Source organism: Leucopleurus acutus (assembly GCF_964270905.1).
Source record: "Leucopleurus acutus genome assembly, chromosome: 9".
NCBI classification, from domain to species: Eukaryota; Metazoa; Chordata; class Mammalia; order Artiodactyla; family Delphinidae; genus Leucopleurus; species Leucopleurus acutus.
The window spans coordinates 40,687,808-41,225,378 of NC_139144.1; the positions used below are offsets into that span (position 1 = coordinate 40,687,808).

The 537,571-nt window shown below is 35.6% G+C and overlaps 2 protein-coding genes and 1 long non-coding RNA gene across 3 annotated transcripts; 2 read left to right on the forward strand and 1 right to left on the reverse strand.

Moving 5' to 3' along the window:
* Positions 1-42,011: 42,011 nt before the first annotated feature.
* On the forward strand, positions 42,012-105,941 carry MEOX2 (mesenchyme homeobox 2; the record flags this gene model as incomplete). Its single annotated transcript, XM_082846266.1, has 3 exons — positions 42,012-42,525; positions 91,177-91,349; positions 105,482-105,941. The coding sequence occupies 3 exons, from the start codon at positions 42,012-42,014 to the stop codon at positions 105,704-105,706; spliced, it is 912 nt and encodes a 303-aa protein (XP_082702392.1). The 3' UTR covers positions 105,707-105,941.
* Positions 105,942-113,276: 7,335 nt separating this feature from the next.
* AGMO (alkylglycerol monooxygenase) lies at positions 113,277-487,313 on the forward strand. The gene is made up of 15 exons (XM_082846263.1): positions 113,277-113,365; positions 117,498-117,591; positions 162,334-162,615; positions 164,826-164,956; positions 174,875-175,026; positions 269,405-269,508; positions 282,886-282,981; positions 310,567-310,633; positions 312,839-312,904; positions 312,995-313,074; positions 316,698-316,832; positions 318,300-318,416; positions 331,192-331,274; positions 337,237-337,342; positions 486,148-487,313. Exons 3-15 carry the CDS (start codon positions 162,490-162,492, stop codon positions 486,220-486,222), a joined length of 1,338 nt encoding a protein of 445 aa, XP_082702389.1. The 5' UTR covers positions 113,277-113,365; positions 117,498-117,591; positions 162,334-162,489; the 3' UTR covers positions 486,223-487,313.
* Positions 373,785-479,947, reverse strand: LOC309966315. Its single transcript, XR_014326443.1, has 2 exons — positions 479,711-479,947; positions 373,785-373,880 (listed from the first exon to the last, which is right to left on the reverse strand). It is a non-coding gene; the product is annotated as an uncharacterized lncRNA (long non-coding RNA).
* Positions 487,314-537,571: the final 50,258 nt, after the last annotated feature.

Here is a 537,571-nt window from a genome sequence, read left to right on the forward strand (position 1 = left end):
GCAAAGATCCAAGTAGTATATAAAAAGTTAGCACCAAAGAGCTACTGCTAGTTAGAAACTCCAACCACTGGGTTAAGTTACAGGTCTCCATAACCTTTGATCCTTGTGGGAAACACAACAGGACATCAGGGCATACAGTTGTGTACTATCTAGCTACTGAAATATGGATAAGGGATGAAAAATCACTGTCCCAAAGTACAAGACAAAGACCACATTTAAGACCAGCTAAAATATTAATTAATAGTAATTAATAGTAATATTAATTAAATACTGAGCTACACACTCAGGAGACCTGTCTAGAACAGAAGAGGAAGACAATTCACCTGAACAAAAAAAGATCTATCTCACATCTCTGCTCGCAATTTGGCTGAACCACCAGTAAAACACATATTATTGATATTTTTCCTTCCCTCATAAAAAAATTTACAGTTTCAAATTTTCCTACTGCTCCCCATGGCACCATAATATTTTAGTCCACTAGACTCAAAATTTAGAATTGTCTGTAACTCTTTTTCTCCTTTACCAACATCCACAAATCTCGACAACCATAACCCAAGTCCACATATCTTTCTTTCATTCTAATTACTTAAATAGTCTTTTGACTTACGTTTCTTTTTCTGATCAACCCTCCTGAGAAGTGTCAAGATAATCTTTTTCAAATTAAATCTTACAAAGTCTCTATTCATCCCAAGGACGTCAGCTATAATGAAATGCTGTCTCTCAGACAGCCATACTCACAGACTCTCCCTTCTCAGATGGTTTGCATTGCCACGACCCTGGGTAATTTTCCAACTCTAGAAATTGAGAAAAGTTTCCCTCTAAGTATAATAGAGCGGAGTGGTTAAGATAATGGCCTCTAAAACAAGACTCGATTCGTCCTGAATCTGCATAACCACATTCCAGCGATACAACTTTTAGACATATGATTAAATCACTTTAAGCTTAAGTTTACTTATCCATAAAACAGGCATAATATTTCATAAAATTTTTATTTAATACAATTGTTGTTAGAATTCAATGTTTTCTTCCATATAAAGTTTGTTGTTATTTTTTTGGCACAGAGGCTGACGCATAATTAACAATTATTATCATCATAATCAGCATTCCTTCAAAAGACAGCATTTTTCTTTCTTTATGTATTTAACAGTGTACCCATGTAGCCTTTTAAAAGTATACAAAATATTTTTGTTCCTGCAAAGAATATTATGAAGTTTTATATAAGAAGAAATAACTTACTGATATGATGCTTTCCTCATCTTTCAAGTTCTCCTGCTTTTTCCTCCATAGCACAAGCCTGTGGTTCTTTCCACTGTAACCTTTAGGTGAAAAGCCTTCCTTGGAAATTTGTCAATCCAAAACTAAATATCTTTTTGCTAAAGAAAATCCAGGTGCAGATTAATCCAGGTATCTATGTTCTTGAACTCGTTATTTTCCTAGTGAAGGGCAGTGTTATTTTAATGAACCAAAAGTAACTGAGGAAATAAATTAATGCCTCAGATGAGTACACGGGAAACTCCTGAACTAATTCAAAGGAAATGTAGAAATGATTCCCCGGAACCAAAAAGTCATCAGGAAACCCAGGGGCGGCTCCATCAGCTTCTGGCCATTGAGGCTGGCTCATCAAACTGAATTTATTTATTAAGTGCCAAGGGTCCAGGTGGATCCCTCTACTATGTCCTGTGCTTGGTGAGGTTCCGGGAGCAAGAATCCCCAGCAGCCAGGACCCTGGGGGTTGTCCCATCTCTGCAATCCTACAAGCAAGCCGGTCCTGCTGCTGGAGAGAGAAGTGGGGCGTGTAAAGCGGGTACCACTCCATCCTATCGTGCCTAGCTCGCTTCACGTGCTCCGTCCGCACTTGCGAGGACCAGTAATAATTTTCATGAGCGATGACGGCGGACCGGCTGCTGAAACTGATGTTGCACAGACAGCAGTACCTGTGGTTGCCGGGGCTCTGGAATGTCCTAGTCCGTCTGAGTGGGAAAGGGACGTGCCGGGAACCCAGCACAGCTTCCAGCGCCGGTGAAGGGCTGTGGGCTGGCGTGGTGGCGGGGAACCGGGCCAGACTGGGGCGGCTCCTTCAGCTCCGTGGAGCTGTCCGGGGAGGGGAGGCGAGGGGCCGAGGCTATGAGGTAGTGGTGAGCGAAAGCGGAGAGCCTTAGGCCGGTGACCAGGCGCCCGCCGGAAGCTGCACGAGGCGCGCCCGCCGGAAGCTGCACGAGGCTCGCCTCCCAGCAGGCCGCGCTCCAGGCGGAAGTGCTCCAGACCGTCTCCCGCGACCACGCAGCCCAGGTGCGTAGGGACGCACGACGGCAGCCCGGGCGCTGGTGAAGGTGTGCAGACGGAGAGGCACCAGCGCTTCTTGTGTGCCAGGTGGGGCTCGAGGCAGTGCAAGCTTACGTGGCGGGGTGTGCCCTTGTGGTAGTTGGCCAGGGGGTGCGGGGAAAGCGCGTCGCGGGGGGCGGGGGGGCCTGGAGCCCCGGCTTGCTCAGGTCGATGGGAGTCTTTGGGGGACTGCACTGGGCCAGCAAGCCAGTCCCCTTACCCTTTTGCTCTCGCTCCTGGCGTGGCAACGCAGAGTTACCCTGGTGATTTTCTGCTACTCGTTAAGCCGACTACCCAATACATTGAATTTGCAACTATAGTTTTCTGTTTAATGATCAACTTACACATTGCTGAACTTGGCCACTGGCCCACAGAATGTATAACCTTAAGGTTTCAGTGTCCAAAACGCTCCTAATATCTCTGACACCATTAGTAGGAGTGTTGGGAAGAGAATCAGATTGGTCACTGGCCAACCAAGAAACTGAATAGCTTTAAATCAAATGTCTATTCTTGTCCAGTCAGAAATGGCCAGAAGTGGAGCTTTCTCTAGACCCACTGCTCAGTCGACAGATACTATGAGCCAAAGCAACGTCTCTGAAAAGGAAGCATAGAAAAGACAGGTGAATTGGCTGACACATTAGCTGCAGTGTCCTTTGCCTAAACCTCCAGCAGCACCAAATTTAATATCTCAAGAGAATCATCACTGATTAGACAGTCATAAGGCACTAGCGTCTTCTATCTCTTCTGTTATTTATGCTAAGTATAGCTCATTGTTCATTTTTTGTCAATCTTCTACTGTGTTAATACTAGCAATATCTTTTTTGACATTGATAGAGGACCTATTCATATCACATATTCGATGCAAGGGGGAGTTGAGTTTAGTGGAATGGGAATTGAGTTAAAACTATGCAGGAATTGAAGAGAAATTAAGGGAAATGGTTCTTTGTTCTGTACTCAGACTCTTCTACCACATGCCTCAACTTCCAGGGGGAATGAGGGGCTTTCCAAAACCAAATCTGTATAGGTTTCCAGTATATTCTTTACAAGACAAGGTCAGACGTTGATGGTAGGGAATCCAGTGGTTCCTTCTCTTCCTATTGGCTGTCATAGGCATTATTGACCAGCAACATTCTCAATCTATAACACAAGGAAAGAACAGTCTTTTCAAATGCATCATTCTTTCCACATTTGAATAGTCATTATATATTGGTATGCAGGGTCTTCTGCCCCAGAAGTTGTGTGCAGAAATGTTGTACAAATCGAATAAAAGGTCAGGCCATTCTAGTATTCCACATGAAAAGGTCAAGAGTGGACTGGGCCAGGTCTAACCACACGCTGGAATCAGATGGGAGTTTTGATAACCTACTATTGTCCAAGATCCAGCCCTGAACAATTTAATCAGTATGTTTAGTTATAGGCTTACCCGTTGGTATTTCTTTACAGTTACCCTGGTGATTCTCATGTGTAGTCAGGTTTGATAAGCATAGGCAAGGTCTTAGGGGAATAAAAATTATTAAGAACGCATGAAAGCAGATTCTAGCCAGCTGGCTGTACTTCTTCAAACTTAAAAAACAACAGTAGGGCTTCCCTGGTGGCACAGTGTTTGAGAGTCCTCCTGCCGATGCAGGGGATACGGGTTCGTGCCCCGGTCCGGGAAGATCCCACATGCCGCGGAGCGGCTGGGCCCGTGAGCCATGACCACTGGGCCTGCACGTCCGGAGCCTGTGCTCCGTGACGGGAGAGGCCGCTGCGGTGAGAGGCCAGCGTAACGCAAAAAAGAAAAAAAAACAAACAACAATAACAATAACAGCAACAATAACAAAAAACCACCACTGGAGGAAGTCAGGAAAACCCAAGCATTCAAGAAACTGTGGGCAGCCTAGATACTTCATAGAAAGGGCTGTCACTCAATCATAGCTCCCAAAACTGTGTACTCCACCTCAGGCATGGGGCAGAGGCCACTAGATTCAAATTGCGGTGTTCCAGATTACGTACTTTAAATACAAAGAAAAAGCATAGCATGTTATTCTTACTGGACCATTGTAGCAAGATTTATTCATAAACTAATGATATTGATCCTAAGATTTTTCTGGGACTACTATCAAGATATAAGAAGGGGAGGAACACTGAATGATGAATAATAATAATTGTCATCTGGTAAGTTATAGTGCAGTTTTTTCGAAGGGTGGCCTTAGACAAGTCTCTTAATCAAGCTGCCTCTCAATTTCCTTGTTTCTAAAGTTACTAAGTTGATCTGTTTGTTTACTCAGTCATCCATTCATTTATGCAGGGAACTTACACTGGTTATCTCTAGTCAGGCCTTGTTCAGTTTTAGGATTACTAAATGGATCAAGCATGCTTTCTGCCTTTAAAATCATGACTTCCAAGTAAGTGGTTACAGTGCAATGTGAATAGGAAGCCTGGGTAGATTAATAGAGGATTGAAGAGGTCAGGAAAGATTACTCATAGGAGTGCCCTTTTTGTAGATAGAATTAGTAGGGAACTCCCTGGCCATCCAGTGGTTAGGACTCCATGCTTTCACTGCCAAGGGCCAGGGTTCTATCCCTGGGAACTAAGATCCAGCGAGCTGCATGGTGCGGCCAAAAAAGAAAAGAAAAGTAGTTAGAATTAGTAAATATTTAGTAGAATGCTATCATTAAATGAATGAATATGTCCTAAATATATGATATTGGGGTTAGGAGTGGGTGATTGAGAGAGAAGGCACACGGCCTTTAAAATAACTGTCACCAGTTCGGTGTGGGTGAATTTCAGGTTTCAGTTAGAAGTGAGGAGATAAAATCTTAACATGAGGGACTGTTGTTGAGTACCAGTGTGTATTTTTATGTAGTGATGGTGGGATAATCACATTAGGAAAATCAGTGTGAGAACTGTGGAAAGGATAAATTGAAGAATGGTGTCATTGAGGTTAGGAACACAGGGACTGAAGCAGTAGTTCAGAGGAGAAGTTTTGATGGCCTGAAGTAAGAGCTTTTCTGGTAATACAATTTTCATTCTGTGTTAGAATGAAAAAATGAATTCATAACCTCCAAAAAATAACACCTACAAAGTATATTTAATGGCATTTTCACAGTACAAATAATGTATGTGTATATATTTAGAACTTGGAGGCCAAGTTTTCATTATCTTCTTCTAATTACCAGTTAACAAGATTATATTACTATGAGAATGAATACATCTATAGGGATGTTGACTAGTAGTACTGGGTTTGAAGATAGCCCCAGATTTCTAAACAGCTCTATACATCTTTACTTATCTCATCTCTCATATAGCCCTGGGGATTTTCAGAAAAATAGCATGTAATGTCAACTCTGTAGTTAAACTATACGAAACAAACCCTTGGGAACTATCGAGTTATCAGTCTTTACTACTGAAAACATAACATGGTTTAAGTAGAGCTACTCTAAATGGTTCAGATTACATTTAGGTGATATTTTGAGTGAGATGAAGACAGACAGATTTTCACCCAAACAACTAGTTTAAATTGCCTACATTTGTGTCCCAGATTGTTTTTGGTGAAGTGAACCAAGTGTATAAAAAAGCTTCCTTTCCAAAAAAGAAAAAGCCTTTATATTGCTGAGGTCTGGACAAATGCAAACTGAATACTCTTTCTTCCTAAAAGTGAAACAATCAGAACATTATTTGTGGCCCTTTAAAATTCTTCATAAAGTTTTTAACGAAGTCAACCAAATAGAGCTTTATGATCCAGCAAATGTTCTTTTCATTCATTTCATTTATAATGCATAATGGAGATTATGTATGAGAGAAGAAATGCCTTGAGGTAAATAATATGTACAACTTTTTATTGTTTATGCTTATAAGCAAATTATCTTTTTGAATCTTTAGTGTAGATTCAAGTGCCAAAGCCAATTCAGTTACCCATGGAAGCATTTATGTTTCATCTTGGAAACTTGCTTACCCTTTGGCCTCCCAGTTTGGATGAGTTCTCCTCTTCTGCTTTTCTAATTGTGTAGTGAAAAGAGAGACATGTTGGGCCCCAAAAGGACATTTATTTCAAAGTACTCAAATAATTTCTCTGCTTCTGTCAGAAGAGGAGGAGAAAGAGGAAGAGGAAGAAAGGGAGGGTAGGAAATGATAATAAGCCAATTGACTGTTAGTTTTGGAAAGAAAAGCCTATACCACATGCCCATGAGAGACTTTAATGTCTTTAACTAAAGCAGTGTTCCAAGGCAAAATTTAGAATAGTGTGCCTCCCATTCAGCAGGCTCTAAACCAAATGACTATACAAAAATGTCTCGTGATAACACTTTAATGATTTAGTAATACGTTTCATTTCAATTATTTTCAAGTACCACAAGAGAAAAATAATGACTAACGGGCCTTTAAGTGTAAAGCTCAAATCTGTATTAGGATAAAAGGTAGGATTTTTCTGTACCCTAAAATACCATGAGAAGGCCAGTGCTACAGAAAGTCATGGAAGTATTCTCTGCATAACACACCATCACAGTTAGAAAGACATGGACAAAGTATGGACACTGTATTGTCCTGGAGAAAATATTGGTCCTGATTAAAATTAATTGAATTTTCCAATAGTAATTAGCTTAGGAAGCTGTGTTTTTGTGTGACCCGTGGATCTATATGTAGTGATCCATGGACTATGTGACTACATACTTTTGGCTAGCTGGAAACCACCTACATCATTTATTATGAGGCCATATAAAAGGGAAAAAATGATGAGTTTAAAATAAAATGTTTTATGTTAGACACAACTGTATATTACATGGCTTAAGAAAGTATTTGAGTTATTTACAGTCAGAGGCCTTGTTTTAGAATCTTTTCTTCCATTGCATTTTGAACTGCAACTGGTAGATGGCGCTGACAGGGTGTGATTCACTGTCAGGGATGAAAACATTCTTCCAGTCTTTTCTCAGAATTTCAAAAGCAAGTTCCCATATTTGCAGAATCTGTTGAGGGAATGTTCATCAGTGTTACATATACTGAGAATTGATTTTCCAAGTAATTCTCAGAAATGTCATTGTATTTTGTGAAGTTCTTTTGGTTGGCTGTTGTTCCAGATAATTAAGATGTCTAAATCTAGTGTTCCTGACAGACTTCTACTTCTCCAACACTTAAGCATATTTTCCAATTTTTCTTAAGTTAGTTTTTGTTTTTGTGATTTTTTTCCCCCACATCTCGGTGCCAGTGATGGATCATATAAGCATAGGAAGTAGAGGCTTTTTAGGATATAAGACCTTTCTTTCTTGTCGGTTGCTATAACTATATCCTGTTCCAATTCAGCTCTTTAATTCTATAACATCTAAACCTTTAAAATCATGCAGGGCTGGTGCAACATTTGTCTTTATCATCTTTCAGCCACATAACAGATTAAGACTATCTTGTTCACTTGCTTGCGAGTTTAGTGAATAATTTTAAAATATAAGAAAGGGGATTGTGAAGTTTGTAGAAAAAGCAAATAATTCAGAGGGGAAAAGAAAGAAGAGGAACAAAACAAGGAAATATATCTTTCAGGTTTAATTTCCTTAGAGGTAGAGTGGTGGAGTCAGCCATTTTCGTGGTTCAGTCAACACAAGTTCAAAACATCTGACCACTGGAAAAATAGGGATTTTCCACATCAGCATATTATGGGTCATTTCATAACAACAACAACAATAACACAACACTTTTAGAAGTTTTTTCCTTAGATTTATTCTGTTACTAGAAATTAAAATGTAATTATGTGGAGGAGTTATCTGCTATTGGTTTAGAGTCTACATTTAAAATATAAATTTTAGAATAAATACATATACAATAATTGGCAAATGTCTTTGTTCAAATGATTACAAAGTTATCAGGGCTCACCTGTCACCTAAGGATGTCCATTTTCTAATAGTTATAGCTAAAGAATTCCATAAAGACCATCTTAAATGTATAGTTTTTAGATTGGCATTCCATATTAAAAGCAGATAAGGGATATTTTTTTTTTTTTTAGTTTTGTCTTGAAAGATTTTATGTTTGTTTTTTTGGGGGGTTTTGAAATTTATTTTATTTTATTAAAATTGAAGTACAGTTGATTTACAATGTTGTGTTAGTTTCAGGTATACACCACAGTGATTCAGTTCATATATATATTCTTTTCCCTTATAGGTTATTACAAAATATTGAGTATAGTTCCCTGTGCTCTACAGTAGGTCCTTGTTGGTTACCTATTTTATACAGATAAGGAATATTCTTAAAGATAATGTCTTCTCTTTTCTCTATGAAGATCATGGTATTTAGTATAGGCCATGTATAAATTGGGCACTCAAGAAGCCTTCTAAATTTGAGGCATTAAAATCTATACATTTTAATACAACATTTTAACATTCTTAAATTTTAAAAGTATAGAGTTTGACTTTTTAATTTTAAAATTCAATTCTGGGTGATCTCTAAGTATTTATTTCTTGCCAAAAATATGAAAATAGAAAAAGCAGTAATGTAAAAAAAGTACTTTTATCATCTAAATTAAATATGTTATTACAATATTTTCTTTTCCTTTATAGATTACTTTTATTTCCAACTATAACCCAAATGCTCAAAATTCATTATACCATGTATAGGTGTGACTCAGTTAATTATGCCTTCTTGAGCATCTGCTGTATTGAAAGAAATGTTATACAGTGTGAAATAATGGTTCATATTCACTGCTGAGAATCATAGGGAAATGAAAATTCTCCTAGGGTGTCAAGAATTTGGGAACCCAAATGTATATCCTCCTGATATCAGGACACAAGTGAGGAAAGAATGAGACAGTAGTCATACAACCTGTGCTTCTTTGTTTGCATAGAACCGTGATCTTTTTGACTGGATTTTAAACCAAGTTAATGGCTTTTAGTCACCCATTGGGTTTTTACTTTATTCTTTTTTTCTGTTATAATTGTGTTTATTTGGGAAAAATATTCACATGTATGTATTAATTGAACATATATATATATATACTTATATATGTATTTAGAATACATATTTAGAGTTCTAGAATATTGGAGGTCTAAATTATCCCAAGACCATTTGAAGATTTGTCATCATGGTAACGGCAATCATAAATCATGAACATTGAGAATGTCCTAACTACATCAGTCCCCAAACCACAACTCTTAATGAGCTTTTCTCACCCAATTATAAGCACTTTGCAAACTCCCCAAGATTGTATCTGTTTAACATAATTTGTCTTTTTAAAAACAAACACTTTTTAAAACACTAGGTAACTTATGGAAAAGATAACTGGAAATATGTCACTGAATAAATGAAATTAGATGGGAAAATGCAATCATTTAGAAACTCCAATTAATTATCATTTTCAAGAAAAGAGCCTATTATTACTATATGAACATAGTTACAGTTAGATTATAGCCAGATTGTTACTTTGCAGATCACAGGCTGGTATCGTATTGTTAAATACCTCCAACTTAGATGATAATCTTGTAGATAGAGGTTATTAAAATAAAAGGCTTTTATTTTCACCTAAATTGGTTGAAAATAAAAGAAAATCTTTTTTGTGGTTCAATGTATGAAGCACAGTATTACAAATATAAAAATTTTAAGATGTTATGAGAAACCCCAAAATGTCTTTAAAACAAACTCTTTCATACTAAGGTATTGTATATTAAGATATTGAAAATTTAAAATCAAAACTATTGATTAGAATTGGGCAAGAGATCAGAAATTCTGCTTAGTGCTTCTAACTGCCTACCTGTATTTCTTCAACTATATCAGTATTATTTTGCCTCAATCCATTAATTTCTTCTTAAAATCAACTCAACCTTTATGAGTGTCTTAATTTAAAATATACATTGATAAAATTAACTATTAAATTGATATTAAATAACTATTTTAATATTCTATTTCTGTGATAATATAGAGATTTTAAAATATCATGTAGTAGTTATTATAGATGTGAAAATTTAATTTCTTTGATTAGCAATAAAATGTCTCTTAACATTTCTCTGTACCTGAGCCTGGATTCAGAAATAGATTTTTTGGTGTAGTGTCTTTTTCAAATACAGGCTTGTTTTCTTCAGATTGGGAAGATATGTTATTAATTTAAAATAAGTCTTATGAAAATTACATAGGAAGAAAATATCTTTTCAGATCATGCCACTTTATTATTTTTATGGAAGAAATACATAGTACTTTCCCAGTTTATATTCCCCTTTAATGTGGTAGGTATGTATGTATACATATATATATCCAAATTATTAACACAAATGAAAGGTTCTCTGTCTCTCTAGGTATATAGATATGTCTACAAAGAGGATATGACATATATTAGGTATTAGATAAATATTAGGTATAAGATATAAGTATAGATATCTATATTTCTATATACATTTCTCTCTATATATAGAGAAATATATTTATCTAAGTATAGATATCTATAGAGAGATCTCTGTATATACATATCTATCTGTCTATATAGATAGGTAGAAACAGGGATAGTCAGACAATCTTTCATTTTTTTAAAAAATTAGGACATGTTTTCTATGTTTTGAAAGTAAGAAAACCTTACGCTAGCACGTCTAACTGGAGAAATCATATTAAATCTCTAGTGATGATTAAATAATTAAAATTTATTCTTAAACATCTTCTGGAAGAGGACAAAAAGAATAATTTCAACATACACATTTTAATCCCAGATAATCGCCAGTTTAAAAAATGTGTGGTCTTTATATTCTCATTTGCTTGCAAATTTGAATAAATCCTTATAGTGCTTAATGGATATTTATTGAGCAAAGGAATAAAAATCAGTGTTGTTAATGGTGGTTGCATTTCCAACCTGACCCACAATGTTTAGCCTACATATTGTACATAAAGGATAATTCTGTACTAGTATTGCAAAAAATATTAAACATAAGAAAAATTCAGTCAGAATCCTATCCTGAGATGCCACAATCACACCCCAGCTCTGACACTGGAATAGGAAGACCCTAGCAGGTTTTAGTATTTGGCATTTCATAAACTGTAAGCTACCATTTGTGGTGCCATGTCTGGCACAAGTGGTCTGGTAGGACCAGGGAAGAAGTGGAAATGCAGGTTGGAAGGAAAGCTCTGTTAGGGGGCTCTGTAAAAAGGGCTCCATTTTTATCTCCTTGGGATTCTTTTCCCTTTTTTTTTTTTTTTTGTCTTCCCCATTAAGAATGTACAGACATAAAAGCACAGAGGAATAATAATTATAAAAGGTGCAGAAGACTTCAGATGAGGTTCCCATAGAGGGTCCTGTGTACTCAGAGCCACTCTAACAGGCTGTGAATCTGATCACTTCCTTATATCTCTTGGAAGGTCACCTCTGAAAGAAGAATGACGGTATGAGATCTGTATTCTCAGGAGAGGTGGGGTGGGCACAATGGGAAGCAAGGGTGTGCTCTCCTCACCTTCGTCATGCTATTTTCACTATCAGTCCTGACATGATAAATCCGGCCCTTGCTCAATTGAGGTGAAGAAATGTGACCATCCCAGAAATTAGATGAAGTGAGAAATGTGACTAGCCCAGAATTTAGATGAAGTAGGAAACATGACTAGGTCTAAAGGGAAAACAATATAGTTATTGTAGTTAATGTGCATGTGTATGTTTGTGTGTAAGTGTGTAGATATTCTAGGAAACATCAGATTTTGAGGTGATGAGATAGCAAGCAATCAAGTGTAATAGGGAAGAAAGATCTGGAAATCCCTTGGAATATCATTTTGGGATGGGGAAAAGATTTACCAAATCCCGAGGCTGGAAGGAAGACTGTTAATTCTAAGTGACATTTAGATTTAAGGGACATTTAAATTGGACTGGGGCAAATTGAGACTGTATCTCTACTTTTAGTTGTGCACTGATTTCCTTTAAAAAAGTACATTTCTTTGTTTTCAGGCACATTAGATCCTCTCCCAGTATGTTCACAGAAAGTTTCAAAAGTGAGCTTCCAAAAATAACACAAAAATTATAGCACAACATGTCATTATAAAACGATGAATCTGCACATTGGCAGAACCATGATATAACAATAGTCAAACATTCTTACTTGAAAAATTAATGATTTTCCCCATGTGACACATTTCAGTTTTACTTCTAAAAATTTTTATTTCCATCTTCACTTTTCCACACTTTCAGCCCTAGATTTGATACCAAATTCCAAAGTGACTTTAGTGAAAGAAATTTGTGAAATTAATTCTTATAGCTAATCTCAGAAATACAGAATGTATGCACTGAAAGTATGAAATTTTTTTTCCCCCTTAAATAAGTTCTGGAATTTACTTTAAGGAACACATATCCCATATTACCAACTTTTCCATCTATGTTGATTTATATCTAAGAAGTAATATCAGCCCATTCTTGTTTTGGAATTACTGCAATCCAGATCATTGTCAGTGTTACAACAGTAATAAATGAAACTATTTTTAATAAGCTATCACCATGGTACAATGTAAATGAAAGGAGTATTGACATAACGTTACGTGACTTAAAGTGGAAATTTTTGCAGATCAATAGTCATATTCTTACCATAGTTAATACCATACACAGGATGGTGTGTGTGTGTCTGTGTGTATGTAAAATAAAGGCTGGTTCACTGCCCTAAATTTCTCTCATAGTACAATGGCTCCCCTAAGAGGGGTATAATATTCCATTGACTGGTTTGTGGATTCATTTTCTGTGAGTTATTTCTGGTCAGTGGAAAGCACGCAGTTAACTTTTGGGTATTATTTAAGGAGACACTCTATGATTTTACCAGAGATTGTTTCTGTAGAAATAAATCTGTGTACTATTTGTGTCGTCAAACACAGACCATGCTGACATGGAATCAGTGGGGGATTGGAAAATGGATCAGAGGTTGAGAGGAAAGAGAAAGGGGAAATCTGCATATGTTAATAATATATATAGGATAGAAAAAACAAAATATGTTCTTTTATACCCCCAAAAAGGACAAGTTATTGAAATAGTGTGTGCGTAGAGCTATATCCAGGAAAACCTTAATTGATTTAACTTCTCTACACACATATTTAGCTCTCTTCTCTATATTACATAAGTTTTTTGTCAATATTTCTGCTCCCCTCATTTCTGTGTATATTTCATCATTTTTACACCATCTTGTTATACTTGTTTTAGGGAGAGATGTAAATATGTAATTCTCAAAGTCCTGAAAAAAGAAAGTTCTCTTACCTTCTCATCCTATACATGAAAAAAAGACCATGTATATGCACACAGGCACATATATACACACACATACCATTGCTTTTGACTTTTCATCCTAACAATGCACAGTGAAAAGGATATTGCTTGTCTGTTGAGGAAAAGGCATTTAATATATCACAATAACAGACAATGACTTTTACAAATCCTTTAAACTACACATCTTTTTATAGTAACTGTGCATTTTTCACATTTAAAGGATGGATAGTTACCTTCTAAAGCAAGCTCCTAGACTTAGAATGTTTTTTAGCTGTAATACTTGAAGTGGGTATATGGTGATTGCCATATAAATTGTTAAAATTAGAGGCTGAATGAACATGCTAGATATTTATCTTCTTTGCTTTTCCTTTCTCCCATCATTTCTGTAAAGCAATGGCTTGGGTTTTTAAAATAGGAGCTATGCCCGTCCTATTTACAGACAGCATTTCTTTTGGTTTAGGTTTAGGTATGAATTTGTCTAATAAATGATTACTAATACTACCCAAGTAAATAGTGAAATCACTGTTCGCTATTTCGTCAGGAAGATATAATTCAGTAAGATTCAATTTAAGATATAATAGGGAAATATTTTCAGTGTTTCTGCTGATTTTTATAGAAGTGTTGTGTTACATATTTGTCCGATGCTTTTATAAAGGGCATTCTTTTCATAAACGTTGTGGTTATAATTCTTGACTGTTTGGCCTTGATAGTTATTCCTAAGGCTAATTTTTACAATGTATTTTTAAAACAAATATAATGAAATTTTAAAAGATATTTTCACAAAAACACAGGTCACAAAACAAATATTATAACCTTAATACAACTGAACATCCACATGCAAAAAAATGAATCTAGACACAGACCTTACCTTCTGCACAAAAATTAACTCAAAATGGATTACAGACATAAATATATAAAATGTGAGTTCATAAAACTCCTAGAAGATAACAGGAGAATATCTAGATGGCCTTAAGTATGGTGATGACTTTTTAGATTCAATTCCAAAGGCATGATTCATGAAAGAAAGACTTGAGAAGTTGGACTTCATTAAGATTAAAAAAAAAACCCTTCTGCTCTGTGAATAACAATGTTAAGAGAATGAGCAGACAAGCCACAGACTGAGAGAAAATATTTGCAAAAGACATATCTGATAAAGTACTATTATCCAAAATATACAAAAAACACTTAAAAGTCAACAATAAGAAAGTAAACAAACCAACTAAAAAATAGGCCAAAAAGCTGAGCAGACACCTCACTATAGAAGATATACAGATGGCAAATAAGCATGTGAAAAGACCCTCCACATCATATATTATTTGGGAACTGAAAATTAGAACAACAATAAATTACCACTACACACCAATTAGAATGGCAAAATCCAAACACTGCCAACACCAAATGCTGACAAGAATGTGAAGCAACAGCAGCTGTCGTTCACTGCAAAATGGTACAGCCATTTTGGAAGACAGTTTTACAGTTTCTTACAAAACTAAACATAGTACCATATGATCCAGCAATCACAGTCCTTGGTATTTACAGAAATGAGTTGAAATCTTATGTCCACACAAAAACCTGCACACAGATGTTTATAGCATTTTATTTTTAATTGCCAAAATTTGGAGGCAACCAACATATCATTCATTGGTGAATGGATACATAAACTGTGATATGTCCAGACAATGGAATATTGTTCAGTACTAAAAAGAAATGAGCTATCAAAACATGAAAAAACATGGAGGAAATTTACATGCATATTAAGTGGAAGAAGCCAATCCAAAAAGATTCCATGCCGTGTAATTCCAACTATATGACATTCTAGAAAGGACAAAGCTATGAAGACAGTAAAAAGATCGGTGGTTAATTGCTAGGGGTTATGTGAAGGGAGGGATGAGGAGGCTGAGCACAGAGGATTTTTAGGGCAGTGAAACTATTCTATGTGATACTGTAATCGTGTACAGATGTCCTTACACATCTGTCAAAACCCATAGAATGTACAGCGCCAAGACTGAACGCTAAGGTAAATTATGGACTTTGGGTGATAATGATGTGTCAGTGTAGGTTCACCAGTTGTAACAAATGTACCACTCTGGTGGGGCGTGTTGATAGTGGGGAGAAGCTCTGTGTGTGTGGAGGCAGGGGTTAGATGGGAACTCTAATTTTCTGCTTAATTTTGCTGTGAACCTAAAAAGTAAAGTCCATTTAATAACCAAAATAAAAGTTTAGTAGTATGTTTTCCTTAAGTTAATTGAAATTATGTCAAAAAATAAATGTAACTATAAATTAGCTTCCTTTCCAGGTCTCAAAGTACTTTAAAGACATCACCTCATAACTATTTTGTCCTTGAAAATCTCTCAGTACTTCACAGGAATTTTTATTAGTTATCAGCATACAGTTACTGAAGTAGATTTTAATGTTTAATTTCATATTATAGATGAGAATGGGGGTAAATTTCAAAACAAATAATTACCTGGTAGAACTAATTCCTGATTTGGGCCAATGGTGAAGAAAATGGATAAAAGAGATCTTGGAAATCCACATATTATCTGAAATTTTTGTTTTATCCACTAATTTTAACCTTCTACTAAAACTATCTTCAGAGTGAATAACCAAGATAGGGCAAATTCTGTTTGATTTGTAATGCTTTCTTTCTTTGTCCCTTTTCATTTTGGAAACTACTAATCAAGAAAAACCCAAAAGTAGATAGAAAAATAGGCATAAAAGAAAATCAATTAGTTTGGATTTCTCAAAGCTAGGCAATTTACATTTAGCTGAAACTAGCACCTATAAGCCTCAAAACTGTCTAGTACTGAGATATATGAGATGAATCTGATTTCTAAATGTGGTTAAGTCTATTTAGCTTTTCATAACAATTTTCCATAACAGATGTTGAATTTTTAAATTTACTATTTGATTTATTTCCTTATTTTACTTGTTTGTTTTTGCAGAAGGGGTAGAGGGTTATTCAACATATAAATCTTTTGAAGCAACCAATTCTGTTTCAGCAACCTATAATCACTAATTAGTCTGTATCTACTCATAGATTTCTCACATAGAATTCAGAATCTACGACTAATATTCATGGAAGTTGGACAGATGACTAGGCAAACCATATCTACTGTGAGAAACAGTAACAAGTGTTCAGTATAATTCAATTAAATTAATGTGTGAATATCCTCGTGGAATTATGAATGGAGATTTCCAGAGGGTAACCATAAATAAACCTGAGAATATTCATTTAATGTGAGCAATCATTTCAATCCGTGGGATGGAAAAATAGTATTTTTTCCTTCTTACCAGTGATGAATTTTATGATGGTAAAATTTTTATTCATAATACCCAATGTGTAATATTCTAGGAACCATTCCATTTGTAATTCTTTAAGAATCCTGTTGCTGAATGAAATGGGAACAGTTATAACCACAGTTTTCCTGCAGCACAGCAGTATGAATGGTGTTTTTTTAAGTGGCATTTCCATCACATGGATTGAATTTTAAACTATTTTTTTCAGTGACCAATCAGACATTATAAAATAGTTATGCTACTGACTTGGTATGTGTTCAATGTCAAGCCACTTTTTTCCATTTACAGCTTGAGAAGTAAAACCATTAAAAATTTTAAACTTGTGGCTCAAAGGGACTTTCTGCAGTTAGACTGCTTTTAATTTTCACATTCTATTTAGTGAACACCTGCCTTTGCTTGAATAATGAACCAAACAAAGTAAGACTTATTAGGTTTTCTTTTTTCTGGTATTTTTATTTTGGAGCTCAGATAAAAATAGATGCTCTTTTATATATTAAATATTTAAATAAAGAAAAAAGCAAAAGGGAACTGTTTATAATCTTTACATATTCATAAATATATACTTGCAAGACCCTATTTTTTTAAACTTTGCCTTCAGTTACTTACAGTAATGGGAGTATGATTGAAGGAAAGAATGACTCGTTCTGTTCAACTGAGAATGTTGGTGGTTCTTGACCAGTAATTTAAGATGTAGTGGACTGATGCTACTATAAGTATGCTCATTTCTGAGCACCCCACTGAATAATGATTTCGCTAAAGGCTGACATTGTATTGTTTACCTTTGGACACCAAATCTCCAATAGAGTCCAGCACACAGTAGGCAATTAATAGCTGCTAAGTTGAACTGAAATGACCATCTTTCAAAACAGCCTTTTTTTCATCAACTGATTTTGAGTACTAACTTAGTACCAGGCACTCTTTCAGGTGCTTGGGTTACAAAGGTGAAAAACTAGTCCCGTCCTCAAAAACTCACAGCCAACTAAAGAAAAACAAATTTGTGGTAATAATCGGATGTGGCAAGTGATGTGCTGGAGCAGGATTCTCTACTCTAACTTCACATTAGAATCACTTGAGAAGTTTAAAAAAAAAATCCCCATGTCCAGGCTCCCTCCCAAACCAATTGAATCAGAATATTTAAGAGTGGTTTCAAGCCACCAGTATTTTGAAATGATCCACAAAGTAAACTCAACGTGGAGGAGGTTGAGAAATACTGTGCTGAGGCAAGCAAGGTCGTAAGAAAGGTGTTCTTAATTCAACTTGGTAGAATCAGGGAAATGTATCCAGAGAAGTTGGAACTTAAGCTAACCTTTAAAGAATGCAAAAGGGAAAAGGTGGCTCATGGGAAGGAAGAGCATGATTTTTAGGAACCAGAGGTAGTTTGTTGTGATTAGCATTTAGAGTATATATAGGCAAAATTAAGGCTATAACATGTAAAAATTAGATATGTTACATAAAGGGAATACATGATTGACTCTTCAATATTTATTGTACTCCAGATAATTATTCTCCAGATAGTGATATACCTACCATAGTAATTTGGTTCTTTCTCTAATAATTGGCTCAGTAAACAGGAACTCAAAGAGAAAAACTTCCTTGCTCCATGGAAAAGAGAAACAACTTTTTCTCCAAGCAGGGTGAGAATTATGTTCCATAGGTAGTGCTGGAATCCCTCTTGCAAACATGAAAGAAGCCAGATTGAGAAAAATTAACTGACACAAGGCAGAGCCAAAAAACCTGAGAAGCAGGGCTTGAACTCTGAGGGACCTAGCCCAGAGCCCAATCTCTCTCTAAACTCCATATTATGTGAAATTCAAAATAGCCTTCTTGTTAAGCCACTTTGAGTCTGGCTTTCTTGCAGCAAACTCATTGAATCAGTCCATCAAGGCAAAAGATCTTTACTTTGACAGCAAGCAGGATGTATTGTGGCAATTTAGGAAGGGGATTTTAAAGAGGAAAATAACACTGTTCTACCTTCAAACGGGATCTTTCTATATATGAGGCATTCTGTGTGTGCTTTATATTTGTATAAAAAATCTTATAAACAAATCTGGGTTTTATTCTCTAGGCAATAGTATGTAGTATTGTAGTAGTAGAAGCAAAAGAACACGGAAGTTATTTTTACAAACTGTGCAATAAAGATAATTATGGAGGAAAAGAGAAAGAGGCAAAACATATGTAGGAGATAGAATTTAGGATTGATAAGGTTTGACAACTGGTAGAGTTTTATGGCGAATAGAAATGGAAGGTTCTAGAATAAACTATTCCTTAGAAATATTTGACTATGTCTAAATGAGAAGGGCTTGAGATGAATATGAAACACTGGCTAGTTGGTCCTGGTTTTTGTCATGAACTTAACTTGGACAGAGAAAGTGGTACAGGAATAAAGTTACTCAAGTTTTCTTGTTACTCTGTGCATAAAATAAGGATCCACAATTATAAACTGTAAGTCAGAAGATTTCGTGCAACAAAGAAAATGCATTGTATAAATCTCATTGGAATTTCAAGAAGACTAGACACTGAAGTTTTCCTGTTGAGCAGGTATGGTAAGTAAAACTGAAATGACTTTTATGTATTTTTACTTGCTGTAAGTGTGTGAACTCTGACAGAGAATCTAATTATATAGTGTATTTTAGGTAAATTTTTATTTCAAAGGGTGTAAAAATATTGTTTATATTTTTCAGTAACCTCAGTCTCCAACGTTTATTTCTCATGCAATTTTCCCCTAAATAGGAATTCTTCTTCCATAGGAATTTTCATTACCTTTAGTTAATGAAGTACAGATAGTATTACTTCATTGGTATAATATTTCTTCTCATATATTAGTTATAGTCTTATATGCTATACCTTTATATTGCACGGATCACACATGATTAAATATTGACTTTTATTTAGCATTACCAACACAGTGGAATTAGAATGGTGTTTTTGTAATCCAGGTCATGACCTTGTATCTATCATATTACTATACTTTTGAATTTAATACAGTTTGGGTAGCAGACTAAAATAGGTACATCTGAAAGAATGTGCCTAAAAGCCAAATTATTTTTTTTCAAGTTAGAGCAATCTTATAATTTATTGTCTAAATTAAGACACTTCTTTTTTAAAATATTTTTTAACATCTTTATTGGAGTATAATTGCTTTACAATGGTGTGTTAGTTTCTGCTTTATAACAAAGTGAATCAGCTATACACATACATATATCCCCGTATCTCCTCCCTCTTGTGTCTCCCTCCCTCCCACCCTCCCTATCCCACCCCTCTAGGTGGTCACAGAGCACCGAGCTGATCTCCCTGTGCTATGCAGCTGCTTCCCACTAGCTATCTATTTTACATTTGGTAGTGTATACATGTCCATGCCACTCTCTCACTTCGTCCCAGCTTACCCTTCCCCTTCCCTGTGTCCTCAAAAATATTTTAAATTATGTGTATTTTCATCTCTTCAAGAGCTGTTAATCAGAGACTTCAAATTTACTAAAATAACACTTGGAATATAATGTTTCAATTAATTTTCAAGTTAAATTATATATGACTCAACACTAAGGCAGCCTTTAAATCAAATCAGATATTTCAAAGAACTGTTAAAAATGAGAAAAGTATGCAAATGGTGCTATTGCATGCTTAATGCTTGCGGGGCAGCAGGAGGTACAGAACAATGGCTAACGATTATTGAGCACTTACTGTCTGCCCAGTACTGCTCCATTTACCTGACATAGAATACTTCATTAAATCCTCACTCCAGTAATACTTCTGATATTTTTTCACTTTCAGATGAAGACACTGAAGTGCAAAGAGATTAAATATCATGCCCAAGGTCATGGAACAGAATTTAGTAAAGCCAGGATACAGACCTAGATTCTTAAACCCTGGGGTCCCAAATGTATTAATCTGCTGCTTCCCATAGGAATCTATGGATTTAAGTAAGCTTAACTGAAACAACTAGGGTGAAACACTTTTCAACCCTGTAATATCAATTATAAAATCTTTAAGTGCTTAGAGAAAGTAGAAAATCAACAAAGACTTTATGTCATAAATACATAGATTGCAATTTGAAAGTATTGGACATTAGTCCTTGCCTCCAAGAGCTCTGCAAACTTGGGCAAAGTGTTAACCTCTGTGGTAAATTGATTGAGAATAAATACAGGCATACTTGGTTTATTGTCCTTTACTTTATTGTACTTTGCAGATATTGTGCTTTTTTACAAATTGAAAATTTGTGGCAACCTACATCAAGTAAATCTATTGGTGCCATTTTTCCAACAGCATTTGGTCACTTTATGTCTTTGTGTCACATTTTGGTAATTCCCATAATATTTCAAGCTTTTTCATTATTATATTTGTTATGGTGATCTGTCACCAGTGATCTTTGATGTTACTGTTATAATTTTGGGGGGGTGCCATGAACCATGACCATATAAGACTACAAACTTAATCAGTTAATATAGATGTTCTGACTGCTCCACCAACTGGCAGTTCCCCATCTCTGTCCCTCTCCTTGTGCCTGCCTATTCCCAGAGACACAACAATATTGAAATTAGGCCAATTAATAACCCTACAATGGCCTCTAAGTGTTCAAGTGAAAGGAAGAATCACATCTCTCACTTTAAGTCAAAAGCTAGAAATGATTAAGCTTAGTGAGGGAGGCATGTCGAAAGTCAAGGTAGGTTGAAAGCTAGGCCTCTTGCAATAAACAATTAGCCAGGTTGCAAATGCAAAGGGAAAGTCATTGAAAGAAATTACTCCAGTGAACACATGGATGATAGGAAAGTGAAACAGCCTTACTGCTGATATAGAGAAAGTTTTAGTGGTCTGGTTAGAAAATCAAACCAGCCACAGCATTCCCTTAAGCCAAAGCCTGATCCAGAGAAAGACCCTAACTCTCTTCAATTATGTGAAGGCTGAGAGAGGTGAGGAAGCTTCTGAAGAAAAGTGTGAAGCTAGCAGAGGTTTGATCATGAGGTTTAAGGAAAGAAGCCACCTCCATAACATCAAAGTGCAAGATGAAGCAGCAAGTGCTGATATAGAAGCTGCAGCAAGTTATCCAGAAGATCTATCTAAGATAATTAATGAAGGTGGCTACACTAAACAACAGATTTTCAAAGTAGACTAAACAGCCCTTCATTGGAAGAAGATGCCCTCTGGCACTTTCATAGCTAGAGAGGAGAAGTCAATGCCTGACTTCAAAGTTTCAAAGAGCAAGCTGACTCTCTTGTTAGGGCCTAATGCAGCTGGTGACTTTAAGTTGAAACCAGTGCACATTTACCATTCTGAAAATCCTAGGACTCTTAAGAATTATGCTAACTCTATTCTACCTGTGCTCTATAAATGGACCAACAAAGCTTGGATGACAGCACATCTGTTTACAACATGGTTTATTGAATATTTTTAAGCCCACTGCTGAGACCTACTGCTCAGAAAAATATATTTCTTTCAAAATATTGTCAATATTGTCAATGCACCTGGTCACCCAAGAGCTCTGATGGAGATATAAAATGAGATTAATGTTTTCATGCCTGCTAACACAACATCCGTTCTGCAACCCATGGATCAAGGAGTAATTTTGACTTTGAAGTCTTATTATTTAAGAAATACATTTTGTAAGGAATTTCATACATAATTCCTTTCCTCTGATGGATCTGGGCAGAGTAAAATAAATTAAAAACCTTCTGGAAAGCATTCACCATTCTAGATGTCATTAAAACCATTCATAATTCATGTGAAGAGGTCAAAATATCAACATTAACAGGAGTTTAAAAGAAGTTGATTCCAGCCCTCATGGATGACTTTGAATTCAAGACTTCAGTGGAGGAAGTAACTGCAGATGTTGTGGCAATAACAAGAGAACTTAAATTAGAAGTGGAGCCTGAAGATGTGACTGAATTGCTGCAATCTCATGATAAAACTTAAATAGATAAGGAGTTGCTTCTTATGGATGAGCAAAGAAAGTGGTTTCTTAAGATGGAATCTAATTCTGATGAAGATTCTGTGAAGACTGTTGAAATGACAATAGACGATTTAGAATATTACATAAACTTAAATGATAAAACTGCAGGGTTTGAGAAGATTGATTCTGATTTTGGAAGAAGTTTTACTGTGAATAAAATGCTATCAAGGGCTTCCCTGATGGCGCAGTGGTTGAGAGTCTGCCTGCCAATGCAGGGGACACGGGTTCGTGCCCCGGTCTGGGAAGATCCCACATGCTGCGGAGCGATTGGGCCCGTGAGCCACGGCTGCTGAGCCTGCGCGTCAGGAGCCTGTGCTCCGCAACGGCAGAGGCCACAACAGTGAGAGGCCTGCGTACTGAAAAAAAAAAAAAAAAAAAAAAAAAAAATGCTATCAAACAGTATTGCATGCTACAGAGAAATCATTTGTGAAAGAAAGAGGCAGTCAATGTGGCAGACTTCTGTTTTCTTCTTTTAGGTTTGTGTTTGCCGCCCCATCCTTCATCGACCACCGCTCTGATTGGTCAGCAGCCATCAACATCCAGGCAAGACCTTCCACCGGCAAATAGATTACAGCTTGCTGAAGGCTCAGATGATGATTAACAGTTTTTAGAGATAAAGCCTTTTTAAATTAAGGTATGTACATTATTTCTTAAAGACAATGCTATCACACACTTATAGACCATAGTATAAACATAATTTTTATATACACTTTAAAACAAAAAAATTCATGGGACTTGCTTTATTGTGATATTCACTTTATTGTGGTGTTCTGGAACAAACCTGCAATGTCTCTGAGGTATGCCTGCATACTCCAAGTAAGAGTATTGTTTGTTCTGTTTGCTTTTTGAGAAGCAATAGTTGATATATGTAGAAGACTAAGTAAATAAAGTATATAGTTTATTACTGGCAAAAGTGAGTCTTGGACTGGGCCTTTAAGCATTTAGAGAGCAGAAAAAAAAGTGAAAAAGGAAGGCATGTATTGCTATATCTTTGAGTCATATCTATCTAGTGATGGATATGCTCCTGTCTTTAAACAGGGAAGACACAAAAACTTTAATGAAACGCCACTTAAAAAGATTTAAGTGGGGCTTCCCTGGTGGCGCAGTGGTTGAGAGTTGGCCTGCCGATGCAGGGGATGCGGGTTCGTGCTCTGGTCCAGGAAGATCCCACATGCCGCGGAGCGGCTGGGCCTGTGAGCCATGGCCGCTGAGCCTGTGCATCCGGAGCCTGTGCTCCGCAACGGGAGAGGCCCGAACAGTGAGAGGCCCGTGTACCACAAAAAAAAAAGAAAAAGATTTAAGTGGATCAGATTAGATTTGCATTTTCCATTTGAGGAAGGAATATTTATTTTGTTTTTCCATTGCAAAGCATGCCAGGTATAATTAGTTGCTTAACGTTTAAGCTCAACTTTATTTCCATAGTGTTAAAAAGGGTATTTATCAGACTACAATCTGTGCCTGAGTGTAAGGTGATTTTTTTTTTTTTTCCCTAGGAAGATGCAAAAGAGAGATCTTGGCCATTGTGGATTTATAAACTTTGAGGAATGTAGGTAAATAGCCATATGTCTATTTATATTATTTAACCTGTCAAGTTTCAATAACATACTTAAATTAAACTCTATGTAAAATAATATATTATTTAGAAATGTTGCTATTTTCCACTCTCCACTTTTATGGAATGCTTTCATTCCCTATTAGATTGATGAGTGTTCTTCCAAAATTCATGTCTACCTGGTACCTCAGAATATGATCTTATTTGGAAATAGAGTATTTACAGATGGTACTGGTTAAGATGCAGTCATACTATTTAGATTAGACTGAGCTCTAAATCCAATATGACTGGTGTACTTATAAGAAAAAAAAGAGACACAGTGAACAAGGCCACATAACGATGGAGGCATGAGTGATGTATCTACAGCCAAAGAACATCAGAGATGGCTGGCTCCCACCAGAAGGTATGAAGAAGCAACAAAGGATCCTTCTCTAAGTGTTTTCAGAGGGACCATGGCCCTGCTAACACCTTCATTTCAGACTGCTGGTCTCCAGAACTATAAATTTCTCCTGTTTTATACTACTCAATTTCTGGTAATTTGTCATAGCAGCCCTAGGAATACATTTACACTAATATATGTACACTTTTAATATACATTTCAACACTAGTGCGTTCATACACACAGGAGTCACTTTTTGAATCTTTCAAGGCAGTTTTCAAGAGTACATAATCCTCACCTTCTTCTATACTTTTGAGACACAGAACTTTTAAAAACTTCATAATTCTTTCACATGAAATTTTATCTCACTTTTTACGTACTGGTTGCACAATATTAAGACATTATTTTTCCTAGAAGTGTATCTGCTTGATCTCACAACTTAATCATTCCCTATTTTAAAGTAATTTTTAAAAGACTTCTTTACAGGACTCCAAACTAATTAGATAGCTAACACTTGTAATTCTGAGAACATTTCCTGGGAAAAAATATTAAATCTGTGTTAAATTTCTTTTCCTTTTTTTTTTTTTTTTTTTTTTTTTGCAGTACGCGGGCCTCTCACCGTTGTGGCCTCTCCCGTTGTGGAGCACAGGCTCCGGATGGGCAGGCTCAGCGGCAATGGCTCACGGGCCCAGCCACTCCGTGGCATGTGGGATCTTCCCAGACCGGGGCACGAACCCGTGTCCCCGGCATCGGCAGGTGGACTCTCAACCACTGCGCCACCAGGGAAGACCTCTTTTCCTTCATTTTTTTATCACTCTATTATGGGTGATTTCTATAAGCAGTAAAATTATTATTATCATCATTTACTTTTTTATTGATTGAAGTTACTTCAGATTAAATGTCTTTCCAAAGGGTGGTTTGTAGTTCAAAAGAAAGTGAGTGACCCACCCATATGTGACTATGCAAGGATTCAAAGATCCAAAATGTGGCTTCCTGTTTCCTCTAAGATAATATTGGGAAAACATGCTACCTTAAGTTTAAGCAAATGGGAGAGTTGCTTGATTGAACTTAATGGTCAATTCTTGATTATTTCATAGAATGATGAAGTGTGATTTAAGGTTGACAAAGCAAGTTATAAATTTGCATGAAAGAGTGAGTCTTTAAAATTCTGATCTGAAGTCCAAAGTACTTTCTTCTGATACGTGTCTAAAAATTGCATGTTTAACAACTTTCTGAGGTCTTAATGAGAGAGTTGTTTAGTTGATTTTCTTTATGAAGTTTTTATTGGTCAGAATGTTGATACACAAATTTTGATTACATTATTACATATTATAAAATTTAGTAATTGTATTATTTATTACTTATGTATTATAGAATTGATTACAGATACATAAGGAGAATATTGTATATCAAACTCCAGCATCCTTAAACAGTAAGGTTGAAAGAAAAATGTACATGGAAAAGATAAACCAAGACCTCCAAGCAATATTCCTTATTATTATTTACAAATTCTTATTATTCTTTAATAATTATTCTTTAATATCAAAATGTTAATTTATTAAAACTCCACAATCCCATCTCAATGTATAGAAAAGATATGACTTTTAAAATGTTTTACAAGTAGCATACTTCTCTCTCTCTCTCCCTTTAAACAAACTCCTTACTTATAGTAACCCTCTCTGACTTCCAAGAAGTATTATTTTTTCCTTATTTTTTGCCTTTTCCAACTAGTTCTCAATTATCCACTTAATAAATATTGACATGTATTAAGTAATGAGAACATAATCAGTTTCTTTCCTTCAACATTACCTTCTCAGAAGTTGCTTCTTCCTTAGGAAGAAACAAACAAAAGCATTTCCACTATTTTTGCCTCTCCTGTAGATAACTGCACTATTTTCTTTTTTCTGGCTATTGTACAAATTTTTGGAAAATGCTGCATTCCCTTCTTTCCTTTGCATTCCGGATCCAAGAATACTGTGCTGAAACATGTCTGTATGCTGTTAACTATATCCTTTTCTGAGTCTTTTCTCAAATATTATCTTCCACAATAGTTCTACTCTACTTGAAACTATTCATCACCCATTTATAAAATTTTTCTCGTCTCTTGGCTTTCAGAATAGTGTGCTATGTCTGCCACTTGCTTCTCTAATATTTCATCTGACAAGCCTTCCTTTTGGTTTTCAATTCTTTTCTTGCTCTCTGTGAGGCTACCAACGCTGAACTCTTATTTTTATATTGTTACCTTTTATACTCTCAGAAAGCTCATTCATCATCATAACTTCAATGATCACTTGGCAACCAAGTCTTTTATCCTTACTTCTAATGTATGCTCCAGTTCATCTAATAAAGGGATCTATTCAGTAAGCAAACATCAGCTCAAATCTCATGTATTTAATATAAAACTCACCACCTTCCTCTCTAGATGAAATCCCTTTTTGATGTTTCCAATTCTGTCAACTACAACAACGTTCTCCTAGTCCCAAAAGAATGGACACCATGACCATTAATAACTACTTTTCTGATCCTAAAATATAATCAGTTGACAATTCCTATTTATCTAACTTGCTGCCCAAACAATGCCTAAGCACTCCCTCTAAATGAAATTTCAAACTTCCTTCAAATTTATGCTGTTTTATCTTCCTACAGAAGCTTTGCAATTCTAATACGTAAAACTTTTTTTTACATAAACTACAGAAGGATGTCTGTTTTAATATATCTAGCTTCCTCATGTATATAAATCTTCTCTTACTAAAAATACAGCAAGTTTCCTTAGGAGAGGAATCTGACTATTCTTTTAAAATATTACCTTTATGATGTGCACTTCTTTGGAGCTCTTTGGGCTTATATCATTTCTGACTTAGTTGAATTATTGGATTATTAACAATTTTCTAGCAAAGCTGGGTAAGTGTTTAATAATTAAAACCCAAAGTTTTAGTACAGAATGAGCAATTATTTACATATGACATATTTAAAATAAAAAATGAAGTCCAACGGGAAAAGATAAAGCAGAAGAAAAATCTGTAACATTTTTTTTTCTGCGGTACGCGGGCCTCTCACCGTTGTGGCCTCTCCCATTGCGGAGCACAGGCTCCGGACGCGCAGGCTCAGAGGGCATGGATCACGGGCCCAGCCGCTCTGCGGCATGTGGAACATTCGCGGACCGAGGCACAAACCCGCGTCCCCTGTATCGGCAGGCGGACTCCCAACCACTGCGCCACCAGGAAGCCCTGTAACATTTTTTTTTTTAAACCTAACTGGTTGTCACTTATTTCCAGAATCAATATAACCAAATGCTGGCAAACGTAGGGATCTGTATATCCTTTAGTGCCTATTGAAGTAAACACTGATTCATGTTTTTAAATGATAGAAATTTATTTTTATTTTAAGGTATATTTTTGACATTTTTAACCTATATTTTTCCACTATATAACAAAATTATTAAAATTAACTTGAAGGTTTTCATTTTCACTAAATATAATGGTAGAATATTCATGCTTTATATGTACATTCTCTCTCAGTTAAATCAGTAATGCTTGTCTTCATAAATATAGAAAATGGTTTTCATTTTATTTTGATTAACAATTCTTGCTCAATATTGACATGTTTTGATTAAAAGTGTAATTTGAAAAAAAAGTGTAATTTGCTTTTATGGCACATGGTTATTTTTATTTACCAGTTATATAATTGTCAAATTCTATGATGTTAAGGAAACAATTGTGGACATTTGTAATAAACATAGACTTCTAAAACAGCTAACATCAGTCTAATCTGAATTTTGTAGCTCATTCTGTGAATATTCATATTAACATGACTAAAACAGAGAAAAAATATTTTTATTAGGAAATATTTTGGGACTTCCCTCGTGGCTCAGTGGTTAAGAATCCACTTGCCAATGCAGGGGACATGGGTTCAAGCCCTGGTCCGAGAAGATCCCACATGCCGTGCAGCAACTAAGCCCTTGCACCACAACTACTGAACCTGCGCTCTAGAGCCCATGAACCACAACTACTGAGCCTGCACGCCGCAACTACTGAAGCCCGCGAACCTAGAGCCCATGCTCCGCAACAAGAGAAGCCACCGCAGTGAGAAGCTCACTCACTGCAATGAAGAGTAGCCCCCGCTCACTGCGACTAGAGGAAGCCTGTGCACAGCAACAAAGACCCAAATCAGCCAAAAATAAATAAATAAATTTATTTTAAAAAAAAGATTCGTTGTTAATTTTACATTTCAATGAATTTCCAGCCTGATTTAAACTCTGATGATGCCAAGGGTATTTTAATATTAAAGATATCAATAACATTATCTAAGTCATATACTAGAGATGGAGGAGGTAGGGAGAGAGAGGAGAGGGAAAGGGAGAGAGAAAGAGGATGTTTCTTTACTGCACATGGATATTAAACTGTGTTTTCTTGTGCAGTACATTCACTATCAAGTAAGGAAAGGAAACTTCTTTGGTTATGTGTTAGAAATTTGAATGTGCTATTTTTGCATTGTTAGTTAAATAATGTATTTCCCAAAATGATATCAACTGGGAGAAAAGGGTAATTGAGCTCTGCAGTAGGTGTGAAAATCTCAAGATGCTGGAACTCTGTGAACTTCTGCTTTAACACTGTAGCATCTCGTGCTGCTTAAACAATGGAAGGCATCATGTGATACTCTGAACTTTTCCTTGTCATACATTAATATGAGAACACCTTCTACTGTTCTGACCGCCACTAAATATTAAACCTTGCCATTGCCAAAAAAAAAAAAAATCCCTCGCTCAATCTCTACTTTCACACATGGGAGAACTGGTTTCAAATTTACAGTAACTCAAACCATTAAGGACTATATTTGTCCAAGACAACACCTTAGTTTATACTCCAGACACTGTCATGCAGCCAGTGTAAACTCTCAGTCTTAGGTGTAGTGCACTCCATATGCTTCACCATACTGTACGGGCAGACAACTGAATCTTTTCACATTTGAGTCAATTCAGATTAGTAGTTCTAATTGGAGATAGCATAATAATACAGTTTTAGACTGATGGACGTTATTTAGAAAGAGAAACAATAGTTTCTAAGGGAAAGGTATAACAAAGATAATCACTGTATTTGACACAAGCTGCCAGTCAGTCAATAATTATATGATGATTATTTCTATACATGATGGAACTATTTAACATGTAAAAAGTTTATTCAAACCGCAAAGACTTTTTCTACTTCACAGGACATCTTTTAATTGTATAGAAATAATAATGTTGTTTTCTTGATTATAAAAGTGACATAGCTTCATTATAAAATTAAAAAACAACTTTGAAACATCTGAAGAAATAATACAAATATCTACTAATCTCACCAACCAGAGATAACATTCATTAAACTGCTGTCATTTTGAGTATATCTATTGATATCATATATTTGTGTATATATAATATACATGACAAATATATAATATATACAAACCAAAGATGTATGATGTGGTTGTTTTTGGAGCATCTTTTACATATGTTTGTAGCCTGCTTTTTTTCTTAGAATTATATCATAATTCTATATTTTTATTAGCTTAGAACATGATTTTTAAAAGTTGCACTATATCATAATGATTTATCGTAAAGCATTTAATCAATTTTATTTTTAGATGTACATTTTCAATACAATGAATATCACTTCAGACTATTGATTATATACAAACTTTTTGATATATCTGATTATTTCCTTTGAATATATTCATCTGAAATTATTGAATCAAAAGTTAACATTTACTGCTGATTTTGTCTTGGTAATCTGTTTTAACTACACTCTTACCAGTAGTGTATGAGATTTATTATTTTCCTAAAGCCTTATCATGGTAACTTGTTTCTTAAACTTTGTCAATTTGGTAGAAGGAAAATGCTATCATCTTTACCTTGCATTTTCATTACAAGTAGCTTGCAATATTTTTATATTTCTTGATCATATGTATTTTTTCTTTGATAATTTAGAAGTTTTTGTCATTTGCCCCCTTTTCTGTCTGGCAATCTGTTTTTTTTGGCACTGAATTCTGTACGGATTAGGTCCTTTTTTGGATTCTGTTAAGTAACACTGCGCTGTTCAGATCTTATGGAGATGTTCCTCATATAGATTTTTTTTCTCTAATTTTGACTTGATAAATATAGGGTTATTACATTAAAATTTTCTCCACTAAAAGTATTTCTACAGTCATAAAGTTTGACAATCTAACTTTATATTTTTTTTAAATAGAAAATCTGAAGGAACTGATGACTAACACTTGAAGACAGAAATAAAATAACGTGGTTCAAATATTTACCCCAGGAGTGTGCCTATCAAATAAATCAATGAACCAGGAAAACACAGGTATGGCATTTCAGGGGCCTCTTACTGGGTGGATTGTATATATTAGTGAGATTAGTGGTTTTCAGGTTGTGTCCCTAGCTCCTTTGTTTCTTTGTAGGTACTACCCACAAACCTGTGGTAGGTGAGGAGAAGGCAAAACACTAGGCACGTGCTACCAGATTCCCTTTACCTGAGTCCGTCATAACTATTCTGCTTCTCTCTGTTAACTTCACATAGTTGGTTCTATAATGAATTTCTTTTGTAACAGAAAAAAGAGGGTACTTCTGATGATTAGGGTTCTGAAATGACTGCTCTAGTAGGTTTTTCTTTCTTTGTGTTAAGTTATTTTGTTATATCAAGTTCTACTGTAAATCACCAGAAAAACTTTCTGGAACTAGGAAGAGTTTCAATTCTAAAATAATAGAAATTTTAATCGGCATAATAAAATGTAGGTTCATGTTTATCTAATATAGCTATCTCAGATTATTCAGGCATAGATGATGTAGTGAGTTCTGAACATTACCTATGTAACAATTAGCTTACTTTTAGCTTAATTCATATACACAATATATAAATGAAGCATAAGTTATATACATAGATGTTAAATCTTAAGTTCTACAATGTTACTTGTTTGGGGGTATTTTGTTTCACCGTTAAAATGTCTTAATTGTCTGGAATTCAAGGGGTTGCATATTTCAACAGAATGGAAGGTAGGATTAGTCCATTTGTTATCCCACTAAACATCTGCTATTAAAAAATGTTCGTTACCTTTAAACCAAAGCCTAGATCCAGTAAAACCTAAAATAAAATGTGCCAAATGCTACTATAAATTTATTCCAAAGTACTGTAGTTAAGCAATGTTAGTTAGCTTCTTCCTTAGAACTTAATAGTCCTTTTGGCCATACTGAAGAGTTTTTGTCACTCACCCCAATTTCTAGGTTTTATATGCTGAGAGGGTTTTTACAATCATATTTTGAAGCAAGTAAAAAGGTCAAGTGAATTGTGTGTAACCTAAATGTATGATCATTATGTACAAAATGCTGAGAATAGAGTTACATTTATCGTTAGTATATCATTTACTCATTCAACAAACATTTATGGAATCTTGTCTTAAGACAAGATGTTTTAAGATATTAGAGTGTTAATTGGGGAAATAGTGGAATGAATAAATGTATATAAGTAAATACTTCCAAAATTTTTTACAGGGACTTCTTTTTAGATAGAATAAGATCTTTAGGATAGATAATGAAAATTATCATTATGATAACAATATCTATCACTGATATACACACACACTTACTAGACTTAGATTGACTTGCTAGTTTGTCAACATGAAATTATAGAAATAAACATTTTTACTTAGAAATGAGAAAACCTAGACCCAAAAAGTTAATTAACCTGGCCACAAAGTGCTAGTAAGTGACAAATACAAGACACAGCCCAAAATGTCATCTTCAAGTCTATGCAGTGAACCATTACCAAGTGGACAGTATTGACTGAAAATAAAATACAACATCTGAAAGGGAATGAACCTAATTTACACATAGAGACTGGTGTCCCAACCTGGCTTCAGATACTTGAAGACAAATTCCCCAAAGAATTTGAACTACTCTCATTGTGTGTGGACACAACTATTGTTCTAAGTCCAGTGACAATCAGGTATGAACTTCTGCTCTGGAACAAAGAAACAAAGCAAAAACTACGAAAATCAAAAACAAAACAAAACAAAATTGAAGCTGAGCTGAGCATTTTATCTGTTAATTTTCATTGCAGTTAGAGTTGCAGTTACACTTTCCTGATATGATATAGCAGCTACATGGGTTCTTAAGTCCAAAGATAAAGTGAAACTTACGGATCTAAGTGTTCTGCTGAGTATGTTTATTGAATACTTTGTGCCAGACACTGTGCTAGAAAAACATTAACAAAATATTCCAGGAAGACTCAAGGGATATACAGTTAGTGGTGTAAATTAGGCCTATTAGGAACAAATTTGAAGTCTGCCAAAGCCTGGTGTGGCAGAAACATTTACTGCTCACCAAACAGCCATGTGCTTCAGAATATTTTCCAGACCCCTTGCAGGTATATTAGGCTTTGTTCTGGCCTACAAGCTGTAAGTAAAAATGACATGTATCACCTTTGCATCAAAGTGTATAAGACCAGGTGTGTGACCCTCCACTTCCATCTTCCCCTGCTATGGAGTCTTGTTATGGAGGAACATGTTGAGATGACTATTTCACAAGGTCAGTATCTGCCTGGAGAGCCAACCATCTTGCATCAAAATTTGCAGGATTAAGAACAAAACTTTTGCCAAGGGAATAAGATGTAGCAGTTAACTCATTGTGGCAGCATTGTCTAGTTCATCATGAATAATACACGGCTCTTTTTTTTTCTGCAAGGGCTATTGCTAAACAAATTCTTTCAAGCATATCAATAGTTAATTAACAGTGATGCTCCTGATGCACAAAGAAATAATTGAATGTCTTCAAGTCGGATGTTTTGTCACTCCAGGGATTTCCTGTGTTTCCTTGAGGTCTTGTTCTGGAGATTTCCAGGTGTGGTACCACATTGTGAAGCTCCTAATCATGGGGTCAACAGGATCAACTTACAGAGAGATTTCAGGTCTTACATCATTCTGACAGATCTATATGGAATTTGGTACCTATTTGTGAGGGAGAGAATAAAACAGAGAAAAAGTTAAATTACCTCCTCTAGATCAGCACTGTCTAAGAGAAATATTATATAAGGCACATTTGTAATTTTAAATATTCTAGTAGCTATATTAAAAGAAGGAAAAAGAAAGAAAATTGATTTTTAATAATGTACTTTATCTAGGCCAGTATATCCATCAAATATCATTTTAACATGTAATCAGTATAAAAGGTTATTAATTTCACTTGAAGTCTTTGAAATCTGATGTGCATTTTAATCTTAAAGCATATCTTAATTTAGACTGGTCACATTTCAAATGCTCAATAACCACATGAGGCTGTATTTAACAGCACAGCTCTAGATTTAACTTAAATCTATTCCACGTTTATTAAGTTTATGTTAGGCATTGTATTAGGCACACTCAAAACATTGTTGAATTTATTCATTGTAATATTCTTTTGAGTTAACAAATGAATGCACTCACAGAGTCAGAAAATGATAGAGCTAAGATTCAAAACCATTCTCCCTCCTGCTTCTGGAGATGCTCTAGGCAAGTAGATTGCAGTGGAGAGTCCCGTGTCATCCAACTAAGAACAGTGAGGCCACCCAGTAAGATAATGGCATTGGTGATGGAGAGAAGGATAAAGTTAATGAACATTAAAGCGGTATAGTCGGAACTACTCTACCTAATGACTGATTGCATACCGGATGGTGAGAATGGAGGGGCTTGTCGAGGGTGAGTTCCTACTTCTGACTGGAGAAACTGGATTGGCAATGATGCAGTTCAGAGAGAGAATGACATGCGACTTGTTAAGGTGAAGTTGAGATTTAGCAATTTTGGGTCACTGGAATTGCCACTACAGTGCAAGGAACCTAACCCATTTTTTTTGTTTGTTTTAGCCATGACTAGGTTATATTTGGTCACAAATGCCACATAATAATGATTTAACACCTGCTATTTAAGAAAAATAATATCTGCATAACAGAACTACACATGGATTGGCACGTCTTTAGTATTATTACAGAAAGAGGAACACCAACATCTAATTCAACAACCTGAGATTTACAGCACGTAGAAGCTTCTATGTGCTTCTTTATATCTTTTTAAAAGATACCGATTTAGCTTTGTCACCACACATGCAACAGTGACGATTTTTATGGGCTTTCATAGTTATGTGCTTATCTTTGGACCTGGAAGAACAATTCCAAGTGATGCCACCTGGGCCTGAGCCATCTGCCTTGGCAGGGTCTATTAGATGGTGGTAGGCCATGTACTTTGGAAAATCTGATCTTAATAATCCAAAGCTACTCAGCTTTTTACTCTGATCAAATCACATCATTAACTGCATAATGCAGGATACAAGAGGTGACTAAGAACAAAACTTGGAGGAATCCAAGCATCTCATAAGCAATTGACAGAGACTACTGGCCGACAGATGGTAACTTGTTATGAAAAAAAGAAAGTAACAGTTATCCTAGAAAGTCATAATTGAGCTATTTTTATTTCTCTATATAAATATTCTTAAAGCTGTTTGCAGTAAGTGGAGATGTTATTGTATTCGATAATGGGTAAAATTTATTTAAATTGACTTTGAGTATGTCTTCACAGACACCTACTGAAACCAGGACATGTAGTCATCTTAAATAAGGTATGTGCAGAAATACTGCTGCAGATTGCTACAGGTGCTCTAGATTAAAGAAAAGAACTGTTAGGTTTCCCACTACTCATGCAGCCTGCTTTCAAGATCAGTAGTAAGATTTACTGTATTTTATCGTAAAGTATTCCAAGATTGTTTGGACTTTTTCAATCATGACTGTTTTCCTGTCCATTAGTTACTTATGCTCTCAAGAATTAGTCTTTAGAAATATGAAATTTGACAAAAGGGATAACTGCAATTCTGAGGTAATAAGGCAAGTTTCATGCAGAATGAATTTGCCAAGCAGGGGGTATCTTTTATAGCCACTCTGTGTTGAAGAGGTTTCAACTGGTACTCATACCTCATGTAGTACGGAGAAAGCTTTACTTTGATCACAGGTCTCCTTGTTAGTAAAAACAAAAACTGTTAGCTGATGGTAGGAGGAATTGCCTTATCCTGAGCCCTTGGGCTTACAGCTGATATACCTTCTGAGTTCTGGTTAGTGATTTATTCTACCGGGATTCCCTTGTACTTTGAAGTGCTCTAGGATGCAGTTAGCCCAATACTTTTCTTTATCCCCCTCAGTCACTGAAAGCTGTTGAAAACCAGCTATTCCCTTCCCAAATACTAGTACCCCAACTTAGCAAAAATCATCCTTTAAAAATAAATAAAATTTAGAAAAACAATTGACTACACTGAGTATCAGGTTACATATTTGCAAGCCGAGAAGGCAACAGTTATTCAGAACCTCAAACATTCAGTAGCTTGCACATTTCTAGGCATTGACCACATCTGCACCTACATTTCACATTATGCACATGTGATTACTTGAAACTGTTTCTCAAACAGTATTTTGTTTTTATTACTTTTGTCAAAAATATAAATGCCACATATATGTTTAAACATAAACCTTTCTGATTACTTATTTTTAAAATTCCACTTAAACTAAAACATGTTCCTGGGATCCTTTTACCATTATTATAAGTGTACATGGCTTATGAATTACAAATATAGAATTATTTTCTGCATATTTAAGCTTATCTTATTTCTCTGCCTTTCCCCCTGTTAAATACTTTCTTCTGGTTTTCCCTTGACCTAATCTGTCCTTTGATCATCCTTCTAATTTCTTAGGTCAACTGAGCCATAAGCAGATATTTGTCATTTAGTCATTTTCATTCTTGTTTTGATCCATTTTTATATGTCTATTACCTTGTATAAAATTACTCCAGATCGTTTCTCAAAATCTTTTACAAATCTGAGCTGAATCAAAGTACTAATATTAAACTCTTAAAAATATTTTGTTATAAGACATCTTGTATTTGGCCTTCACTTTCCATTTTATTTGGTAAGCAAAAAATTTTCCCTTTATCCCTATAAACAAAAATGTTGATATCAAAGGCAGCTGGTCTTTCTTTGCCAAGTCTGAATTATATAAATTGTAGTGTGCAGTTAAATATTTTGGGGAAGCTATACCAGCACAACTAAAACACAGAGGTTTTTAGTGATACAAATCATAAACCCAGGCTCACAATGAAAGAGATACTGTAAGAATAAAACATGCTATAAATTGATGAAGCATGAAAAATAAAAACACATAAGAAAAACCTACCGTAGTGTCAAAATTACATTAGTCATGTTAAACTCTTCAAGTTGGAAAACTTAAAACAGAAGACTAAGGTTTTACCTAAAATTCCCCTGTTTAGTTTTGATTGAATTTTTCTTCCCCAAGATTTATGAACTTGTTCTAAATTCAATCTGCTTAAAAGTATAACATTGCTTTTTATGACATGGGAGAAATGGTTTATTTCCCATAAAATATGGATAGAAATTTAATGCTTATGTGTTTGATGGTATAGAATATATAATGTAATAAATAGCATTTCGTTATGGAACTGTCTTGCTTTAGTGTGCCTCTACATCTTAGATATGTAAAGGAGGCAATTTTCAACTATAAAAATTTAAGATGCATACTTTATCAATAAAAATAACATACAAGTTGAGTGCAAATGAAGATGTAGGAATTGAATGTAATTTTTCCTCATATGCATCATTTTAAAGTAATTTTGTTGAATAATTCTGGATTTAAGACATGTGGACAAAAGGAAGTTCAGTTAGAAGTTTTTGAAATTTGAGAGGTAGTCATTGTCTTCCTAATTTGAACACCCCCGCAAAAAAATATATAATTAGAACTTCATGAAATGTATGTGGAAAGCAACTGGAATTAGGAAAGATTGCATATATTTTGAATTTTTAATTAAATCATAAATTTAATATTATCAGTCATAATCTATATTTCATGCTAGTTTTCAGCACATTATTTACTATATGACACTTGAAGAAAACCACCAATTTCTAAAAGAAATCATAAATCTAATTGTAGGAAGAGAGAGAAATTAGAAAAACAAAATATGCTGAATATTATTTTATACTTTTCAGAGTAATGAATAGGTATTCATATCTTCTAGTATATGTAGAAGGATAGCAGATTTTATTGTGAAAGCACCAATTATTATGTAAAAATAGTAATTTATTTAAAAAATCAATAAAATATATAGAATCACTAAATAACATGCAATAGCCAAATTTTTCCTTAAATTTTATAGTTCATAATTCCTGGAGAAAGCCAATTCTAAAGTTTTGTAAAATGGAGCGCATCATAAATCACATAAATTACCATTGAGTATTTAGCATCTTTTAATATATTTTCAAAATTCTTTATTTCAAAATAACTGACTTTATTTCTTGGAAAAGTGTAGCAGAAATAATATTTATACTCTCAACAAAACTTTCAGAGACAAATTCTGGTTTCAGCATAATCTTCCGTACTTAAATTCATATATCATGACTATATGTTACCAAGGCAATTTTATCTAGCAGGTAAAACTCAAAATAAAGTTGTATAATATCTGTAGCTAAAGATCATTTTTAATTTATAATATTTTTATTCCCATCATATCTCATGTCACAAACTTACAGAAGAATGGCAACTCTTAAAAGAATCGTCATGAGTCTTAGAATTTAAACATAAATTTTTCAGCTTGCTTAATTTAAGTTCTTTTCCCCTTAAAATATTAATTAAAAAATACCTCTGCCTTTACTACTGAATATCATTTCATTAAGCAGAAGGAATGATAGATATACACATTTATCAAGTTTAAAGAGCTTAGCACATGTTTAAAATAATTTTGATCATGTTTTCTACAAAAGATGAGCAGCTTACATTTTTCATATATTCAGCCTCTTGTTATAATGTGCTGCTTGATATCAAAATCTTGCATAAAATATTATTAATGAAACATTTTTCACAGAAATTCAAGTATATTGTAAATATATGGTAAATACTATGCTATATGTAGTTTAAAATGAATGCTATAGAAATTCTCTAATAAATTTGGTAATTTTTACCATTCTCCATGAAATTAGCCGTTTGAGGTAAAAAGGCATCTTTCAACATTGGGTTTTATAGATGTAGACATTGATGTAGCTATTATAGAAAATGCTAGGATTTTTCCTGTTATTATTGCATTTTAAAAAAATTCTCTATGGCCTAGAAAATAAAAGTTAATATTTTATGTTTTTCCAAATATTCTAAGAAATGAAACTTCTGAAAAAAAACTTTATGGAATAATTAGTATATATTTAGAAATTCAGAGAAAACAAACCAGTCATATTTAATTCTGGAATGTATCAAGACCTCCTTTTTTTACATTTTTTTCCTTTGAATCACACTTTTTCTCTTCCAAGTAACGTTTTCCTTATATTATACTTTCTATTAGACATCAAGTTTCCTGATATATGTTTTGGGTCTACATTTAAAAAGACCTTTTCTGCTAGCTTTCTTTTAACTGTGTGCCTTTCAGAGAGACTCCTTTCTTTTCTAATCTTTTCTAATTTTTCTTCACCAGACTTTTAGCCCCACACTCAGCTGACTGACTGAGACAGGTTGTAGAGAAATTTCTGGACATGTTGTTAACATCTGACACAGTGAGAAAAAAAGCCAGCACAGTCACAAGGCAGGTTCAAGGAGAAGTGGCAGCTCCTGGAGAGGGAAACTTCTGTGTGTTTGCTAGTTGCTGGTTACCTGCAACACACTGGTTAAATTCAAATCCATTCATTTCTCGTGTCTCTCCCTCTAAACCACTGTAATGCAAACCAAAAGGACCTTTATGGATGTTTTTTATTGATGTGTGCAAATCAAGTGTATCTTTTAATTAGTCTTGTCTGACATTTTCCACAATACTTTTAGTAGACAGTATTATATAAATATGTCTGGTGACTTTATGGAGGTGGTTGCCTAAATTTTTCTTTGGATAAAGCCTTTAATGCTTTCACCCAGGATCCGTAGAGGAGCTACCCGAGTTTGGGAAGTTTAGTGCTGCTCTTTGTACTTTAACTTTTAATATCAGAGCACATATTGAAACCATAAACACAATGAAAATTCAAAAAATATTCCGACTATATTAGAAGAATATATCCCCTCCTTTTTTATCCTTAAAGAGCCAAGGGCGTGGGGAGTGGCAGGAAGAAACATTCTTAAGATCTAAGCCCTGGACGCCATCCTGCGAGCGCTTAAAACCCTTAGAAGCGTGCAACGTGAAGAACACCCCCTTTCGAAATCTAAAACAATATTAGATTCCCAAAACATATCGGCAAAGAAAGCCTTACCGTCAAACGCTTGCAGCAGGTTCCAGCTCAGACCCAGACTGAAAAGTTGAGCAGCTGGTGAACAAAAGTTTTAGCTTTTTTTTTTTTTTTAAACGAAGTCTGCAAAACTAATTTCCCACAAAATAGGGCTCAATTTCCGTTAAAGAAAGCAGCGCTTACAAATCTCAGAATTCCTGATCACCCCCACCCTATCCCACCTCTGAGCACTGGAAAACAATTCGAACTTTCACACGGATGTAAAGGTTTATTGCAAAGCCACTATTCTACAGGACAACTTAAAAGGAAAGGGAGATGGTCAGGCTGAAGCCTGAGGGACGGGGCTAGGGAAAAGGTTCTGCCTTGGTGACATTTCTCAAAGATTAATCAATACTTTTTCCTAATTCAAACCAGATGTCTGGCCCAGTTTGCTGTACCCATTAATCCCATTAACAACTTCAAAGACCTGGTCCCCGTCCTCTGGACACCTGAGACAATGAAAATAACAGGGCGACGCTGCTGGTGGCACATTTGGGGTCCCGGGCGGGATAGGTGAGCGCCGATATTCTCCTGATGCGACACGTCCCAGGAATGATGCGACTGTTCCTGCAGCTCATTATGAGCGGGCGGCGTGCTTACCTTGTGTAAACGACTTGGCCCCCAGCAGACGGTGTCGTCCCTCAAGCATGTGACGGTATCAAAGCCCAGCCGCCGCTCGCATTAATTTACTGGTGGAAAGTTTTCTAATTCATTTTCTATGATGCAAGATTGTAACCAGGGAGACCCGAACTTTAAGGGATACCGAAGTGCAATATTTTTTCAGTAAATGGAACCATGGCGGGAGGTGGGGAGGGGTGCGATTAGCTGATTTATCTTTGAGCGGAAGAGAGATGGGTTTCTGGAGGAAAACAAGGGGACGTGGGCTGGCTCCTGAGGGAAAAGACTGGAAATGTGCGTGCAATATACACTTCACTTGTGACCGGGACGTAATCGCTTCGGAATACTCCTGATCCAGGAAGAGTTCTTCTTGGTGGACAAGTGGCTAGGAAATGGAGTGGGACTAGGAAATCGGGAGGGAGGACATTTGCGCAAAGCAGAGGAAAAGACCCCACCTGGCACCGCAGGTGAGGATGCCAGAGTCAGGACATCTGCAACTGTCACCGCCCCATGCTTTCTACCACCCCACCAGGTCTCGTTCCTTGCAGCACCGAAAATGGCCCTTTCTTTGCTCGTGGGTCACTTCCCAGCATCCTCGGATCTGACGTCCCAGCCCATTAACAACCCACCCACAGACACCGGCTGTAAAAAGCTAGGAGTGCCCCTGCGCCCAGGGCACGAATTGATGTGAAGTTTGAGAAACTTATCTGAGCGCGCGCCAGACTAGCTCTGGTCTTCTCCCTTAATCCTAGTGCTCCTTTCGTGCTCCTCCACAGTTAGGCGCAGCCCAAGCTTTCCTGCAGGTGACAGTACCCAAGGGGCACTGACAAGACACCTTTCATGAGAGCAGTGAGCAGGTCGGACACTGGGTGCGGGGTTGGGGCTGGGGGGCGCTGCGGCGCGGCCTGGCCGACGGAGTGGGAAAGGGAGCCGCTGCCCGCCGGGGCTCGGGTTTAGGCGCCAGGCGCGCCGCTTGCAGCCCCGGCTGCTGGCAGGGGCGGGCGGGCGTGGGCGCGCTGCGTGCGTCCAGCCGGCGATAGGAAGTGGAACTGCGAGCGCATGGCGCGGACTGAGCCGGAGTTTTGGAGGGAGTTCGCATGTGGTCAGCACTGGGCTCCTAAGCCAGCCCCCAGCTCACGTTACACTCTATTTATAACCTCTCAGAGCCGTTTCCCCTTGAAAGCAGTTCTCTGGGACCACCTTCTTTTGGCTTCAACCTCTCCTACTCTTAACATCTGAGTAGCTCGGAGGGAAGCTCCTCCAGGTCCGAGTGTTTATATGTAAAGGAGACTGGCCGCTAGGGCTCAGGACCGGGATTATCCGAGCTCTGCTGAAACGCGGGCGGCTATTGCTTTGGGAGGGGGAAAAGTCACACGGTTTCCAGGGAAAAGTAACAGAGAGTGGCGGCGTTTGGAACCGTCGTGAAGTCTTCTGTCTGGAACCCGAGACTTGCATGCTATGGAACACCCGCTCTTTGGCTGCCTGCGCAGCCCTCACGCCACCGCGCAAGGCTTGCACCCGTTCTCCCAGTCCTCTCTCGCCCTCCATGGAAGATCTGACCATATGTCCTATCCCGAGCTCTCCACTTCTTCCTCGTCTTGCATAATCGCGGGATACCCCAACGAGGAGGGCATGTTTGCCAGCCAGCATCACAGGGGGCACCACCACCACCACCACCATCACCACCACCACCACCAGCAGCAGCAGCACCAGGCTCTGCAAACCAACTGGCACCTCCCGCAGATGTCCTCCCCGCCAAGCGCGGCTCGGCACAGCCTCTGCCTCCAGCCGGACTCGGGAGGGCCCCCGGAGCTGGGAAACAGCCCGCCGGTCCTGTGTTCCAACTCTTCCAGCTTGGGCTCCAGCACCCCGACCGGGGCCGCGTGCCCGCCAGGGGACTACGGCCGCCAGGCGCTGTCACCCGCGGAGGCGGAGAAGAGAAGTGGCGGCAAGAGGAAAAGCGATAGCTCAGGTAAGGGCGCGCCGGGCACCCTCGGCGAAAGGGGGCGGAGAGATGACTGGGAAGATTCTCGCCCTAGAGTGAGGCGGCGGGCGTTATGGTACAGGTCTTTCCTCCCTGGCTCCTCGCCGCCAAATTCGGAGAGGCTGCTTTGGTCCTTTTATTTTGGGGGCACGTGTTTCTCCGAGCGCAACACTCAGCCAACTGCGTTAAGCTCTCCAAGATTCAAACTAGTTTACCAGAAAGTTGAGAAAAAAGGACAAGTGACAAGTATGTGAAATCGATTGCGAAGCGTGACCTTCCATCTGAGCGATGGGGAGAGGATTGCACCCTGGGATGCAGCGTCCGCTGGCCGTGCGTGCGGGTGCCGTTCCTTGACTTTTCCATTGCAAGTTCCCGACTGAGTGGCTAGATTTTTCCCATCGTTAACTGGATTTCCAAATTATTGCACAATAGTTGGAACTTGCAATGGAACTTGGCAGAGCATATGAGAAAAAAGTTTTCGTTGTGTTTTTTTTTTTTTTAAATTCTGATTTCAGAGTTCTTTAAATAGCACCCTATTCCAAATGGTAAAAATTTCCCTTTCTTGGGGAAGAAGACAGTCTAGGAATTCAGAGGATTTTAAGGAATGTAAGAGAATTTTAACTAAATACATGCTCAGACCCTTGAAGAAAGACGATTCTTAATAGTAGTTGTATTTATGTGATGCTAACAAAAAAGAAAATCTAAGTTTTTAAAGTGGAAAGTAAAATTCTCCTCCAGGTGAGTATTATCGGAAACAAGTACTGGGAAACAAACAGCAACCCCGGGTAGCGCTGGTACTGGAGGGTGTGCGCAGGAGGCACAGACCTACGTGGGGATAACTTGAGCCGCCACGCAAAAAGGGGAACCTTACTGAATGCGGATGCCTGAAGGCAGAGGCTGCCAACTAAATTTTAGCAGTCCAGAGAAACTGAAGTTTTGCAGGCAACTCATCAAAGCCCTGACCTATCCGTATCCTTATGAAATTGTTAAAAGATGCTTTATAATTAAGGAGGTTGTGAGTTTTCTTCTGTAGCTATAGTGCAGCCTGCGTTCCGTCTTTTCGTAAGCTGTCGTTTGTTTAATATAATATTTACATATTTTCTTTCTTTGCGGAATTGGTTTAACAGTCCTGGAAGATAATTCCAGATATTGGTTTGAAAGACTGAAAAATGTCTATCCTTTATAATGCTTTAGGTAAGATCCCACATGAATGACAATGAATGAGCCGCATATTTCATGTTCTTTTGCAGCAATGGTATCAGTTATTCTTAAGCGTTAGTATGGGATGGATTCTTCTATCACAGACTTAAAATCTGACTTTTACATTCCAAGGTCGGGTGAACTTCTAATGCCCCATCACAAATTAGTTAATATCCAAGAAAGTTGCCAGCAGTATCACTCATTTTAATGGTTTTTACTAACCATAAGTGAAACACCCTTCAGACAGAGAGTTAAAAGGTTAATCATAGCAAGGTTTCCATCTTCATTAGAAAAAAAAAAGTCAATTTTAGAATGAGATCATTTTATAGAGTTAGCATTTGATATCAATATAACTTTTCTGGGATAAGAGGATCCAAGGTCAGTTTGGTTAGCGGCACTTTAGCATTTACCAGAAGCTCTTACTGTTCATTTTACTTTCTGCAGTGAGAAACCTATGTGATGGATTGTTTCATATGCTGCCTCAGCTGAACCAATGCACCTAAGTTTCATAGGGCAAATTGAATTTTCATATAGGCATATGTTATTTTGGTTGAGGAGAAATAAGGAAAATGGGATCTAAGAACTGGTTCCCTTCAATTATTTTAATAACAACTTTCTTAAGAATATTGGTTATATTAACAGTGCTACCCTCCTTTGGTGGGAAATAACCATATAGCAAAATATGTTTATTTTTTCATGTTGAAGCTGGCAATTAAAGGCCTGGAAAGACAAACAAAAGTTTTCATCAGCTACATAAAGTATTAATAGATTACATCTTGAGCGGGAAATACAATTAGCCATCACCAAGGGTAGAATCACTGGGGAGTTAGAATGAACATTTTCTTTGATGGGATATTTTGAAAGAACTCTTGGCTATCTAAAAAGAAATATAACAATAGTTTCTGGTTAAATATCTGTATACTCTTTGAAAATAAAATTTAATTAGCCGAATTCAATATTTTAGTTAATTAATATTTGTTAGGTCTTTAGCTAGATTTAAATTCAAGGTAGCTTTTTCCTGGAATGATATTGTATTTGGTCTTCTATAATTTATGTTCACAGTTATTTCATTTCATATTATTATAAGGGCATCTTGAGCTAGCAGAAACTAAAGCAAAGTACAAAGTCAGTGTAATATTGGTATATTGTTAACACATATATCTCTCATTACTTATAGCATAGTTTAATGTTTCGGTATTTCCAAAAAACTATATTAAAGTAACTTCTGCACTCTTGAAATTTTAAAATTGTATTAGACAAAACTCACATCATGCATTATAGAGACCATTTATATTTTGTTAGGCAGTTTATAATTTCTGTGTATTTCTAGTTGAGAGTAAATGTAATACATAAACCCAGGGCAAAGTCGGAACCAAATTTCTGTATCCTTGCATCTCATACCCAGATTGTATGAATATGTGTATGTGTGTATGACTGTGTGAAATTCTAATGGAATTTTAAGCCCTGGAAAACAACCCCAATATTTATCCATGGTACTGATGCTAAAACTATAATATGTAACATTTTCCAGTGTGCATTTACATGTGTTCCCCTTCCCAAACACACATGGACACACGCATATACAAACTCAAGAAGTTTGAGGGTCTAGAAACAAATATTTATGGACTTTAGGCTTCCACTATAGTTTACTGACAATTGAAAACAACGAAGTTTAATAGAAAATCACACTATTTTTTTATATGTGTTAAGCATATTTGCAACTTTGAACCTGCTGTGCTTTCCAGCACTATTAGCAAAACCAACATCTGCCATGCCTTCAAAGCAACTCTTAAAAATCAAAACTTTACAACTGTACTTAAAACAATCTATAGAAAGCAGGTGATTCTGAAAAAATGTCTATAAATAGTGTGAATTACTTAGCTTCAGTTACTTTTGATTGTTCACCAAGCAATGTAGTAATAAGTATAATACTGCCTACTTTCAGTTAATATCACCAAAATAGATTAATCAATCTAACTTTAGTTTTTATGCAGGTAATATACAGTATAAATATGTAAGTATTTGATATTCAAATTAATTAATTTTATAAAAAATCAAAATTATATCAAAAAGGAAGGGAGTGATTCGGGGGTAGTGATTTTACAAGGTTTTGAATCAGATTCTTGTAAAATTGTAAACATTTTATTATAGCTACAAGATCATAAAATACTTGTTGTCAAATTATGTCTGTCTGTATGCCTGGCTCTGCAGAATGATACACAAGTATTATGTTAATATGCTAGAAATTAAAATACCGAGTAGTGTCGTACCTACCCTAACTCTAGAATTATATTACACTTTTTTCTTGATATTTCTATCGTCATGTTTTCTGAAAGAAAAAAAGTTACTTTATTATTCATCCCTGTGTTGCTGGATGATGACTTTTTAGCATTTGCTTTAGAATTTAAAATACAGTCTTTTGGATATAGATGACTATAGGACAGTACTGAAGAAATTAAGGGCCTCGAATCTATGGAATTTAAAAAGTACCATTTTCAGTCTTTTTCTTGGAGTGGTAGATTAATTTTAGGTGTGAACATTTTTAAACGATGACCTGAGATAAAAAAAACTGCTAAGTACCATTGACCTACATGAGTGTTCTCAAATGATTACGCTCAAAAGTCAAGAGCAGCAACTCGTTTAGAATCAAGGCGCTTTATTGTGGAAAGTCAGCAATGGATGGAAGGAAGAATGCAAATAAATACTGAAATAGTTTCCATTTCTCCGTAAATATCTTTATAGTTGATTTGAAAAGGAAAAGCATCAAATGTAATACATGACACTGCTAAAACATTCATTTGGGTTAAAAAGCCTTTACCAAGTATTTAAAATTTTAATCTTTTTTACAGTAATTATCAATGGAAACCATTATGTTGGCACACAGTAAGCTGATCGCCACTAATAAACTGAAAAACATATTTTAAACATTACTTTGTTTGTCTGTGTTTGAAAACATAGACCCTTCATCACAGCGTTGGAATTTATAATATAATTTTTATTATAAGACCTAAACAGTCTTAAGAAATTAATTTTAAACAAAATAAAATAACAGTAGGGACAACCCATCCCCTTAGAATCAGAGAAACTTGAGAGACTAATTCTATATTTAGTAGAAGAATTAACTTTTTTTTTTTAAGAAATAACCTATGTGTGAATTAATAGCTGATTTATGTTAAAAAAAAATCCCCACATATAAACCTATTACATGTATTTAGCCTAGTAATGGTGCCAGTTTTATTCATTTACTATATTAAAATATATATGTGCTGGGAAATTTCGTTATTTACTGTATTAAAAGTGGCAGCCAGAAACACACAAAAAATGTGATGTCTTTTAGATTTTCATTTCAAATGAAAATAAACAATATAATACAATAATATATTTTAGTTTTAGGCTGTGTTATAATATATTTTAGTTTTAGACTGTGTTCACTTCAGTAATTTATTTTTAAAATTTAAGAGTGAGATTTTTTTCCCAAGAATTGCTACAATTATTACAAACATTTACGAGTGATAAATGATAAGGGTAAAAAGATATTAGCAAATAAAATACACACAGGAATTCCTTAACTAGTATTTGTTGACTTAAGAGTTGTGGATGATTTATCTCTCATTTCTTTTGTATTTTTGCCATGTTGTTTTTTATAATAATAAAAAATTTTGTGAGGAAAATATATTAGCATGTGAAGTAAGACTATCAGGAGTAGAATTCTTTCCCACTTGATTGTAATCATAAAATAAGAAGGATTAATTATTGAGTGGCCAGGTAAATTACATTTCCTGGATTATTGTATTGGTGACTGATTTCAATGGTTTCATTAAAAAAAAAAGATAAAACACTCACAACTTATTTCTCTCATGTGTTTTAGTCATTAATATGGTTTAGTTATCAATAATAAGCTTTTTGTAAAGTTTATAAAGAAAATCAAACACTAACATTTTGCCTATTTTTGTTATGATACCTTTATGATTATTTATTGGAATAGCTGTATCAAACTGAAACCCCCAAGTCGAGATAGAGTAACACAATAAAGAAAAATGAGTTACAACACTCTCTCATTCTCCACACTACTTCTAAATCATAGTCATCAGTGAGGTTCAAAAATCAATTGGAGGAAACCTTGTAGAATATTTTATTACTCTCATGAAGTAAAACTTAAAATAGTAAAGGTCATTTTACATCCCAGGGTTCAATTTGCATTACCTATGTAGAGGCAGAAGTAACTTAACTTGGATCCCCTTTTCTCTAATGATTTTCTACTTACATTACAGAAACGTAAGGAATTTATTTTCCCTTTAAGGAATTGTGTTAGATAGTATTTTATGATACAAAGTAATAAATAATATATCTATTAATCCATTTGTATAAATTTCAGATGTTTTTTCATACTTCAGAGTAATATTTCTTTTTAAAACCTTTTGAAATAGTTCTTACTAAATTAACTGAGAATTACTTGGTAAAAATATACCTTCATTTGGAATTGATTGGGTCAATTATTAATATTCCTTTATATTTGGAATTTGAAATATACAATTAAAGTCCCCTTATCCATGAAACCTTTATTTATAATGTCACATTTTCCACAGCAATATAATATTTCTGAATTTAACGTGTTACTGCCTGCAGATTTGGTACTTTTTTAGTACCAAATTTGGTACTTTGTGTACTTTTTGGTACAAATTTGGAATATTGATTTTCATAGGGCTCTGAAATTATTTTATGATATGCTTTTTGATCACTTCCATGTGCATACGAATAAGAAAAATCAGGTGAAATCTGTATTAATAAGTACACATTTTTGGAAGGGGTTTGTTTGGGGAAAACTCAAAAATAATTACTTTGCTCTCTATACTATATAGATTTAAATGTTAATAAATTTAGTCTTCAGTTTATCTGATATTATACCTATGTTACTTTTCAAAATTATCATTTCCTTAAAAGTTTAATAGTTCTAAAATATTTGTGTATTTTGGTGACTTAATTCTTACATCCTTGGAGTTTTTAGTTTTATCGCAAATATAAGTTTAGTAGGTAATAACTCGTAGTAGCGAAAATGTTAGGGTTTTGTTTAAAGATTTAAATTCAGAAATCGTTGCTCTTCAAAATTTCATAGAATCAATTTGATTAGAATGTTTCAAATGTATTGGGCAGGCAAAAAGTTCGTTCGGGTTTTTCCGTAAGATGTTACAGAAAAACCCGAACGAATTTTTTGGCCAAGCCAACATTTAAATATCCTAGTGTTTGTTTTCATAAGCCTTCTTTCTAAGATGTTATAGGTATGTTTCTTGAAGCTAGATAGACTGTACTGGTTGAAATTGTGAACATAAGGTGTTTATTTTTTATAGTTTTTAGTCCCTACTGTATTTTAATAGAAAGGTTAATGGTATAAAAAAAGTGAAGGTGCTGAATTAACTAGGACATGGCAGCTACACTTAAAGCACACTGTATACATATAGCTGATTCACTGTTATGCAGCAGAAACTAACACAACATCGTAAAGCAATTATACTACAATAAAGGTGTTAAAAAAATAAAATACAATAAACATTTAAAAATAATTATTTATATAAATGTATATATACACTAATAGAATTTCAAATTTAATTTCTTCGTAACAGATCATCTGAACTAAAGTATCCAATTAGAGACGATAATATGATGTTAAGTGTTCTAGTTACAAAATAAAATATTAAGTTTGAAGCATATATGGCTGTGTGGAGAGTCCAACAGGCTGAAGCTGATAATCAGTGCTAGTCGTAAAATCAAATCTGCCAACTCCCTGCAGTTTCTGTTTTCTTTTGTTTTTCTCTCCACACATTTCAAGAGATTTTATAATGCTGCAAGAAAAAAAAAAAATCCCAGTTATCTTACATGACTGTGGGCAAGAAAATGATTAAGATGAAGTCATCTCTCTCTCAGGCTCTGTGGAAACCTAGAGGAGAGTCCAGCTTGGGTTGGTGGATGCCAGTAGAATTTTAAAGGCCTAGAGTTTTGCTCTTTGAAAATATAGCCTTAAAGCTTTGCCAGAAATAACACCCAAATAAAAACTTATTTTTGCAAATGATAGTTATTTGCAAGTGTAGTGGTGAAATATATTCGGTGTCTGTATAGGCAGCTTCTTACAGCTTTCTAGACTGCACAGGAAACTTCTGGATGAGTATTCTTAGCCTCCTGAAAAACTAGCAAACTAAACTGAGGTGTATTCTTATTAGTTTAAAAAAATGTATAAAATGGCCAATGACTCTTATCAAATAAGCAATGAATACCAAGTACATTTCACAAAAGATTGATTTTATTTTGTTAGTTAAAATACACAGCTCAGGAAAATAGAATTGTGCCGTCAAAAACTTACTGGGAACTAAATTGATAAATAGTAGCTTTGATTTTGTAGGATGCCAGTAATTTAGCAAATGGCTTTCACATTTTAAGAACCATCCAAAGAGAGCTTTACTCCCAACTGGATACATTGACTTTTAAGTGATATCTCTCTTATTTAATATTTTCAAAAGTAAAATGAGTTTTCAGTATTTTTAATGTCTTTAACATTGAAAATCTCCCCAACTACAGGCTACATTTACTTTGGGTTTTTTTTCCTTATTTGTAGTGTAAATGGGTCTGGATGCATTAAACTAGAGAATATCTACACGTAAACTACTAAGAAAGACTGAATTGACAGGAAAACCAGAGGTTAGGCACCCAAATTTAGGGGCCTGCTGCCACACACATTTCCAGGATTACTATCTTTTGAACATTTACCTTCAAAATTCAGGGACTTGTGGAGGCCTTTTCTTCCAGAACTATTCTTTGTTCCTAGAAGTAGAGCACCCCATTTTTTCTTGGATACCCAGATGTTTGGGAAAATAAGAAGAAACAGCAATGCTATTTTTTAATTTTCTTCCATTTTTAGTCAATAGTTCATAGATCACAAAGGATTTATCTTATTTCTTTGTTATCCTATTAGGCAAGAAAATAGGTGGCACACCCATAGCAATAACTGAAGAGAGGTTGATGGTGACTATTTAATGGTGGGCAGTGTGTCGGGAAGCAACAGGATGGGGCATCACTCAGGGCCTGCCCACAATTGGAAAACATTAGCGCCTGTAAACCTGACAAAATAGAGGGAGCTTTTACACGAATCTGGAATCCAGTAAGAGCAGCAGGACAGAAGCCTTCCAGCAAAGTTGGGACTTCAGATGGAAGATTGCAGCTAATCTCAAATATCACACAGTAGCCTCTCTTCATGCCTTCCCATCTCCTTCTGTTGCCTCCCACTGGCCAGATATAATCAGAATATAGAGAAGCAGATCGCAGAGGTCTCGGTAGATACAATCCATAGAAGTCAACCTAAAGGAATGCAGGCCATAGAAGAGAAATGTCAAGAGTTGATCTGGGAGAACACAACAGATCCTTCTGTCTCTTCTAACTATAAGTTAACTTCTCTGTAGTGTAGTTTCCTAAAAATTAAAGTAGGTCAGTAAACATAAAGTACTTAAAACAATGTCTGGCTCAGTAAGTGTTGTTATTTTTATCTTCTATCAATGTAGGTGCAATTATGTTGTGGGTATACACCATCTGGAAACAATCTCTGTTTTATGTTGCCTGTTTATTTGTATTTTACTGCTAACATTACTGTAGGAAATGTTGCTTGCCTGAGATTGCTATTTAAAATAATCTGCAACTGTCCCTAGAATTATGTCTCATGCCATTTTCCTGAAATGTAGGATGAGTTTTAGACCAAGCTGTGTAAGAGACTCAAGTTTCCTTCACTTAAGATTCCCATTCTTTACCCTTTTTGTTTGGACATCTCCTAACCTTTCTCAAATGTCTCCTACCACTTCTCCATCAAACACCTGTTTTCAAGAGGAATGTACAAAGGGGTATTTAGTCAAGAGGGAACAGAACTTAAACCAAAGGGTTTTAAATATGAAAATAAAATATCAGGTCTCTCTTGCCGTTGCTAACTAGGAAGTTGGACTTGACATTGTTCTGCTCTGTTATAAAGTTCATTGCTGAGAGAATTTACATATTATAGCCCTTTGTTATTTTTGATGGTTCCATTTGGACACCCTCATGAATGGTAAATATGCAAATGCTACAAAAAACTAAAACTGTATTATATCTCACATAAAATGCATAAAGACATATTTATAATGGTGATAAGTTATTTTTTCAAAGGAAATGATTTTTTATTTGTTTGTGTATTTATTTATATTTAATAAATTCCTGAGAATTGTTGCTTAGGTTGAGGCAATAGAGAACAAAACCCGCCCAAGTTGTAAGTCCTGAGTGATTAGCTAGTTTCATTCTATTCAGCTTACTCACCTCTCCTATGCTCACAGTTTAATGTGGCGAATTCAGAAATGTATTTCAGAGAAATTTTATATTATTATATGTGATGGTCTGTGGCAGTTGTTTTTGAATAAATAGTAGAATCAAATACTATATTAAAATTCTAAATGTCAAGAGCTAACTCTTTCAAAGCTCTTAGATTGACAGCAATTTAATCCCTAAAATGAGAGAGTTTTACAGGACTATTGATTACTTCTCTGCTAGATAATGGGAGGGCTGAGAGGTGGTAGGGACAGGGGTACAAGAAGAAAACAAAACATTGCATGTTCAGTAATACACAGAAGCGGCAAGGAAGAGCCAACTTCATCAACTATTTCGTTCCTCTTGGGTTTCAAGGGTAGGCTTGATGTGTCAGTTTTCTAAATGATTTATAATCGATAATGTTTCAACAGATGATTAGAATCAGAATTATCAAGACACTAGAAGAGACCCAAGGCATCACACAGATCGATTAATGTATTTTCTAGGTGAGAGACTGCACCCAGAGAAGTTGAGTAATGTCTGTGCACTCAGCCAAGTAGTACCAACTGAACTTCCATATCTTAACTTCAGCCTAGTGCCCTTAAAAGGAAAATCTCGTATCATATTTTGAAACTTTAAGTATTTAGTCTTCCCAATGAAAGTAAATTTCAGCTCATTTAAAATGTTAGCTACTGCTTTTGAGTGAATAAAAATTTGGCAAAATGCTTTACCTGGGTGTAAACTACCTCTCTCTGAATCTGAATTTATGATGACCTCGGTCATTTTTCATTCTTGTTTTATAAATATGAACACTGTTATTCTTTCTTAGCTTCAGTTTTCTGATGACATAGTTCTTGCTATGGGTTACCATTGTGCCTGCATATTTTTGACACCTTGTACAATAAACCATAGCATTTTAAAGTTTAATATATGGTAATGTGCAGATGGACTTTGCTATATGATATCTATAAGTAACAGGTATTTATATAAAGGGAATCATATTTTGGGTAGCCATTTGTGAACTGAAGAATCTGTCTCCTGTTTTAAAATGTCTAATGCAATACTAGTAGATTTTATTTAATTGGGCTTTACCTATAACATATTTGCATTTTGTGTGCAATGTAATAAATAGCTACAAGTAGACACCAAGCAACTTTCCCTTGTCTCAAGTCTTAACTTTAACTCCATTTTAAAATAATTATTGATCTTATTTTTTAATTGAATACAATCTTTTTTTTGCCCAGAAGATACTAAAAAATGTTAATGATTGACCATTTTTTGCCTTTGCTGACCAGATGTGCCTTCCTTGTTTCTCTTCCTGTTCTGCTGACACCCGTCTTCGCCATCATCTGTAAACACCAGACCCATGTGCTTCTCCCCAATACAGTGAACCATATAACCTCTGGAACACTCTAACACCGACCTCTCATGGAAATTCCAGATCCTTAGTTTTTACTAGGCCCTCGAAAACAAAATTAAACATAAAATATACAGTTGGTTCTTCCAAGAATTTTTTTCCTCTTTTGTCTAAACACAACTCTATTTCCAAGGTGATAAAAAATAATTCCTCTTCTACCTAGTTCATTTTAATTTACAGCCAAAATCCCTTCATGTTAATGGTCTCAATTGATGATTTTCCACTCCTTTTCCACTAGACTTAAATTCAAAGTCAGTCATGCCGCCTTTTCCTACACAGCTCAGGCCAAATCTATTCTACTGCATATCATTCTATATTATTTTTCGTATTCCTACTTTGATGTTTCTTGCACTTAATTTTGTTCTCTCTACAGGATTTCTGATGTAGCTCTCTCTTCCAGGTATCTTTACTTCTGCTCATTCTTCCCTAATTAAATTCTACATTCAACATATAGTAATATTTCGACTTTGTCATTCCTCTTCTTGGAATTCTGCATTAAACTGAAAGTATTCTACACTGACAATATGAATGTTTAATTATAGGCTTTGATGCATATGCATGGAGTGGCTAATGGTCGTCAATGATATACCACTAAGTTTTACTTGTACTGCTTCTTGTGTGCAATTACTTTTTGTTTAATATCATTTATATCTAATTATATATTATATATTACATATAATTAAATATATAATATAATCTCATACATATTACATATATAATCTGATAGATATATTTAGAGCAGTTTTTTTCTGGCAAAGTCATCTTTCATTTAGTCTTTGGAGTACAATGTGAAATGTTACTTTAAAACTGTGTTCTGATAATTCCTAATGTGGGTAGCTAAACATTTATAGTCATAATTGCACTGAAGAATTTTTCACACAAGATTCCTGCATCTTCCATTTGACAAGACATGCTACATATTACTTACTATCCAATTTCTTTTGCTAAAAATTTAGGGATATATATTAATGGGATTCCATCTACAATATCCCAACTCAGTCATTAAAGGCTTTGTTGACCAGCTGGGCCAGTTTTGTTGTTATTGATTTTGCTTTTTTTTTAAACCAATATTTCCTCAATAAACTTGTTTATGTCTACCCCTTTTTAAAAAGTTTATTATTTTGAGAAAATTGTATAATCACATATAGTTGTAAGAAATAATACAGAGGGATCTCGATACCCTTTACTTAGTTTTCTCCAGTGTTAATATTGTAATACAGTTGTATAACCAGGAACTGACATTGATAAAGTCCACTAATCTTATTCAGATTTCACTAGCTCTCTTGCACCCTTGTGTGTATGTGTGTGTGTATTTAGCTCTATGCTGCCTGCCAGATTTATTTTGTATTTTGATTCTGAAGCCTGTAATATCTTTTTCCAATATGTATTTATTATTTTCATTAATATACAGCTTGTGACACCTTCTCAGGTCAATACCACCCTAAGCTAATGACTGCATTTCTCTTACCACATTAATGTCTGTATTCTGCATAACAACACAGTTAAATTTGCTGTTTTATTTCACATGTCTCTAGTCTTTGATTTGAATTACATGTATTCCCAAAGAAAAAGTCTATCCTCTTTTTCTTTTAATGTGGTATCCAGCATTAGGATAGGTGCACAGAAGTGTTTGGTAAATCCCATTTGTGGCATAGAAAATGCTTCACTAATGTTGAATGAATTGTTTGTATCGGGGGTTTTCTGAGACTCTTGGTTCCAGGATTCTAGTAGTTGGGCAAATTCAGAAGATTGTTGGTCAATCCATAAGGGAGTTTAATGAATATTGACTTTAAGTAATTATCTGTATTTGTTTCTGAATGATTTTTATGGATGCTTTCTAAAGTGAAATACCTTTGATTACATGGCATATATTTACCATTTGTGAATTAATCGAGACAAAAATAAATACTCATTTATTAGAAACTTTATTATAAATCAGCAAAAATCACCTACATTTTAAAAAGTAAGGTGCATATACTTTCAACAATTTAGTGATTGTTAAGCCCAGTTTCCCATTAACTAATGTATAGAAATGTCTCATTCCATTATTTTGAGGTGAGGCGAGATTCTATGAAAATTCTGTGCAGTTATGCTGTGAATTGTTGAGCTTTTGCACATTACATACAACCAAGTAATCATAGTACTTAAAATCTCTGTCTAACAAAGCCAAAAAATTAAATTAAACTTGAAATTATCAGGCATTTGGGGAAAATATGGAGTATTGATCAATCAGTGTTGTAGTGTTGGATAGTGGCACAAATGGTGATTTGAAAAAGAAGATAGATAATTTTCAAAATTTTCAAGTATGCTGAATTTTAAAAAAGAAATGAAAAATCCCTTTTCTGAGTGCCTTGATACAGTGATACTGATTCAATCCATGATGCCTCAGCCTGTATCATTCTGCTTTAAGTATGACTGGTTAACCAGATTCAAACAATGGTATGTGATTAGAGAATGTGGATCCAAGACACTGACAAGTGACCACACATGAGGTGGTCTGGCTAGTAAGGAAAGAGCAATGACAGTGAGAAGTGGGCAGGCTAAAAAAAATCATCTCACTTGTGGCTTTGAGCTTAGTCACACATCACACAAACTGTCTCATGAAAAGAAAGTTTGCAGTAAGTCTACTTATGCAAGTAAGTTAGCATTTATTTTTGTAAAAGAGGTAAAATTAATCCATATTGCAAAACATTTTGACAATTTTTTAAAAACTCTGTTATCCATGACTCTGATACTGATTCTATTTTAACAATTCCTTCAGCTCATAAAGAAAAATAACTTTCAGATTTTCCATGCTTCTGGACCTTTTCATTAACATGGTATCATGAGATTACTTTATTCAGACCAGTAACTCTCAACACTGATGTTACATTGGAATGATCTGGGCACTCTTAAAAAATTCTCATGCCTCATAGAGTATGATTAAGTTAATCTAGAGCAGAGCTGGAATTTTTTAAATTTTATAATGGAAAATTATGTCATTAAAAGAATAGAGATAATAGTATAATGAACCCTCAGGTGCCCATCATGTTCAATATAGATCAACACGTGGCAAATCTTAACTCATTTATCATTCCATTCCTCCCTTACCTTGTCCCAATTACTTTGAAACAAATCTCAGATTTCTTGTTATTTCATCTGAACACTGATACTTTTAAAAAGCTCTCAAGTGATTCTAATGTATAGCCAAGACAGAGAACTACTCTTGTTTCTAGGTTAAAAAGCTATGAGGGGCAGGGATGCTGTATTCTAAATCTTACCCTTTTCTGCCCATGGAGAGCAATGTTAGACACGGTCGCTCAATAAAACATTACACATTTCCTAGAAATGGCCATTTGTATATCTCTGTTTATCACCAATAATCATAATACTCTCCTATGCTGTGTAGTATGGTAGCCGCTAGCCATATATGACTATTTAAATTTTAATTAATTAAAGTTAATTAAATTAAAAAAACAGTTCCTTTGTATCAGTAAACACATTCCAAATACTCACTAGCCACGTGTGGCTAATTGGCTAATGTATTGAACAGTGCAGATATAGAACATTTCAATCAGTTAGAAAGTCCACTTGAACAGTGCTTCTAGACAAAAAGACAAACTTTCTGACTCTTCGGCTATTGAAAGAGTCATCAAGGATGGGAACCTTCTCAAGTAGAGAAAGAGATAATGAGAATTCAAATACCACACAAAGCCAAATTCAGTTAAAAGTATAGCTGTAAAAGTTGAAAAATATCTGAAATTAAAATGTAAGGAGCATTACCTTGCTAAAAGGTTTCTTGGATAAATGCTTGCTTTACTCAACCACATGTTTACTAAAATAAAATACATTCATGGTTTTGAAAAGGCCAAAGTGTACCTTAAAATAATGGTTAATTAAACATAATGTGTAATATGGGATTTGGGCACTTACCAAAATAAAAGCAAAATGAAAGATGTTAAATTGTTGAATTATAAATGCAGAATTAAAACGAAGTAAATCACAACATAATGATGAGTGTGAATGTAAAAAATTATAGAATTTTGGAAGTGGGAAGGCAAACAATGAAAGCATATTCAAAAATGTAAGGTCAACTAGGGAGATTCTTCCAGGCCTCTTGAGGAATAGGGAGGAGAACATTTTTCTGGGAACGGGTGGGGAACATGCCAGGAATTAGGCTAGATTTTCCAGGGGGAAAGTATGAAAACTTAATAGAATCAGACAGTGGCAATTAATGACAAAGAATTATTAACTTTTAAAGCCTCTCAAAAGATTTGGTCTTTTATAGTCCCTGGTATGAATTCCAGAATTGCAAGTCAGGTAGCTGACAAACAGAAGAGTGTATTAGAGAAGATTTTTAACTTTGGGGGAAGAAAATGAGGATAAAATATTCATCTTGGCATGAGCAAAGAGCAAATGCAAGGAAAAGTGAAGTATAGGGAGTCTCACATCTGTCCTGTGAACCATCTGGGCCTGTTTGGCTGCAGCCATACATTACACAATCAAGCTGCCAACCGCAGAGTTTTGAATATGTGGGAAGCAGGACTATTCATCAGTGGATTTATCTTTAATAGAGATTAATTGGTAACTAATTGATGATTGAACTGCTGGCGATTTATGGGAGAAAAGGCAATATTAATACTACATATTAAGCAACAATCTCACTGGATACTTTCATGTTAGAATTTATGAGTTGAGAGTGTATATTCATGTAGGAAAATATAGGAAGAATGTTAATGATTGTGTTCAGACTATCTTAGGAACACACAAAAAACAAATATATATATTATAACACTGGGCCAAGCATACGTAAGTGTCCAGGCAACTCTCACTGTTTTTTGAGAGGTTTTGGAATAGAATCAGGCCAGACCAAATGTAATTTGTAATAAAGTGTTATTGGCAGTGTAGAAGAAGAGTAAAGAAAACATTTTAGTAGTTTTCAGTGAGAGAAATTTTGTATTGAAAATTTGCTCATAAGATGTTGGTGGCCATTGGTGTGTAAATGTATGGATGTGGTCATCTCTGTTACTAATGGCAATTGGATTTTTACTTTAGATGAATAAATCTTAGTTTTTCCCAGTTAAAAAAAAAATATGTTTTTTCCATGGACCCAGTAATAGAGATAAGGGGTTATATTTTTATGAAAACCAGATAGAAGAAAGAGTCTGCATTGGCAAAGCATCTCTATTTAAAAAAGGGCATCGCTAATTAAAGAATGTTAGCTAAATGCAACAGAGTTGAATGGATGTTAGTACACAGTAGAAATAGGTGACTTCCAGATTGAATGGTTTTACCTTGACAACTCAGGTTGTCAAAAAGCCAAACTAAACCAATAAGAAATTTAAATATGTTATTCAAAGTGGGTGGAATAAAGAGGTTCCACAATTTAACTGTGTCCTGAAGAGGTGCTGAATGAGCGAGGGGCTGCTTCACACAAGAGTCACAAGCAGAACTATTATTAAGGGATGTTCTTCATGAGGTAGTTGTGCTATTCTCAGTTCAGCTATAAATACCCTCACATTTTCTCTACCCTTTTCCTAATATTAGAAACAAAAACTGAAACACAGAAAGTTCTCATTTTACATTTTCTGATAGAATTATACTTCTTTTTGAACCACCTATTAACCTTAGGCAGCAGCATTAGTATTTTAGATAAAGCTGAAATCTTACAAACAAGTAACTCAGAGAAAGGCTATCTAGATAATTGGTAATTAGTATCAAATTGTAGCCTATCCTCTCCCTGCCCCCAGAAACACACAGGACACACACACCAATGCCATAGGTATTTCAGTAGCCTCATAATTCACAAACTCAGACATAACTCATTAAATGAGTACTCTGTGCGAGGGACTTGCTTCCGTGATGTGGGTACACTGATACGAATAGAACACCTTGAGGTTTCTGGAGGGGTCCATAGCATAGTAGGGAAGGCAAAGATGGAAACAACTAAATGCAGCAATATAATAGAAGAAATAATAATGTAGCAAAGGTGATGAAAACATCCTGAGAAATCCAGGAAGGTTTCAGAAAGTGCATGACACCTCCCTCAATTCCTCTCATTTCTTACTTCTCCCTTCTGAAGGCATGAGTACCTAAAAATCTGTTAAACTGTGGCCTGGATCAGATCACCCTTGGAGAAAAATATGAGTATCCTAGTTGAATATTGTAGATATGAAATGCAGAGTAGGTTTTGGGCTCCTGGGATCCTGCACAAAATCATGCACAAGAGTCCCTAGGACACTCACATCCATACCTTTAATCATATGATTTAAGCATTCATTTGTCTTATGCACCAAGGTTTGTGGGGCAGTAATTGATTGTACATAGCTAAACTTTGTAATTCAAAAATTTTATCCCCAGGTTATTATTTGCTAAAATCACAGTGAAAGGTAAAAGATGCTAGCTGGTTAAATATATATACTGTATTATACTTGGCATGATATCGATGTTATCTTGATAAGGCAGGAAAGGATTAGGCCCATGGAGGACGTTGTGGAGTACATTTATAGGCATGACTGTGGTGTTACTAGCTCTCCCATATTTCAAGGGCTGACTTTACTAGAATATTGTGAAACAAGTGAAATGACTTTTAGTCCTTCCTAGGTTTCCCTTCTTTAGTCTTCTTGGCATTTCTCTCCATCTTTATCTTGAGAGCTGTTAAGACTTTCCTGCAGACTATATTTAAGCACCTTCACAGAATGTTAGAACTGGAAGGGATTCTAGAATTTATCAAAACCACCCTGTCAATCTTAAAGATGAGAAAATTGAGGCTCAGAGAGTGGCATCCCTAAAATAATGTATGCAGAGATGGGGCTAAGAACTTCCAATTCAGTAACTTTCTCTTATTTCTATAATCTGCTGTTTGAAAATTTCACCCCATTTATTTAATATTAAGATGTCAAATAGCTACACTCTTTCTTGCTTAACTGTTCACTTTCTACAGTAAGGGTATTGAAAGCATATAAATCTACTTTCCTAGACTAGCAATATTATCATTTCATTACCACTGTCCACTTGGTTTGAATGAATACTGAGTGTTAGTTGGCTGATTTCTTTTACTTGAATCTGGAAGGGATAGAATTTCCTTTGATGGGATCTCAGTGTCTGCCTTGCTTAACATTTACTTCCTGGTAAAACTGGTCATTCATTGAGGAGGAATAATTTGGGCCATTCTGGAGTTGATGTCTATTCTTCATATTTACTCTGAAAATTTAAACATTAACATATATTTTATCAGTGATTAATATAAAAATTAAATCTATAGTGTTGTTATACTTGAAATTACTTCATGATCTGGTATTTGAGGGTTCCCCAGTATTGCAAGTGCTTTTTCTCAATTCCAGACATCTTACTTGAATTTTTTTGTTTCATCACTTTTTGCTTTTAATATTCCTTCGGTTATCTTCCAAAACATATTCAGTGTTACCAGTTCATCAGGGTGCTTTTTTTTTTCTCTTAGTTTAGGGTAATAGTAGCTTTCTTTGTTCATTTTCTTTTCTTTAAGTTATTCTGGAAATGTATGTGGAAGAAGTTGTATCAGTTCACACATTTGACTATATTGAATCACATGGGTTTGATTTGCCAAAATGTATAACATCGTCTTGAACATTTAGAGTGTGCTTAGAAGAAAGCCTGAACTGTAAGAAAAGGTTTTTTTGCGGGTGATGTCCACTTAACTAATAAATCTGTCATCACTGACTGGTCTCCATTTCCTCAGAAATAAACAAATCACTATTAAGTTCTTTGAAGCAGGAGACTGCCAGGAAACACGAAAGTCACTTTTGCTTCATCCTCCAAGATAAAGTATTTAATAAGTGGAAATGAGATGCAACAGAAGGAGCCATGGGGTCTTCACACCTGCTAGAAAGTCCAGCAGATCTCCACAGAGCAGGAATTCAAACAAACCTCAGACCTTGACGTTCAGCGAAAGTGCAGAGACGAAGCCAAGAAAAAACTTTGGAAGGCCCTTGGAAACTTCTTAAGTTGAAAGCCTGAATTATGGAAACCTAGGAAATTTGAAGAGGAAAGGCCAGGAATCTGGAGGCCTGTGGCCCCCGGCTGAATTAGGCACAGAGTTGTTTTATCTTTAGGGTATTTCATTTTCTACTTTAAATCAAATGGCAGTTGATCCTGACATAAGAACATGTATTAGAAAGGCAGGGTCTTGGTTAAGGAGTAAACGTCAAGCATCCATCACTGAGGGCTTTTTGTTTGCTTGTTTGCTTGCTTATTTAATTTCAGAGAACTCCAGACATATGTTTTATTTTTGTTTATCTCAGTCAAAATAAATGGGTTTCTTTAAAGTAAATGCACATGTATTCTAGCCAGGAATTCACTAGGGAAATACAAAGTCAAGTAAGAGGCAGAACAACAACAGAAGCCAAATGTTAAAGCTCCTAGAAAGACCAAAAATCAAATAAGATACAAAGGAAATAAAAAAAGAAAACTCAAGTATATCTCCAAATTAAATTTAAAAGGGTGATACATTGCTATATTCTTTAAATTTTGTGTTCATCCTTTTTTTTTTTTGCGGTACGCGGGCCTCTCATTGTCGTGGCCTCTCCCGTTGCGGAGCACAGGCTCCGGACGCGCAGGCTCAGCGGCCATGGCTCACGGGCCCAGCCGCTCCGCGGCATGTGGGATCTTCCCGGACCGGGGCACGAACCCGTGTACCATGAATGGGCAGGCGGACTCTCAACCACTGCACCACCAGGGAAGCCCCATCCTTTATTTTTAATTTAGGAATTTATTTGTCTCTGTAACAGAGCAAATTTCTCTTAACCCATTTCCTTTACATGTAGTTCTTAGGTTTGTGAGCACAAGTTACTGTGATTGATATTTGTTTTAACATCATAATACTAAAAAAAAAAAAAAAAAAGCAAAACACACGATCCAAATTACAATTTTTGTTTGAACTAAAAACTTTTTTCATCTCAAGGTTGATAAACCCCTTAACTCAGGTGATAGACCAATACGTACATACATACATACATAGATTTCAAATAGATGATGTAGAAAGGACCAAGAGCGTAACTGGGGAGATCAAGACAGTAAGTTGTTTTGTGTCTGCCAATAGCCCAGTGACTGGAATAATGCCATTACTGTACTCAGGCCTCTCACTGCCTGCTTTATACTAATCTGTCACTACTTTAAGGATGCCTGCACTGTGCAATTATTTATAATGGTTCTGCCTTCAAGAAACTTGCACATTTACTTTTTCTTTTAAAAATAAATTTTTAAAATAAGTCTGATGCTATGCCATCAGATATTTTAAAAATTATCATAGAAATTTCTCTTGCTTGACGTGAACAGATTTGGTGCCGAGATGAGAGTTCTTATTTCATTCCATCGTTTTAAAATGGAATCTATTTATCACCTTATCATCAATAAATTTATAATTATATTGGTTTTCAGAGATTCCTGGTACTTTTAAACAAAATACAGTTTGTAGCTATGAAAGAGTGTCATACCAGTATGCTCTGTGCAGCCTCAGTCATTGGGAACTGCAATAAGAAAGTTGATTTTCTATCCACAGGTTTGGCTTTGGTTATTTACAGATGTGGAAATGGCCACTGTGTCAGTATATTTGAGTCTTGAGTAATTTACATCTTTCAATTATTTGATAAAAAGGTATAGAGGCCTTTTAATTCTAGGGCAGTATTGATAATACCTTAGACTTTGACCTCCAGAACATGAAGAATTTATTGTCTGTTAGGCTATTACTTTCTAATTATGGGAAAGATTGATTGGTTTAATGGAACTGTGTTTTTACATTTTCATATGTAGGACATTAAATCATAAATCTCTTAGAATAGTTTCATTCTTTATAAATCTCAGGATGAAATACAAATAAATTACCAAAAATACTCAGTCACTGCACTGTGTGGATATTAAAGAGGATGTGGAAAAATGTTGAAGGAATGGGGGCCTGCTCCATTGTTCTAAGCCAAAAATATCAAAATTTGGCTTATAAGACTGTGGAAACTAAAAGTCTGCTTATTCCTATAGGGGATTAATGCATTACTCAACCTTGAAAATTTATATTGCCTGGCAACTATAAAATATGTTTAATTTCCAATCCTATCTTTATTCCTTTATTTTGAATGCAGTATCATTCTCAAGTTCAATCTGCTGACAGTTAAAATCTCTTCGGAATATTGTACAGCTGATATTCTCCTCACGCTACAGGAGCCATTTGATATATCCACTTTATTGATTATAGAGTTGATTCAAGATTTCTTTCTCTATCTGCTTAATTGCTTTCAGTTTAAGACAATGGAGAACTGAAAAACACTAAAAGTCAAACCTTTCCCTAAAGAACAAGTATTATGTATTTCATTAACATGGCACCGTTCCTTGAAGACCTCAAAGTTGATAAATATAGAATTCTCTAAATAATAATCTTTGGTTGATCTTATTTTTCATTTTCAAAGATAATCCAGAAAGCAAATAGCAGTAGTGGTGTTGATTTTCCACTCCAGATTTCCTTAGTCAACACCAGGAAAGAGAATAAAGTTTAGTCGGGGCGGAGCAGAGAGTGCTCTTGTCCTTTTTAATTCCAGGGTGTAAGGATGGTCTTGCCTAAAATAAATATGAAATGGTTAACTGTGCAAAGTTCTAACTACAAAATTATGTTCTTTTATCCTATTGAACTTGACTCTTCCCACTGCGTAATACTATCTCGTATTATGTGATTAAATATAATTATGGTGGTAGTAGCACCTATATCTGCTACCCCAGCCAGTCATTATCTGTTACTGGAAAATTTGTCAATTAGCTCAAGTGGATAGAGTGCTAATAATGCCAAAACCACAAGCTCAGGTTTTGGGACATTAGCTTCTTTTAGAGAATGACTTTCTTTCGTGGCTATAGAGCACTGCCCTAATCATCACCAGTCATATAATAAATGCATTCTCTGTTACACAGAGAACTGTGTGTGTTTGCTCAGCCATAAATGGAAAACCCATTCAAGAAGGACACTTTGAAAAGGTTGATCGTATTTTTAGGATGATTGATTTATCACCCCAACTTGTTCAGTCATTCAGTCATTTATAATGTGCATATTGAGTGCCTCCTATTGGCAAAGTGCTGTACTTCTAAAAAAAAAAATGTGTGGTTGATTTAAAAAGCAAAAAGTGTCTAAAATTCAGGCCCCATATATTATGTAGGTGCCTATTTGACCAAGTCAATTTAATGAACGTGTTAATGTAGTCATCAATTAAGAGCAGAATTGAAATAATTTGGATATTCTCTCAAATCATGCTAGTTTGCTTAGTTCTAAGATCTCAGCTGTAAGTTTGATAAGGAAAGAAAATAAACCACTTACCAATAGGAAAGTTATTTATGTATTTAGTTATCAAAGGCTATCAATTTTACATTCTGAACAACTGTTTAATATTTCCCTTAATCTAATTTCTTAGTTTAGAAATGCTATTTTTCACCTGTATCATTACAAGAATACCTCTCCAGTTTATCCCAATGCTTCCTTCCTCATTTTTTAAATGCAAGTATGAACATTGATTTAAACATCCTTCAGTGACCACTGACTATGTGTCAGCACAGTGCTAGAACTTTAAAATGGGATTGGTTGTTTTCGAACCAGGGTGATTTCATCTCCAAGGTGACAGCTGGCAATATATAGAGACAGATACTTGTCACAACTTGAATGTAGGTGAAATGCTATTGGAGTCTACTGGTTGGCGGCCAAGGATCCTACTAAACATCTTCCAATACACAGGACAGTGCCCACAACAAAGAATTATCTGGTCCAAATTAACTGTCCACAACAAAGAATTATCTGGTCCAAAAAAAAAAGATATGCTAAAGAACTACTAAGCCATCATAATTTTTTATTTAATTAACTTTTACATTTTGAGATGATTGTTGATTCACATGCAGCCATAAATAACACAAGGAAATTCCAAGTACTCTTTGACGAGTTTTACCCAATGGTTATCTTGCAAAAGTAGAGCACAATATCACAGTCAGGATGTTGGCCTTGAAACAGTCAAGATTCAGAACATTTCCATCACCATAAAGATCCCTCATACTACTGTTTTATAGGCCAGTGCTCCCTGGGTTCCATCCCTTTATTTCTAGCAACTGCTATTCTGTTCTATTTCTGTAAATTTTCCTTTCAAGTATGTTGTATAAATGGAACAATACAACATATTTACAACCTTTGGGATTGACTTTTTTCTCACCATCATTCTCTGGAGATTATCCAACTTGGTGAGATTCATCAATAGTTAACTCCTCTTTAACTCCTGACCCTCTGAATAGGGGCTTTCACAGAGCAAAAGTTGTTTTGCTTGAGTAGAGCAGTTGTTGTCTTGAATGAAGTATTTTGCTCTGTGAGGCTACCCCTTTTCTGGACCTTTGCCCAAAGACAGCAGACTTTTGTCAGAGCTTTTTTGTTTGTGCTTGTTGGCGTTTTGAGGTTGCTGTCTTCTTCAGCTCCAAGTCAAGTCTGGGACACAGAAGGCAAAAGCCAACTCAGGGACCTGACCACCATGTCATTTGTCATGTCAAATTCCCTAGCCATTCTGCCTTCCTTTCTCTACCTTTCAGAATCATCTTAGGTTTGTTTTACTACAAGTGTCCAGTATTTTCAGTGGTATTTAATGGAAGGAATCCATAAAAGTACATTTATTCTATCTTTCTGGAAAAAGAAGCCCCCAAATTTACATTTAATGTATAAAGTTATAAACTATGCAATGTTATTTTAAAATATGAGTGGTGTAGAAACCGTAAAGTTACGTCTTTTTTCTTTCCTTTTTTTTTTTTTTTTTTTTGCAGTACGCGGGCCTCTCACTGTTGTGACCTCTCCCATTGCGGAGCACAGGCTCCGGACGCGCAGGCTCAGCGGCCATGGCTCACAGGCCCAGCCGCTCCGCGGCATGTGGGATCCTCCCGAACCAGGGCACAAACCCATGTCCCCTGCATCGACAGGCGAACTCTCAACCACTGCGCCACCAGGGAAGCCCTAGCATATCTTTAAATAAAATAATATATATTTATTTAACTTTTTATATGGGCCATTATATAGTTTATACTCATAGTGTATATTTTCTCTTCCAAAGAGAAGATGTTAGTGCTGCCTTTCAAATAGGAACTACTTCTTTTGGCTGAGAATAGAAGATCTGCTTACATGACTGGTGTTTACAAAAGATGTCACAACATATGTTCCATGCTTTTATGCCACATACATTTTGTTGAAAATATTGTAAATTACTTAGAGTATTCAGGGAACATGAGTAATTACAAAGGAGTTTTACACTTAGTGAAAAGCTTCTATAGGGGTATCCTAAGAATACCCTGTTACAGCTAGTTCACCTACCAGAGTTTCTTTTGAGCAGTAAAAAAAAAAAAAAAGCATAACTGCATTTGAAAATGAATTTTCAAAAAAAGTCAAAAGAAAATGAATTAAATGCTGAGATGCCTCTATGTTCAAAGTAGTCGAAGAATAACACCCTATCATTATACCCAATAGTAAGTATCACACTATTAAACATGGTATTTCGCAAGCTGTTTAGATCCCTTTTTGGAAGAATATAAGGCTGAGAAGCCAATGAGTTTATCATTGGATGGGTTCTAGATCATTCCTTCTTCCCAGGATGTGCTTGTTAAGGTCCAGTGGCCTTACGTTGGTGCAGCAAAATTAACTAGTAATCATGTCAGCTTATTAATAATGTGGTCCCCTACATAATTAAAGACCTTGAGAATTTTGAAACAATATGGCTTTCAAGTTTTTATATTGGGAAGGTTCAAGCAATTAAATGTTGCTCATGTGTTTTTTTCTCCTTATTTTGCATTTCTTTCATTCTTTGCATTTCTTTTGATATGGGTTCAAAATGAAGTACTGGGACAAGATTGTTGTGTTCAATGGCTAAATGCACAGACTCTGGAGGAAGAATCCTCAGGATTAAACCCTAGCTTTGGCCTAGCTGGCCACATGACATTGCATGTGTTATTGGACCTCTCTGTGCCTCAGTTTCCTTATTCCTGAAATGAGGGATTGAGTCAATAAATGTAGGTGCTTAGCATACAGCCTGGTACATAATAAGCACAACTTAGGGGGTAGCCATTACTATTATATCAACATCAAGAATACTGTAAAATTCCACTATATTCTTAAAGAATTTCTCTTTTTTAGTGATTAGAAATGGTATTGCATTGGAATTTTACCAGAGGCAATAGCTTACCATCTTCGACCATCAAGCTTATGCTAGAATTAATTGATTGGTTTTTGTTCAGTGCCTACCATGCACTACTATTAGTGATGATGCATTAAATCATCCCTGCTTTTATTTACTCTGGACAGGAGAATGAAGATTTCCATAGCAGTATAGAGGAAGTATATATGGAGGAAGTATATATCATATTTCATTTATAAATACCAAAATTAGACATTCAAAATGAATCTTTTATTTCCCCTGTTTTAAAACCATCAATGGCTTTTTTATTTTAAATAAATAAATTTATTTATTTATTTATCTTTTATTTTTGGCTGCGTTGGGTCTTTGTTGCTGTGTGCAGGCTTTCTCTAGTTGCGGCGAGTGGGGGCTACTGTTGGTTGCTGTGCGCGGGCTTCTCATTGTCGTGGCTTCTCTTGTTGCTGAGCACAGACTCTAGGTGCGCGGGCTTCAGTAGTTGTGGCACTCGGGCTCAGTAGTCGTGGTTCACGGGCTTTAGAGCGCAGGCTCAGTAGTTGTGGCGCACGGGCTTAGTTGCTCTGTGGCATGTGGGATCTTCCCGGACCAGAGATCGAACCTGTGTCCCCTGCATTGGCAGGCAGATTCTTAACCACTGTGCCACCAGGGAAGTCCCCATCAATGGCTTTTATTAAGAGAAAACACTCAGCATGGAAATTAAAGGCTCTCACAGGCTGGCCCTGGCCTTAAACCGCCTCCTTCCCCACATCCTCATTTCTAGCACTTTGAGGTAGTCAGTGTTCCTGGCATATTCAAGGTGCTCCATCTCAGTCCTCTGTTCACTCTGATTCTAATGCAATTCTGGGTTTCTCTTTTAGGCAAACTCTTCTCCATTTCCAAATTCTGGCTCACAGTTGCCTTCTATGGGTTCCATCTTAACTAAAATCAAGCAAACTGAGTGCTTCTCTCTCTTTTCAAACCACTATGGAAATACCTCTACCCTACCCCCTTCATTGTATTGACTTATTTCTTTTCAATCTAATTGATTTTATATTTCAAAGTTTATAACTACAGGAAAGTACAATGAAGAGTATAATTGGCATCCATGTTTTTTTTTTTTTTTTCTCTCTCTCTTTCCTTCTCTCCCTGCCTCTCTCTCTCTCGCTTCTTTTTCTCTCTCTCTCTTTCTGCCCCCCACCTTCTCCTCTCTGATACTGTGAGCTCCTCAGGGGCAGGAGGAATTTTTTGCTCACCTTCATGTCCTCTGCTGTGCCCAGCACAGTTATTGGCACATAGGAAGCATTCAGTAAACATTTTATGAATAATTGCATCCACAGGAGATGGAATTAGTTTAAAATGTTCTTGGGATAGAGTACTGAGACCAGCATCATTTGAACATATGATACCTACCTTGATAAAATAAGAACATAGTTTCTTAGGCAGAGTAAAAGCAAATTCATATATCTAGTGTGAATCGGGCTGATTGGTTATTGTGGTAATCTTAGCACGAAATGCTGAACCTGACTCAGGTGTTGTTTACCTTCTCAAAGGAAAGTTACACAAAACATTGTGACTAATAGGTTGTGGGGGGATGGGAAAAAGTGGAAGGAATCAAAATGCTTTAAGGATTTTGAGCCTGGAATTGAGAAAACTGTTATGCCACTGATAGGGAGTTTGGAAAAGGTAGCTAGTTTAGTTTTGAGGAGGAAAACACGAAATCTGTTGACTTGTAGGGAGTGGCAAGACAACCAATAGGGAATGCCAGGAGGCAGTCAGAAGCAGGACTGAGAGAGCTCTCCTGACATCCACCCTACTTAGCTGTTGATCCCCAAAACCTTTGATCTGTAGTCCTGTCTGGTCACCAACTTTGAGAGTTTAGAATAAATTGTTTTGCAACACACACAAGTCCATCTTAGCCTTAATCTCTATAGTGTTATCTAAATTTGAAAGTCTTCTGTTTTACTTTTCCGTGAGGTATCAGGCTCTCTGCTGAACTAGAGCCCTGCCCTGAATTTCAGATGATTTGTCAGCAGCATAGTGTCCTGATCTACCCTTCCTTGTTCCGCGAGCCTGTACGCTGGGCACCTGTACTTTTGCCTTATCCCCTTCCTTACTGCTGTAATAGAACTTTTTTTTTTTTTGCTCAGAAACATATTACTTCCTTAGCCTGTCATTCAAGGCACCAGATTGCCTCAGCCTATTTTCTGGGGTGATTCTGTCATCTATTCCACGTGTACTGTATAATCTAGGTACTTGCTATTTTCTGCACTCACTAGTTGGTTTCTAACCTTACTTTTTTTTTTTTTTTTTTCGGTACGCGGGCCTCTCACTGTTGTGGCCTCTCCCGTTGCGGAGCACAGGCTCCTGACGCACAGGCTCAGAGGCCATGGCTCACAGGCCCAGCCGCTCCGCGGCATGTGGGATCTTCCCGGACCGGGGCACGAACCCGTGTCCCCTGCATCAGCAGGCAGACTCTCAACCACTGCACCACCAGGGAAGCCCCTCTAACCTTACTTTTTACTCTTATTTTCCCTGTTACCTGGAAAGGTATCTCTGCCATCTCCCATTGTAGAAGTACTGCCTTTTTTAAAGTACCTTCATAAATGTAATTTGTTCATGAAACTTTTCATGATTCCTCAATTTCATGTGATTTTTTTTTTCTTCTTTGATTATCCATGGGCGTTTGTATCTCTATTCCGTCACCAAGCCTGTTCTTTGAAGTTCTGAATTATTTTTGAACTTAAAAAATATCCCTTTTCCTGATATCTCCACACAACACACACACACACACACACACACACACACACACACACTACCCCTCCCCCCACACACACTTTTTTTAACTTAATGAAGTTACATGATATATGACTTACCAGTTTGTACATATTCAATAAATATTAGTTGAGTGGAATTTATATGGTAATTGACACCTTGAAAATGGAGAACTGTTAAGATATGAAAATTCATAATTGGAAGATAGCAGATTAAGCATAGCCCTTTGCAGAATTCCCCATTTTGAGAGAAAAGAATAAGGGGAACAGAGATGAGGAAGCCCAGACAGGGTGACTTGCTTTGGTTATTCAGGGAGCTGTGGGAGGCCCTCCCTAGAACCCAGGTCAACTGCGGCTTAGCTAGAGAACAACTCAACTTCATGGAAATCAGATATTATTAAGCCTTTATAGAGTGAGACATTTCTGCTCCTATTTTATAGTTGTACTGGCAAGTGAGTGTCAGAGGAAAAGGGTATTCCCTGGCTAACTGGACTGCAACCTCATACCTCTTTACGTCCTCTGAATGATCAATTATGTTGCAAGGTTCTTAACAAAGGACCCTTGATTCAGATCCTGAAGCGCCAGGGTATTAATACTGCCGCACTTTCTTTGCATACTAGTGCAGTTAAATTTTTCTCAAAGCTGGTTCCTATTTCTGGCAGTAACTCTTCAGTTCTGGAACTTTAGTTCCAGCCAAAATAAACTATTGTCTCAGGTCTGTATTTTTCCTGAAGCACCATGGCATTTTTATGGAATGCGGAGACAGTTTTATGTATGACTTTAATGGTAACAATAAAGGACCCAGATCCGCTTCTCTGGCCCGCTATCCTTACCTCTCTAGTCCAGCAGTGATTATACAGACTCCAAAAAGAGGGCCATCTTAAACCTTCCAAACGAAATCTGTCATTTATTTACTGTGTGATGAGATATTCACTTTCCTGGTTTTATTTTTTTCCTCATCCACAACAGCATCAAATTTTTTTTTATGTGTAGTTGGTTACATTTTTAAAGAGAAAAAAGAAGTCCCCTACTACATGATTGTATGGTTCAAAATTGTCTTGTTATTCAATTAACTAATGCTATTTAAGTCAACTTTTAAAGTAGCTGTGCTTTATCTGTAAACATTTATTATTCATTCTGCTAATGACAATTGGGAGAAGAAAATATGATATTAAATCTTGAAGACTTTTTAAATATGAAAGAGACAAAGCTTGCCTATTCTTGATATTTCTTCCAATATGTATTCATTTAATTAAAAAGCACATGTCATAAGGATGAATTTGAATACTTTGGGAGTATCTCTAGCATGATAGGATATTCAGCATTTTGAAGACCAGATTTTCCCACTTTAATGAGTGGATAAAGGAAATCCTTCTGAGATTATTATGTTTCTATTATTTGAGTTTGTCTTGTGAACCCTCCAAAACATGGTTTGTAAATTGAGGCATTTAAAAATAAAAAGAGTTCTGAAGTCAAGTCTTTGTAAGAAGATGAGCTAATGCATACATGCTAATCCTAGAAAAAGTGATCATTCTTTTCAAAGTTAATTAAATTTTAAAAGTCCTATTGCTTTGTTAATGGTCATCTTTTAAAATGAGAAATTATGTTCTACCAATTTCAGGAAAATTGCAATAATAAATATTCCAGGATTCGTAGTTGTTATTGGCTATTAAAAGCAATTATAAAGTTTAAATCTTGTAGCGTTGCCACTAGAATGTAATAACTGTTCACAGCAGCTTTAGTTTCATGTTCCATAAAATTGAGCTTCCTGTCTTTACATTTTAGAACCTAGATCATGATCCTTGAGATTTTGCTATGTTAATGCATACAATTGCTAAGGAAAGGAAATAGTGTAATATGAGAAGACAAAGAAATTGAACCATCAAAGTAGACTTTTGCATAATAAGCAGAATCTTGGTGCTTGTTGAACTTAGCTATAGAATTTACTAAAACATATCTTTGAGCCATATGTCTGAAAATGTCTTACCATTTTAATGTGGAAAGCACAGATACCTCGCCGAGATACTGTTATGAGTTCATGAGGCAAACCTGGATTATTGGTAAAAATGAGCAATGAAAATATTCTTCCAACTTCATTTTATGTATATTCAAGTATCACAGGTTTGTGGGAATTGCATGATGGTTTATTTTTCTCAACAGAAACCTTAATTCATATTTTTAGAGCATAATCATTATCAGAAAAGACCTTACTTAAGCTAATAAAAACTTTCTTCCTATAGAACTATTGAAATACCTAAAATAAGAACTTTTTCTACTACTAGTCTTATTTATGAACATTAGATAAATTTTAGCTTTAGCTATGGGTTGTTTAACATAATAAATGTATTTGTTATATTTTTTTCTTGGTGTGTATACCATTCTCTATAGCACGGAGAATGTGTGGATAATACTGTATATAAATTGCATTTAGTGTGGCAAATATATTTTGAAATATACACATCACATTCAATATAGTCCCTTGAGGATAATGAGCTATCATTAAAGAGAAAATACTTGTTAAAATGAATTATTAGAGAGGAAGAGTTAATACAGGTTCACTAAAGCATTACCAAACCACTAATCTGGATATTAATTTTATGTCAGTGTGATTTATTTAAGTGAAAAATGCTGGAGCTCTTCTCAAATTCATGATTAAATATAATTATGAATTATGGAGTTTTTTCTTTTCATTATAAAAAACTTCTTAGCTTCCATGGAGTACTTTCTTTTAATAAGTCATTGCTTTATAGCTAACTAAATGCATGAAGAGCTCTGTTTATAATATAATGAGCAATTAAATTATAATCCCTTGAGTACAGTATTTCCAATAGCCTAGATCTTTAATACCATGGATTTTACTGAGTTTGACATACTTCAAACTCAAGTTCAAAACTTTTCTATGTTGCAGAGATATTCTCTTCTTCAGTTGAGAAATAGCATATTCCAGAGTTGAAGGAAGGAAATGTGTAGGTATTTGAAGGAGACAATAATAGAAAACCAGTATCACTTTATTTGATGTCTGGGAAGAAAAAAAGTACAATTACATTGTAAAAATATATTTTCAAAGTGCTATATAAACTTTGTCCCAGGTAAAATGTTCTTTTTATTTATGGAGATGTTTATAAAGTACTTTCATGTATATTATCTCATTTGTTCATTTAAGAAACCTGAGGCTGGCAGTAAACTGAGAACAAAAGGATTACAACTATTACATAAATGAACAGGGTTTCACACCACTGAGGTTTTTACAAGTGTGTTGCCATTTTCATTTTCGTAGCTATTGCCAGAGAACTTGGTGTTTTAGTGTAGATTAATTGACATTTCTTGTGTGGCTACTAACATGGAGCTTAATTATAAACACATTCTTTTAAATTTCCAATATTTCATAGTAAGTGCTCATTATGGAAGATTCCCTTTGATGTTGTAATTAAATATAAGCTTAAAAATAGGAAAATTTTCCCTTAGTACTGCCACAAGTACATACCTGTAAGCACACACTTAAATGTGTGTGAAACAAAATGCACATGACACAAAAATACTCATACACATTTCTCAGAATGCTACAAGGCTTATATACGTAGTCGTTTTCCTTTTGTTTACTATTTGAAAGCCAACTCTTTCTAGAGACTAGGTACTTTGTATAGTTTACTTACATTGTCTGGTACTTAAAATAGCGTGATAACCAAGAGAGCATCTAAGAAATACTTTTATCTTTGTTGACAGTCCTGATAATTCAGGTACTCTGCTGTCTTCCAAACAATTATTCATCTTTTCTTTGTTTCAGTTTGCTAGTTCCTTAAGTAATTTCAACGTGGAAACATCTTCAAGAGAAAATAACACCAGTATCCATCTTAAGAGAAAAATATTATTGCAATGATGGGAAATTTGGAGCTTTTTTTCACTCTTATGCGACCGTGTCTGTGCTTTTAGTTTCCAATACTTGGATATTGAAGGGTGGTCTTTTTCTTCTTGACATATTTTATTCTATGCTTTAGGTTTGCACAGCTATTATTTCATTTAAAAAACAAAACACTCAGATGCAGTGATCATTGCTGGATACCCCAATAATCTATGATTAGCAACAGCTCCCTGTGTGTTGAACAGAATTAAAAAGAAATATTTTTCACTTACTTATAGCAACTTCTAACCTTTTCTTTGTTCACAGTGACATGAGCATAGCCTCTGTGATTTACCCATTTTGATGAATTAATTGTCAGATAAGCACAGCAGGAAGGGTTTTTAATGAATCATAGATAAATGTCATCAGTTCTATAGATAAACTTTAGAATACTGCTCTGAATACTATTGTCTAATCATTGAGATCATTCCCAGGTTAGCTAATCATACCCTCTTAGCCTAATCTATCTTTCTTTTCTAGAAAGTTCTAACTATAGATTGTTATCCATGATGTTATGATAGTTTCTGAATCCCAGTATTCAGCTTTGTGAAATAGTAAGGTGTTACAGCAGTGTGCTAGGGCCAGTTAGTAGTGGCTCTAGAGAGACAATTGTTAACTTTTCAGGAAGTTTGAGAGCTAGTTGCCATCACATTAACTTACTGGCTTGAAATTCACTATGGTGAGAGTATTTACAACATGAAAATACAAACCAGAGCATTTCCCCCACCTTCCAGCACAGAACTGGATAAAATTCATTTGTAGTCATTCAAAAAGAGGATTCAAATACTGCATGTGATTGAAAATGTAAAAATCTAGAAGTGCTTTATATATGTACCAAAATTTGCCTGAATTCGACTAAATGCCTATGTGACAAATGATGACTAAATAAAACAAAATATTTTAAATATTCAGAGTATAAATATATATGTACTCACACACATACAAACATATATACACTTTATTTTAGCTTACTTTGAAAATAAAAGACAATGACGTTTAATTACACTCAGGAAAAATGTGTGCTTTAATTTTGGCTACACTTTTTAGTAGCAAAGCTGTAAAAAGAAAGTATGAAAGAAATAAAATCATACAGACTTGCAGCACCCATTTATTTTTTAAAAGGAAACATAATTAAACCTTGCTGATTGGCCAAAGAAATTATGAGCACAGCTGGGTCTTTTAACATGTGTGTTGGTAGAAAGAGCTAGAAAATATAATCACCTCCTTTTGAAATCAATATCATTTTTTAAAAAACAAATCAACATGTATTTAACTAAATACTAGGTGAGAAATGACAACTAAGCAATTCAAATAAAATTAAAAGACTAATAAATGTGATTTAGTAAAAATTTCAGTTAGTTAAATCTTACTTATGATACATTTTAAGTTTAATAATGTTATTAATAATAGGTGTATATTATTGGATTCATAATACATCTCAGATATACACACTGTAAATTTGCTCATTTTCCTCTGTATAGCCATCATGTGTGGATTCTGTACATGTGGAATCTGAATTTCAAAAGACCTAAGACCACACAGGTTGTAAGTAGCTACAGTGGACTTCTAACTGAGGTTGGCTGGCTTCAAATCTCCTGATACTTTCTCTCAGTCATTCTTCCCTTCTAAATACATAAAAGTTGTAAATAGTATGTAAAGCTGTAAAATGTATATAGCTTTAATTATAACCTCAGTTCTGTGTACTCAAGGCAAAACTTTTAAAAATGTGTACTGTTCAGATTTTTTTCCACCTATTGAACATTGTGTACTCCTTTTGTACAACACAGGTGTTGATCCACAGGTGTTAAGTAAAACATAATGTTGATACTTCAGGCCCCTTTCCCTCCACAGTGTAGTGGAATACTGAATGCTATTCAATACCTAAACTTCATTTCAAAAGCTACAGGCTGTGATCTGTGACATGTGAAAAAATTATTAAACTGAGTTTTGACGGAATGCCTTAATTTGATGTGAAATTACTAACCATGAATTGTCCGGAGGACCTAGATGAAAGCTTTACTTTGTGATAGACTTAACTCTGTACCATTTATATGTTATCCTGGTAGAGATTCAAAATAAGTGTAGAAGATTTTTCAAATCTAATATAAAAGTAATTATGATCATTTTTATTTTTCACACTTCAGTGAATATCCTAGTGAAATTCTTACAGTGCTACATTCAAGTTAGTCTCAAAATTTTGTGAAGGCATAGATAATAATTGCATTTAAGTTCTTTAGTTTCTATGTAAGGGTAATTGCATTTAAGACTTCCAAAAAGTATTTTAGGAGCTCCCTATATAGTTAGCAATTCTTACGGCTTTGCAGAATATTTTATGCCGTATGTGGGATTAAAGGAAGGCTTCATGGTTAGTGTACGTTATATATGCAAATATACACATGTATCTTTCTAAAATTGCTCCCCCCACATGAAATGGACTAATAATGGTATTATCCAAGGATTTCCCATAAAGTGCTCTTAACAAAAACACAGGTTATGCATCCCAAAGCATCAAATTTTGACAATCAAACATCAGACTGTCAAGATAGTATACCCAAAATGATTATTTATAATTATTTGTGGATTTATCTTAAGTGGCTTCTATCCGCAACTTGATTGTAAGCTACCTTAAGATAGGTACTATGTCATATTGATCCATTTCCTAGCACTTTACACAATAAACTATTCATGTTTGTGTCTAACACACAACACTCTCAACATAGAGTATTAGGCTGTGGATGCCTGATTCAAAGACGGATTATAGCGTAAACTGGTATGCAAATGCCGCTTTATTATTGAGCCTCAGAGTTCAACAAGATTGTCAGATCCCAACACTCCTTTCTCCACAGACAGGCAGATCCCAGACTCGACCATTGTTCCTACCTTCTTTTGTCCAAGAAGTGTAACTCTAGAATCAGTCCTTCTGACCTCAACCTCTTCCTTCATCTCTCAGGATAATATATATATATACTAAATGGAGGCTTATCTTTTCCTCTTATTCATTGCAACCATTCTGGCTTCATTGGTCTCTGTCATCAACCACCTTTGCTTCCATATTCTTTATCGCGTAGCCCGGTAGTTCTTAACATTTTACCATCAAAAATTCTTTTAAATTATCATTTCATCTCTTCAGTCAGATCTTACGTTTCAGATTTTTTTCAAAGTAAATTTCACTGCAGTTTTTCCCAACTCAAAATATATATAAGTAGTAAGTAGTAGTAATAATTATGAGGAGAAAGAGGATGGTATGACTTGTACACTTTGAGAACCATCATCAACACTTTTGTCATTTTAATATTATTATGCGCAAACATTTACATCAGACTTTGTTATTTTGTAAAATTATTAAATCACAAGTTGATTTAATCATAGAGCACTGATTTTATTTTTATTGGTTTTTATTTTTTATAAAGCATGTACTGCTTAGTGAATGTAAACAGAATTCTATTTGTGGAGAGTACCTAAGTAATGTTCCATGAATGTAAGTCATAAATTCTTAGACTTCTCCCAATTGCAAGAAAATGTCATGAAGAACCTAGGGGTAAGACGGGAATAAAGACACAGACCTACTAGAGAATAGACTTGAGGACACGGGGAGGGGGAGGGGTAAGCTGGGACGAAGTGAGAGAGTGGCATGGACATATATACACTACCAAACGTAAAATAGATAGCTAGTGGGAAGCAGCCGCATATCACAGGGAGATCAGCTCGGTGCTTTGTGACCACCTAGAGGGGTGGGATAGGGAGGGTGGGAGGGAGGGAGATGCAAGAGGGAAGAGATATGGGGAGATATGTATATGTATCACTGATTCACTTTGTTATAAAGCAGAAACTAACACACCATTGTAAAGCAATTATACTCCAACAAAGAAGTTAAAAAAAAAAAGAAAGCAGCTAAGAATTCAAAAAAAAAAATCCCTTTACGAAAACAATCACAAATTGACTTAATGCAGATTGGTCACCCTGAGGCTGTTTTCCTTCTTGCCAGTACAGCTGCAGCAGAGAAATGGATCACAAAGCATTGAATTTTATCAGCGGCCCTCAAAAGGAAACCAACTGGTGCTTGGTTGCATGGGCCAGAATCCCGAGTTGGCTGGGATTTTCCAATTATTTTTATTGTATTACTTTTATCTATTAATTGTGTTTATAACTTATCTTTTATTACTGTGAAATTAAAGAAAAATCAATCTATAAGTCATTTGCTATTAATCTTCCTGTATAGTTATTTCTGAGGTTAAAAAATACCTATGTGATTAACTTCTCAAACCCTCTATGTGAAGAAAGTTGTAAGTAGACTATATATGGGTTCATAATGCTGTTTAGTAAATACTTCTGATTTTACTTTTTTAATCAATTTAAGAATGTTAGTTAAACATTTTGTATACTCTAATATCAAGGCAGAATATGACTCTTCTCTACCTAAAACCATATACCTGGCTGCTAGGATTCTTTGCAGGAGAATAAACACAGGCAGGTAGGCGCGCGCGCGCGCACACACACACACACACACACACACACACACACACACACACTATCTGACTCCAGGTTTGGTTAAATTTCATCAAATATCCCAATAAAACTTTCAGAGGAAACAAGAATTCATACATTGATCCCACTGGGCCTTGTAAAATGTCACCTCAACAGTTTCATTGGAAAAATCATAATTAAACCTTAAGCTTCATTTGTAGACTAGCCAAAAATAACACACAGATTCTTTTAGAGATTTGTGCATTTTTCAATGTAAAATAAAGCTCTGCTAGTTACTGTGTAAATTCTAAACTTCCTAGGTTTTAGATTGACTTCTGTTTTCAGGACAAAGTTTTCATATGCTTAAAAAAAAAACCTTTCTAGCTCCTGATTCTATCAAGTCTATCATTTTCAATTACTGAGGTCCTTAGAGCCTAGTCCCCCCCCAATAATGGCTAGAGTTTGCAGTTGATTACTGAGTGCCCACAGTATGCAAGTCCTGCGCTAAATGATTTACTTAATTTTATCTCCTTCACTTTAATTCTATGTTAAATATGCAGAAAAGGAAGTTTAATGGTTGAATATGCAGATAAGTGGCAGAGACTGTGGTCTTAACATCTGCTCATTTGGCATTTTGGATAATAAAGATTCTGTTTGTGTAGCTTTCATAGCCATATTTAGTATCACAATTAAATAGTGAAGTTTCTGAAATCCTTGTTCTTGAGAAGACACCATGCAATACGTAAGGATATTTAAGGAGTTGGAAAAATGCTTTTATGTCTCTTTCTATAACTGAGTGACACTTGAAGCCTATAAACATGACCTGATAGTATGTGATCTCTGATGAGCACTTTAGTCACTCTGAGTGTCTTTATTTCTTATCTGTAAATATAGCAGGTGGAACTAGATGATTTGTAAGAATCTGTTCAAGTTCTAAAATTCATGCATATTAAATCAAGATTTATTAATCAAACCAAGATTTACTAATTAAATGATATATATTTAATAAAATAATGGATTTATTATAGCTCTTACGTGATTTGACGTATTGTAGAAACATAGCATTGACAAAAATACTTCATGAGCAATTTTAATCTGCAGACAATCTTGTCATTGACTTGGAGGAGGTAAGACTTGGCTGTGGAATAAAAGGGTGGTATTTGCACATAAGACATTTACTTCTGAATCAAGTTGGTCATTCCTAGAGAGAGTTGTATAACCTGGAGTTATTGATTTTTTTTTTTAACGCAGTGCGCGGGCCTCCCACTATCGCGGCCTCTCTTGTTTTGGAGCACAGGCTCCAGACGCGCAGGCTCAGTAGTTGTGGCTCACGGGCCTTGTTGCTCCGCAGCATGTGGGATCCTCCCAGACCAGGGCTCGAACCCGTGTGCCCTGCATTAGCAGGCAGATTCTGAACCACTGTGCCACCAGGGAAGCCCTGATGTTTTGTCTCAAATATTATCTGTACTCAGTGGTTCTCAAGTGGGAGTAATTTTGCCCCTTGGGGGCACTGAAAACAATTGGAGACATTTTGAGTGTCATGACTGGGGTAAGGTTGCCAGATTTCACCAATATAAATACACAATTCCAAGTTAAATTTGAATTTTCGATCAAAGATCAATTTCTTTCTTTCTTTCTTTCTTTCTTTTTTTTTTTGCGGTACGCGGGCCTCTCACTGTTGTGGCTTCTCCGATTGCGGAGCACAGGCTCCGGATGCGCAGGCTCAGCGGCCATGGCTTACTAACGGGCCCAGCCGCTCCGCGGCATGTGGGATCTTCTCAGACTGGGGCATGAACCCGTGTCCCCTGCATCGGCAGGTGGACTCTCAACCACTGCGCCACCAGGGAAGCCCCAAAGATCAATATTTTTAATATAAGTATGTCCCAAGCAATATTTGGGGTATACGTAACTAAAATGCTGTTCATTGTTTATCTGGATTTTAAATTGAACTGGAAGTTCTGTGTAGTATCTGACAACACTGAAGTGGAGATGGGAGTTGCTGCAGGCATCTAGTGAGTAGAAGCCAGGGATGCTGCTAAATATCTTACAATGCCCAGGACAGCCATCATCCATTTATCTTGAATATGCTCATATTTCACTGCATATAAATGTAATAAGAATTATCCAGTCCAAAATGTCAATAGTGCTGAGGGTGGGAATTATGAACTATGTGTAATCAGTTCCTTCACTTGGTATAACATTTAATCTCTTGAGTTTTAAATTTTATAATCGTGACACTGCTTTGGCCCTTTTCTATCTGAATATGTCTCCATATTCAGTTAGAATGTGGATCTGTCTCGAGCTGCCATCAATTATATGAAAGATGTGTGCTTTGAAAAGTTAATACAAAGCAATATTGAGTGATGCTTTCTTTTTTTTTAAGTTGAAGGTCATTCAAATTTTTATAACAGAAGAAAGCCGCTTAGGATTGTCACTGAAATCATAACTCATGACCACAGCATGGAAATCAAAGATCCAGAACAGATTCAGAATTAGGTGCTTAGCATTGGGAATATGAACATGAATAAGGCAAATTTCTTAATATTAAATTACCTAAAGTCTAGAATCCAGAGAAGGAAAGCAGACATGAAGATAAATGAAAAGCTCAGTAATTTATGAGTTACTGCTATAAAAATATATTAAAGTCACTTGCCAAAAAATATATATGGTGAATTGCCAAAAAAAGGCTGAGAACAATGGCATAAATGCAAGCCCTCACACTCTTAGAAGACGTAGACTTGTCTTCCAGTATATAAAAGAAAACTATGGAAGCTCTGCTCTTCCATGTCCAAGGGATTTATCAAGCTGTTAGCAGAATTGGTTCAGAATTTTCTAAGGCCTCACTGCAAAAGCTGTATGGTGCTGTCTGACATTGAAAGGGATCTCAGTCCCTTTTGACCTGTTGACAGATGTAAATTAGAAATGTCACAATTCTTCAGGCCACGGCCAACTGACGTAGATCCCTGACTTCTGAAAGAGTTTCTTTCCCTCCTTATTCTCTCAGAGACACTGTAACACCATGTAACCCCATGCCCTTTGCTGACATAGAGCTGAATAGAAGGTGAATGACAAATAGATTGGAGGTTTGCATCCTCTTCATATCCTTGACTATTGCTTATGTGTGTATTAAAATGTAAATATGAATGCCCGTATTCATCCCCAATTACTGAATAAATGAGAACAATAGGTGACATCAAACATTTATGTTCTAGTAGGGGAAGTAAAGAATCCATACAGTGGCAGAATGTGGTAAGCATTGTAAAAAGGAAACGCGACCGTTTCATGGGATCCCAGAGGAGAGGTGCACTTTTAAACTAATATGATCAGGGAAAATATAATGGAATGCTGTATGTCAAAAGCTCTTCACTAGGGGTTCCTGGTCCCATTGGAGGTGGAAATGGTGATCCTAGTGAAAGCCTTTGCTATCAGGCACAATCCAAGCAGGTACGTGTGCCTTGTTCTGTTGCATCCCCTTGTCCCGGGATATAAGTAGAGGCAGAAAGTCTGTAATGAGTTTCTAAGCCTAGAAGCGTGTAGCAAGATCAGAGACGTTGGGCCTCCCTGGTGGCGCAGTGGTTGAGAGTCCGCCTGCCAATGCAGGGGACACTGGTTCCTGTCCCGGTCCGGGAGGATCCCATATGCCGCGGAGCGGCTGGGCCCGTGAGCCATGGCTGCTGAGCTTGCGGGTCCGGAGCCTGTGCTCTGCAACGGGAGAGGCCACAACACTGAGGGCCTGCGTACCACTAAAAAAAAAAAAAAAAAGATTGGAGACGTTTACATTTACCCTGAAGACATGTGTTGATTTTGTTTTTGTGTTAAATACTTTGAATTTTGTAGTGAGAACGAAATCTCAGCTAAATTTGACTCAAGTTAAGTTGCGCTGTATTTCCATTTTGTGTGTCTTTGGCTTCTTTTTCAATTTTTAGCAAAAATACTTTTTTTATTAAATATATTTGAATTGTACATCAATCATGATATTAATTTCATCAAAATTTCTTAGTTCTTTGACATTTCACTTTGTATTTATGTCACAAAGGAAGAACAATTAAGTTGGCCTCTTACTATCAGAAAGAACTACATAGTAAATAAATAATAAAAAAACCAAGGTAATGAATTAAAAAAAAATCAACTGTTCATGTCTCATTATTTAAAACAAAGGAACTCTGTCAAGAAGAAGCTGTAAGGTAAAACTATATTCATATATTGATGGACACAAAAAGTACAGAATTGAAATGAGTTATTGCTTAGGTACCTATTTTATTTTGATCATTTTTATTACATATATTTTTATTGAGGAAAACTGACTTACAATATTATAGCAGTTTCAGGTGTAAAACATAGTGCTTCAGCATTTGTATATATTGTAGAATGATCACCACAATAAGTCTAGTTACCATCTGTAACCATACAACATTAATACGATATTATTGAGTCTATTCCCCATGCTATACTTTACATTCCCATGATTTATTTATTTTATAACCAGAAATTTGTACTTCTTGATCTCCTTCACCCATTTCATGGCCCCCCAGGCCATCAACTTCCTCTGCAAACACCAATCTGTATCTGTGAGCCTGGGTGTTATTTTGTTTTGTTTGTTTGTTTTGTTTTGCTTTTTAGATTCCACATATAAGTGAAATCATGTAGTATTTGTTTTCCTCTGACTTATTTCACTTAGCATAATACCCTCAAGGTCAATCCATTTTGTCACAAATGGTAAGACATCATTCTTTTTTACGGCTGAGTAGTATTCCATTGTATATGTATACCACAATTTCTTTTTCCATTCATCCATCCATGAACATTTAGGTTATTTCCATATCTTGACTATTGCAAATAATGCTGCAGTGAAGATGTGTATATCTTTTTGAATTAGTTTTTTTATTTTCTTTGGAGAGACACTCAGTGAATTGTTGGATCATATGGTAGATCTATTTTTAAGTTTCAGAAGAACTTCCATACTGTTTTTCCATAGTGGCTGTACCAACTTACATTCCCATCAAACAGTGCATGAAGGTTCCCATTTCTTCACATCCTCACCAACACTGTTATTTGTTACACTGTTATTTGTTGTCTTTTTGTTAATAGCCATTCTGACAGATGTGAAATTATATCTCATTGTGGTTTTGATTTGCATTTCCCTAATGATTGGTGATGTTGAGCATCTTTTCAAGTGTTTTTTTTTGTTATTGAGTTGTATAAATTCTTTATATATTTTAGACATTACCCCCAATTGGAAATATGATTTTCAAATATCTTCTCCCATTTACTAGGTTGCCTTTTCATTTTTTTGATGGCTTACATCACTGTATAGAAGCTTTTTAGTTGGCTGTAGTCCCATTTGTTTAGTTTTGCTTTTTTTCCTTTGACTTTGGAGTCATATAAAAAAGAAATTGCTAAGACCAATGTCAGGGGGCTTAATGCTTATGTTTTCTTCTAGGAATTTTATGGTTTCAGGTTTTACATTCAAGTGTTTAATCCATTTTGCATTAATTTTTGTATACGGTGTAAGATAGTTGTTCAGTTTCTTACTTTTGCATATAGCTGTCCAGATTTCCCAACACCATTTATTGAAGAAGCTGTCCTTTCTCCATTGTGTATTCTTACCTCCTTTGTTGTAAATTAGTTAACCATATATGGTGGATTTATTTCTTGGCTCTCTCTTCTGTTCCAATGATCTCTATGTCTGTTTTTTATGCTAATACCATATTGTTTTGGTTGCTATAGCTTTGTAATATAGTTTAAAATCAAGGAGCATGATATTTTCAGCTTTGTTCTTCATTCTCAAGATTGTTTTTGGCTATTTGGGGTCTTTTGTTGTTCCATACAAATTTTAGAATTATTTGTTCTAGTTCTGTTAAAAATGCATTGGAATTTTTATAGGGATTACATTGAATCTGTAAATTGCTTAGGATAGTATGGACATTTTAACAGTATTAAATACGATCATACTGATTACTAGTAAGAAGGCTGAATCATTAATCAAAAACCTCCCAACAAACAAAATCCAGGACCAGATGTTTCACTGGTGAATTCTACCAAACATTCAAAGAAGAGTTAATACATATCCTTCTCAAAGTCTTTCAAAAAATTGAGGAAGAGGGAACACTTGCAAACTTATTTTATGAGATCAGCATTACCCTGATACCAAAACCAAACAAGAACAACATACACACCTAAAATTACAGGCCAATATTGCTGATCAACATAGATACAAAAATTCCCAACAAAATATTAGCAAACCAAATCTAACAATACATTAAGTATTAGCAAACCAAATCTAACGATACATTAATGTATTAACAATACATTAGTATGATCAAGTGGAATTTTTGAAGGATGGTTTAACATTTGCACATCAATCAACGTGATAGGCCACATTGTCAAAATGAAAGATAAAAATCACATGATCATCTCAATAGATGCAAAAAAAAGTATTTGACAAAATTCAACTTCCATTTATGGTTAAAAAATAACCTCTCAGCAAAGTGGTATAAAGGAAATGCATCTCAACATAATAAAGGCCATGTATGACAAAGCTACAGCTAATATTATACTCAATGGTAAAAGGCTGAAAGCTTTTCCTCTAAGATCAGGAACAAGACAGGGATGTCCATTATTGCCACTTTTATTCAATATAGTATTGGAAGTCTAAGCCACAGCAATTAGTAAAGAAAAAGCAGTAAAAGACATAAATTGGAAAGAAAGAAGTAAAAACCATCACTGTTTGCAGATGACATAATACTATATATAGAAAACCCTAAATATGCCACCAAAAAAACTGTTAGAACTAATAAATGAATTCAGTAAAGTTGCAGGACACAAAATTAATATACAAAAATCTGTTGCATTTCTATACACTAGAAATGAACTATCAGAAAGATAACTCAAGAAAACAATCTCATTTACAATCACATCAAAAAGAAGAAAATATCAATACCTAGGAGTAAATTTAACCAAAGAAGTGAAAGACCTATACATTAAAAACTATAAGACATTGATGAAAGAAAGTGAAGAAGACACAAAAAATGGAAAGATATCCTGTACTCCTGGATTGGAAGAATTAATATTGTTAAAATGCCCGTATCTACTTTAAATTGGCTAAAATTCGTATAACTGCTATCATCTTAAAATTATAGAGGAGGGAGGAAGCAAAGAGAAGGGCTTTGTTATAATATTTGCCAGTTTATCCTCAGAATACAATGCAATGCCAAGGTAAGATTATTACCTACTGTGGGGAAACATCTATGTATAAGGTGTGGGTGACTTTAAGAGACCCCAATATTTTATTTTTATGTATATTCTGAGGTATTTGTTTTCAAGTCATTTATATCCAGATTCATACTAAGTTATTAAATTGGTACTAATTTAAGAAGAATCTTGTGCTATTATGTCTCTCTCTTTCGCTCTCATTCTAAAATGTGACCTAAAAATACATAGATTTTATAAAGTATCTCAAGTCTTCATACTCTTTTCCTCTATGTAATTACATCATGTGGTATGATTCTGTAATGTTACCAATTATAATATTTGCTTATGTAAGTAGCTAATGCTAAATACTGACACAATCATGTACACTGAATTTTGATTTTTCTCACTTTAAGAATTAGTTGTATAAAATTATGCCCAAGTGTGTTGGGAAAAAGTCAAATCTGTAAACTAAAATTTACTCTGACATAATAGTAACTATTCTATTACATAAGTTTTAGCTATATACAGTTAATCTTTCAATATCTCCCACCAAGTAAGAACCTAAATGCCTTTAACAGAAGTAAATAGGGTATCCTTGATAAATTATTTGTTCAAAACATACAATTGGCAACACAAATGTAATAAAAATAAATATATCTTCAGTTTCACTAATGTGAGATTTATCTGACTTATTTCATTCCTGAAAGCATACTAGACAATCCTGTGAGTAATCAAGGAGGCAGTGAGGAGGGAGGCTGGATGGTAAAAGAGTACATTCACCAATTGATAGTCACTGGTCCAGCCCATAGAATGACTTTTACATGTTGAATACAACTGTTACTATTACTAAACTGTTACTAAAAATGGAAATTTCTTTTTTTTTTTGGTCTTTGAAATTTGGGTTTGCTTTATAAGGGAAACTGTTATAGTAGCTCTACATTTTTCACATCAATGATATAAGAAACAGTGGATATTTTCAATGCTAATTTCTATTCTAGATTTAGCATAGTAGTTTTCAATCCTTTTTTTCCCTTACATACCTCAGTGTATAATAGCCACATTCATTAGTAATAGTAGCTCACTATGATTGTGGTTCTCAAATCTGGAGAGTGGATCACCTAGAGGATTTAAGAACCCCTGGGGAAGATTATTTACTCTGAAAAAAAAAAAAAATCTGGAAAGGCTGAAATGCCCACTCATTAAGAAGCTGGAGTAGCAAGTAGGATAAGTTTCCCATAAGGAAGGCAATTTCCTGTTTAAATGTGAAAATTACTAGCATCAATAGGATTATTCTATAAATTACCCTACATCTATCCACAATCTCTATGCCTATATAAATATAATTATTAGCTTCCTATATCTACTATTTGCCGAGCTTTGTTAATAATAACAGAATATCTCTCATTTTGAATAGCTTACAAAACGTTAACACAAGAAGTTGCAAAGCACTAGAATAGACAGTGGCTTAGTATTCATTTTTTTCTTCAGAATATGAAATAAGTATTCCTTTTAGTCTAAGCTATGGAGACCTTCCTTTACATTTTGATATTTTACAGACGTTGGTAAATTATGTTCTTCATTTAAACAAGGTAATAAGTTTACTCAGGGTAGCCAAAAATATACTCAATCATACTTTATTATTTCTCTTTTGCTAAAAGGCATTCTGTGCCACTAGTGAACAGACCAAGCCCTCACATTACTTGTCGTCAGTAAAACATTATTATCTTTTGGCATCCTCTTGCACTAGGGGAAATAAAAAGTCACATGTGGAGAAGTTCTAAATGCTAGACAGAAACGATCCTTGGAGGGCAATTTTTATCCTCCACGGAAGTATTGCAGACTTCTTCCATTAGCATAGTCCCAGGGAGCAAAAGGTTAGGGAACTGGGACTGCCAACTATACCTGAACACATAAGTCAACATTTCCTCCAAGCGGTGAGGGAGTGTGAGAGTGCACCCACATGTGCATTAAAGTATCTGAGACGAGAAACAACAATTGTACTATTTTACATTGCAATGTACTGTACAGATGGTGACATTTTGTTTGCGGTTGTAGGCAAGAAAGGAGGGCAGTTTCCAGACTCCCCCCTCAACACCTACCATTTGGCATAGGATATGGGAGGTTGAAGAAAACGGAGGGAGTTTTGCCTCAGTTGAAACAGCTGGGAAACAGATGGAAGCTAATGTTCAGTTTGCCAAAAGCCTCATCCAAGGCTGTCACCCGTTTTCCACCAAAGAAAAGCTAGTCAGGTGATAGGAGTAGAAGCTTCAGGGTCAGCAAACGATGGACTTTGCAAAATACAGGGGAAAAAAGTCAAAAAATGTTTTAAATCCAAGATTTAAAATATAAGTTTAAAAGTTATATTTTTAAGTTATATTTATAAGTTATATTTTCTTATAAGAAAGTATAAGTCCAGAAATGCAATCCCAAGGAGCATGTTTTTCACAGGAAAGAAAAAGTGGGAGCATCATGGGTGGAAACCACAACAGAATCACAGATCCAAGGATAAAAGTGCCCACATAATTAATTGACATTGGTGCTACCTCAGCTACATTGACATTCTCTTTTAGGTAATGAAATCAAGAAGCACATACCCACTCTTTGTCATGTTAATTACAATATAACTATTCCATTTGCGCTTATTGTAAGTGTGCACAACTCACATCATTTTAGTCACTGGATTTCACTTTGTGAGCTACTTTGGTTTGGAATTCAGGCACTTGGTAAGTTGCTTTTGGATATACATGTTGAATTATAGCCAGACTTTTGTTCAAATTCAGTCACTGGATGTATAAACCTTCTCTTGTATATTTCTAGTTTCAGTGGGCATGCGTGTAGATCCACTGCATGTAACCCTTCTTCCAAGAACTGGCCCAAGTTTTGTATGTTTGTATGTGTCTGTGGCATTTTTGAAGTACTGCTGAATACTGCAAAAGTTAAAAGAAATCGGTTTCAAAAATAAATACAACTTAATAGGCTTTCCTCAATGTGAATTTGTTCATTCATGCTTATATAAGGGAATGTGTTAACCATGAATCATTCCAACTGAATTGCTTATGAGAAAAAATGCCCTGGCTTTCCTTTCAGTTTCCAGAGTTGCATTACTGAAGGGAAAAGAGCATTGTCCCCACATAAAGAATAATCAGCCACAGATTTCAGACTAAACATGGCTCCAAACTGGCAAAAATATACTTTCGATTCACGTGAGAACATGAGTCCTTGTGAGAGAGACTTATCTGAATATTCTGGGCTGTGACTGAGTTTGCCTCTGCCAGTACAGCTGATGGAAAAGTTAAAAAAAAAAAAAAAGAAATCAATCATCGGAAAGTTTTGTTCACATAATACCAGAATAGCAAAATGAACCAAAGATTTGGAGGTTGGCAAATCTGTGGCTTAAAAAAGTGGATAATGCAAGTTCCACTTAGAGCCTGGTAAGTTCATATGGTGTAAACACAGCCTAGCTGAGAACTCACACATCTTCTAATCCATAACTCATCTGGTCCCAGTGGCTTACAATCAGATACAGTCAGCCTGTGTCTAACATACCACAAACGACTTTTTGCACTGGATAAAGCTCTGACTGCCCTGTCAAGGTGCGGAGGCAGTCAACACAGGGCTATGTGTCAAGCCCAGAAATGTGGTCTGTGAATTCTAAAGAATTTATGGCAGTGCCAGTGCACCAGTCAGTGAAACATGTCCTGTGATCCCTCACAGGAAATTAGTGGCCAAGTATGCCAAAATTTTGATGCAAACCTATTGCCACTGCTGCTACTAGACCTAGAAAACTTTACATTTGGCCAGCGTAGATTCTGGTAAGAATCAAATCAAAACTGTTGATATTAGAGCACCTTGTCTAGAGGATTTCCATTATGCAGACCCCTCTTGACTTTAGTTAGACTTCCCCCAGCCAGACAGAAAGGAAAAGAACACTAAAAAAAACAACAATATTTTGTACATAGCATATTTAAGCATCATTGGATGAAGAAACAAATACCACTTTAAAAGTTCCTTCATAAAGCTGTACCATACTATGTTTGTCAGTTAAAAAAATGTCACACTTCATAATGTGATTGACCGTCATTTTTCCTATATCATTTCTCTCATTTGGCTTCATAGAAGAGTTCATTGTATCACTACCTAGTAAAGGCATCACTATTTGTGTGTACAGGCTCAAAAATAATTAGAAAATTGGAATAATTTTTGAGCGAGTACAGACATGCCACTTTATCTTGATTATGTTGATATTTCACTGAGGTAAATTTGACATGAATTGTTAGAGCTGGTATGATTATCTATTACTTTGTATATGTAGAATTTTTTTCCATTATAGACACACGTTCTGTTCTTCAGTATGTTAAGAATGTCTTCTAACCTACACCTCAGGGATATTATGAAGATAAGTAAAATAACTCTATGTTAATTATGTCTTGAACTCTTAGAAGAAAAGATGGCATGATATGCTTGCTGTAAATTATGATTTTTTCTACAGGGCATTATAAGATTTGGTGTTTGGGTACCTAATTTTAGGTGTTGTGCATCTTATGTTTATCTCATATGTAGGGAAAAAACATTTAAAACTCTGTTCATATTTTGAGTTAAATGAACAAAATTGTATTTACAGATTCCACATTGCACTAAGTATTACTCAAAATAAAAGGAGAGCATTGCTGTTGCCTTCAAGGAGACTGCACTTAAATTGAAATGAAAAAACCAATAAATACACACACACACACACACACACACACACACACACGTATGCTTACTCTGAGCTTGAACTGACTTTTATTGTCCAGTTGCTAGATATTTGAATTGCTCAGATAGTCACATACTAAGTCACCACTATTTCTTAGGATCACTCTGTTTAGTCATCCTTAGATCTCAAGAATTTATGTTGAAAAACTTACTAGAAGAAATTTTATATCTGAATAGTTTCAGATATAAAATTGTTTTCTAGAGGGGCTTTGTTTTATCTTAACAGCATGTTAAGAGCAGTTAAGTTTTTTGTTCCTATTTCAAAAGAAGAAAACTAGACACTTCCCCAATTAGGTTGTGAGTCACTTGGGGGCACATTGGGAAAAAAAAGAAATTTATCTCACCGTGTTGAGATAAGTCTTACTGTCTTTGGTCTCTCTCTATTTTTATCATGTCTAACGCTACCTGGAAAAGTAGTTACTCAGTAAATGTTTCTGGTATGAATGATATGATTGAACATGCTTAAATGAATGAACTAAATCTAATTCTCTCTTTTATCTTCAGACTCCCAGGAAGGAAATTACAAGTCAGAAGTCAATAGCAAACCCAGGAAGGAAAGGACAGCTTTTACCAAAGAGCAAATCAGAGAACTTGAAGCAGAATTTGCCCATCATAATTATCTGACCAGACTGAGGCGATATGAGATAGCAGTGAATCTGGATCTCACTGAAAGACAGGTAATGTCAGATATTGAGATTATATGATATTTTTAATTGCTTTGGGTCAACAGTCTTCTCCCGCCATTTTTGAAATATCTAGCTCTGTGGTTCTTAAATATCATTGGGAAGACAGATTTTCTCTTTCATGATGAAGTTTTTGCCCAGCAAAATGACAAAATTAAGAAAGAATAAGATAGCCATGTTTTATAGAAAACTGCATTTATTCAGTTTAAGGAATCATCCTTTGTTCTGTGATTGTACCTTTCTTATTTTTTTTATTTTAAAATATTATTTCTTTTATATAATGACAGCATATGGAGAGGAATTTTATTTGCTTATATTTTAAAATCTCCTTATTTTGCACAATAGAGAGTTGGCAGTCCCATGTTGGTTTCCTCTATTGCTCAGAATAGGGTTTATGTTGCACATTAACCCCCAAACCTCAGTGACATAAGAAAAAAATTCATTGTTTGTTCACTCTCAGTATACTAACTTTACAAGTCCAGCACTCCAAATAATCACTCAGGGACCCAATCTGACCCTCTGGCATCCTGACATGTGGTGTCCTTGGTAACCACAGGAGGTAAGAACGAGTTGGAGGTTCATGCAGTGACCTTTAAATGTTTTCACCTGGAAATGACCCATGTCACTTCCATTTACACTCTAATGTCCGGAAATAGTCAATGGTACTACTTAAATTCAAGGGAGCTGGGAAATTATGGGAGCAAGGCTACATAGATCATTGGTAAACATTTCTACCCCATTACTTCAAATATTTTTGAAGTAATTTTTGGTCTCAGAAATTCAAAATTCTGGTACCCACTCATTTAGAGAACACTTTGAAATTATTAGTGACCTGTGGACACCAGTTAATAAGACCTAAATAATATTTTTAATTAATTACTTTTTAGGTCCTTTCTTGTATTTTAATTGAATGTCATATGATTTACTCCAGTAGTGTTCCCAGAGCACTCCTTATATGGATTCTGATTTTCCCTAGGAGAATCTACCCTACTGATGGTTAATAGTTGCTAATCTTTAGGAAAACATTCCTGAAAGGCAAATGCAAACATCTTTATGGACAGTGCAGTTTTGATTGGCACTCTTAGGAGTAGAGTCTCATTTCCTCTTCCACTGTATGCACCTCCTTCAGGGATCCCACTGGAAGCAAAGAAATATCAACATAGTGTGGACAGATGAATACTATCTTAGGAGAGCAAGTTATTTTATCCAACTTCTTCAATCATCTGCTCTCCTTCTGTTAATTTCTGTATTTCAGGTTTTAGTAGGATAATTCTGGGTAGTGAAAATATACAGAGGAACACTTTTATGTGGTTTTATTTATTGGCAGTTTATATTTTATTAAATATTACGACAAGTACCGAAGTTATGGAGCACAACATTTTCATTCCCTTGAACTTCACATACAAAGTTCTCTCCATAAGTATACATTTGGCATGCTGGAAAGCAGGATCCAAAATCTACATTGTCAGACCTCTGTTTTTTCGCTTTTTTTTTTTTTTTAACTGGAAACAGAAAAAAAGAAGGAGGGTGGAATTATACATTAATGTTTTTGTATAGAGACAGTGAATTCTAGGAAATGAAACTATATTTTAAATGATACATAAAGGAAATAAGAAACTAGAGTTTGCTTGTAATCTACAGAAATATGGGATGCATTACTGTGTTTAGTCTAGAGAAAAGTCAAGATCTGTGCTTTCTTTTCTGGGAATGTCCTATGGTTACCTGTCATTATCTGATCATAGAGCAGAGGTCTCACTTTTGGCTAAGAATAATGTCTTTTTAGGAGAAATTCTTTAAATTTGGTTTGGGAATTTTGAAGGTATTTTGGGTATTTCTTCTTTTTTCTAACTGACTTGCCATTCTTGGAAAAGAATCAGAAGCCATTATGTGAAAAACTTATGTACATATATATACATACCCCCACACACACACACTATATACACGCACATGCACAATTTTAATCTTTGTTTTTTTCAAAAGGGTCCCTTTAAAATTTGTATCACTTAGCCTTTGCTGTGTAACAAGCCACTCAAAAGTCTTAATGGCTTTAAATAATAACCAACATTTAATTTGCTCAAAATTTTGAGGATCAAAGATTTTGACTGGGCTCAATTGGCCTACTTCTGGCCTTACCTAGAGCCCTTATGGAACTGTAGTCAGCTGGTGGGTAACTAAGAATTGGTTGGTGTAGGCAGCCTCACCTGGGACATCTTGTCCCTGTTGCATATGTGGTTTCATCTTCTAATAGGCTCCCTGGGATTCACAAATGGTGGTAGAAGCATTCCCAGGAGTAGTTAGAGGAAAAACGCCAACGTACAAGGGCTTTCAAAGCCTCTGCTCGCATCATATTTACTAATGTCCCATTGTCTAAAGTGAATCATATGACCAAGTTCCGTGTCATTGTAAGAGAGGACCGCCTATGGGAGTAGACACATGGAAGGAAGGCAAAATTTTTTGGAGGTCATTAGGGAAACAATCTAACTATAGCCTCATAAAGGGAAAAAATAACAACAACAAACACTAAGAGTTAATTAGGTTTTCAAAGAATTCAAAATTTGGTATTGTGTAGAAGAGTTTTTTTATCCTATAAATCTCTATTAACGGTTTTGCAAGTTAATAAGAAAATATGATGGATGCATGTGGAATCTAAATTCCCAATCAAAATTATGTCTTTAGTTTTTGTTAGTCAGAAAAAAATTTAATTGTTATGAGAAAAATCTGAACAAAAATCCTAGATTTGCCAATTGGAATTGGGTATTCTTAGGCAAGTAACAATCTCCCCAAGGCCTAAAATGGAAATTAAAACTACCTTCTCTTTCTTCTACTCAGGTTTATATGTCACAATGAATGTGAAAGAAATCTTAGCATAAACTATAAAACAAATCTATCACCAAGAGGGGGGAAAACTTCTTTGCTATGCAAGGCATAGTGAGTTAATCCTTTTGTAACACAAATATTTGTTGAGCTAAATGATAGAAATAAAATCTTGTTAAAATAAGCTGGACAAGTCTGGTAGAACTCATGGAAGAAGCAAAAATTGAACAAGTGTTCACTATTGTGATGAGTGTTGAATATCAAAAGAGAGGAATGACAGGGTCATCTGAGAGAATGTTTCTGGTTATGCCAAATGTTCATGTCTTTTTCCTCTACTTCTGTGCACATTCAATATCTTAAATTAAGAATCTGAAGGCTTTTATTCTGGGCTGAATTTTACTATGCTAAATTCATCAGAAAAATATTGTATGCTGTCAATCAATTTTGCTATTCTTAAAGGTCTGAAAGCATATTCCTCCAAGATGCCAGAGTGCTCATCCCAGTAAGATATTTTCAGTTCATTTTCTCATGGTTGGGCTTTTAAAATTATAAACATAGAGTTATAAACTGAACCATTTGCATTCATCTTCTTTTAATTGAGATACAGCTATTCCATTACTTTGATTTTGCATTAATGTCATACATACTTACCTATGTAATCTATATCTTGACATATGAAATCTTAAATAACTCCCCTTTTATAGGATTTCCACATGTAAAATATTCTAATTATAGATGTACAATTTTTCAGTTCCATTCTGCTGCAAGATTTTTTCCACACTTTAAAATAACATGAGATTTATTAAAGTAACTTAAATGTATACACCAAAGAATATTATATCTAACTCCATTTTGCTCAGTGTTTTCCTTAACTTTAATAGAAGTTTAATCTCCTAAAAAATTTTTTTATTGATTTTTTAAAAGCTTGTCAAAATTCAAATATAGAAAAAGAACTTGTTTGTTCTAGTAATGTAAAGGGAAAAAACAACAAATATTGAATCATTTCCATTAATAGCAGAATTGTTTCACAAGAAATAACTTTCTCCTAAATGAAAACTTACTTTATAACCAGAAACAGTTTTTAGATGTAATTTTATTTAGAAAATTTACATAATTGCCTATAAAATATGTATAATTGATATGTTATTTGTAGATACTGTTTATGTATAATATACATATATGTATAATATATGTATATTTGATATGTGTGTGTATATATGTATATTTGATATGTATATATGTATAATTGATATGTTATTTGTAGATACTGCTCCCTTGTTTATATCACCCAATCAATATGCTTGCCACAATGCTCTGATGGGCCACATACATGTGATTATAAATATTTGCAATAATGATTAGGTTTCCTTTTAGAGAAAAGTAAGGTACACTAAATCCTTAAATATCACTCAGGACTCAAATTTTCAAACCTGAAGAATAGTTCTGAAATCTCCAAAGAAATAGGACTTTTATGTTTGTGTCTCCCATAATGCAATGCCTATACGGGTAGGGGAAGTCTGTAATCCCCTTTGAACTCCATCGGGCCAAAGAGGAAGAAGAAAGAAGGAGAAAAAGAGGCTTATCCTGCAAAGGGAATTCCATGTTAGCACTTAGGTGTTCAAGAAAATTGTTTTATGTTAAATAAAAATGGATACACTGGAACAAAGTTGAGCTTTAAATATTTTAATTATATAGTGGTTTTTTGTGGAACAGTTACCACTCTAGTAACCTTCCAGTTTCTAATTTACAGCCTCAAGTGTACAACATATTCTCGTATACCCTTCTCAGTCAACATCTAATAATCCTCAGTTGGCAGACCCACTTGGAATACTTTGAAGAGCCAGTCAGTCTAAAGACCCTCCTGTCCCAAGATTTTTTTTAAGTTTGACAAGCTTATTCCGCTTTTTCATCCATCCAGATACACTTGGAAAAAGCTCATGCCAAATTTTTAATGTCTCACAATGGGAAGAAGAGGGAAGGCAGCTGCATAAAACTATAGGAGTGACAAAATGGACATATTTATAGAGTTAAGGCTGCCAAATATAGAAAGAATGGGAGATCCTTCCTTTTCACAAAATCATTTCACAGAGCTAATCAAAGGTGCAATGTTGCAGATTTGTAAGCTAAGATTACCAGGATAAACAGCCTGAATTCATGATACCTCTGCCAAGATAAATGGAAAATCCCACCTAGTTGGATCATATTACATTAGTGGGAATGAGAGGGATTATGTTTTGTTTGTTACTCATAAATCATTAAATGGCTCAATGCCAAGTATTTTCCAAATAGACGTCCATTTTTTGGATGACTGTGAAGGAGAATTTTTCCTGTGCCAAATAAACAGTGATTTTGTGTTTTACTCAGCATTTTGCACAATCCCTCCCCTTTGCAGTTTCATTTCTATACATTTCTGTGAATACTTTCAGTTACTTAGGTAATAAATTATGTCTCCAAGATCAGACATATTGTCTATTCAAGGTAATCCAAGAATACCTGTGTAGCCAGTGATTTTAGATATTTCCTCATTTCTTTAGAGTAGTATTTAACAGTCACATATTATATATTTCTTTTGCTTAAATCATGGTGTGCCTGCTAATTTGAGAGATTAAATATGATTTGACTCGGATGGGAAAAATGGGGTAGAATAGGGTGGACAATTTGATGGTGGAATATACAATGGAATCTTAGTTCAAAATAAAAAGAGATATTTCCTGAGTGATGCTGTTTGTTTGTTTTTTTAAAGAAATGCATATCGACAATGTGTGGTGAGCTCTAAAAGCCACATTCAGAACTGCCTTAGGTTCCACAAAACAAAGGCTATGATGTAAAATTTAAGAATATCAACAATAAAGCAAAATCTATAAAGAGAAGATTAACAATTCCAGCCTCTCCTAACTTAATTTTCAGAGATATTAGCTGTATAAAGTAGAAGGCTGAGAAATAAACAATTGAACCCTAACCATTTACCAATGTAAATATCCAAGTTTGAAATAATATAGAAAAAAATCAGAAAAATAAGACTCCACCCTTATTGAACCAGCCTTGAGAGTATGTAAAGAATCTATTTTTTAAAACGTTCTTAGGTAGATGAATAGAGAGATAGACATAGAGATATACAGATACATCGCTATCTACCTATGTGTATATACACACACATATAAAATGAGCCTTAATTTTAGGTATTTCCTCAATAAGGAAACAAATAATTAACTTATATTTAATCAATAAATCGACAGTAACATTCTGAAACATATGCGTTGCAACACAGATCATCATTTAAAGTGTAATGTTAAAGAAAAAATCTTCTGTAATGAAAGATTACTCCTTTTCCACAGTATCCTTGCGATCATATACGTTTTTTTCATGTAATTTAAAATGAATTCTAAAACTAAGAAGCTTCTGGAAATTTTGAGAAGCTGGTTCAAGTTTTATGTTAACATCTTCAACTTTAAAGAGATGTTCTGTTATCTAAAAATGTATATAGAGCATTGCATATGTTCTATGACATCTATAAAATAGTAAATACAGATCTAATAATGGACAATTTCTAGAGAATTTGGCTATAAAAGACATTCTACCAATTAACTCCCTATTTCCATGACTCCTCATGAAAACCTGAGATGTATTTAACTTAGGATGGATTTTAACTTCATTTCTCTTTATCACTTCTAATTCTTATGCTGAACAGTTTTTTTTCAATTTTTTGAAATTTTCCCAGTTATTGAAATTACTGAATACTTTTGTGGTCAGTGTATATTCATATGATAGTAATAATTGCCATTATAAGTTCTTAGAATAATTTTGGAGACAGTCCCAAAATCTAATAAAAGTGTAGTGAAGGTTCACATGTATTCTGATCTTGAAATTAGTTGTCAAGACATAATCAGAATATTTAATTAGATTGAATCATAAGAATTGCCAATATTCTACTGCTCTTATAAGAATGGTGAGTTTCTGTGTTTCAATCAAATATTTACATTTGATAGATTTCACTTAATTAGACAGTGGCTAGGATAAAGTTCATTTCTTAAAATTGTATATACTGATTGTGATATATTGCTAACTATTGTTAAACATTATCCCAGAGATTAGGCAAGATGTTGCGAGCAAAGGTCATCATTCTAGTTGATCTTAGTAGTTTAAACAAGGTAAGTAGCAGCTGTGGGTCAGAATACACAATTTCCATGTATTCAAGAATTGCTATTCAGGTATTTGTTAACACAGTAATGGAGAAAAATGCCTAATTTAGTTTTGATATTTCCACTTAGATTTGCTGAAGTCATTTACTCATGATATACTGAGCTAAACAGTATTTCACTTAGAATAACTAAAAGATGTATCTGTTTTTTTAATCTTGTATAGAAATAGTGTAGTGAATTTTCACTGTAAATTCATATTAATAAAGTAGGTCATTTGAATTGAATTTCATCAGGTATGACAAAAGAGGTATAATTGTTAGCATTTACTACTACTGTGACATTTCTAAAGGGTCAAATTTAAAAGTGGTCAGTCCTCTAAGAATTTTGCTCATCATGTGAATGATGACTCTGGCTGCATTTTTGTTAAGGAGAATATAATACATATGATTAGCTTGTAATAGTACCCATTGCTTTACCATTTATTATGGAGAATTTCATTTGTTGCCTAGAAAATAGTTTATTTCTTGTTCAACATGTTATTTGCCCACAGCTGCCAATGGCTGATGCGTATTCAGTTTGTTCAAAGTCGTGTGAAATAGTAAATGTTTTATGACTACATTTTTTTTTAGTGAGCCTGGTTCTCAAGCATTCTAAGTACAAAAAGAAAAAAAGAGACTTTGAAACTGAAAATTTTAGAGGCCGGAAAATGATTTCCTGGTCTTAAACATTGTGTTAAAATAGAGGAGAAAGGTGAGTGGCAGTCCTCTACGCAGGGATTCAGGCGTTAGTCATGGAATATGTCCTAACCCCCTTCACCCCCCAACACACACACAGACACACACACACACACACACACACACACCCCATGTCCCAACCCCTTGTTGCACTGCTATAGAAACAGCAGTCAACCGGTAGCTCCCATGTGCTTCTTGGAAATAGCCGAGGAATTCCTTCTCTTAATCAGATATAAATCTATTCAGACAGGAAGAGTAAACAAGCTTACTATTCCCCCATTTTTCATCCTTACCTTATAGAGCATTCTTGGTTCTAATTCTTCAGTTTAACCACTGACTTTGCCACTGAATTACTTAGATAAGTCTTACTGGGATCCATTTACTGATACAGTAGGTTTACTAGATCAGCCGCCATGATCAAATTTAATCACACCGGTGATAAAATTATATTCATACAATTACTCCTTTGCATGTTTTCACATGTTAAAGATGTAAATAAATATTTGTTAGTGTTTACAGTATTTCAAGTGTTCATATACAAATAGAAACAGTTGAAATTTTAAATCTACAAACTCCAGATGTTTAGAGACATCTAGATATGTCACTGAAATATTTCGTTTTCATCCAGATGTTACGTGTTATGATTGTTTCTTCAAAAGACAGACATTTATGGTAGTCTATAAATATGGGTTATAGCATTATATAGATTCTACTTTCTATCAACCAGTTTGCCTCTGGCCATTTTAGAAAATTGTATGACAATACAGCTACATATTTCATTTGTGTTCTCCTGATATATTGTGAACCCTCAAGGACAGGTGTTATGAACTTATACATAGAAGGCCATATGTGAATGACTAAATAAATTAAAGAGATAAAATGAATGTTTAGCAAATAGTAACAATGATTCTCAGTTACAGTATTTTTATTAAAGAGAAAAATTAGATTTCTAGATTCTGAAATATCATTTAAACATATTAGCTACAGTAAGATTCTCTTAGCTGCTTTCTTCAGTAACGAGAGTCAAGATGTGAAAAAATGTTTTCCTATTTATTTAAATAGTAGTTTGGTTATCCAGGCAATGTGAATACTAAATACTTGTAAACTAGGGGATTAAAAAGTGAGGCTTCATAATAATCAGATGTTCTGAAAAGTAAGGTTTATAACTGAGCACTTTAAATATTTACTACTAATCCTGCAGGCTATTATTTCCTTTGTTATTTTTTTATTTTGAAGATTTTTTTGAAAAATATTACCTTCATGCAGAAATATTAAGAGGCTATAAGTTCGGTTCATATTGCTTTGGTTTCATGAACAATGGTATTTTTTCCTTACTCAGATTCTTGTGGGAGAAAGAACTTATTTTTATCTGAGTTATTGATCATACTGTGTAACAAAACATACTTCATATGGAATCTTGCCCTAGATCCAATCTTAAAAAAAGGAAATACTAAAAACAAACAAACAAACTCGTTAACCAGCATTTCCAGAGAAATTGCCGATAGGAGATAAATTGAGTTTAAGCACAAATAAAATAATAAAAGTTCACAAAATTTATATAGCATACTCCAAGATGGACAGATTTGTTTTAGTTGTATATAAAATATTTGATGATCCAATTTCCTAGCACCTAAGGTACTACCCTAGGTTAGTAGAACAAAAAATTCAGAGACACACAGGATGCCAGTAACAACAAGAGCATGAGATTCCCAGAGGAAAGAAATCATTTGCTATAATAATTGTGTGGCAGCAAAACAGTGTGGGACATTGAATGTAGGGGTAGAGTTCATGCCATCTCATGGACCATTGGGGGAACCTCTTATTAGGGGATCAGCAATGACACCAACTACAACAACAAGCAGTTTAAGGATATTCTGTAAAAGATGAAGCTAATCTTTACTCACCTCAGTATATGCCAAAGGCCTCATATACAGTCAGTAAACTGCCCTTGAGGGCAGGAACTATTTCTTATTTATTTGTACACATTCCTCAATCTAACCCCTCTTACCTGTTACTAAACATTCAGTAATATTGAGTGTATGAATGAATGACTAGAGATTCCAAGTCACCAAGGAAACACAAGATTAGTTTTACTCTACTTAGTTTATAAGTGCAGATTATTATATGAAACACACTTGCAAATTTTAATCAAAATAATTTGCATATTTTAAAAATTGTCAAGCATTTGAATGATTATTCTTTAGCTATCTTACAAAAGTATTTTTTCAATCCAGCCAATGAAGCTGGATTATTAAGTGATAATAAATTAAACTATAAAGTTTCTTTATTTATAAAACCATGGAGTTATTATTCTAATAGCAAGATTGACATAATCCGGAATACTTTTATAGATTTGTTTTTAATGCTGTGATGGTTGTAGAAAAACATATGCTTTTCCCCAAAATCTTCCTCTCCTTATTTCAATTCATCCCAATATTTTATAGTATATTTGAAAATACAGCTGGACACACTGACTTTTGAAGTTCTGTACTCTTCCTTCCCATTTTTATATGGTGTACTCATCATGCATCTGTTTCTGTGTTTTGTTCCATTACTAAATTCATGGAGTTCCTGTATCAAATATGTAGCTTGAACTAAAAATACCTCAAGGCATTTCAAGAAATACCTCAAGAAAATACCTAAAGGTATTAGAATTATTAGATTTATTATATAATCATCAAATGCTTTCACATATACATGCATATATCTATATATCCATGTATATATATTGATACATAGCTACTATTGAAAACTCTGAAGTCTTTCATTTGTCTGTTTAAGAAAATGAAATGGCAAAATTTCACATGGTAGACATAGGAAACAACACAAAATAACCTATACTGTTTCTAAAATCAATACCATATTCTTACATTTTTCTCATTTAGAATTGCACATAACAGGTTTTATACTGGTATTATAGAATTAATGCACCCCTCCTCCCAGAAAAGGAAATAAGTATAGATTTAAAGAAATCTATTCCTCCCATTTTCTGCCAAGATTATTTTGGCTGGATATTTCACTCTTTGGTGACAATGATGATGATGTGTTTCTTCCATCTGGAATTGTCCATGGAGAAAATGTCCCTATGGAGAATCTTGAAAGGCTCATTATTCCAATATTACAAATATGAAAATTGAGGCAGAGAGAAGTATAATTTTCTCAAATTCACACAGAAACTCAGAAGTGAAGCCAGGAGTAGAGCCCAACTCATGTGGAAAAGATCTAATGAAACATGCAATGTCAAACTTGCAAAGGTAATTAAATTGAGTAGTATAATTACCTAAATTACAGTACAGGAAAATACTGTCATATTTACAAACCTAATTATATTGGGTAGGAGAATTACCTGAATGATAGTAATCATATGGATGGAGTTCACATACTTTATATCCTTTACTTTTCTAACCTGAAGGCTTAAAAAGCAGGAGTTTGAAATATAACAGGAACAAAACCAAAAAAAAAAAAAAATCAATTTGGAGCCAAACAAACCACCAGGTTTAAATTCTGGCAACACATTTTTCCCGTTTGTGTACTCTTAGGCAAGTCACTTAACCTTTGAGTCTCAACTGCCTCATCTATAAAACAGGAATCATATAGAAAAAATTTTGAGTATTTGAAAAATGCATATATAGCACCTATCAGTATAGGGGCTTAGCCCTAAGTAGATATGTGATTAAAAATCACAGCTTGTCATTTGGCTATTAAGTAATAATAATACAAGAACACCAATCAGCTTGTTTTTAATCAGTCTATTTTACTACATATTCTGCGTTTCTAAGCAATCTTTTCCTACATTTTCTTATTTTTGATTGTTAAATGGATTAATATATGTATGGATAATGTAAGATACAAGATTTTAATTATGGCCTGATAGAACAGTGAAAGAGTTGAGAAATGACTTGGTTTAAATGTTTTTTAGTGCCAGCAGCTGAGAAAACTGTACAAATTTTGATGGAGTATTGTGATTTGAAGACCACTAAAATAAGTACATCTTTAGAAATGTAATATGTTTCTCTTTACTTTCTCTTTAGCACTCTGCATTTACAGAAATTGAGATTGTTTCTAAAGTGAAAATGGAGAATATTCAAAATATTCCTGGAGTAGAATAAAACAGAACTATCTCTGCCAGATATAAAGACTTACTATGAAATTATAATAATTAAGACTGCGGTTTTGTCAAAAGGATATAACAAATGAGTGCATCAATAAAGCTATGTGTAAATGGAAACTTGATGTATGACAAAGTTGAAAACAATAATCTCTGGAAAAAGGGTGGACTATTCGTTAAATGGTCTTGGAATAACTTATTATACAAGTGGAATAAAGTAAATTTAGAAATTTTCTTTGCAGTATATACTAAAATCAGTACGTCATGGATTGAGCACTCCAATTTGAAATGCAAACCTTAAAACTTTTAGAAGACAAAGAAGAATATCTTAATGGTCTCAGAAGAAAGAAGATTTTTAGAGACGACATGAAAAAGATAGCCATAAGAGAAACAATTGATAAATTTGAATATAATGAATTTTAGAGTTTCTGATCATCAAAAGATACTCTAAGGAAAGGAAATGGACACACTATAAATTGAGAGACTATAGTAACAGCCATATAACCACAAAGCATTAAATGAGCATTCAGAACATATTTTAAGAGTCCATAAGGAATGAAATTAAATCCAAAAACAACTCAGTGTAACCCAAAGATGTGGAGGCATTTCACAAAAGAAGAGATACAAATGGACCATAAACACTTAAAGATGCTGTACTTCATAGTAATCAGGAAATGCAAACTAAGAAGATGGTGCGATAACATTTATAGTCATTATGTTGGAAAAAAACTGACTGATAACTCCAAATATTGACAAAGATGTGGACTGGTAAGAACTCTTACACCCCGGACTGTGGAGGGGTTAAATTGATGAAGCTTTAGAAAATAATTTTTCTGTATTATCCTGTTAAATTCAACATTCATACACCCTGTGTATGATGGCAACTCCTGAGTGTATACTCAGAGAAGTTCTATCACATGTTTATCACAACACAAATGCAAGAATATTTATAACAGCATCATTTATAATGGAAAAAAACAAGTTGTTCAAGTGTCCATGAACAGGAGAATGGGTACACCGTGATATATTCACACAATGAAATCGTATACAGTCATGAAAAATGAATGAATGCAGTCCCTTGAATCAACATGGATAAGGCAAGAAGGCTATAGTTAAAAACATTCCATTTCGATAAATCTAAAAGACAGGCAAAATTAAACAGTACTCTTTAGGGTCACATGTAGTGAAAAAAGCTGTTGTCTCTGTTTATTTCTTTGTTTCAAATAAGGGCTTGGGGATGATAAACACAAAATTCAGGCTTGTGGTAACTTTGAGTGGGGTAGACAGAGAAATGCAATGTAAAAGGAATAATTAGCCTAATAAGAATATACAGTGATGAGAAGTGCAGCAGGAAAGGAAGTCAGTTCCTCTTAAACAAGAAAGTGAAATGATGCCATTAATTATTATGGTTGTGGTCATGGATGGTCATTTAACGCATGTCTCTACAAAGCTGATGAGACTAACATAATATACAATCTCAGTATTAGCAATTAACAAGTATCAGTGAAAATTTTGGATCTCGATCGTGTTTTGAGGAAATCATTGGAATCACATATATGTAAAGTAAAATAAAAGTACTAAGGGCAGAAAAGCATAGTTCAAAAGAAGATGGATTCACTCTGAGGTGGAATGGTCAAGTAAAGCTTTGGGAATGCAGCCGTGGACTGCAGCGGCACAGAATGACCTTCCAGATGTAGCTTCATCAGTAGCTCCCTGAGCATTTTTTTTTTTTGCGATACGCGGGCCTCTCACTGTTGTGGCTTCTTCCGTTGCGGAACACAGGTTCCGGACGCGCAGGCTCAGCGGCCATGGCTCACGGGCCCAGCCGCTCCGCGGCATGTGGGATCTTCCCGGACCGGGGCACGAACCCATGTCCCTTGAATCAGCAGGCGGACTCTCAACTACTGAGCCACCAGGGAAGCCCTCCCTGAGCATTTTTAAAATGGGTTCAGGAATTGACAGCCCGGGGCGGGAGGAGGGCTGTTGTTTGACCCAGACAATTATTAAATGTTAGTTCTAATTCACAGAAACTCTTTATAAAGCTAAATACCTTTGAACCACCTAAAATGATAGAGTACTTTCCCATCTATTTTTTATACTGTATGTCATAAAACGTGAAATATAGTCCTTGGTACCTTCTGAAAGTTTTAAAATTATGAACATGGGACATGATTAAATTCAATGTTGATTTATTTTCCTATTCACTCTTTCATAGTGTGTTTGTATAAGCCTTTGAAAAGCTACTTTTTTCACTGATGACCAAAAAGGAAGAATAAAATGGTCCATTTAACTTTCGTGCTTTCTTTTGTTTGCTCCCTTTCTTCGTTAAAGGTGAAAGTCTGGTTCCAGAACAGGCGAATGAAGTGGAAGAGAGTAAAAGGAGGACAGCAAGGAGCTGCTGCTCGAGAAAAGGAACTGGTGAATGTGAAAAAAGGAACACTTCTCCCTTCAGAGCTTTCGGGAATCGGTGCAGCCACTCTCCAACAAACAGGGGACTCTCTAGCGAATGAAGACAGCCACGACAGTGACCACAGCTCAGAGCATGCACACTTATGATATACACGGAGGGGATCAGCTCCATTCTCAGGAAAGAAATGTTGTGATGGCAAGCCTTCTTCGAACATCGTTTACACAGAGAGATGACTAGGACCGTGATTTTTAATATTATTAAATTCAGGCATCTCGAGTCTGTTTCTCATGATATATAGAGGGTTTACACTAAGTGCCACTTATTAAAGTTTCTACTACAGTGAAGATGGAGGTGAACTTGCTTTGAATATTGCAGATGTGTTGGTCGTGTGTATGACAGTGAGCAGCTTTGTGTTTGCTTTTGCTTGCACTGAAAATTAAATTGCTATCAAGAGCAAACTATGAGACATGTGCATTGAAGGTGCCTCCAGAGTGAAGATGCAGAAGGTGAATTTGCTCTGAACATTCCAGATGTCCGAGGTTATGTGTGTGACAGTGGGCAGGTATTTGCTCTTGCTTGCACTGACAATTACACTACTATCAAGAATAAACCATGAGACATTTTATCCTGAACAGCCACAGTGCCTGAATCACTCTTAAGTGGATTAAAAAATGTATTTTAACTCTGTATATATTACCCTTAAGTCATTTTACTGTCTTCACTAAGTTTAGCAATGCATTCGTATTAGCTGATGAAAATAGGCACTCACAATGACAGCCAGAGCCAGCTTCTTGTCTTTTTATACATTCTGTCATCCCAGAAACAATCAGCACATGCTTACTTCTGTTTGAGTAGAGAAAAATACATTAGAGTCTGATAGGACATATTCTTGTACCACAGACAAAACAAATCTTATGTTGCATTTTCTATCAACTGCTGCTAATACATTATTATAAAACTTACCTAGCTCCTCAATTCTTCCTATCTTATAGCTTGGAAAAAAAAATTAGGATCATAGGCAAATCAGTTACTTGCAGAAAGAGCTTTGTATGACAGACATTGTCTGATTTTATTTCTATAAAATGTTAGCTGTTGTGAATATGATTTAATTAACAAGAAAAAGGGTTCCCCCCCGATTGGCCATGGTAGACAAGTTGCAAAACAAAATCGATTCCTCAAGTTGGTAGAAGGTAAAATTCTGAATGTTTTCAAATTAAATTCAGTAAAAACACATTATTTTTTCATATATGATGTATTCATGCAGAACAACAATCTTTGTATTTTGTAAAAAGAAAAGTGTTTAATAAATGATCCTTTGTAAATAATTTTGGTCTCCCTACAGTGATTTCCTAAATGTTTACAGGTTTTCATGATAATGCTGAAGTGCCAATTCGTCTGCACTTGTGTAAATCCAGATGATCATAATTAGTGAATCGTCTACATTTTTTAAATTTCTGAACTTTTTTATTACTGAAAAAAATCCTTGTGTAATAAAAAAGCATCTGAGAATAGGCATGTGGTAAGCCATTTCCCTGATTTGAAGAATATGCCAAATAGATTTCTTTGTATGTTTTATGAAATCAAAGACAAAAGTAGGAGAAAAAGTAATATTATTCACCACAATGTGAGAAACAACACAGTCATACATTTTTAAGCTTATGTATAAATAGAGATGAATTATCCAATGACTGTTTCTAAGTAAAAATATCCAGAGTTGTTGATGTGAAAATAAGCTAATCAGAATTCTTAGTCCTAGTGGACATTACCAATATAAGAAGTCAAGCATTATGTTAACTTAATGTACTTTGTATCATGCATGATCGCACATACATTGGATATCTACATCCTACTTAATAACTTTATAACACTGTTTTTCTTGTGTCCCATATTTTAGCCAAAAATATTTTGAAATATCCAGCAGTTCCCCCATCCCCTAATTAATTAGAAATAAAGAACACTAATCCGTAAAAATTTCCAAAAACCTCATTATTGGATTTCATTTGCTTTAGAATGGTGAGACTGACAAAAAAAATAGATTTGGTTAATTTTAATTTGCTTAGTCTAGCATGATATATACAGAGTATTCAAGAAATAGAATAATTAGATTGTTCATATCACATTTTTCCCTTTGTGTAATAAATTTTATCACGGCAGTTAGCAATATTTCTAAATTAACTTTTGGAGGGAGGCAATTCAGATTAACATCTTCCAGGCATAAAACAGATACTCTTCTATCTATTACTTGAATGAATACAAAGTATATTTGTACTGATGACATCTACTTGGGTGGACTGACTTTTCTTACTTTGGATTTAAATTCAAAACATCTTGACAGAGAAGTGGGAAGATAAAAAAATCCAGTTGAGTTCTATAGGGACAAAGTGGAGAATATTTCATTTCAGCAGGAAAATAATCTCCAGTAATAAGAGGAAAGGACAGCTGAAAAGCAGCTAAAATGAGAGCTAAGGGCTGTGGCCAAATAGAAAGATACGAGAATTACCACTTAGCGTGATAAATGAAGTGGGAAAAAGTGATTCTGAATAGATATGACATTTAGGAAATGTGAAGCATTTGTATTGTGGACCATTCCTTTATTAGAGAATCATAAGCTATTCTAAAATGATGAAGTGAAATTTGACTCTGGAGAACGTTAAGAATCACTATGCAGAAGAGGCCACTGGCTGACCAAAAGGGGGCATCATTTTATTCACAGTGGATTAAAGTGATCCACCATAGAAGATGCTGGAACACATTAGCAAAATGATGACACACTGACAGGTAGACAAGCAGGCTAGGTTAATTTTAATTGGAAGAACTTACTGTCTTTTTGGAGTATTTTTGTATTCTCTTATCTTAAAAGTGGTGCTTAAGTTTGCTAGACAGTGACTCAACATCCTTCTAGAATTAAAATCCCATAAGGAAACTTCAGATATTCTCACGTACTATCGGGTTTAATTTACTCCAGAAATGACAAAATCTAAAAGAACTTTATTTGTTTTGATTCTACACTGGGATCCTGGCTTGCCATGGTATCTTTTCACATAATGCCCTTTTCATATAATTCTGTGTCAGAGCTTGAAGCTCCATGGAACTTTATAATAGCATGAAAGCACCTTTCTCTGAAAATAGTATGGAATCATGGTTAGAGTGATTTTTCCCACAGGATTTAGAGGGATGAACACTACAAAGTTTTTCCAAAAGCTGATCCACATACTTTTACCTCATTAGTAATATGATCCCAATTATCTCTTACTTCCCATATTTACCTAGGGTTGTCAACCTATATTTTCCCCTTCATAGACCTGAGAACTGAGTTTGCCATTTTATTGTTTTTTTAAGCAAACTAAATGCACTTAAAATTATCCCACCCACAGTTTTAGTACACTCCGGAATGACATTACATAAAATAAATGTGAGAATGACTTGTGACATTCAATAAGGGCTTTCCTTAGGATAATAGAATGAGATTAGAGGGTGGATAGAAAAGTGAAGTAAATTATAAAAATATATATTTTATGTTTCTAATGCTACTGGTTTTCAAGAACATTTTTTTTTTTTTTTTTGCGGTACGTGGGCCTCTCACTGTTGTGGCCTCTCCGGAGGCGCAGGCTCAGGGGCCATGGCTCACAGGCCCAGCTGCTCCGCGGCATGTGGGATCTTCCCGGACCGGGGCACGAACCTGTGTCCCCTGCATTGGCAGGCAGACTCTCAACCGCTGCACCACCAGGGAAAATAGAATGAGATTAGAGGGTGGATAGAAAAGTGAAGTAAATTATAAAAATATATATTTTATGTTTCTAATGCTACTGGTTTTCAAGAACATTTTTTAAATTACTGGCATATTTATAATGGCAAATGCTAATTTTCTTCTGAAAGAAGTTTAGAGAAAACTATAGAGCTAAAATAAAATCCGCAACAAGATGGTAGCTATCCTAAGTTAGTGACTAGAAAGCTTTACTGTAAAACGTGTTCACCTTAATTTCTAAATATATTTAGGCGGGTGAATTTTAAGAATAAGTCACTTATACCACAGCCTATTTTCTAATAAAACGGTATTGACATAATTCAGTTAATATTCGAGGTGAGTGGTATTTAGATTACAATGCAATGTTTAAACTATCAAATACAAATACATAATTGGTATAGTTATTTGAACCATTGGGGAGTAATCGTATTTTCTTGTTAGCTCCTTTTGTTGCATTCCTTCAGTAAAAAGCAATCTGTAAGTAAAAACAAATTCAGAGCTATTATGAATTCAGCATTTAGTTTGATATTCTAAACATTTCAAATCTTATGAGCATTAGAAATCTGCAGGATCGATCTGCAAATACTGTTATAAAAGTGGGCTTTTTTATTATGTTTTCATTTTCCCTAAATATGCTTGAAGCTAACCGGAATATTGAAGAACAGTCCTTTTCATGGGTACCTCAACATTTCTGCTTTTAGCTCTTATAGAATAGCACTAGAGGTAGTGGACAAAGGAACAAAAACGGCCCCAGAAAAAGATGGCTACACCAAACTCTGAAAAACCTATAAAATATGTACTTCAGGACATAAATATGGCTTTTCTTTATCTAATTCCCTATTTTATCTAAATTCCTTATTTTAAATACTCTCATCTTGACATTTAAAATGGTTAAATATATTGAGAGTACATTTAACAGAGTAAACATTTTTTTTTTTACTTTTATACCTTTTTTTCTCCATAATAGCTACTAACTTTTATTCAAACCCAGCTTCAAACCGTGGTCAAGAAAAAAATCAAGAAAAATGTTTACTGGGTTACAATATATTCAGCCAGCTCAGTGAACCCCCTTTAAGATGTTGGTCACTTTTGTGTCAAGATGATTCTCAGAAACACTTTCCAATGGAGAATGAATTTGTAAATATAAATTATTGTCACATCCACTTCATGTAAGGGATGATACAGTGATTTAGTATATAGTAATATCAAGTTTAGGCTATAATTTATATTTCTGCCTTTTATGAACTAAATGCACTGACACAAACATGTATTTGCTTTAAATGAAAGAGAAATCACAATGTTAAGGAACAATTACACTATCCTAAAAGTATTAAACATACATTGCATTCTTGCATACATGTTAATAATATTGGTAGTTGAAAACATTAAATATTATTTTTATATTTAGTACACATGTTAACTTTAAAAATATATCATTACTTGCTCAGTTTGATGAAACGTTAGACCCACACTATACGTTTAAAGCCAGACTACTAATCCTAGGTAAATTATTTGCTTGGCTTTCACTTTCTTTAGGGCAGAGTTCAATTTTCTTTGGATTTGCCAACACTGGGATATAGTAATTTTTCATGACATCAGGCCTGTAAAGTGTAAGAGAATGTTTAAGTGTTTAAAAACATTGAAAAAGTGGACAGAGAACATTTTATCTAAAGTAATAAAATTGAAAAAGACTTCTTCAATTGTTCAATAGAAAAAGATAAAGTAACTCATGACATTAGAAATTTTATAAAAGTAGCATCAACTCAACTTCTTTTAGAATTCATTAGATATTCTTTTCGAATTTGCCTCTTGGACCACCACAAGTTTTGGCTCTGTAGAAAGATGCAATTTTAGCTGATGTCAAAGAATGATGATGGACAAGATCTATCAATTGTATCTAAAATGAAATACTTACTGAATGTCATACCACTCATGAGGTTAGAGTCAGAACATTTAAAAGGAGACTTTGTCTTATTAGAATGTTCAGTCTGACAACAGACCACAAGTCAGATTGATTAAATGAAAAGATGCTTAATTGTGACCATACTCTTATCTGGTAGCCTCGTGAAGATTCTATCAGCATCTTTACTGTTACCTTGATTACTAAAATGTACTATTGACATAGAAATTGTGCAAACCTCTTTAACTAGATTTAGGCTTCCTTGTTGGCAATATTCAAATTATGTGTAGATGTTTTCTTAGGAGAGATGCCGTCTGCATGTTCTTGGAATATATATGGGTAACAGGAACTTTTTATTTACATTACACAAAATTTTAGAAAATATTTTTCAGTAAAAATGTATATTTTGAGTAATAGTTGAAAGAGCATACATGCTGCTCTGTAAGCTGTTTGTTTTGTTTTGGTTTGGTTTTAATAATATAAGCATATTTAATACCTAAATAGTATTCCCTTATGTGGATGTAGTATGCAATATTGAATAAATCCTTTATTAGCGAGTATTTACTCCCCCTCCCCCAAATTTCCCCTAAACAATATTGAAATGAACTTCTTTTTACATTCCTCTTTGCAAAATCTAATTTTTCCCATGAAGGGATTTTTATAGGAAGTAGATTATTTGGGACAAGGAGGTGTGCTCATTGCTAGGAATTTTTGTACACATTGCCGATTTCCCGCCTAAAAATACCAATTTACACACCTACCTATGCTTATGAAAGTTACTCTTTTCCAAACAGCATTTGAAATTCTAGGTGGTTCTCTGGGCAGAAGGACAGAAGAATGCAGTGGTCCTATGCTAAAGCCACTTACAAACTATTTAGGGAAATTTAACACATGAAAATAGTTGTCCTCATTTCCATTCCTCTTCTGCTATAATCAGTTCTCCACACTGCGGCCAGAGTGGTCCCTTTAAAATGCAAATCAGATTAATAAATGGTTCATGGGGACTCTTGCAAATGTAAAATTTCAAGCGAAAGCTGTAGTCCATAATGTAACATTTGTAGATGTTTTTAAAAGGCAAATCAGATCATGTCCCTCCTTTGCGTACAATACTCCAGTGGCTCAGAATAAAAACCAAAACCTTCACCTGGGCCTCAAGACAGGCAAATCTGGCCACAAACTGCTGACTTGTCTGCCAATACTTTCTCTGCACGGCCTCAGCTCCAACCACTCTTGGCTTCCTGCCTACCCTTGACCACGCTGAGTTCATGCCTCTCTCATTCAGGCCTCGCATTCCCCAACCCCTCTGCCTGGAATGCTCTTCCACGACATAGGTCTCGGACTTACTCCCTCATTTCCTTTAGGCTTCCACTTCCTTATATAGGCAATCCCTGATCTTAAATAAAACGGCACCACCTGTCACATTCTACCCCTTTAAGTAGTAGTGTTTTTTTTCCTTTTTAGCTGTTAGGAAGGTATCTACTGATTTTTTTCCCCTTATTGATTGCAGACTTTCTGGGAGCAAGGACTTTGTGTATTGGGCTCATTACTCTGTCTCCAGTACGTTGAACTGTCCTTGGAAGCCCGACCACCAGCCCATATCCTGAATCTGTGGGAATTACAAAAGGGCACTCCAGCCTCAAAATATCAGAATGCCATGCTCAGTGAGCAGAGCGTGCGTTGTAAAACTGCAATGGTAATTGTGAAGTAAATGACATGCCCTGGCGGTGAGCAACGCATGATTTGCGCAATTATAAACATCGATCCTGTGCTTGAAAGGTTATATTACTGAACCAAGTTCCTTTGCCCTGTGAGCGGCAAGCCAAATGCTGAGAAGCCAAGGTTTGCAACCAAGAAAGAGTTTATTCACAAGGCAGCCAAGCAAGGAAACAGAGAACAAGTCTTAGATCCGCCTCCACGGAGGCAAGGGGGTTGGGATATTTATGGGCTGCGCCTGGTGGTCCCAAGCTGGCGAAAGGTGATTGGAAGCGGGAAGAGGTGACGTAATCTGCGGAGGCGTATTCCGTCACTGCGGAATTGCAGCTGCGTATTCAAAATGGAGGCGCTTAGAAGAGGAGTCCCCAAACCCCAGGCCGCGGACCGCTACCGGGACCGTTCCACGGCCTTTGAGGAACCGGCTGCACAGCAGGAGGTGGGCAGCAGGTGAGCCAGGGAAGCTTCATCTGCAGCTCCCCAGCGCTCCCCAGCGCTCTCCATCGCTCCCATTACCGCCTGACCACCCCTCCCCCACCCCTGTCTGTGGAAAAATTTTCTTCCACGAAACCGGTCCCTGGTGCCAGAAAGGTTGGGGACCGCTGGCTTAGAAGGATCTGAGGGTGGAGTTTTCCAGTCCTCAGACTTCAATAGGCCATTCATCTGCACAGGTCCAGTTTTAGGGTCGGTGGGCCCAACCGGCCTTAGCGGGCTCGCACTGGACGAGAGCTGACTCCAAGTTCCTGTAAAACAACTGGGCTACTTGAAGCTGGGAAGGTAGGCAATGAAAGAGAGGGAAAGAAAAAGGAAAAATATCGCCAGCTTCATCAGTGAAGGCCCTTTACAAGCAGAGGGGCTTTGACAAGCTGTTCCCATATCTGTTGCTCTTCAGGACAACCTCTAGAGTTCCCCTTAGCCGTCAGCTTCTGTTAAGCCCGTGGCGCATGGTTTCAGTTGTAGCAAGCAGTAAATATTTGTTGAATTAATTCATGAGTGAAATGACATAACATCCATTCAAAGATATACCTGTAGATCCAAATTCGTTGTAAAATGGAGCTCTGGTACATCTTCTTAATGGGCAGTACATGGGTGTCACAAGCCAAAGCAAAAATTTGGTTATAGTCTTTGAAATTGTACTAATATTATACCAAGTCGGATGAGAATAAATAGAAAAGTTAAGGAGAATAGGCTTTAACAGATGTTCATTTATAGTTGGAGAGAAAAGGGAAAAATTTCCATCTGCTCAGGTGCCTGTCTTGAAATTCTCACAATTTTTTTTGCAGACAGTTTGGCTGGTTTCCAAACATACATCATTGCTTGTCTGGTATGAGGAATGCCATCTGTGCAGTATGGAAATCCTTCTTTAAAAATGGACTGCTAATTGTACTCCGGGCAGGTGCTGTTAAAGTGAAATCAGGTGTCAAGCTTACAGTGGTCTAAAATGACTATGCTATGTTGAAAAAGAATGGCATTACCATATTGTAAGATGGAATTTAAGCATGGCATGTAAGCATTCCATTTTTGGGGTGTTGTAAAGGTCAGATTGCATAGCAAAGCTGTAAAACTTTCAAACTACTTCCACCATCAACAATGGAATAAAGCTTTACTTTAAATCAAGGATATAGGCTACATCAAAGTTATAGATTTCCTCATTAAAATATCTTTCCAATTATAGTTTTTTCTGAAAATTACATGAAGGAGGAACTGAAAAGTATGACTACCGATTCCAAAATAAATTAATTTTGTAAAATTAGTCAAAGTTAGTTTTTCATAGTTATTAAATGGAACCCATTTTATTATTGGAATAAATAGACTCAATGGAGTCTTTTTTAGCCCTCTGCAGGGCAAAATAACCAATTTACTTTCCTTAAAAGTATTAATTAAATAGAATTATTATAGGCTATCACAGTTATTTTACTACAGATTCATGATGACACACTCCCCTGATACTATGCTAATTCGTATAATGCAAGATAGAAAAACCTCTCAGACAAATTTTTTTTTTTTTTTTTTTGCGGTACACGGGCCTCTCACTGTTGTGGCCTCCCCCGTTGCGGAGCACAGGCTCCGGACGTGCAGGCTCAGCGGCCATGGCTCACGGGCCCAGCCGCTCCGCGGCATGTGGGATCTTCCTGGACCGGGGCACAAACCCGTGTCCCCTGCATCGGCAGGTGGACTCTCAACCACTGCACCACCAGGGAAGCCCTCTCAGACAAATTTTAAAGTATGAATATAGATTTGTCTTCTCCAATAAAAAGTCAACATCATTATAAACTCTAACTTCGTTAATGCTTATGGTGTGTGACCTTTCCTATCCGCGATATGGTTAACGCGTTATACCGTTTAATCCCTACAGCAGCTCTATAAGAGTCCAGTATTGTTCTAGGCTACAGATGAGATAATTGAAGCTTAGCAAGTTAAAGCATCTTGCCTAAACCCATACACCACTAAATGGGGCTTATAGTCAAATCTGTTGAACCCCAAAGCCTGTGTTTTGACCACTCCAAAAATAGTCTCTTCATAAAACAAGCATATTAGGTAGAAGGATTTCCCTTATTAGCGCATCTAATCGCAAAGGAAATGTCCCCAGCATAGCAAAATATTGTAACTTACATACCACTTGATATCAGCTAAAATTTCAGCCACTGTAGCCAAGGCAAACAGAGCTACAAACAGGGAGTTTAAAAGGCCCCTCCTTTACCATGAATCTAGTGGGTCTGTTAAAGCCAAGAGACTTAAAGCAGGAACCTTATTCTTCTATCCAATTCCAATTATCTCTGTTATCTTGTTTTGTTACCGAGTCCAAGCTCGTACTGCTCGCCACAGGACAGGCCACTAAATAGACTAGTTGGTGGGGCAAGGAACAGCAACTTTATTCAGAAAGCCAGCAGACCAAGAAGATGGTGGATTAATGTCCCAAAGAACCATCTACCCGAGTAAGAATTCAGGCTTCTTTTATACAAAAAGGCAGTGCAGGAGCACCATGGCTGGTTGTTAACAAATTTCTTGGTGCAGGAATCCTTTGTTCTGGCAGCTGTCCATGTAGGTCTGCTCACAATGTTCCTGTAAACCTCCAACAAGAGAATTGTTATTTTCTGCTCTGCAACTTTTTATAAAGGTCAGAGCCTTGAGAATGGGCTATCTTGCATATTTCTGGCTATAGGCAATACTGTCTTAGATGCAGAGCCAGCGTGACCAAGCACAGGCAACAGAACACAAGGGTTAGAGCTAAAGGAATAGATCCAGTACGGAGTCAGATTTTTTATTCTCTGTCACAGTTTCTCATCTTGCAATGAATTCGAATTATCAAATAAGACTTGGAAAGTTGTTACTGCCAGACACTGGGTTTTGAACAGAACTGGAAGCTTAAGTATCAAAGGAGAATCCAGAAAAATGATAAAAAGTCATTTGGAGCTGTTAAAACATAAACTGAGGTATATTAAAACTTTTAAGAGTTTGAGCAAAAAGTGATTCAGATTGGGCAGCAGCAAACCAGAAGTGGTTAGGATCCCACTGCTGACAGGAGCTTGAGGAGAGACTTATGTAGAGAAAGTTTGGAAGCAAAGTAAGAAGATTATTGATTGGCTGTAGCTTAAATCCTAGTTGACTGTTTGTAATCGGTTGTCCTTAGCGTTTTAATTTCATGTCCTTGAGGCACTTATAGGCTTAGATTTTGGTTTGCTTACATTGGCTGCCATGGCATTAGAGCCACCTCAGTCTAATTAATGAAACTAATTACCTTTACATGATAAATCTCTGCATTACAGCAGGATTTAGTTCATTAAGGTGTGTTAAAAACAAGACAACAGGCCCAAAATTGAGTTGCTTATGCTAAATCCCATGTCATCAAACCAAGACTTAATTAACGTTTTGGCTCTCCCAGAAAATGAATCTTCAGTCCTTCAAGGATCACCTGATCAGCACTAGTTAGGTAATCTGTCGATTAGGTAACAGATCTTTGCCATCCCCTAAAGGAAAGTAACTTTGTAATAACCAACCCACTTCTTTGTCAGTATAACTTTCTTGTTCCTGCTCCCTTCTGCCTATAAAGGTTTTTCATTTCCTACATGTCCTCAGAGCTCAGGTTGGAATTGATTTTTGCTCAAATAAATGCTTAAATTTAATATGCCTCAGTTTATCTTTTAACAGTCCTGGAGTTGGAAGAGGGAACTGAAGAGACCCCCAACGGCCCCAGGAGCAGTGAACCAGCAGGTGAAGGTACCTGTCGAGCCCCTTCAGTTCACTGTTTTCTTGCTGCCTTTGGAGGTGGGGAGTAAGTCCCTCTCCCATCGTAGCATTGCAGCTTTTGCATCACGAGCTTTCAGACTTGGAGCATTTCTGGGTCTGGGGTAGGGCTGGGTCTGCCTGGGTCCGGTGTGAGGTTTCAGGTGGGTAAAATTTTGCTTTAAAACTGCACGAGTGGGTTAACTTTACCAAAGATCATCTTGAATTACAGTGGCCACAGTGGAGAACTTTTAACCTAGATTAGCTTATCCATTTACCAGGTGCTCTAAAGAAAAAGGGGTCTCAGCCAAACATTCACCATAAAGGATAGAGGGAAATGACTTTTCCTTCTCCACAGTTTCTGGTGACCAGGGAGAGATTTGCTGGGACAACCCACTTGCTCTAGAGCCTGTAGAAAGGATGCTGGGAAAACTGACAGAAGCCAGCAAAGGGTAAGAATTTTTACCAAAGCTCTCCCAGATGTCTGTTTTTGTTCCCTGGGTAAAAGAGGAAGGTGAAATTTCATATTGCCCCTTTCTTTCACATTGGCAAGAAAAAACATGTGTAAGAGTTAGATCTCTGAATTGTGACTTGTAAATTTGCTTTCAGGTACTCTTTGGTTGTTGATCTGTCCTCTCCAGGGACAGCTATTGCCTTCTTGTTTGGCTTCTTGTTCTGTGTCCTGAGAACTTGGCTTTCTGCCTGACTGGGGCACACAGGTTCTTGTGTGTCCAGGCAGCTTAACCGTCAGGTTGGGGACCCCGAAAATATGGCTTAACAGAAATGTGGGTTTCACTCCATTTATGGCTAGGGTCCCACCAATTGTTGCCGGCTCTCAGGGAAATTGTCTTTCTTTCTTTTGGTTTTCCTTGGGCGTGGCTCTGGATCTTAGGAGGGTGGTATCTTCTTTACTTTCTTTGGGGATGCTTCTTACATCCATGGGATTGTTCAGTACTTCCAGGAATATTGACTATTTGTCCCAGCTGAAACCTGATAAGATTTTCTAAGAAATCTCTATGGTGAGATGTTGGTGAAATTGAAAGCTGATATTCAGAGCCTGATAGGAGCATTTTTTTTTTTTTAAGGCTTTCTTCCCTAAGCTAAGATTCTGAGGCCTTTGTGGAAGGGTTTGCCTCAACATTCCAAAGATATGTTCCAAGTGTAGAACATAGGAATTTTTTATTTCCACCTTAGTTGAAAATCTTCTCCTTGATATAAAGAAACAAATTAAAGATAATGTAGTTGGATGGCTGGGTCAGCCTCTTGATATCATTCTGGTTGCAACCCAATTCTTTGAGGAGTGAAAAAAACAACTGTACTCGTTTTACAAATCCAGTCTTTACAAGAACAGAAATGCAGCTCTAAAAATAATTCAAAGGCCACCTATCCTTTTGACCAGTCCCCAAACCTCCTGTATGCATCTTAAGAGGCTTGCCGATATTGCAAAAGATCTGGACTTAGGAAAAAAAAAAAACTCTTCCTAGAGAAACTGATATCTTTTCTTTGTGCCTTTGAGAAGTAAATGTTCTACACAGTCTCCTCTATGAACCCAGAGCTGTAAGATCTCTGTTTACATCTCTCTATATGTTTATGTATATCTATGTACGTTATATAGATGAGTGATTTTCTTTCTACCTCCAATGGAATTTCCAAAATTAATTTGTAAAGACCTCAATTTAACTGGCTTAAAGAAAACTGAGCATTTATATAAATCAAGCATACTCTCAGAAATATAGAAACTAAACCAAACATTTTTCAAGTTCAAGTGATCTAGGATAGTCTTCAGCAAATAAAAGCTAGTTTAAGCTTGTTGGTTTAATTAAAACAGGCATATCTTTAGAGCTATTAATAGTAAATATAATGCAGGCATGTAACTTTTGTTCTACCTAGGTTTACTAAAAGTCAAATAAGCTCATGTTATCTCTGTTACAGAATTTGTCAGTAAGAGAACTTAAGGTGATGATTAGCTGTTCAATGTCTCATGAAATTTTCACAAGTAATCTAAATATATTGTTAAGAACAAATAAGTTAAATAGAAATAAGTAAGATAAAAGTTTATAAATGAGCTTTTCAACAATAACTATGCTTTATGGTATGTCTACTTAAAAATAGTTTCCAAAATCTTTTTGGTAACTTGAATCCTTACAGTTATGCTGAGAAAATTAAATGATGAATATTCATTGAATATCTAGACTGTTTTGGAATAAGATAAAATACTGAAAAATTAATTACTGAACACGGGTTTATTCATTTTTGGCTTTCTTTTACCAAGGAGCTAGAGATATTTGGGTCTACAATAAACATGTCTGTGCCACACTGGAAAATTTACTATGAGGAGGAATGCATCAATGCTTCTAGAAATTCAGAAATGTATTTATAAATTTGCCAATATACAGAATGCTAGCATAACAGACAGTCCACAATTGCTTACTTCTTAGTTTTCACTAGGAATTAAGGATTCTAAGGGTTAAGAATTCTAATAAATATATGTAATTAAAACTACTTAGAGGGTGAAAAGAAAGCACTGTGTACAAAAAGTAGGTAAGGAAAGTAAAGTGACTGGCTGTTCCAGAATGAGTAAAAGGAAAAAAAAATAGGACAAAAACTGAATGGATGTAAGAAAGTTTAGAAGGTATGTGGAAAAGGAATCCTGGGAAAGAAATTTTATATGTGCTCAAGCTTGCTAAGATTCAAAGGGATTTATTTAAAGTTTTAAAAAATGAGGTTTAATATTAAAAGTATGCTGGTGCAAAATTAGAATTTGATTTTCTTTCTGTTGAAAGGACAAAGTTTGTTTAGATGTTGGTCTTCTCTTATAAGAAATTGTAAACAAAGATTTTGCTTTACATTTAAGTAATCTGCCTGAACGGCAAAGATTTTCCATCTTAAAATAATTTACTGTGCTTCACATTGTCTTTATCAGGTCTTTGATTACTTAAGAAAACCCAGTCTTTTCAATATTAACAACTATACAACCTTCTGTTTTTGCCTTTAACATCTTCTACTGTCACTTTGGTTAAATAGAAAATTAAATGGTATTTCATAATGATTCTGAATTCCTCTCATGTAATCTAAATTTTAATTGAAAAATTAATCTACCATGTATATTTGTAGTGAGTGACTCACTAGCCAAAACCTATAATCCATTTTTAGCTAATATAACCATAAAATATGCAATGTAACCAAACTATGTAGGATAAGCAATGTTAGATTTTACCAACATTGATTAATGAGTGATTACTTTTATGATGGCATAGGACTATTCTATTACTTAGACCTTATTATGTGATTGTCTGTCTGAAGAGTTCAGTGGCTTGTGTGTGTTGCTTGGCTTATAATTGAATTTTGCTATTAATTTATATTATCTGTCTTTGCTCAATGATAAATAAAAGTTTTTTTTTTTAATTTTTTTTCTAGAGGTCTAGGTCAGATACAATACCTCAGGGTCCTGCTTTTATAGGTTCAGTCCTTTCCAAATGCCAGTGGATTTATCCAGTCTTCCATCTGAGGGGGTGATTCAGGAATATCTCTGCCTATGACATTATAGCAAGTAGTTGGCAGGGACTACTTTCAATAATCAGGGACTTTTAATGTCTTGAATTAGCTTTAAATGAGCTCTGCAATAGGGAACTCTCTATTGTCTATGAGGAGGACATGAGTATGAGCTGAAATCTAAGTAGATGAACTGAGATTCTGGATCAGTTGTTATAGATTGGCTCTTAGACACTTTCACCACTTTTCTGAAAATGGATATAGTTGTTTTTTAAAATTGCCCAAATCAACCATTTGATCTTTCTACCAAAACAAAGGTGTATACTTTTCCTTTCATGAAATGCTTTGTAAACCCCCTTCTTATTCATTCTTCATGTGTATTCAATATAGACATTCTTTTTAGATCTCTGCCACTCTCTCTTTACTATAATAAAGAAAAAAATATATTTATAAGGTATATGTTTATATCGAATACAGTAAGTGCATATTTTACTTTATATAATCTGTTTCTAAATGAATTCATCAATTTTCATCAATTGTTTCCTTATAAAGCTCAGAGCTGATTTAAAAACCACTGCTCTCAATGGAAAGAAGTAAAATTCCTTGGAAAGGGATTTTTAGGTAAATATGCTGAGAGAGAAAGAAATTAACATAGAATATCATGTGTTAAGATATGTAATATAAATTAGATGAAGGCTTGCAAACAATTGAAAATGTAAATCATTTTTTAGTTATATACAGTTTTCAAATATTATTAAAGCTTTCTGTATAACCTGGGATTGAGACAGGAATGTCTTCTGTAAAGTTGCAAACTGAGGAGAATGTGTTTCCAGCATATACTGATATTTCAGTAGTATCAAATTCACAGTTGAATGGAAAAACTACGCTGAGATAAAATTTTTTTTAATTGACTGTGAGCTTAGGAATTCGACTTCATATATGTAAAGTAATACTTCCATTTCACTTTTATAAATTTATTTTCTTTTATGCACTTAAGAGAGTTCATTACCAACATGACAATCTGTACTTTTTCGACTTTAACCACATAGCTATTTCAGATGAACTTTGTAACAGGTGGCATTCACATCATGTATAGTCAGGCTGCCCAGTGATGGCAAATGCAAAGAGTCAGGTCCAAACGTATAAAAAATATTGTTTTTCTAGACAGTTTTCCTGTAACAGGACACATTTCCACCTGGAACAAATCCACAGATACTTCAAAGTATAGTAAATCCCCATCCAAGCTTATTTACTCTTTCATTTCTTAAACCCACTCCTCCTGTATGTCCTACTCAAGTGATACCACTACTATCCTCCTAGATGCTCAAATTTTAATTCTGAGTCTCTTCCTTCTGACTCCTTCCCTGCCCTCAAACTCAAATTGATGGTCGATAGTTCAGTTAACTTCATTTTACGTCCATCCCTTACACTCCATCTTTGCTCTCATTAACTTGACCAAGACACTCATTATTATTAGAGACCTGGATGATTTTACATTCCTGCAGAAGGATTCAAGTTTGCTTCTGGCAAGTTTGCTTCTTTTGGGTAGGAACACATAATTCAATTAGGAATGAGGTGTTTTTTAGCTGAGTTTGTCTACTTGAGGCTGGTCTGTTTCTAATTCATCCTTATTCTAGTTTGTTTGAGCCTCTCTTCATTATTGGAAACAGAACTGTAATTTTTGTCCCACACTTTACACCCAATCTTAGTCCCATAAAATTATTGAAAGTTTTGCTGAGCTTCTGATTTTATCATTTACTTCTTTCAGCTCAGTTATTTAGCCCCTGAGCTGATGCTTAGAATCAGCAAATGGTTTAATGCAGAAAAAGTACTAAATGTCAGAATTGCTAAAATTCGCTTCCTTTCTCCTCAGGACCAGGGCTTATCAAGTCCTGCCTGGATCACTCTCTAATGCCTTCAAATAGAGATGCTTAAAAAAAAATTTTTTTTTGAGGTGAAGTTCACATAACATAAAATTAACCCTTTCACAGGAGATCAATCCAGTGGCATTACGTACATTCAGAATTTTGCGCAACCACTGTTTCTGTCTACTTCCAAAGCATTTTATCAACGTAAAAGAAAAACTCGCTAACCATTAAGCAATTACTTCCCATTAACCCCCTCACCCTCCATCAGTTTTCTGCCTCTAAGGATTTACCTACTCTGGATATTTAATATGAATGAAATCATTCAATATGTGACCTTTTGTGTCTGGCTTCTTTCATTTAATATAATGTTTTCAAGAATCATCTATGTTGTACTATGTATTAGCACATCATTCATTTAAAAAAAAATTAATTGAAGTATAGTTGATTTACAGGTTTACAAGTTTCAGGTGTACAGTACATATTCTTTTTCAGATTATTTTCCCTTATAGGTTATTACATAATATTGAGTATAGTTCCCTGTTCTATACAGTAGGTCCTTGTTGGTTATCTATTTTGTACATAGTACTGTACTGTGTATATGTTAATCCCAGCTTCCTAATTTATACCTCACACACCCGCTTTCCCCTTTGGTAACCATAAAGTTGTTTTCTATGTCTGTGAGTCCCCCTCTCTTTTGGAAATAAGTTCATTTGTGTCTTTTTTAAATTTTAGATTCCACATATTAGTGATATCCTATGATATTTGTCTTTCTGTGTCTGGCTTGCTTCTCTTAGTATGATAATCTCTAGGTCCATCCATGTTGCTGCCAATGGCATTATTTCATTCTTTTTTATGGCTGAGTAATATTCCATTGTATATATAGACCACATCTTCTTTATCTGTCCATCTGTCAATGGGCGTTTTAGTTGCTTCCACATCTTAGCTATTGTAAGTAGTGCTGCAATGAACATTGGGGTGCATATGTCTTTTCCAATTACAGTTTTCTCCAGATATATGCCCATGAGTGGGATTGCTGGATCATATGGTAGCTCTATTGTTAGTTTTTTAAGAAACCTCCATACTGTTCTCCATAGTGGCTGCACAAATTTACATTCCCACCAACAATGTAGGAGAGTTCCCTTCTTTCCATACCCTCTATAGCATTTATTATGTGTAGACTTTATGATAATGGTCATTCTGACCGGTGTGAGGTGATACCTCATTGCAGTTTTGATTTGCATTTCTCTGATAATTAGCGATTTTGAACATCTTTTCAGGTGCTTCTTGGCCATCTGTATGTCTTCTTTGGAAAAATGTCTATTTAGGTCAGCATATCATTGATTTTTATGGCTGAATAATATTCTATTGTATGTTTACATCACATTTTGCTTATCTGTTTATCTGTTAATGGACACTTGAACTGTTCCCACCTTTTGGCTACTTCAAATAGTGCTGCTGTAAGCACACATATCCAAGTATTTGTTAAGTACCTGTTTTCAGTTATTTGGTATATATACCTAGAAGTGAAATTGTTGGGTCATATGGTAATTCTTTGTGTGTGCTTTTTTTTTTAATAATGGTAGCCATTCTAATGGGAGTGAAGTGGTATCTCACTGTGGTTTTAATTTGCATTTCACTACTGACTATTCTTGAGCATCTTTCCATGTGCTTGTTGGACATGTGTATATCAGGTTTGGAGAAATGGTTATTCAATAATGCTAAGATGTCAATTCTTGCCAATGCAATCTATTTAACACAATCTCAATCAAAATCCCAGCAAGTTATATTGATTCTGAAGTTTAAATGAAAAATCAAAAGACCTAGAATAACCAACATAGTACAGGAGAAGAAAAACAAAGTCAGAGAATTGGCACTAACCAACTTCAAGACAATATAAAGCTACCATAATCAAGATGTGTGGTATTGGTTAAAGAATAGAAAACTAGATCAATTGATCACAACAGACAGCCCAGAAATAGACCCACACAAATACAGTCATTTGATCTTTGACACAGGGCAAAGGCAATTCAATGGAGAAAGAATAGTCTTTTCAACAAATGATACTGGAACAACTGGACATCCATATACAATTTTAAAAAATGAATCTAGACATAGACCTATGCCTTTCACAAATATTAACTCAAAATAAATCATTGGCCTAAATATGAAATGCAAAACTGTAAAATTTTTAGAAGATAAACTAAGAGAATGTCTGATGTTGGGTTTGGCAATGACTTATTAAATGGAACACCAAAAATGTACTCCATGAAAGAAAAATGTGATAGGTTGGTCTTTTTGAAATTAAAAACTTTTGCTCTGTGAATGACACTAAGACAAATACAAGCCAAAGCCTGGGAGAACTACAAGCCAAAGCCTGGGAGAAAATATTTGTAAAACACATATCTGATAAAGACTTTTATCCAAAACATACAAAGAAATCGTAAAATTTAACAGTAAGAAAGCAAACAACTGAATAAAAAATGGATAAAATATATGAAAAGACCCTTAACCAACAAGATATACAGATGACAAGCATACGAAAAGATGTGCAACATCATAAATCATTAGGAAATTCAAAATTAAAACAATGAGATACTACTACATACCTATTTAGACCGAGATTAGAAAAATAGCAACACCAAATTTTGGCAAGGGTGCAGAGCAACAGGAACTGTCATTTATTGCTGGTCAGAATGCAAAAGTATAACCATTTTGAAAGACATTTTGGTAATTTCTTATGAATCTAAATATAATGTTACCATATGATCCAAACACTCAAACTCCTCAATATGTACCCAACTGAGTTGAAAACTTATGTCTACATAAAAACCTGCACATAAATGTTTACAGCAACTTTATGCATAGTGGCCAATACTTAGAGGTAAAAAAGGTATACTTCAATAGGTAAATGGATAGACCAAATGTGGTACATCCATAAGACGAAATATTATTCAGTGATAAGAATAAATGAGCTATCAAGCCACAAAAAGAAATGAAAGGACTTTAAATTCATATTGGCAAGTTAAAGAAGTTGATCTGAAGAGGATATATAATGTATGATTCCAACTGATTGACATTCTGAAAAAGACAAAACAATAGAGACAGTAAAATGAACAGTGGTTGTCAAAAGGAGGGCAGAAGGGGAAAGGTGAATAGGTGAAGAACAAGAAATGGATTAAAAAAAATTTTTTAAAAAAATGGATTTTTAGGTGTACAAAATACTAATCTGTATGATTCTGTAATAGTAATAGATCTATGACATTATACATTTTAAAAACGCATAGAACTCTACAACACAAAATGAATTTTAATATAAATTATAGATATCAGTGGATTAAAAAATAGAAAATTAATAAAATAAAGCCATGTATAATATTTGCATTAGCAATAATCCATATTCAGAGAATTTTATTTTCAGTTGTTTTGAATTATTTATGCATTTAATTAGGCCCTAGTTTGCAAACTAACATTTTGTAACTTTCTCTGGTATTTATTTATTGATGTCCTACTAATCACTAATTTAATGGCTTACATCAAGTTTGATTTTCCTTTGGCATTCTGTAACTGTAAATACAATGGAAAAATTTGGGTATCATTATTTGCTTTACATTATACTGAAGTGTCTAATTTTTCAATCATCTAACTGACTTATTCCTCATGGTCTCTTCTACACCCCCCCACCCACTTAAATGTGGTTCTACACTTATCTCACATCTCTTTTTCCTCTCTATCCTACTTTTGTGAATTTATTTCCCAGGTCTATGCAGTTGAATGTTTATCATTGCCATATTTAAGTTTCTAACTTGGATATTCAAAATTTTGCTATAAATGTCTTATTGACCTTTCACGTCAAAACTCAGCATATCTAAAACTGAATTTATCATCATTTTCCAAAATGCACATCTTCTCATTCCCATGAAATGTGCCCTCATGCTTATAAGAACTCAGCCTTGAATAGTTGGAATAATTATTTCAAATACCCTCTTTCCCCAGAGCCAGGCTTCCATTTTAATGGCTCTTTTATCCATATCTTTTATCTGATTCCCATCATCACTACCAGGTTCTGACCACATCATATCTGAAGCCATTTCTGAAGCCTGCTAATGGTCCCTCTACTCTACCTTCTAGGTCTTCCAATTCTTTTTATCAAATTCTGCGGGTTTGATTTTCTGTTAACACCATTTTCACACACTAACTTTGCTTAAGAAACGCAGGGTTCAATTGTCATAGACTGGCATTCATCGTCTTCCATAATTTGACTCTTGGATACCTCTTCATATTTCACGCTCACTACAGGAATATACCAGTCCTAGCAAAAAAAAAAAAAAACAACACAAAAAAACAAAAAGCAAAACAAAACCAAAACAAACAAACAAAAAACTATTGATTTGTTCACAGAATTTGCCTCCAGGCATACATTCCCAATTAGTATATTTTATTCCCTTCTCACTCTCACCCAAATATCAACATCTTACTCACCTCCCACCTTCTCTCTTCTCACTCTTTTCAGTTTCTGTAGCTCTATTGATTTTACTATTACATTTTATTGTAACTCATCTTTTTATGTCCTGTTTCCACAACATCATTGCAAGTTCTTGTTGGGGCGGGGGGAGTTTCCTATCCCCAGCCTAGATAATGGCCATAATTTATACCCTGAAGTGCAGTGTTTCCTACTATGAATAGTAACCTTGCAGTCAGAAAAAGTCCATAAGAGAAAATACCACAGAAGACTTCTCTTCTGAATGAGAGGTGGCATGTTTTGACATTTACTGATTCAAAAATGCTTACAGAGATCTTACTTTTTGTAAGAACCTGGACTGGGCTGTAGGATACCAGCAATGAAGAAAACACTAGCATTTTTATTAATTATTTTTCTAAGCATATTGCATTTTGCCTTCTTAACTTTCTAGGGCCTGTACCTTTTTTAAAAAAAGAGTTATCAGGCATGTGCTGTATAAATATTTGCAAAGTTAAGGAGAAAAATTCTAGTACTCAAAGCAGCAAGGAAATTCTTTGAGGAAAAAACTAAACTAGAGCCATATGCATCCTTTTCTATGTGGCCATACTATGCCAAGGAGACAGGCCCTAACTCTGCTTTATACATTAGCACAATGGAGTTTTTCCAGGCGGGCCAGGGTCTATGCCAAATTTGCCTCGGTGAAATCTACAGAACAGGCTTTCCTATTTTAAGAACTCATAAGCTATGAAGACAGAAGTCATCCAAGTATCTCCATTTTCAGAGCTCATAATGGCAGTATTTCTTTCAGCTTCCTCAAACTTGCTTTGAAATAGGTTTGCATTTTGTGGTGATTCTTAAAAATTAGTAAGTTCTGTAAAAGTCATGCTCTGTTGGATCTTGGTTCATCCAACATTTCTTGGGATATTTATATTTTTATATCAACAAGAAACCTGTTATGTAATACTTGTTTGCAGCAGGAGTTATTAAAAGCATGCCCTTTAGATTTTTGTTGGAAATTAGAAATGAGTTCATTTCAAATTTTTTCATATCAATATCTGTACTCTGCTAATTTAATAAGGATTGCAAAAAATTTAGAATGAGTTAACTGGCACCCTTCATAATGACATGGGGGTGATTAAACGTCTTCACAAGGATGGTAATAGCAACCTCTGCTAATAATCGCTAGAACCATAATTATGTCAAAAAATTTTATTTCCTTTTGAGACTGCGTTTACAGTAAGAATTCTCCAGCAATACAGAACTGGGAGAAAAAGAAGAAAAATAACTGAAAGAATAAATAGAACATAAATAAACATATGGCAAGATGACAGACTTAAATAACCATATCAATAATTACATTAAATGTAAACATTCTATGTACCACAATTGTTAGGAAGCATTTGTCAGAATGAATATAAAAGCAAGACCAAACTATATAATGTCTACAGAAAATACTCTTAAATATAAAGATCCAAATAGATTACAAGTAAAAAAAAAAAAAAAGAGAGATATCCAATGCTATCACTAACCAAAAGAAAGCTGAAAGGGCCATATTATTATTAGACACACTAGATTTCAGAGAAAAAATATAAATAATGCTAAAGAAGTGTATTTCAAAAAAAAGTATATTTCATAATGATAAGAAGCCTACTGCTTAAGATGATATAGCAATCCTAAATATTTACCACCTAATAACAGAGCTCTAAAATACATGAGGAAAAAGCTTATAAATCTAGACGGAAAATAAAGAAATCTAAAATTATAGTCAATTTTAATACCACCCTCTCAAAAATAAATTGAACAAGTAGAAATCTGTAAGGACATAAAAACTTAAACACTAACAACTTGGTGTATTTGATATTTATATAACACTTCAGACAAAAGCAAACTATATATTTTTTTCCCCAGTGTATAAGAAACATTAAGATAAACCATCTTCTGGGCTATAAAACAAGGCTCAATAAATGTGAAAAGTTTCAAGTCTTAAAAAATACATCCTTTAAATACAAAATGAAACTAAATTAGAAATCAATATCAGAAAGGTCTCTAGAAACATTGAAATATTTGCAACATATATAACACACAGCAATAACTATATATAAAAGAGTAAATCATAAAGGAAATTAAAAATATGGAAAACTAAATAAAAACAAAAAATAACATATCAAAGCTTGTCTTATTCTCAGATGACATTTTAATTTGTATATAGAATATCTGTATCTACAAGATACCTACTAGAACTAATTAGTGAGTTTAGCAATTTGTAGTATGTAAAATATAAGTTTAATTGTACTTCCATATACTAGTAAGGAACAATTAGAAATTGAAAGGATGAATACCATTTACAATAGCATCAAAAATTATGAGATAGGGATAAATATGACAAAATTTGGTCAACAACTATATACAGAAAGCTATAATACACAGTGAGATAAAAAGAAATCCTAAGTGGAAAGATGTATCAAATTCATTGATCGGAAGACTCAAGATGGTTAAGATGTTAATTCTATCCAAATTGATCTATAGAATCCATGTAATGCCGATTAAAATCCTATCAGTTTTTTGGTAGAAATTGACAACAAATTCTAAAATTCATATTGAAATTCAAATGACCTAGAATAGTCAAAATAGGTTTGAATAAGAAGAACAAAGTTTGAGAACTAATACTACTAATAAGTGATTTCAATACTTATTACAAAGCTCCAATAATCAAGAAAATGTATTGATGTAAAGATAGACAAGTACATTAATGGAACAGAATACAGGGTCCAGAAATAGGTCTGCACATATATGGACAACTGGTTTTCAACAAAGAAACAGAACAGTTCGGTGGAGAGAACATGTATCTTTTCAATACATGTTGCTGGGACAATTGGCTATCCAAATGCAAAAAAAAAAAAAAAAAGAGTTATGAATTTTGGTCCATACCTTGCACCATATACAAAAATTAACTGAAAACATTTCATATACCTAATATAAAGCCTAAAACTATAAATCTTGTAGAATACAGGAGAAAACATTTGTTTTCATGGGTTAGACAAAGATTTTTTAGGTGTAAAGCAAAAGCACAATACATAAAATAAAAACTTAAGTTGGACTTCATCAAAATAAAAAAAAAACTTCTGTGTTTCCAGAGACAGTGTTAAGAGAATGGAGACAAGCCTAAGGCTGATAGAAAATAAATTCAAATCATAATTAATAAAGGACTTGTATCAAAATATATAAAGAATGCTCAAAACTCAATAAAAAGCAAAACAAAAGCGACAATGAAAAACACAACTCAATGAAAAGATGGGCAAAAGATTTGGACAGACAGTTCACCAAAGGAGTTATAGAGCTGGCAAATAAGCACATGAAAAGGTACTCAACATTAATATTCATCATCTATTTGAAAAGCTACAGTTAAAAGGATTGACTATGCTGAGTATTGCAAAGGATAGGAACTGGAACTCTCATACTCTCACTCTTGGTAGAATTGTAAAATTTTATGACAACTTTGGACAGCAGTTTGGCAGTTCTTAAAACGTTAAACATACACTTACCCTATGATCCAGCCATTCCACTTCCAGGTATTTCCCCAAGAGAAATTAAAGCATTTGGTCATACAAAGATGTGTATGTGAATGTTCACAGCAGTCTTATTAGTTACAGTAAAAAACTGGAAAGAACTTAGTGTTCATTAACAGATGAATGAATAAACAAATTATGGTACGTCCATGTAATGGACATTATTCAACAATAAAAATGAATAAACTATTGATATACACAAGTTGCATGACTCACAAATGCTGGGTGAAAGAAACCAGCAGAAAAGAAATATAGTACCTACAATATTATTCCACTCAAGGAACATTTTAAAAATGTAAACTAATTTGTAGTGACAGAAAGTACTTCTGTGGTTGGCTGGAGCTGGGGATAGAATTAGGGGGTGGTTTATGGGGACAGAAGTAGAAGGATATACTCATCTTCCTTCATTTATGAAGGGGCTACATCCTGATAAACCCTTCATAAGTTGAAAATGTTATAAGTTGAAATGCATTTAATACACCTAACCTACAGAACATCATAGCTTAGCCTAGGCTGCCTTCAACATGCTCAGAACATTTACATTAACCTACAGTGAGACAAAATCATTTAACACAAAGCCTATTTTATAATAAAGTATAGAATATCTCATGTAATTTATTGAATTCAATTTATTGAATATCAAAAGAGAAAAACACATTGTTGCCTGGATACAGAATGGTTGGAAGTGTATAGGTTGTTTACCCTTGTGATCAAGTGGTTCATTGGGAGTATCATACCACATATTGCTACTGAACCAAACTTGGGTCTGCTCATCCACACACAGTAAATGCAATCTACTGACACCAGGTTGTGGTAAAGGAAAGTATAGCGTTTATTGCAGGGTGCGAAGCAAGGAGAACAGGCAGCTCATGCTCAAAAGATCCAAACTCCCTGATGGCTTGCAGGGAAGGGGTTTTAAAGGCAGTGTGAGGGAGGGGGCCACATGGGGCATGATCAGCTCATGCTCAATTCTCAGATTGGTTGGCATCAAGGTGCAGTTTCAAGCATCATCAGCCTTCTGGTTTCAACCAGTCTAGGGTCTGTGTTCTTGCAGTCAGCAGTTTTCAGTCTGCTTCCTGTAAAAACGACTTAGGAATGTGTGTCAGGCCTTTATCTATAGCTTTCAGGGAACTGTGAATTCAGTGATTCTGCTGTGTGATGGATTTATAGTTGAAATTGTTAATAGTTTCGTAGTGCAACAGCTATTCTTTGTTTCTACATCTTCACATTTCTTAAACATTAACTCTTGAGTCAGCCTTTTGAGACTCAAGAGAGGCCAGGGAGACTAAAAAGCCTTTTACTCCCAAGGATAGGGACACAGGGGCTTGTATATGGTTTCAATGCCCCCTTTTCTATTTTTTTCTTTTTTTTGCAGTACGCAGGCCTCTCACTGTTGTGGCCTCTCCCGTTGCGGAGCACAGGCTCTGGACGCGCAGGCTCAGCGGCCATGGCTCACGGGCCCAGCCGCTCCGCGGCACATGGGATCTTCCCAGATCGGAGCACGAACCCGTGTCCCCTGCATTGGCAGGCGGACTCTCAACCACTGCGCCACCAGGGAAGCCTGCCCCCTTTTCTTTGATACTACTCAATCTTGAGGGGAACGGGTTCAGGGAAAAAAAAAAAGGGAGTAAAGTTTTGGGTTGAGAGTTGATCATAAACTCAGCAGAGGAACTCAGTTTTAGGGGGACTCAGTTTCAATATAGCAAGCATGGGAAAAGACCAAAATCCAAAATTTGAAGTATAGTTTCTACTGAATGCATATCTTTTTCACATCATCGTAAAGCTGAAAAATCGTGAGTTAAATCCTCATTAACTTGGGGACCATCTGTACATACTATAAAGGCTGTGAGGAAATTTTGGATGTGACAAATATTTTCATTATCTTAATTATGGTGATAGTTTCATGGATGTGTACATACATATATGAATAATGGACTTTAAATGTGTATAGCTTGTTGTATGTCAATTATACCTCAATAAAGCTGTTTAAAAATACTTTTATCCAGGTTGCACTTTGAATGAATCTTTTATCGTGCTTGATTTTGGAAGAACATGCCTTGGTAACTTGGAAAATATCTGTCACCAAATTATGCTGTTAAGCTAATGATGGCCTCTACAAATTTTCCAAGATGATAGTTTTTCATTCAGAAGCTAGAATTCTTGTCAAATTGGCAGACTGACTGACTTCAGTTTCTTGAAAATGTCTCTAAGTACTAAAGTCAGAATAACCATGGTTTGTCATTATGTCAAAATGGTTTCTATGAAAAAAGTGGAGAGTTAAGCTCACAACTCAATCATAAAACTGCTTTTTCTTGAGATTTACATTATACTTCAATGTGCAATAGCAGGGCTTGATGAGCCACTCCCATCATGTCACACAGAATATTACAAAGATGTGCACTCAAGGGTTGAGGTTTTAATGTAATTAACAATTTTAACTGCTTCAGCAAGGACACGTTTAAATGTAACTGTTTTCTCCTTTCTGTTTTGCACTGCCACTGTGCAGTGATGAAGAGTACACTGATTCCTAGTACAGTTTGTTGTCAGCAGTTTTACCCACCATTGCTTTTGTATACAGTGAAAAAGGCATATAATGTCTTAGTGAACAATGTATGATATTAAATAACATGTATTGTTTACATATTATTAACTGGAAAAATTATTTATATTTTTGTTTTTTTTAATTTGTTTGTTTGCTTCTTTATTTAAAAGAAATATTCCAATCACCAAAAAGTTGGATTACAATAAATACAAAGAACTTTTTTCCTGAATCAATTTTGAGTAGATTGCTGATCTGCTTCTGTTATATTATAATTTAAATATATTTATATATTATATACTGGAAAATATATTAAATAATTATAAAATTATATAATTAATAACATATAAGTAAACAACTATTTTGTATGTTTTATATAAATAAACAACTATTTTATATGAGTTGTGGTTTAACTCATATGCATTGCTATCATGATAATGATACTTTGAGTCTGTAAAGCTTGATCCCCTTGAGTTTATAGGCTTTGTTTATTCTTTTTTTTTTCTTTTTGCGGTACGTGGGCCTCTCACTGCTGTGGCCTCTCCCGTTGCGGAGCACAGGCTCCGGACGCGCAGGCTCAGCGGCCATGGCTCACGGGCCCAGCTGCTCCGCGGCATGTGGGATCTTCCCGGACCGGTGCACGAACCCGTATCCCCTGCATCGGCAGGCGGACTCTCAACCACTGCGCCACCAGGGAAGTCCGGCTTTGTTTATTCTTTATATTCTAATGTTTAGTCCAAGGTCTAGCATATGGTAGGTGCTCAATAACTATTAAGTAAATGTATAGCTGCCATGATATTCTTGTGGGTCCAGTTAAATAATTTCATCTGAAACAACTTCATTTTTCTCCACCTATTCTATTGTAAAACAGAATTACAGTCTGGTAGTAAGTGCCCTTTTCAAGAAAGGGAAGGAAGGAAATTAATGTTTTTCGAGTGCCTACTTTTTGCCTCACACATCATTTGATTTAATCTTTATAATAATCCTAGGTATGAATTATGATAACAAGACCATTGCAGTCATCCTGCATGCCCTGCTTGTAGAGGGCCAGGCAAATGGAAAAGCCTCAATAAAGAGTCGTTGAAGAAATAAATATCATTTAAATAAAATTATTTTAGTTGAGAAACAGAGGAAGCAAAGCATCAGAAACTTTAAGCAACTTTTTCAGAGTTGTGTTAGAATCACTAAATGGTTTGAAATGTACATCTGGCCGAGCCCAAAGCCTGGGAATTCACATCATGCCCTAGTGTGACACTAGGAAACAGCCTGTCAACTCTCTGTGACAGCTCAGCATTACGAGTTTTGTTTTCTAAATTAGTCTGGTTTTATTTGACTTCAAGGAAAGGACTTTATGTCTGACCCATGAACAGTCTTCCAGAATAATAATGGCAATGTCCATTTCATCCCCGATTAACGGGCTGATTCTTTACAGCTCCTTTCCTAGAGGACGCTACAGCTCTGTGAGTAACATGCTATTGATCTTCAGGGCCCAATTTTCCTCTAAAAAAACTTGCAGGAAATTGATACCAGTGGTGGTAGCTATTATGTTTCACATTCTTACAGCCTCCAGGAATCTGGCTGCCTGAGTTTTATCATGTAGCATGTTAGGGAGTGAGATTCAACCAGGCCTTGATTTACCATCGCCTTTGAAGCTTCACCAAGCAACCTGGCTCAGTCATGATGGCCTAATCCAAGCATATTACATTTTCTGTTAGATATGTCAGTGCCATATATATAAATTTTTAAGTATAATACACACACCCCTAACCTATAGGTACTGGCCAAAATGCAGCTTTTGGTTTGGCATTCTCTGTACTGAGTCTGTGCTACACTTGGTAGCCAGACTAATAATAAATGTCATATAAATCTCTAAAAATAGACCACTGCCAATTTTGATATAGTCTGCAAACAGTTGGAAAAACAGTATAAGAGTCACTTTTTCAAGGATGGTCTCTTTTTTGTTAGCTTATTTAATATTACAAAATAATGTTAAATGACAGAAATAAATTGCATTGGCTCAGCTCTGAATAGGATTTCAAATGTAATAAGTGGCTGCTTATTTCACGTTGTTCTGTCTATAGCTTCTCTCCAATTTGCACTTCATGAGTTGCATTTAGTTGAGGTCCAGGATTCAGAAACTCAAGCAGGAAGCATGTGGGGATTCTCTGCTTTGAAGTGTGGATGGGTTAGAAATAACCTAGAGAAGTGAGAACATTGCCTGCTTTCCAAGTGGGCTAAATTTCTGGTCCCACTCAAGTTGGATGGATATCATTATGTCTTCTAGATATTTACATATCTAAATGGATTTAATGTGAAGCATTCTGAAGTTAGTAGGTGGGAAAACTCTAGTTTTTTTTAAAATTTTTACTTTTAAATTTATATTGTTTTTTAAAATATGGCTGTTTGAATCAGACTTCACTGTTTCAGTTTTCACCTCCCAGGAGGGTCAATATGACTATATTCTACCGCCTTCTTATTGCTCCCTTTACAGTCCTTTCTGCTAAGGCACTGAGCACATTATATCCCAAGGGTGGGCTCACATGGTTGTCAGTAACAAAACTGCAAGCTCCTCAAAGTTAGGTTCTTTATCTTTGCCACCTTTAATTCATAGTGATGGTCAAAACAATGTTGTATTTACCTTCATCATAGTTCTCTTCGACTTTGGTTGCGTTTTTAGTTATAAATATGACCTTGAATAATTTAAGTACGCCTTCTGACCCCCAACTTCCTCATTTGTAAAATGGGATAAAAATATACACCTTGGGAGACAAGGATTAAATAACATAATACAATATTAGTTAAATTTTAGTCATGTGAGTATCAAATTTGAAAATTCTGCCAGGCCAATCATTTATTAAGTGTCTTTAAGTTAATTGCATTTAAAAAATAATACAACTGGGACTTCCCTAACAGTCCAGGGGTTAAGACTTCACCTTCTAATGCAGGGCGTGCGGGTTCAATCCCTAGTCGGGGAACTGATATCCCACATGCCTCCCAGCCAAAAAAAAACAAAAACAAAAAACCCCAAAAACATAAAACAGAAGCGGTATTGTAACAAATGCAATAAAGACTTTAAAAATGGTCCACGTTGGGCTTCCCTGGTGACACAGTGGTTGGGAGTCCGCCTGCCGACGCAGGGGACATGGGTTCGTGCCCCGGTCCGGGAGGATCCCATGTGCCACGGAGCGGCTGGGCCCGTGAGCCGTGGCCGCTGAGCCTCGCGTCCGGAGTCTGTGCTCCGCGACGGGAGAGGCCACAGCGGTGAGAAGCCAGTGTACCGCAAAAAAAAAAAAAAAGGTCCACCTCAAAAAAAAAATCTTAAAAAAAGTAATACAACCATTTAAAGAAGAAACTTTGTATTACAAACATGAATGCATACTAAAGAATACTTTCTATAGATGGCAATTTAAGAAAATAACAAAAATTAAATGTCATTAAATATTTAACATATAATAAAAATAACTTAAATACAAATAATAAAAATTTAATTTACAAAGTGCTTATAACTGAAGAAAGTTCCTGAATGAATAAAGGAAACTATCAAAAATTAGTTGGCAACGAACTCAGGATTGGACTCTGTATTGCTTTCTTTAAGATGAAGATGAGGTTCTTCATCTGTAAGACATCTCCATGTTTTTCCTTTGATATCAATTAGCATAGGAATGCCAAATGATATGTGTGCAGCAGGAATTAATACTGTATCATTAATTGGATTGTCATTAAAAATTTTAATAGAGGTGGCCTTACTGTCTGTACAGGAGGGGTAATGATTATTAATTTACCTCAAGATATGTGGAGTTATCAAAGAGACACTACATGTTTGAAGACTCAGGAATATTCAGTGTTTCATAGGTAAAGTATTAAGTACATGAACGGGCAAATTTGCTTTCTTAGAGAACTTCTAAGAAAAATTTGTAATTTTTCCACGGAATATTACAAATAAATTTAACAAAAAAATATCTAAATTGGCTGATAGTTTAAACAGAGCTGCCAAACATTTACCTTAAAAGAATATTGAAAAAGTTAAAGATAAAAGCAAGATAAAGACTAGTACAAATCATGTATTAATGGTTTTAAAAGAGGAAAAGCCCATCATTGCTGCCTAGTTGTAGGAGGCTCCAGTGCAGGTTGGAGCTAGCATGGAGCTGGAACTTGCCAGATTGCTCCTTTTGCTGTTGGGCTTAGAGGCCTCTGCCCTAAAGCAGGCATGACCTAGTCTCTAAACCCGCTACCCAAGCCATGGATCACACAGTAGGGCATTGTATAGTCCTAGAGATAGCATGGATATTTGCATATTAGGTCATAGTATTATAATAATAATAATACCAATGAAGTTGGAAAATCCTGAGCAATTGTGTGCTTCAAACATTCTCTGTCTCTCTCTCTCTGTCTCCCTGTCTCTCTGTCTCTGTTTTTGTCATGCATGAAAAACTGACATACTAAGCTCTTTGGTTGACAACATCTACCTGGCTAGTGTCAGGAGAAGTAGAATTGACAAGACTTGGAGATAGAATGGATGTGAGAGTGGGAATACTCAGGATGTATCTACACTGGAGAAATATCTATACTTAAAAAGTGGCAATATTCACAGGGGTAGGACATAGGAAAGATACACAGCCTTGATAATAGTGATGTGAGGAGAGGATCAGGGATAAACAATGATGAGCTCAATATTGACATGTTAAGTTCTAAATATGTCTGTAGTATCCGAGTAGGGATATACAGGAGTCAGTGTGTATTCAAAGAAGATCAGTTGAAGATTGGCCTATTTACACTATTCATGAAGAATGAGAAGGATCTGGCTTCCCTGGTGGCGCAGTGGTTGAGAGTCCGCCTGCTAATGCAGGGGACACGGGCTCGAGCCCTGGTCCAGGAGGATCCCACATGCCACGGAGCAGCTGGGCCCGTGTGCCACAACTGCCGAGCCTGCACTCTGGAGCCTGCGAGCCACAACTTCTGAAACCCGCATGCTTACAGCCCGTGCTCTGCAACAAGAGAAGCCACTGCGATGAGAAGCCCACGCACCACAACGAAGATCCAATGCAGCCAAAAATAAATAAATTAATTAAAAAAAAAAAAAAAAGAATGAGACGGATCCAAGGATTTTAAGAGGCGGGGAAAAGTATTCAAGGCAGAGGCAAAAATAAGCCTCAAGGGGGCTGAGTTGTATTTGAGATACTGACAAAATCACAAGGAGTGAAGTGAAGGGGGTGGGGCACTCAGGGAGGTTGTTGCTGGGACAGGCTTGGGTCAGTTCATGTTCCACACTCAAATCCAGGTAACGTGGGCATGGGAATGTGTTCTCATTTTGTTCCAAAAGCAATGAAAGGGAATGTAAAAAAAAAAATTTTTAACATCTTTATTGGAGTATAATTTGTTTATAATGGTGTGTTAGTTTCTGCTGTATAACAAAGTGAATCAGCTATACATATACATATATCCCCATATCTCCTCCCTCTTGCGTCTCCCTCCCACCCTCCCTATCCCACCCCTCTAGGTGGTCACAAAGCACCTAGCTGATCTCCCTGTGCTACGCGGCTGCTTCCCACTAGCTACCTATTTTACATTTGATAGTACATATAAGTCTATGCCACTCTCTCACTTCGTCCCAGCTTACCCTGCCCCCTTGACGTGTCCTCAAGTCCATGCTATTACGTCTACGTCTTTATTCTTGTCCGGCCCCTAGGTTCTTCCGAACCTTTTTTTTTTTTTAGATTCCATATATATGTGTTAGCATATGGTATTTGTTTCTCTCTATCTGACTTACTTCACTCTGTATGACTGACTCTAGGTCCATCCACCTCAGTACAAATAACTCAATTTCATTTCTTTTTATGGCTGAGTAATATTCCAATGTATATATGTGCCACATCTTCTTTATCCATTCATCTGTTGATGGACACTTAGGTTGCTTCCATGTCCTGGCTATTGTAAATAGTGCTGCAATGAACATTGTGGTACATGTCTCTTTTTGAATTATGGTTTTCTCAGGGTCTGTGCCCAGTAGTGAGATTGCTGAGTCATATGATAGTTCTATTTTTAGTATTTTAAGGAACATCCATACTGTTCTCCATAGTGGCTGATTCAGTTTACATTCCCACTAACAGTGCAAGAGGGCTCCCTTTTCTCCACACCCTCTCCAGCATTTATTGTTTGTAGACTTTTTGATGATGGCCATTCTGACAGGTGTGAGGTGATACCTCATTATAGTTTTAATTTACATTTCTCTGATGATCAGTGATATTGAGCATCTTTTCAAATGTTTGTTGGAAATCTGTATATCTTCTTTGGAGAAATGTCTCTTTAGATCTTCTGCCCATTTTTGCATTGGGTTGTTTGTTTTTTTTGATATTGAGCTGCATGAGATGCTTGTATATTTTGGAGATTAATCCTTTGTCAGTTGCTTCATTTGCAAATATTTTCTCCCATTCTGAGAGTTGCCTTTTCGTCTTTTTTATGATTCTTTTGCTGTGCAAAAGCTTTTAAGTTTCATTAGATCCCATGTGTTTATTTTTGTTTTTATTTCCATTTCTCTAGGAGGTGGGTCAAAAAGGATCTTGCTGTGATTTATATCATAGAGTGATCTGCCTATGTTTTCCTCTAAGAGTTTTAGAGTGTCTGGCCTTACATTTAGGTCTTTAATCCATTTTGGGTTTATTTTTGTGTATGGTGTTAGGGAGTGTTCTAATTTCATTCTTTTACATGTAACTGTCCAGTTTTCCCAGCACCACTTATTGAAGAGGTTGTCTTTTCTCCATTGTATATTCTTGCCTCCTTTATCAAAAATAAGGTGACCGTATGTGCGTGGATTTATCTCCGGGCTTTCTGTCCTTTTGCATTGATCTATATTTCTGTTTCTGTGCCAGTACTATACTGTCTTGAGTACTGTAACTTTGTAGTAAAGTCTGAAGTCAGGGAGCCTGATTCCTCCAGCTCCATTTTTCTTTCTCAAGATTGTTTTGGCTATGTGGAGTCCTTTGTGTTTTCTATACAAATTTTGAAACTTTTTGTTTTAGTTCTGTGAAAAAATTCCATTGGTAGTTTGAGAGGGATTGCATTAGATCTGTAGATTGCTTTGGGTAGTATAGTCATTTTCGCAATGTTGATTCTTCCAATCCAGGAACGTGGTATATCTCTCCATCTGTTAGTATCATCTTTAATTTCTTTCATCAGTGTCTTATAGTTTTCTGCATACAGGTCTTTTGTCTCCTTAGGTAGGTTTATTCCTAGGTATTTTTTGTTGCAGTGGTAAATGGGAGTGTTTCCTTAATTTCTCTCTCAGATTGTTCATCATTAGTGTATAGGAATGCAAGAGATTTCTGTGCATTAATTTTGTACCCTGCTACTTTACCAAATTCATTGATTAGCTGTAGTAGTCTTCTGGTAGCCTCTTTAGAATTCTGTATGTACAGTATCATGTCATCTGCAAACAGTGACAGCTTTACTTCTTCTTTTCCGATTTGGATTCCTTTTATTTCGTTTTCTTCTCTGATTGCTGTGGCTAAAACTTCCCACAACTATGTGGAATAATAGTGGTGATAGTGGGCAGCCTTGTCTTTTTTCTGATCTTAGTTGAAATGGTTTCAGTTTTTCACCATTGAGAACAATGTTGGCTGTGGGTTTCTCATATACGGACTTTATAATGCTGAGGCAAGTTCCCTCTATGCCCACTTTCTGGGGAGTTTTTATCATAAATAGGTGTTGAAATTTCTCAAAAGCTTTTTCTGCATCTATTAAGATGATCATATGGTTTTGCTTCAATTTGTTAACATGGTTTATCACATTGATTGATTTGCGTATATTGAGAAGTCCTTGCATACACCATGATCAAGTGGGATAAACCCCACTTGATCATGGTGTATGATCCTTTTAATGTGCTGTTAGATTCTGTTTGCTAGTATTTTGTTGACGATATTTGCATCTATGTTCATCAGTGATATTGGCCTGTAGTTTTCTTTTTTGTGACATCTTTTTCTGGTTTTGGTATCAGGGTGTTGGTGGCCTCGTAGAATGAGTTTGGGAGTATTCCTCCCTCTGCTACATTTTGGAAGAGTTTGAGAAGGATAGATGTTAGCTCTTCTCTAAATGTTTGATAGAATTCGTCTGTGAAGCCATCTGGTTCTGGGCTTTTGTTTCTTGGAAGATGTTTAATCACAGTTTAAATTTCAGTGCTTGTGATTGCTCTGTTTATATTTTCTATTTCTTCCTGGTTCAGGCTCAGAAGCTTTTCTGAGAATTTGTCCATTTCTGCCACGTTGTCCATTTTATTGGCATATAGCTGCTTGTAGTAATCTCTCATGATCCATTGTATTTCTGCACTGTCAGTTGTCACTTTTCCTTTTTCATTTCAAATTCTATTGATTTGAGTCTTCTCCCTTGTTTTCTTGATGAGTCTGGCTAATGGTTCATCAATTTTCTTTATCTTCTCAAAGAACCAGCTTTTAGTTTTATTGATCTTTGCTACTTCTTTCCTTCATTTCTATTTCATTTATTTCTGATCTGATCTTTATGATTTCTTTCCTTCTGCTAAATTTGGGGTTTTCTTCTTTCTCTAATTGCTGTAGGTGTAAGGTTAGGTTGTTTATTTGAGATGTTTCTTGTTTCTTGAGGTAGGATTGTATTGCTATAAACTTCCCTCTTAGTACTGATTTTGCTGCATCTCATAGGTTTTGGGTCCTCGTGTTTTCATTGTCATTTGTTTCTAGGTATTTTTTTATTTCCTCTTTGATTTCTTCAGTGATCTCTTGGTTATTTAGTAGTGTATTGTTTAGTCTCCATGTGTTTGTATTTTTTACAGTTTTTTTTCTATAATTGATATCTAGTCTGGTAGCATTGTGGTTGGAAAAGATACTTGCTACAATTTCAATTTTCTTAAATTTACCAAGGCTTGATTGTGTCCCAAGATATGATCTATCCTGGAGACTGTTCCATGAGCACTTGAGAAGAAAGTGTATTCTGTTGTTTTTGGATGGAATGCCCTATAAATATCAATTAAGTCCATCTTGTTTAATGTATCATTTAAATCTTGTGTTTCCTTATTTATTTTCATTTTGGGTGATCTGTCCATTCGTGAAATTAGGGTGTTAAAGTCCTCTAGTCTTATTGTGTTACTGTCGATTTCCCCTTTTGTGGCTGTTAGCATTTGCCTTATGTATTGAGGTGCTCCTATGTTGGGTGCATAAATATTTACAATTGTTATATCTTCTTCTTGGATTGATCCCTTTATCATTATGTAGTGTGCTTCTTTGTTTCTTATAGTAGCCTTTATTTTAAAGTCTATTCTGTCTGATATGAGAATTGCTACTTCAGCTTTCTTTTGGTTTCCATTTGCCTGGAATATTTTTCCATCCCCTCACTTTCAGTCTGTACATGTCCCTAGGTCTGAAGTGGGTCTCTTGTAGGCAGCATATATATGGGTCTTGTTTGTGTATCCATTCAGCCAGTCTGTGTCTTTTGGTTGGAGCATTTAATCCATTTACATTTAAGGCAGTTATCGATATGTATGTTCCTATGACCATTTTCTTAACTGTGTTGCATTTGTTTTTGTAGGTCCTTTTCTTCTCTTGTGTTTCCCACTTAGAGAATTTCCTTTAGCATTTGTTGTAAAGCTGGTTTGGTGGTGCTGAATTCTCTTAGCTTTTGTTTGTCTGTAAGGGTTTTAATTTCTCCGTTGAATGTGAATGAGATCCTTGCTGGGTAGAGTAATCTTGGTTGTAGGTTTTTCCCTCTCATCACTTTAAATATGTCCTGCCACACCCTTCTGGCTTGCAGAGTTTCTGCTGAAAGATCAGCTGTTAACCTTATGGGGATCCCCTAATATGTTATTTTTTCTTCTCCGTTGCTGCTTTTAATACTTTCCTTTGTATTTAATTTTTGATAGTTTGATTAATATGTGTCTTGGTATGTTTCTCCTTTGGTTTATCCTGTATGGGACTCTCTGTGCTTCCTGGACTTGATTGACTCTTTCATTTCCCATATTATGGAAGTTTTCAACTATAATCTCTTCAAATATTTTCTCAGTCTCTTTCTTTTTCTCTTCTTCTCGGACCCCATAATTCGAATGTTGGTGTGTTTAATGTTGTCCCAGAGGTCTCTGAGACTGTCCTCAATTCTTTTCATTCTTTTTCTTTATTCTGCTCTACAGTTGTTATTTACATTATTTTATCTTCCAGGTCACTTATCCGTTCTTCTGCCTCAGTTATTCTGCTATTGATCCCTTCTAGTGTATTTTTAATTTCATTTATTGTGTTGTTCATCATTGTTTGTTTGCTCTTTATTTCTTCTAGGTCCTTGTTAAATGTTTCTTGTATTTTCTCCATTCTATTTCCAAGATTTTGGATCATCTTTACTATCGTTACTCTGAATTCTTTTTCAGGTAGACTGCCTATTTCCTCTTCATTTGTTTGGTCTGGTGGGTTTTTACCTTGTTCCTTCATCTGCTGTGTGTTTCTCTGTCTTCTCATTTTGCTTAACTTCCTGTGTTTGCGGTCTCCTTTTCACAGGCTGAGGGTTCGTAGTTCCCGTTGTTTTTGGTGTCTGCTCCCGGTGGGTAAGCTTGTTTCAGTGCGTTGTGTAGGCTTCCTGGTGAAGAGGACTGGTGCCTGTGTTCTGATGGTTGAGGCTGGATCTTGTCTTTCTAGTGGGCAGGAACGCATCCAGTGGTGTGTTTTGGGGTGTCTGTGAACTTTTTATGATTTTAGGCAGCCTCTCTGCTAATGGGTGGGCTTGTTTTCCTGTCTTGCTAGTTGTTTGGCATGGAGTGTTCAGCAGTGGAGCTTGCTGGTAATTGAGTGGAGCTGGGTCTTAGCGTTGAGTTTCAGATCTCTGGGAGAGCTCTCGCCGATTGCTATTACAAGGGGCCAGGCGGTCTCTGGTGAATCCGTGCCCTGAAGTCGGCTCTCCCACCTCAGAGGCTCAGGCCTGACACCTGGCTGGAGCACCAAGACCCTGCTAGTGTTGGAAGGTCTCCTGCCGAGGCGGGGAGTGGCTGTGTCTCACTGCAGGGACAAGGACACTGGCAGCAGAAGTTCTGGGAAGTACTCCTTGGCATGAGCCCTCCCAGAGTCTGCCATTAGCCCCACCCAAAAGAGGGAATGTAAAATTTTAAGGGGGAGAAAGGATTGATATGATTGACATACTAAAAGATTTTTCTAGTTGCTGTGTGAGCAGTGGATTCAAGCTTGTTGGAGAGAAATGGAAAGAAGGAGTCAGAATTGGATCAATGGTTTTCAATTTTTTTTTTTTTTACTGCAATTTACACTTAGATGTAAATTTTCAACCTGTGAGATGTGAATGTCTGTGAGCTGTGTGTATGTGACTGAAAAAAAAAATCATGAAATGGTGCTTGATTTTATCCCTGGTCAGGAATGATGACATTTTGAAGTAATTTTATTATCTTTTTTTGGCTCTGTTTTATTTTTTAAATTCTACTCATGTTCTACCATATTGATTTCACAGCGCACTAGTAGGTTGTGATCCTACCCTGGTTTGCTGGTAGAACTTACAGGAGTTGATGTTAAACTAGACATGGGAAGTAAGAAAAATGGAAGCATCAAGGTAGATCCCCAGATGTATGCTCTACAGTGAAATTTGACAGAGCAGCTGAATATTCCCCATAAAGCCACTGTGAAAATGGGAACATCCTGCATATTGTAAGGTGAATCTATGGATTAGTGTGTTTTATCTGTTATAAATACCAACAAATGTGCTATTAACATGTGTGCAACTATTTGCACGGATATATGGTTTCCTTTTTTCTGTACATTTCTAGGAGTTAAATGGGTACGTCATAAGGTAAGTCTATGTTTAATTTTTTAAGAATCTGTGAAACAGCCTTCCATAGTGATTTGTACCATTTTCCATGCCCACCAGTAGTATACGATGACCACAGTTACTCCACCTCCTCACAAATGCTCATTATCACCAGTCTTATAAAATCCATTTTAATTGGTATTTAATGATTTTAATTTGCATTTCTCTAATGACTAATGACATTGAGCATTATTTAAGTACTGATTTGCCATTTGAATGATCTTTGGTGAAGTGTCTCTTTAAATCTCTTGCCCACTTTTTTAAAAATTAGGTTGCATTTAAGTTTTGTTTTTAGAGTTATTTGTTTATTCCGGGTCCAGTTCTCATAATAAATACAGGATTTGTAAACACTTTTCCGTAGTCTGGGGTCATCTTTTGATTCTTTTAACAGTGACTTTTGAAGAGTGGAAATGTAAAATTTTGATATAGTTCTTGAGGGAGTGGGAAAGGTGCAGAAGGTATGTGGCTTTGGATATATTTGTGTGAGGTATATTCTTTTACTTTAAAGAACCCCTGTGACTCCAGAGTTTTCTTCATAAATGAAGAAAGCAGCAAGCAGATCATAGGCATCAAATTCATTGCTTTGCACAGGGCAGGTGACAGTGATGTGCAGTAGTGTTCCAGAGGCATCAGCAAAAATGAACCGAAGATATCTTTGAGAAATTTCTGATTTCAGTTGGCACAGAAGAATTCTTGACCAGGTGATGGCAACAACAGCACAGTGATTAATTATAAGGCAGACAAGTTCTGGTAGTGTTATGGAGTCATCCAGACTCAAGGGCAGAGTTTTATGTTTACGTTACATAAGCAAGGTGGGACTGTCCATTTCCAGCAAGGAACCCTGACCCCCAAGTAAGATTCCTGAACTTCCTGGAGAAGGAGGACATGGGGAAGTGTTGCAGAAGCATATGTGTTACTGAGAATTGTTTGTTCTGATGCTACGGTATAGCCTTATTTGCTCTACCCCCAAATGAAGATCCAGACATCCCAGTTACATGTTTGAAGTATAGAGCAGTATAGTTCCTTATACAAGATATTGAATAAATTTAATCCCTTTCTCCCAAGAAAAAAGTCTGAAGTAAAAGTCAACTATGATTCAAAAAGTAGTGATCTCTTTATTTTGGGAGAATGATTCTTGAAATAAAAATTAAAAATAAATGAAAAATATATCAGTTTGCTGGGATCACGTATTGATGCCCTAAAACTCTTCAGTTTTTTTCCATTGGCATCACCAGCATCCCATTCAATGCTGGCTCTTCTTAATTGCAATCTGTGCTTTTGTGAGGATAATAAAAATTTACAGGTGTCTCCTGAGAATGGCTATCAAAATGGGGCACTACTAGAGAATTGCTTTTTTCACTCATTAAATAATCTATTAACATTAAAAATTCTTTACCTTGTGACAAGAAGAAATAAAAACATCTTACACCAGTACACTCAATAAAGCTTAATAAAGCAGAATGAAATAGGTGATAAAAATTAAGCAAGAAAAATGTGGGTAGAATCAACGTGGATCCAGGGGTGAGTTTTGTATGCCACCAGTTGGATCCTACACACTTGCTAGATTTATGTCATAGATCTGGCAGTAAGCTACATATTAAACCATCTGAAGTGGGAAACATGATTAGTCAGGTGATTCATAGCATCCATAAAGTTAAATAATGTGAATGCTGTTCAGGAGAAACACATTATTCTTGGTACTGAAACTAGAGAGAAATTCTTAACCATGTGTCCTAGAGAATGATAAGAACTGAATTTATGTCTACGATGAATTGCTTCAACTCTGTTTTATAAAAGAAGGTTCACAGGTCCTTTCATCAGCAGACAGCAGTTCCTGTGATGGATATTTAGGTAAAGGACTTTGCCTTATCTGCTGGTGTTACTAGAAACACACTTTTGTATGTGGTATAGAACACTAATCTAGCCTTTTTACTTATTTTCAGAAATATGCAAGTCTTTTATCATGATTTTTCTCTCAAATCAGTGGGCATTAATTACTGTTACCAAAGATAGGTTTCCATTCTTCCTCCCCCTCATCCCCCAGAGAACAGCCCTAAAGAGGCCCTAAGTAAGATAGCAATCCCCAAATCATGCACCGTGTCATACACATTCTCAGAGCTATTTGCAACTGTTAGATTAACAGGAGTTCTCTAGTAAATTACAGCTGGGAAACTGCAAGTTGAACAAATTAAAATAAATTTCTTTGTTGCTGGACTTGTCAGAACCTTTAAAATATTTATTACACACAAAATTTATCTTTAAGTGTTATGTGTATTATTTTATTTTCCAAACTTATTTTCCAAAAAAAACCTCTCTTTGCAGAGACTCTCATGAGCTCTTTCAAGAAATACTCTTGAGATCTTCCACATTCTTTTATTCTGTACTGTGCATTTGGCTTAATTCCAACATTGACTCAAAATCAATCCTGTAAAGAGCGAGTTACATACATTCTGACACTGATATGAGTGCAGAACTTTGAGTTGCACTTTTGGCACTGACTACTGTTAAAATAACAATGAGATGTATTAGCTTGATGGGATTTTAAAGAAATAACTTCTGAAATACTATTTGTTTTTTATGCTCTGAACTGACGTGCATGCCATAAATTTCTTTAAAGATCATGTTGTACCTGATCTTTGCCTTCTAAGTCGTGGAAAGGACTTTGGCCAAAAGTAATAAAATCTGATCTAAGAAAATAGAGAGATTAAGTTTCATATATTGCCATTTTCTAATGAAATGTATTAATACAAAGGATTCAAAGACTCTTAGAGACAATATTAAAAATTTGGCAACACATAGCTATGTTCTAAAAACAATTGCCCTCCAAATACATAGGAATAAAATAGGAATGAAGATAATAAACTTGCATTGTGACAACTTACCTATTCTACACAAATTATGTAGCCGTATAGATCTGAAAAAGAGAATAAAAAATAACAATAATCCTGGATATAGCAAGTGCTATAAAGCATGCAGAACAATTGGAACTTCCATACTGGTGAGACTGCTAGATGATGCATACATTTGGGAAAACAGTTAGGCAGTTTCTTACTGTTAAAAGATACGCTTGACATTGGAGGGGCGAAGTCAAGATGGCGGCATGGGAAGGTGCAGTGTTCGCATCTCCCCACAACTAGGGCACCCGCTGGAAGCTGGTGGGGGACCTCAATGCCAAAGGAGTTGGGAGGAACCCCCAAGCAACCGTCTAAAACGTGGGGGGACTGAGAGGGGTGGAGAAATGGAGGCTGCACAGGACTGGCGCCCCTTAGGGGTGGCTGGGAGGGGAGAGGGGTTCTCATGCCTGGAGGGACCCTCAGGGGCTAGGATCAGGGGGGAGCATGCCTAGCGTTTCCCTTGCCCAATCAACCCAGGAAGCTTGCCTGGCTCTCAGGCCGGGTCCTGTGCCTTCAGAGGCCCCCTCTAAGCCACATGGGTCTTGGGGACATAGGAGGGAGTCCAGGGGAGAACAGGAGAGGCATGCGGGAGGGACCCTCTAGGACCAGAGGAGCAGGAGAGGCACAGAGGGCATTAGACCTGACCACTCACGCAGGGAAGCCTGCTGGGCTCCCAGGCTGGGTCCTCCCCTATCTGAGATCAGAGGCAAGCCTGGGCCTGTTCTGTTACCTTGAGCCCAAGCCCTCCCCGCTCCACCCCAGGGCCTTTTCCAGCCCTGTGGGTCCTAAGCATAGGCCACACACACTGCCTAAACCCCGCCCACCCTAAGCCTCGCCCCCCACAACCAAGGCATTTTCCACAATTTTTTTTTCCTCCTCCTTTTTACTACTGTGGTTCTGTTTTACCTTCTGATTGTTGTTTCATCTATATTTTTATTTTTATATTCTTTCTAACATATCTGTTAGTTTTCTAGTCTATTTTTTTAACTCTTTGTTATTGTTCTGCTCCTTTTTTTCTTTTCTTTTTTTTTTTTTTTTTGCCACCCCATGCGGCTTGTAGGATCTTGGTTCACAAGTCAGGGGTTGGGCCAAAGCTCCTGCAGTGGGAGCTCCAAGTCTGAACCACTTGACTAAGAGAGAACCTCAGAACCCGGGGAATATTTGTAGGAGTGAGTTCAACTGTAGATCCTAATCTCAAAACCAAAACCCAGCTCCACCCAACAACCTACAAACTCCAGTGCTGGAAGCTACAGGGCAAACAACCAGTAAGTCAGGAACACAATCGTACCCATCAAAAAAATTAAAAAATGAGATGGCAAAAAAATATGTCACAGATGAAGGAGCAAGGTAAAAACCTACAAGACCAAATAAATGAAGAGAAAATATGCAATCTACCTGAAAAATAATTCAGAGTAATGATAGTAAAGATGATCCAGAATCTCAGAAATAGAATGGAGGTACAAATTCAGAAAATACAAGAAATGTTAAACAAAGATCTAGAAGAACAAACAGAGGTGAACAACACAATAACTGAAATGAAAAATAGACTAGAGGGAATCAATAACACAATAACTGAGGCAGAAGAATGAATAAGTGAGCTGAAAGACAGAATGGTGGAAATAACTTCTGAGGAGCAGAATAAAGAAAAAAGAATGAAAAGAATTGAAGACAATCTCAGAGACCTCTGGGACACTATTTGCACCAACATTCAAATTATAGGGATTCCAGAAGATGAAGAGAAAAAGAAAGGGTCTGAGAGAATATTTGAAGAGATTATAGTGGAAAACTTCCCTAACGTGGGAAAGGAAATAGCCACCCAAGGCCAGGAACCACAGAGAGTCCCATAAGGATAAACCCAAGCAGAAACATGCCGAGACACATAGTAATCAAATTGGCAAAAATTAAAGACAAAGAAAAATTACTGAAAGCAACAAGGGAAAAACGACAAATAACATACAAGGGAACTCCCATAAGGTTAACAGCTGATTTCTCAGCAGAAACTCTACAATCCAGAAGGGAGTGACATGATATGCTTAAAGTGATGAAAGGGAAGAGCCTACAACTAAGATTACTCTACCTGGCAAGGATCTCATTCAGATTCAATGGAGAAATCAAAAGCTTTACAGACAAGCCAAAGCTAAGAGAATTCAGCACCACCAAACCAGCTCTACAGCAAATGCTAAATGAACTTCTCTAAGTGGAAAACACAAGAGAAGAAAAGGACCTACAAAAAGAAACCCAGAACAATTAAGAAAATGGTTACAGGAACACACATATAATTACCTTAAACGTGAATGGATTAAATGCTCCAACCAAAAGACACAGGCTTGCTGAATAGATACAAAAACAAGACCAATCTATATGCTGTATACAAGAGACCCACTTCAGACCTAGGGACACATACAGACTGAAAGTGAGAGGATGGAAAAAGATATTCCATGCACCTGGGAATCAAAAGAAAGCTGGAGTAGCAATACTCCTATCAGATAAAATAGACTTTTAAATAAAGAATGTTACAAGAGACAAGGAAGGACATTACATAATGATCAAAGGATCAGTCCAACAATTATAAATATATATGCACCCAACATAGGAGCACCTCAATACATAAGGCAACTGCTAACAGCTATAAAAGAGAAAATCAGCAGTAACACAATAAATAGTGGGGGACTTTAACACCTCACTTACACCAATGGACAGATCATCCAAAATGAAAATAAATAAGGAAACAGAAGCTTTAAATGACACAATAGACCACAAAGATTTAATTGATATTTATAGGACATTCCATCCAAAAACAGCAGATTACACTTTCTTCTCAAGTACGCACGGAACATTCTCCAGGATAGATCACATCTTGGATCACAAATCAAGCCTCAGTAAATTTAAGAAAATTGAAATCATATCAAGCATCTTTTCTTACCACAATGCTATGAGATTAGAAATGAATTACAGGGAAGAAAATGTAAAAAGCACAAACACTTGGAGGCCAAACAATATGTTACTAAATAACCAAGAGATCACTGAAGAAATCAAAGAGGAAATCAAAAATTGCCTAGAGGCAAATGACAATGAAAACATGATGATCCAAAACCTATGGGATGCAGCAAAAGCAGTTCTAAGAGGGAAGTTTATAGCTATACAAGCCTACCTCAAGAAACAAGAAAAATCTCAAATAAACAATCTAAACTTACACCTAAAGAAGCTAGAGAAAGAAGAACAAACAAAATCCAAAGTTAGAGGAAAGAAATCATGATGATCAGAGCAGAAATAAATGAAATAGAAACAAAGAAAACAATAGCAAAAATCAGTAAAACTAAAAGCTTGTTCTTTGGGAAGATAAACAAAATTGATAAACTGTTAGCCAGACTCCTCAAGGAAAGGAGGGAGAGGACTCAACTCAATAAAAGTAGAAATGAAAAAGGAAAGGTTACAACAGACACTGCAGAAATACAAAGCATGCTAAGAGACTAACACAAGCAACTCTATGCCAATAAAATGGACAACCTGGAAGAAATGGACAAATTCTTAGTAAGGTATAACCTTCCAAGATTGAACCAGGAAGAAATAGAAAATAGGAACAGACCAATCACAAGTAATGAAATTGAAACTGTGATTAAAAATCTTCCAACAAACAAAAGTCCAGGACCAGATGGCTTCACTGGTGAAATCTATCAAACATTTAGAGAACTAACACCCATCTATCTCAAACTCTTCCAAAAAATTGAGGAGGAATGAACACTCCCAAACTCTTTCTGTGAGGCCACCATCACCCTGATACCAAAACTAGACAAAGATACTACAAAATGAAAATTATAGACCAATATTACTGATGAATATAGATGCAAAAATCCTCAACAAAATACTAGCAAACAGAATCCAATAACACATTAAAAGGATCATAGACCATGATCAAGTGGGATTTATCCTGGGGTTGCAAGGATTCTTCAATATACACAAATCAATCAATGTGATAAACCATATTAACAAATTGAAGAATAAAAACCATATGATCATCTCAATAGATGCAGAAAAAGCTTTTGACAAAATTCAACACTGTTTTATGATAAAAACTCTCCAGGTCTTCCCTGGTGGCGCAGTGGTTGAGAGTCCGCCTGCCGATGCAGGGGACACGGGTTCATGCCCCAGTCCACGAGGATCCAACATGCAGTGGAGCGGCTGGGCCCGTGAGCCATGGCCGCTGAGCCTGTGCGTCCGGAGCCTGTGCTCCGCAACGGGAGAGGCCACAACAGTGAGAGACCCGCGTATCGCAAGAAAAAAAAAATACTCTCCAGAACGTGGGCATAGAGGGAACCTACCTCAACATAATAAAAGCCATATACGACAAACCCACAGCAAACATCATTCTCAAACTGAAAGCATTTCCTCTAAGATCAGGAACAAGACAAGGGTGTCCACTATCACCACTATTATTTGACATAGTTTTGGAAGTCCTAGTCATGGCCATCAGAGAAGAAAAAGAAATCAAAGGAATACAAATTGGAAAAGAAGAAGTAAAAGTGTCACTGTTTGTAGATGACATGATAATATACATAGAGAATCCTAAAGATGCCACCAGAAAACTACTAGAACTAATCAATGAATTTGGTAAAGTTGCAGGATACAAAATTAATACACAGAAATCTCTTGCATTCCTGTACACTAATGATGAAAAATCTGAAAAAGAAATTAAGGAAACACTCCCATTTACCATTGCAATAAAAAGAATAAAATACCTAGGAATAAACCTACCTAAGGAGACAAACACCTGTATGCAGAAAACTGTAACACATTAATGAAATAAATTAAAGATGATACCAACAGATGGAGAGATATACCATGTTATTATCTTGGAAGAATCAATATTGTGAAAATGACTATACTACCCAAAGCAATCTACAGATTGAATTCAACCCTTATCAAATTACCAATGGCATTTTTTATGGAACTGGAACAAAAAATCTTAAAATTTGTATGGAAACACAAAAGACCCCGAATACCCAAAGCAGTCTTGAGGGAAAAAAACAGAGCTGGAGGAAACAGACTCCCTGACTCAGACTATACTACAAAGCTACAGTAATCAAGATAATATGATACTGGCACAAAAACAGAAACATAGATCAATGGAACAAGATTGAGAGCCCAGAGATTAACTCACGCACCTATGTTCAACTAATCTATGACAGAGGAGGCAAGGGTATACAGTGGAGAAAAGACAGCCTCTTTAATAAGTTGTGCTGGGAAAACTGGACAGCTACATGTAAAAGAATGAAATTAGAACACTCCCTAACACCATACACAAAAATAAACTCAAAATGGATTCGAGACCTGAATGTAAGACCAGGCACTGTAAAACTCTTAGAGGAAAACATAGGAAGAACACTCTTTGACATATATCACAGAAAGATCTTTCTTGATCCACTTCCTAGAGTAATGGAAATAAAAACAAAAATAAACAAATAGGACCTAATGAAACTTCAAAACTTTTGCACAGCAAAGGAAACCATAAACAAGACAAAAAGAAAACCCTCAGAATGGGAGAAAATTTTCGCAAACGAATCAACAGACAAAGGAGTAATCTCCAAAGTATATAAACAGCTCATGCAGCTCAATATTAAAAAAACAACAACCCAGGCTTTCCTGGTGGTGCAGTGGTTGAGAGTCCACCTGCCGATGCAGGGGACACGGGTTCGGCCCTGGTCTGGGAAGATCCCACATGCCGCGGAGCGGCTGGGCCTGTGAGCCATGGCCTCTGAGCCTGTGCGTCTGAAGCCTGTGCTCCACAACGGGAGAGGCCCGTGTACTGCAAAAAAAACCAACAACAAACAAAAACAACAACCCAATCCAAAAATGGGCAGAATAGCTAAATAGACATTTGTCCAAAGAATACATACAGATGGCCAAGAAGCACATGAAAAGCTGCCCAACATCACTAATCATTAGAAAAATGCAAATCAAAACTACAATGAGGTATCACTTCACACCAGTTAGAATTGGCCTCATCAGAAAATCTACAAACAACAAATGCTGGAGAGGGTGTGGAGTAAAGGGAACCCTCTTGCACTGTTGGTGGGAATGTAAACTGAATCAGCCAGTATGGAGAACAGTATGGAGGTTCCTTAGAAAACTAAAAATAGAATTACCATATGATCCAGCAATCCCACTACTGGGCATATACCCAGAGAAAACCATAACTTAAAAAGACACATGCACCCAATGTTCCTTGCAGCACTATTTACAATAGCCAGGTCATGGAAGAACCTAAATGCTCATCGACAGACGAATGGATAAAGAAGTTGTGGTATGTTTATACAATGGAATATTACTCAGCCATAAAAAGGAACAAATTTGGGTCATTTGTTGACACGTGGATGGATCTAGAGATTGTCATACAGAGTGAAGTAAGTCAGAAAGAGGAAAACAAATATCGTATATTAACGCATATATATGGAACCTAGAAAAATGGTACAGATGAACCAGTTTGCAGGGCAGAAATTGAGACACAGTTGTAGAGAACAAACGTATGGAAACCAAGGGGGGAAAGCAGCGGGGTGGTGGGGGTGGGGGTGTGATGAATTGGGTGATTGAGATTGACATGTGTACACTGATGTGTATAAAATTGATGACTAATAAGAACCTGCTGTATAAAAAAATAAATAAAATTCAAAAAGAAAAGTACACTGGACTTTCTAGCAGCTGAAAATGAGACTCTTAATACTTGAAAAAAAAAGATGTGCCTACTAATATTTAACATAGGAACATGATATAGCCTTTCAGTTACTTCCATAATGAGATTATTTATAATAATGTGCAAATTATAATATTTTATGTTTTCTCTATTTGAACTATAAAATTTTTGTCATGCAAATAAAATAAATATACTAACCATGATTTTCAAATTAAAAATGAGTATTTTTTATGCATATGAACATGGTTGAAAAATCTATATATGGAAATCATTCTTATGTTTGGCTTGTAGCTATTCTATTCTTGTCAGTACTTTTTCCTTTCTATTCATAACTAATTCTCCTCTTTTGAGCTTTGAACTTCAGTTTTATATACCCATTTGCTACAACCATCTCCACTTAGATGTCTTTAGCCATCTCATACCATGTTTAAAGCCAAATCCCCCAGTTTGTCCATTGTAGTTAATAACCACTACATTCTTTCATCTACTTAAACCAAATTTTTGAAACTATGCCTGTTCCCTTATCCAGTCTGTTAGTAAACCTTGTCAGCTTTTTTTTTTAATTAATTAATTTTTATTTTTGGCTGCATTGGGTCTTCGTTGGAGCATACGGGCTTTCTCTAGTTGTGGAGAGTGGGGGCTATTCTTCGTTGCAGTGCGTGGGCTTCTCATTGTGGTGGCTTCTCTTGTTGCGGAGCATGGGCTCTAGGCACGTGGGCTTCAGTAGTTGTGGCATGTGGGCTCAGTAGTTGTGACTCGCAGGCTCTAGAGAGCAGAATCAGTAGTTGTGGCACACGGGCTTAATTGCTCCACGGCATGTGGGATCTTCCCAGACCAGGGCTTGAACCTGTGTCCCCTGTGCTGGCAGGCAGATTCTTAACCACTGTGCCACCAGGGAAGTCCTTGTCAGCTTTATAATCAAAATGTATCCAGAATCTTTCCAGTTCTCACTACTTCCACTGAAACCTTCCTAGTGTAAGTCACCCACGTGTAGTTCCTGGACTGTATCAATCACTTCTGAACACTCCCTTGCTTTCATTCTCCTCCTCTAAAGCCTATTCCTCACATAGAAACCAGACTGATGTCAGATTATGTGATTCTTCTGATCAAAACCCTCCAATGCCTTTTTGTCTATATTGGTTGGGCAACCATTTGCCTCAAATGATAACAAATGAAACACAAAACACATTATAATGATAAATTTTGCTTACAGAATATTCTGATTGATGGATAACTCTCCTCCGAGTAGTGACTCAAAGACCAAGACATCTTCCATTTTGAGACTTTGTCATTCATCATGTGACTTCCAGATTTTAAAAAGGTGGACCTAAAATTATGCATAGTGTGAACTCATTTATGTGAAATAATGTCCCTGAAAAAAACCTAAACATAAGATATATTGATATGTTAAAATGTTAATGAGTCTCTAATTTGATTAGTGGGATTATGATGGTTTACTTATTTTCTTAAGCATGTTCTACATTTTTCTATATTTCTACAGTGAACCTATATTGCTTTTATGACCTTAGAAAAATAAACTTTTAAAGAGGGTGATATAAGATCACGTTTCCAGTCCAATTCCCAGAAATTCACTCAAAGGACTAAAAGAAAGGATATATGAAGAGGTGTTTTCGACTGAATTGTGACTCCTCAGAATTCATATGTTGAAGTCTTTCCTCCCAATATGACTGTATTTGGATATAGGGCCTTTACAGCAGTAACTAAGGTTAAATGATGTCTTACGGGTGGAGCCCTAATCCGATAGGACTGGTGATCTTATAAGAGTAAGAGAAACAACAAGTATGTATGTACACAAAGGAAAGGCCATATGAGGACATGGTGAAAAGACATCCATCTACAAGGCAAGGAGAGAGGCATCAGAAGAAACCAAACCTGCCAACACATTGATCTTGGACTTCCAGCCTCTAGAACTGTGATAAAATAAATTTATGTTGATTAAGCCACTAAGTCTATGACATTTTGTTAAGGCAGCTTTAGCAAATTAATATAGGAGAGAAAGGACTTCATCAGTTCTAGAGTAAATGGCAAACTAAATATCCCCTTATTCAGAGGGATAAAATTGTGGTAGCACCAAGAAAAAAATGAGAGTGTCCTTTCTTGCATCCACATTGAAGTTCAACTTAATGTGTGATTTTTAACACTTAATAGAAAGATGACTACACAATAAGCTACTTCTCCAGCCCAGTTTTGCAAAAACAGAGTTTGATTCCTCCATTGTGGTGGATGAACCCTGTAATCTGCATGCGGTCAGGACTGGTGGTGAGAACTACGGCTAAGATTGACTCAGTCTAATTGGAGTCATTTTGGCCTTTGGTGCCAAAGACAGCAGAGGAGGATGGGATCATCTAGGGTGGAGGGGAGTATAGAATTTCTCACAAAAGAGAGAATCCAAATGCTGAGAAACTTTTCCATAAACAAATTCTTATTTTTCCCAGTTGTCAAATTGTCCAAAATCAAAAGACAAGGTTTCTGACTGGAAGCCCTTCATGATGGGCCATGGAAACTCCAGCCTCAATAAAGAGAAATTACGGGACAAATACCTTAAATGGTCTTTTTGTATGACAAGCAATACAGGTCAAGAAGAGGGTCAAGATGAGGAAAGCTGGCCGCCGCTGCAGCAGTTCCAGCTGGCTGAAAAAACAGGCAGAGACTGGTGGAGACTTGTCATATTCAGAGCTCCTCTTCCCCCCGCAGGTTGAATTAACAAGATAAACCTAATCTCCAAAATGCCACATAGGCCTGAAGATATAGTACCAAGGAATAATCATCCACATGTGTCTTTTTGGGGGATTAAAAGCACAAAAAGACCTGTACCCATTCAAAGATAAACAAATTGGGGATGAGGCCCAGAAAGAGATTGCCAAAAGTAGATGAAGGGCATTCTTTTGAGTATCCTGAGTATTACCATCCCCAGGTAATTAAGAATTTTAGGCAGCACTGTTTTATGCACAGGAAGAAGTTAAATAGGAAATAAATCTGAAGAAAAAAGAGATTATATGATAAGAAATAGACATAATAGAAATACTAAGAGAGTTAAGGAAAGGATTTAAGAAAACAAATAATGCTACTGTAGAATTTAAAGTAGAACCAGAAGGAAAAAAGAAACAGTGAAGAAAAATACACCTAAAGCATAACCTTGAGCAAATCAGAGCACATTAGAAAATGAAAGATGAAAGTGGTCAGAGACAATATATGTATGTGAAAGACAAATGTGATCTGCTAAACAGATAAATCATATTTGTGAATAAGTATTAAAAAATGGAATAGAAATAATAGCCAAAAATACAATTAGAGAAAATTTCCTTAAAGGAAAGGAAGATTAGAATCTGAGGTTTAAGAAGGTTTACCTCTTTAAAATATTCCTATCAAAGAAACAACACACCAAAATGATTTAATTTCAAGGGCATAAAAGTATTCCGTGAACATCCAAGAGACAGAAATGGCTAACCTAGGGAAGAAAAAAAGTCAAGTTGAACTCAGACTTCATATTAATCTGAAATGTTAAATACTGAAAGAAAATGCAGAGCTCTACATAGAAACTCTCCCCCTCCCCTTCTCTTACAATGAACACATCTTAAAAAATTGTTTTTACGTGATTTATAATTTCATGAACATTGAAACTGTCACATGCATAAGAGGCTATGATGAGGAAAATTTTTTATAATTACTAAAGAGTGTTATGTTTAGTGTTAGTTATAAGGTATTGCTTCTCATATCCAAGTTCACACTTCATTGCCTGATCTGCAAAAATGGATCTGAGCCCTTAAATATTGGTCGTGTGCTAGCTGACATAACGTTAGGCTTTACCAGGAGTGGGCCCTGCACAGTCATTGTTGAAGGAAGAGGTTTTCCTCTCTGGTTTCTTGTGCTCACTGGGCAGTACCACACAGCACTGTGCAGCATCGGGATTCTCCAGTGCCCAGTTCCTGCAATGCTTGGAAGCCAGAGCCTTTACCCCCTCAGGTGGTTTCCTAGGGAAGCGCCTTGGTGAGATGCCCGTGATAAAGAGCTTTCTTAGTCATCCTAGAGGGCAGATTTGTTGGTTTGAATCCTTGGAAACTTCCCAGGTGAAATCTGAAACTGTCCCCCATACACGGAGGGCAAGGGGAGACCAAAGAAAGAGGCCACTCCAGATTGGGAGGTGGCAGGTTTAACAGGCAAGAAAACTTACATACAAGGCTTGTCTGCAGCAGCCACAGAACAAGTAGATCTCTGCACCCATCTGCCAGAATCTTAAAAGTTTATATGAGGTCTTGACTGGTTCAGTCACTAGTCAGTCCAGATGTTTCAACAACACATTGCTCTCTCAAGACTGTGTCCTTGAAAATGGCTCCAGCTGTGGGAGGGGTGGGCAGAAGGTATATGTATTCCAAGGACAGGGGAGGAGGTGAGGAGCCTCTGAGTGCCTCCAGTTGGGTCAAAGCTAGTGGGTCAACCAGCATTCTTGTCCTCCTCCAATACAATTTCTGGCAAGTTCCTTAGTCCAGCCCTAGAGGTACTGCCTGCCCCTTTCATCTGCTATTTCTATGCTCTTCCTAGTTTCCTTAACTTTTATTGGTCACTTTGTCATTATTCCAATTCCCAATTATAGCTGACAATTCTTTATAATTTCCCTGTTTAAATTACTGTGATTTCTCTTTGTTATCAATATCACTAGAGGTTCCTAATATCAATAGGAATGGATAGTTATCAATATCACTAGAGGTTCCCAATCAGTTTTTTAAGTGATTTTTCTTTACAAAAAGTTTCTGATGGCTTTTTGTGCTGAGTTATTTGCAAATGCGGCACTAAGAGTAGCAGGTTTTCGTGTCTTGCATTCTCATGAGATGCTTGTTACTCATATCAGGCTCTTCCCAAGCATTTCCACTTTAACTGGATTAAAGAAGGGACTGCCAGCAAGGCCCCATTGACTAGGAAGTTCTGACTGCGATATTTGGGCAGAAAGGCACCTGGAACTATCTTGGGCTTCCTCTTTCTAGTTCAGGTAAAGGCTTAACATCCTCTGTTCTACATACCTTGGCTTCACCTGACAGATTTCCAGTGAAAGTGTTTGTCTCTGTTGAATTTTTTTTGTGGCGGGACAAATTTTTGACCTAGAGATTGATATTTAGCTAAGTTACTCCTCACATATATAGGTAAGAAAATATTATAGTATAACATGCGATCATATATGTAAACTTCTGGAAAAAAGAAAGAAAACTTGTAATCTAAGCCAGTACAAAAAAAAAGAATGGAGAAAATAAGGAATACAAGGATTGGTAGTGAGCATTAGCATCATTTAAATAAGTTTAAGTGACTGTAGTATATAGATTCATTTGTTCCAGATAAGTTTACTGAATGCCTGTGATGTCAATGCTTCCAAATCAATCATGAATTTAGTGAAGTTCCAGTAAAATACCAATAGAATTCCTTCAAGTTTAGTCTTAATAGATTCATGAGAGCAAATGTGAAAAAAAGTGTACAATTTCTGAAAAACAATATTCATAAATGAGCAGTTGTTCTACAAGTTACCAGAACTTATTACGATAATACAGTAATTAAGACAGCATGGTACCAGCACAAGAATAGACACATACATCAGTGGACCTGAGTGGAGAGCCTGGAAACAGTGCCGTTAAGTAGAAGACTAGTGTGAAAAGTATTGACTCTAACTAATGGTACGGGAAGAACTGTGATCTATCAAAGGGAGTTAGGGAAGATATAACATGAAATAATGACTTCATAACATTTACAAAACTAAATTCCAGTTGATGAAAGGAATGATGCCTAAAAATCCTAGAAGAAAGCATTCTAGAAGAAAATATAAGACATCTTTTTTACAGAATTCTGGTGAAAAAAACATTTATAAGCAAGACCCAAAGTCAGAAGTAATAAAATAAAAGATAATAGCACACACACAGTTACAATCGCTGTATGACAACATATTTATAGCAAAGTTAAAATAAAATAAAAAATGAGAGAACATTTACCACATAGATGAGAGAAATATATACATATATAGAATAGAAATAGCCCATAAATCAATACAAAGAGACAATATAATAAAATCATGTGCAACATGCATTAAAAAGTAAATCACACACAAAGAAAAACAAATGGCTAATAAATGTATTGAGAAGATTTTCAAAGTCACTGGGGAAATGCAAATTAAAACAAGATGTCATTTTTCACCAATCAATTGGCTAAAAACTGTAAAAGATTGATAGTAGCCAATGTTAGCAAGAGAGAAATGCAATTTTGGAGGTGAAGTTGGCATGACTTATCAAAATATAAATTTTATAAAACCTTCAACAATGTAATTCCACTGCTAGAAATCTAATTTGAAAATGTGCACAAGTGTACAAGATATTTATACTGTGATGTTCGTTGCTGCATTAAACTTATTAGCCCAACTGCAAGACTACACTTAATTGCACAACAATGGAGAAACAGTTAAGTAAGTTATGATGGTGTGCTGGCCCTTGGTTGACTTTTTCTTTAAATCCAGTCCTCACCTTCTCCTTCCCTGCTGTGTTCTCCAGGGGCTGCCCCCTGCAGACTTCCTTTCCTAGGATCCTCCCTCACCTGGCTTTGGACTCCTTTAGGCCAAGGGGAAGTACTGCTGGGAGATTGGTTGGCAGGAAGTACTTTTTTCATCCCCTCTGTGCTCTTCCTTGACAGGCCCATCATGGTTCTAACTTTCCCTGGGTGACCACAGCCCCCAAGCTCTACTCACATAACCTCTTTTTCCATCTATAGTTTAAGGATGCTAGTGGCTTCCTATTGATATTAACCTTTAGATTGCCTCTTTATTCCCATTTGGCTTTTTACTTCTTTCATCATCTCTGTAATTAATTCTTTGCATTAAAGTTCTCATTAGCTCCATGGTTTTTATTGCACAAACTTGCATAGTGCAGTGATTTTTTAGCAACAAGTATGTCATATGATAGTGGAACTGATTATACATATATCAAAATGTTAGTAGTGTCTCTGGGTAGTAACTTATTTGTTGCTTATCTATAGTGTCTACTTATTTCTCATAAAACAATCATGTATTAATAACCTAATTAAATCTACATAAACATTTTTAAAAGATGAGGTGGTAGCCAAAGCATGACCACAGCTTTTCTAGGTGGAGGGCTAATCAGGAAAGCTCTGCTTACTCACTGGTGATGCAACCAGTTAAGGGCCTTCTAGTCTACCTAAGAGGCACAGTCAACGTATACTCCTCCTGGAAAACAGAAAAGGTCTCTCAGCAGCATCTTAACAGCTTCTTCAGAGTCCCCGTTAGTGCTAAGAAGAATACAGATGGGAATAGTTGAGATCCATTAAACAATGCAAATCATGCAAGAAGCTACATGCCCCTAAATTGGTTTTCAAACATTCAGACATTAACATGATACACATCCAGAAATATATAGGCAGTCACCAGTAAGATATATCCAGTGCTTATTGACTTTTGAGCTTAGTCTTATTAAGTGAGATTAGAACACCTTGGCTTTTCAGGAAATGTGACTCTTTGGGGAGACTACAAACCTGAACACAATGTGAATTTCAAAAGGGAGAGAAAAAAATGTATTTTCCTCATGTGATTCGAGTTTTGAATTTCCACCCACTTTTTCAGAGCGAACTTTCACCTGCTATCACTTTTTTTCTTCTCCTTTCCAAGGAGGTATCATGTGGTTTTGTTTGTTTGTCTTTTTTCTTTTTTAATGATAAATTATTCCACCTGCTGCCAGACTCCACTGTTTATCCTTGATTTGGGCAGCAGCCCTTCCTCCCCTCCCCCTCCCCAAGTGCACTGTTTCTGGGACAGCGTCTCTGAACTCTGAACTCGTTCCTGATTGATCCTTGTATTTTCCTGTCTCTCCACACAGAATCTGCTGTTGGCTGTGCTCTGTGGCGCTTTGTTTTTAGCTGTTCTCTGACAAAGGGCTTGATCTGTGCAGCACATCTCGTCCTCTTTGTTCAGCCTCTGGCTTCAACCACAGAATCACAAATACTCTCCAGCTGGGAGTCAGACAAGGGCAGAGATGAAGAACCCAGAAGCCCAACAGGATGTTTCGGTTTCCCAGGGAATTCGCATGCTGTTTTACGTGATGAAACCCAATGAAACGTCATTTGAAACCCTGGAAGAGGTGCCTGATTATGTTCAAAAGGTGAGACTCTTAGGTTGCTTCTGTGTCCTGGCTATCGTAAACAGAGCTTCACTGAACATTGTGGTACATGACTCTGTTTGAATTATGGTTTTCTCAGGGAGGTGGACGGACCTGGAGTCTGTCATACAGAGTGAAGTAAGTCAGAGAGAAAAACAAATACCGTATGCTAACACATATATATAGAATCTGAAAAAAAAAGAAAGGTTCTGAAGAACCTAGGGTCAGGACAAGAATAAAGATGCAGATGTAGAGAATGGACTTGAGGACACGGGGAGGGGGAAGGGTAAACTTGGACGAAGTGAGAGAGTGGCATGGACATATATACACTACCAAATGTAGAACAGATAGCTAGTGGGAAGCAGCCGCATAGCGCAAGGAGATCAGCTCGGTGCTTTGTGACCACCTAGAGGGGTGGGATAGGGAGGGTGGAAGGGAGATGCAGAGGGAGGGCATGTGGGGATATATGTATATGTACAGCTGATTCACTTTGTTATACAGCAGAAACTAACACAGCATTGTAAAGCAATTACACTCCAATAAAGATGTTAAAAAAACAAAAACGGGTGAGACTCTCCGGGAAGAGGCTACTCTTGCTTTTCTCTTAATAAGAAGTAAGTTAAACACATTTTAGGGTTTCGTTCATGTCCATTCTTCAAATAATTCTAATAAAAAATAATAGTTTCAAAAAAGCATGGGGCGGGCTTCCCTGGTGGTGCAGTGGTTGAGATTCCGCCGGCCGATGCAGGGGACGCGGGTTCGTGCCCCGGTCCGGGAAGATCCCACATGCCGCGGAGCGGCTGGGCCCGTGAGCCATGGCCGCTGAGCCTGCACGTCCGGAGCCTGTGCTCCGCAACGGGAGAGGCCACAACAGTGAGAGGCCCGCATACAGCAAAAAAAAAAAAAAAAAAAAAAAAGCATGGGGCAAAAGTAGAATTTCCACTTGAATTGAACCTCCATGCAGTATGCATGACCATCTTCTCCTATTAAACTTGTCTTCTCTGATATGTTACTCCAGACTATGATAAAACTTTAAAAAAGTTTTCCTGGACACAGTGGCCTTACAAATTTAGCTGTTAGAAGCTCAGTAGCTAGTGGTTATGTGACATCACTAAACTTTGTAACAGTTGTGTTTCTAAAGGGAAAATTTGTCTACCACCTTCCAGGAACGATTTGCTCTTTATTTTAGCAGCATAGTTCTGCAGAATGAATACACAGCTGACTGAGTTCAACCCTGACTTCCCAAGTCTCAGCTTAAACCAAGTTTTCTTTGAAACTCAGGTGTTCAGAGGCATGTTGCACTTCCGGTTCCTGCCTATGATTGGAAGTGGAAATATCCAGAATTAGAACTTGAATGTTTAAGTTCCCCACCCTGTCAAAGTTGTTCTTACAACACTTACTAGTTGAGATCAGAAATAGAAAAGAAAATGACATCAGAGAATATGTTCTTGGGAGTTCAGTTTAGAAAACTTCAGTACTCATGATCAGCTTCCAAATGAGTGAAACCTATAACTTTTTCAGGATTTGATATCACTCCTTCTTTCTGATTTTTTTAAAGAAAAAAATGTGGTACTCGCATCTTCATAAATCATTTTTTAATATTATGATACCAAACCTAGTCCAATATTTGTCATCAATTGTGGATGACAAGAATTTTTTTCTGTGATATAAAAAAAATACTGTATGAATAAAACTTGATGCCTAAAACAAGCATTTAAAATGACCTCATTCTCTGAAATACTCAGAAGCAAATATTTTGTTCTTACAGTTTCAATTTTGTGATTCCTGTAATTCTAATATGAAAAACTAGAATCATGTGCATCCTTAAGGAAAGCCTTTTAAAGTGGGCCTTAGGCATGTAGATAATAGACTTCTGATTATTGCACTTCTTTTCAGATGTATTTTTTTAGATCTAACTTGAAACACATCCTGCCTAATCTTTTTATTTTCTTGGCAGAATTATCGTCGTTACATCCATAGTTATATTTCATGTCCAAACTGGATGATAGAATTTGAGCATCTGTTTAGTGCGTGTCTGAAATAATCAGATTTCTTTGCCTGTTGGGAGGAAATGATCCTCTAGGATAGGTATATACCTTTTCTGCTATGAACTATCACTCTGGGCCTCCCACTTTGGGAATGACTAATCAGGAAACTTGGAAGAATTTCATACCGAGCACAATAGCATCTCTTTTCTGCAATTTCCTCTCCAGGCAACTCCATATTTCATTTCCTTGATGCTGCTTGAACTGGTTGTCAGCTGGATTCGCAAAGGGAAGCCATCAGGTCCTTTGGACGATGCCTTAACATCCATATCAGCCGGTGTTCTGTCTCGGCTTCCGAGGTGAGTTAGCTGGTTAGCAACACTGAGTGAATAAACTGAAATTCTCCAAGTAAGATGGAAAAGAAACCCATTGTATGGGGAATTGGTCTATTTTCACATACATCCCCAAAGAACTCAGTCACTGTCCTTATTTAACTTTTTGATGTTTTGTTCATCATGGATTTTTTACATTTGTTATTAAAAATATTGCTGTAAGTATTATTTATCTTAATTACTGAATTTATTGGTGCCTTCTTAAATTTTGTGCCCAAGACAAGTGCTTTACTTGTATTACGCTAGTCCCAGGCCTGAGTGATGTTCTAGTTATCTACTGGAAAATTAATTTGGCCTCAGGTAAATTCACATGCTGTAGCAATCTGGGGTGCAGACACTCCCTACTCAAAGTCATACAAAGCTCTGGATTACTGCAGTGGTCTCTTAAGTGGTATCATTGTCTCTAGTCCTACTTCATCTACAGCCAGACATTTCCATAATGTGAATCTGGTGGAAACTCTTCATAGGTTCCTTATAGCCTGAGGAATATTTCTTGCCTGATCTATGGAGGCCTTTGTTTATCCAGCTTTGCTTCTGGTCCCTTCTTTCTTCTTCCCCCTTTGCAGTAGTTGTTCCCTCCATACTCTGCTACTTGCCATTACCCAGATGTCTCACGTGGTCATCCGAGTGGCCAACTCCTATTCATTTCTTAAGTCTAAGCATAGACTTCTCTTAAAGAGTCATGCTCTTCAGCAAATCTTGCCTGTTTTCCAACCCTATTTTAGGCACCACTTTACTATGGGCTCTATTCGCTGTGGTGTATTGTGCTTACCCCATAATAGAATTGTCACATGATATTAAACTCACCTGTTTGCCTCCCAGCCCTTCCTGCAGGCTTGCATGCAACTTGAGAAACAGAGGTGTCCTTTTAGTTTTAACTCCTGTGCCTGGAATGATGTCTGATACATGGTCGATTTTTTAAAATAAAAACACCTAACATTCCTATAGTGTTATGTTGATGGTGAAGTCTGAGGATGAAGGGACCAAAAAACAGTAAACAATAAATGACCTACTACTGTTTAGAAAGTAAATTGTAATGTGTTTAGAGGAGATACCAATGAATGGAAGGCTCTTCAGTATATGAGAGTTTTCCAAAGAGCAGAGGGTGAGGGAAGATTCCCTTAGAAGTCTGTGCTTTGCGTTGCTGAAGAATGTTCTCATTCCTGCTTCCCACCCATTGCTTCTTTTACTGTTTTAAGAGCTTTACTTCTAACCAGTGCTCATTGCTTTGGAATGTTTGTACGAACCGCCCAGTGGGAAGCCAAGGTGGATTTTTTAAAAATAAAATGAAAACTTAATGGTATCTGAGGAAAGGTAAACTAATTTCATATAATTGCATAAAATTGTTTAGATAGAAAGTAAACCTAAATGTAAAATATTTTTCATAAATGTTACTATGAAAAAGGTAGGATAATAGTTATAAAATAATAATAGTAATAGTCATCATAAAAGAGTCTCTAAAAAACTACTCATATGGTTGCACATTCCTGTCAGAATCAGAGAATAGTATCTCAAATTATTTTCAGTTAATTTCCAGAATACTCTAATTAAGAGTTTACAACTACCCATAATTTCCTCTATTTCATGTCTCCCTTGAATAGAACTGAACAAGAAATACATTCAACATACTCAAGGGACATGTATATTTGGTTATTGAAAAATACCCAGTTGGTTACAATAATTCACTCTGAGAAAGTTAAGTGTATAGGTTTATGGAAATTGGACGGTTGATGAACTGTCAAAATAACTTGATAACTGAGAAGTGCCCTGCAGGTACAATTATGGATCACATATTTTGTTGAGCTGGAATGAATTTATTAAGAACTCAGGGAGACATCAAGTTGAATGAATGCTTCAGCATTTCTTTTACTTTTTTAAGTTTGACTTTGGTCAAACTTAATAATATTGTAACAACTAGAAATATAAACTGTATCCTCAGTACTCTATTTCTGTTCAACACTGTGATTAAAAGAAAAAAAAAGGTACAGAGTTCTAACAGGAGACCCAATGAGTAAATAGATATTTCTGCTAAAAAAGAAACCCCCAAATATAAGGAAAATGGGGGGGGAGAGAGAAAGAGAGAGAGAGAGAGAGAGAAACCAAAACAAACCAGTCCTTCAGGGATAAGCCTGCAGTTCTTTTTCTTCACATCCCACTACTCATAACACTCCTTAAGCTAACACAAGCTGTGAACTCTGGTGCCCTTTGAAAGAAAGGGAAAAGGTTGTGAACTTGAATTTGGAGCATATTTTTCTATAGTTGTATTTTGAATGAGAACAGCATCTTGCTTCTTTTTTTTCACAATCCTAAATTATGAAATGTGGATAACTTTGTAAGTTTTATAAAGAATTTTATCTTTCATAGTCTTATGTGAAAGATCTCAGCAAAGCTAATTATTTGAAAATAAAATTTTAAAATATTTTCATTTACTTTGTTGCTATTAAAAAAATTCATAGATATAAGCAGAGAAAGCTGATCCTCAGGATGCACGCCCCTCAATCCCCTTTCAGCACAAGACGAGAAGGGGGATTTGACAGAAACTCTTAGAACAATATTTCAGTTGAAGCCACAGCATCAAGGGGAATCCTCCTGCAAATCGTTAACAGCTGAAGGTTAGATTAACACAGCATTGATCATACCCTCTCCGAGGGACTAATTTCACTTTCTATACCAACAACAGGGGCTTGCCACGTCTTTAAAATACATGATTGCAAGAAAAATGGTAGTATACCATTTGTTAATCCCTTTGTGAGGAATTATACTTTGGATAATAATTTGAAATAGGCATGTGGCCTCTGCAAAAAGAAGTTGGGGAAATCAAAGTGCAACCATGAACATGTTTTTCCACTTTGCCATTCATGTAATGGAAATGCTGTGTGCAGACTTTGAGGAAAAACAATGTTTATTTGAGGATCTCAATTTCGTTATTACATAAAAGTCAAAGTACCTTGAAGATTGGTAGCATACTTACCATATTGATGGAAAAGATGTATGTGTATCTTTTCAAATCTTTATGTAAGGAAAATATTCATCATAGACAAGATTGTACCTTGTTTACAAGCCTGTCGGACAGACCATGATATGTAATAAAAGTCCATCTGTCCTAAGAACCAGATTCTGGGCAGGCCTGCATCTGTTTTGCTCTTCTGGAATCCAGTAGGCAGACTTCCTAGTCAGAATCTAGTCCTGAAATTATAGACAGATATGTGTATTTATTGTAGTTAAATGCATTGTATCATATGCAGATAATCTGCCTTTCTATCAATTACTTGCATTTGTCACTATAAAAAGTTAAACTAAACAAAATATTGACTAAATCAATTTTTAAAAATCTATCTGAAACTTCTGAAATATTCTGCTACTGACTGAAATGCTAATGAGTGAAAAATAATTACGTCTTTTTTTTTTCTTGCTTTTTGAAGCAGAGCTCAGTTTCCAATCCTTCATTAGAAAATCGGGACTTCAATTTGTTACTTCCTTCCAATATTTCTGCTTTCATAAATTGCATCCTCCCCAGAGAAATTTTATTCCTGATATAAATATCTACAGTATGTTTGTTTTTAATGGGTTCATTTATTCTGTTGAAACAGCAGATTATAAATCAAATTGCAATAGGTTGGAGGGATAATTTAAGTAGGTAAATTTTCAAATGAGTTGGGGACACTCTGCTTTTAATACACATGGGTCCCTGCCAATTTTTACTGTGGAGCTAGGTCTGCAGTGTTGGACCAAAGGTATCTACAGTTTTACTGGCCATGACTGCCATGGAATTTTCCACTCCTGACAAGAAAGTTTCAATTCATAAAAAAAAAAAAAAAAAAATTTAAAGAGGAGGATATTAAACTTCTTTGAGATACTTTTGACTCCTTGGGGTGGGACTAGAGAATAAAGGAAAATTGTGTACTGCATTTTTCCACTAGACTTTAGTAGCAGAGGCAATACTGTTTTTGGCAACGTGGGCTTCTGACAAACAAGTACCTGTCATTTGGGATGATGACTTTAGTCAACAGTTATTCATTGTCCTAAGTAAGAGATAAATTTATTTATGTAATGTTAATAATGGTATTTTATTATGAATATTAACATATTTTTATTAACTTAGAAAATTATGAAACGAACACCCCATGCAAACAAAATATATCTAAAAAACCTGCTGGTTTGTTAGTTATTTTTGCTAGAGAGAATGCCCCCTTAACTTTTACATGTCCCCTTAACTTTTACCTTAGAAACCTTATAAATAGACTTTGTTAGTAATGGTGTGACTTCAGAGCTAGCTCTTAGACTATCCTTCCCAAATGATGAATGCAAGCTTCCTTGCACTTATTAGTCTGGCTTTGCGTGCTTATTCAGTAGAGTAATTGAATTACTTGAAGTAATTTACTTCTTGCAAAGTAAAAAATGTAGCACATTTACTTCTTCCAGATCTACCACATTGTGTTTACAAAAGTCTATGGTTTTGCGGTTGTTTTAAAAAGAAATTAAATTAAGTGATTGTTTCATAAATGTCGTTTCACAGTAGGAAATAGCAGTACAAATGTCTGCCTGCAGAAGGTAGAGCTTGTGTTATGTATTTTGTTATTACTGAGCAAAAATCAATATTCCACTAGATGGAGCAAAAGTGGCAGTAGCTTTACAGATAGAGAGTGCAAGTTCCTGGGCCAGGTATAAGAGATTTAGAAATAAACAACGCAATTTCTCAGAAAAATCAATATATATATAGTTATATATATAACATATAGTTATATATATATTAATTTATTTATAACTTCGTGAAACTTGTAAGGGTATTTCAAATGATCTCATTTAAATATTGGTTTATTTTCTAATTTATGACAAGATTTTTAGAAATAAAAAGTCTAATTTATTTTTTTCAGTTTTGCATAATCTGGCCAAATTTCTCTAATGACAGTTATAAAATAGTACAAGTTGGCAGATGTCTGTGAACACTGAGTACGTAATTCAACTTACTCTGAAAGTTGCTTTGAAATTTTAACAGTTTGCAATGAGAGCCTTACATCAAATTTCATTTGCTTGATTAATGATTAGAGCATGAGAGTATTTTGAGAGCTAGATAATTTTAAGGTCTATTCAGCCTAATGCTCTCATGTCAAATTAGCTGAGAGATAGTGAGATGGTGAACGACCTGTCCAGTGTTACCTTTCTCTACTTTCGATGATGGGAACATTCACACTCAGATGACTTTGATAACAAATTAGCTTTGTAATTCTCAATCCTCAAATAATACTTATTCTCATTTATTGATTATTGAAAAATTTCAACATTATAAGGTAACTTTATATTTTTAAAAATCCACCATCAGTACTGGAATACTATTTTGGTATCTTACCAGATTTTACAGTCAGTAAACATTGACAGGAGAGATTTTATTTTTTATTTTTTATTTTTTGCGGTATGCGGGCCTCTCACTGTTGTGGCCTCTCCCGTTGCGGAGCACAGGCTCCGGATGCGCAGGCTCAGCGGCCGTGGCTCATGGGCCCAGACGCTGTGCGGCATGTGGGATCTTCCCAGACTGGGGCATGAACCCGTGTCCCCTGCATCGGCAGGCGGACTCTCAACCACTGCTCCACCAGGGAAGCCCGACAGATTTTATTTTTATTGAAGTGTAGTTGATTTACAGTGTTGTGTTAATTACTGCTATACAGCAAAATGATTCAGTTATACATACACACACACACACACACACACACACACACACACATACATTCTTTTTAAAAATATTCTTTTCCTTTATCATAGGATATTGAATATAGTTCTCTGTGCTATGCAGTAGGACCTTGTTGTTTGTCCATTCTATATATAAAAGCTCACATCTGCTAACCCCAATCTCCCACTCCATCCCTCCCCCAACCCCCTCCCCCTTGGCAACCACCAGTCTGACAGGACAAATTTCTAGTGTGGACAGAAAAGCTTACATAAAACACATGAAAAATTAACTGTCTTTCATTTGCCAGAAGATATACTTCAGACCCAAGAGAAATAGTTATTTGGGGGGAATTTATAAAGAATATAGGACAAAATGGGAGGGGAGTCTCTACACATACAGGTTGTTAATTAGAGGAGTCTAATGCCTCCTTATATTTAGATTATTTTCTCAGTCTTGCATTCAAACTTAATGAATAAAACGGATCTAGCATTTGGTTATTCAAAGCCCCTGTGCTACCTAATTTCCATCTCCACATGATAAAGTAAGCTCACTATATATGCATATTACATATGTCTCTTTCTACAGGATAGGGGTTAGAGTTGTCATTTGAATTCCAGAGTGCAGAGTCATATGCTGGGATTGGGGGCTGGGAGAGAATGAAGGAATTGGGAAGAGAAAGAGGAAGAGGGTTAGTTTTATGATTCAAGGTCTGGTGGGAACGTTTTTGAAAATATAGGTGCTATTTCCTGCAATCAAGGGCTTTCCAGAGCTTGATAATCATTTCCCAGGTGTATCTCTTGCCGAATTGTTTTTAGTTGTGGGCACTCCATGGCTGTTTTTTCCCATTTATGATGGAAGAGGATCATATTCATCTTGCTGATAGAGAACCGGGAATTTAATTCCCACAGCTTCTCCACTCTTTCCCTTCACCTTGAGGAAAGTTTGGCTTTGTGCTAAGGTGTGAAAAAAAAAAAAAAAGAAACAGCCTTGCCTGTAGTATGTAAGGCATATTTCAGCTCGATTTGTGTCAACCCTAATAAGTAAGTTGACAGAATAATAAATTGGGTGTCTGCTCAAGACCTGGCACCTGTACAGGAAATAAAGTATTTCAGTTACAGGCAGGTTCTTTTTGTTTTACACATGGAAGTTTTCCAGGGACCCTCTTTCTATTATTGAAGTTTTGTTATCTGAAAGCCTATTTCAATTGTCACTAGAAAACTGACAAGAAAGACAGCAGCTTTAAAAAGAGATACTGAATTGGTGGGACATTGATGAGGCAGGTGGCTGTATTTGCCCTCTTCACCAATGTGTCCTCCCTTTCTTGTGCTGTGCCTGGAATCTAGCAGGCACTTAATATGAATTTTTTGAATGACTGAATGAATCCATGAATTGACCTGCTTTGACACCATGTAGTAAAGCGGATATAAAAAAATCTAGATTATTTCAACTTTCTATTGCATTTTCCTAAGTTTTAATTTTTTCTTTCTAGATCAATCTTTTTTAGGGTTATCAACTGGGGCAGTTTTGCCCCTGGGAGACATTTGGACATTTTGTTGTCACACCTGGGTGGAAGGCTGTGCTACTGGCATCTAGTGGGCAGAGGCCAGGGATGCTGCTAAACCTCCTACAATGCACAGGATGGGCCCCCACAGCAAAGAATCATCTGGCCCAAATAGCAGCAGTGTCTAACTTTAGAATTTCTGTTTTAGAAAAATTAAGTAATAATAAGTTATAATCATATAAGATTGATATTATTCACCATTTTTTTCCCTAAAACTTGAATTTTATGTGGTTAATCCTCTACTAATGAGTATTAAGGAGCAATTACAAGGTTTCATAATTTGGGTAATAGTTTTCACAGGACAGACCCCTACTACAAAGAATTATCTTGTCCAAATGTCAGTAATGACACTGTTCAGAAGCCTTAGTCTAGATGTGTAAGAATTACCAACCAAGCTAACATGCTTTAAAATAAAATTTGTTCTATTCCCCCTACCCTGATAAATAACCTGGATGACAAATTGGAAGACACCTTTCAAATTTCAAGTTCTTGGATTCCTCAGAGTTCCAGAACAGGGTGAAAGCCCCTGGCCCAAGGCCTGTGCTGTCTCATGAGGGACCTCACACACCTGTGTGTGCACACCCCAGACTGCTCGTCCCAGCTCTGTCTACACGTCCAATGAAGCCACTTTTGTCTACCTTGTCATGTTGAGGACTTTACACGCATGCATAGGTGGACCCTCTGGAGGCCTGGACCAGGAAAGAGGCCCATGCAGTCCTGAAAGCAGGCTCAGGGCCACTTGACAGGGGATTCTGGAAGTATTCAGGGCATTGCCTGAGTTGTGACAGGGGTGCTGGGTAGGTAGTCTCCTTGGATCAAGGACTCACAATTAAGGACAAAATTGCTCTTTCCAGCCATATAATTGTTGGAGGAGGTCGTGGAGAGGATGCGACCCTGGTTGACCTATAAGCTGAACTTTACTTCCCCTTCCCCTTTCCCTTACTCTCTCCCCTGTCCATGGAATGTAAGTTCCACCTACAGTCCCATGCTAACAGCTGTTTCAAGGATGCAGTCTTGAGAGAGTAAGGTGTTGTTGAGACCATCTGGACTGAATAAGTGACTTGAACCCAGTTAAGACCTTTCTAGAAAATTTTAACATTCTAGAGTGCGAGTATGGACATTTACATGTCTTGTAGCCACAGAAGACAAACCTCCTCTCTAAGTTCCTTGTTTGTTAAAACTACCACTTCCCAGTCTGGAGTGTTCTGTCTCTTTCTTTAGTTTCTTCTTACCCTCCGTGTATGGGGACCAATTTACAAACCTAGAGTAATCTTAAATTGAAAACTGAGTTTTAAGATCTGATGATGTGTAATCCTTTTTCAAAGTGTAGGTATTTGGCATTTCTTTTAGTTACTTATATTAATGCTGTTGTGAAGAAGCCTAGTGTTTTATGTTACTGATTAAATAATAACTTGAAGGATTCAAAATGTGAGACAATTTTAAAGTTTTTAAATCACAGTTAAAGTCATATCATAACTAATGTCAACATTAGATTAAAAGTAAACATCTGGGTCTCCAACAAAACCAGTAACATGCTAATTCATAGATGATGACTATGTAAAGGGAAATACTAGTGAAATAATGAATTTTAACAATAAACTAATGAGCTGCTTCTTTGACTTTTATTTAAAGTTAGAATATTTCAGAACTTTCTCACTTGTTCATGGTTTATAAATAAATCTTTATTAAGTAGAATAATTCATTTTATGTATGAGTGAAAAATATTAATGAAAAAGTCAGTTCAATCATATCTATAAAAGTGATAAAAGGAATGATTATCTTGAGTCTGATCCTAAATTTGATCACAGGAGATTTAAAAGAAAAAATACTACTCTTTATAAAATTGAAGTATATTATGTGTATTTTTGAAATTTCTTGACATAAGAATTTATAGAAGCTTGGTAGAATATGTGGTAAGAGATATGCTGTTTGGGTTTTAAAAACAATTGTTTATTTCTAGGGAAAAATTATTCCCTTATATTTTGAGATCCATAGTTTATATTACTGTAAGAAATACTGATATGCTATGAGAATCCAATTTGTAGTCTTAAGAATAATATCTAGAAAACATAGAGTGTGTGTGTGTGTGTGTGTTTGTGTGTGTGTGAAAGAGAGGAGGGACTAGACAGGAAGAGAGAATAGAGTCAGTCAGAAGCAACTTTAAAGGCAAATTTTATGGGATTAATATATTTTAAGGCAGTAGTCATTTTGCAGTCCCTTTAAAAAATATGCTATTTATAATTTTCTACTTTTTACATTTCCTTTAAAAAGTACCCTTCTTGTGTTCTTTACTAAGATTTAGAAATGACAGTCACAGAAAATAAGTCATAGTTTTGTCATTTTTATGTTATATGGTTTCCATGAAAAGTATTTTTAAGAGACATATAAAGGGAACTTCCTCAATTCCATGAAATAGGGGAATAGTTGACATCCATGATGCCTGTTATGCAAAAGGAAACATCATGTGAATCATTTTGATACCAAGGAAATTGAGCCTCTTCAAAGGTATGATAGAGCAGTAAGAAGCCAAGAGAAAGGGGGAAAGGATTTTATTTTTATGTATGAACATATTAATTTTTAAATATTATCTAAAATGGTTTAGCATAATTTTACATCTAAAATATAGAATAATCATTGCTTATACATTGTATCTTTCCAGTTGGTTTTCTAGGAGCATTGAACTGACCAGTTACATTTATATCTGGGAGAACTACAGGCTTATCAGTTTGCCTTGGGATTCTCCATGGACTTGGTATTTAACTTTCTTGGGAGTTGACTTTGGTTACTACTGGTTTCATCGTATGGCTCATGGTAAGTTGAAAACCAAGACTTTTTTGATACTCAACTTATGTTGAACTGTGTTTGCCACATAGCTGGTATTCAGTAAATATTTATTGAACAAGTGACTAGATGAATAACTTAGTTTATTTTACAGCATCTAAAGATTAATAATGAAATTTCATTTGTAATTTAAATGGAAACAATCTGAAGTCATTGTTGAAAAAAAGTGAAATTATAGAGGTACATTTTTCACACCCCTTGTATATAATTTATTTTTAAAACCATTTAGAAAGTGTTGACTATAGCATCACTCCACACCCCAATTATCAAGGGTCTTTCAGAAGAGCTTTGTAACAGCATGGAATCCTAGGTAACCTGCTGTCATATGTAAGCCTGATTCATGTTCTTGGCAGTACTGCCATATTTACAAATGAAAATGCAATCAGCTAGGCATTAGCCATAATGCACTTTAGTGTGACCACAGCTTCGCAAAATTTCTCATCTGCTACAAAGCCTTCTTACGGTACTGGTTCACTGAACTTGCTTTTGGGGATTCTTGGCCACACCTTCCAAAGAAATGTTTTGTTATGGAATGGAAAATGGAAGAGCATGGAGCTGTCTAAATCTCTCGTGAGATAAGCAGAAATTGGAGAATGATTGTAGAGCTAAGATGAACAAGTGGTCTCTAAGGAGGAATTAGGCATGCAAAATATTGCTGAAGGGAAACGGAGGAAAGTGCTAATTTGGAAAAACTACTGAAGAGCAGAACTCAGGATTTCAGTGGGTAGTTGGGTTGAGTGGGTGGGGAGGAAGGAAGGAAGAGGAAGAAACCTGGAATAATAATAAAAAATAGATGGGAGGTGGAAAGAAGAGCTCTGAGATCAGGGTGAATAACTGAGCTATGTGTGTAGGAGTATGTGTGACCAAATATCCTTCCCAAGCAAGGATGAAGGAAATAGGAGTAGCATGGACAGCATTATGCTTAAGGCAGTTAAACTTTAAACATGGCATTATTTTGTTAAGCACTTTAAACATGTACATTTAATGAGACTATAAAAAGTGTTAATTCATTAAAAACTTTGTAGTGAACAGATAAACTAGAAAAAGTTATTTATTTTGTGTATGATAACCTTTGTCTTTGAAAATAATAGGTCAGCTCCTTACATCATTTCCTTATATATAAATGTAAGAGGATACTCCCAAATTGAACATGATTAAGAATAAAATAGGATTGATGTGGTAAACTTGGTATTTTATTTCAAAATAGTAGTTTTCTCCCTAAAATAAACCCATTGGCAATTTTCCTCACTTTCTATGCAGCAAATGGGTAATGCAGAAAGCATTTACATTGTATTACTTAATTTCAGGAACCTTCTAATATCACACTGTCCTGTATAGATGTGTGTGTTTGGAAAATCTGCTAATTTGCTTAATATTTGAAAGCCCATTATAACAGGAAACAAAGAACCAACAGAATATTACCAAATATAAAACTTTAAAAAATATGTTGATTGTAAGGGCTCTCAGGGAATAGCAATAAAGTAAAATAATATATTAAAAACATGGAATCAAGGCTGTTTAAAGTATGCTTCCCATTAGAAAATTTTGAACCAAGTCCAGTAAAGGCAGGCATTAAAAAAATCTGAAAACCTTCTGGAAAAACACTCACCACTTTCAGGCTATGAAGCTTACTCATAAGTTCAAAGACTTTTGACTTGTGATGGAAAGCTAGTTGGAAAAAAATGATATTTCACTGTGCAAATATATAACATAGTTATAGACTATATTCCCCACACTGTACATTTCATACCCATGTCTCATTTATTTGAATCTGGAAGTTTGTACCTCTTAATCTCCTTCACCTACTTCTTTCCTCCCCACCACCCCCATCCCCTCACAACTACCTGTTTGTTCTCTGTATCTATAACTCTGTTTCTGTTTTGTTATATTTGTTTTGTTTTTTTAGATTTCACATATAAGTGAAATAATACAGTATTTGCCTTTCTCTGTCTGACTTATTTCACTTGCATAATACCCTCTTGGTCCATCCATGTTGTCACAAATTGTAAGATTTCATTCTTTTTTTTTTGGCTGAGTAATATTCCATTATGTGTATATATATATATATATATATATATATATATATATATATATACCACCTCTTCTTTATCCATTCATCTATGATGGGTGTTTAAGTTTCTTCCATTTCTTGGCTATTGTAAATTATGTTGAAATGAACATAGGGATGCATATATCTTTTCTAAGTACTGTTTTTGTTTTCTTCGGATAAGTACCCAGGTGTGGAATTGCTGGATTGTATGGTAGTTTTATTTTTAATTTTTTGAGGAATCTCCATGTTGTTTTCCATACTGGCTGTACCAATTTATGTTCCCGCCAACCGTGCACAAGGGTTCCTCTTTTTTAACATCTTAGATAACACTCCTTATTTGCTGTAGTTTTGATAATAGGCATTCTGACTGGTATGAGATGATATCTCATTGTGGCTTTGATTTGCATTTTCCTACTGATTACTGATGTTGAACATCTTTTCATGTCCCTTTTGAACATCTATATGTCTTCTCTGGAAAATGTTTATTACAATATTCTGCCAATTTTAAAATCAGGTTGCTTTTTTTTTTAATGTTGAGTTTCTATGTTGAGTTCTTTGTATATTTTGGATATTAACACCTTATCAAATATATCATTTGTAAATATCTTCTTCCATTCATTGGTGGCCTTTTCATTTTGTTAATAGTTTCTTCTGCTGTGCAAAAGCTTTTTAGTTTGATGTAGTCCCATTTATTTATTTTTGTTTTTGTTTCCCTTGACTGAGGAGACACATTCAAAAAATTTTTTTGCTAAGACTGATGTCAAAGACAGTATTGCCTATGTTTTCTAGATTTTTTATGGTTTCAGGTCTTACATTTAAGTCTTTAATGCATTTGGAATTTATTTTTGTGCATGGTGTGTGAGAGTAGTTCAGTTTGATTCTTCTGCTTATAGCTGTCCATTTTTCCCAGCACCATCTATTGAAAAGGATATCTTTTCCCCATTGTATAATCTTGCCTCCTTTGTTGTAGACTAATTGCCTATATAACTGTGGGCTCATTTCTGGGATCTCTATTCTCTTCCATTGTGCCAGTACCATACTGTTTAGATGTGCCAGTACCATACTTTTTGTGCCAGTACCATACTGTTTAGATGACTTTACCTTTGTAGTGTAGTTTGAAATCATGGTGTGTGATACCTCCAGCTTTGTTCTTCTTTCTTAATATTGTTTTGGCTGTTCAGGGTTTTTTGTGTTTCCATACAAATTTGTCTCATTTGTGCCAAATATTTTTGCTCAAAAGGAGAATTTGAAAAAGTTTCTGTTACTAAAGGCATATGATGCATTAGCAAATAAGATCTATGAGCAAAGGCATTTTAGACCACAAAAGGCCAAATCAATTGGAATCTATCCTCTTTCACTTATTAAACAAGTGTAATTGTGACTGAATTTAGTGTCATAATATTAAAATCTACAATAAAAGAGACTAAGCATGGTGAAGTACTAGGAAAATAAGTGAAAATTCCAGCAAGAATCATTAACTAACTTAGAGACTTCTTTCTATGATGATAATCTTTTCATTCATGCATCTACTCATTCATCATTAACTTTTTCAACAAATGTTTAATGACCATCTATCTTATACGAACCCTATATTAGGCATCAGAGGTAGCTTGGATAATAACATATGTGAACACCAGTTGTTCATTTTATTATGGGTAAAAGACATTAACAATTAACTACAATAATGATAGGGGAAGTGCAAAGATGATTTTGGAGTGAATTCTTAAAATTCACAAAAGAAACTTTGTCCTTCTCATTGGCATTAGTTCTTAAATTTCCAAACTTCTGAATATGCTGATTAACCTTTTTCAAAGTGGTTATATAAAAACCAAATGGAATTATGTTAAAAACTCATATTCCTTCAGACCCCAGGGAATATTCATTGGAGTGAGGTCTCACAGTGTTCCTCACCTCAGTACCAAGACCCAGCTCTACCCAATAGCCTACAAACCCCAGTGTTGGAAGCCTCAGGCCAAACAACCAGTAAGACAGGAACACAATCCCATTCATTAAAAAGAAAAAAATGAGATGGCGAAAAAATATGTCACAGATGAAGGAGCAAGGTGAAAACCTACGAGACCAAATAAATGAAGAGGAAATAGGCAATCTACCTGAAAAAGAATTCATAGTAATGATAGTGAAGATGATCCAGAATCTCGAAATAGAATGGAGGCATGGGTTAAGAAAATACAAGAAATGTTTAACAAAGATCTAGAACAACTAAAGAACAAACAAACAGAGATGAACAACATAATAACTGAAATGAAAAATACACTAGAAGGAATCAATAACAGAATAATGGAGGCAGAAGAACAAATAAGTGAGCTGGAATGCAAATGGGTGGAAATAACTGCCGAGGAACAGAAAAAAGAAAAATAGACTGAAAAGAATTGAATACAGTCTCAGAGACCTCTGGGACAACACTAAACACACCAACATTCGAATTATAGGGGTCCCAGAAGAAGAAGAGAAAAAGAAAGAGTCTGAGAAAATATTTGAAGAGATTACGGTTGAAAACTTCCCTAACATGGGAAAAGAAATAGTCACCCAAGTCTAGGAAGCACAGAGAGTCCCATACAGGATAAACCCTAGGAAAAACACACCAAGACACATATTACTCAAACAAACAAAAATTAAATTCAAAGAAAAAATATTAAAAGCAGCAAGGGAAAAACAAAAAATAACGTATAAAGGAATCCCCATAGGGTATCAGGCTGATTTTTCAGTGGAAACTCTGCAGGCCAGAAGGGAGTGGCAGGATATACTTAAAGTGATGAGAGAAAAACCTACAATCAAGAATACTCTACCCAGCAAGGATCTCATTCAAATTCGATGGAAAAGTCAAAAGCTTTTCAGAAAAGTAAAAGCTAAGAGAATTCAGCACCACCAAACCAGCTTTACAGCAAATGCTAAAGAAACTTCCCTAAGCGGGAAACACAAGAGAAGAAAAAGACCCACAAAACCAAACCCCAAACAATTAAGAAAATGGTAATAGGAACATACATATTGATAATAATGTTGAATGTAAATGGATGAAATGCCCCAACCAGAAGACACAGACTGGCTGAATGGATACAAAAACAAGACCCATATATATGCTGTCTACAAGAGACCCACTTCAGACCTAAGGATACATGCAGATTGAAAGTGAAGGGATGGAAAAAGATATTCCATGCCAATGGAAATCAAAAGGTAGCTGGAGTAGCAATTCTCATATCAGATAAAATAGACTTTAAAATAAAAACTGTTACAAGAGATAAGGAAGGACACTACATAATGATCAAAGGATCAATCCAAGAAGAAGATATAAGAATTATAAATGTTTATGCACCCAACATAGGAGCACCTCAATACATAAGGGAAATGCTAACAATCATGAAAGGAGAAATTGACAGTAACACAATAATAGTAGGGAACTTTAACACCCCAGTTACACCAATGGACAGATCATCCAAGCAGAAGATAAATAAGGGAACACAAGCTTTAAGTGGCACAATAGACCAGATAGATCTAATTGATATTTATAGGACATTCCACCCAAAAGTGACAGAATACACTTTCTTCTCAAGTGCACATGGAACATTCTCCAGGATAGATCACATCTTGGGTAACAAAACAAGACTTGGAAAATTTAAGAAAATTGAAATCATATCAAGCATCTTTTCTGACCACAATGCTATGAGATTGGAAATCAATTACAGGAAAAAAACTGTAAAAAACACAAATACATGGAGGCTAAACAGTGCACTATTAAATAACCAAGAGAACACTGAAGAAATCAAAGAAGAAATAAAAAAATACATAGGAACAAATAACAATGAAAACACGGTGATCCAAAACCTATGGGATGCAGCAAAAACAGTTCTAAGAGGGAAGTTTATAGCAATTCAATCTCACCTCAAAAACCAAGAAAAATCTCAAATAAACTATCTAACCCTACACCTAAAACAACTAGAGAAATAAGAACAAAGAAAACCCAAAGTCAGAAGAAGGAAAGAAGTAATAAAGATCAGAGCAGAAATAAATGAAATGGAAATGAAGAAAACAATAGCAAAGATCAATAAAACTAAAAGTTTGTTCTTTGAGAAGATAAACAAAATTGATAAACCCTTAGCCGGATTCATCAAGAAAAAAAGGGAGAGGACGCATATCAATAAAATTAGAAATGAAAAAGGAGCAATCACAACTGACACTGCAGAAATACAAAAGATTATAAGACTACTACAAACAACTATATGCCAATAAAATGGACAACCACGAAGAAATGGACAGATTCTTGGAAAGTTACAATTTTCCAAGACTGAACCAGGAAGAATTAGAAAATATAAGCAGACCTATCACAAGTAATAAAATTGAAACCATAATTAACAATCTTCCAACAAACAAAAGTCCAGGATGATGGCATCAGAGGCGAATTCTATCATTTAGAGAAGAGCTAACACCCATCCTTCTCTAACTCTTCCAAAAATTGCAGAGGGAGAAACACTCACAAATTCATTCTGTGAAGCCACCTTCACCCTGATACCAAAACCAGGAAAATATATCACAAAAAAAGAAAATTATAGACCAATATCACTGATGAACATAGATACAAAAATCCTGAACAAAATACTAGCAAACGGAATCCAACAGCACATTAAAAGGATCATACACCATGATCAAGTGGGATTTATCCCAGGGATGCAAGATTTCTTCAGTTTACACAAATCAATCAGTGTGATACACCACATTACCAAATTAAGGAATAAAAACCATATGATCATCTCAATAGGTGCAGAAAAAGCTTTTGACAAAATTCAATACCCACTTATGATAAAAACTCTCCAGAAAATGGGCATAGAGGGAACCTACCTCAACATAATAAAGGCTGTATATGACAAACCCACAGCAAGCATCATACTCAATGGTGAAAAACTAAAAGCACTTCCACTAACATCAGGAACAAGACAAGGATGTCCACTCTCACCACTCATATTCAACATAGTTTTGGAAGTCCTAGCCACAGCAATCAGAGAAGAAAAAGAAATAAAAGGAGTACAAATTGGAAAAGAAGAAGTAAAACTGTCACTGTTTGCCGATGACTTGATACTATACATAGAAAATCCTAAAGATGCCACCAGAAAACTATTGCAACTAAGCAATGAATTTGGTAAGGTTGCAGGTTACAAAATTAATACACAGAAATCTCTGGCATTCCTATACACCAACAAGGAAAAATCAGAAAGAGAAATTAAAGAAACACTCCCATTTACCATTGCAACAAAAAGAATACAATACCTAGGAATAAACCTGCCTAAGGAGGCAAAAGACTTGTACTTACAAAACTATAAAACACTGATGAAAGAAATCAATGATGACATATACAGATGGAGAAATATACCATGTTCTTGGATTGGAAGAATCAACATTGTGAAAATGACTATACTACCCAAAGCAATCTACAGATTCAGTGCAATCCCTATCAAACTACCAATGGCATTTATCACTGAACTAGAACAAAACATTTTACAATTTGTAGGGAAACACAAAAGACCCCAAATAGCCAAAGCAATCTTGAGAAAGAAAAACGGAGTTGGAGGAATCAGGCTCCCTGACTTCAAACTATACCACAGAGCTACAGTAATCAAGAGAGTATGGTACTGGCACAAAAACAGAAATATAGATCAATGGTACGAGATAGAATGCCCAGAGATAAACCCACGCGCACATGGGCACCTAATTTATGACAAAGGAGGCAAGAACATACAATGGAGAAAAGATAGCCTCTTCAATAAGTGGTGCTGGGAAAACTGGACAGCTACATGTAAAAGAAAGAAATTAGAACACTACCTAACACCATACACAAAAATAGACTCCAGATGAATTAGAGACTTAAATATAAGACCAGACACTACAAAACTCTTAAAAGGAAAACACAGGAAAAACACTCTTAGACATAAACCATAGCGAGATCTTTTTTGACCCACCTCCTAGAGTAACGGAAATAAAAACAAAAATAAACAAATGGTTCTTAATTAAAGTTAAAAGTTTTTCACAGCAAAGGAAACCATAAACAAGACAAAAAGGCAACCCTCAGAATGGGAGAAAATAGTTGCAAATGAAAATACAGACAAAGGATAATCTCCAAAATATACAAACAGCTCATGGAGCTCAATATCAAAAAAAAACCAAACAATCCAGTTAAAAAATGGGCAAAAGACCTAAATAGACATTTCACCAAGGAAGACATACAGATGGCCAAGAGGCACATGGAAAGCTGCTCAACATCACTAATCATTAGAGCAATGCAAATCAAAGCTACAATGAGGTATCACCTCACCTCAATCAGAATGGCCATTATCAAAAAATATAGGGGCTTCCCTGGTGGCGCAGTGGTTGAGAGTCTGCCTGCTGATGCAGGGGACACGGATTTGTGCCCCGGTCTAGGAAGATCCCACATGCCGTGGAGCGGCTGGGCCCGTGGGCCATGGCCACTGAGCCTGTGCGTCCGGAGCCTGTGCTCCGCAATAGGAGAGGCCCGCATACTGCAAAAAACAAAAAAAACCAAACAAACAACAACAACAACAAAATATATATATATATATAAACAATAAATGCTAGGAAGGGTGTGGTGAAAAGTGAACCCTCCTGCACTGTTGGTGGGAATATAAATTGATACAACCACTATGCAAAACAGTCTGGAGGTTCCTTATAAAACTAAAAATAGAACTACCATATGACCCAGCCCTGAGAAAACCATAATTCCAAAAGAGACATGTAACACAATGTTGATTGCAGCAGTATTTACAACATGTAGGACATGGAAGCAACCTAAATGTCCATCAACAGATAAATGGATAAAGAAGATGTGGCACATATATACAATAGAATATTACTGAGCCATAAAAAGAAACTAAACTGAGTTATTTGTAGTGAGGTGGATGGACCTAGAGTCTGTCATACAGAGTGAAGTAAATCAGAAAGAGAAAAACAAATACTGTGTGCTAACACATATATATGGAATCTTAAGAAAAAAAAAACCATGGTACTGATGAACCTAGTTGCAGGGCAGGAATAAACTGATAGACATAGGAATTGGACTTGAGGACATGGGATGGGAGGGTGAAGCTGGGGCGAAGTGAGAGTAGCATCGGTATGTACACACTACCAAATGTAAAATAGTTGGCTGGTGGGAAGCAGCAGCATAGCACAGGGAGATTGTCTCGGTGCTTTGTGATGACCTAGAAGGGTAGGAGAGGGAGAATGGGAGGGAGGCTCCAGAGGGAGGGGATATGGGGACATGCGTATGCACGTGGCTGATTCGCTTTGTTGTGCAATAGAAACTAACACAGTATTGTGAAGTAATTATACTCCAATAAAGATCTATTAAAAAAAACCCCTCATATTCCTGAAATGATGATGCTAGTAGTAGTATTAATATTAATACTAATAAGTAGAAATCAACTATTATTGAAAGCCATTGGAGAAGCAACAAGTATAGTGGTAGAAAAACGTAGATTTTGAAGCCAGAATATTGGAAGACTCAATATTCTCAAGATGTCAGTGCTTTCCAACTTGCTCCATATATTCAATTCATTCCCAATCAAAATCTTAGCAAGTTACTTTGTGGATATTGACAAATTGATTCTAAAGTTTATATGGAGAGGCAAAAGACTAGCCAATACAGAATATTGACAGAGAAGAAAAGAATAGCCAACAAAATATTGACAGAGAAGAACAAAGTTGGAAGACTGACACTACCCTACTTCAAGATTTATTATGAAGCTATAGTGGTCAAGAGAGTGTGGTACTGACAAAAGAAAGACAAATAGATCAATGGAATAGATTAGAGACCCCCAAATAGATCCACATAACTATGGTCAACTGACCTTCAACAAAAGAGCAAAGGCAGTGCAATGAAGCAGAGTCTTTTCAAAAAATAGTGCTGGAACAACTGGACATCTACATGTAAAAAAATGCTTCTGAATACAGACCTAACAGCCCTTCGCAAAAGTTAACTCAAAATGGACCACAGACCTAAATAGCAAACAAAACTATAAAACTCTTTGAAGGTAACATAGGAATAAACCTGTAAGATTTTGGGTGTTGAGATGACTTTTCAGGTACAACAACAAAGGCATGATCCATGAAAAAATTGATAAGCTGGACTTCATTAAAATTAAAAACTTCTGCTCTGTGAAAGACAGTGTCAGGAGGATGAGAAGATAAGCCAGATAGGAGAAAGTTTTTGCAAAATACACATCTGATAATGGACTGTTCTCTAAAATATACAAAGAACTATTATAGACAACCTCTGTAAGTAGATTGTAAGGAATGATCCCTGGAGCTAAACTGCCTAGGGTCAGACCTTGGCTCTACTACCTACTGTATACTATTGAGCAAGCTATGCCTCCTTTTATTTTTCCTTATTTGTAAGACGCAAATAACAATAGTGTAACCCACATAAGATCATTGTGAGGTTTAAATGAATTGCAATTGAGAAAACACTTAGGGCAGAGACTGATACATAATTAAGTAAAAAAATAAATATTAACTATTATGTTGTCAGGTCTCTCTGTTAATATGTTATATATAATAATATTATGAAAATTATCATCTTTTCCTTAAATGATACTTAAATATATTAGTTGTTAAAATAATTATCTTTCTCAAAATGCATAATTAAGTTTAGTTATCCTCATACAAACTCAATTTTTTCTTATTGTTACCTGGAGATAATAATAATACTTCATGAAGGATCTTGTAAAGATGTTCTGTATATTTGTATCATTGGGTATATGTAGAAATATATAATATATACTAAAGCTAGAGAATTCTGATTATATCAAACAGGTCATGTGGATTTTGATTTATCAATTTTAACAAAATCATCTCTGTGTTTAATAAGGTGCATGTATTGGAAAATGAACATTTCAGGCCTCACCACCAGGTCAGATATATAGACAATAGGGAACACTGAAAGACTGTTTTAGGCTTCCACTCATACAGACATGATATTAACAATCTTTTCCTAAATGAATAGTTGTCAACTATAAGAATAAAATTACAGTATCCTTTGCTTTTAAAATTGTTTCTTTCCTCAAGTGAATGTCATATAATTTGAATTTTTTTTGGTAGGTCAAACTTATTCATACTCTTTTTTCTTTCAAACATCATTGTTTTTACCTTGTTCTTTTGGAAGAAACAAAATCTATTAGAATTTATAAATTTTATTTATATGTTAAAGTTTCTTTTGTTGCCTTCTCAGCTTAATTAAATATTAATTTGTCAAAAGTTTTTTCCTTAGAGATTGAAATCTCTTTTCCAGGACCTAGAAAATGACTTGAAAAAAATCACTAAAACAGATTTGTTCCTTCTTCTCTTACACTAATAGGTAATTTGACTTTGTCCTTTTTCTTACAATTTGAAGCCTCGTATTTCTTAGAATGCTTTCCAAAATGTAATTTTGTGTTATGGGCATTTCTAAAGTATGTGTTTGATTTTTTTCCCCTCTCCAAATTCACACAAATCTTGATAATGCAAAAAAAATACCCTCCACAACTGTAGGGTTTTGCAGTATGTAGCTTGTGCTGCATCATTTTTTAAAAACAAATGTTCAGTGCCAGCTTTGTGCCTTCGAGCTGTTTGAAGCACTGAAGGGGACACGTCCTGTAATGTGAAGCGCTTATACCGTGAGTTAAACGGTACAGACAAGTCCCAGAAAAATGCACCGGGTGTGCAGGTGGTAGTTAAATCAACAAGAAATTTTATTTCATTGTATTAGATTTCATTAGCAGTACTCCCTTTTTCTTTAGAAATTTTGAAATATAGTGGGAAAATATGTCATTATGCAGAATTTTAAGGGCTCCATCATGGTGATAATATTGCTTCAGGAAAAAAAATAACTCAAAGAATAGAGTGACCTAAAGCCACATGAGTCAGAAGTATTGATAGAAAGCAAAGAAAGCAAATGAGTTTGAGTAGAAGATATTTAGTGCAGGCAGTTACATATAAATCGTATTTATAACAGTAATCAATAATTTAAAAAAATTATTAAAAAGAAACAGTGCAAGCAGTCATATAATTTAAGAATAAAGCCAGATAATGGTTATATAGGCACATTGTTATCATCATAGCTTATTTTTTAGACTAGATGAAGATCAGTAGAAAACTGGGATATGAAAAAAGGTAGATATAATTATTAATGTAAAGAAAAGAGGTTGATTACTATTTTATGAAAATGGAGATGAATAAGAATATTGCAATGTAAAGAAATACGTAGCCACAGTATAACATGAACTTCTTGGAAGGATGATACATATTTCCTTAGATCCTAAGTACCCACCATCTTTTTAGTGACTCTAAATGCATACTTCAGCATATACACAGATCAAAAACTTCAGCAGGGAGAACTAAAAGATATCACTCTGAGTGGTTTTGCCAAAAGTTTGTGAGTGAAGGGTGAGCACTGAACTTCACTAAAATTTAAATGTAAGTAGGATGTTCTACAGGTGGCAGGAAGTCTTCTTGCCATTTTTAAATTCTATGGGACTCCAGAGTTTGAATCTTCTTTACTTGAATTAAGTATAGTAAACAAAAATATTTGTGAATATATTAAGGCCAGATAAGTACCAGACCTAATAGGACGAGAAGTCATCCTATTCGGCATTGAAAACCTGTCACTTTATGAAATAATATTAATACTGCCTAACATTTACTGAGTTCTTTCTCAGTGTTTCTAAGTGCTTCTTATACATTTTCATGTTTAATTAAAACAACCAGGAGATGACTTCTATCACAGCACTTTGACAAAAGAGGAAACTAAAACAAATATTGTTTAAGTAACTTGCCCAGCTCTCAGAGTTGATGTGCCACAGCCTGAATATTTTGATTGGGGGCCATTGATCTGAGTCTCTTGGCTTTGTTATTACTCTAGCCTCTTAATAAAATTAACTTTTTTTTTTTTTTTTTTTTTTGCGGTACGCGGGCCTCTCCCACTGTGGAGCACAGGCTCCAGACTCCACGGCATGTGGGATCCTCCCAGACCCGGGCACGAACCCGCGTCCCCTGCATCAGCAGGCGGACTCTCAACCACTGCGCCACCAGGGAAGCCCTAAAATTAACTTTTAATTAAATAAAATATATACTAATATTACCATCTGTCCAATCTATTTATTTTAGATTGTTGTTGACATATATAAATCCTCAAATATTTGGTAGGAAAGAAAATTTAAATTTAGTAATTTGGTTGTTAAAGTGTCAAAAAATTTATTGAAAATGAGAATTAAGCTCCAGTAGGATACAAAGAGGCTTACCCTCTTTCTCTCATACAATCAATATTATACTCATATTGCTGTCCTTTTAAGCCTAGAGCACAGTGTTTGTTAGCTGATGGACTTGTGATACTCTTTGTGGAGTACTCTTTTTGGAAGCTTTAAAAAATATATTCATACCTAGACTAGAAACGGAACCACTTAAATTAGAATCTCTGGGCAAGGAGCTTGGGCTTAGTTGTGTTTGTTGTTGTTGTTTTTAACATCTTTATTGGAGTGTAATTGCTTTACAATGGTGTGTTAGTTTCTGCTTTATAACAAAGTGAATCAGTTATACATATACGTATATCCCCATATCTCTTCCCTCTTGTGCCTCCCTCCCACCCTCCCTATCCCACCCCTCTAGGTGGTCACAAAGCCCTGAGCTGATCTCCTTGTGCTATGCGGCTGCTTCCCACTAGCTAGCTATTTGACGTTTGGTAGTGTATATATGTCCATGCCTCTCTCTAGCATTATTCTCTTCACTTTTCATATTTGCATTTTTATTCTCTTACACTGAAAATCTTGACATGAAATAATATTAATGTATTTAATTATTTGCTATGTCATATAGTACATGTTTTTTTCTTGATGAATTGAAAAATTTAAATTATGAAGTGTGAGATCCTTATCTTTTGAAAGTACAAATCTTCTTCATTGGTGCTCAAGCTCCCTCCTTCTTATATTCAAATTGTATTTCCTTTGCCCCCCAAAAAGTGCTTGTTTTATAACTGTGTGGACGGTCCATGTCTGTTCTTTCAGATGAAGGCTTTGTTCTTTATAGAAGCAAATGTTAATGGAGCAGATGCCCCTCGTCCTCCTGTGCTCCTTTCTCCAGAGCCAGAAGGAATTCAGACTGCTTATTTTTATACTTACTGATATATTTTCCTGGGGAAAAAGGTAAAGGAGAGTTTATAAAACCTGGACAAAAGAAGGATGTAACTTTTTCAGTTCTCCCAAGGGCTGAATCTCGGCTGAAATAACTGACAGTTTTGAGACATACAGAAGGAAATGATGAGTTAGGCTAAATGTCCAGATGTGTGCACAACAGATGTATAAGGTTACATTTTAAGACAAGGAATGCAATACCTGTATTTTTAGAGAGGAAGTTGTAAATAGTAAATACATAACAACTATTAACTATAGTCTGACTCTTCAAGATTTTAAAGTAGCAAATACTTTTTTCATCTCTATGCTATTTAGCAGTGCTTAAAAAAATTTATATAAGTAAAACCGTATCAGAAAGATCATAGATTGAATTAAATCAAATGGGGACTTAGAATATGATAATTCTTGCTTTATTATCTTTAATATGTGGTTGCACATTTTTGATGAACTTGTTTTTACCATTAAATAAAAGTAGACTGTTTTTTTAAACCTTTACTCATCTATACCTACAAATTTCTTGCTCGTCTTTCTTAGACAGTACTAAACATCCTCAAAAATACCTTGCAAATATTCTGAGTTACCACAGGCTAGGGCAAACTGTTAAAGAAAAGTAGCAAAATTACTTTGTTGCTTCTAAATCCTACAGAACGATGTCATCCTTTAGCAGTATATTTCTTAATTCTGTCTTACAAACTAGTATGGATAATATCTTAAAATATGTAGTATGAAAAATGGAGTATTTTCTACCTGAGAAAGCTATTGTTCCTGCATAGGATAGATACTGCCCTCATTCAAATATTCATTTATATGCAGCAAAATATTCTTTTTGTTCTACATGGTTACCATGCCTTGCATGCTTCTTAGAAGCCAAAACATACATCCATGGGAATGATGACAAAGCACATCCTAATTCGGGAATTTTAAAGGGCTCTGGGATTTGAAGTTGACACTTCTTTGGCTGCGTTCCAACATACAACTAGGGAGAAGAAAGAAGCCATTTGGTTTCCGTGTGTCCCTAAATCTCATGTAGTTTTGGAGAGAACAGTGATGTCCAAAGTAAAAGTGCGATAACTTGCTCAGATAATAGGAAGTTGCTTCGAAGTGAAATAGGTGACCTTTAATAATGAGAAATTTGTCAGTGGAAATTCACTAGAGAGTTGGACCAGGGCGAAATCTTGTAGTCGTCTCAGGAGCATAAGCCGACAGAAAGTGATTGCTCACATTGGAAGAGAAACTTTAAAAGTCACAGCACTTCCTTTTCATCCTTTGTAAATGCACCCAAGGGAGGAGCTACCTCTCTGGGGTTTAACTTCCTCCTGTTGTAGACAGCTGGTGGGAGGACGAGGGGGGCAACCACAGAAAGAGGAGTTCAACCCTGGTTAAGGGGTTCAAGCATCACAGAGCTCATCAGTGTCTTCCCTCTCCCAGAACAGCCTCCCAGTGCTAACAGAGATGTTGCTTCCCTCCTTCCCTTATTTGTGTTTGAGTGCAGAGGTGGAGGGGTGGGAAGCAAGCTGCCAAAATGTTGACCTGTCCCTGGCAAAGTGTCCACACTTTAATCAATACCTCTAAAGGCCATAAGAGAGAGGTGTTGGATAGAAGGGTTAATTTAGTTATTCTCATGAAATGTACCACTAAAACTGTTTCTTTTCTTCCCTCACTGACATTAAGAAGTAATGCATATGACAATTCTTTTATCAAGATGTAAAAGCATTGCATATACTCGTATACTCTTCTAAGACATTCATTTACTTCCTTTCTTAGTTTTCAGATGCCCTTCATTGTCAGACAGTTTCACACAGAGGATAAGAGGAGAGGTTATTTATGTATTTATTTTTTAATTGAAGTATAGTTGATTTACAATTCTGTGTTAGTTTCTGGTGTACAGCAAAGTGATTCACTTATACATATGTGTGCTCATATATATATTCTTTTCCATTATGGTTTATTATAAGATATTGAATATAGTTCCCTGTGCTCTACAGTAGGACCTTGTTTATCTATTTTATATATAGTAGTTTCTATCTGCTAATCCCAAACTCCTAATTTATCCCTCCCCACTCTCTTTCTCCTTTGGTAACCATAAATTTGTTTTCTATGCCTGTGAGTCTGTTTCTGTTTTGTAAATAAGTTCATTTGTATCTTTTTTTTAGATTCCACATATAAGTGATTTCATATGATATTTGTCTTTTTGTGTGACTTACTTTACTTATTATGATAATCTCTAGGTCCGTCCGTGTTGCTACAAATGGCATTATTTCATTTTTTTTTAATGGCTGAGTAATATTCGATTGTATCAAGATACCACATCTTTTTTATCCATTCATCTGTCAATGGACATTTAGGTTGCTTCCATGTCTTGGCTATTGTAAATAGTGCTGCTATGAGCATTGGGGTGCGGGTATCTCTTCGAATTAGAGTTCTCTCCAGATATATGCCAAGGAATGGGATTGCTGGATCATATGATAGCTCTGTTTTAGTTAAGGAACCTCCATACTGTTCTCCATGGTGGCTGCACCAATTTGCATTCCCACCAACAGCGTAGGAGGGTTCCCTTTTCTTCACATCCCCTCCAGCATTTATCATTTGTAGACGTTTTCATGATGGCCAGTCTGACTGGTGGGAGATGATACCTCATCGTAGTCTTGATTTCGCATTTCTCTAATAATTAGCAACGCTGATCATCTTTTCATGTGAAGAGGAGAGGTTTTAAAGACAGATTGACCTGATTTCACATTCTGACTCCATCATCTATTAATTACTGTGACCTGGTACAAATTACTCAATTTTTCTGAGTCTCAATTTACTTTTTTGTAAAATGGGCATTAATATTATACACCCCTCAAAGTGCTTTGAGGCTAAATGAAATAATTATGTGTTTGATGGCTGGCACACAGTACATACCTTATCCATGATACTTCTTGTAATTACTATATGGTAAGTATATGATGACTATTTCAGGAATTCCAGACTGTAAAAGATAGTGCTAACTGACTGTAGTGCTTTGTCTCACTGATGCCATACAGTCTCAGAATCTTTTTCAGCAGAGTGCTCTAAACAACTACTTCTAAGTATGAAACTTACATTCCATCACTTTCTGGGAATGGAATGTGAGAGGATCAGAGCAGGAATCTTGTCTTACTCATCTTGGAAAATTCAACATCAATTACTAATTGGTATATTCTACATGTTTATAAATGCCTTCTGAATTAATCTTCTAGATGAGTACTAGTCATTGTACTACTTTGCATTTACACTTTATCTTTTTTAAAAATTAAAATAATACCTTCCCTTACATCTTTTAGTCTTGAATTGCTTCAAGAGAAGCGGAGTAAGTAGGTTTAGTGAGCCAGGAATTTATGAGTTCCATTTTGGACATGTTGAAATTGGGGTATCTGTTAGACTCTCAAGTGGAAATGTCAAGGAGGAAGTTTTATATAAGACTGGTGTTCAGGGAGGAGGTCTAGGCTGGAAATGTAAATGAGCACATTGTTAACATACTGATGGTGTTTAAAACTATGGGAGAGATTGAGGTCCAAAGGAGTAAATCTAGAAAGGGAAGATGCTCCAAAAGCTGAGCCCTGTGATGTTCCATTATTTGTGTTTGGCACGCAAGGGGGAACCAGCAAATTAGACTGGGAAGGCAGCAGAAAAGTCACAGAAGAAATCGAAGAAAGTATGTATATCAAGGAGAAGGTCATGATGAACTGTACCAAGTAGTGCTGAGAGATTCCTGATTTAGGAATAGTAGGCCAGGTTGCTGGGACTAACTTCCTCTCTGAGGGCAACTAAAACTGCTGGATGAAATATAAAAACGGTCTTAACAGCTTCAGAGACATGTCCAAATAGTGAGGAATCACCAGGTCACATACTGAAGACAGCAAGGACACCAAAATTAAGGTAGCACTCCAATCCACTTTTATTGTGTGGGCTTCTGTTAGTTTTTTTTTCCTGAAGAAACAGCTGTTAAAATGAATGGTGATTTTTGTTGTCTTTGGGCACAAGGGGGTAGAGACCCCAAAGATGGGGACTCTATCAATTAAGCTGAGACCTCAAGACATAAGAGTCGAACAGACATAAACCCACCCATTCACTTACACTCCCACTAGAGTGCGGGAGAAATTGTCTGGTTGCTGGGAAAATAGAGGAAATAAAGAAAGATAAAAAAAAAAAAAACTGATCCCTAAGAGTTTGTAAATCAAACACTAGCCCAAACATAATTATAGTCAAAATGTGCACTGCCAGGTTTATACAAGACGATTCAGGCCATGAATGTAGTTTAAAGTGGTGCTCCAGCTACCTGCCAACTAAAGCAAATGCCTCTGGAGAAACAGTGATGTTTATCTATGCCTCAATTATTTTTTCAACTTTTCAACACCAATGACCAGCACATATCACAGAAAATCAGGCACATAAGGAAGCAAGCAATTATATTTGACAACCAGGAAAAACAACAGACAAATGGAACTCACTTGCACAGATTTCAGACACCAATAGTATCAGATGCAGATTTTAGCAAGTACACTTATTATGTTTAAAGACATTTTTTAAACGTTGAAAATAAATAGACATATTAGGAAAACAATTTTAAGTGGCATTGCAAATTTGCAAAAATAAATACAATTTCTAGAAATGAAAACTACAAATTTGAAATTAAAAACTGTGTACTCAGATTTGATAACAGAATGTATGAAGCAGAAGAGGATATTTTTCAGTAGTAGAGCAAAAGAAACTATAAAGAATGTAGCCTAGAGAAAAAAAGGGGGTAAAAACCGTGGAAGAAAAGATATAAAAACGAATAGAGTGAAGTCTTATGTACATTGAAGAGGACCATTTTTCTAAAACTTCATAGTTCCTGGAGCTAATCCTAACATTACTTCAAAAATTTTCTAAATAAATGAAAATGTTATTGAAATGGGAAAAGCCTTAGAAAATATTGTCTGAAGACACTGACCTATAAATTACTGACCCCAAATAATCAATTTTATTAAATGTGTAGGCAAAACTCTCATTTACATATTTCTCAGTTGAAAAAGAAATATCAAATTTCATCATAAGTGAATTATAATGAGAGAAATCAATATTATTTGCTGAAGTTATTTTTAAAGACAATACAAGAGATTAGTAAATTCAAAAAACATTAAATTTGTGATTCTGAGTGTGCAACGTGTAGGTGAATGATGCGTGCTGCATCAAAATAAGTTCTGTTTAATTTATGTAAATTATTTCGTCTGTTTTCTTTTCTGAATCAGTAGTATCTAACTATTTGCCCTTAAGTAAGCTACTTACTGTTTCAAAACCTCCCTTCCCTTAACGAAAAATTAGAAATAATAAAACGCTCCCCTTCTGATTAGATTGTTACAGGACTCATTTGAGGGGATTTGTGTCAGGCTGTTAAGGGCTACCCAATTCTAAGAAGTGGTTACAAGCAGAGCTTCTGAAGCTCCCACAGAAACAAGGTTATTCTGTTCATTTTTAGCATGATTGATGGTTTCTTTTTGTTATTGATCCATGTTCTCAAAAGAAGCTAAATTATCTAGAAGGTATTTTCTAGATCTAATTACATTTACCTGAATGGAATGTATTAAGATATATCTCTACGTTAAATTTTCACACATTATTATTTACATGACATAAAAAATAGAAATATGCCAAAAATATGGCGAAATTTTATTTACTCTCATTATAAAAACACACTTTTCTACACTCAGTCAAGGTTAGTATGGGTGAGGGGTGAAAACGGAAAAGAATCTGTTGTTGGGCTTGATGTGCACAGGCCGTGTCTTGTGTTGGCATTCTTGTTGGTGGGCTCTCCTTGGCATTTGTATCTCTTCCCTTGAGGAGCAGGTTGAGTTCAGTCTTGTTACCATATTCGTTTTTTTCTTTTTAACATCTTTATTGGAGTGTAATTGCTTTACAATGGTGAGTTAGTTTCTGCTTTATAACAAAGTGAATCAGCTATACATATACATATATCCCCACATCTCTTCCCTCTTGCATCTCCCTCCCTCCCACCCTCCCTATCCTACACCTCTAGATGGACACAGAGCACCGAGCTGATCTCCCTGTGCTATGCGGCTGCTTACCACTAACTATCTATTTAACATTTGGTAGTGTATATATGTCCATGCCACTCTCTCACTTCGTCCCAGCTTCCCCTTCCCCCTCCCCGTGTCCTCAAGTCCATTCTCTATGTCTATGTCTTTATTCCTGTCCTGCCCCTAGGTTTTTCAGAACCACTTTTTTTCTTTTTTTAGATTCCATATATATGTGTTAGCATACGGTATTTGTTTTTCTCTTTCTGACTTACTTCACAGTTAGTATGACAGTCTCTAAGTCCATCCACCTCACCACAAATAACTCAATTTCGTTTCTTTTTATGGCTGAGTAATATTCCATTGTATATATGTGCCACATCTTCTTTATCTATTCATCTGTCGATGGACTCTTAGGTTGCTTCCATGTCCTGGCTATTGTAAATAGAGCTGCAATGAACATTGTGGTACATGACTCTTTTTGAATTATGGTTTTCTCAAGGTACATGCCCAGTAGTGGGATTGCTGGGTGGTATGGTAGTTCTATTTTTAGTTTAACACAGACCTGTAGGTAATGAATTCTCCTAACTTTTGTTTGTTTGAAAAAGCCTCTATTTCATTCCCATTTAAATTTTTATTAGGCTGAATTTTTAACACAGACAAAAATAGGTACCTAGCACTCATCATCCACCCAACAGACATCACCCCGTGACTGTCCTACTGCTTTCACACCCATATCCATCCAAATTAGTGTTGGAGCAAGACTTAGACATTGTATCAGTGCATTCATTTGATCTGTTAATGATTTAATTTAATATCTAAAGAATAAGCCATTTTCCCTTCTTTTATATATTTACCTGACCAATGTCACATGTAAAAATGGTTAAAAAGAATTGCTTCATATCATGTGCTCTCCATTCAGTGTTCCAATTTCTCATTGTCTCATGAATATCATAACATTTTTGAGCTTAGTTTTTTCATAAGGATACCAATAAAGTCCTTACATTGCAATGGTTGCTTTATTGGTTAAATTCCTTTTAATTATAAATTCCACTTCTCTCTTCTTTTTTTCCCCCCTTATAATTTATTTGTTAAAGGAATTGTGTCTCTTTTTCTGGGTTTTGCTGATTGCATCCCTGTGCTATATAGCTTAACATATTCCTCTGTCCTCTGTAATTCCTCTGAATTATTGGTAGGATCTAGAGGCTGGGTAAGGTTAAAGTTTGATTTGGGGGCACAAGGTCACTTTATAAGTGGTATTATTTTCTTTTGTCAGGAGGAACATACTGTTGTGTTTTCTCTCTTTTTGTGAGGTTAGCACTCATAATCTTAAGACTAGTCCTTTTATCAATGTCTCTGCATTCATTATGGTTTTCTGAAGTTTGTTCTTCAGTAGATTCCTCTGGGAACAATATTTCTTGACTTTTTGTATGTTGATAACAGTTTTTCCTTGGCGTTAATACTTGGAAGTTAGTTTAGCTGCTTATAAAATCCTTGGCTCACATTTTCTTTCCTTGAGTATCTTAAATGTGTTATTCCTTTTCTTTTTTTAGAAATAAAATATTGTTTTTAATAAACTTGACAGAAATTTGATTTCCTTTCCTTCTTCAGTGACCCAGTGTAATCTCTGGAATATGAGACCATGATCCTTTTACTCATTTTATGGAAACTTAGTTTTCCTTAACTTCAGGGGAAAGGGTGTGCTATTATAGCTCTCTCAACCTCACAGCACTAGAGCTCTCTCTTTCGTTGTTTTTTTTTATGAAATGTCAATATATATGTGTTTCATATATATTATGTATTTTATATAATATGTTTTTATTATATATATATATGTGTGTGTGTGTATATATACTCACACACAATATCACCTTATACTTTCTGAGATCTGGCTCTATTTTCTTCTCCTACTTTTACCTGAATTTCCCATTTCCTATGCTCTGTAGCAGTTTCTACATCTACAGTGGCATTAAAATTAATGTGCAGACAAAGGAGACAGTTTCAGGTACAATATTAGTGCCAAATATTATTTGAGAAACTTGTCTTTATTTTTATATTTTTTCCACAAAGTTACAGGAAGTTTAAAACAAAAGCAGGCAGAAACACTATTGAGCTTACTTGTTTTCATAAGGATGGCAATAAACTCCTTACATTGCAATGGTTCCTTTATTGGTTAAATCTTTTAATTATAAATTCCACTTCTATCTCCTTTTCTTTCCCCCTTGTAATTTATTTGTTAAAGGAATTGTGTCTCTTTTTCCCACACGAATACTCTTGATAGATAACTACTACATTGTAGTTATCTGTCAATGCTCAGGGAGTAATGCAGGTGCCTGGAATAAAGACAAATGGCCACAGAGGACAGCAGGGTCATAAAATGGTGTCATAGAAGGCAAGTATAGCACAGGTTCCAAGCACGGACTCTGGAATCTGATGCCTGGTGTTTGAATCTCAGCTCTGTCACTGAGAATTTTTGAAACTTGGGCAAGTTTCTTAATCTCTTTATGTCTCAGTTTCCTCATTTATAAAAAGAAATTAACAGTACCTACCTTTATATCGTTTATGTGCAATTCCTGGCATGTAGTAAATGCTCAATTACTGAAACTTCACTTGGTTCATCTTTAGAGGCTTGGAGAAAAATTCCAGTTACAGAGCTCAAAGTGTCTTTCCAAGTAAATTTAGTAATTTGACTTTACTTTTGAATTTAATTAAAATCAGACAAATTATAGTTCAAATGAAAATGAATATTCCTTCTAGGTAGCTTTGATATTTATAAGATTAAAATTGTATTTTCCTGACCCTCTGTAAATTTGCCATTGTGGTAGTTTAGACTTTGGCAACTTGCCAACTATGTAGGTGGACACTTCATTTTAAAATACTGAATTTTGTATCATGCTGAAGCTATTAAGCTTTAAAGTCATCAGACTACTCATCTGATAGTCATTTTTGTTTTACTTTTCTTCTTTAAAAACAGAAATAAAAAGTATATTTGAACTTCTTAGACCCTCTCTGTTATTAATAATGTAAACAAGAAAAATATTTCCAAAAATCATAAAGAGATGGGAATTATCCAGAATATTTTAAAGTTTCAACTGCATGGAGATTTAATATCAGTTGATTTTTATAGAAGTAGTTGTATTTATTATGCTCATATCAACTCCTCTTTGTCTCCAGGAATAAAAATTCAAGACCTCTTGCAACTCTGTAAAACAAGTAGATGCTCAATGCCTGTTTTTGTTTATTTTAGTAACATAAGAAACTAATTGGAAGGAAGAGCGACATAGTCCTTGGTTTCATTTGGATTATATGGAAATAACATCTGCCTACTTGGTTGAAGTGGCAGAAAGTAGTTTTAGCTGTAGACTTGAGTTAGCACACATATCTATAAATTCTGCTAAATTATTGACTGTCTTTCAACCAGACAGATGCATGTTAGCTTCATATTATCTTCGGTGAATACCAGGTCTGTGCCTCACTCTAGCTTGTTTGTATGGTCCATCATCTATACTGCTCATAAATCCTGATGACCTTGAGAAGAACAAAAAGAAAAGCAAACAGCATTTTCTCCTGTTATTTTTAATAGACACTATCTCTCTTATTTTAAATAGAATGAAAAGATTCCATTCATTTGTATTTTCATTATTACAAAAAAATAAGCAGCAGCTTAGCAGTAGGGGATTTGATGTGAAGCATGAATAAACCTAGAGCTATAGGTCTGTGCCCACTGGAGAGCATACTTGGGGAACTGGATTAATGCCTCTTATAATAATCATGAAATTAGCATTGACATTATAAACTTCAGGCCTTGGAACACATAATAATCCTAGAAAAACACATTAGGGAAGAAGGAGAAATGCTTACTAATAATACTAAAAACAATAATCTTTTTTTCTTTAAAAAAGAGATGAATATTGAACTGAGTGTTTTACATTTTTTTGAGGCAATATTAGAAAATAATTCCTGGTTGGGGACTTTTTTCTGGGACCTATGACTGGATGTTTTAACCTTTTTTTAAATTTTAGCTAGAAAAGGAAAAATCTTTCTTACCAGATTTTTTAAAATCCTGTCTAAGTAATAAACTTGTATCCAAGAATGTAGTTGTTAGAAAGTACTGTTATCTATTTAAAACTTACGGAAACACTTAATTTTTAAGGCAGCATTAACTAGGGTTGAATTATGGAGCAATTCCTCCGGAAGTTCATGTCAGAGGAATGTTATTGCCAAATAAATCCACTGTGATCAGTTGAGCGACAGTGAATAGGAAAAGCACTTAAACTAATTGGACACTCAGGGGTACCTTTCCAGAGTCTGTTGTGACATGTTAGCTGTGTAACTCCCATTAAAACCAGTGGGGGTTTTGAGGTTGAAATTCATCTTTACAGATTAAAGCCTTCCTTCTTAACACGTGGCGCTGTAGAAACCATCAGAGAAGCCCAGGGTTGGAACATATCAAATGTTCTTTGGAAAGTAGTGATACTAATTTTTTCCCCTCACATTTATCATTATAAACTTTCTAGATATAAATTTTGATGCATTCAACTGAAGATGGAAAGAGAAGATAAAATGTTTATGTTAGAATTTATGCATTAAAATCATGATTTTTGCAATTGATGTGCTGGGTAAGAAAATCATTATTTCCTTTTAAAATGTTTCCTTATATTCCATCGAAAAATGTCTTCTTAGATCTCCACTCCCTCTGCTGGTATTAAGGTACACGCCTACATGTCTTGTGGAAGAATTAGAGGGCTTTTACATAAATTGGTTGGGGTGCCTCTATGATTGCTTTGGGGAGAATTGAAGAAAGAAAGAATGATTTTTAAAACTACACAGAAACATCTCCTTATGTAATCTGAAAAATAAAAGCTTATCTTACTTATTACAAAAATATAATATAGTTTTTATTAATTTTTTGAAATGGGGAGGCAAGAAATATGATTTACTTCCTATCATTGACCTTAGAGAAATGTTTGTGATATTGTCAGTTAGAGAATACTAATCAATGTTTACATTTATTGCATGCCTTGATTCATGTTGTACAAAAGGTTTCTTTTGTAATTTTAAGTCTATTTCAATGGTATTTAAATGCAATGTTTGAGTGATATTCTTGAAAAATATATTAATTGTTAAATCAATAAATACTAGATAGAATAAGCAAAATTGGCCCCAACTCCCTGCTCTGTCATTTAACAATTGGATGGTCAAGGATAATTTAACTTCTTTTATCCTACTTTTTTCGTCTGTAAAATTGTGATAATAAAACCTCCTTATCCAGGTGGTTGTGAGCAGTAAGTGACTCAATAGGTGTTTAGCACTGACAATTTGTTTGATGATGATCTCTATCCTAGATTAAGAGACAGGCCTTCCAAACTGCCTCAGAGAAAGGAATGAATAAATAAATTGAGAGAATAAATGAATAATTTAGAAGTTGTGGACACTTTGGCTCTGATTTGTCCTTTTCTGAATCAGTGCCTCAAATCCAAAAATAACACCATGATGATGGTGGCTTAGGGCAGTGGTGTGGACAGATAAAGGAAGGTGTGTGAGGGAAGTTATTCTTGTTATCATTTGTGTGCCTAAATTTAAACCTCTGTTCCTAGCAGAGAGTCAGAAATAGAATACATGATGGAGTTCCCATATGAACACAGATCTTCAGGCATCAAATTCAGTGTTCTTTTTTCTATCACACTTAACACTGTCCTGCCCATTCAAGACTAAATGAAATAAGAAAGGAATTTTCTGTTTCTCTAAATATATTTGCCTCATTTACTTTCCATATTTTTGTTTCTACCTACCTAACATATACTTACCTAAAACATTATTTTTCATCTTAGTTGCCAAACTGAAGTCTTCCTTTCTGCAGTTCATCGTTTATTCCTTAGAATAATTTGCCCAGGCATTTCCTAGGGTGGCCCTTACAGAATCCAGGAGAAGAGATGAGAGGGAACTTTATGAGGAGGCAACACAGGATGCAAATATTAGCCAGACCCTTGCAACCATCAGTGACCCTCTGGAGAACTGACCCTGTGAGCTGAGGACCACTGCTTTGATAATTTTAAGAGGTCCATTGTTTATTATAAATTGTCTCCCTCTCCGAGGTGACAGCAGCAGTATATATGATTATAAATTACTTCCCAGCATCCTGTCTCTGGCACTCACCCATGCTACCAGAATGTGTGTGGATAGGGGGTTGGGCAGGGGTGGGTAGTGAAAGAATGTTTAGAAATGAGGGAAGAGGGGCAGGGCTGCATGCAGTTGATCTCTAATCTGAAAAGGTGTGAAAGATCAGGGAATTTTGGAGAGATAAGAAAAAAAAAATTGAGTCATCAAATTACAGAATGTTAATTCTAGAACAAATGATATTCTAAGATATTTGACTTAAAACCCTCATTTGGAAGGTGAGAAAAAATACATGCCCAGAGAGGATAAGTGGATTAATCTGTTGTCTAAAATATGAGATTTGTGCTGAGGTTTGTGAACTTCAATACTGGAGAAACCTTACTGCCCCCGAGTCGTTCTTTTTATTTATACTTGCTGAGTAGTTTTGGTAAAATTTATTTTAAAGGCACAATGAAATTGCAATATTAGCTAAATATAGAATTAATTTAGCCACCTTAATGGGAAAGATCCTTGAAATCAGTTAGGTTCTTCTGCAGTTCATTTTGATATATTCCCTTGGGATTATTTACTCTTGGATTATAACATTTTAATGGACTCTACTTTTCACAGAGATTTCCTGTCTTTCTTCTTTTATGCTTTCTACTTTTTTTTGTTCAATTACACTTGCCTTCCTATTAAACTTATAATTACTGTCCTGAGTCTACTCTTGATTTTAAAAACTCATATGCTGCTGATACCCTTTCTCCACTGTCACCACAGATCTATCACTTACGAAACTTTCGTTGGGTTCTCCCTCATTTCATCTCACTCCTTTCTCTGTAGGATGCAATAATGCAGTTCTTGTGTACTAATTTGATTTGACCTAAACCCAGTCATTAAAGTGATTGAGTCATTTAGTCACATACTTTATTATTACTCTTTTAATTTTTATGGAAATTTCAAATATATGCAAAAGTGGAAAGAATACAACAATAAACATCAAGGTACTCATTATCCAGTTTCAGAATTATCAACATTCAGCCATTCTTATTTCATCCATCACAAGCACACATGTTTTTGCCTGAAATGTTATAAAACAACCAAAACATTGTATTTCACCTATGAATATTTCAGTTCACAACTGTAACAACACTTTTGTTTTAAATAATAACAATGCCATTACCACATGACACAATTTATAATAATTCCTTAATAGCATCTAATGAACAGTTTGTGTTTGTTTTTAACAATTGATTGTAAAAATTAGAATCTAAGTAAGGTCAAATGGTGCATTTACGTCAAATGTTTTATAGCCTTTTAAGATCTCTATAACAATCTACCCTTTTTCTGTTGAAAAAGTATGTGTCATCTTCTTTTCCAAGACCTTCGCATATTTAATTCTCTCAATACCATTAACCTTTAATTTCTTTCACCCTAATATTTCATGAAAGCCATAATTAAATCTAGAGAATTGATTAGGTTTAAGTTGAATTTTGCGGGAAGGTGGGAAGGACAAAGATACTTCCAAGGTGATGATATATACACCTATGTTAACATATCATGTCCAGTGCCAGGTTAATCCATCCATTTTGAAGGTCCACATCAGCTCTCAGTCTAGGAACTATAACACCCAGTGTCAGGCCTTTCTTAATTAATGATCTCATCAGGACTTGTCAAATGGCAATTTTCTAAGTGTATTACTTCTCCTGCATTGAACAACTTTTCATTGAAAAGTTTCCCCTTACTATATATTTATGTATGGTTAACTAGTTAACCAACTATTTTGTTCAGGAAAGGCAGGTAACTGCTTGTTTTGTTCCTGTTAATTTTCAGATTCATGAATTCATGTCTTAGCAAAGGTGATCCATGAGTGTACCTTTCTTTTGGAATATTGTAATAAAATCCTGGCTTTATGAGCTTTCTAAAATGTATTTGCTGTTTTAAATCTTTGAGAGGCATCACTTGTTTTCGTACTGGAGTACCTCTATGACCTTTTTTTTTTTTTTTAAAGAAGGTGTTGGGGGTAGGAGTTTATTAATTTATTTATTTTTGCTGTGTTGGGTCTTCGTTTCTATGCGAGGGCTTTCTCTAGTTGTGGCAAGCGGGGGCCACTCTTCATCGCAGTGTGCGGGCCTCTCACTATACACGGCCTCTCTTGTTGTGGAGCACAGGCTCCAGACGCGCAGGCTCAGTAGTTGTGGCTCACGGGCCTAGCCGCTCCACGGCATGTGGGATCCTCCCAGACCAGGGCTCGAACCCGTGTCCCATGCATTAGCAGGCAGATTCTCAACCACTGCGCCACCAGGGAAGCCCCTCTGTGACCTTTTGATATGACCTTAATGGTCTTTGATAAACTTTTTGCTTTCAGGCAAGATAAGCTGACTTAGCTTCATAGTGTACATTTTCTGACCCAAATCTGGAGTTAGTTTTTTTTCCAAAAAATTCTGATTTCATTTAAAGTAGGTAGTATACACAGTCCAGGTGCTATGATGTTCATTTCTAGGAGATTGTCACTGCTTATAGGCCATTTTAGTGGACAGAACTATGAAATACTTTTCTTTCTTTAAAAAAAGAAATATAGGAAATTAGAAAGAGTTTGTGGGGTTTCTTTGGACTACACTTGAAACTTTTCTGTAAGTTTGGTGTAATATCAGAATAAAAAGTAACACAACATATGAATTTATACTGATACTTGCAAATAAAAATAAATATTGTAGGGTTTTGCTTCTTGGATTTTTAAAATCTTTTTCACTTAAAATGAAAATTTTGCTTCCTAATAAAATTAATGTAATTACTTATCTACTGTATCCTACTCTCTTTAAAAACAAGGCCCCTTAATGCAGTTTTAGACTACTTTGTGGCTCTTTTTGTCATTTGGATATATCTCACTAAGGATAAACACTCAAAATATTCTGTTTAAAATCACTAGAAATAAAGTTACTTTGATATTCCATTATCTGGGTATTCAGTTAATCCCACTTGTTAATTTTTTCAATTTCTAAACTTTGCTTTTTAAAATTTTAATCTTGTTTCTTAATTAGATAAAATATTTGCATCCAACGTCAAAAGTATGTCAACACACATTCAGAAAGAATTCGCTTTAATATAACGCACATGTACACACATCGAGTTCTGTCCTTTCCCATCTGCCTGAACATTTTTTTTATGAATTCTTATTTCAAAATTCAAATGTTTCTTTTCAGAAAAAAAAATATTTGTGTGTGTGTATATATATATATGTGTATATATAATTGTATTCTCTCCTTTTCTTCACAAAAATTGCTTGATTATGGTTAAGTATCACTTTGTACATTGCTTTTTTCACTTAATATATTTGGGGATCATTTTAAAAAAGCTTAAAGAGATCTGCCTTGTTTGATTACAGTTGCATAGTACATTGTGGGGATGTATCATAGTTTATCCAGGCCGTTCAGTGTTGTTGGTTATTTGGATTATCTCAGTCTTTGGCAGCCATAAATAGCCTTGTCTATATATTCTTTATTATTTCTTGGCAGTGTATATCTAACATAGGTTTTTTTTAAAGGAGACCACAAAGGGAAAATGAATATGCAATAACTATCAAGTTATTGTAAAATTCCCTTCCAGTGGCATTGATCCATTTTGTATACACATCACCCTTGTACAGAGCACCAGTTTCTTCACATCCTCTCCAAAATGAGTATATTGTCCAACTTCTAAATATGGGCCAATCTGATAGGTGAAAATAGTATCTCAGAAGCAATTTTAATGGCATAGAAATGCATTTGGAGCACCTGTGGTTGGTAGAATAAATGCTCATGTATATTATGAGTTTTCTATGCACATTTATCTCCCAATAAACCCTTTCCGAGGCAAGTGTTTTCTTCAAAGCTGTGTTCAGTTCTGTGTAAGGCAGAAGGCACACATGAAGGGAGAGCCTGGGGTAAACATTTTATTAGATAGATGGCTGCAATGGAATGAAAGCATCATCAGCATTGTTCTCAAACTTACCTTACCACCAGAGAGGATGAAGGGTCCATATGTGCTGCACTGAAGTATTTATTTATCACTTCCTGGTGGTCACTTAATAATGGTCTTCTCTGAAAAGATCTGAGAATCCTGATTTAAAACTTTAAGTGTTACTCATTTTAAGAACAAGGATAGGAGAATACTTGTGAGTCTATGAATCTTCATATTTTCTTCTCTAACTACTCATGACTCATGTAAGTGCAAATGTTCTTTGAGGATGACATGACTTATATATATCAGACAGAGATTTTTTTTCATATTTAGGTATCAGATAAAATGTTCTTACATTTTAGAAACTGCTGTAAAAGAGTTTGCAATTTATAAACACTGCTGGGAAAACATACAATAGATGTCTTCAGAAAGTGCATTTCTCACTGTTTCTCATTTATATTCTAAAATCACAATGAAACAAGAACCAGACACCCTTTACATGTTTGTACCTCTGATTAAATTAGACACTTGTGGTAAATCAAAACGTATTTTGTAAGTGAAGGAATAGGAAGCCAAATTGCTATTTGGGCTGGAGATTTTCTAGAGAAAAAAATAAGCACATTGTTTTGATTTGGTCACTGCATCAGTAAGTTTAATTTTCCAATTGACTAGAGAGATGCTGTAATACCTTATACAAACATGATTTGTAACCTTCTAACCTCTTTTATTCTGAGCACACAAAATTAAACTATTTTTCATCTGTAACAAACTGCAGAGACATAGGAATGGAAAAGTCATTCTTTGCTTCCTTTACGTATACAAGTGACTTAAACAATATAAATAAGAATAATGTCTCCCAAAAAAGGCAATCTTCAGTTTCCTGATGCAAAAATTGGAGTCACTCTCAAAACCATTAAATCGTCCCTTTATGCTACCCTTTTTGGTTAATATACAAAGTAAATTATCACTATCATATTTTTCCACAGGAAAAACTTTTGCAAGGAGTTATATCCATTTATTTTTTGAGTGCCAAGAAATCTCAACTACTTTTTTCTTAATTCTATCTTTTTGGACAGCTTGTATTGTTTTGTTCTTCTGTAATAGTAGATATACTTAACATTCAGACAGCCACATTAATAGTCTCTGTAAGTCTGGGGACAAATTATGTTTAATCAATGCCATCTAATTCACTGAGGGGAAACGACCTAACTTTCCATATAGACAAAGTGTGTGGAAGGGGCAGCCTACATAGTATAATTTGAAGAGCCTTCTTGCTGCCGAACATTTCTGCCATCAAGCATGGAATGGTGGCCTGCAAATGTATAGTTCCAAACATTTCTTTTAGTTAAGGCATTGGTCTCCAAATAAGCTGTTTATCAAAATCTCTCAGTAAGGTTTCTAAACACTCAGTTTCTCAAGTCCCACTAACCTACTCTAAGAATCTCCTAGAGACAAACACAAAACTTAATAATTTTTTTAATGTTGATATTTATAGGCTTTCAGTTTGGGAACCACTGAGTTAAGGAACTATAATCTTTATGTCCCTCTGTTAATTTGCAATTGCCCTATGAATGGAAATAGACTGTATTGGGATTCGCAAGTCAGGTGAGTGCCAGGCAGTGTTAATATCAGTGCAGCAAAAGATGCTTTTATTGCAGTTCACCTGGCTTCTCTGTGTTTCTGTAAGTGTCCTGTCTCTTCATACTTTCTTTGCTTCATCAAGGCATGGTTTTAAAAAGAATCTAATAATCGTGTTCAGAGTTGAGCTTTAGAGTTAATTCCCCTGAATGTGTATGCACTCTCACTATTTGTAAATATCAAAGGAATGGATGTCTAATGGTTAAATAAGGAGATATTCTTTTACAGCTTTCCTTTATGAGATGTGACACCTCATTTCACTTGTCAAAGCCATCTAAGAGATTCTTTACTCCTTGCTAATATTTATACCTGTATTTATAGAGTTCTTTACAATTTAAAACACTTTCTCGACTATGTTTTTTATTTGATGCTAAAGAACAAATCCATGTGAAATAAGATGGTTTTATTGTAGAAACAAAAACTCAAAGAGGTAATGTTGCTTGGGAGACCATACGAACAAGTGGTTACAGTCTGAGGCTTTGGAGCATGACAGGTCAGTTCCAAATCTTGGCTACATCATGGATCCCTGAGAAAATATTTTACTTCTCTGGCTCACCCTTTCTCATCTGAAAAATAGGAACAGTAGGGTTGTTGTGAAGATTAAATGTGTTTAAATGATTTTAATAAACACCTCAGTGCTCAACAAAGGCTATTTGCACAAATAAATGGGACAACTAGGGTGAGGACTCCAGTTCTCTGATTTAGAGTTCATTGCTCTTTCCTCTCAAGCACACCCTTGCTTGCTGTCAGATCTATTTCAGATATTACAGCTAGCAGAGAGCTGGGCAAGAATGGAATACAGTGTAGATAAGTTTTGAGAGTAGAGAAATAGGTTCAAGGCTAGGGGCATTGTGAGGGACAGCAGGCCTGTGAAGTACCACTGAGGTTTGGGGTAACTGGGAACATGATCAGTAATTAATAAAATAGTGAATGATTGTGAATAAATGAATACTGCACAAGGGCTGAAGTAACTCAAATGGGCCTTGCTAATTTCATTAAATTCCTAAACTACTACTAATTTTGAAGTAGGACTTTGAAAACATATATTTAAGCAGTATTTTATTATGCATATTTCAATCACCTAGAAAAGTTGAAAGAAATGCTGGTGAACACCCATATAACTGTCCACTACCTAGATCCTACAATTGCCTTTTTGTTATATTTGCTTTATCACATATCTACCCGTTTGTCCAATCATCTCACAGCAATTGCAGTAGGTAAGGTATTAGCATTTCCACTGGTTCCTCCAGCCCAGATTCCTACAAGCCAGGAAGAAAGTGTTAGATGACATCAGAACACAGAGTGAGTTACACTGCAAGAGAGAGACTTTGATTTTAGGGAACCCAAGTCTTTTATAATAGTCAGTAAGCATCCTTTCCCTTTGTGTCAAAGAGAATCTCTATCTGAAATGTAGTAATTTGTTATTCACTGCCTGTGTGGTTACCCTCTGAAGATGGTAGTCGGCTCCCATGGGAGTTGAAGTCTTTCCATTCACCTTAAGGATGGGTGTGATGATATTTGCATGTCGCCCAGGCTGTGTGAGACAATATTCAATGATATTGCTTCTTTAATATGCTTTTAGTGTTTTGTAGGTATTATGAACTGAATGTTAGTATTCTCTCAAAATTCATACGTTGAAGCTCTAAGCCCTTTGTGCTCATATTTGGAGGTGGAGCCTTTGGAAGATAATCAGGTTTATTTTAGGTCATGAGGGTAGGAACTTTATTATGGGATTGCAGCCTATATAAAGAGGAAGAGATCCATGTGCTTGCACCCAGGAAAGGCCATGTGAGCACACCCTGAGAAGGCAGCTATCTACCCACCAGGAAGAGTGCTCTCACCAAGAACCAAATCTGCCAGCACCTTGACCTTGGACTTCCCAGCCTCTAGATCTGTGAGAAATAAAAATCTACTTTTCAAGACGCCCAATCTATGGTATTTTGTTATAGCAGCCCGAGCAGTCTAAGACAGTAGACATGCTTAAAAATAGAGCTATGGGAAGCTCTGGACTATAGGAATTTAAAATCAAAACCACTTTTTCCCCTTTAGTTACTGTGTAAGGCTTACAAAATCTCTCCTTCTATTTTAAAGAGAAATGATGTATGAACTAATTTGGTAAGACTACTTGGGCATCAAGTAATTCTAAGCAAACAATATTTTGATGACATAAGGGTAAATGAATCAGAAACATATGGACCAAATTATCTCTGAAATACTTTGGAGCATAAACATGAAGGGGAAGGGGCAGTGTTTGGAACGATGCCAGATCCTACGGGGCACTCAAGTTAGCTTGAGAAGAAGAAGGGGAGTTTTACTATTTAGAGGAGCAACCAGAGGCTTCTGAGTCCTGGAATTTAAGGTGCCAGAATCTTAAATATTTGAAGCACGAGGCAAAATGCTATAAATCAAGTGTGTACTAGCAAAGGTATCAATGCGTCAATGGTTATTTTTTCTTATGAGAGTTGTATTTGCCAAAGTTTTGTTTACTAAAGTAAACAAATAAAAAACTCATACTTTAGGTTATACTGCCATGCTAAAATTTCTTAGGTCCTAGAGGCATCAGAAGTGAGGCAAAATTATTTAGAATTTATTTATAATTAGTGACAGCTGCCTGTTTATCCGATTTATAAAGATTGGTCAGTAGAGTCACAAGAGGGAGGTGACTGCGCATCAGTATTACAGTTTCTGTAGGACACTGTATTTAGTCTGGTAGGTTGTGACTGTATTTCTAAGCTCCTGTATAATGGAGCTCTTGATTCAAGAACTGTTCCATAATACTTGAGGATATTTATGCATTTAACACTTTCTGTAAACTAGCTACTTACTTGCATAATTATCAAGACTACTGAGGAAAAAAGCAACATTTTCTCTGCTCAAACCTCCAACCAGGGTGAACGTGCTTCTCCCATGTGGAGCTTGGTCTAGAAGCACCTTTGCTAGAGGGACTGTGAACAACTTCACTGGACCCTTACCTAAGTGTTCACTACAGCTGTTTCAGCTGACGCATGGTAATTAGTATAAACACACTACAACGTCATTTCATGTATTTATACTATAATTGCACATTTTAATTTCAGTCATTAAACATACTTAGAGTACATTAATTTTTAAATGAAGTAATTATTTTAATTGTAGCATGAATATACTCAACCATAATGCGCTCGATCTGGTACTAAATTCAGTTTTCGCATATGCTTCAGCCTGTGAATAACTATGCTCAAGTATCCTGAACCCCTTATGTTTTAATTTTGATGAGCCTCTGTTTTCAAATCAAAACCTGGTAGAGCAGTGCCTTGTGAAAGGCCCTTTCTCTTTGTCTTAAGAAAGTAATCAGGACGAATTTACTCAGTCCCCGCTATGAGTAAATATACTCTGCCAGATTCTGAAGGTATACAGTGCTGTGGGATTCACTCATTGAACTTGAGAGCCTTAATTTAGTGTTAAGGAAGAAATAAGAAACATGCATTACAAACAAATATCTGTAAAACCATGTCCCAGTTTTGATCTTTGTACAGGGATTAGGTAAGTAAATATACTGGTCCTTAGGAAATACACATGAGAAGATTTAGGGGTAAAGAAACATGAGGCCGCCAAGTTACTAACAAATGGTCAGAAAACAATCTGCTGTGTGTGTATGTGTGTGCGTGTGCGCGCAAAAGAGAGAGAGAAAGGCAGAGAATAATAAATGGGGCAAGTGCAAAACAATTGGTCAGTGTGGGTAATGATTATATGCATCTCTCTTGTACCTTGTTTGAAATTTTTAACTAAGCTTGAAGTTTTTTTAAAAACAAGCATAAATAAAGCTCTGATATAAAATTTTATTAGAGCAATTTGGCAATGTCTAATTATAGATCCTTAAGATGTTTATAAATGAAGCTTAAAACAAAATTTTTACTCTTAGGCATCTCTCCTAAGGAAATAATTGGAAAATTGTTTATTGCAGCATTGGTTATAGTACCAAACACTTGAAAAACATCCTAAATATCTCATAACAAGAGAAGAAAGTGATGAGGTCAGAAATGACAAATTTCATTTGTAGGAGGCAAAAGGTCTGGCAAAAAACCAAACCAAACCAAACCAAAACCAAACCAAACCAAAGTAGGACCAGAGGAAAAAGATATAAAAGGACCAGGATTAAGGCAGAGTTTTGGAAGCAGTCTTCCTCCCTCCCTCTTGCCCTCCCTTCCTTCCTTCCTTCCTTCATTTCTCTATGAATTCAGTGTGTATTTATTGCATGCCTACTAAGTCCCAAGGACTTTACTAGTATTGGGAAAATAATGATGAACTAGGTAAGGAACGTCCCTTTATTGAGCTAATGGTCTAGTAAAATAATAACAACAAAAGAAGGTGGTTAAGAGTGTTTAATGATATAAAAACTTTGAGTAAGAAAGAACATAAAGAAGGTCAGAAATATTTGTGGTCAGACCCATTCAGGGTGCATGCAGGAGCAAAAGGGAAGGGTATTCTTTAATGTAAGTGCATGTGGATTATATGAATTTTTACTAAGTGAACATATTCCACTTTTGTGAAAAGAAAAATAATTTAGTTTTTCATAAGTCCAATATCCACCACTTTGTGAAAGAGTCAAAAATAATTTAATAAAGTTAAGATTTCCTATGTCCTCCATTTTGCAGAGTTATTCCTTTTCCTTAATAGAGGAACCTGAAGAAGTCATTTACTGAGAAATTTAGAGAGTCATTCTGAACTTCTAGACAGAAGTTCCCAAAGTTCTTGGCTTATGATGCTCTTACTGTCTCAGTTACTTTTTCATGGCATCCCTAGGCTAAGAGAAATAGCCAACCATCCTGTTTATTAGGCAGGTACGTCAAATCAACTTGAAAGTATTTATGTCCTAACACCTTAGTAGCTGTTTGAAGAGATAAGACGTATAAACAGAAAACATTTATTTCATTCTTAAAAAACCATAATTACTTTCTAATGGGATATGTGTGTCTATTGGGCACTGCACAGTTTCTCAAATCTGGGAATCAGATTGTACACCAATGCTCTCATTTCCTTTCCTGTATTGCGTAATGCATGGTACTTGTGTTTTATGAAAACCCCACTTCACCAAGACAGGATGTCTTAGAAAGTAATGTGGTGCAATGTAACGTTGGACCCATGAATGCTTTGAGTTAGTAATTTGTATGGTATCAGACAGACGTCAAGTACAGCTGTGAGGGGCCTGGGGTACCTAAGGAACAATTTGGAAACTGCAATTCTACACAATTCCACTTCTGGCTCCACAGAACTTGTGTACCCTTGTGGAAAAGCAGAACACTTCCATTGCTAGTGAGTGAATTATTATTATTTATTATTATTATTTGTATTGGGTCTCAGAAGGACCTGCTACAAACTGCAGTAAGTTGCATTTATCCACCTTGGTAGCTTAGCAGAAGAACACTGCCTTATCTCCAGAAAGGAGTTGTACTAACCCTGAGGTGGAGTAGAATGTAAAAAAGGACTAGACTTTGACAATCGGGTTCTAGCTGTGTATTAAGCCAGTCATTTCACTTCACAGAGATTCAGTTTCCCCAAATGAAAAACACATCTTGCTCTATTTACAACCCTAGAATGAGTATCTTATCAAATAAAATGTTCTGTCTGAAAGCACTTTAGAATGCAGGAAACGCTCCATAAATATGATGTTTTAATACTGCCATCATTGTTGGTGTTGCCACTGTGCAAGGTCTTAGTGGCTAGATCATTTATTCTAGAAGTAGTGCAAATATTCCTAGCTTTGGCTAACTAGAGGAATTGGTGTGAAGCCAGGACGATATCTCTCCTTCTCTCAACCAGCTGAAAGATGATAGACTTCAGTCTGTCTGATTTTAAGATTCAGAAAATGGCTACTTAGTTCCTCTGCGAAGATATACATATTGTTTATTTGCTCCAAATATAAAAAAAACTGCCCAGAGAGAAGTCTTCTTTTGTCTCCATCTTCTAGATTCCCTTTGGTGTGCTCTTTGGTCCTCACAAATAACAGAAGTATGACTTTCGCATGAACTAATGAATGCCGTGTCTTTAAGATGGATCATAAGAGAATCCATTTGCCTCTGGGATGTCATCCTGGGTTGTGCTGTTAAAGTGTAGCCTCGAGACATGGTACTTTATTTTTTGTTACTAGTATGATGAAGTGAAATAAATGAGTTAATATTGTTCATGTCCTTAGAATGTTATATGTAATGCTTATTTTTTGGTATGACACATAATAAGTATTTAAGTGTTTAATAGCAGAAACTTGGGTGAATTTATTTATTTTCAGTCTCATAACTAATGGAGAGCAAACAGAATAAATATGAGTGAGACCATTTCAGCAAGTGATGTTAAGATCGCTGTGGGATTGAGACTGTTCCTAGCACTACTTATCTCATAATACCCTCCGTAGTTTATTTTTCTATTTCACACACATGACATTGAAAAATTATTACTTGCTCACATGTTTGTCTCCCCAGCTACACTAAGAGATTCTGGTGGTAGGGACTTTTTCTCCATCATCTCTGTGTATTCCAGGGCCTGGACATACAGTAGTTGTTTGATACATCTTTGTTAATTAATGGACTGAGAAATGAAAGAAACAGTAAGTAAATGTAATCCTACCCAACTATAAGATTGAGCAGATTAGAGTTCTCAGTTTTATGGACACTGAACCATCAGGATCCTCCTTTATGCCTCCACTTGGCATGAAATCATGATGGTAGGTGACATTCTTACCAAAATATTCTTTTTTTTTTTTTGCGGTTCGCGGGCCTCTCACTGTTGTGACCTCTCCCGTTGCGGAGCACAGGCTCCGGACACGCAGGCTCAGCGGCCATGGCTCACGGGCCCAGCCGCTCCGCGGCATGTGGGATCTTCCCGGACCGGGGCACGAACCCGTGTCCCCTGCCTCGGCAGGCGTACTCTCAACCACTGCGCCACCAGGGAAGCCCCCGAAAATATTGATTCTTGAGCTAAGCTACTATTGATAACTAGTTTCATCAATAGAGGTGATTACTGACTGTCTTCAAGCATCTTACAAATTTTGATTTTAAAATTATAAGACTTTTTTTTGGAAAACGTGTTTCTGATGACCTCGAAGTCTGGGGCAGACAACAGTATTCTGTCTTTTCCCCCACATTTATTTTGTATAAGAAATGGTGGGATTCCTTTTTATTTTCTTGTATTGATTTCCCTCTTTACTTGATTTAAATTCTGTATGCTCCCTGTGTTTAGAATTGTCTGTTACTAAAATGTTCCTTGCAGATTGTTCAGTTTATGGTGCACAATATTACTTTTTCATTGGTAATTGCACTGCAGATTATTATATGAAAAAAGATCCATTCTTTTCTTGAGGCATAAAACCAAGTTCCTGTCTGTGTTGCGGATGTTAAAAATCCCAAGACACGTAAGGAAGAAGAGTGGGAGTATTAACTCTAGAAAAAAACCTTTGTCCAAATACCCATGAAAAGCCTCTCTCATCACAGCACAGGGGATTAAGATTGTTAAGAACGATCTTTCTGAGAGAACTACTTTATGCAATTATAATAAAATATTGAGCATTTCTTTGGATTTTATGCACATTCCTTTCCAAGAGGAAATCCCAAAACATTTTGTAAAATCTCACAAATTTATACTACCAGCAAGTAAAATGAATGATTTAAATAAATTATCAGCATTTCAGAAACAATAATTTAGTTGATCCATAAAATATCTCAAATACTAAATTGCTAACAGTGAGTCTTTTCCATCTAAAAGTATATAATGTTTACAACTCAGGAGTCTATTTTTATATAAATCTAATATTTTAAAATAGCTTAGGTAAGCCTTCTAAAAGTAGAACAAGGATAACATTGAAATAACTTATTGATAGTACCCTGAAATTAGACATCTTTCAAATTCAGAGTGCCATGTGCATGGAGTAGCATAAGTTCTAAAAATAATTTCTTTTAAAAAATATTTTAACTTTCCTCCACTTATTTATTTGTAACATTTTAAATTGTCCCCATTGTGCTTGGGGCCATTTACTCATGATTATACTGAAGTAGGTTTGCTTTCTTTGTTGAAAATTCTTCTCCCTAAAACTCACGATCTTCATCTTAAAATGCAAACCCTATCAACCTTTCAAAGTGGACACACGCTCTGACCTATTTATTACGTTGAATGACATCGGGTTGACAAACCACAGGAGTCTGGACTACTGTGCCCAATAGAATTGATGACGGCGTTCATTGCAACCAGGGCTTTAAGTGTACACTGGTTGTTAAGATAAACACAAAATGTTGATGCCAAGAGAATCAGCCCAACAGAGCTGTAGATGGATGTTATTTTTACGAAGAAGGCCTCTGGTGATAAAACAGGGTTGACCCTGTTAGTGGGGGCTCCATAAATCTTTCCTGGCTGAAAGTTCCTGGCCGTGTAGGTTGGAGGGTGGACAAAAGAATCAAAAGATCCAGGATGTACTGTACGTGTGAGGATTGCCTATGGGACTCTGCAATAATATAACAATAGCCAAGACTGCAAGGCACAGCTTCAGTTCCTGCCTGCTTTCAACTGCTTCTAATAACAGTTTTAATTTTAGGTTCTTCTTTTTCTTCTGCATTAAAGAAAATTCTTACAGTTGTACAGTTTTTATTGTCATTTGGGGCTTTCCTTCCCCAATGAAAGGCTTCTCATGATTCTACACGGTCTTATAATACATGATTCTACGGTCTTATAATAAATATTAGTTATTTTATTGTTATTTTTATGGCCATTATGAAAGTAATGTTTCTCAGTTATTTATGTTGAACATGTTCAAGAGCCTTTCCTAAATTCAAAAACAATCATTAACAACTACAGACGTCACCTTTTTTAATAGTAGTGGTCATAGTTTGAAGACACAGTATATAATTTGTTGAATTCTTTATATTTTATCAATTACTACAAATGAAAGTAAGGATAAAGTGATTATGTTACATTGTAACTATTTCCCAAACCATTCTATTTGATTAGAAATCTTTAGCTTTAATAAACCAACTTATCACACAATCAGTTTATCAAATATTGTCATTTATTTCCATCCATTTAAAAATATATTATTACTGGCACAAATTATATTTCTAATATTGTTTACATATAGTGTAAGGATCATAACAGACTGTGTTTTTATGTACCTGTCGTTGGGCATGAGCAGGTCAAACATATAGTCTTTCTTGCTGGCAGTTCTAAACTATCCTGGAAATAGTTTGTGAGAATCCAAATTCAATAATCTTTAAATATTTATTAAATACCTACTAACTATTCAGCACTGTTAGGTGCTTTGTAGCTTAAACGAATATGTGATGTGATCCTTAATGATTTTCTAAGGTTAGATCCAAGCCCGATAATTTCCCACACTTTGCCAAATAGACGATAAAACAAGGTTTATGTTGTATGGCCCACGACAATGTCAAGAATGGGCTTGTTTAAAATTTGTTGAGTCTGGTTCCTTAAAGTCACTTTCAGATATTACCAAAAAAATATTACCATGAAGATAAAGAGTATGACAGAGGTCAACTACCTTTTTAGTACGTTTCCCCGAAAAACAAAACAAAAGTCCTCTTCTTTTGTAATAAGGTATCTGGCTGTAAGTACCCGTTGTGAATGATCAATGAGTCAAAACTATTAAAAAAAAAAAAATCATTTGCCTGAGAAACTACAATTCCAAAGAGCATCTTTAATAATCTAGGCTAAATGGCTTCACTAGGAGTATAATATTTAAAAACTTTCTACCTTCTGTTTAGCTGAAGTTCAAGTTGAATAGCTTTTGAAAGTTGGGAAAAATGTGTTCCACATTTCAATAAACTTAGTGGCTTTATGCCTTGTTCTCTGCTTATGGGCCAGCAATAAAATGTGCCGCGTCCTTCTCTTCTTAGAAACAGCTTCATTCTAAGTAGATCTTGGGGGAAATTATATGTATATTGTTAAGGAGATAAAACACTGATGACTTAAAGTTTTAATTCTTGCTGTTTATTTTTTTTAAGATTTTTAATTCGTTAGGTCATTATCCCCAGAAGCTGATGTTCTATTCTGTGTCTGTTCTAATCACATTGCAGGTGAAAATACATTTTAGTTGTAATCGACATTCCAGGAATTAATAAGATATTTTCAAATATTTTTAAGGGCTCTGAATATAGTTTTCATTACTTTTGAAAGCTCTGCCCATTTTATATACTTTTCTCCTCAAAATGTCTGACATCATTTGGCAAAAATGGTTTAAATATAAAATGGAAAGTGTGATTAGGAAACATGTTTAAATAAAATAGTAAATTTTCTCACTGTTTTTCATAGTGTTTCAGGAGAGACTGGATTCTTGTGTGTTTAGGAAATTTGCAATTTTAAAATGTAATTTAAAAAATAATTTTATATCTAAGTGAATTTCCCAAACAAAACTTCCTGTATAAACAGAATCACTGTCCAATTGATCAGATACCAAACTTATTATGAAAGTGAAAATATACTCTTTAGCTCCTCATCTCTACAAATGTAAGTGTGTTATTCAATTTGCTTTAATTTTTTAATATTTTATTAAATTTATTTAATTTTATTAAATTATTAAATTTGCCAGCACAGGAGGTCATAAGATGCTCTAGTCACAAAGCTTATGTGACCATATATGGCTTTTGACTTATTTGTGTTCCATTCCATGGCTAGTCTCTAATTCCTATTATAATTTAATTGTCGGTGATTTTGTTTTGTTTCACATTTGTATTATTTTTTACAATTCATTTTAAGTCTTCTTTTTTTCACCAAGTTGGAGCATAAAATACAACTTTTTATTTAGGATCTTTATTAAAAACTTTAATCCACCATTATTTTAAATATAATAGATTAGAGTCAATTTTGGAGCAGTTAATAATAAGTAATTCCCTGTTGTTTTCATTCATTCTTAACTTTTTTTAATGTACTTAGGCCAAATGAGATTTGACAGATCTTCCATACAGGATGGGAGGGATGGAGGAGGTGTCTGGTGGTTGTCAAGAAAACAAGGCAGCAAAGAAAGATACTCTTGTCAGTGGTTCTTTGTTTTCGTCTCACTTGTGTATATTTTTGTGCAGCATAACGTAGAGCAAACAAGTTACTTAAAGCAAAATAATGTTGCCCATTTTTTTCCCAGTGAGTAAGAGATTTTCCATAAAGGACATACTTTAGTCAAAATAATCATGATTTTTTTTGAGATAAGATATAAAGAAGTATTACTGTATTTTTTCAGAAATCTAAAGTGAGTATTGTTAATTTTATTTGTCATGACAATAAAATCACTATTACCATGCAGGGTGTATTATAATTGGGCTCTTATAATTTAGCTTAAGTTTTCTTAAATTAATTACAGCACAATTTCTTTTTAACTACCACATTTTGTCAGTCTCTCTATATTTACTTTTTCCTTTTTACAAACTTAACTTGCTATTTTTTTCCCTATGTGTTTATTTAGAATGGTTTACAAAAATTCAGGAGTCATTTGAATGTTTTCCTCTGTCAAACAAAATCTCCATGTGTTCATGTTTAGTAGGTGTTGTCACTTTCTCAAACTTATTTCAGTTACGGAGACAGTATTTTTCATAAATCCAGGATCACAAGATTGAACTGCACGTAGGCCACATCACTCTCTAGAAACAATATTCTGCTTCCTAAATCCAAATTACACCCCTGACTGTCTGGAGACTTTGTGTTGAGGTGTTTCTGGAGACCACTGAGGTTGGGCGATAGAATCTAGATACTGAGCAGCCCTTTTACAGCCCAGGTCAGCTTTCAAACATTGAATAGCAACACTTCTGCACATATGAAAGGTGGCTTGTGTTATCTCCAAAGGATACAGCAAGAATACAATGCATGGTACAGTGGAAAAAGTGGTTGTGTTGCAATCATACTATTCTGTTTGTGAAATTTACAACTGCTCTCGATAAGTGTTTCTTAACCCTACAAAACACAGAAATTGCAAAAATGCAGTTAAGTAGAATTGAGCTTCACTTAAGAAGACCAACAAAAAATGTCTCTGTAGTATACCAGTAGCCTTAGAATATTTCATGCCTTAGAGCCACAAATAAGTCCTATTTATAAAAGAGACATTGATACAAGGAAGTAAAGCATGCTTCACTGAGAAGGTAGCCTTGTTTGTAAACAAAAGAATTAGTCCTCCTTGGTTATAAGAATAGTAAGAATGGCTTACACTGCTGGTGAGAATGTAAACTGGTGCAGCCGCTGTGGAAAACAGTATGGAGTTTCCTTAAAAAACTAAGACTAGAGTTGCCATATGATCCAGCAACCCCACTCCTGGCCATACATCCAGACAAAACTCTAATTGGAAAAGATACATGCATCCCTATGTTCATAGCAGTACTATTTACAGTAGCCAAGACAGGGAAGCAACCTAAATGTCCGTCGACAAATGAATAGATAAAGAAGATGGAATACTGCTCAGCCATAAAAAAGAATGAAGTAACGCAACATGGATGGACATGGAGATTATCATACTAAGTGAAGCAAGTCAGACAGAGAAAGACAAATATCATATGATATCAATACAAATGAACTTATTTATGAAACAGAAACAGACTCACAGACATAGAAAACAACCTTATGGTGACCAAAGAGGAAAGGGGATGGGGGAGGGATAAATTAGGAGTTTGGGATGAGCAGATACAAACGACTATATATAAAATAGATAAAAAACAAGGTCCTACTGTTTAGCACAGGGAACTATATTCAACGTCCTGTAATAAACCATAATGGAAAAGAATATGAAAAAGAATATGCATATATATGTATAACTGAATCACTTTACGGTACACCAGAAACTAACACAATGTTGTAATCAACTATACTTCAATTAAAAAAAGAATAGTGAGGGGCTTCCCTGGTGGCGCAGTGGTTGAGAGTCTGCCTGCCGATGCAGGGGACATGGGTTTGTGTCCCGGTCCGGGAAGATCCCACATGCCGCGGAGCGGCTGGGCCCGTGAGCCATGGCCGCTGAGCCTGCGTGTCCGGAGCCTGTGCTCCGCAACGGGAGAGGCCACAACAGTGAGAGGCCCGCGTACAGTAAAAAAAAAAAAAAAAAAAAAAAAAGAATAGTGAGAAGGAGTAACAATCCTGGTAGTGATCAAGAGGGCATCTTGTGAGGAGTGTGAAACCTGTAATTTGTCATCTAAGTTTTCTTCCAAGGCTGCCATCAATCTCCATCAGGCCCCAACTTCTCCCATACCCCCTACCAAAGTGGGAGAAATATCTCTGTTATGCTTTAAGAAATGAGTTACAATGTGCATTTGTTAACACTGAGCAGGTCTCCCTCACCGCCAAAGCACAAACCACCACAGAGACCCCAGGTGAACATGAGAAAATTGATGAAGGCTGCTCAAAGCTCATGCCTGCAGATACAGGTCGTGTATACAGACCTATCTCCTACCAACCTCGCCCCTCGGTAGCTGTAAGAACTCACTGCTGTGGGGAGACCTGATCTGGCTGTGCCTTGTGGTCCCTGAGGGGCAAGAGGAGAACTTGGAATTAGAAGAGGAACACTGAACAGATGTGCTGGAGACCTGATCTTTAGCATCCCTAGCCCTCTGCCCACTCCTTTTCTGTGCCAGCCTCTGTGGTCTGATCAGTGTTTACTTAAGTACAATAAAAAGTCTGAGTAAAATTAAATATGTGTTTCTTGGGTTTGTTTTTATCTTCTGAGCTGACATTTTTGGCCGTCAGTCTCTCTTTCTCTCTCTCTCTCTCTCTCTCTCTCTCTCTCTCTCTTTCTCTTTAAGTCTTTCATTTTCCCATACTTAAAAACAAAGCATCTTTTTCTTATCACCATCTGTCTTGTATCTCTCTGTACTCATATCACTTTGTCTTATGTAATCTCTCATTTACTTCTTATAGCGGCCAGCCTTTAGTAGTTCCCATCCACCTCCTACATATTTAATTCATGTGTAAACCTAGCTGCATAGAAATCATAAGACCTTTTAAACAGGTTGGTCCTCAATAATGTTTTTAATTATGTGATATTACTTTTTTTCTCCAGCTCTGAGACATCTCATATTTTAGTGTTTTTCATCTATTTTCATAGATTTTGCCCTTTTATTTTCCTTTTTTATTATTTCATTTTCAGAATTTGGTACAGAAGAAATGCTACCACAAAATAAAAATGGGAAGTATCCCTGTTTTTTCCCTAGCATATAGAAGTGTTTAAATCAGGCACTGTTTCTTCCTTACTGATTGATAGAATTCATTCATGAAAACATCTGGGCCTGGATATTTAGTTTGGGGCTATTTCTAATTACAGATTTAATTTCTTTAGGACACATACCAAGATACAGATGTTCTAATAGTGTTTCTTTTTCTGTAAGTTTTCGCTTATAGGTATTTGTTCAACTTACCTAAATTTTCAAAATATGTTGCCATGAAGTTGTTCATAGTATCACCCTATTCACATTTTTTTAAACTGTAGAATTTAGAGTATCTTATTTTTTTTGTTCCTTATATAGGTAATGTGTGCCTTCCTTATATTTTTCTTGATCAGTCTTGCTACTGGTACATCATTTTTTCAATTTTTTCATAAGAACATGTTACTTTGGTTGAGTCTCTCTATTGTACATTTATTTTATGTTTCTTTTATTTCTGATCTTTTATTATTTCCTTCTTTCCCCTCTCTTTGAGTTTAATTTTATTTTTAACTTTTTAATATGGACATTTATATCATTGATTTTCAACCTTCTTTATTAATTTGTGGAAAATTATAAGTTACACTCAAAGCACAGCTTTATATATATCTCACAGTGTGATCTATGTTTTTATTATCATTTAGTTTGTTGTGACTTCTTCCTGGACCATTGTGTTACTTATAAGTGTATTGCTTAACTTCCAAAGTTGGTAGTATTCTAGTTAGACTTTTCATCTTGATTTCTAGCTTAATCTCACTGTGTTCAGAGAACATGCTCTGAAGTATTTCAGTCTTTTGAAAATTATTAAACTTGGTTATGGTCCACCATTTAGCCCCAGAATTGCTACAGGAGCTCTCAAAAGGAATTGAATTCTGTTTTGCTAGATCCTAAACAACAAAATTAACAAATTTGATCTAATTTCTATATCCTTATTAAGTTTTTTTTGTCTGCTTGTCTTAGTTATTGAAAGGTATGTTAAATCTCCTAGTCTGAATATAGATTGATTTATTTATCTTTTAGTTCTGTCATTTTCTTTTGCTTAAAAATTTGGAAGCTATACTATTAGGTATATACAGTTAAGACAGAGTTTCCTTACAGATTGATCTTCTTATCATTATGAAATATTCCTCTTCATTGTTAGAGATGTTTTATGACCTTCTAGAATCAAGGAAACTGTCTAGTTCTTCACATTCAGCTTTGATATCTTTGGCAGAGATTCAAGGACTCTGTGGTAACTCCCAACACTTATGTCACTCTCAAAGTGTTCTCAAAGTCCTTTCCTACTGAAAAAGATTCCATTGCACTTTTCCAGACCTTCCCATTATTAGGAACTGTGGATAGGATCCCTGTAATAAAATACTTTGTATTCAGAACCGTCATATTGTCTCCCCTATTTCCTTTTCCTTTTATATGCCACTATTTTCCTGTAAAGCAGTAAAGAAGAACTATTAAAATATAGAAACTATTAAAATGTAGAAAGTAAATTAAATATAATTTAATAAATTAAATCTATTTAATCTATTAAAATTTCACAGTCCACTTTGACACTGTGGACTCAAAGTAATTTTCCTTTGAGTCCACAGTCTTGTGATGTGGCAATGTATATTAATTCTGTATCTGCTCCCATTTCTCTCTGACACCTAAGACCCTGTAGCTGCGAGGGTTTCTTATTCGTTAATCAGTCATCATGACCAACACACACTTAGTTCTCACTCACTTTAACCTTAGGTGGGGCTTGATTGAGGCTTCAAATAATTGTCATCACCTTCCTGTGGCAGTAACAGGTGACTTTTCCAATATATATATTTATATGTAATGGCAAGACTCAGAAAAAATATGGACTATATGATTCAAACTATAGGGACTTCCCTGGTGGTCCAGTGGTAGAGAATCCACCTTACAATGCAGGGGACGCAGGTTTGATCCCTGGTCGGGGAACTAAGATCCCACATGCTGTGGAGCAAACCACGTGCCACAACTACTGAGCTAGCGTGCCTCAACTAGAGAGTCTGCGTGCCACAAACCACAAAGCCCACACGCTCTGGAACCCATGCCCCACAGCTAGAGAGAGAAAATCCACATGCCACAACTAGAGAGAAGCCCGCGCACTGCAATGAAAGATCCCGCGTGCCTCAACGAAGATCCTGCGTGCTGCAACTAAGACTCGATGCAGCCAAAAATAAATAAATAAATAATAAATGAGGGGGAAATCAAAAAAAGATTCAAACTATAAACTTTTCTTATGAAATGGGAAATAAAGAAATTTCCATCTAAAAGTGCCTTACACTTTGATGCTAAAGAATTTAGCTAATTTGGGGGAAGTGTTTGAATTAGTATGGAGCCAGAGGGAGAATTGCAGCCAAAATCAGGGCAGTTAAAATTTTTAATCTAATCTTATGCCGCTTGTGATATCCCGTTATTGATTTGCTGCTTAGTGATAGGAAATGCTATGACTTTTATTCTATGAAACTGTATGATTTTCTCTGTATCTTTATCGCCTGTAGTGCTCTCCTCTGCCCCCCATTGCATCAACCACATGCTTAAGGCTACTCAATTCCCCATTTCTACTCCATTCCCCCATTCCAAACTTTAGGAAGTTATGTTCAACTGACTCAAGACATCATTACCTTTCTCCTAGAACTTGAAACTGAAGATGCTTTGAACAGAACTTCTCTATGCTCATAAACATATACTTTCCTCCACATGACTGAAACACCCATACTCTAATCTGAAGAAATGAATTTTCCTTTATTACATGCACCAGCAGTTTATGATCACTTTCTAATTATTACCATACGAGACTAATAGTTCCATCTCAGAAGTAACTACTGACAGAAACATTTCTATATCTGTTTTGTTTCAAGCTCACCATCTTCTCAGGCTATGGTACCTGCTTCTGATTTGGTCACCCTGCTAAACTCCCTTTTCTTGTCCATTTACCTTATCAACAAGCCAGAGTAATTTTCCTAAATAAACCTGTTCATGTCACTTTTTTGCTTAAAGTCATCCACTGACTCTTGGCTGCAAAAATATAGTTTAAAATCCTTACCAAGAACAACTTCTTCATAATCTGGGTCCTTCTTACAATCCCGGCCCTGTTACTAACTGCTCATCACCACTCCTACCATATACCTTTTTGCAGCTATCTATTTATATTCCTTGTCTCCCTTATAGAGAGGAGATGCCCAGGCATAGGGTAAGCCCTCAGTATAGATGGAATGCATGAGAAGAAAGATGCATGACAAGACGGGTCAATTTTTATTTGAATGACTCTCACTAAATTATGTCTGTCAGTGTTAACCCAAACCACAATGTTCTCTTTGTTTACATCCCATGGTAGTCCATGCAAAAAGATGGTAATCTTGGGCTTCCCTGGTGGCGCAGTGGTTGAGAGTCCGCCTGCCGATTCAAGGGACACGGGTTTGTGCCCCGGTCCGGGAAGATCCCACATGCCGCGGAGCTGCTGGGCCCGTGAGCCATGGCCCCTGAGCCTGCGTGTCCGGAACCTGTGCTCCGCAGCGGGAGAGGCCACAACAGTGAGAGGCCCGCGTACCGCAAAAAAAAAAAAAAAAAGATGGTAATCTCTTTCTGCTTTCAGCCATCTATATTCAGTGGAGCTACTTAATAACTTAAAACTGTAGCTATGGACTACAGTGGAAAGAACATTGGCTCAGGAGTCTGGAGATGCTAGTTCTAGTCCTGTGAATTTAAGCAAATCACCTAATGTCTCAGTAGCTCATTTTCTTCTAGGTCTTTCTCAGGTCTTTTCAGCTTTACAATTCTATGGATTTAGACTGAGCTTCAGATCACCTGTGTTTGTATTAGGTCCATTCTGTTTTTCTGCGCTCTGATTGGATTCTTCCCTTTCCTGGTCCTGCCTCGTTTCACTTTTGTCATTTTAAACTCTGGTATCACAAACATAAAAGGGACTCTTATTTTGGGATGTCCTTTATTTTCCATACCAATTAAATGTCTTGTAATCACTATCATTTCTGCAGAGCAAATGATTATGTAAAATCATGCATCTTTGATTTGTCTCTACAGATAAGTATATTGATTCTAATGAAATCAGTTAGAATGCGTGAGCAATTGTGGGTCTAACTTCTTCAGCCTCAGAGCTGTATCACTCGCAGGCACAATATTATTGGCTCATTTGTCTGACATCACATGATATAAAGTTACTATACAAACTTACATTTCCAGTGCTACCTATCCCGGATGATGAACCGCATGATAGATTAAAGTTCTAGGGCACCAAATTTAGGATAAAACTGTGTATCCGGGGTATATATTTTTCAAAAACCAAATCATTGACTCGAAAATAAAAGAGGAGGTCTTAAGTCAAAATAATTGCTTAAGATTTTATCTGATATGAAGAGTCTTGTCTTTAATGTAAATAACAGACTCTCTGGCTGGCCCTGGATTGAGAACAGGAACACGATCAGCATTGACAACACATGCCATGGCCAGTGTCCGAGGTTCCCATCCTCTGCGTGGTGTTCAGTTCAGCAAATTCCAGAGGAGTTTGCACCCCATTGACTGTACTAGTGACGAGATCTGATGCCTGTCAGCAGACAGGAAAGTCAACAGCCTGTTGTGTGCATGTGTTGGACTCACTGTTCTGGTTTTTGTAGAGTGTATTGGCTGGTTTGCTTCAGTGATCACTTTACAGTCTGCTCCACACTGAGTTTGGAAAGAAAAAACCCATGAAACATTTTCCTTGTACTTCAGTATGTCTTCAACGATACTTGAGAGAAGTGGTCCTTCCTCTTATAGAAGGACCCATTTTATAGACAAGGAATTAAAGGCTAGAGGGATTAAGTGACATGCTCAAGGTCACATATCAAATTAGGGCATTTGTTAGGTATATGAATTTAATTTCTCCTAACTCAGAGTCCAGGCTTTCCCCTTGTCTCTGCTCATTTCCAATTAAGACTAGAGCTGTATTTAATTCATATGTATGATTAAACTGTCACTACAAAGAGGCTTTACTTTTCCGTACCCACGAGTGGATGTTAGCTGGTCAAAGACGGAGCATTTCTCTGGAGGTTATATGTCTCTTTAATACGCACAGGGGAAAGGTTCAAGGGCTCGTCCTCTTATATTTGGGGAGTCCATCCAAAATAAGAAACGTGGTTGCACAGTGGCCCAAATTCAACTGACATCCTGCACAGAAGTCTTTCTCAAATTTGGCTGGGTATTGGAATCACCAAGGGTTATATGATTATGTATTTATTCATCTATTATGTTTTTATTTATTTACATGTTCATATAGATTCTCAAGTGTAATGACAGAGCAGCAGAATCGAAATCTCTGTTGGCAAGATCAGGGAATCTGTATTGGTTTAATGTTCTGAGGTAATTCAGACTTGCAGTCAGTTTTTGGACTCACAGCTTTTGTGGAAGGAGGACTCAGCTGTTTGTGGTTTTCTGCTGTAGCATAAGCCTTTGTAACACTACGCGCTACAACTGGAAATGTTTAGGTCGTGTAACATCTTTCAATAAAGTTTGGAAAGTTTGCTCCACATTGACAAGTCCATGCTTTTCTGCTCTTTTCATAAAGTATTATTTTCTCCATAATATGCAGCTAAACAGCCATCAGGAATGGACAAGTGTATTTTAGGACTGCATTATGCCTGGGAAGTGTAGAACATCTCTTTTTCTCTACTGGTCTTCTTGCCCTAACCTAAGGGGCAGTGACATCACTTGGAACAGTTGTAACATTTTAAACGTGTGTGTAGAAAGTAATTTCAAACTTTGAAATACCACACTGAAATTCTAGGGGAACAAAGCTTTAGATTATCATCTATAAAAATTGTCTTTATGGATTATTCATGATAATTCCTACATTTCATCAAAGTGTCAAGCATGAGCTCCAAGTTAAAATTATGGTTTTCAAAGCAGAGGGAGGGAAGGAGTGATTAAGCTGATGTGTTCATTATTTATAAAAGGAGTGACTGGGGAAATGTTGACATTTAGGTAAATAGCTTAAAATTGCTCACTGTAAATTAGTAACCTCTAAGTATACTTGCCTTTTTATTGTTAGACTTTTTGACTTAAAAATCCGAAATTGACTTAATCATTCAACTGCTTTCCTGTATGAGAAAACCAATCTCATAGCAGTGATTCTGAAGAAGAAACATAAAATCAAAAAAGAAAGGAAACATCACTTTTGAGGGTGTAGAGTATCAAGGTGCTACTATTTCTTGTGATAATTAATGGTAAGAAATTTGGAATCCAATAAGGAAAAAAAAAGTTATCTTACACGTTCACTGAGCATCAGAGAGCTAGTCATACTTCACTGGCATTTTAGATACCAGCTACCTAGAAATATTAGGCGGTCCCCAAGAATTGCCTAATTTTTCCTCTCAAAGTTTGTGAACTATGAAACTTTTTATTCTACTGGCAAATAGACAATTTTTTCTCATTTCCTTGCCCCAATTTCTTATTCATTTACATTCATCGTATACTGCTGTGCCGAATATAGTTATACCTTGAAACATGATAGTATTATGCAAGGAGACAGAGTGAATGCGTAGGTAACAGTTATTTGATGAAAACCTGCGCTGTTGTCTCTGGGGAAGATTCTGTAATCCAGTTTAGTTACTTTTTTCAGTGGCATCCAGCTACTGCAGCCAAGCGATCCTTTCTTGTTTTTACATTGCTCTAGGTCGTTTTCATCTTCAGTGCTTTATTTCTAAGTTTCATTCATTCCTTAATCTGAGATTCTCAACTTTGCCTAACACATAAAGCCGTACGGAGAATTTATCTTTTTAAAAAAGCACTTTCCAGAATGGATAGTTAATGCCAGACATAATTTTGTTGTATAGACATAATTTGTTTAGCACAAACTGATGTAATTCAGTGAAAAAAAAACACCTTCAGATGACTGGGGGCTTTGTGTAGCTACACCCTCTGGTTGGAAGTAGATCATGATGGTTAAGAGGCGGTCTTGAGACTCAGACTGCTGGGGTTCAAATCCCAGCCCAATTGGTGAGTTACTTTGTTTCCATTTCCTCATCTATAACATTGGGAGGATGATAATAATAAAATTAATCTTGGAGGGCTGTTGTGAGAATTAAATTATGTGACATGTGAAGTCCTTCAAATACAGCAAGCTTTCACTTACTTTGCTTTACATACGTTTTGCAGTATTTGGAAATGGGCATCCAATATTTTAAAGTCCAGGAGACATAACATTATCAACAACTTTTGAAGTTTGATAAAAGGAAAACAGCTCTTTGGTTCTTTATCATTTTATTCTCCTCGCAGAGAACACAAACCAACAACTAGTCAGAAAGAACTCTTGACAAAAAAAGAAAAGAAAAAAAAAAGATTAAAATCACCACCACCACAAAGACAGATTTATCTTTCTCCCAATTTTTCGAAAAGAATCCACTTTGAAAGAGAAAGTTGTAGATAAAATAACATACTTTATGCCCATAGAAAGACAAAGACAAAACAGCAATATCCTTTATCCATGTCCTGCCCTCCATGGAGCTTCCTGTCAAATAAACACACATTGGGGCTTGAAGAAGCCTTCCATGGAAAGGATATCTTCAGAGACTGAATTTTTCATGAATGTTATAGTTCACTACTTTCAGTAAAATGTCAAGAGTGATACAATCCATCTGTGGATTAATGTACCCTCACAGAAATCTTTGTAATGTGAGATCCTGTTTTGGAAAACTGTTACCTTGGTTTCCACAATTCCTTCTTAATATCCTCTGCTTATTCAAACAGCAATGATTCTTGGTAATTGAGGTCATCTTCTAGTCCTTAAGGATAAAGGCAAAACAGAAGTGAACTGAGATTTCTACTTTGAAATGTATTCCCACTTTGTACATATTTATATCAATAAGCTTCCTCTTAAAGTGACACTTCTATCACTTGCCTAGAAGTTTTGCCTCAGTCCAATTTGAACCAGACTCAGCACTTCACTTGCTTTGATTATTAAACACCAGTGCATCGCTGATGCTCTGTTAAGTGATGATTTGGAAGTATCTCTACCTCAGGATTTGAAAACAAGGGCTCACAGAAATGGATTTTTTATCTGTCTTTTTTAGATCTGATGTGGAAAATACAACCATTTACATTTACAGCTCAGTTAAATCCTCTTTAAGTCCTGCATCTCAAATCATTTTCCTTCTTTATTTTTTCACCTACAGTCATGTCTAGCTGAGTTACAACATTAGAAATTCTAAATAAGGAGGAAAAGCATCATTTGATTTACATTCAATACACTTAAGTTCTTTCTTAGTAAGTACAATTGTAGATTTACAGATTCTTGATATTTTCCTCTGAGGAAAATTAGGTTTGGCTATGCTAAAGAAATAAATGACAAACGTATGAGAGTTCAGTTTACAGTGTGGAAGCGTGTTGCAAGCTGCTAAAATTCAGTACGTCTTTCAAAAACTTTTCATCAAAAATTATGGGCGCAGGCATTTTGAATGACTAAATCATTCAGAATCAGGCTCATCTTTATTGTTAGAATTCTTATTTGGGGGACTTTATTTTTTATTGAAGTGTAATTGATGTACAATGTTGTGTTAGTTTCAGGTGTACAGCAAAGTGATTCAGTCATACAGATTCTTTTTCAGATTCTTTTCCCTTATAGGTTATTACAAAATATTGAGTATACATTCCCTGTGCTTTGCAGTAGGTCCTTGTTGGTTATCTGTTTTATATACAGTAGTGTATATATGTTAATCCCAAACTCCTAATCTATCCCTATGCCCCTTTCCCCTTTGGTAACCATAAATTTGTTTTCTGTGTCTGTGAGTCTATTTCTGTTTTGTATGTAAGTTCATTTGTATCATTTTTTTAATACGAAATTCTTTGTTTGAATGCTCCAGTCTCTGGGCAGCCGAGTCACTCTGCTAATCAGTCTATACTTACATGACTTCCAAAAGTGCAAACCGATCTGCTGCTTTTCCTCCTCAGAGATTTGCTGTCCCATTTGTTTTTAAGCTTTTTGAAAGAAAAAAGAAAATTTTGGCTTTACATAAGAGCTGTGCCGTGTGGAAGTTTTGGAAATTTTAAATTGCAGTCAAGATCCCCACTTGCAGGTGAAACATTATCTGGTCATCTTGTCATTAGTGCTGACAGCTTTGGCTGGGGTCGAAGTTAAGAAAAATGCTGGAATGAACCTGGAAACAGTCATATGTTCCTCATCCATCACCTCATTAATCACCAAGTTAACATTGTCTCTGAAACAATGCTGCTTTAGTGTGGTGTAATCCTCATTTATAGTTAAGCTACTAAACAATATTCAAGAGTAAAGATTCCCCTCCATGCCCTGCCGAGTATGGCTGAGACATGACAATCATGACATTATTCATTGATAATTAAAGCAGAAAGAAGGATCCTGGGCCATGCTCTCATTCTTATACAGAATAGACTATGCTCATAAGAGGTTTCATGTAGACCTATAATTATTATCTCATTTTTGGGGGTACTATTAGTATCATAGTTTATGGCTAGAAATACAGTGAAGTCAGAAAATATTAAATTTAAAGTCCTGTACTTCAGTGGGTTACCTCTGTTCACAAATGTCTGTGGTATTTAATATCTCATCTCCAGCTTGCAAAGTTGTGAGATCATACCAGTGTGCAACATCAATACAAAGAATTATAGAGGAAATGGGGAAATGATAATGATGACAATTGGATATGATTCTGATTTATGTGCACACTAGTCTAGAGGTATAAATAAACCACTTAAGGAAATGTGTTCGTCTGAATGTGTTGGAGTTGCAATAGATCACTAAATCCAGAGGGCAAATATATCGCCACAAGTGCTTAATTTTTACGTAGAGACAGCTGTTTGTCCTGGAAGGATCTCGTTATTCTTTTAAAAAATATACAATTTAGGTCTAAGATTATGAATATGTTTAGTTATTCATAAAAATATATACATGCTATATATAATAAAAAGAAATGTGTTACCTATTCACACTCCCAAAAGAAAAGGGTACATTTGAAGTAAGTATTTGTATATATGGGTATTCTAAAAAGCTCTGTAAGTATATATATTATTAAATGTTTATGTTCCTGTAGTTTGCTGTCCTTGAGAATTAAAATAACAAAAATAATAACAATTAAAAAATAGTGCAGGGAGCTTAGCTCGGTGCTCTGTGGTGACCTACATGGGTGGGATGAGGGGGGTGGGAGGGAGGTCCAAGAGGGAGGGGATATATGTACACATATAGCTAATTCACTTCACTGTACAGCAGAAACTAACACAACATTGTAAAGCACCTATACCCCACTAAAAAAAAGGAAAGAAAAAATAGCAACGTTTTTAAGTGATCTAAGGTTACTTAAAGTTTAGTTTTTGTATTACATAGGTTAGAGAGGAGCAGTTTCACTTAGGTCACGTAAGAGTATTCTAAAGTTATCCCATATTTTAATATAATAAGACTTCAAATTGAGATTTAATTTGTGAAAGTCAATCTATTAACAGGCTAATTATGGATACCTGAAGTTGTAATATTATAGAAACAGATTGAGTCTATTATTTCCTACTGTTGGAAGATGTATAAGCCCCTGTAATAGATACAGTTTTTTAAATGTGAAAAAACTGAAGTCATGGTAATACAATATGACTATTTTGACTATTAATGTTATATTCACTTTCAAATTTCTTGCTATATACTTCTTAGAGCTGTGCCATATAGTTTCCAACACTCTACCAAACTCTTCCTACAAAAGTTGAAAGTAATCTCCTAATGATTCAATTACATGGCATATATCCAGACCTTATTTTATTTGATCTCTTTCCATACGACTCCATCTTTCTATTTCAGACCTCTTCCGAGTCTCCTACATCTTTATTACCCTTTCTAGTCATTCACCATTCTTTTTTTTTTTTTTTTAAATGGAGACCTTAAAAATTGTTTCCATTAGGTTTTTGTTGTTTGGTCCATTTACCATTAAGACAGCTATTCCTGAATGAGATCATCCATTCTTTTGGTTTTCTCTAGATGCCTTTCCAAGTGTGTTGAGCATTATAACACCTGACCCCTCTCTACTGAGATCTAGATTTCTCTTATCAGCTGTATCTCCTAGACATTTCTTCTTGGATATCCTCTAGCCCTTACAAAATTAATGTGTGTTAAGATGAGACCTTATTCCATACAGGCTCTCCTCATGTACTTTATATCCCTATTAGCTATGTTGCCATCTCAAAGGCATCTCACAGGTTAAGGTGTTGCCTCTTTTCTCTAATTCTCTTTCACATTCAGCCAGTCACAAAATTCTGTCAGTTGACTACCAGAGCTTCTTGAGTCTGCCCATCCCTTTTCATTCTTATGGTCCTAGCTCAGACTCTGTTTCTTGCCGTAAGGCACAAGGAGCTCAGCTGACCAACCGAGGTTACACAGCCGGTAACTGCCTCACCAGGTGGCCGAACTGCAGTGAGTCTCTCTGACTGCTTGTTCTTTAGTCAGATATCGAATGGTACAATCCATCCATTCATTTTGTTAAAATTGGTTTTGTAGATGTTGTTAATTGTTGTTGCTCTTACATGGGCTTTTACTTGATTAAAAATCTGTGTTAGACATTATGGATAAAATATTAACTGACTTTCCTCAGCTATCATACATGAAGATACTGTGATATTACTGTATTATTTCATCAGAAGTTCCATCTCCATAGCTTTTGACAAGAGGAATAAGCTATATATTTATATATGAGATTTTCGAAATAGTCTTCAAATAGACAAAGTAAAAGTCATAAGATATTAAAATAGCTTATAAAAGGGGAGTTCTAAAAGTTGAGATATATATTTTTTTCAAAGATTAATTGAGTTTATACCTCTGAGGCACCATCTTACCAAGTGTAGAAAAAAAAAATCACACACATACACATATGCACATATGCTTGTATACAAATTACATATACATATATATGTAATTTGTGTACATAAATACATATACACTTGTATGTATACATAAACATTTAATGCATATGTGTAATTATTACATGTATTTAGTACCCATACATATATGTATTATGCATGTACATAGAATTATACAATTGAGAGGACTACACATTTCTCCTACAGTGAAGTTGTTAAGCAGTATAGGAAATTTCTAACATGAATGATCTTGCCTTTGAATGTTCAGAAAAAATAATTCTTGTATTATATAGAAAATATATCCTTGGCATAGTCATCTTGGTACCAAGGTCTGGTACTGTTACAATTCAGGATAAAGATAAAAACAAAAATAAAGCAATCTTTGCATTGTGTGTGTTGCCATTTGTATGAATATTACAATGGATATATCAGTTGTAATAGTATTGTTGCCATCACCATTTTGGTTTAGTGATTTAGAGCCAACATTTAAACTCACTACCTTCTTGATGGGTTATCCCAGAAACAGATGAGAATTTAATGAATCGCCCACCTATTTGGTCAGGAGGCGGGAGGAGAGCTGTTAGATCTGTTAGAACATCTTGTTAAGTGAGGCCAAGGAAGAGTTACAAATGAAAAACAGACTATTAGGTTTGCTGAGGTCAAAGGAGAAGTTGAGTTTGTGTGGGAGGTGACGGGGGCCTCACAGGGGTCAGTGCTGGGACAAATCCCTCACCCGCATCTCAGGATCATACTATAGTGAACAGCGAGCATCTTCCTAAAACATGAGCTATAAAATCTCCCTTCTAAAAGGATTAAAGGTCTTCATCTTTAATTTTATTTCCTTAAAATTATAGAATTATGAATACGGCTTAGTGAATTCAAATATAGATTTATTTAACAAATCCCATAACTGCCTCAGAAATAATATCCAAAAACTACAGATACCTGTTATTTAATATGGTGCAAATACCCTGTGTAAAATTCTGGATTTTCTATTTGCCTGGAAGAGCCATTATAGACGCAGTGTTGGGGTGTAAATATTTTCAGGAATCCTATTATTAAATTTCCATGCACTGTTGTGAAGTTTTATTCCTTTTGTATACATTTAAATGCTTTTAATTCTGGTTTTGGGGTTTGTTTGTTTTTTTTTTTTTTTTGATAAAGAACACTATAATGCCTTCAATTAAAACAAGCTTCATTAAGAAAAACCTATGTCCAAACAAGTAAAAATACTGTAACCATTTACACTGTCAGGACAAATATTGTAGCTGCCATTCCTTTCCCATAAATTAAGCCTGATGTGTCTGGCCAAGTTTCCCTCCAACAACAGAATCCCCTTGCTCTTCTTAGGCCTTTAACGTTCCCTAAATGTCCCCTTTTCCTGCTCAGTATATTTCACATGTCCATGTGAAATCAGGGGAGCCATAGTAAATTCAACACGTCTATTAGGCAAGTAAGAATACAACATTTCATTGTTGTCTGGATCATGCTTTCCAGGTAAAATCCCTGGAGACTATTAGATTGAATAGCATTTACATTCTTCCAATCTTTGTTCTATGTTTTTACATTTAGCAGTACTGTAAAACTCTATGATCCATATTTGACAATGTTCTTGCAACAGTATTTGAGAATCAATAGGTCCGTGTTAGTAAATACTGTTTTATACCCCTATTTGTAGTTACCTTGCTAAGTCATCACTAATCCCTGTCCTCTCTATTTCCTGGTGACCCTTATCTACTACTGTTAACACAGTAAAAGACAGTAGAGTGCCTATGAAGTATGGGATCTAGACCCAGCATTTTAGTTGAAACTGACTTTGTTGTTTATCAAACACTTACACAGTGTTTAAAATGGGAGTACTTAAAACTGCTTGAAATGCTTTATACATATTAACTTATTTAGTTCTATAGCAATACTATGAGAAAGGTATGATTATTAGTCCCTTAAATAGATGATTAAATTGCATCACAGAGAATTCAAAGTCACACAACTCTCAAACAGCCGAGCGGTTATTCAGACCCACGTAGTTTAGTTCTAAAATCTGCATTCTTAAATTTTCCTATGCTACTTCTTCATTTTACAACCTTGGGCAATTTCCTTAACCTTTCTCAGCCTTTCTTCATATATAAAATAGGACTGCTAACTATACCTAGTTCAGAGATTTGTGAAAATTAGATGTGATAATAGTCATAAATGCTTAGAGCAGTACTTGGCATATGGTGTTAACTACTGTTATTTTCAACATCACTTTCCCTACTGACCTTCTTTTATTTCTTTAGAAGCACTGTGTTCCTACCCTAATCAGGGCTTTGCACATGCAAGCTGAAATTCTCCCTGTCTCTACCTCTGACCCTCTTGACCTTCATTTCCAATTAGCCTATGTGCTAAGACCTGTACAAATGTACCTTCTTCAGGGAAGCCTTTCCTGACCTTCGTACTGGGTGAGCACTCCTCACCCCTTTGGCTCCCTAGAATAAAGAGCCTGAGGCAAAGGCGTATGTTTTTTCCATTTGGCTGGACATTTTCTAAGGAAGTGCAATCCCAGGGAAGAGGGAGTGAGGAAAATGAAAGGCAGGCATTAAAGGAGAGAGATAGTAAATGCAAGGGAGTACATTACTCAGATGGCCTAGCTTCTTGTCAAGCTGGTTGCTCCTTCACCCGCTGCATCTTCCAAGAGTCCCGATAAGCTCCCTAAGTGGTCCATCAGGGTTAGGAAGGGAAAAGAATTTATTCTTCTGGCTCTTGTTTCCATTAGTCAAAGGTGGTCCATAAGGTTTTAAGGCCTTTACATTTTTGTGTGCATACCTGGGTGCCAAGCAGATCTACCACGGCTCTTGCTTTGAAGGTAACATCAGACATACAAGGTGAAAGGTTAGAGGTGCTTTGCAAAACCTGGATGTAAGACACAGTCCATGTGCATCCTTGAGTCACATGAGGGATGAAACAGCCACCGCTACAGACCACCTGGGTGGTCTCATGAATTTGGTCTCATGATTTCAGGAAGAGCACAGATAGGATATCTCAGGTTAGCAGGTCAAGTACACAAACTGAGTAGAAGAGATGCAGAATTCAGACCAGTATGCCCTGTTGTTCACATTTATAAATCCAGGTCTCTTTTCCTTTGTACTATTTATCATAGTTTACAGTTACATATTTATTTGTAAGATTATTTACATTAATTCTTGTCTACTGCACTAGACTGAAAGAATCCTTAAGGATAGGAAGGGAGCATAAGGTTCAGATTACCTGGATTTGAATCCTGGCTCCACTAATTACTAACTCTGTGTCTTTGGGAAATTATCTCACTTCTCTGTGCCCCATTTCTACACTTATACATCAGGATAAAGATAGAACCTCTATGAATATTAAAGGAGAGGCACTCAATAAATATTAGCTACTGTCACTGTCATCACCATCATCATTCTCTTTGTACCTGCAGCAATTAGCACATTGCTGCCTACAGAACAGGCTCTGGAGTAATAGAGCATGAGATCCGTGAGGACTGAGGTTTTGGTCTTCTCCATTCCTTTTTGGACCTCGGACTTATAAAGGAGAATTAAAAATGTACTAGGTGTTTCAAGAAGAATGTTTAGAATGATTAGATAAAAGAGACAATGTACGCCAATGTGTTTGTTCCATTTGTGTTCTGGAAAGTGAATCTTACACTGATTTAGAAGAGGCTCTACAATAGTGCAGAGTAGTTTTTACAATAATAAACTGTTTATTGTATTTGTCTTGGTTGACCTGTAGGACAGTGGTCCCCAACCTTTTTGGCACCAGGGACCAGTTTCATGGAAGAGAATTTTTCCACAGACTGGAGTGAGGAGGTGGTTTTGGGATGATTCAGGTGCATTACATTTATTGTGCACTTTATTTCTATTATTATTACATTGTAATATATAGTGAAATAATATACAACTCACCAGACGATCAGAATGCAAAATCAGTGGGAGCCCTGAGGTTGTTTTCACTTGCCACTCACTGATAGGGTTTTGATATGAGTCTGCAATCAATTGGTTTATTATGGTCTCTGTGCAGTCAAACCTCTCTGCTAATGAGAGGTTTGCAGTATTTGCGGTATTCGCAGCCGCTCCCCAGCACTAGCATCAGCACCTCAGCTCCAGATCATCAGGTATTAGATTCTCATAAGGAGCGTGCAACCGAGATCTCTTGCATGCACAGTGCACAGTAAGGTTCGTGCTCAAATGCCGCTGCTGATCGGACAGGAGGTGGAGCTCAGGTGGTAATGCAAGCGATGGGGAGTGGCTATAGAGATGATGCTCCCTATTTTGCATAAATTCATTTATAAATCAATATTACTCTACCATTATGGATCAGACATATGAAATGTTTATATAGGACATTTTGGCCAATCACATGATAGATTTTAGTATGCTCTTGTCCCTGTGATAGAGTTCTATAAAGAGAAATGTATGACTTTTGCAGTAAGTGAATCAGAAATGTAGACAGGTTTGGATAGAGTTGATACAGACCTACAGTTCCTACATGTCTTTAGTGTGCATGACTGTGATTTAGCCATGCCTATTAAACTTTTATTTTTAGTGCTCAGTAGTCAAGGCTTATCATTTTGCTACAGGAAATATGGTTTCTTTTAAGTTATTCTTAGTATATTTTCACTCTTAATTGGATATTTGAATTTGTAGGACTCTGCCAGTGATTGCACACTGTAGAAAGAAAAAACTTCTATGACATTAGTAGAATTGATTTTCCAGCAGACTAATAAATAATCTCAATGACTTATGTTTGATGAAACAGTTACATAAAAACATTTTATTTTTACAGCCTTGAAACCTTCCATCTTTTGTAGAACATCAAATAAATTTGAATAGAATAATTTCACTTTACAAAAATTTTACAATACATCAATGTCAACTGATATTTATTGAGATCATGTGGTGTGTTGGGCATTATTTAGGGTACTGGGAATATGTACAAAGAAATTAGCTTTCTGATATGCTGTAAAACTTATTTTACTTAGAAATTCTAGGTTGATATAGGTGATAAAATGGGCCTAAATTATCCTACATATTTTGTGTCTTCTTTTTGTTTTAGAAAATTTTTTACCTTTTCCAAGTAAGATTCTTCTGGGTCCAGCTTAATATCACTCAACCTTAAGCTTGTGGACCTGTGGTCATTTGCAGAACTAATATGAATTATTTCAAACATTTGTGCTGCATAAATAAAGAAGGGGTCTTATTTCATTTATTTTAGTGTTTGTAATATTTGTCTATCATGACATTGAATCTCTGGTCCTTTTGCCAAATATAACCACAAAATAGTATTCTTATTTTCCTAGGAGTCCTGGGAATTTGCACCACACTTCTTCGAGTAAATACATGTGTAAATATGTGAGCTTCTCAGCCCCCCAAAGACCCTGGTTTTCCTTTCTTGGCAAGGGAAATGAATTCTAAAATCCTGAATCATTTACTAAGTATGCTTTCCTTCTGATCTCCCAGGGGTCTGATCAACAAAGTGCCAAAAGACGTGCTCCTTCTAGGGAGACTAGCAGCCCAGGTCTCTCTGCAGGAGGATTTGATGAATGTTAATGAAAACCCCTACTGCTCAGAAATAGACAAGTTCGAGCTCTGGTAAAACAGGTCCTTGGTGGTTATGCTAATATCTAAGTAGATCACCATTGCCTGTAGTTTTTTTACCGAAGCTCTTTATGCTTGACTTTAAGTATAATCCATTATGATTGTTTTTATTATCTAGAGGTGGTAAAGATGAAGTTGCAACATTGAGAGGAAATATGAATGATGCTGTTTCTCTTCAGCCTTTATTTAACATGTGTTTTTTGAAAACAGAAAGGGTGATCAAGTTATTTTTATATACACGGGGTTAAATATAGGATATTTATAATTAGCTGGTTTATATATATATATTTATGATTATGTGGGCTATATATGATTATATGGGATATTTATGATTACTATATTTATGATTATTTTAAAGAAATGCTATGCCAATCTCAAAAGCATGCAGCATTATAATGAGACAGTTAACGGGGTCAGAAATTTCCAGCTACTTTGAAGCAATGACTTCTGGTTTGATGACCCGTGCTTTAGCTGGGGATGTCCCCTCATCTCTGGACACTTACACAACTTTCATTTCCTTTGTTCAATAGCAGGCCCCACTGAAGCAGGGACTACCTCTTTCTTCTTCAACACTGGCTGTATTACACACTAGGCACACAATAAATGTCTGTTGCATGAATTACTAGAACATTATGATTATAATTCAGTGAAGAAATCACACACTAATATATCAAAATCTTTATTTTGTTGATAATCATAGAAATTACTTTTAGCTTTCTCAAAAACTCAGTTTAATTCCTAGTTCAGAAGTTATCAACTGTTTCTTTTTATTTCGTATTTTACCTAAACTGCTGCTTCATAGACGTTATTTTTGCTCCAACTTTCTCTGATCAGCTGCCTATAAAAGTTCCAGATTACAAATGTTTCTTACTTTCTTACTATTGTCTTTTTTTTTTTTTTTTTTTTTTTTTGCGGTACGCGGGCCTCTCACTGTTGTGGCCTCTCCCGTTGCGGAGTACAGGCTCAGTGCCCATGGCTCACACGCCTAGCCGCTCCGCGGCATGTGGGATCTTCCCGGACCGGGGCACGGACCCGTGTCCTCTGAATCGGCAGGCGGATGCTCAACCACTGCGCCACCAGGGAAGCCCACTATTGTCTTATTTTTAAATCATGTCAATGTGAGTCGAAAATCATTTCTAAATGGCATATAGCCAAGGTCAATATTTAATTTCTCAGTTCTCACTGAAGAGTTTATTAAATTAATATTCTTTCTTTTCAGCCATTACTTAATAGTCATATGCATTTTAATATAGTAAGTATAATTGAACACAATCTTATTTAGATAAGATAAAATATTTTCCATAATTATGATGAATGTCCTTTTTTGAGGCTCATCATAAAACATTACTGGAACATGTGTGGTTATAGATATTGTGTTTATGAGCAATTGAAAAATGGGGACTTGCATCTAAGGTTTGACAAACAGATTTTGTTAGAAAAAAATGTGAAATTGGATAAATAGCCACTTTGAAACCTTATGTGTCTCTTTTGTTCACTGTTGTACCCCCAGGACTGCAAAGTACCTGAGTAATCTTGCTACACCCACAATAAGCACTCATTAGGTATTTACTATGAACAAATAAAATTTAATCGATGAATGAATGAAACAATGAAGGAAAATTCTAATAAATATTAATCACAGTGTTGCTTAAAATTCAATATCGAGCATGCCCTGTAAAACATGCTATCCTTCTTATAGAATCCGGTAACATGAAGGAGACTACCTGTATCTGAAAGAGTAACTATTAGAGTTTGCCTTGTCAAATAGCTTGACATATAGACATCTTGCTCTTCTTACTCTTATTTTTCTGCCTTAGTTTAAACTGAGTAAAAATCTATGCCTTTTTAAAAATACACTTTGTTTAGAACCATCATAAAATCTATGAACACAAGTTATTCATGGCTTGGGCAACGTTTCTTTTTTTAATGACTGAAAATCATGTCTTTTTCAAAGCAAGATCAAACCTAAATTTTATCTATCCCTGAAAAGTTGAAAATGAATTATTTTAAGATTCAGAAGGGTTCATTCCAGGACCTTTTATGATATCTATGCTTCCCCGGGGAGAGGGCAGGAAATGAGAGCATTCTGAACACGACCACTCCTCCCTCCCTCTCAGCATCCTGAGGCCCTTGCACAAGGGCCTCTGTCATCTGAGAACTCCCTCGAACCCCTGCCCACAAGCACCTTTCTCACTGTACCACTTACACTGTTAAATGAACCCTGTTAAACTACGTTTATTGATTCATTCCTTATAAAACAAAAACAAACAGAGTTTTAAGTCAGAACAACTCATTGGATGATTTTATTTACCTTGGCTTAACGAAGTCAATCAAATTGATGAAACCAGTGTGTGCATAGACACGGCTTAAAGTGCTAGAGCTGATGTTTTTAAAAACCGTTAAATTTTATGATATAGTTTTAAAACAGGACATGTGTGTGTGAGCAGTATTGCAAATTATCAAATATCTTTACAGGGCTTCTGTATGTATTAGATCGTACTATGTGCAATTGCTGATACTCACCTGCTTCTGACCTAAAAAAAAATGGTAATTTTGTGGGCTTCAGTCTGTCATATAATGGAAAATAACTCCCTAATGTAGGCTGACATTTTGTAAAGTCCTGAGTCATGTTTAGCTAATTAAAAGAAGAAAGAACATGTCACAGGGGCGGGAGAGGGGAGTGTCCTTTTTGGATTTGGAAGCAGAAGTTCAAGGTTCCACACTTGGCTCTGTTATTTAGTGGTTGTGTAGTCTTAGGCAACTCACTAATCCCCTTTGATCTTCAGTTTTCTCTTTGATAAAGCAGATGTATTAATAACACCCTCAACAGTTCTTGCAAGGATTAAAGGAGGTGATGTATGTGAAAGTACTTTGCAAACCATAGAGAGCGATAAAATCCAAGATAATATGCAGACTTCTGTTTAAGACTGTCTAGCAAAAGTACGATGAATAATGAGAAAAACAAGAAAACTTTTCTCTTGTATAACTGATTCCTATCATAAATTGAAAAAAGCTGTAAAATATTATACTTGTTGCTTTATAAGACAGACATCCCATGTGCATTTTTAAGCTATGATATCTGCCAATAAAATTCCCAGGCTAGGCCATTCCTTTCCTATGAAAGCAAGTCACACCACTCCCAAGCTTCATGCAAACTGTCAGTACCATCTAAAAATATTCCTGCATATTATGAATTAATGCTTCCCACTTTGACATTACAATATCATTTTTATACACTCTCTCAGCACTTTCCTCCAAGCATGATTTTATTAATGCTCATTTTCAGTACAAGACAAAAATCTTTGCAAATATTTGTTCTTGTTTTTCTTTGGAACTGTGAGGGAAGACTGCTGGCTTTTGAAGGAGGGACAGGATGTATTTTTGGGCTGTAGTTGTACTTGGCTTGATCCGCTGAAGGAGAGATGGTGTTCGTAGGTGCCAATATTTGGTTTAGAGCTAACAGCAGAAAAATAGTTACTTTGGTAATCCAAGTGATGCTTTCTTGTAGGCAAGTGAGAGAATAAATAGAAGTAGTCCTATGAGCTAAATTACCTTTTTTTTTTTTTTTGCTTCCTAGTTCTAGATATTTTTATGTAAATTTATCCCAATTTACTTCATTACGTAGTATATAATTGGAATTACAATTTTGAATATCACAGGTGGGTTAGATTTTAAAAGTGTGTGTATCTGTAATAAAGAATATAACAAGGCAAGAATGTGATTTCATTATTAACTGTTAAACTAAGTTAAAGCAGGTATAATTTATTCTTCATATTTGTGTCTTCTGCATAAAATATGACTGTCATAATTGACAGTTGGAGTCCAAATAATGATACTACTGTAGTCATATATCTTATAAAAGGTATATACATTTTAAGGAACTAGGTGTGTAGTCTTATCTTTGATAAACTTATCAACTAAATTTGAGGCAAGTAGTATTATCATGGCAAGCTAATCCACTGTAGCCCTTTTCTAAGACATTTAAAAATATTGGTAATAATTTCAGTAAACCTTAATTACACACTATGTCTGTGTAAACTCTAACAGGGTAAATATTAAACCCGTAGCAGAGTTTCTCAGAATGTATTGCACAGAACAAATATTCTATTGGATACTGATAGGAACTTTGTGGGAAAATTATCGAATTGTTGAATAGGTTAAGAAAACCCAAGTTTCGGGCTTCCCTGGTGGTGCAGTGGTTGGGAGTTCGCCTGCCGATGCAGGGGACACGGGTTCGTGCCCCGGTCTGGGAAGATCTCACATGCCGCGGAGTGGCTAGAGGCCCGTGAGCCATGGCCGCTGAGCCTGCGCGTCTGGAGCCTGTGCTCCGCAACGGGAGAGGCCACAACAGTGAGAGGCCCGCATACAGCAGGAAAAAAAAAAAGAAAACCCAAGTTTAAATAAAGTTAAATATGTTTCTTTACTCCGAACCTTTGTTATCTTACTAAGTATCAGATATTTCTAGGAGGAGGATACACATTTATTAAATTTATCTGACTACTGAATGACTAGTAGATTTCAGAAAACTCTGATTTTGAAACATAATACACAAAAGGAATCGATATTTCAAATTGTTTGTTGGAAAAGTTGATAGTTTTAAAATAAAAATCCCAAACTTTCTTTGGCACACTAAAGTTCATTTTTAAAAAAAGACAGTATTGTATGTTACATTGATAAGAATTACTAAATGATAACTTTACAGATTATTATACCAGTTTACAGTACAATATCATGGATACTGCTTACACTTAAACATGGCTGATTGACCACTTGCATTCATCTCTGCTTCTTTGAGAAGTCTCATGAAAATGACAGTAAGAGACTGACAAAGAAAGCCATAAACCCCAAGAACATTGAGCAACAAGTGGAGAGTACTGCAACAAAATCTTGAAAGCTGAAAGTTGATGAACAAGAATTAAACTAATTTGCTGAATCAAGAAAGCTGAAACCCAAACTTATTGAGTATGAAGCCAAGAATAAAGATGATCTGCCTGAGAAAACCCTAGAAAGTCTCAAAAAGTGGAGACCATAGGTGCATCTGAAGAGGGTGTACAGTTGGAGTTGAAAACTGAGGACGAGTTGAAATTCCTTATAAGCATTAGTGTTCCCCAGGTCCCCAGAAGAGCTGGGCGAACTTTATTTCCTTATTCAGGAGAAGACAGGAAGCTTACTTTCTGATCTCAGTGAAACAGAAGGCCCTAGCACTTGGGAATAGCAAATAGAACTGAAGGCAAGATAACTAAACTGAACACAGGAAAACTGAGGAAATCTTTCCCCACTGGCTTCAAAAATATCTGGAGAGTTCTTATAACCTCCTGGTCCACAATAAGACGATTTCTCCCTGACCTACAGATATTCAAAATGTCAGAGAAATATGAAGATCAAAATAAAAAACAAAACAACAGCAATAGCAATAAAAGTAACCTAGGTGAAACAAAGACAGTGCAAGGAGCAAAAGAAATAGTTTTTAAATCCTAGTTTAATTAAATTACAATTATGTCTTTAGAGAAGGAAGAGTAGATACTGTATTTATGAAACAAGAATAGAATGCTAAATAAAAGAAATACGCAAGAACAGAAGTGAATTCTTACAAATTAACTATATGAGAACAGAAAGAAAATACTCCAAACAAGGGTTGAAAGATGAAGTTGAGAAAATCTTCTGGATAGAATAAAAACAAAAAGGAAAAAATAAAAACTAGAAATAAGTATTTTTAAAATTTAGAGGATTAGTACAGGAGGTCTAATTTAGTGTAATCAACATACTTTTTAAATTTAAGAAGAAATTGAGAGGAAGGCACATACAGAAATTTTCCATGTACCCCTTCCCCCAACACATGCATAGCTGCCCCATTATGAATATGACCCACCACGTGGTGCATTTGTTACAATTGACGAACCTACATTGACACATCATAATTACCCAAAGTCCATAGTGAACATTCCAGTTTACTTTTGGTGTTGTATGTTCTATGGGTTTGGATGAATGTATAATGACATGTATCCATTATTATGGTATAATGCAGAGTATTTTCATTGCCTTAATAATCCTCTGAACTCTACCTATTCACCCCTCCCTCCATTCCAACCATGGCACCACTGATCTTTTTACACTCTCCATAGTTTTCCCTTTTCCAGAAGGTCCTATAAATGTAATCGTATATTATGTAACCTTTTTAGATTGGCTTCTTTCACTTATTAATGTGCATATTTAAGGTTCCTGCATATGTTTTCAGGGCTTGATAGCTCATTTCTTTTTGGTGTTGCATAATATTCTATTTGGATATACCGCAGTTTATCCATTCACCTACTGAAAAACATTTTGGTTGTTCCAAATTTTCACAATTATGCATAAAGCTGCCATGAACATTCATGTGTAGGTTTTTGTGTGTATGTTATGTAAGTCTTCAACTCCTCTGAGTAAATACAAAGGTATGCAATGCAAGGAGCAAAAGAAATAGTTTTTAAATCCTATTATAATTAAATTACAATTATGTCTTTAGAGAAGGAAGAGTAGGTACTGTATTTATGAAACAAGAATAGAATGCTAAATAAAAGAAATATGCAAGAACAAAAGTGATCCAGTGATCATATGGTAAGAGTATGTTTAGTTTTGTAAGAAACCACCAAATTGTTGGAATCATACAGTATGTAGACTTTCAGATGTCTTTTCATGGCTTAATAGCTCATTTCTTTTTAGCACTGAATAATATTCCATTATCTGGGTATAACACAGCTTATTTATCCATTCACCTACTTAAAGACACTTTGGTTACTTCCAAGTTTTGGCAATTATGAATAAAACTGCTCTGAACGTCTGTGTTTAGGCTTTTGTGCGGATATAAGTATTCAAATCTTTGGAGTAAATACCAAAGAGCATGATTGCTGGATCTTGTGCTGAGTATGTTTAGTTTTGTAAGAAACTGCCAAAATGTCTTACAAAGTAGCTGCACCATTTTGCATTCCTACCAGAAATAATGAGAATTCCTGTTGTTCCACATCCTCGCCAGCATTTGATGTTGGCAGCATTCCAGATTTGGACTATTCTAATAGGTGTGTAGTGATATCTCATTGTTGTTTGAATTTGCATTTCCCTGAGGATATATAATGTGGAGGATCTTTTCATATGCTAGTTGCCATCTGTGTATCTTCTTTGGTGAGGATTTAGTCTTTGGCCTATTTTTTAATTGGGTTGTTTGTTTTCTTATTTTGGAGTTTTAAAGGGTCTTTGTGCATTTTGGATAACAAGCCCTTATCGGTTGTGTCTTTTGTAAATATTTTCTCTCAGTCTGGCTTGTCTTCTCATCCCCCCAACATTATCTTTCACAAAGCAATTTTTAATTTTAATGAAGTCCATCTCATCAGTTCTTTCATGTTCTATTTGGTGTTGTATCTAAAAAGTCATTGCAATACCGAAGGTCATCTAAGTTTTCTACTATGTTATCTTCTAGGAGTTTCAGAGTTTTGTATTTTACATTTAGGTCTGTGATGCATTTTGAATTAATATTTGTGAAGGATTGTAAGACCTAGATTCTTTTTTTGTTTTTTCCTTGTAGATGTCCAATATTCTAGCACCATTTATTGAAAACACTATCTTTGCTTCACTGTATTGCCTTTGCTCCTTTGTCACAGATTAGCTGACTATATTTATGTGAGTTGTTTCTGGGTTCTGTATTCTGTTCAATTGATTGACCTGTCTGTTCTTTCACCAATACCACACTGTCTTTAATACTGTAGTTTACAGTAAATCTTGAAGTCAGGTAGTGTCAATTCTTCAGTATTTTTCTTTAATAATGTGTTAGCTATTCTGGGTGCTTTGCTTCTCTACAAAACTTGAGAATCGATGTGTCAATATCCATAAAATAACTTGCTGCAATTTTGATTGGAATTGCATTGAATCTATAAATCAAGTTGAGAAGGACTGACATCTTGACCTAACCATATTGAGTCTTCCTATACATGAACATGGAATATCTCTCCATTTATTTAGTTGTCTTGAATTTTATTCAGTTGAGTTCTTTAGTGTTCCTCATATAGGTCTTACACATAATTTATTAGATTTATACCTACGTATTTCATTTTTGGTGGTGCTAATGGAAATGTGTTTTTAATTTCTTTTTTATTTGTTTTAAGTCACCAAGTTTATTTTTTTTAAATTTTTATTGGAGTATAGTTGATTTAAAATGTTGTGGTAGTTTCTGCTATACAGCAAAGTGAATCAGTTATACATACACATATATACACACTTTTAAAAATTCTTTTCCCATATAGGTCATTACAGAGTACTGAGGAGAGTCCCCTGTGCTATACAGTATGCCATCATTAGTTATATATTTTATATATAGTAGTGTGTATATGTCAATACCAGTCTCCCAATTTATCCCTACCCCCTCGCTTTCCTCCCTGATAACTGTGCTTGTTTTCTACATCTGTGTGTGTGTCGTTAAGTTCAAGTTCCAGTTGTTCATTGTTGGTATATTTGAAAGCAATTGACTTTTGTATGTTAACCTTGTTTCTTGTAACTTCCTATAATCTCTTATTATTTCCAGGAGCTTTTAAATCAATTCTATGGGATTCTTTACACATACAATCATGTCATCTGTGAACAAACACAGTTTTATTATATCTTCCTTCCCAATCTGTATACCTTTTATTTCCTTTTCTTGTCTGATTGTATTAGCTAGAATTTCCAGTACAATGTTGAAAAGGAGTTGTAAGAGGAGACGTCCTTGCCTTATTCCTGATCTTCAAGTTTTTCACCATTAAGTATCTTGTTAGCTATAGCCTTTTTGTAGATATTAATTATCTAATTAAGGAAGTTCCCCTGTATTCTTAGTTTACTGAGACTTTTTACCATGAATGGGTTCTGGATTCTGACAAATGCTTTTTCTGCATCTATTGATATGATTATGTGATTTTTCTTTTTTAGCCTGTTGATGTGATGGATTACATTATTTTTTGAATGTTGAACCAGGCTTTGCATACCTGGGATAAATCCCACTTGATTGTGATGTATAGTTCTTTTTTATATGCTGTTGGAGTCACTTTGCTAATAGTTTGTTAAGGATTTTGCATCTATCTTTAATGACAGATAGCAGTCTGTAGTTTTCTTTTCTTGTAATGTCTGTGTATGGTTTTGATTAACTAACTTTTTTTTTCCTCCAGAAAGAAAGAATAGAGAAAATGGAAAGAAACTTATTATCAAAGAGATAAAAAATAAATTTTTTGAGACCTAAGGGATGGCAGTTCCCAAATTTAGCATGTTCCAGTTAAGTAAATGAAAATAACAATCATACTTAAACACTTCATTATGACATTTCAGAACATTAGGGATAAAAATATACACTGAGTTCCTGCAGAAAAGTGAACAAATCAGGTCAGTCTCATCCAATGGTGATGGGATAAAAATGGCGTGAAATTTCTCACCAGCACCTAGATGCTAGGGGCTAGTATATCAATGGGTTCAAAATTCTGAAGAAAAAAATCATTCCCAACCTGAAATCATATACCTAAGCAAACTATCAATCAAGTATGTAAATAGAATAAAAATATATTCAGATGTGCCTGATATCAAAACTTACCTCCTGTGGACTAGAAGTGGTATTTATCAAGAGAAGAGAATAATTAAAGAAAGAGGAAGAAGTGGCATCTAGGAAATAGGAAATGCAATGGGAGAGACATTAAAGGAAACTCCAAATTTGTTGTCCTCAGACAAAAATTATGAAGCCAACCTGAGAACAGTCAGTCTGGATTGAGAAGCTGATGACCAAAGTCTTCATGAACTATATCCAAAAAGAAAAATAAAAGAGAACTTTCATAGACTACCTGATATATTTGAATGTATTAAAAGAGAATCTTTCTGCAGCAAAATCTGGGGATAAATTACTGATAAATAGAAAAGCAAATTTCAGGTAAACAAAATGTGGAAGAAGAAGAAAATTTCATAATATGCTGCATAGCTCAGTGGTGCATAATATTTTCAAAGTCACAAAATATACACATTTAATATTTCTTTATCAAAAATAATGATGACAGCCTTTTTGGGAGAAAGTGAAGAGAGGAAGTTTGTGGTATGTGTGTTTGTGTGTAAGTGTAAGTTTTTGTGTAAGCACATATTCTCTACATGTGTATTCTCTTGAGTACACATCTAGCAGTATAATTACAGGGTCATGTGGTAACTCTATATGTAACTTTTTGAGAAACCTTTAAACTGTTTTCTAAAGCAGCTGCACATCCCCATCAGCAATGACTTTACATCCCCATCAGCTATGTATGAGTGTTCTAATTTCTACACATCTTCACTAACACTTGTTATTGTCCATTTTATAAATTATAGCCATCTTTGTAGATATGAAATGGTATCTTACTGTGGTTTTGATTTGCATTTCACTTATGACTAATGATGTTGAACATCTTTTCACGTGCGTATTGGTCTTCTGTATATCTTTTTGAGAGAAGTGTCTATTCAAATATTTTGCTCATACTTAAATCAGATAATCTGTCTTATTGTTGAGTTACAAGAGTTCTTTATATGTTCTGGATACTAGGTCTTTATCAGATATGTGACTTGAAAATATTTTCTTTCATTCTGTGGGTTGTCTTTCACTTTTTTGATAGAGTCCTTTGATGCATAAATGTTTTACTTTTTAATTAAGGCCAGTATATCTATTTTTTGTCTTTTTGCTTGGGCTTTGGTATCATATCTGAGAAAATACTGCCTAAGCCAAGGTCACAGAGGTATACACCTATGTTTTCTTCCAAGAGTTTTATAGCTGTAGTTCTTATATTTTGATCCATTTTAAGTTATTTTGTGCGTAGGATGAACACAGTGATTTGCAAATAGAGGTTGCACAGAAAAAATTTATTGAATTAAACTGAGTTGAGGGTGAGATGACTAGAGAATTGGCTTCTGATAGAATTTTATTCCACTGAGAAAGTATAGAGCTAGAATTGTCCAGGCAGAGAGATAAAAGGTGAATACTTTAAAATGCATTCCACACCCAGTATGTTATATGGGAAAAGCACAGAAATAAAAATTGTAGAGACTGAGATTATAGTTGATTGGTTTAGAGTATGATCATAATACATAAACTATAGTAAAGTATGTGGATCACTATAAATTGTTACACGTAGGTAAGAAGTGATTATTTGTACTGTTAGTCTAGTTTTGTTGCCAAGTTGTTTTGTGTAAGTCACTCACTCTCTGCGTCTCACTTTCCTTCTCTATGTGAAAACTTGATAATGTCCAGGGATTGCATATATTGCAGTGAGAAGAATAAACAAACAAGCACAGGCAGAGGCCAGGTGACATGGAGATTTGTCATAGTGATATTCTAAGGAAAGCAAATAAGAAAAATGTACATCAAGAAATAAGAGTACGCAAAAACTGTCATTCAGGTGAGATAAGAGCATGGAGGACCAGAATAATTAATAACTGGGAGAAGAAAATCCTAAAAGCAAGTTTTTTGCAAATTGTATAATATATATCAAATACAAAGGGGAATAACTTAATTTTTATTTTTTATACGGCAAAAGTAAGCTATGAGATTCACGTACAAAATTAAGCAATATATTAACCCTTAACTGATAGTGAAAATTGGGAGTCAAGATTCTAGTTCCTAGATAATAACATTGTAATAACTCTATAACATTTAACACTTGGCTATTATCAGGTTACAATTTTTGTTTGTTTTCCTTCTCTTCTCCCTCCCTTCCTTCCTCCTTTCTTCCCTTTTCTTTTTTCCTTCTTTTTCTTTCTTTCTTCCTCTCTCTGTCTCTGTCTCTGTCTCTCTCTCTCTTTCCTTTGTTCAAATTTCCAATTTCTTAAAGAAATATCAATTTTACTGGCTAATGCTATTACTAGCCACTGTTTGAGTGTACCAGACCAAATCAGAACCAGCCTGTTCCTAGCATGAGTGTTTGTGCAAATGAATGTAAAGTCCTGTTGATACAATGCTCTCCTGCAAACATTTGCCAAAATGCCATTGTCCTTCTAATGAAGAAACTGAAGCCAAACATGATTAAGGAAAATAATATAATAATAATGTAATGATTTGCGTTAGTTTATACTAGAATTTGAGGCATTTAAAGTCTAGTGCCTTTTGCATTACTAGAAAAACCCTTATTATAGAGTGTTACTGTGTTCAAGTATCCCTTTTGAAAGTGAAATGTCCCTTATAATCATGTCGGAGAGCATAGTACCAAGAGGTCAAAGGTTATACAGAAGGAGCGGTCCCCAGGAGGTCCTTGGGGAAGAAAGAAAGAAAAAAGTGAGGGAGGAAGGAAGGAAGAATGAACAAACGAAAGAACGAATGAAGGAAACAAAGTAAGGAAGGAAAGACAGACTCATATCTTTATACTATTTCAAAGTGTTTAACAATATTGTGTTTTGAAGCAGCTGTGAATCAGTAGCACAGGTCAATGTTCCCTTTTCTTTCAATGGTGGACAAAACTCCCCATAGCCATTCAACATAGTATAATAACAGATAAATGTTATCAAATTAAAGGCAATGTGTGAAGCTCTCTGTAACCCTGGGCCTCTCACTAAACACGTTGTCTGCACATGTGCCATCCAACATTGCTGAAATAGTGACATGGTCTTGAGACACTTCAATGTTACACATTTTTTGAAACAACAGAGAAAGATGTAATTATCTCACTGTAGTTTCATGTGGCCAATTTTTATTAGCCTAATTCTTTGAAAATGGATAATTCATAGGAGTGGGTTTCTCTGTTAACCAGAATATTTAATTACCCAGAATTCCTCATGTCCTATTATAGAAAGATTATTAGGATCACTCTTACCTTGTTAAAATATAGGCAATAAATTATAAGCATTGTCTTCTTTGAGCCTTATAGCTTCCATTACAGTGAAAATAATTTTATATCATATCCGGTTTCTTTTCCATTAAAAATAATGTATGTAGCCCTCTTAGAGAATTGCTTGCTTTCCCTGATGAAGAGGCTGTAAGAGCCCAGCTACAATTCAGGTTAAAAAGAGCTGAGAGGATTGAAACATCCTTTGCTGAAATTTTTATCTTCTTATAGTAAAATCTGATGTTAAACAATCTTCCTAACATATTTAGCTTCATCTTTCACTGCAAGAAAACACTGTAATTAAACAAGTAACAATAGTTAACATTGTCTGTTGAAGATTTTTTTCTTTATTTTTGTTCAAATTTTATTTTTGCCCCTTCCAAAGTATTGCATAAAAGAATTTGTTTAATTTTCTTGTTAGTATTTCACGTTTTGATTCCTAAATGTATTTTTCAAATAAAAGTAAAAAATTGTCAAATGGGTCCATTCTATTAAAGGAGAGTGAATTGGCCAGCAACAGGCCTTTGAGTAAAACCAAAGAAAGCAACATATACTCATGAGCATTTGATTGCTGGGAGCACATTTTATGGGTGAAAAGGTACAGAATCCAACAGCTTTATGCATTGACAATAATATCAGGCACTTTGCATTGTGTGTGTGTGTGTGTGTGTGTGTGTGTGTGTGTGTGTGTGTGTGGTTGTGAATAGATTAACCAAGATGAATAATCTCATTTACATAAATATTCACTCTAAAATCCATAGAGGGACTTGTTCTTTTCTTCCTTTTTTTTTAAGTAAATACACTTAAATAAATATTTTTTGGTGAAATTTCAAAATATTAGTGCAAATATTTTGAGGAAAAAATAGTATTTTCAGTAAATTTAACTGAAATAAAAGTTTAAAATATTTAGTTGAGGGCTTCCCTGGTGGCTCAGTCGTTGGGAGTCCGCCTGCCGATGCAGGGGACGCGGGTTCGTGCCCCGGTCCGGGAGGATCCCACATGCCGCAGAGCGGCTAGCCCGTGAACCATGGCCGCTGAGCCTGCGCGTCTGGAGCCTGTGCTCCGCAGCGGGAGAGGCCACAACAGTGAGAGGCCCGCGTACCGACAAAAAAAAAAAAATTTAGTTGATATAAATAATAGAAATCATCTGTGATATTTTACTAAAACTTCAGAGGCTTTTAAAGAAAAACCAAGCTTCATGATTACATAAATTAAATTGGAAAAAGAGTTGAGCAGAAATTCATTTAAGTGTCTGTGTCTTAGAACTAATTATTGTAAAATTTGAGAAAAGGGGCTTTTAAGATGTGATGAAGTGTTAAGTGGTCCTTCTTTATTTAAAACAAGTGATGTTTGAATTCCATTTTTCCTTTCCCTAAATGACACATTATTAAATTGTTCATATTTTGTATTCTTCACTTTGAACATTAGTAATAGTTCCTAAAAATACACCAAAAAATGATATTTTAAACCAAGTAGTACTTTACCTTTTTTAAACTGAGTAATACTTTGTAAAACTAAAAAATATACCTCAATTGGGTTAATCTCAATGTCAATGTTTTGAATTTGTTTTAAAGGAAGGCATACTCTAACAATTATTTTACATTTTATATATATAGATATATTTTTTTTTTAAATGAAAGTTGCTCTCTTAATATACTAAACTCCAGCCTTCTAGAAATTATTATTTTAACATTCAGGCAGAGCTTCAACCCTAACCTTTTCTGAGGATGTAACCTGACTAATCAGGTCTCAGCTATATTATCTTTCCCTGATCTCCATTATATGCAATGTTTACGCAACTAGTGGTTTACTATTTTCTAATATTTACTTTTTTGTATGAATGTCTTTATCTTCTCTTTCTGTCTAAAGAACAAACTTTTAAAAGTAGGCACTAGGTATCACTCACTGTACATTTTATGTCATGCAGAGCTGTGGCCAGGTACCTATATTAGAGCTCAGAAAAAAGTGTGGGCTCTGGGGCCAGATGGGCCTGGATTCAGATTCTACCTCTGCATCTTTGTAGCTGTGATTTTAAAAAGTTGTTTCCTCAATTTCCTATTCTTTAAAACAGAAAGAAAATAAGAGTTAACTCATTGTTAAGCTTAGCAAGGATAATCTCAAGTATCTGCCTAGAACTCTACACATTTTCACTCTTCAATGTATGTTATCTTTCATTTCTCCTTCAAACTACCTTTACCTCTCCTCACAATTGCTTGCAAGAATCATTTCTTTTTAGTCTTTACTACCCACCACTCTTTATTATGGTTGCTTTTTGGTGTCCCTAATTCAAAAGTAATATAAAAAACCTGGTAGAATTTTACTTACATGTGGTAAAGTCTTGGCAGTGACCTAGGTAAAAACTAAAACAAACAAACAAAAAGCAATCTAAACTACTAGAGAAATCACTCATGGCTGTTAAGATCAACTTGAGTTTTTATGCTTAATGGTTTTGCTTGCAAACAACTGGATATCTATTTCACTGGACAGTTCAAAGAATTAGGTAATTTGTTTAAAGCACGGAGATAATAAGACCAATGTGGTAGGTCAGATCACCATGTGGTTAGTTGTTTTCACTGGATTTGGTGGTTTTGACTACATTTGTGACCTGAGGCAATCAAATGAGTAACTCATTTCTATCAATCAGAATCCAACTCATCTATAAGAAAGAAAAATCCACATTCTATTTCTGCTTGATATTGTAAAGGTAGCCATATTGCTCTTCATGAAAAACAATGCCCTCACTCACTCATTGAGATGAGAACATTGCAGGCTTTCAATTTAAATGACTTTGCCACCATCACACAGCTTCTGAACATACTGCTTCCACAATAGCACTTTTTTTTTTTTGCACTAAGGAGCTCAACATGTCTCAAACACCTGTTTCATGTCATCTTATATAAATTCCTTTCATTGTACTTACATTGCAAGGGTTCCCTCCTATTGCTCGACTCTCCATAGGGGTGGAGGTATAGCTGGAACATGTTATACTGTGGAAATTACGTCTGAAAAGCACACTGACAATTGCTATTATTAACACAATTGATCACTAAACTCTTATGTCTGGGAAAAGAGGGTCAAGACATCCTTAAATAGATCCAGATTCTCCCAGGCTACCATGAGGATGATATTTTGGTGAAAAGTTTAATGAGAGAGGAAATTTCAAATCTCTTTTACCATTGGTTAGATAAACAACATTGGTCCCTTTCAGCTAACATGGTCATTTATTCCCCTCAGTCCCTCCATTTGGTTCCTCAGCCTCCAACCACTAAGTTTTGAGCATTGGGGGAAAGGTTTCATTGGCATCACTTATTACCATTAAAGCACTTCCCTTCTGAATGTTGGCTGCCAAAGTATGTGGTATCCTGTGGAGCAAGAGGATGAGGACATAGATTGCAGTGAGGCTGAACAGTTTGCACTTCCTAGCAGTGACACCAGACATCAATCTTTCCAGAAGACAGCCGAGAACACATGAACATAAGAACTCTTTAAAAAGAACAAACGAGGCATTATCCAACCAAAAAAAAAAAAAAAGCCACCAAAGCATTTTCCTAGTAAGTTTCCCAAAGATGAAAATGCACTGAAATGACTTAGGTTGTCATGATGCTTGTTTAAAGAAACAAATAAAAAGCAATCTCTACTTTATAAGGTAGATATTTATGAGGTTTAAATTATTTACAGCATAGTGTTTGAGAATCATTTAATTGCCTCTCAAAGTATGAGGGTGTTTCATGTTTTACATGTGCATATCAGCTGGCCTTACAAAAGAATGCTAATTTGGTCACAGTTAATCTGTTTCACATGGTCTACTGCATCAACCGTGACATCATTATAGGAAATCAGGTTATGCAACTCTGCAACACCAGAACTGGGTTGTTGGTTTTTTTTGCCATTTGACAAGGTTTCAGACAAGATGATCACAAGAAAAGAGAGAATTACTAGGCGAAATGTGTTCAAATCATTGTTTTGACCTACATGAATTTGTCATGTTATCTGCTAATAGATTTATGGCTGCTTAAATTCACACTGCACTGCAAGGCTCAGAGATCAAGGCCAGTTATTGTGGACTCCTGGATGTTAGATTGTGCTGAGAAATGTTCCACGTGTGCCTTAAACTTTGGTAATATTTTGCTTCATGACCTTTTACCTGGAACCTATTTAATTGATTTTCATTGCTTGCGAAATAACTTTAAAAATAACAGTTCCACATACTAATGACATTATAAAACATTTCCAACAACTTGTTTTCAAAATTATATTGAAATACAATGGTCCTCTTAGGGAAGAGTATTTTTTCAATAAAATATCTGATCCTTTGTATTTGACGGGGTAGAATTAAATTCAGTTCACAGAACAACCACACGTATTTGGAATGGCAGAAGAAAGGGCAAGAGGAGTGCATGGAGCCCTTAACTTCCTTTGGATATCACGAGCAAGTGTGGGTTACCTAGCAGCAAAACCACGGGGATAGCCCTTTGTGTTTTGACAGTATCTTTGTTTTCCATTTGGGGATTTGAAAATTTTTAAGGAGTTTTGTGTAGCCATATTCTTTGATTTTTGTTTTTTTTAATGTTTGAGGCTTCTGAAAAAAATGCTAAAGTGCTGTATCACCTTCCTGTTCTCCCAACCTCATAAGTATATCAAAAATATCTATGTTCAAGTAAAGATTAACTTCATGATAAGGTAAGCTTAACTGTAAGCAGGTGAGATAACTCTAGTCATGACTTCTTGCAGATGGTTAAGAAATCTGTAAACAGCATCCAGGTGGACAGGCTCCCAGTTTGATGTTCTAACTTCGGGACTAGAGGGGCAGTAATACACCATTTAATAATATTTAAAATACCTTGAGGAATTAGAGGAAAATTTTCTGTAGTATAAAAGCTGTCTCATTATTTTAGAGTTTGTGTCAAATAGTTTTTGAGTTTCTTCATATACTGTTCCTTATGGATTTTTCTTAAAATGTCAAATCTTTGAGGAAAGAATCTTACATTTTATTGTTGACTTTCACAAATAATAATGGTTTTCTATGTTACCTTTGCCATTCCAGTTTTCCCTTTATGTTTTTTATATATATGGTTGTTCCTATTAATAATAAAACCAACTTTTAGGCCTGTTTGCTACCATGTATTAGAAGACAATATCACAAACTAATGTGGAGTCATTTAAAAAATTTATTCATTTAGTGATACTGGGTTTTGTCCTGATCATGTGCTAAGCATTGCATAAATATCAAAAGAGAGGTCAGAAGGATACAAAAAAGCACTGAGATCTAGTTCTGCTTTGAGACCTTCCCTGGCTGTCATCTCCCTTGCCTGGGTGGCCAAGGTGGTAGTAATGCCATTAAGAAAGAAGGACAACAGGGGACAGAAAGTAAGATCATGAGATAGACTCAGGGCACAATATGTATAGAATTCTTAAAAGGAATTCAGACCCAGAGTCCATGGAAACCTGTAGACTGAAGTATTTGGGAGCCATCAATTTTTGGATCAGTGATTCTTAAAGTCATTGGTCGTAGCACACCATGAAAAACAGTAAGAGTGAGGGGTAAAGGAAAACAAGAGTTGGTCCCTTTAAGGTGGGTGAGAATCAGGAAGGAAGTCAGGGAATTGCACCTGGATGGATAAAGAGGAAAACTGGGAGCAAGGGGTGTTACTAAAGCCAGAAGAAAAGAGTTTCAAACAGAAGCAATTGTCATATGTTTCAGAAAGTTCAAATAGGACGACATCTAAAATGAGGTCTTTAGTTTTGGCAAGAAAAGAGGCCAAGAATGATTTTGGAGAGAACTAAGTGGTATTAACAATGAGCTTAAGAATGAATGCGTGGTAAGTAAGTAAATAATCTGCTCTTTTAAGATGTTTGAGATAAAAACAAATTAAGGAAAGGGAAAGCCAAGTGTTCATGTTTTACAAAATGGAATGTTTAGATATGACTGCAATTAGGGAGATGGAATCAGTGGGAAGGAAAAAGAAAAATTTAAAAAGCATTGATTTTGCTAATGAAAATACATGTATTTAGCAAATAAAATCAATAGTTATTTATTTGGTTATTGATTATTCAAATGAAACAGTTTTATTTGGTAAGCATAGAAAAGAAAATACATTAGTGATCTACTATACAAAGATCATAGTAGGTGCTGTGGAAAGTACAACGATGGACAAATTAATCCCTCGAATTAAGAAGCTCATAAAATAGGGGAGGGTGCAAAATAGCAGAGTTATTTGTGACATTAGAGGCCAAGGAGTAATAAGAATTATACAATAATTGTACCTGGGAGGGCTGAATATGATTTCCTGAAGAAAATGACACATGCAGTTATTCTTGAAAGATGAAGGATATTTTGACAGGTCACACAAAGACGGGACCAGGAAAGTGTTGAGGGTGTTCAAGATGCCCAGAGAATGGAGGGTACATGAGAAAAAAAAAGAGGAAGATACATATTTTTTCATGTACTATTCATGTGTCACAAACTGTTACTCTTCCGATTTTATTTGTCATTTGAAAATGTAAAAACCATTCTTAGCTTGTTGGCTGTACAAAGCAGTTTGTGGGCTGGAGTTTGGCCTGTGATGTCAGTTTTCTGACCTGCACTAGATTGTGAGTGATGTAAGGGCAGAGTATCTTACACATAGATATCACACAGTGAATATTTTCTGGTTGTACCGAGGCAATGAGGCCTTAATCCAGGACAGCAGGTATGAGATAGGAAAGGAAAAAATCAGGTGATTTTGTGGATTGATGGCAGTCAGTCGGGAAGTCTTGGTGGGGGCCCAAGGGAGGGAAAAGGACTGATCAAAGGTACAGTAGTCATATTACAAGGTCAGAAACAGAAAGAAGGAGCATAGGCAGAAAACAATGAATTCATTTAACAAATAGCATTTGGATTTGAAGGTCATGTAGCAATGGAGTCATGGTTGGGGACTTTGGAGGTAGAATATGAAGTTTTGTCTATTAGAATAATGGGGGATATGGTCCTGCACAACCCCTTCCATCTCTCAGTGGCCAAAGAATATTCCAAGACCTCTTCCTCAAATAGTAGTGAGACTCGGTAGTCATTGATGGCCTCCCTTTTAAACCAGACATATATTCAGATTTCAGACATGCATTTACTTTGCAGGGAACAGAGGAAAGGGCAAAGTAACTCGTCACAGTAACAAATAACGTTCAGTTCTATGATGTGTCAGCAAATGATAATAAGAGAGTGAGGAACAAATGTGTAGAACAAAATCTATCAGATGCAGATTGGTTCCTCAAAGGTCAGGGACAATGCCAATCTATGTCAGAATGAAACCATTCACAAAGGATAGACTGACCTGTTCCAGTTGGGACATCCAGTGCTGATTCACTCTGGCACCTTCATTGGACACCATCACATTTCTTGCAAATTCAGTAATCTTCCAAGCTTCTAACTCATTTGCTATGAAGCAGTAAAAATTAGTTTCAGAACACAAAGGCAAATGGTAAGACCAATAGAAAGCCCTTATTATTGGCAAAGAGATCCTGGTAGGTTTTGTTGCTGTTGACAGGGGTAATCTGTATCCACTCAGGAGGCTTAATAGAGGAAGAATAAAGACAGATTGCAGCCACCTTCTAACTAGTGGTTTTAGTGCCATTTTTTCCTGCTTTCCTGTCTTTTCCTGACAATTCCTGGTTGTTTTGCTTTCCTGTTCACTTCCTTACGTTGCTCTCCTTTCAAACTTTGGAGGTTAATTTGTTCTTGGATTCTGTGACTTGTGGAGACAAATTATAGAAATCATTATTCCAAACATAATACAGCAGAAGTTCACTGGGTCTCACCACAGGCGAGCATGCTGCACAGAAGGAGTGCTTGCCAATCCTAGCTAACTCTATTGACATAAAGACAGTTCTTCTCCCACGATTTCTGCCCCCAGATTGTGCTAGTTAGGTCATTAGGAATGCCAAATATATGTCATTAAATCCTCTGGATGGTTTCTTGCTTTTATTCTGTGTAAAGCATGTGGATTCCTTAGAATCTGAAAATCTGTAAATCTCGTGATAAAATCACTAACAGCCCCCAAAACCTAAACCATGATATTACTGTGCTGTTGCTAACCAGGACCCACATGCACTAGAATTTGGTTTTATTAAATGGGTAATAAAGAGACATAAAAATTGTCAAATTCATAATTGTTTTAAAATGTAATACTGATAACTTTTATTTCAAAGAATTTGTATTTAATTCTGCCAACTTCTGCAGAGAGGGATAGTTTTCCTATAAACACAGCTTATTTTCCACATGGTTGAAAGGTATGGGAATCTCCCTTAACCAAAAATCTCTCTTCACTAGTCTGTTGTATTTCTGGAAATGTCAGTATTCAAGCCACTTAATACTTCAGTTCAATAACACTTTTTCTATTGAGTGAGGAAGAGCTCCTTCCAACGGATTACCAAGGATATAATCAGTATTCTCTAGCAAATTACTTGGCCCATGGCCTAGGGCCGAGATAATATTAATCTGAAGAGAAAGAAGAGAAATCTAGGTGAATATTTAGTCTTGGCAAGTATCAACGCCCAAAATGGCTAGGAGCAGAGGGATATAAATGGAGAATGATGGAGCTTAGAGAAGGAAGAGTGTGCATGACATCAAACTGTTATTCACAGCATTCTTTTCAGGCAGCCTATAACCTTCTAATAGAGTGGACAGTAAAGTCAAAAATTACCATTTTATTCTTAAGCTAGTAGACAACCAGTTTATCTCATGGGTTGGAAGTGTTGCAGAGATTATATGGACTGACAACCTACAATAAAGCTTAGTCTACTCAGAGATGGAGTAGACTGCAAAGTAGAACTCTCTACTTTCATGTGTAAATGCACTACTGTTTCTTTCTACTCTGTCTTTCGGTGGAGCCTTAAGCACCATACTTCGTATCTGTGTACCTAAATGTGGAATGTAATATGAAACTATGTGTATTTTATATCTGTCTGCCTTGAATATAAATACATAAACATGCATACACACAAATGTACGGTAAATATATGCGTGCGCCTATGTGTAAATTACATTGGAAATGTACCTCATTTTCTTTTCTCTTCATAGATTCGCTTTCATCCTTCCCCTGTTTCAATTCTCAAAATATGTATATGAGCAATTTCCTCATATGGGTGAGCAATATTTAGAAATCTTGGTTGTAAACTGGCTCTTAGGAACAGGTGCACATTTTCAAAAAGAAATGCACCCTTTTGAACTTAGGTTCTCAAATCTGCCTATATAAAGACATATAGTTCATCATAAAACTGAAAGAAAACTGTTCTATAGGACGTAATTACCATGTTCAGTAATATTTCAGGTGGGAACTGCTTTTAGCCTTTCAACTTGGGAAGCCAGGAGCATCTCTTTCTTTGCAGTGGGATGAGGAACCCCCTCTCACTTTCTGTTCCACCTGCCTGGCCTAGGCTGAAGGAAGTACACCTTTAATTTCAAGATATGGTTGGTTTTGTGTTTTCTGGTCTGGGACAAGGGCTCTAACCTGGAAGGTTAGTTGAAGATGGTGAAGTGTAGCGAGAGATTGGAAGTGAGAGACTTTGCAGGACTCATCCTAGTGCCCAGTATGAGTTCCTTTCTTTCAATCACTCCTCAAGGCCTGTCTGCTTCCCTTCCTATACCTAATACCTCTTGCCTATCATAGGAGCCTTTATTCCTGGCATTGTAGTCTAACTCCCTGTGGAAGAGAGCGTGGTCCTATAGCTTCTCTCCTCTGCCAAGGAAAGCTCAGTTCTGCTAAAGTTTTCTAAAAGTTCTTACTCCTTGATCTGGCAAGGCAACAAGGAAAGTTTTCCTATTCTATATATATTTAGGTAGTAAAGGTAGAAATACGTTCATACATAACTAATAAAATGGTGGGTCTTTGGTGAGCAAAATTTAGATTCATCTGCATTGTGAGGAAAGTGAATAGTCAGGCTTGGGCTTTCCAGAGCAGGGTGGTGATGAAAGGAGAGGAGTATAAGGGCAGGAATAGTGTTGAGAAGACAATGGGGACTCTTGGAGGAGCATGGAAATGAGACTGGGGTATCAGATGCTACTAACAAGATATGTGACATTTCTCTTTCCTTGACATTCCCAGCCCTGTTACACACACCTGCCCCAAGGCAAGGCAAGCCTTTCATTAGAATGAAGTGAGGGGAGACTCAAGGTAGTAGAAGAAAGAGAGAGAGGAAACATCTGCAGGATATGTTCTGGATTCCCTATTGCCATCTCTTTGAAGCACTCATTTTGGAAGGCTAATGATAAGAAAATACATTACTTTGAGCTATGCTAGTTGGAGGTTGCTTTTAGAAACACAGGTACCCAGTATGCTGTGAAGTGATTTCCTCATAGAAGTCAGTCCATAGGAAACACTGAGTGATAGAGTACATAGATCTGAATAAGGTCACTGATATTGGGGGGGTTTGCTTCATATTCATATGTATTAAGAGCAAAAATTACTAGTGGGGAATAAGTTCATTGAGCGATAACAAATCCCAGTGACAGCACAATAGATTTATTTCTCATTCACATCCTGGTGAAATAACGGTCAGTGGGAGCTTTCTATTCTACCCTGGTAGCCAGATAGCCAAGATCCTTCTGTCTGGTTTCTTTGCATACCCTAAGGCCTCAGCGTCCTCCACTGAATATCCTGTCTGGCAATTGGAGGGGAACAGAGAGAGTGCAAAGGATCACACCAGTTCTCTACCCCTTCCCGGGGTGACACACATTATTTATACTTACACTGCATCATTGAGAATCAGACACACAAACCCACTGAGGGGCAGTGGGGCTGGAAAATATGATTTCTGCCAATGATAAAATTATTAATATGTAATAAGAAAAATAATCATTACTTATGCAAGTTATTAAATCTCATATATCCCTTTCCTCATTTATAAAATGGAAACTATACAAACATCTACCTCTAGTATAGTTCTAGATAATACATGAATTAATACATATAATGTGTTTAAAATATCCCCTAAAACATGATAAGCACTTTTGTGTGTTTACAATCATTGCTATTATTATTATTATTATTATTATCATTAATCAGTCTCATCTTTGAGTAAAGTCAAGGAGGAACTCATAGCATTTCTAACCATTAGGTAAGTAGGCAATGATCCAAATTTAAATTGTATGAGATATTGTAAAATCTCATTTCTAGAAAAGGTGGAGAATAGACATATAGAAAGACAGGTAGGGAAGGGGTCACTTAATCTGTCAGACAGAGTGAAGCTAATGTCTTCTTATATTTCATGGAAGCCTTGGTTATAATATTTCAAAAGTTGTTATGAAACAATGACTACAAAGTGATGCAGGGCATGTATAATTTACACAGAATTATTTTTATTTTAAGGGATGTAAAAGTTTCCTGTATCAGCGAGTTCTTTCTATATCTTTCTTTTGCTTCTATTTAGTTGTAGGTTCTTTGAGGGATGTTTTTTGTTTGTTTGTTTGATTGATTGCATGCTTTTATCTATCAGAATATCCACAAAGATATACATAGTAGGGATTCAATAAATTAGTGCTAAATAAATCCTTATTTTTTAAAAAATACACAATTTAAATGAAATCTTTTCAAATATAATCTTAATTTTTAGACTTTCCTAAATGGATTTAAAATAGAATACAACTGAACTAACTATGGACGTGTCAAAATTCTGAAATTTTAAAATCACATTTTTCATTTTTAATGATAGTGGATATGGTAGGTGGAAATAACATTCTTTTATATCTTCAATTAATTTTAACATTTCATCCAAATAACAATAATAAGCATCATATTTTTTCTTGCTTTTGCATTGTATAGAAATGGAAGTTTTGATTGAAAAGATGATATACATTCTTAAGGATTTATTTTGCTTCATACTAAAAAGTTGTATCTTTTATTTTTTGTTTAAATTTTGAAAGAATTTAAACATATGAATGGAGAACTAGTCTTTTAAAATTCTGCATGCTAGTTTTTAAAGACTTCCATGTGAACATAAATTTAAAAAAAAATATTAAAGTTGTGATTGCTAGAAAGATTAGAGAGACAGTTTAGTGTTTGTGACAATTTTAGAGCCATCATTTGTTACCTCCTCTAGAGAGATGATTTAATATCTACATGTTGCCAAATGTATAGATAAAAAGTGAAAATTTGGTCAGTCCTTCAGATGACTGGTTTCTATGATGCTGAACATCTGGATATATGCAAAATGTGTTGAACAAAAATATGGAGGTCCAGCCAGTTTATCAATTTTATTCTCATTGATTTGATACTTTTAGATATATTTAGTCATTTATGTTTTGGTATTAAGTGGACAAAGGATAGATTAGAAAAAAATACTCAATAAAGACTATCAATCTCTATTCACTGAATGAATTAGCAATATCATCAATTTTATCATCACTTTGATTTGTTGATATAGGAAGTGAATGAAATTGTGATGACACAATTGATGATGTCATCATCAGTGCATTCATTGAGGGTATATTCTTTGTTATTTCACCAGCTATTAAATTTTCCATTTAGACTTGACTTCGACAGTTCGAGTCTGTTACTAATATTTTGATTGCTTAGTTCAGTTACTTTTTTGAAATCATTTATCAGTCATGCTTGTCTGTTGGAAAGAGATGGAACAAATTTTTAAAGGATACACTTATACCTGGTACTGATATTTTCAAATTCAGAGTGACAATTGTTTTCATTCAAAAATAGACTAGTTCAGTATTTTGTAGTGTTAGATTTCCTGCAAAAGGCAGTAAGCAGTAGCTCCAATTCAAGAGATTTAGCACCATCATTTAATAATGTGTGTTGAGCTCCTTAATGTCCTTTACTTATTGGAAATTACCAAATGCATGTCATCTGGGGCTCACAGAATAGTTGGTCCCAGTCACCTCCATTTCTGGAGGAGAAATAAAACTCCAAGAGGGGAATGAATGCATCAAATAAATCACTGTTGAGAGAGAGAGAGACAAAATTTTAAAAAGCTTTCTCTCCTTTAATGAAACTTTTTTCCCTCTCCCTTTTAATTTCATTTTTATTACTTAAAGAATTTGAACTAAGTAACCTCATAAACTCCTTGCAGTTCTCATGTTCCATAGTTACCACACAATATGTTAAATGTTCCATCAAGTGTTACTAACATGCCTTTCTTGGTGCAAATACCAACATTTTGCAACTATGCCTGAACATTTTTTCCTTCATAACTCGAAGGTTTTCCAAATTATGAGTGAAGGCAACATCATCACCCCCAGGATGCCCCAAGACTTCCTGTCCACTACTGAAGATTAAATAGCTATCATATAGCTGTAAAATTCCTTGTAGACCTTGTTTGTGTCTCAGATTAACCTAAAGAATTATTTCTCTCCATCTCATAGGTGACAAGAAATGACAGAAGAGACTTATTTAGATATACTTTAGATGTATAGTACATATAGAATCTGTTAGCTTCTAAACTACAAGTTTACTCTGCTTACAAATTTTCCTCATTCTGAAAAGTTTCTTGGAAGTGACCTCTGTTCTTATACACACTAAAAATATCTTTTAATGTAACTCTCGAGTATATAAATTGGATTTCATCAAAATTAAAACCCAGTGGTTTTAATTAGGTACTGTAAAAAAAATGAAAAGTCAAACCGCAGACTGGGAGGAAATATTTGTGTGCAGAATATATAAAGATATCTCAAAACTCAATAATAAGAAAACAACCCAATTAAATTGTGGGCACTAATTTTGAATAGACAAAGAAGACATATAAATGACAAATAAGCACATGGAGAGGTAATCATTGTCATTCGCTATTGCAGAGAAGCAAATTAAAATTTCAATATGATAATAATACACACCTATTAGAATGTTATCATATAAATAAATTAAAATAAAATTAATAATGTCAAGTGCTGTCAGAGATATGTAGCAAATTTAACTCTTGTATACTGCTGGTGGTAATACAAAACGGCACGGTCAGTTTGGAAAACGTTTTGACAGTTTTTGACAACCTAATGTAAACATCCCATACAGTTCAGTAATCTCACTCCTGAGTATGTGCCAAAGTGAAATGAAACTTACGTTCACATGAAAACTATACTAGAAAATTTATAGATGCTTTATTTGTAATGGCCAAATACTGGAAACACTTGAAATGTTCAACTACTAAGTGGATCAAAACAAAACAAAACAAAACAAGAACTGTGGTACATCCATACAAATGCAATACTACTCAGCAAAAAAGGGAACAAACTACTGAAAAACACAGCAAAATGGAGGAATCTGTGATGCATTATGCAAGTGAAAGAAACCAAATCAGTGGATACTAGGGACTGAGAATGAGGTCAAGGAGAATTGACCACAGTATTAATTTTCTACTGCTTCGTAACACATCCGTGGCTTCTCTCACGGCTTCTGTAGGTCAGAAATCAGTGCACAGCTTGGATCAGTGCTTCTGGCTCAAGGTCTTTCATGAGGCTGTAGTTAAGCAGTTAAGCTGTCTGCTGGCTGTAGTGTTATCTGAAGACTCAAGTGGGGGTGGATCGGCTTCCAAACTCACTTACATGGTTGTTGTTGGGATTCAGTTTCTTGTGGAGTTTGGGTTGAGGAGCTTAGTTCCTTGCTAACTGGTTAACCTGAGGCCTCTCCTAGTCCCCTGTCATATGTGCTTCTCCAAAGGGCAGTTCACAACACAGCAGGTGACTTTGCTCAGACAGAGTATATGAGAGTACAAGAGAAAGCACCTAAGACATAAGCCACAGTCTTTTTATAACCTAATATCAGAAGTAACATCCCATAACCTTTGCCAAAATTACATTTACTAGAAGGGAGTCATAAAATCCAGCCCACACCCAAGGGGTGGGTTTATACAGGGGGTTGAACACCAGTAGGCAAGAATCACTGGGTGCCATCTTAGGGGCTGCCTCCTATAGGAATCCTCTGGGTCCCATGGATTCTTACTTCTCTCACATTCAAAACACACTCACCTCTCCCAAGGTCCTAAACATTTCATCCCATTACATTATCAGTTCAAAGTCCAGAATCTCATCATCTGAATCTGGGAGCCATGTTAGAGTCAGCCTGCCATACACAAAGTGGAACAGGGAACTTTTAGGGGTGATCAACACTGTTCCATATCTTATCTTGATTGTGACAGTGATTACACAGTGGTGTTTGTTTGGCAAAAACTCATAGAACTAAATATCAAAAGGGATGGATTTCACTGTATGTAAGTTGTACCTTAATTTACAAAAAATAGAAACAAGGTAACAAACTCAGGAATATAACATACATACAAACACACATATTACATTAAATTTTGGCCAAACAAATTGAATGATTGGTCAATGTATTAATAAAATATATTTAAAGAAATCTATATTTTGGCACTGGAAAGTAGCATTATTATTTCTAATATAATTAAAAAACCATAATAACATATCATATGCTTAGAAAATCAATATTTTTTTCTTATAGAAGAAGAAAATTATTATTGTTGACAACTTATAATTTTATTAATTTTTTTCACAGAAAGAAGTTTATTGTGATAATATCATTTTTTTCTCTTTAACATTTGGTTTTCTTCCTTAGAACAGACAACTCATCAATTCAAGTATTAGGGAAGATGAACATATATATAAATGTACTATTAACTTTTCCTCATTTACTAAAAAACTGTGGGGACAATTTTCTATAAAATGTATTTTTATAACCACTTTTGAAAATAATTTACTTCAAGTAAACTGAATATAGTCTGTGAAAAAAAACCTCTGTATTTCTTCTTGTTTTTCCCAATTCTGAAAAGTGACAGAGGTAAGGCAGTGGGATCCAGTTACTGCACCCTGTTTATACAGCTGTACTTCATTGAATGAAGGCTTGTGTTACACACAGTTTGTGATAGGAAGTAAATGCTTTTAAAACAACTATAGAGACAGGTCTTTAACCTCCACCCTCATGGATTCTTTGTTCCACCATTTAGCTTCTGTGGAGATTATAAGGAGGTAGTTCCAATGCATATTGTTACCCTCTAATTAAACCCCATCTGATTAGCTCATCCACTTGTGAACTCATAATATGGATACATTATGATGAATTTTTTTAAACAAAAATCCTGAAAGGCCCAACAAAGTAGTGTTTTTATTTGTAATGAAGTTTTTATGTGACAGATTCTGAAATGTTCAATAATGTGTATGTTCTAAAGAGAAAATGGTGTTTAGATTACTTCAGATGTTCAATCTGTAAAAAGTTTTAAAAGATTTAGGAGATTCATCAAATTTATTACCTCTTAATAATATTCCACACAACATCTGAAGATTTCAAGTGCCATGGGATTCTTTGTATCGCTCTTATTTTTATAGCTATATAGGCTAGTCAGTAAACCAGAGATTTAGGTTCTAGGTTATTTCAGAGATTATGCTTGGGAAGTTAGAGATCATTATGGTGAAGTAGTTCTCATTTGTGTAAGAACAATTTCCTTCATTGCTCGGGTAGAAGTACAGGGTCATTACTAGGAACGATTAGAATGATTAAAGTATGAAACCAGTCAGGATCTAAGTTAGATATAAACTGATGGTTTGTGAAAATACTTGCCCCACTTGAAAATATATGACTTTAATAGAAATGACTTCTGATAGAGCTGTGTATTCATAATCCTGTTCATAATCTCATTCTCACAGAACTAAGTCTTTCTTATATCTCATTTGTTTACCAAAACTCTTTTGCACATTTTATTTGGTAACTCCCTACATAGATTGTCCACAGACCTTTCATTTCCTAAATGAATGGCCAAGAAGTCCACCCAGAATGACTATATCTATGTCTATATCTCCATTTATCCATGCTTTTCATTTTAAACATTTCTAACAAATTGTTCTGCCATGTGCCATGTATTTTAACTATGAGTATATGGCAGCTGCAGAGACCAATAACTCAATATTTCCACTTTTAGGTTCACTGTTCAGTTCCCATGCATCCAAGCCTAAAAAATTTTAAATTTCTAATCTATACTGGCAGGGATACAATTATCACATATATGGTTAATTCTATCTCGTGTATTTGTAGCAAAGGACAAAATATAACTTAGTTTAGCTAAGAGCATACTTTCTTTTACTAAAACAGAATATATGGCATTTTGATCTGTAATTCTGGTAGGAAATGAAAAATGAGGGCAGAATGAAAAATGTGGGCTTGTTTTCTTAAATTCCATATACATAGGTGGTTATTATAGTGGCACATTTGCTGTAGAAAAGGCAAGCAACTCTCCTTTAGGTATATATGAATCTCAAGACAGTACGAGGGCAATTTACATAATGTTCGGTGAAAATTAACAATTTGCATTTTCTTTTTTATTTTGAGGACAAACAGCAATTATGTGGGACAATTTTAGAAATGGTATACTGTTTTGGTGAGGTATGGGAAGAACTATATGTAACTATTAGTTATTAATATATATCTGTAAATAAAACTGAAACCTTAAATCTTAGGGCCAGATGTTATTCTGCTTTGCCTCTTATTCCAATAGACAGATTTTGAAATTTCTTAAAAAGCCATTAGGGAAGAATATTATGAAATATTTCATTCCAAAATTTATACACCAATTTCTCCCATCAGAGTACTCTTCTTTAATTAGAAATATGTTATCACATGCTGAAAACTTATCACAATGCATTGACTGTATTTGTTACAACATTACCAGTTGGCTTTTATGATTTGTCACATTGTAATATGTTAGGAAAGTGTAAAGTTTGGAAGTCATTTCAGTTTGCTGAAGGCATTTAATTATATCATATACACTATACATATTTATTGGCTGTGTTTCAATTTTTTTATTTCTTTGTAATTTATACCATCTCTGCTTCCAAAAATGATTTGAGGCAGCTCATTTTAATTATAATTATATTGGCTAGGTTTTTCAGAGATGTTCGAGATTTTTCTTCCTCACTCAACAGAGCAGCATACATAACTGAAAATGAAAATTGCTTTGTTCTTATTGTCATGGCTCATTTCAAATTGTGTGTTTTGCAGAGGTTAATTTTATGTGGGCTGCACACCAAACACACCACAGTTCAGAAGACTATAACTTATCCACAGCGCTGAGACAGTCTGTCTTCCAACTGTACACTTCCTGGGTAAGTTTATGAAATTGAATAAAGGTGATAATATAATTTCATTTAGTCGCAACTGTTTCTGTTTCCTCCAAGTAAATGAATAGAAGCTGTTTTACAAAAAATGCTTCTTTCTCCTCTGTAAGGCCAGACACTAAAGTGTTTCCTTCTCCTCTGTGAAGCCAGACACACATGAAGGAAGTGGTTTTTTCCAATGGTAGTCTTTTACTTGAGGCCCCAAAACTCACGGTGAGAAAGTGGCTGGCTGTTCTTTATTTACTGTCAACTAAGGAGTGTGACATATAGACAATGTATCTCAATTCAAATATATGTAAAGATTTCATTACAAACTTTTAAAAACAGTTTTTAAAAAATCAGTTCCCATTTCTGCATGCTTGAGTAAAATCTAATTAATTGCTTTTTATCTATGTATTAGCATAGTTAGTACAATGCTCAACAGAAAGTTTGGCTCTAAAGTATTTTAACATAAGGAAATGACAAGACTAATGAATACCCACCCATCATCCAGTATTGAACATTGTTGGCTGGAACAGTCCAGACATCTTACTCCCATCTTTATCCTGGTCTAGCTTGTGTCCTTTCCCCTATTATATCAATGCATCCAAAGATACAGATTAGTGAAAACTGAAGTGAAATGCAGGTTCACACCTATTTATTGCCAGACTAAATTCCCTTTATAACCTCTTATCACTTTGCCAAAGACACAGAAAATATGCTGAATAAGTAAATGAGCATTGGGAACGCATTACAGCTTTTAATTTGGGGTGGAGATGGGGAGGAAGAGAGGATTTCCAGTATGGGACATGAAAGGTAGAGATTGTCAATCAGCCTGGATTCTTGGTTAATATTTGTAAGTGTGCCAGAAGATAACTTGGATGGTTTCAGGATCCGTGATGGTTGCCAGTCTGTGATAGGTCTTTCTAGACATTAAAATCAGAGTTGTCAGGTCTCTTCATTTTCTTTGCATCTTTTGTAAGATTCTTTTCATCGATACAGCTATATAAGGCATATAATTTGGTAGCTACTAAGGTAACAATGTATTTTAGAACAAATAATAAATGGGTCATGTCTTTGGAGAGAAAATTGTGAAATGAAACGAAAAATTAAGCTCAGAGTGCTTTTCTTTGACATTACTATGAAAATTAGGGTGGCAGGCCTGTCATTTAAAGTAGTTAAAGATGAGAATTTATAGCCATACTTTTTGCATTTTTTAAATCCAGTTTTAGGTGATTTAACATTACTTATCCCCAAAGAGCTACAATTAGTGGAGTAACTTTTTTTCCCCAAATTATTGATTTTTTTTTATTGAAGTGTAGTCAATGTACAATATTATATGTTACAGGTATACAAAATAGTGATTCATAATTTTTAAAGGTTATACTTCATTTATAGTTATTATAAAATATTAGCTATATTCCCTGTATTTGTTGGGGAAGCTAGTAAAGTAGTCGTGTTCAGGCTTCAGAGGCCACACTAGGCCTCTCTCTGACCTGACAATGACACTAAAGCCGGCTGCATGCCAAACTGCTGAGCTACACCCAGGCCAAAGGTGTGGCGCCAGCACACACTGTAAACCACTAGATAAGATAGAGAGTAAGTCCTGGGACTTCTTGCACCTTGAGGGTCTGGCCAGCCCCTGGGGATCAAGAACATTCCAAGACTTATGAGTTAAGACCAAGGCATTTATGACAATAACCAGAGCTTCAAGCTTGCATGTAGGTTGATTGTTATCAGCATGCGGCCTGGTGCTAAAAACCGGGCTCCTTCGAGTGGCAAACTGAAGTCTCACCTGTGGGGTGGATGCACCGCCTGGGACCCTTCCCAACTGGGACTCCAGCTTTCTGTTACTTGGGACTTCCCAGCTGCTATTTGAATCTGGATGTAGGTGTCGGACCAATCTGATGATATATACTCTGTTATGTCTCTCTAATACTTTATTCATCCCCTTCTAATGCCTGTATATTGAAATTAAGTTAAATAATCTTCTATTAAAAAATTAATTAAGTCTGCTCAGTTGTGTGAGATGAGTGGTTATTTTGCCAGTGAATCCAACGAACCTTGAAACAGAAAGAAGGATTTCAGCAAAACAGTATTGTACAATATATCCTTGTTTATTTTGTACAATTATAGTTTATACCTCTTAATCCCCTATCCCTATATTGCCCCTTTTGGTAGCACCTTTTTAAGTGAGGCTTATTCATTATAATTAATTATTATAATTAATTATAATAATTAAATACATTAATATTAATTATAATTAAATATATGGTTTTGCTTGCTACTTCAGTCTTTTATTATACATCTTAATATAATGCCTATATTAATTATATATATATTAATTAATTAATATAATGCCCTATATTGCCCCTTTTGGTAGCACCTTTTTAAGTGAGGCTTATTCATTATAATTAATTATAATTAATTACAATAATTAAATATATTAATATTAATTATAATAATTAATATATGGTTTTGCTTGCTACTTCAGTCTTTTATTATACATCTTAATTAATATAATGCCTTAAACATGATAGTCTCTCCACTTTGCAAATAATAAAATGTGTCCAGACTCATGAATATTATGTAATATATAATAGGGTCAAGGTTAACATCTCATTTTCTTCCAACTTTATAAATAAAATATCTGAATGCTACAGCTTTATATTCAAAACATAGTTATAGAAGTGCTCAAAAAATAAAAGAATGGGATAAGTCAAAGGGTTACAGGAGCCAATTTGAAAGAGCTCCCAATGGCCAAAATGTGGAACAATTTGAACAACAAAATATATAACATAGTGTGAAGTTATAACCCAAAGTATAAAATAAATATCTTTGAAATCAGTCCACATTGACATAGATAAATGATTAAATACATAAATAAATAGGAACAAATAAATGGGAAACGAAATCCCCTAAAGAATTTCAAGAGAATTTCAAATTATATATGCAGATACTGCCCCCATCCAGGAAATGGAGGTTAATACCTCCTTTACCATTGCCCTTTGAGTGTGGACTCTAGTAACTCCTTCACAAAGAATAGAGTATGGAAAGGGACAAAGGGTGGGGTGGAAGTGGAAGTTTAACTTTAGAGTGGAGAAACTTAGCAAACACAATAAATCGCGGGTCAAAGTTTACATCATCAGGTTGTATTGATAGCAGGTACCCTTTGATAAGATGTGATAAAAATATGCTGTTGGTATGTACCCTGTGATAAGATACATGGGAATGGACCTTCACCCCTGTGGTCTTTGTCACCAAAACCCATAACCCCAGTTTAACCATAAGAAAAGACATGTGTCAAACCCAAATTGAGTGACATTCTACAAAATACCTAACCAGTACTCGAAAGTGTAAAGGTTATGAAACACAGAGAATGTCTGAGAAACTGTCACAGATCAGAGGAGACTATAAGATACAAAACTAAATGTAATGTTTTATCCTAGATGGATCCTAAAGCAGGAAAAGAATATTAGGGGGGAAGAAAAACAGAACTAATGAAATCTAAATAAGGTGTAGAGTTTAGTGGAGTTTAGTTAAAAGTAATGTACTGGGCTTCCCTGGTGGCACAGTGGTTGAGAGTCCGCCTGCCGATGCAGGGGACACGAGTTCGTGCCCCGGTCCGGGAAGATCCCACATGCCGCGTAGCGGCTGGGCGCGTGAGCCATGGCCACTGAGCCTGCGCGTCCGGAGCCTGTGCTCCGCAACGGGAGAGGCCACAACAGTGAGAGGCCCGCGTACCGCAAAAAAAAAAAAAAAAAAAAAGTAATGTACCACTGTCACTTCCTTAGTTGTTTCAATGCAGCTTAGTAATATGTTAACAATAGAGAGTCTGGGGGTAGCAGGGGAGGTAATGTGGCAACTTCCTATATTATATTTGCAACCCTTTTGCAAGTATAAATCTATTATAAAATAAATAGTTCATTAAAAGATAGAGCTACATGTCCATACCTGCATTTTCAAACTCAGAGCCACTGTAGATCATATACCAACTCTAGAAAAAAACAACTTAGATCTAGCCATTAGCAATAGACATTGATTCCTGGAACCCCCTAGAGTATCATAAAGAACAATGATTCAGCCATGCAATTGTTAAACTGGCTGTTGTTCTAAAGTAGCTATGTTTCCATTCTTAATCTCTCAATCCAACACTCATTTTCCAAAATGTCAGCTCTGAACAAGCTAAACTCCTTTATTGCTGTTAGAAAGGAACCTCATAAAGTCAGAGAGGCAGAGCTGGTCTAAACCTGATCCAACCTGTTTCCAATCTCATCTTCCACCCTCCCCCATTGTCACCCCATCCAGTTTAACAATTAATTTTCAATTCTCTAAATCTACCATGACACAATGCCTTGATATTTTATTGAACATACAGTTATCTCTGCCTAGAAAGTTATTTATGCTTTACCTCTGATTGTTATATCCTTCAAGATTCATTTCTCTTTTACAGCCACCTTCCTAACTTCCCCCAGGTCACTTTTTTTTTTTCTTTCTGTCCTCCCATAAAGCCTTGCATATTCTATTATAATACTTATTTGCATTGTTGTCTTTCACACCAGCATGTAAACTTTGAAGGAAATGAACCTACTTCTATTTTTTCGCTGTTACATACTTAGCATGTATAAAGTGCCTCATGCAGTCAGTGCTTAATAAATGCACATAACATGAATGAATGAAACAAAAAGTTTAATAGTTGTCAAACAAATTATTTTTCTAAGTTACCTAGGGTAAGACCAGTGTGTGAAATAACTTAAATCTGTCATTCATTTAAATGTTTATGATCTAACAGATCCTCAAAAAATTAGAGCACAGCATGAGTAACTTAATTATTTTTTGGAATAAAATATATTTTAACATATTTGCATGACATATGAAGCTATTGAATGGGAAATAGTACACTATCTACATTTCAGTAGGTGAGTATTTCTTTTAAAAGCAGTAAAAAATGATAAACAGTTAGTTTAAATGACTGGGTTATGTAATTTTTTTTAGCTCTGTAGTATCTGTCAGAGGTACTTGTTTTTTAGGTTGGTATTATCAATATTACAAGAATTAGTAAAATAAGTTTAGAGCATATTAGCAATCTAAAAATAAGTAAATTTTAACCAGTATCAGAGGAAAGACATACAGTTAAAATACCAATTTGTGAAAACCTTTATATCTGTAAGTTAGGGAATATGTAAATGTATGATATTATTTTTGAGCATAATAATTTCAAAATACATATTAATTTCATTGAGGAAACAGTAGAGAACAACTCACTTGGAAAAAAAGAAGTCTGGGTTCCAGCCTTAGATCAGTTATTAGCTAGATTTGCCACACTGAACCAATTAAGTAATGTTTGAATCTCAGTGATTTTGAACATGAAATTAGGCATTAATATTTGCTCTGCCTTCTCATATTGTTATTGGAAGATCACCTTAAATAATGTGTGTAAATTCTTTAAATTCTTTGAACTATATGAAGTATGATTCACATGTGTAATATTGTTTTTATATTACACATAAAACCACAGAGGAACTTTTAGTGAAATCTCAGATCTTTTTATTATGACATACTCTCTGCCAAACTACATAAGCAAAGACTATTTTTCAATATATGGGAGTTGGAGTTATATAAAGATAAATGCAAACAAATAAAGACACAAAAAAACTAAAAACTTTGATGTAATGCAGTCAAATGCAGTGGGGATAAAATTCTCACAACTCTTATGTCACAGAAGGAAAACATGCCTTGAGCCTCCCATGAAGTAAAAAAAAACAAAACTTCTCTCAGGACCTTGCCTCAGAACTCCAAGGTATCCCTTCACCACCCTCAACCTCCATTCAAAGACATTAGTAAGGCAAAGTTTATGTCCATACATTAAATAAAAGAAGCACTTTGCCAGTTTGTGTGTTGACCAGTTTTAGATCCTTGATTCTAGCACAGATCAGCAAAATGGAACTATTCTGGTGCTTACCAAGCCATTTTGAAATTTGGTAAAAATAAAATTCTCCCCTGATTTTTGATATTTTTCTTTACAGAAATCTGATAGTCACTTGTAGTCCTTATAATGAAAGATAAATAAGGGTATCATAGTGAAGACCTCTACATAAAACAGCATTATCTTATTGGCCTTTAAAAAAAATGTTCAAGTGGCTAAAACACTCCCTTTACATGTTATTTTTCTTGTTTTGAGAAACACATCCACTCCTGTTTTTTTCTATATACACTTTTGACTGACAGAGGTCTTCATGGTGGCAGAGGTTGGGGATATTAAGAGAAGTAAGACATGAGCTTTTGTTCTTAAGGTGATTGCTTTCCTTGGAGGGATTCAATCAAGTCTACAGCCATTGTAATACAAATTGTTAAGGATTTAGAGAGAGATGTCTGCTCTGAGAACCAAGGAGGGTCAAGTGAAGCACCACAGAAGAAACGAGGCTTGAGCCCGATCCGTAAGAAGAAAAAAATTTTGCCATGAATATGGTTATAAGTGGAACATTATGTAGAAGGAGAATGTCTGTGAAAACACAAAATTATGAACAAATATGATAAACGTAGGGAATGGCAAGTAACCTGTATGGTATGTGTATTATTTTCTTAGAACTGCCCTAACAAAGTACCAAAAACTGTGACTTAGAACACCTGAAGTGCATTGTCTCACAGTTCTGGAGGCTAGAAATCTAAGATCAAGGTATCGGCAGGATTGGTTCCTTCTGAGGGCTGTGAGGAAGCATGAGATCCACAGCTTCTTGTGGTTTGCTGGCAGTTTTTGGTGTTCCTCGTGTTGTAGATGTATCACTCCGATTGCTGCCTCCCTCTTCACTGAAGTTCCTCCTGGGTTCATGTCTGTCTCTGTGTCCAAATCTTCCCTTTTTAGGGGACATAATTCAACCCATCACGGTATGAGTATGGCTAGAATACAGGATGTATAAGAAGGTGGAATGGGGAAAAGGGGAAATGGCTAAGAGCACAGAAATGGGAACAGAAGGGTGGGCCCAGATTTCTTAAAGAAGACTTTCTAAGTGGAAACACAAGCACTTTCTCCAAACATCACAATTTAAGTAGATGTGTTTTAAGGACGGAGATGAGTACTCTACCTGCAATCAGAGGAATTGGCTGTCTGTCATTGCTAATCACAGACTTAAGGAATTATTCAATCTTTAGTTTCTCAATTCTCAAGGAAAATGTCTGTAAAGTATTACAGAAATAAACAAGAATCATAGAAGTGCAGCTATTAGTCAGGTTAAACTACTTTATCAAAGTAGACATGAATCTGGAGCTCAAAAGATTTTTTAAAAAATATTTCTTTCAAAGTAATTATACCCTTGAGCTTCAACCATTTTGCTTACAGCTTATTCATGGACAGCTCTCCTCTGTCAACCCCTGCTTTTTCTCCCAGCTTGTCATTCCTCGTGGCTTTCCTTCCTACTTCATCTAACCTAAGATGCTTAATGCCCATGACGCTAGCAAGCACAGGCTACCTCCTTCTGCTACATCTGCCCTTAAGTCCCCAAGCCTTGCTTGAATCTGGTCACTCACCTGCTTCACTCCCACACCCAGCTTGCTGAGCGCCATGGGTGTCCTCCATCACCAGCTGGGAGTTTGGTGCCCCTCCACGAATGGCTTCCAAACCCAAATGAGCTGTCAATGCTGCTAACTAAGCCATAAACATGAGCCTCTCCCCTACCTGGGAGAAGCCTTTCTAAAATTCCTCAGTCTCCTCAAGATCTTTCCACTGCTGCCCCTGTTTGTCAGCCAATAAATGAATTTAAAACGTCACAGAGAAATTAGTTTTTCTGGTTTTCCCTCTCTCTATTTCTGTTCAGATATTTTCATTAAGATTTGTGAATTCACAGGTACATATACTTAAAAAAAAATTTTTTAATTTAATTTAAGTAAAAACATTTTATATTACGTTGGAGTATAGTTGATTAACAATGTTGTGTTTGTTTCAGGCATACAGCAAAGTGATTCAGTTATACATATACATGTATCTATTCTTTTTCAAGTTCTTTTCCCATTTAGGTTCATAGATAACCAACAAGGACCTACTGCATATCCTTTACCTCTAGTTTTGCAGAAAATATTCACCTCTCTTCAGTAGGTCTAATCCTTAGATTGGTGACATTGGTCCTACTGTGTTCCTCTGTTGGACTTTGTCCTGTCAATGACTCCTGGCATTTGTCCCTCTTCCTCTCAACTGGCTCCTTCTGAATATACCATAAATATATTCATGTCTCTCACATTAAAACACACACACACACATGCACATACACACACACAATATCTCCTCCCTCATCCATATGTTCTATTCAAGAAATACCTCCAGCTCTCTCCTTCCTTGTTCTTGGAGAAAGAGAGAAGTAAATCAAACCTACCTCTGTTTCATCACCTCCTTTGAATGATTCTTCAACTTACTGAGGTTTGCATTCCAGGCCTACTGCTCCACTGATCCATAGCTGCAAATCCAGTGTCGTTTTTTAGTTCAGTTGATATTTTCGGGACATATTTGCTTCCTCAACAGCTTTCTTGGAATATTCCTCAAGGGCTTCAACACAGTATACCCTAAGATGAACTTTATAAATCTACTCTTCCTCCTGTTCATCATCTTGGTGAACAACATCACCCTTCACACAAGCCAGGTATCTGGGTGTCTTCTAATTCTCCTCTGTTTCTCTCATTTCCTATGTTTAAATAGTTACCAAATCCATTGGTCTCTTGTATATATTCTGCCTCTCCATTCCCATGGCTGCTGCTGTGGTGAATGTGCATGATTTTTCACTGGGCTATACAAATAGGATTTCATACCACTTTTATATTTCTTACAAGCTTAAAAATCACACGTTAACTACTCCCTCCTGGCCTAGGATAAATCCAGTCTCCTTAGAATGGCATTAAAATGCTCCCTCTCTGGTTTGACCAATGTCTAAATTATCTTTTGTTTTTGTTTGGCTGTGGTGAGCCACAGATTCCCCAGAGCCTTCCTGATGAAAGCTATAGATTGTTTCTTTAGAAAATCACACATTTCCCCCATACATACAAGTTCACACTTTATTATAGTCCTATCCAGGGGGTTCACAGACTCCTTAAGATCTATCCATGAATTCCATGGTTCCCCCCAATCTCTTGCCCTTTCTCTAATGGCTTCTGCAGTGCCAGAATACTCACGGTTCCCCATCAAGGCCATGTTGCTTTTTCCTTCATGATGCTTCCTCATACAACCCCTGCCTGCCCCATTTACTTGATGAACAGAATAAAACCCACTCATCTCCTCCCCATTAGCCTAAGGTTACCTCTAGACCTATCTTTATTCTCTCCTCACACATACAGATTTGTGTTGTTTCTCTCCTTCATGACCCTATTATATATGACCTCTATCAAAAGATAATAAAATAACCTAAGGTAGATAGTGTAATTTAAGGCAAAAGAGCCTTGGAGGCAGAATAACATGGGTTTGAATGCACGGCAGAAATGGATATATTCGGGAAACAGTATAATATCCTCTGGCCCAGGTACTAAGAGTTTAAGTTTGAGGAAGGAGAAATTTCTTCTGACAAATTAGTACCATCTGAAGCTTTATGATGGAAGTGGCATTTAAACCAGTTTTTAAAACTGTGTAGGATTTGGAAGTAGAGAAGAAGATAAGAATTCTCAGAACTAGTTGACATTTACTAAGCTGATTTCAATTTTAGAAATTGGAACCTTAATTGTATCATTAGACTCTTTTTATAGTATTATATTAATCACAAGAAATTAATTTTAATATGATTCATGTGACTTACTCCCTGACATATATCTTTATTTCTTATTAGAAATGTTATTTTTTGTAATTTATGTTGAGTTCATTTTTCTAATTGTAAGTTCATCATTATATTTACTGATTTGTAAGATTTGAGACATTGTTTCATCAATTTTTAAAAATTGAAGTATAGTTGATTTATAATGTTTCAGGTATATAGCAAAGTGATTCAGTTAAATATACATATGTGTATATATACATATGAGTGTATATATATATATATATCCACATATATAGATACTTTTCCACATTCTTCCCCATTATAGGTTATTACAAGATATCGAATATAGTTCCCTGTGCTAAAGTAGATCCTTGTTGTTTATCTAATTTATATATAGTAGTGTGTATCTGTTAATCCCAATATCCCAATTTATCCAAACCCCCTCCCCCCTTTCCCTTTGGTAATTATGTTTTTTCCATGCCTATGAGTCGATTTCTGTTTTGTAAATAAATTCATTTGTATCACATTTTTTGTTCCACATATAAGTGATATCATATGATATTTATCTTTCTCTGTCTGACTTACTTTACTTAGTATGATAATCTCTAGGTCCATCCATGTTGCTGCCAATGGCATTATTTCATTCGTTTTTAATGGCTGAGTAATATTGCATTGTATCAAGATACCACATCTTCTTTATCCATTCATCTGTCGATGGACATTTAGGTTGCTTCCATGTCTTGGCTATTGTAAATAGTGCTGCTGTGAACATTGAGGTGTATGGATCTTTCAAATTAGAGTTCTCTTCAGCTATATGCCCAGGAGTGGGATTGCTGGATCATATGGTAACTCTATTTTTACTTTTTAAGGAACTTCCATACTGTTTTCCACAGTGGCTGCACCACTTTACATTCCCACCAACAGAGTAGGAGGGTTCCCTTTTCTCCACACCCTCTCCAGCACTGATTATTTTTAGAGTTTTTTATGATGGTCATTCTAAGCGGTGTGAGGCCGTACCTCATTGTAGTTTTGATTTGCATTTCTCTAATAATTAGCAATGTTGAGCATCTTTTCAGGTGCCTGTTGGCCATCTGGATGTCTTCTTTGGAGAAATGTCTGTTTCTGCCCATTTTTTGATTTGATTTTTTTTCGACATTGAGCTGTTTGTATATTTTTGAAATTAAGCCCTTGGCAGTAGCATCATTTGCAAATATTTTCTTCCATTCCATATGTTATCTTTTTGTTTATGGTTTCCTTTGCTCTGCAAAAGCTTTTAAGTTTAATTAGGTCCCATTGTTTATTTTTGCTTTTGTTTCCATTACTCTAGGAGATGTATTCAAAAAAATATTGCTGCAATTTATGTCAAAGAGTGTTCTGCCTATGTTTTCCTCTAGGAATTTTATAGTATCAAGTCTTACATTTGGGTCATTAATCCATTTGAAGATTGTTTTTGTATATGGTGTTAGAAAATGTTCTAATTTTATTCTTTTACATGTAGCTGTCCAGTTTTCCCAGTACCAGTTATTGAAGAGACTGTCTTTTCTCCATTATATATTCTTGCCTTCTTTGGCATAGATTAATTGACTGTAAGTGTGTGGGTTTATTTCTGGACTTTCTAACCTGTTCCATTGATCTATGTGTTTGGTTTTGTACCAGTACCATACCGTTTTGATTACTGTTGTTTTGTAGTATAGTCTGAAGTCAGGCAGCATGGTTCCTCCAGCTCCGTTCTTCTTTATCAAGCTTGTTTTGGCTATTTGGGATCTTTTGTGCTTCCATGCAAATTAAAAAACTTTTTGTTCCAGTTTTGTGAAAAATACCATTCATAATTTGATAAAGATTACATTGAATCTGTATATTGCCTTGGGTAATATGGTCATATTAGAATACTGATTCTTCCAATTCAACAACATGGTTCATCAAATACGTTTTTAGGAAATCTTATGGGAAATTCCTTAAGAAAGTGTTCTATGGGCTAACAGGCTTGTGGTTTGTACTAGCATGATAAAGTCTCTGAGAATTTCTATGGTAAGGAAAGTTCACTTGCCTTACTCAACTCTTCACAGTTTATCTGATGATAGAACACCCTTTTCCATAATACCTGTTGTTATCTCAAAGGACTATTTCTTCACACTTTGAGGAATTATAATGAACTATAAATAGTCATCTTGTATGAACTCTTTTTCTAGAGAGAACTATTTATTAAGCATCAAGATAAGTTTGTTCTATATTTTTATTTACATCTCAAAGTTTCCAAAATATTCCTTAACTTAAAATACTTAAATCATTGGTCATATATGTGTTTCAAATATTTTTTCACCTATTGTAAGAGAACTATATTAATATATTCTCAAATCAAATCACAATATTAGAGATTTTTTGGAACTAAAAAGATGACTAGATTTCAGATGGTCTTCTCCTTCACCAGTCATTTGAGGAAACTGGAGCCTAGAGAAGTTTAAGAAATTTGTAAATATTGCAGAGCCATTCTGTAGTAGAATGAAGGCTTAAAAGGGAATGTCTTGAGTAAGAGCCCAGTGTTCTTTTGTTGTTCACTAATCTAATCCATTGCTTAATAATGAATTTATAAATAATGCAACTGATCCTGTTGTGATGACAGCTGAGATTTTTCATGACTTAAAGTTCAAGACAAAAACTATAAGAATTTATGGAAATGTCTGATTTCAAATATATCCTCATTACTAAACGTTGTTGAAATGATATTTGGCCTAATTGGGAATAAAAGCTTTAAAATAATTCAGAAATAAAATTGTAGTTTTCTGAAAGCATGTTTTTAAAATATCTCATCTTTTGGAAATACTAACTTTATAAACCCCAAAATGTAAAGTTGAAGTCTGATTCTTTTTCTTCCTATTTTGTTGTTTAGTTTTTCATTTAATAAAAAGTTTTCTTACAACATGAAACCACTCTTGGGGATCAAAGTCATTGGGAGAACACAGCAGATTGTGCTTACTCGTTGATTCTAACCAGTGGTTTACGAATAAGTTGTTTTCCCAAGGCAGAGGCATTTCCGTCTGTTAGGAAATAGGGACCTTCAAAACTTGTTTCCACAATGGCACAGTATCATAGCTCCTTCTTTACTAACTTTGAAAAAAAAATCAGGAGATATTGTCAACCACAAAATAATAAAGTAAAATTTAAGAGGGAAAATGTATTCTTTCCCCTTCTCATATGAAGTTACTGTCTTTTACTATAATTGCATTTTGTTACTCAGAATGCCATAATAATACAGTGTTTAGGAGCTGTCAAGGTATAAAGGCACATGCTCCTACATTTCTTTTACTTAAAGAAAGTGTGTATTTTTGTATATATTAAAAAACCTCTTTACTTCCAGGAAATACACCCAACCTTTTCAAGATTAAGGAAATAACGTACATTGTATGCTTTGTTAAGAAGACAATATTAAATGTGAAATAGAAGTCCAGTGGACTTAGCTCCAACATGTCTATAACTTTATCATCATGTGGAAAAATTAATGTTGCAAGGTCAAACATGGCAATAAAATGTACAGAATAAGATATATTTGCTAAAAATAAGGCATATTTGCTGAAGGATAGACTCAAAATATTGAATCATTAGTGATAGTATATGTTATGTTGAGAAGTCCTATGTGCAAATTTATAATGTTTTAATCTTTCAGATATTCTACTCTCCACTGGCCCTCTTCATACCACCTTCAGTCTATGCTGTTCATCTTCAGTTCAATCTCCTCTACCAGTTTTGGATCCACACAAAGGTAATTTTTTTTCTTAAGTTTTATACCTAAATAGCCTAAAGCAATGTCCTAGAAATCCACTAGCAGCTGATTTATTGTGTAAGAAAAACCTTTGTTTGCCTTCTTTAAGGAGAAACATGTGTTCATTTTTATTCCTTTTTACTGAATATATATTGCAACGTTTATAAGAAGCAATGAGGCCAGTTGGTCTCAATTAAATAAAATAATTTTTGAACTGTTAAGTACCAAAATGTTTTAATACTGTACTCAATACAATATCTTCCTGTATTACAGTTTATTAAACATAAAGATGTTGAAATTCATTTCAATTTAGAGATACAAATTTATATATATGTATATATTTGTGAATATTTTGTTTATATATTTAATATATACTAGTTATAATAATTTATATGTATAATATAATTTCTTGTTATATAATGAACAATATTTAATTATATAAGATATATAATGTTTATACATTTTTAGTTATATATACATATATATATCAATCGGTGGAAACTGCTTGAAAACTCCTTGAAAAACATTTAATGCTTAAAGAAATTATCTAAATATCTTTTGATTGGAAACCTTTCTCTAGTTTTAGAGTTTAGGTTTTATTTAAAGAGTGCTCAATAAGTTTTTTCTTCCACAAAAGTGAACAAATATAATTTCTTGGGTCTTCTGTGGTATTTCAAATTGTCAGACTTGAATGTTTGCAGATAGATCATTAAGCAACTGATTGTTTTATGAACTATCATATTGATCTGGTTGTTAAATACCAAAAATCACAGACCCTGAAAAGTTCTTACTTATGCACATTAGAACCCTTTCAAGCATTTGGTATTTATCGGAAGCCTTTTGAAGTTCTAGAGGAAGCATGCTGACAGGTGTTGCAACTGGTTGAACACTACCACAAATCACAGCTGCATTAGATGCCAAAGCTTGATACAACAAAGTGCACTATTTCATTAATCTGCAGTATTTCATGCTACTCACTTACTTGGAATAAAGACTGTTACCGTGACTTTGGACGTATGTGGCATTATTTGAAGATCTGTCATGAAATAGTATTGCATTTTATGGTAGCTGACATACATCAAACAGTCAATACTACAACCATCTGAAAGAGTTGTTGAGGCCAATTGTGACTCTAGAGGTCAAAGACAAATTTGTTTAAATCAGTGGAGGGAAGCTTTCTGATGATTTACATGGAGGGGTTAAAGGAGAAATACATTTTTATAGCAGCTCTGCTCCACATCATGCCATGTGTTGGGTCTGGTATTAATCTGGATACAGAATAATGGTGCCTAAGTAACTTTCGCCTTTTCCTGTGGCCCTCCGAGAAGTCCATGAGCCAGGGCTTGAGTTCTATCCTAAGAAGTAAATGGGGAGTAGAGGAAAGCCAGTGGTCAGACATTCCTTTTAAGCTCAGAAGCTGCATGTGGCTTCATTCTAACTTGAAAGCAATGCATTAGAGCCTCTCACTTGTGTTGTGCTTTAGACTTTTGCAAGTACTGTACGCGTATAGTTACTACAGTTCAGTGGCACAGAAGTAAGAGCATACCTTCTGAAATTAAGGTTTGATTCTTGGAACTGTGAATACATTTCTAAAATTTTTACAGCTGTGTACTTAATTGCATTAATTATTCTAGACAGCATACTGCCATTTGTTTACTAATAACAGAACCACTCAGGAAGTAGAGCCAAGAGGTTTGTAGCAGTGGCTGCTTCTGGAGAGAGGAGCAAGTGATACAAAGAACTGGAGTGAGGAGAAGACTTAACCTTTTTAAAAGAAAAAATATATATTATCATGCTTTTGCCCTACTTTTTAGAGATTAATACATACTAGATTAAGAAATAACAAATAAAAACTGAAAACAGTGGCCTTCAGCCTAGAAAAATACCCACTTTGTGACTCTAAAATATGTTAGCCCCTTTAGGCCACTTTGGCACTGTTTAATTTCAGGCATCATACTTGGGTCTCCATTCACAGAAACAATATATGAGCCATAGATGTGGCAGTGTTGACCAAAGAGCCCTGTACATACCTGGATGAAGGTTTGATTTCTTACAGTTATTTCACTTCTGCTGACATCCATAAAATCACTTTTCATTGAGGGGAATCTGGCCTAAAGGAAGTACGATTTTCTAAAAATGAAGAAAAGTTTATTCACTTCAATCAGATGAGGATAAGAGGAAGAAAAAAAACTAACAACATGGTTTTGAAAGATTGTAAATGAGAGATAAAGTAGGTCATATAACGAACTAAAGAGTTTATAACAAAATTTTCTGCTTAGTTTTGAGTTACTTCAATGAAGAAACAATAGCATCTATCTCTTCCTTTTTTTTGAAAGTTACAAAACATTCTGCTTAAAACTGTACACTGTTGCTTAATTTTTATGACAGTGTTTTTGTTTATTGTTCATTCATCTAAAGTGTCTGCAGTTCATCGTCAATTATACACTTTTCTTCTGAGTTTGCTAAATGTAATTAGAAAAATATTTATTTAATACATGTTTTAAACTTAGTAACTATGGAATATTGGAATTATTTTTTAAGATATTAGATGATATTTGGGTGTCAGCTGATTTAGATAATACAGTAACGGTAGTAACTTTATCTGTTACCTTTGGTTTAACTTAAATTTGCTATCATATTGTTCATATACATATCAGATGATGCTTGAGCAGAGAAATATAAAAATAATTACTTGGTATTGAAGATTTGAACCATATGATTCGATGACTTTTATAGTGTTAAACTGAAGCTTCTACATGGAACATTATTTTCAGTTACAAACATGAGTGATCTGTTTATGTACTAATATGGACGGATCTCCAAATAAATCAAGTTATGTAACAGGGTATAGTGTATACTAATATTTATATGTTAAAAAAGAAAACAACTCTATGTTTTATATGTTCATATATGCCTAAAATGACTCTAGAAATACACGTGGGTAGCCAGCTGTTTTCCCAGGGGAGGGATATTTAGGATGGCTGACAGATAGGATTACAATGAAATGTTAACATTAATTTTACCCAGTCTAATGTGGGTTAAGAGCTATCTTTTGTTGGTAATACTTCCCTAATAACTAATGATGTTGAACAGTATTACATGTATTTATTGGACACTGATACATTTGCTTTAACTAATTGTCTGTTCAAACTCTTATTTTTTATTAAATAATTGTTTGCCTAATTGATTTGTTGAAATTCTTTATAGATTCTAGATATGAATCAATGTCAAATATATGTATTTTAAATATGTTCCCTCAGCTTGTAGCATACCTTTTTATTCTCTTCCTGATGACTTTTCATGAAAAGAAATATTAAATTTTGAAGATTAATTTATCATTTAAAAATTTTATGGTTACTTTCGTTGTATTTCTCTAAGAAATATTTGACTATCACAAACTTTCAAATAAATTATCTTAGGATTTCTTTTGGAAGTTTTTGAACTTTAATTTTCTCTTTGGGTCTGTAATATTGGAACAAATTTTTGTGAATGGCATTTGGTAGGGGTCAAAATTCATAATGATCTCTATGCACATATCCTCTTACTCCAGGACTATTTGTTGTGGAGACTTTCTTTTATCCATTGAGTTATTTGGGTTCTTTGTTGAAAAGAAATTGACCATATATGTGGTTGAATATAATTTTAGTCTTCTCTTTCATTGATTTGTTTGTCTCCTCTTATACAAATCCCTCACTTTATAGCTTACTGTATCTTTATAGGAAGAATTGTTTGTACAGGTTGTAAACTAAAATTCTCTAGGATGTCTCCCATGTGTGATTTTATGGCCTTTTATTTCTTTCTTTCCTGTATTTATGTTATTTATTTACTTTTCTTGCTTTATTGGTTAGAGTTCACAGACAGTGTATTTTAAATCAAATTTTGGAAAAAAATTCTGGCCATTATTTCCTTAAAGATTATATCTATACCTTTCTCTCTTTCCTCTCTTGGGACTCTAAATACATGTTTATTAGACTACTTGATGTTGACTCACAGATCAATAATGCTCCATAATTTTTAAATTTTCACTTTTTTTTTCTTATTTAGATTGGATAATTTCGATTAATTTGTCTTCACGTTTGTTTACCCTTTTACTTGCTCTTAAGAATCTGCTTTTAAGCCCACTAGGTGGATTTCTCACATCAGTTATTATGCTTTAAGTTTTAGAATTTTTATTTCTCTGCTGAAATTGTCACCTATTATGACTATCTTTTCCTTTAAGTCTTAATTATAATAATTATGCTTAAATTCTGGTTTGCTAAGTCCAACATCTGAGTCATGTGCAAGTCATTTGCACTTCAATTGGCTTTTTTTTTCCTCAATATGGATCACTTTTTTTCTCTTCTTTGTATATTTAGTAAATTATTACTAGCCAATCTTTATGGAAAACTTGTTGTAGAGACTCTAGATTCTATTATGTTTCTCTGACCATTTATTTTTTATTGTAGGAGGCAGCAAAATAATTAGCTAACTGTCTTGTGTTTTTGGAGGCTTTGATGTACACTTTGATAGGACATCCATCTTTTAGTACTGTCTTTAGTCCTAGGGCATATACCTTATCTTTGGTGGTCTTTAATATTAGGACAAGGCCTGTCTTGTGTTGTTCTTGTTTTATTTTTTAGGGTTCTTTTCTTTAATTAATTAATTTATTTGTTTTCATTTTTGGCTGTGTTGGGTCTTCATTGCTGTTCACGGGCTTTCTCTAGTTGGTGGGAAGCAGGAGCTATTCTTCATTGTGGTGTGCAGGCTTCTCACTGTCGTGGCTTCTCGTGTTATGGATCATGGGCTCTAGGCACAGGGGCTTCAGTAGTTGTGGCACATGGGCTCAGTAGTTGTGGCTCATGGACAGTAGAGTGCAGGCTCAGTAGTTGTGGCGCACGGGCTTAGTTGCTCCACTGCATGTGGGATCTTCCTTGGCCAGGGATCAAACCCGTGTCCCCCAAAGTGAGAGAGTGGCATGGACATATATACACTACCAAACGTAAAATAGATAGCTAGTGGGAAGTAGCCTCATAGCACAGGGAGATCAGCTAGGTGGTTTGTGACCACCTAGAGAGGTGGGATAGGGAGGGTGGGAGGGAGGTAGACGCAAGAGGGAAGAGATATGGGAACATATGTATATATATAACTAATTCACTTTGTTATAAAGCAGAAACTAACACACCATTGTAAAGCAATTATACTCCAATAAAGATGTTAAAAAACAAAAACAAACAAACAAAAAAACGTGTCCCCTACGCTGGCAGGCGGATTCTTAACCACTGTGCCACAAGGGAAGCCCTTTTTTTTTAAATTATCACCCTTCATTTTTCTTTTTTATTTTTTTAACATCTTTATTGGAGTATAATTGCTTTACCTGTTATGTTAGTTTCTGCTGTATAACAAAGTGAGTCAGCTATATGTATACATATTTCCCCATATCCCCTCCCTCTTGCATCTCCCTCCCACCCGCCCTATCCCACCCCTCTAGGTGGTCACGGAGCACCGAGCTGATCTCCCTGTGCTATGCAGCTGCTTCCCACTAGCTATCTATTTTACATTTTGTAGTGTATATATATCAGTGCTACTCTCCAACTTCGTCCCAGCTTACCCTTCCCCCTCCCCGTGTCCTGAAGTCCATTTTCTACGTCTGCATCTTTATTCCTGTCCTGCCGCTAGGTTCATCAGAACCATTTTTTTTTTTAGATTCCATATATATGTGTTGGCATATAGTATTTGTTTTTCTCTTTCTGACTTACTTTACTCTGTATGACAGACTCTAGGTCCATCTACCTCACTATAAATAGTTCAATTTCATTTCTTTTTATGGCTGAGTAATATTCCATTGTATATATGTGCCACATCTTTATCCATTCATCTGTTGATGGACACTTAGGTTGCTTCCATGTCCTGGCTATTGTAAATAGTGCTTCAATGAACATTGTGGAATGTGTCTCTTTTTGAATTATGGTTTTCTCAGGGTATATGCCCAGTAGTGGGATTGCTGGGTCATATGGTAGTTCTATTTTTAGTTTTTTAAGGAACCTCCATATTGTTCTCCATAGTGGCTGTATCAATTTACATTCCCTGCAACAGTGCAAGAGGATTCCCTCTTCTCGGCACCCTCTCCAGCATTTACTGTTTGTAGATCTTTTGATGATGGCCATTCAGACCAGTGTGAGGTGATACCTCACTGTAGTTTTGATTTGCATTCTGTATGATTAGTGATGTTGAGCATCCTTTCACGTGTTTGTTGGCAATCTTTATATCTTCTTTTGAGAAATGTCTGTTTATATCTTCTGCCCATTTATGGATTGGGTTGTTTGTTTTTTTGATATTCAGCTGCATGAGCTGCTTGTATATTTTGGATATTAACCCTTTGTCTGTTGTTTTGTTTACAAATATTTTCTCCCATTCTGAGGATTGTCTTTTCGTCTTGTTTATGGTTTCCTTGACTGTGCAAAAGCTTTTAAGTTTCATTAGCTCCCATTTGTTTATTTTTGTTTTTATTTCCATTTCTCTAGGAGGCGGATCTAAAAGATTCTTACTGTGATTTATGTCCTAGAGTGTTCTGCCTATTTTTTCCTCTAAGAGTTTTATAGTGCCTGGCCTTACATTTAGGTCTTTAATCCAGTTTGAGTTTATTTTTGTATAAGGTGTTAGGGAGTGTTCTAATTTCATTCTTTTACATGTAGCTGTTCAGTTTTCCCAGCACCACTTATTGAAGAGGCTGTCTTTTCTCCATTGTATATTTTTGCCTCCTTTTAAAAGATAAGGTGACCATATGTGTGTGGGTTTATCTCCGGGCTTTCTATCCTTTTCCATAGATCTATATTTCTGTTTTTTGTGCCAGTACCATACTGTCTTGATTACTGTAGCTTTGTAGTAGTCTGAAGTCCGGGAGCCTGATTCTTCCAGCTCCGTTTTTCTTTCTCACAATTGCTTTGGTTATTTGGGGTCTTTTGTGTTTCCATAAAAATTGTGAAACTTTTTGTTCTAGTTCTGTGAAAAATGCCATTGATAGTTTGATAGGGATTGCACTGAATCTGTAGATTGCTTTAGGTAGTATAGTCATTTTCACAATGTTGATTCTTCCAGTCCAAGATCATGGTATGATCTCCATCTGTTTGTATCATCTGTAATTTCTTTTATCAGTGTCTTATAGTTTTCTGCATACAGGTCTTTTGTCTCCTTAGGTAGGTTTATTCCTAGGTATTTTATTCTTTTTTTTGCATTGGTAAATGGGAGTGTTTCCTTAATGTCTCTTTCAGATTGTTCATAATTAGTGTATAGGAATGCAAGAGATTTCTGTGCATTACTTTTTTATCCTGCTACTTTACCAAATTCATTGATTAGCTCTAGTAGTTCTCTGGTAGCATCTTTAGGATTCTCTATGCGTAGTATCATGTCATCTGCAAACAGTGACAGCTTTACTTCTTTTCCGATTTGGATTCCTTTTATTTCCTTTTCTTCTCTGATTGCTGTGGCTAAAACTTCCAAAACTATGTTGAATAAGAGTGGTGAGAGTGAGCAACCTTGTCTTTTCCTGATCTTAGTGGAAATGGTTTCAGTTTTTCACCATTGAGGATGATGTTGGCTGTGGGTTTGTCATATATGGCCTTTATTATATTGAGGAAAGTTCCCTCTATGCCTACGTTCTGCAGGGTTTTTATCATAAATGGGTGTTGAATTTTGTCAAAAGCTTTTTCCGCATCTGTTGAGATGATCGTATGGTTTTTCTCCTTCAATTTGTTAATATGGTGTATCACATTGATTGATTTGCATATATTGAAGAATGTTTGCATTCCTGGAATAAACCCCACTTGATCATGGTGTATGATCCTTTTAATGTGCTCTTGGATTCTGTTTGCTAGTATTTTGTTGAGGATTTTTGCATCTATGTTCATCAGTGATATTGGCCTGTAGTTTTCTTTCTTTGTGACATCCTTGTCTGGTTTTGGTATCAGGGTGATGGTGGCCTCGTAGAATCAGTTTTGGTATTTTACTCCCTCTGCTATATTTTGGAATAGTTTGAGAAGGATAGGTGCTAGCTCTTCTCTAAATGTTTGTTAGAATTTGCCTGTGAAGCCACCTGGTCCTGGGCTTTTGTTTGTTGGAAGATTTTTAATCACAGTTTCAATTTCAGTGCTTGTGATTGGTCTGTTTATATTTTCTCTTTCTTCCTGGTTCAGTCTCGGAAGGTTGTGCTTTTCTAACAATTTGTCCATTTCTTCCAGGTTGTCCATTTTACTGACATATAGTTGCTTGTAATAATCTCTCATGATCCTTTGTATTTCTGCATTGTCAGTTGTTACTTCTTTTTCATTTCTAATTCTGTTGATTTCAGTCTTCTCCCTTTTTTTCTTGATGAGTCTAGCTGATGGTTTATCAATTTTTTTATCTTCTCAAAGAACTAGATTTTAGTTTTATTGATCATTGGATTGTTTCCTTCATTTTATTTATTTCTGATCTGATCTTTATGATTTCTTTCCTTCTGCTAACTTTGTGGGTTTTTTGTCCATCTTTCTCTAACTGCTTTAGGTGTACGGTTAGGTTGTTCATCTGAGATTTTTCTTGTTTCTTGAGACAGGATTGTAATAAACTTCCCTCTTAGAACTGGTTTTGCTGCATCCTATAGGTTTTGGGTCATCATGTTTTCACTGTCATTTGTTTCTAGGTAATTTTTGATTTCCTCTATGATTTCTTCAGTGATCTCTTGGTTATTTGGTAGCATATTGTTTAGCCTCCATGTGTTTATATTTTTTTAGTTTTTTTCCTGCAATTGATATCTTGTCTCAAAGGTTGCGGTTGGAAAAGATACTTTATTAGATTTCAATTTTCTTAAATTTACCAGGGCCTGATTTGTGACCCAAGGTATGATTTAGCCTGGAGAATGTTCCATGTGCATTTGAGAAGAAAGTGTATTCTGTTGCTTTTGGATGGAATGTCCTATAAATATCAATTAAGTGCATCTTGTTTAATGTGTCATTTAAAGCTTGTGTTTCCTCATTTATTTTCAATTTGAATGATCTGTCCATTGGTGAATGTGGGTGTTAAAGTCCCCTACTATTTTTGTGTTACTGTTGATTTCCCCTTTTATGGTTGTTAGCATTTGCCTTATGTATTGAGGTGCTCCTATGTTGGATGCATAAATATTTACAATTGTTATATCTTCTTGGATTGATCCCTTGATCATTATGTAGTGTCCTTCTTTGTCTCTTATAATAGCCTTTATTTTAAAGTCTATTCTGTCTGATATGAGAATTACTGTTCCAGCTTTCCATTTGCATGGAATATCTTTTTCCATCCCCTCACTTTCAGTCTGTACATGTCCCTAGATCTGAATTGGGTCTCTTGTAGACAGCATATATACCAGTCTTGTATTTGTATCCATTCAGCCAGTCTGTGTCTTTTGCTTGGAGCATTTAATCCATTCACATTTAAGGTAATTATCAATATGTATGTTCCTATTACCATTTTCTTAATTGCTTTCAGTTTGGTTTTGTAGGTCTTTTCCTTCCCTTGTGTTTCCTGCCTAGAGAAGTTCCTTTAGTATTTGTTGTAAAGCTGGTTTGGTGGTGCTGAATTCTCTTAACTTTTGCTTGTCTGTAAAAGTTTTGCTTGTGTGTAAAAGTTTTAGTTTCTCCGTCGAATCTGAATGAGATCCTTGCTGGATAGAGTAATCTTGGTTGTAGGTTTTACCCTTTCATCAGTTTAAATATGTCCTGCCACTCCCTTCTGGCTTGCAGAATTGCTGCTGAAAGTCCAGCTGTTAACTTTGTGGTGATTGCCTTGTATGTTTTTTGTTGCCTTTCCCTTGATGCTTTTAGTATTTTTTCTTTGTATTTAATTTTTGAAAGTTTAATTAATATGTGTCTTGACATGTTTCTCCTTGGGTTTATCCTATATGGGACTCTCTGTGCTTCCTGGACTTGATTGACTATTTCCTTTCCCATGTTAGGGAAGTTTTCAACTATCATCTCTTCAAATATTTTCTCAGACCCTTTCTTTTTCTCTTCTTTTTCTCTTCTTCTTCTGGGACCTGTATAATTTGTATGTTGCAATCAGGACATGACTTAGTGTGGCCATTCTAGTAGAATCCTACTGTGCAGACTATATCCACCAAGAACAAACATCACTGTTTTGCCATCACTTGCCATCAGTGATCTAGTTGACAAGCTATGAAGAAAACAAATTCTTCTCATCAGCAACACCATAAAATCATGCAGCTGCCCCAATCAGATCTTTTCTCTGTGGATATATTCATGATAGACCTGTACAGTAAGGGTCAGTAGAAATTGGCATACAGGAGAACTGCAGAGTGTAATGTGCACAGTTAGAAAGCATGAGAAACATACAGTGGTATTTTGAAGCAATATAGCTAGTGAGACTATAGAAGCCAGAAGTTTGCAGAAGCCAGGACATATAGAGAAGAATAGGAAAAAGTAATGCGATAGCAGCAAAAACAATAGAGTGGTAGCAGCATGAGCAGAGAATTAGGACACCTGAATTCTTGATGATATAACTAATAAAGTATTTTGCTTATTGCCCTTTTGCATCCAACATTATGCTTCTCATGGAAGTTTGGCAGTGTTTATCTATTCTTCAAAATCTTATCAGGTCTACTCAAGACCCAGTCATGTGTAAAAATTTAGCTTTCTTTTACCTAGCTATATCTATTTTATTCTATCTTTTTAATAAACCATTGAGAAAGAGTGAAATATGTAATATTTGTGACATAAATTTTAAGTCATAATTGCAGAGAAACGTGTTTATCTCAAGTCTCTGTAGCTGTTGTTTTGCCCTTTGTGTAGGTGGGAAATGTATTGGAATTATTAAGCTAGTCAACAAGTCTTTTTCATTAACAGATTTATATTCATTTTGCATAAAGAAAAGTGACATCTGGGAAGACATTCTTGAATATTTCACATACTATAGTTATTTAAAATTAAATATGAGTATTGTAAACACACAATTATTCATCTCAAGTGCTTTTTTTGAAACACAGTAAAAGTAAGAAATACCATTTGCATACTGTAAACTGTGTTTTTCCTTTTGGGGTCTTAGAGATTAAATTACCTGAATTTAAATCCTGACTTCATTTATTGCAATCACTGCAACTTTGTGTGTGTTTATTTTTAATTAAAGTATAGTTGATTTACAATGTTGTGTTAATTTCTGCTGTACAGCAAAGTGATTCAGTTATACATATATATATTCTTTTTCATATTCTTTTCCATTTTGGTTGATAACAGGATATTGAATATAGTTCCCTGTGCTACACCATAGGACCTTGTTGTTTATCCATCCTATGTATCCAAATGTATCCATTTCTCCATCCTTGCAACTGCTAATCCCAAACTCCCAGTCCATCCCTCCCCCACCCTGCCTCCATCTTGGCAACCACAGATCTGTTCTCTATGCCTGTGAGTCTGTTTCTATTTCATAGGTAAGTTCATTTATGTCATATTTTAGATTCCACATGTAAATGATATCATATGGTATTTATCGTTCTCTTTCTGACTTACTTCACTTAGTATGATCATCTCTAGGTCCATCCATGTTGCTGCAAATGACATTATTTCCTTCTTTTTTATGGCTGAGTAGTATTCCACTGTATATATGTACCACATCTTCTTTATCCATTCATCTGTTGATGGACATTTAGGTTGTTTCCATGTTTTGGCTGTTGTGAATCATCACTGCAACTTTGGACTGTTTACCTTCCTATGCCTCAGTTTCCTCACATGTAAAATAAAAATAGTAACACTACGTAGCATTGTTGTGAGGATTATAAAAGAGTTCATGTTACAATCTGTTGATTAGAACAGTTGGCACATAAAAAGTACTAAAAAATGTTTTCAGTGCTATTATTGTTGATGTTACTATTTCTGCACTCTAGATACCTGTTTTATTGGATGTCACTTACTATTCATTCCTAGCCATCATTATAATTATTTGTGTATATTTTATGACATAATTTTAATATAATACATACTTTAGTATGAATTACTAATAAGAATAAATGCAGTTCGATTTTTTATTTTTTTAAATTTATTATTTATTTATTTATTTTTAATTTTTGGCTGTGCTGGGTCTTTGTTGCTGTGCACGGGCTTTCTCTAGTTGTGGCAAGCAGGGGCTACTATTCGTTGCGGTGCATAGGCTTCTCATTGTGGTGGCTTCTCTTGTTGTGGAGCATGGGCTCTAGGTGCATGGGCTTCAGTAGTTACAGCATGTGGGCTCAGTAGTTGTGGCATGCGGGCTTTAGGGCCCACAGGCTTAGTAGTTGTGGCACATGGGCTCTAGCGCGCAGGCTCAGTAGATGTGGTGCACAGGCTTAGGTGCTCTGCAGCATGTGGAATCTTCCTGGACCAGGCATTGAACCTGTGTTCCCTGCATTGGCAGGCGGATTCTTAACCACTGCACCACCAGGGAAGTCCCATGCAGTTGGATTTTAAACTTGAATAATTAATTAATGCACAAATTTACTTTGGGAAAAAAAATTCATTCTTCACTATAAGAGTTTCAGATTGTTATCATGAAGTGCATTGATCAGGTTTTTTAATATCTTTTCTTGTGTGATTTAGAAACTAATCAATATAAAAAATTATTAAATTTGCCAAGTTCTGTATATCTTGTTAAATATTTTAATTATTATATCCCACAGACATGCACTGAGTGCCTAGCCTATTACATTCCTACTCTTGCATGTAATAACAAAAAACAAAATTGGGTTAAAGACTGGAATAATGAGATGCAATATTCTGGAAGAAGGAAAAGTATCTGAGCTTGAAAGATATTAAAAAACAGACAAGTTTAGGAGAATAAACAGTTACAGTCATCCCAGGCCAATAATTCTCAGTTACTGATAGTTGTTATTGGCTGAGATATCCCAAGGAAAATATGATTAAATGACGTTTCTGTTTGTCTATTTACTTATTTCATTTTGTGTATCATATACTTAGCCAGCACTCAGTTTTTCAGCATTTTATTAAGTTATTAGATTTATTATTTATTTTAAAATTAAATTTACCTTATTTTATTGCATTATAAAAATGTTTGAAAATATTAAATTTTAAGCATCTTAACAAATACTATCTCATTAAATCTTCAAAGCAACTCTATGAAATACGAATACTATTTCCTCCAATTAAATATACTAAGTAACTTATTCTGGGTGATGTGATTGGTAAATGTGAAAGCTGGGCTTTGTATCCAGTAGTCAGGATCCAGATTCCTTGTTCTCATCCACTACACTATACAGCTTCCCAATAGATGGGTCATTTCTGATCCTAATGTTATAATAAAATAGCTACCATGTATTAAGCACTGAGTATGTGCCAAGCAAAAATTTTTCATTTAATTCCCATAAAATAATTTGAGTCACTAAAGACCAATTAAACTTTTACAGGTTGTAAAGAATGAATGTAAGTTCAAATAACTTCAGTTAATGGAGCTTTATTTTAAGGGGACAACATATAGAAGTACATGCAGCAGGAAACCATACCAGAAATTTAAGACAATTTTAGAAAACTGAAATTTTTATATTCACTAACTCTGTGAGCAAACACCATCCCTTTTAAAGCTAAGAATATTGAGATTCTACAGTTTATATAAGGTAACATAGCTGGCTCAGAGATAATTTTTTGCCATTACTCACACATCGTACTTCTTCAAACAAAATTTTTATTTGATTACATCTCAGTATAGCATGGCAGAATGCCACAGGGTTCATAAAGAATCAATATGGTACAGTGAAAAGATCATGGCTATTGGTTACTTGAGACAGAGCTCAGTTGTAATGTTACCTGTACCAAACTGCTGTGTGAACTTCATACACATCTACTTGTCCCTCTTAAAATTTAATCTATTCTCAGGCTGCTCCTGCTGAAAATTATTTGGTGATGTTCCATGGCTTGCTGAGTTAAGTCTAAATTTCTTGCATTTTATGTTTCTCACGCACTGCCTTTCAAATAGATCTCCTGGTATATATCCCATTACTTTCCATTCTGTACAATTCAGTCAAACTAGACCATTTCCATTTCCCAAATACATCTGATATATGATCATTGCAGTGCCTCTCCTTTTTATATTTTCTACATGTTGCTATTCTATACATTTTGCAAGGCCCAACTCAGTTCCCTGTTCTCCATAAAGTGTTTCCTTTATTAAGAGCAAACACATATGTATCTCAGACCATGTGTCAGTCACTATGCTAAGTATTTCACAAGATGTACTTATTTGATTATACAATGTATTTACTAATGCAACCCTGTTGTCCCCATTCAAAATGAAGAAATTGAACTACATAGAGATGAACTTGTTTAATGTTGTTGCAGCTAGTTTATAGTAGATCTGTGGCTCAAAACCTGGTAAACAATTCTCTCTCCTTTCCTCCTTTGAAATCCTGTATCATTGATTTCACATCTCTTGGTAATGTCCCAGTTTGCCTGGTGCAGCCCCAATGTATACCTTTTTTTTTTTCTGGCATAATTTTTACTAGCACACCCTGTCACTCTCTTAAGGTATTCATTGTACACTTGTTGTGTTTTCCTCCTAAACAGCTCTTTCATCTCTCTTCCCCTTTTTGTTTCTACTGCCTCGCCTTAATTTATGCTCTTATCATGTTACATAGATGATTACTACAAAATTCCTTTTTTTTCTTATTCCTGCAGACTCTTTCCTCTCCTATATATTTGCATACAACTGTGGTGATCATTTTAGAACCCAAGCAGTATCAGGGCACACCCAACATGAAACAAACATCAGCAACAGAAGTTTTTAAATGGCTCTCTATTGCCTCCAAGATAGAATCAAACACCTTAAATACATACATAGATTTTAGCAGCCTTACAATATGACCCTGCTTACTCTCCAGTCTCATTCCATTAGTTAGCCGGTCCAGCTAAACCACACTGCTTTTTGCTCCCTAAGCATGCCCAACACATTTTTTCCCTCTGTATTAGCATAGGCTCTCTCTGTGATACCTTTTTCCCAGACATTCCCCACGATGCAACTCAATTACCACTTCCTCTGGAATGTCACTCTTTCACCTCTTAGTTAAAGTTGAGCGCACTTTTCTTGACACTACCCCGTGTCCTATTTCCATATTGGCAGTTAATGATAAAAAGCATGGGCTCTGTTGGGAGGGCATAAGTGAGATAACATATCAGTTGTTGCACATAGGAAGCATCCAATTAATAATGGTGAAGTTTAATTCTTACACCACTGTATTGTATTTATTGCTTAACTCTGCTTCTCCCATTATTCTCTGAGTTCCTTGATAGCAGAAAGTGTCCCTCATCTATTATGTGAGCATCTATTTACGTGTATGTGTACATATATTATATAAATATATACAAACTTTAATAAAAACAAACACCAGTATTTAAATAGACAATTAACTGTAACTTGCTGATAATAATTATTAGTGTTAGATATTAATAAACATATGTGTGTACGTACTTGTATTTATATCTAGAATATACTTATGCTGGATCTCCCCTAATAGAGTGTAAATTTTTGAGGGTGATGATTACATAACTTTCGGAACTTGGGGGAATGAGTAAGTTCTATTTCAAAATATATGCTTTTGAAAGATACTTATTTTAACAAAAATCAACTTTCATGCTTTTTTTCTATCCAGTGCTTATTCCAATAGTACCTAGTATCATAAACCTTTTGTTCTTGAAATAAGTTGAGACATTTCTCAGCACTTGTGCTCTCCTTACTCCCTTACTCTGTTTGACTTCTTCCTGAATTTCCGGTTCCAATTCTCTTTTCTTCTCTCAGTATTCTTCCTTCTTAGAATTTAATTTACTTCACCATTTTTAGGTTGTCTTCAAGTAATTGCATATTTAGTCTATAGCTCTAATATGAATTTTCTTATGGATTTAAGATCTATCTTTTGAATGTTTGACTTAACATATTCATAGGAGTATTTGACACCACTCTGAGTCGACATTTCTAAAACGTGTTCCAGTTCAGCTCTTCTCACCTCAAGTCAGCTGTTCTTTGTTTCCATTGCTACTTGAAGACAATGTCAAGATCAAATCCTGGTGTCACCTTCAACTCCTTGATCTCTCTAGTAGCCTATACATGTTCTCTCTAGAAGAAATCTTCTGTTCTACAGTTACCTTTTAAAATAATTCACCCCCACCCTGCTTATTCTTGTATAAATTAGTAATGCTTTTCCACATGTATTAGATATATAAATCTCTTTGAAGTTCATATGTTCAAAAAATATTTCTCAAGCAGCTACTCTGGGCCAAAGAGCGATTCCAGTTTTCTGACCTGGGTTGGCACACTTTATTACTAACATTTTGAGGATCACAACCTCCTTCCAGAAACTGTTGGATTCTGGTGACTCTTTGCCAAAGGAAAAAACTTGACAAAATATCAAGAATTTTACTGAGTTTCCTGAAGATTATCAATAAACTGTTTAAAAATTCATAGATCACCATATTCAAATATCTGTTGTGAAAGGATTGGAATTGGAGGCCTTCAGACACAAGAAATAAGATCGGAATCTATAACCAGAATTGAAGAGAAAGACATTTCAGGAACAAGGGAGTAGTAAAACATAATGGCATAAGGTTTTATAATGAAAGAGAAGTCTATGCTCTGTTAGAGGTTTGTACATCTTCTTCACTAGTGTGTTCCCAGAATATAAAAGGTACCTACTTAATAGGAGCTCAAGACATGTTTGTTGAATGAATGCCTGTGGACATTTAGTAAAGTTATTTAAACTCTCTGACATTGCTTCCAAATCTGTTAACTGAAACTAGTCATACCTACCCCATAAGAGTGTTGTTAGGATTAATGAAATAACATGTGTTAAGTATATAGTCTGGAAAATAATACGCTTTCAACCGATAGCAATTATGAAAAAGCAAAAAAACAACCAAAACAAAACAAACCCTGCATATTGGAACTGGTACACAGAGACAGAGCTAATAGAAGCAGGTGTAACTGTTGCCAGTCACCCGCATGCATCAGAACTATTTGTGCTTACTCAAGAAATAGAATCATGGTCCCGTTCTGAGAACCACAGAATCTAAATCTCTGGAGAGCAAGAGTAGGAAACTTGAGCAAGCTTCCCAAGAGATTAGACTGAACATTGTTGTGATGAAGTTTGAGCACAATGAATGCAGGAGGTGACAGTAAACTTCTTGAAGACAAAGACTATGTTTTATACCTCTTTGTTTTCCCATTGTCTTGTCTGGTCATGTTAACCAGATTCTTTATAATATGTGTATATATTGAAGAGAAGCAGAAGGAGAAACAAGAAGAGAGTACCCATGGCAAAGATTTGGATCAGAGAGGATGTGCTGTGGAATGAATTGTGTTCCTCCAAAATTCATATGGTGAAGCCTTAATCCCCACAGTGATGGTATTTGGAGATGGAGCCTTTAGGAGGTAATCAGGTCTTGAAGGTGGAGCCCTCATGATGGGATTAGTGCTCATAGAAGAAGAGACAAAGAGGAGAGGATACAGAAAGAAGGTGGCTTTCACAAGATGCTGAATTTGCTGGCACCTTAATCTTGGACTTCTTCCCTTCTATCACTGTGAGAAATAAATGTTTGTTGTTTAAGCCACACAGTCTATTGTATTTAGTTACAGCATCCCAAACTGACTAAGACATGATGTACAGTTAAAAAATAAATAAATCTTTAATAAATTCTGAGGGACAAGGGGAGAAGTTGTCCTTTAGCTTGTCCTTAGAAGGAAAATATGCAAATAGGAACAGGACAAATTAATTTATGACAAACAGATACTTGTAGCTTCCAAACAACTAATTGAGAAATCATGCTATGATATTTGACTTTAAGCAATTGGTATTTACAAATATTTAACAGACTAAAATTTATAATGAGTGACAGGAGATCTGACCTATGAGATTGTAAACATTAAAATGCAGATTTATATCTAATGCTTAGCAACTGCCAGGTACATGGTCAGTAATCACTGACATTTGTTGATTAATGAATGTAAAAGCGACACTGAAATTGGGAATATGATCATCATGACAGATACAATGTACTGAGCCTTAGAATGAGTCAAACATTTGGAGTTTGTGTAAGAACTACCTAAACTCTGTTTGTCAGTTACCTTCTTTGAACATGATGTTACTACCGCTAATAACAATGTGGTTCCTTTTCTCACTGAGTGACCAAATTGGTAAAATAAAATGATGTTACACAAGAATGAAGTTTTACATAGTTATGCTTATGAATATTTCCCATTTTTCTTAGGTCAATTTAATTGGTGTTGCTTTATAGAAGTCACTTGGAATCCACCTCCCTTTGAAGGAACACATTCAGCAGCTACTTACATTCATTTTTCTAAGGAAAAGTTAAAAGTGTTACTCAAAATGTAAGCTGAGATGAATTCAAATAGAATGCTAACTTGTCCACCTCTTGTTTGAGGAATAATACAATCATAAGTGACAAGAGTCAGCCTTCAAGGTAATTTATTACAAACACAGTTCTTTAAAACCCTTGTTTATTGTATAAACATAGCCTAGTCTCATTCTTCTTAAAACCAAGCTTTTAACTCTTTAACCCTGTGGTATGGATTTATCAAAAATTTACTCCCTATGAAGCTCTTTATGATCCCAACAGTCCTGATTCCTCCAGATTGTTTTATTTCCAAACTATAAATATTGTTTTTTCACTCCTTAGTGTGGAAATTCAGCTACCTCCATATTACATGCTTACTGAAGTAGAAAACTGCCTAATCAGATAGGAAAACATTTGGCTGTGAATAAATCAGCATTTGTCGAGGATTTCAAAGTGTGAAAGTAGGCAGACAAGCCCAGATCCTAAGAGCTCTGCTTTCTCTTGCTTCCCTGTAGAGAAATCAAGAGGCTAATATGGCCTCCACTACCATCTGTCTAAATACTTGAATCTGTTGTCTTGAATTAACACAGCAGATCTAGTGGGGGGTATAATTAAGATTTTATTTTTACATTTCATCACCAGATGCTTTACAGTATAAATTTATCCATAACTGTTCAGATTGATTAAGTTTTTAATAAGGAAAACAATGGGTGTTTAAAGATCAACTAATTCAGAACAAGAAGTAAAATTATTTTAATATGTTGACTTGTAGTATTTATGGATTTTATCCTTTTTCTAAAACTTTAAGTGAGGAATTGCTATAGATTTTTTTTTGAGAGAAAAACCTATTCGTACATAAATATATATATGCAAACAATAAAAATCTAACATTGTCATTCATTCTACCTTTAAATTAATAAACTACCTGCTAATAAATTGTAATTTCCATTGTTTTATTCCGTGACCTTTCAAAAGATCTTAACACAGTACTTTCCATAAAATATGCACTCAGTAAATACCTATTGAATAAATGAAACCCACATAGGTTATTTTAATTTCCATACAGTCAGATGAAGTTTATGAACAAGGGAGAATTCTCTACAGCATTCTCTGGCAACAAGCAATGGGACTGTTTGCAAAGCAGCACTATAGAAAACTAAGCAAAAGCATATATCTCTATTAAGGGTAGTTTTCAGCTTGAGACCCGGAAAAGGAACTCAATTTGCTTCTTGTTAAATAACTCTTGTGCCAGTTACATATTCAAATTTATTGTAAGCTCAAATGTCTCTGCTGTGCATTGTAATTGAAAACAAAACAAGACAAAAAAAAGAATGATTTTCTCATCCTTCCCGCAAAATCACAAAATTTTACGAGAAAGATAAGTTTTTAGAAAAGCTTTGTTTCTGAAATAGCTTTACCTTTCCATTGAAGAGACCATTGGGCTGTAAATAAGCTTCCTATGTGAAGTACCTGCATCTCGCTTTATTTCTTTTTACTTCTAAAACCTAGTAAAGTTCATAGAAATTCAATAAATGTTTGCAGAATGAATGGAATCCCTGACAAGAGACTTCTTGCTCTGATTATTCTGCAAGTAGCTTTTAATAAAAGACTTTGATAAGGACTTATAAATACAGGTTTTAATCCTCTGAAATAGATTATTTCCAACCCTAATAGAAAACCCTTACTGGTAGTTTGGTACCTAAAATTGTCATTGATTGGTATTTGAGTTTGTATTTAATATTTAGTATATATATAATAAATATATTTAATAGAAATAAATATATGTATATACATTAATATTTTTGTCCTTCAGGTTTCTTAATCTGTAAATGGGACTAAAATACTGGAAGGCATTATTGAAAGGTCATAGAAATATTGATAATCACTTACTTTTCAAAAAGATATGCATGAGCCTATAGTTAATTATAAAGATCTTTCCAAATAAAAGATTCTCCAAATTTTTAATACAAAAACACCCATGCATAGACATATACATAGATAGGTAGAAAGGCAGATAGATAGATAGTTGAAAGAAAGAAGGAAAAAGTTAAAAAGAGAGAGAGAGAGGAAGGAAGGAAAAAAGGAAAGAAGGAAGAAAGAAAGAAAATTAGATAAGAAAAAGGTAAGTAATCATAATATAACTGTTAGTCCATTTAATTTTAGTTTGGGTTTGCACTGAATCTTGCCACTAATTTACCTGAAAAGTTTTGCTGTTTTTAGTCTGCACTTCAAGCATATGTTTCTTAGTTAAATATAACATGACAATGATTTTTATATCAGATGATAAATGTATTGGGAGCTGGCTTAGCATTTCCCTTAAATACTGATGCAGTGAAACCCAGAGGCCTGCAGTGGTATGGGTCCCTCTGGAACATCAATCACGCATGATGCTGTAAGGAGAAGTCTTGATTACTTAGAGTCAATGTCATCACTGTAACCTACGCTCATCTGAATGCAGGCATTTTTCTGCTACGGAGATTTCATTTCACTTCACCCTCAACCCAGTCGCCCCTCAGCATTTATCATATTGTTAGCACATTCATTTTTATAATGAGAATTCTGTAAAACACATGCTTTTTAAGACATATTTTCCCTATTATAATTTTTTCCTCTCAGGGTGCGTGAATATTTGTAAGCATCTCTTATTTGGAAAGAACTTTACAAATAACTATAAGCTCATGCCTTCTTTCTTAAAAGTAAGTTGTTATAAGGATTTCTGTGGCCTTTCAATAATATATTTTAGCATTTTGGTGCCAGTCTGCAGATAGAAAAACTGCAGGGTAGAAATGTAATACGGTATTCACATATTATTCCAAAATTGGGGAAAAAATAGAATTAGAGTTTTCAAAATTAGATTTAGAAAGTCTCTTCCCTATCCTCAATAGTCAAAGTGAGGTGAGACGAGGCAATTTTCTAAGCAATACAGACAAACAAAATACTTTTCTCTTGAATTAATCACTTTTGTTGAAAGGAAATCTTGTCATCCAACTTGACCATCCGGTAATTATTTCTGTATTCTTAACTGAACTATAAAAATCTAACCCATGTTTCCCAATCAGAAGAATACGTGAAACTAATTAAGAAATGTATAGAATGGACTAAGTTACTTTTATAAGAAATAATTTCAGACAAGACACTAATTTAAAACACTTACTTTGATGCTTATAGAGTTCAACTGTAAGTGATTTTTCAGTTTCAATTGGAAAGACCTATTGAGGTATGTTTTTCATGTAATGTAAGGTAGTGAGAAAACTTCTGAGAACTATATCATGGAAAGAATTAATTGCAATCGGTTCATAATAGACATTTAAATATTTGATTTACCACGTGTACTTAGTTTATCAATTTGCAAAGCCAAATGATTTCAGGCTGGTAACCTACGCACTATGAAGGTGTCATCACTCTTCTAGACTTGTAAGTTATCCAGCTCACTCAAAGTGTAGCTGGAGGGTGGGTGGGGTGCGGGTGTCATGAGAATTCTCAAAGGAACTTTCAAAAGCACTTGATGACATGGAAACTATATTTTCTATTTCTGATTCATTTCATTGAAACTGAAGCCCACACAAACTGGTGCTAAGAGAGCATAAAGGTAATTCAAGAAATTCAGCTGCCGATGATTATCATAATTCAATTATCTCATCATCTAGCCTCTGTGATTTTCTGTGTGTGTTTTTTTTGTTGTTGTTATTATTGTTGTTGTTAGCCCCTTTATTTTTAGTTATTTGTCTTAATTTTTCACCTCACTAAAACAAAAATTATGTTTGGACTCACTTTCCTGGCTTTAAACTCTAAGGACACTCCAGACTCATGTTTTGCCTCTAGCCTTGGCAGTAACTACCAGGCTCATTCCCTAATGCACCCCTTCCTCCAACTTCCCAATTAGAAGACAGAAATTATACAGAGCCTCCCTCCTGAACTACACAAGACTAGAGCACAGTAAGACATTCACACCCATGACACAGAGTTTCTCCACCTTGGCACTATTGACATTTTGGACCAGATAACTCTTTTTTCTTTTTTTTTTTAACATCTTTATTGGAGTATAATTGCTTTACAATGGTGTGTTGGTTTCTGCTTTACAACAAAATGAATCAGTTATATATGTTCCCGTATCTCTTCCCTCTTGCGTCTCCCTCCCTCCCACCCTCCCTATCGCATCCCTCCAGGCGGTCACAAAGCACCGAGCTGATCTCCCTGTGCTATGCGGCTGCTTCCCAGATAACTCTTATTTTCGGGGAATGTCTTGTGCCCTGTGGGGTGGTTAGCGGCACTAAAACCTACTACTCAGTAGATACAATAGCACTTTCCCCAGCTGAGACAACCAAAAATATCTCCAGACATTGCCACCAGTCCCCTGGGACCATAATCACCCCTGTTTAAGAACCACTACTATAAAGGCAGAAGTGTGGAGGGCAGTAAAGTTGACTTATCTACCCAATATAATCTTGCTGAGAAATCACTATGTGCAAACCAATGTTGTATGTGCTGTGAGAAACTTCGAGAAGGGTGAGACCCAGTTTCTGTCTTCACAGAAATGAACACAAATAATTAGGACATAGGACAGACCGACATAAAAAGTAGTGGTATCTTGATATGTACTCAGAGAAAGGAAAACAAAATTCCCTTTAGAAAAATCCAGAAGAGTGCTTGGAAAATTAAACTAGGTCTTGGAGGTAGAGCATGATTCCAGCAGGTCAGGATGGGACATGAAGATCTTAGAGGCAAAAGTAAGAGCATTGGGATTGGTCTTGAGGAAAAATGTGAACGGCTTTGAATTCCAGATGTTTTGGACTTTATTTAGTTCATTATGAAGATCCTTTTATTTGAGTTCATTTTAGTTTTGATGAGAGGAAATGACATGATGAAATGACATGATGAAACTCATGGTTCCTGTTCTCTTACTTTTACATTTAACTCTTCTTCCCTACATCCACCATAAATTGTGGAGAGAGAAATAAGGAGTTTGTGACCACTCCAGCAAATCCAGTCCAGAGCACTTCTGCTGGATAAAGGTTAATCAATAGAATGGATGGAGCTTATAATTATAAAATTGTTACTTTTATTATTTATTTATTTTTAATAATTTATTATTAAACAAGTAAAAGCAGCTTAAGAAACAATCTTTTTGGAAAACAATGATTTCACGAAATAGGCAGAAAAAAATGTTAAAGTTACTGTCCGTGAAGATTGGGTGGGAAATTAGCACCCAAGTTTTAATAATACAGAAACTAAAAACACAATATAAATAAGAAGGGCAAAGGCAACAACCTAAAGCACTCTGTTTAGGACATTGATTCTTAACCTCTGGGGACTTATGTACCCCTTTGAGTATATTGTGAAAATAGTAGTTTTCCCCAAGAAAATACCCATAGTCACATATTCATAAAATTTGGTATGACACTTCAGGGTGTTCTTGGCCTTTTGAAGCCCATAAATGGCCCTTCTAGACATCCATGGCCCTCAGATTATAAAACCCTGATAGAAAACTACAGGCTACAAGACACAGACCGTTGCTTTAGAGACCTAAGAAGCCCCAGAAGTGCCTAAAATACGATGAGCGCAATGTAGAAGCTGAAATTCCTGGGCTCTTTCTAAATAACTGGATTTCATTTTGAAATGTAGTCAAAAAGCACTTAGTTATCATTTCCCGTTAAAGTTCTAAAAATTTAGATTTCTTTTATTTGATGGAAAAAGTGCTATATCTCATAAAGCAACATGATAGAAAAATAGAAGGATTACTGAGTTGAAACTGAGAAGACTTTAGGGCTTCTTCTAAGATGTTTAAACTTGGATTAGTAATTTAACTTCTCCGAGCTTCAGTTTTATGCTTTTTTGTAATAGAGTATTGCACTATATTATTTTTAAGTCCTCTATATGTTCTAAAATTTTATAATTTAAATTAACTCATCTAAATCTAAAAAAAAAAGCAAGACAAATAACTTCTAAAAATGAGAATAGCTCCAGTTATGTTCACAGTAAAATATTTTCGGGAAGTGATTCAAAGCTAGATGTGGTTGAATTTCTAAATGACTGAATTTGCAAAAATGGGTGATAAGTCGTCCCACTCAGCTCTTATTAGTTATTAATTACTTCTCCATGACTTTGAATCAGAAGGGTTTACTACAAGAGAGGTTCTGACTGGGCTGTCTGAGTGATGAATCATTTCCCACACCAAGGTGGTCTTCCCCAGCTCCAAGGTACTCATAGGCACTACAAGGAAATTTAACTCTGGTTGCCTGTGTTATACTTGGCATTTTACTAAAAAAAGAAAAAAAAAAGGAATTTTCAATATTGATATCACCATGCTTTAGCCTGCAGAAGCAAAAGATTTTCTTTGAGGAAAAGTACTTGACATTAAAAAAATAACGCCCGCAGCCAAGGCTCCAATCATCTGAATTCACTTACCATTTGTGGGGCTTTAAATCTGGCTGCACACACGCCGGGACCAAGGATTAGAAATGCATCTGGGTAGCAGAAACCAGTTAGTGTAGTCTCCTCTACCCCCTTTTGTTGTCTGTTTTTGTAACATATGTTAGCCACCAAAGACACAAACAAGGATAAAATGGTTTTCTCCTTTCCCATCTGGTTCTCTGCCAGAGATACAAAGCCTGAGCAGAGCATCAGATTTCAATGTCCTGACTGCTGAGAAACCCCCTTCTTGTTCTCTATCCGTCACCATTCTTCTTCTCAACAAATATTTTTCCACCAGTACAAAGCAATGTAGTCCAATAAAATTAAGGGTTATTTCGACTTACTCCCCTCCCAATTTCTGGTCATTAATAGTGCATTTGTGGGATAATATTTTTGCCTCTTATTTCACAGGACTGTGGTCTGATATAAGGGCTATATATTCACCGTATTTTGAACTCCTGAAATTAAAAACTGCAGAGATTTTTTTCATGTATAAATGAGTTCTGTTGTATGAATCAATGAAAAAGTCTTAATGGATCAACAAAAAAAGTCTGTTGTTTGGATCCCATAATACATTTCTTATGGATAACTTTAAAAATGGCTATAGAACTCTAGATTAGAAAAGAGAGACAAGAAGAAAGAGAGAGAGAGAGAGAGAGAGAGATAACATATTACATATCCTCTGCATTGCAAACATTTGCATCCTTTGCATGCCTGTACCGTAATGGAAACCGAGAACCCCTTAGAAGCTGGGCAGCAGGGAAGGAGGCAAGGACTGTTTCTTTCAGGTGTGCAGTGAGTCTAATAAGGAGATGCTGGTGACACCTGCCCTATGAAGAGATGCAACATTGTTATGTGGCAGCGCTGCTGCTGCTTCTCCTTCAGGAACGTGCAGGACCCCACAAGCTGAGGACCGTGTGGCTCCTGCGGCTCTGCATGTCTGCAGAGCAATTGCAAATTGGGTGTTTCAGTGTCAGAGGTTGCCAGAAAAGTATTAAACCCTGCTATATAAAGAGTTACAACATAGATGTATGTTTGGGACTATAGGGCTCTATCAATATTAATATTTTCAACCAACTAACTGAGCATTACTGTATATTACTAGAGTAGTAATTTCTTTTATTTAAATTTGTCTTAAAAATTTTAAAACATTCAGAAAAGTAGAATAATAGAATGAATGTTTCTAGCTCCATAACTTCAATTTAAAAATCATTATGATATCTTGTAATAACCTATAATGGAAAAGAATCTGAAAAATAATAGATAATAGATATGTATGACTGAATCACTTTGCTGTACACCTGAAATGAATACAACATTGTAAATCAACTATATTTCAATAAAAACACTATGATTTTGATTCATTTTCATCAGTTATTCTTTTTTTCTTTTTCCTTTTCATTGCCAAATATGATGAAGCAAAACCTAGATCTCATGTCACGTATACTTTAGTTATACAACTCTTAAAAAACAATTACATTTTCTCATGCAATGACAATGCCATCATAACTCCTAATAAAACAGTATTTTTATCATGTCATACTATGTTTATAATCAGTTTTCTCTCATTGCCTATAAAATGTCTTTTATATTTGGTTTGTTCAAATCAGTATCTAAACAAGATCCCCACAATACGTTTGGTTGTATGTATCTTAAATATCTTTTCATCTGAAGCAGTCCCAGCTCCCTGTTTTTTCTCGTACCACTGACTTGTTGCCAAATTCATGTCAGTGTTACTATTTCAGTGACTATTTTTCCCCTTAAGTAGCATTTAACATATTACTTTATTCCTTATATATCCTTTAAATGGAAGTTAACTTTAAAGGTGAGTAATTTCTTAAAATATCAATGTATTGATTTTGTCATAAATAGGCTCTAAAAGATCTATTTAGATTGTGATTAAAGAAAAGTAAAAGACTGTTATCTGCCATGGTTGATGGAAGAAAGAATAATGTAATTGAGATGAAAAGCGTTCCCACATTGTCCAATATTAACTGTATGACATAATGGATATCTTAAATATGGCCTGCTGTTCTAATTTATGGTAACTACCTGGTTTCTACACTCTTTAGAGTGTGCAGACTCTGGCATAGGGGGTTCTTACTGAGAAATGTTGAGAGAGAACATTAGAGAATAATAGACGTGATTTTAAAGGGTCTTTAATTCCAAAAAAGCCCCTTTACATATTTGACTTTGAATCGTGCCTCAGAAATGGACTGGAAGATGGGGCATGTACAGTAAGAGAACATTTAGGAGTCTATTTGAATAAGCAAGGATCACCGTAATGCAACTGCAATACTAAGTTACTGCATGATTGATTATTGGGTGAAACCAACTCCAGAAAACGAATATAATACTGGGTTTCCCTTCGCCTAGTTATGCTCTGTTAACATAAGTCATCAAAGACATAGCTGATGGGTGAAGAACATAAAATGACATGAAACTTAAAGAAGTATGCCTTGGCAATAGTAGTATCTAAATACATTAACATTTGTAATCTTCAGAACATTATTATGTAGATACTATTATTTCCATTTTAAAGATAAGGAATCTGACTTATAAAAAGCTTAAGTAATTTCCCCCAATACCACATAATAATAAATAGAGGATTCAGGGACTGAACTGAGGCAGTCAATTCACTACTCTTAACCTCACTACTATACTATATTGTCTCTTAGAATATCGTGATGAGCTAATTGTTATCTTTATATGAACACCAGAAGATAGAGAACCTTCTTAGGACTCTGATGCCAACCGTGGAACTAGCAATATTTCTTAACCCATATGGGATTTTAATGTGAGTACTTAAATATTATATATAATTTAATAACTATGTTCCTTTTCTTTTAAACAGGTCATCGATAACCTTGGTCCTTTGGAACTGATTCTTAATACTCCTAGCCATCATAGGGTTCATCATGGTGAGGAAATTCGATCTCTTCTTTCATTCCTTCCTCATTTCTTGAAAAATGACATTATTATTTTGTATCACTTCAGCACAATTACCCAACCTAGTCACCACACACTGCAAATAGGCATTTGCTTCTTCCTTCGTACCTGGACAAACCTCATCTATAAAGAAAGGACTGGAGGAAAACAAAACAAAACAAAATCCTCTCCATAGCTGACTTTTGAATTTCCTTTTTGCTTAGCTCTCCTCAGATGTAATGGAAAAAGGAGTTAACCAGCTGAGGGGGTACACGCTTCATATTGTGAGGAGCTTGTTGAAAGTTACTCCTTGACCCCATGCTGAGGGTCATTCCTGTGTACAGTCATAGTGTCTTGGTCTTAAAAACTGTTGGTATTTAAGGAAAGCCTAATAAACAACACTTCACTTTCTGCCTAAATTCTATGAACAAACTCAACATACACTGCTTTTTCCTGACAAAGAAAAAAAATCCCATGTGACTAGTGCCTAAGGTTTGAAGACACTAACTTAAGAAATAACAGAAGTATTTACATTTGCTCACCAAAAGACCTGTAAAGAGTGTGCATATTGGCATTATTTGTATTAGGTAATAGGAAAAAAAAATATAATTCGCATGTTTGTCAGCAATAGAACAGATACACTGTAGACTATTCATGTAATGGAGAACTGCATCGCAGTGACAATGTCCAAACTATTATAACATGTAATGGCATGAATAAATCTCACAAATGCCATTTTGAGAGATGGAAGCTAGTAAGAAAATAATATATATTATTGTTCTGTTTTTATAAGTTTCCAGGCATCACAGGCAGTAGTACTGGCACACGTCAGGCCTGCCTTCCCAAGGTGGGCAGGTCCCTTTCCCTGGGACAGGGAGCAGAGCAGAAGCACAAGCTCCTCCAGGTGGGGAGAGGGTGGGGTCCTGCTGCACATGTGCAGTTTCCCCTTCCAAACTCCACAGTCATACCTCCACCACAGGGAATTATTACTGAGTTGGTGCAGAGGTCAAGAGCATTATGCTCTTGCTGTTCCCTCCATATTAAAGGAAACACAAGGACTGGAGAAAAACATGTCCACATTGAAAAAGAAATAGTTGCTAGTTTCCTGTTTGGCCTTAGAGCACCTTCGCATGCATGTTGCTTTATATCAGGCATTCTCAGCCTCTGCACTATTAACATTTTGGACCAGATACTTCTTCACTTGGGAATGTGGGGAGAGCGTGCAGGCTGCCCTGTGTATTATAAGATGTTGGTCTCTACGTATTAGATGCTAATAGTATCCCCTCCCAGTTATGACTCTTAACAGTGTCTCCAGACATTGCCACATATTCCCTGAGGTTCAAAGTGCTCCCTCACCCAACTGGGGGCCACTGTTTAGCCTACGTGTGGCAATGAGTTGGTGGATCTGTGTAGCCAGCCCCACTCTACTTTTGTACCAGGGGAGAATTTTCCTTGTACCTTTACATTCCTGTGTACATTTGCATGTACAGAAGATGTGTAAAGAAATGAGGACACGTGGAGACAGTTGAATTTATTGGAGTAGTGGCTTGGTGGATTAATATTCTTTTTCCTTTGATTTACAATCATGTGGATATGATTGTGTTTATTTATTTTTTTTAAATTAGTAAACTATGTCCAACTCTTTAAATTTAAACTATTATTTATTTGGGGCATTAAAATATCATGTATGTTATGAGTCAATGAATATAATCAAAGGTAACTTAATTTTTACTTATGTCTTTTGTGATGAAAAAAATAGGAAAGTCTTACTGTAAGTGGAAAATTTTCTTCCTGGAAAAGAGGCAGTGAAAAGGTGTAAAGATCACATCAAAAAAAAAATGCGTATATTATTGATATTTATCTTATTTCATATTGCCTTTTGTTCTGGACCATTTAATTTTTAATTATTACTCTTTAATAGTCCTAAAAAAAAAGAATTACTTAGAATTATCCCAGATTTTTAAAGACCAGAAAAATTGTGAACGATGCTTTTTTAGAAATCTGGGATAATTCTAAATATCTGTGGCTTTAAGGAAGTCTTTGCTCTTTTTAGTAAAATCAGTTGGAAAATAAATACTCAGTTTACTAGCAAATAAAGTCTAGTGTTGTCAGTGAAAAGATATTTTTAGGAATATCATTGTTTCAAAAAGTATAACTTCCATTTTCAAAAATTTTTTTTTAAATATTTTGTCTCATAGGCAGAAATCGTTATTGCATAGACAAAAATTTTGCTGGAACTCTTATTATATGGGATAGAATTTTTGGTAAGTAAAAACTATGAGCATTTAAAAAATTAAATTAGCTCCTTCATTCACAGAAAGTCAAAAATCATATCATTATTGTTTATCTTCCAGGAACATTTGAGGCAGAAAAGGAAAAAGTTGTATATGGTCTAACACATCCCATTAATTCATTTGAACCTTTCAAGGTGCAGGTAATGTACTTGGTTTTATTTCTTCTGAATTGATTCCATCCTTTTATAAATTTTATATTTGAAAGAAAAATCAGCTGTTGAAAGGTGGAAGCACATTACACTAGCCTTAAAAAATATATGTTTTAACTGTAAAAGAATTTAGAAATAACTCTGGCACTCAAAGCCTTGAATCAAATTGGGCAGAATACATTTGGAAACAATTCATTGTAAGAATTTTAAAATATGTCTGTTACCTAGAATTAAAAGAAATAGCTCTTTAGCAAACATACCCTTTCTCAGAATAGACCTGAAATATATTCATGTATTCAGAAGGAGCGGTAGTAAAATGTATAATTAAGGCTGATCCCAGAGTAAGAAAAATATTTGCTTCAAGCCTGCATGACTCTGGTTAGAAATTCAGGGTGAGGCCTTTGCCCTCCTCTTCTTGGACGGAGGTGTCAGGAGCTATTACGGGTTGGTTAGGTTTGCACGTTGCCTCACCTGCTAAGACTTGTTGCCCTGGACCAGTTTTCTGTCAGACATGTGGTATTGGTTGTTCGCTGGTCTCAATGGTTGGCACTAGAGAAATAAGGAATGTCTGTGAAGCTCTGATCCGTCAGTAGCAGAGCACCGCAGACACTCCCAGGGGTCGGGACTAATAAATGAGAAAAAGATAAAAATGCTTGAAAAAATGAAGAGATCAGTCAATGACAGCTCTGTCCAGGGGACTGGATATACAGCATTCAGAAAGGGAAGAAAGTACAGGTTCATGTTGGGTCTGCTTTTCAAAGCTACTTCTTCAAGGTTTTTAAAGAAAGTTAAAGTAACAAAATAAATGGACATTTATTGAACTTTTACTATGTGCAGGACATTGCTAACAGCACACATGTTTAATTTAACCATTACTAAAACCTTATAAGGTAGTGGTTCTTTTTAACCTCAGTTTTTTGGTGGATGAAACTGAGGTTCTCAGGATTTAAATAATTCCCCCGCCTAAACACAGTTTGTCAGATGCTAACCTAAGTAGGGTGGGTTGAAGGCCAAGCCCCAAACTTGATTAACTCAATTTTCAAGTGAAAGGCATTTTTATGTCTCTGTTCAGAAGAGAAAAGTTGATTATTTCTCTTCTTTCTTCTCAACTAGTGACATTTCTTTCTCTGTCTTTGGTTCTCTTTCTTTTGGTTAGGCATTACCAAGAATATGAGAGATTTTTTTCAGGAGAATCCAGGTACTTCCTTAATAATAAACATTTCTAGGTACGTTCTTTATAGAACTGAAATCAGTTTCAAGATAATACATTGAGAGCCACTTCTTCACTGGGCGTGGTCTTGTTTTCATAATGTAGAGATTAAGAAGGAAATACAGCTTGGTCTCTACCCTCTAGGAGAGAGCCTTTCAAACTTAATGTGCATATGAATCATGGGAGGATCTTATTAAAGTAGGGTTCAGTAGGTCTGAAATCTGGCCAAGATACTGTGTTTCTAACAAGCTCCCAGGAGATGCCGACACTGCTGGTTCATGGCAATCCTTTAGCTAGCAAGACTTTGGGAGTGTACACACATGGAGGAAAAGGGGTTCATATTCGAGATACAATAAGAAGTTGAAAACTGCATCACATGAGCTGCACAAGGAGTTGGATGATTAGGATTTGGAGACACAGTATTCAGTCATAGGTCTTTATGAGCTGCTGCTAAATCTGCCCTCATGTAAACATTGCCTTTAGCATAATAGTTGTCACAACTGTGTCTAAGTTTTAGTCTCCTACATACTCACTTATATTGTAAGAAATATCAAATCAGCGAGTTGTAATAATTAGGAGTTCCTAAACCTACAAAATCATGTATTTACTTTCACTTGTATTCCTTTATATTAGCTAAATTTCTCAACCTCCCATCAGAGGCATCAAAAGCACCTTAGGATGGCCCCTGTTAGATGGAGAGGATTTTTTCCCCTTTGACACTAGGTATAGACCATTCATTTTGCTTTCCTTTGCAGTCCAAGAGTTTCAGGGCATTGGAAAACAAGTAAGTGAGAAAGTACTCCTTATTTAAAAGCCCTGTATTCTCATGGTTTGTGTCTAGAATGATAGCAGTAAATTTTCAGTCAGGTTTTTCTTTTTGTTTTTTTTTTTTGGTGGTGTTGTGTCTTCGTTGCTGCGCGCAGGCTTTCTCTCGTTGTATCGAGTGGGGGCTGCTCTTCACTGTGGTGCGCGGGCTTCTCTTTGCGGTGGCTTCTCTTGTTGCAGAGCACGGGCTCTAGGCGCACAGGCTTCAGTAGTTGCAGCACGTGGGCTCAGTAGTTGTGACATGCAGGCCCTAGAGCGCATGGGCTTCAGTAGTTGTGGCACATGGGCTCGGTAGTTGTGGCGTGTGGGTTCTAGGGCGTGCAGGCTTCAGTAGTTGTGGCGCATGGGCTTAGTTGCTCTGCGGCATGTGGGATGTTCCCAGACCAGGGATCAAACCTGTGTTCCCTGCATTGGCAGGTGGATTCTTGACCACTCTGCCACCAGGGAAGTCTTGTACTCAGTTTTTAAAATAACAAAACAGGTAAGTATATTAATGCGTGTTGTAACATTAATTTTCTATGTTATTATTATTGCAGATCCTCAGGATAAGTTTCCATCTAACATTTCCTTTTTCTTTAAAATCTGCTCAGCTAAATCCTACATTGTTGCTTAATTGCTTCAGATTCCTTATTATAATATTTCAAGTAATTTTAAAAACAATTTTTATAATACTAGCAGTTTAAATTCTGTAAGAGATAGTGAAAATACCAATGAGACCACAAATTCTGATAGAGCCATAACTTCTTTCTACATTAATTTATCACTACATGTATAATAGAACTCATTTCGAGAGTCAACAGCTGATGCCCAATATCTAGGATTATTTTTAATCCTATGATACATTTTTATAATATATATGATATGTATAGCTATTTATCCTAATAGCCAGTATTTGTTGAGTCCTTGTCATGTGTGGGCATACTTTTAACTTTATACATATCAAATGTGTGTTATTTAAAGAATGTGAATTCCTGCTATAAGCCTCAAGGTAAACTTCTGACTCAGCAAACTTTTCCTATTACAGAATGTGGTCTATCTATTTAATCCTCAGAGGTCTACCATCAGAAATGGTTTTGAACATTTTTTCTTAAAATGAGGTGTTTGTCTGTAATTCAATACATTAAATAAAAGATTATTTTAAAAATATATAACAGATATGCAATATTTGTATGATTCCATGTTCAACTTTAAAAACCATTTAGCGAGATATGGCTGTCGAGTGCACAGGCTGCTAGTTAAATCCATTGGAAGCAAATTCTCTGAACTCACTTTTTATTCTTTGCTAATTTTCTAAACAATTGCCCTATTATTAAATTTCCTGTTTATAATTTTGTGGAGCTTCAGAAATATTGACAAGAACACATTTAAATGTAAACGTATGCAGAATGCATAGAATGAATTTCAATTTATAATGCAATTGCATATTAATCAATATTAGCAAATTATACATAACCTATATATTAAAGAATAATTTGTAAGTTACATTAAACAATAAAATAAAATCCATGATTTAATGTATTTAATCTTTTTTGTTATGGTCTTTTCTTATCTTAAATAGACTATATTTTTATTCTTCTAGTTCCACCATTTACTTACCATATGGACTACATTCTGGGCCACACCTGGATTCTTCAATAAGTTTTCTGTCATATTTAAAGGACCAGGATGGGGTCCAGGTAAACCAAGACTTGGACTGATTGAAGAAATTCCAGAGGTAAATAAAGTTCACGAATTCGATGATGGCAAAGATTAATTTCATATTGTCAGGTCTACAGCCGGCCTGTAATACATGCTGACTTCATGCAAATCTGAAAAAAGATGTTCCCTTAGGCAGATACAGCCCTGTAATGTGTAAATTAATAAGTGGACACCACCTAGGGGCCATTAAGAGGGGTGCCTTCTCCCAGACTGACACTGCCTCTTACTAGGGAGCATGGTTTGGGGCAGAGCAGCAGAGGCTGGTTTTCTTGGCTCAGACCCACAGCCGAGAGCCTTTGTGTAGTGCAGAAACCACACAGACACTTATGGATCCGTCACAGAGAGGCTTAGAGAAGATTCAGTCGAGCCTTCATTTTGTCCATGAAAAACTGAGGTCTCCAGAATAAAAGGTCTAAAGTCATACCGAAATGATGTGGTTATTAGATTAGATTACAACTTTATTCATTTCATAGTGGCGTAGTAGCATTAAATACAGAAATCCCATGAAAAACTAAAAATAAACAAGGTAGAGGTTTAAAACACTGAAAATCAAATGAAAAATACAGTTTCAATATGGAATTTCTCTTATGAAATGGAGGAAAAGGAATTTCTTTCCAATCATTTAGGATATGTATTGAGATTGCTTATCAAAATAACTGTCATTGATAGTAATATAGAAACAATAAGCTACTGTTGATTTGAAAGATAATTATGAGTATAAAAATTAGCCAGTATTCAAGAAAATGAAATATGTTTTATTTGAATATTGTTATTTTTCAAAAATCCTGATCTGAATAAGGATATTTTCTCATCCACTTATGAAAGCTGCTGTGTTGGAATTTCCAGACACTTGGTTATGTTCACAGTTAGTTATATAACAATGATCTGACTTGATATAAGTGAAAATAATTTGCTTATTTCAGCTCCAGAAAGTCTAGTCAGCTACAGTTCATTTATTATTTTCCTTTTTTGCAATAGATAATTCAAAGTGAATGTTTTAAAATCATATCGATGCCTAAATCTGCATTATAAGGATAGGATTATATTATTTCTGGGAAACTGTAGTTTGGGAAAGCTGTTTTCAATAAGACAGTATTTGCCTTTGAAGCATGAATATCTACACTATCCCAAATCACCTTCCATTTTCTCTTTTGCTATACTTTGATGTATAATCATGGACATATTTTCATATTTCATATTACATGTTCATTTTGCTTATGTTAATCATCAGTATCAATTCTTACAGTGCTCTATATAAAGCAGAGTAGATCAGAATCATAATGCTTCTGAAATGAAAAACAAGTCTCCTAATTTTTACATTTTTTTCTATCCAAAGTAATAAACGTTAGAGTCATTTCGAGGATTAAAAAAGATAGCAAAACCTTTCATTTCTTTTTGCATATCTCCTCTTCACTTAGTGTGAATTTCAATGTGAGAGATAAGGGAACAATATAATGGAAAGGCTTCTTTCTTATCTTCCTAGGTCAAGGGGGAAGAAGTTCCCTTCTCATCAGCAGCATCTCGGCTATTAAAGACATATGCAGTTGTACAGTTTGCTCTGATACTAACATTTTATGAAGAGACCTATACAGATAAAGCTGTAAGTGGTGCTCATTTTAAATAGAGTGTGAAAAAGTTATCTGTCACTTTGAAGATGAAAATAAGCTCTATTATAGCTGTGCTCTATTCTTTTCTGTAATAATCTTTGAATTTTGGCAATGTCTCACATTTAAACAGGTAAACTGATTCTTCTAGAATTAATTTAATTAATGTAAGTTAATTAATTGTATCCAAAGTGTTGTGTATAAGATGTCCATCAAATGGTATATAATTGATCTAAAATATAAGTAGGAAATGATTTGTCACAAATAAATTCTTCAACAATAAAAAGAAGTATTTCAGAAGCTAGAATTAAATGTGTTGGGGAAAGCAGACTTTATAGCAATTTCAACATGCTTATCTTCAATTAAAGAATACCCTGATAACTTGAGTTCAGGGGGTTTGCAATGTACAGTTAACTTCATTTATTTTGTCCTTTCTAAATATTTGAAATATTCCTGAAGCACAAGAGCACTGGACCAGGGTTTAGAATCTGGATTCTGATTCGGGCATTACCACCTGGGGAATCATTTTTTGGCAACATGAGAATACCCTCACTGCCTATATTTTGGAGAAAACAAAAATAGCATAATATATGTAAAAATGCACTGTAAACCATAAAAAGATTAAAAACAGAGGTATTTTTAAATATTTGCTTTGTTTCACAGATTTATTCATATTATATTCTTCCAAAAAGGATTTACAATAGTTCAAAGCGGTACATAAATTATAGTAAAGTAACTAACTTGGAAGTAGGTGAAATTGAAAATAGGGTGACAGAAGAATGAAAAATCAGTATCTCACTTTGTTACCAAGGTAGTATGTACCTCATGAAAGAACCTCACCGAGTCAGGGATGTTGAGGCCTCACATAGCAGCACTGTATGAGTAATGTTTACACTCTAAAGAAACAGGGAAAGCGGACTTCCATTTCTAGCAAAATGGTGGGTTAAATACACCTACTTCTTTTTAAGGCATATCAAACACCTAAAATTGCTGGACAAAATGTAATTTTTAAGAAAAACCTTTAAATACACTGCATAGATGAGTAGGCAAAAAAATTGAGGTACTCCTTAGAGGCTAAAAATGTTGAGAAAATGCAAATCCAATGAGGTGCTCTTCCTGACAGCTATCCCAGGCACTGAAAAATCTCTGTTGATCAAGACCTTAAGGGACTCGAAACAAAGCTGAGAGCCTACGTGGGTGGAAAGTCAGTTAAAAAACTTCAAGTAAAACAACTGAAAGCAAAAGAAATACTCTCAGCAAGGGGAGGGGGAGGAGGATGAGAAAAAGAAACGTAAAAAGGAAACTTACCCATACTGGACTTGGCTTTGAGGAGGCAAAAAAAAGCCTTCCCTGAGAATTTTTGACTACAAACCACCTCTCACTCAGATATGGATCCAGGATTTACACTAACCATTGATTTATAAACCTAAACTAAGTGTGTAGTCTCAGATTAGGACTCATGTTTAAAAGACCCATGTTCAAATCATGCTTAGAGCAATCCCCTCAAACTCAGGTCTCAGCATAGTCCCCCCAGGTAATGTCTCAGTGATGATGAACTGAGAGATAAAAAGCACAGAAACACACTAGGAGAAAGCCACTATGACAAAGCAGTAACAGAAACAACAAGCGACAGAATTATACCCTCAAAAAAAAAACAGATTTTGTAAATAAAATCAATTAAAAGATAAATTAAGTAAATTTAATATATTTGAAGAAGCAAAAGTTGAAATTAAAAAGAAATTAGAAATTATGGAAAATCAAGAAACAATGATGAAACACATTTAGAAATAATCAAATTAGACTTCTAGAACACAAAAATATAATGGACATAAGGAAGTCAATGACTTCGTTGGCAGTTTAAAGACAACTAAAGCGAGAATTAGTACATTAAAAGAGCAAAAAAAGTATCCATTATACAGTGTGAACAGACAATGATATTAAAAAACATAACAGAAGTTATCTTTAGACATAAAAAATAGTGTGAAAAAGTCTAAGATAATACAAGAGTCTAGAAAAAATGCAGATGAATACAAATAGGATTAGTAGGCAGTGAATTCAAAAAAGATAAATTACCTTTTTCAAAGATTAAGTAAGCGCTATTGAAAGATGTCAGTCTGTCCATGAAAGCTCCGTAATAGAAGTTAATAAATAATATACACAGAAAAATTAGTCTAAGTTTTTTAAAATAATTTTAATATATAAAGCCTATGGAATTATATTTAATAATTAGATACCATTGTAAAAATCACAGTATATTCTATTGGAACAATTCTAAGTATTCCATATGACTCACACAGTGAGTTCTATAAATAAGTCTACTCAAAATAGGTCACTGAGTGTATTAAGAAGGACTCTTTGGTTGTATATGACAGAAATTCAACTTAGGGTGAATTTATTAACTCATATAACTGAAGAGTCTGGGGTTTTTCTTCTTCAGGCAGTGCTGGATCCAGTGAGTCAAGTAACTTCATCAGGAATCTTCTCATTCTTTTCTGCAGTTATGCATTTCTCAAAGCAGATTCTCCTACAGGCTCTCAACCTTCATGGTAGCAAGATGGTTACCAGCAGCTCTAGCTTTAAATACTTCCACACAAGGAACTCCAGAAGTGAAAGTTCCAAGTTGGAGTCTGATGTTATGGGTGGGTTCATCTGGGTATCACTGAACCCATCAAAGTGATCAGGCCTGGATCACAGACCATTTAATCTATCAATGCGAGGACAGGGCCAGTGATAGGAAGGCTTGAAAGACATATTGAGATGATAGTTTCTGGAAAAAAGGAAATAGACTCAAGTAGGCAAAAATAACAAATGTTAGATCTATATGAATCCTTCTCACTCCTAAATACTATGTGATTTGAACTTCTTTTCAAAGAATATTCTTTGAACACTCATAAATGTTTAGTAACATAATAAACCTTCCTGTAGGATATCATTTTAAAGTATCTATGATATGAGTGTCCATTAGATATCTTCTGTTCTAAGAAACAGATTATCCAATTAAATGTGGCTTAAGTATAACTGAAAATTCAGAGGTGAGTATTTCCAGGATTGATTAGTTCAGCAATTCAAACATGTGGAGTTTCCAAAAAGGCTTCTCTACAGTTCTCTGGGCTTTCATCATCATAATTACAGCAACTCAAGGCATCATGTCCTCACACTGTGACCAAAGGCAGCAAGTTCAGTTCTCCTAGAGCATCTTGTAAATTTCGCTTAAGAAGGAGGGGAAAAAAGTCCCAGAGTATTTCTCAGCAAATGTCCTTTCATGTCTCATTGCTCAGGACTGATTCACATGCCCACACTGAAAGAATAACTAACACTAGTTCATGAATTAACCATGAATGAATTATACCAAGCATAATTCATGCCCTGGGGATAAAGGGTTCACTTTGCCTCTGAGTACATCCCTTTCTTATACCTGGACAAAATCAGCATAGTATTAGTATAGAAGATATAGGGGATATTTTCTGGTTGGGCAAATAGCAGTGTATGTCACAGTGTGTCCTACTAAATAAAATAGGTTTACAAGATGTCTGCAGAGACTATTGGATAATATATTGAAGAAAGCCATTTCAATTTTAAACATTATTTAAAGTCTTTAACGATTGGTATTGTCCATATGTATTTGTGTTTTTAGCATTTAAAATTAATAACCCCAAATTGCTACACATAGTGACTCCAATTTTGGACACTAGACAAGTTCACATGTTCTCTCTGCGCAAGTACAATGTTTTTTTTTTAAACTACAGAAAAACTCATTCCTGATCATAGGAGAAAACAATGATTTAAATTCTGGTTTCCATTTTGTGGACTGAAAAAAAGAAATAGGATATGATGTGACCAGAAATGCTTTGAAAACATCATGGAAGAATATATAATGGCTTATTATTTGCTGGTTCATACATGTACTACAACTAATGTCACCAATTCCAAATTGTAGCAGGTTCATTTGTCTTTAGCTTCAAAAGAGACAAAGTTTGAACCCAAGAATTTCTTTCAGGAGCAAATCTTTCTTAAATGCAGCATGGATTACATCACTCTTAGCAGTGCACAAGTAGATGTCAAACTACCATAATGGTTAGACTTATTAATTGCTTAACCTAAGGTCTCATAATCATGTCTTCAAGTATTACATAATTAACCCATCACTGATTACTTTGTTAAACTACTTTGTTATTTTAATTTGTTCACCTAAGTTATGATTAAAATATGCCTGCGTTAATAGAGTTTAGATAATTGAATAACACCAGAAGAAAAGCTATATCATCTACATCTAAATATCTAACTCTTGATATACTGATCAATACTGAGTACAGTTTGCATTATTGAATTTTTTTTAGTTGTACTAAATACAGTCTCAAAGTAAATTAACCTAATTCATAGAAATAAAAATGAAAATTTACCCATTTTGATTTTGAAGTAGAGGCCTTTATATTAAGCTCACCAAGAGAATTTGAAGGTCTAGGCATGTGTGAGTGCTTCTTGGGTTAAAATGTAGCCAGACAGGGTGTATGTTAAAATATGTAACTCATAGCATGGTTTTCACAAGATTTTTCCACTGTCGTAAAAAAACTATATGAGAAACTCATGTAGATATGTCGACAAAGAGAAATATCAAGTGATGAAATCCTTTTCAAATTAAAATTAGAGTTGGAGACAGCTTCATCCCTGACACAAATTAATTTTGAAAAGTGCATTTGCTTGTTTCCCACACATGTTTTTCTTTGCTAAAAACATGCTGTACAAATAGGAAAAAAGCTTGCTTATTTGCAAAATTCTATAGTTTCTTTCTAGTCTCAGGGATGTTTAAACGCATCTGAAGACATTAAAATCCAACAGCAATATTTTTTTTCCAGATTCACTGTAGCCAATAATCACATAGAAAAGTTGTGGCTGACGTGTAATTGCGGACCCTGCTGTATGTAGTCCCACAGCCTTTTCTGTTTATGCGTTTACCAGAGTAGATAAATACTTACTTGTTTAATGTGTGCAAGTTCTGTATAAATAACTTTGGGAGTCAAAATAGCAATTTGATGGCCACCAAAAAGGTGGAAAAGGCACACTTCTTTCTTACTGAAACTTGCAATGTATACATTTAAATATATAGTGTTTAGTTTAGTTATATGACCCACAGTATTTTATGTTGATTTTAGTTTAGTAATGCTTGGGAAATCAATTCCTCAGCTGCCAGGGTCCACCTCATGGGGTGATATCATGAATATGGGTTTGAAATGGAAATATGGACGCACTAGCATGTTTCCAAAGTAAAACTGTAAAGGCAATGCTATCCTTTTCAATAATAGACACACTCAAAACAGTTTGAATATTTAACAGGGTCTTATAATAGAATATATAATAAAGTTACTGTAGATATGTCTAACCCAGATTATTTGGTGATATATTTCAATATGAGGCATCTGAGAATATCCAGTATAAATTTGGAAACAGGTTTTTATAGTCTTAAATTCCCCTGGTTGCTGTACCCTGTAAAACATTATGGGCACTAAAATTTTGTAACCAATGCTTTCATATTGACATGTTTTAATAGACCCTTAGAAAAATCAATATATTTAGTGGTACTCTCATAACAGAGAGTGTCGCTTGCACAATTTAGATCTAACTTAGGTCCTACGTGAAACCTCTCAAGTCAGTATTCAGCACATACTGTTTTCTTCCAGTGCAGCCCACTGGGATTTAATTTAATTTCCTAAAGTTCTTAGGTGGTAACTGAAGTAATATGAAAAAAGAAATGTGAGCTAAATTGAGCATCAATTATAATTTAAATCCATGAAATGAATGTAATAAATGTGTATTAGTAAAGGAAGGATATTAACCAAAGCTACCTGTCTAATAAGCATAGACTTTGGGAACTTAGAAAAGTGATCACTGTGAATTTCTGTGAAAAATCTATTTTTGTCCACTATATTGAAATATAATAAAGTGGGAAATTGAACATTTAAAAATGCCATTTGCATCAAATAATGAAATATTAACTGTGAAGTTAAATATATCTTCATACTATTAGTACTGTCTCAAAATTTGTTTAGCATCAGGCAGCTCTTTTAAAAGCTATCATACAATAAATACAACCAACCATGAACTGCTTATAATTTGAATTAAGATCTCATTTTGACTTATTAAAAATATGTAAAAATTAGATACTTTAATTCAGCTTTGGAAACTCAAAATCTCAATGCACAGTTTTTTTTTTTATATCCTTATTGGAGTATAATTGCTTTGCAATGTTGTGTTTCTGTTGTACAACAAAGTGAATCAGCTATAAGTATACATATATCCCCACATCCCCTCCCTCTGGAGCCTCCCTCCCACCCTCCCTATCCCACTCCTCTAGGTCATCACAAAGCACTGAGCTGATCTCACTGTGCTATGCAGCAGCTTCCCACTAGCCATCCATTTTACATTTGGTAGTGTATATATGTCAATGCTACTCTCTCACTTCGTCCCAGCTTCCCCTTACCCCTGTGTCCTCAAGTCCATTCTCTACATCTGCATCTTTATTCTTCCCCTGCCACTAGGTTCATCAGTACCAAATTTTTAGATTCCATATATGTGCATTAGCATACAGTATTTGTTTTTCTCTTTCTGACTTATTTCACTCTGTATGACAGACTCTAGGTCCATCCACCTCATTACAAATAACTGAATTTCATTCCTTTATATGGCTGAGTAATATTCCATTGTATATATGTCAATGCACAGATTTCTCTACCCAATGCCCAGTGAATCCTGAGGCTGTCCAGTCTGGCTGGTGGGAACTTGTACTCTAGCTGGCCCTGTTGTGAGCTCTGGGCATTGCAAGCTCTAGTCCTTTTCTAACCTTTGATAGTCTCCTCACATGTATGAGCTGATATACGAGACTTGATGGGCACCCGCTGCAGATGAATAGAGTTCTGTCTATGCAGCTCTCTCCTCTTTGGTACTCTCTTCCAAATAATAGCCTCCCTGGCTTCTCCCAAATCCCAGCTCCATCTCCTCAAATCAGGGAGTCCACCAGGCCCCTCTGAGTTCCCTCTGTGTGGCAGCATAGAAACTCTCTCAAGGTAGTAACCTGGAGCAATAGTGACGGGTCATGTCATTTGTATCCCGTTTCCCTGGGATCACAGACCTTTGTTGCCTGGTGTCCAGGGTCTTGAAAACAATTGTTTCAGATATGTTGTTTTGCTTTGTTTTGTTTTGTTTTCAAGTGGGAGGGAAAATCAATCCTTGTTTCTCTATTTAGTTGGGTGCACATTCATTATTAACAGAGTGGAATCATAGATTGAAATATGACTACAACATAACTATTCTTCAAGTTATGTTACTTAAAGTTTTTAAAATAAAATTTTTTGCTTTTATTTCTTACACATTTTTGTAGAAACTCACTATTCCATACCAATTCAGTGCTTCTGAACTATATATTTGTTATACATTTTAGGCAATATATTTTCACCTTTGATATATTTATCTAGTTTGCTTCTTGTTTGAAATTATAGAAAATGGTCATTCTAATTATATTTCCTTATGTATGCTTCAACAGTAACCAAACATTCTGAAAATACTGGAAAAAAATATAGTCAATACTGTTATATATTTTTTAAAAAACAGGATCTTATTTCAATATAGATTCTTGAGATCCATATAGAATTACAAATTGCTTTATGATATCACCTTGAGTTCTGTTCTTGTGTCTATGTTGTAATATTGGGAAGCATCTTCAAGCCTTAGGTTTCAGCACAAGGTATCTAAAAGGAGCCATCAGAGTCACAGGGACGATGAGGTAGCAGAGCAAGTGTGCCCCAAACCAGATTTTCTGCCTTCACATCAGAGGTTACAGACACTTAAGTATTAGGAAAATTTTGACCTTATTTTACAGATGTTTGGGAAGATGAACATTTTGAGTCAAAATAATGACTTTAGTAGATCTTTTCAGAAAATCCTAAAAATGTACAACCCTGATACAATAAAATCAAGACATTTTCATTTCTAAATCCTTATAATAAAACTATGGAAAATATTATCAAATTACCTCTGACAATACACAAAGTTCTTTAAAAAAGAATGCATACAGACACTATTATTTTAGGACATAGTGTATGGGTCTGATATTTCCCTTTGTGAGATTTGTCGGGTGGGAAAACATGAAAGGTAATTATGTTGATCACCAGAATTTTTCTGTGGAATAGTAAGAGGGTGATATCCCCATTCGAGAAGAAAAAGGCTTTCTTTATATACCTGTGGGCAAAGGGAGGACTTCTCACACCTTCATTAATTGTTTAAGCAACATTGCATCAAACATGTAATTGTAATTTTTGAGTTCCTATGTAGTTAACGTTGCCTCATGAGTATTTTTTCTCATCTACTTAAAGTTGCAGGGATGTTTGCTTTTTTCAAGCATAAAAATCTGGACAGCAATTCCCACACTGAGAAACCTATGGAAATAAGAGCTACCAAACCGCTTGGGATTTGAAAGATAATTTTAAAGGAGGAAAATTAATTCCTTGCTTTATAAGCTTTTTATAGTTATGGACCTTCTCATTTTTTGTGATAAAGACTTATAATATATTCAAAGCCTAATTTAGAATAATTCCATTTTAGCACTTTAGGACAGCAATATCTTACATGAAAGATATCCTAGCAGTGAATGGTGTAAAATGGTAGTAAACCCAATGAAAAATGAAATTGTACTGTTATAAAAAATTAACAAGCTTCATGTCATTTCACATCTTGTTTAAAAGACAGGAGGCTAAGTATTTACAGGGGTCAAAGTCTATAAAGTCTATTCTGTTTTTCCCTCCTTTGTTTTTTTTTTTTTTTTTTTTTTCTTTTGCGGTACGCGGGCCTCTCACGGCCTCTCCCGCTGCGGAGCACAGGCTCAGCGGCCATGGCTCACGGACCCAGCCGCTCCGCGGCATGCGGGATCCTCCCGGACCGGGGCACGAACCCGTGTCCCCTGCATCGGCAGGCGGACTCTCAACCACTGCGCCACCAGGGAAGCCCTACTTTTCCCTCCTTCTTGCTCTAGTGTAGCTGGACTATGGTCCTACCAGCACGGATTAAAGTAGTGTGATTTCTAGGCAGGGATTTTGTCTTTCTGGCTCACTCTCTTAAACTCCTATTTACCACAGTTCCTAGCAAATGCTCAATACATATTCATGGAATGAATGTGCAGAAGGCAGAGAAGATCAACTGATTAGCCTATCAAAGGATGTAATATGGAAAAACTTAAGAGTTTCATAGGAAAATGGACTCTAAAGGAAGCATGTGTTCAATATTGGATTTCTTCTTCTGGTAATCTTAGTTTCCTTTAAACTCAAACAGTTTTAGGACAGTTTTGTTCTTTAAGAAATTAAACATAGAAATATTAAAGTAGTTAATGTTTTAAATATTTAACACAAGCATTTCGTATATTAAATTATTAAATAATTTTAATTTTAAGGACTAGAATACTGATATTAAATTAAATATTAATGTGATATTAAATTATTTATTAAGCCAATTAGAATTATATTAAAGGTATGAATAATAAACACAAATGTAAAATAATTCAATAATTCAGTCATTCATTCAAAAACCATATTAGCTACTGACTATGTGCTGGGCAGTGTCCTAGGTACTTGGGATATAATAGTGAATAAAAAGATAAAACCTCTCTTAGGGAGTGAGAGAAGACAGACAACAAACAGCTAGAGAATGAACAAACAAGCAAATGTATAAGTGTATGGGCGTGATAAGTTGTATGGAGGAAAATACAACAGAATAAGGTTATAGAGCATTGTGGAGAAGTACTATTTTATACAGGATGAACAAGGGCATGCAGTAGTTACCTGAATGGAATGAAGGAATAAACCATAAGGGTCACTGTGGGAAGTCATTTCAAGCCTAAGAGACAAATGAAACAGATTTGAATGGGAAGGATGTTTGTCATATTCAAGGAAGAGCAAAATTTCTGATGTAGCATAAGAATGAAAGACAGAAATGATTCAGGAATTATATGATAATAGTGGGTATGTTGTGTAGAGGCCAGAGTAAGGATTCTGAGCTTTATTCTTACTGAGATTTCAAGCTCCTGGGGGATTTAGAACATAAGAATGATATAATATGACTTAGTTTAAAACTAATGACTTAGTTTTAAAGAGATAGCTCTGGCTACATACCAGGGGAGGGAAGCCAGGATAGGTGGACACACAATTTAGAATCAGAGAGACCAGTTAGGAGGGTATTTTAATATAGTAGAGATAATGTTGGGGGTGAAACATGGTATTTTTTGTGTGTGCTGTTTGTAGCAAATATCTTTATTCTGGATGTATTTCAAATATAGTGCTGATGTATTAGAAGTAGATAGTGAGAGAAAGAGTCAAGGATGAGTTACGGGTTTTCGGCTTGAGCAAATGAAAAACTGTGGGTACCATCCCTAAAACGAAGAGAAGTGGGGAGCGTGTGGTGTGGAGAAGGAAATCAAATACAGGGTTTTAGGCAGCCTAAGTTTCAGATGTGTAATAGCCAAGTAGAAGCTTCACTAGGCAGCCAGATAGCTGTATTAAGTTGGTTTTCACTCAGACACCATTAGCCAGGAAGCAATTTGTGGAGAGAGGAGTTCTTTATTCTTTTCTGTCCAGGTATCATAAATTCCCTAACCAAAACAAAAAATATATTTTGTCCTGTCTCTGAATTTCCTGTGATATTTGAAAAAGCTAATAAACCTTTTATTTGTGCTTCCTTAACTTATTGTAATTAATTAAGATTAGCCTAAGAGCCATTTAGAAAATTAGTATAGCCTGAATATAATAACAATGATAATCATCATATCACGGATTGACTTCTTACTTTATGCCAAGCACTCTTCTAAGTACTTTATTATAGTATTTGCCAAACTCATATTTTATTTCAGATATACTGAACACATAAGAGAGGCTTAGAAATGCTGAACAATTTGACTGGTTACATGGCTAATAGGTTCAAATAATTTCAAGTGCTGCATTCTTATAGAGCATTTAAAATCATGCTATAGGTTTGGGGCACAAATCATTTCTCCCTTCCATATTAATTTTTCCCTAAAAGATCAAAAAGAAGCAATAATGGTGTAAGAAGCATTTTTCTTTAGAGACAAAATAGTTCCCCTAAGCAAACATTAATCTACTCAAGCACACCTAGTTACCTCTACCACCAAGAAAATATTTTTCTGGTGTGTTTTTGGTTTTGTTTTGTTTTTGTTTTTGTTTTTCCGCTTTACTGTCCCAAAGCAGCCACCATGGAATTCCACATACCCAAATAGTACTCTCCTGCTCTCCATTCAAACGTTCTGGAGTTCACTGAACTCCTTATCCTATATCTGATATCCAGCACTGTCTCCATATTCCTAAACATTCTGACACTTTTTATTCAGTTTTTTGACCACTCAACAATACTCTTCTACTAAACTATTGTCCTGGAGGGTTAAAGCCCCTTGGCAATTCTGGGTGCCATTGTAGGCATTTAGAAAGTAACTAGGGAGGTGTAAAAAGTTGGCCATGAGAGACAGCACTGATTTAGAAGTTGATACGGAACTGAGATATTGGATGTGAGCAGCAATTGCAATTGGTAACAAACATTTGTTTATAACTTTGGACAGATGCTACTTAGTTGTAGGTGTGTATATTAGTTAGTAATGACTTGAAATTACCTCTAGTTATTTCAGGAAAAAGAAAAAAGAGAGAGCATTCAATCACTATTTTAGCCAACATAAAACAACCTTCAGTGTTCTCATAAAGGTGAAACATAAATACCATCAGTGAGTAGGGAAATCGTCCATTGGCTGTGCGTCTAACTCCTTGCTTTTACTGATCCACTCTCAATCTGAAGTGGTAACCATCTGGCCCTAACATGAGCTATGTAACTTCAGCATAGATCTCTGCTTCTGCCCCCTTTAAGTTTGTTGCTCATATGTGTTCTACCATTGTCACACTTAAGGGTCAGGTAGGTCTGTTTTGAATTTCAGAGGCATCATTTATTTCTGTGTGATGTTGGAAAAGTTACTTCATCTTTTGATTCCAGCTTTGTTTTTTCACATATGAAGCATATATGATGATACCTACTCTGCAAGTTTGTTGGGAATATGAAAAGAATTAGCATGTGTGAAACACATAGCATGGAAGCTATAAAACAGTAGATGCTCAATAAATATTATTATTATATTTTTACATGTAAACAAAATGCATAATTAATTTATAATTATAACAAAGAAATATGTGGTTTTTGTTACTAATTCAAAAAAGGACCCTTGACATGTACAGAGGAACATACAGATTTCATCAAATAAAAATGTGAGTGGATGTGCATAATTTCTTTCATGTATGTGTTTGCACTCATAACACATTCTCCTTTAAGTATTTTCTTTATTAAAGACACTTTTGGGTTTGAAACCACGAAGAATTGGTGATATTAAAAATAACCATTGAAATGTGATATTTATTCATAAAAATGTAAGTGATTTCTCCATATGTGGAGGCGTGTTTCAAAGAATTACGAAAGCCAAAACATCAAAGGAGAATTATTAGAAAGAACACTTTAAGCAAAACATCATTAGAATTGTCTAATTCATTCTCCAAGTGTCCAACAAGATAACTAAATGACATTAGGAAAACCAAAATGTTCTCTGCATATTCAACCTTCTTGAAAAATGTCAGTAACAAATGGTATAACAAAATAAAATTGAGTCTGTTATTGTCAGCTTTAAATTCTGATGCTCCTTTGGATGACTCATCTAAAGATCCATTGGTCTCTGTGTTTGTTTGACAGGTACTATCACAGGTCACTCTCCTTCTGAGGGCTTGCTTCATTATCCTGACTTTGACCTCCATTGGATTTCTTCTGGATCAAAAGTAAGAAATGAAATTCTTTCATTTTATGTAACTTTATAATGTGGTTTTAAAAATATATGTGAAATTTTGAAATTCAGCAAATGTTTGTTATTAAAAAAATAAAGTTGAAACTACAAATTCACACCTTCATTTTAAATGAGACAGAGTAGTGGTTTGTCTGGTTTTAAATCAAAGGTCCATTTTAAATCTAAGCCCTTTAAGTGAAATTTAGGTTTTTCAAGTATATTAAGAAAACTTATAAAATATAGTGATTAAGTCAGCAAAACATAGAGTATAACTCTGAGTATGTAATAAAACCTAAAAATTATTTATTTTTCCTTTGCTATTGAACAGTTCAGAATATACACCTAAGTGTATATATAGTTGTCTCTCGGTATTGGCAAGAGATTGGTCCCAGGACCTAGCCCCGCCCACCCCCATACCAAAATCTGCAGATGCTCAAGTCCCTTATGTAAAATGGCATAGTAGGGTTTCCCTGGTGGCGCAGTGGTTGAGAGTCCGCCTGCCCATGCAGGGGACACGGGTTCATGACCTGGTCCGGGAAGATCCCACATGCCGCGGAACGGCTGGGCCCGTGAGCCATGACCGCTGAGCCTGCGCATCCGGAGCCTGTGCTCCGCAACGGGAGAGGCCACGACAGTGAGAGGCCCGCGTACCGCAAAAAAAAACAAAACAACAAAAAAGAAAAAAAAAAACTGTCATAGTATTTGCACAGAACCTATGCACATGCTCCCATAAATTTAAATCATCTATCTAGATTACTTATAATACTTAATACAATGTATGTGCTATGTAAATAGTTGTAAATACAATATAAATGCTATGTAAATAGTTGCTGGCAGTGGGAAATTCAAGTTTTGCTTTTTGGAACTTGCTGGAATTTTTTAAAAATATTTTTTCATCTGCAGTTGGTTGAATCTGAGATGCAGAACCCATGAATATGGAGGGCCAACTGCATATTTAAAGTTTATGTCCTTTACCCTCACACAGAATAGTATTTAATGAATCCAGTTTCAAATACTACTCTGGCCAGTAAATACATTCACTTGAACAATTTTAAATTGCTTTTATGGCTGAAGGTATATAGCAAAACACCCACTTGTTATTGCTTAGTATTTATCAATCATTAAAATTAATACTAATACCAATACTTATGTACTTAATATGTGCCACAGAATGCTTAATTATTTCTTGTAACACTTTAAGATAAGAATTACTATAAACTCCATTTTACAGGTTATTAAAGTCAGACAGAAGAACACTAAGAGATAGAACACAAACCCAAGCAATTTGACCCCGGAATTCACGTATTATAGAATTTACATGTAACTGTGAAAAATGGCAAAAAAGCTCAGTCATTCTTGAAATCTTATCATCGTTGTAGTGTAATTGTTTTTCAAGTAGGTAACCAATAACCAGATTACTTTCAGGAAATTTTAAATGTAAAAGTCCAGTAAACATACATTTAATCTATATTGAATATCATGTCACTTTCCTAAGAAATGCTTAATAGCTGCTCTGGAATATCAGTAGATTCTGAAGTTTCATCAAGATGCAGGTCCAAATGGTTAATGGAGCTGTGTACAGTATGCCTTCGCTATAAACATTTGGTAGAGTGATGCGGCTGGCACACTTCACATAGTCATATGTAAATGGTGTGTAGAAGTTTAAACGTATTTCCTTCTATAGTTTAAAAATTGTGTTTATTTTATCATTTAACTTATTTGGCTTTCTATCCATCCCTACTTTTCTATATTAGAAATAAAAGGCATACTAAGCCATAAGAAAAGAAAATGAAAAACTGAGTCACAAGATAATCTGAAATAATTACCCAGATCCAAAGAATCAGGATCACGTTTTAAAGATCACAGTTCTGTTGGTTCCATATATGTAGTAAAATTATCAATCAGCCAATAACAATAGCATAGTTTTATGTTTTTAATGAAGTTTTTTTGTTTCCGTGGATACAAATAAATAGGCCAAATAAGCAAGCTATTGATTTTACCACAATATATCCTATGATACATTAAGCTATTCTTATTGTATATATTTATATAAAGTCTCCCCTGCCTCTGGCCTTATTTAGGAACTCATACTGAGATATAGGTATGTCGCTGTACAAAGGAGGCCAGAAGAGAATGAAATGATATGTTTAAAGTGCTGAAAGAAAATTACTGCTAACCTGTAATTCTATATCCAGCAAAAATGTAGGTGAAGTAAAAACTGTTTATACGAATTTCTATAGCAAGCTTCACATTTGATAGTGAAATGTTGAAAATTTTCCTTTGAAACTGGGAAGCAGTTAGATATGCTCATTATTTAACACTGGGCTGGAAACTGTCAGTGGAGAAAGGAAAGAGAAAAGCCATAAGGATTTGAAAGGAATTAATAAATTAATTAGAAAATTAATTTATGTTAATCTAAAAGCTAATTAGTGAATTAATTAGAAAATCTAAGGAATCTATAGGGAATTTATTCAAATTAATGGATGCATTTCAGAAAAGTTTTAAAGAAATTATCATCAACGATATTTTTATGTACTAGGAAATATAAAACTTTATGCAATAGCATCAAATATATCAAATACCAAGAAAAACCAATCCTAAAAAAATGAGTACAAAATCTCTAAACTACACTATAGAACTATTGAAATACTGTGAAAAATAAAGAATTTTTAAAATTGGAGAGATAACTATTCATAAATTAGAATCCTCAATATTGTAAAGATTATAATTTCAGCAATTGATTTACATATTCAGTACAATTTGAATTAAAATTATAAAAGGTCTCTTCTTTGTGGAATTTGACAGGACCTTTCTAAAATACATGTATATGGAAATGCAAAGGCCCAATAATAGCCAGCACAATCTTGAGAATTTTTTACAATGGCAGGAGTTGAGTTACTGGCTATCAAGATTTATTATAAAGCTACAGTAATTATACATGTTTTATTGGCACAAAGATTAGAACAGAGAACCTAGAAACAGATCTATGCATATATATGGACTTGATTTGTGACAAAGGTGTCCCTGCACAGCCATGGGAAAATGCTATCTTTTCAATAAATGGTCTTAGTAAAACTGAATTTCCACAGAGGAATAAGAAAAATAAACTTGACAAATATTTCACACCATAAAAAATTAATTCTGGGGTCAGGGGATTGCAGATTTAAAAGTGAGAGGAAAGCCAGTACAGATTCCAGCAGATAGTATAGTAACATATCTCTATAACCTTGGAGTAGGTAAAAATATTAAATGGTTCACAGAAATCCCTAATCACATAGATAAAACTGATGAATTAGATTAGAATAATATTATGAAAGTCAGTTCTTCAAAAATTAACTCTTATTAAGACAGTACAAAAGTAAAATTCTCAGGTAGGAGATGGTATTTGCCAATTTTTATAAGCAACAAAGACTTTGTATCACAAATGGCTAAAATTAAAAGAATTGACAATACCACCTATTGGAATGCTCACACCCTAAAGGAGGCAGTTTATATTGTGATACCTAATTTGAAAAACTGTTTGAGAATTTTACTAAATTTGAATATGTGCGTGTGTGTGTGTGTGTGTGTGTATGTATATATATATATATATATATATATATATGTATGTACACACACATACCCTATAACGTGGCCATTCAATTCCAGATATATACTAACAATGCACCCCAAAATCACGTGAAAGAATGTTCAGAAAGCATTGTTCCTAATAAACAAATGTGGCCAACAATCCAAATGTCCTTCACAAGGTGAATGGATGCATGAATATTCATAGGTTCACACAGTGGAATACTATGCACAAGTGAAGAATGACCTACTGCTGCATGCAGAATCGTAGATGTATCTCAATAACAACACTGATTGAAAGATGCTAAATACAAAAAGGTGCAGACAATATAATTTCATTTACAAAAAGTAAAAAAGATGAGTAAAGAACAGTTTTTAAAAAAAAAGAACAGTTTTTAGAAATTTATGCTAAAGCAATAAAAATATAAGTAAAAGAGAGCAAGAAATGGTATGATTAGCATAAATGATAAACTAACAGGTTGTGATTCTTTTTGCAACAGAGGGAGGGTGGAAGTATTGAGGAGGTGAGATGTCTTTGGAGGGGGGCTGCTATTGAGTAGTGGTTATATGGTTGTTTATTTGTTGAAAATCATTGAGCTGCATATTTCTGTTTTGTGTACTTCTCCCTATGTATGTTTCATTTCACAATATAAAGTTAAACAGTAAACGATAGAACAGAATTAATAAAAATAAATGTTTTAAATTAGAAATTTTATTTTCTGTTTTATCACTGAATATTACCCAAATATCAATTTAAAAACTAATAGTTTACAGTAATGAAATAAGATTATTCTACAAGGGAAAAAATTTCTTAACATTTTTTTCACATACACAAAAATCACATTACTTGGATGCAAATGAATCATAAACTGTCACCCTGTTTTAACTGAGTTTAAATTATTTGGTAGAAATGTGTTGTCTATTTTTGCACAAAAATGTTATATTCAATTTTATAGAAACAACATGTCATAATTTTTTTTAATTTTATTATTTATTTATTTTGGACTGTATTGGGTCTTCATGGCTGCACACAGGCTTTTCTCTAGTTGTGGCGAGCGGGGGCCACTCTTCGGTGTGGTGAGCAGGCTTCTCATTGTGGTGGCTACTCTTTTGTGGCAGAGCATGGACTCTGGGTGCACGGGCTTCAGCAGTTGTGGCATGTGGGCTCTAGAGCTCAGGCTCAGTAGTTGTGGTGCACCGGCTTAGTTGCTCCATGGCATGTGGGATCTTCCTGGACCCGCACTCGAACCCGTGTCCCCTGTATTGGCAGGCAGATTCTTAACAGCTGCACCACCAGGGAAGTCCACAACATGTCATAATTGATGGCAGAAGAATTTTTTAAGCTTAATAAATACACTATTTTAGATTTTTCTATACTTTTCTTTACCTCTATATTCTAAATTAACTAAATAAAATATAACTTTATTATAATGACATTAATTCCATAATATTTTATTAGAAAATTCACCTTACATAAAAATACCATTTGTCTTTTAGGAAAATATTTAATTATACAATAAATGTTGGTTGACTATTATATGAAGTGTATTTTAATCCGATAAAGTAGCTGTTCATTCCTATTATTATAAGGCAATTTATAAATGCCTATCTGTGTGACCCTCAACTCCATTTTAAATACATATACCTATTTTATATGTTAGAGTTTGAATTTCAAGACTACTATATATAATGAAAATATTCATCACAAAATAATTCATAAAGATCTATGCTGCCTATCATGTTAGACTTAACTACACATTGTCATGTTCCCAATATTTCCTAATTCGAGCATTCATTATTTTAAGAGTACTGTCGTTAACTATGTGAGTCCTCCTAAGAAGTCATTTATTAAATGAATGAAGTTTGAAGGTATTGGGTCAGTGAGGGGAGTCTAGTCTTGAAACCCTAGAAATTTAGTTGTCTAATATTTTATTTATTAGTTGAAAATGTTTCACCCTAATTCAGCAGTTCTCAAACTAAGCAATAAATTGATAAAGAATAGATTTTCTTTAAAAGATGCATTTTGTGTCTTAGTTTAATGCCTTTTTTCAAGCAGCTTCAGAGGCACATGCTCCTCAAATATATTAAAATACTATGTGTTTCTTGAAAATTCAAATAAGTGTATATCACTCTATTAATTATACCAGGTAATAAAGAGCATATTTAAAGCTAACGCATGTAGGGCTTCCCTGGTGGCACAGTGGTTGAGAGTCCGTCTGCCAATGCAGGGGACACAGGATCGTGCCCCGGTCCAGGAAGATCCCACATGCGTCCGGAGCCTGTGCTCCGCAACGGGAGAGGCCACAACAGTGAGGCTCGCGTACCGCAAACAAAACAAAACAAAACAAAACAAAATAAAGCTAATGCATGTAAATGACATTTTATTTCAGACCTAAGGCAGCTGTTCTGGAAACTTTCCGTTGCTTGGTGTTCCTAATGCTGTGTAGATTGGGTCATCTGAAGTCTTTCATCCCTTCTTTGTCATTTGCTTTTGAGGTAAGATATTTGCTTTAGGTAGCTATAGCAGGATTAAACATCTGTTGCATATTTAATTCATTCATTCAACAATGTTTTTGTCTATTTATTTTGTGACTAGTATTTGTGGGAAATTTTTACCCATTCACTTACGTGCCAGTACTTATTTGTTGTGTCACCTTGAGCTAGTTAATATTGTTGAGTCTCAGTTTTTTGGTCTCTAAATTTGGATGGATACTATTAACCTTCATAAAGTGGTTGGACAAATTGCATTGCATGATGTTTATAAAGAAAGTAGGCCATGTAGTTGTTTCTCAACAAGTGGTAGAAGTGACTTTACAAAAAGTTTTTGGCAGAGTCTCTGCCATTTGAGATTTTTCTTTTTAGGCTGTTAAAGTGAAAATTGTGACTAGGATGTTTTGTTAATTACTTACGAGAGTTAATAATTCTATAGGAATAAAATCATTAATGTAATTGAGATTTTTCTACAACTGAAAAATATGTTTAATTTGACCTGTTAGGATTAAAACTTATCTTCCAAGAACACTGAACTTTTGCATTCATATTTATGATTTTGAATCTTAGATAACTGTTAAAAAACATAATTCTCATCGCTGTTGTTTTAATGGACATGGTTTTATTCTTTTAAATCAAGGGTTATATTGTTTAACTTTGGTGCTGAGCAACCCGCCAACATCCTCGGAATGTGCATTGTGTAACCTTATTTAAGCATGAAACATAGATGCTAATATTCTTTCCAGTGTTAATGGAAAACTGAAAGAGACACTTTCATAATTGTGTAATAATTATAAGTTGGGACAGACGCTTTGGAAGACAATTCAGTGATACTTATCAAATTACAGATACTCATACCCTTTGACCCAGCATTCCACTCCAAGGAATTTGTGCTACACAAATGTTACGCTCACACGTGTGCAAACTGATGTATATGCAAAGTTAGTCATTTGTAATGGAATGACTGAAAACAACCTAATAGCCATTAATAGGGAACTGCTTAAATTTTGTGGTTCACTCACAAAGTAGAATATGCATTTACCAATGGAAAGAGCAAAGTTTTTAATACCAGTATGGAGCATTTATAAAAAATACATATATATTTGATCTTGCTGCATCATGTGTGTATATATTAAACAGAGAGAGAGAGAGGGGAAAAGAGAGAAAGAGAAAGAAAGAGAATAAAACTTGAAACAGGAGAATCTGTGAAGTATGCTACCATACAAGGCATATAAGTATAAAAATGAAGAAGGGGAGTTATATGCATATAAATGTACAAATATTTTTACATGTATGTAAATGTATACAGAAATATAAACAAGATCCTTACACGTGGTTGCCTGTGGGAAAGTGAATTGTGTGACTAGAAGAAAAGAATAGGGGGAAGATTCTTCATTAAGTTAATATTTTTTGGTACCTTAAAATTTCTGAACCATGTAAATATATTTCCAATTTTTAAAAAATCTAAATTAAAAAAAATGAAGTATTAAATCTTAGTACCAGGATCTTGGATATCATCTAATCTAACATATATATTTAAATAGGCATTAAATAAAGTTAATATGTCTACATGTCTTTTGTTTCTTCAGGATACAACCTAAAATCAAAATAATGAAGCATAAATTGTACATGTTTAATGAAGTTTAGTAATATAAATGCAAAAAAAACCCTTAAAAGTAAAAAAACATAGCATTTTCACATTTTATATGAGGGAAGGCCTTCTAATTGGAGGCATGAAGGAGAGTAATTCCATTTAATGAACCTACTCTTGGGTATATTGTGGTAGTTTATCTTAAATGCTCCAGAACAAAGAGAGAATGTAAGTTCTTTAAGTTGTCCATGTTGCAAACGTGAAAAGGAATAGTTACAAAAAACACTGGGGTTTGTGATGGTGGGATAGTGAAGGGCAGTGTAGTGTGTCCAGCTTTTGAGGGTGATGAACTCTAGGGGTGAAACGCTATCTGTTTACTTAAATTAGTCAGTAGGTGAAAGCGAATGTTAGGACTTGAGCTTTGAAGCCATATTGTCTGAATTTGATTCCTGGCTCAGGAACTTACTTTCGCTGTGTCCTTGGGCAGTTATTTGATCACTTAAATATTCTTAACTTCCTCATCTGTAAAGGAATAAACTAATAATGTCTATCAAATAGGGTTTTGAGAATTAAATGAGATAATCTATGTAAGAGATTTAGTACAGTGCTTAACACATAGTACATGCTTAATAAATGTTAGGTGCTATTATTATTATTTTATATGAGCTTAAGGGTCCCTTGAAATAATTTTTTGGCTTGCCACGAGATCCAAAAGTCAAGTTTGGGAACTACTGACATAGGGGTTGGGAAGGAGAAACAATGTTGAACTTAATGTTATGGTAATGGATTCTTAGCCTGACACTCACTTTTTTGGACATTGGACTCTGCCTTAGGTCGTTCACCTGTAAAATAGGTTTAACGAGAGCTAATATGCATAGAGCTCATACTATGTTCTAAAAGACTTGCCTGCATTATTTCGTTTAGTCTTCATGTCAAACTTATGATGTGATTAGTATTCTTATTTTCATAATGGAAAACTGAGTAACAGGTTGAATCACTTGTTTGAATTCACATAGGTAATATGCAAACAAGTCAGGATACAGCAAAGGCAGTCTGACACCATAGCTCTTGATCACTAAGCAATGTTTTCTTCCATGTATTGATAGCAGTACTCACCTACCTCAAGGGGTTTAGATGAAATTTCAGATGCAGTGTAACAAAAGTACCTTGAAAAATGTGGAGAGCTAAAAGGTCTTATCCATTTAGCTGCAAAGTGCTCTGAAAAGACTAATAGTTTGAATAAGTTACCTCTGAATTATCTTTGGTTTACGATTCAAGGAAGGGAGGACCATGGCCAAATCTTTCAAGCTGCTTACCTGTTCTTTCCAGAAAGGCACACACATGGCCAGTTCTTCAAGAACAGATATTGCCTGTGATTTGCCACTAAAACGTTTCCTTAAAGTGGTATAATAATGATGTCTACTCCATGTGGCTTGGTGGAAAAATTAAATGACACAAAGGAAGAACATATGAAGCACTTGATACAGTTTAATTATCATTATTCATATTACTATTATTACTGCTATTATTGTTGTTATAAAAAGTATTTGTACTACTATTATCATTATTAAAATATTACTATTATTAGCCACTGAATTTCCGAGGTTAAACCTGAATAAGTCTTCTCTGACCAGAGGTCAATAACTATGTGGTAAAGACTGGGCAAGTATTTTATTATCAACATTATTACCTGTGAAATAGGCTTTTTTCCACTTCTTTTTAAAGTTCAAAAATTTAAAAATTAAAACCAGTTACCAAATCTTGTTTCCTAATTGTGAATTTCAAATTTGTGTTTTCCTAACATTTTTATTTCTTAGAACTTTATGTAAATCTTTGCCATTTATCAAAGTTTTACTAAAACTGTTCTTTGCACCCCACAAGTTGTACAGAAACCTAATGAATGGCCTCAGTGACTCCATTCAATATGAATTAGGACTGACTGACTAGGAGTGATTATTCTACAAGGATACAGTGTTCTCATCATTTTTCTTTGAATCTATCATTAGAATCAGAGACATTGAAGCAATTAATCCTCTTTCCTTTATAAATCAATGTTGTATGTATTGCCAACATCAGCTTGTAGCCCGATGACTCTTCTCTGTTTATCTCGAAGGCTGGTTGGAGATTGTCTGTTATATTGCTTTATTATGTAAGCCAAATTCCATAGGTCTGCATGACAACAGTCCTACGTTAAACAAGTGTACTGCTGACCACACCTGTTCAGCTAAAAACACATACGCACAAGCACACACAGACTGGAAAAGTGATCTTAAATTATTTTTCACTTAGATTATAAAAGAGCTCTTAGGTAGTTACAATTCTGAGTCAGAAATACAAGGTATGAATCTGATCCTGTGACTTCCATGTGGAAGTTTTATTCCCTTTAGCTTGGATCCACGAGAGCATTAAGTAAGGGTGTGGTGCTCTTGCTATTTATAAATAAAATTTACTGGTATACAAGAGCATAGTTGTCTATCTAGTGCCTGAAATGATTAGTCCATGCCCTTGTACATTTCTTTTTGGATAGATCAATCAATATCTTGACTGACTCACATACTTTTTAAAAAACTAGCTGTTTTATGTATAAGAAATTTGACAGAAAACCAATCACCTCACTGTTTCATTCACTCATTTCTCACTCACATAAGCAACACATTTTTTTTTTCTGCTGGCTCAGGTACAATTTGTTTTTTCTAAGATCACCTATGAATTTGTGATTGATTTAACTTGCATCAGTAGCTTTAAACGTGTCTAACCTGAAAGACACTTAAAGAAAAGATAGCAAGGTCAAAGATGAATAAATATTTTGATAAGTATATAGGTATATAAGATAATGGGAAATACTTGTTTGCATATATTTTGATACTATATATATTTTGTTTCACATAACTTTTTATTTAATTGAGGAGATAGTTTAGGGTACTGGAAAAAGCATTGGCTTTGAAGTCACACAAATCTAAGTGCCATTTCCAGCTCTGCCGATTGGTTGTATGGCCTTGAGGGATTATCTAAAATAACCACACCTTCGTTCCCTCAACAAAAAGGAGAATAAAAAACTTATGGAAGTTGTTTTTATGTTCAAAGGAGTAAAGAGGATAGTCTGTAGAACCTACCATAATATCTGGCATGTAAGTAATAATTGTATCCACTTATCTATGCCATATTCACACACACACTACATACACAAACTACATACACACATTTAAAACAATGTTTTGAGAACTAGGGCATTAAAAGCAATGAAAACAAAAACCTGAGAATAACTGCTTATTAGTTGATTCCTAAAGAACATGCAATGTCTATAAATTTAGACCTCAGAAAAACCCTAAATTCGTACAGTTTTTGCTTGAATCATTAAAATGGAAACACATCACTGTTAAATGGTGAACCAACTTATGTCTGCTGAAGATGTGCACACGAGGGGAGTAGAATTTGAACAAGCAGAGGGGAAGGTGGAGAGCACTTGACTGAAGGGAGATTACAGTGAAAGGTCTGGAAGCAGGGGTGGCCATGGACTGTTTGAGTGATGAGATGAAACTAGTGACAACAGCCCAAAGAGTGGATCCTAATAGGAGGTAAACACATGCTCACAGAAGACAGAACCAGCCTGCCTAATGCTCTAAGTGGCAAAAGGAAACGTTTATTCAACACTTACTGAACGCCTGATCCAGCAAAAACATAGCAAAAGCCTTCCCTTTGTGAGCTCGATTTTAATCAGTGTATTAAGTTTTGATTGCTGTAAAAAACTTACCATAAATTTAGTGGCTTAAAACAACACACATTTACTGTCTAACAGTTTCCATGGGTCAGGAAGTCAGACACAGTTTCATTCTATGCTCTCTGCTCGGGATCTCAGAAGGCTGCATTTCAGGTGTCCACTAGATTGTGTTCTCATCTGGAGGCTTATCTGTGGAAAAATCCACTTCCAGGCTCACTCAGGTTGTTGACAGAATTCATTTCCTTGCAGCTGTATGACTTAGGGCCCCACTTTCTGTGGCTTTTGACTGGAGGCTGCCCTGAGGTCCCAGAGGCCGCCCGCAGGTCCCTGCCATGTGGGCTTCCTCTGCACGGCCGTCTACTTCATCAAACCCCAAAGAGAAACTCTTGCTTCAGGAAGGGCTCAGGGCCTCTTTGAAGGATTTTTACGCGATTCAGCCAGGCTCATCCGGGATACTCTACTTCTGTCAGATGAAAAAGTAGATGTCCTCTTGGTGCCCTGGCCACATTTTCTGCTCCTTTCCTTCCTGCTTGCTGAGCTCCGGGCGTGCGCAGCGTTCTAGAAGCGCGCTCAGTATACCCTGCCTCAGTGCCTTCGCTCTTGATTTTACCTCTGCCTGCTGTTTCCCAGGAGTCCACAGGGCCTTTGCCCTCATATCAGCTCTTACCTGAAATGCCACCAGCCTTCCTTGGGTACCGTTTTTGTTGTTGTTGTTATTTTCTAATTTTACCTCGTCCACCCCTGATTTAATTTTCCCCTTAGTATTTATATGTATATAAGTATTTGTCTGAATTATCGTCCGTACTCTCTCCAACTGTGGCAGACAGAACCTTGAGTGACCCCATAATCCCTGCCTCTGCTGTTTATGACCTGTCAGCCTATATAATCCCCTGCCCCAGAATGTGAGTGAGACTTGCGAATGCTTCTAGCCAATAGAATATGGTAAAGACTTCAGCATTTATTTGTTGATTCAGTAAATGGTGAGTGAACACTGACAGCACCTCCTCCACAGCTATAATCACCCAAATGGGAGAGAGCAAGTTGTTGGAATTTTCACCTCACATAGAATGCTGAATTAAATATTGAATACTTCAAATAACAAGGCATGCCTATTCAGATGTCCCTTGTTATCCAAATGGTTGATCAAAATGCGTGTGTCAGGAAGTGAAGGGAGGTTTAGCAGTTCTTGGCAGCATCATGTTTCATGGAGTCTTCCTTTCTTCTTTTTAGTAAAATTCAACCTTCTTTGCTGTTTAAGTTATCTGTTCCTACAAAACAAACCAACCCCAAATTTAATGTCTTAAAATAATGAAGATTTATTATTTCTCACAATTCTGTGGTGTTTCTACCGCTGTTTTAATGTAGGCTCACGCATCAGGCTGTATTCAGCTTTAAGGGTCAGCTGGGCTGAATGTACACAAGGGTCACATGAGGGGATGTCCATTTTGGCTGTTGATGGGAACACCTTTATTTTCACTCCACAAGACCTCTTTCCAGTGGACCAGACCAGGTTTTTAACCTGGCAATTTCAGGATCATGACAACTGAATCTGCCACACTTCTTGAAGCCTAGGCTCTGGAACTCAAAAAGTGTCATTTCCTCCATATTCCATTGGTCAAAGAACATCACCAGGCCAGCCATTGTTCAAGGAGTAGAAAGATAGACTCCATCTCTTGATTAGAAGAGCAGGCAATTATAAAAGGGTATGATGAATTTATGGCCATTATCTAATCTACCACACTTGGGTTTTATAATTATTTAGGTTCATCTCACAATGATGATTAGTACATCACAGGATGTAGACATAGTTGCCTGAAGCCATCTTAGTTGGTTCATTTCAGCTGTACATCTGTCCTCATTATGAATGTGGAGAATAGACTGCAACCAACTTTTTTTCATGAAATATATGCTAGTCTGCCATAAACATACTTACGGATTTATGTGTAAAAATAACACGCACAGGCACGCACACACGTGTGCGCGCGCACACACACACACGCACTGACTTATGATATTCAATATAGAGCAGTTTTGACTAATCTATTTCAATATTATTCAAACCTCAAATATTTTTACCAACCGTACAAAGTTTGCATTTATGAAAAGTACCTATATGTTTTAAATAATACTTTCTTCATATCAACTCATAATTTTTCCATTATAGTATTTCTTATACATTAAGTTATATAAAATAGTTTTTAAAAGACAGAATGAAAACCACCCACCTTAAAAATAAATATTACAATACCAGTGAAGTATTGTTAACACTGTGATGTGCTACCTGGGTGATCCTACTCTATATCACACTCCCACAGATACTACCATTGTTTTGTACTTTGTGTTTATCATTGTCATGCTTTTTCTAAACAAATTCTAATTTTTTTCATATATTCTTAAATTTATCACTAAGCAATATTTGATTTATTTAAAAACTTTGAGTAAAACAAAATATCATATATGTATAGTTTCCTGCAATTTCCTTTAATTTACTGAACGTTTTGTTTCTAAAATATAGCCTTTTTATTGCATGTATTTGTACTTTATGTACATTGTATGACTATATCCAATATCCATTCTTTAATCTTTGTTTCTAGCTTTTACTTTCACAATGCTGCAATGAAAATTCGTGCACAGGTCTTGTAGTGCACATGGCATATATGTAGTTTCTCTGGGGTTATACAAGTAGATGTGGAATTGTTGGATTGTAGGATGTGGCCCGTTTATATTCCTAAGAGAACGCTAATTTGTTTTCCAAAGTTATTGTAAAATTTACCACTAAAAGAGTATAAATTCCCTCCTCAAAGTCAGAATTGTCAGCTTTCTTAACTTTTGTTCATCTGGGGGATTAAATGATATCTCATTGTATTCCTAATTACCATCTTCTTGTTTATTACTGAAGATGATCATTATTTCATCTTCATTGGTTATTTATGTTTCTTTTCCAGTGATATGCACTTGCATATCATTTACCCATTTTTGCTATTTGGTTGTTATTTAGTTCTTCTGCTTTTTAGAAATTCTGTGTATGATACCATTCCTTTGTCATTTATATTTGTTAAAAGTATCTTTCCCCAGCTTGTAGTTTGTCTCATTGCCCCTGGATTGAACTCAGATAGGTTTTATTTCCACAGAGTAATGCCATATAATAGTATACTACCTCCACACATAAACATGATACTACCATTCGTTATTATGAATTCTGATAAACATATACTTTTTTCTTATATACATAGTGCTAAATATATCCAGCTACAGTTTTTCCTGTAACTACCAGTATAAGCCTATATGAATCTTGGACAGGGTTATGAATCTAGTCTATAATTATGCAAAAATAAAAAGCTAACATATAATATGAAGTTTAATTCCACAAGCCTGACTTCTTTAGCAAGGTTTATGGGCTGTTTGAATTTTAAATACATAGATCAGAATTTCTCCTATCCTTTTTTAGGAGAAAGTACTCAAAGTTACTTCAGAATCTTTACATTATATCAAAACTGCTAAAATACTGAAATGCTCCTATGTCCATAATGCTACGTTACAGAGAATATATGAGTCTTCTATTAAACAACCCAAATATTAGCCATTATTTCCTGTTCATTAGCTATTTATCCAATAGGTGAATATAAGCCACTTCACCAGCCAGATCACTGTTCCAGAATGTAATCCCTTTTGTACTCTTTAAATTAAGAAATTTGAAAATAACCTGCATGTGACATATTAGAGTATATGTTTTATAGGACATAAGAGATTTTTATTTTTAGGAAAATATGCAACATTCACGGAATAGTATAAAATACACAAGCATTGAGGTTATTAGCAAATTTCCTTTAGATTTTTTTGTGTGTTCATATAAGAAAGTTTTTCACTCTTCTGCCTTCACCTCTAATTCAATTTAAGTATCATTGCCACTTTCTTTTAAAATGTTTTTATTCTTTCACTCTCCCTTATATTCCTTGCATTTTTATTATCTAAAGATATAAAATTTTCAATGTATAGCACATACAAACAGCAAATACTCTGTTCCAGGTCCTGTGCAGAGAGCTTTATGTGTGTAAACTCATTGACAGTGCACATGTATCTCTCATGTCCATTCATATACTGTTCTGTAAGAGTGGATAGAACATAAGTAATGCATTGAATGTGGAGCAGGATTAGTAGCAAGTGAAAATAAACGATTGGGGTGATTTATATGAGGCTCCTTTTTAAAAACTCCACTGCCTGTGTTTTTTCTAGAAATAATTACTTTTTCTTTCTATGAGCAACAAAATACTTGGTAACCAAAATAAAACAATATTAGAATATAGTACTGCTTTTTTTGTTTTACGATAGCACAAAGAGACTACATTTGACACAGTGGATTGTAGATGATCACGTTAAAATTCCTGAAATTTACTGGCCCTAGTATGAGATTTTTTAAATAAATTTTGAATCTACATACAAGAAAATATTAATCCCTGATCGTTTTCTATGTATCATATTTTCCTATTAAGATGGTTAAAAATTAAGAGATATAAATATATCTTATATATTTTACCCACCTGTCCCTTCTCCCTTAGGCTTTTATTTGAAAAGTACTAGCCTGGGCATCTACAAAATACGGTTGCTTTTGCAAATACTTTATCTTCAAGGAAATTTTCACCATCAAGCACTTTTCCCTACATTTTAATACTATATGAATTATGAGGAACACTAATTTTACATATTTCTGTTAACTTATACTCAAATCATCAAAGCATAGGTATTTTATGAAAATTTTACATCAAAATATATTGTTTTTAAAAAATATTATAAATGCCTTTCTTTTTGTTTAGTTTTTGTTTCCTTGCTTTTGCTTTTTGCTTGTTTCACTTCTCTTGTTTGAAAACAGGAAGTGATTACTTGCCCAGAGATTAACTAGAAGAGAAAACATGTTGAATTTATTTCGATATCACAAACTTTGGAATTTTGAGTGATTTCTAAAATGGATACCATCTCTCTTAATTATATTGCTTAGATAAAAACAAAAATTTAGGAATGTTAGAAGTCTAGCGTTCTGCATCGCCCCTTCCTGACCACTGAACCAGTTTCCATCCTGTTGACTCACATCACTACATTTTTCATGGCTGTCCTTTTACCTGACTTATTTGTGGGTATAATCTACCAGTGTCAGCATAGTGAATTACGAGCAGCAGCTTAAGGTAAACATCATTTACTCATAAGAAATTATTTCCACATCACCTTGGTTTTCGACTTGGCATTAAAAAAAAAAAGAAATCCTGTCCTTTTTTATAATCACCTGTTTTACATTTGAAATAACAAAGAGCCTCAAATTTTGCCTTCTCTAGTTTGAGTGTGCCACGAGCTGTGCTGTGATTTATGACCTGAGCATCCAACACTCTCCGTATACACTAACAAGATGACCCACTGCGTTTGAAATATATCCCCCAAATGAAAGCAAACACAGCCTTGTGATATAAAGCCTTGTCTTCATGCAAGGAATGAAACATACACAAGTTCTAATTTTTAGTCTTTCTTTTTTGCATTGCCTTTAAGAATGGCTAAAATAAGTTAAGATCCATGGGTGGACAGGATTTCACACAGTAGATGAGGGCTCTAAGGGGAATCCTGACCCTGAGAAAAAGGTGCAGGGATACTTGGCAGAATGTCAGCATGGTTTCCACTAGTACATGACAGGGACTCATTATGGGCTTGCTGTTGCCTGTAAGCTGGTTTCACTACCATCAACTATGAGGCCAGAATGCCTGGTTCCAGATGCTCTCACCAATTGACCGTAAAATTGCTATGCATTTCTGGCCAAACCCAAGATTTTAAAAGCTCCCCTTCCCCTCCCCTCAACACCCTAACCCCCAATTCCCTCTAAAAAGCTGCTCATTATTCTTCCTTTGCCCCCTGATCTCAGCAAAAGAAATACTTCTGGAATCAATTAGAAATGTCTGCCCTTGATGAGGTTTGCACGTGAGTTTGGAGTTGTGAGGCTTTGATAGTGGCAGCCAACAGCTGCAGTTTCAGGTGGTAAAATCTAAGAAGGAATTTTCCAGGGTTTATTTACCGTCATAAAAATTTTAAAAATAGGCAAGACACGTTAGGAGACTGTCTCATATGCCTTTGAAAATGAAGTTAAATTTGGATTATATATTTATTTTATCTGCAGTGAGCAAACTGGAGATCTCTGATTGGGGGAATCTTTCCATTGCTTTAATAGATTGTGTCAAATGGTTATAAATTCTGGAAATGGGGATCTCCTTTCTGAAGGTTAATCGTAAAAGAACATCTGTTATTTCTTCTGTCATATTAATTGCTTGACAACTAAAGATAGTCAAGGTTAAGGGAAGTCAAAACCCATTTTCTGAAAATAATGTGAATTAATACTGTGTAATACGTTTGCCTACTCTTTTTCTCTCTAGCTATATGTGTATATGTTATTTAATAAAAACTATAATAAGATTTTTTTTCCTTTTTAACCATAGTTATTTGGTAAGCTTTTATTAATGCTCATTTGATAAGATGCTATAAGCTTCTTTTTATATTTTGTGTCCAATTAAAGCACATCAGCTATTGTAGCATGAAAATGACATGATTTTCCTAAAGCCAAATTAAAAGGCAGAGTAACACAGGTATTCAAATTATCACTGGGCACATGTCCGTTTCTTTCCTTAAGTACATGACATGCTTCCTGGAAGTCTGCTTCTGTTTCTCCTGCTGGCCAAAAAGCAGAGAAAATTTCAATGGTACATTTTTAGCACTGAAATTTTCACTCATGCCTTCAAGAAATATTACCAAGTTTTTTTCTCAGAGGATCACCATTAAAAACAGAATTTTAGTTCCCAGAACTACCTATTACTTCTGTAGTCAAATGGAACTTTAAGCACCTGTTATTTCCTCTTAAAGTATTGCAATTTCTACTTATATAATGGTGGAGAGGTATGTAAAAGGAATTTTGTGTCTGTTTCTCTGGTAGTATCTTCATATTTAACGGCAACAGAGGTAAGTTTAAATTTGCATTTTTATGAGAACTCTTACCACATGTGCAGACATCTGCCTACCAGTTAGTCTGGTTTCTAGATTGAAGTATATTAGTAAGACTAAATGAATAAATTACTGTATTATCAAGTGTACCTAATATAGCATACAATTTTATTATATTCATGGAATAACTTTAAGTAGGCTGGAAAACTCAGTTGCTTAAAATACCTAATGTCACATGTATGCCACAATGTAATAAAGGTCAAAAAGACATATATTACCTAATAGTTTGCTGGGTAAAGTAGCATACCAACAACAACAAAAACCAAAAGAAACAAGACTGAACAACTTAATTACCATCTTTCAAAAATAATGCCTTATTTATCCTTCTCAAAGTCCTCCATATGCTCTGCATGTATTGGTGAGCCAAACTTCCTTTTACTGAGTAAAACAAAAAAAGCTATATGCAGCCTTTAAGAACATTCTAAAAGTTACTTCCTTGTGATCAACTTGTTACAGAAAGGAAAAGCTGACTAATTTGTTCATTCCTTTTCTCTGAGATGAAACATCCCGTGTGTTTTCTAAATATGTTCAGAACTAAGAGCAAAATCTGTCTGTTTGGTATTAAGCCCATTGATAGTTGCGAACCCGCTAATAACCATTTGGACATGCAATCTCAGAGAAAAGGATCTAGCTGATGGAGAATTACCACCTGACACCCTTACTTGTGACTCCTAAGTTTGCTGTTTAACTGGTATTATCTTCTCTTCACGCTTACATAATGGATCAGGGAATCAGCTGATACAGATTAAAAGCTAATATGGATTTTCAACACAGCTTATGCTGTGTTTTATATTATTCCTACCAAATTCAGTACTTGTAAGGAATTTGATCTAGTGTACAGCCCAAGAGGATACTACCTCTTTTAAATTGTGTTTGTTTATGACAGTGTCTGATACTGGCTCAGCCTAGCTTTGTACAAGTGTTTAAAATACTGTGATGAGATGGAGAAAAAACTGGCATCAGGTTCCAGACACATGGATGTTATGAATTAACAACATGAGGAAAGTCACTTAGTTCTCAGTTTCACCATCTGTAAAGTCAAGGGAATGAAGTTGATTTCTAAAGTTACTTCAATGTTTAAGGTTTCATACTGGCTATGTAATTTTTGAAAAACAGATTAAATAGATACTATTGGTTTACATTCATATGATTAATTCACTAAGAAGAGTGCGATTCTGAGGAATCTTTGGGAAATGAAGTATTGACTCTATGAGATTTTTCAGTACATGATGTGTGAGAACATAAAAGATAGGCCTGGGACAATAATAATCCTAATCGTGCTTTGCGAGAATTTAATTGCACCTGCATATAATCACTTCACCCTTTTCAACCTAGAGTCACTCCAAACAAATGAATAATCAAAACAGATTTTAAAAGTTTGCTTGCTATAAGTCCATTTTCCAGATAAGCTTTCTTAATGGTGATGATGGAGCTTAGAAGGGTTCCAGGCCAGTGGAAATGGAGTCAGGTCATTGGAGTGGGCTCTGAAACAAATCTGTGACTGGGAGAACACTGGATATTGAAATACTAATCCCAGTATCTATGATATAAATTGAAAGCAAGTCTTTAACAAGGCTCTCTGAGAATCCTTGTGCCAAAAACTGATAATAGCTGTGCACAGAGAGTGTTCTCCATATTCAGCAACATTGTTATTGTCAATGTGCCTAGAGTTAAGGCAACCAGAGGAATATATTCCTTCCACTTTGTTCTCCTAAAGTGTCAATTATAAATCACTGAGGTGTCACTCACAGAAAGAAGTCTCAATGTGAGACACATGAGTGGTTTACAATCAGCATGTGAAAGTGTTTAATCAAAATACATTAGTCAGATAACTTAGAAAAAACTTTGCTCTTCCATTTTTTGTTAGTGATACTGTGTGGAAATTGCAGTGCAAAAAAATATTTTCCTCAGTTTGCTAAATATTCTTCAGATGATTGCTGAAGGCTATGGATAATTTTGTATTAGATTTCTGTTTATTTTAAAACCAACAAGTAAAATGGTAGACTAATTTCAATGTGCAATGGTACTTTTAGCTCAGGCTTATTTCATTATTCCAGAGAAAAATCTTCATATGAAAATCAGGGAGATTCTTTATTTATATTTATCCTCAGTAATAATGGCCCTGAAAAAGTAGGTTATCTGACTGTATGAATACACAAATGTTACAAAGCAGCAAATGGAAGGGACTGTAGCCAAAGCTATAGTAGATTAATACATACTTGAGAATACCTGTTCCCAATTAACCATAGAATGTATTCCAGGTCATTACAGGTGTAAATATGACACCACCAAAAGAAACTAACAAAGCTTCAATAACTGACCCTAAAGAAATGGAGATCTATGAACTGTCAGACAAAGAATTCAGAATAATCTTCTTAAGGAAGTTTAGTGAACTACAAGAAGGCACAAACAGACAACTAAACAAAACTAGGAAAACAATGTATGAACAGAATGAGAAGTTTGACAAGGAAATAGCAACCATAAAAAAAAAAGCAACAGAAAAACTAGAGTTGAAAAATACAAAACCTGAACTGAAGAATTCAATAGAGGTTTTCAAAAGTAGATGTGACCACACAAAAGAAAGATTCATCTACCTAGAGGACAGGACATTTGAATTACCCAAAGGATCAAAAAAAAAAATAAAAAAAAGTGAAGAAAGCCTACTATGGGAATGGTAATTACGGGATGCAATGAAAATATATAATATTTGCATTATGGGAATTCCAGAAGGAGAAGAGAAAGATAAAGGGATAGAATATTTAAAGCAACAGTGGCTGAAAACTACCCAAACATGGGGAGAGAAATGGACATACAGATCCATGAGGCCCAAAGGCTCCAAATAGGTTGAAACCATATAGGGCTAAATTGTCAAAAATCAAAGACCAAAAAATAATTTTAAGAGCAGCAAGAGAAGAGAAAAGTTATGTAGGAGGTAACCCGCATAAAAGTATCAGTGAATTTCTCAATAGAAACTATTCTGGCCAGGAGGGAATGGTATGACATATTCAAAATATTGAAAGAAAATAACTGTCAACTGAGAATTCTATATCCAGTGAAGCTATTCTTCAGAAACAAAGTAGAGATAAAGACTCCTGAACAAACAAAAGCTAAGGGAATTCATTACCACAAGACCTGCCTTACAAAAAATGCTAAAGGGGGTTCTTTAGTGGAATTAAAATAATGCTAATTAACAACATAAAAACATAAAAGGGTAGCACAAATCTCACTGCTAATGGTAAATATATAGTCTAGTTAGATTTTGTAATATGATAATATTGGTGCATAACTCACAACTTTAGTTTAAAAATTAAAAAAAGAACATGTAAAAATAACCATGACTACAAGTCTAATCTGTTTTAGTTATTATACAATATAAAAATATGTAAGTTGTAAAAAACAACATCCTAAAATATGAGGGGAAGAGAAGTGAAAGTGTAAAGTTTAGAAATTTTATTGAAGTTAAGCTGTTATCAATTTAAAATAGGCTGTTAAAATTCTAAGATATTTTATGTAAGCTTCACAGTAACCAGAAATGAAAATCCTATAGCAATTACACGAAAGAACTATAGACTATAAAGAAGTTAAAGCATACTGATAGCAAAAGACATCATGACACAAAACAGACAGCAGGGTAAAAAACAAGGAACAACGGATCTATAAAACAAACAGAAAACAATTAACAAAATGGCAATTGTAAGTCCTTATCTATCAATAATTTCATATAAATGTAAATTGATTAAAATTTCTGATCAAAATTCATAGAATAACTCAAATGGATAATAAAAACAAAATCCAACAATATGCCTACAAGAGATGCACTTTAGCCTTAGAGACACACATAGAGCGTAAAGGGATGGACAAGATATTTCAAGCAAATGGTATCAAAATAAAAGCAGAAATAGCTATACTCAGACAAAATAGACTTTAAACTAAAAGTGGTAAAAAGAGACAAAATCATTATATAATTATAAAGAGCTCAATCCATCAAGAAGATACAGCATTTATAAATATTATGCATCCAACGGTAGAGCACCTAAATATATAAAGCAAAATATGACAGAGCTAAAGGGAGAAGTAATCAGTAATACAATAATAGTTGGGGACTTTAATCCCCACTCTCAATAATGGATAGATTATCTATACAGAGAATCAATGAGGAAACAGTGATCTGAACAACACTGTAGATTAAATGGATGTAACAGACATATACAAAACAGACACATACAAAACATTTTATCTGACAACAGTGGAATACATCCTTCTCGAGTGCACATGGAACATTTTCTAGGAAAGACCATATGTTAGGCCACAAAACAAGCCTTAGCAAATTCAAGAAGACTGGAATCATACCAAATATCTCCTCTGATCACAATGGCATGAAACTAGAAAGCAATAACAAGAAAAACACTGGAAAAGTCATGAACACATGGAAATTAAACAACACTCTCCTGAATGACCAATGGGTTCAAGAAGAAATTACAGTGGAAATAAAAAAGTTTCTTGAGACAAATTAAAATGAAAATACAATATACCAGACTTATAGGATGCAGCAAAATCAGTTCTAAGAGGGAAGTTCATAACAATAAGTGCATACATTAAGGAGCAAGAAAGACCCCAAATAAATAACCTAACTCTATACCTTAAGGAACTAGAAAACAGAGAACAAACTGAGCCCAAAATTAGCAGAAAAAAAAAAAAAGAAAGAAAAGAAATAATGAAGATTAGAGCATAAATAAATGAAATAGTCAAAAAAATAGAAAAGATTAATTAAAATAGATGATTCTTTAAAAAGCTAAACAAAACTGACAAACCTTTATCAAGGCTAACCAAGAAAAAGGACCCAAATCAACAAAATTATAAATGTAAAAGGAGACATTACAACTGATACCACAGAAATTCAAGAGATCATAACAGGCTACTATGAAGAACTATGTGCCAATAAACTATCAACCTAGAAGAAATGGAAAAAAATTTTAGAAACATACAACTTATTAAGACTGAATCAGGGAGAAATAGAGAATACGAATAGAACAATTGTTAGTAAGGAGATTTAATCAGTAATCAAAAATCTCCCAACAAATAAAAGCCGAGGACCAGATAGCTTCATTGGTGAATTTTACCAAACATTTAAAGAAAAATTAGCATCAATCCTTATCAAAATCTTCTCAAAATTGAAGTGGAGCGAACACTTCAAAACTCATTTTACAAGGCCAGAATTATTCTGATACCAAAACCAGAACAAGACATTACTAGGAAAGAAAACTACAGGCCAATATCCCTGATGAGTATAGATGCAAAAATTCTCCATCAAATACTAGCAAACCAAATTCAGCAGCATATTAAAAAGGTCATTTACCATGATCAAATGGGATTTATCCCTAGGATTCAAGGATGGCACAACATACACAATCAATATGATACATCACCTTAATAGAATGAGAAAATAATCATATGATCATTTCAATAGACACAGGAAAAGCATTTGGCAAAATTTAACATCCATTTATTATAAAAACTCTTAACAAATTAAGCATAGAAAGAACATACATCAACATATTAAATGCTAACTATGACAAGTCCACAGCTAACATACTCAGTAGTGGAAAGTTGGAAGTTTTTCTCTAAAATCAGAATAAGGGTGCCCACTCCCACCACCCCTATTCAACATAGTACTATAAGTCTCAACTAGAGCAAATAGGCAATAAAAAGAAATAAAAGGTATCAGAATTGGAAAGGAAGAAGTAAAATTATCTCTGTTTGCATACGATATGATATGATTTTATATAGAGAAAATCCTAAAGCCTCAAATAAAATTTGTTAGATCTATAGTCAATGAATTCAGTAGTTTCTGGATACAAAATTAACATACAAATATCAGTAGTATTTCTATACAATAAGAACAAAATAAGAAATCGATCTCATTTATAAAATGATCAAAAACAATAACATACTTAGGAATAAATTTAACTAAAGAGATGAAATTTCTCTGCTGAAAACTAAAGGACATCGAAAGAAATTGAAGAAGACACAAATAAATGGAAAGGTATCCATGTTCATGGATTGGAAGAATTAATATTGTTAACATGTCAATACTACCAAAAGCCTTCTATACATTCAGTGTAATCCCTATCGAGATTCCAATGGCATTTTTTGCAGAAGTAGAAAAAATAGCCCTAAAATTTATATCTAACCACAAGAGGCCCCGAATAGCCAAAGAAGTTCCAAGAAAGAACAAAGCAGGAGGTATCACACTTCCTGATATACTGTAAAGCTATAGTCATCAAAACTGTATGGTACTGGCAAATAGACCAGTTGAACAGTATCAAGAGCCCAGAAATAAACTCGAGTATATATGGTCAATTAATATTTGATAAGGGAGATAAGAATACTCAATGGAGAAAGGACAGTCTCTTCAATGAATGGTGCTGAAATAATTGGATATTCACATATAAAAGAATGAAACTGGACCCATATCTTATACTGCTTACAAAAGTTAACTCAAAATAGATTAAAGACTTCAATATAAGACCTGAAACCGTAAAACTCCTAGAAGAAAACAGGCATAAACCTCCTTAACATGGGTCTTAGTAATGATTTTTTTTTTTTTGGATATGACACAAACAACAAAATGAAAATTACGTAAGTGGGACTACATCAGACTAAAAAGCTTCTGCACAGCAAAGGAAACCATCAACAAAGTGAAAAGACAACCCGTGAAATGGGAAAAAAATATTTGCAAAATATATATCTGATAAGGGACTAATATCCAAAATATATAAAGAACTCATACAACTCAATAGCAAACCCCTCCAAATATCCCTATTAACAATAGACAAAAGAGCTGAATAGATATTTCTCCAAAGAAGATCTAGGAAGGGCCAACACATACATGAAAAAATACTCAATATCACTAGTCATTGGGGAAACACAAATGAAAAGTACTAAGATATCATCTTATACCTATTAGAATGACTATCATAAAAAACATAGATAAATGCTGGTGTGAATGTGTAACAAAGGAACCCTTGTATACAGTTGGTGGATTGTAAATTAGTACAACCACTGTGGCAAACAGTATGGAGGATCCTCAAGAATTAAAAATGGAACTAACATATGATCCAGCAATTACACTTCTGAGAATACATTCAAAGGAAATGAAAATACTAACTTGAAAAAATATCTGCATCCTCATGTTTATAGCAGCATTAATTACAATAGCCAAGACATGGCTTATAAGTTAAATAACTACTAGGATGTAATGTACAACATGATGACTATAGCTAACACTGCTGTATGACATACAGAAAAGTTGCTAAGAAAGCAAATTCTAAGAGTTCTCATCACAAGAAGTTATTTTTCTTTCTTTTTATTGTATCTATATGAAAAGATGGACGTTAGCTGAACCTAGTGTGGTAATTACTTCACAATATATGTAAATCAAACTATCATGCTGTATGACTTAAACTTATACAGTGATGTATGTCAATTTTTTTCAATAAAACTGGGAAAAGTTTTGATAGTTTACCAACATTTTTAAATCAGGAAACTTTAAGAACCTGGATTAATGATTTCTCTTGAAAAATTTAAAGATCTGGCAACACCGAACTGGCATTCCCATAGGACATTAATGAGTTAAAGCCAAAGAATGGTTTTGAGTGCATGAATGGTCCTCTAGGCAGGGTTTTGACTCTTCCGCGTCATAGACATCAAGAAGGACAGGCAAATAAAAGTTATAGACAGCATGTAAGTCCCTGTAACTTTGTGCCATGGAAGAAAATGACTAGATTACCTATTATAGATTAAAGGAGGATGTTTCAATATTGAAATGAAAATAAATGGAGGGATAAACCGCTGTTGTCAGCTTTCATCATTTGAGATATTTTAGAATTGGAAGAAACCTAATTATCCTTTTTGGCACTTTACAGATGTGCCCTACATGTGACATGGATCTAAGTCTTTTGCTGTTTGTATATTTATGGTTTGTAGGTGCATGAAATTTGTCAGGAGGTGCGCAGAAACACACATACACACACACACACACACACACACACACACACACACACACACACAATAACATTGGAATACTCTGGGGAGAGAAATTGCATGGCAGGAGAACAGATGTGGAAGGGACCTTTTCACAGAATCTTTAAAGGTTGATTCATGTGAATGTACTACCTATTTTTATGGCCTATGTTGATAGGCCAAAGAGTAATTTTTTTCCATAAATGTATAAGAAATAAACATAATACCCTAAAGCGTGTACATTTAGATATATAAAATGGTTACTTGTAAATACAGTTTTAATTCAAACAAATGGATCTAATTAAAAAAAAGAACAAGGTGCACTTCAATTTAGACAACTTTGCTTTTTGCTTATAATCAACACTAAAGTAACTGGTTTTTTCAAAGCCATATGTTGAATATACTCATTTGTCTGATTTTAACCCTTGAATAATTTTTTTAAATTAACCTCTTGACTAAAGTCAAACTGTTGAATTTTTCTGAGTATAACTTTTAAAAACTGCTTTATGTTTTACTTCGAGATCTGTGATTTAGAAAAATGAGGGGGCTTGAAATATAAGGAAGGTATAACAATACCATATTCCTCTTATTATTTGGGTGTTATGCAAGAAAGAGTAAAGTAAATTATCCCCTTAACTGTCAAATAACAATTGCGTGATGAGGTAAGATTAGCAAATATCATGCTTTACCATTGAATCCTAAGCCCAGAACTCTTGAAACACTTTGTAATATTTAAATGTTAGAAATATGTGTTATGAAAAAATGAATATACAAAGCCCAAGTTATTTACTAAATGAAGTATTTGAGACCTAGACCAAACAATGCTGTTACTTCTTTCCCAATGGGATTTGAGTGATTACATCTGTCTTGGCAGAAGTGGATTGGTTTATCTTAATGTAAAGTCCATGTAATGCTTATATTATATTGTTTACATTGCTGATTGAATGCTAATATACAGTGTATGCAGTTTGAGATGCCTGTTTCCAGTTTGAAGGGTATAGTTTTTATATGACAAAGAATACTATCAATGGGTTTTGATATTTACCTGAATATAATGCATCTTTTTTGTATTACATCTACCAAGAAAGAATCAGTATTTTTCTTCCTATTCACAACAAAAATCTATTTAAATGATCCTTTCTTTTATTTATAAGGAAAATGTTTAGTTATATTGAACAATAATTATATTAGCACTTATTAAGAATTAATATTTTATTACTAAAACATTGAGGTTTCATTCAACTTACTGGATTGAATACATCCATCGATCAGTCACATACTCAAGAAATATTAAGTACCAACTATGCGATGGAATTGTTATCATAGAGGTTAGGAACAGGGAGTGGGAACTCACAAATTTTGGTTTGGGTTCTGGCTTTGATATTTACAAGTTGTGCGAAAATTAGTAAGTTTTCAAGCTTTCAGGGGATAACAATAGAATTGTCGCAAGAATTAAATGATATATTGGATGTAAAACACTTAATTTTGCTGCATGGTACATATTTAACAAGTGCTAGCTGGTGGTGTTACTGATGATGAAAACAACAATAACAACAGCACCAGTACCAAGTATTGAGACCGATACTAAGGGAAAATGGCAAATGAGACATTATCCCAGTCTTTAAGAAGGTGGAGGAGATGATCAAATAGACCAGTAATTCCAGTAGAGTTTGATAAATGCTGTGTTAAAGTTATGCACAGCATGCTCTGAGAGAACAAAGAAGAAAAGCATGAACAATCCAGTTGTGGTGTGTGATAAGATTTCCCGAGGTGATGATGTGTATCTTGAGCATCAGTGGAAGTTTACCAACTGAAGGGTTTTGAGGGAGGGCATGTCCAGCAGACCAAACAGCTTGGGCCAAGGCGGTAGGTGAGAAAATGGCCACCATGTTGGGGAATTGACAGTAGTTCTTTATGGCTCTAGTGTTAGGTGACAGTGGAAGAACGCAAGGGATAATATTAGAAAAATGAAAAGTGCAATAGCAGAAAAAGAAGTGTAGAGAGCACACAATAGGAGTTTGGGGTTTTGTCCTCACGGCATCACCACCAATGCCATTGAAGAGTTTTAAGCACAGAGGCCGTTTGCTTAGACTCACATTTTAATATAATCACTGAAATGGTTTTGTAAAGAAAGAATTGGTAGGGAACAGGTAAGAGACAAGAAATGTATTAGGGATTAATTGTAGTAATCCTGGTAAGATATGACAGTGACTTGAACTAGGATAGTCACTCTACGGAGAGAGGGATAGAGAAAAGTGAGAAATTTAGGATAATTTATGTCAGCATCTCAGGAAAATTACAATTTCACCAGAGAGATAAAACTAATAGAAGAGAGTAAGGTAACTAATTCAGGTAAAATGTTGAGAGAGGTTATATTTAAGTTTAGAGATTTATTCAACCAATGAAAAAGCATCATACCATTTAGGTGGTCCTACATCCATATTTCTAGTTTCAAATTGTAACATATTTTTGCTCCACAGATTAATTCTAGGTCTGAAACCATTAGTCTGTGGCAAAATTAGCAATGCTCAAAACTCTGTGTTGCTTTAGCTTTGTTGAGAGAAACCCAAACTCCTTAAGGGAATTAGGACGCCAGTATTTGTAATTATATATATGTATGCATTTATTTATTCAGTAAATATTATTGAGTGCCTATTATGTATCATACATGCCTGTAGGTGTTTCAGATATATCAGTGACCAAAAATATGTATTATTTTCTAAATGGGTCATCAAGAAATTCTTGATTTAAGCTTGGAATTGTATCTTTTTATTTGTAACAGCCTGACTGATAGCCAAGTTGTTTCTTTTTTTAAAATCCCAAATCTGTAAGAGGAAAATGATAGCCAGCATCATCCACTGAATTTTATGGATAAAGTAAAAATTATTATTTTCTAAATCTTGTTTCCCATATGTACATGAGTGAGTACAAATTTCAACTTTTTTTTTTGCGGTGCGTGGGCCTCTCATTGTTGTGGCCTCTCCTGTTACAGAGCACAGGCTCTGGACACAAAGGCTTAGCAGCCATGGCTCACAGGCCTAGCCGCTCCACGGCATGTGGGATCTTCCCGGACCGGGGCACGAACCCCTGTCCCCTGCATCGGCAGGCGGACTCTCAACCACTGTGCCACCAGGGAAGCCCCCCAAATTTCAACTTTTAAACCATGTTTAAAATGGAATATTACTCAGCCATAAAAAGAAACGAAATTGAGCTATTTGTAATGAGGTGGATAGACCTAGAGTCTGTCATACAGAGTGAAGTAAGTCAGATAGAGAAAGACAAATACCGTATACTAACACATATATATGGAATTTAAGAAAAAAAATGTCATGAAGAACCTAGGGGTAAGACAGGAATAAAGACACAGACCTACTGGAGAACGGACTTGAGGATATGGGGAGGGGGAAGGGTGAGCTGTGACAAAGCGAGAGAGAGGCATGGACATATATACACTACCAAACGTAAGGTAGATAGCTAGTGGGAAGCAGCCGCATAGCACAGGGAAATCAGCTCGGTGCTGTGCGACCACCTAGAGGGGTGGGATAGGGAGGGTGGGAGGGAGGGAGATGCAAGAGGGAAGAGATATGGGAACATATGTATATGTATAACTGATTCACTTTGTTATAAAGCAGAAACTAACACACCATTATAAAGCAATTATACTCCAATAAAAAAAAAATAATGATGGTGGCTTTATATAGGGTGATAACAGTAGGCTAGAGAGATGTGAATAGATTCGAGATATTTACATGGTAGAATATTTATAATCATAAAACATTTGCTTTATTTTATGTTTATATATATATATATATAACTATTCAAAGCTTCAAATGTATTTTAATAAAAATTTCTGTGACTTCCCAAAATTAAAAAAAAAAAAAACATGTTTAAGACATGCTACCAGAAGGAAAAATTTTGTCTGCTATTTCAGTACTAAGTAATAAATGGATCTTACTCCTCTGCTTTTCATGACTTTAAATCATTTTTGAAAGGCAATCACTACTATCATATACAAGTTTTGCAGAGGTTTTTGTGGTAAACATTACAGCAAATTTAAGTGGAAGCTATGAAGTTTGCATCATTTTCAAACATATACAGATAAAAATAAAACAGCAGTGAGGTGAAGCAACGGGGTTGGTAAGGAATTGTGTATATGATAGATTTTTTGTTTGTTTTGTAATTTGATCCTTTGAATTATATTTCTTTCTTTGATACTAATAATCCCTGGAAGAATATGATACCATAAATGCCAAAAGTGAACCCAGACCTACAAAAGATCCTGTTAATACTTTCCCTAACCCCTTTCATTCAAAAATCTTCTAAACTAAGTATTCGGACTTGTTTGCCTTTTCATGTCACTTAGAGGTATGCTGGTGTTAGGATAGGAAATGAGTTAAATATTTGATAGTATATTACCTATACTTATTATAATTTGATATTCAAAGCTTAATTAAGGATGAAATAAGGGTGAATGAACAAGAAGAGTGTTCAAGCACTCATTGACAGAAAGGCAATTTTGTGCTGAATATATTAAGAGAAAAAGGCATTGATATATTCTACCATAAAAGGTACATAGTTAGAAATTAATAGAATTGATCATTTTACAGTGGAGAGTTATGAAATATACTATATACTAATATGCTAATATACTATTGCAAAGGGTTCCTTAGAATGTAACTGAATATCAAATATAATTTAGGTTTTAATAATTGCTGTGGGAAAATATAAAGTTTCTTAAAGATTTCCATTTGTGTAATTATTATTAGGTGCAAGAAAGGCAAAACATCCATTAAAGCAAAGGCCACTGATGTTTACCAAGTGTCTACTCCATTCTAAGTATGCATTTTCATGTACTCACAGCATCTTTTAGTATATATTATTATATGTACTTTTCAGATGAGGGAACTGAGACCCAGAAAGTTAGTTAACTTGTCCAAGGTCATATGATTGTAAGTTATAAGGGTAGAATTCAAACCTCTTTTCTAACTGTACATTTGCTATTATACTATACTCCCACATAATAGTATTATGTTATTTTGTCTCCTGAAGAATAACAATGACTGCGTTGATGAGAATATTAACACACATGACAGTTCCCTTATAAATACATGCATTAATGAAATAAGCTATTTTTTTTTAAGTCTGATCAGGACAGCAAGCCCAAATCTCTTGACCTCCTAAAATTATTCCCATTCTGAGAACTTTTATTGATGAGACTGCCTAAAAACTTGGAAGACGTGATATGAAGCCTGGTCTAACTAATGGCAGGTGTGGGGAATGATGGAAGGTGGGAGGAGTTTACCAGTGAAGTGATTAACACTGGATTTTAAAAACAAGTTAACTCTCCTTAGGTGGGAAAGGATTTGGAAGACATACATGAATTTACTTCAATTTAATTTTGTAGCAACAACCTTGACCTTTCCCTCCTTCTTCATTGGTTCTGGTTTCCACAGCAATGTTCTCTTGTGGGTTTTATTCCTGCCTTACTAGCCCCTCCTTTTTAGCTGCTAGAAGCAACTTTTTTTCTCACCATCATTTCTCGTAGTGCCTCAGGCTCAGTTCTCTTACTTTCACTCTGTGTCATCTACTCCCAACCCAAGACAATTTACCTTAGTCTCGTGGATTTCAACGCCTTCTAAATGCTATTGACCTAAAATTTTATCTACCCTTTCCTGGTTTTTCCACTGAATTTCAGACTTACTAAATCTAATTACCTACTCTGTATCTAAGTGGGGCAATGCAAGTTTGGAAATAATAGGAGCTGTCTAAGCTGAAGATGTAAATTTGGGAGACAACCATTTAAAGATCCATGGGAACTGATGAGTTTGGAGAGGTAAGTTAGGTTTCTTATATTATTCTAACTACAAAAATGCAGACATAAAACAATCTCACCGCTCACTCATATTACTTTATTTGAATACATGTAAATCTAATTAAGCTCTATAATGGTTATTTCTATTTGAAACAATTTTTTGTTTGTTTTAGAACCACTAGTTAGCATTCTAACCAATTTATGTATGAGAGAACAGATAAAATTACAACTTGGTATTATTACCAGTTCTTCAATTTTGTATGAAGCAGCAGGGATTCAACCTCCTATACCAAATATTGATCTGTTAAAGATCTAACAGATATAAATACTTGCAGGCAATGTGATTGGGTGAAGATGATGCATTCTGTGCACTACATGTTAAATGAAATCCAGTGTCATGAAATCTACTCTTTTTTGAAATACACTTTCATTCATCCCTTCTTCATTTGTCCACTCATTTTACTCATCCCTCATTTGTCCCCTCATTTATAATCCCCAAAATACATTTATTTTAAAGTTAGTTTACTTTTTAGGATGCATAGAAGTACTTGGTCTTCCGGTTCCTGAGTAGAGACTGCAGTAAGGGAGGGAGGAGGGCTGTGGAGGTACCCACACGTGGAAGAGTTTTAAAGTGCATCTCCATCAGATGCTGACCTTCAAATTACATAATCAGAGGTGAGAGCTTCACAGTTTTACAGCTAGCAAATCTGAAAGCAGAGATACAGCAGCAAAATATTTTGTGTAACAACTTGAATGATTAAGATTAAATTATATATATTATTTTTATCTATGGTTAGCAATAAATTCTTATAACTTTTAACTATTTGCCTATCAAATGAATGTGTGGAATTTTACCTTTTTCTTTGGGGGTGATGAAAATGTTTTGGAACTTGACAGAGGTGGTGGTTGCCCAACACTGTGCTAAAGGCCTCTGAACTGTACACGTTTAAGTGATTCATTTTATGTTATGTGAATTTGCCCTCAGTAAAAAAAAAAAAAAGAAAGAAAAAGTGTCACGCAGAGGAAAAAGATGAAATCAGTGTTTCAAATTTCTCTAGATTGTAAAAAACAAAAGTAAAAAACCCCTGTTTACATACAGGAAAGTATTTCTAAAGTACTTAGAAAACTGACCTCTCCACCAGAGATAAAATTTTCATAGCATATTCCCTCTAGCCAACCTAAGTCACTGCTTAATTAAAGCCCCAGATCCTCTATTATGTCTGCCTGGGAGCCTTTAAGCGCTTTCTTCAGTTAATTGCTGGAGCTAAGAATCCACTGGAGAGTGGCTTCCTTTTGCTACTCAAAGTTAGGAAGGTGGAGCCCAGGTGCCTTAATTTATCTGCCCATGGTCAAAAGGGCTAGCAATCTGGTAAATGTCAGAAACAGCCGGCAGGACGCGGCCAGACGCTGCACTCAGAGACAGGTGGACGAAGGCTGCTAAAGAGATTTCACCCCGAGCGCTGCCTCGGCAGCGGCTGCATTTTGTGAACATGTTGCTAGCAAGCTTTAAGATGTGCTGGGTGAGCAGGTGGGTTGCACTTGACCCTCCCATGTCCCCTGGCAGAATTACAAAGCGCTCTTCTCTGGGGAGATGCTGCCTATCTTGCAGGTAAGGGTGGTTTTAATCAGTCTTCCCATCTGCCCCTTTTTCCAAAATCCTTTGCTCAGTTTGGAAGATCTCTGACCCGGTAGAGATGAGCAGTGGGGGTGGATGTCATTGTATCCCCTTTAGCTTTGCTGAGTGAGGGGATACACCCCTATTTTATGGGTAATCACTCCTCTCTTTGCCTGTCTCCCCTTTTTATTTTGTCTTTCCCCACCACCCCCCCGGAATAATTGAGAATGTAAATTTTATAATTATAAAATATGTTCTGTTATTGAAATGTGATTTTTGGCTTAAGGTGTTTCCTCTTCTGGCATTAATGTTTGGTACTGTTATAGGTTTTGAATGAAAGAAAGTGTAGAGAGAGTGGGTATATTTGATGCCAACTTTAGAAAGCCTGTGGTTGCCCTTGGGCTGCTTCCTCCCGGAGAGCCCTTGCTCCGTATCTCACAGACTTAGAGCTGGGACAGTTTGCTGCCGCGATAAAGAGACCCAGTTACTTTCTTTTAAGGAAATTTGATGGCATATAAACATAGTGATATACATGGTTACATATGTTTGGGTGCCCCCAGGGAAGGAAGTGGAAAGTTTGACAATCCTGCATATGTTTTCAGATGTTGAAGTTCATGAACTCTAAAGGACCAGGTGTCAAAATGGTTTTGTTTATGTGGTTTGGGAAAATTACAGTCTAAATGTAAATACAATCTAGACTATCTTGATTTGCTGAAATATGTGTAGGGCCTGATAAGACAAATACTTAATAAATGTCTTTCGAATAATGTAAATGCTACAACCTAGAATTTAGTAGATATGTCTAAACTGGAAGTAACTCATAGTTTAGTTTCTCTGTGCCTTTCTCAATGTGTATCAAAACACACAAAGTAGTCAAATTCCAAGTACTTGAAGATGAGTATAACAGCCCAGATCCTAGAATCTAAAGAATGTGCTTAATATATTCAATGGCACACATTTAAATGACAGATTTCCCCAAAATCATTAACTCAGAACACATCACTTCATAAAATATTTTATTCAACAGCAATCCTTAAACATGAATCCGTAGGATGAATTTTGGGATTGAAGATGAGAATAACAAGTGGGTATGCTGAAAGTTAATGGTGGATATTTTTTTCCCTATTGAGTCAACCAATTTTATAGGAAAGAACAGTGTCCGCCAAATTTAAAGAAAACAAATAAACCCTAAAATAGTATGGTTGCTTTGATTCAGTTGGCACTGAGATTTTCTAAGTAAAGGAAAGAACTGGGTGGACATATATTTGTGCTGAGAGGATAGTTTTAGGGTTTTTTGTTCTTCTTTTGGTGGGTGTGATGGATTTCTTTTGCTGTCATAATTTGTGATGTGAATTGAATGTGGTAGAAGTGATGTCCCTTAAGTTTTTTTGATGTGTATGTGTTTGTGTTTTTGTGTGTATAGAGGTTATTTACTTTTCACATGAATGAAAGAATTTAAATAATATAGTGGATTTCTCCCAGTCAAGCACTTAGCTTTGAGATTAGTATATATTTTTATAGGGCCCCGTTTCTCTCATGTATTTTAGATTAGATCTGCTTATGATGAAGTATTTTCTCATGATAGTGATTCGTTTAAGACACTAAACTAATTTCTTTATGGATTGGTTATATATGTGTATATGAAATTCCTACACTTGGCTTAATGTGATCTATTTAAAGTAACATGAAGACTACTGTTAAGTTTTGGTGAGAAATCTGAATATTGTGAGTGGCTACAGAAACCATAACTGAAGACAAGTAATATGTAGAGTGTAGGCTGCTACTGTATTATCTAAGTTATGGATATGAAAGCTGAAGTATATTTATCTACACATACTACAATAAATCTTAACAGTAACTGGTATGCAGAGAACATTTGAAAGGTAGTCCTGGCCAGACACAAGTCGTTTGGCAGTGGCCTTGCCTAGTATATATTTTCAGGCCTGTCTGCACAAAGATGCTGGCATGTTAACCATGATTTCTATTCCAGGTGATGGATTTCTATCCAAGTAAGTGAGTGACTAAATATTTTCCGGTGGAATCTAGGCACCATAAAATCACTGAAGCCAAATAAAAAAGTTGTCGACCTTTCTAAAATGTAATTATAATAGCTTTGCGTACCACTATGACAGAAGAAATATTTCCACTTAGATCACCAAATAATGGAATGGGTTGAACCTAATTGGGAAAAAAAAAAGGTAATACGAGTATGCTGCTAATATTTCTTTTTATCGGCAGTAATGAATGTCTTACTGTATTTTTATGAATTTCCAGAAAACTTCCTGGTCATTAACAATAACTGAATACACTGATTCCACATCCAACTCTATCAAAGAAAACAAATCCAATCTGAACCCACTGAAAACCCATGCCATCATCACTTCATCTCATTTATTCTACACAGAACCAGTTGAGAAACCGAACACTTTACATTAGTTTATTTGTGTTACCCTAAGCAATTAGAGATGAATATGCCTTCCCAAGCGATATAAATGTGAGGCTCCCTTTGTGGCAGGTTGTTTAAATTTACAACATAAAGCTAGCATTTCCATCTCCAATAAAATCCAAACAGACATTTAATTTTGGTGCATGACATTTCTGAGTAAAATAGAGCCAGAAAAGGCTCTAGGACAGCTCTTATTGTTCATGAATTCGAACAAATTGGGGATCTGTGAATTTATAGCCAGGTTTTTCTGTACTATTGTTTAAAATAGCACACATGGAAAACACGCCATGGGTGTGTTGTAATTCAGCTTTAATGATGTAACACTTGGTTTCAGTCAGTTGTTGGAGGGCTGCAAGTGACATTGGTTTTGTGCTTCAGACGTTGCATGTAACTTAGCAATTATAGTAAGGCTTTCAATAATGGCTGTTGGCGGGATATCCGCAAGTGAAGTCATAGCAATTTTGAAAGAGAAAGCTAATAAAAATACACCTGCTTGTAGTGGAAAGTGAGCCTTTAATATCTCTGCTTTGAAGTTGGGCGAAGCCTTTGGTATTAACTAACAGATATTATGATGTAAGAATAATCCACTGCCCCAGGGGAGAGCAAGGTTGAAGTTACAAAAGACTGTTATTTTCTAATCACCTACTTTTCAGTCACTCTAATATCATGAAAGGAGAATAGAATGAGGTGATGTTTTTTTCTGAAATACCTCGAAGATATTACTATTTGAAAGCAAATCGTAATTGTAAATATACAAGCTAGCACATACATATTCCTTAAACTAGTCAACAAGGGCATAAATAATACTTCTTAGTAAGTGTGTTTTTGTTGTCAGAGACTTCAGAATGATGTGAAATTTTACATTCTAATATATCACTTCAAGATGACGTTTAAAGTTTCAAATTTTGCTTTATGAGTTTTTCTTTCTCCTTCCTACTTTTCCCTGGCCACTTCTAAAGTCATTTATTTATAGTTCTTTACATGTAAAAAAAAAAATGAGAAAATAAAGGTGTTTGTGAAACTTCCTTTTACATCATTTGGAGTATTACTGCTCTCAGGAATCCTCTTTGTGATATGGGAAATTAATTCCCTCTGTTGTTCACTTGCTTCCTTCACACTTACTTGGGCTTACTTGTAGTCTATAGTAACTTTAATGGGAAATTTAAAACATTGAGTCCCTAGTAAATGCTGATATATTGACATCACTGGAAGAAGAGATATTTAAGGAATAAATACAGTTGGAATTTGGAAATTCTGCAGAGAAAAATGACTATTAAGTACCATACTACAATTACTTTTACCACTTTTCCTGATACTTATTGCAATAATATTTTTAACTCTTAAGTGTGATGTCTAGATTAGTGTGAAATAATTTGTACAATCAATATTTTTCCAAGTGCTTTAAATATGGATGGTTTTCTGTAGTCATTTTCTCTACAAGTGAATTTTTGAACCCATGGCAGTAACTTTCTTTTTTTTTTCTTCTTGTCTTTTTTTTTCCTTTTGAATTCAGTAGTGCATCTCAATAGAGAGTATCAAGTAACCCAAAGGGTATACATTAGCACTTGTCAGGGCCACATCAACATGCTAAGCACACTGAAACTTATTACCAAGTTCAAAGAGAGTATATGGACTCTAAATCCCTTGTTAATGTGGTAAAGCATCATCATCAACGTGTTTGTTTTATTGAAAGGAAGTTACATTTTATTTCTCATTTATGAAATGGACTTTGATGTTTCTTTAAGCCAGAGGGATTTTTTTCCGCAGTTCATTTACTGTATCAGCTAAGTGCACTCTTGTTAGAGAATGAGAAGTCTTTTTGGGGGGAAAGGAATAGAGTTGTTTTCTCTATAGAATTTCAGTGTGTAATTTGCATTTAACTTTGAAAGTGGATTGTTGTTGCGTCTTGACACCTGCTGAGATGAGTATCCATTTCAGGCTACAAAGTGGTGCTCTGAAATAAATATCAGCAAGCTTGTTCAATTTTGTCAGCTGTGTCATCACATTAGTACGAGATATTATGGTAAAATAGAATTGGATGGTCTATAAGCTTTTCCTTCTAGTACGCATCAAGAATTTCTATTGCCGGAGAGATTCCAAGGATTAAAAAAGGGAAACTGATCAATTTAACACTCATATGCCCAGAAAGCATCATGTAATTTATACCACAATGTGAGACATTGGTATTATTCTGTAATATCTGCCAGAGGATCGAGAGGTGAAATATAGTTTTAAATATCATTATGTAACAAAAATGTAAAATGTATTTTTATTTTGGTAATGAATATAAATTATTTGGGTAAATCATTTTATTTTGAATAACAGTAGTTATTTATTAAGCCCCAACTAAGTACCAGGCACTCTCTTGGGCCCCTGGCTTCATTTAGTTTATCTCATTTCATAGTAACTATTCTTAGAATTATACAGAATGGCCTTGTTTCGTATTTTGACTTGCCCAAGGTCATATAACTAATAAGCGGAAAAATCAGGATATCAGGTTAGGATGGGCCAGAAGCTGGAGGCGAGGTAGGCAAGGGAAAATGAGGTAAAATATCGGAAAGAGGATATAATGAGAGAATGTATTAAAGAAAAATGTAAGTGAAGTACACGGAATCCAGTGCCTGAAGATGTGGTCTTTTAAAATTTTTGTGAGAGTTCCTGATAGGAGAGATTTTGGTCTCAGGCGTGCTTTTGACAGTTGAAATCCATTCAGTTCCTCATGTTTGCTGCGTTCCTATGATAAACCGGAAGCAGGCACAGAGTAAACTCTCAGTAGCAAAGAGAGGAGTCCTGACAGGGAGGAAGATGCCAGTGTCCAGTGAAGGTGTGTATTAATCAACATTTTTTGCTCACAAAAAGACTGACATCATTTTTTTGTTTAGTGCAGTCCTCTGTGTCTTTTAGGACCCCAGGCTCCTTCCATCTTATGGTTTCTCCTCCCTCTCTTCTGAAGGAAGAGTAGAAGGGGAGGAGAAGATTGTCCACTAGAGGGCTTTAGGCCGTGGTGGAAGCAGCACATATAACCTCTCCTCCCATCTCATTGTCAGGACTTAGTCAGATGGCCATTCTTAATTAAACATGAGGCTGAAAAATACAATCGAGCCTAACAAGAGACAGTTATGTTTTAGCGAACACTTAGTCTTGGCTATAAGATGCAAAAATCTATATGGTAGCACAGCCTGTCCTGAGAGAGGTCTCTCTGTGTCTTTTTCTGTGTTTAAGCACCAGCCCCACCTCTGCCCCCTGCCCCAACATACAATTTTAATAGCACCTTTCGCAATCTTTTAAAGCACATACTGTGTGCTAGTCACTATACTAACCTCTTGGTTTACATTTCTTCATTTTATCCCCATGACAATTCCGTAAGATATGTTACTCATGTTATAGTTATTTTGGCTACATAACAAGATATGCTAAATCTTAGTGGCTTAACAGTAGCAATCATTTATATTCTCATAGCTCCTTTGGGTCAGGAATTCAGGGAAGGCTTAGCTGGGCAGTCATTACTTAGCTGGGAGTCTATCTCTGCTGCAGTGGCAGTCATATGTTGGCTGGGGTTGAAGTCATCTAAAGGCTTGACTAGGACTGGAGGTCTTACTTCCGAGGCTTGAAAGATGAAACCGGTCATGGACTTGGTAACTTCAGTTCCTCTGTATCGACCTGTCTTCTTGCTTGCTTAAATGTCTTTAAAACATGGCTTCTGGGTTGCCCAGAGTGAACAATCTAAGAGGTGAGGGGAGAAACTGTAATGCCTTTTATGACTAATTTGGAAGTCACACAATATCACTTCACCGTATTCTGTGGGTCACACAGGGCCAATCCTGATTCATTGTGGGAGGATCTTTTATATAACAGGGTGACTACCAGAGGGATAGATCACTGGGATCATTTTGCAGGTTGATTCATACACTTCCATTTAGGAGGTAAGGATGGTGAGGCTTAAAGGAAGGTTAAGTGTATTGCTCAAGGTCACATAATTAGCAAGCCCATACCTGCACACAGAATGTTTGGCTTTAAAATTCATACTATTAACAATGAAAATACATTGCCACTATGAGCAGAGAAAGTACGTACGCATGTGTTTCTCCCAGAAAAAAATATGTGCAGCCAGTAAGCACAAACAGAAGCTAAAGCTACTATAGAAATTCAAATAGTTCAAATTTGAAATAAAGCGAGTGCTTAGTATCAGAAAAGCTCAGAACTTTCTTGCAACTCAGGTCTAGAAATTACAACATAAATGATTATCAAAATATTCTTTTTCCATACATACATATTGTATTAGTAAGTCATCAGTTCCTTTTTGGGTATTGAAATTAGCAGAAGAGGAGGGACTAGATGAAGATTATAGTTAGGGTTGAATTTCAACCTTACCAAAAGCCCCTTTCTGGGGCCGGGACAATTGCTCCTATTTTTTTCTCCTTCCCCAAAGATAAAGTTAACTATTATCAACGGTTTTAAAGTGAAGCACAATTAGGCTGTGAGCCTGGGATTCTGTTTTCTTAGACTATTTGTAAGTAGGTTGACAGATGGATATTTTAGTTTTATAATACTGTGAAATCCAGCTTATCATTGGTGATTTCAATAAAAAGAATACGATGTTTAAACATTAATAGTCTCAAAAATTAAGAAATTGTTGTATAATGTCTTGTCGTTAAATTTAGTGTATCAAAAATAAATGATGCCATGCAATTCCATATGTTAGTGACATTTCCCCCTCCACCAGTCCATAAGCTACTCGAGCACAAGATACACGTCTCGTTTTATTTTCAGTCTCTGACATTACGTACAGAGTTAATACTCCACTAACTTGTGTGAGCTGCGTCTTCACTCTCTACCAAACTCAACAAGAAAAGACATTCATGGAAACGAATCTCCCTTATGCTCCTCCAGCAAATAGCATCCAAACTCCCACAGGAGAGTTTGAATCTGAAGCTACCGCTTCCTATCCCATGATCACTCTGTTTCCCTTTCTGTAAAATGGAGAGTCAGGGACATCGGTTTTGAGAGGATTAAATAGGATAATGAAGTTAATGAAGAGAACATTTCTAATACAGATAACAGTAAGTGACAACTATAGTGACTATATAAAAATGGTACCTGCTAGTTGCTAGGTTATTCCACTCTGAAAGTAAAGATATATTTGAACCTTCTTCTGTCATTTTCATTTCAGAAACAAATGTTTTTCCTTCAGGCAAGTACTCATTGTTTACCTGGCCCCAGGCTTCTTGATTATAGTCAATGTCTTGTCACACTTTTTAGGAACTTCCAATTAGTTGTGGAGGTTTTCTCCCTCTGCCCTATCAAACTTTAACTGGAGATCCTCATGACCTCTCTTCTTATATTTCTGAAATTTTTAATAACTTGTTTTTATTAGCTGTGATTTAAGTCATTGAAAAAAATGCTTAGTGGGCATAACTGTGTGCCAGGAATTTTCTTAGTTTCTAGAGGTATGTCAGAAACAATACAAACAAAAACCAAAGCCCTCGGGGGGCTAACATTTTAGTAAAGAAAGAAAGACTGTAGAAATAGTTTAACAAAATACACCGTGTGTTACATAGTGATAAGTCAGATGTGAAGAAAAACAAAACAAGGGAAGTGAAGAGGGAACTGGGGAGGGAAGGACTGCAAGAGATGTGTGTGTTCCAGTAAACTCTCAGCAAACACCTGAAAAAGGTACAGGTGCAAACCATACAGTTATTTTAGGAAACAGGAGTCCAGGCAGAGAGAAAGGATAATTCTAAACCCTGCTATGAGAGGATGATTGGTGTGTTCAAGTAAGAGCTATAAGACCAATGGGACTGGAAAGGATGGATGGAAGGAGAGAGGAGTAGAAGATGCGTCGAAGAAGTAACATGGGAACAGAGTTCATCAAGACTTATTGGCTAGTATTAGGGATACATGGGAAAATATTGGAAATTTTTGAGAAGAGTAATGTGATATGACTTAACCTTTCAAAAATCACTCGAGGTGGTGCAGTGGTTAAGAATCCACCTGCCGTGGGTAGGGGGAAGGGTGAGCTGTGACAGGGCGAGAGAGAGTCATGGGCATATACACACTAACAAACGTAGTAAGGTAGATAGCTAGTGGGAAGCAGCCGCATGGCACAGGGATATTGGCTCGGTGCTTTGTGACAGCCTGGAGGGGTGGGGTAGGGAGGGTGGGAGGGAGGGAGACGCAACAGGGAAGACATATGGGAACATATGTTTATGTATGACTGATTCATTTTGTTATAAAGCAGAAACTAACACACCATTGTAAAGCAATTATACCCCAATAAAGATGTAAAAAAAAAAAAAAAAAAAAAAAGAATCCACCTGCCGATGCAGGGGACACGGGTTCAAGCCCTGGTCTGGGAAGATCCTACATGCCGCAGAGCAACTAAACCTGTGCACCACAACTACTGAGCCTGCGCTCTAGAGCCTGTGAGCTACAACTACTGAGTCGGTGAGCCACAACTACTGAAGCCCACGCGCCTAGAGCCCATGCTCTCCAACAAGAGAAGCCACCACAATGAGAAGCTGGTGCACCGCGACGAAGACCCAACACAGCCAATAAATAAATTAATTAATTAAATTTTTAAAAAATCACTTGAAAACTTAGCTTTAAAAGGCATATTGATTGACTATTTTGAAGTAAAAGCATATGAGTTTCCTTCGCCTGTGTAAAACCCTCAGTGACTGCTTCTGGGCATCAGGCTTAGTATAAGATCCTTTTTGATTAGCTTCTCCAATGCCAGATTTTTCTTTCAGTTATCCTAGTATCTTCCTCTTTGAAGGAATACATTTTTCAGAGTTACTCTAGCCTGAGTACAGGCTACTCATGTGGGAAATAGCTCCTTTCCTTGTTCTTCAGTGACAATCCTCTTTTTAAAATTTGCCTGAATTTTTAATAGCTTAAGAAATCAGCTTACCATTGTCTCATGGAGGCCTCTACTCTCTCACTCCTACTTCCAAACTATATACACCCCAAAGGTAGATAACCTTCCTGTAGTAGCGCGTTGTAATTTATATTTCCTATATCATTGTGCTATAGTTGTCTCTTTTCTACCCTTTTCTTTTGCATTAAACTCCTAAGTTTCATAACTGAGTTGCAATAAAGGATATGCAGCCTCCTTAACTCAGTGGCTGACACACTGTTGGTGCTGAACAAATGATCTTTGCATGTGAGCAAGTGAGGCTCCAGGAACATGCATTAGGCTAAGTCTGGTCATCCGTACACTTGCTCCTTTTCTTTCTGGAATTCAGGTTCAAGTAGTCTTTTTGGTAGCTGATACAGTCTCCCTATCCCAAGGTGTTTTGTCTCCTCAAACACTGGTTCCTCCTCCTCTGATCTCTAGCCTCAAGGATATTTCATTTTTAGTGTTCTTTCTCCTAATTGCAAATATAAAACAGAAAATATCATTTAGGTGGTCTTCAACAGAGAAGTCACAAAACATTTCTTCCATACATAGTAAGTTGAGAACAGAGAGCTGAGTTGCTATGTGTATTCTAGGCAGTTAACTAGACCTACTCTTAAGCTAAGAGGTTCATTCCTGTACAAGGGCTTCATAACACAACATGGGGTTCAAACCTTTGCCTCAGCATAATCACAAATACTAAACATTGTGAACTTTCAGGATTGATCAAAAAGAATTAAAATAATTTACATTAAATCCACGAAAGCCAAAATTCTATTCTCTGGAAAGTTGTAAACTTTCCAGCATTTCACAAAATCTTTCCTATGTTAGTGCTGGGACTACAGTTTTTAAATCTTTTCCAAGATAATACCTGGCAGTCTGACAAGTTGAATTACTGAAGGCAGGATGCAGCAAATCTCTGTTTTTTTTCTTTTTCACCATACCTGTTGCACACAGAAACCCTTCTCCTATGATTACCCTACTTCCCAGAGGCCTAAAGGTGCAACCCACAACAAATGGATGGTATCTGTTTGTCTCAAGTAGGCCATTTGCATTTTTGAAGTTGATGTCCATTCCAAAGTGGTGATCCTAGAGTTTTGTCATCTCCTCACAAGAGAGGAGGCCACTTCTTTAAGTGAAATCATTATAACCACATGTAACAGATACTATATGATCAAGATCAAGAATGAATGTTTCATATGATCAGTCGGTTCAGAAAAAAATAAGAAAAAATGGAGGTAGAATAATCTTTAAAGCATTATTGAAAGCTCTGGAGAAGTCTTTGCACAACAGATAGAACATTGAGAGGCAGGTATACAAGTAAAGAGGTCTGTGGGTTTTGTGTTGGAGAATCTATATTCAGGAAAGGGGACTCTAAAGAGACAAAGTAATGTCAAGTTTGAATTAATTTACATTTTGCCAGGATACTACAGTCTAAAAATCACCTATTTCCCCTTCCCTCCATTCATATTAAACTCCTCTATGTCAGTTTCTAAGTAATGAAATATAGCCAAATGTAAACTTGGTGAGAATTTGGCCGTATAGATGCCCAGGCTCCATCTAGTGGCAGAAGGTAACTAAGTTTTTACCATTTTCCCAGAGCCTTAAAAAAATATATTTAATAGAGTTTGCATCTTGAGGACACTATGAATTAAGTTTTATATTCTTTCTAAGAAACAGTAATATCCAAGGTTAAAAACTTATTTTCACCATATTAGTTTTGTACCACTTCTAATGAGACTATTTTATTTCTTCTGCTTTATAAAATTTAACCTACACAGTAATTACAGTGAATATCCATTTTTGTAAGTTTTTGTTCTTTTGGTTTCTTCATTTTTTTTTGTCATTCAAGAGGACAAACACAAATTGCACAATCAAGCTAAGATGCCATAAATTGTCTCATGGTTCAAAAAATTATAAAGCTTATGAACAAAAAATAATAATAAATTAATGAAATAGTGATATAATTAAAGAAAGTTAGAACTGGGTGAATAAGCTAAGTTGACTAGCTAAAAGTGAGATACGAAGTGGTAAAGTACAATACTATATTTTCAATTTAAGCATTTTACTTCTTACATGGTATTTCTTTCAGTGTCTTGAGTTGTTATTTGCTCCTGTTTCAACAGTTTTTTCCTTAAATATATTTTAAAGTCCTGATGAATTAAGGTATTGTCATTTACCTGTGTGTACATACATATGATTGTGTGTGTGTGTGTGTGTGTGTGTGTGTAGGGTGTTTTACTCTTTATCAGATCAGTTTGGATGTGAATTTTGTGAGGCAAGTTAGTTTAAAAAAACAGTTATTTTACCAGTTTTTTATAGTAAATTTTAATCTGAGATTAAATTAAATTATGTATTAAATTTTACATATAAATACTAAACATATACTTGTTAATATTTATAATTACGTATATCTGAAAATATTAGATAAAATAGATACAATTTATTCACTTCTAAAACCTTCCCAATAAAAGTGTCATTGCAAATTTAACATGCATTTTGGTTTGGATATAAAATCTGAGCATCTCTGCGTAAGACCAACTCTATATATCTATTATAAAAGATCGGGAGTATTTCAGTATCCTACCTGAATATTTCAGTAGGTTGCTGTAGCATGGAATCAGAGATATATCAATTGTTTAAATAAAGAAACCATGAAGAACAACAAATGTTTTTAAATAAAACTGGAAAAATCAGTATAATTTGACAGCATCCCTCCTACCATCTCCATATTAAATATTCATATTGTACACACTGTATTTTTCCTCTCAGTTTTTCTCTTACCCCCTTAAAAGGAAGGTAATGGGATTTCTCCCATGATGGTTATTATTTTCCCAGTATGCCTTCCTCTAATTCTTTCATATCAAAGAATTAAAAAACAAAATAATACAAATATATATACAAAAACTTGAACAGTCAATTAATTTGTTTCTGACTATTGGAACACATTCTTAAGGTAAATTGCCTGTATCAGTGCAGATTATTTAATAAATTTGTTCTGCTCTTAACTATACTATGAAAACCAAGATTATTCTTTATCAATATATTTGCTTATCGTCTTTTTATATTGGAAGTTTAAAAGAATTCTTATTACTCCAAAGATTGTACTATTCTTGAAGTATGAGGTTTTTATTTAAGCATTAGGTATGCCTAATTTCTATTCTTTAATTGTTTTTTAGAATATACAGGTTGATCTTCATAGTTATGTGTATATGGCTTACTATTTTCTTTACACAGAAAAAAGTTAATATAGTATATTTAAATCAGAATTTACCAGTCCTGATAACTTGTGTTTTTACTCTCTTCACCTCTTATTGGCCCATTCCTATCCCATTTGGTATGACATACTTCTGACAATTTTTCATTAAGATTCATAAAGTGTATTTGATTTTTCAATTGACATTTGCTAATGATGTGTTATTGGTATTGCATTTTTCTTATTAATCATATATTTCTATTCAACGAGGAAATAAAGTTTCCTGTAGTAATTAAAATTTTTTTAACATCTTTATTGGAGTATAGTTTCTTTTCAATGTTGTGTTAGTTTCTGCTGTATAACAAAGTGATTCAGCTATATGTATACATATATCCCCATATCCCCTCCTTCTTGCATCGCCCTCCCACCCTCCCTATACCACCCCTCTAGGTGGTTGCAAAGCACCGAGCTGGTCTCCCTGTGCTATGCAGGTGCTTCCCACTAGCTCTCTGTTTTACATTTGGTAGTGTATATATGTCCATGCCATTCTCTCACTTCGTCCCAGCTTACCCTTCCCCCTCCCTGTGTCCTCAAGTCCATTCTCTACATCTGCGTCTTTATTCCCGTCCTGCCCATAGGTTCATCAGAACCTCTTTTTTTTTTTTAGATTCCATATATGTGTGTTAGCATACGGTATTTATTTTTCTCTTTCTGACTTCACTCTGTATGACAGACTCTAGGTCCATCCACCTCACTACAAATAGCTCAATTTCATTTCTTTTTATGGCTGAGTAATATTCCATAGTATATATGTGCCACATCTTCTTTATCCAACCTAAGTTGATGGACACTTAGGTTGCTTCCATATCCTGACTATTGTAAATGGTGCTACAATGAACATTGTGGTACATGACTCTTTGAATTATGCTTTTCTCAGGGTCTGTGCCCAGTGGTGGGATTGCTGAGTCATATGATAGTTCTATTTTTAGTTTTTTAACGACCTACATACTGTTCTCCATTGTGGCTATATCAATTTACATTCTCACCAACAGTGCAAGAGAGTTCCCTTTTCTCAACACCGTCTCCAACATATATTGTTTGTAGATTTCTTGATGATGGCCATTCTGACCGATGTGAGGTCATACCTTGTAGTTTTGATTTGCATTTCTCTAATGATTAGTGATGTTGAGCATCCTTTCATGTGTTTGTTGGCAACTGTATATCTGCTTTGGACAAACGTCTATTTAGATCTTTTGCGCATTTTTGGATTGGGTTGTTTGTTTTTATGATATTGAGCTGCATGAGCTGCTTATACATTTTGGAGATTAATCCTTTGTCAGTTGCTTTGTTTGCAAATATGTTCTCCCATTCTGAGGGTTGTCTTTTCGTCTTGTTTATGGTGTCCTTAGCCGTGCAAAAGCTTTTAAGTTTCATTAGGTCCCATTTGTTTACTTTTGTTTTTATTTCCATTTCTCTAGGAGGTGGGTCAAAAAGGATCTTGCTGTGATTGATGTCATAGAGTGTTCTGCCTATGTTTTCCTCTAAGAGTTTGATGGTGTCTGGCCTAACATTTAGGTCTTCTTTTTTTTTTTTGCGGTATGCGGGCCTCTCACTGCTGTGGTCTCTCGCGTACGGGGCACAAGCTCCGGACACGCAGGCTCAGCGGTCATGGCTCACGGGCCCAGCCACCCCGCGGCATGTGGGATCCTCCCGGACCAGGACACGAACCCGTGTACCCTGCATCGGCAGGCAGACTCTCAACCACCGTGCCACGAGGGAAGCCTTTCTCTTTTTTTAACATCTTTATTGGAGTATAATTGCTTTACAGTGGTGTGTTACTTTCTGTTTTATAACAAAGTAAATCAGTTATACATATACATATGTTCCCATATCTCTTCCCTCTTGTGTCTCCCTCCCTCCCACCCTGCATATCCCACCCCTCGAGGTGGTCACAAACCACCAAGCTGATCTCCCTGTGCTATGTGGCTGCTTCCCACTAGCTATCTATTTTACGTTTGGTAGTGTATATATGTCCATGCCAGTCTCTCACTTTGTCACAGCTTACCCTTCCCCCACCCCATATCCTCAAGTCCATTCTCTAATAGGTCTGTGTCTTTATTCCCATCTTAACCCTAGGTTCTTCATGACCTTTTTTTTTTTTCTTAGGTTCCATATATATGTGTTAGCATACGGTATTTGTTTTTCTCTTTCTGACTTACTTCACTCTGTATGACAGACTCTAGATCCATCCACCTCACTACAGATTTCTCAATTTCGTTTCTTTTTATGGCTGAGTGATAATCCATTGTATATATGTGCCACATCTTCTTTATCCATTCATCTGATGATTGGCACTTAGGTTGCTTCCATGTCCTGGCTATTGTAAATAGAGCTGCAATGAACATTTTGGTACGTGACTCTTCTTGAATTATGGTTTTCTCAGGGTATATGCCCAGTAGTGGGATTGCTGGGTCGTATGGTAGTTCTATTTTTAGTTTTTTAAGGAACCTCCGTACTGTTCTCCATAGTGGCTGTATAATTTACATTCCCAGCAACAGTGCAAGAGGGTTCCCTTTTCTCCACATCCTCTCCAGCACTTATTGTTTCTAGATTTTTTTGATGATGGCCATTCTGACCGGTGTCAGATGATATCTCATTGTAGTTTTGATTTGCATTTCTCTAATGATTAATGATGTTGAACATTCTTTCATGTGTTTGTTGGCAATCTGTATATCTTCTCTGGAGAAACTTTTATTTCGGTCTTCTGCCCATTTTTGGATTGGGATGTTTGCTTTTTGTTATTGAGCTGTATGAGCTGCTTGTGAATTTTGGAAATTAATCCTTTGTCAGTTGCTTGATTTGTAAATATTATCTCCCATTCTGAGGGTTGTCTTTTGGTCTTGTTTATGGTTTCCTTTGCTGTGCAAAAGCTTTGGATTGGAAGAATCAACATTGTGAAAATGAATCTACTACCAAAAGCAATCTACAGATTCAATGAAATCCCTATCAAACTACCATTGGCAGTTTTCATAGAACTAGAACAAAAAATTTCACAATCTGTATGGAAACACAAAAGACCCCGAATAGCCAAAGCAATCTTGAGAACGAAAAATGGAGCTGGAGGAATCAGGCTCCCTGACTTCAGACTATACCACAAAGCTACAGTTATCAAGACAGTATGGTACTGGCACAAAAACAGGAATATAGATCAATGGAACAGAATAGAAAGCCCAGAGATAAACCCACGCACATATGGTCACCTTATCTTTGATAAAGGAGGCAAGAATATAGAGTGGAGAAAAGACAGCCTTTTCAATAAGTGGTGCTGGGACAACTGGACAGCTACATGTAAAAGTATGAAATTAGATCCCTCCCTAACACCAAACATAAAAATAACTCAAAATGGATTAGAGACCTAAATGTAAGTCCAGACACTATAAAACTCTTAGAGGAAAACGTAGGCAGAACACTCTATGACATAAATCACAGCAAGATCCTTTTTGACCCACCTCCTAGAGAAATGGAAATAAAAACAAAAATAAACAAATGGGACCTAATGAAACTTAAAAGCTGTTGCACAACATTTAGGTTTCCTCCATTCTATTTCCAAGTTTCTGGTCATCATTACTATCATTACTCTGAATTCTTTTTCAGGTAGACTGTCTATTCCTTCTCCATCTGTTTGTACCATCTTTAATTTCTTTCTTCAGTGTCTTATAGTTTTCTGCATACAGGTCTTTTCTCTCCTTAGGTAGGTTTATTCTTAGGTATTTTATTCTTTTTGTTACAATGGTAAATGGGAGTGTTTCCTTAATTTCTCTTTCAGATTTTTCTTTGTTAGTGTATAGGAATGCAAGAGATTTCTGTGCATTAATTTTGTATCCTGCTACTTTACCAAATTCATTGATTAGCTCTAGTAGTTTTCTGGTAGCATCCTTAGGATTCTCAATATATAATATAATGTCATCTGCAAACAGTGACAGCTTTACTTCTTCTTTTCCAATTTGGATTCCTTTTATGTCTTTTTCTTCTCTGATTGCTGTGGCTAAAACTTCCAAAATTATGTTGAATAATAGTGGTGACAGTGGACAACCTTGTCTTCTTCCTGATCTTAGTGGAAATGGTTTCAGTTTTTCACCATTGAGAATGATGGTGGCTGTGGGTTTGTCATATATGGCCTTTATTTCTTTGAGGTAGGTTACCTCTATGTCTACCTTCTGGAGAGTTTTTATCATAAATGTGTGTTGAATTTTGTCAAAAGCTTTTTCTGCATCTATTGAGATTATCATATGATTTTTATTCTTCAATTTGTTAATATGGTGTATCACATTGATTGATTTGTGTAAATTGAAGGATCCTTGCATCCCTGGGATAAACCCTACTTGATCATGGTGTATGATCCTTTTAATGTGCTGTTGGATTTTGTTTGCTAGTATTCTGTTGAGGATTTTTGCATCTATGTTCATCAGTGATACTGGTCTGTAGTTTTCTTTTTTTGTGATATCTTTGTATGGTTTTGGTATCAGGGTGTCGGTGGCCTTGTAGAAGGAGTTTGGAAGTGTTCCTCCCTCTGCTATATTTTGGAAGAGTTTGAGAAGGATAGGTGTTAGCTCTTCCCCAAATGTTTGATAGAATTCGCCTGTGAAGCTAACTTGTCTTGGGCAGGAAGTCACCTTGTCATGGGTTTCTTAGAAGATTTTTAATCACAGTCTCAATTTCAGTGCTTGTGATTGGTCTGCTTATATTTTCTATTTCTTCCTGGTTCAGTCTCAGAAGGTTGTGCTTTTCTAAGAATTTGTCCATTTCTTCCAGGTTGTCCATTTCATTGGCATATAGTTGCTTGTAGTAATCTCGCATGACCTTTTGTATTTCTGCAGTGTCAGTTGTTACTTCTCCTTTTTCATTTCTAATTCTACTGATTTGAGTCTTGTCCCTTTTTTTTCTTGATGAGTCTGGCTAATGGTTTATCAGTTTTGTTTTTCTTCTCAAAGAACCAGCCTTTAGTTTTATTGATCTTTGCTAATGTTTCCTTCATTTCTTTTTCATTTATTTCTGATCTGATCTTTATGATTTCTCTCTTTCTGCTAGCTTTGGGAGTTTTTGTTCCTCTTTCTGTAATTGCTTTAGGTGTAAGGTTAGGTTGTTTATTTTAGATGTTTCTTGTTTCTTGAGGTAGGATTGTATTGCTATAAGCTACCCTCTTAGAACTGCTTTTGTTGTATCCCATAGGTTTTGGGTCGTCGTGTTTTCATTTTCATTTGTTTCTAGGTATTTTTTGGTTTCCTCTGATTTTTTCAGTAATCTCTTGGTTATTTGGTAGTTTATTGTTTAGCCTCCATGAGTTTGTATTTTTTACAGAATTTTTCCTGTAACTGATGTGTACTCTCATAGCATTGTGGTCAGAAAAGATACTTGATATGATTCTAATTATCTTAAATTTACCAAGGCTTGATTAGTGACCCAAGTTATGATCTAGCCTAGAGAATGTTCCATGAGCACTTGAGAAGAAAGTGTACTCTGTTGTTTTTGGATGGAATGTCCTATAAATATCAATTAGGTCCATCTTGTTTAATGTATCATTTAAAGCTTGTGTTTACTTATTTTCATTTTGGATGATTTGTCCATTGGTGAAAGTGGGTGTTAAATTCCCCTACTATTATTGTGTTACTGTTGATTTCCCCTTTTATGGCTGTTAGCATTTGCCTTATGTATTGAGGTGCTCCTATGTTGGGTGCATAAATATTTACAATTGTTATATCTTCTTCTTGGATTGATCCCTTGATCATTATGTAGTGTCCTTCTTTGTCTCTTATAATAGCCTTTATTTTGAAGTCTGATACGAGAATTGCTACTCCAGCTTTCTTTTGATTTCCATTTGCATGGAATATCTTTTCCATCCCCTCACTTTCAGTCTTTATGTGTCCCTAGGTCTGAAGTGGGTCTCTTGTAGGCAGCATATATATGCGTCTTGTTTTATATCCATTCAGCCAGTCTATGACTTTTGGTTGGAGCATTTAATCCATTCACATTTAAGGTAATTATCAATATGTATGTTCGTATTACCATTTTCTTAATTGTTTTGGGTCTGTTTTTGTAGGTCTTTTCCTTCCCTTGTGTTTCCTGCCTAGAGAAGTACTTTAACATTTGTTGTAAAGCTGGTTTGGTGCTGTTGAATTCTCTTAGCTTTTGCTTGTCTGTAAAGGTTTTTATTTCTCCATCGAATCTGAATGAGATCCTTGCTGGGTAGAGTCATCTTGGTTGTAGGTTTTTCCCTTTTGTCACTTTAAATATGTTCTGTCATTCCTTTCTGGCTTGCAGAATTCCTGCTGAAATTTCAGCTGTAAACCTTATGGAGATTCCCTTGTATGCTATTTGTTGCTTTTCTCTTGCTACTTTTAATAGTTTTTCTTTGTATTTAATTTTTGAAAGTTTGATTAATATGTGTTTTGGTGTGTTCTCCTTGGATTTATCCTGTATGGGACTCCCTGTGCTTCCTGGACTTGACTATTTCCTTTCCCATGTTATGGAAGTTTTCAACTATAATCTCTTCAAATATTTTCTGTCCCTTTTGTTTTTCTCTTCTTTTTCTGGGACCCCTATAATTCGAATGTTGGTGCGTTTAATGTTGTCCTGAGGTCTCTGAGACTGTCCTCAATTCTCTTCATTCTTTTTTCTTTATTCTGCTCTGTGGTAGTTATTTCCACTATTTTATCTTCCAGGTCACTTATCTGTTCTTCTGCCTCATTGTTCTGCTATTGATTCCTTCTAGAGAATTTTTAGTTTCATTTATTGTGTTGTTCATCATTGTTTGTTTGCCCTTTATTTCTTCTAGGTGCTTGTCAAGCATTTCTTGTATTTTCTCCATTCTATTTCCAAGATTTTGGTCATCATTACTATCATTACTGTGAATTCTTTTTCAGGTAGATTGTCTATTTCCTCTTCATATGTTTGGTTTGGTGGGTTTTTACCTTGCTCGTTCATCTGCTGCATATTTCTCTGTCTTCTCATTTTGTTTAACTTATTGTGTTTGGGGTCTCCTTTTTGCAGACTGCAGGTTTGTAGTTCCCGTTGTTTTTGGTGTCTGCCCCCAGTGGGTGAGGTTGGTTCAGTGGCTTGTGTAGGCTTCCTGGTGGAGGGGACTGGTGCCTGTGTTCTGGTGGGTGGGGCTGGATCTTTTCTCTCTGGTGGGCAGGACCACATCCAGTGGTGTGTATTGGGGTGTCTATGACCTTATTATGATTTTAGGGAGTCTCTTTGCTAATGGGTGGGATTGTGTTCCTGTCTTACTATTTGTTTGGCATGGGGCGTCCAGCACTGGAGCTTGCTGGCCATTGGGTGGAGCTGGGTCTTGTCATTGAGACAGAGATCTCTGGGAGAGCTGTCACCAATTGGTCCAATGTCCTGAACTCGGCTCTCCCACCTCAAAGTCTCAGTTCTGACGTCAGGCCAGAGCACCAAGACCCTGTCCGCCACATGGCTCAGAACAAAAAGAAGAGATAAATTAATTAATTAATTAATTAATAAAAATTAAAAAGTAATAAATAAAAAAATTAAGAAAAATTATTAACATAAAAAACAATTTAAAAAAGAGCAACCAAACCAATAAACAAATCCACCAGTGATAACAAGTGCTAAAAACTAAACTAAGATAAACATAAATATCAGAAACAAATCAGTCATAGACAGGAAACTGCAAGTGTACATTTGCTCCTAAGGCCCACCGCCTCAATTTTGGGACAATTCGTTGTCTCTTCAGGTATTCCACAGATGCAGGTACATCAAGTTGCTTGTGGGGATTTAATCTGCTGCTACTGAGGCTGCTGGGAGAAATTTCCCTTTCTGTTCTTTGTTCCCACAGCTCCTGGGGTTCAGCTTTGGTTTTGGCTCCACCTCTGTTTGTAGGTCGCCCTCAGGCATCTGTTCCCTGCCCGCACAGGACAGGTTTAAAGCAGCGGCTGATTAGGGGCCTCTGGCTCATTCAGGTCAGGGGGAGGGAGGGGTACGGAATGCAGGGTGAGCCTGCGGCAGCAGAGGCCAGTGTGACTTTACAATAGCCTGAGACGCACCATGTGTTCTCCCCGGGGAAGTTGTCCCTGGATCACGGGACCCTGGCAGTGGCGGCACCTAATTTTCCATTGTCATAGCCCAAGATTTTCGGCTCTGAAGAGAGGGTCTGGTATGCAGGTTAAAGCAGAAAAAAATAGCCAGCTTACTAGCCTATGGACAGTAATAACCAATCTACCCATATTTTCTGAATCTCCTTAAATTCAAGTCACAGAAAAAAAAGTATTGAAGCAAAATCTCAGGTCTCATTTGTCTTTATTTTTACTATTAAAGTTTAAAGTTTATTTTTGTTGAATAGATGTCTTCTAAATGTAGCAGTGATGTATGTCTTTTAAATTTTTTATATCTTGCACTGTTAAATGCAAAATTTTCAGCAAATTGTCTTATCTACAAATGCAAACTGTAGAGATCCTTTCTTTATATCATGCAGTCGTCTTTTGCCTCTGACCCCTGACCCAAGAAAACCCTCAAGAGCTCCATTCTTAGTTAATGTTGGACATACCTGTTCTTATTTGGAGGTGATGATGTATATAGAAGCATTTGCCACCAACAGATCCTCGCCATTGCTTCGTGTAAGAATATATCCCACTTGGAAACCCTTAGTGCCAGTTGTGTTTAGAATCCGGTATATTTTAGAGCTTTTAAAAGGTACATGTACCATGTATTATGCAACACCCCTAGGGGGTCTGTTGCAGCACCCTTAGTCCAGCAATCAATACTTTTTGTAGCAAATTTGCCAGCCAAAAAAAAAAAAAAAACCATTGGGGGGGGCAAATTTTTGTCTAAATGAAGAATATTAATAGCCTTCTGTCAATTCCAGTTAAGTACTATGGCAAAATTACATAAGAAACATGCACGTACACACAGACATAACAGGTGGATTTCAGAGCTTTTGAATTTCATAGAAGAATTGTAAATTGTACAAAGAATCATCTCTGGAGGTGTCTCCATCTCTCTCTGCCAGAATAGGGGCTTGAATGAAATGGGGTGAGTGGATTTAGAGTTAGTTTCTTAGCAGAGTTATTTAAGACAATTTCCATAACATTTAGCTTCACGTTAAAAAAGTCATACCACATTTAAACTTTGTGTTTTTAAAGACTAAAAAAACTTGCTATATAACCCAAATGTAACATATATTTGACAATTATGTTAAACACAGTCGTTTTCTTAATTTGATTTCTCTGATCAGAAAGGGAAAACTTGTGCTTTTTCTGTTTTTCTAATTTGGAGATTGTTTTTTCAAGCTAATTTATATCCATGCATTTAATAGGACTTCTGTAGCACTCTGTGACATCTATCATCTCATTTAATAATGGCTGTCAGTTCATTTCCCAGTAAAGACAGGGAAAACAAGAATGTTGAGCTACTTTGGAAATCTAGCCATTAAGGAAATAAATCCTCTCTAAGTTTATATTTAATGTTCCTTTTTATTATTTTCATATTATGAAAATGCAATGTGAACATTTTAATGTGTAAATGGAGAGTTGAGTGATTTAATGTCCTTTTTTTTCTCTTTATACAGACTTAACTATAACTCACTTAGAATATTTAAAGGCAAAATTTCTATTCAATTGTAGAACTAGTATGAGAAGGCTTGGGAAAAGAATCAAGGTATTAGAATTTTCACCTACAGAGGTGACTATGTTACAGCTTCTCTGGCTACTTTGAAGATTTTGTCTTTGGTGTTCTGCAGTTTCACTAAAATACATCTGGTTTTAGATTCTTTTTATTTATTTGCTTAGGATTCTCTGGGTTTCTTAAAGTTATGAATTGATGTCTTTCATCAGTTTGGGAAATTTTTGCCTTTAATCCCTTTAAATACTGCTTCTGATGCAGTCTCTCTGCCATCTCATCCTAAAACTCTAATTAAACGTATTTTAAAACTTCATTATTGTGTCCTTTTACACTCCCTTCTGTTTCATCCTCCCACCTTCACTCCTGTCCTCTACCTCCTGAATTTTACTGTGGATTGACTTTTTAGGCTTACACTCGACTTCATCTGTTTTTACTTCGTGTATGTCTAATTTGCTCCAAAGCAAAAACCACTGAATTGTTGTATTTTTTGTTTCTATATCTAGCCAGTTCTTTTTCATATCTTTTATGTAACTTTACCATTTTCCATCGACAAAGCTGAAGCTTGGCATATATACCTCCTTAAAAATATTAAAGATGTATATCTATAATCTATGTCAAATAATACCAATATCTTTTAATACTTAAGATTCTATTCTGTTGTCTTTCATTTCTCTTGCTTCTCATTCGTGGAGTCTTCTCTCCTATGTTTCTGGTGATTTTTAATTGTGCGATAGATATTAAATTTAAAGTTTAATTTATAGAGATTAATGAGTCCTAGGAAAATCCACCAAAGAGGATCTTAAATTACCATTGGCATAGTCTCTAACAATCCAGGTAACCTTAACTCAACCTTGAGGCGTGATATTTTCTACATACATGTTTCAAAGCCAAGCTTCAGAGCATGCAAAGCATGGTTTACTTGGTTTATCCCGTCAGTCCTAGGATGCATCCCTTTGGTCTTCAGTTCAAATTCAGAGTTGATTCGCCAGGGTCACTCCTTTGGGAGACCCTAGACTTTGATTTTCTTCCTCCATCCTCTCCCAGTTGGTAAATTCAGTGAGAGCAAGAGAATCCTGAATGTTGGACTCACTTCTCTGGATTTCCATCCTCTCCCATTGCTTGCTCTGATAATGCCACACAAGCATTCTTTAATTTCCCCCAAAATATTTTAAAATGATTTTGTCATACTTTTTTAGTTTCTTCACTGGAGGAGTGATTACCAAGATTGCCATTCGTCAAAGAGGAAGTTCCATAGGAAGGCATCAACAATCAACTTTGTGTAGAATAGAAATGAGTAGGAGGAATTTAGGTCAGGACAAGGCTGGTAGAGGAAAAAGAGGGTGAAGGAAAAGCCCCACTGAGAGATTTTGGCAATAATCAGTGGTGGAAGTAGGAATAAAGTAGGATCATGGAAGTCAAAGGGAGAAAGAGTTTCAAGAAGAGATAATGAGTAGCACTGTAAGAATGACCAAATAGGATGAGTACTGAGCAAAGGGTACCTGAATGTGGTAATTAGGAAAGCATTAGAGAATTTAATGTGAACAACTTCAAGACTAATTTTAGGATTTTCAGAATTACTAGTTAGGTAAAACATATTTACCAGCTTCTTTAAGAAGCTGGGTAATGGCAAGAAAAGAAAAAGGGTTTTGAGACAATGTAGGACATAATTCTAGTCCATATATTTTAAAACATTTTAAATTAAATCATACCATGATTAAATTGGAATTAAATTTCTTCGTGAATGGACTCCACGGATGATGCTTACCAAACCAATCCTAAAATCTGACAAGACATATAAGAGAAATTTCTTTTAAGGTTGGAAGAAAAATAGTATTAGATCTTCCATATTTTTCTTAATTTGATAATATTTAATTTCTGTGAACTCATCTGCAAACATATCCACCTGTCCGAAAATATGGTTTAGGAATTCAAGACCAGCAAGGTATTTTTATCTTTAAATGGATACATTTTAAAATAATATCATTTTGAGAGATACAGTATATATCCAAGGCTCTATCTTTATCAGCAGAAACCTGAACTTGATTGCCTTGTGTTAGAATAAAACTCACATGATGGACAATTCTGAGACTTTTTAATCTTTTTTATTTGTATGTAACAAAGAATACAGAGTGAAGTAAGTCAGAAGGAGAGAAACAAATATCGTATATTAACGCGTATATGTGGAACCTAGAAAAATGGTACAGATGAACTGGTTTGCAGGGCAGAAATAGAGACACAGATGTAGAGAACAAACGTATGGACACCAAGGGAGGAAAGCAGCGGGCGGGGCGGGGGGGTGGTTGGTGGTGGTGTGATGAATTGGGAGAGTGGGATTGACATGTATACACCAATATGTATAAAATAGATAACTAATAAGAACCTGCTGTATAAAAAAATAAAATAAAATTCAAAAAATCAAAAAAAAATAAAAGGAAACCTTTCTGAATCCCTTCCCGTGGAAATTAATAAATGGTGCTATTCATTGAATACTACCATTGCTTTACTGAGTGGCAAATTCTCTTCTCCTGCTTGCTATACCACGGGGTACCCAACCCCCGGGCCGCAGACCAGTACCGGGCCGCGGCCTGTTAGGAACCGGGCCGCACAGCAGGAGATGAGCAGTGGGCGAGCGAGCAAAGCTTCACTTGCCGCTCCCCATTGCTCCCCACCGCTCGCATTACTGCCTGAACCATCAACCCCCCCACCTCCCGCTGTGGAAAAATTGTTTTCCACAAAACTGGCCCCTGGTGCCAAAAAGTTGGGCACCGCTGCTATACCAGACACTTGTATCAAATACCTTCCGACTGTGTTTGGAAATTAATAAATGAATGAAAGTCTTCTGGGATATTTTACTTTACTATTAGTGGTTTTAATAATAATGTGTTCACGTTCACTCCAATCAAGTTCATCTTTAAGAGGATTTAACAGGTTTTTAAAATGGTAAGGAAGCTTAGACCAACCAATAGGTTAGGAAATTTCTCTTATTACAAGATGATTTTGAACCCAATAACTTGAGTGGAATTTGAACCTTTTGCCTTTTCCCACTGCTGATTTAATAAAGAAAACTGGATTACTCATACTGATTTATTCTAGTCTGCATTTATTTTATGTCCCAACACTAAATATAAGCTTCTGGTTTCATGTAGACGTCTGCCAATGGTCATGTTGCAGTTGGTTAAATAAGCTTTCACAGTGTCCTGGGATTATGGAATTGACTACTTTTCAGGGTCATACATTTATACCTTATATATGTTGGATATACAGTTCCAGTCAAAAGTAATCTTAAAAATAACAAAGATTAAGTTAATATTGATCTGCAATATAGTGGAATATTTCTGTGATTTGTGCTAAATAATGACAGAATTTACTAAAATGAAAGTCAAAGTTACTATTTTGAGAGTCAGTCACAAGGAAGATTCACTTGACTGGTTGGGAGAAAAGCAGAGTTGTAAATTGAAAGTCTTTTCTAAAGTACTTATGGTTTAATAACAATGCCACATGTGGATATACTTGATGTATTTCTTTTTTCCTATGTCCATCTTGCCAGTTATAGAAAGCAAAAAGCTAAACATTCTCTTTATGTGAAGACAATTTGGTTTTACTACTGTGAAACTGGAATGCCACTGGCAGACAGTGAATTATGCTATCTACATACTGCCTAAAATTTTAAAAATAATAATTTAAGTGACATACAGTCAATAAACCTGTAAAGTGGACTGATTTATTAAGTTACACAGGAATCTACTTTGAAACTTTTTTTCTTGGATTTCTTGCTAAAAACTATATTGCTTATAAAGTTAAAAAGTAAATATATAACCTATTAAGGACTTCAATATCGTACAGCAAAACATGTTTACTTTATTGAAATCCCCTTTGCCTAGTGATCTAATGAAAAAATTTTTTTGCATATTTGTTAGGAAAGATAGCAATGTCATGGGCAGTCTTTAGACACCCGTGCAACCACAAAAGAATAGATCTTTGGCCTGGAACACTTCTTTACCTAGAGGCAAAGTGCCTACACAGACTATGCAGGGTTTATCACCTTGAATGGGAACATCTTTCTCTATTTCAGACTCAGTGAGCGCTCCTTTGTTCTGCTGTAGTATGTGTGTCACTGTCCCACAGGCATCTGTATTTCAGACTACATGGAGGAGGAGAAGGGGTCCTTCTACTGCGTAAAGAGAGGGGTGCTAAGCTAATTGCCCTGTTTCCACTACCAAGAGGACCCACTAGCCATGTAGGAACTGATGCACGCTATTGGTGCTGACCTTGCTCTGACTCTTCTCTTCCTTGTTTAACACATTTTTCCACCCAGTGCTTGACTGTGCTGTGTTTTCCTTGGCGAGTCCTATACAAAGATGCAGTGGGCAGAAGTGTTTGGACCTCTCTTCCTGGTGGCTGGCATTGTGATGATCTTTGCTATCCTCCATGGAATTGGAGTACTCCCCTGGCATTGATAACTGGTGCGTGGTGTTCCAATCAACAATATTGTTTCTAATAATATCTCTCAAAATTAATGCTTCTTGGAGCATCATTTAGAAATTGTTTCTCTAGATAACTGAAATTTCAGATATTAGGTCTTGTTTTTCGACATTTATTAAACTGCTAAATTATTGTGAAGTTGACCTATAATTAAGAAAATTATGAAAAATGGTGTGATGGTCCTTTAAAATCTATTTACTCTATGGATATAGTTGGCATTCTTCATCTTGGTCCTCTTTAGGAAGGTAACAGGTATAGTTATGTAATCTTGACAAACTCATTTATATCTGTCTTATGTATTGATGTCTGTTAATTTTGTAACTGGTTTTGTTTTTCTATTTGTGTTGGTTGCTAAATAGCCGAGAGTCAAATATGCAGCAAATATCCGCAGATGTTTTGCTTTTCTCTTCACCTGCACTTCAGTTTTACTTTAAATGTTTTGCTGCATGTATGTTATCTATTGTTGCAGTAACAAATGACCACAGATTTAATGGCTTAAAACAACAAAGATTTATGATTTCACAGCTCTGCAGAAGTCTGGGTTGGCTCAGCTCTTTCCTCTGCTCTAAGTTTCAAAGGGCAAAATCAAGGTGTCAGTCTGCTGGGTTCTTATCAGGAGGCTTTAGGAAAAATGTACTCCAAGTTCATTTAGGTTGTTGATAAAACCCAGAGCCTAGTGGTTGTAGGACTGACATTCCCTTTTTTTTTTTGCTGTCTATCAGCTAGGGGCTGCTCTTAATTGCCAAAAGCCCTCCATCAATCCCTACATTAAGACCTCTGCATCTCAGAACTAGTAGTGTAGTGACATATTAAATCCTTCTCAGGTTTGAAATCTCTGATTTCCTCTTCTGCTACATATTTTTTCTCCTCTTTTGCCTCTAGCCAGAGAAATTTCACTGCTTTCAAGGACTCAGGTGATTAGATTGGGTCCATCTGCATAATTCAGGATGATCTTCCTATCTTAAGGTTTATAAACTTAATTATGTCTGCACAATCCCTTTTGCCTTGTAAGACAATGTACTCACAGTCCCAGAGATTAGGGCATGGACATCTTTGGGGGGTCATTACCCAACCTACTGCAGTACACTTTATAAATATTTGTATACTGTTTTTTGATATGTCATAAATAATATTTTAAGAATAAATCAAGAAAAAATGATTAGATTATGTTCCAATGAACTGGGGAAAAAAGCCCTCAGATTAATATGGATACAAGAAAAGTTTCATTAAATTTTTGAAGGATAAAATTTGATTTATAGTACAATGTAGGTGTTTTCATTTTTAATTTTATATTTAGATATATAAAATAAACATTTACAAACTTTAAACATACATATTTCACCGGGTTTTTTGGGCTATTTTCCTAAGTTACTGAACAAAATAAATGTCTGTCTGTGAATTATATCACTATATTACTAGGACATTATTGCTTTTCCTTATCTCTCTTCTTTGTGTTTGAGTTCATGAAGCAGTTGCTTTATTGAACTAAATTTTGTGTTTATCAGAACCTTAAATCCTTTCACTGTCTAAAATACAGGCATATCTGTTAGTAAAATTTCCCCAATCTTTTCAGGAAGCCTAGCTGTTAGGATGTGGTTTTTTTGAAAATTATACTGACAAAAGTGAGATAAATCTGGGCCCAACTGCTTACTAGTTTTAGAATATTTAAATGTTATGTAAACTCCCTGTTTTGTTTCCTCATTTGTAAATGTGTTTAATAGTAGTTACCTCATAGGACTGAAGGTAGTAACTGTAAATTGTTTAGCAGTATGTTTGGAATGTAGTTAATAGAAAGTCAATGAGGGAGGATTTATTTTTATTAAAACTACTATTACAGGGGGTCAGTGAGAAACATGCCTTTATTGCCATGAAAAAGGACAAATCATAAAAGGGCTTTCTCTGTTCACCTAAAACTTGTTTTCATTTTTAGCCCCTGACATTGATCATAGTTTTTCGTTACATACTGAGTGTTCATATAGACATTCCCACATGTTAACCATCTCTTTTTCTGTATTTTTTCTGCATCTCTGACATTGTCTCAGTCACTTTTCTTCTGAAGTTCGAAGAATTTCCTTCAGGGGCTGTTGGCTGGCAGTGGACTTTCCAAGTTTTTGTTTGTCTGAAAATATTTTTATTTCACAACTCCATTCTTTTTCTTTTTTTAAGATTTTTTTTTGATGCGGGCCATTTTTTTTTAAGTCTTTATTGAATTTGTTACAATATTGCTTCTGTTTTATGTTTTGATTTTTTGGCCCTGAGGCATGTGGAATCATAACTCCCCGACCAGAGATCGAACCCACACCCCCTGCACTGGAAGGTGAAGTCTTAACCACTAGACCACCAGGAAATCCCAACAACTCCATTCTTGAAAGATCTCCCCGTGCCTTTCCCGCAGGTGTAGAATCCTAGGTCGGCAGCTGTTTTCTTTCAGCATGCTAAAGATGTATTTGATTGTCTTAGGACTTCCATGACTATTCTTGAGAGGTCAGCTCTCATCCCAACTGTCAATTATTTGGAAGCAACCTGCCTTTTATTCTTCCCCTGCCCTAGAAACTTTAAGCATTTCCTTTCTGTATTGTGTTTTATAGTTTTAATATGATATATCTAGGCTTGACTTCCTTTTTATTTATTGTGCTTGGCATTCATCTGACTTTGTGAAGCTACGAAATTGTGTTTTATATCAGTCCTGGAAAATCTCCAACCTTTCATTTCTTAAATACTGCCGCTCCCCAACTCTCTCTTCCTTTCCTTTTGGAACTCTGATTAAATGTATGTTAGACCTTCTCACCCTATCTTCCATGTCTTTTAATTTCTTTCTCTCTCTCTCTTTAAAAAAAAAAATATATCCATTGTTTTCTCCCACTACTGCATTTAGATAAAATGTACTTAACAGTTTACAAACCATTTCTTCATGTGTATCTAATCTGATATTATAATCTGATGTTAAACCCAACTATTAAGCTTAAAGATTCTGGTTATTCTGTTTTTTATTACCAGGAGTACTGTTTTCTTAAAATGTATAGCTTTATAGTTTATTTCCTACAAATATTTTCAAACATATCTTTTATTTTTTTCAATATGGCAAAAAGCAAAAGGAGGTTTTTTTAGAATATACGTCTGGTAATTTCAACAGACCTGTTTTAACTTTCTATTATTTGTGTTTATTTTCACTCAGGATGCTTTGTTTTCTTGTGAACTTGATTGCTTTTCATTATATATTGGCCACTGCCTTTAAAAAAATTATATATAGTGATTCTTTAAGGCCTAAAATTAGTTATTTCCTCCAGAGAGAATTTGTGTCTGCTTTGGCTAGACAGTTGAAGATTCAATCAGACAAGTTATTTGGTCCCGCTAAGATATATGGACTTTGCTGCACATCTGAGCAAGTGCTGGCTTGTGATTGCAACTTCTTGGGAACCCTTGTCTGCCACCTACTCTCAGGGCCTAAGAAAATTTCTTTCTGGTATCCTGATGTTAGAAAGGTAGGTGGGATCACTTGAGATTCCAAATTAATGTGGAGGGGGGTTTCTGTTAGATTTCTCATCTTGCATGGTTCTTAGATTTTCATTTATTTCCCCTTCATCGAGATGAGGACGTCAAAAAATAAGTAATGTTTGATAGAGCACAGATATCCTCAGCCCAAATTAGTTCTCACACTCCTGAGTTCCCATTTTCCCTTGAATTTTTGGTTCTGTAACTCTTTCATTAGCTCTTCAGTACTTTAAATATATATATATATATATATGTAATCTCCAGCATTTTTGTTTTTAGTAACAGGGTTGTTTAACTTTGTGTGGTAGGCAGAATAATGGCTCCCTAAATATGTCCGTATCCTAATTTCCAGAACCTATGAATGTGCTATGTTATACGGTATGGCAAGGAGAATTGGAGGTTGCAGTTGGAATTAATGTTGTTAATCATCTGACATTGAGATGGGGAGATTGTCCTGAATTGTCTGGGTGGGCCCAGTGTAATCACAAGGGCTTTAAAAAGTGAAAGGAGGCAGGAGAGTCTGAGTGAGGTGATGTGAGAAGCACTCAACTGGTTATTACTGGCTTTGAAGATGGAAGAGGGCCTTGAGCCAAAGAATGTGGGCAGCCTCTAGAAGCTGGAAGAAGCAAGGAAACGGATTCTCCCTTAGAGCCTCCAGAGAGGAAGGCAGCCCTGCCAACACACTTGATTTTAGAACAGTAAGACCCAGTTCAGACCTCTGACCTCCAGAACTGTAAAACAATTAATCTGTGTTATTTTAAACCACTAGATTTGTGGTAATTTATAACAGCAGCAATAGGAAAATAATATACTTTATCTTAACAGGAATAGACGCTCCCAATTTTTTTTTATAGAGAGTATAAATATTAAAAATAACGGTAGTACTGTCTCTATAGTCCTGGTTATTTTACATTAATTACTTAAAACATTATAATAGTGAAATAACGTGATGCTGAGGAAAATAAGGGCATTTTTGTCTGATCCAATTTGTTATATTAGTGATTGATGCTCTCTACCTTAAATCCCTATTGATTTGAAGCTAGAAGACAAACTATTTCAAATGGTTACCAAATATGCTTATTTCTGGCAAAGTGACAGAAACTGAAATTTTAACTGGGTCCCTTCCTCCCAAGTTATAGCTAAGGATAGAATGGAAATTTTTGCTAAAAATATTATCTTGACTTTTTTAGCAAATAAAAACCTAAATAACCATAGCTTTGATCATTTACTGCATATGCGTTTTTGTGAGAGGTTTTACATTTGTTTAAATAACATTACTGATTCAAATTATTCTTTAAATTAAAACCAAACTCGATCTATTTAAAGTGTGCCAAGTTACTCAGCCTTCCTGCTATGTGTCTGCTCACAGCAGCTGCTAATCCTAAAAGGACTGGCACGGACCGTGTGAGGACCTTGGGGATAGGATCCTATGACAAATCATGATGAGCAAAAATTTCCTTCCAGACAGCATATGATATATATGTTTTGTCATAAAATTTATATGAAGTTGAAGGAATGTAAATAAATTTAGCCTTAATTTGGAAACCTGCAAAAATGGGATTGGGAGAATTAGACCTCACTTCTACTGATCCTGGAGTCAAGTATACTTTGCAGTGGGTGACAATGTTTATTAAATATGGGGAATGCTGTTTATTAAGTAGAATGATGATCATTTATTGAGGGACCTTAGGCAAGTCCTTCTTGGCCTTCTTCGTGTTATCTCTCAAATGATAAAGAATAAATATAATAACTAAAGTTTTTCTCTCTCTAACATTCTATTTTAGAGAGGCTACACACTCCCAAACCTACACAAACATATATATGCTCACATAATATTATTATAATATATATAAATATAGTAATAAATAAGGACCCTCCTCTAACATTCTAAATATGTTTTTTAAAATAAAATTCAATAAAAACAGCACCTGAGTTACATTGGCTAGATGAGAGATCTTATGTTCCAGGGAGGAGCTGGAAAAAGGTACAAATCATTGTGGCTAGGGCAATGGTCTTCAAAATTGCCTTAGTTACCTCTAACCCATAAAGTTTATTTTATAACTCTTTTGATATAGTTGAAGATCGTCACTATTACTGAGAGATGTTAAGAAAGTATAAAGTATTTCCCCTCTGCTGATCGTCTTTTACTGGTACCTACTCAAAAATTTGGAGATGTCCTCCTATGGAAAAAATGTTGGCCCTACTCATCTTGCTGGTCTGTAAAACAGCTCAGAGAGGAAAATGATGATTCTTCATAATGCGTGCCTGCAGTTGCAATTAACGTGTTCCCCCAAAGGACTTTTAGCAGGGCTTGTCTTTCTAGAATAGACCATGACTCTTCTATACTGAGTAGTTGATAAATAACTGCTTGAAGGGAATGCTGCTGATGGACTATTTCTTGATGTCGCTGTTTCAGCCTGTGACTCCAGCCCAGCATTTGGGACAATGGAATGCATAGTAAAGCTGCTTAATATTAAGAAATGTTAAGCTTTTAAGTTGTGAATTTAAGCCAAATCTCTCTGTGTGACCAACTACGAGTCAGTGATTTTGAAATCAAACTAAAATTGGATTAAATATTAATTTTACCACACACTGACTGAAGGACTTTGGATAAATTACTTAAATATTGTGAAACTTTGTTTCATTATCCACAAAATGTAGAAAACATTGCCTGCTTCGAAGAGCTATTTGAAATCCTCTGTAAACTGTAAAGCATGTAATAATGTTAGTTGTTATATTCTCATTATATGCAATGTAATAATATGATTATCAACAGATACAGGAATATCAAAGGGCTTTGCTTAGTAGAGAAGTATTTTTGTGATTTTATCTGAGTAATAAGTTTGAAAGCTCTGATGAAAATGAATTTAAGGATATCAACTTTGTCCTTAAGACGCTTACAGTAAATTGATACATGCAAATGAGGAAACAGTTATTGTGCAAAGTGAAAACCTCTAGGATATAGGTAGAGGATGCTGCAGGAGTATAGTAGAAGGGATATCCAATCTTCACTAGTAGCTCAGAAAGGGCTTCTCAAATGATGTAAACTTGGTTAAAGGCTTACAGAAGAAGAATGAGAGTAAATTGAGCAGGATAAGGAAAAGAGGACCCATTTTTAAGTAGGAAGAAAATCATGTGCAAAGTTATGACAACTTTTCTATATTCAGGGAGTAACACATGTTTTGGAATGGCGGGTACCTGTGTAGGGAGTGAATGGGATATGATGAGTTAGGGACGTACATACAGGATAAGCAGAATTTATCCCACTCTGTCGTTATGAGAAGAACCAAAATTTAATAAGAGAAGTGACATGAATGGATTTGCTCTTTGGAAGATTCTTCTGGCAGCTTATGGGTGATGTATGGAGAGCTGGAGGAAAGCAGTGAGGCCTGAGGCCTTGCGGGGAAATTCTGGGTATTTAGAAAGCAGGGCTGAAAATAGACTAAAGCATTAGGCATTGGGAACAAATGGGATTGACTAGAGAGATTTAAGAGAGACTCTATCTGATGTGTTTACTAACTGGTCAGAGGTGGAGGATACCTGTGGAGTCTTGCATAGTCTCTTGAATTTCAGAATTGGTGAGTTCATACTGTTATTGAGATAGAAACATGGGAAAGGCAAAGATTTGAAAGGAAAGATACTGAGTTTATTTGTTGGCCTGTTTATACTGAGGTACATGTAAGATACCTGAATCTCAGTTGCAAGTCTGAAACTCAGGAAAATCGGTCAGGCCTGGAGGTATAGATTTGGGTGCAGTTTGAAGGTGGTAATTGCAGCCATCAGCACAGAAGCAATCACCTAGGGAAATTTTTTTTTGTTGCTCACTTTGACGCAATTACATGATTAGGTAATTATAATGTCTACTTCCCGTAGGTGTCATAAGAGGAAAAAAAAGTCTTGTATAAGTTAGTGATTTATTTTAAAACATCCACATTAGCTTTTAAAAAAACAAGTAAATTAAAGAGTCATATTATGTTAGATTTTAAATTGATTTGCCCATCTAAGAAAAAGGTCCTATATCAGGTACTGTCACTATCACTTTTAGATTATTTTCAATTATACCTCTAAGTAAGTGTATGCCTGTTTTAGTTTTTTCCCATGTGAAAAAATGGGTGATTCAGTTTTTTCCAAATAAATGGGTTTGGCTTGAAGACAAGTCATGTCAAACAAGAATTCCCACATTTTAGGATCCCAAAACAATCCATCGTGATGGAATATAAATAATGTCTTTATCCTTCACAAGACTATTAGAGTTAGGGGACTAGACTAGACAGTTTAGGTAGTGTAATATATGTATCTCATCATCATTACTCGTAGATTTGTCTTATTAGCAATGAATGAAACAATTGTGTAATTACAAATTTAAAATTATTATATTTTTACTTCTGGAGTCACTTTATCATTGTTTCATGTTTGATAAGTTTAAATGTAGGTACTTATATTGATTTTTAAAAATAAATTTATTTTATTTATTTATTTTGGGCTGCGTTGGGTCTTCATTGCTGCGCACGGGCTTTCTCTAGTTGCAATGAGCAGGAGCTACTCTTCCTTGTGGTGTGCGGGCTTCTCATTGCAGTGGCTTCTCTTGTTGCGGAGCACAGGCTCTAGGTGCGTGGGCTTCAATAGCTGTGGCTCGTGGGCTCAGTAGTTGTGGCTCTCAGGCTCTAGGGTATAGACTCAGTAGCTCCGTGGCATGTGGAACCTTCCCGGACCAGGGCTCAAACCCGTGTCCCCTGCATTGGCAGGTGGATTCTTAACCCCTGCACCACCAGGGAAGCCCACTTACATTGCTTTTTAACATCAAAACTCCCCCAAATCTTACGTGCTTTAATGACGTTTATTTCTCATAATTGTAACTTATGCATTTAGAAATGGTGAACTACTTTATATAAAGAAAGAGTTCATTATCTTTGTTATGGTGATTATAACTTATCTTAATAATATTTTACACCTCAGATGTATGACTTATGTATTTCCAGTAGCCTTCTTCCAGTGCGGTGTACTTAGCATAATAAAGTAGAAATCTTAGTTTGGGGACATACTGTTAAGCCTACAAGAATTAATACAATCTAAAATAGTCGGTGAAAATTTAAACTGTGCTAATTCTAAACATTAAAATCTAACCATTCGAAGCATTAACAATCCTTAACAGTGTCATAAATCATTTTAAGTTTTTAGCAAGGTAACAAAAATTGCTGTATTTTGTAGTGCTTTTTTTTTACGTAGTCATATTTTTTATAAGTAAATTTGGGCTCCAGGCCAAGGAGAACTTTGGAGAACTTTTAAGTTTGAGAGACTGTCTCACAGCTGGAAAGCACCCCAAAGTGGATTGATTGGAGAAGAATATGTTTTCCATTATCCAGCTCTCTACCAAACTATTTCTTGTAGCTTGAAAATAATAAAGGTTTTGTAAGCCCCAAGAGGTCTTTTTTGATCCATGAATGAAGTTACCCTGGATTCATATAACTAAAATCTGACTTCCTTTCAGCCATTGAAATTCGAAACCCTTCCATTTATTAGTATAGAATAAGAAAATTCTTCCCTGTCAAAACTTCGTATTTTAATGAAGTCAGTGTCAGTGCATATCACAAGTTTTTGTTCCAGTTAAGGTGAGTATAATATGATGTAAAAGAAAATGTAAAGTGAGTAATGGAAGTAGGTTAATTAAAACAATATTAGGGGATGCATTCAAGTAGCCTTCTAATTACTTTTAAGAACTTTCTTTTATCAAAAGTTATACTTTTTTCTTCTACTTATCACAAAATTATTTTATTATGAATTTCCAGAAAAATAAGATATTTGAAGACTTTTGATTGTTGTTGCTTAAAATTTTTCGTTACCCAGAATTTTAAGGTGAAAAAAATATCTTTAAAAAATCACTTGTTCTTCTAACCCATCCACGTATCCATAATGCCACTTTACCCATAATTGGGTATTATACATTTTTAGTACCTTTTTGTAGAGGAATCCAAGTATCATTCATAGAATCTTCTATATGATTTCTCTTGAGCTACAGTTTCCATTTTACAATAACACAGGGGAAAAATTAATTTGTTATGTATAACTGTGATACACAAGTAAATTAGCATATCTAAGGTAAAATCCAGATCACCATTCCAAATTCTAAATCACATATATATCCAGATTATATATATGTGGGAATGTAGTTTTGAAGCAATTTTCCTCAGAATAAAATTGGGAATTATTATTAAGAATTATTTACTATAAGTATTTGAGTCAAAGGAAATAACTATAAAATCACAAGGTTGAAAAAGTGGCACAGTCACCCATCCTGCCAGTTGAAAAGAAATTGATGCAACATGTTGAACTTTGATCATTCAGGTTTCACCAGTGAACCCAAACACACAGAAAATCCTTCACTTCAGTTTACTTCCATAAGTGCCAATCCCTATTGCTCCATATCCGGGAGAGGTGGGGAAACGGAGGAATAAAAAAAATCTGCAGATAATCCTCAAATCTGGATTTAGACAATATTGTTTACTTCCTGTCCTATCAAACTTTTTCTTTTTTTAACCAGATTTCCCGACAGAATTGCCTTCTCCTTGCCCCTGCCTGCCCTCTCGTGGAGAGCAGGAGTATGAGTAGAAAAAGCAAGGGCAAAGACACGTGGCAGAGCATCCACGGTGAGATGATGAATAATTACTTAAGATAGGTGTAACCACATGTCACTGGACACTAGCGTCTAGTAAAAATGTGTATATTTCAAAACAGTGCCCTACTTTTAATATTAAATTCCTTATACACTACTGAATGTCAGCTGGCTCACTCTGCCTTCAGATTTCAGGAGGGAATCCCAGAGGAAAGGGAAAGCAAGAGGAAATTGTTATCCAGTGTGCTTCCCAGGGTTTAACTAAATCATTGGCCAGAGTCGACTTTCTTATTAAGTGTTGGTGCTTTGTGTAAGTGAAAGAGTAACAGTGTCTCATATTTCCATGAGAATATTTTGGGAGATGGGAGGACAGATGGCAGAAGACATCTCACTTCTCAGTTCTGTTTAAATAACTTGATTAATAGTTTCATCTCAGTTCCTGCAGGCAGCATCCTAAAAAATGAGAGTTTCTGTTTCTTTGGGTTCATTGGACTATTAAAAAAGTCATGGCCCAGTAAAGGTTCAGTCATGGGCTTTTGAAATAAACAGAATCATTGACTCATAACTAATAACTGAATAAGTAAGATTTTTATTATGAAATAATCGGAAAAATCCCCCAATCCTTCAGCTGTAAAATCTCCCCTATATTTCCATAATGAAACACTGAATGACACTGAATCACCACCGTTTAACATAACTGAGAACTCATAATTGTTTGGTTGTCCTTATACCAGTAGATTTGACATTGTACCCAATATTTCTCTCCTGGTTTGGCCATGTGCCTCGGTCCAGTTCTTCCCTTCCACAGCTGTTTGCTGGGTGCATTCTTACTTAAATAATGAGGCTCTGTGGAGAAGACCTCAAGGGGATTGAGGGACTAGAGAGGGCTAGAGGAGAGAAAAGGATGAAAAAAACTTTAAAAGATGAAACAAATGTTAGGAGTTTATGTAGGTCAAGTCATTTAAGTTTTCATTAATTTATATTGTAATATGGGGATTTTTCAGCTACTCTGAACAAAGAACCCACATATTTTATAGAATAAAAAAATTCTGAGGGTACTGGATAAGCCTTGGATAAGGGTGTTGGCTTGGTATTGTTTTTTGTAAAAGGACCGAAAGTTGAACTAACCTAAATTGATGTTTTAGACTTGGGATCCTAGGTGTCCACAGAAAATAGTATTAGATATTTTGAGCTATTAGAGACATGCCCACGGCCTTGTTCCCTTCCAAGTAAAGATCATTATTTTAATGATAAGCAGAAGACATTAATAGAAAAAGAACTGATCCCCACAATTAAAGAACCAAAAAAAAGCTGTGTGTGTGTCTGTGTGTATATGCATATCTATTTGTGTATAGGGAAGTACATATATACATATTTCTTTTTATCTTTTCTACCTAACATTTTTAAAAGGCAGGGCTGACTTAGTATTCCATTTTTTCCATAGCTTGCATCAAGTTCCCCACGCTCCACTTCTTTCTTTTGCTTTTCAGCACCTTCCTACCCCTCACATTCTTTTACGGCAGAGCACAACTCTCACACTTTTTTCTAACAAGAAACACACATTGCAGTGAAACAGCCGAGGTCATCCTCATGCTCGCGTCATAGGTCAAGCAAGATCACTTACATTTTCGAGGGGGTCACTTCTTCTCACTGGGTGGGATATGACCTTTTTCCTTTTCATAGAAGAGAAACCACCCCAGATGTTCACCACCACTTCTCTCTTTTTTTTCTAGTCTCTTCCTTGTTTGCTGCCAAACACACACTTAGGCATCATTCATCTTGCTAGTTATCTTCTGCTATGTTGAGAAACGATTGATCTTTATTTCTATCTGATGTATCTTAAATACAACAAAACAAAACAAACAAAAACCCCAACTAATACTTAGAATAAACTTTAGGTCGCACATACTTATTCTTTAACCTGAATGTCTAATTCTGAAAACTCCTGTATTATTCAGCCATTTCTCTGCATCACTGTTGCTATCTTAATATCATCTGTGGACTGCACTTTTCTCATCACCATTTGCATTGTGAGCTGTCTTCTGAGAAGTAGCTCTAAGAATGCACTTACTTCTGTTCTTCCTGTGTGGATTGTTCTTCCTGTTTCTTCACTGACTATCCCCAATTTCTGTCTTCTGAGGTCCTTCAAATTTTCTCACCTAATACAACCAAGTTCGCAGGTGTTTTGTACTGATTAAAAACATGTAGATAATTCTCCTGTTTTAATCTTTCAGAAGAGTAGTCGAGAAGGAATATGGGCAGAAATAATTATTACTATCAACAACAATTTCATGGCTTGAACCCTGCCTTTATGAAGCTCAACCCTAGTTGATTTGTTCGTTTGACATATATTAATTGAAAACATACTACATGCCAGGTACTGCTCCAGTTACTGGAGGCACATCAGTGAGCAAAACGAAACAAAAAAGGCTTCTCTTCATGGAGCTTACAGTCTAAGGAAAATAGACTTTCTAATTCAAATAAGCCAATATATTGGAAAATAAATATCTGCTCTGTAACCAGTTCTGAACTGAAAGCCTTATACCAGTCAGGTTGATTTATGTATTTTTTATTCTTATTTCCAGTGATTTTAATTTTTAAATAACTTTTACATTTTCCATCTCTTTTTCATTCCTAAGTTTGTTTTTATTAAGTTCTGGAGTTGGAACAAAATAATACATTTTAAAATAAGGAAATCTTGCAAAAATATCCCATACCTTCTGTCACCATACCAATTTTATTAGGGAACATTAATACCCTATAAAAAAATCCGTAACCAACATGATTTTCAAAAAAAGTTCACTGTGTCATTTTTTGGTTAGAAGAACAATTCTGTAAATTAAAATCACATGTCTCTTGAGATGAAACATTTCTTTCCAAAGAAAGTTTGTTCATTTGAGAGATGAAAAATATTTATGGAGACCAAACTAACAGCTTATCTTAAAGGGACATTTTACCCTTAAAAAATCTAACGATAATTCATTCAATCAAAAGGATCAATTACTAACCTTTTAATTGTGAATTATTTTTAAAACTGGAGAAAACATAGCAAACGTGTATGTACCCAAAGAGTTTTATCAAATCTCATTATGCCCCATCTGCTTAATAATTTTAAGTAAATATTACAAAAAAAGTTGAGGAGCTCTCTCTGTATACTCTTCTTTAATATCATTTTCCTCTTTTCAGTACTAGAAGTAGCTTCTATTATAAATTCACAGAGGACTACATTCTGACTTTCATGGGTTCTTTTGTCTTTTTGGGCCACTTTCTCCTAATAAAGTTCATAAAAACTTGTATTTTCCAACTGTGTTGGTAGTAAGATGAATATAACCCAGGGTGAATTCTTTGTTATATATTAAATGTTATTATATTAATTTTTTTTGGTTTAAAAACATTAAAATTAAAACAGTTTTTTGAGCCCCTGGGGCCTTGGCACTGTGGCTGTTATACCTAGTGGATAAATCAGTCCTGATTTCAGGCTTTATCATTCCTATGTTTTTGCTTATATATTTATCCATAAAGATTAATTCTTAAATTGCCACTTGTTGGATTGTTTTTAGATCATGTTATGAGAATTAGCTGCATAATTTTGGTTGTCCTACCCTGGCATTTAAAAAATAAGAGTACATATCTGCCTTTATTTTGTGGTTACATTCACTATCTGCATTCAGATTACCATCAGTGACATTTTTAACTTCACCCACAAACACATACAATGACTAAAACAATGTAAATATGGAAAAGACTTTTTAAATATACACTTGCTTCTTGGAACATAAGAATTTGTTTTCTTGTTGTCCAGTGGAAATTTTCTATGTGTGTGTGTTTATGTGTGTTTAAGTCAGAGGAGAGATTCAACTGACTCCTTAGTGTAACTTGTAATATACTGCAAACTTACACTTAAACATTGGCATGTTTAGAAATTAATCTCTGGAAAAATGCATTTTGCCATGGAGAGAGTGTCTGCAGCTGTTTGGCTTTACAGTTCAGTGCCATAATTTGTGTCTTTTTTTTTTTTTTTTTTGGACAGGCACTACTATAGAATGTCATCCACACCTTTAAGATTTGCTAATTTCCTCCAGGAGTTTTGCTCTTTCTCATGCCAGTTAGTGGTAGAAAAATTGCTTCTTCCATTCATCAGATGAGGTCATGCTCTGTTACTCTTCACATGAGAAGGCACTATGAGTGTTATATTTAAATGATATCAGCAAGGAAAAAATAGCTTGTTTCTTTTGAAGATGATTTCTGTGCTTTTACTCTCTAAGGATTTTAGGATAACTGTACTGAGCTATTTTCTTGAAAATTTTTAAATTTTATTCACCTCAATTAATAATGAACCATGGCTGTAACAGCCACTGTTTTATGTCTTTGGAGATGTCAGTACCACTATGATAAATTAATCCTGTCCTATAGCTGCTATGGCTGAGAATATGCTGTGCACTCAACATATCCAAATCTGGTTGAGCTATTGAACTATCAATCTAGGATCCATGTTTGCTGGTGAAAGATACTCACCACTTTTGCTATCATGAACTCTCATTTAGTGGACCTATTTGCTAGCAAGTAAAAACGCCCAGCATTTCCTCATTGTGCTTTTATTTTTCCCCCCTGTATCTGACATTGCTTCTATCTTTACTTGTATCTCTCTTTGTTCAAATCCTAAGTACCTTTCCAAGTGTCGACTCAAATGCTGCAAATTTCTTAGAATCTTCCTCATTGCCTACTTGGTTACTTCTACCTCTATTTTCCCCCATTTCTCTCAGAATGGGAGTATTTGTTGTCTTCTGAAATCCCATGCCTTTGCCCATGTTTATTTAATGGTATTCACAGCTTTCTTCCTCATGTCATGGTTTACCCATATCTTCTTTACATGTTCTTATCTGCTAAGTAAGGACAGAGGATATGTTGAATATATGTTTCTAATCCATAAAATGCTGAGCATAATATTAGCCCTTAGTAAATGCTTACATTAGAAATAGGTATCAGCTGTTACTAGTCCTAGATTAGGTATTGAGATACATATTTGAGAAATACACTCTATTTCTTCTCTCAAGAAGTTCAGTCTACTTGAAGACACCAAGAAAAAATAAATTACGGCAAAGCACTCTTATCAGTAATACCATAGAGGTATGAACAGGGAGCACAGAACAAGAAGAAATGATATTCTCCAGAAAATACACTTTTCTTTCATCAAAACAGTGCTGTTGATATCACATGATATGATTTTATACAGATGTGATAAGTAAAGCTTAGTGAGGTTAACTTGCTCAACATAAATAACTCATAAGTAAAAGGAACAGGTTTTGAATTCAGGTCTGGCTAATCTTAACTTAAATGTGAGGAGAAGAACCTAACAGTTTGGGGAGCTGATGAGAAAGTGGCTAGAGATCAATTAGAAGAGGAGGAGGTAACACTTGAGCTGAGCCTTGAAAGATGAATGGAACTAGCAATGTAGGGAGGCCTGGAGGACAGTGATAAAAGCAGACATGAAGTGTGAAATATCATGGAGAGTTGGGGGAAATGAAAATAGTTCAGTGTGAGTGAGACAAAAGTGATGAAGTAAGAAGTAGACAAGAGTAAAATCATAGAGGACATTGGCACTAAGACATCTGTGTTTCAACCCAATAATGATGAAGAGTTTTAAGCAGAAGAATAAAATGGTTACCGTTGCTCTAGTAGATCACAGGCAAGTATAATATTTAAGAGGCTATAGAGAACAAACCACCAGTTTGTTTGTCCCCACCAGTGGGGAGAGGGAAGGGGAAGAGGCAAGACAAGGGTAGGGAATTGAGGGATACAAACTATGATGTATAAAATAAATAAGCAAAAAGCATATATTTTACAGTACGGGGAAATATAACCATTATTTTGTAATAACTTTAAATGAACTATAACCTATAAAAATATCCAATCGCTATGTTGTATACCTGAAATTAATATAATATTGTAAATCAACTATACTTCAGTAAAAAAGATTGTAATAACATACTTTAATTCTCATTTAAAAAAAGAGGTTATAGCTTGAAATGAGTAAGTGGCAATGATAACAGAAAATTGTAAAAGAGACAGGAGGTAACTAGAAGATACAATTGATCAGATGTTAAATGATTAGAGTGGTGTGAAGGAGAATAATTAAGGGGGGAGAAATCAGTTAATGGGCTAGATTGTAAAATAGAAAAGTGTGTGTTGAACTAATTTAATATTCTTAATTATTTTATATCACATTAATCATATTACATGGAAATTGATTAGCTTATAGTTTGCCAAGATAATTCTTATTATACATAGCTAGTCTCTGTTTCGTAGCTTTAAACAGATAGTCTTCAAAAGCTCAGAGGATATGAATCTTTATCCTCTTTTTATGGATTTGCCCAAATATTCCATATCAAATGTGCTTGGATATTTTATTGACTTATCTTGAGTTAAGGTATAGTGCCTTTAGAAGGGAGTCATGTTAAAAAATGGACTAGAATATTTACTTTCACCATTGAATTTAGCATCTCCCCTAAGAATAAGTATTTAAGCAATTAGAAGAGTCTTCGTGCCTATTTGAATTTCATGTTAATTCAATATCATTTATCCTTCACACAAAACTCATTCACTCATGTTTTCCTACTTTCTGTCAACTCGTTAAATGCGTATAATTCTCTCTTCATACTTGAAATGATTTCATGGAAATATTCCTGGAGTAAATACTTTCATAATTGTTTGAAAATCTTTTACATTCTCACATGATAAGCTCAGTGTTGCCCAGGGAGGGGAATATACTGGTTAGATATTTTTCTTTTGTACATTTGTGTGCCTTAGTCTCAAGTCCTTAGCCAAAAACAACACTAGCTTGTCTGTGATTTACTCTGTAGTAAATCAAGAAAAGAAGTAAACCTTTTCTTTCACAGTCTGCCTCTTTTGGCAAGCTTTCATGAGTCATTAGATGCTGAAAATTTACCACACTGTACACTTACAGCTTCATTTCTATTAAGATATTTGACTTGAAAAAACTCCATTTAAAACTGTATTCCATAATGCCAATAACTACAATAGTAACACGTAGCACTGCCTAGGGTTGATATACTCTATTCCTTTAGAAGTATTAAAAGTATTTTCTGTTTTCACTGCTCCACATTCTTCACAGCCCTGCGTCATTGCGGTTGGTTTGGGTGGTATTATTCCAGGGATTTCATGCCCATGTTACCTTGAACACTGGAATGAGAAATGTTAACAATGGCTCACTACTGATAGATTAAATTGGGATTCTCTTTATGTCAGTTAAGTGGGTATTTATTGAGCAAGTACTTTCCTCTGTGGATAGGGGTGTGTGTGTGTGTGTGTGTGTGTGTGTGTGTTGTGTGACATGGCTTGGCAGTATGCGAACGAAAGGCATAGATATCTATGGTATAAGGTAGTCTGTAAACTCAATGCTGTACGCAAGTTCAAAACATAGTTGAGGAACAGCAAAGGGAGAGGTTTGTTCCATCTGAGGGATCTTAAGAAGACTATGGTAATATGGAAAACTGGGGAAAAAATCCCACAAAACCCTAGTTTTGACTTCCTTCAGGCGCAAGGACAAATCCCAGCTCAGCTAATTTTATAGTTGATGTGGCAAGTTATTTGGTGTTCCTGAACTCCTAGTTTCCTAATTTGGAAAAGAAAAATAAAAGTACTCTGTGGTTTGGGGTGGTAAGGGACTATTGCAGAATTAATATTGTTAAAATACTTTTATTAGTAATCCCTCAATTACATTCCTTTTATGATACGTTTTCACTGATGTTATTACTATGCTTATTATTACTAATTGTTAATTTTACTATTGAATAAGGGGGAATTTAAGCCATGACCTAAAATATGAGGAAGACTTTAACAAGGAGATGGAAAAGGTATGGCTATTTTACTCAGATGCAATGGGCACTGTGAGCAAGGGGTTGAGGCTGGGACAGTATAAGGCCCATGGTACACCTGGAAAGAGTTGCTAGTATCAAAAATCTTCTAAGTGGAAAACTCCTATTTTGTAAGACCAAATGAGATTAGATGAGATTAGACCTTGTCTAATCTGGAACTCATAATTTAGCCAAATAAGCTGTGATCCTTGGAGAAGGTAAAAGCTATACAAAAGTGTATCTTAGTGGGGAGCGATCCTCTGACATTAACTAAATTATCTAGGCATAATGTAGAATGCTTTCTCTGTTGGTTGAGAGATTAAAGTTGGTCATTATATGGTCTCATTCACTATAAAATTTTGTAATTCTGGGTAAAAATACTATCAACTTAAATCAGATTAGTTCTATATTTTTTTCATGAAATATTTTTGTTTCATCCATAAATGTTTGTATTTAAGAAATTTAAGAACCTTTTATATACAGTATAATACTCTGATATTCTTCAATTAACATTGTATTGTTTATATTTTCAATATTTTTATAGAACTCGACACCATAATTTAATGATCACAAAAATATGCATGTAATGATGGCATAAAGTTGTGTGTAAATAGCCTGTATTTATGGAATGCAGATTTCCACATCTTCTTTATCCATTCATCTGTCAAAGGAAACAGGTTGCTTCTATACCTTAGTTATTGTAAGTAATGCTGCAATGAACATAGGGGTGCACATATATTTTTTAAGTAGTGTTTTTGTTTTCTTTGGATAAATCCCAGGAGTAGAATTGCTGGATCATACAGAGTCCTATTTTTAATCTTTGAGGAACCTCCATACTGTTTGCCATAGTGGCTGCACCAATTTACATTCCCACCAACAGTGCAAGAAGTTTCCCTTTTCTCCACATTCTCATCACCACTTTTTATTTCTTGTCTTTTCGATAATAGCCATTCTGACAAATATGAGGTGGTATCTCATTGTGATTTTGATTTGCATTTCCCTGATGGTTAGTGTTGTTAAGCATCTTTTCATGTGCCTGTTGGCCGTTTGTATGTCTTCTTTGGAAAAACGTCTATTCAGGTCCCCTGCCCATTTTTTAATTGTATTGCTTGCTTTCTTGATATAGAGTTGTATGAGTACTTTATATATTTTAGATATCAACCCCTTATCAGATAAATCATTTGCAAATATCTTCTCCCATTCATTAGGTTGCCTTTTTGTTTTGCTGATGGTTTCCTTTGCTGTGCAAAACCTTTTTAGTTTGATTTAGTCCCATTTGTTTATTTTTGCTTGTGTTGCATTTGTCTGAGGAGGCAGATCCAAAAAAATATTGCTAGAACTGGTGTTAAAGAGCAGAGCATACTGCCTGTGTTTTCTTCGAGGAACTTTATGGTTTCAGGTCTTATATTTTAGTCTTTAATCCATTTTGAGTTTTCTTTTTTTTTTTTTTTTTTTAATGCAGGAAAGTGGTCCAGTTTCATTCTTTTTCATGTAGTCATCCTATTCTCCCAGCACCTTTTTTTTTTTTTTTTTTTTGCGGTACTCGGGCCTCTCACTGTTGTGGCCTCTCCCGTTGCGGAGCACAGGCTCTGGACGCGCAGGCTCAGCGGCCATGGCTCACAGGCCTAGCCGCTCCACGGCATGTGGGATCTTCCCGGACTGGGGCACGAACCCATGTCCCCTGCATCGGCAGGCGGACTCTCAACCACTGCGCCACCAGGGAAGCCCGTCCCAGCACCTTTTATTGAAGAGATTCTTTTCCTCATTGTATATTCTTGCCTCCTTTATCGTAGATTAATTGATGATAGAAATGCTGATTTATTTCTATATTATTTTAATTCAAATTTATTGTGTTAAAAGTGAGGATTAAATTTTAGATCACCTTGTCATTCTCTAACCATGTATTTGTTAATTGGAATGTATAAACTATAGTCTCCTTCCCACTTCCACATTTCCTATCATCCCTCCCTGAATTATTTTTCTCCATAGCAATTACTACCAATACATTAGGTCACACTTATGTGTCTATCCCTCCTGCATAAGGGCAGCAGGTTTTGTCTGCTTGCATGCTGCTATTTCTTCAGATTTAGAACAGTGCTAGTTATGTAGCATGTGCTTAGTAAAAATTTGTTAAGTGAATAATTATACTCCTTTTATTTTGGTCAGTTTTTTAGTCCATTTATCTTTTAAGTAATATGTGTTTTCTAAATATAAATGAGGACTGTATACAACAGTCCTTCATCTATATTATGCTCTGAAAATATTTTCCGTTTGTAGTTTGACATAAATACTAAATAAATATATGTATAATCAATAAATATATACATTTATTTATGTCAGTATAGACATAAATATTGTTGATATTTCAATATTGTCAGTATTTATGTCAGCATAGATGTTTTAGGAATATAAAGAAATAAAGACTAGAATGGTGGTTATCAGGGGTTGGACAGTGGAGGAAATGGGGAGATGTTGGTCAAAGAGTTCAAAGTTACAGCTTTAAGATGAATAAGTTCTAGGGATCTAATGTATAGCATGGGGATTATAGTTAATAACAGTGTACTGCATAGTTGAAAGTTGCTAATAGAGTACATCTTAAATGTTCTCACTACCAAAAGAGAGACGGTAGATATGTGATGTGATGGAGGTGTTAGCTATCACTATAGTGGTAATCCTTTTGCAATATATAAGTGTATCACATCAACAAGTTGTATACTTTAAACTGACACCATGTTGTATGTCAATTATATCTCAATAAAGTGGGAAAAAATAGTTGTTTTAAACTTGTGAACATCTGTTCATCTTTTCTTTTGCAATTATGATTATATCCATAGCTTGCAAGATTAGAATTTTCTCTATTTATTTTTGAGGTTGTAAAAAGTAATTCAGTTCTATTAGATTTTACTTTATGGTGGTTTCTTTTATTATTTTTTATTATTATTTTATTTAGGTCTTATTTAGGTTGATGATGTGGGTTTAAAGTTATGCTTTCATATTCATTGTTTTACTAGTTTTTGAATAAATATCATGACTTTTTATTTTTGTTTTTTTTTATCATGTATTAAATTACTGTATGCAAGCTATAAATTATTTTCCATTTGTCACAGTTTTATTGATCAGAATGAAACTTTAGATACACTTTAGCATAATTTGGTAAGGCTCAAACAGCTACCAGTGATGTTTAGTGGGGTTTTCAGCATCTAAATAAATATGAAAATACTCAACACCTTTAAAATAAGCAGCTTTTCCATCTCCCCAAATTATATTTGTCTTAAATTATTCACATTTTTAAATATTTTTAGTATTTTTTAAGATTATCTTCATGTATATCACATATGTAGTTATCCCCATGTAGTTTAGAGTTATCACATGTAGTTTATATTTCATTAGAGTTATCCCCATGTAGTTTATATTTTTGTTATTGAAAATGACATTTTGATATATTTTATAATTTAATATTATTGATATATTGAAATATTCACATTTATATTGCAACAGGCAATTTACTATCTACTCCTAGTAATGCTAATTTTTTTAGTTTATTACTTTTGGGTTATATGAATTAATAATTTACTTTTTTGCTTTTCTGTTTTTATTTTTGTTTCATTTCAGGACATCCAAAAATATTAACAAGTATATCTGTATTACATTCAGCTTTAGTTGAGTCTTTCTAGTATGTCATAACCAAGCTATTGTGGGTTTGTACTACATGCCCTAATAGTATAAGAAAAAATAATTCTTATAGGTTATGTCTATTCCTCTATGATTACATGCAACTGTGTTATACCATTAATCTCAGTAGAATTTGCTTGTGGCTTGTCACATAGTTTGAAAAATATGCTTTATTTTGTTGAATCTGTTCAAGATTTTAGACTTCAACTATTTATTTATTATTAAATATAAATGCTTTAAACTAGGATAGCTATTCCTTAATATATTTTAACCAATATTAAGCAACTAACTCTCCTTTTTTAAACATTTCTACTTACACTTTCTGCTAAATTTTCTTTCTGCTAAATACCTCAGCTACACTATTTCTCCTGTATACTAATCAGTGCTTATCTTTGTGATACTTGAAAGTTTATGATGTGACTTTGGTTAATACCACTATTGCATCTTTGTGCACTCTGAATGCTTTAATCATTACACAACAGTTTAATACATATAAGTTTAAGAATCTAGAAATATTTGAAACTGGAGATAACGAGAGAAATGTTATTTTTGAACAAAGAAAATGCGTAGGGTATTAATTTAATACTCACTGGAGTAAAAGGCTGAGCATAGCTTAAACACACACAAAATGCAGAAAATCAGGCATAGTTTATGTTATTCGTCACTAGTCAACACTGGTCTTTCTGTGAACAACTAAGTGTGGGTTTTAACCATTTGCTTGGGGAGCCAGATTGCAAGCTGAAATGTACCACTCCTTTGCAACAAGTACCTTGGGTTGGCTGGTTTGTTTTTAAATCTTAGATAGCTTGGAAAAATCATGGATTCCTGCATTAGGATAATCCACATTTTGTTAGGATTATTGTCTATACATGTAGAAATTACTGAGGGACAGATACCTCCTCTCATTCTAATCCCTCTACCAACATGTTTACTCTACCTCAGCTGCCCTGGTTAGTTAAGTATACTCTGAAATCGTTCAGCATCGTCAAGGAAATGATACAGCTTAAGTATAGGTCTCTCCTTTGTCTTACTTAGACTTTTGTTGTAAAAACCATCTGGCTTTGAAGTGCGTAAAACGTGCCCAGCTTAAGTGACACTAACTAAGTTAAGGCCAGGAACACTTGTGGTCAGAGTCTGGAAGATGCGCCTTAAATGAAATTGACACCAGGTCTTACTCCTCCTTGAGGGACCTCTAGCACAAACCTAGTCATGGAATGAATAAGTGATTATTTATTAAATAAGAACTAAATAAAGAAATCTCGGCCTAAAACGTGAGGAAAAGCATATGTTTCCAGAGGCTGGAGAATCAGAGACCATGTTGATGGAAATCTTAATATTTAAACTCTTCTCTATCTTTCCTTTTCTTATGTCCTATGGGATTTTCTCATTCTCCCAAACCAACAAAAGTTCACAAGCAAGTGCAGGAAAAAGCTTTACAATAGTGTAAAATGTGTTTCTCTAAATTCAAAATGTTAAAAATTGGGCTTATACTCGTACTTATGGTATTCAGCTGTCCTCTCATATTTCCTATCAATGCCAGTGCTTAACTATTTACCCAGTTCCTCTAGCAAAAAACCACAAGTGGCACTTGATGTCTCCTTCCCTCTCATCACCTTCATGGATCAGCCAGTTAGCTCAAGAGAACCAACAATCTAATTGGTTCCCAATTTGACTGCACGTTAGAATCACCTAGGGAGCTTTAAACAATACTGTCGCCTCAGTCTCACTCCCTACAGATTCTAATATAATTGATTGGGCAAGTGTGCAATTGGGACAGTATATTTTTACAGCTCCTCAGGTGAGTCAGATATTCAGCCAAGATGACCTAAATGCTGTAAGTTAAACACTCCTCACCTCCTAGAGGGCACCTTACAGAATCCTTCTCCCAAGCCTTGCCCACCCCCCACCCCCAACATTATCACTGTTTTTTAAAATCTTTGACTCTTCTTTGGCTGTGGGAGATGATCCAAACACATCGGAAAGACATTTAATGTGTTTCCTTCATTACCTTACTGGAGTCTACCTTCTAATCTCAGCACATGGTCACGTTCATGCTTCTCACACTGTCACCACAATCTACACCTCAAGACCTTCTCACTTATTCACAATCCCCATACTTCCTCCACTGCCTTTGTAAATGTTATTCTTTTTCTTCTCCATTTAATGAACTCCTGCTTTCCCTCTTATTGCTCCCCTTGAGGGTAATGTCTTTATGAGGTATTCCCAGGTGCTCAGAGGCCTCCAGCTTCCCTGATATTTTCACATAATGTCTTTATTATGTGTTTATATGGCTGTCTTCTGATGGGCTGAGTCCTTTGAGGGGAGGGACTCTGTATTATTATTATTTGTATCCACTTCACTGTTTAACTCTAGTGTGGGTCTTATTACTTAAGGGCTAGTCAATGGATTTTTTTAAGTGAATAAGTGAATTTTAAAGAAAAGTTTGTAATAGTTTTCATGGTTTATAAAGAGCTTCTTTTTCATTAATATGTAGGCAAACAATGAACATATTTTACAGATTTTTGAAAAAATTCCATGTCAAAAAGATTGAGTCATATTTAAGAGGTCTCTATACTTGCAAAATTTGGAAAATAATAGATCTGAAGAACGTGTCTGTATTGTATAGATTTTCATATTTCAGGAATATATTATCTGTGATAAAAGGATTCTAAGTGTTCCTTTTGCATGTAATAAATAAAAATTGTCAAAGGAAGCCTTTATTTAGTCTACATTCTTCTATATTTATGTGTATGTAGGCTTATTTACACACATGCATCTATACGTGTATGTAAGCTTATGTAGACATATGCATCTATATTACATTTAACCACAGATATTTTAATTTTAAAAAGATAAATTAAAAATGCAAATACCATAAGAAATATAATATGCACCATCTGAGGACCTTAAACAAATTTGTAACTATCATCTGACTTGCACATCTTGTGGTATTCTAAGTACTAGAAGAATTGCTGGGATCCAGAAAATTCATAAACCTTTCTTGTTGTGGATGAGAATGAATGAAATTTACTGTCGGTAAAAAGAGCTAAATTAAGTTAAGCAGACGCTATTGTCTGTCCTAAAAGATGATTTTCTAGCTCTTTTTTCTTAATAAGAAACCCTGGGAAAAAGTAAGTTAAAATGACCAGTCATCCAGAGGTTATGAATCAGGAAATCTGGTGTGGAAATCTCCAAATCTCTGTTGTAACTATCATTCAAATAATTTTTTAAGTCATCACAGAAGTTTGGGAAATATTGACATAAATAAAGTTTAAATGTTCTTTTTGTTTTCTTTAAATGATCTGGTGACAGAATGTGAGTACTCTAACCTTCCCTGGTTTTAGGTACTTTCACAGTCAGCATCTTTGCTGTAGACATCTTTGCCTCAAGCATTTTTGTCCCAAACATTTGCTCATAACTAAGTGGCCATCAGGCTATTTTGCCATAAAGATACGACAGTGAAAAATAAAAAAGGGACATTAAAGAGTACATAAGGAAACATGAGAAATGAATAACAAAATAAGACTTTATTGTGACATGCAAAATATTTGAATACATTTAAAATGTATATAGATTCATGACAATGCTATACAAATAACAGATTTTATTCAGTGGCTTGTACCTAAGCACTTGTCTTCCAAGTCTTTTGTTCATAGTATTTTGTACATTTCTTTGGTGTTTTGGGTTTTTTTGGCTTGTTGATTCATCTTTTCCTTCAGCACCACACTTTTCCAGTAAAATTTCTTCCTTCATTACAAGAGGTATCAGTTTCCAAATATTAGGAGGCATATTTGTAACTGAGCTTTGTGTTGCATTGTAAAGGCCTCTGAACTGTCATTTGTTCTTGGCATATTGTCACGTATCCCCTGAAAGATGTTTCAAAGTTCTATGGAAAATGTGGGTTCAACTCTGAGCCTTCAACACCTTCAGCCTCTTTCTCCTCAAATGTAGCATTTCAAAATAAGAAACCAACTCTTGGGTCAAATAATTGTTATCTGCCAGCTCGATAAAGCCATCAGTAATGTCGCTAACTGGAAGCAATGCTAACACAGTTCAAACAGTTGAAACCAAACTGTCAAGCAGTTATTTTATCTTTTAGGGGCAAAATTGCCTTATGGCCAATTATTTATTCTCACCCTTGGCCTCTTTCTTCTCCAATGTAGTGTGTTTCAGAATAAGGAACCAACTCTTGGGGCAAATCATTGTCATCTGTCAGCTCAATAAAGCCATTAATAATGTCGCTAACTGGAAGAAGTGCTAATACATTTCAGCCAGTTGAAACCAAACTGTCAAACCCAAAACTGTCATCCAGTTATTTTATCTTTCATGGGCAAAATTGCCTTATGGCCAATTAGTTATGGGTTGAAAATGTTTGCAGCAAAAATGCTTGCAGCAAAGACGCTTACTCTGAAAATACTGGACATAATGACCTAACTTAGTATAGGGAGTTCACCCTGTTGATCGTGATATGAACCAATTTTCTAGTGGCTTCATTCCTCCATAGAACCACACGTAAGCCCAACCTCTTCTCCTTATATTCAGGATAGGCATCACTCAGAACAATGAAAAGCAAATGAGAGACATTGAACTGAGTCTTGTCAGAAGATAATAATGAATGCGTTTGATTATTCTCTCTTAGGTTTTGAGCATTCCTACAGAAAGAATACTTCATGGATTTTATTTAACCCAGCAGTTCCCTAACTTAATACATTTCAGAAACTTTTCTGAGCTCCCTCACCCTCAACAACTATTAATATTCTATGAGAACAATGCTTTAAGAAACAAATTTTGGAAAATGCTTGAATAAGTAATACTCTTGCATGTGATGGCATAACAGACACTTAAAAGTAAAAATTTCAGGGCTTCCTTTCAGGGCGCAGTGGATGAGAGTCCGCCTGCCGATGCAGGGGACACGGGTTCGTGCCCCGGTCCGGGAAGATCCCACATGCCGTGGAGCGGCTGGGCCCGTGAGCCATGGCCGCTGAGCCTGCAGGTCCGGAGCCTGTGTTCCGCAACGGGAGAGGCCACAACAGTGAGAGGCCCGCGTACCGCAAAAACAAACAAACAAAAAAACACACTGAGTTTATTTTCTAAATCTTTTTCACTGAGTGAGTCCAGCTATCTTTAGGTTAATGCATAAAACACATTTTGGTGTAATCAATGTATCTCACTATAATTACCTGTAGTGTATTTTTCCATGAAGCAAAAGAGAAATGAGTTTGAAAATAACAGTTTTTTCTAAGTAAAATAATGAGGATTAGCTACACAAGAAACATTAGCCAATTTTTTGCAACTGTTTTTAACTAAATTTTAAGGGATTTCTCTTTAATGAGAAGAAACCTCCCACCTATTAAAATTCTCTGAAACAAAGTAAGTGCCTCTAATGGGATGATTTTATCCAAAAGGTCAAAGAAAGAACTTTTCCATTTTCTCTAAATTCTCTTTTCCATTAAATGATAGTTTTAGCAAAAGTAAAGTTTACTGTCCAGTTATGTCAATGTTTTAGACATCCGATTGCCCCTTCCTTGGACTTCTCAAAATTGGCTAAAATTTTGAGCCATCTTAAATCTCATCTAGTTTGAGATTACTGATTGTAATAGACCCTTTATTTTGTTTCCCTAGATATTTTGACACCATTTGTATACATTCTGTTATACTATTCAGATACATGGTGAGAAAACATATGAAAGAAGAATAAAGTATTTTATTTGTAATATTTTTTAGTGGGGAGAATGAGTTCATAAAAACTTATGAAGGAAAATTCCCCATACTGAAAAAGTTTGTATCTCTCTCTTAGACTTCTCTAGGATATTTTTATGAAGCTGTGAGCTATTGGGAAAGAATCTGAAAATGACAAACAGTGAGCAGAGGACAAATAGAAATAGAAGTATCAATAAGCCATATGGGTAGAGAAATGAATCACGGTCCAAAGGAAAAACCCTTTATATAGTAAAAGAGTTACAGGCAAAGAACCTTCCACAATAATCGTCCCTTTGAAATTAATTAAAATCACTTTTTTTTTTTTTTTTTTTCCGGTACGCGGGCCTCTCACTGTTGTGGCCTCTCCCGTTGCGGAGCACAGGCTCCGGACGCGCAGGCTCAGCGGCCATGGCTCACGGGCCCAGCTGCTCCGCGGCATGTGGGATCTTCCTGGACCGGGGCACGAACCCATATGCCCTGCCTGCATCGGCAGGCGGACTCTCAACCAGTGCGCCATCAGGGAAGACCTAAAATTACTTTTTAAATGGGGATCTAAAAAATAATCAATGTTAAAGTATCTATTTGAAAATCTGCCTTACTGCATTAGACACTAATTAATACTGCAGAAAAGCCTCGATGATGATTTAATCCAAGGTACATTTTTTTCCCAAACAAAATTTAAGTATTTTTTGCCTGGGGCTATCCATTTCTTTGCTTTTATTACAGACTATTTAAGATAGAGTGTATGCCAGTTATTTTACTATGAAGAAATTATTTTTATGCCATTTCTGACTGAGTTACGATATGTGATTAAAGTAGTTAAAAAATATCTTTTGAGCTTTTTCTAAAAGTATCATTTGAAAATGGATAATTATCACTCTTTCAAAAAGGTTGTTTTTAGGTATCATTATTTTAGATGCATACATATAATTAACCAATATAACCCTAAAATATGTGTTGCCTTCTTCTCTTTTCTGATATTTCAAACCTCCATTTAGTTTATTCTTTAACGTTTGAAGTTCTGTTGCAAGTCTCATTCTTTTCTGAATAGAAATAACCTGCATGGCAATGTATCATTATTTCATTCACAAACAACCTCTGTGTTTTCTTGGTGTTGTGCTTATCAGTGAAGACTACAGGAATTTCCAAATAATATTCATGTTAAATCTATTATAATCTTATTTTTGTTAAAAAAAAATAAGTAAAGATTGCAGATGAATCAGGCGGACATAGGAATTTTGTAACATACTAAAAAACAAAACATCAGTAGAATCAGTATTTTTTTAACATCTTTATTGGAGTATAATTGCTTTACCATGGTGTGTTAGTTTCTGCTTTATAACAAAGTGAATCAGTTATACATATACATATGTTCCCATATCTCTTCCCTCTTGCATCTCCCTCCCTCCCACCCTCCCTATCCCACCCCTCTAGGTGGTCACAAAGCACCGAGCTGATCTCCCTGTGCTATGCGGCTGCTTCCCACTAGCTATCTATTTTACGTTTGGTAGTGTATATATGTCCATGCCACTCTCTCACTTTGTCACAGCTTACCCTTCCCCCCCCCCATATCCTCAAGTCCATTCTCTAGTAGGTCTGTGTCTTTATTCCTGTCTTACCCCTAGGTTCTTCATGGCCGTTTTTTTTTTTTGTTTGTTTGTTTTGCTTAGATTCCATATATATGTGTTAGCATACAGTATTTGTTTTTCTCTTTCTGACCTACTTCACTCTGTATGACAGACTCTAGGTCCATCCACCTCACTACACATAAGTCAATTTCATTTCTGTTTATGACTGAGTAATATTCCATTGTATATATGTGCCACATCTTCTTTATCCATTTATCTGGTGATGGACACTTAGGTTGCTTCCATGTCCTGGCTATTGTAACTAGAGCTGCAATGAACATTTTGGTACATGACTCTTTTTGAATTATGGTCTTCTCAGGGTATTTCTTAGTACTATTTGTAGTTTTTTAAGGAACCTCCATACTGTTCTCCATAGTGGCTGTATCAATTTACATTCCCACCAGCAGTGCAAGAAAGTTCCCTTTTCTCCACACCCTCTCCAGCGTTTATTGTTTCTAGATTTTTTGATGATGGCCATTCTGACCGGTGTGAGATGATATCTCATTGTAGTTTTGACTTGCATTTCTCTAATGATTAATGATGTTGAGCATTCTATCATGTGTTTGTTGGCAGTCTGTATATCTTCTTTGGAGAAATGTCTATTTAGGTCTTCTGCCCATTTTTGGATTGGGTTGTTTGTTTTTTGATAGCTGCATGAGCTGCTTGTAAATTTTTGAGATTAATCCTTTGACAGTTGCTTCATTTGCAAATATTTTCTCCCATTCTGAGGGTTGTCTTTTGGTCTTGTTTTATGGTTTCCTTTGCTGTGCAAAAGCTTTGAAGTTTCATTAGGTCCCATTTGTTTATTTTTGTTTTTATTTCCATTTCTCTAGGAGGTGGGTCAAAAAGGATCTTGCTGGGATTGATGTCATAGAGTGTTCTGCCTATGTTTTCCTTTAAGAGTTTTATAGTTTCTGGCCTTACATTTAGGTCTTTAATCCATTTTTAGTTTATTTTTGTGTATGGTGTTAGGGAGTGTTCTAATCTCATACTTTTACATGTAGCTGTCCAGTTTTCCCAGCACCACTTATTGAAGAGGCTGTCTTTTCTCCACTGTATATTCTTGCCTCCTTTATCAAAGATAAGGTAACCATATGTGCGTGGGTTTATCTCTGAGCTTTCTGTCCTGTTCCATTGATCTATATTTCTGTTTTTGTGCCAGTATCATACTGTCTTGATTACTGTAGCTTTTTAGTATAGTCTGAAGTCAGGGAGCATGAATCCTCCAGCTCCATTTTTCGTTCTCAAGATTGCTTTGGCTAGAATCAGTATTTTTAAGTGCAGGTAATGAAACAGCAGATAGTGCCAGGTAGATCATTTGATCCTTTAAAAATTAAAAAAATAATAATAAAGGGAGAGAGAGGAGTTTAAATAAAAACAGTATCCAGACCCTCTAACTGGAAAAGTTATCTTTGGTCTCACATAATCTATACCCACTTCAAAAATTCATTTCAGATTGTGTGCCTCAAAATTAGAAGCCATGAGAAAGTAGAAACATACTGATTCATAACTAAAGATGATACCTTAACTTTTGTAAAATTATAACCTATAATAACACCTTGATTCTACATTTACATGGGTACTGTAAATCACACTGTTTTAAGATGGCAGTGTGGTTAGGAATGTTATACATTTAATGAGGAATGGAGACTCATGTGCTTTTAGTTTATTATTCTGAGTTTTCATATTATGCTAAACAGATCACTTAAAATACAGTTTTGGTTAACTACAAAGAAAAACTCCATAAAATAAATCTGTTTAGGGTATGAGATTGGGTGTGGTGCTGAACAGCAGCTTTATGTTTTACCATAAATTGTTAAATGGGTGGTCATCTCCACTGCCCACACCGGTTGTACACAGAAGTTTTAAAAAGGAGGGTGAAAGCATATGATTTCCCTTTAGATGGAGCAGCCATTGAAACCTTTCTTTACTGTCCTTCCCTCCCCCTATCCCGCCAGAGCCAGGCAGGCTCTTAATTGCCATTCATATTACTATAAGGTGCCAAACACAGAGTGTTTCAGGTAAATTATGTTTCTAAGTAAAATGTAACATCCTTTGGATCAATTCTTCTTATTACATTGGATTTTCTTAAAGTTCTGTGCCCTAAAGAGTATTTATAATTAATCGGAGGGAAAATTCTTAAAAAGCATTCTGTGACTTAAGTAGAAAGAGATGTTCTTTGTATTTTACAATCAAGAGAATTGAAATTCAGTTAAATTTCTTTTCTATGGCCTAAATGTAAACACAGTATCTGTAATAAATATTGCATTGTTATAAGATGAGCATAGAGGAATTGGTATTTCAATAAAGTGATCTCAAATTTTGTTTTATAATAGCATTAGACAATTATATTTCCATAACAGGTACCCAATTAATATTTGAATTATATAAAGATCTGCCTGAGATAGGAGTCCTGTGTTGTGTATGGTTATCATTCTTAGACACTCATTCCATATCTGTCCATATGGTTTATGTAAATAATGTATTAGAAACATTTTCACTTCTTTTGAGTTCATGGATTATCATTCATGTTGTACTTTGAAGAATTTTTTTTTTAAGTACATTGCATACTGAAGCCAAACAAAAAACTATGTTAAAAAGTTAAGGCAATTGTTTTTATCATTCTTACCTAAAAAGTATTGAATCTTAGAAATACACATGTAAGATTCTCATAGAGAATTGTTCCTCTTTATTTAGAGACTTACTAGGAGAACATTATGGAGCATCTCTTTATTATTTATTTTCTCTGGTGTCTTCATGGTAATTTCTTGGGTAGTTAAGCAGTTTTTACTTTTCCAATACAATCTAACAGTGTATCCATTTACTTGACTGGCCTTTTCTGTGAATACAGTGATTCATTAGTAACCAATTGAGACCTCTAATCCTCTATATTTTCTTCATAGCATTTATTTGTTTGTAAATAAGTTGGAAGTTTGAAGGATTGCTTTCCTTTTACTGATATTTCTCTTTTAAATTCATACTTATGGGCTTCCCTGGTGGCACAGTGGTTGACAGTCCGCCTGCCGATGCAGGGGACGTGGGTTCGTGCCCCGGTCCGGGAAGATCCCACATTGCCACGGAGTGGCTAGGCCCGTGAGCCATGGCCGCTGACCCTGCGCGTCTAGAGCCTGTGCTCTGCAACAGGAGAGGCCACAACAGTGAGAGGCCCGCGTACCGCAGGAAAAAAAAAAAAAGATTCATACTCATATGTACTTTATCACCCATTCACACACTTAACCATTGCTTATTGAACATCTGTTACTTATTAGGCATGGTATTCAATATTGGATTTAGAAGAATAATCTTGATAGACATGGTCCCTGTCCATAAATTGTAGAGTTTGCTATGAGGAGTAATGTGAATGAAGATGTATACATTGTTCTAGAAAGGCATAGGAGGGACACTAGCCTGGACTGGAATGGTCATGAGAAAACTGGCTAGAGGAAATTGTATTAAAAGCTAAGAACTGAAGGGGGTCTAAGCTAATGAGGTAGATGGTAAGGATTATGAAACCAGGGAGTTTCAGAGAGTACTTTAGGGAAAAGAAAGAATCTGTGTATCTGTGAAGGCTAGAAGGCAAAAGAAACATGACTAGAATTTTCAGGGAGCTTGAAGTAGTTCAGTGTGCTCAGTATATAGTATAGAAGTGGCAAGGTACAGGAGTTGAGGTTGGAGATGTTAGCAAGTGCCAGATTATGCTGGATTGTTTAAACTGTGGAGTTTGGACTTTATCCTGAGAAGAATTTAAAGTTGTTAAAATAATTTAAGGGAAGGATTCCCACAGTCATAATTGCTTTATAAAATGTTGCTCTTTTGTGCCATGGAGAATGAGCTGGTGGGTTCAAGGGACATTGTGAAAGGTAATATCTGAACAAGCAAACCTGAAAATTGCTTTTACTTTCTTATTCTAAGTAAAACCAGGGGACACTCTATCACCTAGAGCCCTGTCAGGTTGTAGCTCTTTTTTCTTCCACATCAATTGAATCAGTGGGTCTAGGAGTGAGGTAGGTAGTTTCTTTGCTCTTCACTGATGTCTTGACTCCATTATCTCTCTCTGCATCATAAAAACACTCAGCTTTGTATCTCATCCAGTCAGACTGTATCAAATACTACCCCTCACCATTGTCCTATTGGCCACCAGGATATGCCCTCTTATTTCTTAATGGTTTTTAACTTCTGGCTATGTTCATTCTACCCAATACCACTCTCAACTAAACTTTGGGCAATGACCTTTGTCATTACCAATATGTTCTGGCGTCTCCAAATTCCCAATTCCATATATCCCACTCACTGGCCACCACTTCCTGTTTTACGGGTTTCCCACTTCTAGTATCTCTACTATTACAACATTGCCACTGCCCCATCACATAGAATCAGTGGAATGTTTTACCTTATTACATCCCCAATGCCCCCTCATCCCTCCTTCTTTAACTTAAATCTCATGGCCAATCACTATAATAACAACTTCACATATATATTCACAACCCTCTTTCCTCCTTTACTTTGTCACGGTGCTTTGCAAAACCAGAGCCCTGGTTAATTCCAAACCTTCACCTATTCCTTGCCTGCACCTGACTGGTTGAATGTGGTTAGAATAAAAAGAGAAAAAGTGTAATACCATCCTGATTTATTTTGCTTCAAATTCATGTTCAGAAAGTGCACATTGGTCCTTCATCCTGCCCATAAATCGTTCTTTCTTCTCCATCCATCCTCTCTCCCATTCTCCCTGGTGATTACTGTATATCATCTAGCTTCTACTTGAACTGTCAATAGCTACTCTCCATTGCCACTCCTAGCTGATAGTCTTACTTCTTGTTTAATTGACAAACTTGAAGCAATAAGGAAAGAATTTTGGTAAACTCCTGCCTACCATCATTGGTGTCTCCATCCTATGCCACCTCTCCTATTCTAACACATGTACATTCTTTGTCTCTCCCCAAGCTTTTGCTTTTGAGAAGACCTCATCCTTTCTCATCTACACAAAAATATTACTCCAGCAATTCTTCTTTCTATTCCACATTGCCAATTTCCCTGTGCTATTTCTCTCGTCTCAAAACAACTATAGTAACAAATTCACTTTGCTCTTTATCCCATGAGTTACTACATATTTATCAAATTTAATCTCACTACTCTTCTGAATCTGTTTTTATGAAGTTTATAAATAACTTCTACTGAATCCAGTGGTTCTCAATTTGTTTTTCTCTCTCAGCATCATTTGACATAGTGGATCATATCCTCTTCCTGGAAACATTCCCTCCACTTGGCTCTCTGTATGCCACAACCCTTTGGTTTGCCTTCTGACTTATTGGTCCCCTTTTCTCAGTCTCTGTTGCTGGTTCCACCATTTTATAAAGATGGAACACTTAAAGTACTCCAGCACTCAGTCTGTGGCTCTCTCCTCTCTCTACCTTCACCCCCTTAGTAAGCTTATTCGGCCTAACAGATTTAAATATCTAAATGTATCCACCAGGCTGTGGCTCCTCTCTGAATTAATCATACCACAATACTGATACAACACCTCCAGCTGGATGCCTAATAGAACTGACAGTGTCACATATCCTTAACTGAGCTTCTGGTATTCACCACCCTCTTACTGAAAAACAAAACAAAGGAAAAACAAAAACACAAAATACCTGCTCACTCACAGTTTTCTCTGTCTTGGTTATTCCCGCCCAAACCCTTTCAGTCATCCTTGAATTTTCTTTTTCTTACACCCTTCATCTAGTTCATCTGGAATTCCTGTTGGCTGTAGCTTCAGAATATAACCAGAATCCAACCACTTCTCACCACTTACACTACCACTCACTCTGATCCAAGTCACCATCATCTCTCACCTATATTATTGTAATAGCCTTCTAACTGGTCTCTTTTATTACTATTTTGATCTCCTACAGCCTTTTCTCAACACGCCAGCCAGTGTGAAGCTATTAAAATGCTAACTCGTAGCACGTTGCTTTGTTCAATTAATGTGTCTCTTTTTCACTCAAAATCTCAAGTCTTTACTATGGCTTATAAATTCTGACATAAATTTCTCTTTCTCCTTTTACTCTCTCCCTTGCCCATTCAATTCCAAATGAGCTTACTTATAAAACATTCTGGGTACATTCCCACTTGGGGATTTTTCACTCTCTGTTTCCTCTGCTGCAAATGCTCTTCACCTTGAGAAATACATGCCATTTGAGCACCTCGTTAACATGAAGTCCATTGATGTATTAGTTATCTAGTGATACATAAAAATAGTACCACAGGGCTCCCCTGGTGGCGCAGTGGTTGAGAGTCCGCCTGCCGATGCAGGGGACACGGGTTCGTGCCCCGGTCCGGGAAGATCCCACATGCCGCGGAGCTGCTGGGCCCGTGAGCCATGGCCGCTAAGCCTGCGCGTCCGGAGCCTGTGCTCAGCAACGGGAGAGGCCACAACAGTGAGAGGCCCGGTATAGCAAAAAAAAAAAAAAAAAAAAAAAATAGTACCACTAATTTAGCAACTTAAAATAGCACACATTTATTTCCTCACAGTTTCTGTGAGTCAAGAGTCCAGTCGTGGCTTAGCTGTGTCCCCTGCACGGCTGCAATCGAGCTGCCAAGGCTGCAGTCACATTGGGGCTTGATTATGTATCTTGATGATCTATCTGTATCCTTGCTCACATGGTTGTTGGCAGCAGTCAGTTATTCATGGGCTGTTGGAGTGAGAGATTGAGATTCTTGGCTGGAGTCTGCGTTCAGCTCCTTTCCAGATAGGTCTTCCCAACATGGCCACTTACTTCCTCAAAGCCAGAAATGGAAAGATATTACAATCATCTGTAATGGGATCACAGAAGTGATATTCTGCCACGTTTAGCATATCCCATTTGTTATAAAGAAGTCACAGCCTCCACTCATACTCAAGGAGACAGGATATCATAATTGTAAGAGTACCAGAAGGTGGCGCTCATGTGGTCCCGCCTTAGAGTATGTCCATCATACTTTACCACCATATTTAAGATCGTAACCACCTTGAACTTTTAATTTCTAAAGAACTTTTTATCCTCTTCAAGTTTTTTTTCCTCCATAATACTTAACAACTTCTAACACACTGTATATTTTATTTTTTCACTGTGATTATTGTGAGTGAAAGAGCTAACAGAACTATTTTCCCCACTTATCTTCCATTAAACCCCTGGCTCTGTTTCCCTGAAAAGACCTAAATATGGTGTCCATTGTATTATGAAGCATTGTTGCTAATTATTACCCCTGATGGGTAAATTCCATCAGACTGGGAGGAAATAAGAATGACCTATAAATAGCTAATAAGAACATCATATTCTAAGCTTCTCTGAATGTCTTGAGTCTTGGAACTAGGGTGTCCCTTGCAAGGGACACTGAAATTTACACCCATGGAATTATTAAAGATACATTAAGACGTGTGAGGCATGGAGATGTGAGGCAGAGTGGTGCTGGTGAGCAGTTCCTGCACCTGCCCCGTGGGGACCTCACATCCTTATACCTCAGTTGTCTGCTGTGTGGCTACTGCAAGGACCCCATGGGAGGAATGCCTGACACTGGCCTTCCAGAAAGCTGTGGTTCCTGTCCTACACAGTTCTGCATAGACTGAGCAGTCCTTGGACTCTGAATGTTTAGTAGAGACTAAAAAGCCCCCCTGATAGGCTTATAATTATTATCTATCTCCCTTTCTGGAATATTAACTCCATAAGTGCAAGGCCTCTTGACTGTTTTATTTTCCAGGAGATCTGGCAATACCACTCCCTCCCTTTGTCCCCTTGCCCTATGGATGTTGTGGCTTCCTTTCTACATTGACTCACTCTCCCCCGTTTGGTTTCGTAGCTCTTTCATCACAGATATAACAGATTTGTTGCATTAACTTCCCTCTGTTTTAATTATCTAGGATAGTTTTCATTTTCCTGGCTGGTACCTGATTGACACTGATTAAGCACAAAATTCCAAAATTCTTTGAGAGAGAATCTAATTGCTTATATGTGGTCTGGTGCCCACTCCTGAATTTGTCATCTGTGCACAAAGAAACAGGGCCATGTAGTATGGGAATGACTGATGGGAACATCAGAGTACTATCTCAGAGAAAGAGACAGGCATATTGAGCTGGACTGGGATATATAATGTTTTCCTTGAGCTGTCAAATATTAATATATTCAAGCAAAACTTGCTTGGATCAAAAGCACATAGATATATGTATGAACAAACTTCGTTGGTTCAGAAACAACTTTTATTGGCTTAGACATGCACACATAAATTCTTCATTTCCTCATTGGACTATGCTTTGTCTGTTTGACCCTACAGTAAAATTCCAAGGTGAAACTTTTCAAATGTTTTCAAGTGGTCACTTCAGGAGTTTTTTCAACCTCAGATTTATATACTCAAATCAGTTCAACCACATAAGTCTATGGGTGTGTGATTCAATTTCCTATTAGACTCATTTCCGTCTGAGCCTTCTGCTTACTGGAATATATTATCAAAGCATCAGACAGTTGGAATTATGCTTGAATGCTCCCAGATTATGGTTCTACCTATTACAGATCATTAATATTTATATCTAGCACATGCTTCACACATGCAGAACAATTTTTCTTTAATATTGTGTGCCTTAATTTTTCAAGTGATTCCTTAAGAAGAAAATCTAGCCACTCCCTAAGTGTCTGAGGATTCTTTCTATAATACTGGGAATATCCTACTAAGTACTTTTTGACAACCAACTTGATCATTAATAAAAATTAGTAGACTGTGATGGTTTACAATAGATCTTCACAGACATTGTTTCCCAGAGATCATCTAGAAAAGTCTAGGTCAGCCAAAGAATATGAATATTGGATTTTAGTTAATAATCATTTTCAAAAATGTGGTAACTCAGCACAATTACATCACTTTGTTGAACACTTCAACCACAGTTCCTAAAAGACTGAACACAAATCCATGAGTGGAGTGCAATCATCTTTCTCTTAGCCTGGAATAAATACTGACAGATGCATCTTGTGAAAAGGTTGTTTATCAAAAGATACATTATAATTCAGAATTTAAAACACTTTTTGGACATTTCCCTAAGAGGAAATGTTATGTAAGTCTAAGCTTTTCAAGCTAAATTTTATAAACCATTAAACCTGTGATATTAGGTCATGATCCTTTGCTAATTTCACATCTGGGGAAAAAGTTTTGAGAGAGGGCATTTCTTACCCATTACCCATGGGTAAGAAATGAGTATGGCTCTAGGAAATTTTGTGAAGTAGATGTACCTCATTTTTTGCATCCTATCTCCTCCTTTCTGTTCTCCTCTTCACATCTCTGTAACTCTTCTAAATATCCATGACCTTCCTATTAACCTAAGCCTTGCTTCCACACATTCTACTGGGGTCTGCCTTCAGCTGGGGATGGCTTTTTATGGAAAAGTGTGTCATGGGTCGAAATTGCTTTTTTTAAATGAACTTTTATCCTGATTAAAACTCATTTCTTCAGCACAACAGACATAGGCTGGTAGGAGAACAATGGCAAATTAGAATATTGTAAGTTTGAAGTAACTAAATATTTTTGCATCTTTGTCTACGTATTCTAATCTTAAGAAGATGTTCATTCACATAATTCCCATAATCTTACCCTCAACTTTATATGTGTCCTTAGTTACCATTATTCTTCTTCCCATACCCTCACCCAAGAATAGAACATACTCTCTGTATCCTACTTCCTTTCTCCTAAACCTACTGCCCTTTGAATTCCACTCATGCTTTTGTACTGATATCTCTGTATTGAGATCAGCAATAACTTTCTAACTGATGAATTCTGTGGCCATTATTCAGGTCTCTACAAGACTGTTCTGACTTTTTTCGCAGTTAAATACTAACTCTTCCTTGAAAAAAGAAAATCTCCTTTCTCTTGATTTCTGTGACATGTAATGCTCATCTTATCTCTCTGGACAATTCTTGATGTCTTGAATGTTTCTTAAGGGCTGGGAAAAAAAAACAAAGAAAGAAAAAAAAAACACCTCATCAGTACTCATTCGCTAAGTTGAGTTTTTCACTGCATGTACCTAAAGATCTATTCCCCTTGTTATCAAAGGGCTTCGAGTCTAATGAGGAAATCAGACAATAAAACGAGACATTTTCATGTACTGTGGTAATCGTCATTATAGAAATGGGATTATCAAGCTGTCTCCTTGGTTAAAATACTTTTCCGCCTCTGTACCGTACCCAAGACTCCTGAGGATAGTAGAACAACCTTTCTACAACAGTTACCTACCCAGCTCAGCATCATTTCTCACTACTCCCCCAAAAGCAGTCTATGTTGTAGACTGGAAATAGCCACAAGATAATATTGTCTTATGTGTCACTACTCTCAAATTCAGTGTCCACGACGACTGTCATTAGTTGCTTACAGCACTCATTCCCACTGAACCTGGTTCAGGAGAAGCTGCAGAATCTCTGCATTTGGAGGGAGGAACTAAAGGCTCACAAGCCACCCCTTGGCAGTACCAAAATTCTAGTGGGAATGGAAATTTTTCTTAGCACAGTTATTTCCAACTAATAGAAGTTTGCATTCAGGTTGAAGCTCATTGCCATCCCAGTCCTACCTAGCCTATTCTAAACTACTTCTTTGTTGTATTTTTCCACCGCTCCTTGGGACCCTCATTCCTTAACTGCCTCCTCTGTGTTCTGGGTGGTTCTTATTCTACCCCAAATTTTGAAGGCAAGAGAAATTTCATCCGTATAAGCCTCAAAGAAAAGAATTGCTTCTTGACTAGAATCTGAACTGAAAAGTGGGGGGGGGGGGGGGGGACTACATGTTGTGCTAGATCGTGGACTTTAAGACACTAAGTTTGACATTAAGCTGCTACCCACGACAGCTAATGACTTTCCTGTCCACTCTTGCATGGGCTACATTTATACATAGGATTTCTTCTGTTTGGAACATTCTTTTACTGCTCTGCTTAGCTAATTCCTTCCTTCTTTTTAAGAGTTCACTCTTCTATTTTCTCTAGGAAGCTTTCTTGAACTCCCTCTCCCCTCAACCCATTTTCTGATGAAGGTAGGAATTCATCCTCTTACCACTTTATGTACCCTTCTATCAAAGCACCTTCTGAGTTGTCATTTATACCTTTGCCTCTACCACTGACCTCAATTTTGTATCTCTTATTGCTAGTGTCTAGCATGGTTTGGCATGCGTGGAAATTTTTATTGAATGAAATAATGAATAATTGAATCTTTAACTGATAGTGTATAAAGTAGTAAAAACATTTGGTCATGTTGGGAAAAATATTTTATTATTACTTTTCCGAACACACACCTTTCCTTTTTGTGTGTATAGAGTATATTCCATTAGCATTAGAACTCTGTAAATGTTTGTTTGTCTGTGTATGTTGGGGTTAATTCGAATATGGCCTTGTTGGTAAATGGTAATGGCACAGTGGCTATTCATATGTGTGAAATTTTTATATAAATATATATATGTGCTCACAAGTGTATGTGCATATATGTGTGTGTGTGTATGTCTCCAAGTTATTGTAACAAAGTGTAACTAGAATTATTATAATTAGGGGCTATCATTGTTTCATCATATTTCATTTTTTTAACATTTGAAATTTTAATGAATTTTAAGGAAAAATATTTTCCATTTTAATTAAAGGATATAGATAGGATAATATTCTATCTAAACAAAATAAATGCCATTTATACTCTTCCGCTTTCTATAACTGGGTCATATATGTATGAGAAATTTTGGTAATGGTAATTTCTCTTCAGATATGATAGATATGAGGACAGATCACAAAGTAATTGGACACTCAAACTCCGGAATTAGATTAGGTTCAAACCTAGTCTCTTACCTGCATGACCATGAATAAGTTCATTGATCTCTTTGTCTCCCTTTCGTCATCTTTAAAATAGGAATAGTAATGGCGCCTGCCTCATAATTTTGCTGTAGGGAACAAGTAGATGATTCATATTAAGTCTTCAGCACAATACTTGGACATATTGCTTAGTACTGCTCATATGAGCAATATTGTTGGTGTTGGTGAAATAAAAATGTAATTCATAGTGTATAATACTTACTACCGTCTCTGATAGCTCAGAAATCATACTGTGTTGACTTCTTTCCCCTACCATCTTTAAAAAACTACTGTTTTACAATGTAAAATTTTCCAAGCTTTTCATGCCAAACCTTTTATTTTTCAGTTCTATTCCATATGCAAAGTCAGAACAAGGGAACATTTTGAAACAACCTTCACTTATTTCATTAACTTCTGAATATCTGCCTGAAGAGAAACTATAACAAATTCATCCAAGTTATAAGCTCAAAGTTCCAAATTGAAAATTCAATACTGTGTTTAGTTTATTCAAATACAAACAGTTTTGAAAATATTTTCATTTTTATTCCATTCTGGCAAAAATAATACTTGTTTATTGTAGGAAATTTTTTAAAAATTGAAAAGTTAAAAAAAATCACCGGTATTTCCACCAGTCACATGAAACAGCAGCAGACACTTGGATCCAAAACCTTCCAGTATTTTATGTACTTGTACTTACGTGTTTGTATACATACTCTTTTTATAAATAAGATCATACTTAACATACAGTTTTCTAATCTGTCTTTTCAACTTGAAAATGTATTGAGAATACAGGTACATATAATTATTTGCATCATTTCAAAAAGCGGCGTAGCATTTATTTGTATTGATAACTATAATTTACTTCTCCACTATTGAGCATTTTCAGTTGTTTATCAATTTCCTTAGTATAACCAGTGCTGTGAGATCAATGTCCTGACAAATAAACTCCTTCAGATATTCATGATTCTTTCCTTAGGCCATATTCCTAACAATAGAATGATATTAGGTCAAGGAATACATGCCTTTTTTAGGCTTTTAAAACACTTTGCTAAATTGCTTTCTGGAATGGTGTTTCAATTTTTATATGCACTAGCAATGTATGAATTATTTTCCCTATAAGTTTCATAAGAAACACATTATAAATCATATTTTAATTTGCATCTCTCTAATTACCAGTGAATTTGACATGTTAAAAAATTGTATATTTGCTCCTAAAGAAGGCTGAGGTTGAGTCAGATCCAAAGAATCTGGAGAAACCCTGAGAATTATATCACAGAAACCAAAGGGATAGAGTTTCAAGAAAGTTGTTGTTAGAAATCACTTAAGATAAGGACTGCACGATGCCCAGAGGGCACTGGTGGTGCATCCAGGAGAGACTCAGAGGAGTGGTGGGAAAAAGATTCCAATTTTGGGTGGAGGCATGGAATAAGAAGCCAGACAGGAGGACAGTGTCTATGGAATACACTTTTTAGAAGCTTAACTTTAGAAGGAGGGCAAAAGGAGGGAAAGGACCAAAGGGGAAAGAGGACAAAAAGGAAAGTTTAGAGAGTCTTAAGCTTGTTTAAAGGTAGGCTAGAAAGTGAGAAGCTCTAGATGAAAAAGAAAAAAAATGAGGCATTTGATATGCAGGTAGGTGTGCAATGAAGGAGTTGGATATGGGGCTCAGAGCACTGGGGAGGACCCATCAACTGGAGAACCCTTATCATGGAGAGTTGGAAGAGATAAGATAATAAAAAATATTAAATATATAATATATAAAACATATATAACATATATGTTATTGGTTGGGGGGAGACTACAAGAGTTTGAGAAAGCTCTGCTTGATAGCTTCTATTGGAAAAGGATGCATCATAATTTGTGGAGAGTGAATAAACTTCAAGTCATCATCTATTAACTGACACTTTTTTTATCTGCTGAGGAATATAAGAAACAAGGTTCTATTAGTAGTTGTTCCTCCAAAAAGTCACTATGTAAAACATATTTTAGGGGGTTTTAATTAACAGCAGGTAGCATTTACTACCACAGAAGCAAATTTATTCATTAGTTAAACAAATTCCTGCTCAGTACCAAATGCAGCATATTCAGTTTAGAAATGCTTATCTATTTTAACCACTAGAAGCTGTTTTGTAAACCCAGCATCCTTAGAGAGCTGTTGCTGGAATATGTAATCATTTTGGCATAAAACTTAATCCCTAAAAATTCAGTTTGAATTACTGCATGATTTCTTTATCTTTAGTAAGTGAGGGTTTGTGATGAAACAGATGAGACTTTTATTCAGCTTTTTTAAAAATGTTTTCAATGATATATTCTAGCAAAGTGCCTCTATTTTCTATCGTAAGACATCTCTTAATCATACTGGACAGTTTCATTGTATCTGCAATAAAGGAAATGAACAATGGAAACATTTATGTAGTGTCTGATTGTCTGGGGATGATGATCTATAAGATGCAGACCTATTATTTAATGCTTTGGGGATTCCCTTCTCTTCCTCCATCATTCCTTTGAGCTCTGGTTTCTGTACTAATCCCAGGGAGAAAACACAAGCATTTATGTTATTTCTGGATTGGAAAATTAGACTTGTACTTAACAGTTAACGAATATTCTCAATTAACTAAAAATAGAGGTGATTAAATTGTCATGAGTAATGACTGTGGCATTTTTCTCCTTTTTAATAGCTGTAATGGTCCATAACTCTGGGCACTCTGGACATATATGTGAAACCCTTCCAATTTGTAAGTTTGTGATTCTAGGTTTTGAATATTTATGGTGCACTATACCTCTATGATGGTGATTTATTTTTACTGAGCCTCATGGGCTGCAAATTGTCTTGCCAAGTTGGTGGAGGATCAGAAGATGAAAGAAAGGCTGAATGCTATTTTGTTCCTTGTTGAGCTAATTAGGAGTCTAGGGCTTATTTAGAAACCTGCAAATCTCAGACTCAGTCTATTAGTCTAGCTCAGGCTCTAATTTAGACTGTATTTAGTTTTCCCTCAGGTCAAAGGGGAAAGAGAGGTATATTCTTAAGTCCCAGATCTCAGAGGAAAAAGGGAAACGAAAGTTAAGCAGTGATGACATTGGGAATCTGGTAGAGTGGGAGATTAGTTGGGAGGGAGGACATCTTTCATTGTAGTAAAGTGAAAGGAAATTAAGTATTTGTAGTGGAATGTGTCATATTATATACAATAACCTGATCTATTGGAGTGTTAGGACTTCCATGTGATCTGGAATACTCAGATCATCTGCTACTGACATTGTTATCCTTATAATCCACAGACTAACCTTTATTTTAAATTTTCTAGACTCTAAAATGTCTTTTTTATAGTCTAACAGTAGTATGTATTATTTTCAAGATAGTAAGTCAAGTAAAATTCACTATATTTTCATCTCTTTAAGAATTAGTGAATGCAATTATACCCCAATAAAGATGTTAAAAAAAAAAAAGAAAAAAAAAAAGAATTAGTGAATACTTTACTGTCTTTGATTAAGATGGGAAAGAAGCTCTGGCCTCATCATCAATACATTAATGGTGTGAACTATTACTTCTACAAAATGGGAAGATTTGTTCTCTTTGTGTTGATTTTTATTTAGCTTTTGTTTCAGAATATACCCTAATGGGGCAAGTTGGGGGGCAGGTGTTTATGCAATGCCCTTAATGTATACACTACACAAAATCAGGTAAGGGATATAAAAGATGAACAACGTATAGCCCCTGTTCTAGGAGAATTTACCAAAAAATAAGGGAGAGAATGCTCATAAACAACAGTGACGCAAGATGGTTCTTTCTTATATTTGAACACATCTTTGAAGAAATAATCACTGGTTCAGAAAATCAAGTCATTAGACAAAGGTACACATTGAGAACATTTATTCCCTCTTACTTTTTATGTATCTTGTATATCCTTTCCACTATTTCTTTATGCAAATGTAACTAATCTGTATGTTTCCTCCTTTCTTATACACATAATTTACTATATACACACCATTTTACCCCTTGTACAAGGTTTTCTAGGAGTTGTGAGCAAAACACTTGAAGAAGGGACAAAAGACGGAAATAACTTCTAGCTAAGAGTTGAGGGATGTTTCAAGGATGAGTTTTTGTTTAAGTCCTAAAATATGGTAATGCAGGGAAAAAACATTCTATATGAAAGAATATCAAAAGCTCAGAGGCAGGAAGTAGAAGTTCAGGAAATAATTAGAAAATATCAAGTTGAACTATAAATGGATAGAGTAGTGGGAGAAACTGAATGAGTGGTTTGGGGGAATTCTGGGCATTTTTGTCTATTGTAACCTCAAAATTTTCCATCCTTTGGAAAAAGTATACCAATCTTGTGCTGCTGGAGTTGGTGGATTTCTGGGTTTTGACTGCTAAAATTGCCTTTGACTAAATAACTCAATGGTTTTTTATTACTACTTAAAATATTTAAAAATTCAAATTTAAACTTAACTGGCATATGTTTGGTCACTTTGTAGCTTCTCTTTGAAACTCTCCAGCCATGATCACTGCAAACTCTTCTCAGCTTAGCGTCAAATGATGTTGACACTACCCATAGCTAAGGGTCATGGGCCAACACTAAAAAAACCAAACAAACAAAAAAATAGAGATTCTTCCAAGTCTCAGAGAATAAAATGGATCTGGATTGATTTAACTTTTTGCTCTGTCTTCTGGGGAAAACTCTAGCTCATATGATTTCTGTGTAGCAAGGGTCCATCAATTTTAACCAGATGCACTCTTGGGTCTCCAGATGATATCATAATAGTAGGGTAGTTGAGAGAATAATAATGCTGTAGCTGCTTGAGAGAACAAAGAAACATTGATGAATGTTTACCACCCAACTCTAAAAAGATACTTTGCTTAAATTTAATTTGAAGATTTCTTTCCTGATGATTTAGATTTAGTGAGTAGGATTGTAAAAGTGGTCCCTTGAGATCTGACCATTCTGTGCATGTTAAGACTAAGTAGATTTTTTTAATCTAAATCTCTATTTTTTAAAGTATTATAAAATTATAAATATCATATGATAGAGTGGGCTTTTAAAGTGATATAAGAAAATCCTTCGAGCTGTTCCCACATTCTTCCCAAACTCTTTTTCCAAACAACAGTGCTTTTTTTCTGACTTAAAAGTTTTCCTCCATCTTAGGTTAGTGAATCTGGTAAAATACTGTAGTAGCATCTATCATCGACACTTAATGTTATTTACCTTATTTCTATAATTTAATAAATTAAATCATTTTATATTTTAAGTATAACTAAGGTAATTGTCAGGTGATATAGTTTCTGTTCATTATTTCACATATTTATTTTATGTTGTACATAATTTGGCTTATCATGTATTTTCCCCTGAAGTTTTTTACCCTACAATGGGGAAGGTGGTAATTATGTAAATAGTTAGGTCCTTCTTTAATATAATCTCAGTTTTATTGATTAGACATAGAAATTCTTTACTCCTTTTCTATGATGCAGTTTTTAAATCAGTTGTTCATTGATCAATTTGATTCTCTGTCCTGGTATCTGGAACTAAAACGTGTTCAAATTAAGGATTGGATCTTCATAATCACCAGTTAGCAGCCCAGGCTCATTGGCCTTTTGTCTTCTTTCCTCCAGCATTTAATCTTAAGACTGTTGATATTATTTATCACTAAGTGATAATTTTTTCCAAACATTGTGATTAAAAAATATATTTGATTTGATATCTGATTTCATTCCTGTAAACTAATAATGTAAAATACTAGTCTATCAAGAGAATTAGAATTTGAATCTAGTTGTCCCTAGCTAAAAAATATTCATCCAAAATCTCATCTGGTGATGAGACTCTATATCAACCAAGATAACTTATTTATCAACTTGTTCACAAAGTCTCACTTCCAATCCAAAACTAAGTTCAACAATCCAAAACTGTTGTTTCACCTGAACTTTGCCCAATTCCAAATAGTTCTCTGCCTTTACAGACTTACTTTAAAATCACCTAGCCCAGGCAAAAAGAAAACAAAACAAACAAAAATTAATACATCCTCTGATTTCCCTTGTCTATAACAGTCCTAAGATTTGTTTGTTTCTCTTAGGTTGTGTTACCCCTCCCTGAAGTACATCTAATAAACTTAGTTTGACTTGATCAACAGATTTTTACTGATCTTTCTGAGGGAACTGACAGTCAACAGATGGAGAGAAGAAAATTCTGAGAGTCCAATAAATGCCTCCATCTCTGACCCATATCAGTTGTCTTTTTTGTTTTGTTTTTTATGATGGAAGGAAGGGCACAGCAATAAACAGATGGGAGACTTGCTTTTCCCATGGAATCATCATTTCCTAAACATTGTCCACCTGGTGACTTCCCTAATCTTAACCTGGCTGCTGCATGTTAACCTGGTGGCTTGATGCCAAGACCAGTCCTGCCACAGTGAGTGCTTACATTTGGGTGTTCACCTTTCCTGAATGGGAACCGGCTGACACTCCCTGATATAGATTATTCCTTCTTTTGGCACCATTTGTGACAGTCAATTAAAGCTGACTGGAATCTAAACCCAGCTGGTATGATGGACAAAACATTGTTAATAGATAGAAATATAGCTAGAATTCTGCTTTCACTGGTTATTAGACCAATAGCCTGAGGAAATCAGTTATCTCCAGTGAACTTCATTTCTCATTTTGGGAAAATAAAAGTAGCAAGGGATATTGTTTAACATCCCACTTAAAATTTTTTTTTAAGTTTTAAAGCTTCTAGTGTGGACCTGAGCATATTGCAAACGTTCAGGAATGACTGATGTTTCCTTGTTTCTTCTTTTCCTTTAATAATGTCTTACATCTCTGAAAATTGCCCTATAGAATAGACTTTTAACCCCACAGCATCTGTATTTGTTATAAATATGGAATATCAGAGATAGTTATTTTTAAAGTTATTAGAAGTTAGTTTTTATATTGCATATAACTTTCCTTTCGGATTAATTTTGCTTTTTAACCTTAATAAAGACTAGATTGAACCTATCTATAGGATAAAGAAACACCCTGGGTCTCCCTTCATCTCTTCACCTAAGTCCAAGTGACAGCTTAAATGGAAGAAAGCAAATCATAGAAGGGACATTGTTAGAAAAGAATTGAATAAGATAGAAGAATGTATCCTAAGTAGATTTTACTGCTCTCAACTCTTATCAGATGAAAACTTGCCACTAAGGAGTGTTGTCAGATAAAATACAAAAGTTCAATTAAGGGCTTCCCTGGTGGCACAGTGGTTGAGAGTCCTCCTGCCGATGCAGAGGACACGGGTTCGTGCCCTGGTCAGGGAAGATCCCACATGCCGCGGAGCGCCTGGGCCCATGAGCCATGGCCGCTGAGCCTGCATGTCCGGAGCCTGTGCTCCGCAACGGGAGAGGTCACAGCAGTGAGAGGCCTGCGTACCACAAAGAAAAAAAAGTTCAATTAAGTTTAAATTTCAGATAAACTACTAATAATTTTAGTATAAGTATATCCTAATATTACTTGGGGTGAATTATATGCCAATAAAATGGGCAACCACGAAGCAATGGACAAATGCTTGGAAAGGTACAATTTTCCAAGACTGAACCAAGAAGAGTTAGAAAATATAAACAGACCTATCACAAGTAATGAAATTGAAACTGTAATTAAAAACCTTCCAACAAACAAAAGTCCAGGACCAAATGGCTTCACAGGTGAATTCTGTCAAACATTTAGAGAAGAGATAACACACATCCTTCTCAAGCTCTTCCAAAAAATTGCAGAGGGAGGAACACTCCCAAATTCGTTCTGTGAAGCCATCATCACCCTGATCCCAAAACCAAAGATATCACACACAAAAAAATTACCGACCAATATCACTGATGAACATAGATGCAAAAATCCTCAACAAAATACTAGTAAACAGAATCCAACAACACATTAAAAAGATCATTCACCATGATCAAGTGGGATTTATCCCAGGAATGCAAGAATTCTTAAATATATGCAAATCAATCACTGTGATACACTGTATTAACAAATTAAGGAATAAAAACCATATCATAATCTCAATAGATGCAGAAAAAGCTTTTGAAAAAATTCAACACCGATTTATGATAAAAAAAAAAATCTCTCCAGAAAATGGGCATGGAAGGAACCTACCTGAACATAAAGGCCATATATGACAAACCAACAGCAAGCATCAGTCTCAATGGTGAAACACTGAAAGCATTTGCACTAAGATCAGGAACAAGACAAGGATGTCCACTCTCGCCACTATTATTCAACATAGTTTTAGAAGTCCTAACCACAGCAATCAGGGAAGAAAAAGAAATAAAAAGAATATAAATTGGAAAAAAAGAAGTAAGACTGTCATTGTTTGCAGATGACATGATACTATACATAGAAAATCCTAAAGATGCTAACAGAAAACTACTAGAACTAATCAATGAATTTGATAAGGTTACAGGATACAAAATTAATGCACAGAAATCTCTGGTGTTCCTCTACACTAACAATGAAAAATCAGAAAGAAATTAAGGAAACAATCCCATTTACCATCACAACAAAAAGAATAAATACCTAGGAATAAACCTACCTAAAGAGGCAAAAGACTTGTACTCAGAAAACTATAAAACACTGATGAAAGAAATCAAAGGTGACATAAACAAATGGAGAAATATACCATGTGCTTGGATTGGAAGAATCAATATTGTGGAAATGACTGTACTACTCAAAGCAATCTACAGATTCAGTGCAATCCCTATCAAACTGCCAATGGCATTCTTCACAGAATTAGAACAAAAAGTGTTACAGTTCGTATGGAAACACAAAAGACCCCGAATAGCCAAAGCAATCTTAAGAAAGACAAACAGAGCTGGAGGAGTCAGGCTCCCAACTTCAAACTATACTACAAAGCTACAGTCATCACGATAGTATGCTACTGGCACAAAAACAGAAATATAGCTCAATGGTACAGGATAGAAAGCCCAGAGATAAACCCACACACATATGGTTACCTAATTTATGACAAAGGAGGTAAGAACATACAATGGAGAAAAGACAGCCTCTTCAATAAGTGGTGCTGAGAAAACTGGACAGCTCCATGTAAAAGAATGAAATTAGAACACTACCTAACATCGTACCCAAAAATAAACCCCAAATGGATCAAAGACCTAAATGTAAGACTGGACACTATAAAACTCTTAGAGGAAAACATAGGAAAAATATTCTTTGACATAAACCACAGCAAGATATTTTTTGACTCACTTCCTAGAGGAATGAAAATAAAAACAAAAATAAACAAATGGGACCTAATGAAATTTAAAAGCTTTTGCACAGCCAAGAAAACCATAAATGAGACAAAAAGACAAACCTCAGAATGGGAGAAAATACTTGCAAATGAAGCAACAGACAAAGGATTAATCTCTAAAATATACAAACAGCTCATGGAGCTCAATATCAAAAAAGCAAACAACCCAATTAAAAAATGGGTGAAAGACCTAAATAGACATTTCACCAAAGAAGACATACATATGGCCAACAGGCACATGAAAAGCTGCTCAACATCACTAATTATTAGAGAAATGCTAATCAAAACTACAGTGAGTTATCACATCACACTGGTTAGAATGGGCATCATCAGAAAATCTACAAACAGTAAATGCTGGAGAGGGTGTGGAGAAAAGGGAACCCTTTTGCACTGTTGGTGGGAATGTAAATTGATACAGCCACTATGGGAAAACAAACAGTATGGAGGTTCCTTTAAAAACTAAAAATAGCACTACCATATGACCCAGCAATCCCACTACTGGACATATACCCTGAGAAAACCGTAATTCAAAAGGACATATGTATCCCAGTGTTCATTGCAGCACTATTTACAATAGCTAGGACATGGCAACAACCTAAATGTCCAACAACAGAGGAATGGATAAAGAAGATATGGTACATATATACAATGGATTATTAACCATAAAAAGGAACGAAATTGGGTCATTTGTAGAGATGTGGATGGACCTAGAGTCTGTCATACAGAGTGAAGCAAGCCAGAAAAAGAAAACCAAATATTGTATATTAACGCATATATGTGGAATCTAGAAAAATGGTACAGATGAACCTATTTGCAGGGCACGAATAGAGACGTAGATGTAGAGAATGGACATGTGGACAGAGGCGGGAAGGGGTGGGTGGGACAAATTGGGAGATGAGGTTTGATATAAATACACTAACATGTGTAAAATAGATAGCTATTGGGACCTGCTGTAAAGCACAGGGAGCTCAGCTCCGTGCTCTGTGACAGCCTAGGTGGGTGGGATGGGGGATGGGGGGGTGGGAAGGAGGTCCAAGAGGGAGTGGATATAGTTATACATACAGCTAATTCACTTCATTGTATAGCAGAAACTAACACAGCATTGTAAAGCAATTATACTCCAATAAAAATAAATAAATAAATTTCAGATGAACTACTAATAATTTTTAGTATGTCCCAATATTACTTGGGATGAATTATGCTAAAAACATTTTTTATCTGAAATTCAAATTTTACTTAGTGTCCTATATTTTTATTTGCTAGATATGGAAACTTTAATATGAAGAGAACTGGCATAGCTGATATTAATTGTACTTTTAATAAAAAGATGTTTATTATATATAATTATATTATCTCTTTAATGTAGTTTGATCATTTGTCAGAAGAAGTCAATTTTTTCTCTTTTAAAGGTTTCTATTGGCAACAGCAGTTATTGCTTCATAATGAGTTAAAGCAACAACACAAAAGAAAAAAAAGGTAGTTGCAAGGGAAAATATTAGTTGCAAAATGCACTGATGAGAAAATACACATGTGAAAAATAGCCTATTCTTACATGTCCTAGACAAAACTCTAAGGTTTGCTTTTAAGTCTAAAAACCAGTGAGGTCTGTTGAACAGTTGTATTCAATTCAACTGTTAATTGAATACAATTAATTGTGTTATTTGTATATGAATATACCAATGTTCATATATTCAATTGTATATGAATATACAAAATATACAAATATGTTAATTTTCAGACACATTTACATAGAGTTAAATCAGAGCAAGTTAAATTATTTATAAAACACACTAAGTTATAAATTATCCTGATTGGTTTATTAACATAAATGGTGCTTTAAAAAGCATATTAAAATGTCAACTTAAAATAGTTAATTTATTCGACAGGCATACTGCTTTCAAACAAAAACAAAAATTGATATAGTAGTCTTTTAAGAGATGTAAAGAACCCAAAGTATATACTCCCACACCCAGCTTGGACAGTGAAGACCAAATTACAGGCCCCCATACAGCCTAGTATGTACATTCACATGACTTTACTATTCTATTGTCTTCTTTAGCGTGACTTTAGCTCAGGAAAATTGCTTGATATTTCATACTGGTCCAGGTTGATCCATCTTCAACAGAAAGCATTAGCATACAATTTGTGCCCTCAATTCTGTAAATCTTTTGCCTCATATATCTTCAGCTTGTTTTTGCAACTAATCGTAGACTCTTTTATCTGGATCTTTAGCTAATACTAATCAAGCCATTCCTTTGTTAAGACCTGCCTTATACCAAGTTTTCAATTTTCAGTAAGTTCTGACCTCTGATTCTGTCCTCAGAGACACTGCTGCAGCTCTGGAGGTGTTGATCCCCTTTAGGGCAGTAAGCAGCCACTCAGATTTGTCTTATCAACAAGTGGTGTTGGTGATATTTGGGGAGCTGGCCTTCCACAAGGCTAAGGGCACAGACCTAGAACCAGACTTCCCAAGTTCAAATCTCACTTCTCCTGCTCACTACCTGTGTGACCTTGGGCAAGTTACTTAACCTCTCTGTGCCTCAATTTCCTCAGCTGTAAAGCGGAGCATAATAAAACCTACTTCACAAAATCATTGTGTTGATTAATACATATGCAAACAACTTTAAATAGTACCTGGCATGTAGTAATAGGGATGTGTTATTAAATTATTCATGTTAATATTACTGTTTGTTTTATTTAAATTAGTATAATTATAATTATTCATATTATTAAATTATTAAATGCCCTAGGACATTTAAAATATTTTATTTTCAAAAATAATTACACTTATAACTTTCCATGACCATTTTATTGTGTAATATGGTGTATTTTATTTATAATAATAGAATGTAAAATTGGAAATTTTTTTCTTAAACAAATTGTATAATTTTCATTTTCTCAGATTCTCTGAAATGCATACCTTTGAGTTTCCTTCATTTTCCACAGACGTTAATTTTAACGTATAATCTTTTTTGCCATTATATTTTAAACTCTAGCTTTAGATTAATTTGTTAATAACATTTAAAATTATGAATAATTTAAAATAGAATTAGCTTTAAAAATGTATATGTACATTTTGTGTGCATGTATGTGTGTGCAGGCATGTGTGTATATGTGTGTGTTTATTGTAGAAGAGGAATAACTCTAAATACTTGTTAAAAATGACAAATAAGTCTTTATTTAAGAATACTGCAGTAGAGCTCTCCTGTATTGCAATACAGGAGAGAAACTGAACTCAATTCCCCTAAAACCAAATATGGGAGGATTTGTAAATGCTGGGGTGAGCTAATGGAAAAGTACCTGAGGATGTTCATGGGAGATTGGTCTGTGTAATTAGACCATCTGTATTTGATATTGTCACTTGCTGAAGTTAGACTGCTACCTTCCCACAGAGACCGGAGATAGGAGGGTCCTGATGATTACATTGCAAAACAATGGCTTCCAGGTCCCTGAGAAAGACATTTCTGGGTTGTAAAACTGATAAGAGTCTGGGAGACTAACATCTCAAAGGGACAGAGAAATAATTTACAACTGAAAGTTTTCTAAAGTAACTACTCTAAGAAAAGGGATGTCTGGTGCCTGGAGTCAGGTCGAAGACTGTCTAAAGTTTGATCAACCTGAAGGAAACTTAAGTCCTTCTTGGTCAATATATATGTATATAACTGTTATTTAAAGGACAACTTTGGATATTTTACACCTGCAAAGGGAATGTTTATCTTAACTTTTATCTTTAGTGAACGCTTACAGAAGCATATCTTTTAGTTTCCCTGACATTTTATATCCCATCTCCTGAAACAGACCTTAAGTTCCATAGTTTTGTGTGGTCAGATTTTGAATGTAAATTGTTCTGTAGGCAAGGGAAAAAATCTCTAGATCTAACTCAAATATGCTATATACACATTGTCACAGAACTGTAGGCAGGATTTTAAATACCAAGTAGACCTATTTCTTCTTCTCACAAATGAAGAGAACACTGGGGACACAAAAGGATAGGGATGTCTGTATGAGCTTCTTTTTTCCCTAAATGTTTTTTTCATCTTTTCTGGTGAAAATCTGTGAAAACTCTGACATAAGCATGACCCTCCAAAGAAGAAAGAACATACAACAATGGTACACACAGTTTCTCCACGCACATGTTCTGGATCTCAGCTGCTCCTTCTGGAAGCTACTTCCCCTGGTTTTCTCTCCATTGTCTGGTGTGAATATGTGCAGACACAGAGCTTCATAGCAAAATAATCTTTCAGAAAGTTCCAAGAGTTATAAGGCAAATTAGAGGTTGATTACACAGTGGTTATAGAAGAAAAGCATTCAAAATCTCTTTCTTTGCCTTAGTCATAAAGATCTCTTCACTTTTTATAGTGGGGTTTGAATATTTTCTGTTTCTTAGATAGCTGTTTCTTAGCTATTTAGGTTTTAGGTGATGGTTGCACTTGTCATGACCTTCAGTCTGGTTTTCGTGTGATTACAGTGTTAGGAAAGTTTTAAAGAGAATTTTGATGATAGAATAGAAAGGAGTATGAAAATCTGATGTATATAAAAAAGCCCCAGGCCAACTTTTTACCACTAACCAATAATTAGACTCTAACTTTTAAATTAGGACAACTTCCAATATATAACAGGAGGGCAGCACACCCAAATCTCTTGGTATTTAAATTATGTATTTCTAATTCACGTCTTAGTTGATTGTCTTTCGCTTCATTGCATCTGCCAATCACATCATCTGTGGCTGCTCCTTTAAGCTTTTGAGTTACCCACTTTATTCCTGGGACCAGTTATTGTCTCTATACAGACCTCTCATGTCTAAGTCGAAGCAGGGATCTTGGGACATTTTTTTTTCACATCTAACATCTGATACAGGTCAAGACAGGGATCTTTATCTTCTTTTGCCATACTTACCTATCAAAAGCTGTTTGCTTTTGTTCTCTGTTAATAAATATATGATTGCCCTCCAAATTTATGAAAAATACAATAACATCTTATACAATAACAGATAGATTTTTTTCCTTAAAATCTTCAGAATAACTGTCTTCAAGTAAGGAATCCTTTCCATATCTTTAATTGTTATATACTGGTAATGTTTTAAAAATGTGTAACTTACATTCCTTATACTTGCCCCTCTTAGGACATAGAAAGCAGTTTCTCGTTTCCTTTATTTAATATTTCTTTAGGGTGTTTGAAACACTGTTTTAAAATTGTTCCTCAGGTTCTCCACCCACTAATGTTTCTAGGAACACCCTCCTAAAAGATACCAAAGGGCAGAGAAGAAAAAATTACTTTTGGTGTGGAATTTCTTTCCAATCTCCCCCATTTTTCCTTAAAAATCACATAAATTCTGCAGTCTGAAGCCCAATATTTCCTTATTTACTAGTTCGTTTTTAAAGAGTAATGTTTTAAATTACTTCCTTCTTCTATCCAAAGAGAGTAAAATTGACAAAAAAATCAGCAGTATGGTTTCTGGGCATTTCATCTGCATGTTCACAGGGTTCTGTGGCTTTTGGAGGCGATAGTGATCTCAGTCTCTATTTTTCTTCATTAGGATCTGTTTTCCAAAACAATAATTAATTAGTGTCTGGAGAAACACCAAAATAAAACCCAAAACAACCCAACAACTTATTTCTACACTAACAGGAAACAGCACTCTGGAGTCATTGTAGTAGTTGTCTGTGAACAGAGTCAGGTTTGAAGGAACCCTTTACATATTATAAGTAAGTGACCAAACTTACTCACCAGTGCTTAGATGAGGAAACACTGCAAAGCTCAACATTTATGGTAGTTACTTAACGTGTTTTGATGAAGAGTGAAATTTTATTTTCGTTAACTGGCACTCCATTCCGTGAACAATTATTCATTGGAATATTTGCCATATTCTAGGCATTTTGCAAAATTCTAGGGATGAAAACACAAATGAAACAAGGAAGGTCTTTGTCCGCATAAAGCTAAAGGTCAATGGGAATGAAAATGCACAGATAATTTCAGTACAGTAAGAACCATGTTTGGGCACATACACTATTATAGGTAATGAGAGGTTATAAGATAAATATTGGATAAAGCAGCTCAAATTCCCGAGTAAGAGTCTCAGAGGAGTGTCTCTTTGAGCAGGGATTTGCAGAATGCATAGGAGAAAGAGGAGTCATTCTAGGCAGAGGAAACTTGTAACAAATAGCATGATATGCTCAAAGAACAATAAGTAGCTCAGCCTTACTAAAGCAAGAGTGGGGGATGGGAAAACATAAGCCTGCAAAGAGGGCAGGCGACAGATCTTAGAAAATGTTATGTTGTAAACCAGGGGTCTGCAGGCTGCCTTTTGTTCTGGTACTGCCCACAAGCTAAGAATGGTTTCTATATGTTTAAATTGTAGAATAAAAATCGAAAGAAGAAGAATATTTTGTGACACATGAAATCATATGAAGTTCAAGTTTCAGTGTACACAAATAAAGTTTTATTGACGATAGCCTCTCCCTTCTGTTTACAGATTGTCTGAGGCTGCTTTCACGCTAGGGTGGCAGAAATGAGTGGTTATGACAGAGAACATATGGCCTGCAAAACCCAAAATATTTACTATGTGTTCCCTTCCAGAAAAATTTTGCTGACCCTTACTGTAGACCAAACACTTTAAAAGTGTACACCATAAGAGAAAAAAGCTATGGATGGATTTTAAGGAAGAAAGTGTCTCACTAAGAGCTGTTTTGTAAACTATTTCTCGGGTGGCATATTTTGAAAACTTTTTGAGTGCAGGCAAGACCAGTGTCCAAGTGAACTAAGGCATCAGCAGATAAGCAAGTCAGGACGTTTTTGGCCCCTGGCTGTGCTAGGGAAATGAAAAAGATATTAGTATATGACGCTAACTTTGGGAGAGATAGACATTCACACAGAATAAAGTACGTGGAGGTGGCAAGGAAACAACAAAGTCCTCTTTGAGATAGGAAATTATGAACCTCACATTGGAAGATTCACATTATAATCTATTTGCTAAACACAAAGTCACCTGTGGTCCAAAAAGATAAATGGATGGAAGGACTATTTTTAATCCCTTTCTAGAGGTTGTTGCTAGTGGTTGAGTTTCAGGAAAAGATTTATTTTGATCTTTCTCTAATGTGTATAAAACATATTATACACATTACATAAGGATTTGGTCAAATCCTTATAATATTTTTTATCAGATTTTTTTAAGACATGCCCAACTACCCCATCAGCGATGTATGTTGTATGGGGGTTACTTGCTGGTTTCTCCCTGATCCGTTCCCTGTCTTTTCCTTGCTCTTTTCTGGATTGAGGGGACTGAACCCTGCCAAGTACATTGCTGGGCTTCTTAACCTCTGTCTTCCACCTCGTTCTGGCCACTGTAGGGCAGCAGTGCGATATTGATGGTTGGGAGGAAGCCAGAAGCCAGAGTCCTTTCCCCTCTGACTGCTCTGGGCAGCATCTTCAGCAGTGGTTATGTCTCCTTGGTGTTTGCAGCTTCTACTGTTGTTCCAGTCCTTGAACCTTGTCTCCCAGACCCTGGTAACTCCATTGTCGCTCCCTTGGTCCCTCTAGCCTAGGTAGCCAAGTCTTCTTGTTGTGGTTAATCTATTGCTGTGGTTAATCTCTAAATTGCTACACTGTTTCCTGTTGGGTTTTGTGTTCTGCCATCCCTATTTTTTATTGACTGCTTTTTTAATTCTTTTTTTGCGATTGTGGTAAAATTTTCACAACAGAAAGTTGATTAATTTGACCATTTCTAATTGTGCAAATCAGTGTATTTTAATTCAGCATTTCAGGTGTACAATTCAGTGGCCTAGAGTATATTCACAATGTTATGTATCCATCACCACTATTTCCAAATCTTTTCCATCATCCAAAACAAAAGTGCTGTAACTATTGAGCAGTAACTGCCTAATCCCCTCTCCCCCAGCCCCTGGTCACCTCTGTTCTCTGCCATCAGTTTTGTCACTGGTTCTCCATGTTCAATCCCTCCCTCAAGCTCCCTGGCGTGAGCTGTGTTTTTTAGCCTGGGCTTTGCCTGATAGACATTGTGAGTCCACTCTGAGAGAGGTTTTCCTTACTCCCAGCCAGGCAAGTGTGCACAATACCAGGCTGTGGCTGGCACTTTAGATGGATTTGTTTTAACCCACACAATTTAATACACTTGTCATAAAACGTCTTCATAGTAGTTCAGAACAAAAAGACTAATATGCTCATGTAAAAAACATCCATCGATTTGGAGGCTATTAATCCCCTTTCTCTTTTTCTGATGTCTTTAATTTTTCCCTTTGTATTCTTGGGTTTTTTTTTTTTTTTTTCTTGACAGTTGATAATGAATCAAAAACAATAAGTGACTATTTCTTTAGAACAACAGTTTGACTTTCAGATAGAAATCATGGTATAAAATTCCACCTATGCCACAATTTGATATTATATAATCTCTATTTCCTCTTTGAAATGTTTTATTCATTTCTCTTTGAGCTCTTCTTTTTCCTTCTCCTTAAAGACCAAATTTCAGGGCTTCCCTGATGGCGCAGTGGTTGAGAGTCCTCTTGCCGATGCAGGGGACACGGGTTCATGCCCCGGTCCGGGAAGATCCCACATGCCGCGGAGCAGCTGGGCCAGTGAGCCATGGCCGCTGAGCCTGCGCGTCCAGAGCCTGTGCTCCGCAACGGGAGAGGCCACAACAGTGAGAGGCCCGCGTACCGCAAAAAAAAAAAACAAATTTCAACTGAGTAAATTTGAAGATCTTATAGGCTTTATTTAATGGTTCATGAATTTAATGGTTCATGAATCAGGCAGCATCCCATCTAGCAAACATAAATGAGCTCCCTTTGAGGAACTGTACAAAATGGAAAGCTTCTGTAGGCAGAGGAGACAGGGACGAGGAAAGAGTGGCCTTCCTCAGCATTCTTGGGGGATGGAAGGATCTGTCAGGCAGATTACCTCACTGGTGCTGACCAGGAAATTCCAGACTGACCCATTAAGGTTACTTTGCTGGGAGAGGTTGAAACTGTAATTAGGTTGGGTATTAAATCTCACTTTGTTTGGTGATGTGGACTTAGCCTATTGTTGTAGCCATTTTGAAGCCATTTTGAGCCTATTGTCTCTTTCTGAATACATCCTAAGTTCTTTTCCTCCCAGTCACACTGTGACTAGCACCTACCTACTGAAGATGATAGGTTGAACCAGATGGGATTTTTCTGAATTTCCATTTTTTGTGGTTTGCACATTTAAAGTTAAATCTTGCTGTAATTATTGTGTTTTTGTAGAGTACTGAAGTGTTGAATTTTAATTAAGCCAATTTTCTTAATAAAACTTCCTTTGATTCAGGTTCTACTCATTGGCAGATGTTTTCTTCCCTGCTGTGTAGTACACGTTCTTCAAATCGTGTAGCATAGATTTTAAGTTCTAAAGGCAGAATTCCTTTCTCCATAAAATATTTTAGTGTTAATGAACTGATTACTTTGAGCTCTTCCCTAATCCTCTTATCCATCAAGTTAGCAGTGGTACGAGACTCACATTTTTATGCCTCATATTCTGACAGGCTGATGCGTGACTAAGGCTGTTTGGTTTATGAAAAGGAGTGGTACTAGGACAGCCAAGGGGAGACAGAGGGAGGGAAGGAGGAGAAAAAAAGCACATGTTAAATCTTTCACTTACTAAATTTGTGACCTTGTGCAAGTCGCTTAGCTTCACAAATCCTGTTTCCCCAAGTGCACGTGGATACTCAACATCTCCATATCCCATGCCTGGTAAGGAGCAGATGTTACCAGTCAGATTGATGGACTAGCATTGTACAGAGTCAGCAAATGAGAAACGGAGAGAAGCGAATGCTTTGCATTGAAGGGGTCAGTTTGATAGCTGAGGAAAAGAGAGGAAAACATTCAGCAGATGGCAGGACAAAAAAATATTTAAAAATCACTTTGGAAATTTTTGTGAGAAAGATAGAGAACAGATACTTATATGACAAATAGGACTTTTGGGGAAAGAATGGTGAAAATGATTTTAAGAGCTTTTTATTTTCTGTGCATAACCCCCCTTTGACATTTTTTGAAGAGTTTGCCATGAATATATAAATTACCTCTCCATTACTTTTGATTGTCAGATTGGTGTTACTTTGGCTGTGACACCATGCTATGTCTGGGCCACAAAGTTGAGAAGCTTTTTAACCAGTTACATATGAAAAGAGGTGCAGAAGAAAGAGAAGAAATAGGTGTTGAAGATCGCATTATTTCATTTTACCCTCACACAACCCTGCAAGATGGTAACATTATCCCCACAGATAATTCAGTAATGCCTAGAAGACCTAGGATCCTAACCCAGGTCTGACTGGCTCCACTAGATTTTGCTTTGCAAAATGAAATATACATATGAGTTAATTAGGGCCATTCATTATGCAGAGCTGTTGAATAAACACGGATATATACTTTCTTAAATGGCATGATGGTTAACACATGATTTTTCTCTTAAAACATAATCACATCATAAAATAAAATGCAAATTTTGCATTATTTCAAATACAAAATGGAACTTCAAAGAAAGCTCATATGTGAGAGCTGACAATTTGATCTATGCCTTCAGATAAGGTGGGGAATGTGGAGGGCCAAATGGGTGTACGTTGGCTCACATTGCTGGGGAAGTGAGACGATTGTGGAAGCAGCATCTATCAAACTGTCTTACTGATAGGTTTTGACTGTAAAACAAGAAAGATAAAAATGTATTAGAGGGGCTTCCCTGGTGGCACAGTGGTTGAGAGTCCGCCTGCCGATGCAGGGGACACGGGTTCGTGCCCCTGGTCCGGGAGGATCCCACATGCCGCAGAGCGGCTGGGCCCATGAGCCGTGGCGGCTGAACCTGCGCGTCCGGAGCCTGTGCTCCGCAATGGGAGAGGCCACAGCAGTGAGAGGCCCGCATACCGCAAAAAAAAAAAAAAAAAAAAAAATGTATTAGAAGTTGAGCAGGTTTCCCAGTGTAACAGAAGGTAGCAGTGATCATATTCCCATCCTCCGGTAACTTCTGTTTGGCCTACTGCAACCATCCAACCAATATATTCAGGAATTAATGAGAAATTAAAGGGGAAACACTTTATATTTTGTGATGCTCTGAAAAGCCTCTTCTGATGATGCTTTAACTTGTAAATGAGTGAATTTTGTGCATTATTATTATCTGGGGCTCAGCTGAACTGGGAAACAGAGAGCTGAGCTGCCAGGTGTCAGAGTAGTTGATTAAAGCAACAAGCCAAAATGAAGTTAGGCCTTTAAAACTGTGATGGTATAAGCAGGAGTCCACAACCAGAGAAAGCACCAACTCCCCCTGTTCCTTTCTCCTCCCACAGGTGGAGGGTCAGGTGCATCAGCACAGACATGGGGGCTGTGACGGTCGTGTCTCGCTGCTGAGGGAGCCCCAAATAAAATGCTCTGGCAGTTTTATGGACCCTGGGTTGGGGAGAACGCAAGAGGGAAAGGCTAGGAGTGGAAAAGTACCGGGTCCTGAGTCTGAGTGGAGTCTTCTCTAAGTTTGCCTTACCTTCTCCCTCAAGGAGGTCTCAGCAGAGGCATCTGCAGAAGACCTCTGCTAAAGGCCTCAGATCAAGAAACCTGGGAATGAAGTTGCCTGGGCTCAGAATGTCAATATGTGAAAGAGCTTGTCCCACCTGGGGTGGGGGGGGGGGAGGGGGAGGGCTGAGTCTCCAGCTGCAACTCCCTCCAGACTGTGCACCAAGGCTAGTTCGGGGAGGGCAGCTTTCCCCCTCGAGGCCTGCCAGGTAAAACCTTTGTAAAGGCCTATAGTCAGGCCTAGAAAATTACATACTGGTTTTTAAGCAGAAGCTGGATTCCCCAATTATCTTTATTGGTGAGCATTTTTGACTTTAAAATTTTCAGAGCACCAAAGAAGCTTATAACTGTAAGGAGGAAATGTAAGAACCTTTGTATTCTTTTGCAAGGGGGAAAAACAAAAAAACTACTACTTTTAACTATTACTGCTTTTTTTCCTTCTTTCCTGAAACAAAATTGTCACAAATTTCTGCAGTCAGCCCCAGTAAGCCAGTGGTTTCGTGGCTGCTCTATTTCATCCTCTCTCTTCCTCCTCCTCCTCTCCCTTCTCCTTTCTCCTTTTTGTTGACTTTTTATTTTTTGCAGTACGCGGGCCTCTCACTGTTGTGGCCTCTCCCGTTGCGGAGCACAGGCTCCGGACGCACAGACTCAGCAGCCATGGCTCACGGGCCCAGCCGGTCTGTGGCATGTGGGATCTTCCCGGACCGGGGCACGAACCTGCGTCCCCTGCATTGGCAGGCGGACTCTCAACCACTGCGCCACCAGGGAAGCCCGTTTTTGTTGACTTTTAATGGGGAAAGTAAGCATTTTAGAAAGTCTGGCTTAAAATTTTGTATGTGCCTATATGTAGACACTTGCTGTATTAAAATGAGAAATTAATGTAAATTGTATACGTTATAATATTAATTTGGGTTTCATGAATTAAAAATGGGAAATATGGTTTGTTTTTAACGATGGTTACAACTTGCAAATCGATTATTGGAGGCACAGTCTTAAAGTATCAAGTGACTATTTCGGATTCCCTTTCGGGATAGCATCTACCGTGTTTTGGGTTCTACAGTAATGAATATCTTCATAGAAAGTGTGAGCTTCGTGGTTTGCTTTGCAAGACACAAAATGTCCTGGTTCAAATCATGAGTATTTTATATATACGATTTTTCATTTTTCCATAATCATTGTCATTTCTGGCATTTTTATTCTTATAGTAGGATAAATTCTTTTTGATTTGACCTTGACCTGAGTGAAAGTTTTGTGAAATTGGCAAAGTCCTCATCTTTCTTTTCCCTGTGCTGAGCCCACTTTTCAGAGGGATGTTTGTCTTTTCTTCTTCCCTTCCCTTTATTTTTTGGAAGGATCGGGGGAATGTGTAGATGAAGAGAAGTTTCTAATACAAAGGAGTAGGTCAGTAGCAAGACAAAAACTCCATTCTGTTGGGGATAGCCTTTCTTTGTTTTTCTAATTTCAACCGCTAAAATTCACCTCTCATTTTATACATACAGTCTATACTAGTATGAACACCGTGTGAAGGAATTTTGTGGATCAAATGTGTGCCGTGTTCGTGTACAGTATCTCTGGTTGTAAACATGATAAAATTATCAGTGAAACTCCCGAATTTGATCCTGAAGTGAAGGGTGTTGTCCAATGAATCATTTATGTTTGTAGGAGACAGCATTGTAGCTAACAGAGCAGGAATGGGACCCAGATGTTTTTCTGAAAAGTTGGTTGCACTGGAGGCAAGGAGCATTACCTAAAGTGGAGGGGGTCATATGGAAGTGAAGGTTGGAAACATCCCATTACAAGTCATATATCACTGAGCTGACAGCATGGGTTTCAGCTTGTTTTTATTTAAATCATGAAAGCAGCTGCTCAGCTGTCTAGCTGTATTAAATTTAACCCCTTTTCCTGGCAATTGAATTCAGTAATTTATGCAATTTTGATTGGCCCACTGCATAAATATCATTTGGAGAGCTTTCACTTATTCTTGTCCCTTAAATTCACATCCAGATTGATGATTGGCTAATTTTTTTCCTGAATGAGAATGCTTGCAGATAATGCACCTGGCTGAGTCTATTAAGGCGAATCACAGGGGAATACTGTAATTTCAGCTTTGGCAGATAATTGCTGTGGCAAAACATGAATGAATGCCAGATAGCTTTTTAATGACCATTTGTATCTCTTGGTATCTTGTACTTATTTTCCTTTAGTTATTGTCTTTCCTTCTTCTTTTTCTCTTAGTGACTTTTTCACTTCTCTACATTTCCAATATGTCCTTCTGCCTAACTCTTAATATTTTGAATTGCATCTCTTTTACTTGACCCTTTCACAACTCTCCTCCAGCCCTTTTCCCTCAATCTTTCTTTGCCTCTCCTACACTGTGCCTCTCTTTCCTGGTACTCAGCCTCCCTTTAAACCCCTTTCCAGTTTTATAACCTGCAGAGTTGGTTTTAATTACCTTTCCTTGAGCTCTGTGGATCTTTTGGGATTTTCCATGCCCTCCATGAAGTATGTTTTGTCAACATTGGAGCACCTTCAACTCATGTTTTGGCCACGTGTGCCTCAAGCTACCTGCTAATTTAAGATATATTTTAGCACTTGCCCACCAAAGTTGAGACTTATTGTGTTGCCTGTTGGAAAAGTATAGACTTTAATTTCCTGTGGAAAGAAACAATATGGGAGGAAACACAAGTTTTATTTAAAACAATAGGAGAAATGGATAAAAATGGGGTAAGCTGGTTCTAGGGGAAGAGATGAAAATAAGGCACATTTTTCACATTTCCCTGGATTTTTCAGGTAATTACGCAAGTAGTAATTCAGCATTCTTCCCTAAGTATAATTAAAGGTCCTTGCCTTTCTTCTGTGAGGTGATAATTTATTGGAGATACAGTCTGAAAAAGGCATTTCTTGGTTTTTCCTTTAATTGATTTTATAATGATGTCTTCTGTTGGCTTATTTTTCATGGATGTGAAACTCTTCGGAAGGTGACTCTGATAATAAGGTATATCTGTAAGATTAGCATCCAATGTTTTTGCCCTAAAAATAGTTGGAAATTACGGTTTGAGAGTAATTTAGTGTGCCGTTATACGCCAAAATGATTCGCTATGGGTCCGTGAGCAAGCGGACATTATCCAGGGCTATTTTCTCCAGGGCTAATAATAAGTAAAGGTCCTATGCAGAGAGAATTTTGTTTTTTCTCAAAAGCCAGCTCTACCAAAACAGAAATTCTGACCCTATATTTCTATTCTCTAAACATGTAGCATGTACATACTGCTATATTTAAAATAGAGGAGCAACAAGGACCTACTGCTATAGCACAGGGAACTCTGCTCAATACTCTGTAACAATCTAAATAGGAAAAGAATTTGAAAAAGAATAGATACATGTATATGTATAACTGAATCACTTTGCTGTACACCTAAAACTAATAAAACATTGTTAATCAACTATACTCCAATGTAAAATAATATATATATATATATATATATATGTAAGTAAAAGGAAAAAAAAATTAAAATGTAGCATGGCTCAGTGAGCTAAGTAATGGACTGGACCATCAAGGACTATTTGTTAATGTAGGACCTATAGAAGATTGTTGTGATTAATTTTATATCTACTGTTTTCTCATTAGAAATCAATTCAGAATATCCTTCTCAGAATTCGAGTTGGAAGATAATTGCCATCTCACAGCATCACTGACTTTTCTAAGGTCATGTCTGACAATGGCTAAACAATATAGAATCCCTGTAAACAAAGAGCAAACTGGTTTCTTTTAGTGCAGATCATCTCCTTGGCTGCCAGTCTGACTTTAGATACAGATCTAGGCCAGTGATATTTGAAATAGAGTGCATTATCAGATGTTATGAAGAGGTAACATCGAGCTCAAAGTTTTGCTTTTTGGATACCCTCCAGACCCAGGTTTGATAAGATTTTAGTGAATAAAACCTGATGTGAGAAGGGCTGGTTTTTATTAGGGCAGAGGATGAATAGGATGGAGGCAAATGAAGCCAGGACAAACTTGGGTCACATTTATACCTATGAAATATGCAAAGAGAAAATGTCTATCACAGTAGGGGCTGACTTGTCCTGTTCATTCACTCAGTAAATATTTATTGAAAAAGTACTATCAGTTCAGATAGTGGGCTCAGTGCCTAGATGCCCAGGTAAGAGGAGAACTGTAGAAAAAAACTGTCAAGAAAAAGCCAAGTTTCACAGAATGAATATCATAATTTGGACCAATCAGTTTAATCAGTACTCAAATAATTAAGAAGATGCATTAAAATATTTACGATGTCTGTGCTTGTCTTTCCTGAATATTTCATAAACCAAGACATATTCATTTACTCATATGAACAATAAATGACCTTAGGGATGAATATGTTGATATTTTTATTGAGAGCTAGGTGAGTAACAATTCCAGTAGAAGCTGAATAACCTTAGCAATTATCAAAAAAAAAACCTCAACAAAAACCATTAGGTTGCTTTTTTCACCCCTCAGATTAACGTATATTTTTTAAAACAGATCATACTAAGATTGGTGTGAGTGTAATGAGATGTGCATACTTTTATACTTCTAGTTGTATTATAAATTTTCACACAATTTTACTGGGAGCTTTGGTAATAGGTATGGAGAAATTTAAGATATTTGTGGTCTTTTGTAGTAATTCCAACCACAGAAACATGTCATAAGAAAACACAAAGATTGGCTGAAAGGTTGTCGTATAGAGATTACCATCACCTTACTATTTATAGAGGTAAATTATTAGGAGCATATGGAATATGCAGTTTTAGGGAATGAATAAAATTGTGAGCATTTATGCAGTGAAACACTACATAATTCTTGAGAATCTTATTTTTGAAGAATATTTAATCACAAAGAAGAATGTTCACATGTGTTAATTTGAAAATATATCAGAATATTTAGTATGATTTAACATGCACTGAATAAAAAGAAATATAAAGAAAAAAATTGAAGGAATTATACCAAATGTTGATAATGTCTTCCCAAACTACCCCCACCACTGAATTAGGATCTTTATTTTTGTTTTTTATAATATTCCTATTTCCAATATTTTGGCAATGTGTGTATATTTTTAGTAAACAAAAATTAAACGTTTAAAACCCTTCCAGTATTACTAGATGTGTAATATGAAGCAAAATAATTTTTAAGACTTTTGAAGGTATAATTGGACCCTGTTAGTAATATCGCCAAATTTGCTAACTGCTTTGATCCTCTTCATGAGCCAAACATTGTGTCATATTTCCTATGGACAGTCCTATCTAACCTCTTAGAGTTAGAATAGGAAAGCAGTGCTCAGACAAACAGCAGAAGAGAAATTTCAAGCATGGAGTTCCAGGGGCATTGGGTGATGAGGAAGGGATATAAGACAGTTAGAGGTCAAAGATTTGACCACAGTGTATAGTTCCAAAGAACAGTGTGGCTCTGTGAAATCCTTTTCCCTTTTATTATACTCCTATTCTTGAACTCTTTGGAAGCCTGGAGTATAGGGAGGAATATCATACCTCCTTAAAAATAGTGGCTCTCAGGGCTTCCCTGGTGGCGCAGTGGTTGAGAGTCCGCCTGCCGATGCAGGGGAGGCGGGTTCGTGCCCCGGTCCGGGAAGATCCCGCATGCCGCAGAGCGGCTGGGACCGTGAGCTGTGGCCGCGGAGACTGCGCATCCGGAGCCTGTGCTCCGCAACAGGAGAGGCCACAACAGTGAGAGGCCCGCGTACCGCAAAAAAAAAAGTGGCTCTCTGACTTCTAGATCTGTTTCATTCTTACTACCCATATGTAATAATCCTGACACACATCACTGTAAATAAATGTTATATATCAAAGGTTCATTAAAAGAATACTTCAAATAACAGTTACTTGACAATGAAGGTATGATTCTCCAGCCAAGTTTGCTTAGAGCACATATTTTTAGCACATTTCCCAATAAAGCTGCTGATAAAAAAAGTTTGCATGTTTACATATTCATAATTTGTCAGGATTCAATTAATTATACAGATCTCAAGAATTCAAATGCCATAACATTGCTGTTCATCTGTAGTTAAATGTAGTCATCATTATAACAAATTTTAAATAGCTGAGGGCAGGAATTAGAAAAGATATAGGGGAAAATGTGTGTTTAAGTAAAAACTACACATTATCTAGACTCCTGGAAAAGGCCTTTTCAGGTATCAGATTCTTATTCTAGGGAAGCTATTTTACAACTCTATAAATTATAGATAACTCATAGAAAGGTAAAAATAGCTCTTATCTGTAGACATGTAAATTCTGTCCTGTCTAGCTCCCTCTTTCACATGACAAAAATCAATTTTACATCCTATTGCATTCATTTTAATATTTTGTAAAAGTGCCTGTTCTTAATATTCTCTTTTGACCCAGTTATAAGATCTGCCTGAGTTCAACCCCTAACAAATGTTCATTCATATACCTAATGAGATTCCCTTTTTTTTCTGAAAATTATCTTTTTAAAAGAAAAGCAAGTAGTCATTTCTACTTGAAAATGTGATGGAGAATTTCAATATAATGATATCACTGCAACTATAGTTTCATCAAAATTTTTATCTGCTAATTTCATCTTGGATATCAGATAATACCATTTCTAGTAACCCTTAGTATCAATACTAAATTGAACAGGAATAATGATCAAATTAGAAATACCAATCACTGTGCCATTTTGAATTTTCTTCACATCTTTTAGGTTTTGGCAGAAACTGGATTTCAATAATTTCTTTAAATTTTGGTCATTCATTTAAAGTTTGCAAAGCTATTGGATTCCAGCTATTATGCTTCACCTATGCCCATAAGATCTTAAAGTGGTGTTGGTGTTTGAATTAAATATAAAGTTTAACCAAATTTGAGTGTATCTGGGATTCACATGAGCCCACGTACATGCATAGGTACACACATGCATATTTTGAGACATTTGTAGAAATATGAATCTATACTGTAATCATTTTATCAATATTAAATTCTTTGCATGTGGCGATAGTTTTGTAATTAAGTAGGGCAAAGTCCTTGTTCTTAGGAAACAAATACTAAAGCATATAGGGGTAAAATTTCTTGTTATTTGCAGTTTCAAATGGTAAAAAAACATTTAGAAAGAGGGAGAAGGATCGATAGGGGAGAAAACACCTATGGCCAACTATAATATATATGTGAAAGATATAAAGATTATAGAGGTATTTGTGGTACTATTTTTCCACTTTTTGTAGGTTTAAAATTTTCATAATAAGGTGGGGGAAATTGATCATTTATTTAACAAATTAGAGGATAAGTTAGTAGATGCAACAATTTTCTCTATAACCAAGTAGGGTTGCTAGGTTACTGAACATTTCTAATCATTACTCAAGTAAGTTGCAAAAGGGGGCTAACACAGAAAAAAGTTTTGCTTTAAGGGACTATTTAGGTGAATGTTAAAAATCACCAAATCTCCATTCATTCATATTCTCTCTCCCTCTCTCTCTCTTTTTCTTTCTCTCTCTCTCACACATGCATTTTCTTTCTTTTTCTCTGTTTTACTTTAAAAATATTTTGAGCCTTTTGTCTAAGTTTGCTGTTAATCAGGCTGAGTCCCACTTCATTATGATTTCCAAAATCAAAATTTAAGGCTACATTTCAAATATTTATAAACTAGTTAATTAAACTGATCATCAAATCTTGACTAACCTCAGTATTCTATTTACCTAGACCAAAAATATTGTTATCAGATACCTCCCAGAATATATTGGATTCATAACAGTAACACTATTCTTTTCAAAATGCCTTAGTGGAGTGATTAAACCATAGCAAAGTGGACCAATTTGAAGCTTACATCCTACCTTCTCCTCCAAAGGTAGTATCTTTCAGACAAGATCAGGTGCATTCAGGGTGGTATGGCTGTAGACAAAGGTAGCATTTCAGACCAAAATATCTCAAAGAGCAACTACAGGGAAGATTAGAGGTTTTATTCTCCAAATGCAATAGCTAATCATAAAATAAGTATTTAAGCTATTTCTTCTTTGTAAATTTTGAGATAATTTGAAGGTAAAGAGGGTCATGGTATATAAATATTAAAAATCTTTGACTTTTAAATTGACAGAAATTGTTATGAAATTGGTGAAACTGTACAACATATGTGTAGTAATCACCTGTTAATTGATAGATACTGGAAAAGAGGTAAAACTGTGTTCCTTCTGTTGAGTTTTTCTCCAGGAGGAGAGCAAGTGGCTACTCCTTGAAGGAAGCAAATGCTTAAATTTAACTTTATGGATGGCACGTTTAACATCGAACTGCACAATATTTTCTTTAAAGGACTCTCCCATATGTTTATTCTCTCTTTAAAAGGAATTCCATAATTTACTTCCAGTATGTCTGCAAAAAAGGCAAAGTAGTATATCCAACTCTTCAGTAAGGTGAAAAAATATCAAAGTTGACTGCTAAGAAGTCAAGACTGTATTTGATCTTTTAGGGGAAAGAGAATTATGCAAATGTTTGCTACTATTGCCCTTTGTCTCCGAGAGGGAAATAAAGAATTCAAAGAGAAAGACAAGGAGGATCTTTTTTTAAATCATGTCATTTTTTTCCCTCTCTTTATTATGATGTAGGTAAAGTTGTTAGTTCAGGAAAGGCACCTCTGCAGCATTCAGCCTTATCAGCCAGATTCTAAAGTTTTGATAGATGACTTAACAAAACCTGAGCTCGGGCTCAAGAAACTGTCAGATGGACTTTACTTCCAGAAGGGTTGGAATAGATTCATGGAAATCACCCTGTAACTGTGATCCGACACACATGTCCTCAATATCCAGAAGCCAAATAGGGGCCAAATTATTCTTCTGCATTTTCTATTGGCGCAGTACCAAGGAGGCACACTGATTCAGAAAAATTTTACATAAGTTGATCCGGTTTGCTTCTCTCTCTCCTTCTAATCTTTGGGGGATGTAAAAGGAAACCAAATTGTTAAAAATTCTAATATCTTGATTTTATTTTTCCTATTCTCTCAAATTTATTGAACTCTTCTATGGTTTTCATGGTTTTATAAGATTTATGAATATTATTACGGAAAATAACATCTTTATAAGCCTACATAGCACTTTGGAAACATACTTTATTTAAAATTAGATTAATGTTATTTATTTTAAGGGACAGATGTTAAGAATCATATATGATGATGTTACTACTAATAATAAGCATGTATTGACATGAGTTAACAGCCAGTTCTAGACTTGGTTTTACAATCAGTTCTAAAACTTAAATAGTTGTAAAATGAGGTTAATTTTCTATTGAAATAACTTGCAAATCCATACTTAAAGAAACGTTTCTGGATTGATACAATGTATTATTTTTACATACACTGTAATGTATTACATGTAAAAACTGATTTTGGTATGTATAAGACAATATGTCAAATGCTTTAGAGGGAAACACATTGAATTGGATATTTTTCCTGGCCTTAAAGCACAGTTGGGTAGGTGTATAAGATATTCAGTAGCCATCACTGCAGGCGATATGTAGTAAATGCAATAAAAGAAATAAAGGCGGGAAATCTGGAGGTTTAGAGGAGGTAGAGATTCTATATTTTTGAGAACTGAGATCATGGAATATTCCATGAAGGAGGTAACATTGAAGCCCACCTTAAAGGATGGGTGGGATTTAAAGAAATGGGATTGGAGGAAAAGAGAAGTAGAGGGAGTGAGAATGAGGAGAGCAGTACAACACGAAAGATCTGGGGTGCATTTAGGAAACAAGTAATAAGCTGTCTGGTTTTCTGAAAATATGCTACGGGATTATTAGGAGAGTATAAAAATATTTTCTTATGTATATATTTCTTGGGGGAACTCATTCACTCTCATGGTTAAATCCCCTATAATCCTTTAAATCCATCTTTTTCTCTCTATCCCCACGGCCAAAACTATTCTAGTTCTGGCCCCTGTCGTCATCCGCTTACGGAGACAGCATCCTAACAGGTCTCTCCCCCAGTGTGCCAGAAACCACCCTTCACACCACAGCCAGGTGCTGCAGAACAAAGTTAATCATATCACTTTGTGATGAACATCCCTCAGTTGCCTGCCCTGTCTTAAGCAAACCTTATCTCTCTCTACTTTTTTCCTGTGCTTTTGGGGTTAGACCGTTCCGAACGTCTCTTAATTCCTCCAGTGCGTGCTCTTTTTTTCTCCCTGGTTATTTGTCTCTAGCCCCCAAATTTTCCATTCTTTTTTCCACTAGCAAACTCCCCTTTATCTCTAATGTTTAAGTATCATCTGTTTAACCATGCAATCACTCTTTCATAAAGATTTAGTTGAGGAAGTAATGTATTCCAGGCCCTTCATTCTTCCAAGAGACTTGCCTTGATCTCCCAGACTGTGTTGTGTGGCCCTGCTACACACAGCACCCTGCATGTCACTGTATTGTCACTGTCCGTTCAGCGATCTGTATTATCTATTCCAATACAAATCTCAGACGAGTAGAAATAGCCTGATGAATGTTGTTGAGTATTGTACAGGTAATTCATGCCTGATGAATGTTGTTGAGTATTGTACAGGTAATTCATGCACGGAGGTAAAACTAATTTGAGCAATAAATTAAGAAACCTCTGAATCTTTCTCTTACTACACATGAATATGCCAGATTTTCCTGATTTGAATGATCTCTTGCTCAATTTATCTCACATATTTTATACTTCTGTAATGGTATTCTCCTACAGAATCATCCAGTGAGATACCCATTCTTCAGTGTGGTTTTGGATAGCCCCCATAGAAAGACTTCTTTTTCAAATTTTCTTTTACTCTCAAATATGTTCAAAGAGAGTCAGGCCAACAAGGGTGACTGTGGACTCCTCGCTTCATTTGTGTTACTTCTCCTTCTCTCCACCCCAAGTCCAGTCCACTGCTCAGGCCCAGGGGAATACCATTTCTACCTTGATGGTGTCCTGAACCTTCACTGGTCTCATTAATTCCCTCTTTTTAATTAAAAATACTTTTTTTTTTTTTTTTTTTTTTTGGCTGCGTTGGGTCTTGTTGCTGCAAGCGGGCTTTCTTCTAGTTGCGGCGAGCGGGGACTGCTCTTCGTTGCGGTGCGTGGGCTTCTCATTGAAGTGGCTTCTCTTGTCACGGAGCACCGGCTCTAGGCGCGCAGGCTTCAGTAGTTGCAGTGCGTGGGCTCAATAGTTGTGGCTCGCAGTCTCTAGAGCACAGGGTCAGTAGTTGTGGTGCAGGGGCTTAGTTGCTCCGCGTCATGTGGGATCTTCCCAGACCAGGGCACAAACCCGTGTCCCCTGCATTGGTAGGCGGATTCTTAACCACTGTGCCACCAGGGAAGCCCTAAAAATACTTTTAAACTATATTTTTTTTCAAACTGTGGAAAAATTAAGCAAATCAATTAAAAATACCCATGATTTAACACTAAGTTTAATCAGAGTTAAAATTTAAATTTTTTTTCCAGCTGTATTGAGGTATATTGACAAATAACACTGTAAGATATGTGAAGTGTACATGTACATGTAAAGATTTGCTGTATATGTACATTGTGATAGAATTCCCCATCAAATTCATTACCACATCCATCACCATGGAGAGTTAAGTTCTACTCTATTAGCAAATTTCATTTATACAATACAGTGTTATATGGTATATATCTATAGTTATATAGTTATCAACTATAGTCACCATGTTAAGCATTAGATCCTCAAACCTTATTCATCTTATAACTGATAGTTTGTACCCTTTTACCCACATCTCTTTATTTCTTCATTCTCTACCCCACCAGCCACTGGCAACCACTTTTTTACTCTATTTTTCTTTAGGTTCCACATATAAGTGATTCTAACATGTGTTAGATTCTAATTAGACACATGTGTCTAATTAGACACATGTTAGACACATGTAACTTCCATGTCTCCAACTCTTTTTCATATTTTTGTTTCTATAACTCTCTCTTTTGCATTTCCATCTTCTAGTTTCCTAATTTTATTTTCTTCTGTGTATAATGAGCTTTGCCACCAGCACATTGGATTTTTAATTTTAATAACTATATTTGTTTTGAGATTTTAAAATTTGGTTTATGTTTAAATTTATCTCCTGTTTTTTCTTAGTCCCTTGTTTGTTCCTCATTATTTCTACTATTTTTATCCCTTTAAAATATAAAGAAAATTCTTACTTTATTCTATCTTTCCAAATGCTTCTTTAGTTCTTACATTCATGGTATAAATTATCCATTTCTTCTATCTGTTAGAATCTCCCTCAGGATGTTTTTGGTTTGCTTTTATAAATGTGTGTGAGTGTATGGATGTGTATATACTTACATTTTTACTATAAGCTCACGCTCATTTGGGATTTTTATATCCCTGGGCTTCTCATGTGCCTTGGCATGTGATAGCATCTTTATGATTTAATATTTATTTCTTTTGGGCCACCAGCAATTTCATGTTACGGACCCATTTTTATGTTAGTTTAGCATCTTTGGATATCTGAACCACCCTCACTTCTAGAACAAATGTTGGCTGTTCAATATCTCATGCAACACTTTGTTTTTTTTTCCCATTTGTAGCATAGGGTGAACTAAAAGCTTCCTTGCCACCTCTCTGGGCCAGTGTTTGCTTCCTAGTATCTTTTCATGGATTGGGCATAATGTAGAATGACCACCTCTGGCATCACAACACTTAAAGATTCAAGACCACATTTCATGGCTCTGTCGAGCATTAAAACTCCAGTTCCAGCTTTGTCTTCCTTCCCGTTCCTGCTCTTTTCCCCAGCATCTAGCATTCCCTTTCTTTCTTTTGAGATGAGGTATATATTAGGTTTTCAAAGGTTGCATTGATGTAACATTTCAATGTATTTGTGGTAGAAGAGGGTCTGTATCTGTGTAATATGTCACTTTACTTAAAGGCCCAGCATCTTTGACGGTGTGTATTATAAATATAGTATTGTTTTATACTATTTCTCTATTACTTTAGTTTTAGTACATATCTCGGAATATAATGCATGCTCAATAGATTTGTGCTAGTCTGTTGATCCTGGAGCTTCCAACTCTGCCATGCAATAAGTAACTCTTAGTTTTATGCTGTATGTTTTATATAAAAAGAACCTAAACAATAACATACTTAATTTTATCAGGCATATTCTGAATCTAATATGCAATTTGACCAAATAGGATTTTTTATATCGTTAGACTTTGTACAATTAGAAAATTTTATATTTTTATTTAATCTTATTACTATTTATAAGTAATTCATATAGAATTTCACTCTATTCCTTTACCATAAAAATATAAGTTAATTGTTATGGTGTGAAAATCAAGGCTCCTGGAATTTAGTATTACTCACAAGTATATTGGTACATTTGTGGCTACAGTTGGAAAAAAAAGAGAAAAGGAATGAGAAGGAAAGGAAAAAGAAAAGGAATAGAAAAAGAAATCCTGTAAAATCATAACCATGGAGAAAGTGCAGTTTTCTAACTCCCATTTAAAATTTCCCCATGAGAACAGGCAACCCCTTCACGGACTTGAACAGAGATGGGGTTTGAGCACAAAGCCATGAATTCTCTGATTGCTATTTGGCCTGAAGGTTTGCTGGAAGCATCACTGTCCTAGTTAGACTATTTTCCAGCTTTTAAATGTACTAGAGTATGATTGTATTATGTGTTGACCCTGATTTATGTTGAAAACCCAGAAACATTTTTTCCAGAAGAAGTGCTTTGTGTATGTGTGAGCCTTTGAGGCCTGACCCCATCTGAGAGTTGACTGGCTCACCTCAGTGTACTGTTCATTTATTCAGATGGCTGGACTCGAAAGGAGGAATCTTTAAATATCCAGTGGTATTTCAGTGAAATAAATATTGTGAAGCAGATACGGGTTGTTTAAAATGTATCACTATGATGTAATATGTCAATGCTCAATTATACGTTTGCATGCACCTTAAAAAATTCTGTCTCCAGAGAAAAACTGATTGTCATAATACCACGTTTCAATTAAACCCACATCCCAGGCATTCTGAGTTCCAAATTCCTGAAACCCTCAAGTTAATGTGTTCCATGTTGTGGGGTTAATTTACATAAAGTTCTGGAGCTCCTGCTGCACTGTTTCAAATCTTGGTAGCTTTGATATTCTCCATAGTGCTATACACAAATATTATAAACCAGTTTTCACAGAGACAAGTTATGACTATCAGCAGGAATTAGTTTCATACAGTGATCTCTAACCATATTGTACCAGAACATTATCCAGGCCCCCTTATTTCTGAACTTCATTTTGCAGTCCCTATAAAACACATCTGTTCCACTGTGTGTGTTTTGAAAATTAAATGTACTAATATCATTCCGACTGACCCGGCCACCAAACTCATGTGGGAGAAACCCAGTCCACAACCCAAGCTGTGTTGAGGCTTCAGGTCTTGTGGGAGCTTGTAACTCACTTCACCACAGCAAAGGAAAAAATTAAAGAGGGGGAAAGAAAGAAAAAGAAAAGTAACATTTCTGAATATGTGTGTTTTCTTCTGATAAGAGCACAGAAAAATTGTCAGTTATAAGGCACTTCAGTCAATATTCATCCTGGTGAAATTTTCAAGGGTCATGATAGTCATCTCATTCCAGGTTTCTGTAATTTTCTCTGTTTAAGTCCTGTTTTTTAATAAGGGGAATCCCTGTACTAAATACTCTGTGATAGACTGGTTTATTGCAGAAGGTCATAATTAGGTTAAAAAAAAAAGATAGTATTCAAATCTAAAATTAGTTTACTTATAACAGAGAGTCCTGATACATCATATTTGTTGTGACAGAATTTGAATTGGATTTATTCACTTGAATGTTTGAAATAAAACTTCTGCCTACATAGGTCTTAAAGGATCACTGCTGTCAAAGATGCAGTTAGAAATAGCAATGGAAACCAAAAGCTGAGGGCAGTTAAAACATTTCAAAACAAATTTTTTTATGGCAAAGAAGTCAAGCTAAATATTCTCCTGTGTATTAAGGTAAAGTGGAGTAACATCATATGTGCATTTAAGCTACTCTCAGAATTTGGAACTTACTGCTAACTCCAAGATGCACTCTAATATCTTGTTTGACCTTCACAAAAGCAAACATATTCATCTAACATGTAGTACTAGAGTAATAGAGTCTCAATATTAAAAATAAAAAGGAGTAGGGCTTCCCTGGTGGCGCAGTGGTTGAGAGTCCGCCTGCCGATGTAGGGGAGGCGGGTTCGTTCCCCGGTCCGGGAAGATCCCACATGCTGTGGAGCGGCTGGGCCCGTGAGCCATGGCCGCTGAGCCTGCGCGTCCGGAGCCTGTGTTCCACAACAGGAGAGGCCACAACAGTGAGAGGCCCGCGTACCGCAAAAAAAAAAAAGATAACCAGAAACAATTTAGAGCTCATTATCTCCTTCCTTCCTTCCTTCCTTCCTTCCTTCCTTCCTCCCTCCCTCCCTCCCTCCCTTCCTTTTTTTTTTCTTTCTTTCTTTTTTTCCTGCTAAGTGTTGTCATTTAACCAAAAGGCAAGATTGGTTTAAATTATCAGACATCTACATACTTTACTTTGATTGTTCTCTTCAGTATAGCACAAGGGTTCTCAACCTTGAGTGTGTGAAGGAATTACCATAAAGGGTTTGTGTACACAAACCATTATACTATAGGGGTTATTTAAGGGATTTTCTAGGGTAATTTTAACTCTGGACAACTTTTGTTGTATGTGCTAACTTCAGAAGCTAACCAAGGTGGTTCCACTTGCCTTTACTTATTTGTGAAAATTATTAACACATTTCCCCAGAATCCATAAAATATACTTTTGGCATAATTATAAACACATTTACAGCTACAAAAATGCTTTCTGAAAACTCATACTGTACTAAAATATAATTATCCCTTTATTCAATATCTTATGTTGGTTACTAGTTTCCCCCAGATTTTTTATAATATTATTTTTAAGGATCCAAGTAATAATCCCTCTCCCCTACCCCTTCTCTCCTTTCTCTCACACTGGAGAGAGAAACAATTGGCAATGAATTATGGACTAGATAAAAACTAAAAGTTTTGAAAATTTCATTTTATAACTTGACCTAGACAATACATTAATGGCCAAGCTTTATTTCTTCCCCTACCCCAGCTTTATTGAAGTATAACTGTATTTCTTAAACTTTAAACTTAAGCAGGTAAGTTATTTAACTCTGAAATTTCTGTTGTCCTTAAAACTCATCATTATTTACCAATAACTATCAAAATTGTCCATTACTTGTTTTTATTTCAGTATATGCCTCTGCAAATTTTTCTAAGAATCACGCTGCGGCTACTTCTCTGTACCTTTTTGATGATGTCCACTAAGCTGTTATTTCAAAGATGAACCTTAAGTTTCTAAATTTCAGCAACAGAGTGCCAGAAAGTCAGCTTATGTCCAAGGAGACGATTAGGGATCTTGATATTTAAAAATGGACAATTTGGAAATCATTTTTCCCATCCTTTGCCAGTCTCTTCATATATTCCACATGTGTAGAGAATGATTCTTTTAAAGTATTTTTCCCTGTCATTTCCTCTGTTATTTCAGTTACCTTATTGTGGTAGTATTGTGGGCAAGATGAAGCATTTCTGATGTGTTCTTTTTATTACAAATTTAATTATTTGGGGGAACTATCCTGGGAATTTTCTACCATTGTGATATTGTCTTGGCCAATTCGATTACTTTTCAGATAATAGAACTGAGAATAGGCTTTAGAGATTTTTCTATTTCTATTCTGTCATTGAACAGAAAAAGAAACTAAAGAAACTGACATCCTGAGAAAGTAAAATGACTCAATCATTTTATGAAAGAAAGCACAAGAAACCAGGTTTTAGGGCTCTCAGCCAGTGTTTTTCCCAGGGCACCAAATTTAGGATTTTGAAGGCTTCTTTATCCTTGTGATTGTGGTTTTTGAAGGTGATGGATGAGAGGATCCACTGGAATGCAAGAAGTGAATATTAGAATTTCTATTTATAGTCATTTTATCCCATCTTTCTTTTAAAAGAAATCTCTTTTTATATGTCTTAGAATATACAAATAATAATTTAAAGTGAAAAAATTGTAAAGGTAAATGGGGAGAATAACTGCTATGATGTATTTTCAAACAAAGTTTAGAAAATACTGCCGTAGAAGTGGACCTAATATCAATAGTGACAATAACAAATCAGTAGCATCAACTAAACTACTGACATTTGTTGAGCACTTGCATGTATGAAACCCTGTAATACTAACATTATTATAATTTAATTATTCCAACAACCCTTGTAAGATCATCTACGTTTTTCAGGTGAAGGTACTGAGGCAGAGTGGCATTAAATAACTTGTTCAATGAATGGAATTTAACATAGTTCTGTGATTGACCTCCTTTTAGTAAAACATTTTTTTTTCTATTTAAACTCAATATTGTGAAGATAATTTGACCTGAAGATTTAGAAATATATATATATATATAAACAACCTTTAATAGATATGTTCATGAAAAACTGTATAGGTCTAAGTTCTATGAATGAATTCAGGGACTATATTGCTCACCAGTGAGTTCTGTCAGCAGTAGAATGCCTGGCATAAAACAAGAGTGATAAATATTCATGTCGTGGATACAACCCAATGGGGACTGAGTCAATGTAATTTTTTTTATACATACATTCACCTTTGAACTAGGAGCCATGCTATTTTTTCTTATGGACACCACACCTAGCACTAAATAAATAATCGTTTTACATTTTTCTAAAAATATATATTTCAAGAAACACCACCACTAGGAATTATTTATTTACTGTAGAATTTTTGAGAAAAATATTTTGCATTATATTACCCAGGATCCCCTGCAGTAGCATCTGTGTAAAAAACAATTGTTTTAACAATTTTAGGTATGAAAAGGAAATTTAATTTAACATGAGAGATCAAAACAGAGGACCGTTAGAAATTATTACTTTTTCCATACTTTTGTCATAAATAAGGAGTTACAAAGGACACTTTAGGGCACTAAAAGATATAGTTCAGAAGGCTGGCATGATGAAAACACATCAGGAACATCAAACTCTCCCATGTTCTTACAAGATGAGATACATAATGGAACTATCACTCCAAACAATGATCAATCTATAATTGTACTTACCCACTAAAATCCTACTCTACTTTGTAGGAGAATTATGTTTTCCCAGCAATAATTATATATTCACAGTTTTAAAACCATCATTTTAACTATGACCATCCATGACACAGAGCTGGCATTTATAAAATCTCACATGTTCCAAATTCTACTTATGTTTTTTGTCTCCTTATCTGTCACTCTGTTTTCACTTTTAATTTATTGAATCTTTTTAGCACGAAAATTAACACACTTTAGTAATCTATCTTATATCTTTATAAAGCTTTACAATTTTAAAAATTGAATCAATATTCACCATAATCTTGTGAAAATTAGAGACAGTATTATTCCAATTTTATAGAGGGAGGAACTGAAATTCTAAGTAATCTCTGAGGTAAAATAACTTGTGTTGAGTTGGGACAACCTAATCTTCTTATTCCTTTTCCAGAGTTCTTCTGGTTTGACTAAGGTCACTTAATCTCCCAAGTCAATTGTAATGTGTATGTGGTTTATCATTCTTAGCCTTCACTAATTTACCAGTGATATTCAGATTTCCTGTCAGTAGCTTAATTTTTGGATTAGCAATTGATCACTTTGTCCAAAACTATTTTTCTAGAACAATTTGAAAAACATTCCCTCTGCTGCTTTTATTCAGTAGCATTTGTTCTTTGGAAGAGTCTAATTTAAAATCCATATCAAAGAATATATACTGGATCTTGGAGGAAAGAAAATTACAGCAAAAATAATAGATATATTGAAGAGAATTGGCCTGGCCAAAGCTCATTTTTGTGAATTATTGAGAAAAAAATAAATGAGAATCTTCAGGTAAAATATTGAATTCAATTCTGTTCTTTGGGAGAGGGACATCACTTTGTCGTACAGAAAATTGAATAGTCACCTAGAAATATAGATTACTGAAGCTCCAACTCACTTCTTACAATGTTCAAATATATTTTTGATCTAATATGTAAAATATAGAAACCATTAAAAAATAATAAACCTGTATATGTACCTATAGGCATGAGTGAGTTACTTAAATCTTTCAGTTTTCAACTCTCAGATCTGAAGAGTGGAGATATATATATATATGTGTGTGTGTGTGTGTGTGTGTGTGTGCGCGTGTATATATATATATATATAAATTTAAAGCCAGGAAAATTCATCTTAATTAAAATGTAAATCAACATCTTCTCTAGGTTTCTAGACCTGATATTAATATAAAGAGGACCTTATGTAATATTTCATTAATATACTTCATAGGATATTTTACATATATTAAAAGTTTAAAATAGTATTTTTGAATATATGTGAATGAAAAGGGAAATGTGCTGTAAAGCAAATGGATAATGCAACATCTGATTGTTTTTTGCCTGGGTTGTGGGAAAAATAAGAAATTAAGTGAATTAAGTACACATTTTGACCTTGCTGTTTCATAAAGGAACGGTGACCCCGTAATGTGGAAATTTCACATCTCTACAATTTCCTCTGTATAGATTGAGCTCTTTCCTAGAAGTTCATGTTATCATGTTTCCTTTAATAATCTTTGCTTTCATAATTAAAGCCATTATTATTTTTATCCTCATCATCAGTGTCATCATTATCACTATTTGGAGCAAAGGAGATGTAGGGCTTTTGAACAGGCTCACACCTTTTTTATAGCTTTAAAAGCTAGAAAATATGCTCTTTGAATGTTTGTAGTGTTTATGTAATCAGTACCTACATTGCCAAGGCTTATTGAAAACAGCTGGGTGCCTGCTGTCTGCCTCACCGTTTGTTGGAACTGTTGCCAGAACAGGTAGTCAGAAATGGAAAGTAGGGGAAAATTCAGACATCTGGGGTGTCTCTCAGGAAAGCAGCTGTGGCTTCCTTAGGAAGCAGTCATTGTTTCCCATCAGCCAAGACTCTGTATACCCTTGGGTCCAGTTCTGGCATGGCTGGCCTAGGAGGATGCAGTTTATGACTTAGGACTTACACGAGAAACCATTTGGGCAGTCCCATCTCTGGCAGAACATTGAGAGAAATCCCCCAAGCTGCAAGCCATATGTGAGCTGTTGGCCTTCTATTTAGCCTACTCTGGGAGGTTCCCATTTACTGGGGCTCTAATCATTCCTTTGACACTAGCAAAAACAATACAAAAGGATCTTTTCAAAACATATCTTTCCAAGATATACTGGCCTGTTTTAAAAACCAGACATGACTATTATTTCTGTAAACATGGCATTTTTTCCCCCAAAAATGAACTCATTTTTAAGAGACTTGTTTTGTTTCCTAGATAGAAGGCAAGGCAAGTACAAGGAATTTTTTTTAACAGCAGGGTAAAAGTCCTGGATTAGCAGTCTTGAATGGTATTCTGCATGCGTCAATATATTCTCTTCCAGATATAAATTTTTGTACATCAAGTATTAAAAGTTGTTATTCATGTGACAAGACCTGGGCTGTTGATTTACGTCAGAGAGATGCCAGGAGCATTGCTATGTAGGACACCCTGAGAATCAGCATGCTATTGTGGTAGGATTATCTGGCAGGAACTGCCACTCATTTACCAGGAGAATGGCATTTTGATGGATTAGAACAGAACAATTTTCTTGATAATTTTTATTGAAACAAAGCTCTGGTTTTAGAATGTAGATGCTTTACATTTTAGTAGTCAGAAAAAGGGCATTAGAAAGGTGTGGTACTTTGAATTTTAGATTAAATATCATGTGTTTTATCATTACTGAGGGTTCTGTTAGGACACTTAAGGACCATGATTAATCCAGCAACATTTTATTAAAAAATCTTCAGTTTCAAAACATACTGGATATGAGGCAAACAATTTTATGCCAATGTTAGGCATACTCAGGAAAACTAAAAAGAAATTTTATTTCTAGTAGCCAGAACTTGTTGGCAGAAATATAAAAGCAAAAATTATAATAGCAATTAATTTTTAAATTCACTGAACTATCTTACACTTAAAAAGAAAGTGAAGTCATAGTACACAGGGCAAGGAGTCGGGTTATATTTAATGTTTTACCTATTGCTAACTTTAATACAGAGTCAAACTAGTGTTCATTGGGTCCCTTGTGATTTTTCCTACTCTTGTTTTATTCTTAACTTTATAAAAACTAAAACAGACTATCCTTAAAATTTTTCATTGCCCTGATTTTTTTTTTTTTTTTTTTCCTTCTCACATCCATAAGAAGTAGAGGGCTTCCCTGGTGGCGCAGTGGTTGGGAGTCAGCTTGCCGATGCAGGGGACGCGGGTTTGTGCCCCAGTCTGGGAGGATCCCACATGCTGCGGAGCGGCTGGGCCCGTGAGCCATGGCCGCTGAGCCTGCGCGTCCGGAGCCTGTGCTCCGCGGCGGGAGAGGCCACAACAGTGAGAGGCCCGCGTACCGCAAAAAAAAAAAATTAAAGAATGTGAGGCTCCATGATAAGTATAAGAGGAAGATTATGAGTGTAAAAAGACTCTTTCCATAAAATATATATTTCCTAAGATATTTTTCCCAAAAGAATGGTCAACATTGACCCAAGCATTCATTCTCACAAGTGATATTTGGACCTTTATTAATTTGACCTTATTATAACTCTCTCTCCATGTCTTCATAATGTTTTCTCTCCTGTAGTTCAAGAAAAATTTCTAAAATCTTATCATTAAGAACTTGGACAATTAGAAAAATATAAAGTTAGGCTTCAGTTTTGACAAGGCACATATTCTGGTCATACTTTGGATATAAATCATGCCTTATCAACTTTGGTTGTCTCTCTAATTTTTCTCTTTGTGGTAAGTTGGGCATTTCTTTGTACCTATCCTTTTGACAAACTTCAACTAACAACAACAACAAAACTAACCTGGAAAAAACTGAGAAAAAGGAAGACTGGATATTGAGAGTATATATATTAAAATATTTAGAAAATTTCCAGGAAATCAGTATAAATCGAAGATTTATCATTGCATATAAGGAAAGGCAAGAATGTAGTAAGTAATCAAAGGCAATTTAAAAATCCATGTTACTGGATGGTTGTACCCATAGAATAAGGGTTGGTAATACTGGAAATATTTAAAGTAATATATCTATAAAGACACTTTATTCATAACTTCGAATTCAGAGAGGAAAAATCCACAGATGTTTTTGAGAAATGTAGCATCTATTTTCTCTTTATGCTAATTATAGTTTATTCGGTTTCCACTAGATGGGTTTGTATGCACGGTAGCTAATTCATGTCAACTGTCTTCAAGTATATTCTCTGAATTGTAGGTAGGTTTTAGAGACCTCTAAGTGATCTCTAATCTTCTTACTAATATTATGGCTTTCAAATGTCATTATGATATCTCAAAGGTGATCTGAGTGAACAATGGGATATTCTATAGGAGTACTGCTGAAAAGGATAAACACTTTCTTGAGCAATTTAGACTTGAAGAAATGAATAAATTATTGTACATAATAGGAGGCAGTCATCTCTGGGGAACTGAAGAAATGGTTGCAATAAAGATTCTGCATTTGTTATCTAGATTAACTTAGTGCTTTAGTGCTTCTTTGTCACTGAAATTATATGGGTCCTTTGCCCCAACTGAGTAGTAAAATAATGAAATACCTGATTTTTCTGGTTTTGGAGTTCAGCTGAATTATTTTAAAATTCTGTTCTAATGTTTCTTTTGTGTTTATTTTCTTTTTAAAAAACATTATTGTGGTATGCTTAATGTATTCTCTCGTTTAAACATTAATTTCAGAGGACGTTTAATGGTTGAGGAAAACACATTCTTTTTCAAATAAGCCACTGTTAGTACATGGGCGTTCATGTGAACTTTCTTTTCATGTTTTTTCCTTAGTTAAGAACATAAATATATATTTTTTAAACTAATGTAAAATTATAATGTTTGATTTAAAGTCTAAATAGAAATGAATATTACTGAATCTTTATAAGATCACATATTAAACATAGCTGTGATTATATCTGCTTTTGAATTGGGTATAGAAATAAGCACAGAGAACACAGGACTTCCAAGTAATAGTAGTAGTTTCTGGAAATATTTCTCTTAAGCCCTTTGTTCATTTGTCTGCATATTACTCAGTATTTTGGTCATATATAGAACATACTGGAAGTAAAATCAATAATTCTCAATTTGTTATGAGTTGGAATTTGTCAAATTGTGTTCTTGCAAAACTCTAGGGGAAAAATTTATTGTTAACTAATATATTCTAATGTTTTCATTTCAGAAGGACCTTCAATACATGTGGCTTCAATTTCTACTCCAGTTCTGTTTGTGTTTATTTCTTCTCTTGCATTAATAGGAAATAGATATATTTTGTAACAATTCAGGTCTCATCTCTGCTTAAATTCTTATCTGTACAGCAGACAGTAGTCATGTTTAAAGAAACAAAATATAATGTTCAAAAGTATAGAGGACACCTACAAGATGGTGGAGGAGTAAGACATGGAGATCACCTTTCTCCCCACAAATACATCAGAAATACATCTACATGTGGAAAAACTCCTACAGAATACCTACTGAATGCTGGCAGGAGACTGCAGACTTCCCAAAAGAGCCACGTGGCTGACAGGATCTTGGTGCTCTGGCCGGGTGTCAGGCCAGTGCCTCTGAGGTATGAGAGCTGAGTTCAGGATATTGGTCCACCAGAGACCTCCCGGCTCCACGTAACATGAAACGGCAGAAGCTCTCCCAGAGATCTCCATTTCAATGCTAAGACCCAGCTCCACTCAACGACCAGCAAGCTCCAGTGCTGGACACCCTATGCCAAACAACTAGCAAGGCAGGAAAACAACTGCATCCATTAGCAGAGAGGCTGCCTAAAATCATACTAAGGTCACAGACACCTCAAAACACACCACAGAACGTGGTCCTGCCCATCAGAAAGACAAGATCCAGCTTCCTCCAGCAGAACACAGGCACTAGTCCCCTCCACCAGGAAGCCTACACAATCCATTGAACTAACCTTAACCACTGGGGGCAGACACCAAAAACAAAGGGAACTACAAACATGCAGCCTGCGAAAAGGAGACCCCAAACACAGTAAGTTAAGCAAAATGAGAAGACAGAGAAATGCACAGCAGATGAAGGACCAAGGTAAAAATCCACCAGACCAAACAAATGAAGAGGAAATAGGCAGTCTACCTGAAAAAGAATTCAGAGTAAAGATAATAAAGATGATCCAAAATCTTGGAAATAGAATGGAGAAAATAAAAGAAACGTTTAAGAAGGACCTAGAAGAACTAAAGAGCAAACAAACAATGATGGACAACACAATAAATGAAATTTAAAATTCTCTACAAGGAATCAATAACAGAATAACTGAGGCAGAAGAAAGGAGAAGTGACCTGGAAGATAAAATAGTGGAAATAACTCCTGCAGAGCAGAATAAAGGAAAAAAAAAATGAAAAGAATTGAGAACAGTCTCAGAGACTTCTGGGACAACATTAAATGCAATATATTTGGATTATAGGGATCCCAGAAGAAGAGAAAAAGAAAGGGACTGAGAAAATATTTGAAGAGATTATAGTTGAAAGCTTCCCGAATATGGGAAAGGAAAGAGTCAATCAAGTCCAGGAAGTGCAGAGAGTCCCATACAGGTTAAGTCCAAGGAGAAACATGCCAAGACACATCTTAATCAAACTATCAAAAATTAAATACAAAGACAAAACATTAAAAGCAGCAAGGGAAAAACAACAAATAACATACAGGGGAATCCCCATAAGGTTAACAGCTGACTGTTCAGCAGCAACTCTGCAAGCCAGAAGGGAGTGGCAGGACATACATAAAGTGATGAAAGGGAAAAACCTACAACCAAGATTACCCAGCAAGGATCTCATTCAGATTTGTTGGAGAAATTAAAACCTTTATGGACAAGCAAAAGCTAAGAGAATTCAGCATCACCAGACCAGCTTTACAACAAATGCTAAACGAACTTCTCTAGGCAGGAAACACAAGAGAAGGAAAAGACCTACAAAAACATACCCAAAACAATTAAGAAAATGGTAATAGGAACATACATATTGAGAATTACCTAAAATGTAAATGGATTAAATGCTCCAACCAAAAGACATAGACTGGCTGAATGGATACAAAAAGATGACCCATCTATATGCTGCCTACAGGAGACCCACTTCAGACCTAGGGACACATACAGACTGAAAGTGAGGGGATGGAAAAAGATATTCTATGCAAATGGCAATCAAAAGAAAGCTGGAGTAGCAATTCTCATTTCAGAAAAAAATAGATTTTAAAATAAAGACTGTTACAAGAGACAAAGAAGGACACTGCATAATGATCAACGGATCAATCTAAGAAGAAGATATAACAATTGTGAATATTTATGCACCCAACATAGAAGCACCTCAATACATAAGGTAAATGCTAACAGCCATAAAAGGGGAAATCAACAGTAACAAAATCATAGTAGGGGACTTTCCCCACTTTCACCAATGGACAGATCATCCAATATTAAAATAAGTAAGGAAACATAAGCTTTAAATGATACATTAAACAAGATGGACTTAATTGATATTTTTAGGACATTCCATCCAAAAACAACAGAATACACCTTCTTCTCAAGTGCTCATGAAACATTCTCCGGGATAGACCATATCTTGGGTCACAAATCTAGCCTTGGTAAATTTAAGAAAATTGAAATTATATCAAGTACCTTTTCCGACCACAACGCTATAAGAGTAGATATCAATTACAGGAAAAAATCTGTAAAAAATACAAAAACACATGGAAGCTAAACAATACACTACTAAATAACCAAGGGAGCACTGAAGAAATCAAAGAGGAAATCAAAAAGTCCCTGGAAAAAAATGACAATGAACACACATGACCCAAAACCTATGGGATACAGCAAAAGCAGTTCTAAGAGGGAAGCAATACAATCCTACCTCAAGAAACAAGAAACATCTCAGATAAACAACCTAACCTTACACCAGTTGGAGAAAGAAGAACAAATAAAACCCCAAAGTTAGCAAAAGGAAAGAAAACATAAAGATCAGATCAGAAATAAATGAAAAAGAAATGAAGGAAACAATAGCGAAGATCAATAAAACTAAAAGCTGGTTCTTTGAGAAGATAAACAAAACTGATAAACCATTAGCCAGACTCATCAAGAAAAAAAGGGACAAGACTCAAATCAATAGAATTAGAAATGAAAAAGGAGAAGTAACAACTGACACTGCAGAAAATCAGAGGATCATGAGAGATTACCAGAAGCAACTATATGCCAATAAAATGGATAACCTGGAAGAAATGGACAAATTCTTAGAAAAGCACAACCTTCCAAGAATGAAAAAGGAAGAAGGAGAAAATATAAACAGACCAATCACAGGCACTGAAATTGAGACTGTGATTAAAAATCTTCCAACAACAAAAAGCCCAGGACAAGATGGCTTCACAGGAGAATTCTATCAAACATTTAGAGAAGAGCTAACACCTATCCTTCTCAAACGCTTCCAAAATATAGCAGAGGGAGGAACACTCCCAAACTCATTCTACGAGGCCACCATCACCCTGATACCAAAACCAGACGAAGATGTCATAAAGGAAGAAAACTACAGGCCAATATCACTGATGAAGATAGATGCAAAAATGCTCAACAAAATACTAGCAAACAGAATCCAACAGCACATTAAGGGATCATACACCATGATGAAGTGGGGTATATTCCAGGAATGCAAGGATTCTTCAATATATGCAAATCAATCAATGTGATAAACCATATTAAGGAATTGAAAGAGAAAAAACATATGATCATCTTAATAGATGCTGACAAAGCTTTCGACAAAATTCAGCACCCGTTTATGATAAAAACCCTCCAGAAAGTAGGCATAGAGGAACTTACCTCAACCTAATTAAGGCCATATGTGACAAACCCACAGCCAACATCGTTCTCAATGGTGAAAAACTGAAACCATTTCCTCTAAGATCAGGAACAAGACAAGGTTTCCCACTCTCACCATGTTATTCAACATAGTTTTAGAAGTTTTAGCCACAGCAATCAGAGAAGAAAAAGAAATAAAAGGAATCCAACAGAAAAGAAGTAAATCTGTCACTGTTTGCAGATGACATGATACTATATGTAGAGAACCCTAAAGATGCTACCAGAAAACTACTAGAGCTAATCAATGAATTTAGTAAAGTAGCAGGGTACAAAATTAATGCACAGAAATCTCTAACATTCCTATACACGAATGATGAAAAATGTGAAACAGAAATTAACAAAACACACCCATTTACGGTTGCAAAAAAGAGTAAAATACGTAGTTATATATAAACCTACCTAAGGAGACAAAAGACCTGTATGCAGAAAACTATAAGACACTGGTGAAAGAAATTAAAGATGATAAAAACAGCTGGAGAGATATACTACATTCTTGGATTGGAAAAATCAACATTGTGAAAATGACTATACTACCCAAAGCAATCTACAGATTCAATGCAATTCCTATCAAACTGCCAATGGCATTTTTCACAGAACTAGCCCCCAAAATTTCTCAATTTGAATGGAAATCCAACAGACCCTGAATAGCAAAAGCAATCTTGAGAAAGAAAAACGGAGCTGGAGGAATCAGGCTCCTGGACTTCAGACTATACTACAAAGCTACCATAATCAAGACAGTATGGTCCTGGCACAAAAACAGAAATATAGATAAATGGAACAGGATAGAAAGCCCAGAGATAAACCCACGCACCTATGGTCAACTAATCTATGACAAAGGAGGCAAGGATATACACTGGAGAAAAGACGGCTTCTTCAATAAGTGGTGCTGGGAAAACTGGACAGCTACATGTAAAAGAATGCAATCAGAACACTCCCTTACACCATACACAAAAATAAACTAAAAATGGATGAAAGACCTAAATGTAAGGTGAGACACTATAAAACTCTTAGAGGAAAACATAGGCAGAACACTCTATGACATCAATCACAGCAAGATCCTTTTTGACCCACCTCCTAGAAAAATGGAAGTATAACCAAAAATAAACAAATGGGACCTAATGAAACTTAAAAGCTTTTGCACAGCCAAGGAAACCATAAACGGGATGAAAAGATAGCCCTCAGAATGGGAGAAAATATTTGCAAATGAAGCAGCTGTCAAAGGATTAATCTCAAAAATTTACAAGCAGCTCATGCAGCTCACTATCAAAAAAACAAACAACCCAATCCAAAAATGGGCAGAAGACCTAAATAGACATTTCTCCAAAGAAGACATACAGATGGCCAGCAGGCATATGAAAAGATGCTTAACATCGCTAATTATTAGAGAAATGCAATCAAAACTAGAATGAGGTATCACCTCACACCAGTGAGAATGGCCATCGTTAAAAAGTCTACAAATAAGAAGTGCTGTAGAGGATGTGGAGAAAAGGGAACCCTCCTGCACTGTTGGTGGGAATGTAAATTTGTGCAGCCACTATAGAGAACAGTATGGAGGTTCTTTAAAAATCTGAAAATAGAACTACCATATGATCCAGCAATCCCACGCTCAGGCACATAAATGGAGTAAACTCTAATTTGAAAAGATACATTCACCCCAGTGTTCACAGAAGTACTATTTACAATAGCCAAGACGTGGAAGCAACCTAAATGTCCATTGACAGGTTGATAAAGGAGATGTGATACATATATATACAATGCAATGTTACTCTGCCATGAAAAAGAGTGAAATAATACCATTTGCAGCAACATGGATGGACCTAAAGATGATCATATTAAGTGAAGTAAGCCAGACGAAGACAAATATCATATGATATCACTTATATGTGGAATCTAAAAAGATGACACAAATGAACTTATTTATGAAACAGAAATAGACTCACAGACATAGAAAACAAACTTATGGTTCCCAAAGGGGATAGCAGGGGACGGGTGAGAGATAAATTAGGCATTTGGGATTAACATATACACACTACTCTATGTAAAATAGATAACCAACAAGGACCAACTGTATAGCACAGGGAACCATACTCAATACCTTGTAATAACCTATAATGGAAAAGAATCTGAAAAAGCATAGATATATATGTATATATGTATGTATAACTGAATCACTTTGCTGTACATTGAAACTAATACAACATTGTAAATTATTTCAATTTTAAAACGTTAAAAAAAAGGATTAGATGCCTGATTTCCTCCATTTTTAATAAGGCCTCTAAAAACACAGACTTAATGGGGAGGAGCAGCAGAATGACACATCGGTTCCCGCTGACATTTTATTATGGATTAATGGCTCAGATTAGCCACCTGCCAATTGGTGAACTTTTGGGAAAGGGGCGGAGAAAATGTGGAGAGCATCTGTACAGGCCAGAGTTCAGGCATCAGAGTGGAGGGCCCTGGGAAGTCAAGGAAATAGCCTGAAGACAAGGGCCACTAATGATGTGTTACACAGAGGGCTTGACACCAAGAGTGAACTTCCTCTGTTTCATATTTTGAATCCAGCTGTTAAAATCATGGGACTTGCCCAGACCTAGAATAAAATAAGTGTTCATTGAGTTTGTACGTATCTGGAAGCATCATATCTACAGATTAGGGAAGAATATTGCAAAGAAAAAGTGCTGTGGTTGCCATGTAGTCTTACACTGGCCTAAGTAGTAATTCCCCTGCCTTCATTGTACAAATAGTTGATTGAGAAATATGTTAATGAGCAATTATCTCAAATGACACTTTTAATCTGATCACCTATGGAGAACTAAAATGAACAACCTAATACAAAAATCAAGAGGAAGACTGGACAAGGGAAAATTTAAAATGAAATGACTATAATAATCAAGTGATCATATTGAGTTCATGTTAAGTAGTTTTCCAGCTTAAAATTATATATGAAATGTATGTTTAGATCTATTATAAGTATATACACACATTCAAAAATATAAAAGCAAATCTGTGTTTTCCTGTTTAACTATTTTCTAATAAAACTGGATGTCTATTTCAGGGTCATGCATATTTTGAGAAGGACATATTCATTGCGTTGAATTTCTATGATCTTGTGCCAATCTGGATTTCATTATATATAAAAAAATCCACTTTATGCTTAAAATATTGATTGTGAAAAGGTCTTAGAAACCTAGTAGTTAGTGGCAAAAAAGTACAGTGATTACTAAAAAAGAGAAAATGAATTCACTATTGATGTTAATATTCACTGAACTAACTTGCCAGGATGTGTAGTTTGATTTTCTGGGGGACATTAAGTAAACAAAAACATCATACAAGCTCTGATATTTAGTAGTTTTGTGACTGCTTGGTAAACCACATAAATTATGAGTTCCCATTGCCTCACCAGTAAACTGGACACCAATTCTCCAAGTTTGCTGTGAGAATAAAACATTATAATCTAGTAAAGGCATCTAAGACGATGCCCAGCCTAAGCAAGGGTTTCACTGTGCATTAATCTTACATGTGAATCTGACCCCTTCACTTCATTAGCTTTTCTCCTCCATTTGGAGGGATAATACATAGGGGCCTGAAAAAAGAGAAAACCAAAAATAGAGAAACAAAATAAAACTACAAACTGTGCAACATTGCACTTTTTGGTAAGAAGGTAAAAGCATTTTAGGTAATACGATAAGATCTTTGTGTTTTCATTAGGGATGGGTCCTTAAGGAAATAGAACTGGATTTATAGTTTCAACAGTGGAAGGATTTAATTGGGAAGTGGTGAATTAACAACAAAGGCAAGTACTGAATTATAACCTTTCTCACACTCTTGTTAGATCAGAGGTTCTTAATATTTCAGAGATCCTAGATGAAAGTGTGGATAGTCTAGTGGGTGGAGAGTAGGGAAGAGGAGAATTATGACATACAAAATTTTACACACAGTTGTAGAGGTTTCATTCTCCCTAGACTTCAACCAATGAAATAATCCATGTGACCCTAGACACTAGATTGAAAACCAATACAAATTTCTGCTGCCAGATATTTTTCAGATACCAGCGCCTTGCACAGCACAAAGTATCAATTAGTTGCTCAGTTAATATTATGGATCCAAATTAAACTATTCACCCTGATATCATAGATTTATCATCTCTGTCCCACTTGAAAGCTGTCTTCTCAGCTATCCCTCTGCCAACATTAACCCATATGCATATACAAATGTAATTCACTGCACAATCTACTAACTTTCACAAATATCCCTTATCTTGATATTACTTTGCTTGGCACTGCGTGAGAAATCCCATGAGGTCATTTTAGTTGAAGTACAGTCAAAAGAAACAAAATCAAAACCAGCCTTTAAGTATATTGCATTTGATTTCTGAGGCAACTCCAGAATGTTAATATTATTCTTGACTCCTGCTTCAAAATGACTTTTGATTTTATTTTTGGTATTTCTTTTTTATATTGTGGATGTTATAGGCTGAAAGTAACACATAGATTTGAATAAAACTATCAGATTAGCTAATGTAAAGGATAATGGTTCTCTAGAAAGAACAAGAAGATTCCTATGAAACTGAACAACCTACCCATCTAACCTAAATATCCGGGTTTAAGAGGGTTTTGTTGTTGTTGTTATTTTCATATCCAGGCTTTAATAGCAAATTCATGGCAGTTGAGGGTAGTTTCTGTGAATGAATGACTGGCCTCAGTTAATGGCCTTGGCTTCACTTTAGTCCATCACCCCAGAAAGTTCCCCATGCCTTCATCTTATTGCTTGACTATGTCTCTTGGTACATTTTAATGGATCTTTCAGTAATTGTGATCATTCTGGGGAGAGGCAAGTGGTCATATTTTAATCATTTGAAGAGGTTTGCACAGTAAAAAAAAGTATGGAGAAACGCTTTCACAGCTTTCCCCATATCCCCAGCTGTTTGGACATTTTTTATCATCACTCTAATAACATAAAATGGAGATCATAAAAGAAATCCTATAGCTTAATTTTAGTGTACAGGTAAAGGGTAAGGGTTGACTTTGGAAAGCTCTGAGGTGTAAGGACTATGACCAATGCCTAGATTTTACCTCAAGAAGAGCAGAAGGTGTGTGTGTTTAGGTCTTATGGCATTTAGATGACACACAATGAAAATTTCTGCAACCGGTTAATTCTTCCTGAGGATGGCTGTATTATCATTCTTGCTAGGATCATAAGAGGTCAACACTTTTACTTGGTTAAATTTTGGTGATTTCTTGGGAATGTGTGGTGTTACTTGAAAGCAAAGGGGTAAACTCAATGAATTCTAATGACTGTTTATTATGATTTAGTATGTCTTCAATTTTAAAGAGAATTTTGCAGTTACAGTTTTACACCTGGGAAGATCAAAAGACTAAGTAGTTAAGTCAGCAGTGTTTAGAATTTAATTCATGTTGGGTGAAGTTCATAATACACATTGATCACAGAGATAAATGATTCCTTAATACTGTTTTTATTTCTCCTTTTCTGAAGGCTTCTTAAACTATATAAATAATGATATTGTTTAGTAGAATACAAACAACATGTAATGTATCCAAAAGCCGGAAGACAGTTCTGTTTCATTCACTGCCTAATTTATATAGCCCCATACCTAGAAATGACCCAGATTTGTGAGGATATTTTATTTTATAAGCCACAGAAACAAAACTTTTTACTCCTACTCTTCACATAACATGTTTTAAGCTGGGTTGGCTAAATTCTATCAGTGAACAACTGCTAGATTCAATTTGAATAATTTAATTGCTTAAAATATGTATATTCATTTTCCCCTAGAAAGGTATTTCTAACTCAGTTGAACAGAAGTATTGAATCAATTTTAATTGTTCTTCCTCTCTGTATTTTATTTCTTCAGGTTTTTTTTTCCATCTGCTTTGCTTTCTGGGGAGTAAGAAGCATGAAACAACTTGTCTCAGACCCTGGGAAATGACTAAACGTTTGTACACAACTCTCTTGTTTTAATCATTTGTCCACAACAATAATATATTACTACTGCCTATGGAAGTATAATTTTATATAATGATTATATGAACTATTTCTCTAATGTGAGGTAAATGCATTTATCTACTCTTGCTTCCTTTCCACATTTATTATTCTCTATTAAAATTAAAGTCAGCTGCAGTTACTTTATTGCTAGGGTTGAAAGAAGATGATTTCAAATAGAATGATGTTACATCCACTGGTAACATCTAAGCCAATGAATATGAGAATAAGGGATAACTTCAAAACAGTAAAAGGAATTAAGATTTTATTAGCATTGTTTAGACAACTTTTCATTTGCTGTCTGCTAAAATTGTGCTTGGATGCATATTTGTTGTCATAAAAAATGTATTACATGAGTTGTCTGCCTAAGGCTAGGTTTACCTTTGAAAGCCATATAACCTAAGGAGTAACATTACAGAAAATGACATCACTGAAATGAAAATCACCAGAATTCGTTAGAATTCATTTATTCCGTAGATTAATTTGTGATACATATGTCTAATATGTTTGGTCAGTTTGTTTTGGCAAATCGAGGAGTGTGCAGTATTTCTGTGCTATTTTAAATTGTCACAATCATGTTAAAAGACTCTCTAAATAAAATTGCCTAAGCATTGTGTGTATATTATTCATTGGGATTGTAAAAATCTGCCAAGTATTTCATTAGGAGGGAACTGACAGAGATAAGCAGGAAATGGTTCAAAGGGGGAAGGTCTGAAAACAGTTGGAATATTTTTCTTTCCTTCTTCCAGTATTTCTTAGATTCAAAGTTACAATTTAAGTAACCAAAGTTATAAGCACTAAAACAGTTAATACTGTCCTTCACTGAGCTTTGCCTATATTCATTGCTTGTTTAAAGAGGCTGATCAGTTGGTTGACTTTTTTTTTGTGGTACTCGGGCCTCCCACCGCCGTGGCCTCTCCCGTTGCGGAGCACAGGCTCCGGACGCGCAGGCTCAGCGGCCATGGCTCCCGGGCCCAGCTGCCCCGCAGCACGCAGGATCCTCCCGGACCGGGGCACGAACCCGCGCCCCCTGCATCGGCAGGTGGACCCCCAACCACTGTGCCACCAGGGAAGCCCGGTTGACTTATTTTTAATATGTTTTCTAACCTTTGAACAGAGAAAAGTTGTGGAACTAGTAAGAAGAATCAAACTGCAGGTGTCTGGACTCATGATGCAAAACTGAAGCACATTTATTTTGAAAACTGGAAAAGCAGAGGAAGATTAAATTTTGCATGATGGAAAAAAATAACAAATTATATTTCAAGCGTCAGAAGTAGGGAATTGGCTTTGCTTCATTCATCTTTTTTTACTTCTTAATTTAACACAGAGCTAGAGCAAATACTTGAACCCATAACAGATATTAGTCCTATTCTTCTCCCTTACCAACAGTTCTTGCTGGGCTTGGCATATTTAGAATCGTATTAAAGCAGGGAAACCTCTGTTGGCTTGAAATTGCTAATTTTATAGCATAAAAACTCTGAATACCCATATTCTACATCCTAAAACCCTTCAGTCTATAGGTTACAGCCTTCAAGAACAGCAAAGAAAAGAGAGCTTCCACAAATCTGTAAGTAGATTTTTAATGTGTTATGACAGTTTATTGGTTTCGCCATGAGTCATGTATAAACATGTATATATGCTTGAATATTTATGAATTTATAGGAGTGGTCTAGGAATGAGCTTAATAATGGAAATAAAGAATTCAAAATTGATAAAAGATACTTTTATGCTGAAGTTTAGTTTTCTTTTAGTCAACTCAAATTAATCTATTTTCTTTTCTCTTAGTTACTCTCACTATGATTATAAATTATTATTATTTTTTTTTTGGAAATGCAGACATTTTCAAGCTAGGAATTTTCAGGCCTTTGAAAGTAGAAGTGATTCCCAGATAGGTAATATTCCCAAGGCCTGTGTGTGTTAATCAGGGCACTTTTTTCTTCACCTTCAACCTTGTTAGTTTTCCAGTCAAGTTTTCTCTTGTCGAGCACTAATACATGACGACAGATCATATAACTATTATTAATGTTGTAAATTAATCTTGAGTCATGCCATGTAATTTATGCTTACTCTTGACTGGAAACACTTTACCTCTCTCTCTCTCTCTCATTCTCTCAAGAGAAAAGCACTAAAAATAGGGTTCATCAATTACTCAGCACTTGTACTGGAGAGGTGTCAACTGACTTTGAAATGATTATGAATATTCTCAGGTTTGATAATCTACCATAAGGAAGGCTAGATAGAGGGAAGACATATTTGTTTATTGAGTAATACTCGATTAGCATTCTTTCCTTTACTCTCTAAAATCCTGGGAATTAAGTGCTGTTGATACCATTTTACAGAAGAGAATTCTGAGGCTGAGAGAGTTTAAAAAACGTGCTCAGACCTATCATGCTTAATCGATTGTCAGAAGAAAATTTAAAACCTCTGAGTTCTGACATTGAAGGCCATGTTTCTCCTTTACATGATATCAGATACCCAAGGCAAAACGTTAGAATACAGCCTCAGGAGTTTAAGTTCAGAGAACTTCCTATTCAATTTGATGCTCCAAGGTACAAAACAGAGAAAAAGTAGTTTGGTTACAGGATGGATTAGTTGACTAGGTGCACGAGTACAGAACATATGACCTTTCTGAAAGTGATAAGGCCCCAGGTTATTTTATAGGATTGCCATATGTCTAAAAGAAGTCCATTCCTGTACTTGATTTGATTTGATAAAATGGGCCATTACTCTGGCTCTATTTGTTGTGTCATTTACTTCCCCTTCATCTTGTTCTTTCTAATTATTTTGGTTAAACTTAATCTAATCATCTCATGGCCATGATATTCAGCAATATGTGGATCTGTCCTTGTTCTTTCATCTTGTTCTTTCTAATTCTTGTTCTTTCTAATTATTTTGGTTAAACTTAATCTAATCATCTCATGGCCATTAGATGATTTTTCTTGTTCTTGTTCTTCATCTTGTTCTTTCTAATTATTTTGGTTAAACTTAATCTAATCATCTCATGGCCATGATATTCAGCAATATGTGGATCTGTCCTTGAGTATCTGAAGTTCAATGGATCACCAAAGTACATGCATCTTTGTTATAGTTAACATTACCTGCTTGCATTAATGTTTATCAGAGGTTCTCACGTTTCACTTTACTGGTCATATATGATTCAGTTATTCAGTGTACGTTCTGCAATAGAACCGTAGAGTGGAATTCTTTAAGGTATGGTGTACATTATGATGAACATACTGTGATTTATTAGGGAGAGCAACGGTAGTTAGAAAGTGAGTTCCCTTTTTTATGCCCTCTCCTCTATATTTTTACATTTGTAGCTTCCAGAATCCCAAGGAAAGATAGAGAACACGGAGGTAGTTTGGCTTTCAGAATCTTAAAACATTTCTCATGTCACTGTTTTCAGCAGAACTAAGGAATGTGTCAGGCCCCATCTTAAGCCTACCTCAAGGAAAGTAGATTTAACAATGTTCTATCTGTTACTGGGGCATTTTTTCGGAACTTGCTCCAGTCTGCTGCCTTTTCTTCTCAATAGCATAACAGATAACTTCTCCCTCACCAAAAACTCAATTGGAAAAAGTCATTAGCAAAAAAAGCAAATAAGCAAGCACTGATGGTTTTCTCTTGTGGGTTGTGTCTGCTTTTTGGAATTCTGCAAGTGTCATACCTCTTTAGTCAGATTTTCAACCATTCCAGACTCACCAGTATCTATCAATCATAAGTTCATTCCCTAGGTGTGTTCCCCTTTAGTTTTAACATCAATAAATCCAAAATCCTAACCTGCATAGATTTACATTGCAGAACACAGGAAGAAGTAGCCTTTGTCTTTATGTACCAGGATTATCCGTGGATCTTTTTAAAAATGAAAACTTGCTGGTAGGAACATTGGAATTCTGATTTAGTAAGATTCAAGTGGTACCAGAGAGTCCATATTGTTCAAGGTTCTACTAATGATAAGTTACAGAGGCTATAAGCAATCTAGAGTGAAAGAAAACTTCTCTAGACCCTCTCCTTGAGATTCAGAAATACGCAGGAGAGATGTACCATGTAAGGGAATATTGTTTCTATAGCTAATTAAAAGAATGGGGTGATAATGATTAAATAAGCATGGATATTTAGATATGCCATCCGCGGAAAAGTATACTTTACTATGAGATTATTTTGCATATCGTCACAAACCTGAAAAAAACCTGAAAGTTTAAAGCTTAGGTAAGCGTCAGTGAGATGGGGAGAGGACAGAAGTCTAGCAGGCAAAGGAAACATGATCCCTACTGGGCACATACCCTGAGAAAACCATGATTCAAAAAGAGTCTTGTACCACAATGTTCATTGCAGCACTGTTTACAATAGCCAGGACACGGAAGCAACCTAAGTGACCATCAACAGATGAATGGATAAAGAAGATGTGGCACATATATACAATGGAATATTACTCAGCCATAAAAAGAAATGAAATTGAGTTATTTGTAGTGAGGTGGATGGACCTAGAGTCTGTCATACAGAGTGAAGTAAGTCAGAAAAACAAATACCATATGCTAACACATATATATAGAATCTAAAAAACAAAAAATAGTTCTGATGAGCCTAGGGGCAGGACAGGAATAAAGACGTAGACATAGAGAATGGACTTGAGGACACGGGGAGGGGGAAGGGTAAGCTGGGACAAAGTGAGAGAGTGGCATGGACATATATACACTACCAAATGTAAAATAGATAGGCAGTGAGAAGCAGCGGCATAGCACAGGGAGATCAGCTTGGTGCTTTGTGACCACCTAGAGGGGTGGGATGGGGGGGGTGGGAGGGAGACACAAGAGGGAGGGGATATGGGGATATATGTATATATATAGCTGATTCACTTTGTTATACAGCAGAAACTAACACAACACTGTAAAGGAATTATACTCCAGTAAAGATGTTAAATAAATAAATAAATAACTTAAAAAAAAAAAGGAAGTGTGATCAAAAAATATTGGTGTCATAGCCGTGTTTATATTTGCCCCTGATGTTTCATTTTTTTGTGGGTTTTATTTGTTTTTGTTTTTGTTTTTTTTTGCGGTACGCGGGCTTCTCACTGTTGTGGCCTCTCCCGCTGCGGAGCACAGCCTCCGGACGCACAGGCTCAGTGGCCATGGCTCACGGGCCCAGCCACTCCGCGGCATGTGGGATCTTCTCGGAGCGGGGCACGAACCCGTGTCCCCTGCATCGGCAGGCGGACTCTCAACCACTGCGCCACCAGGGACGCCTCATTTTTAATAAAATATTATTAATAGCAGAATTAAAATGTACTGGATTAAGTTTGATAGACATCGATTTTGTACTTTTGGCTTTTGCCAGGGCTTCTTGTGATAAAGTGAAAGGTGGATGTGCAGTGAAGAGAGTTCTCACTTTAATACAAAGTTAAGTATGAAATATGTCCATATGTAATAGTTTCTGTTCCTCCTGCTCTGCCCTATTCAGACAAAATGCAACTAACATCTCCTTTCAGGAATAGTACACAGCATGCATTTTACTTTGCTGGTAATACGCTGTGTGCTAAGACAATCAGTGTCTAAGGATGGCTAATTCCTTCTAGGCAGGAGATATGGGGAGACTGTCTAACAACGGCATCTGGCAGCCACGTGGCACACTAAGAAGCCTTACCTTGTCCTATACAATACTCTGCAGGAACAAAACTATCAGGCTGCTAATTTGCATCAGTAAGTCAAAAAATTGATAAATAAATGCATGTTTAATGATAAATTAAGTACGGAATTTTTTCCAGAAAATTCATGCTAAATATGTAACTTGCATAAAATGTTTATCAATCTGTACTCTTTCATCTACCTGCAGTGTCTTCCTCCAGATGTTGGCATTATGGGTTGAATTGTGTCCACCCAAAATTCAAATGTTCAAGTCTTAACCACCCCCCCTGCCGAAAACCTAAGATGTGACCTTATTTGGAAATAGTGTAGTTAATAGATGTAATTAGGTTGAGATGAGGTTATACTGGAGTAGCATGGACGCTTACCCAATACGACTGGTGTTCTTACAAAATGTGGAAATTTGGGCAAACATACACTCAGGGAGAATGCAGTGGAAACGTGAAGGCAAAAATCAGGGTGATGTGTCTCCCAGTCAAGAACAACCAAGGTTGCCTGCAAACTATCAGAAGCTAGGAGAGAGTCATGGAACATATATTTCCTCACAACTCTAGGAAGGAACCAAACCCAGTGACACATTAGTTTTGGACTTCTAGCCTCCAGAGCTGTGAGACCACAAATTTCTGTTGTTTCAGCCACGCAGTTTGCGGTACATTGCTGTGGAAGCCCTAGCAAACTGATATTGTTTGTATGATTTGATCTCTAACCTCAACAGGTCTTTAATCAAATGCCTTCTTAATGAAGTTTTCTCTCACTAAAATCACACACACACATACACACACACACACACACACACACACACACACATATCCCCAAAGAATTCTTCTATTTATTTTTCTCCTTATTACTTGCATGCTTTAGTTTTACTTATCTTTCTTGTTTATTTTATTTAAATCAACAGAGAATACTTAGTACTCTCCGCTAAGTGTCTGTGAGAGCAGGGATTTCTTATAGTTTTATAGTCCTGTTTCCCCAGCTACTCAAATAATGACTGACACACAGGAGGTGCTCAATAAGTATGTGTCATGAGTGAATTAATGAACTCCCTAGTTATTTAAGACCATATATTAACCCAAGGTAAAACCAATATCTTTCAATCTCAGTTTTGGCTGAATCCCAAGATAATAGTTACCAGCTAATCCTAAATTCCAAAGTGAGATTATAGAAAACCATGAAAGACCTCCACTGTCTTAAATTCATGCTAAGACTCTTAATTCCTCACACAAAAGAAGATTTGTGAGTTTAGGAAATGAGGATAGGAGAGAGAATTTCTGGAGAGAGCTTGATGGAATCAAGATTCCACCTGTCCCTCGCTTTACATGGGAAAAGTTGGCAGTGCTTCCTTCCCCTTCCCTCAAACTTTGTAAGCGAAGCTTCAGAGAAGCCAATTAAGAGCTAGCTATTCATCCTCTGAAGTTTGTGGCATGCTCCGGTGGACTTCTGTCTGACCCATCTCTGGCCAAGTGGCCAGTGGCTGCATTTGGGAAGTAACCATACTCATGGCACTGGGTCTCGTTTGCAAGTTTCCCCATGAACTAGAAGGCCACAGTGAGTGTGAGAGCTGGCATAGGACAGCTGGGGGGACAGGACGCCGGTTGAGAGATGCTGGAGGTGTACAGCCCGATGGTGACATGAGGTTGGAGCCAGGAGTAGCAGTTGGGAAGGCCTCACCCTTGTCAGGAATTGACCTGAGAGATCGTAGCGGATGGTTAGTCTTGTTTTCCCCCAAGGGTGTGGGGAAATAGCAGGAAATCAGTGGTGGCCAGGAAAGCTCTTTCCTGACCCTTAGGTTTCAACCATGACTAAGCTCTGAGCTTCAGCAGAGAAGACATGATAAAGTAAAGAGAAACCAAGATCAAAACCCCAATACCCTTCCTACAGGACACATACACACACACACACACACACACACACAGCACACACTCACAGGTTCACTACATACTTCTCACCTGCAGCAGGCCAAATCGGGAGGGAGGGGTCACAGGAGAGGAAGAACCTCTAATAAAGTTCAGAGTTGGTTTTCAAACAGAGACATTGGCATATTAATTTTTGAACTGAGAATATTTTTATGACTAAAGTGACTAAAGGAAATAGATTCAAAGAGAACTCGGCTCATTTATGGATGCTGCTCAAGATGTCATTCAAGGGCAGAGAAATGGCTTGGGCTTTACAGGGAGAATGGAGGGGGAGTGGAGAAAATTAAAGCAACTCTTTCCTTTTGTGTTCTGTGAGTCCTGCGTTTTCAGCATACTGGTCCTGTACTCTGCTGTGCAAATAGGGAAGAGCATCTCTTTATGAAAATTATTTGAAAATTCCAGGATGCAATCTACCTATATGCTTATAGTCTCATTTTCCAAGTCTGCAGCATTTATCACTCTTATTTTAAAAACAATACAGGGCTTCCCTGGTGGCACAGTGCTTGAGAGTCCGCCTGCCGATGCAGGGGACACGGGTACGTGCCCTGCCTGGTCCGGGAAGATCGCACATGCCGCGGGGTGGCTGGGCCCGTGAGCCATGGCCGCTGAGCCTCTGTGTCCGGAGCCTGTGCTCTGCAACGGGAGAGGCCACAACAGTGAGAGGCCCGCGTACCGGAAAAAAAAAAAAAAAAAATACAATTTAAACAAATTATAAAAGTTTTCTAACACAGACTAGCTGTCTTGAGACTTCTGAAAGATGGTATGATAAGATTATTTATTTACTTTTTAAAAGTAAAAACAATGACTTTATAAACCAATTTCTGTAGCAAGCAGTGTGGGAAAGGTGAATAGGTCTAAAGTAATTTTTTTCTCTGTTTCAGCACTTTTGAAAGGCACAAAAGGGAATAAGACCAATCCAGAAATTCATTATGTCTCTCCAGTTTTTCCTTTTCCCATATGAGCAGAGCCGGGAAGTGTACAGACACATTAGAGAATGTTTCCACTGTGTGGGAGAAACATCTGCAGAGTAGGCCTTTGACCACCAGAAGTGGAGAGAAAGAAGCATATGGGGGCGGAAGCAGCAGACACGAAAAGAAAAACTGGGAGCTGGCTAGGCCCAAACATCCAATTGACTTGCCTAACCTTCGGTTTAGCTTTTCCATTACATTAGAAGACTAAGAGCGGTAACATTCTTAAGAAAAACAGTTCTTAAGTATGGTGTTGAAATAGAGTTCATAGCACACCCTTCATTTTTTCTTTTTCTGTGAGTATGGGAAATGATAGCATTCTACTTTGCCCATCACCTGCTCTAGAGCCTATGCTGGGTGGTTTTCATGGGTTTCTTCCTACTGGTCCTTTGCAGCCATTTATTACCATGGCTATGCCAAAGCCCAGAAGCTGCAGGCCTCCACTCAAACTAGAGGGAAGCACAGTGAAGACAGAGATGAACTCTGAGTAAATTCCTCGTAAAACGTCAGGGGCAAAAACGGGCTTTGAGAATGCAAATGATTATCATTAGAAAGCAATATGCGACTACTGGAGAAACATTTGAAAGAATAATGTGGTCTAGCAAAACAGTCCTGCAATCTGCATTCAATCAGCACTAACCAAAAATGCTTGCAATGGTCCTTTGTGTTGTTGGGAGCCAAGTGTTTTCTGGAACTCTTGAAGCCAGTTTTACCAAGTGGCAAATTACCAACAAAATAGTAGCGAAAAAATAACCAGCTTTAGACGTGACTTCTCCAGTAAAGGGGAGACTTTCCAACTGTAATGACCAAAGTATTGAGAGCAACAAGAATATTGATATACATACCTGTAAATGCTTTTTTGGGGGTTGGTTTGTTTTCGTCTACAGCACGTGGGTCTGGACATCTTGCCCACTAAATAGCTTATGTATGAGGACAGTTAAAATTCAGTATACAGAGTTTTGAAAATTATATGGGACAGAGCTATATTTAGAAGATTGGACAGGAAGAATACATACCATGAACTTTTGGAACCTACTTAATTAATTTTGATTCTAGGCCAATATAACAAGTCTCTTAAGTGCAGTGGTATTGAAATTTTATTAACCTTATTCTTACAGAAAACAAGACACATATTCTTTAGAGATCATGGTTTTCACTATTCACTGTTGGTTCAGAGCCTTACTGAACAAGGCTCTTGGGCTCTAATCTTCAAAAAGAAAGTTCTAGCCCTGGATATGATTAAGTTTCAGACAAATCATCTGCCTTCACCCCTCACAGTTCACACCTGGCATCCATGAGAAGGGTAGCCTCCTTGGGATGCAGACTGGCAGTCACAAGGCAGAAGCCCTGCTGTCTTTCATGAAAGAACTACTTATCCTGGAGCCATATATCATACATGGCCAAAGTATGTGGTTTAGGAGATGTCAAGCATACTCAGAAATGCTAGGCCTCATTCATTCAGCTACCAGAAACAGAAATATATTCATAAGAAGCCTTTTCAACAAAATACCATAAAGTTAGAATGAAGTTGAGACCCAATGTGTTTACTGCCAAAAAACAGACAAGCAAACTGAAAGACATTAGATTTTCTAACTTAAATGTATCATACCTTTCAATTTATTTTTCTGAAAGGGACTGATAAAATTAGTTAAAATCAATATTCAACCAAAATATGCATTGAAGATTAACAGTGAATAAGATGATGACCACTTCGGAGGCATTTTTAAAGATGATAAAGTAAAGTATATTATAATATGGTTATAAAAAAAATGCTTTCATGAATTTTAATCTTACAGAATTTTTTTAAACTTTGTATTCTGGGGAAAGTTTAAAAGAATAGATTTTTTAAATTTTGTTAATACCAGTATCACATGATAAAACAATTTATTTGTAGCTCTCATGATTCTTTTTATAAAATATCCTTTTTTCTTTCTCTCTCCTTCCTTCCTTCCTTCTTTCCTTCTTGCCTTCATTCCTTCTCTCCTTCCTCCCTCCTTCCTTTCCTTCCTTCCTTCCCTCCTTCCTTTGCCTTTCTCCAAAGAGAAATACTATTTTATTTCTTTTAAAGCTTCAGAAATTCAAATTCAAATGAGCATTCTGATATTTGAGATGGAGACTAAATATAGGATAATTGTTAAAATATTCAGATTGGTGGAGATGGGAGAGATTAAATTAAAGGCTGTTTCCCCAGGAGGTATTACTTTTAACAGATTTTAAGCAAATTATTAGAACACGCTGTTTTCTGTCTAATCAAAATGGGCTTAACAAAGACAATCACATTTTAGAAAACTGTACTTGCAATTTTATTGTAATTTTTTGTATTTAATAAACTGAAAAAAAATCCCTATGTTGTCTTTTCTGTGCCCCTCATGGCATTAAAGACAATTGATTTTATATGGGTTTTTACTTGAATATAATTCCATGATGCTAAAAGGCCTAATTCACTCTAATCTAACTGCAGTTTGGCCCCCAAATATGTCATAGATGCTAACGGGTTATCAATTTCTTGCCTTGTGCACTAACTGCTTGGATCTTCACATCCACACTAGTAAGTATTCATTATGCCCATTTTATAGCTGAGAATACTGAGCCTTTGAGAGAGTAAGCACCTTGCTAAAAGTCATATGGTGGTTAAATGGAAGGATCTGAAAGAGAACCGGGAGTATTTGAATCTAGAATCTGATATATTACATCATCTCTCACTGAGCTGCAAGTCAAGAACAAAATCTAGACAAATAAAGGTGTTTAAGTCTGGTTTTTCCCCAAGGAAAGTGGTTCATCTAAAGCATGAAATTAACATTTTATATGTTTGAAATTGAAACAGCAGAATATCATGAGAGGTAGTAAAAAAATGAACACTTGCAAACTTCAAACACCTGCTCCGTTGTTCTCTTTCACCCTGTAGAATGGATGGGGACCATGAGATCCATTTACTTGGATCTTCTTCCAACTGTGTGGGTTTCGGATGTGAGCAATTTTATTTTCTCTGAAGTCGGGGGGAGAAAGGAAAATATATAAAAAGGGTAAAGTAGACATATAAAGATAGAACCCTTCTCAATTGCTAATATATGCCATCATGATCAATAATGAAAAGCATATGTGAACCAAAGAAATACATTCTCCAATATGGTTAAAAATATTTTTATTGATGTAAAATACACATAACACTGACAATTTAACCATTTTTGAGTGTACAGTTCAATGGCATTAAGTATATTCCCATTGATGTGTAATTATCCCCACCATCCTTCTGCAGAACTTTTCATCTTCCAAAACTGAAACTCTGTAACCATTAAACACTAACTCTCCCTTCCTCCAGTCCCTGGAAACCACCACCCTATGTTCTGTTTCTATGATTTTGAGTATTCTAGGCACCTCATAAAAGTGGACTCATACCATATTTGTCCTTACGCGACAGGCTTATTTCACTTAGCGTAATGTTTTCAAGATCCATCCATGTTGTATCGTGTCAGAATTTCCTACCTTTTTAAGGCTGAATATTTCATTATATGCATATGCCACATTTTGTTTATCCTTTCATCCATTGATGGACTGTTGGGTTGCTTCCACCTTTGGGCTATTGTGACAATGCTGCTGTGAACATAGTTGTACAATGTATGTTTTTAGCTATAAGTTCTATAGACAACACCCTCAGAAGCTTTGGAAATCCCTGAGTTCTACTCATTCACTGTTAACAAAGTAACAAAGTTTCCTGTTTTCTTTCTTAGGAGCTGCCTATATTAAAACTAAATACAACAAACAATCATCAGAATCAAAACACAGATATCCCAAACTCCTGTAATTTTGTTATAATGAATATTAAAATTAAAGAAAAAAACAAAGGAGCCTTCCAATTTCAAATGATGTATTGAACCTACAAGTCTATCTCCTTTCCCTCCTAAAAATCTATTCCTTTAGGAGTAATAGAATAAAAAAAGTATGTATCTAGAAATAAAGCAGAGAATAGGAGGGGAGGAATTAGAAAGCTAGGAGCTTTGGGGAGGTGAGAGCCAGCTCATGGGTAAGTAGTGACTGGTAAAGTAGTCTGGCATAGGGCCCAGTGAAGAATATGGAGCGCCTCTAGATGAGAAGAAAGGAGATCTGTCCCTGAGGAATCTCAACAGATAGAAATGGATAGGAATGAAATGTGGGAATTAAAATAAGAATTCATTAAAATCTTATGTGGAAGACTTCTCTGCATTTAGCACGAAATGCCAAGAGCCAGGTGATTCTTCCCCAGAAAATAAAATGAGAATTTTTCTCTAATGAACTTTGAAAAATTTAAGAGTTGGTACCCTAGAACAAAGCCTATTTCATGTTGGCCTTTAATCGTTCCAAAACTTAACACAAGGCTCCTTGACTGTTTACATGCAGCCTAAGTAAGGGAGGCAAGAATCTCTACTTGTGGACAAAGTACATAGTTATTTTTACTACAGCCTCTGTCTCATGAAGAGACACTAGATAGAGGAGGAAAGCCGCCAAAAAACACACAAAACAAACAAAAACCCCACCAACTTATACACACAGGAACAACAAAAACAACAAGAAAGGATCTATAATCAGACACATCACCATGAAATTTCTGTGCAGTAAGGCTCCTAAGTGTTTCCAGAAAGACCAGGTTATGGAACAAATGTTTTTCAGATTTCTCAATAGCAGTAGTCTGGTAGAAGACAACATAACAGTGCCTTCAGAGGACTGAGGGGAAATGAGGTTTAACCTAGAATTCCAAATCAGTCAATCTATCAATGAAGTAGGTAGATAGAATAAAGACATTTAAGTCATTCAGAAAAGCTTTCCCTGGAAAATTCCTTTCTTAGTGAGTTTTTCAACAAAGTGCTCTGGCAAAACAAGGAATAAACCAAGAAAGAGGAAAATATGGTCCAGGAAACAAGAGATTCAACATTTCCAAGAAGGCAGTAAGAGGATTTTTCAGGATGAAGCCAAGTACCAGGAACAGAGATTGGAACAGAAAGGAGGTCTGCAGAGTCAGAAGGTGTGAAGGGAGTGGAATACTTAGGTAATATGATCTTGGGAATAATTGAGGATTTCTTGGGGTATAAATATAAAATTAATTTTAATTTTGCCCCAAATTTTTGCTATTGAGAGACACAGGAGTGGATAAGGACCCCCAAAAGAAAGAAAGATAGTAAATCATCTTTATTCCTAGAATGCTTCTTAGAAATAGTGTACAATGTAACTATGGCTATTGAAGAGAATGTATATATCTTTAACTTTAGCATTGTAAAACAAGAAAATCAGAAAGTAAATAGGGAGTGGGGAGGGGATAGAGAGAAGTGGAGATATTGGTGGAAGCTCTAATGTCTTCCATTTTACAGAGAGAGGGGTTAAAAGATGCTGTTTATGGAAAATGGATGCAAAATGGAGGTTTAAAAAAGTTTTCTGATGTAGAGGGGGAAAGGAGATGTAGCAGGTGACAAATGTGAGACAATTACTTTCTTATTATAAGAAGAAATCAATAGACAATGTATATGTTTTGTGAACCCAAAAAAAGTGTTATAAAAGAAAATTTAAAGATTGAAATAAATACCAGTGAAATTGAAACCAGAAAATAGTAAGAGGATTTGCTTCTGAAGGAATAGAACTTTTGGTGGGCTGGGAGGACACTGTTCATTTTCATTTTCTTGTATTATTATTTTCATTACTATATAATCCTTCTTATGCTCTCTTTTTTGTTTTTTACAATGTTGTGTTAGTTTCAGGTGTACAGCAAAATGAATCAGTTATACATATACATATATCCACCTTTTTTTTACATTCTTTTCCCATATAGGCTATTACAGAGTACTAAGTAGAGTTCCCTGTGCTATACAGTAGGTCCTTATTAGTTGTCTGTTTTATATATAGTAGTGTGTATATGTCAATCCCAATGTCCCATTTTGTCCCTCTGCCCCGCTTACCCCCTGGTAACCCTTCTTATGCTCTTTGAGTTTTTACAAAAACAATGTGAATTTTCTTATAAAAATAAAAGCAGTTAATTTAAGAGAAAGACCAGAGTTTGTAAAGAACAGAGTTTGTGCAAACTATGAGAAACACCTTTTTCTTTCTTTTTATTAACTCAGGTATTAACTTTTTTTGTTTGTGGTATGTTTCAAATGCATGAACCTAATCTTATTAAAAGCAATGCTTTCATGTCCTTTAGTCTCTAAGATTTTGAAGAGTGCAGATGGCATGAGATCCTTTTTCATTTCTCTCTTGATAAATTAAGTAGATACAAATTCTGAAGTCTAAAAGTAGAAAAAGGTAAAGTTAGATAAGTGTAATGGAATGAAACAAAATGACAGGCATGACCTGAATTTGTTAACCATTCCTCCCAATGCCATTGCACTTCTGCTCTTTGTATATGGTGACACAATTGCTTCCTCATGACCTTAGTTCAGAAGTTCCATGAGTCTGTAATGGATCTGCTCTGCGATTTACATACCATGTTAAAATCTGTTAGGACTCAATTTATACTGGTAACATATGATTAAATACAAATTTCAGAGTAAAATTCCTTCCCATTTTTGACAAAATTCTAAATCCTCAATTCTCTCCAGCCTTGAATTCTGTATATTGTTGCTGAATTAATTTTAAAACTCTAGTAATTAATACTTATTCTTAATATGATGTTTCATTTAAGGTAAATTAAAGTTCTGTGATAGTGAAAACGGAATGGAGATAAAGACTAGTGATGTTATTATTTTTAAAAAGACATTGTGCATTTCAAAGATTAAAATGCCATGTGAAAATATGTAAACAACTTTTTTGAACAGAAAATCATTTGTGCATTAACATTTGGAAATGGGAACTAACAAGGAGGAATTAGATCTTTATACAGAGAAGAGACACAAAGAAAGAAATAGAGATTATCTAGAAAACACTCAGATGTTTCCTTACTATTTTCTTCCACTTCATGTACCATAATTCCTACCTACACTAACTACATGAATTCCTACCCCCCCAAAAAAAATAATAACCATTATGTATTTTAAAACTACTGTGTTGGATTGCTTAGACCAGCTCTAGAAATTCTGAGTACATGAAACCAGAAAGAAGGGAAAAGAATATTCTCCTTTGTACTGCAAGACAATTATATTAAATGACTAGACTTGCTCTTTACTTTTTTGATACTGACATCTATTGGAAAACAGGAGAATATGTGTATGTTTGTTTTTTGAAGACAAATAAAAATGGATTCATTAAATTTAAAACCCCATTTTAAATTAAAAATTAAGAATGTAAAATAGATTAACCATTTTAATGACACCATTCTCTAATTGCTGAAAGCACATTTACATGAGTTTTCAGTATTATAGGCCTTTTTTAAAGCCAGTAGTTGTTATTGCAAATATAATTACATATTCTTTAAAACTCGTGTAATCTAGGCAATGTGTTCATGATTCAAACTAACAATTGAACATTATGTAGTGAAAGAAAAGAGTAAAGTTTGACTTAAGTTAGAATGTACTCTATCAGGCTCTAAAGAAAAGATTTTTCTTTCTATCATGAATCAGTAACATAAAGAAAAGGAAGTTTTTTGAACTAATTTCATTGATTCAACATGCGAATATCCTTTTAAAAAATATTTGGGGAATATTTTAGCTAGGATTTTTCCCAATCTGTCACTTGAGCAAAAATATGTTTGCCCAACAAAGCATATATGTTACTCTATAACTACTACTCAAACTTCTCTTCAATTAAGTAGACCTGGATGTACTAGGCCAACGTAGGGCATTTTGTGTTTAAAGTAACTCTCAGACAATCCGTGGAAATACAGAACACACACTCCAAGACCCAAGCCCTGTTTGATAAAACAACCTATAAGGTACATATTTTCCCTACATTCAGCTGGGTTGCAGACCTTACCAAATATCCCAACATTTTCTTTGAGCTTTAACCAAGAAAATCAAGCATGTGATGGAGAAAAGTACCCTTCTTAAAATTTAACTTCTCTCTTTTCTTGATTAAAAATTAGACATTTAAAATCACAAAAGTAATACATGATTAAATGCAAATAGTATATAGAGAGTAAAAAGTGATCATTCCTTTTTGCCCTTCCCTAATACCACTCCCCTCCTCCCAGGAAAAAAATCTTAACTTAATTTTTCTAGACTATATGTATTTACATATCTATGGATGTGTATATACAAAAGGTGTGGCACACGTATCTATCTATTTATACACATATGCATCTGTGTATTTAGGGGCAAATATTCTAGCAATTCAAGAAATACATACAAGTATTGGAAGAAGTCTAAAAAAGAAGTAACAATTCCCCCAAATGCTACTGTTGAGGAATATTGGTCCTCAGTTTTTTACAAACACCATTTCAGACCTCTTGCATTTATAAACACAGATGTAAATAAGAAAGATAAAATGTGATCATACTCTTCATGTTATTTTAAAACTTTAAATGTATTAAAGTTAACACGACATAGAACTAGAAGAAATTGAAATAAAGCGGAAGGAATCACAGAGCTTTAAATCAATGTTTCTTTACACTAAAAGATATTAATTCCTAAAGATAAACGTAAGAGAAAAATATGAAGATAATATTAAAGAAATATGAATCAAAACGTATTTTTTTCCTTAAGCTGCATTTTCAGATTTATACATTATCTATTGACTCTTCGTTATGCAAAATAAGGAACTTTGCAAACTTAAACTCCCAACTTCTTTTTTCATTTCTTATTCCATTTTCTTGTAGCCCTATTTATTTCACATGGTCATGGTTCTGTAATCGTAAGTACTACAATTTAGTAGTTTTATATTTATCTATTTTATATTTCATTTATCAATTTTAATTATACTCATTCTTTTGCCCACTCCAGTCATAGTTTCATTTGAATCTTGGGGTAATAGTCAATGGAGCAGATACATAGCTTAATTTCAACCTGCTTTCCAGGGAATTGATCTTACTCATGTTGCTGTAAGAAATCAAGGTGGATTTTAAAATGTTTAGAGTCAGTACTATGTAAAAGTCCAAGAGACGGAAAATTTGTTTCATAAAAATAGATGATATTTTCTCCCTTTCTATAAAATAAGACATGCCATAATGTTTCTTTGTTTTTAATTTTTGTTGAGTTCCTTTGCATGCATTTGGCCTTTCTGCTGCGATATAAGGAATTTTATTTAACAGAACTAGGTGAAAAATCAAATTCAGTTAAAAAAATACATATAATAAGAGAAGCTATAAAGAAATATTTTACCTCTTAAGCAGATATAATGTGATATAATTATTTCAGAAGTCGTTATCTTTGAGATTTTCTTCTCACCTAAGTTTTTGTGTCTGTCAGTTGTGCTGGTCAGAGATTTCAGATGTAAAGCCTTCACTGGGTGGAGTTTATATTTGGATGCAAAGGAGGGAAAGGCAAAAGAGCACCACTCTCTCCCCCAGCACCTGTCTGTTTGTTCCTTTCCACCCATTTTGGATTCTGGATAAGCATCATTCTTTCTCTCCAGCCTATGGAGGAACTCACAAGCTTGGCTTGCTGAGCCCTCAAAGTCCATTTCTGCAATACTAGGACTGGGGTTTGAGGACCTCTCTTGGGTGTGTTCAACCACCAGTGAAAGCCTTAGGGTTGCAGCCTGTCAACAAATGCTGTTCTTCACTCCAACTATGTCAAAGTTCAGGTTTTGTTTAAGTCCTGATGTTTTCGTCAATCCAGGCATGATCAATGAATCCCCCTTACCTTGCTGAGGCTTACAAAATGACTACTACAATCCCACGTGTGACCCTCTCTGTGGGACTAGAAGTAACTGAGTAAGTACTGTCTTCAACCTGAGCCCGAGATGGCTCTGGGAGAAAGATGAACTGGAAAGATTTAACCCGTTCATCCCTACCCATTGTTACTCACTTATCAGAGTCACTTATTGGTGTTTGAGGAATATTCACTATGGACAGGTCCCTACCTCTGTCTGAGATGCTGGCTATTCTGTGCCCAAAGGGTAGCCATGGACACCTCTTTCCTCCTCATTCCTGAGTCTGAGATACACTCAGGGTTATAATGAAGACTGTGATTTAATTTAGGATCTCTTGGCTACAAACAATTAACTCTCAAATTTAATAGGATGCTTCTGTGCCTCCAGATCTTGCCGTGGTGATGCATAGAACTCTCTGGATCGTCTTCATGGGGGAATGCAAAAGAAAAGCACTTTTCTCACTTTTGAGATGTAGTTGAGATGTAGTTACGAATTTGAGATTATCCCGGGTTCTCAATACTTGTTCCGTAAGTGGCCTCTAGTGCTGGGTCAGAGACATGGTTACTTAGATATCTAGGTGTGTCTCCAGCTCCGAGAGAGTCCATCTGTTCACAATTTCTGACATTCTTTAAACTCAGCTCACATCTGTGGCATGATCCTTCCCATGAATTTCTCAAGTTTCTTAATATATATTGTAGTGTTTATGATAGTTAAAAGGAAGATAATTTGAATGTTAATAAGAAAGTGATAAAAATAAATTATGGTACATACATGTAGTGGAATACTAGGCAGCTAATTAAACGATGATGTGGATCTTTTCATTATTGACATGAAAAGACTTAACAAATTGCTTCATGGAGAAAACGTGCTAAATACATTACATATCAATGAAGGGGAAAATAGACAAATCTCCCCCTTGGTGAAGAATTTCGAATAATTTATGTAGAGACCCCTCAAGGATGTGGAACTTAACTCCACACAACTTAAGTATAGGCTATGCATAGTGACTTCCTTCCAAAGAGTACAATATGGAAAGGGGAGAAAAGTATACACTTTACACTGGTAAACACTACTTCAGCAGGTGATCAAGATTAACATCAAGGGTGATAAGTCATGTTGATTCTGTATATCCTTGACATAATGTGATAAAAATGGCAGTTTACCTTTGTGGAAGACCATAAGACCATAACCGCAGTCTAGCTGTGAGAAAACAAATCAGTGAAACCAAACACTGACATTCTACAAAATACCTGACCTGTACTCTTCAAAACCATCCAGCTCTTCAAAAACAAGGAGAGTCTCAGAAACTATCACAGCCAAGAGAAGCCAAAGGAGCCATGACAGCTATGTAGAGTGTGGTACCTTGGAAGGAATTCTGGAACAGAAAAAGGACATTAGGTAAAAACTAACAAAATATGAATTTAGTATGGACTTTAGTTAACAATAATATATCAATATTGGTTTATTAATTGTGATAAATATACCATCCTAAGGTAATAAACTGGGTATGGGGTCTATGGGAAGACTCTGTACTCTTTTGTAGATCTATAACTATTTAAAACTTTTAACTTGCTAAAAATAAAAGAAACATTAGGCATAGTATATATTTGTTAGTGTAAAATACATGCATGTGTGTGTATACCTAGGGTAACATCTGGAATGACGCGATAATATGCTAACCTTGGTTGTTTCTTGAGGGTGGGCTTTTTATCTTTTTTTCTTCACTAATAATGTGTTATTTATACAGTGAAAAAAAAAATCTAAAATCACCCTCTGTCCCCTTTTAAGTAGCTTATTATAGCTATAAGCTACAGAAATCTTACACAACACAGAAATGTATTTTCTCACAAAGCAAGATATCTAGAGGTAAGTTGGGTTCTCCTCATATATGAGTCAGAGCTATGGAAGCTTTCACCGTCTCTCTCAGCTCTGTGTCCTCAGCATACCAGCTTTATCCTCGGGTTTGCTTCCTTTATGGTCACAAGATAAATGCCAGCATGAATTATGTGGCAACATGCTTTCTTGTTCATATGCAGTGACAGAAAAGAAAAACATGTCCTCTGGAAAAAGATTTGAGTCAACTCAGGACACTGTGCCCATCCCTAAACTAGTAACACTTACCATCACATATTACAAACGTTCCCTGGCCTTAAGCCAAGTTTCCTGAACCGGTTACTATTGGAGGATTTGGAAATGATGGCTCAGGTCTAATCAAGATCCAGTCAGTTTCCCCTGATGAGGCGGGCTGGCCGGAGAGGACTAAAAGTCCGTTCGAGAACTCCTGAGGGAAAGTTTAAGTCTGCAAACGGGACACACCTGCCCCGGTTATTGACTCCCACTGCCTCAGACAAATAGTAAGAATAGATGCCAGTGACTATCTATTTACCTGCAATTTAGGACCTTCAATACCTTAGTTCTGTCCAACTGAGAAATATCAGCTAATGGTATGATCCACCAGTCTGGTAAGTCTACCTCCATAAGGAGGCGTAAGGGGTAAAACAAGAGGCCAGAGATACAACTTTGACAGATGGCTCTCAGCAAAAAAAGGAAACATCACAGGTGGATTAAAAATAGCTCCACCTTAACACACTGGACTTACCTTTTAACTTAGTACAGGGACCAGCAGAAGATGGCAGCCTATGGGCCATTCTAGCCTGCTGCCTGTTTTTGTACATCCCAGGAGATAAGAAGGGGCTTCAGTGTTTTAAATGGTGGAAAAAAAAAAGAATAATTTTTGTAACAGATGAAAATTAAGTGGAATTCAAATGTCAGTGTCCATAAATAAGGTTTCATTGGCCACAGCCATACTCGTTTGTTTACATATTGCCTATGACTGCTTTTGCACTACATGTTGGAAGAATCAAGTACTTGTGACAAAGACCATCTGGCCTGCAAAGCCGAAAATATATATTGTCTGGCCTTGGCAGGAAAGGTTTGCTGGCCCCTGACCTGAAGTCAGTCAGGGGCTTTGCTTCCTCCCTCAATGGAGGATATCAGCAGTTTCTCCAGCCAGAATGTACCCACCTTCATGAGGCCTCCTCTGGTTATCCTCCTGAGGATAACAGGCAGATGGATTTTGCCTCTAGAACAGCACTCCCAGAAGGCTCTGAACTAGGTCAGAGCAGTATATTAATCAATCCAACTCCAAGGCTGAAAATTATCTTTTTCCATTGTCCAGTCCAAATCATTTCCAAGTATGTTATTGCATATAGCCTACCAGGAATTTCTGAAGTGAGAGTGAAATTAAAGGCATAGCTACCCTCTTGCAAAATTTGGAAATTTGTATAACAGCATCCCCAATCACCAGGTTTATTTTAAGTGACTTTCTTTCATATCCAACACATTTAAAGCATTTTCATTCTTGTGTTGACTTTGAGTCATGTTTCTGACACCCCAAAACTGAATTGAGTGTGAGCTCCATCTAGTGACTGAGCATGGATACTCTCTTGTGAATATTTTCAATCCTGTGTTTTAGGAACTGTTTCTACTGCCTCTTGCTATGAAAATGCTTAGGCTTAAAAATAGCCTGCCTCCCTGCTAAGGAGTCTTCCTCTTATGTAATTAAACAATGAAAAGCCAAATGGAGACCACGTGGTGGGGGTGATATTCAACCCTGTGGGACAAGCACTTGAATCCAAATCTCATCCTCCACAATCCCTTCTTGGCTCTGTGTGAATATTAACATCTTGGGCAGCACATACTGGCTGACCAGGTAATGGCCTAACCATTTTATGCCTAGGATCTCGTTAATGCTTTGCAGTTTAAAAACAGGAAACATTGCTCTAACCATCAATATATGAAAGGACTATAAAGACTCCCTTTGTTTTTCCTTTGCTTTTCTTGAATCCTTCTGTTGCACTTGTTTAGTAAGGCCCTTGAGACTTGCCAGCATATGCTATCTGCTCCCCCTGCGGTAGGCATACGAGGCAAAGTTTAAAGCTATAGTCAAAAGGAGGATAGGTGCCCTGAGGCTGCCAGTGATCGCTTTTGACCTGTGCCTTTACTGAGGCCAGTGCTGTTGGCATTGCTTGCTAGGCGCTGTGCAGCCAGAATCTGCAGTAGATATCTGCATAGCTTACAGGCATATGTTTGCTGAGATGTGTTTGGTCCCTGTACCATTGCTGGGACCTGCTTTGGCCCAATATGCTCGCTGAATTTCTATAGAGACAGCCAGTTGCCTGTAGACAAGATTACTTTATGCTGCAGTACATGATGATGTCTACATGTTATATTTATTAAGGTTTAGAACTGTTGCCCTAGGACACAGCATTTTATACTCAATTACACTTCCATTTCTGAAACATCTTGCAAAATTCTAGTATTTGGAATTTTAAATGCCTGTTGCCGCAGAGTTACAAGGTACACAGGTTCATGATGCCACAGCACAGATATTTATGGTAGATTTAAATTTCTTGTTGAGTTGGACTTGAAGAAGCTTCGGAAGTGGTTGTAAAGCTCTCAGAACAGTGATTTTAGCCAAGCAACTTCAGGTAGATGTGAACTTTCAGTTTTCAGTCTGATCTGAGAACCCAGTGAATGGCTGAAATGTGTTACAACTGCTTTAAAAATGCTCTTTGTTTTTTTTTCTTTCCTTTTTAGTGTTATTGACAAACGATGTGTTCTCATGTGAATTGCATTATTTTCTCTTTGCATTCTCCATAGCTCCAATATTTTTTAAAAACATTTTGTACTCAATTAATGTTTGATTATTAATTTATTGTTTGTTTTGGAAATGTGAGCAGGCAGCAGAATAAAAAAATCATCATCATACCTGTGAACATATAATATGGCCTGTTATTCATACCTGTGAACGCAGGTCAATTTGGTGTCTTGGATAAATTGCATAGAAAAAAAATAAAACATTTGCTATTGAATGGGCATTAAAATTTGAAAGATATTAAAATACTTTTGTGGCCAGTATTTGCAAGTGATAATTATGGGATGATGTCTTAGACATTTGGGCTTTATATTACAGAAACAGGCTTAGAACAAACTTGTGCAAAATGGAGGAATTTATTTTGCAAGTACAGATCTTATGAAAGCTAGGAGTAAAAAGTACACTGGGGATTCATGATGGAAGTGAGGTAACTAGAGTACCCAGGGAGTCATTCTTTGATCTCTTTTCTTTTTTGTCTTTGAGCCAATAGATCTCATCCCAGCTGCTCTTTTATATCTCCTACATTGTTCTTTCTCTAGTTCAAGTTTTTTGTTTCTCTACAGACAGGTTCCTTACCTCAGTACCAACCACCTTCAGAGACCTGGTGCAAAATATCTGCTAACCTCACTTTCCATTTTATTGGAGGGAATTTGGCTAAAATTGAATCAAATGTTCACCCCTGGCATAACCAATGCGGCACAGATGGTGCAATCTCATGTATAAATACTGCTCCTAGGAACCGTTCCTCATGAGACTTTTGGTACTGGAGATGTAAATCTCAGGAAACTAGGTGTTGTGAAGTTGGGAACTATGTCACAAATTGTCTTCTACAGATTTTAATAAAAGTACCCTCTTTAAGAAAAGTTAACAGGCATTCCATTTTGTTTTATCACTTTGTGATTTAAAACACTTTGAAGGCAAAAATAACTTGTAATTCATAATGCTTACAAAATAAACGTTTAAATTGCACTTAAAGTTGTCAGCTTGTGCTCTACTTTGTATATTACTTCAATGACTTCATTTATATTCTGATCTTTCATTTCAGTAACATCTTGGTAAGTAGACATGAGGAAGAGGTAAAGTATGCCTAATTCAAATATCTGGAAAACTTTGTTGTCATTTCCCTGAGGAATCAGAAAAATATCCAGTGACTTCTGTCTCTATCATTTCAGGTTTCTATGAAAAATGTTCTCTGAACATATATGATAGTATTTTTAATATTTCTACCACCCTTATGAGGAGGAAAGCACATTCTAGGGAAAAGCTGGGCTCAAGAACTGATATATCAGGAGTGGTTTTTTTTGTTTTTTTTTGTTTTTTGCGGTACGCGGGCCTCTCACTGTTGTGGCCTCTCCCGTTGCGGAGCACAGGCTCCGGACGCGCAGGCTCACGGCCATGGCTCACAGGCCAAGCCGCTCCGTGGCATGTGGGATCTTCCCGGACCGGGGCACGAACCTGTGTCCCCTGCATCGGCAGGCGGACTCTCAACCACTGCGCCACCAGGGAAGCCCTAGACCAGATTCTTTATATTTAGATCTCTCTGACGCTACTACTCTTCCTAGACCAGGCCCTTTATCTAAATACTTTTAGGAGGTTAAGTGGGAGGTAAAAAGAGAAACTTCCCGAGTCTACTATTTCTTTAAAATAATCAGCCTAAAGTAATCCTTATGCCAAAGAGACACATTTGGGGGCAACAAATTTTGTCCCCCTTCATCTGCAACCTTTGACTCATAATTTATCCCATTTCCCAGACCCCACAAAAAATAACCAGAAATATATTTTTATAATCTATCTCAAATTGTTTCTTCTTTCATTAAGTACAAAATGGTATTTATTTTTGAGGGACCTCGACTTTTATGGTAATATGTAGGTGCTATTGGGAATAATACAAAGAAAATATAACCAAGAAACCACCTAATAATAGAGATAAGACAAACACACATAAGTGGCTTAAGAGAATACAGTTTCACTAAAACAACAACGACATGCAATACTGAATACTATATTTGGTTCTGCTCAGCACTTCCTTATTTACTTTCAGGGCTAAATAAAACATTACATTTACTTGTATTTTTCGTTTTTATCTTTGGCGTTTCTTAAGGAGTCCCCATCGATTAAAGAACTGTCCTAAGCCCTGGGATATATTATACAATTTATTTCCCTCCAGGAAGGAGATTAAAATTTAATTCAGAGACAGGAAACAAATCAAAAGTAATCAATTTTATGCTGGACCTTTATAAGTACAGCAGTCTGGGAAATTCTGCTTTATGAATGGACCTAGTTTATCATAACTTTCTTTTGCTTTTGGACTTTAATTCTCAGAGGGGGCTTGTAAGATAGATTCATTGGTCTAGAACTATTTCCTGCAGCAATAATGCTATTGTAATTCTATTTTAAGATCAATCCATGGGAAAGAAACAAAACTTGAAAAATCAGATGTGTTATAAGCCTAAGACATAGGATGGGGCATCTGCTATTTTTCAGAGCTATATTTTGTTGTCTGTATACTTTTTAAAAAGAGTTTTCCCCATAAACGTGTTGCCTTCCATATGAAGGTTGGTTTTGTTGTTTATCCTTTAACATGATCACAGAGTTTCCTTGAGGTTCTGAGGCACCCATATCCTCTAGTAGCACTTCTGGAACTTGCCTAGTGAGAAGCATCACCAAGGGAGAGTTACTAAAATGCATATTCCTGGTTCCTGGCCAAACCTAGTAACAGGGCCAAGTTCATCAACCACATAGACACAGTTCCTAGGGTCCATGGTACTTTTAGAATCTAAAAAAGTGTTCTAATTTCTTTCAAAATTGGAAGAAAAAAAATAAAATCCATCTTGGAGTATATTTTTCTTTATGCCAACAGTTGTAAAATATGTTTATTTATTTTTTTTATAGATAAAACGGTACTTTGAAGGCAAAAGAGTCTAGGGCCCATGAAAGTCAGAATCTGGCCCTGCCTAGAATACCAGAATAACCAGAATACCTGCATTTAAGGAGCGCACATAACAAGGTTCCGAAACACTACTTGAGCAGTATAGGGATATGCGATCACTGCGAGCATTATGAAATAAGGGGTACATTAGAGGGGTTAGACCACACACTGCTGTGGGACGCCCGGAGAATGAAGGTCTGGAAAGCGGATTTGGGGGCTAGCTCTCTCGAGTACGGGCGTGGATGGAAGGGTGGACGCTGGCAGGGGAATCCGGGAAGCAGGCTTGTGCAGCTGAGGGAGCAGGACATGGCGAGCCGATTGAAGGCTCCGTAGGGCTGTTGCCGCTGCATCTGTTGGGGGTGGGGTCGCGCTTTGTCCCCACGGCTGGCTGCCTGGCAGAGAAGTGGGACACGGCGCAAAGAAATGCGAGGCAAGCTTGAACGCACCGGCAGGCACTCGGCCTCGGACTCTGACCACAGCCAACTGGACGACTTTTGGAGGGTAATGACCGCTTCATTCCCGCCTTCCAAAACTCCAGCAAATCGCTCCTGCGGCCACACATCTGAAGCCTCCGGGAGGAGGATTCTGGGAAATGTAGTTCCGGCTTAGCCCAGCGGGGTGCAAATCGCTTCACCTTTTGACCTTCAGAGGATGAATCATTTTCACGTGTTGAATCAATTTCACCTGAGCGGCGTTGTGTTTTTCCACGTGAGTGCAGTCTTTTCTCCTTCCGCCTCACTCACTAGCTGTGGGGTCTGGCGGAGGTTTTCCGAGCTTCGTGATTCTCTTATTTCGCACACGAAACAGAGATGGGAAGGGCGCGCGCTGCGAAAGATTGTGAGGACTGAATGAGACAGATAAGGTGAGGTGTTTCAACTACAGTGTCAGGCACGTGGTAAGTGTTAAATAAACGTTACTATTACTAGTTTTCAATTCAAGTGAGTGACTACAATTCAAGTGAGTGACTACTCAAGTGAGTGGCTACAATTCAAGTGAGTGACTCTAATATAACTGAAAATAGTTCTAAATCTGCGTCGTCACAGTGTTATTTGCGGTCTTGAGAACTTAAACCCAGGGAGAAGCTTCAGACTATCTAAAAGGAACAATCGTTAGATGGCTGACTTTGTAACAGCAAGTTTGAAAACCAGTAGGAATCAAGGGAATAACATCTTCAATTTGCTGAGAGCAAATAACTGTCAACCTAAAACTATCAAGAATAAAGCAAAATTTCACACGTAAGAGATTTGCTGCTAGGGAAACCTCTTTTTTTTTGGAGTTTTAAAACTTTTTTAATGAGGCAGTAGAGAAACTTTTCGTAATAGAAATTCTAAAATATGTATTTTAAATAGAAGGAAAATAATTCTGGAAAGAAAAAGTGAAATCTGTAAGAGGAATTGTAAGTACAGATGTAAAATGTAACTAAATCTAAGTTATTAACACTGCTAAAAATAGTGTTAATACTAATACTTTCAGTAACTGATTCCTTCTGGTAGCCTTTACCACTGAACAAGAATCACCTGGGTTTCTGTGACTTGTTTTGAATCTTTGCTGTAGCAAAAAGCCCAAAATGTAGCTGTTTTGCTTTAGGTGGGGCATCCTTCTTGAAGGTTGGAAAAGATTCCAAAATTGACACCTGAATTTGATGTTATGACAGGCATATTCTATATTGAATAAAGGTCAAAGTAATAATGATCAATCTAGTACAAGTGTAGTATCTAAATCAAGAAAAGAGTCTATGTTTCAGTATTCTTCTAAGCATTACAATTTTTCAGAGACTAGACTCACATATGCTAGACCCTCACACCCTGCCTCTCCAATCCGTTCTCTGAATCTATAAGCCTGTTGTTTTCCTTTTTGTTTTGTTTTGCTTGTTTGTTTAGATTACACATGTAAGAGAGATCATTTGATAGCTCACTTAGCATAATGCCATCATGGTTTATCCATGTTGTTGCAAATGGCAAGATTTCATTCTTTTTTATGATTGATTGGGTAATATTCCATTATATATATATATATATATATATATATATATCTCACAAATTCCTTATTCATCCATCAGTGGACACTTAGGTTGTTTTCATGTCTTGGCTATTGTAAATAATTATGCAGTGAACATTGGGGTGCACATATGCTTTGGGATTAGTGTTTTTGTTTTCTTCAGCTAAATACCCAAAAGTGGAATTGCTGGGTCATATGATAGTTCTATTTTTAATTAGTTTATAAACCTCCTTATTGTTTTACATAGTCGTTGCACCAATTTTTATTTCCACCAACAGTGCACAGGTGTTCCCTTTTTTCCACAGCCTCACCAAAACTTATTTCTTATCTTTTTGATAATAGCCATTCTAACAGGTGTGAGATGATATCTCATTGTGGTTTTGAGGGACTAGACTTTTAGAGCTTATGCAAATCTGACTACAACAGCGGCTACTACTTTTCTCCTGGTATATATTCTTCCTTTCTTTGATAGAGACAGAGTTCCTTACTTTTAATTCATCACAAAGCCACCCAGAATAGAGACTACAGTTTCCAGTCCCCCTGGTAACTAGCTGTAGATCTGAGATTAAATTGTGGCCAGTGAGCTACATTGAAAGGTAATGGATGCAAGTTCCAGGATATACCCTTAAGGTGATATACCCATTATACTCAACTAAACTCAACTGTCTGCCACACCCAGTTACATTGAAAGGTAATGGATGCAAGTTCCAGGATATACCCTTAAGGTGATATACCCATTATACTCAACTAAACTCAACTGTCTGCCACACCCAGTTACATTGAAAGGTAATGGATGCAAGTTCCAGGATATACCCTTAAGAGGATATACCCTTTATACTCAACTAAACTCAGCTGTCTGCCACACCCAGTTTTTTAAGGCCAGACTGTGAATGTGGTGGTGAGCAATTTTGGACCCTGAGGAGGAGGGTCCAAAACCCTAGAGATAGCAGAGGAAAAAGAGGGAAGAAGCCTGAGTCTTTGACTCTGCAGAGTGCCTCATCAGTCTGGACTTTCAGGCTTATTTAAGTCATTGTTATTTTATATCTGTGATACTTAATTGAACTATATAATATGAACTGAATAATAGAGTGACTATTAAAAAACACATGTATATAAATATATAGGCACACTGAAATTTTTACTGCAAACATGGCTTTGATCTTTATATTTTGTGAAAACAACATTAACTTTTTTATATGCTGTGAATACTTCAGTAATTTTGAAATCCACTTGATATTTTAGAAAACAGTACTGTGATCATGAGAGTACTAGAGAAATCTGTAGGGGATGTTCCATGATAATACTTTTATCTGCAAAGCAGGTACCCTCCAGAAAGAAACTGTGTGCCTTTAAGACTAAATTTTTGTGCCCTGTCCAAATATATAGGTCATTTTAAGTAAAAACAGGAATAATATGATATGATCTTTTTTGGTTTAATTTTAATAAAACTGTAATGGAATCACAGAACCAAGACAACTCACATATCTAATCACTTCATTTTAATGAAGAGAGCTTTGACAAAAATAGCTGATTGTTTCCTTTGTCTAGACAAAATCACTTTGTAGAAGGTAGCAAGCTAACCTTCCTTTTTAAAAATATTAGGAAATGGTTAGATTACACAGTATGTAAGCCTGCCTTTCATGCAGCACTAAATAATTCTATCACATCTTTCTTTTAATAATTCATTTGGGATTACAATATTTGAGCCACATGTTAAGCTTTGTGTTTCATGTATAAATTATTTACATTCTTCCTTCTCTCAAGAAACTAGTGACTAAGTTAGATTTACAGTAAGAAAATACTGACCTTACAGATTTAAAGACTCAGTTACCAAAAATCTGAATATACATATTTCTATAGGATTAACTTGACAAGACTTAATGCTTATATTTCAAAAATTATAAAGTGTATCAGAATTAACTGTATAATTGCATTAACAGTTTTATATCAGAATTTTATTTGCTACTTATGTTTTGAGTGCAGGATTAAACCTGTGCTTTTAGTTTTTAATCTTTTATGTGTAATAAATCAACTCTATACTAAGAATAGAAAATTTTCAATAACTTAATTTTTATAAGGAAAATATAATTATATAGATATTTTAATAAGAAAAATAACTTCTCCTTTTCTAACATAAATTTTTCTTTAAAATTATTATTTATGAGCAACACTTTAGAGCATAGTATCCCTAAAATTTGAAGGTGAAATCAAAGTTTTCCAATGTTCTCTGGTTTGGAAGAAAATGGATATAGGCAATAGCATTTGCTCTACAGTGTAATAATGTAATAATCATTAAATTTCTCTGTTACAGAATATCCTAAAGAGACATGGGATAATAATCCTAGCATCTTCTATTGTGAGAATAATGGTGATTGACATTGTGAAGATATGGAAAAACATGTAAGGTGAGAATAGTTTCATCTAAGATATGGTAAAAATAACATTTCGTTTTCCTTTTAAACACTGTGGTTTATTGTTTTAAAAATTGGGAAATACAGAAAAGACAATTACACATAATATCATTATCTTGAGATAACCATTGTTAACATTTTGATATATTTCTATTGTGTTCTTTATTCTGAACGTGTAAGCTTATATAACTACAACAAATCTATAACTCTATTATAGCAAATTTACATTGTACTCATACTTTGATAGACTTGACACTCATATATTTTAAATAGGCGTTTTAATAACTTTATTTCATAAGATTTTTGTAATCATTTGCATTCAGAAAGCAATTATCTTTTCAAATACTATTAACAGGAAGCAAGTTGAAGATGGCATTTGAAACATCATTTATTTATTCAATATCTTACCTCATCTTCTTTCAAAATTATAGGGCAGTAGTCTGTGATATTTTGACCCTATTGATGAAAATAAAATTATTATGCCACTTGTCCTGCTCTCTTGCAAATAAAACTTAAAAATGTCTCCAAACACTTGTGACTCTTCAGAACATCTTGGCACTGAAATCGTGATGATACCCAAAACTTTGTAGCCTGCCTTAAATGGGCAGGTATAGATATAGATGTGTAAACACATCATTACAATTGAGGAAGTGCTACTACAGGTAATTGTAATATACTTTGGAAGCACCTATTATTCCTTACTAAAAATATGTATGGCCCACTCTCCCCACACATACACACCACTTGAGAATGTTAGGGGATTTGTAAGAATCATGTACTTCTTTTGTTCGTTTTTCTTATTTGCACTTTTTAATGCTTTCCTGGGTGCAGATAAATAACCTTTTGAGGTATTTAATTCTTTTAATCTTTAGTTTCTATTGTGTGAAACAGATTTGAAGAAAGTACTGTACTCTAGTGTTATTTAAGTAATTAAAAAATAATTATTCCTTATAAATCAGAGATACAGTATAGAACATTATTGAGAAAGTCAATCAGATGCTAGTTTCTTTGGATTATATTACAGAATGTTTGACAGCATATCTGTGGCATACTCACCTGCCTAATAACACCAATGTTAGCCCAAGTTTCTAGACCTTAAAAAGGCAGTATAATTTCTGGGTGTGACAACAGTTTATGCATGTGAAAGAGAAATATTTATAAATATGGTGCTCAGGTTTGACACAGGTACTTATCTTTTTATACAGGGCAAGTAATAGAAATGTAAGACTGTTCAATAGGTCAGTGATACAGCAAATACATATTTTATCATAATTTGATTATACTATAACATTTCCTATTATATAATTTACAATGTATGCTATTCATCAGTTTTTCAATGTTCTTGCTTTCTAATTTGTGCATAATCTACCCTATTTGAGCATTTGCAAAATGAACAGTACTGAGATAGTGTTCTCCAGGATGATTAAAGTCATTCTAAAAATCTTCCCATCACTCCTTCCATTCTAAGAAAACATGACATTTTAATGAGCAAGCTGCTCTATAGTGGTGGAAACTTTTACTGTATATGTTTTACATATTTTTAAGTAGAAGATTTACATGCCAGTTCCTTCTGTAAGCCTTGCTTGACAGAGTAGAAGCATATTTTTAAGTTCCTTCTGATTATGAATATGGCACAAAAGACCAAATGTTTATAGAGTGTAAATATTTTACTCAGGGACCAAAATGACTTCTACTGTTAAAGTACCTCTCAGTTGACTATAGTCTACGTGCTGCATCCGTTGTACCTTGGCATCCTGCCAGGTGTCTGGTAAAGGGAAGGAATGGGAGAAGAGACAGGCATAAAATTTAGCCCTACTGATGGGCACATCCTACCACCTCAGCTTGTCACATGCGGGTTTAGGGCAGTAGTAGCAACAAGTTGTTTCAGCAGATTTATAGAGCATGACTTTAGGGGGTTCTGCGGAATGGCTGGCCATGAAGAGAAGTTGGCCTTAGAGAAGTCTGTCAGGAGACAGTGAGATTTCCATTCATCAGTCTGAGATTCAATAATAGAAAGACTCCAAATTCTTGGAGAAAACTGTCAGAAGAAAGACAGACATCTAAGGCTAATTGAAATTCCTAGACTGGTAACTTAGGTAGTTACTAAAGAACTAAGGAACAAGCAAGATTTCTGGAGCCTAATCAATGACCAAAGGCAGTATAATTTACAGTCGGATTGTTGAGGACTAAATCCTGGCTCTTCAGTTTAGTAACTCAGATCAGGGGCTGTGATTTAAACTCTTTTTAGCCTTTTGTAAAATGGAGATAATAATAGTACCTATTTCATAAGGTTGTTTAGAGGATTAGATGAGATGACTGTAAAGTAAGTTTCTTGGCTTCATTTCTGACACATCAGGCTTTCAAGAAATATTAAATAAATATTAGCAGTAATGACCGTGGCAAGATAATCACTTTGGTCTTTTCTGTCTGCCGTCCCTCTCTCCCTCTCCTTCCTTGAGGTAGCCATGATCTTTGGTGTTCCATAGCCTCAGGGGAAGTTGCCTTGCTGGGCCAAAAGTAAAAGTGATTTAAACTCATATCTTTCCTTGCCATTTGATGCCTAAAAGCCTTGGGATGAAGGAATTGGGGAAATGCTTATGAGTGTAAGTAGAGGAGAAAAGGAAAATTTGAAAGATCAAGAGGAAAGACAGAGGTATTACCTCTTGTCTAACAGTAGGTGAGAAGACACCAAAGATAAAGGCTGTAAGGAGAGACTGGATGCTGAACAATAAACATCAGAATCCCCAGTCTCAGGATGGCATTCTTGCTCTAAGTAAACCATGAAAACAGAGTTTCCAGATTAGAACCTCTTCACAGGTACACGGTAACAGTTTTAGTTGTGACTCCTAAGGTTCAAATGTCAGTGTGTCTGGCTTCCTCTCCCAGGCCATATTGCACTAAGACCTTGAAAAAGAATGGGGCCCCAATAATGACTTAATTAGAATTTCCCACCTGCCATGTATAGAGACTGAGAATCTATTCTAATTTGATTATTTAATACCTATTTAAAACAGCTGTTTCCTGTGTACTTGGGTTTGTGGATTGGGAGTCAGATGTTCACCATCATGATCATTAGCACACTTTACGTGAGTAAGGACTAAAGGATTAGGAATATTATGAGAGTTCAGAACCTTTATATTGAACCTTGTGTTATATAGAGCTGGGGCTAAATGAGTACCTTGTGGATCAGGTAATTTTTGACTTTGGAAATTAGCATAAGGCTAAGCTCACAGGCAAAGGCCACTGATCAACCTTTTGGGAGGAAGAGAATTGCTGGCTGAAGTGATCTTTCTTAAGCTCTTTTAACATGTGCTTTAAAGGGAGCTCTGTTAATTTATGGAATATATGTCCTAGCTTAGTTCTAAAAATTTACCAAAAAATTAAGTCTTATTTGACACTAACATCAGTTTAATTTTCAAAGATGATTTTGTGCTATAGTTATCAATATTGAAATTAACCCAAATAATGTAACCACCATTTTTACTTGGAAGTATGTACCAAGTGTACTAACCTCTACAAAGTCAAATTTGTAAAATTTCATTCCCAGCAATTGCTTTGAATGGCCTTTAGGAACACAAAACGAAACTACATCTTGCCTAGCACATAGTTTTATTATATAATTGGATTAGTCGGAAGTTGGGGATATCTCCAAGGAGACAATACAAAAACAACAAAGGTAGAGGAAAGAAGATTGAAATTGGAATTGGAGCCTATTTAACACCCAAAGGGTGAGGTGTCTCTCAACATAAATGCCATCCTTGCTGGAGTCAGGTGACTAGACAGTGAACTGTTTGAAAGATAGAAGTCCTTAGGCTCTTTTATGAAGGCCAGGACCCTAAAAGGTGAATAAATCATTCCCGGTTGGTAGCTCCCCTGATTGCTAAGAGCAGAAGATGAATATCTACCCTGGAAGAGCACTAATTAAGTTCAACTAAATATAAGCCTATAATCGAAGAGCACCAAACATATAAGTAAACGAAGGGTCATGAGTAAGAGTCAGTAGGAAAAAGCTGTTAGTTTAGGAGCCCCAATAACCTCAGCTATTGGAATTGTATGGGAAGCAAAACTTGACCTTTACCTTCTTCAGATTTTCAGATGGGCGGGAGAATTTAATTGACATAAAACATATTACCAAGAGAAAAGCATGCAAATATAAGTTTTATGTGACAGAAGGAAAAGAAGATCCAAAGAAGTAACAAAACCTAAGTACTTTTATACTAGTTTGAACAAAGAGAGGCAATTATGAAAAAGTAACTAAAATATATAGGGAGGCTAATCAAAGATAAGAATTATTTTAACAGGGTCCATTTGTACAGAATTCTCTAGGCTTTGACTCCCATCACAGAATGTTTCTTTTCTCCTGGTACAGGGAGGGCATCTTTTATATGAGAGTTTTATCTCGTGTTCCAGGAAGAAAAGAGGAGATCAGAATGCACTTCTTACGTCTGCTGTTTTTCAAGTAACTTTAACTGAAAATAATCCTTATGCCAAAGTGGCATATTTTTGGGGTGGCATATTCTGCCACCCTTCAGAATCATTATATATAAAATATAAAATAATTATGTATGAAATATTTAAATAAAAAACATAAACCATAAAATTATAAAAAGGAGAAACAAACTATTCAAAATGATTAGGCTATCTGGAAGAGCCAAAATAAACTTTAAGAAAGAAAAATATAATTATTGAAATAACTTTAAAAAATCAGTATATGGTTTGAACGGTAGATTAGACAAAACTAATGAGATACTGGTGAACTGAAAAATAGATCTGAAGAAATTACAATATGGCACAGAGAAGCAAGGGGATTGTAAAAATAAAAGTGAGATCTAGCTATTTAGAGAATAGAAGTCCTGGTATCAATATATATCTAATTTAAATCCCAGAAGGACAGAATAAATGAAATGAAAGAAAGGTAATATCTCAGAAAATGACCATTGGATCGTTTCTATTACTGCTGAAAGATAGAGTAAAAGTAACCAATGCTTAAAACTGTTGTAGGGAAACACAAAATCGAAAAAAAATAAAAGCAGATCTTAAATGATATTAGAGAGAAAAGACAAATCTCCTCAAAGGAGTGCCAATTTGACGGACAGTTGTTTGCCAACAGCTATAATGGATGTGATAGATCTGAGAATAATATCTTCAAAGTTCAGAGAAAAATAAGTGTAAACCTAGTTTTTTGTAGTTAACCAAATTAATTTTTATTTATTACTGCTTTAATTCTTCTAGCTCAGTTTCAAGCACTGAGTGAATTATTCTCTACATTTCATGGCATATTTTTATTATTCCTATGTTACATTTTTATATTTTATATATACATAACTTAAACATAATATATAATTTATATTATTGTCAAGTGCAACCTCTCTTTTTATTAGTTTATTTTTACTTCTTTTAGCCGGACTCTCTAATTTTACTCTATTCCCTTCCACTCCCTATAATGGCCAGGATCTAATATATTTAATGCATAGTCCGTATTTGAATATATTTTCGTAAAATGTTAACTAATGGCAAGGATGTGAATCAATGGCAACTTTTACATATGGTTGAAATACACTGGAAATCAATTTGGCAAAGTCTTGTAAGATTAAATATTCACATACCAGATGATCTAGCAATGCTATTTCTAATCTGCACCCATTCCCTGCCCTCAAAAGATTCTTATACCTGACCACCAGTCAACAAGAATATTCATAACAATGCTCTCAAGAATAAAAAGTGTGAAGCAATTAAAATGCCCATTTTTAGGAGAATGAATATTATAAGCAGTGAAAATGAATGAACAACAGCAGCAGTTACCAATTTGTGTGAAATTTAGAAACACTTGTGAGTATAAAAAGCAAGTCAAAGGGCTTCCCTGGTGGCGCAGTGGTTGAGAGTCCGCCTGCCGATGCAGCGGACACGGTTTTGTGCCCTGGTCCGGGAGGATCCCACATGCCGCGGAGAGGCTGGGCCCGTGAGCCATGGCCGCTGAGCCTGCGCATCCAGAGCCTGTGCTCCGCAACAGGAGAGGCCACAACAGTGAGAGGCCCGTGTGCCGCAAAAAAAAAAAAAAAAAAAAGCAAGTCAAAGATGGCAACATACGCTAAAATAATATTTCAGAGAACTCAGAAACAAAGTAAAAAGTATATGTCCCATAGAGTTGCATATTATATGTGATAAAGATAGAGTTGCATATTATATGTGATAAAGATAATAAAAATATGACAAGGAAATGATAAATATAAAATTCCATATAGTTGCTCATCAGTTGGTACTGTGCAGAGAAGGGGGTAGGAAGATATAGATCACAGCAAGAGATGTTGGAAATGCTCTAGACCTTAGTTTGGGTGGTGAGTTCTGGGAGGGATGTTTATTTTGTTATTAAGCTTCATAATTTACATATGTGATTATACATATATGATATTTGTATGTTTCAAATATGACCTGATAACATTTTAAATAACTTGATTAAAAAGCTGTTTTACCATTTTTAAGAATTTTATTTATAGAATCAGTCTTGTATTACATTTAATTTATTAATTATGCCTTCATGGACATTTTATTAGGAAGGGTTTTGTTTTCTGCTGATCAGCTTCATTAAGGTTAATTGATATTTACCATCTCCAGCTGTACATTATTTGTGATTAGATAAGTATTGAAAAATTGGTATTTGGGTAGCAGTTTGTTCTGCTCCTACCTGCTTAACTAGCTCTTGGTTGTACGTGCTGTATTATATCACCCAGACAGCCATGTTGTTTTAAATGCTTTCAGGTTAATTTATGTCTCTGCAGTTTTGTATAGAATATACTTCTCACATAGGTAATTGGAGTTTTGTTTTGTACGACTAAACTTGATGAATACTGATTCAACAGTTCATTGCGTCAGAGTGTATACAGTGTTTAGGATGTCATGATTATGATGTATCTTGTCCAGGTAGTACAGTGGAATCTAATTACATGCTTTGTCTCTTACTCTTTGCTTAAATCATCCAGGAGTAAGTAAAGTCTTCAGACATACAGCCTGTACCTTGCCATTACTACTTACCTCACATTTCACAAATAGTCTTTCTGAGCATGTGAGTGACGAAAGCAGTTTCCTGTCTTCAGGACTGTCTAGAGGAACAGGTTCAGAAACAAGTAACAATTATTCGAGATAAAGGTACCAATAATAGATGTATTCACAAAGAGAAATGTGATCAAAGGGGAGGGTGGTCATGAGGAGCAAGTGGAGGAACTTGAGAGTTGAGCTAGATTTGAAATGGCTGTCAGATATCACTTGGTGAGTCAAGAGGATAAGAGACTCACAGAGCCAGGCTGCAGCTTGAACAAAGGGCAGGAGAGTGTTGGGGACTCCGAAGAGATGAGGAGACTGTACTTGTCAGAAAACAGCGAAGCAAGGCAGCAGTTTTGCACGTGAAGGCCTTCTGTATTGTTTTACTGCCTCTTACCTCATCTCTCTACTATCTTTCCCCCTCAACACAATCAGATTGCTCTTTTAAAAGTACTTTCAATCATGTTGCTCCCCAGGAAAAATAATCACTGTCTTCCCCTTGCACGTGGTAAAATATTTTCTGGAGCTTGAGCTTACGGACCTCTTCAGTACGATCATAATAGTTCTTTTGAACCATCCTTCCTATTAATCTACTGTAAAACTAGTTCATCAAAAGTAAATCTGTCCACTGTCTTCAGTCTCCTTTCACTTGCGTGCTGATCTGCATTTGCTTTCACCTATCTGCCCCCACTATGTGTCTACATGATTCTACCACCAATCATCAAGCCTTTTATCACCTGTTTCAAGACACGTAGCAAGTTCTGTGTCCGACAAAACATTCTTCAAATCCCTGGGGAATTATTTCCTCTTCAAAATTATCTAGAGTACAGAAAGTACAACACTAATCTCTTAGCTATTTAAATAATAGAAAACAGAGAATATGGACAGGGAAAAAAATCACAAATTAAAATAAAAATCTTCAGGGCTGAAAAACGTAAGTTGTCAGATCAAAAGTATCCACTGCTTTCCAAGTAAAATGAATAAAAAATAATTGCTGCAGTACATATCATTTTGGAATTTCTGAACAGCATGGATGAAAAGTATATTCTAAAATTTCCAGAGATACAAGTCATTGACAAATGGACAAAAAGTGATCAGAAATTTGGCATATTTGAAGGCTGTGGAAGAAGGCCTTTAAATTCAAAGGGAGAATAATTTTCAACCTAGGAAACGTATCAACCAATCAGGGAATGTAAAAAATTCTCAGTGATGAGATAATATAGCTTAACCTAGTTCTAGAGCCCAGGGATTGACTAACATCATATCCTTTTATCCAATAAATTGCAGAGCTCTAACTTCATTTTGCAAGCAGTTAAGCAATATTCTGCCCTTCCTAGAGCACTGTTTTATTCAACAATGATAGAAACTATTCTACAGATAAACAAGTCTCCATTTGTTGATGGACCCAGTGCTTAAGCCAAGACTCTCAGGAGGCTGTGGAAAGAATCTTCTCCTTCTGATGTCTTTCTGAAGTTGCCTCCTCTTAAACAAAGTGCTTTCATCTATCCACAAAAAATTATAAGCAGAAAGATTTGAAACAGAGTGATATAACTATTGTCGTTGACAATTTTGAGTTTTTGAAGCTCATTAAATTATTTTGATATTTTAGAATTATTTTGCATAAACCAACATTCTGTATTCAAGGAAGTTAATTATTTTAAACAACACAACAGATGTGATACTCAAGATGAGAAGGGAAAGCACTGCTCACTCATTACTCCTGATAAGTATATGCATATATTCATAATACACACGTATGCCAGATGTTATATCATTGAGGTTAAAGTGATACATAATTTTTAACACTATTTTTTTCTTTTCTCTATTATTTTAAGTAATACTTCAAACAAACACAAAATTTATTTCACTGTAAAACCAATGGCCAAGTGTATTAATTCCAACAATTACATGGATTACATGACTGAAATATTAATATCCTAATCTGTTCCCTTGTTTTCAAGTATTCCTTTCCTTGTTCACTCCTTGTGTTATAGTTTCCTTGATCACACTTCACAGCAACTAGAGAACCTTTTTTTTGGTATTGGAGCGTTTTTTAAAATGACTTCCAGGCCCAATCATTTTTTGAATGATGGGGAGGAAGGAGTGGAGAAGGGTTGTTGAAAATATGATATCAACATTCATGAAAATGTTCCATTGTTCTAGAATATTATTTTTAGTTGCAGGAGAGAAAAACAAAAGGATAACAACAATATAAAAAGGTTGAACCATATGCAGATAAAAATAAAAGGGAGGTATTTATGAGTATAAAAGCAATCTCATTTTAAACATGAGAAAATAAAAAAATAAAAATTAAGAGTTTCTGAAGTATAATTATAAGAAATTTGGGAACCATTGCCCTAAACAAACCCAAGTAGCCAGAGATCAAATTAAATATATTTTATGCTACTTAAAATAAAAGTTTATTTCTAGTTTAATTCATACACCAAATAAAGTAACATATTAAAATCGCAAAACAGGAGAGGAATTGTATGTAGCATTTTACAATTTCCTATTTCCAGAACATATGTCCTAGATCCCCAACTTTTATACAATGAAGGTTTTCCATTCCTCTCTTCAAATTAAACCTTTGGGATTACTCAAGCGTGACTGATACACTTAGATACTATCAGGCATTCAATACACGCTATGTGCCTTGGATTTACTTGACAAGTGACAACAAGGCTATATTGAGTTAAGCACAGACACTATCACTAAATGAATATTTGCAGGACCCGCCTGTGGTTATTGTCATACCAGAACAGGACTCTTGTTCAATATCCTGTCTGGGAAGCGGCCTCTACCAGATGCTTCCAAAGAAGGGCAAAACCACCCATAATGCAATTGTATGGACATGCAATTCTGTACCCCTGAGGGAAGACACTTCATGGTGGTTCCAGGAGGTGAGGCACTCATACTCTGTTCATATTCCTATGAAGACTGGTCTTTTCAAAGAATACATTTTTAAAGGACTTTTTTGATTTCAAAATTATTTTAAATAATAAGAAATAAGCTTTGTTTCCATTAGAGGACTAAATTTTATTTCATTTAAAGAAGTAAGACAAATCACGTGTTCAAAAGAATTATAAAATTCCTAGTAGGCATATAGATAAATAGTTTTACACACACTACTAATAACATAATAAAATAAAAATTGTGAAAGAAAGGAGGGTTACCTAGAATATTCTCTGCTACACTGGTGACTTTGAAAACTGAGTAATTTCTTCAACTTCAATAAACCTAAACTTTTTTTCTTTCCTTTTTCCTTAGAAATCCTCCCCCGCACCCCTCCACCCCAGCTACATGGAGATATGTCCACAGTGGCTTCTTGGCTTCTCTTCTGTCTGCTCAGGGCGCCAGGCATATCTATTATCACACATGCTTAGATGAGTTATAATCAACCACTTTCACTACATTTCCAAGAATGAAAAATTAAGCTAATTATTAGATTTACAACCACAGAGTATCAGATTTAAAAGATTCTGTAGGAAGAAAAGAAGTGCGATTTCATTAAAATATTGAGTTTAAAATAGGAATATTTAAATAGAAATACCAAAGCAAATTATGAATATTAAAACACACTATTCTTAGGAATACTTCTAGTTTAAAACCTTTAGTTTTACCTTAGTGGTTTCATCGTGGAGTGATTTGGATTGTTGTCTCTAGACCAGCAAAAGTGGATTGTCATCACTCAGTCTTCGAAAGGAGATTTTGTTTCCAGTCATTAATTTACAATATAGTTCTCTCAGTATCTTCCATTAGAGCTGATTTAGTAAACTTTTTCTCAGTGTGAAAAGATCCTGGAGACCCTAATGTGTAAACTAGAGAATAGATTTGTTGGGAATTTATTAACATATTACTCACAATAAGTTTCAAGGATGAGAAAATGTTTGTCATTTCAGTACAAAGGATCACGACAGTGCTACATTATGAAAAGGGTATCTGGGGAAAGAATGAGTCTTAGAATCATATATTTACATGTTGTTCTTTCATTTTTAGATTTGGTCACTTGAATTTTATTTTTACATGGTACCTATCGAGAGTATGCATTCTTTTATTCCCCATGATGACAAGCAGCAATAGATTACAATAAGAGGTTATTTTAAGAATTTCATTGATTTTCATACTTCTGCTTAGCCAAAAGACATGCTCTATGATTGGTTAAATTTAGATATTATTATACTTTTTACATCTTTCTTACACTACACAGTATATACTCTGTTTTACAAGCATCTCTTTTATACTTACAGTGTTACTAAGGTATATTATTACTGGCTTCATACGGGCAACACTTAGATTCAAGGAGTTTAAGTATTTTTATGGAAATAAATAATTAGTAGGTGGTAATTTCTGAGTCAGAACCCAAGTCCTGTAATTTCAAACTGAGTGTAATTTCCATTAGGCTATTAGTGTCTCACCAGAAGGGGGCTTAATGTGTGCCTGGTTCCCAGCTCTTTCTTTGTATAGAATATGCAGCTTCACTGAATGCCTGAGCCTAGTGACAATGTTAGCTTTTGCAATGCACATTAATATATAGAGAATATGTATGAAATACCAGGCGCTGTATTTTTTATTTTATTTTATTATTTTATTTTATTTTATTTTATTTTATTTGTGGTACTTGGGCCTCTCACTGTTGTGGCCTCTCCCGTTGCGGAGCACAGGCTCCGGACACACAGGCTCAGCGGCCATGGCTCACGGGCCTAGCCGCTCCACGGCATGTGGGATCTTCCCGGACCGGGGCACGAACCCGTGTCCCCTGCATCGGCAGGCGGACTCTCAACCACTGTGCCACCAGGGAAGACCCAGGCGCTGTATTTGATGGTTTATAAATATCGTCTTTAATGCTTACAATAATTTTTAAAGATAGTTGACATTATCTGTATTTTTAGATAAGAAAATTGAGATTCACGGAGCTTAACTAACATGTCTGAGGTCACAGGTTGACAGAATTCATACCCATGTCTATTTAGTTTTATGCTTCTTCCAGGATCTCCTGCTTATTTAGAGACAGAACACCGCTTTGTTTTTATGTGACTCTATTGTAAAGTCTTTTTATTTGCACTCCCAAACCCAAGGACCTACCAGTTGGTTAACTTATTTAACCTGCCTATTTCTCTAATCTATTGGTTATATGTGTATATATACCCATTGTCTGGAAGACAAACATAAGACATTTAGTAAACATAAACATTATTGCAGGAGTGTTTTTTTAAAAGCAGCATTGCCCAAAAAACAGATTAATAATAGCTAAGGCATTCTAGAGTTGAGGCTGAGGAAAAAGTAAAACGTGGCTGGCAGAGATCTATAAACAGTTTACCTAGGGGCCCACCTTTATGTATAGTTCTTTTTATCAAAATCAGTTACTTCTTTGCAATAAATTTTGGGTCTCTTGACAGTAGTCTGATAATAGAAAGCTACCTCTAGCGTGTTTCTGACCCCATCCTGCAGACCAGAAAACCCTCAATGCCCCCCTGCCTCACTGGTCATTTTGTGACTAGGACGTAGAAGCAGGGTAGAGGGAAGGCAAACTAGCCCAGGACAACTCATGCATTCTTGTTGCATCCCCAACTTCCCAACTAGGGAAAAAGCTATTAAATAGCTATTTGAGCTTGTGTTCACATGGAAGTATTGTGTTCTTGCACATAAGAAAAATATTTCCAGTAGGTGGTTCATAGTTCAGTTGTCATTTGTTTCCTGAAGCCATCCCATTCCAGAAATAGTTTTCCTTCTACTTTCTAAATTTCCACAGTATTTCATAACTTTATTATAAAATGTATCAAGCCCTGCTGTCATGATTGATTCCTCTGCCCTCCTCAGTTCATGCTCAGACATTACATTAATGTTCTCCTTGGCGGGGGCTCCCCCGTATCTTACTCATTTCCATGGTTTAAGTAGGGCCATGGCTTCAGGCTCTGTAGGAGGCACTACTCTTAGGAACATTCATTTAATATCTGAATCCAGTTACAAACAATTGTATCATTTTCATAACGTCTTGGGAAGTAGCTAATTGCTATTACCCCTGAGTCTCCTCTACTCCAATGTTGTTGAAAAATGTCTATCTTTGGTTATATGTAAGAAATTATATGGAAAAGAGATGGAGAGGAGGACAATACCATCTTTGGCTTCCTTCCAAAGATCACATGACTAGATCAGTGAATTAAACATTTTAGAAACAGGAAATGGCTTTATCTGATTCAAGTTAAGTGACTGGACTCAAAACTGTAAATTCCTCCAGTTTTTGTCTAGGATCTTCCTATATCCTGGATTATTTTAGGCCAAAAACAACACAATATGGACTGCTGGAAAATTGTATGGTAACGATAGCTGACAATCCAAACGGCTTTGGGAAAAGATCTGGGCTGTGCCTATTGGGTCACACAAAAAGAGCGTTACCAAGGAGACTCCATAGCTACCACAGAGATAAGTGGCTCAGGTAAAAGGGTAGGGAAAAAGCTGATCAGCCACCAGCAAACAGAGGACAGTACTGTTAGCTGGTTCTTGGTTTGTTGGTTTTGATCTTGTTCTGCCTGCCTTCTACTGCCGTTAACTATACATGTGAAACAATGCTTGTGCAGTCAGTTACTGCCTTTTAATCAGTTACACCATCTCTACTGAAGGTCTTCACAAATATGGTGAAACTCTGAGCTTTTTAAAACGTTCAGGCTGTGCTATAAGTTACTGATTTGAGGCATTTCACAAGAATATTTGAGACTGAATCAGATGCAGATTTAATAGAAAAGCTACAGAAAGTTATCTAAGAAAAGTGTCTTAGCAAAGGGTACATCCACTTTATTATGGTAAATTACTTAATTTTACTGCTGCTCACATCACAGTTGTTATGTAACTAAATGAACTCATCGAAGATACTTAAAATCTGGGTCAATTAACTTATTTCTCCAATTCAGTAGGACTAAATAATATCTGTTTTTTTTAAAGCAGAATGGCCACATTCCACCTTGTCCCATTATTGTTCACCTATGGAAGCAGACAATAAGGCAGAGAACATAGGAGCAGATGCTGGGATGTGGTGATGGGAATGTGTGGGAGTTCTTTTTTGATTGTTTCAGTTCTCTCTGTAGTATACAAAATAATTATCTTAGATTGAGGCTGGTGGGGGGGGAAGAATTGGGGATTAAGAAATTATGGAATATTTGTTTTTGGAAATATAGTATAATTGCATGGAAGCATGAAGGGCCAGTGTATTTGAGGTTAATGGTCTTATATTAAAAGTGGAATCAGTCAAGAGGTCATGTGTCTCCCTCCAGCCACATTCAGCTGCAAGTGTTCAGGGGTTAATAAATTGGATGTGATAAGCCAGGCAAATTTGACAAAGTCAGAGAGGTGCAAGGAAGTGTTTATAATGACTGACCTTAGAATTTAAGCTGGGTAAGGAAGGGAGAGAGAGATCAAGAAAGTGAATGGTAGTAAAATGATGGTAAATTTTAACATTGTAGAAATTAGAAATATCAAATTAGAGGAAATTATTTTGTCTATATGAGTCAGAATACCCATTCTTGATGTAATCATTAAAATTACCTCACTTGACAAAATTATATTCTGTAAGGCAAGGTGAGCACATCTCAATGCCAGGCATTATTTATTATAAATCAATTTAAAATATATATGTATTATTTACGTATTGGCAGGTAGCACTATTCCTAATTTATCTTAAGTTTAGTAACCATCACAAACCCATTTACTGATTATGTTCTTATATTTTAATCATTTGCATTATGTTTTCCATTTTTTATTTCATTTGTCAACGTTTCTAAGGTTTCAAATATGGCAACATTTATACTATTATACATGTATATAGCATATTAATTAAAACTTTCCAGTTCCAAAATTATGTACATATATTACCCATTATTTGTGTGTAATCAAAACATCTATATTGTTAGAGGTATCGATACAAGTCAGGAGTACAAAGCCTCATTCAAGGGGATATATTCCATTTGTAAGGTGTAGTATACCTAAATGTAAATCTATGTTTGTATGTATGTATGTATCTATCTATCTCCATATCTATATTTCACCCTTGTATCTTGGATGCCCAAGGTTCTTTCACTGCTTATTCATTTATCTTAGAGCAGGTGGAAGGAATCACTCTAGTGACATTCACATCAACTTTCTACTCATATGCAGTTCCTATAAAGGTTAAAGGAAGAAAATCAATAGCTTAACTCTGTTTTCCAATGTTGGATATGTGACAGAATCACTTGGTAAGCTTTTAAAAATTACACCTGGGCTCTGTCTCAGACCAAATCAAAATATTTGGAAGAGGTATAGGCTAGAGTTTTCCACTTATAGAAATCAAATAAGATTTTAATAGGCTGCCCATCAGTTTCAGTTGTAGGGATACCATGATGCCATAGCCAATACAAAGATCTCTGTGGATGAGACTATTCTGAATAATGTTTTGACTCCGTGTCTAACCAAATAAATCTGTTCACCTCGTGCTTGACAATTATGTGCTACCACCTGGCTTCTGAAACCCCCTCAGGATCTTAATGGTATTTAGAGATTCCTGTTTGATTGTAGCAACTTTCCTCTATAAAAAATGGCTTACAAAGAAGGGGCTCAGTAGAGCACTTTAAAGATGGAGGTGAGGGACTCCCTTCATTATTTTTCTCACAGCCTTGGTTAAGAGAATGTCTTTTAGACTCTAGGGAGTGTAGTTAAGGGATGAGGTTGGTAAGAAGGTCTTGTATGGTAAATTCACTTTACCATTCCAGTCACACTAAGCCTTTGGTTAACTGCCTTTACATTATAGTAAGAAAGATATGGCAGTTCAGTTTTATTTGATAGAGATTGGCTTTGGTCCATATTTTAGTCAACCAGCCAAACACATACCATTCTCAACTCTTCAAACTACTACATTGGATCTAGAATATCAGCATGTCAATGAGATTAACCTAACCAAACATTACATTTCTTCTACCCTAGTCCCACACATATTTCTAGGTTTCCATTGATATAAATGGTAAAATCATGCAATCTTTTTTGTGTGTGTGGCACTATCTCATCAATCAAACTTTGTATCTCATATTCTATAGACTACTGAGACTGGAGTTTGATTATAAAGTCTGGAAGCAAGAAGAGAGCGTTAGTGGTAGCTCTAAAGAAGATCAGCACCCTTGGCAAGGCACCTACTTCCGGGATAGCCATTACAAGTTCTTTAGGTCAGGGAAAACTGATCTCTTCTGCAGGGTTCGAAGGGCTGCTTCTACTGGCCAAGCGGCCATGGTAGAATTTGTGGCTTCAAGTTCCTTAGCTTCAGTGGAATTTGTCCATAAGTCTCTGTCCCAGTTTTCAAGGTCTTATTACTTCCCAAACCATGATGGTAACTTTAACAAAAGAAACTTTGAGAGGCTGAGAATTGAATTTGTGTTGTAATTCAGTGATCTATAAAATGAGACTTAGAGTTGGTTTTCAGAAATCTTGATGACTGAAGGAAATAAAAGGAGTCACAAAATTTAAGGTCTCTTATATGGTCCTTGTGCTGAAAACTTAAATCCCTGAGCTCATTATTTTCCTTACCCACATTTTCCAGCACAAGTAGAAGGAGGCAAACAACCCTGTTGTTCTCCTTATTTTTACTAACATGTTCTACAGCAGCAAATACTTGGTCACCAAGAGTTGTGTCTTTAGACATTTAATTAAAAGTTCTATAGGTGAAATTTGTATAACTGTTTTGTAACTGCAGCCATGGATTTCTACTATCCACTTTTTCAGCAGGGTTATTACTGACTTTAAATTTAATCACATCAGAGAACCAAAGACATAACCCAGGACCAATTCAGAGAAACTATCTTTAAGATTCTGTGCCTTTGGAATCATACTTGGTACATTCATTCAGAAAGGTAGAATGAATGTAAATATAGTCATAGATATGTATAAGCTTTTGGAGATATATATTATAATTTTTTAAAATAAGGAATTTGTTATAGATATTTGGCCTTATACTAGGGCACGCTGTTAGGAAGTAACATATAAATATGTATGGATGTAAATATAAATGATGAATTTATAAAATTTCTATCAGAAAGCACTGGAGATGCTTGGGTAATAGCAATAAAAGGAGAACAAAATTTCATCCCCGAACTTTCATCCTCTAGTTAATCAACAAAACACTCATCTAGTGAAGGGCAGCAGAATTTGCCAGAATACCCCAAAATATGCTTCTTTGGCATAAGAATTATCTTGAGCTGATTATTTTTAAAAAGCAGGAGACATGAGAGAAGTTCTGAAAACCAGTAACAGTTACTTTTTCATAAGAGACATTTATAAGGGAAATCTCCATTTGTAAAGGTGTCTTCTTCTATGTACCATGAAGAGAAGGATGACAAACTCTTCAGAAACTTATCGTTGGAGAAGACATGGACTTAAATCTGCATGGCAGCATACCCCTGTTTACTGTGCTTTGCTTGAAAATCTCCCATAACTGCCCTCCCACAACATCTTCTCTTGTCTTTAGTTGAAGATGGTATTTAAGGTGGTGGCTTGAGCCATTTCAGAGAGTTACTCAGTTCTCCTAGGTCTCTCCCATGTGTCCAGGAGCTATACATGTTATTAAACTTCTGCTTATTTTTCTCCTGTTCATGTGTCTTTAGTTATAGGGGGTGTCTCAGGCAAGAATTTAGAAGTGTAGAAGGAAAATGATTTTTCCTCCCCTACACTAGCTGCTGCTGTGGGGAAATCTCACAGATGTAACTGAAATTCTATAAACTTTGCAAGGTTATGGAGGACCAGTTAAGTAGTGAGTAAATGAAGCTCTTTACAGTCTGTAGAAGTCTGTTGAAATATTATTAGGTGTCCTGGGTTACTGGTGGCAGAGTGGGGCTGGGGAATAGAATAAGAATTTTAAGATATGCATCAAGATATTTTACTTTATCACAATTTCTAAACATAATAATACAATTATCAGGATTCCAGAATATTTAATTAGCAAGTAGTCAAAACCTGAAGTAAATTTTTGTACATCAGGTAGGGTGAGCAATAGAGAAATTCTAAGCAACTTTAAGATTATAAAATGATGATCTAAAATATTATGTTTCCCAGGTATATTTTCAAAACATTGTAAAATTTGGTTGACTCGACTTTGAAGTTATAGCTAAATGTATCTTGAATTTTATAGCTAGAATTTTTAAGAACTCAAATATTATGTTGTAAAATATTAAACTTTCCTTTAATAAAACTGAATTCCTAAATCCATAATTTTTACATTACTCTAATGTAGCAAAAGTTACAAGATCCAGTACTCCCCAAACCAACTGCCCTCTTTACACTGAAAAATAAACTATGAAAATTGGATCCATAAACAATTTTTGGATGGAACAGCTAAGTGATGGAAAGCCTACTGAAGACATTGAAAGTAGAAAATATAGGAACAAAAATAGGGTATAAAGAAATTATATAGAGAACATAAAAACACATGGGAAAAATATGATTTTGTATAAAAGGAATAAAAAGTGAGGAAATCTAATTAAAAGTTGATTCCTAAATTGCTGCACATTTATCACCATAGCAATTTTCGTGGATAGGAAACAGACTGTTTCACTTCTGGCTTAAACAGAAGTTCAAGAATGTGGATGACAGTTCCTATTTAATCACTTGGTATTTTTGTTAATTGTATTTGCCTTTGATTTGATGAATGTGTTTGAATGCCAATACACATTTGTACATCATCCTTAGCCTTAAGGAGACAAAGCTCTTTTACAGTGGCCTTCTCAGGAAAGTTAATTGGTTTAATTTAGAGAATGCAGCTGTAAGGAAATTTCTGAGATGTCTGTATAAATAAGTTATTAAGCCAAGAAAGGTCTAGATCAAATTGTGAAGCGTAAGAAATGTTCTCGGTTCCTCACTTCCCTACTCTGGTGATAATTCCTCACTGGGGCAGAGATCACGTGTTCACCAAACAGCTTCTATCAAAATTTGCCCTGAGGGAATTTCTGGGACATGTTTGTCTTAGATGGAGATTGAATCGTGTATAAAATGTGACTAATAATATACATATAAATAAAGAGTAGCAGAAACCAGCATGACTTCATAATTTAGAGTATCTCTTATGAAATATGTTTTTACACAAGACCTTAACCTTCATCAAGCAAAATGAAAGATTCTTCATTATTGAGATTTCAAACATTATCCAGCACAATTGGGTGGTTCTGTTTGTTTAGTTTGTGGTTTTGGATTTTAGAAAAGCTGTACCACTATTCCCTGAAATTTTGTCATACACATAAAGAATTATTCCACATATGGGTTTTTTTTTAAATAGATCTTTATTGGCATATAATTGCTTCACAATACTGTGTTAGTTTCTGTTGTACAACAAAGTGAATCAGCCGTATGCAAACATACATCCCCATGTCCTCTCCCTCTTGAGCCTCCTTCCCGCCCTCCATATCCCACCCCTCTAGGTCATGGCGAAGCACAGAGCTGATCTCCCCGTGCCATGCTGCTGCTTCCCACTGTTTTACATTTGGTAGTGTATATATGTCGATGCTACTCTCACTTCGCCTCAGCTTCCCCCTCCCCACCCCGTGTCCTCAAGTCCGTTCTCTATGTCTGCGTCTTTATTCCTGCCCTGCCACTAGTGCATCAGTACCTTTTTTTTTTTTTAGATTCCACATATGTGCATTAGCGTACAGTATTTGTTTTTCTCTTTCTAACTTACTTCACTCTGTATGACATACTCTAGGTCCATCCACCTCACTACAAATAACTCAATTTCATTTCTTTTTATGGCTGAGTAATATTCCATTGTATATATGTGCCACATCTTCTTTATCCATTCATCTGTCAATGGACATTTAGGTTGCTTCCAAGTCCTGGCTATTGAAAATAGTGCTACAGTGAACATTGTGGTGCATGTCCCTTTTTGAATTATGGTTTTCTCAGGGTATGTGCCCATTGCTGGGGTTGCTGGGTCATAGGGTAGTTCTATTTTTAGTTTTTTTAAGGAACCTCCATACTGTTCCTCATAGTGGCTATATCAATTTACATTCCCACCAACAGTGCAAGAGGGTTCCCTTTTCACCACACCCTCTCCAGAATTTATGGTTTGTAGATTTTTTGATGATGGCCATTCTGACCGGTGTGAGGTGATACCTCATTGTAGTTTTGATTTGCATTTCTCTAATAATTAGTGATGTTGAACATTTTTTCATGTGCCTCTTGGCTATCTGTATGTCTTCTTTGGTGAAATGTCTATTTAATCTAGTGCACATTTTTTAGTTGGATTGTTTGTTTTCTTGACATTGAGCTCCAGGAGCTGTTTGTATATTTTGGAGATTAATCCTTTGTCTGTTGTTTCATTTGCAAATATTTTCTCCCATTCTAAGTGTTGTCTTCTCATCTTGTTTATGGTTTCCTCTGCTGTGCAAAAGCTTTTTTTTCTTTTTTTAAAATTATTTTTGGTTGTGTTGGGTCTTCGTTTCTGTGCGAGGGCTTTTGCTAGTTGTGGCAAGCGGGGGCTACTCTTCATCGCGGTGCGCGGGCCTCTCACTATCACGGCCTCTCTTGTTGCAGACCGCAGGCTCCAGATGTGCAGGCTCAGTACTTGTGGCTCACGGGCCTAGTTGCTCCACGGCATGTGGGATCTTCCCAGACCAGGAGTCAAACCCGTGTCCCCTGCATTGGCAGGCAGACTCTCAACCACTGCACCACCAGGGAAGCCCCTGTGACATATGTTTTTGCCATCTCATTTTTTTTTTCTTTTTGATGAGTGGGATTGTGTTCCTGTCTTACTGGTTGTTTGGCCTGAGGATTCCAACACTGGAGTTTGTAGGCTGTTAGGTAGAGCTGGGTGTTGTTGCTGAGGTGAGGACCTCCAGGAGACCTCACTCTGATGAATATTTCCTGGGGTTGAGGTTCTCTGTTAGTCCAGTTGTTCAGACTCAGAGCTCCCACCGTAGGAGCTTCGGCCCAACCCCCAGCTCATAAACCAAGATCCTACAAGCCACGCAGGGCAGCAAAAAAAAAAAAAAAAAGAGAACAATAACAAAGTAAAACTTAAAATTAGACTAGGAAACTAACA

Bases quoted from the DNA above. Each gene is read 5' to 3' on its own strand.
- AGMO (XM_082846263.1), top strand. From the start codon at position 162,490: ATGAAGAACCCAGAAGCCCAACAGGATGTTTCGGTTTCCCAGGGAATT. The intron at 164,957-174,874 runs GTGAGTTAGCTG...GTATCTTTCCAG, and splicing joins GTTCTGTCTCGGCTTCCGAG to TTGGTTTTCTAGGAGCATTG. The intron at 175,027-269,404 runs GTAAGTTGAAAA...TGTGTTTTGCAG, and splicing joins GTTTCATCGTATGGCTCATG to AGGTTAATTTTATGTGGGCT.